The 409,320-nt window shown below is 46.8% G+C and overlaps 25 protein-coding genes and 2 long non-coding RNA genes across 119 annotated transcripts; 13 read left to right on the top strand and 14 right to left on the bottom strand.

The window, feature by feature from the left end:
• The first annotated feature begins 10,284 nt into the window (after window positions 1-10,284).
• Window positions 10,285-45,783, top strand: LOC1276788 (uncharacterized). Of its 3 annotated transcripts, none has more exons than XM_061640871.1 (4): window positions 10,285-10,810; window positions 43,212-44,060; window positions 44,141-44,777; window positions 44,862-45,783. In XM_061640871.1, the coding sequence occupies exons 1-4, from the start codon at window positions 10,721-10,723 to the stop codon at window positions 44,885-44,887; spliced, it is 1,602 nt and encodes a 533-aa protein (XP_061496855.1). In that variant the 5' UTR covers window positions 10,285-10,720; the 3' UTR covers window positions 44,888-45,783. The 3 variants fall into 3 exon arrangements, with proteins under 3 accessions (XP_061496855.1, XP_061496856.1, XP_061496857.1); XM_061640872.1 differs by lacking the exon at window positions 10,285-10,810 and adding an exon at window positions 21,440-22,841; XM_061640873.1 differs by lacking the exon at window positions 10,285-10,810 and adding an exon at window positions 38,549-38,641.
• Window positions 45,784-45,825: 42 nt separating this feature from the next.
• On the bottom strand, window positions 45,826-47,732 carry LOC1276787 (nuclear migration protein nudC). Its single transcript, XM_316177.5, has 5 exons — window positions 47,470-47,732; window positions 47,101-47,384; window positions 46,811-46,991; window positions 46,323-46,717; window positions 45,826-46,226 (listed from the first exon to the last, which is right to left on the bottom strand). Exons 1-5 carry the CDS (start codon window positions 47,542-47,544, stop codon window positions 46,175-46,177), a joined length of 987 nt encoding a protein of 328 aa, XP_316177.3. The 5' UTR covers window positions 47,545-47,732; the 3' UTR covers window positions 45,826-46,174.
• Window positions 47,733-48,067: 335 nt separating this feature from the next.
• Window positions 48,068-54,551, top strand: LOC133391030 (polycomb group protein Pc). The gene is made up of 2 exons (XM_061640870.1): window positions 48,068-49,024; window positions 50,699-54,551. The coding sequence occupies exons 1-2, from the start codon at window positions 48,959-48,961 to the stop codon at window positions 52,163-52,165; spliced, it is 1,533 nt and encodes a 510-aa protein (XP_061496854.1). The 5' UTR covers window positions 48,068-48,958; the 3' UTR covers window positions 52,166-54,551.
• A 104-nt stretch (window positions 54,552-54,655) lies between these two features.
• Window positions 54,656-61,956, bottom strand: LOC1276785 (TBC1 domain family member 9). The gene is made up of 12 exons (XM_316175.5): window positions 60,507-61,956; window positions 60,018-60,193; window positions 58,924-59,753; window positions 58,707-58,855; window positions 58,529-58,634; window positions 57,791-58,459; window positions 57,558-57,713; window positions 57,308-57,471; window positions 56,974-57,238; window positions 56,157-56,907; window positions 55,973-56,070; window positions 54,656-55,897 (listed from the first exon to the last, which is right to left on the bottom strand). The coding sequence occupies exons 1-12, from the start codon at window positions 60,548-60,550 to the stop codon at window positions 55,679-55,681; spliced, it is 3,627 nt and encodes a 1,208-aa protein (XP_316175.4). The 5' UTR covers window positions 60,551-61,956; the 3' UTR covers window positions 54,656-55,678.
• Window positions 61,957-63,472: 1,516 nt separating this feature from the next.
• LOC1276784 (anion exchange protein 2) lies at window positions 63,473-103,607 on the bottom strand. 22 transcript variants are annotated; one of them, XM_061640851.1, is made up of 12 exons: window positions 103,523-103,607; window positions 88,681-88,910; window positions 75,570-76,043; window positions 75,381-75,487; window positions 73,526-73,561; window positions 72,408-72,969; window positions 72,174-72,320; window positions 67,900-68,274; window positions 64,986-66,925; window positions 64,725-64,919; window positions 64,412-64,640; window positions 63,473-64,340 (listed from the first exon to the last, which is right to left on the bottom strand). In XM_061640851.1, the coding sequence occupies exons 2-12, from the start codon at window positions 88,738-88,740 to the stop codon at window positions 64,266-64,268; spliced, it is 4,200 nt and encodes a 1,399-aa protein (XP_061496835.1). In that variant the 5' UTR covers window positions 88,741-88,910; window positions 103,523-103,607; the 3' UTR covers window positions 63,473-64,265. The 22 variants fall into 22 exon arrangements, with proteins under 22 accessions (XP_061496835.1, XP_061496834.1, XP_061496840.1 ...); XM_061640850.1 differs by having other exon boundaries at window positions 103,462-103,602; XM_061640856.1 differs by lacking the exon at window positions 103,523-103,607 and adding an exon at window positions 89,103-89,194.
• On the top strand, window positions 76,517-77,594 carry LOC133391031 (uncharacterized). 2 transcript variants are annotated; one of them, XR_009764517.1, is made up of 2 exons: window positions 76,517-76,664; window positions 76,795-77,594. It is a non-coding gene; the product is annotated as an uncharacterized LOC133391031 (long non-coding RNA). The 2 variants fall into 2 exon arrangements; XR_009764518.1 differs by having other exon boundaries at window positions 76,789-77,594.
• A 2,680-nt stretch (window positions 103,608-106,287) lies between the features above and the next one.
• Window positions 106,288-172,208, bottom strand: LOC1276782 (WD repeat-containing protein 47). 17 transcript variants are annotated; one of them, XM_061647298.1, is made up of 12 exons: window positions 172,098-172,208; window positions 169,796-170,188; window positions 154,023-154,904; window positions 153,509-153,784; window positions 153,212-153,384; window positions 150,755-151,155; window positions 150,383-150,680; window positions 111,831-111,991; window positions 110,956-110,976; window positions 109,862-110,258; window positions 109,551-109,774; window positions 106,288-109,072 (listed from the first exon to the last, which is right to left on the bottom strand). In XM_061647298.1, the coding sequence occupies exons 3-12, from the start codon at window positions 154,744-154,746 to the stop codon at window positions 108,847-108,849; spliced, it is 2,901 nt and encodes a 966-aa protein (XP_061503282.1). In that variant the 5' UTR covers window positions 154,747-154,904; window positions 169,796-170,188; window positions 172,098-172,208; the 3' UTR covers window positions 106,288-108,846. The 17 variants fall into 17 exon arrangements, with proteins under 17 accessions (XP_061503282.1, XP_061503284.1, XP_061503281.1 ...); XM_061647300.1 differs by having other exon boundaries at window positions 172,102-172,176; XM_061647297.1 differs by having other exon boundaries at window positions 172,002-172,175.
• Window positions 172,209-172,628: 420 nt separating this feature from the next.
• LOC1276781 (TM2 domain-containing protein almondex) lies at window positions 172,629-173,887 on the top strand. Its single transcript, XM_316171.5, has 4 exons — window positions 172,629-172,854; window positions 172,939-172,967; window positions 173,031-173,093; window positions 173,191-173,887. The coding sequence occupies exons 1-4, from the start codon at window positions 172,749-172,751 to the stop codon at window positions 173,755-173,757; spliced, it is 765 nt and encodes a 254-aa protein (XP_316171.5). The 5' UTR covers window positions 172,629-172,748; the 3' UTR covers window positions 173,758-173,887.
• Window positions 173,862-181,365, bottom strand: LOC4576730 (Y-box-binding protein 1). The gene has a single exon (XM_061647314.1). It carries the CDS (start codon window positions 180,800-180,802, stop codon window positions 179,600-179,602), a length of 1,203 nt encoding a protein of 400 aa, XP_061503298.1. The 5' UTR covers window positions 180,803-181,365; the 3' UTR covers window positions 173,862-179,599.
• Window positions 181,366-185,295: 3,930 nt separating this feature from the next.
• Window positions 185,296-253,282, bottom strand: LOC1276778 (triple functional domain protein). 7 transcript variants are annotated; one of them, XM_061651603.1, is made up of 15 exons: window positions 253,153-253,282; window positions 247,395-249,179; window positions 237,896-238,508; window positions 231,578-232,240; window positions 228,176-231,503; window positions 227,770-228,098; window positions 208,768-209,026; window positions 203,259-203,334; window positions 188,326-188,437; window positions 187,636-188,249; window positions 187,448-187,564; window positions 187,164-187,353; window positions 186,901-187,095; window positions 186,374-186,583; window positions 185,296-186,276 (listed from the first exon to the last, which is right to left on the bottom strand). In XM_061651603.1, exons 2-15 carry the CDS (start codon window positions 247,571-247,573, stop codon window positions 186,043-186,045), a joined length of 7,119 nt encoding a protein of 2,372 aa, XP_061507587.1. In that variant the 5' UTR covers window positions 247,574-249,179; window positions 253,153-253,282; the 3' UTR covers window positions 185,296-186,042. The 7 variants fall into 7 exon arrangements, with proteins under 7 accessions (XP_061507587.1, XP_061507590.1, XP_061507592.1 ...); XM_061651606.1 differs by lacking the exon at window positions 253,153-253,282 and adding an exon at window positions 251,916-251,976; XM_061651608.1 differs by lacking the exon at window positions 253,153-253,282 and adding an exon at window positions 251,794-251,969.
• A 483-nt stretch (window positions 253,283-253,765) lies between these two features.
• On the top strand, window positions 253,766-254,882 carry LOC5667302 (uncharacterized). The gene is made up of 2 exons (XM_001688734.2): window positions 253,766-254,000; window positions 254,075-254,882. The coding sequence occupies exons 1-2, from the start codon at window positions 253,925-253,927 to the stop codon at window positions 254,596-254,598; spliced, it is 600 nt and encodes a 199-aa protein (XP_001688786.2). The 5' UTR covers window positions 253,766-253,924; the 3' UTR covers window positions 254,599-254,882.
• LOC1276776 (congested-like trachea protein) lies at window positions 254,629-256,305 on the bottom strand. Its single transcript, XM_316164.5, has one exon. The coding sequence runs from the start codon at window positions 255,903-255,905 to the stop codon at window positions 255,000-255,002; it is 906 nt and encodes a 301-aa protein (XP_316164.4). The 5' UTR covers window positions 255,906-256,305; the 3' UTR covers window positions 254,629-254,999.
• A 1,966-nt stretch (window positions 256,306-258,271) lies between these two features.
• LOC1276775 (natterin-4) lies at window positions 258,272-260,920 on the bottom strand. 4 transcript variants are annotated; one of them, XM_061651335.1, is made up of 3 exons: window positions 260,150-260,368; window positions 259,120-259,338; window positions 258,272-258,796 (listed from the first exon to the last, which is right to left on the bottom strand). In XM_061651335.1, the coding sequence occupies exons 1-3, from the start codon at window positions 260,157-260,159 to the stop codon at window positions 258,366-258,368; spliced, it is 660 nt and encodes a 219-aa protein (XP_061507319.1). In that variant the 5' UTR covers window positions 260,160-260,368; the 3' UTR covers window positions 258,272-258,365. The 4 variants fall into 4 exon arrangements, with proteins under 4 accessions (XP_061507319.1, XP_001688784.2, XP_316161.5 ...); XM_001688732.2 differs by having other exon boundaries at window positions 259,159-259,338; window positions 260,150-260,319; XM_316161.5 differs by lacking the exon at window positions 259,120-259,338 and having other exon boundaries at window positions 260,150-260,920.
• A 241-nt stretch (window positions 260,921-261,161) lies between these two features.
• LOC5667303 (uncharacterized) lies at window positions 261,162-263,916 on the bottom strand. Its single transcript, XM_001688731.2, has 2 exons — window positions 261,790-263,916; window positions 261,162-261,716 (listed from the first exon to the last, which is right to left on the bottom strand). Exons 1-2 carry the CDS (start codon window positions 261,935-261,937, stop codon window positions 261,286-261,288), a joined length of 579 nt encoding a protein of 192 aa, XP_001688783.2. The 5' UTR covers window positions 261,938-263,916; the 3' UTR covers window positions 261,162-261,285.
• Window positions 263,442-295,214, bottom strand: LOC1276774 (transmembrane protein 184B). Of its 11 annotated transcripts, XM_061651334.1 has the most exons (11): window positions 293,543-293,875; window positions 293,425-293,475; window positions 290,415-290,538; window positions 288,701-289,448; window positions 270,487-270,652; window positions 270,132-270,390; window positions 269,032-269,201; window positions 268,709-268,875; window positions 268,540-268,614; window positions 268,365-268,449; window positions 265,455-267,209 (listed from the first exon to the last, which is right to left on the bottom strand). In XM_061651334.1, exons 4-11 carry the CDS (start codon window positions 288,947-288,949, stop codon window positions 267,175-267,177), a joined length of 1,206 nt encoding a protein of 401 aa, XP_061507318.1. In that variant the 5' UTR covers window positions 288,950-289,448; window positions 290,415-290,538; window positions 293,425-293,475; window positions 293,543-293,875; the 3' UTR covers window positions 265,455-267,174. The 11 variants fall into 11 exon arrangements, with proteins under 11 accessions (XP_061507311.1, XP_061507309.1, XP_061507308.1 ...); XM_061651327.1 differs by lacking the exons at window positions 265,455-267,209; window positions 293,425-293,475; window positions 293,543-293,875 and adding exons at window positions 263,442-265,056; window positions 295,030-295,165; XM_061651330.1 differs by lacking the exons at window positions 293,425-293,475; window positions 293,543-293,875 and adding an exon at window positions 295,030-295,162.
• Window positions 295,215-295,441: 227 nt separating this feature from the next.
• LOC1276773 (syntaxin-8) lies at window positions 295,442-296,759 on the top strand. Its single transcript, XM_316159.5, has 3 exons — window positions 295,442-295,657; window positions 295,727-296,265; window positions 296,339-296,759. Exons 1-3 carry the CDS (start codon window positions 295,626-295,628, stop codon window positions 296,497-296,499), a joined length of 732 nt encoding a protein of 243 aa, XP_316159.5. The 5' UTR covers window positions 295,442-295,625; the 3' UTR covers window positions 296,500-296,759.
• A 34-nt stretch (window positions 296,760-296,793) lies between these two features.
• Window positions 296,794-299,186, bottom strand: LOC1276772 (cytochrome b-c1 complex subunit 2, mitochondrial). The gene is made up of 4 exons (XM_316158.5): window positions 298,949-299,186; window positions 298,577-298,719; window positions 297,442-298,486; window positions 296,794-297,352 (listed from the first exon to the last, which is right to left on the bottom strand). The coding sequence occupies exons 1-4, from the start codon at window positions 298,991-298,993 to the stop codon at window positions 297,266-297,268; spliced, it is 1,320 nt and encodes a 439-aa protein (XP_316158.4). The 5' UTR covers window positions 298,994-299,186; the 3' UTR covers window positions 296,794-297,265.
• A 1,572-nt stretch (window positions 299,187-300,758) lies between these two features.
• On the bottom strand, window positions 300,759-302,806 carry LOC1276771 (uncharacterized). Of its 2 annotated transcripts, none has more exons than XM_316157.5 (3): window positions 302,314-302,806; window positions 301,761-302,230; window positions 300,759-301,566 (listed from the first exon to the last, which is right to left on the bottom strand). In XM_316157.5, the coding sequence occupies exons 2-3, from the start codon at window positions 302,220-302,222 to the stop codon at window positions 301,249-301,251; spliced, it is 780 nt and encodes a 259-aa protein (XP_316157.2). In that variant the 5' UTR covers window positions 302,223-302,230; window positions 302,314-302,806; the 3' UTR covers window positions 300,759-301,248. The 2 variants fall into 2 exon arrangements, with proteins under 2 accessions (XP_316157.2, XP_061497395.1); XM_061641411.1 differs by having other exon boundaries at window positions 301,761-302,247; window positions 302,314-302,559.
• A 1,090-nt stretch (window positions 302,807-303,896) lies between these two features.
• Window positions 303,897-316,836, top strand: LOC1276769 (TOM1-like protein 2). Of its 24 annotated transcripts, none has more exons than XM_061641393.1 (9): window positions 303,897-304,115; window positions 305,660-306,126; window positions 312,078-312,529; window positions 312,602-312,697; window positions 312,789-312,958; window positions 313,022-313,528; window positions 313,606-313,672; window positions 315,593-315,643; window positions 315,976-316,836. In XM_061641393.1, the coding sequence occupies exons 2-9, from the start codon at window positions 306,057-306,059 to the stop codon at window positions 316,231-316,233; spliced, it is 1,671 nt and encodes a 556-aa protein (XP_061497377.1). In that variant the 5' UTR covers window positions 303,897-304,115; window positions 305,660-306,056; the 3' UTR covers window positions 316,234-316,836. The 24 variants fall into 24 exon arrangements, with proteins under 24 accessions (XP_061497377.1, XP_061497371.1, XP_061497387.1 ...); XM_061641387.1 differs by having other exon boundaries at window positions 304,044-304,328; XM_061641391.1 differs by having other exon boundaries at window positions 304,087-304,156.
• Window positions 316,837-319,539: 2,703 nt separating this feature from the next.
• Window positions 319,540-324,696, top strand: LOC1276768 (succinyl-CoA:3-ketoacid-coenzyme A transferase, mitochondrial). Its single transcript, XM_316153.5, has 4 exons — window positions 319,540-319,862; window positions 320,371-320,566; window positions 322,910-323,886; window positions 323,969-324,696. The coding sequence occupies exons 1-4, from the start codon at window positions 319,779-319,781 to the stop codon at window positions 324,284-324,286; spliced, it is 1,575 nt and encodes a 524-aa protein (XP_316153.5). The 5' UTR covers window positions 319,540-319,778; the 3' UTR covers window positions 324,287-324,696.
• A 3,501-nt stretch (window positions 324,697-328,197) lies between these two features.
• On the top strand, window positions 328,198-329,154 carry LOC1276767 (endocuticle structural glycoprotein SgAbd-4). The gene is made up of 2 exons (XM_316152.5): window positions 328,198-328,313; window positions 328,418-329,154. The coding sequence occupies exons 1-2, from the start codon at window positions 328,299-328,301 to the stop codon at window positions 328,853-328,855; spliced, it is 453 nt and encodes a 150-aa protein (XP_316152.5). The 5' UTR covers window positions 328,198-328,298; the 3' UTR covers window positions 328,856-329,154.
• Window positions 329,155-331,232: 2,078 nt separating this feature from the next.
• On the bottom strand, window positions 331,233-353,913 carry LOC1276766 (uncharacterized). 6 transcript variants are annotated; one of them, XM_061641378.1, is made up of 8 exons: window positions 353,827-353,913; window positions 349,080-351,070; window positions 339,060-339,128; window positions 338,843-338,976; window positions 338,564-338,764; window positions 337,879-338,470; window positions 337,682-337,797; window positions 331,233-337,590 (listed from the first exon to the last, which is right to left on the bottom strand). In XM_061641378.1, exons 2-8 carry the CDS (start codon window positions 350,362-350,364, stop codon window positions 334,717-334,719), a joined length of 5,271 nt encoding a protein of 1,756 aa, XP_061497362.1. In that variant the 5' UTR covers window positions 350,365-351,070; window positions 353,827-353,913; the 3' UTR covers window positions 331,233-334,716. The 6 variants fall into 6 exon arrangements, with proteins under 6 accessions (XP_061497362.1, XP_061497363.1, XP_061497361.1 ...); XM_061641379.1 differs by having other exon boundaries at window positions 353,592-353,878; XM_061641377.1 differs by lacking the exon at window positions 353,827-353,913 and adding an exon at window positions 353,677-353,818.
• A 118-nt stretch (window positions 353,914-354,031) lies between these two features.
• Window positions 354,032-355,574, top strand: LOC3290102 (uncharacterized). Its single transcript, XM_556786.4, has 3 exons — window positions 354,032-355,065; window positions 355,149-355,252; window positions 355,326-355,574. The coding sequence occupies exons 1-3, from the start codon at window positions 354,914-354,916 to the stop codon at window positions 355,535-355,537; spliced, it is 468 nt and encodes a 155-aa protein (XP_556786.3). The 5' UTR covers window positions 354,032-354,913; the 3' UTR covers window positions 355,538-355,574.
• Window positions 355,575-361,735: 6,161 nt separating this feature from the next.
• Window positions 361,736-364,071, top strand: LOC1276765 (U3 small nucleolar RNA-associated protein 4 homolog). Its single transcript, XM_316150.5, has 2 exons — window positions 361,736-361,964; window positions 362,049-364,071. Exons 1-2 carry the CDS (start codon window positions 361,843-361,845, stop codon window positions 364,003-364,005), a joined length of 2,079 nt encoding a protein of 692 aa, XP_316150.5. The 5' UTR covers window positions 361,736-361,842; the 3' UTR covers window positions 364,006-364,071.
• A 56-nt stretch (window positions 364,072-364,127) lies between these two features.
• LOC1276764 (CYFIP-related Rac1 interactor B) lies at window positions 364,128-401,431 on the bottom strand. Of its 5 annotated transcripts, none has more exons than XM_316149.5 (5): window positions 401,274-401,431; window positions 398,845-399,273; window positions 369,310-369,573; window positions 368,980-369,242; window positions 364,128-368,064 (listed from the first exon to the last, which is right to left on the bottom strand). In XM_316149.5, exons 2-5 carry the CDS (start codon window positions 399,025-399,027, stop codon window positions 367,800-367,802), a joined length of 975 nt encoding a protein of 324 aa, XP_316149.4. In that variant the 5' UTR covers window positions 399,028-399,273; window positions 401,274-401,431; the 3' UTR covers window positions 364,128-367,799. The 5 variants fall into 5 exon arrangements, with proteins under 5 accessions (XP_316149.4, XP_061497367.1, XP_061497368.1 ...); XM_061641383.1 differs by having other exon boundaries at window positions 398,845-399,270; window positions 401,274-401,422; XM_061641384.1 differs by having other exon boundaries at window positions 401,179-401,412.
• Window positions 401,432-403,459: 2,028 nt separating this feature from the next.
• LOC133391514 (uncharacterized) lies at window positions 403,460-404,374 on the top strand. Its single transcript, XR_009765015.1, has 2 exons — window positions 403,460-403,949; window positions 404,020-404,374. It is a non-coding gene; the product is annotated as an uncharacterized LOC133391514 (long non-coding RNA).
• A 2,281-nt stretch (window positions 404,375-406,655) lies between these two features.
• On the top strand, window positions 406,656-408,420 carry LOC1276762 (MKI67 FHA domain-interacting nucleolar phosphoprotein). Its single transcript, XM_316147.5, has 2 exons — window positions 406,656-407,010; window positions 407,077-408,420. Exons 1-2 carry the CDS (start codon window positions 406,816-406,818, stop codon window positions 408,172-408,174), a joined length of 1,293 nt encoding a protein of 430 aa, XP_316147.5. The 5' UTR covers window positions 406,656-406,815; the 3' UTR covers window positions 408,175-408,420.
• Window positions 408,421-409,320: the final 900 nt, after the last annotated feature.

The raw sequence follows: 409,320 nt of genomic DNA, 5'->3' as shown, positions 1-409,320 counted from the left end.
GGAGGGCGCATTAGACACAACGTGCCGCAACGTGGTCAATGTCAGCGGTGTTCCTCTTCAAGTAGGAGAAGAAGAAGCGACCTTCAACAGGTTGTGCGAAAAACTTTCGAATATGTGTCGTCAGACAGGACCGACGGAAGACGACGATCGAGTGGAGCGCTTTCCCGGTACAAGCGTTTTGTTTACCATGCGAAGCATCCGAAGATAGCGCACTTTCGGACCATCCGCGCAATCTCATCTCCCATGACGGAGAGAAGTGATCAGCATATTAGCGCAAAATTTCAAGGTTGCTGAGGAGAAGGCACGTTACATAAAATTAAGCGACACAGCACACAACTAACATGTATCCCCCAATGGTATGGTGCAAGAGACCATGCTGTGTCGCGTAATGTTGCTTGTCGATTGCACCATTTGTTGGACCTGCAAGCACCAAGCATCGATCAGGTATGGTAAAAATGTCGACCCTATTCTTAACCAGATCAACATCTCACCCAAAACGCAGATAAACCAAATTGCGTTTCACACTCAGGCGTGAATTTGTTTGGCTTGATGGCTTAATTTGCCGCTTTGTCGAGGTTTCACAGCTTCACAGTGGAGTTAATCACTGTACTTGAGGCAAAAAAAATGGGAGTAGACACAGAGAGACGGCTTGCATTAAGCATGCAAAAACCGTGTTATTTTCTGGTCTTTTTCCATCAGTTGATGAGTTAATTAGTGACCAACAAACTGAACACTGCTGCGGGCTCAGCCGGCGAACTGGGAAACGGAAATCCGCTTGCGTTACCTCCTGACAAAGCTGCCACCTCCAAACTCATACGAGAACCTTAAAGTGATTTCAACAAAGTGAAAATCGTAGCTGTGAATAATTTAATTTTTGCATCGTTATTTACCGAAAAAAATAGAACAAACAACAATGCACATTTGCTCGTGAAGGGGTTCCTCGCTTGACGCCAAGCACTGCGGAAGGTTTGCATTGTTCTTCACCTGTTGCATCCTTCCATGCAAATTGGACTGAGACCAACTGACGGCTTCTTGACTGTAGTTGGTGATTCCGGTGCGTTTATTAATTACTACCCTTTGCTACCCTTCAACTTGGGCCAAACCATCGTCTTTGGAGAGGAAGTACACAGAGGCACAGCGGCGAGCGTGTTCTATTGGCCAGTTGTTAATTGAAATCACGGCACTTAATCGCGCCGGTCCGATGCAAATGAGCCTCCCCCCTCCCCCTCCTCTCTCTCCTCCTGGTCACAATGTGCGATCACTAAATGGTCCCCGCCGTCCCGAACGTCACTCCACGTCGGCCAGTCGTCTTGTGGGTGGACAACGGTTGGGTGTTTTGGCGGCCCCCGTGTGTCGTGTGGATAACATCTACGAGCTCTCCCCTCACTGGGTCAGTGGGTAATAGTGGCCAGAGCAACGGTGTTGTGCCTTTTGGATGGCATTGGATTAGTAGACGCTTGTGGCGGGAGGAGGGAAGCGTAGCTTTTAATATTCTTTGTGATGGGGGAGCTAGTTTATTAACCGATCTCTACGTGCTTCTTCCGCTGGACATCGCCGGTTATTAAAAGTGGCCACAACAATTATACAAAAAAAAACACGGAGGGTTTTGCTTGAGCAGAAGACGAACGATGGAACGGAGATGATTGGATTATATGGCACACGGTGGTGCGTTGGGGCTACGCTTTTTGTGGCTCTAATTTTCCACACTTTTCGCCAATTCTGGGGTTGCCGTTTTGCTTTAGGGGTGGCTTTGGGGGGGATGATGGGAGGGCAGCATTGTTGTTTTGTGTCTTCATTTCCGGTCCGGTTCGCATTTCTTCTCGTTAGCGCGATGGCACACTGACGAGATGACCCTGCCGGGCGAAGGTTGAGGTTGTGGGAAATATGTAATCAAATTTATCTTTTCTACTTAATTCCGCATATTTGCACCGTTGTGTTTGCCGTGTTCGAAGGCTTTAAATGACGTTTTCGCAGCAGACGTAACACATCATTAGAGACACACACACACACGTTTTTGGTTTAACAAAGCGCTGTGGTAATGTATGCGTGGCAATCCTTTCCCAAGGGACAAGCAATATAAGGTTCAGGTTGAATAATCGTGGCGTTTTTTTCTGGTTCAGGCCTCCCACCCCCATTCAGTACTCCATTAAATTGAACTCCAGTTTTTTTAATGTAAAATGAAACCTCCTGGCCCGGATCTTGGACCTTCATTTGTCAAACGTCGGGTGAAATTTGCACTCCTGATCCTTTGATTAAAGTTTCGTGTTGGTCTTGGACAGCTCTTGGGTCCCTCTTGGTGGAATGTTCTGCAGCTCCAGTGGGAGGCACAATGATTAACGAACCTGTGTACACCACACTGCTGAACGGGGCCTTATGAAATGTGGTTTGGCCAACCATGGTGAAAGGTTTTTCGCGATCGTGACCGGAAGATAGGCAAACTAACGCCCAAAACGCCCCATAAAGTGCAAAAAATGAGACTGAACCTCCCTCTTTTCTGTGTCTTTTCTTGATGATTGTTTCCTATTAAATTCGGGATACAGTCACGTGGGTTGATTCTAGCGCGGCAAGCAACAAACCCATAAAACTGAGGGAGAATGCTTTTATGCTCTCTAAAAAAGGGGCAACGGCTGCCGATAAGCGAATTGAGCAGGAACGTACCTGTAACGTGTTTGTTTTACGATCCCGCGGACTCCCCCACCTCCTGCCCGGAGGAGAGCCTACACATTATGACACCTTCGAAACAATGACCTCACGACGACCACGTGTGCTTGCTTGCCTGGGAGGGATGGAGTTTATGGCTTCTAAGGGCAACAGAGCCAACGATCCAGCCGTCCTCATGGCGGTAAAGTCGTCATATTTCAAAGGCGATCATAAATCGCACCATCACACTGCAGGCACGATCTGCGCTCAAAGGCAGGTCGGTCGCAAAGAATCGTAAATCCCTCCCTCCGTGTCATTAGCCCATTAAAATCCAATCGTTGAGTGAACCAGAAAAAAACGAAGCATATTAAAAGAATCTCATCAAGAATTAGGATCTCTTCTGGGTCGAGAATGGCAGCCTCGGGTTCTTCACAAAAGAACGAGGACAAGGATAATTAATTGATCGCCTGCTGCTGCTGCTGTTGCTGTCAGAAACTGTCTCCAAGAGCGATGGATCGCGCTTTGATCGCGGATTGAGGGCAACCTGTCAGGCTGGTTGCTAACAAAAAATGCAATAGTAAGCATGATTGGATGTATATTAGGTGCCTGGAGTTGACCAAAGAGTAAATTCACATGCAACGGCGCTCACAGTGCATGATTAACGGTCTGTCATTTCGCCTCCCGTGGACATCGGAATGGGACGGAAATGCAGTAACGTAACGCGAAATGCAAAGAAACGATTTCAATTAATCGAATCCAATTACCTGGAGTAGGGGAAAGGAATCCTATTCCCTGAGCTAGTTTTTCCCACAACTGACACAAATCATAATTCTTCTTCTAGTGACACTGCTGCTGCTGGTGGAGAGGTGGTAGTAAGCAAACATTGAAATAACTTGTGCTAAATAAATCCTTCTCCCCAACATTCCTGATACACTTCTTCAAGACACGAAGAATCGCGGAGGTTTCGTTCCCCCATTCAAGACAGTCAAACAGTGCGGATTTCGGTCTTTATGTTATGCTGCATCTAATCGCTTGACAAACGAACCCAATAACAATCGCGCTTTACGAGCGTTCGTCGCCAGCGATCTGTTGTCGGCAGCCTTCACACGCCCAACAGCAACCCCCGGCTGGCGCACGATAAAGTAACGATTATCGCGCGGTACTACTCCGGACTCATAATCGCTTCTTGCTGCAGAGCACGCGGCCATAAACATGTGCCTTTGTGTGTGTTTGTGAGTCGTGAAGGTGACAAAATTCCAGCAAACAAAGACCCACTCTACACACACCAAGACTGCTGTCTGTCTACCAAGCCATTGAACTGGATGAAGGCAGACAGGCAGGCAGGCAGGCCGACGGGTAACCGTGGCTAATAGAAATAGAACGATTATTCCACGACTAATCCGCTACCGAACAAGTGCGGTATCGCGGGCAATGGGAATGCCCGTCAGAACACAGCGACGACCCAAGAACGATCGCTGAAGCGACTGCAGCGATTTTAGCCTTCGGAATGTGTACGACGGGAGGTTGTTGGCTCCCGCGTTCCGCCAAACGGGGTCCCGCCGCTTGATGTGTGCCCCGTAGGCTAATAAATTGAAGAAAAAAAAGAAGAAGAAGAGGAATTAAATTGCATCCAATTCTCTCTATGAGGTGGGAAAACGGTGGGTAGCGATTATGATTAATGTGCGTTATTTTGCATTTGCGCAATTTGGATCCGATCGGTCCGTTTTGCTCCTCTCTCTCTCGCTTGCTTAGTTCAATGAGCAATCGGATAATGATGATGATCGTCGGTAGATCGTCGATCTTTTGCTATTGGTATGCTTCATTTGCTGCATGAATCATCTGCTCATCACGGGATGGATCAAGTTCGCTTATTAGCAGCAATGGGGACGCGGGTGAGCGATTTTATTACAATGAAAAAGTGGCACAATTAGGGCACAGGTAGAATTTATAACATCTAAGTCATATTTGTGGACAAGAGAATGATACAATCTAACTTTTAAGACAAGATATTAACCTCCAAAAGTATTTAGAATAACTGAGATGTGCAAACAGAAGGACCTAATGCAACAAAACGATGCAATCATGGTGCGAACTCTGCAATTATCGTGACAATTTTGACATCACACCTCGATTACACGGTTCGTTCGATGAGGATGACTCACGATCATCTTCGTTTCTATAATTCTACCCTACATTAGCGGGGTTTCATCCTCGCTGGCTTGTGGGTGTGGGACACATCTGACACACACACACACACACGCTCTGAAGATCACGAAAAGCGATTCCCTTCGGTGACGGTTGCCCTTGAAATTGGATCCAGTTTTCCAGTGCCACGGTGAGCGAACCGGTGAGCCTCCTCTGCTGCCTACTCGTCCGTAACATCTCCACGCGGGCTCGTGCACTCGCGGACAGGTGTCCTTAAGCTCGCGATTAGGTATCGTGTGACCTAGAACTTCACCGTGCAAAATTGTGATTGCCCATCCACGTCAACCGGCCAGCCCGGTGACACAACACAAGTGGTGAAACACAACAATGAGACGTCGAGAGAGAGAGAGCTTGAGAGCGAGCGACCCAAACCGAAGCCCTCGACCGATGATCGTCTGATGGTGATGGGGTGTATGTTTTCCGGTTCCAACTGGCTTCCGAACCTGGTGCCATCACCTCATCAACGCGGCATCCCGCGGCTCGAGGGCGCTAATTAAGTCATTTCAGCAAACGCTAGGCGCTAGGCAGCAAGCGGCATCTTCTATGTTCGCTGCTGCTGCTGAATGATCCAAAGCCTCGCACCGGGGCGAGTTCGATACGATGTCCCGGGCTGAAGGTGAAATGTGTACACAAAGTGTCTATTTTTCCTTCGCGCGAAGATGATTTATGTGTGGATTTGTTTGCTTTTTGTCTCTTGTCTCTGTCCACTGTCCTGTCGCTGGATGTGGAGGAGTGCCAACGCCGTTGATTGGTAACACCGATTAAGCAACTGATGCTTTGCAAGACATTTTAATACATTTCATTACATAAAACCCAACTAATCGAGAGCGCTTTAGAGATGCATGTTTGTAGATTTTGACCATTGATGGAGATAGAAATCAACTGTGTGCAGTGAACGATCAACAATTCAAATCAAGATACCTGCTATGACCTCGATTAAAATCCCTTTACTACTTCCAAGCGTTTACAATAAAAGTTTCGCAATAAAATCGAAATGAATTGCTAAATAGCGATCATCTTTCTCAAATTATTCTTGACCCTCTGCATATAAAGACACACAGAGAGGCGGGAATGTAACTACCAAAGAACGCCGTTTTAGCTCAACCATCCCGGCGAGATGATTGAAATCGCAAAAATTGCAGCCAATTTTGCAAGCCGTTAATAGCTAATTAATATAGTAGGATGCAATCGCGTTGATCGCGCTTCGATTACGACCCGATCAGTGGCCCCATTACGGGGCAAATCATCCCGGGTGGAGATGATGATCGAGATGATGATCGATTTAAACCGTGTCCATAAATCACCACCACCCTGATCGATCAGGCACAGAGAGATCGGATCGATTCCTGGGTGCGAACTTGCTCTACCTGGGGTGTAAAGTGCTCTCGCTTTACCGCCACACAATGGCCGGCAAATCTGGCTGTAAAATGGTGCTCTTTGGCTCGCGTAATGCGCTTTTTTTATGGGTGCTACGAGGGATCCGCTCAAGCGGATGCAAGCAATTGGAAATCGGCATCGAGTTGTGCGGAGTTGTGAGGAGAGGCAGTGGCTCTTTAGGGGGTACAATTTTCACATGGTCAACTTGAAATGGGGTCAAACTGATTTCCGTCTTCATTGGAGTTTTAGCTCAGCTTTCATGTGAAGATGAATTATACAAACCCTTCACAATCGACTCCAACGCATGAGGAATGTAATTGTTTGGGATATAAATTCAAGTACGCACCAGGTAATTGCATGCTCCAGAAGAAATAAAGATATACATTTCAGTTCCCGAACGCTGAACGCGAATGTCTGCACAATCCAATCCAGCCATCGGTGGACATAAATCTGCAGCTGCAAAACTGCAGCTTCAAGAACTAGGATGACATTTCCCGCGTCCAAGATTCTAGCACCGCGCGCAGGTTCTTCTGAACCATTGCACGTGATGACATACTTGATTTCATTGGCAGATTGTACACCACCGATACTGCCTGCCTGTCGCCCGGGGGACTTGACCTTTTTCCGGAGCTCCGGTTCAGCAGCTTGCACACATCAGAGCATAAATAATCTCGACCATACTGTGCTCCGTTTGGCTGCCGTTCTAAAAACCTTTCAGAACAAAATCGAGAACAAACCGAATGGTTTTTGGGGCGTTCCATCACCGGAAGCAGTTGTTTGCGGATCGGTGTGTTCCTGTACCGATCACATACGGTGACCTTAAGAAATGTCAGAGGTACGGCACACCTTGATCGGACTGTTTTCTGGCGAGCGCTTTTCAATTAATGGTTTGTGATTGCTCGCTTCCTTCTGATCGAAAGCTCGTTGCCTTTTGGCAATTCTAGCAACTTATCGTTTCACTCTGCGTACACCCGCACTCGAATTGTAAAGCTGCCACACACACACACCGACACACTCCAAACGAAGATGTCATAAATCATTGGTGCAGTCGCTCATACGGGGTAGCCCTTTAATTCGTGGTGCGGGCAGGCAAGCAAAAACCCACCTTTGCTGCTCGGGACTTTGGAGGATCGCGCTCTTGATCGAGTGCAGGCAGGCCGAAGCCGGCAATTAAAATTGTCCTTTCAATTAAAATTCCACCCTTTTCCGCCAGGCGGCCGCCACCCGGGGGGGCCATTGGTGGCCCTCTGCTCCGGTACGCACCACCATCAAGCAGGAAGCCCCCGGCGCAAGACGAAGAAGACGCGCAAATATCGGTGACCGTGGCACACACACATTCACACACATGGCCACGGTGTCGATGGACGATGGGCAATCAGAGGGGAAGGAGGGGAGGCAACACCGGAAAAGACCGTTGCGGCGGATGTTTGGAATCTCGGACGGCACAACGGCACAGCCGTCCGTCGTGCAGTGGCGTTGACATTGAACTCCACCGCGATCCGTTTGCGCCGTGTGCTGGTGATCGCGGTAATTATGCATGCTCGTAGCGTGTATATTAGGTACCCTTACGCCTCCGCTCCCTTCCCTTTCCCTTGTGGTTGTGTGCACGCGTCCGATTAGCGCAATTCCGATTGTGCGAACTCTTGTGTGTGTTTGCGAGAAGCGCAACGGTGAGTCGGTCAATCAGCCAGCATTGGCCGAGTGGAGGTGCCGGTGACGTGATTAGGCACAGATTAGGATTAGCACACACACACACACACACACACATGCATATAACGAGAATCTTTTCGTTTATTTTTTGCAATCACAAACCACCAAGCTGTTGTGGGTGATTAAAACTTAATTTCAACTCCTTGCTCGCTTCATCGATGGCTTGTGTTTCTCGCTCGCTCCCTTGTTTTGTGCCAACGTAAACGACACACGACGACAATTAGAAGCGGTGGTCAAAGTTTATTAAAGTGGGTGCAAATCCATCCATACGCTCTCCTCTCCCCTCCCCCCCCTTACATGAGTAAAGATCGCAGGCGTTAGAGAATTATTGAAGTTACCAATGGGGCATTAGTGGGAAGGTTTATTATGATTGAAAAAAAGGGGGCGCAATATGTAACACAAGCGTAGGTTCAGAACCGTCCAAATTGTGTGTAAATGTTGAGGGGGGTTTTCTATTTTTGTTCATTTAATAATACAACCCCAAACAAACAAACAAATCACAAACAAAAAGGGACCGCACTTTACCTATCGCGTCCTATCGTCGCATGACGATCTTTCGGTGGGTGGCCTCCTTTCAGCGTGCCCATAAATCGTGCCCTTTTTTCCTCGGTACAAAACGGAAGAACGTACCTTACTGGTGGGCTTCATCATCTACTTTCGATAAACATTTCAACGTGTCAGCATATTTACATCGATCAATCATCATTCGACCGGCAGCACACTGGAGGGCTTGCAGTAGGGCTTTACTGTTGTATGGGGGGGTGTTTTTTGTAGGGTAAAAGAGGGTGTCCTCTTCGTGTCGTGCTGCCGTTGCCGCTGTCTGCCTGCCAGCGCCGATATATCAAGGTCAGCGCGGTTCGATCGCCATAGAATGGATGGGACTCACATGCAGTGAGGCAATCGTTTTAAATACGGAGCATACACACGACGTGTTGTAATGTAGAGAACATTACAGAACATTATTAGTTGGCCTGGGGAGCTAGAGTTTTGGAACTGTAACATGCATTGTGGGTAGATGTAATTAACTTTTTTGTTAGGGTGATTTATTGGCAAGTAGCTTAAGAAAAGGAAGCTCATTCCCAAAAAAACTCATTCCCCAAACGATGCATTCTGCATTCACAAACAAAATGTAAGGGTCACTTCGCTTGAGCCTCCGCTTGAACCTCCGTTTATCGATGTATCTCTCTCTCTCTCTCTCTCTTTCTCTCTCTCTCTCTCTCTCTCTTTCTCTCTCTGACTCATAAAATGGGTGTAGGGTAGGGATCAAAGTCAGAAGAACCACCCCCGATTGTGTACCAGCGACAACGCCGACGACATAACAATGCAAACAAGCGCCTCCATACACACACACACACACACACGCGTAGACACGCACGTAAAGCGCATCAAATGAAAGAAAAAGACGGCAGGAAAAAACGATCGAAATCGGCCACCACCATCCAACAGTTTTCGTGGACTCGGCGGCGGCACCGTTTAACTTTATGGACGGATGACTTCGATGCTCGTTCGCAACGGCGACGAACCTTGTGTGTAGGTGTTCGCGCGCGTTCGCGTTAAAAAAATCGTGGTGGTGGGAAAAATACAAAAAAAGGATGAACGAAATTTTCACAAGGAGTGAACAAGAAAACTTCTTCACCCACCGCCACCCGATCACACGGCGGTTGGGTGGGTTGGTCCGTTGAGCGAATGCGTCGCCCAGTCACTCGATCGTACGCTAGCCGGCAGGTGGCCGCTTGGTGTCTTCCACCGATCGAGCACGAAAGTTGGAGTTGTTGCTTTTTTAGATCACTTTCCTTTTTAGATTTGGTGAATATTTTGTTGTGCTTTTTTGCTGTGTGTAATTTTTGGTTAGTTTTTGTAATTGACGATCGCCTGTCTTTTTTTGTCGATTTGGTTACCTTTTTAATTGTACCGTTTCCTTCCTCTTCCTGTACTTGCGCTCAATACACATAGCGTCGCGTTCATGATCGATTTCAAATAATAAGCGCGTCAAACGGTTTTGTGCGTCAAACCAACTGTGGTGATTCAATGATATGGCCTGTGAGTGATGTTCGCGTTTCGTGAGTCGTGAACGGCGGCCCCCGGGGTAGAGTGTAGTGTATTCGCGCAATCCCTCACCCCCCAAAGCAAGGGTAGAACGGCGGAATGATGTGCTCACGTCAATCAGCGTCGAGCGTCTTAGCGATCGTGCTTTCTATGCCCTACACTCGATAGAACGAGAGAGCCAGCTACGGTGGTACACTACACTTGGGAGATAGTTAATTAATTGAAATGACTTAACCCGATCACGGAGTGATATCCTTCCTTTCCTGGGTCGATGTGCTGCCCGCCCGCATTGTGACGTAGGTTTTTGTGGAGGGTGAAGTGAATAAGAGCAGAGGATACGCTTTTTGAACGCCCACCAAGTGTTGATAAGTGTTTTTGAAAGTGGCAAACCGATCGGCAAGGATTAAATCGACTCTTTTTGTTAGTGCGCCCGTAAAGTGTGATGATCGCCACACACACACACACACACATACAATTGCTGAAAGATTTACGTAAATTGAACGATCTGTTGGTGGATCGGGTGTGAAGTAGTGCGATCCTTTGTTCGGTTCCCCTTTTTTTGTGCTTATCTGTTTTTTAATTCTTGGGTGTTACAATAAACACCTCCTCCCTGGATTTTGTAACATACAATCTAGTGATTACCATCATCGTTGACCATCGGAAGCGTGTATTGCAAGCAGTTACGAAATAGTAACAAAAAAAGGATTTCACAAAAAGAAACACACACACCGAGTCGTGCAAAATGTCGAACAACGTCAGCAACGAAACCATTCCGGAAGAGCCCACCACACCAGAGCCGGAGCCGCCAGTCGATGAGAATGCGGAAGAAAAGGTACGTGAAGGATGTTACTCAGGCATGGACAATAAATACACCGACCGGTGACCGACTCGACCCAGCTCGACCGAGCCTTATAGTGGTATAGGATTGTTTTTGACTTTCGGTAAAGGATTTTGTGGAGCAGTGTCAAGGAAAATCGGCACAACAATCAGCCCACCTTAGGGTGCAATTATCTGCTGCTCGAACGTTGGACTGATATAATTGATGAGTTTTGGTTATGTTTGTAGTAACAAGCTGTGTGAAATTTGTAGCTTTTTTATAGAATAACACTTGACACATAGGAAGGTTCGCCGCCTTTTTTGGCATTGAAGTCTTTCGAAGCGTTATCTATTGCTGCATTAACCCATAACGAGCTGCTGTGCCGTTCTGGAAGCTCTTTTAAATAAGCTTATCTCATGTGTTAGAGCTCACTGAACTCGATTTGGAGAATGGAAAGGTCACACACGATATTCATAATATTGATTGTTATGAGCAGTTTTAGTTTCAAAGATTAGGCTTCAAAACTTTTCAACAAGAACTCCAGTATACTTAAGATATGAACAGGTTTTTGTTTATGATCATCTCTCAGCTTACGCTTTCTTAGCTTCTTAGGCTGAAGATTATCCCCATAAAGCGTTAATTTATAGCGCGTAAAACGCCAAACGCTGCTTAATCGGAATTGATATTACACAAAGTCTGCCAACACCAAGTACCAGTCTGTGATGCAAAGTCCGCTTGAATCCTGCCCGTTTATTTGATTTGGTTTCTAGTCTGCACAAACCATTAAACCATAAATCACCATGCGCATAGGATGTGTCGCACAGATAAAAAAAAAGTGTCGCTGTTATACCGCACCAGCGTGTGTCCTTCGCGGGGTGAAGGACTGCCGCTTTGGCAAGTTAGGTCAAGTTTACCGCGCGTGAGTACTGTTGCGAGCGCGCGCGCGCGATGCTACTTTATGGCATAAAATGCAATTATTTTGCAAACCAATGCGGCACCAAATGGTGAACACATAGACGGACTGATGCAGCCATACCTTACGTACTGAGATTAGCATATTTCAATCCGACACGATACTGACTCGCTTGGAAGAAGATTTGCGCAGCATGATGATCAAGCGATCGCGGATTTACACGATAATTGCATTAGTTTGGGCTCGATAAGCGCAAAGCGAAGGTATTAACGATAAGTTTGAACACCCAAACGCATAAAATTGGTTGACGATAAATAGCGATGGCGGGTAAGTGTCGTTTCCTTTCGACTAAAATAGACAGATTTAACTAATGCACACACACAGAGCCCGTTTAACGGTCTATTTTGTGTCTATTTGTGCTCACCATTGCAGGCATTTTCCCGCAACAAAGAGCGCCCGTTAACACGTTTGTAATGGATCATTTAAAAGAGTGGAGCGAAAAGCGCTCTAAACAAAGCGGAGAAAGAAGCGAAAGCACACCAGGAGAACAGAACAAAAGCGTAACGAATTGCCCATTATATAATCACCACGTTGGTGCGTGTGGGTGTGTGTATGTGTTTGCAAGAGCGTAATCAGTGTCATGAAAAGCATTTATACGCAATCATTAGCAGCGCTTTGGTCGTTTGAGAAATTTCAACGATTCTAGCAAGGGCCGCACGCCGCACCATTTGCTCGCCACCGTGCTAAATGGCTTAGAATGTGGTGAGCGAGAAAAGTAGAAATAAAGACGTAAAACGGTGTTAGCTACTGCCGCTGCCGCTCATTAGGAGCAGTTAGTGCAATTGAGTGAGTGTAAAATGCAAGAAAAAAAGAAGGCTTACCTGTTGTTGAAGAATTTAAACGGCAAAGCTATGTGCAGGTGTGTGTGCTGGTAGTGCTAGTATTAAGCAGAGAGACCGGGCGAACAAGAACAGACTCCACCCAAGCTCAATTATGAGCTGAATATAGCGTGTGCAGCGCGTAATCGATTGTGCTTGAAAGGATTCTAAAGGCATTATTATAAACAAAAAAAACTGGGAGAGCCTCGGTCAAACGGTTCCAGCTGATCTGGTCCGGGGCACGTGTCCCTTCACCGCGAACGTACAGGGAGAGATCGTGCATTCTTAGCATTCTGGAAAGCTTCCCGGACACAAATAACAGAGCACGTGTAGCTAGCACCCACTGACCTGCTCGGTGCAGGTGTTGCGTCCCCCATCTGTGGACACCCATTCGACACCCAGTCTATTTCTGCCGTGTGACAGATAGATTCAATCAAACGTGCTACGGTACAAACTAGATCGTGATCGAGCACCAGCAATCAACCATATCCGTCGCATTCTGGGGCGTATGGGCAAATGCTGCATAGTCATGAGCGAATGATCGGTTTATAATCGTTTCGCGTGCGGGCCTTTGCTGTGGTGAGTTGGGTGAGCTGGCCAGACGCAAACGCACGCAATCGGCGGATGATGTTCATTCATCATCAGGACACAAGCAGGTGTGTGCGACCGACCGATCGCGAATGGCGACCAACGGGCTGCGGTGACCGTTTGCTAATACTTCTCGCGCTGCCTTGCAATGGGGTAAAATATGCAGCGGGATTCTTGGGCCGCTTGTGAGAAACCGGGCACAATTAGTGGCACATCATGTGTGTCTAATAGCACAACAGCAAATGTCGACCAGGAAGACCGTTCAATTTTGTGCCACAAACCATTCGCGCGATTCATTCGCTTCAAAAGATAACCTCCTGCGGAACATTTCCTGCAATGGCCTTGGAAAGGCTTGGGAAGGCAAAGAATCCAATTTAGAAGGTCGAACCATGAATGTTTTAAGCAAAAACAGGGGGGAGCAATTCCAGATACTCAAGACTCAAATTAGATAAAAAATGGGAATCAAGTTTTACTGCCCTCGCAAGAACCACAGTTTTGCTCGTTTAGTACACACAATCTTTGTTTTAATGTGCCAAGGATGTTAAGTGCCTGCTGCGTGCTGAGCGGCAAGATGGACGCGATGTCTCATTACAGGGCGTTAGAACGCGTTAGAAGCTTTTTGGGCGTCGAAGTCCGCAAAACGTCAAGAATGCGGCCGTTTAATGGTTAGCGTTGTCAGCCTTCTTCTTCACCATCATCATCATCAGGCCATCCTTCATTTATTTCTTCTCGTGTGTGTGTGTGTTTAAACGCTCCACGAATGTGAACGCTCCAATTTCGAAGCTGGTTCGGTTGAAGAAAAAAAAAGGGCCTGAAACACCATTCTAAGAACATGTTGCTTGCCACAAGCTCACTCTTGTTCTAGCGTTAGTCCAACCGGCACAAAGTAATCAACAGTAAAACGGTGGGGTTACGTGGTTAAGAACAAATTAAAGAGAGAACCAAAAAAAGTTCTACCAAACCAAAGCTTCCTTTCACTTTTAACCAGGCCTTTTGGACGAGTTGCTGTAAGTTGGGGCAGTTAGCAACAGTCGCCCTTAGAACACAGAAAGCGTCCTAACACGTCCCACACGCTGGTCCACTGTTCGCAGGTTCTAATTATGCTGGCTGGGACTTAAAAAACAACGCGTGTTGAGATATCAACTGATCATCACGGTGTAATACACAATGTTGGAAGATTGATGAACCCGCGTGTATGCCCAAGCGACTGACCTTGAATATGCTCCAAAAGACTAGATTTGTTTTTAGTCCAAATGGTAATGGGTTTTGGAGTGGCATAAAAACAAAACCATTATTTTAGAAGGGGTACAACCCACACTCCGACACAGCTGGTAAATGCACTCCCAACGTTTGGCGTCCACCAATGCTGCAGACTGCAAAATTCAACACCTAGATGTTAATAAATGAAAGAAGAAGTTTTTGGTGATGCATTTTTGGCAAGTTTTGGCATGAACGAGGTGTGATAGTGTTATGAATAAATGTGTTTGTTTTTTTGCAACGAAATGATCGCAACGTAATGACCGTTAAGCACGGCAAAGCTCAATTCAATCAGCACACGTGTCAAAAGCTTCAATTATGCTTTTTTGCTGCTGTGTCTTCACAGGTCCATTATCACATTGCCCAATCACAATAATGCACTTGCTGTCAAAGGCGTCTGCTCTGCGAAAAGTTCTGACGTCAGTGTGCGGCAGAATGCCGTTTAGGACCTTCATACCTTTAGTCTCACTGTGTACCAATCCAAGACACTACGACACGGCACAATCAAAAGATAAACGCCCTCTTGATCAGGGCGGTTAACCGCTTTCGACAACCCGGTACACAGTCTATCAAACGTTACAACAAAGACTCATTGCCCTCGCACAAGAATGTTGGCCAAAAAGTGTGGGTTTCTATACAAGAAAGGCGGCTTGACGTCACAACGCCAAACTTTCTCAGCATTCAGTACTGAGTCCCAAAACTCGGTTCAACATTTTGACCACGAAGGGCGTGGAGAATGTTTGAAGTTCATCAATTATGTTACTCCAGCGGGTGGAGAGAGAGAGGGTGAATGTACTGCCGGGGGGAGCTGTCAGTCAGAGCCCACAGCCAACGCTTACAACGCCGGGAAGTGATTGTGCCGACAAGCCAGAAATCAATTAACCCATGTTCTCCCCGTGTCCCAGTCTATCCGGGTGTCTTGGGCCGCCCCAGGTTTAAGTACCCTTTGGAATTGATTCAAGATACCGGGGGTCTACGGACAAACTGACCACCATCGGCGAGTTGTAAAGAGAGTACTGAGAAACCAAACCAAGTGGGTGGGGAAAGATCAGGTTCCGGGGGTGATGGCGATATAACGACACTGCTCTCGATCGTCCGATAATCCCTCAAAACAGCAGAAATTTAGCAGAAACAAGCCCAGGGGCCTACTGAGATGATCGTTCTGGATTAGAGGATATTTTCACCCTGCGAAAGCGAACGGATTGTATCCTTAGTAACGGGGCGGTTTTTATGGCGATCCTTAACGAAACGGCATGACACGGTACTTTGGATTATGTTTCAGTTCTTGTCATTTTGTGTGTGTGTGTGTCATGCCAAATTTGGAACCGAGCTTATCTTCGATCAATTCCTACCCAGCCAAGCCGAGCCACGCTGCGTAAACACATTAACGTTGTGGATTGCGTCTAATGATCTACGCGCTCCTGCACGCTTCTCATCGATTGTTTCGATCAGTTCTCGTGCGTGAAATCGAGCGGGTAAATTGATTGGTCGCGCATACTTTACCCACGTGCGGTATGTGCACGTGGAGCGGGGAGTGCCAACACAGAACGCGGTCGCGTTTCGCGTGATGGCATGTACAAAAACACCATCCGATCATCTTTATTTGATTTTCAGCACAACAGACGCATAGGGCTGCCTGGTTAATACATCATTAAAGCCAGCTTCACACTTCACGTCTTCAAAAAACATCACATCACGTCTGGCAGACAGGCAATTGCCCTCGAAGGACATATCGTGGCTTTTGTTCCTCACGGTGACAGAAATTGGCTGCGTTGCTGTGAGATGAGTCGATAGCATTAACAACCCTCTCCCCCAAAAGAAGACTCGCATCGACAGGCTTACAGATGGAGCGCGGCGTTATGTAAATAACCCATCAACGCTGCGGCGTCCACAACAACGGCCACCCAAAAAAGTCTACGCGCACAAATTAAACACTAACCTAGCGTAAAATTAAACAGCCAGAAGATGCCGGTTTCTCGCAGTTCCGGCACACAATTCCGCAACACAATCGAGAACGGTACTCTCAACACCTCAACCATAGACCGTATACCGCTCGTTTACCGACCGGAGTAGTGCGGTAGCGCGGTCAAACAATGCACCATCATCAACACCATCATCACAATTCGATCGAACCTACTACTACTACTACTGTGCTGTGCGGAACTGCTGCGGCTCGGGGAGGCTACGGCTTTAATGGCTTCATATTCCTATTATGTATAGGATTGAACGGAAGCAAATTAGGTGCCACATGCCATTTCTGGGGAGGGTGATAAAAGGCTCAGACCCAAATAAATCATTAATTTGTGATGAGCTAGAGGCTTTAGCTGCTTTGTATACTGGTTTGGGAGGGGTAGTTTGTTTATGAAGCCGGGAGAAATATCCGTTCCTGGCCGGAGCTGGCCGAGATGGCCTTTCTAGGGAGGAGATAAAATACTTGAAAATACAACCATTATTTATCAAGATCTTGAAGTTAAAACCGATTAAAAGGTACCAAACACAGAACTATTTCCTAGTCGATGCAAATTACCTTACATAGACCATAAAGCTCTGGCTGTGGCTCGTTCCGTGATCATGCTTTTGCTATCCATTCTGTCATCAAAAAGACAACTGCAAATTAAGCATTTAAGCTGCGAGGAATTGTACGCTTAGAAATTAAAGCGATTTTGAAGTTACAATCAACATCCAACCCTCCCCAACACGCACCACCCACCATCCAATACGATCCGAGTTGAAGTGTTTGCTCTAAAGCAATACATTCAAATATCACTTTGCGGCTTACCCAAAACAGCTGTTTCTTTTGACGGAAGCGATACGGGGGGGAAGCGAAAAAAAAACCCCAAGCCCCTTCGTAATCCTCAAGTGTCAAGCATGATCTAGCGATTCCACCGTTTTGTTTGCTGGCTGGCTCAGTGACCTTCGCATTCCCGTGCAGAATGAGGTACATTTTGTCGTAAGAAAAAACACTACACACCACCATCGCTCGGCTCGGTTGAACAAAATGCTGTGTACATTCGTACGCAAAGTGTCAATATTTGGCTGAATTGGCGGTTCATTGTGCTGCCATTTAGACTACCGATTTGCTGCCGGTAAATATCAATTAAACGACCAACGGTATTCAGCTTAGCCTTATTTGCGCACGCACGTTTGTTACGCGGATGCACACCGTTCATTTCATAATTTTTAGCAATATTCCAAAAGTTGCTAAAAATACAGCTACAAGCCCGCACGATTTATGTGACACATTTCCATGTCCGTTTTACCGGCCGGTTCAACACACACACAAACACCGACTCACGAAGTGGGCATAATATTTCCATTATCTTTTGCGCACCGCACCATCCCATCCAACCTTCCGAATGTCGCCTTTAACCGTGTTGTGACATTCAGCTACAGCAGCAAAAGCGAGCCTTCTTCCCGAGCCAAAACACGCATAAGCAGTTCGCCAGCTACTTGGGCTGTTGCATAAAACCTCATCCCCTGGTCGTTGCAGAGCCCCATTTGCACACTTAACGACCGGGAGAACCGAGGGAGCTGAGTAGTGGAAGACACACACACACACAGCGAGAGGCGGAGGTCACCCATGTTACGTCATGGGACGTCTCGTATATTCGTGGAGTGGAAATCCACAGATGGTTGCTTCAGCGGGTGTGATAATGCTCCCGGTGCTAATGTAGATCGAACAAATATGGGGTGCTGGCTGTCTCTGTCTCGCTCTGGACCCACTTTTGCATGCTCCAGTTACAACCAAGGGGGTGGTGTTATAAACACACCTTGGTGAGCGTAGCATCACAAACCACCCTTGAACTTGACACGGTAGCAGGCGAATGTGGAAATTAAATTACCGTGCGCTGGGTGGCCCGGTCGTGCCCGGCTGTCCTAGCCTCGATCGCAGTTAAATGCTGCGTCGTGTTTTTCCATACCTTCTTCTCATTTCGCCTTCCCAATTTACCATTCATCAGCTGAGGTTTAGATAACTGAATATTTATTTTCGTGTTTGCTTTTGGAGGAAACCCCACGACACGAAGATCTAAAAACGTTTCAGGACAGGTTGCGGGATGATCGTTTGCTTGATCGTGCGATTGCACATTAAACTCTCGACGCTCTTTTATTGATGTTTGACTGTTCCACCAACCCCGGAAGTGGCATGCGGGCGAACCATCTTAATCAATATCGCATGCCACGTGGAGTGGCACATCATCGCCGCGAATGGGTTTTCAATTAAAATGCACTCCTTCGCCTACACTACACTCATGTGCAGGAGATGCAGCGGCATGCTCGATGATGGGGCACGTGTTTTTAATCGTTCTGATGCGACGAATAAAGCGCTTTAGCGAATGGAGTTTAATTTCGGTATGTGGAGGCGGGTGGTTCAGAGTTCGATCACAGGCAGACAGGCAGGCAGGCAGGCAGGTAGGCAAGTAATTAGAGCCGGAGACAACCCGTTGCCCCTTGCGTCGACGTTAGTTCGCATGCCTCAATCATGGTGGCGAATTAAAGATGATTAATTTATGGTACCTTCATGGCATTCGGTGAAACATTGAAAGGCGCTGAGGCGATCGGCGATAAATTCATGAAGAGAATGGCCACTTCAACTGTTACAGTTAGCTTGTGTTGAGAACGCGTTTTAATAAATAACGTGCACTTTAACGGGGTGATACGTACGTGTCGCATAATTTTGCATAATAAAGCACCAACGTCAGGAAGATCTCATTCTAGGAAGTGCTTCTCAATTGTGATCGATCCACTCGTAATACAGCTAAATCTACGCTTAAAAGCGTTACTCACTCTGCCTTAAAATTGCTGAATTAGGCGTTTTGTTCCGCAGAAGGATCCGTTATCTGGCAACAACACCTCATCCGCGGACGACGGCGACTGCTAATGATGCTTGAGGCGGTCTGGCAGATCAATGTTCCTGCCGGTGCTTGACACAACATCTCCAAAGCGCGCTACCTGACATGGATTCAATACAATACAAAGATCTTCCACCTCGTCTAGGGGGGCGCATCTTCAAGGTTACAATGTTGAGAAGCGAAGAGGTAACAAAAAAAATGAACTCTCTGCGATGCTTGATACCGACTCGACGATGTTAGTGTCAATCAAACGGGGATCTCTGTTGCTGTCGAGTGATGAAGGAAAGGGGAGGATGTTCAACGACGCTAAGACTGACGCTGACTTCTCGCGTGAGCTGACCAGGTGGAATAACCGGAACAAACAAACGGCCAAACAAAGAGACGATCAGCCTCAATAGCCTCAGGGCGTCAGTCTGATCCCTTACAGATCTTTCAAGCAAGATCAAACTTGACTCACGATCAGTGCTTTCAGCAAAAAAAGCTTCCCTTTTAGACATGGAAATTATCTCCATCTCCTTCCCTTAGGGTGGGCTAATTTTCTTTCAATATTTTAACACAATAAAATATAATATTTATTTGTACGAAGAAAAAAATGAGAGAGCGGACAAAGACACCGATTAGAAACGGTCGCAATTAAAAGTATGATCTCATTCTTTACCCCCAGGGGATCTTTACCCCTGTATCTGATCAGCCTGCCGTGTGCTCTGGTTAGAGGATTGCTTCCCCTCAGCAGCATACATGCACATGAGGAGAGTACAAGCAGGTTACGATACGATAACGAGCACTCGACACCCGGATACGAAACGACCTCGCCAAAGGTTCAACGAAACCGTGAAGTCTCGTGCTGAAGCGCGAATGATGAACCGAGGTGATGATGCTACAAAATGTCTAATCCACCACCATCTGGGCGTCGGAGCAAATGTGCATTCTTTGCCGAGAAGACCTTTTTTCCTAGGCCGGAATTATCTGTTCTTATATAGAAAAAGGAGGGCTTTTTCAGTATAAGTACGCGAACAGGATCCAATATATCATCAGTTTTGCTACGCTGAAGAAGTCTCAATTCTGATTGTTTTGCTAACAGCGATTGCTAAACAACTCTCGCGTGATGTGTAATTTGTGTGTCGTGGCTATTTTTTGGTATCATCCGTTCCGTCTTCCAGCTCGTTAAACGCTGCTTTTTTTGCTGCTGTAACAGCACTTCAGGTAAGATCAGGTCATTTTTCTCCACCCTTTTGGAGGCATCGTCCCATCGCGAAGGAACCATTTATAGTGATTACATAATTCAAAAAAGGCACGTACCAGCCCCCTTTTCAAGAATTGGACATCCATTAGCTTTTGCTTGGTTGGGTAGAATGGGAAAGAATGTAGAAACATTTTTTGCTTATCTATTTGAACCAATTTGATCGAACCTGTCGAATGCCTGTGCCTGGTGCCGGGAAATGATAATTGTACAGGCGTGTGTCCCTATTTATAGCACCGTCTTACCACCGGAATTGTCCAACGATGGTCGGTGAACTTTTTCCACTTCGACTGCCAAGGTTTCCAATTGGAATTGTTGTGCTGTACAGCTTGTAAAGAAATTTGCTTCGTCACGTGCCACAGCGGGTAGGTCCGGGATGCGTGCGATGAGCGTGATTGGATTAATGTTGATTCGCATGCGGCTCGAACGTTCTGTGTCGAACACGTAGTTCCGGTTATATAATGAAATGAATTAAAATGACCAAACGAAGGGGTTTAATAAATTTTGGATTATTTTGTTACTTAACATTCAACTACAAAAATGATCGTTAAGGACATAGTGAGAAGAACTTCCAAGAATTCATTGCTAGTGAGAAGCTCTGTGAGTGATGCTTGCTCACCTGCTCACTATAGGCAGGCAACAGCTGATCCGATCCGGGCCTCGCATTGCAAGAGAGTTTCATCTCATTTTGAGAGCAATCGCCGCTCACTGAGTGCGGTTGAGGTTCGCTCTCGCAGCATCCGCACTAGGTCACGCAGAGAGCTGATCTCTTCGCACGGCTCACTCTCACACGGCTGTGCCGTGCCTCCGTGAGATCAAAGGCACCACCACAGAGAACGAGAGCGGGAGAGAGAGAGAGTGTGTGGTTTGCAAATTTTATGTAATTCCCATATAACTCTACCGCCAGCAGCCGGCCGACTGTCAGTTTATGCACAGCCTTTGCGGAGTGTGCCGACACACCAGGCAGCCAGCAGTAGTAGAGAGTACAGTGAGTGCGCCGCGGAGTGTGATTAAAGTTGTGGTGGGATCCGCTAGCCATCCAAAAAAAGAAGAGGTGGGACAACCGATTGATCGTGTTTGCGTGCCCCGCACCACCAGAGCTTCCCGGGAGGGACAACCCAACACAAATACCCCAGCATCCATATCCCAAACCCCTCCCCCTTAGGCCGGTTGGGGTTTGTTGCGCAAGATCTAGCCCAGGGGTTTTGCCCGCACTCCTCCGCACTCCTCCAGGCTCGTTAACGCTCCGTGCCAGCTCCGCCAGCTTGGAAACTGCATCCAAAAGTGGTGGTTGCGTGGTGGTGCAGTTTTTGAAGTTCACACACCGAAGTGTACCGGCAGAAGTAAGGCCGCGTGCCACGAGAGACTTACACAGTGTGCAGTGTGTGCGCCCCAAATCGTTTGTTGGAGTGCTTTGCGTGTGAAGGTCCTTGCAGAATAGCGCGAAGTGGCAGGAAGTGTGCGGTTCGTTGCGCAATCCCGACGCGACAGAGACACTTTCAAGGACCCCGCATCGGGTGTGTGTGTGTGATGTAATCCTGCCCAGCCAAGAACTCACCGACTTTCTTTAACCTTCCTTTCGGGGTTGGCCGTTTTATCCCGACTCACACACGCATGATTCATTGGCCGACCGCAGCACGAGACGAGTCGTGCGGTGATGCTGAACTGACTGGGTAAATGTCAATCAATTCCGCATATGTGTGTGTAACCCATTTCCCGCGTCGCAAAGTATTGGCAGCGTGCTTGCAGTTAAATAACCTCGTACCTCGCTTGCGTACGTTTTGAGTGAGCTGGGAAGAAACTTAAACGTAAACTCACGGGCTGCGCCAACCATACGCGCGTGCAGCAGAGTCAACGATTGGCAAATGCGGTGCGCGGTGCCGCGGTATTTTGCAAGCAACGTTCGTGTTGGTGAAAAATGCATAAAAACACGGAGTGACATCGAATCGAGAGAGATAGAGAATATGCCAAAGTGTGTGAAAGTGTGTATTGCACAGTAGGCAGAGGGGAAAAGAAGTGCAAAACCCCCAAACAAACATTGCAGCCTGTCATAAGCCGAAATAATCGAGTGTGCATTGAAAAGGCTGCCAGAAGGCTCCAACCGAAGTGATCCAAAACAAACGATCAAGGAAGAAGCTTCTTCTGCTGCTGCTGCTGGTGATAAACTTTATGCTTTGCGTGATTTCGACGGAAGATAACATAAAGAAAGCTGTGTATACTAGTGTTTTTGTGTGTGTGCGTGCGTGTCTGAAAAAAGGTTCAATTTACACGAACAGCAAGCACCCATCAACACACGATGAGCTTTAACACCTTCATGCAGGTAAATATCCCGTTGTGACCGAGCCGGTGTCTCGGTGTGATGTAAGACGTGCAGGGCGCACCACAAAATTAAGATATTAGCAGCCAGAGTAAGGGAGGGTAGTCGGCCTACAGTTATGATTTAAAGTTGACGCCAGCAGTTTTCTCTCCAGCCCTGTGGCGCCCGCATGAGCGTGACCTTTTTGGCTGCGGCGTTGGTCTTAAGCGCACCTAAACAATGGATATTATTATCGTTGGAAATGATCGTAGCGAATCTACACTAACTGCACAGGACAAATGATGCGTGGCTAATCGGTAAAAATCGTTCGCCGTCTTACCGCGTGCCTTCAATTTCACGCGAGCAAGTCGCACTCTCTCCCTCTAGAGCGCCTATTACCGGTTGCGTTAGATAATCAAAATTAAATTCAAATATTTTGCTTTTTGCATCCACGATGGGGGCGCAAAGAGTAAACATGGAAACACACATCCAAGCCCCGCTTGGGACAATGGATGGAGAACATGGAAACTGGCACACTGCAGCAACTCGCGCGCCTCACCCGATAAATCGACAGACGACGCTTCTGTCGTCAGTCGGGGTGGCCTTTCTTACTCATCTTTGATCGCATGATGTTCACCACAATTTGGTTCTTCTTTTTCACACCTACAATGGCTTGAGCCAGCTGCTGCTGCTGCTGCTGCTGCTTACTAGCTAGTGTTTTTGCACACTTAACACCGGCCAATCTTGCGCGGCTCCATCACGGCCCCGCAGCAGCCGAGAATGGGTGGATTTTTCTTCACCATGCATATGCGCAAACGATTTGCATACGAGCTCTTGCGCGCATAGGCAGCAACCATCACGTATCGCTCTTGTGGAGGTTTGTCTTATCGGACCCGCGAGAAAGAAAGACCTCGAAATGGTACTCCAAAGTGGGATTTTGCAACAACAGCCATCACCACACTGGACACTGGCAAACGCCTGCATACATTTTGTTTAGTAATGTAGATGCTGATGGTTGCTGAAGATTTTTGTGTTGGTTGCAATTTTTTTCACATGGCTCGAGTTGCTTGGCAAAAAGTATAAAGTGCGAAATTGTTCGCATCGAATCAATAAAAAAAGACCCATTAAAGTATCGAGAATAAACACAGTAGCGCAAAAGGGAAACAAAAAAACCGCAATCATCGAGCTAAGAGGATTATCGAGCCTTAATTTCAGTTCCCAAATAGACTACAGCTTACATAATTGACCTTTTAAAAAGAGGAGACGCGTCTTAATACTTCCCTCTCCACACATGATCGGCTTCAAAATTGAGGTAATTGAATGGTGTCAAAGTCTTTGCACTCTCGTGGTGTCTTTTTTTGCAATCCGGAAGTATGCCAGTATCGCCTCCACCGAAAGCAAATAGCAATCCACAACATGCACACGGATCGTTCGACTTGTGAGAAGCGATCGATGTCTTACACACCACGTACAAATGGCCTGCGCTATATTCATTCCCGCACGTCCGTGCGTGGCAATGAAAATATTTAAATATACAGTGCCCAGGCAAACTGCCAGAAAGGGGGAGAGCCAGAAGTAGGGTAAAAATAGGCGACCTTCTTACCGCTCCCTCCCCTCACCCCCCCTCCCCCTTTGTCGCTCTACCAAGGTCGACCGTTTTTCCAGTAAACGCTCCAATTTTGCTCGTCACCGAGTCCGAGGGCCCAAGCTGGCTTCAAAACATGTAGATCAGCTGTTCAAACGATCGATCGCACAGGAGAGGAGATCGCCCCAGCCAACGTGGCCACGAACACGTAGCTAGCATGCGATCGCTGGCGCACGATGATGGTGTAGCATGGCGATGGTAAGGTTTCGCTCCGCTGCCCTGCCTCTCGCGAAGAGTGTTTGCGGCGATGATCGATCATTACCGCGCCACCACTGCAGTCGGTCGCAATTTGCATCTTCCGCCGATGAACGAGCGCGGATCCGACGGTTCAATGGTGATCGTACCGCCGCTTCGTATCGGCAGCAAACTTCCCTTTCCTCCTGCGGCGCCTTCCGTTTCCCCATAGGGTCAATTTGCCCGGCTTCCTCGCAGCTTGCAAAGAACAAACCGATCTCAACCGACATCTAGAACTCATCTTGGGCGCTGTTATGCAAAAACAAAAAAAGAACATCTCGTCTTTTGCACATTCATTAGGTGTCGTGTAAAAAAATGAAGGTACAGGTATCGTTCTAGACCGCATGATGCTTCTTATTCTTCTTGCGCAGTGACATAGATTCAAAACTACAGAGAAAAAAAAACTACAAACACAGCCGCTGTGTTGTGTGTTGGAATCATTTAAAAGGAGTGTTGGTATCTCTGTTTTATATTTATTAGAAACGGCATGAAACGGCATCGCTCGTCACGCAAACCGCCGAAGGAATTCTAGATTGCTATCAATAAATTAAAAACAAGATGCGTTGTGCGATTCGATAGATAAACTGAAATCTAATTATAAGCGTATTTAATTAAATGTCAGCCGCGAACGATCGGAGCATTATATTTGCAATAAGAAGTGACAGTCAACGCGTCAATTGAGTTGGCGTGATTAAAATTAAATTTATATTATGACGAGGAGAAAAATGTGATCATTCGAATCAAAAGACTTCAAGCGACGAACCTTTGCTTCCAGTCGAAAGACTTCAAGCGACGAACCTTTACTTTCAGTCGAAAGACTTCAAGCGACGAACCCGTCCATTTCCGAGCTAAGCTACATTTGTCAACTGCACTAATCGGTATCATGGAGAGCGCGTTCGTGCGTATGTAAGTGTTGCCAACAGTGTTGCAGAAATATTTTGCGCCGTCCCATTCCAACCGATGGGTGGTTCTCGGTTGCCCTTAAAACGTTTTAATTAACCCTGCAACGGGGAGTAGCCCTCCATCGCAGCACCAGCAGCACCCTGACCATTAGAGACACGTTGCAAAACTATCCCGCCTTGTATCTTTCTTCATGCGGCCACAGGTTGCAGCACGCGATAACGATCACCGCACCACCACCACCATCACTACCAGCCCGCCAGCAGGTGTGTGAGTTTTCATGCCTTTCTTTCGCGGCAAACGATGATGGGACACGCGCGATATCACGTCAAACATTGCACTGCCCTTTGGAGTGGAGTCGTTGTCCACAGTATGATCGCGCGCGCGCTTGTGTGTGTGTGTTGGTCAACCTGCAAAAAGCTTAAGGTGCCGCCGAAGTTGCATGCACTTGCGCACTTGGAGGTATTGCGCGCCGGCGTGCGCTCGATTTTGCGAGGATCGATGGCGTGCTTATCGGATGCCGATCGTCCATTTGCTGCACCCATCTCCACGCCGGGGTGCGTGAGAAGACCCGCTTTGCTAGCGTGGCCCGAGAACTGCCCTAAAATGTAGCGGTGCAACATCGGTTTTTTGTAGGTCAGTTGACAGCGGGTGTTGGGCGAACGAGCGAACGTGCTTACGGCGCAACCACGGGTGATCCTCGCACCGACGCACCGAATAGCTTAGCCATATTTTGATTCATTTTTAATCTCCTCTTGACGAGCGACGAGTGATTATGTTGTGACTTACACCCTTAGGCACACCTTTAGTAGGAAAAAGAGAGAGTTCATTGCACTGTACAGCTCATTTCCTAGGATCGAACGCACGCAACACGGTCGCGTATGATCGTGATCTGGACCTTAGTAGCCCCGTTCGAGCGCTCGGTTCGCGCTTTAGCGCTCGCTCTGGCAGATTAAATGATTGATAGAAAATGAATGACAATTCATTCCGCCTCCTTTTTCGCTAATACTTGCCCGTGCTTACGGCAAACTCGTGTTTGCTCTCCCAGGGCTTTCGCTGCTTTGATCCTTTCGGTGCCCTTATGCAACGGCACGACTTTCTCGCCCTCTCTCTCTCTCTCTCTCTCTCTCTCTCTCTCTCTCTATGGAGGGACAATTTAATTTTCTCGGTACATTACGCAGTTACACACCGCGATACTTTCCCTCACAATATCGATCAAAAGGCTAACGATATGGTTCAGGATTAATCATGTGCCTTGCGGCGGCTGCTTTCGGTACGTAATACGTCGCGATCGGTTCAAAAATAGGTCACTGTTAACGATCGAACGGTGCGCAAATCCACCAACAAAACGCAACAAAACGTTCGTTGCCCTTTTCGGGGTGACTGTTTTTGTTTGCTCAGTTCGTTACGTAGAATATTAAACACCGCGAATAGCGTTACCCCAGGAGGGGAATCACCCTTTACTTTGTCAGTAGCATCATCTACTCACATAAAAACGTGCGCCCCATCTTCTCATCTGGGCATTAGGTGAATAGAAAGAACAACTAAAACTAAAATAAACCACAGCCAGATCCGGTACCCTTGTGCCAGCGAATGCTTCCGTGCGAAACGTAACGGTTCGCGACACGTTCTTGGCATAAAAATAGTCAAAGCGTCAGCAAGCTTTAACAGCGCACCCGTACGGAGCCACCATTCGTCACACACACCGCACCGTGGAGCATTAATCTCGTACATAGACAAAGCAAAAAAGAAAGAAAAAACAACGAAACGGATCGTAAAATCCGCCTCGTCTAAAAATAAAACGCACGGAGGCGCCTGAGAATGAGTAAGAACGGTTAAGCGTTACCCACACTGCCCCAACACGCCCGCCGTGTGCACTCTTAGCTCGGTTCTACTGTATCCGGGGATTTAGTTGTTTTGTGTTTTGGGCAAAGGATTGTAAAATCACGTGACGACAAATCGGACCAGAACAACAGATCTCGTGCACACAAAACAGACGGAAAAGGATCTAAATCTAAAAGGGGAGCTGTAAAATAACGGTGTGTGCTGCCGTACAAAAGCCGGATCACACACGCCTACGGCGCCTATGGGGTTTGGTTTTGAATGTGACGCATTGTTGTAGCAACATCGAGCGGTACCAGCGAAAACCAACAGCCGAGCGGCCGTCCAGCCGTCTTGATCCGGGTTGCGGGTACAGTGCAGTTCGATCTTATCTTTACTGTCGCCGATGCTGTCTGCTAATGCAACGTTTTTTTCATGTGACAAATTGCAAGCAGCAAGCATGATGACGATGTTGGCAAACAAGCATTAATTACTATTGCCAAACTATTGCCACTGCTGGTGGTGTGTTGTGTTTCGGAAAGCTTACAATAGAAATGGGAAAGATAAACTTATCGGCTCCGATCAATCTTTGGCGGTGTACCGTGACGGCGGTGAGAAAATGCCATATGACACATGGGGGGGGGGGGGGGGGGTTAGCCTCAACACTGTGACCTAGGGAGGCGAATAAAAAAAACCCTTAATTTGAGCAATTCGAAAAACGCCAATACACCTGTCTCTTGCTCTGTTTGCTTCAATCAAGTGTGACACAAATAGAAAGCATTTTCTTCCACTGTGTTTTTGCCCATTCATCCCAACCCTGCTTGGAGCTTGCCAGCGTTGCGGCTCCCATTGCAAAACCCATTCCACCCATTGGGCTTACAAAATGGGTTTGCTTTCGGGTGGGTTAAGGGTGCACTAACACTGTACCACCACCAGCTCACCCTTTGCTTAATGTGCGCTGTTATACGTGGCTGTGAAACTGTTTGGTGCTCGCGCATTGTTGGCAACCGCAACAAGAAACTGGGCTCGTCGCTGGTAGCAGCAGCAGTACAGTAGTTTGTTTGGTGCATTTTGTACGTCTCTGCTACTCTTCTTCATCGTGTTGCTTATCCCACACGCTTGTATTGCGCAAAATGTTCTAATGAGCTGCATCGGTTGGAAGCATTATCAGAGACCCACCTTACCCTCCGTTTGCAATGTTGATTGGATGCACCTGAATGCTACTGGAGAAGGTTTATAGTTCACTAGGGAAGCCCTTTGTGTGTGCGTGTTTTTGTGCAAACAAATAGGCACACATTGTTGATGCTTCAAGCAAGCCAAAGACAAGCAAAAACACTGTAAAATTCATAAATCAAACACAGCCGGATCTTGTGGCCCGGAGCTGCTAGGAACAACACACTGCGTAAACGCATTTGTTTGGGGTACACCTTCGCCAGCAAACATTCTGCTACATAGTATATCCCCGCTGCATAATGACGGTAATAAATACTACCTTCTAATGTGCACACTATTCTTTCCCCTTCTCTGGATTCGAACAGGGGTACTAAATAAAACATGACCACATGGCACCAGCTCCGGTTTGCTCTGTTTCATTTTTCCTTCCCCTGTTGGAATCCCCGGACACGATCGTTGTCTTGTACACGCTGACACACGCGCAGCACACAACATTCGCTAAATTTGTGCTCACGATTTGCGGCAGGATATTGACAAGGAAAGGGACTCACGTGTGCGTTACAAATCAACCATTCTATCGCTTACCCTCCCGGGGGGAAGTTGTAGCAAAACTTCCTAAAAAAGGCTTGCAACCATGGCACTAGTGTTGGGATTTTTTTTTGGTCGGAATTGATTTAGCACCTAAGTTGTGTGGAATCGATTCCAAATAGTAGGTTCGGAATCAGTTTTCGGCTAACGGCTGCGAAATCGGCACGGAAATCGGAATCGGCTCCAGAATCGGAGTCGGCTTCGCAATCAGAATCGTCTCCGGAATCAAGTTCGTTTTCGGTATCTCTATAAGAATAGGCGTTTGGGTTCTTGGCAGCTATCTATTCAATCGTAGCTGCATAGGACTCAAATTTACTTGTAACGATCCAATTCCCATGGAGATTCCGGGACTGGTTGTCGGTTTCGGTTCTAGAACTATGTTACAAGAACTGACTCTGATTCCGGAGCCAATTCTGACTCCGATTCCAATTCCGGGGCCAATTATGATTCCGATTCCAGAACTGATTGCGATTTCTGGGCCAATTCCGACTCCAGACCCAAATCCGGAATCGGAGTCAGCTACGGAATCTACTCCGGTATCGAATCTGGATTCGGAATCGGAGTCGGCTCCGCAATCAGAATCGTCTCCGGAATTGTATAGATCGGCGCCAAGAACCCAAATTTACTTGTAACGATCCATTGTATTCGAGATTCTGGGACTGATTTCGATTCTAAAGGCCGGGCTACATTGATCGTACTTTTTGGCGTAATTTTGATTTTCACTAGCGCATCTGGCGGCGGCTGATCGAAGCATTTTGCCAAACAATTTGGAGCCGCTCCAGAAAATACGTTAATTTTCCATGTTTTTTACTTAAATCGGAGGAGAAAAGTTTTGTAAAACGTAGATACACATGTCTTGCACGCATTGCATCCATTTTTGCAATGGAAAACGATGGAAAAACTACTAAATTTTGAGATCCGGCAGGTCCATTCCCTCGATGACCAAAAAAAGCTTCCACCAGCCGCCGCCAGATGCGCTAGTGAAAATCAAAATTACGCTTCAATGTAGCCCGGCCTTAAAACTTCTGATTTCAATTCTAGAACTGATTCTGATTTCGGAACCAATTCCTAGACTCTGATTCTGACTCCGATTCCAATTCTGGGGCCAATTATGATTCTGATTCCAGAACTGATTGCGATTTTTAGGCCAATTCCGACTCCAGATCCAAATCCGGAATCGGAGTCAGCTACGAAATCTACTCCGGTATCGAATCTGGATTCGGAATCGGAGTCGGCTCCAGAACCGGAGTCGACTCCTGTATCGGAATCGGCTCTGAAATTGATTCCGATGGATCAGATTCCGAGCTCCCACCACTACACGGCACACATCATGCGTCATCACTCGGCCGGCCAGTGATCGTGCCGGATACAGTCGGATTGCCTGCGGGAACATAAATCAGACCGTAGAATAAGGTCAGCTGCTGCATTGAACCAGACGGCAAACAAAAAGTATGATCTTAAGAATGTCACTCTGAATGATATTTAAGCTCAATCTCTCGATATTAACTCTAAAAACACAGCACAGCATCGATTCACATTCCAGCACTACCACCTCTTTTCTTTTCGGTGCCATTCCCCCAACACCACAATGAAACATTTATCACGCGAGAGGAGATTTATCGTGGCCGAAGGGAAACGCGAAGCGCAAATCGTAAATTAATTTTTCAAAACATCTCCCACCGCAAAAGGGACGGCCGGAGGGTGGGGGATACTGGGGAGTAAAGGGCCGTGTGCGCCAGACAAAAGAATCGACAGCGCTGAAGTCGCGGCGTCTACGCTACTGCTCAAAAACCCAAACAAACCGAAGCGCACACGCTTCCCGCCGATGCTAGCGTTGAAGTCTTTCGTGTCGCGTTTTCTGTGTCAGTGGGTGAATGAAGCGCAGCATTTATATTTCCTTCTTTGGGGCGTGCTGGTTTGAATTTTTGGCTTTAAAGGGAGAGAGGGGCGGTTTCTTGCATGGTGACGATGAACTACGGCCGCATTGTATGCTTATTGTATGCTAAAGAGACGCACTTTTTTCGGGTTGACGTGTGGAAGCGCCAGCGCCTGTATGCCTTCACCACGACCACCATTGGAGTATGATATGGCCCGCCTTCAGAAGTGGCCTTCGAGGGTGAACTGAAGTGAGATAAAAAGATGAAAAAATGCTAATCGATGCAATTGAGGGCAAATACATACTTTTATCACCTTTTTTCTTTTACTGGAGGAGGTTGAAAAGATTGAAAAGATGGGCGTTCAAACACGGATGACACTGTGCAACGTTGGAGGACTTAATTTTATTAGGCAAAGCAAATGCCTTTTTAACCATTCTTGTACAGCCTGCCATTTGGTACAATCCTCACTCCAACCCATGTACTAACATTCCCATCACGATCTAACTCACCTCGGCGACGAACTGTTTTTATAATTGCCCCTCAACGCTGCCTAGTCAGAGAGAAGCATCAGGATTTGCGTGTCACAACCACTGTGACACCGCCGTTGACCTCTTGCTGAATAGCGTTTGCCAAAAGAATTCCCGCACGCCAAGGTGGTGCGGTTTTGGAGCGTCACACTTTGCTACCGAAAGGTTCAAGCCGGCGTTGCGACACACCGGCAGCGACACACTCCATAGTGACCTAATTCCTCCTGTGCGCAGTATCCTGAACCGTCAGGCCCCATTGTCTGTCAGTCATGCGAGTGCGCTGCGAACCGTGATCCCTGCTCGACGGCGGTCGGTATTTGTCAAGCGGTGTTCGTTGCAGCGCTTGCACGTTGAAGATGTCACCACACTTTCGGGATGGTTAGAGAGTACACGCCGAGTACACGCGCCGAGTGTAATAAAGTGATCCCTGCGCATGCGATCACTACAAGCCCGCCGTACCCGCCAAAAACGGCACCAGAACGATAATCGTAAAACAGAACGACTTTAAGCTGTGATGTAATAGCTGCGGCGATGTCGTACGGGCTAAAGTACGTGCGAGTATTGCCACAAGCCACAGGCTGTTGTAATCTTTGTTTGTGGATAAGGTGTACGAATAGGATCTGCCGATCGAATGACGCGGTTCGGTTAAAATGTTTAAAGGGTTTAATTAATTATTTTAAGCACATTCCAGGCGTTTGCGCAACAGTGTTTGCTATTCCTTAAACGACAAAATGCGCTACAAAACCGATATAGATCGCATCGATCTTCGTGCTTTGATCGTGCTTAGAACGCAATGAACCGTTGCTGCTGCTGCTGCTGTTGCTTGAACGTTCTAAAAGCAACTCCCAACCTTCAAATTCATGCTGCCGGTACAAGAACGAAAATTAATAGAACCTTTATATGCGGGCGCTCACAAAGAATTCCCGATGCTCAGAGCAACGATCGAACGATTCGAACGCAGTATCTCGCTAGTCGCAGGGAGCTCGGAGCTACCGATCAGGCCCGGGAAGGTCGGGGTCGCACTGCAATCGGCTGAGATTGATCGGTGAGATTAGCCCTGCTGCCACAACACTGCGCAGCCGACACCGAGCTCGCGCCGTATCTCGACGGTGTGGTTTCGAAGGCAGAATAGTTAATCACATCACGGACGGGCGGCAGTGTATCTACTGCCAGACAGTTGTCTTTTCTTACTTATAGAAGAGGCATTTCCGAAGGCTCTCTTTGAAGTAAAAATGCTTTTAAAAGACTCGTCATCTTATCCCAGTCACATGTACCAGTGACCTACTGGGTAAAAGCAAACGAAATGGTGAGGGAATGTCAGTCGGTTGCTATTCGACACTACACCAGCTTTTAAAGTGCCCTTCGTTCCCGGTGCCCGGCCGGATGATGCCGTATCATGTTACGCACCAGCACACCAAAATCTCCAACCAGCATGTTTTCTCATGCCTCTTTTAAAAAAAAGCGACCGTGCGAGAAGCTGTGTGCTCTCTCCCTGCACCGCGTTGCTTCTAATTACCATCGCAACGATAACTGGCCACCACTACCGACACCCCACCCGCCGTCCCAGCAGACATAACATCTCAAAACGGGAGGGCTCTTTTTGCTGACCTTGGCATAATTATGCAATCAGCTGTGCTGCTGTTGTTGTTGTTGAGAGAGACGAAATGGCCCGGCGCCATCCACACCTTGCACATCTCTGCATCGTCACTACACACAGCATCGTGGTGGAAGGAGCAGGAGGAGGAAGAGAAGGAGGTTATAAAGACCCCATCATCATCACACAAGGTAGCGGCTGCTACCGGTGAGAAAGATTATCGTCACAGCTTTAACACCGCTGCCCTGACCAGCCGATCGTACCACCGCCGAGATCACCTTTTTGTGGGCCCTCGCCCAAGTGTGCCACTTGTCCTCCCGATCTCCACTACGCGATCTTCACTTGACGGAACAAATTATCATGTTTTCTTTATGATCTTTTTACACTTGGTGCACGTCGCGGCGACGCGAAGCCACGGCGTACAATGACACTGAGCGGTGGTGAGTGCATTAGGCACAGCGTTTTGTGACAAACACATTGAAAAGGAAGCGTCATATTCTTTGTTTATGCCTGACACAAACGGGATGCTTTTATCCGGGCACAGATGGGAAGAATTGCTAAAAGAAATGCTTTTTTTCTTAGCGATAATTAGTGCCAAAAGCAGTACAAATTATCACCGAATAGTAAACAGCGTGAGGAGACACACATGGAGTGCGAGAAAAACACGCTCCTTTAGGACTTTGTTTAGTGCTTTAAACAACTAATTATGTACAATCATTTTGATTACACAGTCCCAAAACATTCGTTCTCAGCTATCTAACAGACACGTTCACATAGCGGGTTCCATTCAATTAACCTTTCGTCGTCTACCCTCTTTTCCTTCTCTCTTCCAGGTTAGTACCGGCGATTCGTGGTGGCGTTCATAATCGGTTTGAGTCGGATTTTCCACCTCCAACAATCTAACCCCAGTTTCTTCGTTTCGTCCAATGTCCGAGCGGCACAACCCTGAAATATCTTGCCATCCATGCCACTGGCCGGACAAACAGAGAGAGACAAATAAATTTCGATTTCGCCTGGGTTTGGGCCAGCAACAGATCGTTCTTAAACCTCGCTTTAATTCAATTACCATCGGCCGCGATCGGCACGCCGGTCGCCAGTGAAAACGCCACCATCATTGCCACCTGCGAGAATGCTCCTTTATGCAGCAGCCCCACGACAATGTGATGGATTGTCCCCGGGCCGGCATAAGATCCGGAGGAAATAACGATTTGTAACGATCACGTCCATGTGCGAGCGGGTGCCGATGGGGGGATTCGATCGGCCGAGCTAGCCACCGCACAACATTGAATAATTATTACTATTATTAGTGGCCGAAGGTTAGTGAGCCGGCAAGCCCCGGGATCAAGCCAGTTCCAGGGCCCTGGTTCGGGTTGCGAAGGGCCTGCTGGTTGTCCAATACGAATCGAACTGGAATCGAGTGGTATGCGATACGTTCGATCGGTAAGCCCCGGTGGTGTTGTTGTCTGCGGGTGTTGTGTTATGGCTAGTAGCAAGTGAATCCGGCGAAGATGTCCTTCGGGCAGGCACTACCGTACCAAAGCTACGCTACGCTACCGATCGGTTTGCTGCGGAGATGCCATAATTGAGTAGGTTAGTGATTATCACGAGCGGCACGAGCAGCGGCGAGTCCGGACGACACATAAATCGTGCCACACACAGCCACCTAGCCACGCGGTGGAATTCTTAATCCGCGCGCCCGCGTCAAAAAGTCGTCGGTGGCCGTTGTCGTCAGCATTTTCGCGGTCACAGTCCATTTTGGCCCGCTCCAGCCCGCTCCGCTCGAGCGCAGTCGAGCGAGCAAACGAGCTGTACGCGTCATTGACTCTCACCTTCGAAAGCACACGACCGATGCAACGGCACACACGGTGGCGAGTAGAAAGGGACAAGATGCGACCATGCACGCGTGTGCATGATGGATGCAGCTGCATTAGCATACCGGACCGAACCCAGCCGAGGCGCGCAGGAAGGAAGTTATGGGGGCTTATGGGAGTCATCTGCCTTTGCGCGGTGTCACTCACGCACGCCCACCTGTGCTCGGAGGCCATCGGGTTTCCCGCTTGCGCACTACTCACTGCGACACATTGCGTTTTGTACACCAATTTGTACCAGTGGGCCGTGTCAAGTGGACGACAAGCGGCGGAAAGGCGCTACACATTGTCCGCTATCAAAGGTTGTGGCGTTGACTTTAACATTTTCCCAAGCCGCATGGGGTCACCCCAAAAATACACCACAGATTGCTCAACAATCCCCCAGATCTCCCATGCAAAAGGTGACGCCGCTACATCCTTCTGCCTTGGGCTGGCGGCCCATAAAACTGCGCAAAGATTGAGGTTATCATCATCGTCACAAGTACACAAGTACACGCGAGTGACCTTCTGACATGAAAATGACGACAGTTTTGCGCTAGAAGAAGTCGTTCGCACCGCAGTCGACATGCTGCTGAGGGCTGAGGGAAATGGATCACCCCAAAAGCGAAATACTGAAAATCGCACCACCCGCTGGGCTAGGTGATCGCGGGACCGAAGAGATCGCTTGTGTTTTTTGCTTGCGCTTAGAGAATGCTGGGAAAACGAGCGCACACCGCTGTGCCAGCAATCGGTGTAGGAGGCTATTGAGGGAGGTTCCAAGGTTCAAATAAATTGGCAAACCTTCGCCCCCCGTCCTGCTCCATCGGTGGCTCACGATATCAAACCGATCAACAAACCAGAGAGCACATCGGTGTGCAGCAATTGCGAGGAATGAAGAATTTGTGCTGATCAACACTAAACAAACCAACACACACACACACACAAACAGGGACATGGAAGCGGTAACCAAGCAAAGCAATAGACTTTTATTTGCTCTGTTCAGTAAATGTGGTTCGCCTGGTGGTGCTCTTGGCGGTAGCATTTGAAAGGGATTTTTGAAGCACTACTCCGTTATCGTTCAGGTTTTGTGCTGTATTTGAGCTGTGTTGGATTTTATATACCTTTTTGTAAATGAAGATAAATACTGAGCTTACTTACTAATTTCCAACAAGGAAGGTTTGCTCCCTTCCCTTCACTATGCATATCTAAGCCGCTTGGGCAATAAATCTTCTCCTCTAATGTTTGTGCAAATGGCGTGCTATTTTTACTGGAACGCATCTCACACGGAGTGTCTCCCATCTACCCGGATGCATCCGTGCCATCAGCAGCTGCCATCGGGATTCAGGATCAAGAATCAAGGCGCGACGTAGCGTTGTTCGGGCGCCAATCTTAAGCCACAACGCGGACGCTAACTGTACGGGACGCAGCTCTTAACCTTCACATTCGTACGCTCGCCGCTTCCACTACCGTTTTGAAAGTGTTGCCACCGGTCGAAGTCTGTTGGAATATAGGCGCAGCGAGTTTGGAGCAGCAAGAAGCAGCGTATCAATCCTACTGCCTCGGTGGATGCGCTTCAACAAACATCGGACACTGTCTCTCGCTTGATCTTCTGTCGATTATCTCTTCTCTTTGAAGTAATTGATAATTCGCCTAAAAGAAAGATTTGTAACGAACCGGATCGTAACTGGAGAAAAATGGAGGAAACAAAATGTAATCGGGGAGGTTTTCGTTAAACTTGAATAGTCATCTACTGGCAAAGGTTACATAAATACACTAATTAAATGTATTATTTCATCGTGCACCACACACAGTCTAAACGAATATGTGTCCTTCCACAGTCCCTGTGTGTCTTTCGCTTCCTTAAACCCGCAATACGAAAGCAGGACACGCGAAACACGGACGACGACGCCAGATTATCTGAGGGGTTCGTTGTCTGGTGACACAATAACACCAAATTCACACACAAGGCATACCTTTTCATTCGTCACGCAGATTCCGATCGAACGAAGCTGCTTGCATAACGCTTCACATACACCGTCCACCTTCCCCCCTTTCTGCTTTCTGGGTCTGTTCGGAAAACAAATCTGCAAAACTGCCGCTCCGGCCCGGCCCGAGTTCGTTGTGTTCATTTTAACGCGCAAGAAACACAACCTGCTCCCTCTCGCTACTACTACACCCTGTCCAGCGAAACCACCGAACCCCCCCAAAAATATGTTGTTGTTGTTCCGATTCTTCTTTTTAACGATCGTACGTCCAAAAGAAATGACATTGAAAGTGTTGAACCAACCAACGAGCGTCACTTTTACTTTCGGCGTGTGAATGCTTTCGTCGTTCGAGGCGAGGCGTTGCGATTTTTGATTGTTTTGCTGTTGCTCTCCCTTACGATGGAGCAACTCGACGAGGAAAGGAAAGGAAGGATCGGTGAAGCTAGCTGCCCGGGAAAGGTTTAAATTTAATTTGCTTTTTCCGTTACGCAACCGTCATCGCCACATCCACGGGTAGAGGAGGCCACACGCTGCACTCTAATCGCGCATCTTGCATCGATCATCAAAGCGCGATGGATCGTTTTGATTGAGCGGTGTCCGAAGGGTGTGTGTGTGTGTGTGAAGACCTGGCTGCTTGTCTATGCCGTTTTGAAGGTTTTGTAGTTTGGGATGGTGTTTGACCAGCGGAGGGACGAGTTCATCGACCATTTGGACGGCAGCATTTCGCCATCGCCAGCGCGTTTGAGCGATAGCCTCGCGAGTAGGTCTCGAGGGCCACGATCAAGTCGGTAGCGATCAAGGTTAGCGATCAAGAAACCAGCCCCGACCAGGCAAAGACGCATTGCGCGTGCGCGCACACACACACACACACATACCAATTTGATAGGCGGAGTTGCATCAGCCAAGGAAATCCGCCCCGAAGATGATCGATATTTAATGGGAAGGTGATGGTGATGGTGATACATAGACCGCTTATTTATGATCGGTTCGTTTGTTCGGGTAAGTTCGAACATTCCTATGCTAATCGGCCAATATGTATGTTTTCATATGTTGGCAGGCATTCATGCAGGCATTGTTCAGAATGAAGTGTCAACTAATGGTAATCAATATTCAATTAACGCCCACGTAATCTAGCCCTAGCTTTGGTTGCTGACTAAGCTTTCATAGATTCAGCCGGTCAAACGAATCGTTCAAGGATTCCTCCGAATCGATTGATTGGAATTCAGCAAAACATCCTGCAGCAACCGCATACATTCCAACGCCACCACAACCATTGGTAGCGTTTGTTGAACTCTCTTCAGTTCTTGCTGCCTCGTATGACTCATTTGTTGGTCTTACAACACATTGAGTGTGCATCCAGCGGAGGAAAATCCACCAGGCCTCGTAGGCTCGCTGATCTGCATACAAACTACACGAGAACGAGGCGAGGCATGATTCATCCGGCAGAATGCACAAAACTAGTCCACCGGTACGCCCGCACGGTCAGTCGTTGCCCGTTAGTTCAGTGACCAAGGTGCCAGCCGCAGCCGCGCGTCCAAAATCGCGCTGGTGAAAGATTTAGGCCAGCCGCCAAGAACGAACGCGTTGGCGGATATTTTGTCGTCTCAATCGCGACACACCACACCCAAGAAAGGTAAAAGTTTGAAGTCCGAAATTAATACAACGTACTGGTTTTTGTCGGAGATAAACAAACGGGAGGAAGAACGCGAGAATTCGACAACACTGGCCTCGCTTCGTCGAAGGATGTGCGGTGGAGTCATCATCACGATCTGGAGTTGTTGTTGTTGTTCACCCGAACTATGTTGTTTGTTTCTCGTCTCAGCAGGCCGGGGGTGGTTTTAGGTTTAAAAATAACACACACCCAAAGTCGAATCACGTAGCGCCAAGGCAATTTAAAGAAGATCCAAGTATTCCTGAGCAACAGCAGCAACAGGTTTTCCCTCTGCCAATGGAACGCATTTACATGTGATTAGGTGCAAAAAAATACATTTCTACACACACACGGGGCTTCTTGCTCTTCGGCCGGCGTAGACTTGTCCGGAATTCTTGATGGCCATAAACAAAAAAACACCATCAGCCGACGATTCCTGGTCGGACAATGCCATCAGCCTCAAATCATATGAAAATGCTAATCGAATAACCCTCCAGATTTTTACGGCTTTCCTCTTACGGTACACAGCCAGCAGGGCCCAACGTTTGGAGAGAAACCACCTTCGCGGCTCGGTGACGTCGAAACAAAAACAGCCAACCAGCATTGATTGTGGGACCCCGGGAGAACCACAACCTGTTTCCGGGTGTTGTTATGTGTCTTTTCTTTAAAGCTGCGCTTTACGTTCATTCTCTTATCATATTCTTCTTCTTTTTAAAGTGACGTGATTTACTATCAACCATACTCCTCTACGTTGCTGAGGGGGAATCCTTTTTTGCGACGACATCTTCGCCCGGGGGATGCCGTTTTTTTTGTTTCTGGTTCGGTCACTACCTTTTGGGAGGAATGTTCGCGATCGTGCGGTTCGCGCTCTTTTCATGATTTTACTACTCACGCGGATCCGCAAACAATAATAGGATCCGTTCGATGATGCCTCCGGGGGCTCCCTCTCTCTCTCTCTAGAGATTCTGCCAAAGGGGCAAGGTCGTACAGCCCGTGGGGCGCTTTGTTGTTTGGCGCGATGACGGAAACCACCGGTCTGAAGATGGTCTGAACAGTTGCGTGCAAAAAAAAAAGAGGGGTGATTATGATACGCATCCGTGAAGGTTAATATTGTTTTATCACAACGCACAATAAAATAAATGGACACATGAAAGGTGGCCACTAGCACAAGGAAGCGAAATGAAAGGATCGTCGTGCCGCTACTTTTTTTCAGGATGCGTATCGAGCCCGTTCGATAAAGTGTGCGGTTCGTGTCGCTTATTCTCCAATCAAGCGAGTAGTGACGCCTGCGGCACTGTATGGAGCTTGGCAATTAAGCAGAATTAAAGCTTCATTTTTATGGCATCATTATTCATCGATTGTAGGGAAGCTTCGCTGCACGCCGGAGTGGTGGAGAGAGGGCATTGGCACAGGAAGAATATTCTGTAACAAAAAAAAAAGTATTACCATTATTAATATGTTCCTTTTGCGTTTGACCAGTATATGAGGGTTTTTTAAACGTTGAATTTAAATGTACCAACACAAAATCCCTACCCTTAACCGTTTATCACACTTTCGATTATCTCTGTTTATGGGCACTGGCTTCAAGAACGCTGTACGGCATGAAAGCAACAACATTAACAATAGCAACTTCCAAATGCTGTTAATAAGCGAAGTGTATCAATCAACAAACAGCCCAACCGCAAAATTAAATGCTCATCTTTAATGCATCAACCACATACCACCACACTGATTCTACACACACCACACACACACAGCACTTGCTGAATGGCACGAAGAACACGGGCGGACAATAAAGAGCGCGCTGTCGCCAAACCGTGACACTCTTGAGGCCGTGCTCGAGGTCATTCGATAGCACCGAGGCACCGCGCAGACAGCGAACCCCCGGCGGCCGGGCCGAGGAGTGTGCAATGCAAACCAGACTGAAGCGACTGACAGAGTATCGCTTGACAGTGGTGGTAGAAGCCTAGCAACGACCAAAAAAAACCCCGGCCTACTATGTTAACACAACACACGGAAGCGGGATTCATCGAGCGTAACCATATCGCCGTTTTGCTTTTATCGCATTTTCTGCCCAAAAGGAAAAACTCACTGAAAACCGATTCGATCAGCTGTCCTGTCCCGGGTGAGGTGAGTTACCCCCCTAAAAAAGCAGGATGGAATGGAGCAAATATTTAAAACTTATGTTAAAGAACACATGGCACGAGATAATGGACAACGAAGCAATAAACGAAAAAAGGTAGGACGCACTCATCCGGCTCCAAAGGCTTTTAGAGAAGTGGTTAAAATCGGTTAAAAAGGAAGGCGACTTTATTGATGGAACCATTGGGAAAGGATTTAATCATCTGGCAAACGGTTCCGCGGACATGAATGACAGCGGCGTCCTAAATGAAGAGTATTGACCCGGTCAGTACCGCTCAGTGCAAGCGCCCACATGTAGCCCGCGTACATACCCCCCTTGAATAAATGATCCAATAAATCAGACAAAGGGTAAAGAAAGGAATATCTCGAGAAGCAGAGAGACACAGAGAGCAAACTGAAAAGGGAGATATTCTCCGATCAGACCGCACCCAACAACTAATTACAACGCTCGACCAATGAACCCGGATTCTGGAGCAGGATCGCCGGGGCATCCGGGTCGTGCTAACCGGATCGAATGCGGCAGCCCAGTTTCCTTTTGGTCAGTTCATCATCATCATCCACACCTTCTAGAACACGGCCAGGGGGTAGAAAAAGTACCACCGAGCACACACTCTTGGTAACTGGTGTCATTCGAGCCGGAGGGGAGATCAAGATACCACCGACTGAACAGAAACTGAAGAAAAGCGCAGCTGGTGGTGGGCGATTCTGCTCTTTATGCTGTTGCTGCTGCTGCTGCTGCTGCTGCTGGGTGTCTGTGTGTTTCAGGTTCTCGCGTTTGCTGTGCCGAGGGATGTAGCGATCACACGAACGGTAACAGAAGCAATACAAAACGGATCCACTTTAGACGCACAGCGAAATCTTCCATCCGGAACTCGGCGCACGGCAAAGAAAAAGAGTCCACAGTCCGGCGCGTCCAATGAATCCAATCCATCAAGGTCGTTCATTAGCCACCCGTCCCCGAGCCTCTTCGATGGTAACATAGCTTCCAAAAATAAACTCCAGTAGCAGTAAAGCATTTAACAAGACCGAAAACAGTACCAAAGCGCAATGCCGAAGAATCAATAAGCCACCATTACCATTACCGCACCGACTGCGGGTGCGGGAGGACAGCGGAAACGCAGATAGACACCGTTGCTATGACGTCTGTGTCAAGTGCCCCCTCCCTCCCATGCTTCCGAACACGTTCATGGTGTGCTATGATCACCCCGCCATTAACCATGATCGGAAGTGACTTTCTTAGCGCCGTACAACCAGCAACGTGCTGTTGCAGCGGAAGTACACAATGTACAAAGAATACAACACGAACTGAACTGACTTTTGGTCGGTAAATAGTGGGTGAACTAAGACACATACACACACACACACCTACACTTCTCCAGGGGCGCTCCATTCTCTTTAGACGAGCGCCACCCGTTCACTTCTTGCGCGTTCACACACAGCAGCAGGAACACGGCGCGGTACGCCGAACGCGGAAGGGGACACATATCAAAGTGTGCGCACTGTGGCGCAGGAGTGTCAAGTAGAGCAAGATTCCGCTCAAAAGGGAAGGAAAACCACCGAACGCGGCGTACGAGCGTACGCGTAGCATTGCGCAATACACCGCGTGTCTCCCTAGGCGTACGCCAGACAGCAACATGCGGTATGGGAGAAGTTATTACTATGATTGCCACCGATATTGGAAACTGGACAGGAGAGATCCTTCCCTGCAATAGATACCTTGTTTACCCCCCAAAACAACCTCAGTTTAAAGCTATTAATTGTTTAATTTATCTTTGACCACGTTGGCGCGAGGAAGAAGTGGCGCGAAGGCGCATGAGTTACCGCAAAAACGCCGAACCCAAACCGTACCGTAAACATGTCGTCTTTGTGTGGTCGTCCGGCGGGTCGATTCGCAGGCAAGGTGTGTCCAGCCTCCGAAGTGACGATGTTACGCGAGATACAAATGCCTTCTTTTTTTCTTTGGTTAAGCCGGTTCACCGGACATTTGACTCGATGGGATTTGGCGCGCAGATTGCATGTCCCCCAGCCCGAGGGAAAGATACACACAGCGTTGCCAGGTAGTGGTGAGTCATCCGCAAGCCACCAAACTAATTTCCAATTGGGCACGACACGAGTCGTGGTTCAAATGGACAAGCCCGGGCAAACGGCTACGTGCCGATGTAAGCGTTCGCGGGAGCATTCGTGGAGCTTAGCGCAATAATAATGCCACAGCAGCAGCACGAGACAGTTGGTAAACAGGCAGGGTAGGGAAGGTTGTTTGCTTCCGATTGTTGACCATCGCCATCGTGCTGTGCTGTAAATATAGGGATTAGTTATTTTTATTAGTAAAATTCAATTACCACCGTGCTTTAGTATGCTCACTCTTTAAATTAACAACTCCCTTTTTTCTACCTTCTACCTCCACACACAGATGACCAACAGTTGGGAGGCTGCTCGGGCTTCACTAGGCTCCCTCTCTGGTAGCAGTAGTTCGGGCAATTCCAACATTACGCTGCGGCACGAGCCGCATCACCACACGAAACAGAAGCAATCGACGATGGCCAAGTATAATGCACCCTCGGGGCCCGTATCGCTTTCCGCCTTGATAGAAGCCGCTCCACCACCACCACCGGTCCCGCTAGAAGTGGCCAACAACGAGCCGTACGATTACTTCGACACCACCGTCAATGCCAATGCCATCGCGGAGCGGACCAACAGCTTGCGGCGGTTGCGAAGGGCCGGCTATGCTAATCGTAGCTTCATGTACCACGGGGAATATCCCCCGATCGCCGGGATGGTAGACGACGGGTACGATGACGATACGGGTGGTGGTGGTGGCGGTGGCGGTGGACGTCTTCCATACTACGTTGAGCCGACGTACCGTTCGCTCGAGTACGATCGCCGGCAGCGACGCCGGCACAGCGTGCATCAGCTGGCCAACTTTAACCCCTCGTCGAAGCTGGACGATCTGAGGCAGCGGTTCGACGAGTACAGCTCATCGGCCGCGGTGCCGAGGGGAGCGTACTACGGCTACTACACGCTCGATCGCCACAAGAGCCGACAGCCACGACCGTTGGGGCCGCCCAATGCACCACCACCACTGGCACCGGCCATCGCGTACGGGAAGGCGTTCTCCTTTGGGCAGAGCGCCGGACGGTACAGCGGGAGCCGATCGCTTGACCGCGTGCTAGTGGAGGAGGAACGGGCGGACAAGCGCAAGGGACCGAAGCGCGGTTCCCGCTCGTCGCAGGGTTCCACCGATAGTAATAATAGTACACATGTAAGTAATGTTTTGCTCTTTAGCTCGTAGCTCGCAGTCCGTCTAATGGTTGTGCTTTCTCGTTCCCCCCCCCTTCCCAGAGTGCATCATCCGGGTCGCTACTGCTGACGGTAGCAAACCTTGAGAACTTTGCCAAAATACATCGTAAAACCACTGCCGGCGGTGGCTCCAAGCTGGACGGTGCCGGCAGCAGCCGAACACTCGAACGATACCTCTCCTCGACGCTCGATCTGGTACCGCGCCCGCATCCCGGGACGCTTGGGCGGCGATCGCGCTACAACAGCAACATCCTGCTGCACCATCAAGAGGACGACGACGTTGACGTTCATCATCATCCGGCCGACCATGCGGCGATCGACTATCGCAAGGATGGGCATGCGATCGTACCGATCGATGAGATTTCCATCGACGAGGGCGAAACAGGTGGAGGAAGCGAACGGCAGCTACAGCTTGCCACTGTCGGAGGAGCGGGTGGTGGCGGCGGTGGGCCCAGTCTCGTGTCGCCGTTTCGTTCGCTGAAGGGCGGCAAGGTGGACCCGGACTCGGTGTCCGTTGCCAGCTCGACGCACTTCACGATGGTGAACGGGATCGGTGGACCGCAGCGCGTGATCAAGACCGGGATCTGCTCGAGCGGGGGCCACCAGATCACGGTACTGATCATTACGATGAGCATCATCTTCATGATCGGTATCTGTTCGGCTGTTTTCCTGCTCGAAAGTATGTGTCCGTTTTAAACCTTTAAAGATGGATTATTCGAATCATCCATTCTAATTCCTCTTTTTTCCTCTGCAATCTTTACAGTGCGTGCCAGGGAAATGCCAAAATAACGACTTTCGTTTCATCATCATATGTTCGCACCACCAGAAGATACGAGAGAGAGAGAGAGCGGGCCGCAGGAAGGAGTTTACGATTTACATTCGAAGTAGATTTAGCAATCAAAAACTGATAGATTAAGCGCTATCGCCCTGCAACAACGCGTTGCCATATGGAGTTAATAAGAGTTATAGTTATAGCGTATACACATAGGAAGAGACTTTTAGCTACTTTTTACTATCCCCAAGCCCTACTTTTAGACCGATCTATGCGTGACTTACACAGTCGTGTTAGCAAGCGACGTACTACTTCCCGATAGAAGCATATCTTAACATACTTTTCACACAGCGAAAGAGCGTTATGCGCAGATAACGAACTTTCTTCACACTATTCCTACTGCTAGGTCGATAAGAGACATAACAATGTAGCTTTTTTTTTTTTGTTATATCGTGCATGATTTCATGGTGAGGAACGGTATTAAATCACAATCAGCTAGAGATCGCCGAACGTCCACGAGACAAGCGCGATACTCTAGTGTTGTGTTAGACTCGCTTAGGGCATAGTAATTGTAACGATAAAAATGAGTTAGCATGCGCTCTACAACATGCCAAAATGCCAAAAGCCTCTCAAGCAGCAGAACATGTTTTTCCTCTCTACAAGCACATACTTTTACCATTTTTAGAAGCGTCCTCCTCCAACGTATCTGACAAAAACTATCCAGTTTCATGTTTCACTGATTCAGTTCTGTGATATTTATTAAATTATTTAACTTATGTTGAGAGGATAAAGAAATGATAAGGAAAAAACATGAAGTGCACAGTGTTTTGACGGCTCTGGCCCGTGCCAGTTGAAATAGAAAGAAAGGTTGAATATATAAAATTGAAGTAAAATGTGATCTTCACCAATTTGATACAGGATTTCTTTCGATTTTCATTCCACATACACACTTCAGTACAGTTCGGTTAGCAATTGAATTGAACGCTTAAACGATAATGCTCTATTCTCTACGTCAAATGTGTATGCGTGTAAAGTACAATACAGTACAGTGGAAAGCGAACGTAGCCTGCAAGACCTGCGGCGCTATCTATCATCACAACAACGCACAAACAGCCACGACCGGCGTAGTGTGGTGGTGAATGGCGATGGCTTATGTAGAGTAAATACAATCGAAGGAAAAACCTCGTGCCCGCGCGCCACACGTTGTCATGCACAACCCGATCGATCGTCCGACCCGTTCGGCGCCCCCGATCGGTGGAAAGTGGAAAGCATGAGGAAAGGGAGTACGGAGGACAGCCGCCTACTTAGGTAAATTTACACTTCGAAAAGTCCATCTCGGGATGCTGTTCCATGAACCTGTGCGGACGGAAAGACGGAGGGAAGGTGTTAGCAATCGCTTGCGGACGAAGTGCGGCACTAGCAGCGGTGGAGGAAAAAAAAACGACAAATTACTTTTTCAGCATGTCCTGCTTCTTCTGCTCGTCACTCGTCGGCAGACCCATCTCCTTTTGCCGCTGGTCGTACATCATCTTCTCGACCATGCTGCGCGTGGAACCGTCCAGATCGGACAGCTTGGACGATTCCGGGTTGATTTTGCGCGTATTGATCGGCGGGTCGGTCGTCACCAGCCGGTCCCACCAGTTCATCTGGTTGATCTTTTCCACCGTCACCACGACCGCGTTCTTCTCCAGATGCCACAGCGAGTCCTCGATTTTGATCTCGCTGCATAGCTCCCCATCAATGATGGCCGGGTGGCCCTTCAGGCCTACCTTCAGGTGCTTGCGCTGGATGCTCACAACGACATCTTTCGCCTTGAGCGTAAACTTTACATCGAACGGTACGCGCAACTGTTTGCATCGGGAAAAGGGGGCGGACATTATGTACAAGTTTTCACGGCGCCTCGTATACATAAATCAGTGCATACACTCTCTTTTACATACCTCGAGTTCCTGCAGCGTCTGCGTCCAGCTGTACTTGTCCAGATCGCACCCATTGCCACGGTTTGGTTTTAGCTTACCTTCATCACCCGGCTCTACATCCTCCGTATCACTTCCGGCCTTGTTTTCTTTGCTCTCCTCGGCTGGCACAACCTTTTCTACCACCGGTTCAGCTTCCTTTTGTCTGTGACAAAGCAAACAGAGAAACACTTGTGCTTAGCAATCCGTCCATCACGCCCCATCGTCACCATAGCAACCCTCGTTTTTCCAACCAACACACGGAGATAACCTACTTTTTCGCATCCAGCTCCTTCTGCAGCTGTTCTGCTTCCTCTTCGGTCAGCTCGGTGATGGTGGCCGATTTGCTTTGTTCCTCCTCCTCCCGCTTCTTGCGCAGCACCTCCTGCCTTCGTCGCTCTTCGGCCTCGCGCTGCTCGCGCTTTTTCCTCGCCACCTCCTGCGCTTTGGCCGCCTCCTGGCGGAAAATCTGCAGCACCAGCTTCTCCCACTCACCCTCCTCTCCGCCCACGAAAAAGTCAGTCTTTCTGTTGAGGAACCCGGCGAATGTGGCCAACATCTGTGTGCGCCCGAGCGAGCAAGGAAATATTTGTTAGGTTAGGTTCGTTGAGGGGAGGACGTGCATGATTTTGCCTCTACTTTACCTCCGGAACACCGCCGGAATGTTGTTCTGCCATCGCAAACAATACTGAGTCGAATTTTCCTTCCGCTTCCGCCATCGTGGGTGGCTACTTTGTTGTGCAAACTGTGGTGTCACACCAGTGGAAATCGGTTGCAATATGTACAATCTCACGCTCACGGCACTTCGGCTAACTGCGGCAGCGCTGAAACGTAAATAAATAAGTTTTCTTGTTTGGGCCGTTGCCGCCGCACTTCTTGACAGCGCTAGAATATTCGAGAAAATGTGACCAATTTTGGCCGCGTGTCATCATCCCAGTGTGCAAGTTCAAATTGGAATAGTCGCGTGGATGACGGCACATGATCGGGGGAAGGATTTGCTTCCAAGAGTTGTTTTTTTGTGATCTCATAAATATATAACAACAATATAATAACAACAAATATCAAATTAAAAGAGACAGCAATACCGACTACAAACTCCAAATATCTCTAGTAAATTATTTTGTTCTGCAACGAATGTTTTGCATTTCCGCGATGCTGCACTATGGGCTGGTCAAATAAGGTACGTGACGTCAAATAGGCCAAACATTTGCCCACTGGGACCTGCGTCGCCACTGTCACAGTGTGCAAATGTCACCCTACACTGCTTCAAAATATATTTTCTCCCCCTACGAAAAAGACGCAAATTCGGACGCCTGGCCGCGGAATAGCTTTTGTTGCTGGAGATTTTCCATCCCCCAAACTCAAACGGCATTTCCCGTAATCGGGTACGGACGAAGAAAAACGCTACCCCTGCGAAAATGTAAACGAATCGTACCGCGGCATCGTACGCTTTTTATTTTACGGATTATTAGTTTGTTTTGGTTTTGCGTGGAACGCAAACGCTGGAGAGCATCAGCAAGCGCCAGAGAGCAGCGTACGTTTGTGTTGCGTACGTGAGGCGGAGTACAGCGAAGCAGGCTGTACCAAGCGAGGAAAAAAAATCCACTCCCCATCGCAACATCGGTTTGTGGCCGATCAGTGTGATGCAATAATCGGTTTGTTTGGTAATTTAGTGCATTTTATCAGTGAACATTGGGAGTGTTTTTGGTGCGTAGTGCAAAAAAAAAAAAAAAACGAAAGCGAATTTATTTTGCGCTGTTGTGCGCACGGGAAGCACCAACCACCCTCTCCCTGTACCATCTTCTTTGTGCATGTGTATGCGTGCGTGCGTGTGTGTATGCGGTGGATTTAAGCTGTTTGCGAAATTAGATGTGTGTGTGTGTGTGCGAATAGTATTGTAAAAATTTCCCGCTGCGAGGAGAAGAAACCAAGAAAATCAGTGTGAAGAGAATAATAATCACCGTACGGAAGAAATAGGAGAAACTCCGAGAACAGCGAAAGACCCGAAGATCCCTTCTTTGGGTGCGGATTAGAGGCGGTCAAGACGGCAAAGAAGGCGAAGAATTGTACCGTCCGGGAAGAAGCAGCAGCAAGGGAACGGAAAAAGGATTAAACGTCTACAAAGGCCATAAAATGGAGAACGGATCCGACGATCGGGTGTATGCGGCGGAGAAAATCATGAAAAAACGCATCCGGGCGGTAAGTGTTCAATTTGATGTGTGCTCGTGTGACTGTGTGTGTGTAGCGCATAAGTTGCATATTGGTTTCCCACCTCCTCCCTGCCCACTCCAAACCAAAAACAACAGTACCCTTCCCATTCCGAGAACCCGTGTAAACCGTGTTTACAATCGCGTCCCTATTACGTCATCAGCGTGGCGTATACCCGCACATGTGCCTGGCTCTGTGTATGGGTGTGAGAAAGACAGAAATGCACCCAACAACAACAAAAAAAGATGCAAAATAAAATGCAACGGAAGGCGGCAAATGGGAAATGAATGCTCGGTGTTCCACTGTTGCCAGCTTTCCTGTGTTCTGTTCTCCTAACATAATGTCGCCAACTAGATGTGTGTGTGTGCGCAAGGTGCATCGGTTAAATGAAAAAAGCCCCCCCCCCCCCCCTCCTCTCCCTTTTCACCAATAAATGCTGGAGGGCATGACCCCACGCGATGCCATCGAAAGGCAGGCCGGCAGGCAGGTGGTCTCCTTCTGCTTCCTTCACTGGTTATTATACGCTTTTTGCGGACACTTTTCGGCGAAAGTGTGCAAAATCAACCCCACAAAACGTACACACACACCACCATCCCGCAAATTCGACGCGATGATGATCACAAACGCGTTGTAGCATAAATTGCATGCGGCGACCACAGCACACCAGCGGTTGCTATGATGGTGTGTTTGTAGCGCGTTTGTTGTTGTTGTTGGTTGGCCTGCCGGATAAGGATGCGAGAAGAAAAGAGCACGAGAGAGAGTGAGAGAGAGAGCGAGCAGGACGCACGGCGCTGTGTGAGCCGCTTTTCTGCGAATGCAGCTGACCTTGACTAGGCTTGCCTTACCCCCACCCCAGGGGTACACTAGGTGTGTGTAGTTGTAAGACCGTTTCGACGAATTCCACGTTTTTGCGACTTTACTTTATGCTTGGCATGATGCACACTGAAGCCGGTACGCCGGATGCGCCGTCGTTACATACAATTTCACACACATTTAAAGGCCCCCGGTCCCTTCGCCACATGCCTCTTTTCTCTTGCCCTCTTGACCGCCTGCTGCTGCATTTGTAGCACTCACACACACGCATAAAGGCAAATAAATTTTGGGAAAAAAAAAGCCAAAAACCCTACGACACGGCGGGCCCCTACAGTTTTTGGCTGTGCCGGTTTGTTTTGTTTGTGGGGTCCTTGGACGTCATGTTCGTATTCCGCTTTCTTCACTCCTCTCCACACGGACACACACGTATGTGTGTGTGTGTGTGGTTCCAGCCTATTGCGTAGTTAGTTTTTCACCATCAACCGAACGCCCCACATGCAAGCATGGCCTACCTTTTTCCACACCTGCATGTGTGCGGTAAAGTTTAATTTTATGATGGTGCACTTTCTTGTCCTTTCTTTTTTTTTGCTTCGTTTTATGGCCAGAGGCCCAGGCAGTGGAGCAATATTCATCATTTTAAATAGCTTTTGCGCTCATTAGTTCAATTTTTGGGTATGAAAATGGTAAAATTATTTGTTATGGTTTATTACAGCAATTCAATCGTTTTGTTACAGTGTGGTTTTGCTCCCGCGCAGCAGCAGAAAAGAGTCGTTGACTCATTTAGTTTTATACAACAATACAGTACCAATAATTGTTTAGAATAATTAATTTAATAATTTATTTCCTTCCCAGGGCAAGGCGGAGTATCACGTGAAATGGAAGGGCTGGAGCCAGCGCCACAACACCTGGGAGCCGGAGGAGAACATCCTCGACCAGCGGTTGATCGAGATATTCGAAAAGTCGGTCCGCGGCTCATCCACCCCGAAGCGCAAGAAGAAAGCAATCATCGAAGATTCGGACGACGACGAGCTGCCGTCCAGCACGATGTCGCCCACGCCCGAACCGGAGCTGCCGAAAAAGGAGGAGCGCAAGGAGGCCAAGAAGGATCGTGATGATAAGCATCAGCTGCAGCAGCAGCAGCATCATCACCATCACCATCATCATCACCACCATCACCAGGGTGGTGCAAAGAAGGAGAAGGACGTGGCCAACATTTCCAACAGCAGCTTAAACAGTGGCGCCGACGGCTCAAAGCGAAACAGCAGCAGCATCAGCCCGAGCCACCATCATGGTGGCAGCTCGTCGACGAAGGTTGAAAAATCGTCCCCACACTTGGCGACGGGCGCGGCGGACCCGTCGCTAGTCGCTGGTGGAGCCGGCGGCGTCACCGGGACGGTCGGTATGCAGCCGCTGCCCAGCCTGAAGATCTCCATCTCCGCCGACCGGTCCGCCGAGCTGGTGGGCAACGATCACGACACCAACTCGAACTCGAGCGACGATCAACCGCTCAGCCACAAGGACGTGATCGGCACGAAGCGGAAGGCCGAGGTCCTGTCGAAGGGGGGCAAGGTGGGTGTGACGATCAAAACGTCCTCGCCCGGGGACGAATCGCCCAGCAGCAGCACGCTGCTGAAGGCGCAGCGGCTCGAGGTGAGCCCGCTATCCGGGGTCGGCGGTCCGGCCGTCGCCGGCGGCTCGACCGTCGCCCCGATCAGTACCACCTTCGGCAAGCTGGACATGAAGGCGGCCGCCCCACTGTCGCCCGACACGCCCGCCTCCCGGCCTGAATCGAACATTCCGCCGCCGGCCGAACCGAACGCACAGCTGCCGGGCGGGGCGGCGGCGGTGGTGGTCGCAGCCGGCGGACTGCCCGCCGGTCGAGAGGAGGGAAACCCGCTGGAGGGGCAGGTTGCTGGACAGCAGGCCCAGCAGCACCAGCAGCAACCGGGCGCCGCGGCGAACGGTGGCGATGCATTTCCGCTGAGCAACGGTAACGGTCCGAACAACATCAACAACAACAACAACAACCTTAACAACAACAACAACAATAACAGTATCAACAAGCATGTCAGCACGCTAACACTGTCGCCGCGGGCCGCCCCACCCCGCCTCTGGCTGCCGAAGGCACAAACGACCAACCAGGTGTTTATCACGGATGTGACGGTCAACCTGGAGACGGTCACGATTCGGGAGTGCAAGACGGAGGCAGGCTTCTTCAAGACGCGGGACATGCAGCAGCAGCAGCAAGAGCAGCAGCAGCAACTCCAGCAAGAGCAACACCAACAGCAGCCCCGGGTCGGTGATCTGCTAAGCAATTAAAAGAGCAGGAAGGGCGTGCTTTTCTACCCTACGATCCGGGCAGATCGTAGCAGTAACGTGTTTTCCTTGTACCTGTGTAACGGAGCAGTGCATTTGCGGAGGGATTTTTGTGCATTATACATACACAAACAAACAAACACAGCACACGTTAACATTACTAAAGAAGCGGGGGAAAAACGCAAAAGCGAATGTGGCCAAAATCCTTGCAAACCTTACGGGAAAAAGATACGAAATGATAGGGATGAACGGAAAATTACCACCCAAAAACCGGGTGGGACAATGGGAAGAAGATTGTAAATACTACAAAACTGTAATGATTGTGTGTGTGTGTCTAGAAGAGTCAAAAAGAGGAGATATTCTTTGTGAAAGCTTTTTTGAAGAAAAAGTCAGAAACAATCGAAAGAGGAAGAGGACAATGCTCCTGTTCTTGTTTTTGGGTGAAGAATCACAAAGGTGCGTGTGGAACATTTTTTGTATGTGTATGTATATAAACATTTTGGAGAGGACTTTTTCCAAGCAGTAAAAGGGTTAGAGGCTTAAGAGCGGGGAGGAAGGAGAGGGAGCGCTCATTGTGTAGAGCATTGTGAGCGCATTTTATTTATATTATATTCCACCAAATTATTTCCAATTTTTAAAGCGCTTCTGGAACGCATTGAACTATCGCCATGTGTGCGTTTTAATATAAAAATGGGATATCTTCTTCCGCAAGCGCACATAACATACACTCATACTGCTGACAAAGTTAGCGTTTGAAAGGCGTTTGCGTGGGCAGATGCAGATAAATATTATTTTAAGTTTTAGTCACTTACTCAGACGTTTGCGCGTAGATCGATGCATTGTTTTGAATGCTCTTTGTTCCATTTCCGCAAATTTCACACCATCTCACACACGCGCGCGCACTGCAGGCGTGTTTAGGTTTAGGTTTAGGTTCGTTTTAAATGACGTTTCGTTTTCACTCTCATTCTCTCTATATTATTTTATATATTTTACCCATTTATCGGTATTTGAAGAAAGTATTTTCACTGTTGATGAAAGCATTGTGTGTGTGTGTGGTTTTGCATTTGGTTTTATGTTTTATCGGCAATCGTGGGGAGATAGTAGTAGTAGCGTGAACGTGTGGAACACGATGGCGGCGCGCTCGCCCTTTTGCACGCTCTCATGCAGTAGGAAAAGCAACTTTCCAGCACAACATAAAATGCTAGCTTTGTCTAGGTATATTGTAGAGCTAGTGGTAAAGGATTTTATTTAAAAGCAGCAAAGTAAGTTAAAAAAACATGCCGCTTTGCATAAGCGTTTATCGAGCTTTTGGTTCTCTATAGTGTTTATTTAGAATTTATCTTTTTCGTAAGTTGATCAAATCTCAAGAATCGTTTCGTTTCTTTATTGTCAGTCGGCTATTTCTAGACTAGATACAGTTAGTTTTTAGTTTTTTTTAGTTGATATGTGGACAACCACCTTACCGTGTACAATGGGTTTTGGCATATAAGGGCCAACGGTACCAGTCGTATTTATTGGCTATGGACAGGCGTGGCCTCCAATCGAGAAGGGCAATTCTGTACCTAGAGGCTTCACATTTTAAAACTTTCCATTCCCGCATGAGGAATAGCGCGAGCGAGCAACAAAATGTTCCAATGTATCGTAATCGTCAAACGAAATAATAGCGCCCCCTTTGTATGTGTTAGTGAACAGTTTGGTGTCGTTTAGAGATTAGTTGTGCGTGCATTAGGGAGGCAAAAATGATGGAGAAAATTGTGAAATTAATCAACAACTTATGTTTTAAATTATTCCTTAATGCTCACAAGGCAAGACTCACGATGGCGTATAAACACAAACAAATTGGAAAAGAAAGCGTGATCAGCAGACACACACACATACACACACACACAAATGATCTTTTAATTTATTTGACATGATCTTTTTCACACCCAGTTGGTAGGGGGAAACCCATTTATATATATTTATCTCCGCTGTAATGTTTGATTAGAGCCAAAAGGCCTTTTAGAGGATAGACAACTTCTCTTTAGCTCTACTAAAATGGGTAATTCATGTGCTTGGCTGGGTTTTTGAGTGGGGCGTGGGGGAGCCTGGGAGGACCACAAAAGAGCAATACTATTTCTATCTGTTGTTGTCTAATTTCTTTGCCAAAAAACAAACAAACAAAAAAACATCGGTCAAGCAAGAAAAAACAAACAAACAAAACAACCAACACTTACAATAACAACTAAGCAAAGCAGCATATTCGAGCTATTTATAGAATAGTGCATTAATATCTTTCGTAGTAGTTGATAGTGACTAAAAAAACCACAACACACACAACAACATTGTACTGTTATCATAGTTTAAAAAAGTCATTAAACCACAGGCGCGTATGGAAAATCAAACCAAACCCGTTGTGTGAGTGTGTCCGTTTTGTTGGAGAAATATCACAAACTCATAAGACGCAATCGCTTCTCGCATTCGGATGCAGTAAAGTAAGAAGAGACGACGCGCTTGTTTGGCATATAATTGCTGGATTTTTACTCTTGTAAAATAGCTTCCTATAGAATGTGTGTATATATATAATATTCGCATCTAAGCGGAACCGATTGCCGCAAACAAAAAAAGAAAAGGGAAACAAAACCCACACACGCACACCTCTCCTCTACGTTTTTGCTCGAGCGCTTGCAAAGCTCGGTTACGTTCGGTGTTTTCTTCCTACTTTCTTCCTTTATTTCGCAAACACTAACTAATCTCCCATCGGTATGTGGGTTCACCGCCTGCTGCAACGTACGATCGTTTGCTCTGCGGTTTTGCTATACAAATCGAGTGCACTTTTGTAGAATATAGCGTTTCCCAGGGGTTCCCATAGTATTGGGATACTTCCTTGACTATTTCCTATGGGAAATGAACCTAATAGCACAAATCCCAGGTTAGTCGAATCCAATAGGATTGTCTAAGGAGCCTGTCCAAAAAGGGTGCCATAGAGTCCAATTTCCATCAAATGGAGGTCACTCCCTATTGGAAAGAGTCAATTAAGTGTCTCACAACCCTATGAGAACCCCTGCAAAACCCTGTAAAAAGAAAAGGCGCGCTGCTTGAGTAGGCAACAGGCAACAGAAGAAAAAAAGAGAGAGTAATAATTTACAATACGCTTCCAAGAAACTAAAGGCTACGGGGAGGGGGCAAAATTTTGCAAATTTATCGTACCGAAATACATCACGATCACTTTCGAAAATTATTGGCAAACGGGGGGGGGGGGGGGGGGGGGTTCACTGTATAACAACTTTTAGCCACAATTAGCAACAATTAGCACCCTCTGCAGCAGCAGATTGAAGGGATGGGACGTCCGACAATCGTCGTTGATTGCCGGAGAAGCACTTTTTTTAACACGCACAGGAAAAAGTGTTTGACTTTTGTGATTTGTTTAGCTAGGAAGAGAGAGGGAATGGGCGGGAGAGAGAGGCAGAGAGAGACAGGTCGTGAAACGGGAAGATGGGAAATGTGCGGGCAAGAAGGAGCCTTTTATCGAGGCATCTAGCTTTTGCACTTTCGTCGATTTTTCTGCAACTTTTCGACGCGCGAATTGATCGAGAAGGGCCGCGAAAACTGTTCCTCTATGATGCCGACGGACATGGCGGTGGCCACGAACTGGTTGAGCGAAATCTCCCAGACCGCTTCCGGCGGTGCGTTGGCGGAACTGTGCCTGGGCGTACGTTCCGAGCTGGAGGAGGAAGGATTGCCGTTCGGGTCAAACTGAAACGCAACAAACAAACGAAAAAATTAGTTAACGTGTCGTTGGAGAGTTGGTTTGAAGTTGCAGTTACGCACTACTTCTCCGCCTTCCATCGCTAGCTGGGTGAAGCTGTCGTTGCTATCGTCCCGCCGGCTGAGAATCGCATCCTCTCCAAGCGATATTAGTGTTTTATCTAAAAAAAAGGGGAAAAGGTAAAATGAGATAAGCTTTGGGGAGTTCACTATGGCAGGACCGGGCATAGAAGCTAGAAGGCCTTACAGGACGTTTGAACCTCCTGGTCGGTCACTTTGCGCTCCTTGTTCAGTATCTCCAGCAGCGTCGTCCACAGCGAGATAAAGTTCTTCTGCGTCATGTTGGGAATGGTTTTGTACGTAAAGTTCGAGTCGGGCTCGTCCAGGAAGATGCGCAGCCCGCTGATGCTGCGCGCCTCGTTCCGACGGCTCGCCCCACCCTCATCCAGGCTGCTGCCGTACCGCTGGAAGCCAAGATCGCTAATGTCCGACCGCGAGCCGAACGATTCCGCCTCCCCGAGGTTCGTACCGGAGGCGTTGCTAGTGCTGGGACCGGCACCACCACCACCACTACCAGCAGCGCTCATACTCGCTACCGGCAGCTCCACGTAAAAGATGGACGATGTTTCCGCGTTGTGCGAGTGCGAATCGTCCATCGAAAGGTTCGGCGTGGTCGCGTTAAACTGCGACAACGACAGATTCTCCACGTCCGACGACGCCTCGAGACTGATGTCGATTGGCGACGGTAGCGATTTGAGCGTTTCGAGCGGATTGTCGCTAAAGAAGCTTTCCGCCTCGGTCGCCACCTCCGTGTCGGAGTCGCGCGAACCGCCACCACCACCACCGCTCGATTCCAGCTCCTGCGCAGTGAGCAGCGGCGGCAGGTGCAGGATGTAGAGGAGCTTCAGCTTTTCCGTTGCCCGCTTCGAGCAGATGATGCCGATCGCAAAGATGAGCTGCTTGAATTCGAGATACCCGCACGATTGTTTGTCCATCAGCTGGAAAGTACACCAAAGCATGGCGTTAAATACTTTGCTAAAACCCAAACGGCTTCTGCAACCTACCCGGAACAGTTTCTCGGGCAGATCAATGTTTTGACAGTGGCCCCACGGTGTCAGATCGACAAACAGCTTGCGAAACGTTTCGTAATCCACCCGGAAGCAGTCGTACCGATTGTCGCGGCACCGTTTCTTCGCATCGTTCAGCACCGTCACGTCGTACACGGGCTCGCCGCCATTCACCGACGTTGGGCGGGATCGGGCCGTTAAGCTGTTCTTCTCATCCTTCGTGTAGCAGAGCAGCATGCGCAGCTCTTCGCTGTCGAAATACCTGCAAACAGAGGAAATGCAACATTATTAGCGTTGTCACGACAGAAAAGGGAATGGAATGTTTTCATACCCATTGTCTTTGAAGTTTTTTATCACACTATTTTCCAGATCTTTCTCCAGCTGGTGCACGGTCAGCCGGCGGTGCTTGTTGCGCAGCTCCTCAATCTTTTGTGATGTTATTGCCTTACCAAACTTAAGATATGCTTCGTAGATGAGCGTCTGTACCGATTGGCTCTGGAAAGCGCAGACACAGCGCGGCGGTGACCAAAGGTTAATTGAATGTGATCTTGCCAATCAACTTTTCTTTGCAATTAAATTACCTTGATTTGCTGCTTCTCCTTGTCCTCGATAATGATTCGCTGCACTTCATCGTTGAAGATGCCCATCAGAAAGGTGGTCAGCAGCTGCATTGCTTCCCCATCGTCGCTACAGTTCAGGAGCTTTTCCTGGTTCCATTCGAGAATTTTTAAAGCTATCTGTACGGGGGAAAAAAAGCCCAAAGCAAGCGATGAAATGGAATGCAATCGAAGCAGATGCTTTGAGACACACTTACAATAAAGATCACTTTTGCGCCGTCACACAGAAAGCAGTCGATAATGTGCAGCGCACTTTCGTATGGCATCACGCTGAGAAAGATGGTAAGGAACCAGGAGAGCGAAATCATGCGTATCACGCCCAGCTCGGTCAGCTTCACGTGCAGGTTGGGCAGATGGCTTGCGATCAGCTCGTCCAGCAGCCCCTGGTCGATCTGCGCCCCGACGACGCGATCGTTGTAGTAGTCGGGCAGCAGCGACTCGCACAGGCAGCACAGTATCCAGAACGCATCCTCCTCGTCGCAGTAGATGAGAAACACGGACGAGACGATGTTCATCGCCTGGCAGTAGCCTATCTCGGGGTTGCGCAGCGCGTACGCCTGCAGCACCCGGCGCAGGGCCGTAATGCCGATGCTCGTCTGAAAGGCGGGATGCTCTGGCAGCGAGCGGTGCAGATCGCGCTCGATCTCTTCGAACGACACGGGGCTCTGGTCCTTCGCCTTCGCTACCAACTGCTGGTACAGGTTCGGTTGCATCATCTTCATGTGTATGGCGCCGGAAAAGATGAGCCACACTTCGCGCCGCAGCTGGTCCGGTATGCCCTCGATCACGAGGTTGATCGTGTCGGTGGTGCGAAACATTGAGATGCCCCGTCCGTACAGGGAAAAGTGTTCCTCCCAGCGTTTCATCTGTGGTGAGAGAGAGGAAACATTGTCAGGAACAATGTGACACACATTTAAAACTCGCATTTATCGTACCTTTTCCGCCTGCAGATCATCGAACGCTCGGTTGTTTGTATCTTTGTACAGATGCATCAACGGTTCCTGCTTCATCCAATCCAGATCGTCAGGTACACGGGTCGGTCTAGTAAAAAGCGAGAGAAATAGAGCTTTATAATATTTTTTGCTAAAACACTTCGAGCGGCGTCACACTTACAGGACGGTTTTCGAGAGTAGTTCTGAGATTTTCGTTATCAAAAACTCTCGATCCAAGATGTGTTGCAACACAAAGATGTTCCCATCCGAGGTGGTGATGATGATTCGATTGCTGAACCGGTTGTGTGGGTCATCGTTCTTTTCCACGCTCTGGAAGAAACGAAGAGATTGATTGACTAACGATTTGTTTTTCAAGCTGAAGATTCTCAACCACTTACAACAATCTTGCTTAACGGTATGACCAACGACACCATGCTGGACACATCGCTCTTAAAGCACAGATAGTTCTGCGACAGGTAGAGCACCCCGTTGATGTGCTTCTTCGTGTACGGTGCCCACAGCGACGCCTTGATCATGCCGTCCAGAATCTCCGCCTTGGGCACGCGAAAGTGTATCCGGTACTCGTCCGACTGCTGGCGCGCGGTCAGATCGCGCAACAGCAGCGTCTTCTGGGCGACGTTCTTTTCCATCTTTTTCAGTATGACCGGATCGTGGTCGACGATCGGCCGGTCCGGATCCTGGATCATCTTCTGCATCGTCAGCTTGCTCAGCTGCTCGATCAGCTGGTACGCTTCGCCCGGCGAGTAGAGAAACACGAACGTGTACTCCTTGCTGCCCTGCTGCCCCGCCCGGACCGTGATCGTGTTGCCGGACTTTTTGATATCGGTCAGCTCGTTGTACCGGAAGCACAGCTTGCTCTCCGAGCCGAGTATGTACGAGTAGAAGCAGATGTGGTTGAGCGACAGGTACAGCTGGCCCTGGCGCGGTATCTTGCGAAAGTAGCTGCAGTAGTAGTAGTTGACCAGCTTCTCGTCCTCCGGCATGCGGAACTTTTCGCGGAACTTGCACACCGCCACCTGGAAGCTGGTGGGATCGTTCTGCTCCTCGGCCGGCCGGGAGCTGTGGGCGAGCAGGGACTGGATCTTACAGATGGTAAAGTTGGTAATCTCTTCCTCCGTTTCCATCTCGTTGATCACGCGAAACAGGTTCTTCGCCAGCCAGTCCCAGTCGAGCATAATCGCGTCCAGCGTGATGTCGGCGGCAATTTCTGTGCGAAAGCGGAAATTGAAATGGGGGAAATTAATAAACAAACAAAAAAAAGGTATGACGTCTTGCTGTCCCGGTTTTTGATGCATGTCATCCGAATGAATGATGCCTTCCTCGAAGGCACATCCATTCGGTAGGGCGCTTATCGCTTAGCTCTGGCGGGCAGAGAGGTCTGGTAGTGCTGGGCCGTTTCTGATAAGCTCAGCGCGCACCGAGCACGAGCGTCCACAGGCCGCACACAGTGCTGGGGAGGAGTTCTACTTACCAAAGCATAATCCCGTCGACGGCTGGCAATGCAAAATTCTGTACGGGGACGGTTTCGTGTCGAGTACGTTGTCCAGCGTTCCCACCAACATCGAGGAAAAGCCCCGCAGACTTCCATGCCCTTTGCGGTGTTGCAGCAGGAAGTAGCGCGATGTTACCTTCGTTGTTTCGTTCACCCTGTTCCGACAAATGACAAAGAGAGGGAGAGAGAGAGTGGACACAAGAAATGTATAATATTGAAACGTGACCGATGTTACAAGCAAAAGAAAGTAGTTTTGCATCCATTGTATTGTTATTAGTCACACAGCATGTGGCGATAATCTATCTGAATCATCCACCCCTCCGCGCGCGAACGCTGGACCCTTGCCTGCAGGGAACGAGCTGATGCTGGGCAATATGCAACTGCGCCACAGATAGAAGACGGACAGGTCCCCCCCCCCCCCACATAGCCTTCCGCGACAACGACAAACCACCGAACATGGATACGTACCACAGCGCGTACGGCATCGAACATTCTCTCGGGGGGATCCACATTTTCGGGCGTCCACTTTCCGGGCGAAGGAGGCCCTGCGTTGCCGTGCAGCAGTAGACGGGAAAGGCGAATTTGCACTTACACTCGCGCGAAGTTACATCAATTACATGAGCAGAGCAGTTAGTAAACAGTGAAGCGATTGGACATTTTTGTTGTTCTTCTCGTGTGTGTGGGAAAACGACGACTGTCAAGCAGCGGAGTGTGTGCGGTGCGGTTGCGTGTGTGCGTGTGTGTGTGTGTGTGGGTAATGTTGTGACATTTGGCAACGGAGCGCGCGTGCAGCCCGTCGATCGGGGGCTATAAACGGAGCTTTGTTTTGCAGTTTGCCGGTTTGGTGGAATTCCGTTGCGGTTTTTTTAAATTTGGTAATCAGCTGATTGGTGCGATGGGCGTGATTGTTGGTGGTGTATTAATTGCCATGAAGAGGGGAATTTGTACAGCCAGCAGGTAGTAGTGTGATGTCTTCGAATAGTCCAGTGAGTGATCGGAATACAAGCTAATAAGAACCGTGTTAGAAACGTTACCCATATGAAATAACGAAGGAACGACGCATATGTACTTATAGTTACGAGTACAGTGTGCTTTACGACGTGATGGAATAACTTCCTAGCATTGCTACTCCGGACACGTTTCCAGCTAAATCAAACTGATAATTCCGCTCGGAGGGGTCCTCGGTCCTAGCCTTTCAAAGCCCTCTGAAAGCCAAGCTCATAAGTGATACAGGCAGGCCTTGACCGACAACGGTTGTTGAGCCAAAAGAAGAAAGAAGAACTATGGACACAAGAGTTGAGTTATTAGGAGAGCATCCATGGTTTCTTGCCGGTCTCGTGGTACAGTCGTAAACTCGTACGACTTAGCAACATGCCCGTCATGGGTTCAAGTCCCAAATAGACCGTGCCGCCGTACGTAGGAAAGTTTGAAATACGTCGCTTCGAAAAGTTTGGAATTGTTCCTTATTCGTAATGAAATGTGTTGTAATGAATGGCAATTAGCATTCTGTATGCATATTTTACCCTTTTCCGTACCAAGAAACGATGAAAAAATGAGACGATCAATCGCTTGATAATCCCAAACAGCGTTTGCTGACAGCTTTTGCTAGCCTCAGGTAGATGGCGCTAGTCCAATACTTTTTTACGCTAGCAAAAACGCCCTGTATACCCACGATTACAGGAATATATAAATAGATCATTGATGCACTGAAAGAGGAGCGAATGTAGTCAGTAGGTTGCATGCATTCAGAAACAAAATGACTTGATGGAGTCGCCCAAAGCTTTATGAAACATTCAAACATTTAAAAGTCTGTAAGTGGTATTCGTAGTACGAAGTATCACGAAATATTTCTCGATCCTGATCATGACCTTGAAAAGTCGCCATCTGCTCCTTTATTCTGAGTCGCAAAGTAATTCGCCCAACATAAGTAGACAAGAGCAAGGCAAACGAACGCTGAAACCACCACCAGTCAATTGTGGATCGGTGGAATTGAAGCCTATTGATGAGATCGCTGAAAGCATTGATGCAGACTGGGCGGATGATAAGGCAGGGCGGAAGTCCAGCACAGGTCATATCCCCGAGGATCAATCAGCACAAGAAGCAGGCTGAAAACAACATGTAGCCGAAGGACTACTGAAGGACGTTGAAGAACCGTACCTCAAGCTATTCCTAAGAGTATACAACACGAGTATACATATTTGAACTATTCGATGAAATCAAAACAAACTACTGACCAGTTTTGGATGTAACTTGTAGCACAATGCCTATTTTAGATATCAGTTTCTCATCTCATGGTAAGACCAGGAAGAAATGCAACACCCTGTTTCGTTACGGGTTTAGTTCATTTATTGTTTGTACCGGCTGGTTCGGTTGCACTAACACGCTATCAGAAAGGCTAATAATGTCCTCAGGATGATGCGGAAAAATTGAAGAATAAATGTTTCAATTCATACCGTCTATGCACTAATCTAGTGTAAGTGTAATGCCAAGAGCCTCAGCGCCCTAACCGGGCAGCTGCACGCACCGTCATCCCTCCTCGCCCTCTAGCCCAAAACAGACAGGCAGGCTCATGCTCTTTCTCTCTCTCTCTCTCTCTCTCTCTCTCTCTCTCTCTCTCTAGTTACGGGCTATCTAAAAAATATTGAAGTAAGATAAAATTCTCCTTCCATAAACGCACCCTCCTTGGCCGTTGATAGGAATTTCTCACACACACGCGCAATCATCCTGTGCCGTCGATCCATCCGCTGGTCCAGTGTTGCTTAGTGGCGTTTTTTTTAAGTAACCCTCCTTGAGGCGGTCCAGATTTGGCCGTTCTAACTGTCTTTCGAGCGAAGCAAATAATGTGAATAGCTTTATATGTATATATATATATACTCTCTCTCTCTCTCTCTCTCTCTCTCTCTCTCTCTCTCTCTCTCTCTTTCTCTCTTTCAAAGCTTTGTGGAAAAATAAAATATCTGTTATACAACAAGAAACATAAACAAGAAACAAATCCTCCTTCCTAGGTCGATCGCTACACATTCTCTCTCTCTTTCTCACACACACACACTTATACACATCCAACGATCCAATACTTTTGCTTGGCTTGGCCAGCAACACTACACAGCACTACACAACAACAATCTCTTCCAACCATCCCCCTCTATCTCACACACACACACACACAGCTAGCAAAACATTGGGGCTTTAAATAGGTCACAAAAATACACCATTTTTGATATTTATCTCGTTTGAGCTGTAATAATGAAACTATTCGATCCCTCCGATGCTACTACACCATGAGGAGTCATGAGCTCGTTCGTTCCATTGCAGGTGATGTGAAGGTACAAAATAATGGGGGAGACCAATAAGGGATCGGTAACCGATCAGATCAATTCGGTTCAAACTGTTTTTGAGTGGATTTTGTAATTCTAGTACATTTTGCTGTGCGCCTGTTTTTTTTGTTGCTTCATCTCTTTATTGCCCCCAACGCGCGGTTGTGTTCCGATGCATTCCTGTAAGTAATACTGATCACAGACTGTTGTAGACACGCACACCTAGACATACATTCAAACACACAGACACACTCAATTTCCACGTGTGAGATGTGGTTTGATCGATCGCGCTTGTTGTCCTTCGCGTTACTCTCTTTCTTTTCCTTTCTCTCTTTCTCTCTCTCTCTCTCTCTCTCTCTCTCTCTCTCTCTTTCTCTCTCTCATATTTCCCTTTCTGTCTTTCTCTCCCTCTCACTCGCTCTCTCCTTCCCTTTAAAGAAGAGAAGAATTATGGAGAATAGATTGTTGCTTTTGATTTATGCTACGGTTTTTTTTGTTTTGTTTTTAATAGAATTGCCTACTCCTATGCCTAATAATTTCGTTACGTAAAAGGAGACGTCTTTTCACTATATATGTGGTGTGTGTGTGTGTTTTTTTACGCGAAAATTGTTGTTTTTTTTTACTTCGGTGTTGTTCCGCTTCTTCTCCTCCGTTGTTGCTCCGCTAGTTAACATGTGTTTGCAATAAATATATATTTAGGGTTGTTTTTTTTGCCTTTAGGAGTTGCTTGGTTGCTATGTTTTAGTTTTTAACGTGATCGCTTTGCATTTGATCATGCGGATCATCCTCGGCAGATGATCGGCTGAAGAACGGTAGACAAAATTCATGCAAAAATTCAAGCCGTTTGTGTTTGAGCCCATAGCTCAAAAGTAGGCTCAGTGCGGCGTAGATTGCGCAGTATCCCCAATTGTCCTTAAGCAGGGATGGGAGCTTGCTCGTAGAAATCGGGCTCATCCTCTGCGCCTTCGTTCGGTTGGCTTCCATCGAGCTAAAAGTTACAAGATACAAAAGCGTTATTTGAGTGATCTCTGGACCCTGGGGAAGAGATATAAAACTTACGGCACGCAACTCCAGGGGCGAAAAGATGCTCTCCAGCTGCTTCCGGATCGGTACCATCATGATCAGGAAGAAGGGGAAGGCGAGCGAGAACGGGGACGACTTGACCGCCCACAGCATGGCCAGCGCCAGTATCTGCACGAAGGTGAACAGGTGCATCTTCCAGGTCGGGACGCGGCGCACGAATGGCACTTGTGGATGATGCTTCACCGGCATCAGGTACAGCCGCAATCTGTGTGGTGTGGAATTTCCAAGGAGATGCAGTGAAGATATGATCCTTTTCTTAGAGTTCCACGATCATCTATGGGATACTTACCGCTCGAAGAACTGCACACCGCTCATGGAAGCAATGCCCATGTACAGGAACACACCGAACAGTACGGACATCGGGATGAGGCGCAAAATTGGAGCCATCGTTACGGACAGCCCGACCATAAGCGACACGAAGAAGCCCGATATTCTTTGCTCCTTCACGTCCGTAATGTGTGGAGCGTCTCCGGGGGCGTGTGTTCTATGAAAAGGATTTGATTTTGGAGTTAGATTTCTACCTGGTACGACCACACATCCGACTACCTACCTCGACATGATGGTGACGGCAGACACGTGCGTCACCGACCGTACGGTGGCGGCACAGTGCCACGGCATACCGAAGAACCCGCAGACGGTGTTCAGGAAGCACAGCAGCACAATGTCCATGTGCAGGCCCGAGCCCTTCTTCAGCCCCCGCTCGGGCTTGTCCACGATCAGCTCGGAGATGTGCGTCTCCATGAAGATCAGGATGTACACCAGCAGGGCGGGAATGCCGGCAACAAATGGCATCCAGCCGGGAACGCCACCGAGCGGAATGATCCATCCGCGGCGCGTTTCATCGCTCGGCGACAGGCCCTCCGGTACGCTTAGCTTCTCCGTGTACACCTGCGGGATCATGTAGTCGACCAGCACGAACAGCGCGATCGAGATCGGCACACCGAAGTCACCGAGGGCACGGCGGGCGTTACGCCCCAGGAAGTGGGAGTTGCGGAACAGCTTCAGATAGTAGGCCAGCGAGAACGTGCCGAGCGTGAGGATGGTGCAGAAGAGGGCCGTGTTGGGTCGGTTCAGTGGCCCGGTGCCGTCTTCCGGGATGAGCAGATTGGCCGCGTCCTGCGCCATTGCGATCGTACCGTTCACGGCCGTTGTTAGACTCTCGGCCAGCAGCTCGGAGGTGGGAGTCGTTCCGTTGCGCTCCTCCTCCAGGTAGGGCATCGGGAGCGGCTGTGGCTCGGTGACGTTCTTGTACAGGTACTCCGCCAACAGGGGATGACGCTTGTACACGGACAGCAGCTTCATCACCGTCTCGACGATGTAGATCAGCGTGATGAGCGCGGAGAAGATTTCCTGCGTGAAGCGCGTGAACAGCCGCACGTACACGCTGCCCTCGAACGCGGACACAACCAGCGCAATCACCGCCAGCCAGCACCCCACGTACACCCGCACCGTGAGAAAGCTGAAGTCGTTCGAGATGCAGAACTGGTTCAGCGCTTCGTCGAACAGCAGCAGCGGTCCAGTCGTGCCGATAATGACCAACGGCTGTCCCGCGAGCAGATGAAACACCAGCCCCACCATCGAGGCCGACACGAGCGTTTCCGAGATGCCGATCAGGTTGTGCGTCTTGTCCGAGGACAGCCCCCCGAACGTGATGGCCGTCGACAGGGCGGCAAAGTACATGAAGATGGTCGCCGCCAGCGTTTCCGTGTTCAGCCCGTCCATGATGTCGCTCTTGTACATCGGGTAGCGGCGCTTGATGTCGTTGATCAGGCCGCCCCACAGGCGGTTCGTCTTTTCCAGCGGGTTTTTGGGTGGCTTCTTCCCATCGCCGCCGCCACCACCGTCGCCCGCACCGCCAGCTGCCGCCAGCAGCTTCTTTTCCTCCTCGCTCGTCAGCAGCTGCGACTGCTTGCTCTTGATCTTCTCGTCCAGCGCTTTCTTCTTGCGCAGCCGGATCATGTCGCTCTTCGCCTTCAGCTCCTCGAACGGCAACAGTGCCTGCCGTTCCCATTTGCCCGGCGGCAGCACGATCGAGTCGTCCAGGAACTCGTTGATCGCGGACAGCAGCTCGCGCCGATCGTCCGCCTTGTAGGCGATGTCGTGGAAGTGCTCGTTCGACATGAGCGTGGCGATCGACCGGCCGACCTCGTGGTAGTCCAGCTCCGTCTTCTGCGGCCCGAGCAGAATGAACAGGAAGCGCACCGGGATCGGGACCTCCGTAATGCTGGGCATCGGGATACCTTCCGCCAGGCGGACGAACGCGATCGTGGGCTGCTCGAGAAAGTCGACCGCACCGACGAGGACGGTCGTCGCTTCCGCCCCCTCGGGGATGCGCTTCAGGATGGATTCCTTCTGCGTGCGCATCTTGATGTCCTCCTGCGAGGAGGTGTACGTTTCCTCGCTGATGTTGATGCGCGTCTCACCGTGGCCACCGCCGTGCCCGTTGATCTCGGTCGCCGGTACGATGCGTGGCTTCTTGTCATCCACACTCTGGGTGCGTTTTCGAGAGGGGAAATCGTTGGTGAGATTGGATAGAAGGAAAGATTTAATTAGTTGATAGAAATGATAGCGTTTCGTTAACGGGGGGATATACTATCGGAACGATATAAAAGTTCGTAACAGGGGTAAAGCATTGCCAGGGGGAGATTAACTATTTAACTAATATAATTACACCTTAACACTACAACACCATGCTTCCAAAAACGCAAGCTAAATCGATCATACTGTACATGCAAGCAATACCCAACAAACAAAAATATAAAATAAGCGTGCAAGGTTAGAGCATTGTAGAGGCTAAAATGATGCAAATGTTTGTAATATTTACAATTCTCCACTAATTAATTTTTACATTTTTTATTAACAAGAAAATACGATCCTAAAATATAAAATTAAAAACCTGTAAAACTATAAAAACTAAATAACTCTAGAATGTAATTTAAAAACGATAAAAAACGATGAAAAATAATATAATTCAATACAGAGAACATTTTAAATGATTCTATGAAACATCTAAGGAATTGATCTATAAACTATAACTAAATAAAAAAAACACTAAAGATTAAGAAATAATCTAACAACTTAAAACGTAAAACCTAAACAGCAACATTAACCAACAAGAAAGAAACACGAGCAGTTAAACTCGCCTATCAAACAAACGAACAAACAGAGCAATGACAGGAGTAAAGAGTGACAGGCTCAACACACGCCGTTTAAATCGCTTCACCTCGCCAACTACGATCAAACTCGGTGCAAATCAGGAGTGTGTGAGTGTGTTTTCTGTGTTCGTGAGCGGAAGAAGACGGAAAAGCGAGAACAGAGAGCAAAACTTGTGTTGGCAACTAATGTGTGCCGTGTTTGAAAGAAAACAAGAAAAAACACTGCCTGTGTGTGTGTGTCTAAGTGTTTGTTTGAAAGAGGGGGAGAGAAGGGCTGGTTGGTTTCGATATTTATATTAATTGATTTACAACTGTCAGCGATAAAGGTGAGTTATTTCGTCGCATACCAACGGCACTGGTGACCGTGGTTAGGGTCACCGGTGCTGCCGCGGCTGTCGCCGTGCTGCTGCTGTCCTGGCTGCCGGACCGCCGGCACCGGTGCGGACCGGATGCGTGCCGCTGGTGGCGCTGCTGATCCTTGGCCGGCTGATGCGCCGGCTGTTGCTGATGGTGGGTGTGGTGGTTCCGGGAGGAAAGGTTCGGGCTCTGGCCGTACACCGAGTTCGGGTGCAGCGAGGGCGGACTGAGCGTGTAGCTTTGGGTGGGGCTTACGAACGAGTTGAGGCGCCGGACGCCCACGATCACCTCCCCGTTGCCACCGTCCTCGGCCCGCATCGACAGGGACTGATGGAGGGGGTGGCGAGTAAATGGAGTGGTTTAGGGAAGAAACAAAATCGAAAGAAAGAAAAGAAAAAAAAACACATTCGATTGAAAGCACCCATGCGAGCCTGTTGCTCCCTGTGTCTGTTTGTTCCTTCTCCTGTCTCTCTTTGTTTCTCTCTCTCTCTCTGTCTCGCTCTCAGTGGATCAAAGCTCCACTGGACCCTATGGAACTCTCCCGAATATTTAAAACGGTTCTGCTCCACTGCCATAACTCAGGGTCAGGATGGACGGATGCGAGCTGATTATGAATAACATTCCATCAATGTGTATTGCCATGAATGTGTGTGTGTGTGTGTGTCTGATACGAGATAATGGTACAGATGGTACAATACTACACGGCTAGATGGAGCGAACGGTGGTAGGTGGAAAATGATATCATGTTCACCGAAATTTCCGCCTTTCTTCCCCCGATTTCCGGAGGGGAAGGAGTAAAGAAAACAAAATAATAATCAATAACACATCCATACACTAGTATCTGTGTGACAGAGTGAATAGCTTTCTGGAGGTACCAAGGTCCAATATGATGAGCCCAAAGCCAAGCACACGACACTAAACGACCATTCACACGCGTCATACATAGGCATCGCTAACCCTTGAATGCGTCATGCAAGATAAAGGTGGCTCGAAACGGTGTACGACAAAATAAACGATGTCGAATTGGCCAATTTAATTTTCCATCAAAATGTATTGGGTGGAGGGAAAAGTTGCTGAATTTTATTGAACACAGCTTATCCTTGGTAATTTATCGTAACGATCGCTAATTACCTTTGATCCGATTGCCTGCAAACAAACGGCGTCCACGGGCCTGCCCACGCCCGAATGCAGAGCCGATGGCATACGATTCTATCTTTACCATTAACATGAGAGGGACAGAGCTTATACCCCGAACGTACCCGAAAGGTATGCATGCTTCACTCATCAGGATCTAAAGGCAAGGACAAGGCAAAAGAGACACAGAAAAAATTCCTCACGGCTACACATGTCCTTTTGATGGGTTGTCTATGCGTCTCGCTCGGTATCACAGCGGCATACGGCAGGTAAGCAGTACAAATGCTGCTACCTGATACGCACACATATTTATCGAACACAACTGTTCGGTTCGGCTCGGTAAACTTCACGAGGACGCCGGAACACAAGGGCGCAGACATTTTCATGATTTTGTATGACTTCGGCTGTTTTGGACCTCCCGTGTAGGCGCAGACATTAAAATTCCTGCATTAAATGTCAACAAAACAACTCACTGTTAAATGTCAACTAACTGTAAATCCAGTTTTACTAGTAAACTATGTAATATTCACTGCACTGCAGCTATTTTGATTGAGTTGAAATTTATTGCGACAGGTCCAAGATTGGTTTTATGGAGCGTGTATGTCTAATGTTTCATGTTTAAACACTCTTGGTCTAAACTCAGCTGGTCCTAAACCATAGAGATTAGCAGTAAATTGCAACCACGGTATTGTGGAGGAAGCTGGACTCCAAACCACTGCATGTACTACAACTAAATCCTCAAAACGATTCAAACTTTTCAAACTCAAAATAAAAACTTTCAAATGATTCAACTGTCAAAACTTTCCCACGGTTTTTGATCAAATGATTGACTCTGTATTACGTAGACTTTGCATCCAAATTTCGAGGCGTACGCAAGGTGGTCTAGATAGACTGCAGGTGGGTTCTTAGCTCTGATTTTGGTAGCCTTGATAGATGGAGATTTCTATGGAGATTAGCAGCTATGGAGTTATGGTTGTTAAGAACTTTGTATGAGTTGCTAAGGAACTTTTGAGCTCTCCCTAGCTGTCAAATGAAAATTTGTCAAAGTACACTGTACGGACCGACCTGTAATAATTGATGGACCTTGGGCGTACGAGAGTTGAAGAGTTTCATTGGGAGACTGCTCGCCGCGAGGCAACAAGGGGAGAAATATACAGCGAAATGAACTATTTGACAGGCGAAATATCTGACGGGTAAAGCATCACAGCGTTCAGCTGATGTGCAATGTAAACAAATAACGTGCACAAAATTCATTTCATTTCATTTCATTTCATTTCATTTATTAATACCATGAAATGAAATGAAATGAAATGAAAATCGTAACTAAATCCATTGAATAACTTCAATATCCAGTACTTCGTCAATTTTGAATCAACAGTTGATAATTTCTTCCAATTAGTGAATGTTCTGCTTAAGAAGATATTATTTTTAAGTGAATTTCGAAATCGGATGATGTGTCTCCCCCAACCCTTTACCGCAGGACTCCACACAGCATAACACGGAGCGCAACATAACAACTGACAGCTGCCAAACGCTTCAGAAAACGCTTCTTTGATGGTAACATGTTTTGAATATCCTTAGTAGGCCGCTCATTGCTCGTAGAAAAGCTACCAACCTACTACGATGACCGACAGTTAATAAAACGCTTTACCTGCTTTCCCAAGTGTTTTATGCAGCTTTTGGCAGCTGTCAGTTGTTATGTTGCGTTCCGTGTTATGCTGTGTGGAGTCCTGCGGTTAGCTGTACCTGTCAGATATTTCGCCTGTCAAATAGTTCATTTCGCTGTATATTTCACCTCATGAAGCCGCGCGGTCAGATATCACAGTAGGCGTATGATCTCTTTGTGAATCCTTAATAAGGACATGATCTTAACGATTAAAGAGAGTCAAAAAAAATGTATCAATAACTGCTTCTTATTCTTCTTCTTATTTGGCACAACAACCTTAGTCGGTCGAGATCTGCCTAAGCCCCTACAGCGCTTGGCTATCTGTGTCTATTTTGTGTACTCATAGCAGGATAATCAGTCCTGATTATCCACACGTGGACTTGATCAATAAAATCTACAGAAAATTCACATTTAAATCGTAATTTTGCCGTCGTGAATATAAAATATGATTAAAATAGGGATGTAATACGGAGATAACCAATGATTTTGCTTGAACCAGTCCAAACTTATCCCGAAACCCAATTACCTATTGAAACTCAATTCTTTAAAGCGATCTGAAAGCAGATTTCGCTCGCACGAGCACTTGAAGGGTTAGCAAACTTTTCCACCATCACCAACATCCCTGTTTTCCCCCCAACATTACAGTTACATTCACTATCAATGAGCGATGGTGTGACCCTTTCCCTGAGCGGTTAATGGTTAATGCAGCTTTTGCGTTAGTATGTGAGTGAGTGCGTGTGTGTTTGTATGAGAAATATTTACAGCGCTATTGAAAGAGTGAGAGCTCTATTGATTACCGATTGGTTAGTGTTTGTGTTAGTAGTGTCAGTAGTAGTGTTGCTGATAAACACCAAATGTTCCATGCTACGATCATACATACGAAATGCTAGGTTCTAAAAGTAGAAATAAAAAAAGGGGAAAAATGGTGGGAAACACAAGATCGAGTAACGAAAGATAATCAGCGTGTGTGAGATGAGGGAGTGGCCGAACAAGAAACGGGGAAGGAAAGAGCGAAGGCGCGTACAACGAATCAATTAATTTATTCGGCAAAAGGCTACGCCACCATGGCGTAGTGTTTTTGTGGGCTGAAGGGGACCTTCGTCCGTCAATCAAGCTGCGATGCTGCTTGTGAATAAATAATTGTCTCTTCCACGTTTCTTCCTTTCCCATTTCCCTGTTCCCAGCAAAACGGAACCCTCCATCGATCCACTTGAGGTTGGGCGAGGTTGTATGACGCTACCGAAGTTAATTAGTGATGAGAGGGTGATGCGTAAAATGCGACAATACTAACACACTACGGATGGGTGTTGTAAAATGGCGGAAGTGTCCAAAATGGGGAATAGTGTTTGTGTGTGTGCGTGTCCATATGTGTGGTCCGTGTGGTGACTGTGAGACTGTTCATTCACACCGTACCCGGACGACTCACCTGCAGGCTCGTGTAGCTGCTGTACTTCCGCTTCGGCCCGAAGGAAAATCCACCGTGCGAGCTTTCGTTGACGTGGCGATGGCGCAGCAGCAGCGCTCGCATGATGACCGCCTTATCATCCTCGTGGATCAGCTCATCAACGACCATCTAAAACAATGGGATTGGGAGAAAGAGACGGTTCTATTTTTGAGACCTTCCAAAAAAACGGGACCAACCTCACGCGCCCATCCTTACCTGCTCCACCACGCGGTACGCCACCGAGGGCAGATCCTTCTCCTCCAGGTCCATCAGCACGACGCCCGTCTCGAGGCAGCGGCGCAGATTGAGCAGCGAGTGGAACGACAGGGAGGCGACGTGCGGCCGGCCCCACCGGTCCGCGCCCTCCTCCACGTCCTCCTCGTACTTGATCCAGCGGGCCGTCTCCTTCCACTCCCGGTCCTCCCCGCTGCCCGTCAGCTCGTCCAGCTGCACGAACACCTCGTGCGGGCTGTGGTCGTACATCTTCTTGTACTTGCTCGAGGGCAGCAGGTGCTGGAGCGGCGGCGCCGCCTCCTTCCGGTTGATGTTCACCAGCGACGCGCCCGACTGGGCACTGACCTTGTGGCGGCGCAGGGCCCGCGGATCGTCCGACCGGTGCGACGTCAGCTCGTCGATGTCGGCCTCCTGCAGCGTCGCATCCTCTGGCTGGACCGAGATGCGGCGCCCGGTCGGGCCACCCTCGGTACCGCTCTGCCGTCGCCATTCGGGGTGGTACTCTTGCAGCGAAAACTTCCGCGATTTGTGCGGATGATGCCGTCTATGGGCAGAGAAATAGTGTTAATGCCCTTGCTTGTTCGATCGCTTTTCGCTTCATCAACGCCTCCAACAAAGACAAATTGCTGCTCCGAAAGAGGCCCGGGGCCCATTTCCGGGACACGGATATTGAACGACAACAATGGCAAACGGAAAAGGGAAAACGGTTTATCCTCATGCCAGACTGCCCCGGGATTCCAATGCAAGCTGGCATGAAATACAGTGCGTAACACAACTTTACAACCCAATGCAGTTTTGAGTTAAAATAAACAAAAAGGCTGTGTTACGCACTGTATTAGGGTTTCTTACTTTAACAGCGATTATTGGCATACTTAATTCGGACATGCCAGCTCTGTACAATAAAGCGAGAAACCCTGTAAAATAGCGCTATAAAAATGTAAAAAAAATAGTATTTTATGCGCAACTCAGTATAACATTACAAGTTTAAATAAACAGATTAAAGCCATGCACTTTGCACAAGTAGAGAAAGGAATGAACAAAAAAATAGGCGCCCACTTCTCAGACTTGGGACCGCAGACCACCCCATCACACCCACTAACCTTTTGCTTCGGACGGGTTTGCTTTGCAGCAGTTTCCTTAAACGATTAAACGCAACGCGAAACGGGAGGAAAGGACAAAACTTGAGCGTGAGCGTGACAACTTTGTGGTTGACATGTTATTGTTTTTTTTTTTAGTTTCTTCGATTAAGTTTAGCCTTGTTTATCCGTTCGGATTAAGGGGTGAAAAGTTTTAAGTGCATTGTGTGTTGGATTTCAATGGGAAATTTCACTCGAACAAGAAAACACTAGAACAATGCAAGGGTTAAAGGGGGAGGAAGGGTGGCGACCACTCAAGAATGCTTTGAGTTGAGTGCCGCACGCCCTATTATGCCACACCCGCATCATTGGCACACTTGAGCCCGACAGCACAGTGGAAGTAGGTTTTTTGCGCCCCTGGAAGTATGCTACACCGCACTCGCAAAAGCCGGCCTACTTACTAGTGTTGGGTAAATCTGATTCAGATTCATGATTTTGAATGAATATTTGAAATGATTCAATTAATTTTATTCTCGGATGGAAAGATTCACGAATCTCTAGTGATGCATAACCCTCCAAAGATTCATAGAGCTTGAGCTTATTATTATTATTATTCAGTGCTGCAAAATGTCACTGTCATTGTCATAAAAAAATCTTACTGAAACAAAATCCATATCTACGTCACGTACTCAATTTTGAAAATCAGAGGTGATACTCAAAGCGGTTAGTGTGATCAATACATGCTTCGTGACATTTTTGCGACTATCGCTTGGTCAGTCACTATGTCATGACTTTTTTTACTGTGATCAGTTTTGCAAAATGTCACTAACATAGTCATGACAAATTCCGGCTGAAACAAAATCATGTTTGCGTCACGAGCTCTACTGTGATGATCCAAGGTGATGCTCAGAACGGTTGGTGTGACCAATACATGCTCATGACATGTTTGCGACCATCGCTTGGTCAGTTACTTGAGCGTGACATTTTCTATCGGTGATCATCGCGATGGTCATGGGACATATACGGTGTTTGCGAGTTTGACCCGACAAATAATTGTCGACAAAATTGTCGTGACCAAGTGAGTGATTAAGAGTTGAGTACTAATCAAAATGTCACCAAGCATGTGATTGATCCTCCAATTGTTTGAGTCTCGTCACTGATCATCTCAGTCGTGGACGTGAGCTGATTTGAGCTTCGTTTCAGTCATGAGTGTTGGTGACTGAAACAGTGGCATTTGGCAGCACTGATGACAGCCAGAAAAAAATCATGATTATGCTTGCGCCGGCTTTAAGCTAAGCTTGTCAGTCAGAGTATCGCGCTGGACTCAAGAATTCGCATGGCGCGTTCGGCATGTCATGACGCACTTTTATTGACTATCAGCAATGAGCATTAAGCTACCACGGCTATGTTCATTGCTTTCGTTGGTGAAAATCTCGTGATGCTCATGGCATTTTGCAGCACTGTTATTATTCTTCTTGGCGTAAGAACCTACGTAGTCATGTCAGCCTATACAGGCTTTCGTGACTTCTTGGCAAGTACCAAGCAGCCGGCTATTATAGGCTTGAACCCACGACGGACATGTTGTTAAGTCGTGGCGAGTTAATCACTGTACCATGGGATCACGCAAATTCAATATTTTGAAATTGATGCATCTCTAAAGATTCGAGAATCCCTGGTGATATATGAATCATAATTTAAAGAGTCATCTTTGAAGATTCACGAATCCTTGAAGAATCATGAATTCTTGTAGTTTCATCAGTCTTTAGAGATTTTTGAAACTTTGGAACTTCGATTCATGATTCGAATCATTCATCGCTGAAGATTCATATGAATCAATCTCAACGAAAGATTCATGCAACCCAACGCTACTACTACTTACTCGGTACGCCGCCGGCGCTCCTCGTTAGTGTCCTCTAGCGGCAAACCCTCGATCGGCGCTCCCTTGTTGTCTTTGTCAAAGTGCACATTCCTTCTGGCGCTGGTGTCCTGGAGGGAAGAAAGCAAATGCTCATATTGATCATCAATCGTCCCCACACAACGCTACACCCCCCCGCCCCCCACTACTTACCCACTGTTCGCCCTGCACCGTGCCCTGATCGACCACCGGCTCGTCGTGCACGGTTTCGCTGAAATCGTTCGACGTGTTGTCCGCTAGCGTGGTGTTGTTCGCGGTGGACGAGAGTTTCGTGTCGGTCGGCTCGCTCTTGGACGAGAACGAGATCGGGCTGGTCGGGGTGGTGGTCGGCGGTGACGCCGCAACCGGCTTGCTGCGGCCCTGCTGCTCATTGCTGCTGGCGGAGGGCTTGTTGTTGCTGATGGTGCTGCTGCTGTTGTTGTTGTTGTTGTTGTTGTTGCTCGCACTGGACGTGGCGTCCGCGCTGTCCGGGACGCGGTGCGCTTCGTCGTACTTGAGCGGCGAGTTGTCCAGGATGACTTCGTCCTGCAGCCGGTTCAGTTCGAAACGTTCCTTCTCGGCGGTCGTACCGAACACGCGCTCGATTTCGTCGTCCAGGTGGACCTCGTTCGGGTCATCGTTGCTTGTCTGTGCGGGAGAATGGGAGTTGGGAAACAATTTGACTGTCGATTATCGAACCGGATAGAAAATTCCTTTTGCATATTTAATACTAAAATCACAACTTGTTGCACCCGGTTTTTATCGCACCGCTTTCATCGCAGAAAAAATGAAATTCAAACGTAACAGGGTAGGAATGAAAGAATCTGAATTAATCTATCGAAATGGTTTAGGTAACACACACACACACGACAATCAGGCGCGCAGCAATCAACACGACCGTGTACCGTGCTAAGCACCGTAGTTGCTGCCAGTCACGCGATCTTAGCTTTATCGAACGTCACCGGTCAGTGATTATTTGGAACATTTCGAGGAACGATGGTGGCACGCGAACAACCCCTCGCTCCAGGGTTCGGTCACACTGCTCAGTACACTATTTCCTTTCGTGACAAAAGCGGCCCGGTACAGAGCGTTTCGGTAGTCGAATTGAAACGACGGGGGGACTATAAATAAACCGAATCACAACGGCAGAAAAATCGCTGCCAAACTGTCGACCGAGACCGTGACAGTGACATTCAACCGTTTATAAGTTGAAGGTGCGTTACCAAGCAACTGCCTCCTGCCCCGAATATAAGGGAGTGTTCTAGGTAGGTAAGTTTGTTTAAAGGAAATCGATCGGGAGCGATTTTTATACAGGCTAGGAGGGCTTTTCTCCCTTTTGCGTTGTATGGCAAACATTTTTATTAATTTTTAAAATTGCCCAATTGCTACAAAGGTCAAGGGCGCACAGTAACTCACAGTAGCAATTGCTCGTACAAGTTGGCACCAATTCAAAGGGCAGCACTGTAACGGGAAACAGGTGCTTGCTTTGATCGCTACGCCTTTAATGAACCGTTGTTGAGCCGCCCACAACCCTTCTTCTTCGATTTCGATGTTCGAGAAACAGTCCAACTGCTGCCAGCTAATAGTGCAGATCGGGGAAAGGAATCAGTTTCGTATCGTTTAGCACACAGCTGAGCGCTACCAAATAACGCACGTCATCATCCCAGAGCTGTTAGTGGAAATTCACTTTTAAGTGGTTTCATCGCCCGGCGCGCTCTTATTCCCAGGAACGCTATTTCCGATTCATACGGCCGTATTTCCTCGTACCGGTAGTGAAATAAAATATGTTACACCCAGCAACTAGCTCAATGGGTTCGCTTTGCCGGTGGTGGCTCAAGCGTGGTACGGTACGGACGGTACTGGTCTGCCTCAGGCGATGCTACGAACGGCACAACAGTGTCCAGCGTGAGTTCATCGCTGTACCGGTGCTCCGGTGAAGCCAGCTGTAAAATGTAACTAGCAACAGCAAAATAAACCCCAAAAACAAAACTAGCGGTGCGTTTAGAGGAGGAAAAGCGAAGCTTCTTTCGAGGAAGAAAGCCCATGGAGACGCCCAGTAGTTTGTGAAGTGATGGGAGGGATTGATTCCAATTGGATTGGGTTTAGAAGAAAGGCCCAGTACTGCGGGGAGGAGTGTTAGTTTCGATGGAAATAGTTTCCTTCAATAAAGCGCCTGTATTTGGGAGCGAAAACTGAAAACCGTGTTTCCATTACTCACCACAACGATTCACCCAACGTCTCTCTCGCTTGATGAGTGTGTTCGTGCAATACGCGCAGCTCAAGTGTGTGGTGTTTTGGTGGCTTTTCGCTACTGTTCAACTGTTAACACACACTCACCAGGGTAACACTTGCGCACACACTCTTCTTCTCGAAATTATCAATACCGTACGCACTTCTAGAGGCCAACTACACTATCAGCCAGTCCCAAATCAAACAGTCCCAATCGATTGATATTGTGACGGGAAGTGAAGTACGAAACTTAAACTGCCACCTGATTATTAGTTTGATAACTTCGCGCTGCTTCGCGAGGCCGTTCGTTGAAGTGTGCCGCCGGCAAATCACTGCAATCGCAAAAGGGCCACTCAAACCGGGAGGTTCGGATTTAGTCAAACAATTATCACTACACCACAAGGGCCGCTCACTGCTGCTACTGCTTCTGCCACGCTGCATTGCTTTTTTTCCTGCGACGCATTTTTCTTTTTCTTATCGCCCGGCGCACACTTTGCACAAGGATCCAAGAAGGCTAGTGGGATGTCTGGGAGAAGTTGAAAACAGCACAACAATTAAACGCACACTCCAACGGTTACTTATTGCTGCGTGTCGGCGTGGATTGGCGCGCATCGCTTGACAACACGCGCCCGCGCTCTACCTATTAGCATATTTATTTTATTATAATACGACCTGTGTCCCCTCCTTATGCTACTGTCGTTGCGTGCGCGCTCGCCGAACCATTAAACCTTCCATTGGCGTGCGGCGGCTGATGCAATAAGCAATGACGGCGAGCCTGTGTTTGCTACTATTTGCCGTTTGAACAACGGTTCGAGACACCGAGACAAACGTTGTCAACAAGATACAGTGCTTGCGTGCTGGGGTTGAAGGGAAGAAAGAAAGTGGGAGGGAGACACACGCCAAACGTTTAGAAGACGAAGACAATAAACTGATATCTCGACACGATGGCGCGACACAGAGAGAGAGAGAGAGAGAGAGAGAGAGAGAGAGAGAGAGAGAGAGAGTGCAAAGGAAAAATCTACCAACCCTGTTCAAAGGTGCATCGGGTCTGATGGGGTTTGTGTGACTAAAGGGATAGCTTTTCTTTTGCAACTTTAATCTTACACCCAACCAATGCAAATTTAATTCCAACTTTTCAAACTTTAAAACAAATCCAATTCGGCCGCACACACAAATGGTAAAGTCCGTTGCTGAGCAAAAGCAAAATCTCACGACCCCCATTCGACCCCTTCCAAAACACGCAAGACAGGCAAGGCAGAGGCAGTCTGGCAAGTTTGTGCGAGTTCGTGTTCGGGGTCAACATAACATCATTTGCATAAACACGCGCATAAATTTGCCAGTTTTATTAATCCCTCGCGTAGCCTTTGCCAAGCGCCACTTTCTCCTTATCGTTGTGCCGGGGCGTTGTGACCCTTTGTGCGGTGACCCCTGTATACGAGAAGTTTTTGAGCTGCTTTTATAATCGAATTTGCACGATCCGGTGGGTCGGAAGAATGGCCCAATTCATTGGCTAAAGCATGAGCTAATATTTTTGTAAGAGAGAAAGACGCGCCAATCGATCATTCCTTGCGCTCAAATGCAATTGTTAACCGTTGCGCGATTTTGGCCTTTTTTCTGAGCTACGCTCAAATAAAATAAAACGCTACAGCACTGGCCTTAGCTCCTGCCCGCCTGCCTAGACGCAATCGAAAATAGAACTGTTTGCGAATATTTTGTTTATTAAGAATCACGCGTCCATTTTGCCTTCCCTTCGCTCACGGACACTTTGCAGTTTTTGGATTCATTTTGTTTGGTGCAATAGTTTGCCCCTTCCAGTGCAGAAGAAAGCAAAAAGAAAAACGGGAGGAGGTGCAAAGACACACACACACATCAAAGTCACGCCGTGCACGTACACCGGGCGGATGGGCAAAAAATAGATACTGAGAAGCGAGTTAGAATTTCGACTTTAAAGCCTCTCCGTTGGGGATGGTGAATGAGGTGAGCGGAATTGATTTTTGTGTTGTGAGTGTGGTCAGGTTCAGGAACACACAGGCCACTTTTGAGGTAGAAAAAGACGGGGTTTTGGGGTGTTGTGTTGATGCAGTTTTCCCCAATGAGCCAGAGAGAGGAGTGCAACTTCACAAAATCACAAGCAATTTAGGTTGTTTTCCATTCCCTTTTACACGTGCACACACATTCACACACACACGCACACTATGTCTCCCGGGGATCACCTGGTAATCACAATCACACAGCGCCCGAACCGTTTTCACTGCCGCTGGGACAGCCCAGAAGCTAGCTGGGAACGGTAAGAAGCAGGTGTAGCAGGCCCCACCCCGCACTGGGTTGGCGCAACGAATGCCCGATGCTTTCCCGTCAAGGTTCCAGCCACATCTGAGCTAGCGCGGTCACGGCGGCGCTCGACCCACATCTTGCTTTGCGAGGTCGGCTTTTTTTCTCTACGGGAGGAAAATCGTGCCAAGGGATGAGGAAAAACTCTCCAGCTTTGCTCGAGTGCTGCTGCTATCTCACCACTCTCTGCCGAGTTTTTGGCTGGGCGCGGGGAGAGAGTGGGCGCTACTGTTTTGTCAACTTTACCCCCGCACATCGCCTCCATCGCCGGTGGAACGGTGTGGCGTTGGATGCGCAAAGGACACGACGGTGGGATGGGCTGTGAAATGGAACGGCGTGATGGACCACGAGGATATTCCTTCTCTATGATGGAGAGTAAAAACGATGAGCAGGAGAGCGAGTGGCACGATAACAAGGGTTCATTTCAAGAGGTTGTTTTTTCCTGTTTCGATAATTAACAGTGAGTGATAATGGTTTAGGTTTAAATTAATTTTTTTTATATTTTATTGGACTTTTTAAGTCAAAGAGCTTTAAGAGTATACGAAAATACATTGTTTGTTAAAACCACTTTATTAAAATAATTATACTAAACATTTGCACACAGCTGTACTTCAAATGCCCTCTGTAGATGAATCTCATCACCTGAAGGGCTCGTCCTCGTAACGCCCCTGTAACGGTGAGAATGAGATATCAAGCAGGCGATGAGCGAAGCAGTGTGAGAACCACATCACACGTGCCTGAGAGAGAGAGAGAGAGAAACCAAACAGCAGAGAGAGAGCAAAAAAGGGAGCATCAAAAAGGGAAAACGCTTACTCTCACTCACCCACTGGCACGCTGCCCATTCCCGCGTTCCAGTGCTCGTGCTCCCGTCGACAGTTAATTTTTCACGGGCACTCGCACGCACACCCATCGTCCCCTTTCCCGGGACTAGCAAAACGCTCCCTAACTGGGGCAATAGTGCGGCCCGTACCGCTGGTCAGGGAAATCCCACCGCGTGGAAAAGGGAAAGTGAGTCAGAGAGAGAGAGAGAGAGCGAGCGAAAGAGCGAGAGAGCGTGCTCACCGCGACTGTGGAGAGAAATGAGCCATAAATGACGATGGCAGGAGGTTTCCCACGCTCGGCGCGCTCAAGAAAGGGGGGAGGGAAAGCTCCACCACCGCCATCCGGCACGCGGGCGCACAGCTGATACGGGAGGACTGGACCTTTTTGTTTTTATTTGCACGGAAATGGAAAAGTGCGCGGGGTTTGGCTGCAGGTTCATACATGCTGGTTGCATCCTACATTCATTCTCCCCTTTCCCCCCCGCTTTCCGTGATAACATATGGGTCCCGCTCTCCCGCTATGGCACACTGTGAAGTGTGCGCTTTTTATTGACTGTTTGCTGATTTCATGATCAGGTTTGTTGTGCTCCAGTTGCTGGACGGTGTGTGTGTGTGTGTGTGTGTGTGTGTGTGTGTGTGTGTGTGTGACCCTATTTTTGGGTACATCTCTTTCTTTGTGGAATGTGGACGTTTGAAGTATTTTTGGATCGGTGACGTAGGAATGGTTGCAATGTTTTGGGGTTTTTTAGATAAAATATAATCAATTAATCGTTTGCGCCTAAAGCTAGGCAATCTGAATGCTATTTAAGAGGCTTAGGGTAGAGACATTTAAATGGGACATTTTGCAACCTTGCTCTTGACGGAAGTGTTAATCTAGACGTTTAGACTATTAATTTAAGGCGATAGAAAATATTGAAGAATAACATTTTGCTTAACAAATTTATTGTTGCAGGGGTTTCCAAGTCAATTTCGAATGTGTAAACAATGTTTTTTTTGCCGCGTGCAAGATGTTATTCCACATCACTTTCATATTTCATTTACATCATAATAATGTTTAATTTCTTCAGCATGATTTTCAACTTTTTCACTGGAGTTTTGAAGCTGCACCTCATCAATGTTTGAACAACATTTTTAAAATTAATACTACATGGTTTTTTGCGTCACCACAACCATTTGATTCCATTATAAATGATTTTTAATAAAATATTGGGAATTTTCAAGCCATGCGCTCACACATTTTATGTGAAATTTCCATACTTTACGCAATGAATAATCAGATTGTCACTTTGTACGACCCATCAAACTAAAGCTAATTATCATTTTTACCTTTATCCAATTGGAACGCATTTGTAATAAAAATGCATTGAAATGCGTGGAAAATTAATTTTGAAAATGTTCTACAATTCTTGATGAGATGCGGCTTCAAGCCCCCGGTGAAAAAAATGATGGCAATAGACCGTTGAAATGTTAAAAATTATACATGGGAAATTAAAATTAATAATGATGGAAGTGAAATGCCCGATTGATGAGGATTAACATTTTGCACGCGGTGAACAAGAACGTTTACAATCGAAATTCACTTATAATACGTTTAGTAAAAAATGCAATTCAATATCTTCAGTCACACAAAATACTAAAAAAACGCTAATACAAATACGCTCAGCCCATAAGCTTTCGTGCCAATCCTAGATAGAAGATCTTTAATATTCGCCACTCGTTCACCTCATTGTCTCGGTTTGTTTGCCCAGGCTTGTTCCATTACCGTCCACAAAGACAGCATTACATAGAAAACATAGCGCACACTTTGGGGTCTTGCTGAGTGAAGCTCCATCCATCCATCAATCATAGCCACCCGGTGACACTCTAGAATAGTGCCCCTGCCCTCCACCGCCCAAGAGCGTGGACAAACAAGGGCTTTGTTGTGTGCACTTAGCCCGTTCTCAAAGAGGATGGGATGGGCTAGATTTCATTACAGCACGGCACGACACGGCACGACAGAAGAGGAATAGTCCATAAAAAAGCCTCAATCACCCGCATCGTTCGCCACTGTGTCACCGTCATTCGGCACTCCGTGTGCTCCATTTTCGCAGCATCTACTGCAGAGGTCTAGGTCAATGTTTGCCACCACAATAGCCACTGGACTGGTGATGAAAAGGAGGACACACGCAAACACACACACACACACTAAAGTATCACAGTAGTTAACGACACAGGCTCAGGCGAAGCTTCGCTCACCGAAGCACACATCAATCTCGTCCGTCCATTCAACGGTGACATAAATTAGTTACACGATAGGACAAATGATGCATATGGCGTCAAAACCAACCACAATAATGCACCCGGGCGCTGCCAGCTTAATGCAGCCGGGTGATTCGCACGTTGACTGCTTTAATAACTTACAATGGCACAGTATTGGTCCCGCCGCCGCCACCCGGTAGGGCTGCCGAACGGTGTCGGCGAACTGTCGACGACAGCAATCGCTAGCAAACGGTTCATCTTTCACTCACACTGGATTCACTTTTAAAGATCAACTACAATTTTCAATCACTCGCGCTATTCACAAAATCGGTCCTGCCTCAACCGGCAACGAAACCGAAATGAATGATCGAGCTGCCCCGACCGGTAAAGCCTTATTTCTCTTAGGTGTCGATCAGTGTTTTGCCCAAATACACACGTGACCGGCCGGATGGATTGGTGGATGCACATCACGAAATGTTAATTTCGCTAATTGAGCGACGGTTTCGTCGCCTGCTTCGACGCGCCGGCCATCCGGGGTGGGGGGGTATGCTCAACAAAACACAGAGCAACCCATTTGTTTCGTTTAGCACGCGTCTGACGTAGCGTATTTGTCACCGCTGGCTGCGATGAAAGCGATTCCCGATCCGGCTCGATCAGAACGGCACACAACGGGCGAGACTCTATTTTCGGGCTGTCAATTATTAACCGGGCGGGGAGTTTCCTGTGAAAAAAGTAGCGCTTCTATTTTAAGCCTTCACGGCCAATTGGAAAGGCAAATATTGGAAGTTTTTTAAACTTGGAGTTCCGTTATTGGTGGAAAAATTGTGTGCTGTGTAAATTGTGCGTTGGCGGGAGCTATCTCGATCGTGAATCGATAGGTTCATGTCGCGGCCACATGAAAGGGTAAACACAGAGCCGCGTTGTGGTGCGAGGGTGGTGAAGAACAATTTTGTGCTTTCTATTACTGTGTGTCGTTTGCTGAAGCACACCCCGGTTAAATACACAGACAGACACAACAGAGCAGAACTTTTGTGTTGTTTTTGTTTGACGCGCTGTTTGACTTTTTAACGGAAATAAACTCAATAGGCAGCACCACGGGGGGAATGCATTTTTGATGCACCGTAACGACTTGTGAGTATACACATTCACACGTCGAGCGGGTCATTTGTCAGTCAGGTGTGTGGGTGTGTGGCACGATGGATCGATAGCGTTATGGTCAAGGTCAAGAGCACTAATCTCTTGTTGCGTAGATTTGGTTCATGGAAAATACCGAAAATGTTGTACTTTTACTGCATTGTTTTTTTAAACTGAAGTAAGTAAGAACTTTTTCGCTTTATAATTAATCTTTACTGGGTGGTAAATGCAAACATTAAAAGAAAAACTGCCACTTTTACAACCTGCCACGTGACCTAATGGAGACGCCTAATGTTTTATATACTTTTTATATATATTTTTTAAATGTTCCCCAACCAAATGTGTGCATCTGAATTGCCCTAAACAGCTACAAAAACAACCACTGACAACAGTTACCTACCAAAAATCCTTTGGCTTTGAATTTTAAAATCGGAATTATTTTGCTCATTTTAAAGCTGCCCGGTGACCGGTTTCAAGCTTTCCACAACCACAACCAGCACACTGCTCTTTACCGGCTGGCGGGACACTGTACACTTGTCACTTGCCCCGTTGCATGTTTCCCCAGTGGGAAAGGGAACTGGCACGGCACGAACCAAACGGACAGCACGCGTATCCAATTACACTTATCGGGTTCGGACACACACGGACGTCGCGTTACCGTCCGGAGCCGCACGACGAACACTGACTGGGCTGGGAGACCACGGCAAGAAGCCCACTGGCCCGACCCAACGAGCCTCCAGCCCGGGGGGGCTGCAGCGACAGCACGTGGGAGCGTCCGTTGTCTTGTTGTTGCGTGTAGGTGTGTGTGGTGTATAACGCAACAAACCTTAAAGGAATATTCCTGTACCTTCATGCTGTAACTGGTTGACTCACTTGGAAGTACAGTACAGGACGGCGACACACCATTTGGGGGTGCCTACACTATGGTTTATAATAATTGAATCTGTATTTAAATACACATTTTGAAAGTGTACATTTAATGCAAAATCAATAAAATGGTTCCATATTTTTGCTGGTTATATTCCAACTCGAACGAACCACCCTGTACATTATGCTAGAATAAAGCATGTACTCCATTACACCGTTACACACGCCGCGTGAGTCATGGAAGGTGAACTTCCTCCCTTTAAAAAGTATCCCCCCAAGCGGAGGCTATCGGTGTGCATCGGGTTTCCGCGTCGCGGCACCTGATGCGTGTACGTGAAGCGCAAAAGTAGAGCGCAAAAGTAAAAATCAATCAATATAATGTGCATTCCGGTGCGACGTGGCTCGAACGCAACAACCGCCGACCGTCTAAAGGGGGGGAGGGCATACGTACGTAGCACCAGGGATGGTGTGAAATACCAGTTTTTCACTACCAACAAGCACCTGACCTGGCTGATGATCTCGTGCACCTTGTCTGCGTATGGGAAGGTGTGAGCTGGTTTGACCATATCCAATTGGTGCTGATAACGTTATGATGCTTGTTTGCTGGTTTGATCAAAATGTATTTAGCAGGGACGAGATGCATTGCTTCATTAAGTAGGCTCTCAATGGGTTGATTATTAGGTGCAACACAAAACGGAAATAAATTAAAGCAGTTCTCCTAGGCACACCTGCCTTTCATTGGAGCGTTGAACTTGGGAGATAATAATTAAATGGCTTTATTTAACGTTTGCATTTAAAAAAAATGGACAAAAATACCGCTTATCGATTTTATGGGCTTATCTTCACCTGCACTATCAAAACGTTATATGCACTTTGAATAATAGTATTCCCTGAGTCTGTAGACGAAATTTGACACCTCTATCAGATGAACTCAAACCATGATCGCCAAAACAGTGAAGCAACTATGTTTAGAAGCGTGCACGATCAAAAGACTCCGTGCGGTAGTTTGTGGACGTCTCATAAGCCTGTTTTGGTATTTAAAACATTTTGGCACTTTTAGACAACAATTAGAGCATCGATAGAAATCCCAGTTCTGATTGGCCCGCGTCCCTGAGCGACTTGAGCTTCCAAGGGAAGCAGAAAATGAAGACTGAGGGACAAGAGGCTACATCACTGCGTTAGCTTGGCATCGGGAGGTCGATGCAATAGGCCAAACATTGAAATAGTACTTGGGAACCATGAACTTACACGTAAACTGCGTCCACAGGCTTCGCAGTGGCAAGCAATGGCCCCAAACTCAATGCAATCTTTTTAGGTGAAATTTTCGATATGACGGAATTTTGATATGACAACCTAGTCCTAATCCTTGTCTTAGGAACTGGTCCAACATCCTCCAGCTGTGCCCCATCGATTTTTTCTGGACAAATTTGATCCAAAAGCTTTATTCCAACAATTTCTTGACGAAAACTAAGGAGCTATTGATAAAAATCGAAAGTAGATCTTAAGACATGCCTACACGCATGCCTTCGTCCGCCATGGTTTAAATTCCGGATAATTGACAAAAGATGGTCGCTAGGCCGTAGATTAATTTTTGTAATTGAGATTAAATCATTACCTTTCAAACGATGTTCATGCAAAGAAGATATTTCACTTAGTTTTTTTGTACAGCCAGCCAGAATTAAAAAAAAAGAATCCTCACACGCCTGGTAAAAATGTATTGAGTAGCTGGGTAGACTTGTTTAGGACTGGCTTATTTAGACTTTATTTAGCCTTACAGTTTAAAAATTAGTGTATTTTCTCTCGCTTTTGCTACTGCTTCGATGGCGCTTTTTGTTCAACAACTGTTCTACAGTGGAGCGCCGTTTATCCAGGCTTCTCGGGACTTGTCCTCGCCCGGATAAGCGAAAAGCACGGATAATGAGTCAAATGATATATTTTATCACCAATTTCTAATTAATTTTGGAAAATTATCTAATTTTTTGATAAAATAACCCCGTTTTTAATAACTACATGTTTTTTCAATGAGAATATTTGAAATTTACCTTGAATTATCGAGTCTTTTGTTATGAGAATGTGGTCTTATAACCGCTTTTTCAAATATCCTCCTCATAACGCAATGTCACCTTTGTATTGAACTGTCATTTCTCAATAGCACGGATAAACGGAAAGCCGGATAAAAGGTACCCGGATAAACTCCGCTCCACTGTATTTAGAAACCCGTTTGACCCTGCTTAACGACCTTAGCCGAACTTATTGCTAATTGACCCTTAAATTCGCTAATATAGTTGTCTCATGTTGAGTGTGTTTTCGTCCTTCTCTATTCGATCATGGTGCCATCTGAAGTGTTAACGTCTATCTCGTTCGAGCTGTTTTCGTGACAGCTCATATTCGTAAACATCTGCCTGTCAAATCCCGCACGAGGTAGATATCGGGCCAACACTTATTAAGAGCCGATTTTTGAGCTTTTTGGAAACTTCAAGTCACAATTTCAGGTTGCATCAGGTTCCTTTATACCTGTCATGGAGCTCACCGTTTAAGAGCATTTTAGAGTATCGTTGTAAGCAGAAACTATGGGAATAAATAAAAATGAATCTAATGCATTTAATTGAGGAGTCTTGCAGCCAATCAGTTGCAAACGTTGATGAACGTAACAGAACTATAACTCCTCTGACACGTGTAGCAATCAACCAAGAGCTATAAACTTTGCCAAAAATGCGTTAATTGTACCTTGGGTACCAGCCTGCAAGCCATTACATTAACGTTTGCTCAGTCTCGTATACCTTCTGTCTGGAGTTAATATTAGAACAGGCTACTAAATCTTCCTGCAGACTTTAAAAAAATACAATCAAAACAAAAGATAAAGACTTGCATAAATTAAGCATGATGCTTCCTCCCTGACAGACGGTGGCAGTGCTTCCCAATGTTCACCGTACAATCGGATGCCGGGACCCATCAAAGCGCCGCAACTCAATCAAGCAGGCTAAAACTGGCTGCTCTATCAGCATTACGATGCGTGGTTATGGGGGTTTTATTGCACACACGCCCATAAAGCAGCATGACAGTTGCAACATAGCAGAGCAGTGGGCAGATAAACCGAATGTGTACCAAATTAGGAAGATGAAAGATAACGCACAATGTGATACGGGCAGGCCGCTGGACGCACGCTTTTCAGTTGAAGTTAAGTAGCGTTGTAGACGCTTGGTCTAATCAACTCCAGTAGCACAGTGCCTTCCAATGAGCAGCCGTTAAGAAACAAAGCTTTGAGGTTTATTAAAGTCCTAAAAATAACCTTTTTTTTATAACCCTTCTTCAATGGTGTGCAATTTCCGTGTTGTAAATCTTCCCATTTGTCGATGGAATCCAATTATTCTGCAAGACATTATAATGCCGCTTATCGAAAGGTAGCTCCCGTTTATGTGGGAAAGGCATTCCGCAAATCCTTTTATCACCACGGCTGACACGATAAGAGTGCAGTGCTTCTTTTTTTGGCAACCCTTTCCCCCAGGTCAGCTGAGCCTTTCCTATCGAACGGTACAGAGAGCAAAAGTCCGGAATGGCTAAGGGTCCGCGTGTGAAAGTTACATCAGCACGTAGCAACAAAACCTTGGTGTGGTTGTTATAAAAATTGATAAATTTAATACTAATTTCACGGTGACACCACTTACCTCCTTGGTGTGGAAGCCCAGGAAGGACAATTTCCTCACATTATTGTCCCGGCGGCTCATCGTGTTGCTCTGGCGCAGCTATACTAGGGGCACTACACTGTACGGTGCTCTAGAACTACAGCTGGAAGAAGAGGCTTTTCCTTTCACTTCACTCCACTAAATCACTCCACTGTGTCACCTAAAATCTCTGCCGTTTGAGACGACTTATTAAACACTTTATCGGCTAAATGCTGTTAAAGAACAAGTTGTTCAACAAAATTATTAATAATGAAAACCACAAACGCAGGAACACACTTTTAAACGACTCGTAAAAGGCACACACGACACACACACACACTGGAAAGAGGCACTCGCGCGCGCGCGGCATACATCAGCAAGAAAGCAGTACGATCGCGAGCCAGCACGTCCCAGCTGCTACTGACCGCACGCTCTGTTCGAAGGGCAACTTTTGCACAACCGGCAACAACTCTCCACCGTACACTGTGTTCTCGTGTCGCGCGTCTTGCCGAAACTGATCTTCGCCCGCTGATATGGGGCATGGGCCCCACACGCTTCTTACGCGTTACGCAAAAGATACCGCGCACGATCACCACCACCACCCTTGTTGTAATCAATTTTGTATGGCAACAAAAAACAGCAGCTCCAAAAACAAGCACCAGCAGGTTCGATTATCTTCCCAAAAGAAGCGGACAGAGAGAGAGAGAAAGAGAGGGAGAGAGTAGGTGGTATCTTTATTTCTGAGCTGATAATGTGCAACTTCTGGGACCCCAAACCCCCTTTTCGGAATAGATTGTGACGTAACTGAGAGGGATCTTGTTTTATGACACCGTAATTAAAGACACTCTTATATAGCACTGTGTGTGTTTGTGTGGGTATTTACAGAAGCTGATTCGAATTAAAAATACTCCATTTTCCTTTACTAATCATCATCGTTGTGCCTAATTCCACTAACAACCCGGAAAAGGGATAGATCTCCCATTCAGCAGGTTGGCTTACACAGTGTCACTATCTAGTGGAGGTTTAAGCTGAGCCCAAGATAAGGCCTCCACAAATCACCTTTCAAACGCTCAGCAACACCTCGACACTATCACACTATCGGTTCACTCCATACATCGACTTTACGGGGACTCGATGGGACGTGGAAGTATCAGGTTCTGCCCCATCTAATCCCTGTGTGAGGATTAAAAGGTTTTCTGAGTGATTTATGCTCTGTCGCAAAAAAAAACGCCTCTCAGCGTGTCCTTGAGTGACACATCTTGCCATCAGTGTTTGCGCTACAGCGTCTACCAAAAGCTGAGGCGCAAAGTCCCGAGATTGAATCTTACCTTCGCGCTGTGTGCAACAATCGTATCAAACAAATTGGAAAACGGCAAAGCTGCTCCCCGTTCCCGGAGCGCCGGTATGATTGATTTCATTTATCGTCACTGTCATTGTGCACCCATTCTTTGCACCCACTGGCTGTGTGTTTGTGTGTTTGTCAAACCGAGCATTCATTGTTGTCGCGTGTTGTGCTGCCCTGTTTTTGCCCCGAAAAACGGAACAATTGAAAGCATGATTATGCTTCCAAGGGCCCGTTCTCATCCACCGGCAATGCGTGCGGCCTGAAAACGTGCTGCCAGAGTATTTACCCCCCCCCATGTCGGCGGCAGTGTGTTTAAAGTGTGTCCTGTGGGGCGGGGCGAGGCCGCGAGTTGTTTGTCGAGTACGGAAGCTTTACTTGCTTTACTATGGGGAATGGTGTTTACCGCACAATTTCGCCGCAACGAACAAATCAAGTGCGACGGGGCCCCGGTGGGAGTGTAATCAATTTGTTTGATATTTACCTACACCTTCAACTGTTGGGGGGGGGGGGGGGGCGGTATGAGTTTGGGCAGAGTATTACGAAATGAAATTCAATTAAACGGTCTGTTTGGTTTGGGAAATGGTGGCGAGGCGTGGAATGGCATTCCTTTCCCGCTACTAAACTAATCCGCCTTTTAATCTGACGGGTGTGCATTTTATCGCGCTTTAATCAGGATGGAAGAGATTTGCAACTTGGTTTGCGAAACTTGATATCTCGCTTTTGAGGAAGAAAATATGTGGGAAAATCAAATTGCGACCACATTGGATACGGCAGACACTGTGGATAGAATTATGTTCAACAAGAAGCACAACCTACGACGTCTACAATCTTGGATGGCACGTGACTCGCATATCGAACCACTAAAATCTACGAGCACAATGCCCTTTTTGCAGCACCTCCCCCACCTCCACCACCTTCAAGACATCGGAAGGCACCGAGCGATAAAGGCGCACGCACCGGTGGACGTTCTCCGCTACTGTCCGAACCGGTTATCGGTCGATATCGGTATCAATTCCAAATGACAGTGCTGACAGTTAAGCAGCAGCAGGAACAGCAGCACGGGAGGGTGCACGAGAAAAGCAAGGTTTGCTAACCGATAAGGCAGTCTGAGGGCGGGCGGAGGGGGAGGAAGTGATTGATCGATTCTAGATCTTGAAGATACTAGCTGTACACCCTCGTGGGGTGTAGTGCTACCTGTTACCCGTGTGTGTGGCGCAGGTGACAGCAGTGGGGCTGCTGCTGGTTATTTGGAGTTGGCGAGATTTATTTCGTATACTGCACACACAGAAACACTGCCCACAACTTCAACTTGTTTACGAACTTGTTGGTCATCCCGGAAACGTGTCATAAAAACAACTAGCGCCCACAAAAAAACAATGGATCAAACGGAATGATAGTGGCCACCATAAACTGATATCAAGATAGTGGAAGTATAGTTTTAAGGAATTCGCAAGCTAAAGATACGTCCTGGAAGCGGCTAATAGGGACTTTTACGATTCCAATAACAGGAAGTCTCCGAGATACGCCGTTTTCAAGATGTAGTTGACCGCTGAAGTTTTTTTTTCCTGGAAGTTCCCTAATTGGAGTGATTCTCAGTTAAAAAAACATACACACTCTCTCACTCTTGTTGGTCTGCTCACGATAGAGCACGTCGATGTGACATGGCCCGGTCAACAATCATTCGGTCCCTGGCTGCAGTCTCCCATCCATGCAGACACCCGATCTCCGTCAGGTCCTGCTACGAGATCGTTGTGCTCCCCTGCGCCTCATGCCGAACTGGGGATAGCTGTCGAACACCTTCTTGGTGGGGCATGAGTCCGGCATACTCATGACATGCCCCAGCCATCGTATCCTACCAGCTTTCGCCACCGCCAGGATGCTCGGTTCGCCTTCGCAAGCTCAGTAAGCTCGTGGTTCATCCTTTTCCTCCACGCTTCATGCTCGAACACACCGCCAAAGATGCGTCGCTCAAACACGCCCAGAGCGTTTGCATCCTCCGCTCGGATGGTCCAGGACTCGTGTCCGTAGATGACCACCGGGCGAATCAATGTGCGATATATCTCACATTAAAAAAAAAAAACACACATAAATGTCAAAACATGAAACATCCGAAACCTTACGAAGAGAAATTCATAGCAAATGTGCATTTTTCTCACAAATTTAACCTCTCAGTTAGCGGTCACCTACTTGGTAGGTACTTGGAGCAAATTGTACTGACCTGACATATGTCAAATGTTAAATGCAAAATACATTCCTTTCTGATCGAGATTTAAAAATCATTCAAGAATGTTCAAAATTGTGTTATTTAATCAGAATCGTATGAAATAATGAATGGAGTGGCTAGAACTACCCCTTAGATGTATAATGAAATGAAAATTAGCTATATTCTGGCTGAAACCGAGCTACACGTAAATTCGAGATACGCAGTTTCTTCACGGTCCACATTAGTAGCGTATCTCGGGGACAACCTGTAATATTGTTACATGGAATTTGACAAATTGGAAGGTAACTAATATTGTATCATACCAAAACAGATGCCAATCTAGGGTTGCTGAGCTCTCAACGTATTTGCTAAGGTATATATGACCCAGAGGACGTGGTCCCGTGGTACAGTCCTCAACTTGTATGACTTAAAAACATGACCGTTATGGATTTAAGCATCATATCCTCCCATTGCAAGGATATGACTATCAGGCTGCGACATACTGAGTAAGTCCTGAATGCCTATTTAGCAATGGACCAGGTGATCGATATCATGCCATACTTTAAATCTACTGTTTTCTTATTGAATGGGGATAACCCCCCAAACAAGAGTAAATTCCTGGAATGTTTACAATCTTGGGATTCTTTTTCGTTGTGTTGTTTTGAAGCCCACTAGGGTCCATTACGAAATTCCTCTTTGCAAAATGCACTGCTTCGTTAAACAAAAACATCTTTTCCAAATATTTAAACAGCAATCGGCAAACGGGGATAATGAAATTTCGTAATTAAGAAAACATTACCCTCACCCCTCCCCCCCCCCATCCGTTCTATCCAATCTACAAAACAAACACACCGGGTGCACCGGGTTCTCCTCCCTTCAAACAGGCAAACCGCACACCGCACTAATGTGCTCAATGACCCTTAACCGATCGGCGTCGTCACCCAATCTCGCTTATGTCAACAGCAGCGGCGGTAGCAAAAAAGAAAAAAAAGCTCCAACTCAGACATTAATTGAGGCAAATTAATGCATTACGTCATCCATGGGGGGATGGGGGAGGGTGGAAAGGAATTTTGCAGGCGCTAGACGCCAGCGATCGGACCACTTCTTTCGGCGCTGGCGATAGTGATCGCTGCTGCTGCTGCTAATTCCAGGGAGCTCAAACAGGTTGGAGCCAGTTTTGGACGGACTGTGGTGAGGTACTCCTTTGATTGGAAGATCGTTCGCTATTACTATTTGTTCTGGGCGGGCCTTTTAGCCGGGCAGGGAAAATTGCGTCTCACAGCACACTACATCCTTGGGTGGGTTGGCCAGTACCTTGAACTACAAACCGCTCGCTGGTGGTTTGTTTGCTTATTTTTTAAGCCCATCATCAGCACGGTGGCCCCACGATCAAGCAGCATAATAAATTATAAATTGCCACCCTGTTTTTGCGTTTTTTGCTCTACTCGCGTGAACGAGTCACTCGTTTCACTTGATGATCGTGATGATCGTAGTGTTTTATTACTCACTTAAGGAGGGAACCGCAATAAGTCATCGTTTTGTAGTGTAGGGAGGGTGTGTGATCGAGACTGTGTGGGAGAGGACTGTGAAGTAAATTGATTGATAGAACTTTGCGGTTTATCGCGTGTCGCAGTCTGACTAATGACTGAAGATGGCCTTTTCAGAATCGGCACAAACAAACGGATAAGGAGGAAGGTTAGATGGCGTATCTTACCTTCTATGTACCGTGTTTTTGTGAGTGTGTCTTTTTATTTGAGCTGTTCAACATAAAACTATGTCAACACTTTTGCACCCCAATAATGACTTCTATTTAAAGCACATTTACTACGTCTCACAGTTTAAAGTTCATCATAAAACGATTAGCTACCGACTCCCGAAAGCTCCACGCCGTGTCACCGCAAATTACAGGGAGACACTTCCACCGCACACCACCGCAAATGAAGCGTGTAATCAAATTCATGACCCCGCTGGCGTGCGGCCACCGAGACAGTAACGAACGTGCTGACGCACCACGCCACAGCCTCCCGAGCTAAACCACTTTGCGTTCCCCCGCCATGCGAGCCAATGCACACTAAGTGGAAATGTCACATACCGCATAAATTAAGCATCAAAAACAACGGGCGCCATCCCACCGTCCAAGCTGTGAAAGGGTGGAAGGGTGGAAAACGGTACCATTTCCAGCTTTGGCTATTCGGACAGTCCCTTCGGACGGTGCTGTGCCTCGCAGCACTACTTTAGCGAATCGAATACTCGAAACGATACGATACGGTTGTGCAAGTGCAGTTTATCGCTTGCAAGCACATCAATGCCACTGTGCACTGCCATACACAGTGGGCACAGTTGATAAGAGGACGGTTCGAATGTTGATGGGGGGGAAGCAGTCAAAGGGATAGGGTTTAGGGGAGCTGGCGTTGGCTGGAATTTGGCTGACGGGCGGACGGGCACACAACAGTAGTAACGCACGCGTGATAACTCATAATGGGCGACACAGGCATGATTGGTCACAGCGTCGTTGGACGTTGTAGTAATCATCAGAGTGGATGGATTGAAAAGTATGTTGAATGTTTTGATTCGTCCCATGATTCAATAAGCCAGACAAACGATTCAAAACTTATTAGGAAATCTGTCAAAAATGCTCAAGTAACCCTGTAGGGTGACCAGAATTAGGTGATGCTGTCAGACTTCAAACTCTAGCGCCATCTGTGGTGAAATGGAAAAAGCTTTCTGGCATTGTAAGTAGGTAATTGAGTAAACGTTGTAAAGTCTAAAGTCACATTTTTAGTTCAATAATGTAATATCTTCATTTCCGGCTCTGATGACACTGGTTACATGCATTCTGTCACTTATCAATCCTCGCCCACTGCTCGCTTTGCTCATCAACATCACCCGACACAGTTTGAACCGTCATACCCGGTTTAGTGGTTGAATGACAGCGTATTATCGTCCATCGGTCACCAAAACTGTCGTCCATGACCGTCAAATCATTCACGGTACACGGGACGAGGTCTCGGTCGTATCCATCGTCAACCGATTCGATGCGCTCTTACCACGCTTACCGTACTGTAAGCGGGGGGGATGGGGGGGGGGGGGGACGCGTGTTGAGATCGCTGTATGTTTGTGAGATAATGGGCATTTTATCACAATCTTTCTTTTTTTGTAATTTCGATAACACCAGCTCCCCAACAACCAAAAACACACATGGAACTTCTAAAGCTCTGCCGATGACGAAGCCCCACCGGGTGGCCAGGCGGAAGTAAACATTGGGCCGCTCCCTGCTTCAACTTCAATTCGCGGGGGGAAGAGCGGGGAGGAGCGAGGAAGGCTTTGAATGGTTTTTAACGATCGGTGCCTGTGTTTATTTTGCTAGTGAATTTGAACGTGAAATCATCAACATTACAAAGCATGATATAGCGAGAGAGAGAGAGAGAGAGAGAGAGAGAGAGAGAGAGAGAGAGAGAGAGAGAGAGAGAGGGAGAGACGGCACTGTGCGAGGTGGGAGAGAAGATACCGCGCGGTACCAAAAGCAAACACGTGCTCCGATGAGTGAATATTTTAACCCGGTGAGTGATTGCAGATGTCAAAACATTGGCATTGTGTCCACAGGAGGCCCGCATTAAGATTAATTTCAACTGATTTCAGCAGCAGCAACAGCAGCGGGCGTGTGCGAACAATATGGTACAGACAGATTTGAAGCACCCCCTGGCACGTGTGCTGCATTGCGGTTGGACACACAATTGAGAGTTGATTTTGGGCTTGTGACATAAGCGGAGCTTCCGGTGCGTCGTCTCAATGATAGGAGTTAATTAAGGGTTTATTGTTAATTGAAATTGAATTTGAAGCCAATCGAGCGTTGCATTACTGTTTAACATTTGCAAGATCCTTAGGTGTCTGCATGACTGTAACAAGTCATAATGAATGACCAAGGCATACAAAGATGTTGGGCTTCATCAAGAATTAAGTACCAAAGTACTTCATAAGTGCCAAGACACTCAGGACTATTGAAGATTAATTCATTCGAAGACTTCTCAATAATTCTAGCTGTTTAGCGTAGCTCATATGATCCAAACATGAGTACATAGACGATCATAACATTTCTATCAATTTCTATAAGTTCTCGGATGCCCTGAACAATAACTTCATGCGTCATAGACATCCCCATCCAGTGCACTCCAATAGTTCCCCAAGGTTCTCATCATCAGTACCATCATTGTTATTGCCTATTTTATGTTGTTTATCACATAAATCGAACTAAATTTTTTGGTAAGGTCAGTTTTTTATTGACAAAAAACAACAACAAACCTTAAAAACCAACTCCCCCTTACACCATAACCCGTCCCTGGATATCATTATTGCGCAAGGTCGCCAAAGCGTTCCGTTACGCGAAAGATCACACGTTCTTGCTGGACGAAGACGACGACGCCATCGCCATCGGTCATTGGTGTTGTGTTGTGATCGCTTCGCCACGTTTCCAATAACGGAACAAATTGTCTAATCGGCACGTTAGTGGCACGTCTTGAAGCAACGCGTCAACAGCTCCCCCCCCCCCTTTTCCTTCCCTTTTGCGCGGCCAATTGGTCACGCGCGCGAGCGATCGTCGATCAATTGATCTGTTAGTGACGACCAATTGACCGTAGATTCTGCATTTAACACAGCCAGCGAGGGGAAGGGCAAGTCAGTGCGATGTCTAGTCGGGCCGCTTTGCTTCCACGATGCGCCACCAGGCTGCCCCGACGGACAAAACGGAAGAAATGAGTCGCCGCGGCTCTCGCGGCATTGCGCGGCATCGATTAAAATCAATGAAACAGCAATAAAGCTCAATCTACCCCCATCACGTTGCTTGTTGGGCCCGCAGGTAGGGGGGAGGGGGGGGGGGGGAATGTGAAACCATGATGCCCAAAGGGAGGAAACGGATGACAACTTCCAAATAGTACTGTTTGCGCTCTAAATTGTTGCTTGACGCGCTGTCGGGTGCGATCGATACGCCCGGAGGGGACGGCGCACGGTCACGTGAGCGAATTGCGACCAATAACAAATTGACTCATCAATTTGTGCGCATACATCAGTTACTCACACACACACAGAAAGTGGGGATCGATGGCACGATGGCAATTAAGCGCTCAGGCCACGTGGCACACAGAGCAATTGTTCGTACATTTAAAAAAGAAATCAATTCAAAGAAACGTTAAATGGTCGTACTTGATCGTACGTAATTGGCTGTACTGTCATCGCGCCAAAACTGATTCAGCACCGTACGATCAAGAGAGTATCTCACCTTCGATTGGTTCGCTACAGTTAGAACGGACGCCTCCATACGCATGCTGCAGAGCGCAGAGAATAATTCATTTTAAAAATGCCGCAACTTAATGCCGTCGCGCGATTGCGTCAACTTGCGTCAACTTACGCAGCAAGGCTGCTAAAGCAAATCACGTGTTTGGCCAACATTCGGGCGGAGCGCCTTCACACGATTCTTGGTATTGGTTTGTGCACAGCCTACTGCAAAATGAAACCTTTTTTTTGTGTCGGTTGGTTGGTTGGTTTACAGTTCGCCCAAGTTTGGCACATTGTCGTGTAGGCCCGCGCAAACCGATTTTGCTCCAACTTTTCGTCGTGTTGGCATAGAACTGTCTTCAATGTTTAAAAATGCATTTTAAAGAAGCTTACAGAGGTGTTAGATGTATCCCCTGAATTCCTTCTTCTAATCTAGTTCTTGGGAGGGAAATTACACACACAAATCCCTAATGTGCGGGAATCCAAAATACAGCGCTGGCACACACGACAAGGTACCAAACTTGAACCAGTGCCAAACCACAGCCAATGCGCACTGGAAACACATGCTACCATCAATTAAATCAGCTGCCATACGGGGCGTGCGTCATACTCCGGGTGGTTCTCCGGGCGGTTGTGTCAGAGTGTGTCGGTATCTTTGCATTTCCTGGACCAAAAAAACCAACCCACCATGTTGGTGAAATTATTGCAGATATCCGGCTTAATCGCTTTGGACAGCAATTTGTGTGTGTGTTTATTATTATTTTTTTGCTTGCGCACAGCAGATTAGGCATATATTTCACGATCGAATGCAAATTTTGGCTCCGGTTTGCGTTTCTGTGCTCTGTGGGTCGTTTTTTGTTTTGTTTTGTAAAATGGACGCAATAAATTCTACGAATCTCGTCTTGCCGCTATCGTCAATATATTTTAAACAATTCCACTTTAAACACCACACAAACAAGCGGTAAAAGAACACAAACACTGCTATTTTGCATTCCTGTTCGTTTCGCGTTCAAATGTGAGACAAACCTCAACCCCCCAAAAAACCGCAAGATAACCTTGTTACGCAAAACGTGGAAGTTTCATGCTTGATGCGCATCTTTTATTATTATTTTTTGTTGCGCGCGCGTTCCGGTTCACTAAAACACCCCAATAACAAATAATGCTGCCCAGTTCTGATTGTGGATTTGTGGTCGGTGGCCGGATGAGCGGTGCTGAGGCCGGTCAAGTAAGTAACGTGTACCACCCCCTTGCACCGTTCCCCCACCGAGGTGCCGATTTTGGGGTCAGGCGGTGATTTAATTTATGGCCACCACGAAAACCAAACAACCAGACGGCGACAACAGCGACCCGAACGCGAAGTGCTGTGCTTTGCCTCCAGCTTGCACGAGGGTGAATATTAGATTCTGAACCTGAGCCATGTATGTGTGGCTGTGTGGCTGTGTGTGTAGTATCAGGCTGTACGATCGCGCACTGGATCGCGCAAGGTATGGAGAACGCGCCAAATGCAGCCTGCCTTTCCGGCACTGCGCAGCACGTGATCGTGATAAGAGAGTGCGATTGCGAGAGCTTGTGAATGTGGAAGGTATTAAGAACAGAAACAGAGTGCTGTTGGCATTGAACTTGTGCATAGAAAATAAATCGATAAAAAAATGAAATTATACAACATTGCGCAAAGGAGACATCATGGAAGGAGGCGAATAAATGGCGGATGTTTGGGGAGCCATCTAGTTAACATTGGCAAACCAAAAGCCGCAAGCAATGTGAGTTGATGTATCAGGTGGGCTTATCCAGTGCAATTTGACGTCTAAAAACGAAAAGAGGAAGAAACCCTGGTTTGACAGTTAGAGCCATAACAATTTCCAATTTTTTCACTAATTTCTGCAGTTTTTGGGAATAAGTCGTGATAAGATGAACGGAACTTGATAATGTGTAAACTGGAACTCTGATCAGCTATTTGGTTAGAACTCTACATAAGCGTTCTACCGTTTTTTGTTCGATTGGTACACTATTCCTTGCTTCCTGGTGAAAAGCATTCAAAAATTCGAAGTGAGTTTATACATCAGGTGGGCTTATGGTGTTCTTCCACCGACAAACCGACGTGACACTTCGAACAAAATGAGCTTCAAAAGTTGTCTCCTTATTTCAAATGAAAATACGTTAAACACTAGCGCCATCTCTATAACGATTCGCTTACTACACTGACACAGTGAAGAAACTGCTAAATCCTCTTTTTGTTTTTCTTTGCAAATTCCAATGCGTATTGTTTTATATACTTCTCACATCTTTTGCATTGATTTGGAAACTTATTAAATGATTTTCCTGGGTGTTTTGTCCAATAATTCTCACAAAATCTTGCCTCACACTTCCTTCGCAATTTGTATATAGAAAAGTTGTTTACATCGAAGCAGCAGTGAGCAGAGCTTACTTTGACAGAAGTGTTCGCCTCACTGGTAAATGACAGTACTTTCGCGTGGGACAAGGTGTGTTTATTAAGGAGGTGAATTGTTAGCGCGTTTTCCGGGCGCCATCATTGAGTATTGTTATGTCAAATCGCATACAATTTTCTATACCCCCCTCCAGCCCTCCCCGATTTTAATACCGAAGCCCCCAGTATTGTTATGTCAAGTCGTGAAATGTCAATTTGCTCTGAAGCACTTCACCTCCTAATATCCATACACCTTGGCGTGGGACACTTTTGTAACGCCAGTGTCACGTCGGTTTGTCGGTGGTTCTTCCTCACTAATACATCGAAACACGATTTGACAATTCGTTCCATAACAAAATCTAGTATGCCTTGAAGATGATACGGTATCTCACAGAAATGATAGGTGGTGTTACTCTGGAGAAGTTAAAAGAAAGAAGCCAAAAACCAACGTGACGGTCAGTTTTTGGATTGATATCAAGATATGAAGGTATGAAGATCAGGTGAGACCTGATCCTAACAAAACTGTTGCTTCGCAATATGTGTGTCATATATAGGAAGTGATTTTTGAATGCTTTTAACCAGGAATGCTTTTGGGGCTGTCCCGTGGTACAGACGAACGACTCAATAACTTACCTCCAATAACAAGCCAATAACAAGCCTAGAATGGACCGTAGCAAGGATTGACTATCCGACTGCGTGGTAATGAATTAAGTCTCGAAAGCCTGTATAGGCCGGGCATGTTCGCGTAGGACGTTACGCAAAAAAGAAGAAGAAGAACCAGGAAGCAAGGAATAGTGTTCCTCCCTGATATATCAACTTGCTAAGGACTTTGTATGAGTTGCTAAGTAACTTCGGACCAAGGTGTGTTTATTAAGGAGGTGAATTGTTAGCGCGTTTTCCGGGCGCCATCATTGAGTATTGTTATGTCAAGTCGTGAAATGTCAATTTGCTCTGAAGCACTTCACCTCCTAATATCCATACACCTTGACTTCGGACTCCCTAGTTGTCAAATGAAAATTTGTCAAAGTACACTGAACAGACCGACCTATAGTAATTGATGGACCTTGCCGAATATCAAGAAAAATATAACTATAGTGCAATTATCGAGAATAACAGCGCCCAAAATTAGGAGGAAATCTTGTGTCTTGTTACACTAGGTTTTGGGCAGCAAATTCACAATTGGCCTCAAAAAGTGTTTGGTTGTGTGGAATCATTTGCGAACACTTTCTCCTCTAATTGTCAAAAACAAGCTTTGAAAATGGTTGACCAAAAGCGAGCCATTCATCGACCTTTGTATTATGCAGACTTTGGTCGCCACTGCGGCACTGTCAGTCCCAATGCAGACTCTCTTGCTGAGTCTGTAGCAGGCCTTGAAACGTTTTTTCAGACCAACATCGCCCAAACGAGCAGTAATCACGCGATAACTCCACACCAACACAAAACGAAGCAATTCGAAAAACTTCAAACTTGCGGAAACGCATAAAACACAGAATCGTTTTGCATTGGTAACAAAAAACCGAAAAATCAGGGGAGTGTGTATATCCTATGCAAAAACCGCGCGGCTCTATCATCCCTCTCCCGCAGCCCAACACGTGACGATGCAAAACCGGATTAACCGGCGTTGCCATGACACACACACACCTGAAGAAGCTAGCCGCGAAGAAGCAAAAAGGGGTGAAAATGAAACCAGAACACCCAGAACAAGGGTCCAGTCGGTGGAAGGTTTGAGCGGCGGTCGTGTGTGTTCGGCGTTAGCCGGTTTACTCGGCGGTGCCGGTGGCCGAGCAGCCGGCACAAAGAAAACGTGCCCGGGTAGGCGAGGTGTTGGGATGGACTTGCTGCGGCCGTTACTTATCCGTTTGTTTACATCCAAAACTCCCGGCCTGGACCGTACTGTTGTGATCAGCTAGCGTTCGGTTAGCTAATCTTTTTCTTCGATTTGTTTGTTGTTGTTTTTTTCCCATTAGCCAGTCGGAACATGGAACACACACACACACACACAAACAGAGACATTTTGTGAAGTGCAAGTGTGCAACAACGGACAGGTAAAGAAGAAGATATAGGCAAGCTCGAAGCGTTTGAAGATAGTTTGCAGCGCGAAAAAGAGAGAAAGACACAAGCAAAAGGGATGAAACGCGTAGCGAAGCATAAGCAAAGGCAGCACACCTGATGGCGAACGGTCGCTCGAAGAGGTCAATGAAAGGTAGCGTTGTGAAGCACGTGGAGCGAGCAAATCCCTAACAGCAAACAACCCGCTGTACCGAATGTCCGAAAAACGGCTGAAAGTGGGCGAAAGTTTTCACAATGCAATCTCGCTTGCTGGAGAAATGTCTAAAAAGAGAGAGAGAGGGAGTTGGTGGTGGTGGTAAACAAAACACTTCAATTTAAACTTCACCCAGCGGTGGAAGGACGGCCGAGGGGGGGCCAAAATAGAAAACATGTTTATGCGCCCGTTGTTTTCACTTGCCCGAACGGCTTAACACCTCTTACTGTACGCGCGCGCGCTCGCCCGTTTGTATGGGTGTGTTGGCTGTTGCACGCAAAACTCCTCTATCGACCATCGTCTATCAGTGTAAAGTGAGGGTTTTAGTGTGTGTTGCCATTGCCATTTGGGGCTATTTTAACGCCCACCGGATGCTCCCTAAATGGGTGGGGGAATTTGGCGAAAGGGCAACGAAAAGCCCCAGCGCTATCGAACGATAAAATGTCACGAACAAGCGAACTGAAGGAAGCACCTAAAACTACGCGCTCTGGGCACACACTTGGATTTGCCCTTCGATTGCCGTTCAATATCCTCCCGGCCTGCTTCGATTGTCAACGCCCAATCATGTGTTGCCTCTACGCACACGCAACTCACACACGGCGCGTCACGGCGCAGCGGCAATTTTGCTTTGCGTTGTGCGTTTATTTTCGATGCGTTCATCTCGCGGCGTACGCTCACGCGGTGGGTGGTGTGTGCGCACGTGCACCGGATCGGATTTCGGTGTCAAATTGCAATGCACTCGCGCGGCTGTGTAGTACGGAACGGCACACAAAGGTTGACACACACACGCGCGCGGGTTTGGCAGAATCGATCAGGCACCTGCGGCTCGTGATTTTTTTTTTTAATTTCCAATCGCTTGGCATTTTGTCTCTTCCATTCTCCGGAGCGCACATACACACACCTACACGCGCGCGATCGCATTATTGAGCTGCACAGTGCACACCGGAAAAACTAAAACAAAAAAAATCGGCTGTCCAAGAGGGAATCACATTACACAGACACACAAACACGGTGGTGCGATCATGTCGCACCCAGCTGGTGGAACCGCGAAAAACTCGGGGAAACTGATCCGCCACCCTATTGGCGGAGGTTTTGCGCGAACGTTTGCAGAGAGGCCAGAAGTGTGACCAGAAGTGTGGCATTTGACTTCTTTTTTTTGCGCAAACTCGTTCTCAATCACACGCACCGCACGTTTTTTTGTTCTGGATCGTCACACGTTGCGATTTAAATTGCTTCTTTTTATGTTGTTTTTTTGGAACGAACTGGAAAAATGTGCTTACGCGGTGTGTGTGTGTGTGTCTGTGCTACGGCTTGTTACGGCGAATGGGGTAGAACACGAACCAGCGAAACTCGAACCAGCACCGAACCGAGAACCGCAACATACGTACGCGCGCGCGGCCAGCTAGCTTGGTACTTAAGCTCACGCGACTTACACCGCAGGCTCAATGCACTGCCGCAATCATGGCAGCATGGTATGCGGTTGGGTGCAACCGAATGTGTCGGCAGTCTTTGCGTGTGATGAGGGTTTTTTTTTTAATTTTAAATTTTATTTTTTGTTTTTACTTTATTAGTGTGTGATTAGAGGGGAAATTATAATTTACTATATTTAGGCATTTTTTGTATTTAATTTTTATTTTACGGTTTTTTTGTAAGCCAAATGGTTTGATTGATGAGTGATTTTTAATTCAGCTTTTTGTTTATAAATTCTAATTCTAATATTTTTTTTTTCGTTTATAAATTCCAATTACATGTTTTACATTTTCTTTGTCTTTTTATGAAAACCTTTAAATTTTGATTTACTAAATATTCAATCTCAACTCAAACACATAAAGTCTCAAGTATAAAAGTCTTCAAAATCATTTTTTACTGCACAATTATCTCATAAGCGATATATGACTACAATTTGCATAATTCTAGGCGTATAATTGATTAAAAGCTATACTTTTGTAACATAATTTTTCCCTTTCACTGCCGATACTTTTGGGCCAACCCTTGCAGCATCATTTCTTTGAACGCTGTTTGATTTGTATTTACCAACACACTTACACACGTGTACACACACATCCAAACGCCACGGTGCTGCTGCTGCTGCTGATGATGATGATGATGACTCCAGAAGAAGATGTTCTTTGCTTTCTTTTCCATTCTTTTTCTCTCTCCCTTTTTCCACCCCGTTCTATGCCCGCAGTGTTTACATCTCTCTCCCTCTCTTTCTTTAAAACCCTCCTTTTCTTTTTGCTCTTCTTTGTGAAGCTTTTCTTCCGTGCCAGTACTTTTCCTATGCTCTCTCTCTCCACGATGCGTGCACGCGCGGCCCTACTATGCTTGCCATCCATCTTTCGTTATTGCTGTTTTGACTTCTTTTTTTTGCTTTGCAAAGTTGCTTCTTTTTTTTCGCTTTGCCTTTGTCTTGTTTTTTTTTTCTTCTCTGTGTGTTTACCTCTTTTTTGCTAAGCTAGAAAGAGAGCCACCATTTAAGCCGGCCACCGCTTTGCGATGACGATACGATGATTTATGATGTTTTCTCATCTTCATTCAGTGCCTGCTCTCGAGCCTGCTTAGCTGAGGGGCTTTGGTGTGCTGCTAGCATGGACGGGTTTTTTATTTATTGTGTGCCGTCGTTTATGTTTTACGAGCTTTGTCTCCGGTTTTTTTTTAGACCGGTTCCGGCACGGCTCGGATAGCCTTAAAAGCCTGTGTTGTGTGTGGACAATTTAGGAAATGTTAAGTGTTTTTTTGTACATTTTTTTTCTGTGCATGGATGCTTTTATTTACAACCTGTTTGGAGGAGGCTACATTTAGGCGAATGTGAGCTCGAACGTTGCCATGGCAACAGCGTGTGCGCGCACGAGCACGTGGTTCGGCTCGATGCACGTCACCTGAAGCGATACAGCGATTGAATTGTTTTTTGTATGTTTAGCGCGCGATCGCGTTATCTAAATTGTTGATTGAGTCTTTCTTCTTTTTTCTTTCTTCTTCGAGAAAACGTGACAGTTTGTCGATCTCCGTGCTGCTTAGGTGTGATTGATGGGAGACTACAGATTGCCGAACAATCGCTCAAGATCACCTTGCTTAACTGACCTTGAAGCTTTCATCATCATCTGCTCGTCTTTTTTTATCTTTTCTCTAGCCTTATTTTGTGTGATGCAAATAGACCTGCAACGGCTTGGCTCCTGTACGTAGCTGTATGTTCTATTTTGCGCGAAACGTGCTCAGACACAACTAATTTTTCAAAGTGCCTTGGTGTATGCAAGAGCCATAGGCGCGGGGTGTAGCGAATTTTAATTTCGAATCTCAGTCACACTCGTCCAATACGCCATTCTGCATTCATTACATATACTACCAGTAGCACGTGTGTGTGTGTGTGTTGTGGTTAGAACCGACGTGATGCAGATCGCAAAATTATCATACAATGGAGTCCAAAAAAAGCATAAATTAGGAAGAACAAAAATCAATCAATCAACACGCTAATTATGACGAAAGCGCCCAAATCCACAACAACGTGTTAATTGGTGACGTAGCGTCACCGAAAACCAATTCACCACGAAATGCAACAAATTATCATGTCTTTTGTTTGTTAAATCGTCGCCTTCTCTTCGTGCACGCGTCGAAGCGTGCCTGTTTGATGTTCCGTGTTGGGCAGATTGCAGCCATTCGGGCGTAAAAATTGCATCCTCAAGGTTCCGTTCAGGCGGTGGATCGTGTGTATTCAATTGGAGGTAGAGAAAATACAAAAATGGGGTAAAACCATCAATGGAGTACAAGCACGATACAACCAACCAACGGTTTATGCTAGCCAAGCCCTGAATTGAACATTTTATTAGCACTTTTGGATGCAAATTTGCACGGCGTTTCTTATTTGAAATCGCTGCTTCGTCCTACTATTTCGAATTCGATTGCTTGATTAGCAGCACGTTGCTCACCGGTTTCGACCGGTTTGAGGAGGTTTGTGGTGTAAATTGAGACTGCGTGTGGCCACCGAACGCCAATCCCAGAGTTCCCGCCAAAGAGAGTTAGCTGAAACACCATTGCTGATTTGGCACATTGGTCGCTATTGGTATTTCTTTCCTGGAGAAGATAAAAAGTGTGTAGCACGACAAACGCACTTTATAGATGAAATTTTAGTTGTATTTATTTTTCTGTTTTGCCCTCCTCAATATTACATTGCCATATCAGAGTTGTTGTTTTTTCTTTTCTATTCTTTTGCTTTCTGCACCGTTTGCCAATACTCAGTTTCATACATCCTTTTCCGCATCTAAATTAATCTCATATCAGAATATCCGCAACGAATCAACGCACGCGCGCGTGTGTGTCGGGTGTGTGGCAGGGTGGATAAGAAGTTAATTCGTTAGTGTCGTTACATGCAGTAGCGTTTTGATTTAATGTCTGTGTATGTGTATGTGCTTTTCTTTACACTTTCAATAATCATAATAATAATACCGTTTTTTAAAGCCAAAAATACACATTTTGATTCTTGCCGCTTCCCGCTTCTGTTCCGTTTTTCACTGGCCCTTCTTCTTGTGTGAGGCGCAACACATACAAGCGTACTCTGGGGGTGTTACTGTACTGTCGTGCCAGTTAAGCCATTCTCTGCTCATTCAATCTCAAGCGTCTTCTTCTCTTTTCGCGCCTCGCAGATGCATCACTTTCGATTTCGGCCCGCGGTCGCGGCTCTCCCTACAGGCTAATGATTAGTACAAGTTTTTCTCACGTTGTTTAGCAAACGAACGCTAACTGCTCGGTTGAATGTTTACCGCAAACAACACGCGCACGCACTCCCAATTTTCTGACCCTCTATTCTTTCCTCCTCTTTCGGGAGGTATCCTTCATACGCGAACACGAGCCACACATCGTCAGACGAGTTTGTAGCACGCGTGCTTCCACTGCTCCATTGCTCCAACCAGTTTGTATCGCTCCACTTCTTGCAGTTGTGAAAACCTTTATGTGATGATTTTGATTAATGTTTGAACTTCAATGACAATATCTCTTACAGCGTACGATGATAATGATGTGTTGTGCTCCCCCCTTCGCATAATGATTGTGGTGTTAGAGTGTTTGTGTTAGAGCGTTCGCGTAACAAAGTAATATAATATCTAATAACGCATCTTGGAATATCATTCGTGTGTGTGTGTTTAAATTCAGCCTTTGAGATTAATAACGCACAGGGGTTTTGTTCTGTTTTTTTGCATTCGCTTTTGCTCTAGAACGTAGGTAGACTACTTTGGGTGATGAAATGAGACGAAAGGTGAAAGTGAATAATTAAAAATATTTTTGTTTTTGAAAAGGGATGAAAAAGATATAAACAACCGATTGTGTATGATTGATGATGGTGCTAATACTTCTTCACAACAATACGCTTATTTTCTCGATGATGTTTACTTGCAAAAATACTTCAGTACAATCAGTACAGAGACTACACCAGCACAGTGTTTGTGTAGCTATAGAAAAGGAAAGACATATTTAACATATAAAAATACGAACCAATTAAGTAAATAGAAATATAAATAAAAGAAAAGAAGGAAGTAAGTTTAACATAAAACCACCCAAAGCAGCAATCTTTGCCAACAAGAAATGATACAACCTGACTGTGATGCTACGTGGAAGCTTGGAGAGTAATATCACCGTGGAAAAAGCGGGTTCGAATAGGCAAGGAAACCTATTTTTTAAACGAACCGGGCAAGAAGCAAAACTATTCATCCTTCTTCTTCGTTATCCTCCTTATCCTTCCTCTTCATGAGCTTTACTTCTGCCATTTCATCCACTGCGGAGTTTGTGTCTTTTGCTTGTCCCTACAAAATTGCCCTACAATAACGTTAGATTCTTGCCATTTTTGTTTGTTCACTTATAGCTTATACATAAATACAATACCAGCAAGCTGTACTTTCAGCTTTTCCCTCCACTCTGTTTCTGGGGATGGGGAAGGAGGGGGGAGGGGGAGGGTTCGTAAACTTAACACACAACTTGGTGCGGTATGGTGTGCACTGAGACAAATAAGGGCAAAATGGAGAAGGGAGATTAAGGACGATAAGGGTGTCTTAAGGGGAAGGGGGGTAGGTTTGGGCTATTAAATTAGTCTTGGTTGTCACTTGGCTGCCTTGTCTTTTGCTTTTACTTGCACGGTACACTACCACATGGGGTGTTTGTTTTGCAGCACAGTTCCACCTAACTAGTTACTAATATAATACACAAAAAAAAACAATAAACGTACACTGGTGACTTTGCCGCGTGGGTGAAGCGATGATCCTCAATCCAACGAGCGAATAACAAATAAATGAAAAATAGAATAAGAAGGAAAACAGAAAACGTTGCACTAATTCGCGTGCAGTTCGCAGGGGTGTAAGAGTGGGTGTATGTTGTAGCTGTGCAGTGTAATGCACGGAGAGCGTGCACGCCAAGCACGAAATAGAAGTTAAGGTAGCAGCAGTTGCGCAAATCAAAAACAAACACGTTAAGCGTTAAACAAAACAAATTCTCTCTCTACAGATAACATAATAACAATCGGGGTGTCTGGGTGTGTGTCCGTGACGGCAACACACCTCCACGAAACACGATCACGGACTGGTCCGAGGGCTTGGGAGGGCGGCTCTGCGCGCTCACCAATTCAACCCCCCCCCCCCCCCCCCCCCACACCCGTCCCATTTCGTCGGTCACGGTTCATTGGCGATCTAGATCGGTGGCAGCGCCCACAGTGTGGCCGTCTTGTCCGCCGAGGTGGAGAGAAACGAGAAATCGACCGGATGCCAGCGGCCCGATATCACCTTGTCCGTGTGCTGGGCGACGACCACCGACGGTAATGGCATCGTCAGATCACCTTGCAGATCGGTCAGCACGAGCTTGTTGTCGTAACCGGCGGTCAGCAGGTAGTAGGCGGAGGGTGAAAATCGGATTGATCTAAAAAAAAGAAGAAGAAGAAGAAAAAGAAGAATATTAGTGTGAATGATCAGAGTGGTTGCTTTTTTATATATAATGGGGTTGATTGAAGGTCTGCGATCGCAGAAGGTCATGGATAAGTGTACAAATGTAACGCTTTCGTAACGCTTCAGTAACGCGCGAGTGAAACGAACCCGCCCCAAGGTGCTATAAACTCATTTTTAACACAATGATTTACTCAATTCAATGAAACAGATTACTTTTAGACTTGAAATTCATTGTTTTTTTGCTTAAATTAGTGAAATATTGCAATCAAGACACGCTAATTATGGGCTAATTCGTTCCGTTAGCTTTAAACGCCTAAATGTATGCACTCTAAACGCGCAGTAAAGCTTGATACTCGCACAGACAGAATCGACCTACGAATCTGTCTCTAATTCGACTGGCTTGATGCTTTATAGTTAATTTTGCCCGTTTCCCACGCTCTTCCACCACCTACCTAACGTCTGAGGAATGCGGTTTGAAGCACTGGATCGGCCGGTTGCCCCGTATGTCGTACAGTACGCAGGAGCTATCCTCGTGCCCCGACACCAGCAGCCGCCCGGACGGGTCAACGCAAACCGCCGCCACCGGCGACCCTTGCCGGGAGCCCGGTGACGTGGCGGGGGTAACCATGTTGACGCAGCCGCGCGTACGCAGATCCCAAAATCGTACGGTTTTATCCTAAAATAAGAAAAAACAAAAACAAAATAAAGTAAATAATCACTTGCTTTTCTCTCCGGGGTTCTTTTTCACCCATTCCTCACTCACCTGCGAACCGGACACAAACATGACACCGCCCCAGTTGTAAAGCGATAGCACATGCCCACCATGGCCACTGAGCGCCTGGAACGGAGTGGACGTTTCGCAGTCCGTCACGTAGATCTTGCAGTCGCCCGCGCCGCCACTGATCAGCAGGCTGGACTTGTTCGAGCTGTCCTCGAGGAAGCACAGGTCGCGCACCGTACCGTCGTGCATGGTCAGCTCCATCTCCTGGCCCTCGAGCTGCTTCTGGGACTCGTTGAAGCGCATCAGCTTGACGGTTTTGTCGTTCGAGCCGGTCGCAATGAGATCGCCGGCCGGCGACCACGCCATACAGTAGATCGAGCCTTTGTGGTGCTTCGTGCGCTTGAACAGCACCGTCGGCTGGTACGTGCTGTGGTCTTCCCTGAGGTGGAGGAGACGAGATGCAAAACCGGAGTTTGTATTAGGTCAATGTTTCAGTAAAAGTGTAAAAGCGTTTGGCTCGATCGCTTACGGAAAGCGGGGGAGAAAAGTAAAAGCTGTATGTATCTACTTTGTATCGTACAAACCGAAGTCGTTTAACATTGAAACATTAACCATCCTTCAAGCATGCAATTTGAATGTCTACATTGTCCACCCATTAAAGCGGAGGCAATAAATGAGGAAAATCAATCATTTGAACGCAATCGATAAACGTCTACATAATAACAAATCACTACAGCCATTATCGATCGATCGAATGACCGATCGGTTTGAAACATTGTTGCTTCGCACCAGAAGTCATTCAGGCAAAAACCAGCTTTCAATGCGAAGAGGGAGGAGTGTTTATTCCTCGTTTTTCCTACCAAACCTGCCACCTGTCTCTAGACCTGGACACCAAATCCACCGATCTAGCCACACCGATCATCTATTTCATGCAACTAAACATAAAAAATCCATATTTTGTTTCACTGCAGCAAAAAAAAACAGCGCGCTAAACATTAAGAAAGCCACCTGTACGTCTGTATTTCAGTATGTGTGTGTGTGTGTGTGTGTGTGTGTGTGTGTGTGTGTGTAGAGAAAGAAACTAAACGAAAAAAAAATACTAGGAAAAAAGGGAAAACTCATCCATTTCCGCTCACCAGCTAGTTTCACATCTTTTGCTGCGTGTGCACAGGGGAAAAAACAGGCGAAAGAGAAGAGTATGGAGGGCGTCCGCACGAAAACGGTGAGAGGGGGGGAAATAACTTGTTGATTATTGTTTCCATACGAATGTGAAGAGAGCGAGAGGGAGAGAGGGAGCGAAAAGGTGGTTGGATGGGAGTGAAAAAAAACTGGTGCAAAAATGGAAGATGGAACCAGAATAGTACCGTGTCTACGTGAAAAGCGACGGCGACGACGACGACGATATCACACACGCGCAGTAGCCGTTTCCGTGCGTTTTCCGTGCCCCTCATGCGCAATGGAATTTGTGCAATTGGGAGCTTTCAGTGAGTGGGGTTCGAGGGGATGCTGTGGTTGGCGTTTTGGGTGTGCGGTGCGTGCGTGCTCGCGGCCTAAAAGATGCCAAATTCACATGCACATAAGGAGGATGAGGTACCACACACCACCACCTTCATGTGAGATGATCATTTTCACTCTACACTCTTCAGCGGGGCAGGCAGTATCATTCACTAATGGAGTTTGATAACGCTTTTCTTCCACCGAAACGCGTTCGTGGAGTAGTGGAGCAATGATGCAATGTGCGCGCACACACGGACGGATGGGTGACTGAAGATGCATTAACATGCCGACATTTTGAGAGGAGAAAGAAAAAACCGAAATGGAAGATGGATTGATGGAAGTGCAGAGTTTGGGGACGAGTGTGCGTGTGTGTTGGATGTGATGTGATGTGATCCTACTGTACTGCCCTAATGTCGCTAACATGGGTATGGTTGTGTTTAAGATGCTACAAAACAACATACATAAACAAAAATAGGACTGAAATGACAACGGGCATATGAGCAAATTATTTTACCTAATCTCCGACAGCGACGGGTATTCGCAGATCCGGAACGTCTTCGAGTTGGAGCCGACCGCGTAGATGCGCCCGTTCGGATGGAACTCCGCACACCGTACCGCCTGTACATCTTCCAGCGTCGTCACCGCGACAAAGCGGGGTCGATTTTGGTCCGATTGCTGGAAAGGAAAGGAACGAAAACAGAAGAAAAAAGGTTAACCAAAACGTGTGACACAACAAAGTGGTGCTGCAGTGTCCGGTTCGATCAGGATAAGGTTTTGATGCATTTCACTGTAAACAAACATGCATACACACGGTAATCGATAAATGGTACATATGCAATGTGCTGATGTTGACGGCTTCGAGATCATACGACGATGGAACGAGTCTGGGAAAGGCCTGATATTTAACTCACTCGCCAGTGGTGATAGCACCCCCCCGGAGAGCGCGGCTGGTGAAAACGGACGACGTCTTAATGTTATCAGCGCGTAGACATGGATTTAACGATCCTGTGTGCAATTTACTGACCATAACAGCCCGCACGTCCACCTCTTACGTCCAGCTTTTCTGCGGACATTACTGCTGCTGCAGCTTTCACGATGCGAGGTAAATAAGAGAGGATAAAAAGCCGGGCAATAATTATCCACCAATGGGGGGGGGGAGCAATGTTTTGCATCCGTGAGAAGGTCAAGCTACTGCCGGAACTCCGGGGGGCTGGACACGGGCCTGTGAGCGTGTGATCCGGGGTGTCTTGTGCCGAAACAACATAATTTTTGAACCGACACTTTGTCATCTCTCTGTGTGAGAGTCTCATGAAAACTCATAAAACCCCACGAGCAGAGGGGAACGATTTAAAGTACTTTCTTTTCAGAGGGAAGCAAAACTCGCCCAATTGCACCGGGCTTTGGTTTTTGACGATGTGTCCCACCATCACAGCATCATCTCAAGAGAAAGTATTGTCACCAAGGTGACAGCACAGGTTCAGGGGATTGCACCCGCACCCTGAATGGTCGGGTGCGCGAAATCCCCCGTTGGGTGCCTTACTACTCTCCGGAGCATAGGTCCGGTATTGTGGCAGGTGACACAAACCTGGAGGACCTGGGGGTTGTTGGGTGCAAACGAGTTTCACTTTAAATCGATTATTATTTAATGGTTTTGCGACGAAGGTGACCATACCGGTGCCGTAACGATGTGCTGACCGGTGGTCAGGTTTGCGGGAGCGTTCTTCCCTTGCAAGGAAAATCCACTTTCCCTTTGGTGCATCATTTCAGCCGCCTCTCGGGGAGAGAGACACACACACTTGTCTCAGGGATCGATTTGTCCAGTTTAGTTCCTAATGAAGTGTCAAAATCCCTGCAGAAAAGTATTAAATAGCGAAGGAAAGCTTTGAACAATCGTAAAAGCGACGAACCCAAAGAGCTTGAGTCATCTGTCGGAGGTCATTGAGTTCCGCTCCGGACACTCGCGCTCGCCAGACATCACACGCTGATGGTCATCGACATCGTTTTTATCGGTGAAACGCAACACCAGTTGGCGTGCGGTCAATTGATAATGAAGGAAAGAAAACTGTGCCCGCATTTTCATTGCCAAAAACCACACACACACACACACACACATAGTAATACAATTGTGTCTGTACAGTAATGATCGTAATTTGCTCGCAAAAATACGCTGGAGAAAGCGTGCTCCCTCTCCTCTTGGGGAGAGACCGTTTTTTAACACGTTTCTGCTTTCTTCCGCACAGCCAAACGGGTGGAAAAACCACCCGCCACAAAATGAAAACCACCTCCACCAATGTCTTGAATGATTGGCAACCAATTCCGCGTCGGCAGCCGCCTGCCTGTGTGTCGTCTGTCAAACTTGGGTAGTGCTGCCCGGGAGGGCTTGCACCACGCTTCCAAGATGTGGTTTTCTTTCTACGCCACCTTTGCAGTTTTGCAATTAAAAGAGATAACTCGAGCAACCCACCCGTCCGCTGCGCCGGGAGCGGTGGCAATTTTGCAAAGAAAGTGAAATGATTACAGAGCCGCACAACACCACCACCACCAGTGCGACGAACTGATTCGCTAAGGGAAGCAGTGTAGCAAACAGGCACACCGTCCGCCCATTGAAGTTTAAAAGCTGAGCGCTTATTGAGTAATAAAAGTGCATTGGCGCGTCATTGGACTGCGCATGTGGTCAAAGCGATTTGTAAAAGAGCGTGTTGGGTGTGTGCGTGTGTTTGCTGTTTGCTGTGTTGGAAAGTGTGATCAACTTGATCCGGGCGACCAGATCCCAGATCGTCTCGGGACATTTAATGTGCCGAGAGTTTGCGAGCGCGCACAAACCTCGCTGGGGCCGGTTTCGAATCGGATCCGTGCTGGTCATTTACGTGTTCAACACGTTCAATTATCGTATTTTGCAGCGAAGTTTAATCAATCGTAGCGTACAAAAAGCTTAACAGAGCACCGTGATCGTGATGGGGGCGATTGTACCCATCATTATTTCACAGCTCGGTGTTAAAGCTACAATGGAGTCCTCAGAAATGGAGGTTTTGGCTTCAGTTTTGCACTTGCACCCTCCCCTGCCCGTTATAACATAACGATAATCGGTGCAATTGGTAGCTTTAATGTACAAGCGATACTAGTGATTAGTGGCAATAAAGGCGGCAAAAAGTAACTGCCACATTACATGAGCGGGATAAGATTTCGCAGAAGAAGAGGACTTGTGGCAAAATTTCATTGCAAACTTTCTACTAGAGGTTTTTTGGGGAGGTTTGATGCCCTCGTTCGCTTTATTCTTCAGAAGAGAGGTACAGTCTTCTTAGGTTCACGTACTTTAAGCCACCTGGTTAGGACTAAACCATGAAGTAATTCCTTTACTTCAAATATATAGAATACACCTTGGAAAGCCTGGACATGAAAAAGAGTAATGTACTGAAGTTCTGAATATGTTTATATCTTTCTTACATGGTTTTCGAGGATTATTTAGACATGTTCAGCGAGTTGTAGATTCGTTCAGGCATATAATAGACTCTTTCAGCGAGATATAGAATTCTTCGGAAGTAGGCGTTGACATGTTCAGCGATTCTGTAGTGTTGTCATTTGTTTTGTTTACACCCTGTGCCGCAGCATTCAATTTTTCATTCTTAAATACCATAAAAGTAGCAAATAATCATTCCCCAAGCTGTTTCATACATATATTAGTTGAAAAAAGCATATTTGTTCGAAAACCGTTTGTTTACTTCCTGACGAGAATGATGCAAGTTGCAGTCCAAGGGGTACGAAAGTGACAGCTCTACAGTATAACCGAACATGTCAACGCCTACTTCCGAACAATTCTATATCTCGCTGAAATAGTCTATTATATGCCTGAACGTATCTACAACTCGCTGAACATGTCTATATAATCCTCGAAAACTCTGTATCATAGGTTTAACTAGACATAAAAAAAATCTAAAACAAATTAGGATATTAGAGTGATACTGAAAGACCTTGAAAATAATTGAAGAATTTCAGAGGATCTAAACAAATACACTCAAAGAATAGTTAAGCCAATATAGCAACCCTTCCAAAAAATTCGAAACCTCCAACTCTCCCAAGAGTTTAGAATGATGCTCAAACATTCCCTAAACACTAGAATAAGGACTGAATATTACAAAAATTTCCAACATTCTGTAAACTCTTCATCCACACTGGCGGCACATTCCTTATCCCTAACCAGCAGCTTCATCGACCGAAACGCCAATTCACGTCCAATTTGCACTCCCTAATTTCCTTTAACCTTTTACACCCGAATATCTTTAACCCATCACGCTCGCACTTTATTCAGCACGAGCACCTGGCATCACAGCCTCCGCACGAAAATCGCACCTAATTTTCGACACCTTCTGCCGTATAATCATTGCGCGCCATTAAACGGCACGATCCGTCCGATCGTAGAAGCTACCAAATTCCAACCAAGAACTTCACTTCCGGGGTTCATCAATGTTGCAGAAATTGCCCAAAAACACTCCCCCCCCCCCCCCCACCGTGTTCCCAAATGCTAAATGGTTGAACGTTTAATGTCCGTATGCGGAGGAGGGCACCACCTTCACGTGAATGTTGCATAATTTATCAGGGTGAAAAGGCTTAACAACAACCAGGCGTGTGGGCGCCACGATAAAGACTTTTAAGCTCGATGGTTATGATAAGACGAGGCGCCTCCGGAGACCATCCAATTGTGCTTCACAATCATTCTTTTGGACCTCCCCTCCGGGGGTGTGGTGTTGGCAAATGAGGTGGAGGTGGAACGATAATTGCGCCAAATAGTGAACCCGCACCCTATGTACGGGTGGAACTGATTCCGTTGCAATTGAAACGTTTCGTAACCATTTCAACCCGTACCACGCTGGGAGTTTATCGTTCGAATGGGCCAATTTGGTTGCTGTTGTTGTTGTGCGTTGGTTGGATTTCTATCCGGAAGTCCGGAAGTCTTACACAGTTTTGGTTTTGTTTTCCACTTTGGCAGTAGCTTTTGATTGCAATAAAGAGAGCGCGCACGCACGTACCCATGGACAATTAAAAGTGAGCAAATTTTTGCTTTACTCCACAACTCAACTCCGTTTCTCAAATTTTGTTCGCCATCGTTTGCACTCGATCGATTGGTTGTGGCACCGATCATCAATTACATTTTGCCCAGACGCACCATTTTGCTTTGTAGCAATGAAATGAGGGTGTTAGTGGAAGCGCCTGATTGCTCTCAAACTGATCTCCGTGATACGTGAAGGATGATTCGATTGCACAGACAGAGTGTGCCTTTGGACACATATTACCGCGAGACGGACAGCACCATTCCCCATTGCATAATTATCCTTAAACACAAACAACTCCCCACAAACAAGCTCACGGTTTGTTGTTCGCGATCGACTGTTTTTCGACTCCATTTCATTACTTACTAAACGATACAAACGAGAGAAGTCAAAAAAACAGGTGTGAAAATGGACGCCTTTTTCCAGGCCCATTTCCAAGGTGACTTCCACGCGGGAAGAGCAGGTGGTGGTAGTAGTAAATCAAATTGTGCCAGCGCTTGAAGGCGCTGTGTGAATCGAAATTGAATACCATTAGGCAGCAAAACCTAAATGGCTCACACAGAAGTGGGTCACCGACCAACCGGGTCATGTCTCGGCGTTCCCCTTGCGCAATGCGGGAAACCTAAACGCACCCCATCCGATGGGCATTGGGCAACACACGGCCCGGAGGGGGGCGGGGGGGGGGTACTGGGCATTCCGGAGAATACCAATAAGAGAGGAGAGCTTGAGGTCCGGGTTGTTATTATGATCCGTAACCAGCGGTTACCGCTTCACCCTCGATCGATGGTCTTCGCCATTATGCTTTGTCTCCCCTTCCTCTTGGCCGAGGCTGCAAGGGCCGTGTGCAGGGTGAATACACCGCTGCCGGGCTACTGCTGATCACGTACGGGACTGGATACACAGTTACGTTGCAGCAGACAGCAATTTCGTTGCAGCAAAGCGCAGAGTGCAAGGGTCAGTGGATCAATGGAAGAACGCGCGCGCTGCTTCGTAATGATGCTGTGATGCGGTTAAGATCGTTCGTTTTGCTTTCCCGATTAGAAGGCGCGCGAAGGCGGGAAAACGGGACAAGCCGCCATGTGTTTGAGCTGTTGCTAATCAACCCGTTGTGATGATGATGATGATGCAACCTAGTTCGATTCTCCCGAACCTGGCTGGACCGCCTGCAGCATTTGGTGAGAGTAATTCTGACCCTTCCGGTTGGCCGGTCTCGTAGTACAGTCGTCAACTCGTACGACTTAACAACATGCCCGTCATGGGTTCAATCCCCAAACAGACCGTGCCGCCATACGTAGGATTGACTATCCTGCTATGGGGGGGAATCAATTAGTCACTGAAAGCCAAGCCCACAAGTGGGTACAGGCAGGCCTTGACCGACATCGGTTGTTGAGCCAGAGAAGAAGAATTCTGACCCTTCCACAATCAGGCACACACACCACGGAAGATGCCCTCGCGGATTGAAACGTTGCAAATGATAAAAATAAAATTAAAAAACACATTAATCATTTCTCTCTCTCACTCAGTCGGTGGGATTTCAGGTGAGGCACTATCATTAACGCAAACTGTACGTTTGGCGCGGAGTAGTTTAAAGGGAGTGAGATGTGTTCGCGGCACGGTGAGAAAGATAAGCGGAAAGATCCCCACCATGCGTAGCGATTGTGGCCGTGTGATTGTGCAGTGCCCTGTGCAGTGGGGTGATGGTAACTACATTGCTGTAGCAGAAGCTTGAAAACAAGAGGAGCCAATCCGTCGCGCACGGTTTAAAACCAGCGAACCAGGAGCGCGTGTGGTTTAGTGGCCGGTGGCCGGTCGGTGAGAAAAGCAGGTCACAGGTACACGACACGCGGTACACTGTGAGGGGAAAAGTTGGTCATATTTGGTTGAATTGATCAAATTAAGTTTAAGGTTGTTAAAAACAAAGAGGTTAAGACAGAGAAAGAGAGGAAAACGGGGAAAACACAATAGTTTTGTGTTTATTTAACCTTCCCCGAAACGGTTGATTCAAAGGGAGGAGGAGAAAGGGGCTCTAATTGAAAGGAAAATAAGGAAAACGAGTAGGGCGATTTAACTCGCTTAGTAAAACGGATAGTTAAAGCCTCTCAAGTCTATCTTTTTTTTTATAATACAAGCATAAGTTGATCCAATATTTAACAAGAAATAAATAAATATGTAATGTTTAGCTATTTCTTAATAAGATCCTTAACTAATGTTCTCTTTCACCATCTCGAACATGAAAGATAGAGTCCTCAGGAATGTAAATAACATTGCTGCCAAAAAGGATCTTCTGTTATCCCTTTAGTACGCTTGTTTGACTGTCACACTGAGAGTTGCTCCTTAGCCTGCTGTGTCAAGCAATGGATCATATACAAAGCAAGTTGTTAGTTCAAATCTAGCTTGATCATTCATTTCGACATCTTTTTCCACACAAGCTTTCTACGACTGTTTGATGCAGCAGCTCTTTGCACCAAATAATTGAATTTAATTTATGGTTCGTCGCGCCCCTTCTACACAACAATTCCCTGCCTCAGGTGTGTGTGTTTGAAACACAAAAATGCTAATTTTTCATATTGAACAGCCGATAGCGCCTCTCTCACTCTCTCCCTCCTTCGCTGCAGCAAATCAACACGCTTCATTAATAATGAATCACATTGAAAAGGGAGAAAAAAGGCGCTAATGTTCAGTAGTAGCAACTTGGTGTGTAAATGATGTTTGCTCATAACTTCATTAGCGCCCGATTAAGACCGTATCGATCACAAACGCCGCGCCACACAGCACCGATCGATGACTTTTTGTGTAAGAGCCACCATCTTCTGCCTGCCCCTGAACTGGGCACACCATCAAACGCTGCAACAACATTCTCTTGTTTTGAACGTGAAAAAGTGAAACTTTACACCCTTTATTCACCATTCTATGAGCTCCACTGCCCGGCATGCACCAATTCGCCCCCACTGCGCGTGAGTGACCGAAAATTACCATACGATCTAGGCGCGAAGAAGGCGCGACAAAGCACCCGCCCAAGCCTCGTATTGCTTTGAAGCTCCAGCTCTGCACGCTACATTAAATTGCAAACCGATGTAAACCCTCCGATAATGGCACCGCACAAACCACACACACACACAGAAGAGAGTGGAAAACCCTCATCCTCATCATAAAGACATTTCCATAATTCTAATGGCCGAGGGGCTTGCGAGGTGAGGGTTAATTTAACTGACCGGATGTTGTTTAACTGGCCGCCACCATGTGCCACATTTGAATGTGCTTCCAGCGGCGTACGACGGCTCTCCCCTGCTCATGTTTGGATGAATTTGCAACTTGCAGCAACTATATGTAAAGCGAAAGCAGTAGCAACCAAACGGTTCGGGTTACGATCAAATTTTATGTGTGGTAAGTTTAACTTTTTTATTTCACTACATTTACCACCCCTTAGGGAGGGTGGCCGATGGGAAGCTAATGAGTATCTCCGGAAGAGGTCCGGAAGGTCTAGATCGGATTAGGATGTGGAGGATTTTGTTTTTTTTTCTTCTCCCCATTCGCTTTAAATTAATCACACACACATGCAGCGCCGAGGCGGGTGAACGGGAAACAGTGACCCGATGCGTAAACCTTCTTCACACATTGATGAGGTGGTAATATACCCTCGTCTTGACCTCGTTTAACCTTTCTTCGGTGTTTGGTGTATCTGGTCGATGGTACCTTCCGCTGTGCAAAAATGATGGAAAGCTCCATTTTTAACCTCAATTTGATCTCGATTCGAATTTTACCTTACTCCCCCCTGGTAATAAATGCCATTAATTCGACCTCTCCCCTTTTAAGAGGAGTTATGATGATGAAGGAGTGAAATTTTACTACCCTTTAAACGCTTGCAAAAAGCGTCAAGTGTGTTATCAAGTGCAAAACATTAATTAGTAGTACATTTCCCTCTAATAAAGGACTTTACAAAAAGGTTTCTTTTTCCGATTGGAAAAAAAAAAACATATGGCTCTTCCTATTGGGGTACGATAATCAAGCAGAAAGTTTATCTTTATTGCACTAATTCCCCTTGAAAACGATTAGCGTGATCACTTCCCCATCAAGCCTAACCCCTAAGAGAACTTGTGCTACGGAAAAACGGATGAAATTGCACATCTCTCGCATGTCGCACGACAAAAACGAACGAACGTTTTCACTGGAAACGATTTGCAATTTGTCAAATTAATCTAACGGACAGATAAATTATCTCCCGACGCATCGTAAATACAAACAGCCCGATACATCAATTCCGACTGTCTGTCTGCCATAAAGTCGCATCATTTCCCAACTGGTCACATGGTCCTGTTCATGAAGAAAACTCATCAGAGCTCACGAGCTTTAAAACCCCTGCCCTGTTTCCTGTTTCGTGAGTGGCACATATTTATTTGCTTTTGATGCCAACTTGGGCATGGGCAGAGGAGCAGAGAAGAAAAGCAGAAGATCTTTTGACGGGGTTTTTTTTTGTGGGAATAATGTGAATGCGTGCGTCCACAGGGTAACGATGAAATGGGCAAAAGCGATAAAACTATAAAGCCCAATCTGTAACGAAAACAAAATAAACCGGAAAGATCCAGCTACAATCCAAGTGGTGCTCGGGGAACCACTTTTTTAGGGGCTTACAAGTGGCGTACCTAATAAGGGACGGAGTGGGATGACCACAGTTCCTAGAGTTGTTGGCACTTAACTGTGACGCGCGCGGGATCACCGAGCGGGATTTTCTGGCCACGCTCAAATTAAATGGATTTTATAACCGAAATTAAATAGAATTTTCTACTCCAACACCTGTGTGTACACGTGTGTGTGTCTGTATGTAGGTAGAAACGGGAACACCTTTGCCTTGTTCCTGTTCCACCGTCCAATAAAGTCCAATAATGAATTTCTAGTTTTTTTTACGGGACATTTTGTGTGTTAAACGACGATCGGAACACAAGGAAGGAGAACGAACAGAACGGGGGCAGCGCCATTTTCATCCCACCCATCCCACCACATAGGAATGTCTTCGGTCGTGGCTTTTACATCCAGCTCGTAACCTCACCACACAAAAACAACACCATGCGTTAATTCGAATTTCTTCCGGTTCTATTTTCCACCGGGCAAGAAACACCGCCGCCAACGAACAGCAGCAGCAGCAGGAGAGCAAAGTGTAGGAAAAATTAGTTCCCCATTTTTTCACCCGCTCACGCCCGCTCCTCCATCATCCCGTTGTTGGAACGGAAATTGGGCCTAAAGAACCTGCGCAAAAGACGCACTTTTTTGGAGTGAACGGTGTTTTGTTACAAACCACAAAAAAACGGCAAAAATTCCTTAACGCCACGTGAAGGTGGTGTGGTGTGGTGATGGAAAAATGGCAGCAGTTCTCCAGAGTGCAGGGATGACGACGGGCAAAGACGTTGACGTTATTGGGAGAGATTTTACCGGTTTGTGGTGTACTGTCTGTCTGTGTGTGTGTGTGTTAGAAACCAATCGAATCAATCAAACTGCTCCTCCCTCGAAGCGATTTTAATTAACTTAGCGGATTGTGTGTGTGTGTTTGCTCCTTCTTCTTCACCACATCGCGAATTATGTCTGTGGTTCCAATTTCCAAGCTGACTAATAAATCACACAGACACACACGTGCAGCATTTCGTTTCTCATTTTCTCTCACACCCACCGGCCCCCCATGGCAATAATACACAGCTACGAGACAGTTTGTGCACCGAGCCGGAAAGACGGCGTGGCGCATCGACACTATTTCGTCGTTCCGTTAGCTTCCGTTAAGAAATAACAAAAAAACACAACAAAAAGGTATTTGTCACACGTGGTAAGAAGCAGAAGAGGTTTGAGTTTCTGCGGTAGTAGGCTACCTGGTAGTACTGGCTGTAGTTGATGTCGACGTTGTCGAGCAGATTGTCCACCGAGCGGTGGTTCTTCAGCGAGAGCAGCTTCTTCCCGTGCGTTAGATGCTGGTGATGCTGGTGCTGCTGCTGGTGTTGCTGGTTGCTGTTGTCATAGCTATGGCCACCGTTGAGATTGTTGCCGAAGTTGTTGTGATGGCGCAGGGTACGCTTGCCACCACCGCCACCATTCGCATGCGGTGCGGAGGAGGTTGATTGGTTGGGGCTGACAACGCGACTTCCACCGCCACCGCTGCCGCCACCACCACCACCGCCACCGCCGGCCAGCGAAAGGTTGTTACTATGTACACTGCTGTTGTTAAGCTGCTGGTGCTGGTGCTGCGAGGACTTTAGATGGCCGTGCGGGGAGCCGGCTGTTGTGGTGGTAGTGGTGGTGGAGGCTGTCAGCACGTTCTTCGTGCGATACTTGTAGCTGTTCTCGATGATGAACCCGCTCGAGCCGAAATCTTCCATCGACTTCGAGCGGGATCGGGTCGAGGCGCTTACGTTGAAAAACTGCTGCTGTTGCTGTGGTTGGTGTTGATGCGGATGGTGATGCTGCTGCTGCTGCGGCTGGTGATGATGCTGCTGCTGATGATGCTGGTAGAGTTGCTGCTGCTGTTGCTTCTGCAACCGCTGCTGCAGATAATTGTTCTGTTGCGTGGTCGAATGCCGCCTGGAGACAACGCGACAAAACGAAAATGTGAAGAAAAGACAACGACGACGTGTTTTTAAGTGGATTGAGCAACCCAAACCGTTAGCCGATCACGCAATGCTATTGGTAGGGTAGCAGAAAATTCGCGAGCCATTATGTATGGAGAGTAGAAGAACGGAAAATTGGCCCTGGGGAACACACACACACACACGCACATCAAAGCCCAAGCGTGAAGGGAAACCCAATTTCAGCACGCAACCGTTTAAATAATTACAATTTACCACAGTGGCTTATTTTTTCCTTCTTTTCAAACACCAGTGACACCTAACACTGCGCGCAGCGTCAGCTAAAGATTGGGAAAGTGACTGTGGTTTAAAATTTCCAGCACAAATTACAAGACGACACCCTCTTTCAGAAGATGTTGAATTTCTACGTCTCTCAACTGTTCGTAGGACTCTCAAAGGGGACAATTCCACCGTAAACAAGCCACACTCGGTGCAAACCTGTGAGACAATACAAGGGAAAAGAAAAGTGTTTCGCTGCAGATTTTCCCACAACCCGAAACGCTACACAGCACTAATTAATCAATCTCTTCGCCAAGACGAAGAGCGAAATTTCTTCATGACAGTCTAGTGCGCGGTGTGATGGCATCAGGCAGCAACACGCTTTTAATCGGCTATTGAATTATTAAATATTTCCTATCAACAGATTCACTTCCACGTTTGCCTAACGACAACGGCTCTAATTGACATTTTAATTGGATCGAAATCTTGCACATCGAAGCCTTTTCCTCGTTTTCCCTTTTCTAGAGCAGAGCTGGGTTTCTGGAAGCTTCTGCTTTGGGACTTACAACAGGACAGCACAATTCCTGCCCGCTCCATAACGGCTCTGGAGGACAACGGTGGCAGTGGTCTTGGAGTACACGCACACGCTACTTTCCTTTTGCCCTACCCTAGTTATACTTGCAGCGGCTGGTTTTCCGCCCCATCCCCAGCTTGTGTGGTGCATTAGAGATTGGCATTCTACGGCCGAGCTAAGCGAACCGGTTTTCACCATTCGCTTTTCAAACCCCGGAACCTTCGCCTAGGCACGTTTTGAAGGTTTTTTTTGAAGAGCAAAAGCGAGCTCAGCGCTCGAGGGATAAACTTAACCTTGATGCGCGGTGGGCGAGCGTGTTTCGTTTGCATGCAATGGTTGCAGCAAAACCCGTTCACCGTTGACAGTTGGTGGTAAAGTGTGCCAAAAACCTGAACGAAACTAAACCAAACTGCCGCCCTGATGCTGCACCTGGCGGCAGTTACTAAACGTAACTAACTCGGACTCTACTGACACACATATCTCGAGGTAGTACCCGAATTGCTAACGGAATAAAACCATTACTGCAACAGACACACGAAACAAAAAAAAACAACACAGCATCAGAATAATCACCAAGTCTGACCTGCATTCCGCTGACTAAACGGATTTCGTACCGGTTCGGAATGTGTTTAATTGCCATTGCAAAGACATCGATGACGACACGCCACCGTGAAGGCAGCAGAGCAAAAAACAAAACTGCTCCTCCGAAGATAAATGAATTAAGTTGTCCTTCCTGCCCGTGGGCCACTCTGGGTGTCTTGCAGTCTGTTTTGCATGACCGTACGATCATCGGCCGCTAACCGGTCATTAGACCGATGGAGGTAGTTAATTCGTTCCTAATGGCATCTGCTTTGATGGAACACTCCCCACCCGCAGATCCCGTTGTGTTTGCTTGAGGACAAGAAGCATGCAAAAACCGGGCTTTGCAATGATTGTAATTATTTGCACCATTTGCACATGATCATGAGCTCAACAGCATGGCACGATCGCCCGCTCTCTTCACAGTTAGAGCTGTTTTCTATTTGTTTTTTTTTGCCTAGCTCTGCTGCTGTTACTGCAAGTCCATCATCGCCGCAACCACAACCGATCACCCTAAAACCACCTGTCACACCTTTCATAAATCAATACTCTAAACCCGTGCTGCCCCGTCCACGATCCACATTGACGATGCGGAACGGGGTGAAAGTAAGGTAAATTTTTGAGCTCGGTGCAACGAATTGAAAATCAACGACGGGGACGGGTTTTATATATTGAAGAGCGCGCGTACAGTAACCCTGTGTCCGGGAGTTGATGTTTCATGCATGTTTGGAAAAGCAGAGCACCAATCGCCCCGTATGGGGTGGACGTCGAAATTCGTGTGCCAGGAATTTTGGTAGAGTTTTTTTCGTTTCGTTTTGAATTTCGCTAAATAAGCGATTAAAATAATCGCACCATTCGTGATCGTGATCGTGAAAGTGATTTCATTGCTGCACCAATCGGCCACCCTGTCAGACGGCTGTCAAACTTGGTACATCAACAAGAATGGTTTTCGGCCGTGATGGATTGCTTCACGCTCGATGAAAACGTACCACGAAGAGTACCACTAGGGCTGCTGCTATTTTTAAAAGTTTACGCTTTTTTGATATTTTTCAACATATTTTTTATTGCAAAAAGGAAGCTCTGAAGTGCATGAATCACATCCGTTTGCTACACTTTCTTTAATTTCAAACGATTCGTACTGATTTAAATCGATATGTTTCATCTTTTTCTCCTAAAATTTACATCTTTAGGTAGTTGCAAGCTATATTGATACCGAAAGTGCGGAATATATACCTATTTTAACATCCCATCCAAAGCACACTCTCGTGGCGAAGTTGTCAACGTGCAGTTTACTGTACCACTCTCATCGTGAGTTCAAAACTTGATCGGGAAAGATGTCGATAAACATCTAATACTACACAGGCGCTTTTTGATTATCCAAAAACTTGTGTAATGAGAATCGTAAAGTCTTGGAAACCAAAAAAGAGGTCCAAAAACCACATCAACAAACAAAAACAAACAAAAAATAAGTAAGAAGAATGTCGTTTTGATTGAATCCCTATTCGATTTGTGGTTGACATATCAAGCCAAGCCAGGTGTGTCTGGTTAATAGAGAGCAAAAAAACAATACTTTCCTGTACTGCTTTATGTTGTACACGGTCTCTACAACATTCCCACGTAGCTGCTGAATCGCATAGAATTGGCAGCAAAAACATGCCAACAAACAAAACGATCAAAGAAAGAATAATATAAAAAAAGATCATTACCAATGTGTTCGACACCAATCGTTCAATCGAAACAACAACGAACCGCACAATCAGTCTTGTATCTGGTTCGCCACACCCTCCTCCTTTCCAGGCCTTTCTCAAACGGAAACGCAAAATGGCTGCGCTAACAAGCGAACTAAATAACAAAAAAACAAGGGGTAAAAAATGGTTTCCGTTGTGATTAAGCCATGTATTGATCACTCCCGCAGGCACCATTCCACGTTTCTACTATCCCAGAGGACATTTCCCCCCTCAAAGACATTTCCTTCCTTCCTGTTCTTCCTTCCATACATAATGGGCTTTCCGATTCGCGACGATTTCTGCACACCACATTTCCTCTGTCTGTACCTCATCCGTCGTACAACTTCCATGTTGCTATCACTGTCGACGATCGCCGTCATGCCGGCGATGTTTTTCACCTTCCGCGCGGCTATATTGTTCACCACGTAGTTGCCGCCAGTGCTACCGTTGCTGTGGTTGTTGCTGCTGGCGTTGTTGTTGTAGTCGTAGACCGACCCGGCCAGCGATGCGGCCGACTTGACGTTCAGGAAGAAGTCACTGTTCTGGCGCTTGAGGGCACCGCCGGGAGGTGCGTACAGGTAGCGGGGCTGCGGTACGCCACCGCCCACACTGCCCCCGTAGATGCTGCCGGCGGAACTGCCCCGCAGTCCGCCCAGGCTCGCACCAATGTCGGACAGCCCGGCAGACATCCAGCGCGACTTTCCGCCACCGCCACCGCCACCGCCGCCCGTTGTCATGGCCAGCATGGCAGATCCGCTGGCACTACCGGCACTGCCACCGCCTGGGCCACCACCACCCCCGCCCGGTATGCCGTAGTTGTAGGTCGGTGGCCAGGGCCGTAGCCGCCGGTCGGAGTACCGCTTCTCGGTCATCGAGTTCACCGGAAGGGCCCGATCGTACCGCGTCATCGGGGCGGGCACGATCGCTGACGCCGACGATGTGGTGGTGGCCGCCGTCAGCACCATTGTCGCCGGGGTAGGAAATCACGGGTCAACGCACACACACGCCCGTTCTTCTCTCTCTTCTCTATCTCTAACCGTACAAGCGAAAGATGGTTTCCCTTTCGCCCGGTGAGCAGTAGTAACACAGGTTGCGTAGATTTAAACTTTGCAAATATTACTCTCCAATATTGAACCAAAAAAAAAGACACACACACACGCACACGAAACCGTAGACACTTTTGCTCAATATATCACCGAAAGCTGTGCTGCCATTGCTTGCTGTGCGCACCGCAATTGATGTTCACTTAATTTTGCTCCAATTTTATAATCACACTTTCAAGACAATCAATCACTGTGCAAGTGGATGGTGGATGGACAGAGGAAAAAAATAAATTAAATTAAACCATCACACTCAGAAACACACGCACACACAAGGACCCACTATTCCCACGGCGCACGAAGAGTGATTTCACTCGCCGGCCCTGTACGCATACCGATGCTCCAGTTTAGTTTTCCCGTGGTATTGTAAAAAGCTTCTTGTCGCCGTTTTCGAACAGACTTCATGCCAAAAAAAATGGAAGGATCATAAAATTCCACACACAGACACACACACACACACCAATACTGACCTACTAACTAACAGGGAGAAAAGGGGTGTTTTTTTTCGCAACAAGCACACTGTACACTGGCGCCACACAAAGAGATGCGCTGGGCATAAAACAGTAACATTACCATCGATTTCTTTGCCCAACCTTCACATCGCTCGGCGATCGACGGGGATCGCTTCTTATCGCTTGCAACGTCCACGATTTTCCCAACTTAAGCACGCATTTTCCAACCCCTCGCCCGGGTCTCTATTCGGGTGACTTGTTCGAACACTCGTGTCCGCGCTTTCGAGCGTGATTTATGATGACGCGCGCCCGCCGCTTGTGGTTGAATTGAATAGGAAAGATCAGGGCACAAGTAACACCCCAACAAGCAGGCGCACGGCTCACGGCTAAGAAAAAAAAAGGAGGCCGCCACTTCACACACACAACGCACTCGCGCGATGTTGTAACGAATGCAGGAATTTCGAATTTCCTTCCCAAAAAAAAACAACACACCTCATACCTCAATGCACAAAGCACGGAGGGCGTATAACAATATATTAATAAAACGCACACTCCCAGGAGAAGTCCTCCAAAAATCAAGGCGAGGCATCAGGGGGGGGGTGAGCGTTCGTGGCTTGACACAACATTGTGGTGCTGTGCTTTGTGGGCTTCACTCTCCTTTCTTTCGCTGCGTGCCACAATGTGTGTTAGTGTGAGCACTTGTTAGACAAGAAGAAACCCCGGACCGAGAAGAAGGCTCTCTTCAAAGGGTGGAGGAGAGCGGTTGATTTTTCCTTCCTGTTTTTCCTCTCACTAGGTTGGTTGGTATGTGGGCAAAGCAGCAGCAACAGCCACCAGCCCAACCGGAACCTGGGAAGTGTTGCGAGATCAAGAAAGCTCGTGATCTTTTTGATCCCCTCTGCGCGTCTGAGGGCAAGTGCGGGAATTCAACCCCTGGCGGGTTGCCCGCGGAAAGCAGAACGAGCAGGAAAGGTAAAGACAACACACAGGCACACACACACACACACTCAAAGACGAGAAGAAAGAAGGGAGCGAGAGAAGAAAAAAAAACGGTGAAAAAACGGAACGGAGCCCGATGTAACTGTAACGTCACGGGCATGGCTCTGGTGTGCTACTTCTGCCTGTGCAGCTTGTTTGCCTTGGCGGAATGAGCTGACGGGACCACCTCATTCTTGCCTCATTTTCAGCCAACCTCCACACTCCACGATCGAGGAGAAAGGAGCTAAAAGGGAAGTGTTGAAGAATTAATCCAAACAAAACTTCTGGTGCGCTCTTGTGTTGATGCGATCAAAAGATCCAGTGTCTGAAGGTGGATGAAGATGTTTCGATGGCCTTTTTTTTTTGGAGAGACACCATCCTCCCAGCTTTATGACCATATCGCCCGTCCAATAAGATAATCAATAGGGGAGGGAAAGAGAGTTTGTTGGGAACAGTTAGGCGGGAACGTCACGCGCCTTCGCCATCCGCGGCGCGTGGTACAACACCTCAACGACTTTGGAAATGACTTTGGAGTTCCCGTTGGAGAGAAGCTCCACCGAAGATTGGCACAGATTTAATGGTGTGCTGTGTGTGCTGTGTGCAAGTCGGAGAGGTGTTGAAGAACACGCTCCTACGCGAACGTATACTGCTCGTTATGATCTGATACACAAAATCCTACATCCATTTGCGTCTGTGTGTTGCATGTTCTACTCGCGGATCTGATCGCGGAAACAGTTCAGGAAGTTCTTCGTTACTTCTTGTTGCTGGTGCTGCTAATGAAGTAGCGTGCTTCCTACACAGTTTTTTTTTTCGTTGCTACTTCTTCTGAGCATTCTACTATGTGCTGTCTGTTCTTATGTTATTTCTACCACCTTTCACCGCATTTTTTCCACCCCGTATTGTAGTGCGCGGAAGGGTAGAGAGGGAAGACGGCTTTTTGCTTCCCCGCTTCACACACTGGAACACTGGAAACTGTATCGGATATCGAATTCTAGATCAACCTGTTGCGCTTGATCGTTTTCCTTTCTTTTTTTGTATGATACACTTTAAGCCGCACTTAGCCTACAAGAGAGATCATTGCATGGAGATCGCACCACAAGCATTCACACTGTTGGAGTTGATACAGATCACACGACTGAAACGCTCCCAAGCACAACATTGGAATATGGTTTTTAAGGAGCATCGGCGGAACAATACACCATCAAAAAATACAGAATCACCAAAAAAACACTCAATTACACACATATGTTAGGCAAGACAGCGATATCCTGCCAGCCAGGTGCACCCAACTACCAAAAGGAAAACTCGAACGCAACTCCAGTGCGCAACTCGACTCGCGTACTGCAACGCTTCACAAGCGCGCACGCCAACCCCACGAAAAGCCGTCCGGTACGCGTGAGAGCTAGCTGGAAACTGAGCAACAGAGGCCCAGAGGGTCTGGCTGCGAACGCGAACCACTCTTCTCCGCGCGCCGTTTGAGAGCTGGTTGAGATTGGACTTGATTTTTCCACGACGTACACCCCCTCTCTCTCTCTCTCTTGTTCGGTTCAAAAACGAAATCAAACAAATCACCAACAGCAGCAGTAGACTGCTGGAAGCGCGAGGCCACCGCGCGCGGCAAGAGCGAGTTTTTCTAATTTTTTACCTAACGCCATACACAAGGATGGCATAGGGTATAGTGAGACTCTACAATTATGGTATCATCATCACCTGGGACCAGAACAGGTTGCTGCTGGCACAAACTGGATCTCTTTCTCCGGCACTGACTCAACCTCTCACAACAAAAGCGCACTGGAAAAGCGGAAATGCTGCTCTGAGTTCTGTTCTCGATCGGGCACTCTACTTTGACGATCGTGATCTATGTAGATCAGACAAGCGCTTGGTGGGGTTTTAGAACTCGTTTCCCGGCTTGTTTGCCTCCGGTTACTGCGTACCAAACGAGAGAGCATGGGCCCATCATGACCAGCGTTTAGCTTTTATTTCAATCAATTAAGCTACGATTTTACTTTTCATTCTACTTTCACGAGGGATGCATTTTCCGGTCGGTGGTAGAAAGGGGGAAAATAGAAAGTTCTTTATTTAATGCGCTGCAAGTAGCGTAGCTCTTATTGGAGGTTTTAACTACCACTTCAAAAGATGATGTAATAGAGCAACAGGTAAAGGCTAGGCTATAACATACAGGTAATGAGATCGAACCTAAACTGGACCTAAACTTTACTAGTACTCGGAACATTTGCTAATGATTATTAGTAGAAAATTTCTCAGATTTCTCGCTTTATCCGAGATTTCACAGGGCGCATAAACAAAATGACATTACAGGAACCTCTTCGAAAGCACAAAAATATCTCTACAACTTTTGAGCGTCGTTCGAGTAATTTGTTTAAATCTAAAGCAGAGCTACAAACAAGGCATGATGTTTCCTCACGCTACATTCTCTTCCCAGTTAACGAAACGATTCTTGCCCGTGTAAAAGAGGCTTTTTCATTTCCCTCCAGCCATCTGGCTAACCACTTTACGCACACGAGAAACCGCGTAATCCAATCTACCTCCCCCCAATCTTCTTACTTTAGCGAAAGTACTTGAGGCTCGCAATCTGATTACGGCTGCCTTTAAAATCTGTATCACTTTCTAAAAAGTAACGCGTATTGTGTGCTCACACCGCTGCAGCAACGAAATCAACATAATGCTCCGAATTTTCCTCAATGAGCGAACAACTCGCTCGCTGCCCAAATCACGCATAATTACTTATACACCCCCGACAAACACACCTTCACGCACACACACACAATCAAAGTAGAGATTCTACGTGTAGTGATGCTTCTGTGGGCGAAATTTGCTTCCAAAAATTAAAAGATACGGAGCAAAGATTGAGCGAAATAGAAGACACACGCACACACATTATGATGAGGGATACGAGAGGCACTGAACACAATAGATTAGAGAGATGTGTGTGCAATGTTCAAAACTAATTAATTAGTTTCAAACAATACAACGGGCGTACAGGGGCACCAGCACCAAAAAAAAAGGCCTGACTAGAGAAACGGTCAAATCGAACAGCAAAAGTATTTAAAAATCCACCGGTGAAATTAGGCAATTCGTGGGGATAGAAATTTGTTGTCCTGCTTGACTGAGCCTCCGGGGGCCGGGGACACAAAAGCGCATGGCGTACCACCCCTTCCTTACTTGCTTTTCTCGTCAAGCGACTCTCTGTTGCTCGTAAAGCGATCGCGCTACAAACCGATAAAATATGCAAATTATGTTTCCCGCGATACTGCTGGGAAGCTGTACCACCTCTCTTTCTCTCCCTAACACACACACTACCACGTCGACGTCATTACCGGAAGAAACCGTTACACCGGCACCGGTTGAATCATCAGCCATTACACCTGTTTTTTGTTGTTGTTGTTGCTCCCTTGCCTTCATTTGCCTTCACAAATTGTCGATGTAATACTCAAAAATTTCGGTTTCGTTCACTTTCGAACCCAACAAACAACAGCAAAAAACTGCAAATCGAAACCGAACCACTTTGTTGTTTGGTGCGCACACTTCATCCGCAGCCCACCCTTCACAGGTTTGCCCAGGCACATAAGTTCCTTTTTTTTGCTGCTGCTGCTGCTGCTGCTTTCGGATGCTTGTTTCCTTGTCTCTGAGTGCGCTGCAGTAGCCGCATACTGATGCGTTTTGAGCTCATCCAACAAACAGCACACAAACACACAACAAGCGCGGCTTTCTTGTGCCGCCAGGCAGCTTACACAAGGAGGAGGATGCTTCGCTTCTGGGGAGCAAAGAAAAAGCACCACTCTTGGGTTGCAGTTTGTTTCCCTTTTTGTTTGAAGTGATCGTTATAAGAAGCGCGGTGGTTGCTTTTTAAAAGCATCAAAAACAATCGCTCACCGGCAGCTATGGGATGAGATCAGGTTGAAGGGAAAAATGGAAAATACTAATAATAAAATCACACTCTCATCGATGGGCAAAGGAAGGCTCCCGATCGATTGATGGAAGGATGGTAGGTGCGCATTATGCAATCAATATATGCTGCACCGTTTTGTGCTGCTGTGTGCTGTGAAGGTAAAGCCCATCCACTATCGGCCGGCAGTAAAATTCAATCATTTAATCAAGAGCCACACAACACAACCAGCCCTATTGCTGGTAAACGGGTGGTTGGAAAACTGTACGTGAGCGATGCGTTTTGCGCACCAAACGGTAGTTTTGGTCGATCGGAGATCGAGATAACGATCGAACGATTGTGTGATTAAGCGCTGCACATAAATAAGCAAGCTAAGAGGTTCTAAGCGTTCGGTCTAAGGGCGCTCACCATCTTTGATTAGATGGAATAAATTCTTCCCATGCGGGATTGAGGTCAGCAATATGGTTATAGACAAACAGAAACAAAACCAAACACTGGAAAGATAATTCTTCTATAAAGACTCACATACACACATTAAAACAAATAGCTGCCCTTAACGCTTGAAGCGATAATTTGTGTTCGCCTGTGGCTTTCCAAGGTATATTATGGATTCGATCTACAAATTCTCACTTTTTGTTTTCCCGCTTGACGTTGCTCTCAAGCCACTACTGGAGCATGCGGTAAGGAATGTTCACTGTAAAGCAAACGTGTATTTTTTCACTTCATTTCGAATCTATCGCAACCAGTGAAGCAAGAAGATTTACCAAATAAAAACCTCCCTTTTACCCCTCTCAAATTGAAGGTGAAGCGATGAAGGTAACACAAGTACAAAAATACTCTGCCACTGAACACACCCACACCATCATCATCTCTGCCTCCCAGCCCAGCGCACAAATTTTCACGTCATTTTCCGAAGGAAAAGTCAATTAAAAAGATGAATAATCTCTTCCCTTTCGAAAATCGAGAGACAATGCCACTTCCCCCCTCTCCCTTACACCCGGGTGGTGGGATGCGGGGAAAACAGCTTAGCCGAGAGGGGTTAAAGAGACAACAAAACACTCTTCCTCTGTGAGGGCTGTGTGGGTGGAAAGAAGTGAAGCTGAAAAAAATAAACCACAACAACAGCAACGCCACCAAATTAGATCGGTTTAGGTCGTGTCAAGTGTGGGAGGAAAAAGAGAGAGAGATAGAAAAAAGGTATTTTCCTCCCATTACACCACCCCGGGACGCGTTTGGAAAATTTTCGCTTTCACTTCGGGAAACGCATTGGGAAGGGGACTGTTGTTCCCCACAAGCCACCCCCCAGCTGGCAAACGTGACAACAAACACGTCAAAACAAAAGACTTGCGTGCCAAAGGGGCAAAGCGACGAACCCGCCACTTGCCGGGGTTGAAATTATGAAGCTTGTAAGGTCATTTATTCCGCGCGGGATTATCTTCGCACGTCGTATCGGTCGACCAGGCCTTACTGTATTACTCGTGCGGATAATATCGCGCTGGAGCTGGTCAACCAACAGCACCGTGAGCGATAGAGGAGAGGGGTTGTTTAAAGCGAGAAGAGTTTATTAAAATTCTGAATTTGACGCGTTTTCCCACAGGCGGGAATGTGCGATTCGCTTCAGTTTGGAAGCACAACAGACACTTTCTCTCTACTACATGATGGTGCTGTCGGTAGTGGAGCGTGGAGGTGTGTCACCGCTGACACAATGATCACGAGAGCACGATCTTTTGACAGGGGATGTTTGCGAGGGTTAAAACACAGGGGTGGAAGGTTGTGGAACGCTAATGTGTTTAGCCCTCTCGGGCAGCGGCACAACACCACACTGCTATAATATAGTAGCAATCAGTCGGACACACGCATTTTGCAAAACCAAACGTTTCACACTCTCTTTTTTCATACCCCCGAGCACTTTGGTGCATTTCACTACCTGCGGTGCCTCTGTGGATCGACCCAACGACAAAATAGATCATCCTACAAAAACAAGGAAAACGACCCGGTGCTGCATCATGTTTTGATCATGCGCATAAAACTCAGGCTCCAGCGTCTCCGTTCGCTTGGAGCGATCAGACCGGGTAAAGTGATTAAGATATTTCCCTCCCTACCACTACCAGGGTGCGGGATTCGTTTGAACGGATTCATTTCCGTACGCACAACACAGGTTTGCTCGTGGCGGGGCCCATGATTGATTGATCTATCCGACCATTTTTGTTGCTGTTGTTACTCCTTTTTGTTATTATATCGCTCAATCTATGCGTGAAAGTTTGCAACTGGCGCTACACGATCAAACACACAGACCGACACACACACACACGGCATAATGACATTTTCCGCGAAACGAGTCGAGTAGTCAATCGAGCCGAAAGCTTGAAGGCTAAATTAACATTCAAATTGAAGGTTAATTGAAGCCGCTGCTGGCACTAATCGTGAAATCGTTCATTCTTTTCCGTTTTTCTCACTACAATGTACTCTATTATAAAGGTATAAAATATATGTTTCAAAATGTGGCAAATAATACGCTGCTGCTCAATTGCCCGTTACGATTTGGCTTAGTTTCTCTGGCCATTATCCTGTCAACAGTTTGTTACCATTTTGTTTGACAACAAAATTGGTCGAGCAAGAGTCCTTGCTCCGCTGGACTGGTTTGTTTTTCAATGTTTTAAACACATCTTTCCTTATAGAACCAAACGGAAAAAACATTTTCTAAACCAACCACCCTGGCCCTGGCTCAATGTCACAGACACACACACACACGTGTCAAGATGGTGGGCGCTGAGTGTAATTTGTGTAATTGCTTCTCGGTGGCACGAGAGGTGCAGTAAAACATTCTCAGCCTAAGCGCGAAACAATTGGGCAGGTTCGTCGTCTGCCTCGCTAACAAGTCTTCGCTCGATTTTGGAGCCATAGCTGTGTTTTTATTCCTTTTCCCTTCCACCAACCAACCCATTATTGACTTAAATGGGTGAAAGAGGGAAATTCGCACACCGTTCCCTACTCCCAAACCTCCTACCCTCTCTCCCTGCGTCGCTCCAAAACCCGATTGCCATAAATCATTTTTCCCGCGCCGGGTGACATCGTGCCATTGATTGCATCATCATCACGCGATCGGGGGTATTTTCTTCGACAACAGAGAGAGAGAGAGAGAGAGAGAGAGAGAGAGAGAGAGAGAGAGAGAGAGAGTAAGGTTTTTCCAACCGAAAGCAAAATCGACAACCCTCGATAGTGGAGCCGATGGTGGGAAACTGGGAAGCAGAAAAACAATTGCCATTTCCTTCCCAACAGACACAGGCTGACACATTTTTCCCATAGTAAAAACCCGAACCCGTGCAAAAGATAAAGAGTTTGGAAGAGTTTGGCAGATTAGTTACTGCCGTCGACCTGCACCTGCCCTTGCCTACGGTACTAGCTATCCGTTACCGACAAACCAACCGCTCAAGGTTGTTAGAGAGTGAAGTTTGGAGTGTTGATAAAAATTTGCCACAATTATCTCGTTTCACTTTCGCTTTTTTGTAACATTTCTGTTGTTCTCCGCCCGTGTGACCCTGTGTGCTTGGGCAATAGTCATCACCACGCCGTGGAGAAGTCAACTTTGCACTGCTTTGCTCGTTAGGTTTCATTCCAGCACGAGTTTTTTATTACCCATAAATCACATTCACACATTGAGCGAGCCTTTAATAATAATGGCAGCAGAAGAATCTTGCCTTTGATAAGTTCGGCTTTTTTGGTTACAAACAGTTGCAGCGGAAAAACAAACCACAACGTTGGAATTGTCGATATCGACCGGGGCGCTTATGTCATCCCGTCCTTCGCGGCGGCTTTGTGTGTGTGTGTGTTTTTTTTTTGGGGCGGATGTTAAGCAAAGCTCGCTCGTCCGCAAACAACGTTGCAGAAAACGCGCGCTTGATTGATGCAGTTTAATGTCACTACCTAGCCTTCACCTTCTCCGCCCCTCCACTTATTTGGGTTGATTTGACAATTTTTCACTTTCCCAAAAATGTTGCGACCACCGCACTATGCAGCAGCCAGTGGGGAGACTCCATAAAAATAATTCCCACTCACCTCTGCACGCGTGAGAACAGACGACCTCGGCAAGGAAGGGAGGCAAATTCCGTCCCAGAAAAAAAGCCACCGATTTTGTCATCTTTGGTTTTGGTTGTGTTTATTCACTTTTAATTTAGTGTGAGACACATTAGATATGGATCGGATCAGCTTCTTATCGAGCGCTTCATCATGCCCTGTCATAAAATCGTCATAATTTGCGGCAAGTAATTAGAGGGTTTTTTGATAAAGGTGGCTAAGTTTTACTTCTTACCCACTGTGCTTTTCCTGACAGCGACTGATCAACGACGGAGATGTGGCGGAGATGAGGTGGAAGAGATTCCGCCCTGTCATTATGTTTTGGCGCGAGCAGGCGTACAAAGGAAAACAGGCAACGCCGGCATATCGGCAAAGCAAATCCGAAACGGCAACAAACCCACCACTCGCTTGCCTGGACGGAAAGTAAGAGCCGAGAGCTTTCACCCCACACACCGGAGGGGTTCTTTTCTCACCCGGTAGTAGGATCTCATCTCAGCCCGACCCGGTTGCCCCCAAGCGAGAGGAGGAAAAAGCTATGGCGCCCCCAAAATTATTAAATTTAAATTAGATTACACCGGCGATCGGTTCGTTCGCTTGGTGCCGGACGCCAGCCAGCTCATCATCAACCATACAGAGTTGAGGTTCAACAAAGTCAATTCAAAATGCTCGCGCGATCAAATAGAAACCACACCGGCCACACAAGCGAAGGTTTTCTTTATCATGGCTCCGGACGCCACATTAAAGTCTCACAAAAAAAGACCGCCGACTGCTGTACACCACATGGCCACCCCGTTCTCTCAGTACGCACAATTCTTCTCCCGTCTGCTGCTGCTCCTCCTCCCCCCGCACACCAGTGATACAAATATGATTACCGATTTAGTTTCTCCGTTTCACTCCTTTACCTCGGCCTCATAATTTCACGTGGAGTAATGATGCAATTATTCTGATCTCCCAAGCAACAACCACCAACGGACAAGGAACGGATAACCCCTCAAACACGTTGGGTAATTTTACAAATCGAGTAGCTTTGGTAGGTGTTTGGTGGTTGTGTGATGGGCAGTAATACACTAACTAAGTAGCTTCGGACGTACTTTTTTGCTACCCTTTTCTACTCCCTCCGGTTTGATCTAACACATCCACCGCCGGCGAGAACAGACGGTTAAAGCGTAGCATTCTTGTACACGAGGCGATGGGGGAGGCCGCCGATTACCGTTAAAAGAATTCACCCAAGCGGGCAGGGTGTCTGTTGTGTATAATAATGATCACTTTTGGGTTGCACGTGTTTCACCCTTTTTTTGCGAGAGCGCGCGGGCGCACGAGCCATAGTTGAATTCTTTTTCGGGGTTGGGTTTTTGCTTTGTGTTTTTTTTTGCCAGCTCAAATTCAGCTAACCAGCTGCTGTTGTAGGTGTTATGCATCATACCTTTTCCTGTACCAATCGCTCGACCTTCCATGAACCTTAGGCAACTATATAGGTATATGCACACTAAAACAGCGTGTACGGGTTCGTCGTCTACTCTTTGCTTACCTGCAAATAAAAATAAAGAGAAGAAAAAAACAATGTTAATCGAGACGTGCCTCTTTAAGGGTAACGAAACCGAAATTAATGCATTAAGTAGTAGATCACACACTCGCACATACCCGTACGCCCACGAATTAACTGGGCCGAATGCGACGACCACAAACATACATTAGGTAATAAAAAGGCCGCGGTTGGCACACTTCTTCACCTTTACCTTTTGCGCATTCGATAAACACAACGTGGCTACACAATCCCCCCCAAAAAACAAAACAAAACACAGTAACTCGCCTCCCAAATGAACGAACGCATCACGCTCGCTTGGATAACTAGGTGTCAAAAAATGTGATTGTCAAATTATTTGCCAACCCTCCAGGCCTTCAATCGTACCGGCGGTACCCTCCCCCCGGCTGTTGCTGAGTGAAAGAAATCGCCATCGATCGTTAACGCTAACGCCCGCTCGCTCAACGAAAAAAAAAAAACTGCTGCCTCATTCCATGATGATGGACAACGCGCGATGGATGCGATGATGATGATCCGAGCAATTGAGGGACGACACGTGTGAAGGTGTGATGAACGGTCGCGGCAGACTTTTCCATCTGTTTCTGTTATTTTTTGCCATTTAAACGCTACCTAACCTAACAGCAAAACGCCCTCCCCTTTCCTTTTCCTTCTTGTTATGTCACCTTTTCTTTTGCTGGAAAGGGATTTGTTGTTGTTTTTCACCAATCTTTTATTTTTCCTCTCGCGATGTAAGGCTTTTCGGTAAGGGTTTTTGGGGGCAATTGTTATGAAACCACCCAACCAATGTGGAAAGGCGGATCCCTACTTGTAACATACAAGTGGGCAAGCTTTATTAGTTCAACCGTCGTGCCCATCGAGGGTTTATTACGTCCGGTGTCAATGGTTGACTGTTTCCTGTTAAACTGCCGTGACAACCACTGTTTCTGTCCACTGTTGCAGCAGCAGCAGCAGCAGCAGCAGCAAATTCAGCCAAATTGCCCCTCCCTTTGGGGGGGGGGCGGGGTGCACAGTGGAGACTCCAAACTCTTCGGTAGGCAAATTAGAGGTTCGCCGTCTCGGGCGGGCGAAGTTAAAACAATCAGCCCTCCCGAAAATGGGTACCCATAGCGAGCGAACCGTACTGTAGTGGCGGCACATTCGTTTAGGAGGAATTTAGCGAGCCATTGCTAATTAGCTCTCGTTAACGTATTATCTGTTCCGGTTCGGTAGGGCTGGGGATGAGATGGATGATGGGCACACACACACACCCAGTACCACGAACGGATCGGATTAAATCACACCGAAATAATACACAAGCAGCTAGTTAGCGGCCATGGTGAAACATGTGTTAGATAAATGCTTAAAAACCCAATGGCTCGAAAGTAGAGCAGATACATAATTTTGCTGCTGTTGATCTGGCGATGGGTTGTGATGGACGAAATCATTTTCGTTTTTAAACCATTCACTCACCGGCACGAGCAGCTTTTTATCAACGTGGTATCAAAATTAAAAGGACAGTCCCTCATTCCGCCTCCCCAAAATGTGAGGAAAATAATGACGCAAGAGATGGAAATAGATATGCCCACGAGAGACTTCAAAACTTGAAAACACCAACCAAAAGCTACAACCCTGTGTGAAAATGCACGATTGCATGCAGCTTGCATGCGTCACAGCTTCACTAGCTTGTGTGCAAACAGCTTGCACAGCTGTACGTTGCATGCAACAACGCAAAATGCTCTCGTGAGATCCTCTAGCACGCAGTCACTCACAACAAGCAGCACTCACGTAGAGTTTAATTGAAATTGTGGCACTTTAAATTGTAATATTTCAGCAAAATAAATTTTAGCATAAAGATTCTTCTTATAAGATGTATTAAATGTAAAGCGTCCCAAAAAACGAGTTAAAAGATTAATTTACAATTTCCAACGCAAACACTCCGTCCCAAGCACATGATCTCTTCCCTCTACCAGACCAACCACTGGATTGAAACATGAGCTTCGCTTGTTAACGCAAAGATCCAAAGCGCAACAGCGCTCGTCGCCGTATTGCGTTTCGAATTGCCATTTATTTTCACACTAATTAATTTTACATGAGTTCTACAAAGCTGCAGGGGCGTTGTCAACCCGCAACAGTAATGACACCCTTCCATATGTAACCAAACAAGCGAACCGCTCTCCCCATTTAAAACTACCCCACCGCAAGCATGGGGGATGGATTCAATCTTCTGCAGTGTGCAGCAGCAGCAGTAGTGGGTTATGATCGTGGGAGGACGATTATTCAAAAACAACAACAAAAATCAACCTTTTACATTCAAACACCCTTACACGATGGCCCCTCTCCCGTACACATCGTATCGCTTGACCGAGGTAGGATGATGGGAGCGCAGCCTATTAGAGCTTTTTGTTTTGCCCTCTTGCCCTTCTCCCCTGCGTTCGGCCACCCCACCCCCTTGTAAAGGCGACAACAAAGCAAGTAACATTCCGGGCACGATCACCTCCCCCCCGCCCGTACACAACTGATTTTTTAATGAATTCCACCACCATGAGACGGGAATGGGAGAAAGAGTGCGCTAGTACGCTTGTTCTTTTGGGGAGAGCGGTTGACACAAAGATGATGATCCAGTGGTTCCTGACCAACAGATATGGAGCCGCGCGATGAGCGTTAAAAGATTGATGGCGAATTGATGTCACAGCGAGACGAGCGGCGGCACCCTGGACACGATGTACGTCAATCGGTGTCACCTTTTGGGGCGCGGTGTGACGACGTTGTTCCTGTGCTCGGGGTCGGACATCAAGTCGATGACATGTATATCCCTCCAGCTGGTGTGTCCGCGATCACGTATATGGAGAGGGTTGAGCAATAGGGTAATACATTGTTGCCAGAGAATGAACGTTAACCAATTTATCAACCAACATCCGGACATCGGTTTTATCTCTAACGGCTTTGTGTGTTAACAAGATGCCGAAAAAACGGATTCGATTAAGTCGATAGAGGAACATCCCATCCATCGTGATCGTCCGACTAGAGACACCAATCCAATGGTTGATTTACATAGTATAGTCAGATAAATTGTCTCTTTTTATTGCCATCTTGGAAATGATCCTAAATCGATGGCTCTAACACCCATCGCCATTGATTGCCATCGAAGCCAATCTTGCTTCAACACAGGCAGCAGAATAAGCTTTCACAAATAATTGAACCATTAAATAACAAACAGAATAACGTCACCGAAGCCATATGCAACCATCATGAGCAGTAAAATGGTAAGGAGCGGTTCCCAAAACAGGCGTCATATGTTAAATTTCGCACCTGCGACTGTGAAGCTCTCGTCCCTGTTCCATCTTCTTCTCGCAATGTAAATATTGATGCACCATTGCCCCACAAACTACTGATTGCCACCGAGCAGAAGCGTTTTTACTGACACGACCCTCGTAACATCATAAAAAGAACCCAGAAGGTATTTAAGATCTAACGAGACGAGTTTTTTGCTCTCCTCTCTGTTTGCTATTGAGTGTCTAAACTATTGAAACTCTGATTTTAATAGAGCTGGCAGCCCCGTGTGGAGCCAGGCCGCGATAAAACACTTCTCAGCTGTACGACAATTCGGTCGTGAATTGTTTTACGACAAGACGCCACCGAAAATCACACACATGACGCTCACGGGGAGCTTGGTTCTTTTTTTTTTTGGGTTGTCTATCTCTTTCTACAGGTTATTTCTAATGAGCAGCAAGGTTGTCCAGCAGCGTGTCCACCACAACATCCGCGTGAAACCATTTACCATACAAGGCAGCAGAACTAGAATACACATTCTGGGATTAACGGCGAGCACCACCGACCAATGTCCGAGTAGCTGGTTTCGGCTTACTATGAACCAGTTCCTTCCAAAAAAAAACTTTACAGCAGTTTACATCTTGGGACAGACGGAGAGAAGGCACAACAGCAGCAGCAACGTCACGCACTCATAAAATCACAATATTTTGCCACACCATTTTCGGCGCGACCGACCGAAAAAAGCGTCTTAGTCTCCTTTCTAAGCACTCTAGCACAGTTGCCACCGTCGACGGCAGACCGGGAGGTGTTTGTGGCGGCTGGTGGCATTAATAGGTCAACAAAGAATGGGGATATTCTCATACAACAACAACAACAACAACAAGAGCGAAAAAGAAATCCGTCCCAGACATATCACACACGTTCGCAGGACCAACGCGGCACGGGATCGAACCGCGACAAGATTTAGCTTTTTACCCCTTCCTTCAAAAGAGATGTCCACACACAGACCTCAACTCCCGACCCAGGCGACACTTTCCGATCCGTCATCATCGGGCGTGTGTTTGCTCTCGCTCGAGAGCTAAACTCTCCAATATGAAGCCCGCTGCCCGTGTAAGGGAACGACAATGACGAGCAGTCGAACCTCTGGACGCTTGGGCACCGACAGTCGTCGTCAAAAAGAGCTGTCCAGTTTGGCGCGTGTGGGTGACTTGAAGCGATGCCTTCCGCGCGAAAAGCAGGCAGAAGGAGTGCCTTGGGTAAATAAATTTCAAAACAAACGCATGTTCAATGAACTCGCGCACCGCAACGAAGGTTTGCCAAAAACAGGCATGTTTCATAACGCCGCGCAGGCCTGGGGGGCAAGCCTGCCTGCCAAGCTGGATGATTCATGCTGCAAATAGCGGGAGAGGGGAGAGGTTTAAATACTTAGAATTAGTAACTCCAGACTTGTGGAAACCAGCTATATCCAAGATTACAGAGCGGAGGAGCACGAGTAAAGTGATGCCCAACGACAACAACGTGAACATGAGATGTTTAGTTAGAGCATCACTAAATACAATGATCAGATGATCCCGACGACGACGACGACGACGACAACTGGTAAGATGAGATATCTTCCCCATATTCCCTATAGGGCACATGACACACCGGCTTACGTTTGCAATCGCATATTCTCCCTCCAAGGGTGCACCATAAACAATTATCGCAGGAAGTGTTACATTACACAAGCTGTTCCGCTGGTATCAGTTCAAGTATCGAGTGTTGAGGTTGTGTGGTGTTTGCGGAGGACGAGCTACACAACACAGGACCGGTACACACAGAAGCAATTTGCATTCTTATCTTCGTTCGTCATCGTGGTTCGTCCAAACACAGGCAACAAGCGAACCATCGTTTCAACCCAGCCAAACTCGCTTTGTCGGGTGTCCCGCTTTAATCATAGTGCTTTTGTAAACGACATTTACCCGCGTTCACAACCAGCAATCAACAGCGGGGTCTTGCACGGGTCCGTCGTGTATCGGAAATCAGCTAAAACGATCGCGTACACCACCTACTCCTACTACTACTACTACTGCTCAACCAGATTTTGATTGCTGCTCAGATTTCTGTGTCCATGGAGCGCAATTTGTGTTCCCAGCTCTCGTGGGGTCGTGGGATTTTGCAGTTCCAATCGGTAGCGTGTTGGAGTGACAAGCTGTTGTAGTGTTCGATCTGTTGCTGCTGTACAAGTAGGTAACCAAGCTCTAGCAGTAACACATCCTATCTTGTTGAACAAACTGCATGACACGACGTAAATTGTCTACAACGAGGTTCTTACCTTCTCAGAACCTACTCCGAAATATCTTCTGTCCCGACTAAGACGTCTCGTATTATAAGCGAGCTGTTTACCAAAACAATTTACATACACACAGAGGCACCTCCCTCAAAAAGCAAGGCAAACAGGAACACAGAAACGCAAAAATTGCACGATCTTGCGCGTCCTCCCGCCGCTTCAATAGCAGCAATAATAAAAACCCATAAAATTATCCCACGCATCTTGGCGCCACCACATCATCATCTCACGCCACACACCAGCGGAACCAATCAATCTGCTGCACCGAAAACCCTTCCCCGCAACTCTCTGGTGATCTACGCCAAATCGGCGGACGAATGACCCCCAGGCGAGCGTTACGTACGAAAGAGCTCTCACTCGGCTCGGCTCAAGGAGCATTACCATTTCTATCGACTCTGCACTAACCTTCCGCAGCGTATTGTACACACATTGTGCGATGCGTTCATGCGTTCAACGCGAGTCTCAACCGTAATAAACGATCAGACATTGAAGCTGTACATACGTACGCACGCAGCAGCAGCAGTGGAACTCGGAAACGCCAATGGCATGGGGGACGCCATTTTGTCACTGATTTTGCCTCTCGTTGAGGAGGTTAATTACGCCGAGGCTTTCACCGGTTCATTACCGGATCGTAAGATCTTGTGTGCGCGGCCTTCACGGTCGGGAAGGACGGTTCCGCCGTCGCGCCACACAATGGGCCTCTTCTTCTCCAAGCCGTACCACACCAAGTCTGACACAGATATCGATCATGGTGCTCATCATGGCGAGATCAAACTGGCGCCATCTCCAAACCCGAACCATCTCTTTTCTATTCTCTCCACTCCTACTGTGAGCTTAAATTATGCGAACCAAGTAAAAAATCATACTGAAAGACACTACTGGATCAAGAGCAGTGCCTGGTGAAAGGAACGCTTTATGATTCTGTGGCACGCTTCTCCCCCTGCAGGAAGCATGTTGGAGAGGCACTCCCAGCATGAGTTCCCATCTTTGGAGTTGGCACCAGGAACTGGGAAATTCTCTAATCTGGACACACGAAGCTGACTAAGGGGCCTTACTGTACAACACCGTGCAAAAATGGTCATTTACTCAACCCCACCCCTTCGCGATTCGTGATCACACATTGGCAGATCGTCGTCTCTTTGTGCTTTGCGGCACAAAAGTTTCCGTGGGATCCTTCATCTCGGTTGCATTATTTTAACAGTAATTGCAAGGCAGAACGCACGCGACCGCGTCCACCTGGGCAGCCCACTTATGGCATTATTCTAACGAATTACCTCATGGTCGCCACTAATCGAGGCATCGTCGAAGCTGCTCGCGAAGCTGCTGTTCAGCACCTTGATGCGATCGATATCGTTCGTGCCGCCCCCGCTGCCACTGCTCGCGTCCTCGTCGCCCCCGAACAGGGACGATGCGTCCGACAGGCGCCGCGAGTAGCGCCGGCTCGCGTCCAGCGAGTCGATCGAGATGCGGCGCGAATACGAGCTGTAGCTGGAATCGTTCGAGTTGCGCCGATTGTGCTGCGCCCCATTGTGGGGCATCAGTCCGGCCAGTCCCGGTGGCTTCGCGATGCCCGAATCGAACGACAGGCGTTTGGTCATGTCGCACAGCTCGTGCTCGCCGCTGTCCTCGCTGTCTTTCGATGGGGACGATGCCTTCTTCAGGATCGAGTGGAGCTTCATCGTCGACAGGCCGTCGTCCAGATGGAGACTGCTGCGCTTGCTGTTTATACTGGAGCGTCGGGTAACTCCAGCACCTCCACCACCGATTGAGGGTTTGCGGCGAAGATCCACCGTCGATACGGAGGTGGCGCGCAGCATGGACGGGAAATCGGCCGGATGTTCCAGCGGTCTGTTCGACAGGGGTTTTATCGTGTTCAGCACAGGCATACTATCGCGACGCCGCGGATCCGCAAACCCGGACAAACTCTTGCGCCCGGTCGGGCTCGGTGCGATCACGTAGTGGGACTGCAGATCGCTAATGTTGGCGATCGAGTTACGGTTGCCCAGTCGGCTGCGTCGCCGTGCGGCCATTTCCGCCTCCCGGCCGACGTTGTAGATGGAACCGTAGGAGGGTCGCTGCTGCGGAAGCTGCTTGCCCGCCCCGCCAACCGTCGACAGATCGCCGACCGAGCTGGCGATCGAATCACGGCGCCGCACCGAACACACCGAACCACGCCGATGGGTGCCGTGCACGCTGCATTTGCGGCTGGTATGCGATTCAATGATTTTCACTTCATTTTCCTTCTGGTTCTGGTTGAATATTTCCTCAATTTTCTTCAGCTGCCGATCGACACCGCAGAACGAACGGTGCCGATGGTTCGCATGCTGGTGGTGATGGTGATGATGCACGTTCGCCATCGTCGACGGGAAAAAAGATGGTCACCGGACACTTTCTGGGACAGCTTTTAACACCCCGCAGGTTTATGCAAACACACGCACGCACACACCGGACAATATAAAATGTATAAATCCTCCTGATCGGTCAATCGACAACTCAACTTCACTTCAACGACAAATCGTGACTCACACACTACACGCGCCTGGCTGGCACCAGCACGTTTACCAAATAAAGCGCCCCGTGGATGCAAACGGAACACATCGGGACACTACCCAGGTGGCCGAAGATACACAAAAACAAAGTTCCAAGAAAGATTCTACTAAAATTTGTGCTCCCAAGTAACATTCACTTAAAGCACACCACTTGAGCACTTCAAACACTTCGCTCTTTACTATTGTAAAACCCCACCGGGCATGCTCGTGTACGCAACACACGGAACGCGTCAAGCTTCTCGACGATGAACTCGATCGAACGTCTCAAACAGAACTGATCCGCGGCTCAAACGTTCTGTGTCGCGACGGTGACGATGCCGACGACAAACGACGACCGCCGGTCTCGCGTGAGTCTCGTTATTATTGCTGCCCTCTCAAGCTCGCGCTGCTCCAAGACGAAACGACACTCCAGCACGGCACTGAATACGCCTCGTCGTACCGGGGCACAACACACAGGCAAAGTAGAGATACAGAGAGAGAGAGAGAGAAGTAGCGCTCAGCAACTTCACACAAAAAAATGATAAATAAATCCCATCATTCCAGAGCAGCGATTCGCTTCCGCCTCACCGACGGGAGAGAAGCATTTGTATGGCAAAAAAGGGCGAAACGGTCGAACCACCGCGATGGCAATTTATACGAAACATTTTCTCGAACCACGTGATTGCCATCCACATCGGGCGTGCGTTGGGAAGAAGCACATTTAAATTAATCACAAATTGCATTCCACCAGCGGGCGGATTTGCGTGCGCAGCGCGCAACTTTACATCGTAAATTGATAACCATCGACGACGAGAAAGTCCTTTTTTGGTGCTCGATTCCCTACATTCCTGCCGGCTTGATGGTTGGCACAGCTTATCATGTCCTTCTTCGCCCTGCCCATACAACGTGTTTCAAGACAAACAAAGCTCGTTGCTCCTTCCCACGCGGTATCACACCTTCCAGTTGTTGCCACACGTCGTCGTGCTTAGATGTTTTCAATAGTTCACATGCAATGTGCGCGCATCGCGTGCACATGCAGCTGATCTGATAGGTTGACGGTAGATGCTGCCCTTAGCCTGCCGCTGGCTAGCCCACATAAGGCAAGACAGAGCGTGCAAATTCAGAGCGCGGTCGATTGTCGGTTGTTGGTGGGCGACATTCAAGGTTTGTGCAACGTGTTCTCCACGCCGTGCCACACTTTTGCAGTGGGCACTCTCGACCTCATCTTACGGTCATAGCGCTCCCAGGAACAAGCGGCTGGGTGGGGGGGGGGGGCATTGTACATCGAAGTGCATCTTCTTCGGCATCGAGTATCGAACCAAACGGAAGTAAGCTGTGAACATTCTTCGCCGAGAAAGAACGCGATGATGAACGTTCACGCAGCGTTCATTGCTGCGTGATTTCTCTTTTCATCTTCACATACCACTCGAGAACGCTTGTCTCGTACTCTCGGCACTGCTGGCAATTGAGACTTCTAGTCCGCGATCGACTCCATTAATCATGATTAATGTAACGAGGCCAAACCGTACAGCTGAGATGCATGCGAAAGTGTCGAGTGGTTACATTGGCGGCGATTGCGCGAAGAATGCTTTTCATCCTACCATCGTAAGACGATTTAAACCTCCACCATCATTAATACTCAAATAAAAAACGCGAGTCTCTTGGAAGAATTACCCCCAATAAATTGCTCTATTACAAGTAATGCCTTCCATTGCCCCATCATTACACACATGTGTTCCGCAAATAAAAACAAACGACGCGTTATGGTTCCCGCTTTACCGGTGAATTGTGCGCGCACGGTTAACGACGTCGTCGTGTCGTCGCCGTCACTTGCGTCACATACGCAAGCAAAGTCGGTCGATAGTTTAAAAATGACAACTGACTAATATGTCCCTTCATGTCACCCCCGCAACCATAGATGACACCAGAGTTGAGCAAATATTGGCCAATGCTTCAAACTCCAATTGACGGTACGGCACGACGCCAAGAGTTATTGCTCACACAAACACGGTAAGCGACGGAATGCAATGCGCACTTCCTTCACTTCCGCCACGATGAGGTTGGTTGAGTGAGAGGAGTATTTGTGTACGCCAAAAAAAAGAATGCCTCAACTAATGGTGCTCACGACGAGTACAGCCAGCCCATGCCACGGCTAATCAATAATCAATTGCTCTCTAACGATTTCGGCACCGAGAGGTTCGCACCGTCGATAAGTGTGTCACTTTAATGGGTTCCGTTTTATCTTAACGCCATCGACCAATTATTGTGAAGTCAACCAACCACCCACACCAGTGGATCGGATTGTTTTGTGTTTTATGTTCTAACCCACAGCAAGTGGAAACGATCAATCGGTGCAGTATGGGAAGCTGTCGATGGATTTCGTAAGCCGCAGAAAACAGTTTCGGCCCCCTCACTCATTAAAAGCTCCTTCATTCAAATTAACTACAACGGCGCCAGCCCTCGAGGGCTCTCTATGGGTGAGCTATTTCCAAATACACTGTTGTCGTCAGCTCGTAAAACAAATTCCCCTAACGAACGGCCGTAAAACTGGGGGAGACTGGTAAACGATCGCATCAATCTCGACGACGACTAGGCGATCGCGCGCGCGCCATCAAACGTCCAAACAGTCAGCGGGATGCCTAACCGGAAGTATGCTGAACCGAATGATATTCACCTCGTTGACACTAACAGCGGCTTATGCCACACACACACACACACACACACACACACACACACACACACACTCACACACACTCACACGTGTCCCCATCGATACGATGGTGCCATTGACGAACGATCGGAGTTGATCATGAACTTGCCGTAAAAGGGATGCATCGGCATAGCTCCACCGGATGATGGCATTGTAAAGGTATCGACATTGTAAAGACCTTCACCAGCGCTCATGAATTCCACCAGTGTGATGTCGTCCCTGGCCCTTTAGGCGGCGGCGAAGGTGGAGCGCCAAAGGTGCCAGCCTCGGTTAAAGCCTGAACGTGCGCGCGCGGGTGTAAGATGCCGAGAACTCGCGCCCCAACTCGCGTCAAGATGTGCTGCTAAAGCCCGTGACCTACAAAACCCAACGGCTTGTACCATTGTGTGCAAGCCCCACAACATTGCATGCAACTTTGTATGCAAACGCTCTTGTAGTCGATAAAAAAGCCAGTATGCCAGCAAATGTGGCCAACGGCAGGGTTTGCGCGGTTTGTGCTAACGTGTCATTGAATTAACACCACGCCACTCTAATCCGGCTCCACCTCCGATAGCGTGCCAAGACCGACGACAGCGTGTACCCGTAGCAGCAGCCCGAGAGAAGATAGTGGAAAATGGTAAAAACGGGTAGTGGGACATCCCACGCGCGCGATCGACACAATCCGGGACCGGGGCGAGCAAGGTGAGACACAATTAGAAACAAATCAAACAAATATCGAACGCGCGAACCAGTTTGCCAGTGTCCACCCTTGTCGCGCCGAGGTGGGATACATTTTGTAGTGCTCTACTTTATCAGCAAAACTACGCCAACAGTCCCCCGAACGACCCGGGCAGCTTTACAGTTATATTACTTCCGCGTGCTCGGGGATTGGGCACTTGCGCGGTGGTGCCTGTGTCTGATGATATTCAAATCGAATCGGATGCGTTAATTTGTCTCAACAAATACGCAAACTTAAGTGGGCTGCGGTTGTGATGATGGCGAGCTAGATGTTTTTTAAAAGTTGTTTCAGAACAACCGCTTTTTTTTGTAAGGAAAACTATCCAGCCATCAACCACTGTCAAAACGGCCTGGCTCTTAACGATCGTACGTGTTCATTTGGCGCAGTTTTTTTGTCTGACCCATTTGACTTTGGCCACTCATAACTGTGCAGACGGCCTACGCACCGCCCCGTCTTGATCGGTTGTGATGCAGCAAGACTGGCCGATTTGTAGTAAGCTGTAATCCCCCTTTTAAGATGCATTCGAGCACCAACAATCAGGCACGCTTAATTTAAGCCGTAAACTTATCCCCCCTTCTAACAGCAAGAAGGTATTGCTGGTGATGCTGCAGCCACAACACAAACTTTATCACTTGCAAGCACATTTAATTGGACAGTGCAGAACCGTTCTCAGCCTAAAATGGTCTCCTCGGTGTGGTCGTCCAAAATCCGTTCCAAAGCTCCCAAGCTTACCTCATAATCCTTGTTCCCGCCTATCACGTCTTCCGAGGGATGAGCACCCATCACGGCCGGTGCCCCGTTGCCATTGGTTTGGCCGGACGACGGTGGAGGAGGCACCGGGGATGATCCCGCGTTGTTCATGTGCGCCGGTGGCACAATCGTCGGATTGCCGTTCATGATGTAATCGCTCTCTTTGTTCTGCTTCTGCTGCTTGAACTTTTCGTACAGCTCGCCACCACCACTGTTGCCGTTGATTGTACCGTAGCCGTTGTTGCCGTTGGCCGCGGGAAGATTGTGAACAGGTTTCAGCCTAAAAGCAGAAGGGGTAAACGCTTAATTAAGAACGGGGCTGTAGGGAGGACACGCCATGCTACGGTCACTTACGTTGGCTTGGGCTGATCGTATATGACCCCCGCCACGTTGGGTGGGGGCGGCTGCGGAACACCTGCCGGCAGTAGTGGCACCGGACTGTTGGCACTGTGGGGACCGCCGGCCGTACTGCCCGGCGTTGAGATCGCTGACGACGGTGGTACCGACGACAAGTGCGGCGGCTGGCTGTGGTGCGGTAGCCCGGTCGGTATCGGTTGCTGCTGCGCCGTCGGTATCTTCTCGGACAGTGAGTCCCGCCGGGAGCTCTTGGCAGTCGAGTTGGTCGTGTTGGGACTGTCCCGCTCGGCACTGTGCTGATGAATGTCGCACGCTTTGACGACCGCGCCGGCCACTGCCTGCAGGTCGGGCGATTTCGACTGCGCGGAACCGATCTCGTCAATCGAGGGGAGTCCCTGCTGGACAGATAGAAAGCACACACAGAGCGGTAAGTATTGAGGGTGGGTTGGTTGGCGTGGCCCAACAACAGGTAGGGTGTAGAGGCGGAAATCGATAACGTGGGGGTTGGGACAAAATAGGGACCGCAATTTGCCTATTTGCATTTGCAACCCGGGAGACCTTGAGTGCAGCGTTGATGCAGTGCCTACGTCAATTGTATGTGGAGCTCCCACGTGGAGGACAGAAATGTGGATGTTACCAACTGCGGGCCACGGTGGGATGCTAGTAGCAGTGAACAAAGATGTAATTACGATAGATTTGTATAACAAAGATTATTCAGTGCGTTTTAAAAATCGATAATCGTCCTATCATCGTAAACGCATTTCAATAAGGTATCTAAGCAAATAAATCCATGAAATACGTTAAATTTTAAGTTGCCAAAAGAGAACTATATAAATGACATATTTGCTTTGATAATTAATCGTCACAATTAATGTAAATGCTTTCTATAGCATAGTCTAGTGTGTTTTAGTTGTCTACTGGAAACGTCTTATTAACTACTATCCGTCAAAAAAAATTCTTTAAGCTACTTATCGCAAATTATGCACTCTATTAACTTTAAAAATAATGAATTACAGTCCTGAATTGTGAAGCTAAGCACGCTTGAGCGCCTAATGCCATGAAACCGCCAACTTGATTCTAATAGTAAAATTGAGAACTCCTATCACCAAAAACGAAGTAGAACGTTACGCTTTACCTACTGCCCTACTTATTCTTATTAGAAATAAGCTCCCAAATCAGCTCCCACAAATGTCGCACCATAAAACACGCACGGTAATCCTAAAGATATGACTAAAACGTGATCCCTACTCAACAGTGCCGCTTCCGGTTCGTGCCGAGGAATCGCGATAACTTCACCCGCGGTCCCTTTTTCCGCTCCCGCTCTGTGCTCGGCCCGCTCTGTGGGGTCATTCCCGTTGGTTCTACTATTCATGAAATGGGAATCAATTCGGGAAAGCAAATATTGACGCTCCATACAAAGTATCTAGGCCCCCGTCCACAGCGGTACATCGGGTCAAAGAAAACTCAGCAAAGTCATTTGGACTATGTGTGTATGTGTGTGTGTGTGTCGCTTGTGCCCAGTGTAAACATTACAGGTTTTACAGCGATGTGCCGTTCTTATGCACCGACCTTTCCACGTACCGCAACCAACGGGCGATGTCATTCATCATACGAAAGGAGAGCGATAAATATTTCTTTTTCTTCTGGTTTGTTTACACACTTTCTAACAAATGATGCACCTCCCCGTTTCATTTTTTTTCGCCCTCTTTTTCCCGTAGTTACTGCATTCCCTACGACACGTGACACACTCACATACCGTGGTAGTGACATGCAGTGGCGAGATAAGTGGTGATACTCCTCTCTTAGGACAGCATTCCTTTTCATTCGTCGGCAACAATTAGCCGGCTACCACACGCACACGGGCGCATAGTTAGCATACCACATTTGCTGGTGCGCGGTCGGCACAACGCAAGTCCAGTGACCCGCAGCAGTGGGTCTCGATATGCCCCATGACAGGCCCACGCCACAAGTAGCCGTTGCCTATCCTGACGTCTCTATCCCAGGTCCCTGTGATTATTGATTTACCCTACATTTCGCCCCAAGGAGCGTTCCCTATCGTTCATCGCAGCTACAACTACAGGTTCCGAGAATCCCTGTGCCAACACTTTCCTATTACGCGATTCAATCTTGCCCAACTAGAGCAGCTGCCTGCTGCCTGCTGATTATCCGTTCTGTAATCTATCACCTACTTTTTTGTTTCTTTTCTTCCCCTCTTTAGTAACGACGCTAAAGGCAAACCGGTCCCTTAGAGCAACGTCAAACAAGGCGCGCTGCTGCTGCTGCAATAGGTACTTCAAGCGGTTGCATAATTAGAACGTAAGAAACGTCGATGGTGCCGGGTTTAAGGAAAAGACACCCTGTAACGCGACAACCCCTCAACACGTTAACGACGAGCGACTCCCTCCTGCATTCCTCCTCCCTTTTGGACATCCAGACCTGCCTCTGCAAACGAACCTGATACTCCGCAAAGTTACTGCTGCGGTACGTTTCGCCCCCGTCGCCGTTCTCGAATAACCGGTCCACGCTGGAGGTCATCAGTTTGCCGCTGCTCGGCTTAATGCCTGTCAGATGAAAGCTGGCGAAGCTGGAACGGGACATCGGAAACGATTCGTTCGGCGCTTTCGGATCTGAAATACAAAAACGGTATCGAAAAAAAAACGTAACACACGTTGCTTATCATGTTTGGATGATTGAGGGAAGGTGGGGGCACACCGGCCTGCTTCTCGCATTCATCGCAAAACGGCAACTTACTCAAGCAGCTCGACACGGCGTCCAGCGAAGGCAACAGCGAGCGGGTCATGATGTCGGCGGCACTTCGCGGCCGGGTAAATGGCATCACAGAGTGGGGGAACGTTTTCGGCTTGATCGGCGTGATGAGCATGTGCTCGGTCCAGGAGGTTTCGAGCGACGGCTTCTCGAGCCGCTCCACGTCCACGTTCAGCGTTTTCTGCTCGAACGGCACCGAGAACGTGTCGGCCGGTATGCTCTGCAGCCAGCTCAGCAGCGAAAGGTCCGAATCCGTAAATCCTGTGTGGAAGAAACGATTGCTTTAGCCTAATGATTTGCATGGCAAACGACCACTTTGAGACTTCCTGCTCCAAAAAAACAAAGGAGTTTTGCTCCTAGAAAGAACGTCCAGCATTCCCAACCACACATCGCTAATGCTTTCCGGTAATTTACTGGGAAATATTCAGGAAGTTCCCGTGCTCATAAATTCTTGCTCGAAAGTAGCGCAATTCCCCCCCGCGCGCCCAACCCAACTCACCTATCGAACCGTCCAGTACGCGCGAGAAGTTAATTTTCTGACTCGCCGAATCGGCCGCACCGGTCGCCTTCACCTGACAGTAGTTCACGCACGACTCGTACAGCACACCCTTGATCAGCAGCTGCACCAGCCGATCGTTCTTCGCGCTCAGCATACCCCCCGCCGACCCGAGCTTCTTATCGCCGGGCAGAAACTTCTCCACCAGGGGGAAAATTTCCCGAAAGCACTGTACGCGCGCCTTGCTCGGATTCCAGTCCCTGTACTGCATGTGATCGCCCAGCTTCGGCAGCGTCAGCAGCAGGCACAGCCCCGAGTACTCCTCCTTCGACGGGCAGAGCTTCTCCAGCTCGCCCAACACCTGCACCACCTCCTCCACCGCACCCTCCACATTGTTGATCAGCGGTGGGCCGGCGGCCAGCCCGCCCGCCTCCGACTTGATGCACAGCAGCTCGATGTACTTGTGGCGCAGGATGCTGTACTTGAACTGCTTCATGTCGAAGTTTTGCAGCGCCTCGAGCGGCTGGATGAACTCCACCACATCGTCCCACTGGCCGTCCAGGATGAGCTGCCGGAGGAAGAGCACATCGTCCGAGTACTGGCCGTTGATGACGCCCGTTTCCCGCTCGAGCGACAGCTGGGAGATGTGCAGCTCGCGATTGTTCAGAAACTCCAGCGCCAACCGCACGATGTCCTCCTCGCGGAGTGATAGTCTCGCCGGCGACATGATGGCTGCACTCACATTAAGAACGGGGAGCGTGTGTTGGGTTTTGTTCGGTCAGTTGTTGCGGGGCGATGAAGCTTTTGCTGGATGGACGTTTTTCCGTCCCTTTGCCAAAGGGTCGTCCTGCGTTCCTAGTTCCAACTCAAACTCGGTGTGGAATTCTGCGGAAAGAAGCGGAGGAATAGATTAAAATTCAAAATTAATATCAAATTCCAGTCGGTGCAGATGTTAGAACCTAAAAGGGAATCCACAAATCTACATAAAATCAAGTGACAACCCCACCACAGACATCTCACCAAAGATAAAATTCCATCCCAGCTACAAACTACCCAATTCTTGACGGGGGTGAGTTTTTGGTGTCTTGGGTGGATTAGAGGACATAAACCCCTTGAAACCCTCCACAAAGAAAGAACTTCAATTTGCAAGCAAATACCACACCCCATTTGAGAACAACCATTCCAACCAGGATAAAGTTGAGGGAGGTATTTGGAATTCCCCTTTCCGCTCTCCGAAGATAGCATCACTCCCCGGGTCGTTCATCTCTGTCGGGTTTCATTCGATTTCAACTGTCGCATTAAGGGTGCAAATTGAAAATGACTTGTAACTGATGACCTTGCACGTGTGTTCTGGCCGTAAGCCGCTTCTTCGAAAGCGATTACGTGTGTAATAGTATCCAATGGCAAGGGAACGAACAGCATACATAAAACATTACACCTTAAGTGATATTGGATTGATAACGGAAAAAAACCAAAGTTATGGAGACGAACCCTTTCCTTTCACAGGGTTGCTCTAGCCACTTCAACACCCACTTTTCTTTCTATTTCCCTAAGCTGTTAATTTCGTTTCACCCGCTCAATTAAAGACGGCACAGTTTCCAAAAAGCGTGGTAAAGCAATGCTTTAATCCGAAGCCGGAAGCCGAAACATTAAATTGACAACCAATAAAACAAAACTAGAGCACTGCCCATGGACCCTCCGTGCTCAGTGCTGCAGGTGCTGCACAGGTCAATTCAGGGCACCGGGACAAGTACGGCCAATGCACCACCCACGAGAACACAAACCAACATATACACCACCTGCAACAGCAGCAGCAGCATGGAGAGCGAATCAAGGGTGTAGGTTGTACTTCAAAAACGCATAAAAAGCACTCCCCTCCCCACTCTGTCCAATCAATGGGGCGGGTGGAATGGGGAATAACTTTCGCTTGAAAGTGGATGAACGCATGTGTGTGTGTTTGTGGGCTGATCAAGCGATTTGTATCCTCCCTTTTCCATCAAGCGCCGTAACATTAATGGTTCATCATTTGTGATAGCGGAGTGAAAAGCGGTCCCCCGTCAATCATCGAATCATCCAGTGGCTGGGGATGGGTCGGGGAGATTGCCAGGGATCGCCGATCTCCGTTTACCATATCCCCCCCGCACACAGCCGGTTGCTAATTTATGCTTTATGAGGGTCAATAAATCTGCAAACACATGCCCGTCGCCCCTCTCTCTCCCGCTTCGCACAAACCACTGCTTTATGCGGTTCGGAAAAATCCAGATCACACATGTTACTACTACTACACTTCCCCCCCCTCTTGTTTCACATTTACGTCCTTCCCCATGGCGTCTATCCTTAACGGTCTGAAGGTAAGAGGGGATATAACAGGGGGAAGAACTTTATTTTTAATGCATGAACTTCGATTCGCCGGCGGGCGATGCTTTTCACGTTCTTACGAAAAATTGGGTAATTATTTTACCATTTCCTCAGTAGAGCAAACTTTTGCTGTAATGTATTATCTCTTCTTACACAGGTGCACGAAGTTAGATATCACGGTACAAGAGTCTCTGAAGTACTTTCTGAAGTACTTCGTACGAACTGACCCATTAACTGATTAATCGCGAAGACCACATCTAGATCTTAACCTTTAATCTTAAGCACTTTTGAAAGCAACAACGAACGCAAATTGAAATCAACCAGCAGCGGATGGAAAAGTTAACTGGACAAGAACTCGTTCGGAATGCATAAAATCCCATCATCATCGACGAGAAACGCGCCAACCGGGGAAAAGCCAAGAAGCAGCTCCACTTGTGCCCAAATTCGGCAAGGGAAGTACTCTCTTCCGGCGACGTACCCCCGAAACTGATTTCAATTGCAAGAGACGAATAAAATCACCCACAAAAAGGGCGGACGTTGATCGTGAAGAATTCGATTCAATCCGTCGGAAGCAAGAGCGTCGCTTTTAACGAACCGTGAAATTAAAGTTGATCGCTTCTGCTCCCGCGTAGGTACTACACCCCAAGGGGTTGTCTTGTGATTTTGATCTTTTTTTTTCGGAGCGCATAAACGGCCCCAAAATCGTCGTGCCGTATCGGATTTCCCCTCCCTCTGCGAGACGGTGGATTTTGATCAACCGAATAATTCGATTAGCATAAGATCAATCCGCGAACAGGCGGGATAGATCAGAGACACTTTTCAACAACACTTTGGAGCGCAATCGATTTCCGCTGCCAGCTTAGAATGTGATGGACTTGTTGGGCTGCTCATCAAACAGTGATTGATTTATCAGGATTGTAAAACATAATAATGTACCCCAATCTCAGCCCTCACAAACAAAATGCCATTCAGCAAACAATTTTAATCACATTTTTATCGCCCTAATCGTGCTAATTATTCATAGCACAATACCGTGGACCCGCCCATCATTTTTAGATTAATAATGCTGCTTATCTAATCGGATCTTTTTTTTGTTTTGCTTCGGGTTAAAGAGGAATAGCAAAATTGGATGAGTTACACCTCGCCGCCGTGATGGTATAAACTAGTGATGGGTAAAGTTGGCAAAAATCCGGAGTCAACTCCGATCCAAATCCGATAAATTCGGAATCGACTCCGGAAGGTAGGTATGCGCTGCAATTTTCGCAGTCGTTCAGAATCGTCCGAAATGGCCCGAAGTCGTCCGGAGTCGTCCGGAATCGCCCTGAGTCGTCCGGAGTCGCCTGGAGTCGCCCGGAGTCGTTCGGAGACGCACAGAGTTGTTCGGAGTCGTTCGGAGTCGCTCGGAGTCGTTCGGAGTTGTCCAGTGTCGCCCAGAGTAGGAGTCGTCCAGAATCGGCTGCAGACGGTGTTATCCGGAGACATCTGGAGTCGGCCGATGTTGGCTGGTATAGGAAGTGCACGCGCAAAGTGAAAGACAAAAAACACAACGAAAGGAAATGTCTAATCACAAGCACATTAAACCACACGGCTCCTGTTGACGACTCTGGACGACTCCGAACGACTCCGGACGGCTCCGGACGGCTCCGAACGACTCCAGACGAATCCAAACGACTCCGGACGACTCCAGACGACTCCAAACGACTCCGGACGACTCCAAACGACTCCGGGCGACTCTGGACGACTCTGGACGACTCCGACTCCGGGCGGATCTAGTGGTTTCATTTTGCCGGAGTCGGAATCGGACTAACAATAATCGGAGTCGGATCGGAGTCGTGGGTGCGCTCCATACAACACATCACTAGTTTAAACTCACCACATTACACAGCTTTAGTCTCAACAGGAAGCAGCCCCGGCTACTGCTACACTTCATACGCACACCTAGACACTGCTCTGCAGGTTGTCCACCGTTGGGTGCAAGACAAAAAAACAAACACTCTAATTTATCTGCGGTATTAAAAATGCATGAGCAAAGCACAGAAAAGGGGATAGTATAAAGGCTGAATACCCGTTGAATAAACTTAAAGCACGGATAAAGAGGTGGAAGAGATTGACAGCAGCAACCGAACAAAGAGAATGCTTTGCAATGTTAAATACAGACTGAATAATGCTTACTTTTAGCAAGAAAAGCTGACCCAAAAATGCCATTATTTTCCCTCTATTATTACATCATCAGCAAGGAAAATTGTCTCCAAAATTCCAACCATTCCAGGCCGCACCTGAGTCATAAAGTGCACATAACGTGGGGCTGGATTTTTCAATTATCACTGCACTGCCATCGCAATTACTATCATCGACCCATTCGCACACACGTTCACACGTTCTTATCTATCGTACTAAACGGGCAGCATAATTTCCTGTCTCAAAAACGACACGGCCACGTTGAAGAGGACCTGCTCTCATCCATCCTTTCCCTCTCCAATACGCTGTACCGTAGGAAATGAAAAGAAGAAAACCCTTTTAAAGTGCATTTCCCCAGACAGTAGCAGACGGGAATATCGATTCGTAACGACGGCCGCCCTGCCCTCCACCAGAGCTCGACGTGCACGATATGGTATGTGTGTAGCAGAGTAGCCGGGGAACTGGGTGTGGAAAAACGCAACCAACCACCCACAGCCACATTCGTTCGAGACGGGAAAAGAAAAGCGCAAAATAAAAAAAGAAAACCAAACTCCCTCCCCAAACGGATGTCCAAAATGTTGCCGAGAGTGGCCGTTGTTGTTTTTTCCAGCCCCAAAAAAGGCTTTAACTGGTTCACTTCCGCGATTCCGGTTCCTTTTTAGTTCGAGGGTTCGTTGTCCAATGGCGTGTGTCTTTGTGCGAGTGTGCGTGTGTGTGTGTTGTTGCGACTTTTCTTCATTTCCATTTTGAGTGCCACCAAGTGGCGATGTGAATGCTGCCACCCTTAAAGTGTGCTCAAGTACTGCCACCACCTTCACTCTTCCCCTTTCATATATGCCTTTACAGTAACACGCTCATTTGTTGTGTTTCTTCTCTCTCTCTCTCTCTCTCTCTCTTTCTGTCTCTTGCACCAAATAGGGAGAGAGAGAGAGCGAGTGATCGAGTTATGCTGTCAACGCGTTTGTTTCGTTTCATTACTACAGGTACGTCTCGTTGTCGTCGCCCAATCAACAATCAGCGAGCACAGCTGTGCCTGGTTCAACTTGACGATTTTGTTTACACAGCAAGCAATTTGTTTTGTTTTTTTTTTGCAGCGAGGAAAAACGCTTTTCCATGACACCAACATTCGCATCTAGTTAGCCCCGTTTTCGTCACGTTCGATTGACTACTTCCCTTCCCAGAGTATATTTGTGCAGTCGCAATCGTTCATTCACGCCAAACTGTCCATCGAATCGAATCGAGTCTATCTCCTTCCTTTTGCTGTCTCTCACTCCATTTAATCGTCCCCGATCGATCAGCACGTTATTTGTTCCACAAACACACGCGGCAGTTCGTAATGTTCGTGTAGTTCGAAATGAAAAAAAACTAAAACAAAAGATATCAAAACCACACCGACCCGGCAAGAGAAGGTTTTGCTTGGAATGACTGCCACAGCCAGGAACCCCAGGAGCGACTCTCTTGACTTCTACTAGAACTCGTATTCTTCTCTTTTGAGACAGCCGGCAAACTGAAATCTAACCCCAATCGACGGTGGCGGAAGTTAGCCCCCCCGCGGGGCGGCGGGGCCACATTATTGTATCATGTTTCATTCGATTTTTGCCCGCAGCGGTGTGTGTGTGTTGTTGTTTTGTGCTAGCGGTTCTTCCTCCCCAACACATCACATCTAAATCACAGCGAGGAAATGAAACGATTAATGTAAAAAAGCGATACCGAACACACTCGTCGTTACAAGTTTATTGCCATGTTCTATGAGTGTTTTTTTGTTTTCTTCGATCGGAACGTGCACTCAAGGTGAAAAACTATCTTTTTCCCCTGGAGGTCCTACCGCGCGACCATCATCGCCCGCCCGGTGGGTGGTAGAGCCTGTTAATGGTTTTCCTTACCGTACAAACTGTGTTAAATAATACATTCATGTCGTGGTGTGTGCTGTGTTTACGGTAGTTTGAAATTAAATGGAGAAATTGTTTTCCGTTTTTTCCTTCTTCGTTTACCTACGTTTAGCATAAATAACACCGATTAAAGTTTTATGTAGATCATTTGTACGATCATTTGAAGGATGTTGGTGATGCACTAATAGGAATGATGTTAGCATAATCTTTTCTATTAAAAGAAACAAAGATAGGAAAGTGTAAAACCAAGAAATCAGCTGCAAAAGAATGCCATACGATAAAGGTTAAGTTTAACGAGCATAACTATCATAACCATACACACAAAACAACCACTTCGACGAGTAATATGGTACAGCCACACAGTATGCAAAGCTAAACAATACATAATTATGCAGCATTAAATTGTATCTTCGGCCTATGATTTCTTACCGAATGAGCAAAAAACCGCACTCACCCGCTCCGGCCAGTTCCAATTCGCAGACAGTTTATACTATTTAAAACACACACACACTCACACACACGCTCGCACGTAGCCCAGTTTCGCTTTGGTGATTTACTTCGTTACGTTGAACTTGAATGTCTAGGTCTGGGGCATTGGCTGAGCAAGAGCAATGATCATACCCTGTGCTAACCCCCTGTGCTGTGCCCCCAGCTGCTACACACTAATGGGCACCTTCGCGACCAATCGCGAAAACAATCCACCGTTCGATCAGCCCGAGCGGTCCAAGAAACGGTCAATTACACGCTTTTGCAGTGCTTCTCTTTTTCTCTCCAGGTCTCTCTCTCTCTCTTTCTATTTCTCTGTATTGGCCGCTCCAAAGCGTTATTAATTATGCGTTAGTAAACAGTGAACTTCACCCCCCTTAAAAGAGTGCGTGTAACGGAAGCAAAACAAAAGCTCACTTTACCCCGCATTTGCCTACAACTCATGCAGCAATTTGAGTGGGGAAGGTACAAAAACGAAACCCTTTCTCTTTGACTTTTGATTTTTTCTTTTCTATTCGGTTGGAATTTTGCATACGCCACCACCACCCAGACGGGCACAACATTGTTCCGATCGTTCCGTATCGATCATGGTCCGATGGGATCCAACTTTCCTTCGATTGGATACGAACAGTTTGCATACTATTATTATTATTATTATAAGGGGTTTCTACTGGCTAGGTGGAAGAGTATAGAAGAGAGAGGATGAACTAGTTCCCAACCTGATTTGTAACGCATGTTCGCTTCGGTTATTATTGTTTTCACTTTAAAGCTTCTCAGCTTGTGCACTGTTTTGTTGGTGCACTTTTTGACATCCCAAGTTCAGGAGTATTCCAGAAGCTTCGTTATTTTTTGAAGATCTTGATTGTGAACTCTTCGGTAAGAACTCAACGAGTTCTCAATCAGATATCTATGAGCAGTACGCGATCACCTGTTATTGCAGTGCAACATTCATTCGTTATCACCAAAATGTCCTCCAAAGAGTATGTCTTCTTGATTGCCTCTTATAAGATACTCAAGAACTCATGATCTCCAAAATGTCCTCCCTAAATAGTTAATAAAAAAGTCTGATTTACCGCTGCCCACCTACATCTCATCTCATTAAACATACAAACAGAGAACAATACAAATGAATTCCTCCACACAAACTCTCGAGAGAGTCACCTTCATTTGAACCCCTGCTCCATAAAAATAGATCAGACAACGTCAGATTGTGTGCCAAATTCTGGTACCTGGCTAACCATTAACCCAACAATCCACCCACCACACCAAAAAGCCACCTTTCAATCGATCGTACATTCGAGCAATGCTTACGAAAGGGTGTTTCCTACTCCTCCAGAAAGTCGAACGTTTCCTCGACTTTAGCATAAAACCCGATTGCGACGCACCGAACGAACCAAACCCATCCAGCACCTCCATCTATGGTGCGACAATCTGGGGGCCCCGGGGGTACACTGGGTCGTCCAAAGCCCACGCACGCTCACAGACACCCCAGATGCTGCGCGGACAACGCAACAGAGTTGACGCAAGCTGGAATCTGAAGAGTGTGTTTCCCAAGAAACTCAAAGACCCGAAGTAGAGATGCCGATTCTGCAAAATGTGCCGTAAGGATGGACGTGCTCATTTGAAGACAAGATCCCAAGAATGTACTCTTACCCATACTACTCTTCGTTTGCCCTCCCCCACTTGCACACCAGACATTGTAGTTAATGTTTCAAACTTTCTGTCAATTTTGCTAGCTCCGACAGCAAATCGATCATTAGTGGAAGAGAAACACAACAGTTCGGTATTGCACACAATCCGATTTTTGCCGATCTTCCGCATCTTTACCCACCCCGCTCTTTGGTCGTCTCACCTCGCTAGAGATGGTAATTAAGCCCACAGACCTCACCGCAACCAACCACTGTGGGACGGACAGACCGGGGAAGAAAACAACATGTAAAGTAATTAACTTAGAACCACAAAACACGCTACCTCTTGGTCCGCTTTGCTTGCGGCACCCGTGCAAATATGTATCAACGCTCTTAAGGCGGTGCCGTACCTGGAATCTAGTTCTTCTTTTTGTTTCGCCCTCTTCTCCCAGCGTGATCATCATCAAACGAAATCACTTAAAATGCAGAAAAGGGGCCGCGCAAAGGCCGCCAACAGACAGCCGGTTAGAGAGGCGGTGGCAGATTGCATGTGTAAAATCACCTAACTTTGAAACGTTAATGAATGAATAAATCCAAGAATGAGTAAAGCGTGAAGCGTGGCTTGCGCAAAAAAACCGAAAAGAAGCTGCCCACTCAGGAACAGGAACGCAAAAGAAGAAGGAGGAAGTATAGTGAGCAGCACACACACACAAAGCGATCGTTCAACGATCGCCAGTAATAATCTCAGGTTGTTTTCTTATGATGCCTCTACCGTCTACCGTCTATCTATTGCATATGGCTCGCCCTCTGGTTGCATTCTGCTGCTCATAATTTCAGCTCCATTGGCCCACGGAATGGAACAAAACTCATCGGCAACGAGGAGTGCATCCCCCATTCGCGATGCGGTGGGTTATTGTTTTACTGCATGCAATCATTGGTTGAAGATGCAGTTCTTCGCCATGCAATCGTCTGTGGCCAACGACCAGCACCACTTGCCGCTGCTGCTGCTGCTGCACTGCCAATTATCGGACATCGGTTCACTGGACGGGCGCAATCATCAAGCAGCGTGTCGAGAGATCAGGAACTTGGGAGGGCAGATAAGTAAGTTTACCGGCCGGCTGAGTACGGCTAAGTAACGGAGGTAGATTGAGTGGTTTTTTGGTATGTGGCGTATTGCAAATGATAATTTCATCGGAAGCATTATACATTTCTTTGCTTATATTAGCTTGTAATGCTTCTTACAGTTTCAAATCTGAGTATCGGCCACCAAATGGCAACTGAGATACTAAGATGTTGCTAGATACTAAGATCTTGTGAAATTCCCAAAAAGCTAGAAGATCCTGGTGAAATTAAATAGTTACACAGTTTATCATCATTCTATGCATGTTGAACATATCTCTCTCGTTGGAAGATCATAGAAACAAGATCCTATATATGGTAGAATTGAGTTGAATAATGAGGAACTGAAGAATCCTAGCCAAGTTAATCCAGTTCCTTATATAAGCATATAGATCTTTTAGTTTATTTCCAGGGAAGCAGTAGTATAAGAGGCGCATCTTGATGACACAACACTTAGTGCTGATAGTTATTGAACCAAAATCTGAAGTAATCCTATCCAGTCCAAACCAAATGCTAATAAAATAACAAGGAATCTTTGAGTATGAGTCCCTATTAAGAAAATTGACAAACAAGATGTCCAGAAGAGTATCTCCAAAAAAGAAGGGAGTTGTGTCTCATAACTAAAATGCTTTAAGCCACATGCCTGTAGCCACAATAGAACCAACGACAAAAACTCTGTTTCTAGCATTTTTAATAAAATCTCCCTGAAGAATAGCCGACATCTAGAGGGAATTCACAATGTTTTTCACCCAAGCAACAGAAAAGATCAGTCAGGTTTAATTAGGAATTGTATCAGATATACAGTCCAGTGTCTCACAGATATCTTATAGCATTTGTAATTTTAATCAAATCAATACATCGGTCACCTTATTAAATGACTTTGATCCATCTAGCCTAAAAATGGATATTTTATCCACGAATGGCAACCCAAAGACCCACTATTTAAGCTAAACATTTGAAATTCCGATGCGTCTGATAAATAATTCGATAAACCTCTGAAACATCTTTGCACCTTCCCTTACAGATATATCCACGTTATCTCCCTAAATCACTCCTTGGAAACAGCTCAGCAACACACACCCCTTGCAGATGATACCCCAAAATTCACACTCGATAGATTCGCGTCCCCAACCACCACCTTCACCGGGGGGCGGGCAAGGCAAGAAAGCGCAGCTCAGCGATCAATTTTGCACGGCCCGTACACCCACCGGCCCCAATCGCAAATTGCATCCCATTTCACGTCACTTTGCTGGTTAAGCGCATCCGGTGGAAAACTATCTCCAGTCCCCTTTTTTCCTTCTCCCGATCGTTCGAACGTAACATACGTACGTAGGAATTGCGATATGACAACAACCAAAACAGCAAGACGATCCAAATATATTATCTTTGTTTCTCTTTCTCTCTCTATTACAATGTCTTAGATCAGGGAGGAAAAAAGCATCTATCATGACGCTGGGTGGTTTGCTGCACGGTAGCAATTCCAGTGCGCAAACCCACACACACTCCGTGGACAATCGCATCAGGACGCATATCTAATCATCGTCACCCAGCGGGCGACACCGATGTGTGCGCAACTGTAAAATAAGCGACTTACCCACTAATGTGGCTAGGCGAGCCTATTAAAGGCACTTTCAGCGTGGCACACAACGCAGAAAACAGCGAATCAAAAGAAAAACTCCCGACTAAGCGGTATCAGTGTTTCTGTAAAGTCTGAGCCGCTCATCCACCAAGTGAAATTGCACCAATTTGCCAATTTCTTTATGGCGGGCTGGTTCCGGCATCGTTCCGCACTCGCGTACTTCACACACTTTTTTTCTGTTCGCTCTCTCATTGCGCTATCGATTCCACCTAATAACCTTTCGCTAATACTTGTGAGCGGCCCGCGGAGCGCACTATAATCAAACACATTCGTGGTGATTGATGTTGTAAAGTAAAGGGAAGACAAAAAACAAAAGCCTCAACACTCACTGGACATAGAGCAGCGGCGTTTTGGCAATGGAAAAACGTTTTAGAGTTAGAGGACAACAAAATCAAACGTTCAATTGATGGGCACTGATCTTAAATTAGCCATGGATAATAAAACAATTCGCGGGAAACAACATTCCCGGGAGACTGCTTTAAAACAACGGACAAATGATCTACGTCTCTTCACGTTTGCCACTTTTCACACACCACACACAGATCGGCAAAAGATATATTGCAATGACTGAATTGATTTCTAGATTACCTGGCAAAGCATAAACATATTCAGCATCAAAATGTCTGCGAAGCATTGCTTTTAAGCTTTTAAACAAATACTTCTGTGTCAAAACAAACACCAAAGGGCGTCTTTTCACGCACCTGTCCCGTAAATCCAACCGGCCGGCGAATGACGAGGCAAATCCTCCCCGATCAAGCTGGCCTTCTCGCCTCCTTTCGAAGCGATCAATCCACCTCTTCACACAACCTCAACCTATCCCCGGACGATGATCATACCACCACCACCATCAGCTAATTTCCTTTGATCCGCTTTCTTCGATAAGCGATCCCTCCTGTCCATCGTGCTGCTCATCAACTCCGACTAATGAGCAATGAGTGGAAGTGAAGCTCGGGGCTCTGTTGCTTCTACTGTTCCTACGAGTGTTGCTGTAATCGTTCCCATTAGCTGGGAGCCAGTTTTCACCCGCTGATGATGCATGAAATTGACATGCGGGGAAACGACCGAAGGAGCGTAGAAACACACACCACACACTCAAGGACTCCTAATTCCAAAGGATCCAGTCGTGTTGTGCGTACATTCGCCGAGTTCGCCGTTATGGGTGAGATTTATGCAGACATTCCATGGGGTGGGACACGTGCTTGCGCCGGTGGAAAGTGCACCGGTTTTACATCGCTTTTTATTGCCCTCAACGAGAGGGAGAGCTGGGAAGACTGAGACCCTTTTACAATACAATGTCCGGCTGCAGGTGTTGGGCGCTATTGTAGTTGCGTCCAGTGAAGCGTTAATAGCCGTTCTCTCGAAATGGACAGTCTGATTAGGTTGTTTTCCTATTTTGGGAAACACAACTCGTCGAAGGAGAAGCAGAAGGGGGTTCTGGCGTTAAATACCTTCCTAACTGTAACTCTACTGCGTACAGAGATGCATTACGCAGCAAAGAAAGGAATGTGTTGCTTGGCGATTGTGACGATACAATAGATCAAGACAATTAATAACACGGTACATAGATATAGAAGACTTGGAAGATACTAGGCAGTTCTCTATAAGGAGTTGAGGAATCATCAGACACTCATCAGTGTTAGACATGACCTAAACTCATGAGAGTGACTGGACTGGACATACAAAATCTACAATATCTTCTTAGCTTAACCCTCGTCCAAGTCAAACCAACTCCAAATTAGTGCCAAAGTCACACTCGATAACTTCAACAAAATACACTTCAACGCGTGATTTACGGTCAGATCGAGAAGACGGATAAAGTCAGTGGAGCTTTATAGTCTGCTCCGCCGATCTTTAGCGCTGACTCTTAAACGTTGCCTTTAAAAATGCATCATTATACCAACTTCCTGTACCTGTTCTCCCCCGGTGCTACCTTCCTTATCATCTCTGTGCAATCTAGCGTTGAAGTTTAGAAGAAATATCACTGCAAAATAGACTCCACATCGTCCAGCCCGTACGTTCCATTTACGTTTCCCGCGCGTGTTATTCTGCCTTCTTCGTGCACCACACACATTACGCGATAGGGTGCACCAGAAACCAACAAAAACAACACCTTAACACACACACACACTCGCCACTAAAAGCAATAGCTGTAACAGAGGCATGAAAATTCATTCGTTCTTACAGGCCCGTATTGCAACCATAGCCATATTGCTGCATAAACAATGTCGTTTCGTTTCTCACCTCCTAATCCCGGAGCGTCTCCGGTTCCTCCGGCAAGGGAAGCCGAGCACACAATAGCGGTAAATGCATAATTTGTCCATCATTTATGAAATCATCTCGCTCTCGCACGGCAAACTCATTCCACCCCTTCAAAACCCAGGTCTGCGTCTGCGTTACATCGCTGCAGCTGTGGAAAGAATCAAAACTCAGCATCTTTCCCCGGGGGCCGGCATTAAAGTGGCATTTCATGGTACCGAGCGGGTCCCCATTCCAGACCTGTCATCATTCCTCATCTTCTCCGCAAACACACACACACACGCGCGCAACCACACGCTCCCACCGTTGGCCTTGAGATGCAGTGGGCCCAAAGCGGGAAGTGTGTTTTGCTGGTGTGTCGCGTGTCGGCCAACCCTCCAAACATCGAAACGGCTAACGGCCAGTCGAGGCAGCAGAACTGGGACACGGGACCGACCCACCCGTTCGTAAAGAACCAGTTCAGTAAAGTGCTCACCAAACAGTGCCAAACATATGTGCGCAACATACACACAGCACAGGCGGCATAAATGTGCATCGGGAATTAAATGCACTCAATCAACGTTCCCGGTTGGACTCAAAGAAATTGTGTAGGAACGTCTTTTTTGTGGAACATCTGTGTGGTTCAACTGGTTTTTCTTTTAGACTTCTTCAACTTCTAATGCGTCCTCCCATTTCTTAAGACCGTATTCGAAGCCGCTTCGTTTCGAGCGATTTTTAAGCGTGCGCGCGTGATCTTCACTCTGCCGACATTTCCCAGATCGGCTTTCACGGTTATGGATTATTACTGCCATATCGTTACGAGAAAGGGGTAAACGGCTAAACGAGACGAGCCTTTTGGAACCGTTTTTCCATCAATTTGAGAGTTGTACAATAAAGATCGTTTGTAATAATGATGATGATGATGCTGGTTCACGAACCAATCACATCAATTGGAATAGCCGTTTTAAGAACATTCGAATGGACATGATTACAAGCTACGGATTATGTATCCTTTTCTTTTGGGGCGGAATTTAAATGCGTTGCTCCTACGGGGAGTTCCATTCCCATGCCGGAGGATGTGAGTCAGCTTCGACATAAATAATTTCCAATCAACAGAAGCTTCTCCAAGCTTTTTGAACGAAATTGAATAACATCTCAATCTCGGCACGTATTACCCTGCAGCGGATTATTACTGCATCACAATCATGCTCTAATTGGTTTCTCGGCAGTGCTGTCGAATAAAGTCACACCAAAAACCTTATCCAAGATGTTAATCCAGAAGAATTGTGATGCAATACGCCCTCTCCTTCCCATTTCGATTCCGATCCAACAAGCGTTCTGTTCGTCTGGATTTTGTCTTAGCCCTCTGGCCTTAAGTATGCCATCGCGTCATTTGCCAGAATGGTGCTGTGCTGACCTAAAAATACAAACGTACACAAACCCATTAATTCCCGCGTGGTCCTGCTTCACTCCTGGCGTATACGCAACAGCAGCTTACGCCATGTTGCTGTCATTTACGCTTATTACAAGTATTACCGGCTGCGAGCGCACACACACACACTCGTAAGTAGAAACACCTCGAAGGTCAAGGCAAATTTTTGCACAAAAAGATAAAATCGCTTTGAGTTCCTTACTATTTCCCTGTCCCTGTGCGAGTTCCAACTGCGAGAAAGAACGGCATTTCGGCACGTGGAATGGGAATGGGCGCAAAAAAAAAGCATCAGCGCGTTCGCGAGAGGGTAACTCCCGCTGGAAGCCAGTCCCAGGCGATGTAAAACTGGTTCCGGATCAAACCGGAACCGGTTTTGTTTTGGTTCGGCTTTTTTGAGGTTAAGGCTCCCGGCCGCTTTGGTTGGCGTTTCGATTGACTGCGTTTTGCTGCGGACATCAAAATTGATAGAGGCGGACACCACCAACCATGCCCTAACCTGAATAAACATCACAGACACATGTCGGTTGGTTTGGCGAAAAAGAGAAAGGCCCCCGTTTTTTCACTTTGAAAATAATTCTTGATCGATTGCGCTAAAACGATTTAATGGAGAGAAAGAGAGAGAACAAACACAACACAGACAGCACAGTTACAAAACGGTCGATTCGTTGTTACTTCTCTTTATGTGGGCGAAGGGGTCGATCGTAACGAGTAAAACGGTGCAACGTGCCAAAAGTCATTTCCTTCTTTTCCCTTTTCCTTTTTTTCGGTGCAAAAGAAAATTGATCATTGATCACCAACCCTTGTGTACTTACACACACACATACAGACGCTCTTCTCCCAACTTCGATGGGGTTGTTTGTGGCGGCCGCCTCCGTCTGTTCCTCTCGATTGTTTCCTTCAATCTCGGTTTGACTGTAGATGAGCGGCAGCGGTTAGAGAGATGTTGGGATGTTTTGCGATCGATCAAAGCTTTTCACTAAACTGCTTCCGGGCGCAGACACACACGCACACACACTCTCTCGCGGGTATGAACAGAAAACACTCAATACACGGTTAAAATCTGCAAGCCCATTTTTCGAAATGGACGCGGACAAGCTCAGCCGGCCTACTCTTCAAAATTGCATTTCGTTTTTTTTCGATGAACAACACACTCACTCACACACAAGTGCACCAAATTCACTTTTCAGCCTGTTGCTTAGTAGGCCCTGGGACGGCGTGTCGAAAAAAATAGAAAAAAGGAAATTGGGAATTAAAGGGAGGAAAAAAGGGAGCAACAAGAAATGCAAAAAGGGAAACAGGGGGGGGGTGGGGTAATGAATTTCTCAATGGTTGGGGCGGTGGGTGGAAAACCTTCACCGAATCTGTTTTCCAATCGATTATTTTTGCAACCGTCCCCCCACCCCCCGGGTAAAAATGGGAGAAACTTGGTGCGATTTTGTTGCACGACTACCACCGTTTAGTGAAAGGGAGCAGCAACCGGAAGAAAAGTTGGAAAGGAGAAAAAAGAAAAATGTCTTGAAAACTCCCCCCATTGGGCTGGGGGGGGGCTTACTTTGAACGGTTCTGTTCCGTCCCAGCGATCGAAATGTGCAACCAATTTGCATACGATTTATGAAATTGGCCTTTCAAATGATTGGCGGGGGGGAGGTGGAGGGAGTGATGTTTGCAAGACTTTTCCTTTCTTTTCTTCTTTTCTGTGTGGGCATCTTCGTCTTAAAACGATTGTTTCATTCACTGCTCGATTGCAAATGAACTGCCCGGTGTGCGTGTGTCAGTGTACGCGCTTCAAACACCGCCGCGCAATACAATCGTCGCCGCCCCCGCTTGCGTAAAGCGCGTGTGTCTTGACACTGGCGCTTTTTCACGCCCACCCACCCACCCACAACACCCATGACCCTGAGAACGCACCGCCGAATGAATTTTCCCGAACCGCACCACCGTGTCGGAAAATGACATCACTCCTGTGTGCCGCTGAAATCTTGTTTCTCGCTTGCACTATGGCAACGGATGGTGCGCACTACCACCACCACCTCTCAATCACGTTGACCCACTGCTCGATTGCAACAGCTGCAATCGGGCAGCAGGGGGACTGTCCGGTCAAGGAGAGTCGCAAGAAGGCGGTGGTCTTATCGAATATCTATGAATCATCAAAGAGGGCTGAAGAAGGAACATTCTTGCAAGAGGGTGGCCATTTTTCCAGGAGGATATTTTTCTCCCTTTTTCCGACGCAAGCTCGTGTGCGTCACATCGGGAGCAGCATTCTTGCTTTTATTTTTACTCTTTCTCTCTCTATCTTTGGGATTTCTTTTCACTTTAGTCACAACAAAGGGTGATTGCACACATTTCATTGCACCAAACGCAGGGACAGGGCACACACACACACGCGCGCAGGGCTTTTCGTTTTCCACACTCCAAACACCAACCAAACACACAAACTGGGGGAGGTTCGTTCCTACGCATTTTCATTCTTTTCCACTCTCACTCTGTTCCTCCTGCCGAGGGTGACGCACATACACACACAGACCCTACTACTTGTGCATTGAGGAAAACTGTGCCCACATACGACGACGACGCTCGCACACACAATCACATTCACTCCGTTGGCAAGGGTGCCGCCTCCCCTGCCGAGCCAGCCCGAGATGTGACAAACAAGCCGGTTACGTTTTCCCCTTTTGCTGGAATAAAAGGACCTGGCTGCCTTGTATCGAACGTACATTCCTGCACCGACGTCATCCACGAAGAAGATATTCTTTTCACCTTCAAAACATGTTGTTTTTTTATCTACTGCTGCAGCCCTTTCTTCGCAAGCAAGTTCTATTGCGTGTCTGCCGGGAGTTGCCGTCCGGGAGGACAGGGCAAAAACCATTTGTCTCCACAAACACTTTTTCCTCTTCCTCAACACCAGCGCACTTTTCTTGCCACACCTGTCCACCGCGCCGTCTCGCACCAGCTCGCTCTACACCACGGACGCATTAATTATCAAAACCAAAATAAACGCGAAAAAGGGCATGCATTCACCAACACAACAAGATACCAGCACAAAACAGTTGCTTCGGACTCTTTTCGGAGAGTTTTTTATTAGCTACAATCACACGCACAGACACACACACATACACACAGAGACAGCCCAGACGATGGTCGGGCGCACGTCCACCCTCGATGCGTGCTGGAACAATAATAGAGAGAGAGAAACAAGCATACACAAGCGCCGTACCTAGCTGACAGCTTCCACTTGACAGCTCCGATCCCGTCGTTTCCCTTCCACTCCAAAGGTTTTCTCGGCCGCCCTTCACGCCCTTTCACGCAACAACACACCACCAAAAGCCTCAAAACAACTTGTAACGCACCCGCAGCGGGAAAGAGATGGCTTCGGATCGATAACGCTTTCTTTCTTTCTTTACCCGCTATTGGACTTTCCCATGTAACATTTTCTTATTGGAATTCACATCACTGCGAATGTTGGACGCAAGAACGAAGAGAATTACAAAAAGGAGAAGTGAAATAAAAATATTTAAAATAAATCATCCTATTTTGTATAAATTTCACTGCAAACACACACACACACACACACACTTCTTGCAGCATTTCGTAGCGTTACCTACCCTGAATCACCCGTTACGCACCTACTCAACCATCCAGCACTGTCCGTAAGCCCAGCTGTCAAACCCGAAGTAAACAAACCCGCTGTCAAACGATGCCCGAAAGCTCGCAGCGCGCTGCAAATTGCACTCAAAACGTAAACAGATAAATTTCTTGCCCGGAAAAATGATTCCCACCCTGCTGTATGGCCGCTGTGTGCGCTTGAATTGGAAATCGGTTGTGTTTTTAATGATGTCGCTAATCCTGTCACACATTCGCATCACCCAGTCGTGTGAGTAGTATTGCCCAGTGAACCATCCCCAGCTCAGCCGCTGAACTGTTGTTCTCATTTCTCGTTTCATTTTACCCCATGCAGCCGTTAATTCCAACAATCCTGAGGTTACTGTAAGTACAAAAGACTGGGAAAATGGGATTTCCTCCAAATAATGCTTCTTTGCGCCCTTTTAGCCCACCAAGCTCGAAAAAATTAGCTCCGACACGGACCGATCGGCTGTTACTATCAACTCGAGTGTATGTATATGCAACCAAATCCCTTCTTATTCACTCTGTTACTTTTTCAACAACAAACGCATCCTCTAAACCTTCTCCAACCACCCCCATCTTGCAGTCGAAATCATCCTCCGACACTAGCCACTGCCCGAACGATACGCTCTGCACCGATCTGCCCAACTCCTGCCTGCAGTGCACGTACAACCCGCAGTGTGTGTACGGGGCGGAGATTAACGTGACCTGCGTGCCGAAAACGAACGTGCTGTGTCACACGGACCGGCTGAAAACGGCGGCCCAGAACGAGATCAGGCGCACGATGGTGTGCCGGTACTGCTACCAGACTGAGCGCTGGGAACACGGCTGCGAGCAGAAGGGTGGCTGCAACTCGATCGACTCGCAGTACAAAACCAACTGCACCGTGCACCCGGAGCTGCTGTGCATGGGCCATCGCACCTTCATGAAGAAGATCCCGTGCAACTGGACGCAGGGCTACCGGTGGTCGACCACACTCATCCTGAGCATCACGATCGGCGGGTTCGGGGCGGACCGGTTCTTCCTCGGCCACTGGCAGGAGGGCATCGGGAAGCTGTTCAGCTTCGGGGGGTTGGGCGTGTGGACGCTGATCGATGTGCTGCTCATCTCGCTGCACTATCTCGGCCCGGCCGATGGTTCACTGTACATCTGAGCGAATAGTAGCAGCAGCAGCAGCACCAGAAGCAACCAGTAGAAGCAATAATTGTGATACAGCAGTGGCGTTAGTATTAAACACATAACCACGCGAAGGAAGGATTAAAATTTTACGATTTTTTTATTGATTTTTTCTGGGTTTTACAAGTTTCGACATTGTTTCCGTGTCTTCTGCTCCAAAACACGCTCCCTCTCTCTCGCTTCGCTTCTTCGCAGCTTTACACGTTCCAGACCGAGTGTGTGCCGCGGCCACGGCTTCGAACAATCCGTACAGAGGCGCGCACGCGTGTGTGTGTGTGGTACACGGTGGCATCACTTCCCGCCAAGGAAACCAGTTGTTCCCAGTGGGGGGACTAGAGGATACACACCAGCCAGTACACACACACACACACACCACGATGCACACGGTCTGCTCCAGGCCGCGAGTCCGCACGCACGCACGTGGTCCAATGAAACGTAATCGTCATCTTGCGCGATGTTTAATGCATTTTAGAAGATGTTGTTAAATGACGTTCAAAAGAAAATGTTGATGTGTTGTTTAAACACAATCGCCTCTCGGGTTCTTTTTTCTGTTGTTCCTTTCTCTCTCCTAGCTAGCTTTCGGGGTCACATTTGATGTTGAATCTGTCTCTCTCTCTGGACTGAATCTTAGTCCCTCCGTGGGTTGTGTTCCTCCACTACCGCTTGCCGTATATGTGTATGCTGTGTCGCTGTTGTTTTCTCTTTAGAGTTATGTTGTATCAATCGTTCACACTACTGTTTTCATTGCTTAAACATTAATAATGCGCTTCTTGCGTTTCATTTCATATTTTTAAGAGGATGCGTTGCGTCCATATAGCTTGTATGTGTATTTGTTGTTTTGCTTCATCGATTGGGTAGCGCTCGTATTTGTTTCTTTGCATACCGATTTTTTAACTCCACCACCTGCGCGCGTCTCGTTCTAAAACAACAACCGGGTGGATTTTGTTAGCTGTGTTCTTCTACAGTTCGCGTTCAACATACTACATTGCATATTGTTTTATATGTTTTACATGCTGTTTTTTTATGAATATTCCATAGTACTTTGCTGTTCTTGTGTTATCATTAAATGTATGCTGTTCTTCACTAGATCTTTCTCTTCTTATCTTTCTTGTTGTTACGGGTACTTGTCGCACACAGGCAAACTGGCCCCTTTCCTTCCTTCCTTTTGCTTGGCATATTAAAATCCAATCCTTGTCCATTACTACCTTGTTTCATTTTCTTACTTCTTTCTTTTTCTCGCTCCTTTTATTACACCTCTAGTACAGGTATTGTTCTTCTATGTATGTGTGTTTGTTTGCTTGGGGTTTCCTTATTTAATGTTGGATTTTGCTTGCTTATTTATTTCTTCATTATTTTTGGAAATATAGTAGAGTTGTTTTGTTTTGCATTTTGTTGTATGCAGATTTTCTTGCTTTCCTCTCTTCCTTGTCTTCTCTCTCCGTGTTGCTTCGTTTGTTATTTGCTTATGTTGTTTAACTCTTGTTATCGGTTGACTAAATATATGTGTATGTTGTATGTTCCTTTTTTTCTTAGTTTCATTTCTGTTTCAAATTGATAGTTTAATATAAAGAAGAGGGTGGAAAACGCACACCTACACACTCGCACACTTTCTGGTGGCAAACCGATGTTTTGTGTGTAATGCTACACAGAATGCTGCGCGCTGTGTGCCTGCGTGAGAATCTATTGTAATGCAATCGTTTAAATGTGTGTTACTGTTTTTTTCTCTGTTATTTCAAATTCAAATAATACCACACGCTTCTTTTTCGGCTTTTCACACTCCTTTAGCTTTCTAAGAGTGGCAGCAGCTCAAGCAGTGGGTTTTTTTTCTTTTTAATAGAGTTGTTATACACTGCTTTCAATTTCACTCCTCTTTTCCTCTAATACCAGCGCTCGCTTACAGACAATAAATGTGTATTTTGGTTGTATGAATAACTTGCAATCCTTGTTATTTGTGTGTGTGTTTTTTTTTTCTTACTAAATTTCTTCTGTATGCTCATTTCTCGGTCTTGAACTTTCACACATGCACATAATTCATCAAAATCGAGGAAATGGTAAAACACAGGAAAAACACAAACCTTATCTAGTTTCTAATAAAATTTGCCTCACGCGCATGAGTTCCCAGTGTACCTGAGAGGAGAACGAAGAAAAGGGCTCCCCGACTGTTCGACTTGCTGTTCCATGCGCCAACGGAACTACTCACGTGCATGCGGGCGCTCGGTTTGGGGCTCGGTTGATATTGGACCTCAAAAATCCCCAAAACCAGGAGCGCACAGGTACCACCATCACACAACACGCGATACGATCGAAAGACCCCGATCGAATGCTAAAAATATCCTCTCGCCGTTCCACGACGCACGGCCACACACGCAAGCTATGGGGGTTTCGAGCAATGGCTGTCTATTTTCGAACCGAGAACGAGCGCGCGCGCGCTCTCATGCTCGCGCCGCCTACTGTTCCTTCGAATAGAAATGCCTGATTAGCCACGTTTGTTCAGAGTCTCAATACCAGCCGGGAGACGGCAGCAACAGTAGCCCTATCATCATCCCTCACGATACACCGTCGAATATGATAGATGCGCGTGAGACAGCATACAGAGGGCTATGTGTGTATGTGTATGCAGTGCGCTATTATAATAAAACAAACAAACACTACAAACTGATTTTAAAAGCAATAGAATCCAATTAAACACCTTTTTCTTTGTACGATCTTAAGCTTAAGGTAAGGATGTAGCGCTATCTAAAAATGGTTTCAAAGCCGGGCCCGGATTGCTGGGGGGGGGAGGCAAAGGGGAAATGATTAAAAAAAAAGCCGGTCACAACACAATCGGGAGGAAAATCAAAACATCGCACAAACTGGGTATTGTGGGTTGAGCGGAAGGCAAAACAAGAGGCAAAATGGACAAAATGCAAATCCGCAAACGCCAATGAAAATAATTCCCGGCGCGCTTATCACGCACTGCCCCGGAAGGGAAAATGGCGACAGCCACAACACAACACGTGATCGCACGTGCGTGTGCGCGCACGCCGCTTGCATGGATCTTTTTTCATCACCTTCCGTTCGCCACCGATGCGCTTCCGGCTACTCTCCCACAGCCTACTAACTGTCCATTTGCGGATTTTTGCCATCTCTGAGCTTCTCGAGTTGTAACGTTCTCTCCCCCTCAGCCCCAGTTTCAGTTACTTCTGTTCTGTGTTGTTTTCCTTACTTCAACTAACGCAATTTCTACACAACCAAAGCCAAAAAGCCACAAACCGAGTGAGTGGTGCAATTGTTTCCAGCACAACTTCAAAGTTTTCTCTTCATCATTTCAGCGCTAATGGTAGTGTGTAATAATTGCTAACCTAACCTTCACACGCCACACGCAACGAGGCTGAAACGATAGTTGGATGTACACCTAGAATGGGTTTTCTTCCTTCGCCAAACGGTTCGTTTTTCGTTCCCTTCTCGAGCACATTTTTAGTTGCAATTTTCCATTCCAACCTCGTCACGCTTGATGGGGTGTGTGTGTGTGTGTGGTGGTTGGTTGCTGCTAGTTGCCACTCGGCTCTGCTGCTTTCGCCTCTACCTTTCCCACGTGCACACACTTTTCCTTGCACATACTAGAGAGGGTGTTATGTTATTTTAACTTCAAACCAAACCAACTAACAATATAAAATGGATCAATTGTTATTTGCAACACTCAAACGCACTCGCATCTTTTTTTTTCATCTGGTTAATATAGCTCTTTTTGCGGTTTTTGCGTTATTACTTGACGGATGCGAACCAACACGGACACAACACACGTGGTGATGGTAGGTGCTGTCCATGCTTACTAGATTATAATTCCAAGCTTAAATCGTTTCTATGTTTGTTCTTCCAATCCCGTCCTGTTGCTCTTTGCAATTGTAGAGCCTTCTGCTTTACCGGCCGGTTTAAATTCCAGGAAGGAACGTATTTCCAAATGGGTTAAAAAACATTGTATTCCTAAAAAAGCAATCCTAAATTTGTTTAAAAACTCACTTTCAAGCGGCTGAACTAAATGAACCGAATTATGTATGGTTATATGTGTGGTTTTCTTTTTAGTATCGAAACAGTTCCCAGTTGCAAGCCGTTGTCATGTGTGAATGCATAATGCATAAAAATGCAAGCGATATTTACCGTGTTTGTAATATTAAGGAAATAACAACACAAGATTGCTCTCCCTCCACAGTCACACATCACAACAACACCTGAACCGAGTTCCATTTTCTGCACTGGTTTTTTGCTGCTTCTAACCCCAACTCTGCCACTTTTAACCCGGCATTACCCTCATGCCTTGATTTTAATCTTCATCTTCTTTTAATATGCCGCATATCATCGATCGATCATTCCTCGTACGAAGCCGCTGTCTCGATCGGATGGCTTGATATCTTCGTACACAGGGCTCCATCGGTAAACACCTGTGCGCTACCACTTTTTGCTTTGCTGAGGGAGGAGATGCTGTTTGCTGACAGGCAGTGTGTTCCGCCATCAGTCAAACACACACACGCAACGGGATGTATCGATCGTCCTCCATTGTAGCAAGGATCTTTCGCTATGCAAGGAGACGACGCACGTGTGTGCCCCCCTAAAAAAAACACGTGGCGACAGCAGTAGCCACTTGATATCAGCGATATTCTTATAGGTTTTTAAGCAGGCAGCTCATGATGGTGGTCATTTCCTTGACGGGTGGCTTTGCATCCCAGGGATCTTACGAAAGGGTAATTGTTTCGCTGTTGTACAAAAGAATAGCGAAGATAGACGCTGAGCCCCGCGAAAGAGGTGCTCAAACGAGGGCATTATTTCTTTAAATCTTACTATCCTTGCTCCTAACTCTGTACCTCCGTACCATGTTTTTAAACCAATTAAACTCTATTTATTACTCATATGTGTTCCGTACTTCCAATTTAGGGTCATGGGCTCCCCTGGCGGGTGTGAAAGCCCTCTTCCCCATATTTTAGCCTGTTTACGTTTGGTCGTTTGTAAACGATTATGTGCAATGGTGTGTGTAATGGGGTGTGTTTGTATGGTTAAAATTATTAAATCTTCTTCTTTTTTATTATTTTATATCTCCTTTCGTCTGGTTTTTATCCATTTCTCCGCGTCTTTTGCTTCCTTACTCTTCTTCTGCTTCTGCTTCTACTACTGTCCTACCATTTAGTCCTATCGAACATTCTATTATTCATCATGCACCGAGAGAGCCGAGGGACCGCCGAAGGGAGTGGGCGCGCGATTAGATAGTGATGGTCGCTCGCGCACACGCACGCAATGTCTTAGCTAGCTTGCGCGATGATCGAATCGGAGGAGGCGGCGATTGTGCGGCGGTCGGTCGTATCTTCGAGACCGCCTGCTTCTGTTCTGCTTGCTTCTTTGCTTAACATATGTATGCTCGCTTTGCTCTAACGACGTTCGCTAGTATGCTTTTTCTTCATATGCCTACTAACATACACACATACACACAAAACAATAGGCGCGGTAGTGGAACAAGTTCTCAGTTGGAACGCACGGGTTGTTGGTTCTTATGCTGGAGGGGGGGTGGTGTACTTACGCAATTCTTTTCCATGCTGGGGTGTCATTGCTGTTTCCTTCGACACCCAAAATTCCTTCCCGTTGACGGGGGATGATTCACGGAGACGGAGAGAGATAGATGTTTCTCGGTGCATGTTGGTTGGCCCGCCCGCACGATGTTTGCGCCGGATGGTGTACGCGGTGTGCGCGGCGCGCCTCCGCTCGAGAGCGGCTCTACGCATACAGGATGCGCGCAGGTCTTGGTGATGATTAAGTGATGGGGGGTGGAGGGGGTAAGATGGCCGCCCGCCGCCTTACGCCGAGCTCTCGGTGGTCGTGTTCTGCACGGCACTGTTGTTGCCACCGGCATCGTTGCGCGGGCGCTGCGGGTTGCGGCCACGGCGGGGGAACCGTCCGCGTCCACCGGAGCCGCGGCCCTGCATGCCACCGCCCCGGCGCGGTGCCATCTGCTCCTGGCCGCCGCCGTTCTGCTGGTAGTCGGCCTGGTAGTCCGGTCGGTAGCCACCGCGGCGCGGTCCGGGCGGTCCGCCCATGCCGCCGCCGCGTCCACCGCTGCGATAGTTGCGGCGGAAGAAGCGACGCGGGCCGCCACCGCCGCGACCACCCTGACCGCGCATGCCCCCATTGTCGTCCATCATGTTCTGGTCCATCTGGCCGTTGTCACCCATCACCATGTTGCGGCGGGGACCGCGCGGTGCCGGGCGCGAGTAGTACAACTGGGCGTACGCGCCACGGGGACGGTAGCGGCGCGGTTGCTGCTGCTGCTGTTGCTGCTGCTTCACGGACTGCTGCTGCTGCTGGGGCTGATGCTGCTGCTGCTGTTGCTGCTGGTGTTGCTGCTGCGGCTGCTGCTGCATCTGGCCGTCACCGTTCTGCTGCTGCCCGTCGCCCTGACCGCCCTCGAGCTGACCGTCCTTGCTGCGGGTTTGGCCCGGCCGGCGCTGGCCCCGCTTCTGCCACCAGTGGCGGAAGCCGCGCCGCTTCTCCGCCGCGTACTGGCTGCCCTTCACCGGCTCGCCCTGCGGCCCGGTCACGTTGGCCGCCTCGTTGCCCTTCTCGCCGATCACCACGTCGAACTCGACCTGCTCGCCGTCGCCGACCGACCGGACCGCCTTCTTTGGGTTGTTGCGCGCGATCGCCGACTGGTGTACGAACACGTCCTCCTGCGTGTCACCCCGGTTGATGAAACCGTAGCCGCTCTTCACGTTGAACCATTTCACCACGCCGGTCACCTTCGTCGCAATCACCTCCTTCTGGGGCTGGGCGGGTGCGGCGGCGGCGGCAGCGGTAGGGGAGCCGGCAGCGGCGCCCGGCTTCTGACCGGCATCCTGTTCCGGCGGGGAGGCGGGCTGTGACTGTGCCGGCTGGTCACCGGCAACCGTTTGTTGCGGCTGTTGCTGCTGTGCGGCCGGTTGCTGCTGCTGCTGCTGAGGTGCTGGCGCTTGCTGCTGCTGCTGCGGCTGCTCAACGCTGGTCTGCTGCTGCTGGTCAGCCATGTTGCGAAGGAAACGTTCTAGAGCTTACACCCTTTGCTGCACTGCTGCGTTAATGGCGGCACGACAATCGACACGAGGGCGACGGATCGGGTGGAAAGATGGCCACGCGGAAACTGAGAACCGAAACTTTTCCTGCGAGCTGCCGCAAGGGTGTTACACGCGATGATGGCGGAGATGGAGGTGGCGATGGTGGTAGTGGTGGTGGTGATGTTCTATAACCTGCACGCACACCGCTGCTCGGGGAAGAATTTTCGCTGGAGACACGGTAATGCTCGGATCTTATGAGCGCGATTCCACTGGGCCTGTGATTTTAACCTGCTGCTGCTGCTGCTGCTACGATGTAGAGTTGAACGCGGTAGTCATACTACGTGGGAGCGAGCGTTTTTTTTTGGATGGTGAAAATTCCAACGTTTTTCAGTTCGCCATCAAGAAGAGAAGCACATCACATTTCTTTTTTCGGCTGAAACAAGGTTGCTAGATCACGGGATGCGCCCGGCCGTCGGGGGAAAATGCAGCCAAACGTCAGTGCGGCGCATCTGACAGCTGGACAGTGGGCCGTGCCGCAACCGGCAACCACGTGTTTTTATTTGCTCGGAAAAACATTCCAATTGCATTTCTTTTTCGACCGCTGTCTACATTGTTCATGTACTATTTCTTGTAAAAATACCTTATTACACGCAAATAATAGAAATTCCGTTAAATAAGAAGAGATGTTAACTGCATGAGAAATTACCAAAATGAAGGAAATCTTCTCGAATGATCTGGCCGTGTCAGGAACTTGATTGTTTCTACAAGCATCGAAATAAATTCACAAAAATTACAAACAACATGTTTTGCTCATGGTAATGGAAAGCCAATCTGCAGTTTGAGAACAAAGTTCAGAAAAATTCGATACATGGTCATGATATTATGCCGGAATTCGTAACGAGACCATCACCTCTGCACTCCTGTCAATTTGGTGTCTATACATCTTGAAGTTTCGTAGAAAAAGATCACAATTCTGTGAAGTCGGCTTTCAAAAATCCCGGGTTCCGTTTAATCCTTCGTCGGCTTTTATCCGTTTTTGGTCGGTCAGAACTATCTACAACGGTAGCTTATTGGCATGGGGTATATGAACTCATGTTCCAGATAGAAGTCGACCCACATCCGGTCGTGAGAGCCCAATTTTAAATCCTCAGTTCAGTTTATCAGTTTATCAGTCAGAATCAGTTTATCCTAGCCCCGAATTCTAGCCCCGTAACAACGACACTACGACGAAATTCAAACAACATTTTCGGACGCATTAAATCCACTTTCCGCTCGGCAGTTCCTTTCATTTCTGGAATCAGTTTTTGTATGATTTTATTTATCTCTCTGTTCTGATCGGTTGCGTGTAGTATTAGCGCATGTTTCTTATTCATTTGCCTTTCTCTTTTCTCCACCGTTCTATTTATTCCTTATCTCTTCATTGCCCGCGGAGTGAATTAAGCTAACCACCCAATGTTTACTCTAATTCCGGCGATCGGTGAAGAGTTTTCGCACTTCCGCCTCACTCGTACTCGTTCTCTCGTGACACCGGGTGAGGGGGGTGGTACTACACTTTTCTGTTTTGATTTCAACGCAATGTACAACACACCTTACATGTACAGTAATGCTTCTTCTCTCACTTTTGATCAGCTTTATGCTTCCAGTTACTGCTGCTTGATTTTGTGTATATTTTTCTTTTTATTTTTATTATTCTCTCTCTCTCTCTCTCTCTCGCTCTCTTTCTTGCATTTCATCCTTCTTAAGGGGGTTCGCACGTTTTTTTTTATGTTCTCACACTTTTTTCTGTACTATTTTACATAGATGCGTTTTGTACGCGCAACTCGCTTGCGCTTTTCCTTACATACGCAACATCGCACGCGGTTCGGTCTCGGGGCGTTGCATACTTTGATTAGTAGTCAACAGAGAACCCAGGGAAAGTAGGTAGAGAGAGAGAGAGAGAGTACATGCTAGGTAGGTTTAGGTAGGTAGGTAGGAGGCTTCGACCTCACGCGGGCGCCCGCATTTTGTTGTCACCACTAAAGGGATAGAGGGATTATTGTTATAAATTAAACATTACAACATATTACTATTATATATTATCACACAAATGTTTTTTTTCTTCTTCTTCTTCCTCCTTTTGTCCAGTAACGCCGATTTAACCTGATCTCGCCGCTAATATGTTTTGTTTTGTGCGGCACACGCTCAGTTTCTCTCTGCTTTTGCCCCCGGGCGGCGGCTGCCTGCTGTTTCGATTACTTTACTTATTATAATCTTCTGCACAGTTCTGCAAGCACTTTCAATCAGAGTGCTGTGGGTGTGTGTGTATTAGAGCTGCACTTTAGCTGCAATTGTTTGTGGGAAACGCTCACACATTAGACACTTTTTCTCATTTCGTTTAGGGTGGTTGGTGGGACTGAAGAAAGCAAATTTCACGCGTGAAACATATAAAAAAACCCGTTTCGTACATGAAAGCCAAATCTTGAGAAGCTAGAAAAGCTATTTTGCTCCCTTCCGTCTCTCTCTTTGCTTGCCAAAGTATGTAAAACTAACCGAAATGAATAACAGTTTCCATGTTGTTAATTTTCTTCATCACAGGGGTCTCTCATCCAACTAAATCATAATGCAATAAAATTTTGAAATAGCTCGTTTTTCTTTTGTTCGTTTGCTGTTTGCTCCAAATGTACAACTGAAAACGAAGCAGTACAAAATATACAAAAACAATTTGGGGAAAAAATAATAGTACGTTATAACGTTATAGTACCTCAAAATAGACCCTTTTCTGATACCTGCTCATGTTTTAATACAAATAAAAACAACAGATCATTAAAAAGAAGATGCAAAAATGAAAGCTTAAATAAAGTATACACCTCTCTACTGACATGCGTCTAAAACTATTCCATATTGATAAAAGCATTTGAAGTAATAAAGCTTGTAGTACACTTGTAGGATGTTTTCGTGTTTTTTTTACATAAATTACACATTAACACCCCTAAAGGGAAAGCAGGCGTTTTTTTTTTCAAACAAAACAAGGAAACATGATAATAGTAACACAAATCGTATCGAATAGTGGCGCAATTAGCTACCCCTTTTTTGCAGCATTATTCTCAGTCTGTTTCGCCTCGCAACTCGATCAGTTTTGTTCGACGAGCGCATGGGGCTGCCCTCCCCCCTGTGTGTAAGAAAATCTCCAAACAGGAAACGTACAAAGAGGGGGGGAAAATGGAAATCGTACAGAGTTACTTATTCACCACCATGCCAGAGAAACAATGGCCCCCCCAATGGCCAATGGGCCGAAGGATAATATCAAAATCCAAACTTTTCCTCTACTTTCTTGCCGGTTTGCCATGCGTGGGGAAACGTGACCCGTGTGAACAGCCCGCCCTTTTTTTAGCCATCTCTACAATGTGCGCATCAAAAAATCGCCTTGCGAAACCTGTGAGGTGTTTGCCGTTGTTTGCCTTTCCTGGGGCTGTAATGGCAAACGTGTACCACTATCGATTGTTTTTTCTTTTCCATGTGCCCTTACACAATCTATTCTTCTTCTTAGACATTTCTTCTACCAACACTATCATGTGATGTGGGGGTGACCTTTTTGTTTATCGTCGTCAAATTACTAAAGGGGAGCACAAAAAACGACAAAATATCAAAAATATGTTTTGCTGTGCTGCAAAATCTGGTTTTGTTTTTTTTTCTCTCATTCGTCTGGATTCTTCCCTCTCTTTCATTTGTTATCATTCTTTTTATCTATGGTTTTCCTTCTCCTTTGTTTTTCTTCGCCATCTTTTTCGGTGATGTTCAATTGCTTTCCTCCCCTCCCCCCCACTTCTGTTGCTCGGGGGATTTTCTATTCATATGTTTCCCAGAGTCTGTTTGCGTCTGGATTTGCAACCTTGTGTGTACATTGCTTGCTGCCTATCCCTAATGTAGGATATTCCTTTAATAATCATATTCATAAAATATATACTTTGCTTTGTTTGCTTTGTTTGTTTTTGTATCTTTTCTTGTATTTGTGTGTATGTAATCGATATTCTTCTATTCTAATATTACTGTTGTTACTTTTTTTCTTCTTCCTTTATACTGCTGCTGTTGCAATTGCTCTCGTGTCGATTTGCTTTTGCGAGTTGTTTTCCCTCTATTTTCCTTTCTCGCTTCGATGCTCTCTCTCTCTCTCTCTCTTTCTCGCTTGGAGCATTTCCCATTGTGTAACCACTTTGCGACTAAGATATATTAAGCCATTGGTTTTGCGGTTATCGGCCCCGTGCGAATCTCTATCATTAATCGCATCATTTGCTGATTTTAGCGAATAAAGTTTGGTATTGTATTATTTTATCTGCTTTTGTATTTTTAAACGGATGTAGCGCCCTTTTGTTACCGTTCTTCTTTTGTTCCAGTTTTGTTCGTATGTGAGCTTTCGGGCTTACTGAGTGGATGTGTGTGGGTGTTTCGGCGGATGGTGGCAAGCGCGAAAGATGAACGTGCACACGTGGTTTTACAGAGTAATTTGCTTTAATTTTTTTTTATTTGCTGCCTTCGCACACTGTTAGTTCACTTGTTGATACTTTGTTCTGCCATAGTTCCATAGCTGCTTTAGATTGCTATTAACCGTAATAGTTCTGATGGGTTTCCTTTTCTGCTTATTGCATATCTCTTAACTTGTGTGATGATGCACATTTTCCTCATTTTTATGCAAATTCAATTTGCTGCATGCAATTAGCTGCTACAGTTGCCGTACGGCGCCCGGTGTGTGTCTGTGTGATGTTTGACTTTGTCTATATAAATAAATGAATTGAAAACTTTCTTGTTCGGGGGAAAAATAGACAGACCACACTACAAAAAAGCTCGTATAAAATAAATAATACTCGTAATGATCCCAAATGGGGGCTTTTCGGGTGCTCACTACTTGCTTGTTCGTGGCTGAATAAAACAGAAAACCGTTGTACCTGGTACAACGCGTACCGTACCATACCAGAAATTGGGGGAAAATCCGCAGAACCAACGCTAACAGGCCTTTTATATTGCCAACTGTCAAACACACAGGTGCAACGAACAAAAATGCCGACGAAACCTTCATCGACTCGAATGGCGAAAACGATACCAAATGTTCTCCCGCTCGAGTGCTTCCGACGGAATCGATCGAATGTCATGCGAGCAAAATAATAGGCCTGCAAAACACACCCACCGGTCACACCGGCAGAAGATGGAATTGGAAGCGGAAGAGCGGTCATCCAGGCCGCTTAGGAATCCTTCGTCAGCTCCTTTTGGTAAGCGATCGGGCTGACGAGCGCTTTGAGGAAATCGTTCTGCGTTTTCAGTATCTCGTGTATCGTGTTGAGCCACTCGCTGTGCAGCTCCGGTGTCGGTGCCGTGCAGATATAGCTAAGACTGGAACGTTGCGGGTCGATTGAGCAAAGCGAGAACCGATTGCCATTCGTCTGGTCGGAAAGATCCTGTAGCGTCATTTTGTTCACCTGTGAAGAGAGGGGGAAGGAAGCAGAAAGAGACGAAGGTTAATGAGTTGCGTAAAGGAAAAGGCGCAGGGTTTTAAACCCCCCCCTATAGCCTTACCTGAATATGCGCCTTGTAGATGTAGTTTGGACTGGTGAACTGCGTTTTCTTTCCGACGATCTCGGCAAAGATGATGTTCTGCTCGAACAGAAACACGTGCAGCTCCTTCGGTTTCTGGGAGTTGTACGAATTCTTATCACTACTCGAGGCACCCTCGACACAGTACAGCGGGCCGTGCAGCAGCAGTTTGCCCTGTGTCGTTATTTTACCCTGCAAAAAAAACCCGCGGAAAGAAAATGGTACAATTCGGTTGCTTACAGGGTTTTTCCAGAGGTTCTCATAGGGTTGTGGAACACTTCCTTGACTCTTTCTTATGGGAAATGAACTTCATATAATGTAAATTGGACTCTATGGCCTTTTAGACAGGCTCGTTGAAAATTCATATTAAATTTGTCCAACAAGGATCCAATTCCCATTACATTAAGTTAATTTCTTGTAGGAAAGAGTCAATAAAATGTCCCACAGCTATGAGAACTCCTCGCTAACTCTTTATATAAAAATAGAGAAAGAGTGTATTGAATACATACCTCAAACTTTTGTAACCGACCAACGTCCATCATATCGTTGGCAGCCTTAGGAACTACTTGCATTATATGCATCGCTTCCTTCAATCCTGGTACTTCCTCGGTGAGACCGGCCCGCAGAGTATGCTTCAGGATATCTTTCAACAGTAACTCGTACTTCATTATTCTTTGGACTGGTTTGATGAGCATATCTCCTAACTGGAAAGCAGGCAAAGGTGACGGTCAGGCATCTTGAAAGCACCACATCGCATAAGCCATATACTTACACATAGTTTATACTTTAATTTTAAGCGTAATTCATCGAAGTAACTCATATGCTCCTGCACGATGTGCTCCGAGACCGGTTTGTTCTGACAGTAGACGACGTACATGTGCAGCTTCCGTTCGCTCCGCTTGATTAGCGGCCCAAGCTCGTACGGGTTCTGTAGACACTTTTGCAACGCTTTGAGAAAATGACTGCAAAAAGGTGGGACAAACGGGAAATGGAGCGTGAGCGACCGGTATGTGTGTGTGTTTGCTGACCGCGAAAATTCCGCCCTTGCCAACTTACTCTCTGTGCCACTCGTATATTGCTTCAATGTTGCCAAATACCATCCGCTCCTTGCCACCCTTCAGATCGTCCGGGATCAGTACCGTGCTGGCCGGGTTACGTATCTCCGCTATGTATCTGTGTAAGTGAAGCAAATGGAATTATAAAACCTCAAAACCACACCTCACCACACCCACCCACCTACTTACCCATTCACGATCTGCGACAGATCATTCACGTACGCTTCCTCGGTGGTGAGCAGCTCGCGCAGCGCATAGTTTCGCTTCCGCAGTATGTCCTCGATGCACTGCTCCTCGGTCAGCGTATCGTCGGCCGCCTCGTTCTCCGAGAACTGGGGCGAGATGGCCGGTTTGGCGATCGTGTGCCCACCGTTCAGTGCCATCGTGCCGGAGCTACTGCTCCCGTCACCGACCATCAGTCCCATCGCGAGCGCGGCCGCTGCACTGCTGCTGCTGCTGCCACCGCCGCCACCGTCATTGTCGAGATACTTTAAGCTTTCCACCTTCGCCTTCACGAACTGCTCGATCTCGGCCAGATCGGCGGGCGGCTGCGCACCGACCGGCTCTTCCAGCGACTTGAGCGACATGGCCTTGGTGATTTTGTTCGTCGAGCCGGCGGCAGCATCCTCGGCGGAGGACGGCACCACGGAGGCGCCGCTCAGGGCGGATGCCGTGTCCTGTATCGGTTTCATCGGCGGCGGCAGCTCGATCGCTGTCGCTTCCTCATCCTCCGGCTCTAGCTGGGCGGCGGAGGCGGCCGCCGACGATTCCTGCTCTTCCGGCGGCTTTTCCTGCTGGTTGGGCTGCAAGGAGTGGAGGGAAAAGAGTTTATTGGAGAAGGTTCTTCTTTGGGCGAGTCAAAAACTCAAATAAACTTACCTTAACCTTCTTGTCGGAGCCCTTCTTGCTGATGAGCGTCTTCTCCACCGGTGGTAGCTTATCCGATTTGCCGTGCGACAGCTTCCGGAACTGTGTCGGGAGCCATTTTTTCCTGGAAATATATTAAAGAAAAAAAAAACAAACAAACAATCACTATCAATTCGATGCGTCACCCCGACCGTTTGAAAGTCATCGAAGCAAGTTTCACAACGTTTCATCCAATTTACAATAGCGGATCGGTTATTTGCAGCAATGATAACACAGTCCCCCCTCTAGCCGAAGGGGCGATGATAACATGTAAGTATCGAGAGCGTATTTTGTTTGCGCTATTTTTCCCCCTCCTCTCTACAATATCAACCTGATCAAGAGACTGTGCAGCGTTGTCCAGCTGAGGAACGACGAGCTGAGACGCGATACAGTGCCGCTGCCGAGCTGGTGTTGCGGCTGCTGCTGTACCGTCGAGCGTTTCTTTTTGTTTCTGCCCATCGAAAATGGCTCGGAACTCGACCCCCTAAACCACACCGTTCACCTTGGAGGGTTACCTTATACTGGTTTTTGCTGTTGGTTCCGGTCAAGATTTGACCACAAAAAAGGAGACCTTATCGAGACCTTTTGACGAATATATGTTGCAGAACCCGTTTGCAATCGCTTATCAGGGCAGGATTTATCCGTCGTTTGCACTGATACACACGTAGCACTAAAAGGGAATCGGCTCTCTCTCTCAAAAAAATAAATAAAAAACGCCCTTAGAAAGGGAACGCTTGTGAATGAAAATAATGCGGGTTTTTTTTCGGCCAAATCAAACAAACACACACCGTCATACTGCACCTCCTTCTCCCTCCTTTTGTACCTGGTCATCCCCGTCGACGGTGGATGTAGCACCAGCGCACCATTCTCGTTCCCCTGGTACCGGTCTTCCTGGTTTGCACCATCGTACTCGGTGGCCTGGTGGTGCTGCCGTCGCCACTGACCGCCACCGGAGCTATCAGGCGTACAGCAATCGGGCTGCTGGCAGCACGCAAGCTGGAACCAACTTTGCAAGCACTGTGCACACGACATGGCACACGACAGGGTGGAGGGGCGCTGGTTGGAAGATTTTAACCCTCCCCAGCCACCCAAACTCGATCTTCGCGCGTTCGGCAATGGGCTCTTTGCGGGCTGGATTAATCCCTGGTTACTCATTCAAAGGTCACCACTGCCACCACACACACCACTCCACACAGATCGGGAACCTTCCAATCCCACCCTCCAAAAAAAAGTGGCCCCCAACGTGCGGTTTCTTCTATTTTCTATTTTTTTTAAATGTCGCACCGTCTCGCGCGCATTCGTCCACCTTCGGGGAAGGTGCTTTAATTACTGGGCGGTAACATATAACAACAACAAAATAGAACAACAAACAAAAAAGCCCCCCAAACTGTCACCGATTCACACCAGACTGATAAAAAAAAGAACCGAGATCTCTACATAGAGCTAGGAGGCAGTTGGCAGTGTGCGTGCACGTTCCATCCATCATCATCGCCATCATTGCCGGCTTAACCTCTAGGGCAGGCCGTCTCTCTTTTCCCCAGCTCAACCAGCGGGAAGTAGTCATCGATAGTGTGGCGTGTTAGGCTTCTAACACACGCTCTCTCTCTCTCTCTCTCTCTCTCAAACACACACACGCGCCCAAAGTGGGGTGGCGCGACCACGAAACAAATGGGACAATGGGGCTAAAAAGGGGTAAAATACATAACCACCCCCTTCAGACCTTAGCACACCGAAACACACACACACACAGGCAGGGTTAGTGTTGCTGAAGAGGCCAAGGGGATGTTATCAGTGAGCAACCCCCCCCCCCCCCCCCCTTTTCCCTATATGGTCGTCGTAGGCTACACCACGCCCAACCCAGTTCCTGCCGGTGCTTTATCTGTTGCACGATTCGTCACACACCTGTCACCCGCCATACCCTACAGGGCGTCTCTCTATGTGTGTGTGTCACGACAAATGTGTCGCGTTTTTGGCGTGTTTCCGCGCGAACCCGTTTCAGTGCCCCAGTTGTGCCATTTTTTTCGTTGGGCAGAGTTTGGGGAAGGACTTGGCGGAGCTGCAGCTTACAGTTTGCCATCAAAGGACCATTTCTCTTTGTCACCTGCCCTCTGTCTCTCTCTCTCTCTGTGGACACATGAAACACACGCCGAGAGGCTTCATTGATTTGGCCAATGTTTTACCCGGGCGTGTGTGTGTGTGTGCGCGCGCACTAGACCAAAACTCTTCACACCTATTTGCACACTTCCCGCTCCTTCAGTGTCTTACACGAACTGTCGGCTCAAATATTCTTTTCCCACACCTCGTTTTGAACGTTGCTCTGTCCTTCCGCCTTTCCCCTGGTCCCATGCGTACGGGGAGTTGTGTAAATATTTACAAAATCAAAATATTTACCACACACACGCACACGGTACGCTCCTCTTCCTCCGATTGCTCCACCATGCCCATAGAGTACATCCTTCCCAGTTCCAAGCAACCAGTGCCAGAGTGTGCTGAACCGCAAAGGCCAGCCGACCGCCCGCCACTTTTATGCAAGAGAGCTCTGGACAACGCACAAGCACACACACACGCGCGAGCTTGGGAGTGCAGCCGTGGTTGGCCGGTGGTCTGCCGTAGGGCAAATGTCGGATCGCGTCGGGTTTGATTTCGATTTGATGTTGACGCGGCGGGCGCGCACGCTCTCGCTTCAAACCGCGTACACAACACTTTGTCGGTTCCGGCGCCGATGGGCAGCGGGGGGGTTGGTTCTGTGTTTACCACAAGGCACTTTATCACAAAGTGTTGACATGTGTGTGTGTCGGTGTCGGTGTCTGTGTGTACGTCTAACTTCTCGTCGGTCTGGCGGGTTTTGATGGAGCAGCGTGCGTGCGCTTCGCATCCTCTTTGGCGGTACTTTCCTTTCCAAATGGACGGCGGAAAAAGGGAATGGGGATTCTACCTTCTACCACCCCCCCCCCCCCCTCCTTAATCACACACACACAAACGCGCGAGTAGTGATGGTTTGAGTGCAGCTGCAAGAACAAGCGCCGGGGTGATGTCTCCACGATAAGAGTGGCCCCAACTTCCTTCGCACACACGTTTGTTGATTTTCGCCCAGCAAACGCTGTGTGCTGCGTGTGTGTGTTTGCTTAAGCAATTGAAAGTTCAATTTATTGCCGCCTTGCAGGGAGGTTGAGGTTCAGTTTTTCGCGGTCCAGGAAGTGCAGCAATCAAGCGACTTCTTTGCACGTGTTTGGAGAAATACAAAGAGAGAGAGCGAGAGAGCGTGCGAATGTGTTTACAATTGCTCCCGCTGTCAACTTTAAGTGATGGCTTTATTAGCTGTCAAAAAATACTTCGCCGCTTACATGTGGCAAGTAGTGCAATAAATCTCGTGCAAAGAGGAAAATGAACCCAAAAGGGGTTAAGCAGACCCCTTCCTCCATCCTTGAATCATTTCAATCTCCAACCCTCGCCCCACAAGTGTTGAACTCTAAACGCTTTTCCGCACCGCCAATTAAGAAGCGTAACCCGTCCCCAACCCCAATTGAAGGGAGAGGGAAGAGTGCATATGAATGAACCGCGCGGTTTTCCCCCAATACTAAACACGACCCAACGGTGGTGCTATAGCAACCGGGATCAACGCTCGGTTTAAACACGGCAATTCATTAATCTCACACACACGCGCGGAGGGAAAACTCACTTATAAACGCGCTGTAAAGAAAACTAATATTCTAAAACCGTGCTGCGTTCCTGCTTGCTGCTGGTTGTGCAATATGCGAACGTCTGTGTCGGTCTCTCCCTCTCTCTCTCTCTCTCTGCTTACTACATAATACGCCATCGTCTACCCAGATATCGAGGCCAAGGATCACCTCCGACGGTGGAGAGAGATCAGCGTCTCGGTCATGCTTGGAAACTATTTCTAAATTATGATATATTTTGCTCCACTCACCGCCCAAATCACCCCAGGGGAGTCAACCCCCACCTATGTTAAATGGGTTTTTTTGGGGAGGGCGGGGGGGGGGGGGTTGGAGCCAATATTACGATGACATTTTTCAACCAAACACCCAACACGGTCGATTGCAACTGTACAGACACCCTCCCCCTCAATCGTTCCCATCAGTTTGGCCTCCCATTCCCAACCGGTGAGATCTTCTGGTCTTCTTCTCTCAACACCCCACCGATGGCAGGCGAGCTGTCAAGACAAAGATTGGCATTTCAGCGCTCTTTTGCATGAAAAATCACTCAACAAGTGTAATCAACACCGGCATTAGTTTCTAATTGGGTCGGCATTCCAAAATGCTCTTCTAAGGGGAGGGGGGGGGGGGGGGGGAGCAAATATGTTCAATTATGTCGCCCCCAAAATTTGGCTCCAAAACCCGGAAAGCCACACAAGGCGCTCCTTACGCCGCGCCCACAACCACCCTCTTGAAAGGAAGTGACCATTAACTGAAACACGTTTGGAAAGGGGCCAGAAAAGTCGTTGAAAATTGGAAAAAGCATCGGCTGGGAGCAGTGTAAAAAAAAAAAACCTGATGGCCATTGGCACGATCAGTCGACCATTTTTCTCTCGCACCAAAGCCAGAGACATCCATCTCTTAATTAACTCACAACGCGCCGCAACACAACAAGGCTGTCGATTGTCGGACAACCGATTCGAGCGTTGTTAAGGATGTTGGTGAAAAGGTGTACTAGATAACATTTTACAGTAATTGGGGGAAAAAACTTAATTACTTTCATATAAATCACTAAACAGCCATCAGTGAGTTACAAATTAGAGCAAGTACTTAATTTGGCATTTATTTTTGCCTTTTTATTTAAAAAAAAAATGCTTCCCAGTTACTATCTGCTGACTTTTAACCTGTTACACGTTACATTAACTAGTTACTAGTTACTATTCCTTAGTTAATTACTAGCATTCTTGTTACAATCACCCTTTTATTTAACTCCAATGTGTATGCCAGTTACTTGTCGCAGGTTGTGACTAGCAACTTATTATTTCCAATAATCATCTCTTACTACGGGACGGCTCCGTGGTTCAGTCGTCAACTCGAACGACTCAATAACTAGCCCGTCATGGGTTCAAGCCTAGAATAGTACTATATCCCCGTAGCAAGGATTGTGACTGTGTAAAGGTCGGCATGTCCGCGTAGGACGTTACGCCAAATAGAGATATATAGCATCATCGCTTTAGCTTTTCATTTTAATTCCTTCTTCAGAGCTATCCGGTAGCTTGAAACTAGTTACTAGGTAATAACAAGGTAATAAGATCTAAAGCAAGCAATCAAGCTTAAGATTTACTTCAGTTTGCTTCTATTGGCACAATAAGTTTCGCCTGGAAATAGTGAAAATACTAATCCAAAATACCCAGAACGTATTTGTGTTCACTCTACACAGCATTTGATCCGTGGAGAGTAGTAGTTTGCCCGAGACTCCATGCCTTCAACATTTCACCATTCCATCTTAATCCAAATCCATTACAGTCACTGGTTATTGGTTATTCATAGAGGAGTTACTGTAGTTACCATTCGATACATTACAATTCTACAAATTCCCATCTATATTCTGTACTTGAAGTACACAGCGGCACGATGCCAGAACACCCCCGTGACCGCTAAATAGATATCTCTGCTCCGAATAATTAGTACTAGTGGCCGGTACTTTTCGTTACATAAGTGTGACGCTCTCTGTGATGGCGTTGTTGTGTGCTGCCGTGGGCAAAAATCACACTACAATGTCAATTATTTATACACCGAACTACCAGTGTAACTTGCTGCTACCTGTGCTGCAGGATGATGCTGCATGTGCATAACGAACTTGTTTATCTTGAACAGTACTACCCAGAACACTCACTAAACAGCTTCCAAATTCAAATCAACTCAATTGGGTAAGTCTGTGTGTTTTCCCCGATCACTGGGGGCTGCTGTAGTGCCGTCCCGAGGGCTACAATCTAGCAAATCTAGGGGGAATTTCAATTATCACACGGCAGAGAAGCATTTAACCTGTTTTATATACTCTCCCGCCGATGGGAAGTACCCACACTACCAAGCAGTGGCAGTAACTCTCCTGTATCGAGAACCCCTTTTATTCCCACCGCACGATAATGTGCCACCAACGTGTGTGTTTATGCCAATGTATCGTACCTTCGGAAAGCAAAAAAACACCGTCACAAAACTGCAAAACTGAAAATGCAACACCCCCCTGGCCGCTTACCTGAAGCACACATTCCCTCCACCGGCACATATTTTATCTTTGTACTGATAAAGCAGCGTCATTTTCACTGCTGCACCACCCCACATGATGGGGGAGAGAGGGGCCGTCGTTTTGTGTATCGATATCACTACGTCACGCGCAGCAGTAGTAGCTGCAGCCACAAACAAGCAAAAACGAATCAACTAGATACACTCTAACCACAACACAATTTCGATTAGACACAATTCCGGTTAGAAAACTGAGCAATCACTGAGTTAGTTTATTTCTTGTTGGTCTCTTGTTGGTCACTGGAAAAGAATGTGTTGCGACACGATCTGTCGTCTGTTCGGTAGGGTATATACGACGGACTACTCCCCCAACTCCAGATTTCACAATATTCGGCGTAGTTTTTCCAAGGACATCATCACAAAAAGTAAACACCGTTCGCCCTCTCCGTCACATTCACTGCGTGTGTGTCACCTTTTTTGGCGCTGTTAGTGACGATCGAGAAAGGTGGAAAGAAGATGTTTCTTTGCCCACCCTTCGAGGCAGACACAATCACAAATCTGTGTTGCCGGGTGTGATGGTGATGATAACCCTCCACTCGTTATCGCTCGCTTTGTGCACTCTGCCGAGAAGGGTTTTAGTTTGTTTGCCGGTGAAAACACACACTGGCCACTACGAATTAGTTGTACACACAATGGCAACTATAGGACATTCGCAGGCTTTAAAAGATCCTTTTAAAAACTCTGACGAAATTCCTGAAGAACTTTAAGGACTTAAGGACACATTAAGACGCACTGAAACACCCTCTAAATCCACTTCCACTCGCTAACTCGCTTGTTCTAGCTGCCTCTAGAGACTACCGTACACAACAACCCGTGCATCTGTTCGCATCCATTGCCAAACCGTGACTGTGCCAGCCAGCAGCCGGCCAGTCCAGAGACAGTCCTACACCCCCCACGAGACAATCTTCAAACACGATCGGTTCACACGATCGCCACTCTAACATACGGCGGCGGGAGACGGTGTAGAACATCGACACTCATTCCCGCTCGGTGTCTTGTTTCCTAAGTGCAACAACTGAGAAAGCCGAAGCGCCGTGTGGGTGATCGTGTGTGTGCGGCGAGATCGCATTAACAGCGCGCAACAACAAAAAAATAAATAGTCCCAGCAAGGGGGCAGAGTGCTTCCTTGAACATGAATCTGAATGCCAGCCAAGACGGTGGGAAGAGGGAAAAACGTTCTCTCTCTTCGTTGTTGCCGCTGAATATTCGCTACAGAAATAAGCAATCCTACTACAGATCCTGTTTGTTCTGGTGCACTCGCACTGCTGTGCGTCATTGGGCCGAGACACAAGGTGGGAAAGAGGGGGGGGGGGAGCAAAGCTGTCTTTATAATAATTTGCTATGCATTGCAAACCAAAGCTGTCCCTTATTATTCAGCTCTTGATACGATCAATTAGTCTCTGGTGTGAAAAGGAAAACAGGAAAAAACGCCCAAAATAAAAACATTGAATATTAACTTCTAATAACATCCTCCTCCTTTTCTCATCTGGCGTCATTACCATCATCATTGAACGCAGTTAATCTCAGTGTGTCACACCCCGCACTGTTTGCACGGTACATTTACAATGCAAATTAGAGCAGCGCGCTGCTCGGTAAATATCGCTAGCGCCAAAGAGCCGACGAGGAAAGAGCCTTCTCTATCTCTCTCTCCTCCTCCTCTCTGCCTTTTTATAGAAATATCACCGCCGAGCAAAGTAAAATGAGAGGAAAATTAATGTGCGATTTTTCACACCGTACACCTTTCCCATTTCCCGCTCTGCTAACGGAACCCCCTGTCACTCGTAGGTATTTTTTTACTGCCTCTTGTTGTTCGATTAGCATTTCCTTATCCGGTTCGGTACCCGGGGGTCGATCGGAAACATTGGCCGGGTGGGCACAAATCACACTAAGGGGACCGGGTAATTACCCACGAGCCGGTGACGCCTTTGCTGGCTTGGTGGTGGTGGTTTCGTCCCTTCTTCAAGGTGGTTTTGACAAATGGAGGCGCCCAGCCCAAGGATCGGGACGGAATACAACCAATCATTGTACCGGTTGTTGTTTCCTAAGGCCACAGCAACAAAGCAGCTAATCGGGAAGCGGATATAAACAACGGAGGAACTGGGTAGAAGATAATTTAGCCCGGAAAATGCGATGTTCGGTTCGCTTTCTCCGAAGCTTCGATTTCGCATCGAACTCCCAATCTCAGGGCTGGGCGGGTGGCGTGTTTTGACAAATGGTTCTCAAGAAACACTATCTTTCGTTCTCCAATCGAACAATAGCATCGCAGCAGGGTTCGGAAATGACTTTTGCACGCTTCTTGCAGTGAGAAAACGTGGCACCGCCGAAGATGCCTCCGGAAAAACCGGAAAATTGAATGGTAATAATTAGTTGGCAGGGAAAATAGCCCGCCCCATTGTGCTATATTTATAAGGCCAGCAGCAAGATAATTGAACCGGAATTTGTATGCAAACAAAATACAGTGCGTGTCATAAATTTATGATCGTGTTTTTTTTTGTAATTTACTTAAAATAATTAAAAATCAAATTTCTTTGTAATTTTCTTCTACTTATTAAAGCGAAAGATGAAATGTACAGGGGTTCCGAGTCAATTTCCAATGAAAACACAATTTTTGATTGCGCAACAATTGTAATAAATAACATAACATTAATATTTCTTAAATATGATTTTCAACACATCCCAAGTTCGATTGAGTGTGACAGTTTTTGTTGATGTGTTGAAAATTATATATAAAAACTGAAATTTTATTGCGATGCCAAAACAATATGCGATAAATGTAGAAAAGCATCTTGCAGGCGGTGAAAATCAACGTGCACATTCGAAAGTGACCTGGTAAACCCCGTATTTTCAACAACTAGTTTTTGATAATCCAAATGCTCCGTCGAATCGAACATTTTCTGCCCATTTCCAGAGTTTTACAAGTCACTTTCGAATGTGAACATCATTATTCGCCGCCTTCAATTTGTTTTTCAACAGCTGTCGAAAGGTTAAACAATTGCATCATAATAAATTTTCAATTCTTACACATAATTTTCAACACATCACAAAGAACTGTCAAACTCAACCAAGCTTGAGACGTGTTGAAAATCATGTGGAAGAACGAAAACCTAATTGTGATGCAAATACAACATTTGACAGCTGTTGAAAACCATTTCGCGACGCAATGAAACATGTTGTAGACATTGGCACTTGACTCGGAAAACCCTGTATTTCAGCTTCAGTTTCTTCGTTTGCTAACCCCTATCTCGTACAAGATGAGCACATCCTGCGCCCTCTATTCGCTTCTCAGACTCTCACAGGTCCCCGTTCCCTTGTTGTGCCCGTGTACCATCCTCATTGTTGGCGTGCATCATCACACATGCACAACCTGAGGGCATGCGTCACCACTTGTGTGCGTTCTAACGGCAATGACGAAGAAAAGTACTACAACCTCATCCCCCTGCGTATTTGCATCTTTGAAGCGATTGTTCGTGTATGTACACGCGGGAGAAAAAAAAAACAAGACCGATTTGGTGCATCGATCCTCCCACTCTCGTTGGATGGGGTTAACCCCTTTCTCACCCTGCCGCCAGCGTGCACGAGTTGAATGAAGCTATAATTAGGTGCACCCTTGATACGTCAAGGCGTGGATACGAGATGAGATGGAGCAATGATGCCAACAACCCACAACGATTTCACGTGAATTTCGTCTACGAGCGTGGCGCTTCACCGCTAGAATATTATTACTCACAACGATGCCCCGCACGCATACGGTTCATCCTCTTGCGGGGTCGGCTTTTCCAGGTAACCTATACCATTGGTTTAGGGGTACCAAGACAGCAGAGATGGCGGAGAGAGAGAGAGCAAGCACAGGAAAGTATCATCACCGCGAACCGTGATGCCGAGATACGTTGCCATACTGCAGCAACATACTGCAGTCTTGCTGGGTGGGATATAAAGGACACAACATCCTACCCTACTCGCCGCAACTGAACAATTGCAAAACGATGTGAGTTGTGTCTTCGCAAGCAAATGCTGCGTACACATTACACACCGTCGTATGACTGGCGGCAATGGAAAAATAGCATTACTCATGTGGCACGGCAACCCCCCTCCCTGCCATTGCAGTATAAAGAGCAGAGTGCACACCTAGAAACGAAAACAAAAAAGATTACTCCTGAATTCCTGGCCCATGTCCGACAAGCGAGAGAGTCCAACGCTTGTGTGACAGAGAGCAGGGTAATCGGACCGGACCAGGGCCAAAACCCACCCAAAGGGATGGATGATGAAGTGGAAAATTGCTGATTTATTACACACCACTACACCACCCACTGGTGATGGTGGTGGTGGGCAGGTTGTCCCCAAAAGGAGCGGGGATTAACACGTCGGTCCCACGGCGATGGAGTTCTTAGTTATTTTTACCTATCCTACCATCCTTGTTTTGGGGTTTGTTTTTTTTCTGTTCTCCCTGATGTCTTCCAACTGATGCGCACTGTCCAAGAGCTTATCTTATGAATTTTGCAAACCCAAAGGTGGGTGGGAAGAAGCGAGGACCCACTCCTTCACCCACTCTCCGGCTAACGATATTGCAACCGTATTTTGCAAAGTATGGCTTCATTCAACAGCACAACACAAAACTACCAGCAATCACAGCAAATTTTACACAGGCAAAAGGTCACGGGTTATACATACAGACACACACGTACGTACACAAAAAAAAGGTACACAAGGCCCGTCCACTCGTAATGAATGAAAAACACCGAGTGCAAATGAGAATCGCATTTGGGGTTTGTTTAGATTTAGAACAGCCTACGGGCCTGGGGAACTCTGGTTGTGCACAAAACTTACCCGCTGCTCGTGCTCTTAACTTTCACCTTTTAGCTTTTAGGAGCGAAGGGGAGTACGCGTAGGCCGGTCGTCAATGGCATTTATAAATTTTAATTATCATTCTGCCGTTGGAACGCTCCGTCCCACTGGGCTGCTATACCCAAACAGGCACACAAAACTGTTTGAAAAGGCAAAGTGGGAAGTGTGCTTTGAGGAGGGATGAATTAAACACAACCGAGAGAAGAGAGCAAATTTTAACCTTCAGTGTTGTATTACGGCCAAACGGAGGTCCTACAAAAAAGGGATCTTTCATTCCAAAACCATACACTGCTGGCCGGTGGAGCTGTAGTAGTAGTAGTAGTAGTTCCACCCAAACTGCCCAACGAAAGGGTTAACCATTTCTACTTAACCGAATTGCTCTCGAGAGTGTGTACGCCCCGAAAGTTGCTGGTCGTCGTCCTGTCCGGTCCGCACTGGGTTGGGATTTGGGCGGAGGTGGAGATGGTTTTATTAAATTTTAACCTAACCCGAAAAAGCTCCCCCATGCATTCTTCATCTCTTTGTAGCATTTCAAAGTAACCATTTCGGTTTTATTTCTACTGCAAACAACCACACACACACAAAAACGGTCTTCAACCTGCACAACACTTTGTTGTACCAACTCTTTCGAGGATAATCTTCCTCCATCAGCATCGCCATCATCATCATCACCATCAACAGAAATGTCTGCATCACACCACCAACCTGCTTGCTTTGAATCACAACCGAAAGCGCCTAAATGTTTCCCATGTGTCTTCTTCTCTCGCACAAAGTGCTCATTGCTCATTTGTGCACTTAACCGGGTGCTCGAAGCAATATAAACCGAGACTCAAGCACACACCAGCAGCAGCAGCAGCAATAAGCCTGATTTCCTCACCACCCGTTCGGAGTAACAGTTACAGCAACAACACACACACACACCAGAGCGCACCGGTATGATTTCCGATTGGTGTTTCCGGATGCTTTGGAGCCGGAGCAATTGTTGGGATATTTCACTCCTCCCCCCTTAGGGGCAATAGCTAACAGCGCTGCACGAGCACGGCTTCTCCTAGAACAAGCAAGTGGCAAGTTATTAAGGCTCAGATTTGCCTCAAGCTGTGCTGGCGGTGATGATTTGCAAGGGAAGAGCGCGGCAATGCCTACGGGATGATCCACATACGCTGGCCGGTAAAGATCGCTTTAAGGACACGCCATTGTAATCCCATCGGACCAGTACCGGGAATGTAGGTACGTCGCGCCTGCCAGACAACGTGTGTGAGAAGGTGGCTTCACGCCTTACTCATCCTTTTCGACTTTCGTCACATTTTTATGACACTCTTAACGTTTAGCTCGAATCAACAGTCCTTTGGCACGGGGAATTATGTGACTTTTTCTCCCCCCCGGTTATGATGTGAAGACGGCGCAATATGGTAGCTGTTTACACACAGACGCACACTTTCACGCCATCATTACAACGAAACACTTCCCTTTCGTTTACGTTCCAGTACCTGCTTATGGCGTGATGTATGTGACCAACACCCCACCAGGACAGATGCCCGCTGTCTCTGCCACTCTGCTCTGTGTTTGTTCGCAAGGATATAAAACACCCCATCCACCAGGCAAAACCTACACCTCCCTTCATTAAGCATTGGACCGACACACACACACACACACTCGGTCATGGTCGGTGCTAGGCAAACACACGCGCGGAGGACCCACCGGTAGAATGACGACGTTCTTGACCGTTTGTCATAAATAAGGACCATCGCAATGGTACTCCAGCCGCCTGTCTATGTGTCCGAGCGACCACCGAGCGATGCTCATTCATTTCCAAAAAGGACACTCTAGAGCCTCCTACTATTCCGATCGTGTGTTTGTGTTTGTGTGTGTGTATGTGTGGGAACACACCGCACTGATGCATCAATATTCTGGCAGCGTTTTATCGACCGGTTTCTCTTCGTATGGCGCACCACACCTTCACGGCTGTGTGTGAAGCGGATGAAGTATACATGAGACATCCCGGGACATCCCGAGTGCAGGCGCGAGCCATTCCGTCGGCAACCATTAATTTTCATCACGCACCAACAGGCCCCCACCGGAGCGGGGTGGGGAGAGAGAGAGAGAGAGAGAAAGAGAGAAAAGGGCGGCATTTACGGTGAGACATCTCACACGGCTTTATTGTCACGCGTTTTGGGCTTGATTTTTACCCGGGAAGCACACAAAGAAATAAACGAAATGGATACGAGGAGGCGATATGAATTTGTGCAGGATTACTGAACGCAAATAAATGCCATTTGTCCTGGCGACTCCTGGTCCTGGAGAGAGCAGCAATTTATCACGGATGGGGGGAGTCGAAGAGTTTGACACATTGGAGGGTTTTTGCATTGAAGGGTGATGGAAATAAATCCTTCAACTAAAAATGCTTCGATGACCTGCAGATTTGGGGTTTTCTTGAGGAGGTGTCTTACCAGCAGTCAAAAAATGTTTATATTAGAGTATGCTCTTAGCTCTTATGTGGTCTTGGTGGCAAATTGTGATTCTGTTTTGACCACTGAAGGATTGCAGTAGTACCCGGAACCTAATGTTTGAGATGTCTTGCTAGGACGTACCTGTCCAGATCCAATTTAAGGGTTTTACATTCATAACCTCACTCTGTGCCGAAAAGGATTCTTCTTCTTGTTCAGAATGCTTGGTGGATGCTTTTATCAGGAAGCTCTTGTATAATGCTCAGACACATACGATTACAGCACACCCCTTTCACAGTCCACAGACATCATATTCAAGATATGTTTCACCACTTGACAAGATGCATCAGCCTCCCAGTTCACGGCCACGGCATGCCGACTGTACATCATACTCTTGTAAGTATTCTTCATCAATAGCACACAGAACTTTGGACTGGCCAAGAGTAGTAGGGTCTGGGGTCTTCTCCAGACAAGCATACCCTAAAAGTACCAGACATTACTACCAGATTAAACCACGAAATTTTTTACAATTTCGCCATTTGCAATGACCAAACCAAAGTAAGGGACATTTTGTTCCCTTCCCCCAACAAGTGTACTCCAATCTGACGCCCCTTTCCTTTCCAAGCGGTTGCTTTTCAGCATTCCAATTCCACTACCATCGGTAGTGTGTTTGTGTGCAAAACCAACGCAAACAATCAATGAAGTCTCATGGTGGCTTCGTCGTCCACTGCAACCATAGCATAGCATGTTTAAAAAGGAGGTAAAAAGAACCTGCCAAGAAGCAGGTCCGAGACGCAATTCGCTAAGGCTCGAGCACCAACACGGAAGGGGCGCTTCGTACGGCACCATGCCCCAAAACATCTAACTTCCTTCAAACGTGGCGCGCGTGTTGTGTGACATCCGGTGTGTGTGGTGTGTACGCGAATCGCGCTTTGTGGCCAAAAGCTGATAACGGATGCAAAGTAAACACATACACACACACACAGTCCGGAGAGTCCGGTCGTCAAACACAACGTGTCCGCGCTGCCATCATCCTCAAGCTCGTGTAAACATCGCCATGTGTGACCAAAGGGAAGGGAGGTTTGAACCATCAGCAGGGGACAATCGATTCAATTTTACTCCTCCCTACGAAACAGCACGCGCACGTCTGTGTCTATAAACCGCGAGGTACCAGGGTAGACGCCGTATACGGTCACGCTTATGGGAAAGTAGTAAGTTTAGCCTCTCCTCCACACGACCTCACCTCAGAGTGGATGCGGAGTTGGAACACAAAAAAACAGGGACGACTCCATCCCCAACACAAAGAAGACTTTGATGAAAAGCAAACTAATACACACACACACACACACACATAGAAGGGGTGGTGGTGCATGTTTTCACTTACCCGCTGAAGCCTTTCCGTTTGTTGACGGGCGACGTATGCTGGTTCGGTAGTATGCAATCACTTTCCTGTGGGACTTCTGGAATGAGAGGAAATGGAAAAAACAACGTAAGCGAGAATGAGAGATCGGAAACGATACTCTGTCAGCTTCAGTTTATGTGTGTATGTATGGTGAAGGGTGGCGATTGGGAAGGATAAATCGCTTCACAAAACTTATATAGTGGCAAAGTTTTCCAATCGTATTGCGTATGGGGATTTTTTGAAGATGCTTTCGAGTGTTTGCGATTTGAATGTGAGTCGGATTGCCGATATGAAAGCTACTAAATAACTGGGTCAATGAGCAACAGGGTGGTTGTTGAAGCTATGCACCACCAGAGCCATCAACAGGCACCAGCATCATCACTAGAGAGCAAGTAGTTTCAAATATGCAATGAAATGGCAGTTATTCTTCACTTGCAGACGCTTGCCAAAAGCACGCCACAAAGCATAATAAAACTACATCAATTTTCTTCTTATTTAGTTTCTTCCCTTTTCCATCGCCTTTTGCTGATTCATTTAGTGCCCGTTACCAATGAAGACATTGGTACAGTTTCCCTTGCGAGAGAAAACAGCACCAGCAGCACGACGCGCAGAAATGCATAAGCGCGCCGCTGCTGTCGGCCTTACGCCAATCCGATATTGTCCCGATTTGATGACGGCTCTATTTTTAAAAAAGTCATTAAAAATTATTGCCTTTCGCAACGCAGCCAAGAACCCAGCCTGGATTCATCTCTTCTCCCTTGTCCGCCTACTAAACGCTCCGAGAGAGACAGGCAAGAAGCCTTGATGGTCATCTGCCAATATAAACGAATGGTGCTGTGCTGGTGCAGTTGCATTTTGCATCACAGTTTTGCAGGGATGCCCTCAATTGACACTCCCGCTCCACCACTCCTTTCCACCATTCGAAATTATTACAGAACGAGGAGGGAGAATTGGGGGAACCCATCGGTCCCCGGTCGGTGTCGGTCTCGTTTGAAATCAAATGCAATTTATCATTTCCCATTTCCAGCGAAGAGGAAACGGCCGCGAATCTACCTCCCCATCCATTTTCTGTCCACTTCCATGCCTTTCCATTGGAAAACGCATATGTTCCTTCCAGTCTCCCTCCAGGCCCCAATTCTCCAGAGCATCTTCTACTGGCAGAGTGACAAAGCAGTCGCGCGACAAACGACTACGACCCTTCTATTCCCTCGTAAACCAAAGAGGAATGGAGTTGGTGCCTCCAGCTGGGATGGACGTACGAGAGAGGTTGAGAGGTTTGGGTTACACATCGGTGCATCATTTGCGTACTTCCAACAGATGCTGCGTTGTCCAGCGGGGATTAATGCTTCCACAGACCGACCAGATTGAAGCTCCTCGGCGCATGGTGACCTTGCTGTGATCAATTGCTGTGTATAATAGCTACTGACACCTATTCTAGTGGGAGAGACATGCTAGAAAGAGTGTGTATAGACATGCACCACACCACACTCCCACGAATGCACCATATGGGTAATACTGGCCGAGGAGGATGCTGCTCGGTACGAAGAAATATATGCGGCGGTCAGTTCCATTTATGGAGCAGATTTAATTTAGAATGACTATTTTAGGATCTAAATATGCTCGGCTCGTGTACAATGGAACGAATGTGCCAGGCAGCAATGGCACGGCATTGAGGCACCTTGAGCCGGGGAGGCCACACGCTTATGTATGCAGATCCGCACACGTAACAAGTGCCGCACGAATACAAAATATAATTAAATCAAATGCATTCTAACAGACTGAAAGGATAATATTTGCAAGAAAAGATATCTGCAGTAGAACAACTATGACATTGAAATATCGTAGTTAAGCATGGTTTATACCAACGAGGTTATCCGTTGTGCCGTCGCCCGTAATGCTATCACTAACCAATTTGCCGCTCTACCAAACAGAGAACCGTTTGAAGATTTACAACCCAAAACGGAAAAGCCATGAAAGTCATGGATAGAAAAGAAAAAAACGTAACTCTCTGTTTCGTTTTAACAGTACAACCTCAAGGGCAGACACCGAGTGGTTGTTGGGATAGGAACAGCAGGGTTGTGCTGAGGATCTATTCGACTGAAATAATTAGCATTAGCACAACTGACCTAGTTAACACGGCGGAGGGCAGGAAGATGCGCGCGCGCGCTTGCTCACTCCTGTGCTTGAGTTTTATAAAGAACCAAAGGAAGCTACGAGATGCTATCCCAGGCAGAGATATCGATATCGTACATCCCTCCTCCTCTCAGTGTCCAGCTACTTCTACACACACACACACTGATGGCTGCGTGCTTCGTACATGCAGGATCAGTCAATTGTGGGCCCGATTTTCAAACCCGATTAGGATCAGGTGCCTTGTCACACGATCGACTCGGATAAAGATGAGTGAGTTTGTGAAAAAGCCGGGCACATCAAAGGGAACCGACCGGCGACCATATACAAACGCCTACAAAGGCCCTTAAAGCCGAGCATCAGGCATACTCCCAGGGCTTCTCCTGGTTGTTATCCGTGTGTCCTTCATCGGAGGGCGATGTTGTTTCTTTTTTGTCTTTTTGCACGCTACAAATGACGCCACAGCGGCACACGTTCCCCCCGTGTCGTTGTTCTATAAATGACGCATCATAATGCGAGCATAGAACATACACACATATACGCACGGACGCACGCACGCAAAAATGGACAACTTATTTTTGGAGCACACTCAGCGAGATCTTGGACCGGCGGAGAGTTGAACGCGGTTTTGCACGCGACCCACCCAATTTGCTGTTTTTATTTAACCCCTTCCCAGCTAGGCCAATCTTCTCGGGTGCGGGTGTGGAGCAGAACGCGGGACGATGCCAAATCTCTGTGTTACATGGGTCCCGGTTCCGTCCCGGTTGGATTGAATGTTTGTGTACGGTATTTGTAGATGACCGTGTCTTGGGACACGCATTGAGAAATAACTCCGTGCACAGAAGTCAAACTTTCGATGAGTTATTCCATATTTTTGTTGAATTCTTAACACTGGAGATGTTGAGGGACGGAATTCTTGACGTAGATACAAGTCTATTTTAACAAACCGCACAAACTTCAATTATATTAGCTCAATCTATGTAGGAACTAACCAATAACCTATTTCAGCTTAAACTTCTAAATCATTTCATCTTCTTTATCTATATCTCCAGGTCGATGAAGTCATACACGCTGTCACATAATAAAATTACAGGCTCATTACAGACGCTCCCCACTTAGATTAGATTTGAACCTAAGACAACCTAGGCTATAATAAGGCCGCGTATTCTTAGCACCTATAAGGTCTCGCATAATAATAGACGCTCGTTGATGAATTATCCACCACACAACGTGTCTCATCGCCCATTTCCGTATGAATGCGATGCATTGTAGCGTAGAGGCATCTCTCATCTAATCGAAATTACACCAACGATCCCTCACATCGCTTTATCCCGCCATTTACGCGGCCGCTTTGAAGCACCGGCCGGAGTTCAAGGGTGTGCGACACGATTCATTGCTAGAAGAACATGGCGCCAAACGACGCAAAGTAATGGGGCGGCTTTCATAAAACCAACAAACCCCAATTAGAAGTGTTTCTGCGCATTTCCTCGCTCGAATAGCGCGATATACCGTGTGCAATCGTTTGCAGTCTCTCTAACATTCTAAACATTTCAATCTATAAGACCAAAATAAAAAACTCGCCGACAGCTTACACCAACAACAACCTTTAGTTCAGATTGATCGTCTACTGTTCGGCCGAATACGGCATACGTAACCTCCGAGCAATTAAGCACCCGGGCCGATGGGGCCCGCAGGCGCATTGCCATTCCTGGTGACGTTTTCTGTGCAAAGTGCGGAGAGTTCCATTGCTTTGGTGCGTCGGTGTGTAGCGGCAGACAAAACAGACGCGAATGGTTGTACGCTGCTGCAGCAGCGCTCCAAAAGAAGCTCGCGCCACCCCGAGGGCAATTGCAAATTGGCATGTAATCTCGTTAAATGACTCGCAACACACTGCCGCGGCGACGCGGCCCGATGGTCACTGGGTGAGGCGCCGTTCCAAATGCTGCTTCACTTCCGAGGACAAATCTAAAACGTTTGCAGCTGGGAAGAAGCAATCTATCAATGCTCCCCCCTGGGGAGGTCGCTTAGGGCACACTGTGCTGGTTGCATTTGAAGATGAATGCCAGGGGAAGGGGGGATTGGCCTTTGCTTGTGCAGTCAATTTAATTAATAAAACAACGACAACATTCAATCAAAGCAAGACTCAATCAAATAATTGCTTCAAAGACATATCGTCTCGCGACATTCCTCATGTGACGTCAGTATTCCATAAATACACACGACGGATGGGGAAAAAACATAGAAAAGCATTCTAAGCGCACCAAAGGGACAAAAATAATAAAAAAAAACCACACCCCGAATACTGAGCGTCATTTGTATCCATTTCCCGTGCGGTTGCGGAAAATTGTTTATTTTGATAGCGCTTTATTGCCTCCAAAAAAAGAGCTTTCCTCCAAATCGACACTCTCCCGTACAACATTTCGGGAGAGATACGTGTGTTAATTCAATTAACGGGCCAAAGCGTCCGTTCGAACGATCCCCGGTAGCTAACCTTTAACCCCGGAACGATTCAAACACGCCAATTGGTCGTTCGGCGCTCAGGCATCGTTAAATAAACACGCTCATAGCCCCACCACGTTGGTATATTTATGGACTACTGTGCGGAAGAAAGTGAAAATTGTGGCCAAAGATCCGCCAAAGCAGCGTGAAAAAGTGAAACCACCAACATCATCGGCAAAAGCGTCGGTCGGCGTCGTGGTCATCAATCTTAACGTGAGGTCTGTGGTGCAAGATGTTGATTCAACCGCAAGCGTCATTCATTGCACAGCAGCAGACCACTACAGTAGCTCCCACACACAGAAACACTCGAGCTGTTCAGGAGCTGTATAAAAGGAGTCAATTTCCGGTCGATGTGGCGCTTCATCTCACGCACTATTGCTGCTGCTACTGCTGCCGTGTGTGTTTGTCCTCCCGCGGGATAATACCGGTGGGCGGCGAGAAAAAGGACACCGAAGAACACCAACACACACACAGCGTGCCTTGTGGCGACGAACCAACGAAACGGAGTAGGAGGAGAAGGATTCGATTGCACCGGAATCGACCGTAATGAAATTGTGTGCGTGAGAGCGGTAAACGTGGCCGCAAAACCATTAAGCCATTACCGGCCAACCCCGTTCGGGTATCGTGACCAATTAATCGAAAGCTTCACTTCCGGAACCAGGCCCACCCCCCGATGCTCATTCACACGATGGGCGGGAAAATGAGTACCGAGAGCGACCACAAAACGTGACCCGGAGAGAACGCAGGAGTCACACGATGGACGGGATTCTCCATCGTCAGGATCGGGAACTTCTCCGGTGCTGTGTGACGCGGTGTCTGTGTGTGTGTGTGTGTGTCTGTGTGGAAATGATACCAAACTTACCTCCCAGGGTGTCCGTGTCGCGCTGTTTATTGTTCAATTTGCTGTGGGAGGAGGGCAGCGGCTTCAGGACGGTCACCGGCACCAGCCCTTCCTGGCTGTCGGACGCGTTGATCGACAGACGCACCAGGCAGTAGTCGGGCGCGCCCGAACAGTTCATGTCGACGATTTCGACCTGCTGACCTTTGCTGACGCTCAGCTCGGACGTGCCCGGGGCTGCCGTATGGTCCGCTATGACCCATGTCATCTCCGCTAATCCGCCCTGTAGAGAGAAAAACAGAGGAAAAGAAATTACGTTAGCAGTTATCCGAACATGGGTTGCTGGAAAAGAGAGCTTGTGCTTGGGGTAGAGAATGTAATGACGATAAGAGTAGTAGTGTGTACCAGCACTCGGCCGGTCGGTAATACGGTGGTTTCCCCTCTACTGCTGTGCAGGAGTAGGAGGGCGCCGATTGCGCCCGAGCTGGGAAAGACATTACAACGAAATAATCGATTGCCTTTGTTTGACCATTGCTATCGATTATCGGGCTAGCGAGAAGGCGCGCGCGTGTAAATTATGCGAGCATTGCCTTGGCCGGATATAGCGTTCAGGTATTGGTCGACAAATGGGACAGGCAAAATGGGGACAGGCAAAATGGGGACAGTGATTTTGAAGTCTAGAACACAGAAATCGCCTGAAGCGATAGTTTTCATGGGAAAGGTAAACTGGATCAATTGTAATGAAGGATTTTAGACAAGTCAGTCAGAAATTATTGACGTTAGGATCTCCTTTATCCATGTTCCGTAATCTATTTGGATCCAATAAATGATCTTTAGTTACCATTTAGAAGAGACAATCGATAGTTCTAGCCATAAACGTCTAGAATTTTTATAGAAGTATCATCTCAGAGGATCTGAAGCATCTTCATCCAAGTCTTGTAAGTCTTAAGAAAACAGATAGCAAAACAAAATCTAAAGATCTGATTGACGTGGAAGTTGTATATGATAAGGTAACGAAGATGTTCTTTGTTTAAGCTGAAAACTGAAGAAGATTTGAATTATCTATGGCTTGTAGTTACTTCAACGCAACGTCGATAGATGATGCTAAGAAGTTACGGTAGGTATACTATCAGCAGTTCCTACAACCAGACCAGAACTTCTTCTTCTTTGGCTCAACAACCGATGTCGGTCAAGGCCTGCCTGTACCCACTTGTGGGCTTGGCTTCCTAATTGATTCCCTAATTGAGTGACTAATTGATTCCCCCCCATAGCAGGATAGTCAGTCCTACGTATGGTGGCGCGGTCTATTTGGGGATTGAACCCATGACGGGCATGTTGTTAAGTCGTACGAGTTGACGACTGTACTACGAGACCCCCGATACTTACTATCTCTCGATGTATCTGAAGGTCTAAAGTCATACATACTGAAAAACGCCCAGACCAGAACTACATTGAGGTAATCTACCTAACTTTCTGTGCAGTTTGGGATGGAATATGTATGCGCACTAGCGCACAACCACATCACATAAACTGTTTTGAGTCATAGATCCTGTTCATCTTGAGCGCATGAAGATGGGTTTATTTGGTAATAGATAGGTCATGTGCTTATATAGCAAAAAGTTCTGAAATAAACTCTCTTCCATACGGATATTATAAGCTTGCCCAATGCCCTCCTAACGGTCTCCAACGAACGAATAGCACTGTTCAACAAGGTTCACAGAATTATCGGTCGATTAAAATAGCATCGATTTTGCTCACTCCACACAGCGGAAGTACACCAGGTAGGCACAACAACCTGATCCACATCCATGGTTATAATTGCTAGGAAACCCTCGAAACTCGCCTCCACTTAATTGTGCGTTAGTAGTAGTAGTAGTAATAGTAGTTCCCTCCTTCCTTGAAAAGCCTCCGGAAATAAATGTGATACCGCGGGTCGTGCGACGCACGGTTGCTCCGGTTGCGCCGTACGCCAAAAGTAATTTATCATATTCATAGCTTTGTCAACATGGGAGCACAAGACGGCAGAGCATACAGATGGTGTCCAATACCCGCCCGCAAGCTGTCAAAATTCAAGACTGTCAAGATATTGGGAGTGGATAATAATCTATTGACATAGGTCATAGGACAAGCGGCACAGGCAAAGGGGGCACAGTACCAGTATACGGGGCAGAGAGCAACATTAAGCTAGGTCCAAACGAATAACGCTATTAATGGTTGCCCTTTTAAAACACACACAAACAGACAAAAACATCCTTTCGTGCGTGGGATGGCCATTCCGGGAGCCGATCGTTACAGTTGGTCGTACAACAGCGTAAATGATTCGCTTCCGTGCCTGATCGATAAAAAAGCGAGTGCTTTTCATGTTTATCAATGAAGTGATCCTTATTCAGGGAAGTACTAGCACACACACAAACGTGGTAAAAATGAATGTTTATTTTAGGCTTCTCGTCTAATGCGATTAAACATCGATTGCCAGTGCCGTTTGACGCAATTATAACTTCTCCTTATTATGACCGTCGCCAGGACACCGGGCACCCTCTCCCCATCGAACAAACAGTGTGTGGGAGAGTAAAGCTCATGTTTCCAGTGGTGCCTTACCGCCAGTGGATCCTGGAACCATTAACAAACAAGTGTATTTTGCCGGAGGTTGGGGGGGGGGGGGGCGTGAGGGTCAACCGAACCGACGAACAAATAAACGAGAACCCATCACCATACGGTAGAACTACCACCAATCAACAAAAGGCTGATGATGTATGGTAAATAATGACAGCGTGGGCGATGTCACTCCTGCACAAATAAACACACATGGGAGGAAGTGGATACGTGCCCCCAATTTAATTTCTTTAAAAGCGGTTTAATTCCACTTTTTTTTTCTTTTCACTGTAAACATTGGCATTGGTACAACAGCAAACCCGGTTTGCATTGCCAATTCCCACAAATAATGGGGTTCGCTGATATGCATTTCCAGTAGCACCAGCAATCATTCATTTATGATGTTCGACGTCCCATGTACGCGGTTTTTACGGCATCGATTGACGACAACCCGGTGCTGTGGTGGCATCGTTACCGACTCCCAAGCATTGCCAAAGAGCCGCACAAACGATTTTGCTCCTAATCCAATCAAAATATTGCACAATGCAGAAGCAAATCGTCCATGAATTTCCAGTGCAATGAAGCGAAAATATTTAGCTTTATTAATTAAGCCAGCACGGTGAGACCACTGGTACAACAGCAAACGTGTGGGTACGTGTAAATGTAATCCTATTAGCTGGATGTAATTCCAGCATTAAACCATAATCGGCACTAAGTAGGACTAAAACCAGCGTTTGGAACGTTGCTAAATACGTAGCAAGCACTGTCAACGGACACAACACAGTTGTGCCAGAGGTACGTGAAGCGATTGCCAACAGTTCAGCGTACACTTAGCACTGTGTTCCCGTCCTTGCTTCCAACCAAACCATTTGTGCGTTCTTTCCGGCAGTTTCTAACGTTTTTCGAGAAAGAAAAAAAGACACAAACACACGCGCGCACACACACAAAAATCCTATGCCTGCAGGTCCTAAACGTAAGCAATGTGTGTACGGCAGATATGTGGAATGTTCTCCGCACAGCTCAGTCGAGAAGAATGCTGTTGCTTCTTATCCCATAAGCACGAGAAAAGTTGGCCAAGAAGATGATGGAGCACACATGGGAGCGAGACCAGAGACGGCAATGCACAATAATATCACACACATCATCCACACACACACATGTTTTGCACATACAACCGCCCTCCCCCTCGTTGAGAGCGACCCCATTAGAACTCAACCCATCCTCGGGGAATACACACACATACACACGCAACCCACCTGTGCTTTTCCTTCCCCATCTCCAAACCGACAGGGAAGCGGAAGCGCACCAAATTGAAGCATAAGGCGACACACCCTGCCACACACACACACACACACACACACATCTGGTTGCATCCTCAAGGTAAGAGGTACACATGTATGCATAACGGCGGCGAAGCTCGTTTGATCAACTAACCAATCTCTTCTTCGTCCTCGTGGCTGGAGGGCAACGACAACAACAACAACAAAATGGATGGAAAGTATTACACAGCCGCATCGTCGCAACGGCATGCCCCACCACCGTGTCAAGATGGAAGAATCTGCGCGATTCTGAGGCAAAATGTGGCAAATCATGTACGTAAGCGGGTCAGGCAGCAACATTTGAAGCAAATTAGTGAGGAGATTGTATCCTGGTTTATACACACACACATACAGAGACTGAGCTAAAGAAATTGTACACAAACAGCCAAAAGACTTTGTAAGATCCGTGTATCGTAATAGCTACACAGTAAAGTTCCTCTCCAGGACATTTGCAACTCAATCACGCTTTTTGACAGATGTCACCGTGTGCGTGTGTGTGTGTTGGACGCATTTCCTTTACATACGAGAGGTTGTGTTGCCTCTGTCACGGCGACCAAAAGTTGTCCAAAGTAAGGAAGGTACGGCAAATGGGTAGAGTTTGCAATCTTTCCTCAATTACCGATTCGATTCTTCAGAAGTTACCCAATATGCTTCTCACGAAAGCGACGTCAAACTTTTTCTGCAAAACGACTCCGAGAGAGTGAAACGAATTTCTTCATCGAGTTCCTTCCTTAGCCTCTGCACTCATCCCTGAGCTGCCTGGGTATTTGATTGCTTTGCATATGCAAGGAAAGTTTTGCTTTTGGCAAACGAAAAAGTGCATCTTCTCTGAATATATCGATTGGAAAACAAAAAAAACTAGGCCAACACACACCCAATAACAACCCCACTGCAATTCTGTTGCTCAACAACGCTCAACATCTCAACAGCAGCGCCAAGATGCGATAAACAATAAAGAATAATAAATCCCCATTTGCCGCGGCGTTATCGAGTTCCACCCGCCGGGGAGGTTGGTTTTGCAAAAGAAAGTGCACCCCTCGCGAGCACGGGATGAATGGGAAAAGCCCCAAACAAATTGTGTTGTGTAACTATCCTCCTCCTCATCACTGTCCCTCCCTTTTCTCATGCGCCGGTACTAATCCTCGCTATAATTGATAACGCTCTTCCGTAATCCCCCGGGCGATGCCGGATCGGTCGGTCGAAATCGTACCAGTGCCGTTCGTTCTAGTGGAGTGTATTGTTTGGTTCTTTTTTTGTTTATACATGTTCGGCAGCCCTGAGGCAGGGCTGGGAGAGCATAATGCGCGGAATGCCGCGCACTTGGCTTGGATTTATATTTGCGCACTTCCCGTTCAGACGACGACACCAACACACATCCTATCCTCACTCCCAATAATTCGCGCTTCGTTTGGGGCGTTGTGGTAGTACCGCCGCCCCATCAAATGGGATTCAATTTGCATATGCACTGTACTGTATGCATGTGTGTGTGTGTCAGTGTAGATTGCAAGCGAGTGCAAAGTTTAATCAATTGTCAACACGTTGTGCTCACGCCAAGGGCATACTCCCCCTCCGCAGCCGAATGGTGGTATGATATGGTGCTTTTCCCACCTTTTGCCTTCACAGCCGCTTACCACACACACACACACCCCTCTACAGCATAATGCAATTATTAGATGCATGTTACACGCGAGGGCAAATGCACACGGATTGGGACTCTGCCGGGAGAAGCTATATGGTGTAGAAAATATAAGAGCGATACACCAACCGGAAGGTTGATAATTTGATTGTAATAATTATCAACCACATAATAGGCGTGACGGCGGCCCACATGAGGTGGTGGGTTTAGTGCCGCCCTCTGGTGATTATGGGGGGTGCAATGACAAAATACTTAGAAGTTAAAGAGCAAACAGACACACACGTCACCGCCACCTAATCAGGTATGATTTGTTGGTTTGGGAAAGTACTGGATAACGTATCCCACTCATGGTTGGTATTCCCCGTGTTTGTATGTTGTATCCAGAACCATAAACGGTGGTACTTAAAACACGATCAACGTGTGAAACTGCGCTAAACGAGCTAAACAAAATTGTTTATTAAACAAACAGGCTGCACCTTCGCGACGACAAAATAACAAACAGCAACGGCCGCGAATCCGACATGTTAGTATGCAAATAATGAGTGTCAACAATGAGTTGCGTTACGTTCGGTAAAATTGGTTCTTCCCATGGGAGATATCTTGACCGGAAGAGTTGCGCAACATTCACACATCATTGTCACTCAGACACGACGATTTGTTGCATTCATCAGTGCTGATCGGTATCAGCTTCGGTTGTATAATAAAAGCAAGAAATAAACGCAGCCTGAGGGACGTGAGCTCGTGGTGCAGGTAACAGTGCGCGAGCCTGCTAAACAACATGTTGGAAGTTCAAATCTCTCATCGGGACTCTAGCAAGAGACGAAAAGCAAACACAAAAGTAAGACATTTTTGTGCTATGTTAGAATATAGGTGGTATTCCATGCCACAAATCGTGTAAATTGACTGACCGATCGATAGTCCATTACCCCGAAAATAAATTTGTCCACATTTGACTGTTTCGCGTTTCTTGCCAAAACTACTGTGCATGGCAGTATGGGGCAAACGAGAAAGCTCCATTTCTCTGAGATTGAATTTTAACTGACCATTCGCACGCAGAACCACTCTGCTTGGCCACACACCATTCAGAAGTAATAGCATACAGTAGTGGTAACGTACTACAAACCCCCCCCCCCCCCCCCCAAAACCCCCTCAATCCCTTTCTTACTTTTCGAAAGAATTGAAACGATCCGGGCGAATCGATCGTATGCTGCCGGGCGAGGGCGGCGTGCGACGGGACGCTGCTCTGCCGGAACCAGGGTAGCGAAATTTTTCGCCCACTCTTCTTCGTCGACCCGGTCGACGACAGTCCACCGCCCTTGGCACTGCTGCGGTCAGCCCCATCAACGTCGCCGCCTCCACCGCCCTTGTCCACATTGTTGGATGCTTTCGACATGCTGTAAATGCTTGCTGCTGCTGCTGCTGCAGTTCACCACCAACACCGCACACTAAACACTGGCTGGGACTGTACGACACACCACAACAACACGCCACTATTCTTGTTCTATCTGCTGCTGCACCGCGATGCTGCTGCTGCTACTAGTGATGGTGGTGGCTGGGCTGGTAGTTGTACTATCGCTGAGCAAGATGATGTTGACAATAGCTTCTGCCCACCGGTACACACCGAGCGCATTATAGGTGGTGCTGCTGAGCTGCGTTTTATAACTCACAACATTTCCGTGTGGCGTTTGCGTGTTTGGCGAGATGCAGAGAAGATGATAGACTGGCCCCACCACCTGCGAATGCAATTCTGCCGGATTTACAACCACTCTCGTCGGACGCTTTTTTTCTCCCTCTTTTCTTTACAAAACAACAAGCTCGTACACGGGAGCTGACAAACGTAACACGACGGTACAGTAGTAATAACATTCATTCATTGCTAGCTAAATTTTCGCTGTTTCGCAGCATAGAAAAAATACGCAATATATCTTCTTCCTTTTTTGTTTGCAGATGTTGCTCTGCTGCTGTAATGCTTTTAGCTGATTGGACGTTTGGTTCAGAACCACTTTCATCAAATCACAAACACACACACACACGAAAGCGTAGATATGCACATATGCACACTTGTAGTGAACTTTAACACTTATCACATAAATCAACAAATACTATACGGTCGGAGCGCGCGTACGGGCATCCCGGCAAGGTTATTAAAAGTGTAACTAATCCTTTTATCTCGCTTCTGGGCTACATCCTTCACACTGCTGATAGACACACAGAGACACATGGCACACAAACACACACGCACCATGAAGTTTAATTAATTACTCTTAAAAGGAATGGGAGAGCGGAGCGCTTGCGACACCTACTGTAGTTTTGGAATGCTTTTCCATTCCATTTTCCCAGCCCAAACGCCTAATAATTTAATTAATGATGACCTTGAAGAGTGGTATCACGCTCGTAGACACTTTTGGTGCTAAAAAAGGTAGGAATAAAAACACCAAAATGCGCAACCAAAATCAAAATGATTCCTTTGAGGTTTTAAAAACGCTTTCTTCCCTTTGGTCAGCAATAAGTTCAACGCTTACGATTTGTCCCATTAACTTCCCGTCGATGACCGTTTTTATTAATAATGTAAGGATAAACAAACAGAACAAAAAAAAAAGGAAGAAAAGCTAGCAAAAGGTAAGTACCGAAAGCTTCCAAAAACCAAGCGCCAGCTCCATCTCTGTCGCCGGTTTATTGTGGCGGATGGATATTTCTTTGTGACCAAAAATAAACCCGATTCGCTCACGGTTGGCTGACGACTGCGTGCGTAAAGCCAGAATGTGAAGGGCAAGGGCGAGTGAAAGAGAGTGTGAGCACAGGCAGTCAGTGAAGGGTTCTCCGGGGGTGGACATGGAGTCCGTTGATGGAGTCTCGGCATTCCGACGCCACCATACGGTACTCGGCTGTAGTTGCGGCTGCTGCTGCTGCTGTTTGGGTCAGCTCCGGAACCATTTTAAATAAAGAAGCAAAGGACACAGACACACACGCACGCACGTGGGTCGTATAGGCAAATTTTTCGTCCCCTAGAATGTTTGTCTTCATTTGTGAGAAAGGAAGGACTAAAGGTTGGTGGAAGAATTTCGGTGGCTGATTGAGCGAAAATTCCATTCCGCTCGTCCCCGGCTTCAATTGGTTACCTTTCACTGTGTGACAACATTATCATACAAGCTTTTACATGTGTTTTTAACAGCTTGTTAACATTTTGCTAATCATCCAAAAGAAAAGCACAACACATTTTAGTATGACATTCAACATGAGTTTTCGTGTATCCCCTCTCTGCTGAGAATTATTATCTCAAGAACTCACTCACTCACATTTAACAGGTGTCGTTTCTAGTTTCTTCACTAACGCTGACACTGTTTCAGTTGCAGCCCACTTGCCCACATTTTGATGAGAGGAGGGAGAGGAGGGGAGGAATGGAAAGGGGTGACACGGTTAGACAACAAAGCAAAAAAAGAAAAACGCCAACTCTCTCACGGTCAAACTGCCAAACGAAAGGCGAACACAGAAGAGTGGCCTCGCCATCATCCGACAGTTATGTAACCCGGCTGGCTAAAGAAAGAGTCAACCAAACGTTTGAGCATAACCAAGGGACAGCAGCATCCTACATACATCAAGACGAAACAAACGCGCGCACACACACACACAGCGAGAGAGACACGTACACACGTAAACCTGGGACAGGCACGCAACAGTCAAGTGCCAATCATGGAACGAAGGGGTGCGGACAGGGAAGGCGAGACGAGAAGCTCAGTGCTCGCAGTGGTGACGGATCACTTACAATCCTTCCTCAACTGGCTTCCACTTGTGTCACACACACCACAGCACGCTCCCTCCCCCCCTCATTTTACCACCGTGGGAGATTTTATTCGACAGCTCCCTGTCAACGACATTCACGTGCCATGGATGGTTGACAAGTATTCTTCTAAATCTTCCCTACATTGTCCGTTTCCTCCCTTAGTCACCACCATCACCATCATCACCAGAACCAAGAAACCAGATGTGGGTCGACCATATTGGTTTACTGACCTACACACTTCGCGTTGCTTCGCGTTTCCCCCCACATTCCCCAAGGCATTTCTTCCTTCGCCGGCAATGGTTTCTACACACACTGTGGCCGATTTCCCGGAGGATGTACTGGGGGACTACATAACACATCCCCTCCAACCGGTAGGTAATAAAATTTGAAACCATTTTAGAATCAACAATAAGTAACAATTGCAACCGGCGCACGGGCACATTGGTTTTTCTCCGCGCCGCGGGACATTTCCCGCGAGCTTCCTTGCTTCCCTGTTCGCTTCCTCCTCCATTTTTCGTTGTTTATTCGTGGTTTTATTCCTTCCTGAGTAGAAAAAAAACCCTAAAAAAACACCCAAATTTTCCACCCAATCCCCCCTACAGCCATTAACGCACGGGGGTTGTGTTTCAGGGGAAGGCGTCAGCATCTTGCACGTTTTTCTCCACACGTATGTATCGCTGCTCACTCTCTCTCTCTCTCTATCTTTATCGCTCAATTCCTCCCTCTCTTTCTTCCTCTTGTTTTCCTCCCACCGTGGTAGTCCGTTATAATCACAACAATCTAATTTATGACCAACTCAACTCAAGGGTAATGATTTCACTTTCCATCGGGGTCCCCCGCCGCCGGCAGCTGTGTGCAGGGCGGGGAATATATGTGCGAATTTTATTTCTTTTTTCTTCCCTTTGGCTTCTCCACAGTGTTTTGTGTACCAACAGAGAACCCGGAGATCAGCTTTTATGAGATTTTTAATTTTTATCTACCACCATCACACCACCACCACAGCACCGCGGTCGGGATGGACGTTCGGGAGGTCTTTTTTTTCTTCTTCTTGGAAACCGTGCACCACAACCACAGCATTTTTTTTTGCTTTTGCACAGTTCTCGCACATAAACAAGTAGCTGGGAGAGTTTCGTTTTGTGAGCTGCCTTTTTGGATCATCGTGAAAAACGAATAAATTCGCTGCATGTGTGAAACATGTTGGATAACGGTAACGGTGGTTGTAAAAGAACGGTTCTGGCAGTTTGAACTAAAGCACCTTTTAACTTCATACATAGAGTACAACCTGACGGTCTAATGATAAGACGCACCCGTGTTCCGTTGTGAACCTTTTCGTCGGTGCGGTATCAAACCCCATATCGATCAGTGCCCTGCCAATCGTATCTCACCTTATTATCAATGACTGATAACATTCAAAATGAACATTAATAAGGCAGGCAAACTTATGTGTATGAGGCAGGCGCGCAAGTCCCAAGGACGAGAAGGTCCTTTTACAAGGAAAAAAATCAATCAAATAAATCAACAATGTATGATGTGTATATGCAGCCCAAAACCCCACAACATTACCATATCATATGTTATTGGGGGACCGGTAAAAATCATTCATAATTCATTCGACACACGCAATGTTGTGCTCTTTTCAATTACAGTAACCGCACACACAACACACACATTCGAACACAAAAAAAGTGAACACACTTTCTATCGATCCTTGAATGCTGTTTGCCATTCATTAAAATGACATCCAGTCCTTTTTGGCCTGCTGTTCCACCCTTGCTCTCTGCCTTCCTCGCGCTTACCCCTTTAATAACATTGCCTACATGTAGGATGTAAGCTACATCCACGGGCAGACATAAATTGTGCGACCAGCTAGCTCTCCTCCTCTGTGCTCTAACGCAGTCAGTGGGCGATAACTTACGGTTGGGTTGGGGTGACAAATAATAAACCTTCAATGTTCGGTCAAAACTTTTCAATCAACAGCAAAAAGAGCCTCACCAACAGGAAGATGAAAAAAAAAACACCTTTAACAAGGTGTACATATGTGTGTCTGGGGGTGTTTGTTGGGAAAGGTAGAGATGGCGAATGGCAATTTTGTTGCGTGACAGCGTTTTGGCACACATTAGCGCAAAAAGGCGACTTGTTGACACTGTGCAACCTTCGGGTCAACGTGTAGCCCACCAGCCCACTCATTTTGATGGATCATAATTATTTCCCACCATGGCACCAGGATCAATGGCACACAAACACAAGCAGCAGTGGTGGTTGTGGTTGCATGTTTTTGTGTTTTTTAGCTTCATTTTAATCCATGTTTTGTCGCACGTCCCAATTTGGGCGTCTACTGATGTTTTGGAAGGGATTAGACATGCACACACAGACAGTGTACTTGGGGACACACTTTACAAGCCTTCTAAATATGGCCGCAAACACTGGAAGTTGGCTAGCGATACCTCCCATTTAAACCTATCTTTTTCTTCTGCGCCGTATTTGGCGCTTGAAATTCGAACCTTTTTTGGGGCTCGCTCTCTCACTGTCGAGGGCCGCCGTCCGTCGGTATCAAACGGGACACCTATCTGACAACAAGTTGCCTCCGGTTGTACCACCACCACACAGTATGGACCTTCCACAGTATCTCTTGCGTACCATCTGTGCAAACAAACAAGAAACTCCACTTGACGGTATGTTTCAGAGAGAGAAAGAGAGAAAGAGAAGGATAGAGAATGCAGCAAAAGACACAAACATATTCAGGGCGGCAAAGGCGGAAAACGGTAACATTTCGTCGCCTGAACCCCACACCGGGACATATTCGGGCGAACGCAACTCAGCAGGGGAGGGGTTTGGGTAGGTAGTGTGTGCGCTTGTTGCTGGTTGCGCTGTCAAAATTTGTCGCGTAGGAGTGTGTGCCGAGTATTTCGCAGATATTTTTCCACAAACTCCTCTACACGTGAGCCCCGACACATACGAAGTTTGTGTGTGAAATGTGAATGTGAACGAGAGTGAATGTGTGACCTTTTCTGGTCACCCCAGCCAAGAGGGGACACACACCACACTGTTTGCCTACTGCTGGAACCGAGACTGGGATTTTGCTTTACATGTGAATTCTATCACCTTTCAAGCATCGCCCCTTTGGTCACGCTCAGCGCACAAAAACGCATGTTTTGCCGCCTTGGAGTTGATTAAGTTTGAAAAGAGAAAAAACCCTGACTTGTCAAACAGGCAGAGCAGTACTAAGATGGATCAAGACAGATTAGGGATAAAAGGTAAAAAAAAGAGAAAAAAAGACACACACAAATACAAAATTAACCCCTACCCGAACGAAGCAAACAGCAAAAAAAAAAAATGCGGTGGTGATAAGAAATATTAAAAAAAAAGTACAAAATTATAAGAAAAAGAGAGAGTGTGTGTCAGAGAGAGAGAGAGAGAGAGAGAGAGAGCGTACACACGGGAAAACAGCCCACGAGCGAACAAAAAAGCGAGGAGAAAGATGGCTCTCGCGGTGAGCAAGCGATCAACCGGGGACAAACGCGGCGAACGATACGAACTCGCGCGCACGTGAAAATGAGAGTTAAATTACACACTGTACATGTGTGTGTGTGGAGGAGTCGGTGGTGATGGTGAAAAGCCGGGAAAATCCTGGCTCGATGGGTTGGGACCCAGAGCATTCAACGCTCAACGTCCACATACACACTCAAGTAAATGAAAATCTCGGATCTAAGTGGCAGGAACAGGCATAACACTGCAGCTTCCACTGTGTTCCACGGTGCCGTATGTTACACACCCGGTCCGAGGAAAGAAAATCACATGCCACTTGCTCTGAACAGCAAAAACAAAAAAAAGTCACATAATCACACCCTGTGGCCCCCCACTATGACACCCTTCTCTTTACACTTTTGTGTTGTGCGGCGCGCGGTTGTTCGCGGTTTGCGATAAAGTGAAATTAAATGGACACAAATATTTGCTTGCTAAAGCGAGAGGGAGAGAGAGGGAGAGAGTGATAGAGAGAACGAGAGTGCGAAAGGGCAACCCCATTTCACTTGGCTAGCAGAGTTTGGTGCGCTTCTAGCAGTAGATACACACATTTATCTTATTTCAAACGTCTCATCGCCCCACCAACACACTCACGCACAAACACACGACGATCTACACTGCCGTGGGTTCATTTTTACAGCACCGAGCACCGTATCAAAGCAAAAACCCGCCTTACACAACCTACACACACAGACACACACAGTTCGGGCTGTGGTTGTGTTTTTCTTTGCTTGTGTAATTTTCTCACCGCACACGGCACCACACCGGGAAGGACACCCCGGTTACGCGTTTTGCAAAACTTGAAACCTGAATTCTTCCAAAAAAGCAGCGCAAGATTTGAGGCTCGGCCTAAGAATTGTATCACCACACGTTAGCTCTTTTCCTTTGGAAGGTTCTCTCCTTCTACGCGAATGTGTCTCAACGATCACAGCCACATACGGTTGCTTTCTGGGGGGGTGACGGCGCGTCCGGTCGTGTCCTGCCCAGTGTAACCCATCTGCTGTGTGGTGCGCTCCAACTGTAAAATTTACATTGTCCACATTTTTGTTCTCGCTTTCACTCACTCTCGCTCTTTGCTGTTATGTCTTCAAACTTCAAACAACGCGACCGTGCATAGCACTACTAGAGCCATGACCTCCGAGAAAGACAAATTAACGGGAGAGCAGCAGCAAGCACAGCCTGCTTCTGAGCAACGCTAGTAGTAGGCTAGAGCTCCAAGTGCAGGATAGTAAGCAACCGTCACACACACGCACACGAGGGCGTCGCAGCATCCGCGCCTAAATCCTACACACTGGGACGAAGCGAAAATCTGCTCAACACTTCACCACTCCCTGGTGCTGGCGACCCAAAATTTACACCAAACGGAACCACCCCCTCCCCCCTGGGTCCAGGTCCAGGAGCACTGCAGACAGAGCGCTGAGATTGATGTTCCCCCCACCCCCCCCCCCCCCCCACCGCCTTACACATTACGACCTGCATCCCAATTGCGAAGACACTGCGACACGGCGGTGTCACGGAGCGCGTGTCACACTCACAGATTGGCGGTGTGTGTGTTTGTGTGTCTGTTCGAGCAACACACGACGGGCACGACATTCACCGACGGCAGGTCGCGCGCAAACTGTGCGAGCAGCGAAACCCTCGAGACCCTAAAACTACGCACGCGGTTCGTGTGGCGCTCTCAGGCGCAATACTCTCAACCGTGGTCGTGGACGGCGTAACGGGTACGGGAACTCTCCGAGAGCTGAATCATCTCGTGCAGTAGGAGGAAATGTTGGGTGGGCGATTTTTACTACCAAGTGGCCGCGAGTGTGTTAGAAAGAGAAGATCCTTTTTTTTTTGCTGCGTTATGATATGCTCCAGCAGGATAACGCTGCTCCAACGCGTGGGAGCATCATGGGGTGCAGGAGAGTTGTCGTAACAGAGAGAAACATTGCAAAGAGAGAGATAGAGAGAGAGAGAGAGAGCTTGTCGGATGATCGCAGGATCTGCAGCATGGGCGTTATGGGGTGGTGACCCGCTTGTCGGAATGCTCAACCAAATCCCCTTCTTCCCCAGCCAGTGCGTCGTTTGGTGCGGCGTGTTCACTGGCGTAAAATGACAAGCGGTTGCTGCGTTACTGTTGCCCGTTCCCCTCTCTTCTCTAGCCAAATGTTAACTTTAGCTCTCTTGCACGATGGTTTTGTCGTGGATGAATGAGATAAAATTTTGGTGTTGATAAATGAGAGCGAAAGTGAGAGAGCAAGAGCTGAGAGTATTCGGTGTGGGGAAGAAATCCCGACCGAAAGAGAGATTCGGTCGTGTCTCCGAAGTTCATTCTTCGTAAGAGTTCATCGCACAGCAAAAGCAGCAGGGGAATAACAGTTGAGATGAACACGTTATGCTACTTGTTTTAAGCATTACAAGCAAGGTTCAATTTACTATGAGATGATAGTAGTAGCATACACTACAATCAGTGACTACACTAGTAATGGTTAAATTCAACAAACATCCCGAATCGCTTCCGAATGACTCCGTCAAAATTGAAAACGGTTCCATAAAGTAGATGTAAAACTCCAAATTCGGAACTGTCCGGAGTCGTCCAGAGCTGTCTGGAGTCGTTCAGAGCCGTCCGGAGCCGCTAGTCGGAGCCGTTGGAGTTATCCGGAGCGGTCTTGAGTCGTCCGGAGCCGTCCGGAGCCGTCTGGAGTCGTCTGAAGCCGCTTGGAGCCGTCTGAAGCCGTCCGGAGCCGTTGGAATCGTCGAAGCCGTCGGATCCGTCGGTTTGATAAAGCCGGAATCGGAATCGGAGTAGCAATATTCAGAAAGCAGTTCGGAGCTGTGGTGTAATTCCCATCACTAGACTACACTCAGAGAGGCATGTACTAACATGTCACGAATGCTTATAAGATGCTCTAATATCAGACATTTCTTACAAAATTTTACATTTAAAACCCCTAATTCCTGGCTTCTTTGTCTAAGGAGCTAAGTTCAAAATACCAACAAAGGATAACTGTAAAGCTTATCATTGTGCTCGAACCGCTCTGCTCTAAAAGTACGCACTTTTCATTCATATGCTCTAGCACCACAAAAAAGAAGCATTAGAGTTTATTTTTATCTATGCTTAAGCCTTCCAAGGAACAGTACACTTGAGTACCTTAGCCTGCTCCGGTATGACGCCCAGCACAGAGATTAGTTTGCTCTCCGCATCATGCTCCAACCTCGGTCATCATGGACAGCAGCGAGCACACAATGGTGGATCGGGTGCTAAGAACCTAACCCCATCCGCATTGACCGCCTTCTTGTTTGCCCCACCGGCAGTACAGTACCGCCGCCTCTTCTTGACAAAACTGATTTTGTTGAAAGATATCGTGAATTCCTCACCACCGTGGCTCTGCTACCGAGAATATGGGCTACCGAGCTCGGCTCGACTGTTAAGGCAAACAAACCTGCTGACAATGCGAGCACTACACCACTCCTTTTGTCCTGGCTTTGTGTGAATATGAACGGTTTCTTCTACGGTACCATGCAGTACCCCACACCTCCACACTCTTCAATGGTTTCGTGGGCTCAAGTGCACAGCACATTAAAAACTTTAACCACAATCGCCAGCCCATTTGCCCATCCGATATGCGCCCCCGAGGGGGGAAGATGACGATGATGCAGATAACAATACTAATACGAAAAGGTTGTTTGACGTGCTAGCTAATCTTATGTATCCGGCGGCAAGCTGTTTGCTTCGTTTCTTGCTCTTTCTAATACGGTTACATCGTTGGAAATGCAGATCTTATCAAAATAAAGCAAATACCGTCGGCGTAAAAGAAGGTGAAACTTCATTTAGATAAGCAATAGCAAGCATAATTTAAAAACAGCTCTAATCCACCACCAGAAAGCCATCGTGAAACGGCAAACATGGTAGTAATCTTCAAACAATTCATCTGACCACAGGCGCGCTCAGGCGATTGCATGCGTGAGAGGTCCAGGAAGTAGTGCGGCATTTGGACTTCCCGAAAAAGCAAACACAGCATCCTTTTCCCACATACAAATGCAAATACCGTGTCTGTGTGAGATTCTTCTCCCGAGAGATGGAGAGAGAGCAAAGCTAACCTTACGTTCGTATCACCGCCACAATCCGCCACACGCTAGTGGTTCTGGTTTAGCGTGGAGCTAAAGGTGGGCGCATCACCACTGGAAACCCAAACAAACAAAGAGCGTAAGCGCGCGGGCGAGAGAGAGAGAGTGTGTTTGTGGATCGGCGAAAGAGAAAGTAAGTGAAAGCACGAAGCCGGCAGCCTCGGCACAGACGAAACAGAGAGAAAAAGGATTGTTGCGTGAGGCGCGCGATAGCGCGAATGCGTGACACAACAAGCAGCATACGGAACAACACACACAGCATGCTGTGTCTCACGGGAAACAGAGAGACGGATGAAACCGTGTCGGGAACGTAACTGCCTCTCCAGAGCAAAACAACGAAGAAAAAAAACAGAGTGTCCTTGGATCCAATCTGAGATGATAAAATTATTATGTAATCGGTAGCGAAGAGAGCAAAGGCGGCGGTGTACACACCGATGCTAGCGAGACACCTCCCACAGGTCGGCACGATTTGTTGCTTCAGATTAGAGGCCAACAAGAAGGAAGAAACGGCTCACGGGAGTTAAGTTCTGTTAAACGGTCGCATTTTTCCCAATGGAGACGCCTGGTGATTTGTACATTCTTATTTTGTTTGCTTCTTATAGCAGCTACTTTTGCGTGTGTAGCCAATTCTAACGGTCACGTTTCACGGTCCGCATACAAAAAAAAAACGCTAAAACAAATCCAGTGTTGCGTTGCTTCACAAGCTCACCGCATCGGCAGCATTAATTCCCAACACGCATCTCTCATCACGCGGAGCAATTAAGTAAAAATCACAAATCCGCCAAACAAAAACCGTGGGGGACGGGGGAATGCCGCTAAACTCATCCGGCATCACTCTGCAGAACCCCCCCCACCCCCTCATCACCATTCCACCCGACCGGCATTCGTCCGTGTCTTAGCATTGGACTTTTACTTTCGACGCATGCTCATCAAAACGGGCCACTGTGGCGGATGCTGTGCTGTATTGCATATGCTTTTGCTCGCGTTTTGGCGGAGGGGGGGTCCCCCTCTTCCAGCTTCCTATTTCACATATGCTCTCGGCTCTTTTTTCATCACACTGGCACTCCACACACCATATCTCGAGGGAGATAGCGGAGAGGTGGAACACGGGGCGTTTTGTTTTCCCAACTCATCAACGCAGCAACAAGAGCATGGCACCGTCTCTTTTGGGGTTGGGAGGTTTATCCCCTTCCCGGTTTCAGACGGAGGGATATTTCTGCGCTACCCCCTTTGTGCACGCTTTTTCAAATCGGTTGCAGTTGTATTTGACAAGGGTGGTTGGCTGCACAGTCCGCTTTTTTTGTTTTTGAAAAGACGGATGGATGATGCCCAAGCAAAACACTTGACTGAGTGTGCAGGATTCATTATAACACCCTTGAAACTCATTACGGAATCCGTGCCGTCGACAGTTGTGTATCACGCTTTGCGCTGCGCTCGAGAGAAGATGTGTCTTTCAAAGCACACGTTGGTTGTCTCTCTGTTTCTTTTGCCTTTCGTCTGGTTTGCTACATTTCGGGTACATTGATGCCGTATTTATTGTACCGCAGTGTTTGCACTTCGGTGTCGCCATTTGTGCTGCATCCCGCTGGCCAGACGGAATGATGCATGGATGCAAATTTCAACAACGGAGCAATGGAACCATTTTTGCGCTGCTCGTCTCCGGCTAGCCCTGCCAACCAGCTCGGAAGTCAGCTTAGGCATCGGTACGAACATGGCAGCATCTGTTTAACAATGTGAAGCGCGCTACGGTAAACTAATGAGCTTGACGGAATAAATCATGCCGGGGGGCATTTGGCTCTCGCTGTTACTGTCACATTTGCGCAAGACATTTCCCTCGCTGATGGAAACTATTTATAGCTGCAGTATCAAAACGATGAAGAAAGCAAACAAGGAGGAAACAACTTCCATAAACCGATACTTCTTTGTGACGTTTTCCACGAAAAGTTTGCAATTAAGCCACCATCATTATGCTTCTGTGCAAGAGCAGTAGCTTGGGGCATCCAAACTGCCGCAACAATGCATAGTAAGTATGCAGCACCGCTGATTTGAGGACGCTCGTCACTTACCTTCTCACTGTCGGTCGTGTTGCCGGACCCGAAGCTTGCCAGCGAGCTGCCGTCCTGATCGTTGTCGTTCAGCGTATCGTCGATGTCCTTCGAGAGCCGCTGGCCCAAATTCTTGCCGCTGACCTTGGCCGGCGATTTGAGCAGCGAGAACGAAGTGCCGGAGAAGTACGTCTCCTGCATGACCTCGCGCATTCGCTTCACCCACAGCTGCTTCGTCTCGAGGCTGTTCGCCTTGAGCACGATGCGATAGTCGGACAGGATCGGGGCCCGTCCGGTCCAGATGGCAAACTTGCACTCGTCCCCTTCGATGTGTTCCGTTACGCCAAAGTCTAAAACGGGGAAACCAAACAAAAAAAAAACAAGTAAGTAAAGCATCCAATCAATTCCTTCCTACCCGTCGACCTACCGGATGTGAGCAGCTTGTTTTTGTAGATGTACTTCACGGTACCGTTGGTGTCCTTCACCTCCTTCGAGAACAGTATGTAGAGCTCGAACAGGAAGACGTGCCGCTCGCGGCCCTTCTTGATCAGTATCTGCTTGGTGTCCCACACGAGGAACGAGTCCTGCAGCACCACGTCGCCGAGGTTGTCGATCGGCATGTCGCACTGCTCCAGCAGCGACAGGTGCATCACGTCGTTCGCCTTCTTCGGCACGTTCAGCATCACCTCCAGCCCGTCCTTGATCTCGCCCCGGCCCTCGTCGCAGCACGACTGCAGATCCTTCAGCAGCAGCTGGTACTTGGTGATGCGCTGCACCGGCTTGATCAGGTACGCCGGCAGCGAATGCTCCAGCTTGTGCTTGCGCTGCACCTCGTCGAAGTAGGTGCCGCCGTGCTGCACCATGTAGTCCATCGACTGCGGCTTGTTCTGGCAGTAGTGCACGTACATGTCGAACTTGGTCGCCCACGTCACGAAGCAGTGGCCGACGTCCTCCGGCATCGTTTCGTACTTTTCCAGCTCGCGCAGAAAGATCTTCTCGTGGAACTGGTAGATGTCCTCGATGTTCGCGAACAGGATGTGCTCGCGGCCGACCAGGTTCGGCGGCACCTGCTGGCCGCTCTTGAGCTCGCGCAGAAACACGCTGATGCACGTCTCGAGATCCTTCACGTACGTGCGCTCGGTCTGCAGCAGCTCCGCCATGATGAACTCCTTCTTGCGCGCCGATTTGCGCTTCTCCTCGTTGATTTCCTTCTGCACGGCGCCGACCGCGCCCGCCCCCGCCGCCGCCGCGTTCAGCTTCGTCTCGAGCGATGGGTCGGAGTGGCGATACTCGAGCACCGAGCCGCCCGCGGACCCTGCGGACGTGCCTGTTGAGCTGGTCGAGCAGGGACCGCTGCTGCTGCTGCTGCCATCCCCATTGCTGCCACCGGTCACACCGCCCGCCGGTACGGGCGATGCGCCGCCCACCGCAATCACGCTCGCGTACGATCCCGAGCCCGACGAGATGCCCGAGCTGGAGTTGGCCGAGGAAAGGGAGCGGCCCGCGTTAAGACTACTGTTACTACTATTGTTACTGCTATTGCTACTGCTAAGGTTATTGTCATCCTGTTGCTGTATGATACCAGGTAGGCCTAGAGATTTCTCCAGATTCGAGCGGTAGATCTCCATCCGCTGGCTGAAGTCCTTGTAGCGGTAGTCGACCGTCGCGACCCACTGCTTGATCGAGCTCGCGTGCGCATGCCCCTTCTCCACCAGCGTGTCCGCCAGCTGTATCAGCAGCTTCACCCGCTCGCGCGTCTCCTTCGCCGTGCTCTTGAACTCGTTGTGCTCGCGCAGCAGCAGCTCCGACTCCTCCCGGCTCGAGCACAGCTTGTTCTTGCGCGAGGACAGGTACGCCTCGCCCGTGTCGTGTATCCACTCGATCGCCTGCTTGGCCGACCGCTCGAACAGCACGAACTGCTGGCACTGGTCGAGCCGCTTCTTGCGCTGCGTCCAGTACTCGAGCACCTGCGTTTCCTGCGCGAGCAGCTTCTCGAGGATCGATTTCACCCGCGACTCGCTGTTCACCGTCGTCGGCTTGACGTGATAGAACTGCAGCGAACGGTTCGCGTACTTCAGGAACGTTTCCGCCGTGCGGCGCGCCAGCGTGCACGCCTTCAGGAACGCTTCCTTCTGCTCCTGGTGCTTCGAGATCAGCTGCACTATCTGCTGGCCCTTGTCGGTGGAGCCGCCGCCACCGCACCAGTCCTCCTCCCGCCGGTACTCCTTCTCCAGGCTGTCGAGCACGCTGCACACCTGTTCGGCCGTCTTGAAAAAGTTCTGCGACGCCGTCACCAGCTTGTGGCGCTCCTCCGCGCACGTCACCAGCTTCTGCCACTTCTTCGTCACGTCCTCCGCAATGTCCTTGATGCTCTGCGGATCGTAGTGGTTCGCGTTCATCAGCGCATCGGCCCGGTACTTCACCTGCACCGCGGACGTGTGCGTGCGCTCGATCGCCACCTGGAACTGCTCGTGCTCCTTGCGCAGCTGCTCCGCCTCCTGGAAGTTGTTCGGGATGGAAAAGTTGGCCATCAGCATCGCCTCCCCGTTCCGGATCCACGAGATCACTTGGTTCGCGTCGTTCTGGAAGTGGCACAGCTGCATCGACTGCTCGAGCTTGATGCGCTTCGCCTCCGCCATATCCTCCAGGTCGAGCTCGCGGTCGTGCAGAAACTCTAGCAGGCACTGGACCCGCGTCTGGGCGGTGTGGTTCGCGTCCGCCATGATCAGCAGCCCGGACGATTCGAACAGCTGCATCAGCTCGTGCCCCTGGTTCATCACCTGGTACGTCGTCGTCTGCATCTGGTTGACCGACTCGTTGTGCAGGCGCAGGAACTGCTCCGTCTTCTGGAAGTCGCGCGACACCTCCGTGTGCTGCAGCTCCTCCGACCACATCTCCAGCTGGGACGACACCTCGAGCGCATCCCGCTCGAAGATGCGCAGCCGCAGGTAGAGATCGATCTTCATGCGGCGCGTCTGCCACAGCCCCTCCAGGTCGAGCCGGTTCTTCTGGATGCGATCGAGCGCGTTCTGCACCGCCGTCAGCGACCCGGAGCTGTCCTCCTCCTCGATCGCGCGCAGCTCCTGCAGCAGCGCTTCGCCCTGCGCGATCGCCTGCATGCACGTTTTGAGCGTGTTCTCCTCCTGCTCCTTGCACTGCTCCAGCATACGCTCCGTGCCCTCCAGATGCTCGTTCGCCAGCTCGAGCGACTCTTCGTTCGTTACCTCCGCGTGCAGCTGCTCCTGCCAGGCCGAGATTTCCTTCTCGTTCGAGTAGAACACCACGGCGAGATCGAGCCGCCGGCGCCGCTTCTCAACCCGCTCCGCAAACGACGCCACGTTCGTTTCCAGCTCCTGCGCGACGGAGAAAATCTCCTGCGGCGACACCTCGCCCGACCGGGCCAGCTCTTCCGCCGCAGCCAGCAGCTTCTCCGCGTTGCGGTACGTGTTTTGCGCGACATTCTCGAAGTGCTCGTGGCTCGTCTGGTAGATGCGGGCCTTCTGCAGGCTCTTGCCGATGCCCCTGTTCTTTCGCAGAAACACGTCACCGTGGTTCTGCAGCCAGTCCAGCACCTGCTTCACGTCCTCCTGGAAGAGGCGGAGCGCCAGCTTCTGGTGTAGCCGCAGCTTGCCCGCGTGCCACTTGCTCTCCAGCGCCCGGTGGTGGCCGAGTATTTGATGTATCACTGCCAGCACGTGCGAGGCGCCCTCGCTGTAGTCGGCCGCCGGATTGCCACCATTGAAATGCGAGTTGTCCTAAAATAAAATAACAATAGCATCATTGAAGGGCTCCTAAGGCGTGCCTAGCCAAACCGAAGACTTAGACTTACATTTTTCCGTGTGTTCACAATCGGTGGCTGATTGCAAACCTGCACCAGATGGTCGAGCTGGTAGAGCAGCTTTTTGCTGGTCGAGTGCACCTCCGTGTACGCCTGGCACATCGCCTCGTACAGCGACTGGTGCGTCCCGATGGCCGTCTCCAGGCTTTCCACATTCGTCGGCGTCGGTATGGTGGCCTCGCAAGCCGCCGCCCAGCTACTGACGCTCTCCGTGTACTGCTCCGCCTTGTGGTGGAACACGACCGACAGCGTCAGCACGGCCGTCCGCTCGTCCAGCGTGGTGACGAAGTCTTTCCACGTTTTGTCTAACCGGGCCGCGAGCGTGCGGATGTGGGCCGCCGCGTAGTGGTTGCCCTCGTACAGCCGGGCCGCCACGGCCAGTATTCGGTTGATGTTGACGCACACGTTGCGCGACGTTATGGCAAAGCGCTGGTGCTCCTCCTGCAGGTTCTTCGCGATCGCGTAGTTGTGCCCGATCTCGACGTACGTCTCCTGAAACACGTCCCGGTTGTGCAGGATCCAGTCGAACATCTTCTCACAGTCCTGCTCGAACAGGCGCAGCTGGAAGCACTGGTCGAGCTTCGTTTTGCGGTGCTGCCACAGATTGAGCAGCTGCTGTTGGGCGTTGCGCGTCGTTTCGAGCTGTTGGAGGACCTGTTTGAAATACCAAAGAGAGAGTGAGAAGCACAGTGTAATTAGAAAGTATGTACATTAAGGAGAGTGTAATGTGTGTTTGCAACAAATTGGATAGCATTAGGCGGATGGAGAGATGTTGCACTTGTCGCTTTGACCCATTTACAACGTCAATTTAAATACAATTAACCCACAGACAGCGAACCCGACCCCGGTTGTGGCGTACAGTAGCAGGTAACTTCTACCTGAGTGCTACGCCGGAAGGGAATGGGTAAACAATCCCCTGCAGAACAGAGACGGAAATAATAGTTTTATGATCGTCTATAAATAGCTCTCGAGGGAAAAGAAGCAACCCGAAACCTGGAGTAAAAGTCTGAAAGACGACGGCACGACAACAAACTTTGTCGCAATTCGATTGACCCAATCCAGGAACGCCGTACCCCCACCAATCGTCGCTGTCGTCGTCTTCGTTGATGAGATTAGAAAGACAGGGAGAAGGTTAGCATTCTTCGTTAAAACTCAACCCATTCGCCGCTACACTACGCTCCAAGCGTGCAGTGTGATACGCTTTTGCTGCCGTAGCGTTTTGGGCGGCAGGGTTAGGCAACCTTACCAGTTTTAGCAAATTGGATTACACACGCAATAATGGTTGTGTCGTCGGGCCTTGATGCGAGCCTTTTATTGTTGAACCCTCTGGGTATATATATATATAAATAAACCAGAACAACCTCGTCGCTGCCACTGGATTTAACGATGTTTGGTATCAAAAAAGGGCAAAAAGAAAACAGCACAATGCTGACCTTCTTCATGTAGACAAAAAAACGTACGACTAAGTGCAAAACAATATCATTCATTCGCCTTGTGCTGATTTTTTTTTTTTTTTGCATTCCGTTCCGCAAAATGGACATAACCCAAGAAAAGCCCGATTTGTCTTGCAACGTGCCATCAAAACACGAATTTCTCTGTTGTAATGTGATTGCAAAAACAAGCTCACCGCAAAAATCTAGAACATCTCTCCAACCACACACACATCAAGATCTGTTCGCCGCCTATCGCCTAAGGGGGAGAGAACAGATATGCGAATTTCAAAACAATGCCTCTTCCCATTCTGAAAGCAAAACACACTTTCCGTTGAACGTTTGTGTTATTGAAAAATAACGCTCCCTGAACCTGAACAAGCGCCCCCCAACCTGTCCACAACAAGCACTGCGATAGATATAAAAAAAAAAGAAAAGAAAACACCTCCCAGCATCATACCCATCCATTAAATCCCGCTCTCTGTTTCTCCCATCCATCTCGGTTGTATTTCTTTGGATTGCTATCATCGGCACAATACTATAGTAGCCCGTACGGGATCGTGTTTCGTGAGCCGTCTTCCCCCCCCCCCCCCCCCCCCCCCGGTTTCGTCCGCTCACTCCGCCCTGTGCCATTCTTCGCTTGGTGATGATGATAGAATTTCAGATAAACATCGCGCGCGTACATGAGAAGAAACACAACGGGTGCGAGATAAAAATTAAGCGACGATTAAGAGGCCTCCACATACATTCCCGGTGGTCCTAGCACTCTTCGCCCTTCCTAACATTTCCCTGCAGACACGAGATCGTCAGTAGGTTCGTCGGAGCAGACGATGGATTCCATTGGACGGAAGTAGTGGTGGGAGTTCGGAATCGGACCTACCCGATTCCGTGTTCGGAATCAATTCCTGAGCCGATTCCGAAGTTGACTCCGAGGCCAATTCTGGAGTTGACTTCGGAACCGATTCCGGAGTCGGCCTTGGCATCTATTTCGAAATCGGAATCGGTTTCGGAATCAGAATTGGCTCCAGAATTAGAATTGGCTCTAGAATCAGAATTGGCTCTGAAGTCGAAATCGACCTGGGAATCGCAATTTGCCCCGGTAACGGAATCAGGATTGACTCCAGAAATGGAATTAGATCCGGAATGAGAATCAGTGTTTTAATTGAAATAAGATGTTTCAGAAGTTAAATCAGTCTGGGAATCTCCATCAGAATGGATCGTTTGCAAGTAAATTTTGATTCTTTGCCGCTATCAATACGTAACACATTATTGGACCCAAATGCCTATTCTTCTGAAGATGTCGAAACCGACTCCATTTCGAAGCCGATTCTGATTTTGGATCCAAATTCGATTCCAGAGCCGATTTTGATTCCGGAACCAATTCCGGAGCCGATTCAGAATCCGAAGCCAATTCCGAATCCGAAGCCGATTCCGACTCCAGAGCCGATTTCAATTCCGGAACCGGTTCGAGTACAAATTCCGGAGCCGATTCCGGGTCCAATTCCGGAATCGATTCCAGAAACTGATTCCGGATCTACTATCCGGAATCGATTCCAGAAAACTTCGGAGCCTGCCGGAATCAATTCCGAATTCATTTTTCCCATCACTAGACGGAAGCAACTAAAAGGATGGAAAGGTACACGGAACCACCATCACCACCACCACCGTCACCGACAAGTCCAAAAGACCCTTTTAATTGCAGTGCCAGCAAATTTTTAGCAGCCTAGCTAATACACCTTTCGGCACGTGATGGTGGTGGCCCGGGGAGCACGCGCGTAACAGTTTCTTTTCTTCGATTCGCGCGTCCGCGGAAAGAAAAAGGGTGGAAATGCTCGTGAAAGCACCGTTCCTCACAGTCCACGGAATTGATTAGATAATTTCCACTATTTCTGTGTGTGTGAGAGAGTTTTCTTCACCCCCTTCATTATCCCATTCGGCGCCCCCCTCGCGAGCAGCATGGTTTGGTGGTTTGTGTTTTGTGCGTTCTTTTCTCTCTCTGTTCGGTGCCAAGCACTAAACGCCAACGCCGTACGCGTATTTCGTAAGTGCAAAGTGTGCGCACATAACAACACGTTACTGTCTCTGTGAACGGTGACTGTTTGAAGGTGCGGTGAGAGATGTCGATATGGTTGAGAGCCTGCGCTGCCCAACACGCTGACTCTGGCTGAATGGCTGTGATTAAATCGGTGAATTAATTGCCATCATTTTTGATGAATAAACAAACGGAAAAGTGAAACTCTCTCTTTCGCAGCAGCGAACCGAGCTCCCTAGCCGGTCGGGGCGCGGATGAAACAAGCGTGCACAGCAGCAGCGGCAGCCAGCAGCATCAGGCTTAGCGCAAAACTTTGATTCTTTCGCCCTACGCTGATGGGCAACAGGGCTAACTAACGAGTGCCACCGCTTGCGGGGGCCAAAATCGATCGGACACCTTCTATCCCAAATTGGGTTGGCTAGCTTTTCCAACATCCATTTAGCGCCGACGAAGGCTGTCGACCGACCGGCAGAATAATTGCAGCGCGCTTCATCTTAATTGCAAAACACGGCGAAACAGCAGTGCCAGATGAGGAAAATCACAACCTTGGCAAGCGGAAAAGGTTGTTTCTTTTTTTTAATAAAGGGAAAATGACTTTTACTTTCATTCAACAATCACCGAGTGATGGTCAGCGAGTGATTGAGGAAAAGCATGCAACAAACTGACAACAAACTGACGGATTTATGCGTACCGAAAGTGAGATTACCGGAACGGGGGGGGGCATTCGGTCGTGCTTGTTTGAAACAGACTTTTTTTCCTAACAATGGTGGCAGCATTTGGGTTTCATTTCTCAATCTGAAACAAACCGCTGTTTGTTCTTCTCTAAATAACAACCCCGACAGCTCATAACGCAACGATTATTGTTCTCTGATTCACGAAATGAAATGATTTAGCACCGTCTTTTCTTGGCTAAATGCCGTCATATTCCCTCCCTAGCTCAACCACAATCGGTTTAAATCCCCCCCTCAGCGCAACGACCGCGCACACACAAACCGGATATTGCATATCATTGCACCGTGCGTCCGCCACCGCCACTACCACTCTCCACAATAACTGCATGATATCGTCGATCTATTGGGAGGATCTTCGATTTCACCGCTGGTTTAACTGCTTCTGTTTAACGTTTACATCGCAGCTACCGATCGCAAACACCCCGCGGCGTGGCGGCAGATCATCATGCGGCGAATTAGTACTTCCCAAACGCATCGGCGGTAACGGACAGAAAATAGAAACATTACACACCAACCACACCACTCGGTCTTCGGCGTGCCGGGAGGGTGCTTCCGACGAAACGAGTATTAAACAAAGAGTGAAATAAACGCCACAATACACGGCGTACACACACACACACACGACGAGCAAACGCGATGTTTATGATGGTACAACAGATTTTGGGTGCCTCATTGTTTACACTTTGGTTTTCGGCGAGCGAAACCCCCCCTTCGGGGCAGTCGACCTCCGCGGTTGTAGCGGCAAACAGCGAAACGCCGCCGGTTTTCTCACCCGTGTGTCTACGCGCTCGAGAAACCATATGGAAAATGGACACAATGGCAAGCTGCTGAACCGAACGCACATCATCAATAGACGTCGGCGCAATAGGAGAGATTGAGCAAAACAACAACAGAAAAAAACGCTCAGACCGGATGGTAATAACGTTTTATGACCGCAACGAACGGCCTGCCCTGTGTTAAAGAAGCTTCCCCAACAAGAGGCGATTCAAGACTCTTCAAGAGAGAACAAAAGAAGAAATGCAGCAGACCCCCGCAGGCCGCACGTCTGGGCATTCTTGAAATCTAAATGAACCATCGTCATCATCATCATCGTTCCCCTCGCGCCAAGCTAATTCCGGCCAGCTAACGCAACGCGGCCAGCCGCTATTGCCACAGCCGGCCAGGGCACGGCTGGCCCCGGGAGCAGAACTTCATTACGCAAATTCGATGCGCTTTGTTGAGCAATTCGACCGAACCGAACGCGTGTCGGCGGCGGCACCGTCGTCCATGGGGCAGTGTCCATGGGCGAGGGCGTACCGTGAACCAACAAAGTGCCTCCAAACCACCGCTAGTGAAAGTGAAATTATTACGTACCAACTGTTTGGTTACAGACGACCCAAAGGGGTCGATCGCATTCACACCTATCCCTATGACTTTGCGCGGTCGCTTTTCCCTGCGTGGCGTTAACCCGGCGCGTACCCTTCCAAGCAGAACGCTTATGCGTTTGGGGGGGGGGGGGGGGGGGTGCCAGAAAAGAGTTTGTGAATGAAATACACACACACACACGCGCGCGTGAAATGTAATCCGCTCATGTAGAGCATCATTACTTAGGCCGTGTCTCGACGCCCTCCACTCCACACCCCGTCCCAGATGGAACGCGCACAGCGCGAAGGCAATAAAATAATTCACCCATAAATGTCTACCAAACCCCCCCATTCGGGAGGGAACGATGGATGGATGTGGCGTTGGCAGAGATTAGCTTTTCCTTGTTTTTTTTTGCGCTTATTTTCGGATCGATAGCACAACAAAGCGGCAAGATCCGATATACGTCCGTGTGCCACTGCCTAGTCTCAGCTCAACACAGTTGTTGCTCGTGGTGCCGTAACCTCACACGACCCAATTATAGCTACCCCACCACCACACCACAGAGAGCTTTCGATTTTGTGGCCCACTCCCGTAATCTGTTTGGTTTGCTGCTTCCGAAAGCAAAATCGGTACTAATTGGGGCGATAAATGAGTTTCAATCTCAACTAGATTTTCCCAAAAGGGCACTCCCTCTTTTCGAAGAACGCAACTAATCTGAACCACCCGATCCCCGCCCCATATCCCCCCAAAGTCCCGACGACTCTTCTCGCACCTGATTCATTGCCGACGTGACGTCCGGATTGATGCAGTTGGTGGGCAGCGGGGCCGAATGGCACCCGTCATCGTTCCGGTTCGAGTAGGTCGTCAGCTTGCCGAGCAGCTTCTGCCCCTGCAGGTCCAGATCCTCGATCGGCAGCTTCAGTATCTTGCGCTTCATCTCGTTGTGCGCATCGATGCTGTGCTTCGCCCCGTTCACGTCCTCCGGGCACTCCGAGTGCGTCAGGTCCTCCTGCAGATCGTCGATCCGGTCGAGGATGTCGCTCGCCTGCCACAGGAAGTCCTCGAACGCGACGCGCAGATCGATCCACACCGCGTGGTCGTAGTGCAGGAAGCCCTCGAAGTCGGACGTCAGCTGGGACGGCTCGACCAGCTTGCCGAGCGACTGGATCGATATCGTCGTCGTCTCGAACTTGTACTTGTTGCTGGCAATCGATGAGCGCTGCTTGTGCCAGAAGTTGTCCGGCTTGATGATGACCGCCTGGTGGATGACGTCCGTGCCGAAGTTCTCCTGCAGCACCTTCAGTATCATCTTGGCGCTTGCCGCCGTATTGCCGTTGCCCCGCATGTCCACGATGATGGTGAAGCCGTGGCTTTTGCTTTCATCGCTGCAGGCCGTGCAGGTGTGGAAGGCGAAAAACAGGGGGGAGGGAAGAAGAAAAGAGAAGAATTGTTTAAATAAGGAGATTTGCTAATTAGTATGCGCAAGAAGGCATCGCCTCTCGCGTGTGTGTGTGTTTGTGTGTGTGTGTGTGTGTGTGTGTGTGTGTGTTTGTGTGTGTGTGTGTGAGAGGGTAACAGTGTTGCTATTTTTGTACGCGCTCCATCCATCCATCGTTCGTTTACTGGCCGCCAAATCGTAGCAAAACCGTTTGGAATCGAAGCAAACCACCGGCACAAGGGTGCGAAAAGGAAATCAATTTTATATCGTTACCGCTCGCAGGCAACGAACGCAACGAACACGCACAGCCAAAGAAACGGAGGCGATTTAAATTCGCACGCAAAGATCCGTCCGCGGGGGAAGTGTTAAATTCAATCTGACGTTTCGTTCACTTTTTTAGTGTTCTTCTTTTCCACCAAGATTGTGGTTCTCGGTAAAGTAGTACACAACGCACACACACACACAGCGGCACAACGGTGTGCCTGTCCAAAAGTGGTGCGAACGGTTTTTTTTGGTCTTCTTTCTTGTGCGTTGGTGGGACTGCTTTGACGTGACGGGGACGACTAATTTACAAGTCCGGTCCAGTAGTCGCCGTCGACGTCGACCGAACGGAAAACGGAAGATTAGCCGCCCATATAAAAAAGTAACGAAACAAAACAAGAAGCCGGCACACTAAGGGCAGCACACACACACACACTCTGAAAGTCAATTGATTATTGGCCGGGTATGAGGAACGGGGAGAACTAGACCGGGTGCTACTGACGAGATTGTGGTGCTGAAAGTCAAGACAGCAAGCAATGTGTACTGCGATGCATGTTGGTTCAATATTGAATTTCTGCTTTCCGTGCCCCTTCAAGAGGGACTCAGAATGCTCTCTCTCTCTTTCTCTTTCTTTCTTTAATTTAATCCCAAAACGACGGCAAACCTTTCTTTTGCGCGGAACACAACGGTGATGTTGGGAAATATTTTGCAGTGTTTTTCTGCTTCGTTTCAATACACACCCAGGCCATGCGGCGGAGAAAAGTTGGAAAAGAAAAATTACCTTACCGCACGCATTCATCAGGCGGAGCGGGTTTGGAAAGTGCTGTGTGCTGCTACGTGTAATTGAACGATTTATATTTCTTGTACCAACTGTGTTGTTAGAAAATCAAAAATGAACAAATGAAATCAGGAATCGAATTTTAAATGATTTCAGTTACAGAGAAATCTGTATGCGAGAGAGAGAGAGAAATATAGACCTTCAAGTGAAGAAACTTGTTAGATTATCAAAGTAATCATTGGTCGAAGTAATCCTTCATTTAGAATTGTTTCTTGAAGATGAACATTTTGACGGTTCCGACATATTCCATACATTTTGTGTATCTTCAAGATGAATTTCTCCCTAAGGCAAATCTTCAAGCTGCATATGCGATTTGTAACCGAAATTATCTAAGATGAATGTTTGGATGATAGTTCACAAAAATATTGGCCAAAGGATGCTATGTTTTTCCCGTGGTTTTTGGGATACTTCATAGCAACACCTAAATTAGTTTTCCTCAACATGAACATCTCTATAAGCTCACGGTCCCTTCAAGATTCATCTCAGAAAAATAAATTAATAAAAGATGATTCCGTTCCCATCGTTCAACAAGAGTGGTTGTAATTCCCAAAACTCCTTTAGGTTACAACGGAGTACTGGCTAACGGTGAAATGGAGAAACAATTAGAGCTTCATTAGACTGATGTTCTAAAATCCATTTTTGGAAGTCGTTTTGCTGAAGTTGTTAATAACTCAGGAGTTTTCTAACTCAAGGTTAAGGAGTAGATGTTAGAGATTATCAAAGTTATCATTAATCGAAATAACCTTGATCAAGAAATAGCCTATTACCGCGCGGTCACATGAGATGAATTATACAGCGAAATGAACTATTTGATTGACAGACGAAATATCTGTCAGATAACTCAAAGTCTATATAATACAGAGGTCGAGTCGTCCAGAACATTTGATCAAAAAGCGTGGGAAAGCTTTGACAGCTGGATGAAAAAGCTTCAATAGTTTCATCGTAGCATACATTGAGGTTTTAGTTGCTGTGCATGCAGTGGTCTGAAAGCATTTTCGGCCATTTTTACATCGTTTGTTTGTAATATTGTACTTTTAAAGTTGACGTATATCAAGAAAAGATAGAATTATAGTACAATTATTGATTACAACAAGATCAGTGCCCGAAATTACGACGAAATCTTGTGCAGCTCAAGAGGGTCAAAGCTAAGAGGCCAGATTTCTGATTGTGGTCATTTTTAAGTGATGAATTACTGAAAAAACTATTCCATGCCACGTTCATGAGAAGGAAATGTATAGTTACACAAGGTTTTGTGCAGAAAAAGCACAATTAGCCCTAAAAAGTGTATGGTTGTTTGGAATCGTTTGTGAACGCTTTTTCATCTAACTGTCAAAAATGAGCTTTCAAAATGGTGGACAAAAATCGAGCTATGCATCGACCTCTGTATTATATGGACTTTGAGATAACTCATCACAGCAACCAGGTAATGTGCAATGTAAACAAATAACGTGCACAAAATCGTAACTAAATCCATTAAAGAACTTCAATGTTAAGTATTTCGTTTATTTTCAATCAACAATCCATCATTTCTTACATCTTTAAAAAATGTATAATGGAAAAAATAGAATTGCTTGAAAGCTCGAATAAATCTCGATTAAATTCAGTGAAAGTCCCTTTCAAATAGAAAGAAAAATTGAATGAAACTACACTTGCAACTTCCTACCATCCAGATGGTAACACATCCGAGACACACGTGTGATCTTCCTGGTCTAAGCGCAACCAGAGCCTGCACTAACCAACCAAGCGATAAATGACCCCACCGTCCCTCATCAACCGTTGGGGTTTGGGCGCGCGCTCTCGATCTCGAAAATATTTAAAGTGGATCCCGATCATTAGAGAGTAACCCCAATCGATCCCGCCGGCACGGGAAGCAGCAACGCAATAAATGATCTTTCCGTCCAACAAAACATCATGAACGGTGAAGTGAAAGCCCTCCACCACCGTTCTCACACCTCTTGTACCGGAATGTCTTAGAATGATTGAAATCACCCCCCCCCCCCTTCAAGGGGAGTCGTCGTTTGCATACACACGTCCTCTTCCTCTCACGGTTCGAGAAAACACAAAAAAACCCAAAACAGCCGGGACGACGACCACGTTGCTGCACGCTGCTGCTGCTGCCGATGATGATGATGATGGGGACGACCCTCGGCTTTTGTTTTGTGTTATTTTTGGACGCATTTGCGTTCATGTCAAGGCGCACTGGTCGAATTGCCCCCATCGTATTCGGGAAGCGAAAACTCTCACGGGATTATTAGGCGACTCTAGGGTCTCGCCATAAAGCGCCTAACCCACTAAAACCAACGAGAACCAAACAAACCATGGTGGTGCCCTCCTCCGACTGCCACTGGTGATCTCAGAATTGTTGAAAATGTCTCAATTCGACCGGACATCATCAAGAGCTCGGGTAGAAGAAAAAAAAAGGTTGCTAATGCCCCACATCTCAATGCCTACTACTTAGTTGATGTGTCTTTGAGGCAGTAAGTAGCGTAGGAATTTCGGTGCGCCTTCCGAAGCCTTCTCTCTCTCTCTATCTGTAGCCTGATGTATCGTTTGCACGGTACAATAAATAATTCAAATTCGTTCAACTTCACCCACGAGGGGAAGGCTACGAGCGGATTGTACGGCCCAATGCCAAGAATGCCAAAAGGCGAAGTTGAGCATTTGTGGCTATGTGTGTCTGTCTCTATATACCGGAGCCGAAAAGTTTGAAGCCGGAAAAATGTAGAATCATTACCGGAGTTCCTCGCAACCCCTTCCCCGAACAAGATACTACAAGTTGCTACTACATCAGCCAATCGAGAATGGAATGGGGGCTTGGTCGATGGCGAGTGCCCCCTTCGACCCGAAAATAGATGACTCAATAAAGTGGAGACTCAATGTCAGACGCGTGGTTCTGGACAGTTACAACAGAGAGCTAACAATCAATGGAATGGAATTCCCTGGCCCGGCCCGCCCGTTGGGGTGTTTTGGGTCATGTGAACTTCCTCACTTTCCAGAAATAGAGGCACAGGAATGAAATTTCGACTGACCGTGTACGGAAGAGCGGATATCTATCCAAAGTAAATAAAAGACTTGAGAAGCATGTCAATAATGTGATGTGAAGAAGTTCCAACAAAAAAGCCTAATAATGTCTATTTCAAATGCAAACAAAGACTCCAACATTTTTGCAATTACTCCAATTATCGCAAATGCAACACAGAAAAATCGCATTCAAAAAGGCTAATGCACAACACTTTTATCGAACAAATTAATCTTCTGCTGCTACCACCAATAATGCATTAAACGAGAGCGGCAAATTAATGAGAACGCGCACCAGCTGCCATAAATAATTCATCATACAATTTGTAAAATTCCCTCCCGCACTCTCCTCCCTCCTTCCTGTCCCATGTCCACAGCCCAACAGGCCATCGATTTTCGAATCGACAGTTTAAATTCTATACCCACACTGCCGCTGACACATAATGTGTGTTACACCGATTGGGAGCTAACTAGCTAACAAATGCGTGGTTGCGGCCACTGCCAACGGGTCAGAGTAAGGTTGGCTACACATGGAAGTGGGTGGGGTAAAGTGTGTGGACTAACTGCATAATTTACCACACACTTTATTGCACACTATCGATCGTTGGGTTGGAGGGAGCAGAGAAGGTTGGAATAGGACAGTGCTGTGTGTTTGGTGAAAGAGATTTGCTCGGTGCATAAAGTATTTAAAAGCCCCCCCCACATCCAACCGCATCATTTCACCCGATTGGTGGGGCATTGAGGTATGATAATTAGAAGTAATCCACTCCACGCTACGCCATTACGCATTCGCATTTGGTTTAGTAAGTGCATATAATCTGCTTTTGTTTTGAAAGTCACGCCGGTGGCGGTGGTGGTGGTGGGGTAGAGTGCTAACAACAGTACGGCGGGCCTTTGTTGAGCAGGTTGATTTTAAGCGTGCGGTATTGGAGATGCGTCCCATAGTGTGGTTGGTAGGAGGCAGAAGAACACACAACGAAGAAGCACTCAGTTCGAATCCCAACTGGTAGGCGGCGCAGAGTTTGACTTGACTTGACGGTGTTGATCTAGCGCACTTTTTGACATCGTGGTAGGCCTTGTTGGTTAACAATTCGTTTATAATTGTGGTGTAATTCTTCACCTAAGAGGGATTTACTACATAACACTGGGTGAGAAGTGTGTGATACTAATCAGCCTAGCCTTTAAAGAGACTAAAGACTGACTTTAAAGAGAACTTCAGGAGACAAAGCCTCTAATTAGCCGCAGATATAGTAAAGACTCATACTAATGGTATAGTTGAGCACAAATAGACGAAAAAAAGCAGTTAATGTTTTTTCCAAATATTTCAGCTAAAAAGCTTTCACTCTTCTTACTTTTTCGCAGCCCTATCATAATCATAAGCGAAAAGTCTTATAGCACCACTTCGCCCCAAGTAGGATTATGATGGTATGCCTTCTTTTAGATACGTGAAAATGCATCCAAGCTCTTGGGTCTGCAGCTTCAACTTCCCTAATGAACGATATATACTGTCTTTATTATGTTCAGTTTTCCATCAAAACATCACACCGACACACCACGAGAGCAATGCCATCATCATTATGCCATCTCCCCACGCTCACAGCCAGAAATATGGTCGTAATTGTCGCGAAAAATCTCCTTCTCGTTAGATTTTCTCCTTCCCACAAAGAATGGGCCCCCCCTCCAGAGTGCAAAAGTGCTCCGGGATGCACATTCCCCATTCCGTATCCCTGCACCCCACACACACCACCACTTCCTGGTAAGCTCCCTCGGGGTTTGGCGGTGTGCAATGATGATGATGATGACGATTCCGCCTTACTGCATCATTTTCCCCACATTTCACCCTTTTTTACCGAAACTGTCGCAGCCCGCAGGTGCAATAAGTACCCCTTTTTCCCACTTCAATCCAATTAGATGGCATAGGAGAGAAGAGAAGAGAAAAAAATACCCCGAAACCTAACGACCGCCTAAGCCGCGGGTGGGTGGGTTTGTCGTGGAGCGAAATACAAAAGCACCACGAGCGAGTTAGGGTGGTTTTGTTTTGGTTTTTGCGTTCCAATGTGTTTGTTCGCGGAAAACTCATCCATCCAAAGCCATCCCCCATCTATTGTCAAACGAAAGGCGCCCAGGGGGGGAAAAGGCGTTCCAGTGCGCCACCACAGCGGCGGATGGGAAAGGATTTATGCGTACACAGTCGCGCACACGTCGAGTGTGCATAACGGAAGTGCACTAGAAAAGGCAGCGAACTATGCCGCGCGTTTGTGTGTGTGTGTGAGTTCGGGGAGTGGAGATGAGGGTTGGGGCGAAGGGGTCACTGCCGGTACCGAGTAAGGTGGTATTCATCATTATCGACGTGAGGCGCTACACCGGTTGCTGGTATCTTCAGTTAGGGGAGGGGTTCGTCGTTACCCAACTAACTGCAACTCCGAGTAAAACATTTTAAAGCTCATTATTTGCAGGGCTTACATTTAGTGGCATGCACTATACAACATACCGCTGCTTGACTTCTATTAACGAACCTCATTTCTACGCACAATAAAGATTTGGCTTTTGTAATCAATACTCCAATAACGTTAGGGCACCTTATCAATCTTCCATTCACTAGCTCTTATCATTTGGAAGATTTATTACTCAAGAAATCGTTGGTGACTTCCACGTCCAATGAAAGTAATGCTGATAATGGTGCCACTGCTTTAATTAATACATTTGCATACGGGAAACATAGGAGGAATTAATGATTAGCATTTTTTGGAGCATCCAAGATTCGATCTCAAGGCGTAAATTTGAATCCAGCAAGTCATAATTGGAAGTTACACCATCAGGAGGACACATAAAGGGCCAATTCTCTGACTAGAGCCTTCAACAATATGTGCCGAAAATGTAAATGTTATGCTGTTATCATGCGTGTTAGACCGACTCGATTTGTCGCTCGTTTCGATCATCTCTGAACTGAGCGAACGTTTTGAACGGAGCCTCTCGTGTTTGACTGCTTTCCGTCAGATAGTGTGAAAAAAAAACTATGTGTTTTTGATATGTATGCATTAGTTATACGTTCTATGCTGTCTGGAGTCTGGAGTTCTAAGGCCCTGTAGTCCACATGGTTGTCATAAATACTCACACCTCTGCTGACCATATCGATAACGTCATTAGCAGAGCCAGCCAAATTCTCGGCCTAGTAATTTGCTCAACAGTTGACAGTTCTCTCTGTTGATCCTCAGTTGATCCTCGCTGTTTTTACACTCTGTTTGTTGTCCAGCTTCGGCCTCTATTAGAATATGCCAGCATTATATGGAGTCCTACCAGTATTAGAGGCATTACTCGACTTGAAAGAGAACATAAACTCTTCATTACATTCGCTATTCGGCGCATAATGCGCCATTCTCCTTTGCCCCCATATGCAATTCGTTGTCAACTTTTGGGAATTGACTCTTTAGAAAGCTCAGTCTTGCTTCACTGCTGGTTTGATCCTTAGCACTGTCCATGTTCCTGATCTCCTCTCTACCATTCATTTCTACATTCCTTCTAGATCCCTCCGTCCTCGTCCTCTATTAGCCATCGCCCCTTGTTCAAGCTTGTACTGTCATAATGATCCCTTGCTAAACTTCCTAGATAGCGCAATTTTTGTTAGGAATTACACTTCACTAATTAGAGCTAAGCAGCATTATTTTTAATATTTGTAAGCCCGTCCTGGCGTTCAAATAAATTGAATAAATAATGACCAACATTTAAAGGATCAGTTGTGTCCAATATGTCGTTCATTATATCAGTCATTATCCAATATGTGTAACTCGACATTACTTAAAGAACATCTGAAGTCCAATTTCAATCCATTTATTGTTTAGGATGATATTGAAAAAATGTCTAAAATATATAATATTCATTTTAACAAGAGGAAAGACAACAACAAAAAAAACAACAATTTGAATAAGTTGAGATAATTTAAAAATCAAGGAACAGAAGATGTCCCATCTTGAATTAATAATTTAATCTTAATAAAAAATGCAACCCTTTTATAATGTGAATTGCACCATACAATGCTTCCAAAGGGAAATAGCGTCTACCAACAATTTTCACTCGTTCATCATACACCGCTCCAGCACCAAACTCCCGTGGTGATAATAAAAGTTCCTTAGCCCACCGGTGCCATTGGAACGCGTGCCGTCTAGGCGGATCTTTATTAACCTGCAGCACGTTGCAACGCCTTGTCTGCTGCAGCAAGCAAAGCCTCACCCCAAGGTAGAGGAAGTCTTCGTAGACGTAGACGGGGAAAAAATATTGCATCGACGATTCTCTGGCCACACCGCAGCACCGCGTACATGGGGAGAATAACGACACCGACGACCACGAGTTCCCCATGCCTGCAGTACTATCGCTCCCGTTGTTCAAGCACTCAGGGTCAGTTGCTTGTACACAACTTACACAACCCTCCCGGTCAGTCCGTCACCACCAAAAATAACAAACATTTAAATTAATGCAAACGGTGAAACAGTGCTAACGGGGTTCGCACGCGAGTTGCCCCAAAATGTGTGGCTTTAAATGGACTTCCCCAAACTATTTTGGTTTCTTCCCCTCCGCTGTGCCTCAAACCGGTTCCTTCTTCCAAATGTGTGACCTAAAAATTGCAACCGAAGTAAAACCGTCTCTATCGCAAAAGTTTGTAAATATAGACACACATAAGGGTGGGGGGGGGGGGGGGTGTGGTCCATCAGTTCGCCTTACCTAGGTATGTTGATGAAGTAGCTGACGACCCGCTTGATGTCTTCCGGCTTGATCCGCTCGCGCTTGGTCGTGGCCGGGAAGCAGATGATCGGACCGCCGCGATTGTCCCGCCCGCCGGACAGCAGGGCGAACCGTTCGTTCAGCAGCGGCAAGATGTCCAGCGCCCTTACCCCATCCATGGCTGCTGAATTGTGGTTGTGGTGTTTGTTGCGCTCTGACCCGGCCTTATCTCTTCCAGAGGCTTTTAATTAATGAGCTCCTCGACTCACTGTGGCTCCGTCTTCCGTTCTCTAGATGAGTCACCCTCGGTCGCGGAAAAATGCAAATAAATGTGTATAGAACGGGGTGTTTCTCTGTTGGTGTTTTTCGTTGATCGCTGTGTTATCACTTTGTGGCGGGGGTTTTGGTCGAGTGTCGTCGTGTCACTGCTACGACAGATTCAAAACGAGGTGCCCGGTCCTCGGTATGATTTAACTTCACTGTACACAATATTTATTTACGTTCACTGTACACACAAACACACTCTCACTCACATTCACACTATGTATATGAGAGTAACTTCTTCCGGTACTCAATAATAATGCTCTCGCGGCACGTGTTTTCACTAATGCGGTTCTATCTGCTCCACTGAACCTTTTGCCTATTTTTGTTTTATTTATTCTTTCTTCTTTTTTCGTTCAAAAAGATTGATCGCTAGATGCACAACGATTCACTATCACTTTCCCGGTCTGCCCGGTCCGCAACGCTGATGATAACGACGGTCAACAAGCGAAGCTGCGCACGCCGATGGCGTACGATCGTTTTCTCTGCTGTTGAGACGCGTTTTGATTACCGTTTCGATCGGATTCTCCACCCTTTGCCTTGTCGATCCGGTGCGCTAGCGACCGGTGAGGGAGAGGATCGGGGGCTGGCGGGCGGTACGATCCATACCATCCTCGACACCGCGGCCACCAACGATCGATGACGGCCGGGCGGCGGCGGCGGCGGCGGCGTCGTCGTCACAGGTGTCAACCACCATCCGCGGCGTCGGTCGACTCGCGCCAAACCACAGACGACACGCCAATGACGTTGATGCGGCGACGGCGGCGGCTACGGGAACGATGATCTTGCTGCTGTTGCTGTTGCTGCTGCTACGATCGGACGCGCGGGACGATCGCTGCATCTCTCGTATTTGACGCGACGCTCGATCGGTTTCCGGTTACTCCGGGTAGCGGGAGATGAAGCGGGCGCGCTCGCACACACACGGGATATCAACGCGGGTTGCGCAACGGCCTCCTCCTACTCCTCGAAACTCTTGTGGAGGAAGTGTGTGTTGCACAGCGGGTTCTTCCTTTGCTGGCCCTTTTTCGAACGTACGATTGCGCTTGCTTATTTCTATATTTGAACCACCCTTTGCTATTTCACACGATCGCGCACTAGCAGAATATTGGCTTCATTGGCGCGGCACAGACACCAACACCTGGCGTGCGTGGGGAGGACTTGCCACCCATTTTTTTTTTTTTGCTTTTTTTTTACTGCCCACTTTTATGTACAAACGGACCACATACACGTTTAACAGACACACACAAATGCTATGGTATTCGAAACGATGTTAGGCGCGTGTTGCGTGCACCAAAAAACGGGATTCTAAGAAGCGAAGAAACAGACACACACACAATGGTATTCACAATGGCGCAAGGGTCTCTCTCTTTCTAAACACTGTTACTAGTTATGAGTTTCATGTATAATAGAGGGGGTTATTAACACGCCGTAGGAATGGATAAAATAGTGATTGGGATGATTTTCCTAAAATCGATAAGAAAAAAAAGAATTAAAATTAATTTATAAAACAAAACCTGCCATATCAAAGGGGGTTGTTTTTAAATTACACAACCCATTTTGCATCTCTCCTTACTCCGGCAGCTTATTTATGGAGCATAATAAGCTGTTCCGCCACTACTCCACTGGCAGCTAATCCCGGGCGTAATCTCGCGCAAATGGATTGATAATCCGCAATGCAATTTGCACTTAAAACATACTCCCCTCCACACACACACACACACACACACACACACACACACACACACACACACCCAAAACGCCACATTACGTGCGATTATATTTCCCCGCAGTATGTTATCTGCGTGGCAGGGTGATACTGCCAACAACAACAGTGAACTGATAAATTGAAAATCATAAATCCAAAAGCACAGCATACGCGTGCTTTATCTCGCTTTTCCACCGGCATTTTCATGCACAGTTTATGGTTGTTGCGCCCACAACAAAGAAGCATCGTGTGCCGGGGGGAGGGGGGGGATGTGTTAAATCGATGGTAATTTTTCGAAATCTTTCACACCCGGCCATTGATATCTGCGATCTATTTTCCTCCCGCGTCAAACTTGCACACGATCGATTTTCCGCTGCCGTACGCGGACAAAGAGAGATCATCTCGAACAAATCGTCAAATGTCAAAACCAAAGTAACCGTTGGCAGGACACCGGGACAGCTCCTCTTCTTCACCAGATGAACCGCTCTAAAATGAGGGAAAACAAATTATTAGACAGTGGACGGCCGGAAGAAATGAAAGGAAAAAAAAATCCAATTAGAAAGAACCTAAAATGTCAACTCTACCGATGGCCTTCAGGTTCAAATGCTCCGTGTAGTGTGTGTTGGTGAGCACACCACCTTTGAAGCTTTTACCACATCACACAGCTGTTCTTAGCGTCGATACACTTCCCAGCCTGCACAGACTGCTGACTTCACGAACCGTGGAAAAAAGGGGAAATTTTCCTCGGGAAATTGGGGGGAGCGTTTCGCAATCCCGTCCTCCAAACACCGAACGTGCTCGCTCGCATGAATTTAGTGCAGATGATGATGAGGTAGCAACCAACATAACTCTCGCAGCAGACGCACGCTTCGCTGATTAGCGACCACCACCAGCGAGTCGGGACGGAAAACGGACAGACGGTGCATTACTATTGCTACTGGCCTGCGAGAACAACACTCAGCCAGCTCATCATCCCAGGAAGCAAGTAGGCTGTAACGTCCTCCTCTCCCCACAGTGCTCATTACTTCATAAAAGCGGCTGCAAGCGGAAATGTGCATAGGAAGCCCCGCGTTGCTACGTTCTTTAGCCACTCTTTTTGCAAAATTTTGTGTTCTTCGTTCTTCGTCGTCGCTCTCTTCGTAGCAGACAAGCCCACCGCACTACACACACCCGCCGTTTGTTATGCTTTCTTTCCGTTCTTCCGCACAGGGCACAGAGCCACACAGGCACACAGGCACACAGGCACATCGGCACCTTTTGCGGTGTGCAATTTCGTGCACATTTTCACCTGCAACCGGGAGCACTTTTCTTCATTTCCAATTTCACAATATCAAGGCAGCTCTAATTTCGATTCTACCTTTCATCGGACGCACACACTGTCACTGTCCGGTTTTCGTTCACTCGGCTGCGGTCCGTTGTCTGCGGTACGCGACGTTCGTCTGTGTGGTTGTTGCTTGGAGAGCCAACCAAAACAAAGCCATCGTCGTGCGGCGCGCTAGGGCTAGCGGCTAGCTGCACACACGCACACACCGGCACACACCACAGCCGTATTGTGCGCTCACGTCCTCTGTGTGCGTGTTGCTGTGAGTCTGTGTGTTGTGTTTGCTACCATAAATGTGACAGTACGCGTACCCAAAGCAGGAGAAGATGAATAAAGAGAGCTGTCATCTTGTCGATTTCATTTTTCCTACCGTGCGCTCTCTCTCTCACTCTCTCAAACACAATCGTTCACTCTCTTTCGTTCAATCGCCCTCTTCTTCTCTCTTCTTTTCTCACTGCCTACTGGCTTCTGGTGCAGCAGTCTGTTTGCTGTTTTTTTGCTTCCTGTTGCCGCCGGGTGGATGCCAATTTCCGGAATGTCGGCTACAACACCTCCCCCCCCCCACGCCCCTCTCTGGCCACCAGTCTCTCCTGATGCAACGAGGCGTGCACTTGCAGCGGCGGGGAGATTGAAGCACGACGATTCACACAGCCTCACACAGCCTTCTTTCCATCTCGCTCACACTCTCTCTTCTGCACACTGAACCCTCCCTATCCACCCACCTACCAACCACCACTACCACCACCATTCCTAATCTTGAGCGAAGTTAGTGAAGCGAAAAACACAAGACGAAGGATTTTTCTCCGGCACGATCGGCTTCGCAACGCCTTTTTTGTGGCCACCGCAACACGGCCAACCCGCCGACGGGTGCCCAGTGGCCGACCACAACACTGCAGAAAGATGTTACTGCTCCATATTGCCCTTGCGGGGACCAGCATCCACCACCTTTCTTATACATGCACACGCACACACACACACAGGTCACGGCATCCATCAACACACTCAGCACAGCGAAGCCGCTAACCGAATGGAAACACACTAAAAACAATTACTCTTCTCGGTTCATTTTCCCGTCACTTGTGTGTGTGTGAGAGAGTGTTGTGTCCAACAAAAAACAAATGTATTTTGGCCAATTTCTATTGCTTTTTGGCTTCTCCTACACGTTCTCTGTCACCTCCGTTCGATGGCTGATGTTGCTTGCAACTACACAACACAGCGACGACGTTTTCCGTCAAAATAATCGACCGAGAAATCGAACTCTACCCATCTCTCTCTCACTCTCTCAGCGACACACAAGCACGCAACACACACACACACACATGCACACGCGTAGTTGCGCTTCCTTTGCAGAACGCGCATATCTTTATGCTCTCGCTCTCTCCCTATCTTTCTTCCGCATTTTCTTCTTCGCAGACACAGCCGCGCTCTCTTTCTTTCGCTTCTTCGCTTGCCTTTTCTGCCTTTCTTTCTCTATCGCTGGTACGCATGTGTGTGTCAGTGTGTGCGTTTAATGTCGAAACATTATGCTCGAACAAACAGCACTTCCGATGATGATGGCGAAAATTCGGCCTGCACTGAAGAATTTGGGGCAGATATTGGAGGAAAAATGGATCTTTGCACTCAAAAACATGGAATTTTGCTATTGAGATGATTTATAAAATACCAAAATTCGTTTTTTTGTCGGTGAAAGACTTTTTTTTGCCCACAACACAATTATCCTTCCACGCCCCTTCTTCCTTTGCTCGTCTACACCCCCACTATACCCCCCTGCAAAAAAAACGATTTCTGTGACTTTTGCTGCACGTTAAAACGCTCTCACAATTTGCACATACACACACACACACCACTTCCGATTTGCCATGCTCCGGATACGTTTTGCAGGAAGAGTACATTTGCACCGAAATCGCTGCGAAAGGATAGGAAGCAATGCGCCCCTTTCCTTCCTCCCACTCTCCTTTATTCACACGGGAAGGTTCTGTGTAACACACGCGCCTACTGCAACCTTTTCCGCCGTGTCTTCTCTGTTGTTGATGTCAAACGGAAGGACGGAAGGTGGGTTGCAAACCCCCCCAAAAGCTGGCCATTACCATCGATTACCCCACCCGCGCGCCCAAGCAAACGGTAGCCAACTTTACGCTTTCACCCTTTGTGGCCCAGGGCGAGGAGGCAGACGGAAAACCAAAACGGAGAGGAGAGCACACACACGCACGCGGGTTCTGCGGTAGCTGATTTTGGGATGCAATTTTAACGCGACCCGCCAGCCAGCACGCGCGCCTGCCACCCGACAATGCACGCGGAAACACGCGTATACGCAGCCACTCACGGGACGCGGATGGTTCTTTCTAAAAAAAAACAAACCCACTAGCCCGCTTGTAAAACTGTGTTTGGAAGGGTAGAAAAAAATACACTACACTGCACTTGGGTCGCTGCTGCTGTCGCAGGAGAAAATTTCCGCTTTTCCGCGGAAAAGTTGTTGGACTGACTGACTGACTGACTGCACGGCGAGATGCGCGAGAGCGTGCAAGCGAGTGAGTGAGTGAGAGCCGTTTTCTCCTTGTTGTAGCGGATGGTGGGAGCTTTGTCGGCCATGGCAGGTGATGTTGGGGATTTTTTAAATACTTTTTTTGTATGGAAAAGCCCACTGTGCTTAGGCTGTGATTTTGAACACGATTTTACCGGTTCGAATTTTAATTGTTTGCTGGTTGATTGTTGCCAATAAAAGTGCAATTGAAGCGGAAAGTAAAATTTTGTGAATTTTATCGTTTCAGAGTTACAAACAGGTTGCTCTACAAACATTTTAAGGCTAATTTTTGTCATAATGTTTTAATGATTTTAGAGGTTATTTCTGAAACCAAAACGTTTAGAAATCAGAAAAAATACAGAATATAATAACAACATAAATGTGTGCTTCTCTGTTTATTTTTATCTTCAAATATTGGATAAATTTAGAAACGGTTTTACCGGTTCGTTTAGATCGCTTTAAACGGTACACCTTAGCTTGTGCACCTTGGTCGAACGCACTGTCAAACGCGGTTGTAAATACAAACACCAACTGACAACAAAAGAACGCCTAAAAAATACGTTGTACGCGTCCGAATGCACAAGTTCTTTACTGTATCGTAAATGTTGTTCTATTGCTCATCTCCACAACTACCAAGCTAAATCACAATCCTTGCACACAGAATGGCAAAAGCCCCGGCGAAAGAAGAATACGAGCTGCAGCATTTTAACTTCTCTTTGGAGGAATTAGTGGCTCAAAGTAAACACACCGATCCGCCCTGCAGACCCTTTTCAATCACATTCATTCAATTGTTTTTCACTTTTCCATCACAGATGCCGAAATGGTACAGTCCTTGCAGAGCAAACTGCTGTCCCGCTTTACCGAAAAGCTGATCGAGAAGCGCCAAATCCCGCCGGAACCGGCAGAACGATTGCGGGCCAGCTGCAACAAAACGGCGCTCGCCATGTACAGCGACTGCCAGCCCGCGCTGGACCGCTTGAATGCCCTGTTCCGCCAAACCTTCGCCATCCCGGACAATGTGCTGCTGCCGACGGATGTGCTACAGTCGCGCGGCTACACGGAGGAGCTGGTCGGTTCGCTCGAGCAGGAGGTACGGTCGGCCAAGGATGCCGTAATGCAGGGGGCGGTGTTTATCGCCTCGCTCGACGCCGAAATGGAGCTGCATCGGGCGCTAGAACCGTGCTACCAGGCGGAAGAGGACGTCGTCGAGCTGCTGAAGGAGCTGCAGGAGGAAGAGATCGACCCGCAGGATGTGTTCGATATGGTGAAACGGATGGAAATCGCCGGCATCGTGGAGGGTGCGGAGAGCCAAGTGGATAGTTTGGAGTTTGAATAGATTTACAGTGAGAGAGAGAGAAAGAGCGCATTTTAGTGTCAACTTGTTTTTTTATTACAAAAATAACAGAAACGGATGCTGCATTGTGATTGTGATTGGCGTTCCCTTAGCAACCCTGCCCAGCAAGTGCATGTTTTTGTGTGAGTCTTTTTCATATGATTTCGTCCACTGCTCTGTATGTAAAGCTTCGAGAGACAGAGAGACAGAGACTGAGGTCACAATGTACGGTTTTCAAAACGAAAAAGAAAAAAAGGAGCGTGATAATACAAACTCGGTAACAAAAAGGGGTACAAAAACGTGTTAACAAACCAAAAACCACTCTTGAAGGCAGTGTAAAACCCTATCCCTTTCCCACTGCAAGGATGATTGCACTTTTAGACCCTTCCGTCCCCCATTCCGTTCTACAGCCCTGGTGCAACGACGTTCAGGAACTTCATGAACACTTCCACCCCGATGAAGCAGGCCGCATTGGCCGGGAACGCACGCAACATCACCGGCGTCACGCCCTTGTACAGCGCGAGCGGTCCCTCCCGGCGCATCAGCTCCCGGAACACGTCCCGGATGCCGTTCGGGTACGTGCCCTCCGGGGCCGTCTGCAGCCGCGACTTCAGCACGTCGGCCGGCATGCCGATCGCCCAGTTCGCGATGCCCGCCATCCCGCCGGCAAAGATCGTGCCGAGCAGCCCGATCGATGCGTCCTTCTGCTCGCCCGCCTTCGGTGCCAGCGCCCGCTGGATGTACTCGTACGTGAGGAAGTACATGCCCGAGGCGGGCACATCGCGCAGCAGCGTCGCGAACGCGCCCTTGTAGATGCTGCGCATCCCGCCCTCGGCGTACAGCTGCTTCGCGCAGTCCACCATTCCGCTGTACTTCTGGGGCGAGTTGCCGCCCTGCTGGATCTGCAGCAAACATTTGATCCGCTCGCCCGGCGCCATCACGGTCGTGGTGAAGATGCCCGAAAACGCACCCGCCGCAAAGAGCTGCGTGTAGTTGAGCTCCTCGTCGGGCGTTTTCTGCTGCAGCCGCTTGCCCAGCCCGAAGCCGAAGAAGCTAACGGCGAAGATCGGCGCCACGCCCGTGATCGGTGCCGACATGCCCTTGTACAGCCCCCGGAAGCCTTCGCGGGCGATCGTCTTCTTGGCGCAGTCGAGCGTGCCCGCGTACAGCGGTGCCTGGCCGGCGGCGGGCAGGGGCATCGTCTGCAGCCGCACCTTGATCGTGTCGAGCGGGTGGCCTGCCAGCACGGTACAGATGCCACCGAACCCGCCGGACAGGAAATACTTGATTGGGCTCTTGTTTTCCGACATTGCGTGGCACTAATACACACACACACACACTTCTGTCCTTTCACCTTTCTCGGGTGTGATGTAAACGAACGAACGAACGAACGAGCGGGAGGGAAGGCAGGGGGTAAACACAATGAACGATATTGTGAGGTGGACGGGTTGTAAAGGTCTCGGGAACGAAGGGAAACTGTAACTTAAAAATTGAACGGAAACTAAACACACCGGGAACGATTAGAAGCGCGTCGATGATATCGTACTGGTTCGGCGAAAATATCAACCGTGATATCGCGACGACCGACGGATTAATGCGAGTCTCTTCCTATTCGTCCCGGAGTTCAAAGTACGCCAAGATAACCAAAATATTATGACATTTCACTGTGTGGACGTCACACGCGGCCCGCACAGTAGGCGCTGGTGCAGGAAGCCGTTGCCCAAAAGATTTGAATTACGTTTTGTGAAAATGTTAACGGAGGAACGGGATTGTTTTTCGTAAATGTGTTCAGATTTCGTGGCCTGAGCATGAACAACCGCTTGATACAACTGCAGACAGTGAGCGTGATGCTTTGAACAACTTTTGAAAGATGTTTTAAATCTTCAAGATATCGTGTTTTTGATGAAAAGAGAGTGACAATCTTACAGATCATCCAGTTTATGGTTTGTTTCACTCGAAAGATTCAATTAAAGTTACTAGTTAAAGTTACTAAAAATGAAACCTATAGTAATACACACTCTTTGTTATTATTATTTTACTTTTAGTCGCTTTGGTATGTTCAGGATGATCATCTTCCGGGAAGCTCGATATACACTTACCCCGAATTTGCATTTCCAGTTAGAATTCTAATGATTCTATTAAAGATGTTGTTTCTCATGTAATTCGCTTTAAACGATCTACTAAAAGACGTCTCCTTGGTGGGACATGGACCTGGCAGCTTCGAAACGCAAATAGACAACACAATTCTTCTCAACTTCGTTACAGATGGAATGTCTAGAAGTGAACAGTAAGATGCGTGTTAGGATGCTACTAAACCAGCAAAGGGAGATATTCAATTTCTGCTCATAATATACCCAAAATACTGTTCGGTAGCTTACCCTCATTAGAAGCAATCTCATAGAATACGTCGATCAGAAGAATACGTCGATGATGTATGGGATGGTCTGCGGACTCACCTCTCTCTTGTTAGCCTGCTCACGATAGAGCAAGTCGATGTGACATGGTCCGGTCAACAATCGTTCTCCTGGATGCTCGGTCCCTGGTTGCAGCCTCACATCCATGTATACACCCGATCTCCGACAGGTCTCGCTGCACCTGATCCAGCCATCGAGTTCGCTGTACTCCCCTACACCTCATGCCGAACTGGGAATCTTCTTGGTGGGACATAAGTCCGGCATCCTCACGCTCGAACACACCGCCAAAGATGATCCGGAGGAAGCGTCGCTCAAACACGCCCAGAGCGTTTGCATCCTCCGCTCGAATGATCCAAGATTCGTGCGGCCTCGAAGTCTTCTGGATCTCAGCAGTCGGTGAAGCCCATAGTAAGCACCATTCTCCTGCACAATGCGTCTCCGGATTTCGCTGCTGATGTCATTGTCCGAAGTAACGACCGTCCCGAGATAGCAGAACTCCTTTACTACTTCGAGACTGTCGCCATCAACTTAAACACTGTTTTCCCAGATGGTCTGAGTCTCCGGCAAGCAGGTACATCGTCTTCGTCGCATTGCTTCTCAATCCAATTCTTGCCGCTTCGCGTTTGAGTCGGGTGTACGCCTCACATACCTTCACTGTTGTCCTGCCGATGATGTCGATGTCATCCGCGAAGCCAAGAAATTGGAGAGTCCGGCAAAGAATCGCCGCGCGTTTCGAATGACACCTTCAAGGGTGATGTTGAAGAGCAGACAGGAGAGTACGTCACCTTGCCTTAGACCCATGTGAAATTTGAACGATTCCGCAGATTCATATCCGTAAAAGATCCATTACAATTCGCGTTGTTATTTCCAATTTCATATATTCTCAAAAGCTTCTGCATGTGAGGAGCCCACTGCAGACACTGATGTTACGGCTTTCTACTGTTACCATCTTGAAGATAGGCAAATACCTCTTTGTTTCGGTCCCATTGATTATCAATCCTTCTACCGGCATCGAACCCGTTATTGAACTTCCTCCTGATTTTAGGAACGAAACATTGTATTCAGGATGCTGTCCAAGTTCGTCCAAAGTCTTCACATTGCTTATCTTGAGGTCATCATTGCAAGCAAATTGAACCATCGAGTACACCCCTCTCTGGTCGACGCACCGACTCCTGGATGCAATCTATATTCTTCACTCTTTCCTTATCATTGCAGCTGTGAATTCGGATGCCAAAAGGTGAACTACGGGCCCGCATGAACAGTTACAATCAACAGCTTGCTACTCCTACCATTTATTACCCGAAAATCACACCATCCATATCAATCAAGCCCAACCGACTGCCGCCAGTAGTGCCTTTATCGAATGCACAGCACCTCGTAATCGGTGACGCTTACCTCAGCCCCATCGAACGGCAGGTAGCAGCAACCGTGCGACGGATGCACCTTGCCGGGCGTTTGCGACCCACTGTAGATGGCGCGCCCCATGTACAGCGGCTCCCCGTCCATCGTCTGGCCAATCCTCATGGCCGTTTCCGGCACGGAACCGTTCGAGGAGTACTCCCACACGAACGCACCGTAGCGCAGCACCTCGAAGTCTTCCTTCAGCACCTCCTCGCCGCCGTGGCACACGAACGCCACGTTCTTGGTGGGGATCACCTTGGCCGGCACCATGTCGCCCTCGTGAAAGGCACGCCCCACGTAGATCACCTCACCGTCGCTATCGACGCCGGCGCGCACCATGTTCGGCGGGAACGGTCCATTGACGTTGCAGTGTTGCCAGCAGCCAGCTAAAGAGGGATGATAAAGATAGTGTTTAGACACGGCCATGATAGTACTACGCACGGTTGAATGATAAACGTTAGTTGGTGGGAAGTGATAAAGTAGAGAGGTTAGGGTTAAACAAATAATTACATTCAATCGAGCTAAGATCCATGATGCAACAACAGTGTGATTTGTATTAAACACGAGTAAGGGAGAGAGAGAGACACCCCGAGCCAAAGTTAGTGTACCAGAAAGCCCACACCACACGAGTAACTGAGTAACGGTGTAAAGCGGAATGCAATTTATTAACAGGCGCAACTTATCATTTTATCCGCCGACTACCCCGTACCAAAGTCGCTCGATATTAGCCCATAACCCGGTGGCTTACACTCGCTACCTCCCGATAAAGCGGAGCAAGAAGCCCGTGAAGAATCGGAGGACGATGAGCTGGATTTTCGTTGACCAACCAATGTGGACGGCGGTGGTGGAGCCGTCGGTTCGGTTGGGTCATACGATAAGTCCGCCGGATTAGACAAGTAATCGGGATGGAAGCCGTAATGAGGATAACCTGAAGAGTAAAACCGAAAGAGCCGTGTGTCAGCGTGGTACCGCCAAAGGGGGGTGAAAACACAGGGAAGCCAGGCGCCCCTTTAACATCAACGCAGGGGGTATGTGAGTAGTGTGCGGGGTGCGTATTGCACGTACGTTGCACCGACGCATCATCTATATTTATAGCTTTATCTACGGGGCGACTAAGACTGATAACGGATAACGATACGGAAGGGGAAGAACGGATTATCAAACTGAACGTCTGTGGAAAGCTATGTTGAAATGAACCGTTTAGCTGCAATCCCTATCACAACGAATGACGAGTAGTATAATAAAGAATATTGTTTTAGATCCAACAGAGAGATTGAAATATAAATTAAAATGACAAAAAAGTCTCACTTGAAACTAAAAATGCACCAAAAATCAAAAGAACGATAATTCCTATTAGAGTCCAATAGCATCACAACATAAATTTTGCATTTTCCAATTCAATTTCACGCGTTTACAACACATTGCGCCTCAACATTGGCCACTTGCGTACGTGATTTCGTATCACCTTTCAAAACCACGGCACAGCGCTAGGGCACATTTTCTACCCCAACTTTGTCTACTTGCGCCAACACAAATTTGCCCCTTGAGAAGCACAATCATCTTCACTGTCATACAAGGTGGTAAGGTGGTATATGCTGGTGATGTGTTTCTGTTGGCTCAGCTGTCTCCGCTTTCTTACCTCCGGGAGAGGAGGCTTTGAGGATGGAATGGACTCTCACTGGAAGAACCGGCGTAAAGCTGCGTTTGCTAAACAAAACCGCTCGGATGATATCACTTACCTCCGCTCATGATGATGACGATGATGATGTGCCGTGTGCCGTACGATGGAAAATGAAGATCCTAAAGATGTGGTACCGCTTGCTTGCTATCTGGATCAACGCCGCCTAGATCGGTTGATGGGCAAATGCACTGTAAAGTGGGGCCCGCTCATTCGACGTCCATTTATTAGCAAGCCTAAAACTGCCTAAGAAGCACTTAGCTTGTTGGTGGTAGTGGTGCTGCTACTTGTTGGATGGGTTGGTCATATCATATTTGAGATAAGTTTATCAGCTTGAATTTCTATGTGCTTCTTGTTCCTAGAATCGATGGCACCAACACTCTAGCCAACGGGGTTGTTTTTTTTTTTTTTGTTGTGTATTCTGCATGTCGTATGCACTTTCCGGTTGAAATACAAATTCGGAAACAATGTTGGGGTTTTTTTGCTGCATATTTTTGAGCCACACATGACACACATGGTGACTCATGTTTGTTCTTCAGCTCCATATTTGTTTTTGTTCCGTTACAGAAAACAAAAATTCGAGCGCCCTCCGCCCTAATGGAATGCAAACAGGTTCTTTCAATACAATCCGCAGAAACAATTTGAACAAACGGAAGACGCTATTCCGTACCATCTAGAACAATCGAGCCGAACCTCGTCTATCTCTTCGTACCATCTGTTTGCGTGGCCTTTCCACACACACACACACACAAGTGATAACGAAAGGTAAGATGATACTACTTCACATCGCTGATAACAACACACCTTTGCACAAAGAAGCCGTTAGAGAATAACGATAAAGAGAAGCGGCGCGACGCTCGACACTTAAAGCCTAGCCTAGCCCCTTCATTTCGCCAACAATCAATGCGCGAAAATAAGCAAATCCGATAACCGATCAATCACGGTGCCACGGAGGGTAAGATCTATATAAGCCCCGGGAAAATCTTATCTACTGCCTCACAATATCGCGCCCAAGGTCGGGGCTTACTGATTCGGATGTAGAAATTGCAATGAAACTGTTACACAAGCGCGGCTTCATTTGTACCACCACCAGTGGCCTTCAGTCAGTCCGTGGTTGTAGCTTATTAACTGCCCTGTTAAAAAGTAGATTCCAAAATGTGCTGTCCCAACGTTTACCCATCGCCTTCCGCTTGTGTTTTATCGCTCGCACAGCACCTCATAGGTAGGGACGGACACTTCCGCACCACCGTACGGGATGTAGATGCAGTTGTGCGAGCACTGCACCTTGCCGATCGTTTGCGATCCCTCGTGGTAGGTGCGGCCAACGTACAGTATCTCCCCATCGGACGTGTGGCCACCGACGACAGCGCCGAGCGGTACCTGGCCGGCCGAAGCCGTATCCCAGATCAGCTGCTTGTGGACCAGCACCTCCACGTGCTCGACCAGCGTCTCCTGGCCACCGTACGCAACGTACGCGGCGGTCTTGTCCGGAATCACTTTCGCGGGCAGCAGATCCCCGGCATGGTGTGCCCGGCCGACGAAGATCTGCGCACCGTCACTGTCCACACCGCCCGGCACCATGTGGGGTGGGTACGGTCCATGCACGCTGGTCGGGATCCATGTGGTTGCTGAAAGAGAGTAAAGGAGTTAGAGCTTGCGTTTACTAAGAGGCACCAAGAGGCAAAGGGGTTTAATTCTTACCCATTGTTTTTTCTCGGTTTGTTTCGGCCCTGGAGAAGCACTTCGTATGCGAACAGCGAACGGGCAAGAGTACACAGTGCACAGACACTCGCTCAGGGCAGTATCGGTCGATAACGATCGTTAGTCGAAGTGTGAATGATGGAAACATGTTTATATACGGGTGTTTTTATCTCCCAACGGGGGGGTTGTGCAAACCAATACACACGCGTGCCTGACTTCATTGTAAGTGTAGAACAATGTCGTTAAACAAACCTTACCTCTATCGTCTCTGTTGATTGAGTCCTACAGCCTCGAAAGGTGTGCGTGTGTTCCTTACCCACCCTTCGGTAGCGTAGGTTATCGCCCAAGGAAGCCCACGGTGGAACCGTGGATTGCTTCAGGTTGTGGATTGCTGTGTTGCCCGGTGTTTGTGTATGTTTTAGTAACATTTCCACCTGTGTATATGATTCATTCAGTCTCTCTTTTGTGAGCAAGGAAGCTAGGTTATCACCGAATGATCAACTACACGCAACCAACTAACCAGTTAAGTCCACTTCCTCCGATAACTGTATGTATGTGTGTGGTTTCGGACGTTTCGGATCGGATCGCAGTGGAATAATGCATGTTTCGTCACCGGGTTTCACTTTCAATAAATGTTCATCTTCAGTTTGTTTGTTTTATTACTCTTCCGTTTTTATATCTGACCTAGCCAAAGCCTTGGGTCGTGCTGCCGTGTGTGCCGTGTGACCACCACCTGTCCACATCTCAGGCCGTTTTATTTTAAATCGGGAGCGTACTGCAGCCTGTCCCTCACCACCAGCACTGATTTATAAATGTGTGTGAGTGTGTGTCTTTTTGTAATGCATTTTCCAGTTTTCCCATCATCTCCCATGCCCTGGTATATGGATATAGCTTTGTTTTGCTTTGTTTGCTTTTTCTCTTTTGTTTGTGTTTAATGAAGAATACATGTATATATATATAGAGTGTGAATCGCTTTCCATACGATCCATACGTACCTACACACACACACAGAGGTTCGTTCCTTACGGGCCACTTCACCACTTCCCGTTACATACATTTTGCTCCCCGTTACAACTGTCCCACCACTTCCTATGTTATCATCACGGTGTGCTTGCTACACACTGCTTACAAGCACAGAATTAAATGCTTTTTAACTTTTCTTCCTTGCCTTGCATCACCGATTGGGAAGTTGAACTAGATTTTTTGAACGAATCCAGAAATAGTTCAAGCCCATCCAGCCACTGCTAACTATCTCTCTCTGTATCTTTCCTGTTCTATTTTTAATCGTTTGCAGATTTTGCAGATATTGACGGCGAAACAGCTTGTGTGTTTTGTGTAGTTTGTTTTTATCATCTCTTTTGTTCTATTTCCTCATAACTTCTCTCTTCCATTATCTCCTTCTTGTTTTGGCATACTATATATAATGTATATATATATTATAAAGCACACTAACTAGACCGCCCCACTTTTTTCTCTACACCAGTACATTTTTCCCCATTCCGTTAGTTTTTGTTTTATGGTTGTTGTGGCTCTTTTAAAACTATTTATCCGTTCCTCTCCGTTGCATTTAATTCTCTTTTGCTCATTCGCTCATTAACTGGAAAAGCATCCGGATTTGTTTTTGTATTTTCCACTACACTTGTGTCAGTTTCTGTTCATATTTCCTTTGTATATGTTAACAACAATATTGCCCATGCTGCTGCAGCAGTTGCGAGCAGTTGCAGGATATTCTTAAGAGGCGAGTGCCGACAGCTAGCACGCAACCCTGCGCCTCGCTGCTGTCTGCGCCAGAGGGCCAGAGGGAGTTAAACCACATAAACATCGATTAGATCGCAAAGTTTTGGCCTGATTAGCATGCTGCAAGTTGCACGATACACGGATGGGTGAATGGGGCTGATGTATGATGAATGGTTTCCTTCACTTAAAGCTTTGCGGATCATTCCCTCCATCGTTGCCACGCACATTTGGCTACTATTCTTTCTCTTTCTCTCTCTCTCTCTCTCGTTGAGAACCATTAATTCCGTATGATTTGTTTAAATGAAAAACACACACACACTTTAAGAATTATTGAAATTTCCGCTACGAATTTGGCTTCCCCTTTCCGCTATAGAAGTATAGAACAGTAGATTTCAGTATTGATGCCACTTTGACGGAATCGTTTAGAGAACCAGGGGGAGAGAATAGCACTCTCTTCACACGTTACTCTTCCCTTTACTGGGTAAAGTACAGGTTGTTTGGGTGGTGTGTCTGTAGTTTGTGTTCTGTAGTGTCACAAAAATGGCAGGATTATTGTACTGTATTTCGGTTTCCTTTCGACTTCTGTGCTGTACTGGTTTTACCCTTCCATCTTGCCATTTACTCTGCTTAAGAGATTGTTTTTTTTTTTGGTTTTACTGTTCCCACTACTACAATTGCTGCCTGCGTTTTCAGTTCAGTACTGGTTGTGATGGAGCAGTTATGTATGGTGTGTGCTAGGTACGCAGATTAGGTCTATGCTTTTTTGAATTTTGATTTGAATGCACACGCAGTGGGGTGTTTGCTAAGCGTGAATTGATTTGCTCAGTTTTTGCCTACAAACCCGTCACCGTTTTTTTGTTTCTTGCTCATCTCATTTACAGAGGTGAAAAGGAGAAATGCCATTACATTTAAAATTAAAACCGATACATGTGCCATTTAGAGCTGCCAGACATGCAACGAATACAGGTGTATGTTACACTAACGATAATGATACAAAAAAGAACATTGCGCTCGCTCCCTATGTTGGCGTACACACACACACACACGTACAACGACTCTACCAAGAGGCGCGCACCGAACACCGAAACGAGCTCTCCTGTGCTCCTCTCACCCTGGAAGGAGGAGGGAAATTAATCGAACAAGAGCACTACAACGGTGGTTTGCCACCGTGAAACACCCTCATATCCCTGCTCAGCATTGGTGCTAGTATGGTGGTCCAGGCTTACTGATACTCGTCATCGCTGGACAGTAGCATCGTTTTCTCATTGTAATTCTGACTGATGGTTGACACCTTCTGGGGCACGACACTCGCGCCGGGCATAAATTTCCGCTGGCTGCCAAGCGTCGGCGGGGCAATGTAGCTTCCACCGTGTCCACCGCTACCGTTGCCGCTGGCACCATTGCCATTGTACGAGCCGGTCGTTGCGCCGCTACCGACACCGTGTCCCTGCTGACCGTGTCCCGTCAGCTGATGGCTCGGATCGTCCGGATCGTACGAGGACACACGAATACCGCGCGGGTTTTTACCGCCTGCATGGGAATGGAACAGAGAAGAAGAAAAACAGCACGTTGGATTAGTATTTTACATCACACGAATGGTTGCAAAAACGAAGCATGTTGTTTTGGATATTATAGAGACAAACATAGCGCATTGAATTAGAGAGAGAAAAACATTGCAACATATTGCTGAGAACAGTAAGGAGTAAAGATTTTAATTTAACAAAGTACCGAACGTTTAACCATGCTTACAGCCACAAACAAAAGAACAAACTAACCATACTTACCCCGTGGGATCTCATGCATATTGTCGCTGGCTCTTCGATCTACTTAGTAGGAAGTCCTATCCTTAATCACTGTCAGAGCATAATGTGTTTTCTTTCTTTATGGTCCTCTAAATTTTCGTTTCAATAAACTAATCCGTAATAGTATAACTACATGAAAAAATACGATTTATTATGTAGTTTTGTTGTTGTTGTTGTTATCATGTAAGTTCCTTTTTTTTCTCCTATTTCCTATTTCCTTCCGCAATCCGGTTCTAAACACTACTTCGCTCCCCTATTCCGCTTCGTGGCAGGCCGTTATTATGTATCCCTAATCCGTCGTCCGTAGTCTTGAGCGATCTCTAATACAGTCACAAGGAAAAATTGGATTTCCAATAAGAAACAAAAAGTCAAATCGCTATCTGGCTGTTTCGCTGTCACAAGCCATTAAAATAGACTGCTGCTTCCTGCCTGTCTGATTGGGAAATCACATCCGGATTTTGTTGTTCTGCTTCCTGATGATCCCACACGAAGAAGGAACATTCACTTTTTCACAGCATAAAATCTCTATTACTCTCTGCATTCGACACAAGTACAAGTACACAGCATAGTCTAAAAAAACCGCACAAACGCAACACGCACACACACGCACACAACAACCACAAGGCACCGCGCTACTAAGTTTGCTGCTCTATCGCAAAAAAAAGGTGATAAACGCTTCTTCTACAGCACAAGCCAACGATACATGCAGGTACTCTCATGGGGCGAGCGGGAGTGGGATGCACAGATTAATAAACATTCGGCAACATTCACACAAGCAGTGTGTCTGTGTGGCCTGTGTAGGGTATATGCTTTTGTTGTTGGTGTATTTTATATGTTTAATATTTACAGTCACATTGAGCAGCAGCGGGAACGAATAAAATATAATACTTTTTTCTTTTCTTTTTTAGTTGCTGATCAACAACAACAGATTTGCAAATCAAAAGCCGAAATAACGAAGGCACTTGGAAGCTGCATGCAGAGCGTACAAAGCGACGCGTGCATTGCAACACGGGCAGGCGGGCGAATGGTTATGTGTATTGCATCCTGCTGCTGTTGTTTGCTGCTGTTGGTGGCATGTATCGTCGGATGTCTGCAGCTGACCGGCTGCTGCTGTAGGCATGAGAGCGCGATCGTTGTGGCGAATAGGTGTAGCGCTTATGCTCTATATTACCCATCGATGTTTCTCTGTTTAAGTACTGTCTGTCTACGCTACATGTGGGGCGAATTATCTTTACGCCTTTTCGCCTTCTTGTCTTGAGCCAAATAGTAGTTAAAAATGAACCGTTTTCTGTGTACCATTTTTGGTAAAATATTCAAACTCGATTAAAAATATCATTTTTCGTTATTTAAAAAAAAAGTACATCCACAAAAAAATAAGAAGGAACCGTAATAAATGGTGTCTGAAATTTGTGTTCCGCTTAAAGTCACTCGTCAAAGGTACTGGTGTATTGATTTCGTTTTCATCTTCATCTACGCTCTCTTCCTTTTGTGTGTTTTGTTGTGTTTCCTTTCAGTTTGATTTTTTTTGTTTGTAAATAAAAATAATGCTTCTCTTCTCAAGTGCAATACCATTAAGTGTGGGATACTTGAAGCAATCCTATCCGTTCACCGATCGTTTGTGTAATTTCGTCTCGGAAAAATGTCCGCTTCCGGTTGTCCTTTGTAATTGTATGTACTGTTGCTTACTCTCGCTTTCGCACCACACTCCCTCTCTCTTCTGGCTCGTGTATCACGTATTACTAGATTACTTTAATGTCTAAAGATAAAAAAGAGTGGATTACGCTTTCCATCATCGACCCTCCTCCCTTCTCTCTCCCTCTCTCTGTCTCTGTTGGGAACAAACGATTTAGAGTCTCTCGTAAGGCATCTGCGAAACAACTTCTGAAAAGTGGAAAAAGGGGTGGAAATTTAACAAATTTGCACAACACCATTGTTGCAACATCGATAAGGAGCTCCTTGTCAATTGTGAAATGGTTGATATTCACACGTGTTATTCTCGCTGTTGGGAAAATCCCATCAAAATCGTGTATTGGCGGTGGATTGCAGTAACACACACACACTCACACACACCAGAAGCAGCGGCGTGCGCGCAGCTGAACGGTGAAAATGTTAGTCAGTGCATCGCGATTGCGTGAGCAAAGGGCGAAAGAAAAATAACAACAGGTGCCACCACTGTGCCAGGACGGACCGTGCACCAAAGGAAGGAAGAAACTGTTGGCCACACTGATTAATCATCGCTATGCTAAGATAGCTAACACTGTAACACAACATTTAGCCAGTTAAAAGGGATTGCCCGTGTATGGTAGACCGTGCGGGTGGTGATGATGGTGCTGCTGCTGCTGCTGGCCATTCGGTAGGACGTGCAGTTCTTCCTCGCGCAGCTGGTAATAGCTTTTCAGGTACTGCGGGGCCTGAAATTGTTTCGTATCGCTGCGCTTCCGGTCGATCGGAGATGGGCAGTCTGCAAGTGAGTTTAGTGGAATTATAATTTCCAAACCGTTTTCGCTTATATGCACTCTCAGCTTGAACGATGTACTCGTGACCGGGCGTGTATTTATAGCGATTTGGTTGTACCAGTGCCTAAATGTATCACCAAGCGGCTTTGAGGATCTAATACATTCTGTTTTTTGTGTGTATGTATGGCACCTAAGAAATGTGTGTTGGTATGTATTTTCTATCGAGCTTTTCAAAAACGTCAATTAGCTATTACAGTTTAAAAAACAAAATTCGTACCAAATCAATGTTGTGGTACGAAATGAAATTGTCATGCATCTTTTGTACATCATATCAACAACGAAGAAAGAACTAGCCATCCATAAAAAAGCCACATAACAAAAATAAAAAAAGCACTAGCAAAAATGACACGTTGAAAGAGAAATAAAATATAGCTAAAATAATAAAAATAATAAAACAACAGCGATACAACATTCGTGCATTCACAATCAGCGATCATATAACATGTAACGACAAGATATTTTGAGCATCGATTGAGCAACTGTAATACACAGCGATTAATGTGCGAAACGCACGCCATACCTGAGCTGTACTGAGTGTACTGTTGATACTGCGGGTGGAAGTTGTGTATCGCGTCGGTCATAATATCTTTCGGGTTCATAGTTTCCTGTGGAGCAAAAACAAAACAGTAAGGTGAGTTTGTGAGTTGGGAAAAGTTTCTTTCACAAGCACTACAACACTCTCAGGCACCACATACCTTTAAACTGCTTGAAATTGATTGCATCGTGACGGATCGACCGTGCGCATCGGTCATGCAGCTTTGGGCGTACACCTGCAAAAAGACGGAAACAATATATGAGCATGTGTCGAGCGCGCGCGCGACGAGTGTGGACTCAAGATTCCTTTTCCTTTCCCGTTGCACCTACCTGGTACGGGAAAGCGTACCGCAGCGCGATGGCCGCGAACAGCATTTCGATGCAGATGAAAAAGTTCTGATAGCCGGCGGACACCGTACCGGCGGACGTGGTCGAACCACCCGCATCGACGATCGGCGAAATGACCTCCGCCTTTTCCAGAATGGCCAGTCCCACGCCTAAAATGGATGGAGGAGGAGGAGGAGGAGATTAGCCCTTCTGTCGGTACAGTATACAAAGCCTTTACATCATCCCTCATCCCCCCAGCCCTCTTTCGAGAGCTCTCGTGTGCTCTCCCTCCGGGGCGCGTTCGAGTGTACCGCCTTGCCACTTACCTTGCCAGAAGGACAGGAAGATAACGGATTTGACGGTGCAGAACTTCAGCACGGGATCGAAGGGCGTCAGCAGGTCGCGTGTGGCGAAGTAGAACAGATACAGCCCGTACAGGGCCAGCGAGACCGAGATGTTGTAGATGACGGTGATGTAAATGTAGCCTCCATCAGCACTGCGTTATGGATTGTGTGTGCGTGTGTGGTGGTTGTGGTTTGGGGCAAAATGGGAAAGAGAAAGAAGAAAGAAACCATGAAAATTCAGCCACACTCCATGGAGTGCTCGACGGCGGTGGCAACGCACACAGGATTGCGTTCTCGTTGTTATTTATAGCAAAAAGGAAACCAACTAACTTTCCTGTTTGCGCTAGGAAGACGTAATCTAATGTTGAAGCATCGTAAACAAAATATGAAAGGTAAAGCTCTAATGCGATGCATGTCAATCATGCACATTTGTTCGTTATTGATTTACAGGGTTTTCCAGGGGTTCTCATTGTTGTGGGACACTTCCTTGACATTTTCTAATAGGAAATGAACTTCATATGATGGAAATTGGACTCTACAGCACACTTTTTGACCAACTCCAATTGGAAATTCCTATTGGATTTATCCAACAAGGGTGCTATAGAGACCAATTGCTATTACATTAAGTTCATTTCACGTAAGAAGGAGTCAATAAAGTGTCCCACAGCTAATGAGAACTCCTGGAAAACCCTGTAAGTACACATTACATAGACACTACCATCGATTTTAAAAGCACACATTTTGCACAATCCTTAGTAACGGTTACACCTTAAGTATTATTACGAAAATGTCTCAATACACTTACGTTGCTTCTCGTGCACAGTACATTACATGAGTTCTGCGCTGTGTTTACCTAACAAAAGCACGGGACTCAGTATGCAAACGCTCAACGCAAGACCTGTGTGCAGTGACCTACTCTTCGCCCGTAAAACTGCACCACCAGTGGTGACCATGAAAGTGATCTAATCGATAACATTTCTCCATTTACAGCTCGCTCTTGGCTCCTTTCCCTCTCCCCAAAAAGGTTTACTATACGACCTTCGCCAGTCCCGTGTGGACCAACAACCACAACAACAACGTACCTCCAATCGCCATCGTGGTAGTGGTTGAACGCCTGCAGGAAGATGATGATGAACGCCATCAGTGGCTTGACCAGGCAGAACTGCAGCGTCGCCTGCTTGCAGAAGCGCAGGAATCCGATCGTGTAGGTTTTGCCCGCCAGGCAGCACGTACCGTACAGGCAGGACGATTTGATCGGCTTGCCGCGGATCTCCGACATAATGTTGCCCTCGCCGCCCAGGTACTCGTAGCATAGCGAAAGGAAGTTGTAGATTACGAACGCTGCAAAAAGAGAATGTGGTAAGTGTGTGTGTGTGTATGTTGCGGTTAGAGGCAGTGGTTTGGCCTTTTTAAAATGGAATTGGTGGTACACCTTACCTTCGTAGCAATCGCGCACGGTGAAGAAGTACACGTAAACGCTTTCCGAGTTGAAGAACAGTAAGCTGACCCAGGAGTACGTGGCATAGATCGGCACGATGAACAGTATTCGGACGATCCATCGCTGTTCCTGTGGGTTCGTGTACCATCGCAGGTGCTGATAGATCTGGGCAGGCGATAGGAATAGATGATTCGTTATTACTTGATGCGTACAAAACATTATAAAAAAATACATTTAGTTTTTTTTTATTATTTAACAGTCTACAGTCACCATCGTCACACCGTGAGCCAAACTTACTTCTGCAAGGGAAAAAAACACTAATTTTATGATTCCTTTCCGTGACCACACCTCCCCAAATCCTTATTCCCAACGGTGACTGCCGCACCCCGAAAAAAGAAACACAACCGATTGGCGCAAACTGACCATCGGGTGGCACTCTTGTTTTGCTGGTGTACGTTGACCTGCAGTCAAACTTTGCCAAACCAACATAAACTAAGCGACTAAGGAAAGGTGTCGTCTGTAAGGGACGCGAGGCGCAAACTCTTCCCTCACTACTAGCGCTTGATTAAACATTCATCACACTGCAAGTGAAACATGCGACCACTAGATGGAAACCGACCACTAGATGGCTGCCGCTTTCTACGTCAAGAAAGACAAATATTTGTCCATAGTAGGCTGAGATGGTTGCCGTCTGCCGACCGTTTCTAAGTTAGGTAAAGTGTTGATGCCGCTGCGTGTGTATAAAAATGGACGACACAACGGAAAATGACATGATTTTCGGTGGGCCACCGTATGCTTCTGTATGCGGGGAGGAAAATTCAAGCCCACCAACTCCATTAACGAAACCGTAACGGTTCGGGGTTCCCTCTTTGAGCCTTAAAGTGTGTCTTGCAAGACACAAATAGCAACACGGGTGAGCGTGCTCTAATCGAGGTGGGATAATGTAATAATATTTTTTGTTACATCCGACTTTTGCACCGTGCTTTTCAGAGCAGCAGCGCGCTTTAAAATAGCGCATTTTGGGGCGGGGGTTTTCCCTTTCGGAACACAATCTTCCCACTGGCCTCATGGCTGAGCTGAAAGCTACCCCTCCCTCGTTACGGGGGCATTTTATGTGGGAAGAAGCAACGCAACCTTCGGCATTGGCTCTTTGTTGAAGGCTCTTTGTTGATAATACCGGGACGACGACATCGGCATTCTGCGAAGGCGAAAATCGCATCAACCGACCATCACCAGTCTAAAGGGCACACGGTGTTATCCAATGGGCATCTCCTCTTTTTGTCATTTGATGTTTAGTCTTCATCGCAGAGCGGAGCGCAGAGCGGATGGATTATGGATGGAGGAAGATGGAGCCGTTATTTGAGGCCTGTCCCGCCCTTCTCCCGTTTACTTAATGTCCCGCGCGCGTTTGGACACACAAATTTGGAGGAGGTGACATCCCATCACGGGGGCAGCGTAGATTGGGATCAAAATATGGTGTTTCACCTTCTGTTTTCACAGTGACCGCGCGAGTCACACAGCGTATTCTTGTCTCAACGTTCGTTATCGCGTCGTTTTGACGGGAGAGCATAGACGCAAACTAGACGATGGGCTATTACGATAAGATAGAGTTTTGGGAACGATTTATCGTTTTGTAACGTTCGTGTACAAAACATAGTTTGATTTTGCGATTGAATGCCATTTTGACTGTAGAAACTGAAAGACCTTTCAAAAGGCTCCGCCATGCAGACGACTTCAAAACAGCTCCGGTCAACAAAACAGAGAAAGCAAATAAATATTGAACTGCAAACACAAACACTCACACACACACAACATTCGTCGTACAGAATCGGAAGCAAGCGAAATGTGTTTACATTGTGTAAAAATAGCAGCAAAACACGGTGGCACCAAAACACCCTCCCATAACCGCCACGCCACAGAAGAAATCGATCAACCGGAAACCGTCCGCATCGGACGATGAAATGTTCCAGAGCAAAGGGGAGAGCAAAGGGGAGCAGTCCTCGAATAGGTTAAGCAAGGGAGCAACAGCAGTCAATGGTTGGAAAATGCACTTTTTCTGGCCAACAGATGTGGCCCAGCGCTCACAATCTGCATCAACACCAGCTTCTTGTCCGCCGCTTGCGAAAGATGAAAGATTCCGATTAAGTAATCCCGATACATCACCGACACCGTACACACTAGTAAGTTGGGTTTTCTATATTTTTAGCATCTCCGGAGCGAGTTCTGGATAGAGGTTTTAAAAACATTCACCAACTCCACTCGCCTAAAAACAGTGAGTTGTGAATAGAGGAAGTGAAAAATGTTAATGAATATTTTATCGCTGAATAAATTGCTGCAATACACACACACATACCACACATTTTGATAATAGCAGCATTTATCAGTAGAGCTTGTGTACAGTTTCTTTCCTTTTTTACTTCTCTCTATGTTACATGCAATCTCTCCTCAATGGAAATGTGGAAAAATATCCATTTATTTTCCCGCTGCATGTGTGTGGTGGTACCGATATGTATAAAGGCAAAGGTGCACGCGATCATCACAAAACACTCTCCTCCCCTTCTCTTCTCCACCACCAAACCAAACCCCCATTACTCCTAGGCTCTACGTGGTGTCCGCTTCTAACGGGGTGTTTTTTGGAAAGTTCAGGCGTTTTTCACTTCCCCAAAATGGAAAACACACACACACACTGTGTGTCGTGTAGAACCGTATTAACGGTCACGTACGGTGCTTAATTCTGGAACGATGGACTAAACAAGGGCCACAACAAGAAAGAAAAACAGGAAAACAATTTACAACACGTTGGGACTGTTGGGACATGTTGAGGCTGCATTGCATGTACTTTCTTTAACCACCGTTTATTGGCAAACGGACGAACCTCCAAGGGTTTGTTTTGCTCTCCCAAATCGACAGCCTTTTTATTTAATATTTAAGGTTTTCTATTAAGGACAACTTTGTTTATTTTTTTGCTGTCCAACACATAGAGAATGTGTCTTTTTTTTTTTGATAGAGTCACACGCTTATCCTTCACTTAATTTGTTCCCTTCAAAGGTGTGTCCAAAGGGTTATCGAATAAAAAGGACACTTTTCCTTTTCCGGTTATAAAGCGTACAACCAACCAACCAACACCAAACCGAATTTACTCTCTCCCCACTGGGGGGCCAAAGGATAAACATCAATTTCAAACCCTTTACACACGCCACACGTGCAAATGCGTTCCCAAAGCGTTCGATATTTGCACGGCAACTTAAATAAATTTACAGGTTTCCATCACTGCGCCTTCGAGAAACCTTTCGAGCCTTGTTTTTTTTTATTTTGAAACCCAAAAGAAGAACATGTGGCGTAAAATATTATACGCTTTCGGTGGAAACCATTTCAAATACGGCTACGGGGTGTTATTTTCCCCATCCCGACCCCTTTTTAACGTCTTTATGCGTGGGTCGTTAGAGCGAATTCATATTTATGTCTCCATAAATCTGACATTCAAATGCATCTTCCTTTTTTTTTGTTCCTCCCCTTTAAACGAAAAACAGGTTCTTTAAGATGCTTTTTAATAAAGAGATATCTTTGCAGGGCTGATTAGCATATCTTTTTAGAAAAGAAGTTGCAAAAAACTATGTACAATCTTTCCAAAAAAGGACATTGGAGTGGAGCAAAGTGCCTTATGCTTTCCCGGAAAAGGACCACTTGAAATGCCCATGGTAGTAAAATGGAAGGAGAGAGCAACAAAAAAGACACAAAACTAAGCTGAACGAAAGCAAAACAACACATCAGTCAGAATGTGTGTACTACTGTATACTAAACAGAGGCTCCTTGAAGGACATAAAATCGAGCGAAAAGAAAAACTTCTACTCTCCCGGAAAACATTATGTAAGGGAAAAGGTTGATAGTACAGGGTCCCACTAAAATATTGTGACCTGAATACGCCACTCTGCACGCGAAGTAATCAGCAGCACGTAATTAGAGGTGAGGGAAATTGCCCACAGCAACAGCAACGGAGCAGAATCAAAGTTGGGGGCAATTTTCTGTGTTTTAAAGTCGCTTTCATCATGCAGATTTGTGATTTATAAGTCCAGTAAGAATAAGTACCATCAAACGATGTGTAATTTCTAGGGCCTCGCCTCATTTTGATAGTCGAAGTTGCATTTGTGAAGGGTTTTCTTTACATTACAGGTCGTATCTAAAGAATTCAATACCCTGAAACGATCCTCGCAGTTACTGATAACGATACATGGATGATGTTATCATTAGTACCTTTATCAAAAGCAAACTTTCTTTACGTTTCAGAGCTGCTAGACCATCCAGTGTGTGGTGAAATTGAATCGAAATTTTCAGTTTTCTAATTATACGAATTTGATCGGAACTATCACGATGTGTCGTAACACACCATCCTGATAATCACTGGCAATTTAAAAGCGTTTATTTACAAACTAAAACGCATTTTTTTTAAACCAACCCACAATCTTACCCAAATTATAACCGATTGATGTATTTAGGGCAATAAAAACGATGGGAACCCACTAACTGGGACACTAACCGAAACATGAAAGTTGGACCGGTTGGCGTGCACAAACTCCATGCGACCAACCACTCTTCTCCAAAAAAAAACACTTCATTGACAGTCATCGATTTGTGTACCAGCATTTGACACCACAGAGAGCTCCCACCAAACCATCGAGCGGTGTCACCGCAATAGCACCTACACACACACATGTCAAACTATTTTCCGAACCAGTTATGACTTGGTGGCTAATGAAGCCGTAGAGTACCGATGAATAGAGCCACGGGTGCGCGCGTGTGAACTACCTCTGACGTGCGGGCTGGAGCCGCGATGGATTCAAGGACGGTAAAACAAATGACGACTTTTCACCTTTATTTATTAGCGGGACGCTTTAAGGCGAGGAAGCAAACGGTCTCCGAACGAGCTCAAATCGTTCTGGGGCTGGGAGCTTGCATGTAAAGTGCCTTATATGTGAATTGTATCAGCTATTTGGGTTCTTTTTCCCCCTCTAATTAATGGATATCAATGCGACTTTCCAACCAGCACTTAAAAACGTGTCAGATTGCACAACATCACAGCAGCAGCTCATGACTTCGCCAAATCGCAGCAAGCGAAAGTTGCATACCAAAAAACAGTGCGCAAGATAAGCCGCCTCTTTCCGTCCGTCCGAAAGCAATGGGCGTGAAAATGAAAGATGACCAGCAATGATGAGCAACACAGCACATTCATCGAGCGGGGGAAAATACACGCACCTTTTCACACCGTGGGGAGCTGCTCTCTGTCGCCAATTTGACATAACCTACCCAACCCCAAACGGGGCGCAAACACACATCTTTCTTGCGCTCATAAAGTGAAAGGACTAGCAGCAGCAGCAGCATTCGATTACTTCATGCAGGGGTGTGGTGACGACGAGAGATTACGTACCCCCTGAAAACACACACACACACACCCGCCGCTCAGTACAAAGTAGGAAAAGCACTAAAACACAAGGACCCTTTCCAGGGGGAGCCACCATGCACTGCAAGTGGAAGAGAAATAGCGATTAAGCAATAACCGCAAACATGCAAAACAGGGCTTTCTAACTGTGTCTATGGGTTTGTGTGTTCGTTTTTTAGGTTATTTCAAACGATACGGTGATATTTTTCATGATTTCCACACACACAACGATGCCTGCGATGGTGTACTACACCTCTTATACATTGTACACTGTTGTACGCAACTGTAACGCTTCGATTCAATTGGCCTCTCTTTAATTGATGGTTTCAAGCCGACCGAACGCCAAGTAGGAAACGAAATGGGCCAAGAATCCTACACCCGGGGTAAGTGAAACCTTCCACAGCAATATATGGGGCTTTAAGCTCGTCGTAAGGCCCTCTAAACACAACCACATAAAGCAGCGATCGATTTATCGCGTGCTGCCACCAGCCCAGATATATGTACTGTTGTTTTCCTCACCAAAGACAACACACCAGCAGACGGAACGGAGAGACCGGGGTTTGACATGGGGCACAACAAAAACATGGGAGTGAGTGGATTCCACGTGCTTCCGTAACTAACTATATCGCGCATTAATGACGCGTAGCCCGCATCTCAACACAACAGGCCGGTGGGTGGTGGTAAGCCATAATTCATTCATAATTCAATACTGCTCCAGGGACTGACAGGGAGTCGAACTCTCCCGCAAGGAAGTTGCTCGGTGTCTAATTACCGGCATGAGACTGCTCGCTGCTGCTGCTACCTTGATTAATGGGGGGCTCGAGCTGCAGAGGAGAGCTTTACTGCTCGAAAGTTCTTTCGCATCTAGTGATTAGAGATGTGATACTCTTGACGTCGCACCAACTAATTAGTGTTCTTCTAAGCTCTCGCTCAAGAGCTGTCAGCGCGACACCGCTACCGAAACTTTTTGAGTTCATTTTGTAGGGTGTGTTTGATAAACGAGCTATTTTTTCTAATGGCGTTTAAATTTCACTTTCATTAGTCATCCGATTGACATCGAACCGATGAAAGAGGTAAACGCCAAACCTCCAAATCGATATTATCGATTGCGAAGCGCCACTCCTCTGCTGTACTGCCGTTAAGCGCAGCATAGAGTGTAAGTGACGCGGTATATCACACCTCAACACACACACACACCTCGATTTGACGTGATAGTAGATGATTCACGCACGTGCAAAGGCTTTTTATAGGGAGGCAATTTTGTGGTTAAACACACAGACACATATGAAAATCAAAAGGTAAGGCTCTCTTTTAAATTTGTTTTGATACGGAGCTTGAACCTTTCACGGGCATATGACACTATATTCAAAGGATTTAGGTTTTACAAACCAATCAGATTTCAATATCTCGCCAATATCACACTATCTTCTAGTCCAGAAATTCTTATGGAGTTGAGAGTTCGAGACTCAAAGATTTGAGGATCTGAGACCTCAGGGATATGATATTAGATATCGAATAGTCCTTTATTTAATGTCAGAAATAAATATCCTCTTAAGAACCAAGATAAACAAGTTGGACAGACATCTAGATATAGGCCTGCGTAGTAATTCAGATCTCCAGACAACAAGATATAGGGCCTCACAGGGCTTTACAACCCTGATAGACACATTTGATACTCTGTAAGGTCCACTCACTAAGGAACAAACTTTGAGAACCATTTGAAGACAAACTATCACACAAACAGTCAACACGAAGAAAGGAAAACTTCGTCGAAATAATCATTTAGTATTGCTATTAAAGTAAAAGGCGCAGATATTATTCTCCGTACCGTGTTTGTTGCTCATCCTTCTTGCTAAATGTCTCTGCACTATGTCAAACATTGCTCCAATGTCTCCAGTGCGTGGCAACTATCATAGACCACAGGACACACAGTCACAGTGTTTCATGTCAACAACAAAAAAAAAACGTCATCATAGACAAAAAAACAACATACCCATCGTCACACAAACAGCCCAAACCTGGCCCAAATGACATCAAAGAACGCAATGTGAATTAATCTCCATCCGCATGGGTACAAAACGACAGCCCCTCCGTACGTTTCGCCAACTAGCAAAACTAGAACGTCGAAGTGGAAAGTTTTTAGAGGAAAGAATTGTTGTCATTTGACTTTGGCGTTAGATCACCCGAACGAACCTGCAGCACAAAACAAACCGCACGTCATTCACACAACCTCTTCTCTCGTGCGCCAAAAGCCAGCGCGGCGTGTTGTGTCCAGAGTTGTGCTGACAGCGCCAATGAAACGCCACGAATATTCTCCGCAGCCATATAAAAGCACCACACACATAGGCGGCACGGCGGCGGCGCGCGGTATTTTTGCGGCCCCAAATTCAACCCCCAGAACAGACCGATCCCCGAGACGCGTCCACACAAAACCACACCACAAAACCGTTAGCAGCAGCAACCTTTGGGAGTGGTGAAGCGTGAACAAATTGATTGTTTCTTGATTCAAATTATATCGCAATTTATCGCCGCGCTAGTTAGGAAATACCTGAAAGCCGCAGCTGGGGGAAGGCTCCGCGCACATGCGTGAATAATTATGTTTCGGGTAAGTATGCTTTGGGTGAAGGTGGTGTAGTTTATTTGGTGGTTGTTGGTGAGCAGCACACCGAGTTACAATGAGTAAAAACCGCCGAAACAAGTGTTGGTAGAATTGAAAAGTAAGTGCTCGCTGCGTAGCACACCAAAACGGCGAGTTTAGTTCATTTAGATATTGCCAAATTGTTCACTACTACTACTTCTGCAGGCAAGCAACCGGGGAGGCTCAGCGAAAGCGAACAATTACATTTCCCCAATTCACCAGCCCTTTCCCGATCGTTAAATCGATGAACCACTGCGGGCAGCGAATCCAAAACGCAGAGCAGATTGTACATATTCCGGAGCATCGCAACACTCCTCTCTCCCTAGCAGTCTGCTGATCGTTGTGCCCACCAAAGCGTGTAATGATGAACATAATTATGTTCACCCTTTCGCCCACACACGTGCGAACTCACTAAGAAAAATACGGGCGCGAATGGAAGGCGCTTTTCCCTACAACAATGAGACGCACAAAACAACAGGAGTGGAAAAATGACTGGCAGGAAAAATACGGCAATGTAATCATTAGATCAAATCACATTTCATTCGCTTCTGATACACTTGTTACACACCAGGCCCCCTCCTTAGGGGACACACCGGCTTTTGCAGGTAGCATGGTAGGCACGTAGAACACACCTACACACCTACACATTTACAGCAAAACACAATCGCTTCTACTACTTTTAATGATCGAGCAGTGTGCCGTAGAGCTGTGCGGGGTTCCAAACGCGCGCGCTGACAAGCGTAACTTGTGGTGCGTGTATGATGAATCATTGCTTTTTTGCTGCTTGTACGGATTTGTCACGCGCCTTACTGGAGCTGGAAGTGACGAGGTGTACTGCTGATTAGGAATGATTTTGTTTACTACCATTTTTAATACACTGGTACACTTCCTTCATGCTGATTAAGGCCCGTGTCTGTGCTCCATTGGATGCGATTTTATCGGAAGGCCTGTCAAAATTTTATATGGAATTTGACAGATAACGTCGGACGTGCGATTTCGTCGTACGACGGAATCAAAAAATTTTGATTTCGTCGGACGCTGCATCCGATTTTATCGGTCAAACTAAATGTGTGGTGTTTTGTAGGAACAATCTCAACTTAATTTTTCATAATCGTTATATTATTAAAATCATCCAAATAATCGCAATATTATACGAAAAAGCGTTTGACAGCACGTGCGATAAAATCGCATGCGATGGAGCACAGACACGGGCCTAAGGGGTAAAGCGTCACAGAGAAAACGTTAAGAAATGAACGTTAAATCAAGTGGCCCAATTTCTGTGCATTAAACACTTTCCCCTTTTCAGTTTATAAGAATGGATCGAGTTTTTGTAGTCTAATTTGACGTGGTTGACGTTTACCACCAGAGTACAATTCATAAATGGAGCATCTGCAACACACAGGCGCTCGGATCTAACATTCATTTCAAACATATGTTTCCAACATTTCGCGACTCCTCTAAGTCGGCCATGACCCTGATTGGGGCGACATTTCTATTTCGTCGCTGCGACCTATGTGGTCACGTGCGTCAGCGACGACACACACATGCTCACTTCTCTGCTGTTGGTGGTGGTGGTGGTAGTGAAATGGTGCGAAATGCATGTTGCTCGCGATCGTCGTAGTAAGCGCGATCGTGTCTCCAGTATCAAGACACACGGTGAAGAAAAAAACGGCAAACAGCACACGCATCTCACGATCGAAACGAACGGCCTACTAGTAGCTAGCTGCTGATATCTGGAAGTTTAGTGTATATGTCACGCACAGAAAAAAAAAAACGTATTTTTAGCTTACGCAAACACACACGCGTGTGCGGATGGATGCGCTAAACGGCACGTGCATCGCTGCAACGATTGAAACTTGGCAAGATTGTTGAACAAGCAACTTAAGATGGAAAGAAAGAGAACGATTGCTTTAAGGACGATGAAGCTATTGGGTGGGGTAAAAGTGGAGCAACGCAACACACGACATTGATATGGATTCGGAAAGGTCGAACCGTTGGCTGACCTTGTAGCGCAGACGTCAACGCGCGGGTACTAACGACATCACGCACTCAAGCCACTACATGGGTTCAATTCTCGAATGAACTGAAGTTTTTTCTACAGGTCACACATATCAGCTAAAATCACCCTTTCTGCAGAATCAACAGGTGTGTTATTATGTTCCTCGTATGCTTTCTCGTTTAAGTGAACCATGTAGCTCAGTATTTACTTCGTCGTAAAAACAAAAAAGCTCTCCCAAGCGGCTATCCACACACCCTCTTCCGGGGGAGAGCTTTTTTTGCAATGATGCTGTAATCGTACCTCCGCCCTCTCAGGGGTCCCACTGGAAGAACTAACCCATCAGTTAGGCTTGATTGGTTTCTCTCTTTCCTTCGGCGCGCCAGTGATGCGTAATAACAGCATTTACATTTCGTGCACTCTCCACCACCTAAAGGTATTGAACCTAACAACAACAACAGCAAAAAAGAAGCACAAAGCCGCCTTTTCTTTACGTTCGATCAGGTGGTTGCAGGCCGCCCCTTTCCTTCTTTCATTCCCCAATCGTGAGTCGATATTGGCTCAACTTGCCTTCTCCCTTCCAACTTTTCTACGCGCCCGCGAGGTGCTTGTCCTCACTGAAGTTGCGCCCACAAGAAAAGGGCACCATATTAACTCTGCACAAGCTGTTTACCAAGCATTCTGCTACAACGAAAGCGTTGTTTAAGATGATATTTTGAGCAACAACAACAAAAAACCATACACACACACCATCTTTTTAGCCACAAAGTTAAAAAGGGGAGCAAAAATGTAAAGCAAAAGCAAGATGCACGAACTTCAGCATGAAAAGGTGGCTCCGGCGGCCACAGGAAACGTTCCTTCTTTCTTCGTGTAGTTTCCTCCTCGGTGGTTCATAATCGAAACCGGTTCATAAACACGACCTGCTCTCTCCCTCTCTCTCTGCTCGAGGAGCTGCTCCATACTCGATAAGTAAAACTCTGAGCGGTGTGGGTCGTCTTCGTACGATCGACTTTAGTTCGCAAGATACAGACGGTGGAGGGTTCGGCTAAAGTTCAAATAGCCTCAGGTCGCGAAATCGTGAGTATCATTCTGTGTGCTCATCTTTTCAGTTTGCGTTCACTTCAAAATTGTACATACTTTCTTGTAGAAAGAATATTACAAGGATTAAAGCTTCTGCAAATGATTTAGTGAATATTTACATCCGCTGCTAAAGTTAATCAGAATTACTTTCGCCCTCGAAACATAGACATATTCAGAAGCTTAGTTGAATGTGGGATACACGTTCAGCGTTGGTTGTGAATAGAATCGAAAAAGGGAGAACTAAAACGATTCTCAACGCAGCATTCTGTTCCCACGCCCTCGAACAACAGCCCAAGGAGAATGTCTCGTTTTCAGGGTTAATGTTCCATAAGCTGATGCGGTTAATGCGTTCCAGTGCCCAAGACTGTGTGCATGATGCGATATGATCGATACGAGGTTATTCCACATTAACACCAGGACGGTTTAGACAAAAAGGTACATTCAGTTTTAAGTTTAAAGTCGAAGTTCTTCATGGAATCTCTCCTAATTTACAATTCTAGAGATGACTAAAACCATGTCTAAAAGAACCCAGATTGATATGGATGTTATGCACTTTTACCATCTTGAAATTTAAGCGCTGGCATAAAGAACATTCATCTCCTAGACGTTTATGTCCTCCCCTTTTACCCCCTTCAATTATCATGGTGGTCGTGTGGTATGGACTAGCTCCTATTCCAACGCTAATACGATAACCACGAACAATACTGGTTGGTTTGTGTGCAAAGAAAGAAAAAGCAGCCAGAAAGAAGCCAAACAGTGTCGCTTAATCACCGCTTATTCAGATGATTTATGAGTGCAAAACGATGCACTTCTATTCACTGCTTGATGTTTCTGGGAAGCTCCAAGGCATCGTCGTCTGTTCGTGACACGAAAGACTGATCGTCGACCATTTTTACGTGCAGCCAGGACAGCAAACGACTGAGGGGATGAATATGGTGGTATGAAGCGAAAGCGTATGTTAACAAGCGCCCATGAATGTCGCCCCTTCTGGGAGATGGTTCAATATGCGCACTGGGAGGAATGGCACGCAACGCAGGCAACAGCATGGCTGATTCGTGCATTATGTTCTTATTGCTTTAATAGAATAGGTTTTGGAGGTTTCAAATATATTTGATATGGGAATTTGATATGACAAAATATAGCAAAATTCTTCAATTCAAAATAAAAATTGTTCTCCTCTCTTCCCAGACAATTCCCAGCAAATAAACCCAACTTCCAGATAATAAATTGGAAAAGATAGATTTAAAGCGAAAAATTTCTTGCGTCATTTGTATGCATTTTGCTCTGCAGATCTTGCTTGCAAAACCCCCAACCACACCAATGCACCGCAGTGAGTCCCATTGCCAGCAGAGCGGAAGTTGTTATGTGTGAATGCGGAAAATCGGAGAGATAACGTCCCCATTCGAACTACTCTGCCGGCGACAACAGCATATCAGCAGCGAATTTACATATTGGCAAACATAAAGCGCATCTCTGCGGAGAAAAAAAGCATCCCCGATTGTACCCCCTCTCCTTCTGTTTGTATCACGACCATCTTGTTGAATAGCAGACGTTGCAAAAATAGAGGGAAAACCCGTGTGTGATTTTATTCTTTTTTCTCTTCCCTCGCAACAAAATGATGCCCTTCTTCTTCTCGGTGGCTTAATAAATTATGTTCGTGTGCACGAGGAAAATACAGAGGTGTAATTTTATGTTTTCTGTGCAAACTTAACTTTATGTAACCAGGTGAGAAAGGTGATTGAAGAAATACGGTCCCCCAATCAGCAAAGTGACAAATAAAATTATAATAAAAAAACTCCCTCTATCTCGCTTTCTCTCAACTCCAAACGCAATTCAAGCGGTTTCTGTTCATGTGTAGCCAATTATGATTGCATAGAAACCCTTTTCACGCCTTGTGAGTTTGGCTTTGGCGTTGGCAATCACTGCAGCTGCCAGCGCAATTCAGCGCAAGACACAACCAGACTCTCACGGACACTTTCCGTCATGATTGATTTGGTTCATTCATTTAGTTTTGCAAGAGACCTTGACATTTTTCATCATTAAAGCCGTCTCTCTCTCACTTCTTTTCGGCTTTAAATTGCCATCCAAAAAACGCTCTCAGCAAAACCAAATTGAAATTGAATAACAAACTCACCGAAAAGCGCTCATTCGTTGAACTATTATTGCCTTTTTCGCGAGATCATATCAATGATTTGTTGATACGAAATAAAACAAAAACTAAATAAGCATCGAAACCAGCTACCGACTCTTATCAATACGCCAACCACTGTGTTACACATAACGTTTCGGTCTCGGTAAACAAAACATTAACACATACCACACAGCTTTTTATTGATCCCTTCACTTGATGCCAATAAAAAACCGATACTACCCACAATCCACTAATGGGGCGAGGTTCAATTAGCAGCTTCAGTTTATTAACCATCTTCTTGAGGGGTGAGGAGCAAGCCTCCGACCGACCGCTTTCAGAGGTGGGTGGATTGGGTATTTTGAAAAACTGTTCCACAACCAGAAGAAAATTCACTTGCCAATTATCCGAACCACACGAGCACAGACTCGCCCACCGCCTCTGCATTCGAAAGCTCGCTTGAAAGAAACCATTTAAATAAATTTCCTCTCTTACGTGAGCATCAGCAGCATCAGCAGCAGCAGGTGTAGATAAATCAATGGCCAGGACACGACATAACCCTCCTCTCCTTTGCATCATGGTCGATTTTCTTTTCCGGCAGCGTTTAGTAGCTCGTGCGTGTTAATTGCTTCTTTTTGAAAAGGACGTTGAATTATTTATCACCCTTTGCCAATGCGTCCGACACACAGTTTGGTGGCTTAGTGGCATTGGAGGGAGAGAGGTTTGGATTGTACATTAATTTGGCTGAAGATCGAATAATGATGTTTCCACAACATATTTAGCAGTATACATGGAACACACAATCATCAACCTCTACCTAAAAAATAATTTAAGCCAAACATGAATATGTAAATGAATGAGCGGTGTGAATATATTTGTCTGCATTAATAACGGGCCATTAAAGGATATTTTAAGACTTTGAGCTTAGTTGAGCTTAAAAAGGGACCCAATTTAATTATACTGTTTATATTCCATTTCCAATATAAAGTATAATTAAAATTTTCACTCCCTTGTATCATAAGCCTACACGCAATTACAAACAGCTTAGATACAACCATATCATCACAGCTCTACTCGTAACGCCACCAGTTTCAACAGACACTAGAGCACGCGATTTTCTCTTACTAAATCAACTGAGCAAACCGATCGTCCTGATTGATTGATCAAATGGGACACAACAACGGCGGAAGATGCAGGCTCTCTCACCGTTTGCAAACGATCAACGTCTCAACAGAGTATCGCCGTTTAGCGACGATTAGCGAAAGTGAGGAGCAGATGAGAATGCAGCCGGGAAAGTGAGGAGAAGATGCAACTATTTATTCACAGTGCACAGCAAAGAGAGAGCACAAGCAGCGGCCCAATTATGCACACCTCGTTAGGGACGCGAGCGAACGCAAAAGACTGGCGATGGAAGACTTTATCGTACAAATGAGCATTTAATTCCAGATCATGGCAAGATCCACAAACGAAAGCGTCTGGCGTTTGGCAGGGGAAGGCGGGCAACTACGTCTCCATCACCAATCATCAACTCAAATGAAAAACAAGCAAAACGAAGGCACAGCGGTGCGGGAAAAGAAATCATAATCAGTGAGCATCGGGGATGAAGCGAACATGGATACAGAGTGTGTAGTGTCCGCCCATTAGCCCATCTTGTAGACGTTTCATCGTCCGCACACACATACTCGGTTTGTTGAGCATCGCGACCAAATGGCAGCTTCCAGACAATTGGGCCATCGATTCGAGAAGGAAAAGCGGCAGCAGCGACGGCTTCAAGGTTACGTCTTGCCAATCGGAACACGATCAACCGTGTGTATCGAGAGCGTCGTCGAGAGGACAGTGCTGTTTCGAGGTGACTTTGGGCGCCCTAGCTTTTATGAATGGCCCAATAAACGGTTCGATCATTTGCTGAAAGTGAAAATTTCGTTCCAGTTGAACTAGATCCAGGCTGTCGCCACATTGCTGCTGGTTAGAGGTGGGAGCTCGGAATCGTAAGTACCGTTTTCGGAATCAATTCCGATGCCGATTCCGATTCTGGAAACGAGTTCGATTCCAGAGCCGATTTCAGAGTAGATTCCCTGAGGTAACTCCGATTCCGGAATTGGCACCGGAATCAGAATTGACACGTAAATCACAATCAGTTCTCGAATCAGAATCAGCAAATTAACTCCGGAATCAGAGTCAGTCCTAGAATAGAAACCAAAAGTTTTAGAAACGTGTAATATCCTGGAGATTTGACCCCTGATAAGACCATAGTGCCCAATATGCCGGATCAGAATATGACCATCTCCGTGACAACTGTGCGATAATCTGAATGTCAAAATAAAGATCATTCGTTTACGGATCGTTGTACTGACAACACCTTCAGCCTTCTGTTTATTCTTCTACTTTGCGATTGTGTGCCTTTGTTATAACTTGAACGTTTAATTCAAATTGGTAAAATTCGAGGTTTTACAAACGAATAAATAGTAAAATTGGGGTTTTTTGGAGGCTATCGATACAATCGTAGTTGCATAGGACCAAAACGCCTATTCTCATGGAGATACCGAAATCTAATTTGATTTCAAAGCCGCTTCACTTTTCCAATCACTAATGCTGATGTGTTGAAACTTGTGTTTCAGTGCATGTACTGTGCATTTTTCTTATAAACTATTCCTTGATTGATGTAAATGATCATCCATTCATGGGCTAAAATTCATTATAAAACGTAAAAAAAATCATTTTGAACGATTTTGCAAAACAAAAATGTCCCAATCTACGTCATACCATCGATTTCCACTCCCAGGTCGGTTGCTGGTTTGACAGCTGTGGTGGTTTAATCTAATTAGCCCGATAGTCACACTTCCCTTTCCGTCCAACGCAACGCATTCGCACGAAAGAGAATCTAACCCACACCACCACCGTCGGGTTATCAACTCAACGTGTGCATCAAAGGACATCATTCCCCTTTTACCTACACTCTCCTGCGCAAACCTTTTCCTTATCTTACCCTTATAACCCACCACCACATTCATCGCTCAATGGCACGGAGCAGAAAATAAATTAAAACTTTTCCTATTTCCGGAAGCTGCCATAGTAAAATAGCCGATCAATTCATGCGGCCTCTAGTCCGCAAAACAGTGGTCTCAAAAATTGATGTCCTTCCAAAACGCTACACGCAGGAGGAGACACAAAAGTTTTCGCTTGCGTCTATGAAATCGTATTCTGCCGCAACCGGGGCAAAAGAGATAACAGCACACGCTTGACGGACAGAGTGGCACTACAAGTGGTGCCGTCAAAGCCAAAGTTCCTTCTGCAGCTAATATACTCACAGACACACATACTGCTATGGTAAACGGAACCACAGTCAAGTTTTTTTTTGTGGGCTGTCTCTTGCCACTTTTCAGTCACGTGTCGGTCATATCTTCCCTTCGGTGCGGGGTGGCTAATTTATTAGCTCTTGGAAGTATTGATCTGCTTTTAATTTAAATTTCTCGTTTTATTACTTTTCAAGACATGGTTCATATTACTTTTGCAATTAATAACTTTGTGCTATGAAACGCATCAGTAAATTTCAATCTTCATTAAAATTGCTATATTCATAAAACCAAGAGTGTGGCACAACACAACACACAATCTCAACGATGAATATAAAGATACATTTTACCCCTATTCATCGCTCCACATACGCTAGGCAGAAATCTTATCGTTGCACCAACAGCATAAAGTATCGTACAGGTGAACAACTACTCAACGTACCGCGGTCGAAATAGACAGGATTGTAGGTTGTCACCGCATTAAAGAGGGCACGTGAAAGCAAAGGGGGGGGGGGGGGGTGCGGTGAAGGAACTGGGATACAATTAGCGGCAAACCTGTCCCAGACATGTCTCGCCCAGCAGTCAAGGACCTGAAAAGAGACACCAGCAGACTAGGACCAGTCTGAATTGCAAGTGCTACGCGTATATTCGAGGTTATTGTACGAAAGTACACAACATATTCCATGCACTCACCATGCATTCTCAGCATAGAGTGAAACGCATAGATGTACAATAGGGGCACAAACCCACTTTTTTAGGATTTTGATTGTACAATTACAACAGACATGGAAGAACAATACAACAAGGGGTACCCTTTTCACTATGCTTTTCAACATTCTTTGTACTGTAAAATTTATATTAAAATTTTACAAAAATTTTCCATTTACGTTGGTGTAATTTACAGCACAAGCAAAAGCACACAACGACGATATAGCAATAAATTGATCGCACTGTTTGCATCGGAATCTGCATGCGGCATATGCGTTCAGTTCGGGCGCATGTTTGAGCTCAGTAGGTATGCTATGCTACCATCACCACCACCACCAACACACGCGCGGGCCATGCTAATGCTACAATAATAGCATCGGAAAACAATGTGGCACACACAGCACACGCCGACACGCACGACCAGGTGCCCGCCGGTCCATGACCGAGCGACCAAAACCGAGGACAACGGCAACGGCGGTGAGGACAAAAAACGGATGAATTTTTGCCATTTCCGCATGTCACGCACGGTGGCTCCCGTAGCGCTTCTGCTGTACATGCAGTGCTGTGCTTGACTTTTGCTGGTTGTTTGAGGCATTTGATGTTTGGGCATAAAACAGTAGAAGCAAGAACGACAACAAAACAAAAACGGAAAACAAAACATACAAACAATACAAACACAATTTGTATTTGTATTTGTACACGGAGGTTTTTTGCCTCCGTTTTCGGCTTTTGTGGGTTCATTACGGTGCTGCAATTCATTTGAGAAGTTTATTGGCACGACGGCTCAGTAACGAAGAGAAAAAAAAAGATTCTAATGTCAATGGGGAAATATTCATGAGCTGAGATAGTTTGGCAATTAAAGTTCTTTAAGAACAAAAGACCAAAAATAGACAACTAAATAGAAGATAAAAGAGCCTAGAGCAAACACGAGCTCACCTGCTGGCAAGTGATGAACAGTGCCATCCAGACGCAAATCCCTGCAAAGATCTGGGCCGTCTTGGCCTGCAGGAAGATACCGTCCCCGACGTGGTTGATGATCGGATCGATCGCGAGCGCCGCCGCCGGGGCCGCCTCCGTGACGCGCACGGCAATGTTCGCCTTGGCCGTGCTGCCGCTGACGGCGGCGACCGTGGCAGCGGTAGCATTGGCCAGCAGCTCACTCGCTGCCGGATGTTCCGTACTCATCGTGGCGCTCGGTGCTGCTACTGCTGCTGCGTGCACACGCAAACCCACCGCCGACTGAGATGTGTGTGCTTGTACGCCTGTTGTTCGTTCTTATGTGCGGCACCAATCACGACCGAATCTCTCCACGATGATGTGCTCGGTGCTTCACGGTTCGTTGACGTTGCGCTGGCGGGTGAAGCTGTGCCGGCGCCTGCCAGCCCTATATCCAGCCACTCTCGCCAACCGTACTGTAGTGCAACAATGATCTCTCCCTCCGGTAGCCAATTTTTGCTCGTTCAGCTACCCGCGTGCGTACCACCAGCGCAAGTGCGTGGGGAGGTAGTTTTCACAATTTCACGTACAGTTTTCACTGCCACACACACCGCCACCTTTCGTCACAACTGATCTCACACCTAGCACCAATTAACAATTAAACTCATACACTGCTGCACTCACATGAAGGCTTTTCTGGTTCATTCGAAAAAACGCATATGCACCACTACTTGTGCGAACACTTCCACTAAAAAATCAAAATAAAACATTACCAAATTAAAGCACGAGAAAGAGAGAGGGGGAAGCACACACGTACACATGAAGGGGGATTAGAAATCGAAATGAAACAAGCCGAAAATGGAAATTGTTCAATCGCAACACTTTTTAAAATCAACGCCCGCCACACTGGTGGATGATCAATTTCACTTTCTCACGTGCAGGAGATGATTTGCCGCCCCAATTGTAATGGCTCGTAACGTTCAATAAACATAAACCAACGGAGTAAGAAATTATTGCCTGAAGGTTGCTCGCAGCAGCTCGTTTGGGGTAATCGCAATGAATTGATTGAAAGCAATAATAATAACGATTATTCAAATGAATGCATTTTCGAAGAACAAATCTATGCTTTTTATGATTTTTAATACGTCAATTAATTGATGAAAAGAGTCAAAAGTACAATGAGCCCTTGCAATACTTAAAAGACAGAAAAGAATCATAAAACATGCTACTCCATGCTTCCGTTGTCCCCCTTACATTACAACGCATTCAATCTCCATCTGTGGGTATCTCCATCAGTCAACTGGAGGTGTAGTAAGTTGAGTGAAAAATTCATTTTTTCCACCACGCTGCACGACCACCATAAACATTGTAGGATTTGAACAAAAAAAAACGTGACGGAGAAGCGCACAAAATACTGCTGGTGCTGCAGCCGTTAAAATGGAACCGTGATTCCAACATTAAATCCTACGTTCCACCAGTTCCTAGTCGTTGGCATTTAAACTTCAGGCAGCGCCGTTACCAACGGAGGAGTAGTTTGGCTTCTTCTTTTTTCACCACACCACGGCATGCTGGAAATGCCACCACCGAACCTGCAACCTGTTTCTCTTACAGATCGGCAGTAGCAGTAGTACTAGTAGTAATAGTAGGAGTAGTAGTAGTGCAGCACGTGCAAAGGGCAATCACAGAAGATTTAATTATTTATACGTCAAAACACCCATCACAAGGCAGACGGACGGTTGCCGATTGTCCTGATTCCTTTAGTTTGATGATGGTTTACTGCAGTCGGTTGATGTTTATGTGCTTTTTGTGAGTGCGTTGTTCCGCCAATTTGTTCAAATCTAAAAAGAAAAAAGAAAAGAAAAGCATCAGTAAAAATGCAGTACACCATTATTTTAAAACTATTTTGTAGGGCATGAATTAACCGAAAACACCGAAAACTGTCTGTCCCTTTTAACAACTGCATCGAATTGTAAATTAACCATTGCCAGAGCATTCGATCATATCGGATCAGTTTCACTTGGCAGCGAACTTTTCCACAAAAAAAAACATCATTTTTCAAACCACTCCGCTCCGCTCTGTATGATATTCTCGTCCAATTCGTTCTCCTTTCATTATTACATCCTGCGATAGTGAGTGGGCACATAAAAACAACCTCCCCCCCCCCCCCCTTACCCCCCAAAAAAACCATCCAACTCTGACGGTCAACATTTTGTAACGGTTAATGTTTTCATCGTGCACTGTCGTAAGGCCGGATTGTTTGAAATCGAAATGGGCATTCCACCAACCCAGTCAACCGAGCTAAACGATCTTGATTAGACACACACACACACACACACACACAAACAAGACTAAACGCGTGCCCCAAAAATTTCGCTCCCTTCACTCCGGAATGGTTCCACATACAAGCGCACACAAACGCGCACACCGGAAGATGATGTACCTCGAGCAAAAAAAGAAACTCCATCCTCATCAATGAGACAAGCTGTCGGAAGCTGTATGCAATGTATTCGGCTTAGAACACGCCGGAAAAAGGTGCCTTAGATCATTATAAAGCCTTGCCAAGACGCTGCGTAGTTTGCGTAGTGTTATTTTATGCACTAATTCCCTAGAATTTCGTCCCTTTATTATCAACCATCTTCATAATGTGCTTTACAGCGAGAAAACCATCCAAAGCTCTCCGTTGGGAACGGAGTTTGTACCTCATAGTTCTAAATGTGCTAAAAGCGAAAAGGGGCAAACACACACGAGGCAAAGGAACGGACGGCGTTGCCCCTCGCTCTTATGGGTCCACAGCCCGTGCTGCTCGTGGCCCGTGGCCTTCAAGGTAAATTACTAAAGTCCGGTTGCTGTGTGCGTACACGGTGGTGTGCCCCCCTTTGCACAACATTTATAATCTGCTCCGTTCGTGTCTCGTGGCGCAAGACACGTTTGTTGCATAGCGCAAACAAAACAACACAAAAAGAACGGCCCAAACAACGGCCTGCCACAGCGACGCGGGAACGACGGTGGTGTTTGGGGGGTGGCTGCGTTGGCTGACAACAATTATGGTTGATTGTTATTTTCCGCTGGTTCGCTCTATACGCCCGTGGTACGCGCAGACAGCGCAGGGTCAGCTCTGCACTATTTTTGCCATCCTTTAAGCTCATCTTGTGCTTGGGGACGCTTTGCAAAAAAACAGGGGGAAACATAAATGGCCACCAAAGGATCGCCTGTTTTTTGTTGCCTTTATGATGATGGTAATGCGCAATTTTCCTTCTACCGCGTGGACAGGTTGCTGCCCGAAAACGGATTGTAAGGGTGTTCCACCATGTTATCTGGCCCTCGAGGGACCTGTTCAAACTGGTGTAATTTGTGAACAACTATCTCACGCCATCAATGTCGATCGATTCGATGTTGTAATATACGAGCGCACCGTCTTTACAACTCACAAACTAAACCCTTTTTTAATGTTACTTTTGCTTGCTTGATAATGAGCCGTTGGTGCAACAGTTGCTTCCCCCCAAAAACCATTCCCTCAAATAGGCAATATTTGAACGGTTCGAACACTACACATCCTTCCAGGCAGATACCTGACGAGCACTTTACAGCTATTTTTGCTGATAAGATAACGAACGGCAACCAACACCTACTACAGTCACCTTTCTGAGGGATGGTAACGCTTATCAGCATCTAATGCACAATAAAACACCAACAACCAATACCCAATGGAAACCTGATTCATGCTGAGGTGGCTCTGAAAAACGCCATCTTTGCCGACACTAAACCTTTCCATATGCCACGCGTTGTTTTTATTCCGTATTTCGTGAGGTCATGCTTCATTCCGTCGTCAGTGGTCGTCGTATGAACTTTTGCTCAAATTTTCGAAGCCCACCCCCCCAACCCCGCTCTCCCAGTAGGGGATGAGATCTTTCGGCGGAGTCGTTATTTCGTTTGACGATTGGCCTACATCAACGCCAGCGAGAGCAAATGCGTATGCGGGAAGGTCGGTAACGGAAAAATGGGATGAATGACGGTGGCGGTGTGAGGTAATGTGAGAGACAAGACCGCACACCGTTACATCTTTCCCGACCGAGCAAAGTAGGCCGGTGACGGTCACATACTTTTCTCACACACTTTTCTAAACGAAACGAGCCTTCTCTCGAGCTTCATTTCCAATGGCAAGCAAATGTGGAAATGGTTTGCTTTTTTTGTGGGGGGAAAACTCACACACAGTTTCGTTTTTGCTTCCCCGGGATAGGGGAAACCGGGATGAGCTTATGTGACGTGCGAGTTTGTTTTTTTAGCGAAAAGGATTGCCCACAAACGTAGAGGGACTGCCAGCAGGTGTGTGAAAGGAGTGTAGGCTCAAAAAAGACTCTATACAAAAACAACCACATTCACAACAGTACGCACAATTTGGCCTCGAGTGGAATGCTAACATATGGTCGCACGTGCCAAGCTCGCTGCCGTATGTTGCCGTTGTGGGAGGAGCACTATGGTTTCCCGGGCCTTTCCTGTCACACACTCACAATCGTCCTGTCCGAATGAGCAGAATGCGCTACACGCTAGAGCAAGTTTGGCCACACTATTCGGGGGTGCTTGTAAGCTCAAAAATTTCACCGTCACCAACACAGGATGACGTAAGTGCGGGCCCCCGCCGCACTGGGTAGAAAGTGTCGCATCCTTTTTCTTCTTCTTTTTCGCGATTCTGCGGCAGTTTGTACTTCTCAAACACTCATACACACTTATTTCTTGACCAGCAGGAGCTTGATTGTTCTACTACGTTGATCCAACTGCTGTAAAGTACATCAAATCGCCCTTGTTAAATGTAGTGTCGTGGTAAAGCGTTAGCGAGGTACTTACATGCTTTTAACAATGCGCCACAAAAGTCCTTGCCCCGCGGTCGATCGAAACGCTTTTAATGTAAGCTGCCTCGGGGGAGCATCCGAGCTTGTGACGGAATTTCCTTTGTATATACGGGCAATGGCGACACAGCATCTCCCCCCTGCTTTTGCCTGTGCCTGCTGTGATGTTGTGTACGTTGTTTTTTTTCTTTTCTCCTAAACCTTTATCTTCCAGGGTCGACGAAAAGAAGTGTGGCTGTGTTGTTGTTGCCAATTTCCCGTCGCGCACACAAACACACAAACCGCTCCTGTCCGTCACCTTTGATGCTGTTTGCTTGCAATCTCTTCCCTTTGCACAAGTTTTTCACTTCCGTATGGCTGGAAATAGACGAACCGAGATCGTCGCGGTACCGCGAAATTCGCGCCTTGTTTATAACAGTTGTATAACAGTAGAGCTGTCAAATCTTCCGCGCCTCCAATCGCGCCTGCTGTTTCGCAGAGATACCCAACTTCGGTATTGCTGAGATTTTCGCGGTAGCGCGAACCGATTATTTTTACTTTTTCTGGCGGATTTATGTGAAAACTCGTGTCGAGAAATGAGTTTTGTATTTTATTTTGCATACACTATGTGAAATAAATAATTTGATTCGCAAATTGATAGAAAAATATTTCTTCTTGGCACATTCAATCGTCACCAGCCCTCGGATGGTTCCATACACGAACCGCGATTATCTCGCATATCTGTCAGATTTTATAACATAATTGACAGCTCAAGTCATACGCGATTTTCGCGGTACCGCGATGATCTCGGTTCGTCTATTTCCAGCCTATGGTGCCCCTAAACCATGGGGGGGGGAGTGCTTTTGTTGTTTGAACTTTAGCAACAACCCTCCACTACTACACACACAACGACATAGAAGAACCACTCGCACGCACACTCCTGTGTACTGTCAACGCAGCAGCCCATTCGAAATGGTTTCACGGGAACTTTTGTTAGACGTGGTGGGGATGATGGGGGGGGGGGGGGGATGGGAATCCCAGCGCTACGTTGGATTACCACCACCTTTCGAGAGCTTATCCGAGCACAAGAAAATAGCTTTTCCAGCAACCTTCGCAATCATGCAGACACACACACACACGCACAAACATGCAAAAGCATCTTTTTCAAATGCGAAACATTTTATTTATTTATTTATTTATTTATTTATTTATTTAAATCAAAGTTATCGGGCAGTATGCCTAAATAACTTAATGCTTACAGATTTTGCACTGGCAAACGACGCAAGAGCGAAGAAAAAAAAATACACACACTCAACAAACACACACACGCAGTCACAACAGCACACATTCACTTCAGCGCACCACACACAACCTTCAGCAGAATTGGTTCTGCTTTTCGCTGCTGCCAGTGCCTACGCACTTTTGGGGGATAACACAATGCACAATGTTTTCAGGACCTTTACACCCACACACACACAGTAGTTCTAATGGCGCTTACAAACTAACCTTTTGGCTGCGGAAGCGCACGGAGCAGCGTTCAATATTGTGCAAACTTTGCGACACACTCACATAAAATGGAAACACGAATTGGAGCCTGCCACAGCAAACCACCTTCTTCGCTCGGAGAAAATGTTGTGGGGGGGTGAACGCGATACCTGTCAAAGCCTGCTCAAGGTGTGTTTCCACGTCACGCAAGCGCTGCTGTCAGTGATGGAATTTCCGTTTGAAAACTGGCGGAACGGTGATATTTGTGCAAACTTTGAGAAAATGTACAAAAACTAGAATTGATAATTGAATAGGGTGGGTATTTTCACATGAAATAATCGGAAATTCCATGTGCATTTTCCACAATAAAGTATTTTTGTACGTTTTCATCTTCACTTTTCAAAAGCGCTCTTTGGGCAGAGTCGAGCAGCACACAGCTGACATTCGAGCAGAGCTGCTCGATCGCTTTGTTGTTGTGAGTTTTCTTTCATCGCGACGACGATCGCCCTTATCAAAATAATTAAATTACTCATCATTTTCTGGCTGTGCGTAGTGGCCACTAAACTTTCCTCCCCCCATCGAAAGCGTGACGTTGTCCTTCCACAAACCACTCCAAAATGGCTCTAATCAACATCGACGGTGATCCCTGGTAAGGAAGAGCAACAACGGTATACTTGTCGGGTTTCCTTATCACCTTTCTTTCCTGTTCTGCCAATAGGCTCACCGAACTGGATGCATGCGAAAATCTAAGCAACGATATACAGTCCCAGCTAGCGGCTCGCAATCGTGAAAATCAGCTCTCCCGCCAGTACAGCATCATTTCCGGCACGGTGCGCGTCCGGTTGAAGCAGCTCGGCAGCGAGCTGGACCAGCTAACCCGCAAGCTGGGCCTCCTCTCCAGCACGCTCACGGCGGGCGAGTCCGAACGAAGGCAGCGCCGCATAGAGGCGCTACAATCGAAGCTGATCCAGTTGCAGCGCCAGTTCCAGTACGTTGAGCCGGCGGCCGCCCGGTCCGCGCTGTTCGAAACGAACGGCAGTGGTCGCGGGCGAGGTGCAGTGGCGTTTGCCGACGATGACGATGATGACGATCCGGCACTGATACCGACGAACAGCAACTATAGCGTGGCCGATTTGCGCAACCAGCAGACGCGCATTCTGGAGGATCAAAACGAGGGCCTGGAAGCGCTGTCGCAGGTGATCGCACGGCAAAAGGAGCTGGCGACGAGGATCGGCGGCGAGGTGGATCGTCACAATGGTGTGTGTGTGTGTGTGTGTTGGGGGCGTTTAGTTTAAAAAAAAGGCAAATAATCCTTTCCTTCCTTCCACAGACATTCTGGACGATTTGGCACAAACGATGGAAACGACCGACGGGCGGATAAATCGAGAAACGCGCCAAATCGGAGCGATCACCACGCAGGACTCAACCTGGGGCTACTGGATCGTGATAGGGTTGCTTTTCGTTGCCATCGTTTTGGTGGGCATTTTCTGAAAGTAAGGCAAGCTTGAGGCACAAGCTTCTTGTGTACACATTTATATAACCCCACTTGCAGTTGCGCCGTACCCTTATCTGCGATTTATCTCCGCCTGAGCATCATCACCAAAGTGTAGCCCCCAATAACGGTGCGGAGAAATAACGTGCGGGTGTGCCGGCAACTGATTACACTCCATATCGCAATGTATTTAAAGCCTAAAACACTACTATGTATACTACCTTAATAAAGCAAAACTTATTTACAATTTTACGTAAAATCGATTGTGAAATGAAGCAACAGAGACGGAGAGATTGGCTTTTATCCTATTTATTGAATAACTTGCTTGCACCATGAGTGGGTAGTACAGTAGCCTTTCCCTTTCACAAGGGGGGAGGCGCGATCGGCAGCGTAAAACACACTCTATTCATGGTTGATGCCACACTAGCCATTTGACCCGCGAAGGGCCACACAGTACAAATACAGTATTTAATTTCGTTCTGACCAAGCGCTTGTTCTGGTTTTTTTGGGGATTGGTTTTGTTTTTGTGTCGTCCGATTTTGTAAGTTTTGAATTATACTACAGCTTCTGCTATGCATGTTGCCCGAGGAAGCGGTGTTGGATGGTATTTGGGGCGAGCAACGTTTAAAGACGACTCCGGAAGGGAATGCCGCACAGACGGAAGAAACAAAAATAGTAACAATTGTCCCCTCCGGGCAGGTGTGGTGGTGTTTAAAGGGATCTGCAGTCGTCGTCTGTTCTTATTTTCCCAGGGATGTGAAGGGTTTAGTGCAGTTCGCAAAGGTGCGGCACGTGGCTCAGATTGCCGACGGCACCGATGGCCAGTTTGCTGGAGGCAACCTTCCTGGCGGCCTGAAAGAAAGAAAGAAAAGAAGTGTCATTCGTTCGTGTTTGAGAAACGTTTTGCCCGTTCCGTGTCCCGTGTAAAGCACAGCACTTACAGCTTGAACGTCACCAGTGGTGACGGCATTGACGGCAGCAAGCAGGTCACTCTTCTTGTACACCTGTCCGAGCAGGGCCGACTCCTCGCCCAGCTGATGCAGCAGCGTGCTCTGGTTCTCGGTGTACTCGGCCGCGGCAGCCAGGGCCGACGCCTTACCGCGGGCCACATCCGCGTCGCTCACCGACAGCGACTTCAGTGCCTTCACGCCAGCCTCAACCGCCTTGCCCGCATCCTTCGCATCGCCCGACAGCACGAACCCGAACATACCGTTGTCCGAGTAGCCGTTGTACAGCGAGCTGCTGTTGACGCCCGCGAGTGCCTTCGTGACGACACCATTGTTCGTACCGCGCTTGGTAGCGGCACCGACACCGGCAGCGTGCTGCAGCACCCAGAAAGCCATCGCTTCCTTCATCGAGCTCCAGCCGACGGCCTGGGCACCGACGGCGACGGCAGCACGGGAACCGGCTCCCTCACGGCGCACCTCGCCAGTGTTGAAGGCGGACTTGTTCTCACCTCCCGCGCCCGACTCGAGCGCCAGGCTCTGGGCGAAGCCGACCAGCATCTGGTGGTCAACGCCGACACCGGCAACGGCCGCCCGGTTCGTGGTGCAGTTCGCCGCAAAGTAGTGCTGCATCGTTTCCGACGAGTGCTTGCCGACCAGATAGTCCGGGCAGAAGACGGAGTTGCCCAGCCCGTCGCGGAAGGCGGCCTTGTGCAGCAGCTCCACCGCCTGCACCTCCACCGGCAGACGGGCCAGCTCGTTGCGGATGATGGGCGTCAGCTCGGCCAGCTCCCAGGGCTTGAACACCTGGCCGGTGGCGGTCGCCTCCAGATACTTCAGGCCCACCTCCAGCTGATCCTTCGTCACGGCGACGCTGTACGTTACCAGCTCACGGTCGGCCGCGGTCGTTAGGCTACCGCCCGCCTGCTGAATGTTGCGCGTAATACCGAAGGCGGTGGCCGTCTTGGTGGAGAGCCCTCCGGCCGCACGCAGGACGTGGGCCGCACCGAGGCAATCGGCAGTTTCGTTGCGCGATCCGGCACTAACAAGGATGAACAACTATCATTAGCCGGAAAGTCTAGATGACCCCTTCCCCCCCGCCCCCCTCCACGCCTTGACACTGGACACTCACCGGAAAACGATGGAAATCCGCGACACGGCAGCGTTCGGGTCGGCCGATGCCACAACCAGCTTGTTGGGCAGGGTGGTCGTCTGCACTTCGGCCGAGCCACGGCTGGCAGCGGCAGCCTGTGCATGGGCGGCAAAGCCACGGGCCTGGAACAAAACGAAACAATCACATCATAACCACCAGAGAGCAATCGACATCGACGAACAAGCAGTCTATGCTTTCAGGACGAAAAACCCCTCCGTATCGGTGGATTATTTCATCACGGTGAACAATTTACGTAACGAGATTTGACACTTCGTCCCTCGCAGGGCGAAGGAAAACGCACGAGAACGTGCAGAAAATTTGCCACCGAGCCACCATCGCGAGGGTTCTTACCGCTGCCGCACGAAGCATTGGCGTTTTCGACGTAACGGATGCCATTCTGCTGAACCCCGGTTTAGCTTTTCCTCGGCTGGAAGTTAGTTCGGTTGGACTGCTGCTGAACTGCGCGGCCACAGAAAATCCGGATCTTTGTTGGTGCTCTCGGTCGGTCGCTTTTGATTTTTTTTCTGCTCTTCTTTGCGGTGGAGAAAAATCAGCGAAACGTCAGAAACGTCACGGCGATTGACGGCGAATGCCAAGGTGTATAGAAATACCACAGTACACATGCACATTTGAATCAAATCAAGATTCATGGCGACGGTTAGAATGAAGAATTATTTTTGCATGATACTTTTTTGTGTGGACATTTCGAATAATATAAACGAATAAGCATAGGGCACAGAATCATGTTAATTCTAAAATCCTTTCCAGTAAGGCTATCTGGTATATCTTGACTCGAGTGTTTGAAGTAGTGATGGGTAAATTTGGCAAAAATCCGGAGTCGACTCCGATCCGACTCCGATAAATTTGGAATCGACTCCGGAAGGAAGGTCCACGCTGCAATATCCGGAGTCGTTTGGAACCGTATGAAAAGGCCCTGAGTCGTCCGGAGTCGTCCGGAATCGCTCGGAGTCACCCGGAGTCGGAGTCGTCCGGAGTCGTCCGGAGTCGTCTGGAATCATCCAAAATCGGGTGTAGACGGAGTCATCCGGAGTCATCTGGAGTCGGCCGAAGTCGGCCATACTACTCCAGACGACTCCAACTCCGGGTGATTCTGAACGACTCCGGACGACTCCGACTTCGAACGACTCCGGCCGACTCCAGACGACTCCGGACGACTCCGAGCGACTCCAGACGACTTAGGGCGACTCCAGAAGATTTAGGGCGACTCCGGGCGACTCCGGACGACTCCGACTCCGGGTGACTCCAAGCGATTCCGGACGACTCCGGACGACTCAGGGCCTTTTCGTACGATTCCAAACGACTCCGGATATTGCAGCGTGGACCTACCTTCCCTTGGACGTCTCCGGCTCCGGGCGGATCTAGTGGTTCCATTTTGCCGGAGTCGGAATCGGACTAACAATAGTCGGAGTCGGATCGAAGTCATGGGTGCGCTCCATACAGCACATCACTAGTTTGAAGTGATGAGGAAATCAACTCCAGCGGTTTAAGCAATAATTACTTCATGCATGTATGACTATCTTCAACCAAGGAGATTAGGTACAGTTCAGCCCAAAGGAAAAAGTCCTACTCCCGCAATTAATGCAATCAATTCGTCTTCATCCGAGAAAGGTAATGACAAAAAAAGAATCACGCTATTTCATCCATAACACTTCAAACATCAAACAGATACAACCCCTAGGGAGATATCGTAGCCGTATCAAAAGGGAAATTGTTAACGGAATGCGTGGAAAGGAGGAAAAACTTCTTCCCATGATAGAACGCTTCAGTTAATGGCTGGTATTATTGAATCCTTTCGGTATTATTGAACTCTAATTGTAGATACGAATAAAGACTTGCATATAAAAACTCAACGAGGACGGTCAAATCAGTATGTTGTTCTGTAGACTGTCGGTAGTAGGCTCTGCCTACCAAACAGCGGATTTTGCCTCAGTAGAACTTTGCGTCCTAGACATAGTAGGCTATCATAAAAAGTTCATAGTTAACCACCAAACGAACAAGTTGGCTTTTATTTGCTCTCCGTTTGAACTGTAATTAGTGTTCATTTTAGCCGAAGAGAGAGGCTAAACAATATCTTTGAACATTCGCTCCAAGACATTAAAGGTTTTTTGGTTGTACCTTCTAACAACACATTTAGAATCGATTGTTGTTAAATATGTTTTCGCAATTTATTTAATCAAGGCATCAAATGATTGATTCATAGAAAATGATTCGTTGTATCAAAAAATCGATAAATGTTGTCATTAAAAGAAGTATAGACATAAAGATGCTAAGGAGGAAATGATACGAACATCTGCTTCAAGGTAAATATTGAATTTAAACCGCATTCGTATGTATGGATACCATCGTTAATGTGTAATGTTCGAACGTGGAAATCATCCTTTTAAGATCGATTTTTCACTCTACCTACTTACGCTATTTGATTCGATGGCAAAATTATTCATAAAGTGCATAAAGTTCCACTTTTCCTAAATAAATATATCTTCGACATTCTCTGAGCAGCCAGAAACGTATTTGCTGCAAGCCTTTCTTGCCCACCAGTTCCGATGTCAGCTACTACCTGTTGCTTGAAGCTCACAGAGCTTTGGATGTGTTGTAAAGTAATAAAAAAGGAATGAACGAACGACTCTGTCCTACAAACGGACTAGCCGCTTCTTACTATGAACTATGGCACTGCTTGAACCAACCGAGAGATTGATCTCGCTCGCAGTACATACACCCTTACGGTGTATCTTATGCCGCCGTAGCTCCATTGCCAGACAATCCTCCGGCGTGATAACCGGCTTCAACGGACAATATTTGGCGGTGTGTGCTTTCGTACCGGTTGCTTTGCAGCGCATGCATACGAATGTTTGCAACACCGGACAGGTTACGTTGCCGGCCTCATCCTTGCATCGATGGCTCTCGTATACCTCCCGGTCCGCCTTATTGTTGAAACAGAACACACAGTGCTAGTATATCGGGAGGGGGAAAAGGGGGATACAGATCGTTCGCGTATTAGTTTAGGTGCGTTATCATTTAAACATAGGATTTTCAATTCTACTTAGCATCTGTTCTACAGTGCACTTCTATTAACTACGAGACAGATGAAACAGAGACACACATGGTACACATAGACAGACTGCTATACGAAGGGTTGGCTTACATCCAGCTCGCAGGTACTTTTGTTCCTGCATTTTCGTAGTGGACGGGTTGTTGATTGTTGTTTCGGTTGATTAGAGATGTCCTGCAGCACCATATTCTTCAGCTCTGCTGCAACATCCACAGCTTCCATCAGTTCGCTTCCGTCCATTTCCGGCGCGTGCTTTGGCTGCAGGTACACTTCCTCCTCCAGCTCGCAGGTAGTCCCGTTTGCTTCAAAATCTTCACGAATTTCATCTAACGTCGTATTGTGCCACTTGTTCGCGCGGGCTTCCATGATAAGCGACCTCAGATCAATTTTGTAAGGCGATTGACCGATTAACATCGGAATGAAGTCTGGATAATTTTTTAAAAATTCTCTTGCAGCCTCATTCATTTGCTCGTTCCAACCGTATGGAGCGAGTATTAGTTTCCACAATGCTTCCGTGGTCTTGTTGTCGGAAGCGTTCTGTTTCGTCACCTCCATCTTGCTTTCTAGAACAAAAGGATCACTTTAGAAGGTTAACGTACTAACGCACATACACACGCCTTGTAGGACGATATCCGAGCGTTCTTACCGGGAATTAGCAATGTTTTACACTAGTAACGCAGGATTATACATTTCATTTATAACAATGCATAAAAAATATACCGACAAAACATTACACAAACAAAAGCGATTAAGCGAAAACACATTAAAAAGCTGACCAAACACTGCGGATCACCATCAGAAACCCTTTGCTGCACGGCTTGCAAACATGTGCGAACTGTTTGTGCGCGAACGGTTTTTTGCACAACACACGATTGTGTGCGGCTTTTCAAATGACAGATGTGTGCATATGTGTGCGTGAGATGAGCGATGGCCACAAGTTGCAGTAGCCGGCGGGACCACCAACCTCACACTCTTTGTGATTTTGGTTTTGGGTAAAATTATCATTCCAAGAAACAGTTTTAGATTGAAGTATATAAAAAAAACTAAGTGGGAAATATTTCAGAAAGTGCAATTCAACTAATCTGTTCAAGTGCAGTTTCACCAACGCGCAAGTGCATTGTTTAGTAAAATTTGGCGATGTTTCAAAACATCAGATCCAGCCAGTGTGGCCAGATTATTTTGGCGGTTTTCGGTAGGCGCACCCAAATTTTATCGGTAGGTTTAGAAGTGTTGAACGGGGGGAGGGGGTGGGGGGGGGGGGGGTAACTAACCTAACTAACTTTCCCAACGAAAGTTCAGTAGCACGACAAAATACATCCATTATCTATTTAAAGAAGATAGTTTAGATTTGGTTCAGGCAGTCCCATGAGGCCTTTCTGAAGTGTCGATCTGAAAATTGTACTAGGGATTCTAACCCAACGAATGATTGAGATTCACATTTGCTTCTGAGCGTTGGGGACTCCCTTTTTTTGGGGCTCCACGCGGCCGCTTAGGACATTGCTAAATCGAATGTGCTGTCAGCAGCTATGTCGATTATTTGGATGAATTGGTAACTGTTACGATAACAAAACATAAATTAGAGATTTTTTCTACAAATTGACTCTTAATTAATTCATAATTGACTCTTGAATTGATTCCATCGTATTAAAAAATCGCACGTCTTACAGTATCTTTCAAATACCATATAAAATTTTACCAGCGCGTCCGATATCATCGCATCTCATAAAGTACAGACACGGGCCTTGGTTGTCTCTGCTGAACTTCTTGTTCTGGTTGCTAGTGATTTCCATATGGAGTTTAATACATTAAGTGATTTGGGAAATGATTACATGACTTTTTGGTCAGTATTACGAAAAAATCTGTGATTTTCGGTAGGATAAATAAAAAAAATCGGTAGTTTTAGGGGGCTCATCGGTGAGTCAGTAGGCATATCAAAAATCGGTAGGAATACAGTAGAACGTCGATTATTCGGGCAGCTCGGGACCGGACTGTTGCCGGTTAATCGATTTGCACGGATAATGATCCAAGAAATGACAAAATCATACAAAAATTTAAAAAAAATCACTAGTTTTATAATTTATTCACTTTGAATCAATCGGTTAATCGTTAGTAGAATATTATTGTAATAAATAACTATAGGTTGAACAACTGTTAATGAACAAAAAAGAATTTCGAAAACACCACTGTACACTACAGAGCTGCACAAAAAACTGGTTGCCCACTTGACTATCGCTGTAAATGTTCGCCGTACGTTTGAACAGTTGTCACATTTATGCGCACGGTTAAGCCGCCCGCCGGTTAATCCGCCCCCGGATAATCGACGATCTATTGTACAGATAAATCGGTATTTCTGGTCACTCTGCTCGCGCAATTGACATTTTTGTCAAATGATGATGATGTTTTCTAATTTTGCTGCAGAAAAGAGAAAAAAACACACCAGCAGGGACGGTGAGTCGTGCGAGTTTTGCTACAGTTTTCATCGTGCAAAGGTGACGCCAGGAACGCTCCCAGCGCGAGTGTGTGTGTGTGTGTGTGTGTGTTTGTGTGAAGCGATTACAGTTGGAGCAGTCCATAAAACGTTTGTTTGTTTTTCGTTTTATACCCCATGATAGTTCATACGACTCTTTACAGTTTCTGAATCCAGTATCCAACTCGGCAAAGGTGAAGAAAGTTTTGGGATATCAATCTATTGCGAAGTTAGTGCGTGATGAATGGGTGAATATTTAGTCGCTGTCTCTGCGTATAACCTGAAATGCCGGGGGAAAAGTGCTGTGCTGATAAGTGTTTTTCACCAGCCCAAGTCCATTCCGAAAAAGCACGTAATTCCATGGAAGTTCACCCGAACGATGCAAAGAAATAGTTCTTCTGGGTAAAAAGTAAACCCCCTTTTCCCGGAACGTGACGACGCCGTTGCATATGTGCAGACAGCTCCCTACTTTCTTTGCCGTGTCTCTCTGTCTCCCTCTCTCTCACACACACACACACACATTGTGTGGGAGGACGGCTGTGTGTGATTGCATGTTTACTTACGTGCATCTGTGTGTGGTTGTGTGTGTGTCCCTCCGTATGGATGATGATTGTGCATAGTTGAGTGGGTTTTGTTGTGGCTCCAGTTTTGCATCAGATCCACCGTCGCTGTGCGCAGTTTTGTTCAGTTAGGCATAGGCGTGATTCATCATAACATCATCGGGCATCAGCTCGCGCATTCTACACAACCATCACCATTCACCATCATCAACGTCACCATAGCGCGCTCGTTTCTGTGGCTGTGTGCGTGCGCGCTCTCTCTCTCTGTCAAATTTGTACGCATTCAATTGACAGTTGTGTTGTTTTTGTGGGACAAAATTAGAAGAACTGGTTGGATTTTGGTTGTTCCTTTTGCCGAGCGGTGCAACGTTGTGAGGAAGCGCTCTGCATTCGGTAACGCAGTGGATTTGGAGAATCATTGCCAGCATTAACCCTTCGCTGTGTATCTGAAAAAAAAAGAAACACCCACACGTAGGCCCATTTTTTGTTTAATCTGCGCAGCTTTTTCCGCATCTACACAGGAAAATGTGTGCACCATAGGGTGGCAAACGAGTGTGTGGTGCATTGAATCTGTGTGTGTGTGTTGTGTGGAAAACTGTTCAAAATTAGAGTCCCCAATTGATCCGACAGCATCCCCTTCCGTTCGTCCGGCAAAAGCAATCCAAGTAAACCATAAATCACTCCGCATAAAACAATTGCCAGCGCTTTAAACGCACTGTGGGCAACACACACACACGTTCCCCCACACCAGTCCAAAATGGACCATTGCCAGCCGACTATGATCTCGAACCACTGTCGAATGCACTTTAGCTAATGCGGAGATTGTTCCCTTTTTTTGTGTGTTTTCCCTTCGTATGTGCTTGTGTGTGTGTGTATTTGTATCTGTTTGTCCATGTGGGTGTGAATGCTGAATGCATCATATTGATCGCTGTTTTTTCACCCTCACTCTCTTGGTGCCGTTGCAGGTGACCGGAACCGTGTCCGAGCCCGGGAGCGCTTACCCCGAAGAACGTGTGTTCGCATTTATCGATTTGTGTTCCGGGGGTGAAAACCGGAACAAAACTACCGGTACACACAAGTGTAAAGGAAGAAGAAACAGAAAAGAGCAGTAATCCCTTGTGTCTGTGTTTGTGTGCGTGTGTATGTGTGCTTGTGGCAGTACAATTGTGTGAGCTGTTTTTCCTCCCTTTGCTGCAAAGGGCAAGAGGACGTGGGAGGACCCACCTGGACACTAGACACACACCCACACCTGGTGGAAATTAATTCCCTGTTCTGTGTGACATTGTGAGCGAGCCGTACGTTGTGTGCTTGAATAGTGCGACCACTTTTCCAGGGGGGTTCACAGGGACGTCGGCATCGAAAATGACATCATTCTTCAACGTTGGGGCCCTCGGGGGCAACCCGTTCTCGACGCCCGTTGGACAGAAAGTTGGTGAGTAATTTTAGTTTTTTTTTTGGGTTGTTTTTGATTAAGCTTTCTGGTTTACAATTTTAGGATTTTTTTTGTTCAAGAGTGTGTGAAACACCCAGAAACCCTTTACTGAATGTGTGACAAAAATGAAGAAAGTATGACTAAAATCCCTTCGGTGCGGCATTAATGGCATCGTCATGCTTGAAAAGCCCAAAGATTACGCGCGCGCGTTCGCAGACGCAATCCGGCCTTGGAGGTGAAAGTCCACCCGGCCCCGTGTGCCCATGGACACTTTCCCCACCACCCAGCACGAAAAGCACGTTACGAAAGCGAATGGGAATGGAAATCTTTGAGCCGGTCCATCTGTTTGACCGGTGCAATGATGAGATTCGTGTGAGTTTTTCCCCGCTGACGGGTACGGTCGCTTCCATAGCACATAAAAAAATACGGCCAAGGTGGATAAGTGGCGCTATCACGCTAATATCGCTTGAACAGTAAGACAGATAAGCTGCACGGTGACGTGTGTATGTGTTTGAGTACGTCCACTGGACAAGATAATGATAAGAAGCAGACACAAAGAACCGCGCGCGTACCACGGCAATACCTTTTTAAAGTAAACACAGCAAGAAACTGTGTCGGAAGAAACAACTCAAGTAAAAGAAGGCAAATGTAATGTAGCAACACGCTCCATTCTCACCTTTCTTTGTCGCGTTAGAGCTTCCATGCGGGGAGCTTTTATTCCATCCTTCAAGAAGGTCTTTCTGCGGTTTGAGGGAATACTTTCTGATACTGCCACAACACGAAGCCTTGCAAGTGAGTTTCTTTTGCTGGATGCGGAATTGGCAACACAAGCTGCAAACGTTGCGCCCTGTTTAGTATCCAGCAAAGAAGAAAAGAAAAAAAAACAAAATTGAACCTTTATGACGTGTGTTTGCGGTTTTAAATTGTTGCCAACGGAACATTGCTTGCATCAATCACTAGAACGGCCCATTTATGAAGCGAAGGGTTCCGCTGAACGGATGTTTCATTTTGATCTTAAACTCTCCCAGAACGGCGTCTTTTTTTAACACATTTTTTAACGCAACGGGCAGCACTTTTGATCGCTTACCGATGTTTGATAAGTGAGCTTGATTGCATTATAGCTGAGTTTCAGCAGCTCAAGGTTCCGGTACGTTCGCTGCTTACTGAGAGGCGTTAGCGATCGTTAGGCAAGATAATAGTCAAAATGAAATAATACCAACAAAAAAGTTAGACGCAATTATTGGCATGCATACGGCATGAGTGTTGGGGCCGTTACAGTCAAGCGTGCCCTACGACGCACACTCCCTTACATAAATCTCTGTTGCGCAATTACGCTTAAGCGTGAAGAGATGATTTACAATTTTCCACTGATTTGATGCGATGCTTTAATGCCCTTTTTTCGGGGGGACGGGACGGGCGGGCGATGTTGTTACGCCACTGAATGCTGCACTGTGAATGCAGCATTATTGGCATTATTTTAGGCAACTTAAAATACCTTAAAACCGGTGTAGTATTATGTGTTGTTACTGGCACAAGAGCGCTCCGGATGTATCGAATCCGCGGTGACTCACAGACGGCCAATTGGAAGCATTAAGCCGGGGGCGTGAGCGGATAGGACGTGCGATCTCCCAGGTGGAATCTATAGTGCGCAACAACAAATTTAAAAAAATGAAACACCACCAATAACAACCGCTCAGAGAGACTCCAGACCGCGTTGGCGGTGGTTGTAACGTGCATCTAGCAGTGTAACAAACAATTGCCGTTGTTGTACGCGCACCAACACGCGCACGAGCGAGCGGAAAACAGCTCGAGGTGCATTCGCCCTTCACGGCCGGAAACCCATCCCACCTGATACAGACCAACAACGCGGAGGAGAAGTTTTAGTTCCACGAATTAACGCACAGGAGACGACGTGTCAGCCCTTCGCCGGTTCGGCCGGTTGGTTTGGGGAGAGTGGGGGGACTGTACGCGCGTGTAAATGTTTATTCACCGCACCGAAGGAAGAAGCCATACCGAAATGAAACCGACCACTGCTCGACGCACCTCCTTGCCATCGTAAACCGTGGCTGGATATTGGTTCGTTCGGTTCGGTTAGGATACATACAGCGGTTAAAGGTTTTCTCAACCCAATTTGGAGATGGGGTGAGATGACCCCATGGACGTGTGGGGGCTTGTGTCCCGTGTGCGGGAATACAATGCAATGATGCGTGAAACGCATTATGACTCGTGTAGTGTAGCTATGGGCATAATTGTGAAGCTAAAAGGTCATAGAAGCAAAGAAGAGACATAATTGTTATGAAATTAAAATAAATTAATTATTATGTTTCGTAATTTAAAATCCTAACAAAATAAGACATTACAAAGACACATGTATTTAATGTCATTACAAAAATGAAACATTATTATCATACTTAAACCATAAACCTACCGCCAACACTGTACTGGAAAAGGGAGTTCCCCAAACCCGTCAGTGGCCACCATCAACAGTTGTGTGCTGCCAGTGTCGTACCATTTCCACGATTTCCTCCGGCGCACAATGGTGCGTTATGCGAGTTTGGTCACCAAACGCTCCCTCCTACTCCACCTGCTGACGCTCCACTGTACCATAGAGAAGCAAAGGAAATGATTTACATAATAATTATTCACCAGGCGACAACCGACCGACCGAACCGACCGCGACCGCCTCAATTATTACGTTGCCCGTTCCGTTCCGTTCCGTTCCGTTCTCTGCTTCCGTCAAGACGTGGCAAGAAGACGTTGCGCGCCGTGCGTGTCATTGTGGGCTCATTTGAATGTTGTTATTGCTGTTATTATTGTTGTTGTTTGCATTTCCTCGTCGCTAGTTCTACAGACAAACAACGCACAATTACTGCAGGAGGAGAGAGGGCTTGCCTGCTTGTCCTGTAAAGCGAAGGACATCAAGGGCATAATAATGTTGGTGCTAATGCTTTATAATTGTGCCATTGTGCTTGACTGGAGCCTGCCATTTCGTCCAGCGGGAAGTTGGTAGGATCGAACATAAAACAAATCACGATGAAAAAAAGATTGGAATGGGAATTGGCGTGAAAATTAAGTGACAACAACAAAAAACGTAGAAACTCCCCCACTGATCGATTACATGTTCTTTCAGCTTTGTTTTTGGTAAACAGCGAGGAATTGGAATTTTCTTCATTACCTGCATGAAAATGAAGCTGGGGTTTCCCCTGTTAATAACGGCTTTTCTTTAACGCGCTAAATCATCATTCTTAAGCGTGGAATTCGTTTGGAACAACAGAATAATTTTGTTGTAGATGCACTGAAACGATGCGATGATGATGGTCTTTCCACCTGCACACGCCATTTCATGCTTCAATGCCTACTGGGACTGGGGGTCTACTGGGTTGAATCGATGCTAATGTTTTACCAGCAAAGTAGGTGAAAAGCGCTGTGAGGTTGTGTCCGATAGTTGATGGATCTACCATGCGCGACGAATCGGGATTGTTGTACGCACGTCGGTTAATAAGAGCATAAGAGCTTCTCGCACTGCTTTTATAGCGATATGATTTTACCCAATGTCTTCTAGGCTTGTGTTACATGCTAGCTTCAATTCATATGGCTACTATGAAATACAACATTCCTCACTTCTTCTTTCCAGAATACGAAATACGGTTCATATCTGGAAGGCATTCAGATTTTGTCCATACCGTTCGAAAGAATGCTGATGTATCGCTTTCTGGTGCATTGGTACTTCTACACATTCCGCGAAAGATTGATTTTCTTCGTCTGAACCATGTTCCACTTCATTCTTGATGTTTCCAGAAATATCAGTAACTGCAGCTTGTTCAATAGCTTCCTGAGGTATTGTAGAATCCGGAACTGGCACTTTTGGTTCCTCTACTTTCATTCAACCTAGTCTGAAGGGTAGGGCAGTCCAAATTCATCCACGATGTTGGCCTCGATTCCACGAATCAATTTACGCCTTCCGTGCCATACTTCCAGAAGAAGATTAGACGTTACCTTCCGGACTACTTCAATAATTTGTCTTCTGCATGGAAATTTCACCGTGTCGCCACCATGTTTCCGATGAAATTGTTAATTCTGGGCAACTTTAATTGATCGAATTACAGGTTCAGGCTTCTTAACGTTGTCCGTATGTTTCTGCCCATCAATAGCTGAATTGGAGTGAACCTGTAAACTTGGAGAAAAGTTTCACGAGAATCATAGGTTTTTGGTTCCTCTTAACTGTTGTATTGGAGCACTTATGTTCACTGTTAATAAAACACTTGATACACTTGAATCAGCTCCGGTTTAACGCAGTGTCTACTATGATTATGTTACATGCTAGCATCCATTCATATGGCTACTATGATATACAATATCAGTGCTGGTAGGTAGTTCCTGATTTTTGTAGTTGATTTTAAGCAAGAAATTGTCTCTGTTTTTTTTCAAAATTGTTTGTGTCTGAACTCAAAGTGTATGAATATCAGGTGGTCTCGTCCCATACAAATTGACAACTAATTTCGAAATCAAAAAAATCTCCTTTTGACAGAATGGGTGAAGTGAATTTCCATAGGAACCGTTCGCTTTGTTCTTAGCAACACATACGTAGTACACATTGGTGTCCTCATCGACGGCATTATTTTGATCCAAAAATGGATTTTAATTAGTTCAGATTTGGTTTAGCTTACAGTAACATATATTTTGAGTGCTTTTTAAGGTATTTCAGTGCAAATAACGAAGATTCTAAGATTGTTTGTGTGTAAGGCAAGTCGTCAGAAAGCTTGTTTGGGGAAATGTTTTCACCCATGCTGTCAAAAAGTGACGTTCAACTTTTGCAATAAAAAAAAGGCTATGAGACCACCTGATATTCATACACTTCGTCTGAACTCATCATACGGATGTCTTGAGCGTGCATGCGCTCAAATTCGCGTTGGAAAACGTTCAATTAGCGAAAGAAAATAACGGTGATAGCAACGTTTGTTTGGTAAACATCATTCTTGAGCATTCGAGCACCGGCCGGTACCTTATCCCGGTCCCGCGCTGATAGTGATGAGCGTTTTTGCTCGTTAAAGGATTAAATAATTGAATGTTTGGAAATGGGCCTATCTGGCAAGGGAGGGCAGCCCGTCCATCAGCAAAAAGGTCGTGTTTACTTTCTTCCATTTAATCAGAACCTACTGCTGGCATTTTGTAAACAATGATGAATCACAATAACATTACTGTGATACCACGAACAGTGCTGAAGAAACTGTCCAATTGTCTGTGGTTCATCAGGAGGAATTTGGTTTTTCTTGTAGCTTTTCTACGGTTCCTCTCACTACGTCACAGCCCTCAGAGTCTCAGGTCAGGTCACAATCATCGCACCAAGAACCCAAAATGCTGACAGGCAACAAGCACACCGGCCAGGAGCACACGGTGACGATAAGCTCTCCCACCCGGTTCGAGGGGTTTCGTTCGCGGGCGGCGGAGAACTTACTTTAATGGATTGCTGCTTATCAGTTACGTTAGTCAGGTCGAACTACCTTCGAGCATGACATTAAGTCGTCGGGAGAAGGGCACACAAACACACATAAATACAAAGTGCGATGGATTTCATGGTTCGTTAGCAAGCTCCGCGTGTGTGACTCACTGCGAAGGCCTCTAATGGCCACACGAAATGTTGTTATGATTGCAAATAGGCAACATGTTGTTTACTGCGAAATTGGCAGCTGTTCTTGTGTGTGTGTGTGTTTATACGACCGAAATGGACGGAGCGTTTAATGGTCCTTTAGCTATGAGGTGATAATTTGGTTAGTAAGACGTTAACACGGCATAAAGCTAGCTAAAGGAAGTGGGAAAGTCTTCGGTTGCAGATGATGTTGTATAGAGAATGATTATTCTTTGAGACCGATACGAAAATCATAAATTATTGCCCAAAATGACAATGAATCTAAACGATCTTCTTTCTCCTCTCCTCTCCTCTTCCCCCACAGAGCAAGCGACAGATGCTAGTCTCGCCTCGGAAAACTGGGCACTCAACATGGAAATCTGTGATATGATCAACGAATCGTCGGACGGTGCCCGGGACGCGATGAAGGCGATAAGGAAGCGATTGACGCAAAATGCGGGAAAAAACTACACCGTCATCATGTACACGCTGACCGTGCTGGAAACGTGCGTGAAGAACTGTGGCAAAGCGTTCCACGTGCTGGTCGCGAACAAAGAGTTCATCCAGGAGCTGGTGAAACTGATCGGCCCGAAGAACGATCCACCCCCGATCGTGCAGGAAAAGGTGCTCAGTCTGATACAGATCTGGGCCGATGCGTTCCGCTCCCAGCCCGACCTGAACGGGGTGGTGCAGGTGTACCAGGAGCTCAAGAACAAGGGTATCGAGTTTCCGGCCACGGATCTGGACGCGATCGCACCGATTTACACGCCGCAAAGGGTAAGCAATCGAATGGTGTGTGTGGGAGAAGCGATTGAAGACTCCCATTTCCTTCTTGCGACTATTTTGCAGAGCGTCCCTGACGGTGCTCCAGCGACGGAAAGTGCAAACACTCTGCCGGTTTCACCACATCACCATCATGCTTCACAAACGCCAGGATCGCCAGCAGTAAGTGGGATGCGAAGTCGTCGACCATTCCCGTTTTCACTTTACATTAAAACATCCATTTTTGGTGTGTGTGTGTTTCTTGCCTACACAGATGCCTCCACCGTCATCGATGTCGCAGGATCAGATCGCCAAGCTGCAGTCGGAGCTGGACATCGTGGCAATGAACATGTCCATCCTGGGCGAGATGCTAACCGAGCTGAAGCCGGGTCAGGAAGATGCGGCCGACTACAAGCTGCTGACCGATCTAACTTCTACTTGCCGGTACGGTGTCCCAGACACACACAGCTCTTCAACCGCTTCGTAATAATCCGCTCTCAATTGCAGGGAAATGCAAAACCGAATCGTCGATCTGATCGGCAAGGTGCAGCACGACGAGCTGACCGCGGAGCTGCTCCGGTTGAACGACGAGCTGAACAATCTGTTCCTGCGGCACGCCCGGTACGAGAAGAACCGCGACCCGAAGAATGCCTCCAGCGCGACACCGTCCGCCATCCTTGGGGCGGCGCTCGGTGCCGTTGAAATGCGCGACCCGTCGCTGATCGATCTGAGCGAAGAGCCGGGCGCTACCGGTGGTGGTGGTGGTGGTGCGGTCGGACACAACGTGTCCACGCAGCTAGCAGGGCTTAGCCTGGCGGCGGCCGGTTCGACAGCGACCGCCTCGTCACAGCTTGCCCAGCTCACGAGCGTAACGGCCCAGTCCGGTTCGTCGATTGGCGGGGCCAAGTCACCGAACAGGGCGACCACTGCCGGGGCACCGGCCGGCAGCAACATTCCACCGGACGTCGTATCGGACGAGTTCGATATGTTCGCCCAATCGCGAAACACTACCGGGTAATGATCAATATAGTGGTGGAGACCGCTGGACTGAATGATGCTAATGGGCCCGTTTAACGCTTCCATTTTTGCAGCGAGAAAGAACCTTCACACCGATTAGATGCTTTGGGTGCGCCGGCAGGCGCCAACACGGCAGCGCTGGTAAGAATCTAAAAACCGCACACTCACTCACACTACTGCCCCTTACATGCATTCCCTTTTCTTCCGAAATGGTGACTTGTTTGACGTCATCAAGTTTTGTTAGTAGTCGTTTTTTTACGATCCTCTTGCTCTCTTAGCTCCATTTTCTTGTGATAAGTTTTCCTTTTCTTTGCAAGGTTTTCCAAGTCACTTTCAATCGTAAATATTGTTATACAGCGCGTACAAGATGTTACAGGGGTTTCCAAGTCACTTTGGACTGTGCACATCATTATTCGCCACCACCAAGATGTTTTTCAACAGCTGGTCTAATGGTTTATTTGTATCATAATACAATTTCAGATCTTACACATGATTTTCAACACACCATAAAGAACTGTCACACAACTCAATACAGCTTGATACGTGTTGAAAATCAAGTGGAAGAACTGAAACATTTTTGTGATGCAAATACAACATTTTTGACAGCTGTTGAAAAACATCTCGCAGGCAACGAAAAATTTTGTAGACATTGGAAATTGACTCGTTAAACCCTGTAATCGACATCGATTTGACATTCCATTTCCATCTAAATTATTTGTAGCTTCATCAGCATGATTTTCAACACTACAACGGTCCAATTGCTGTCGTTTTTCACCGGGGGCTTGAAGCCGCATCTCAGAATTGTTCAACATTTTCAAAATCAATATAACATGCAATTTGAAGCGAAATAGACCCATCAAATGTTGAAAATTATGCTGAAGAAATTGAAAAAAATACGATGAAAAATTGAAGTATCCGAGTGATGTGGAATACCTTCTTGCACGTGGTGAAAAACAATGTTAACATTTAAAAGTGACCTTTGGAAACCCTTTATCCTTTCCATTGCGTCTGCAATCGTTTGTTCTGTTTGCAACAAACTTTAGTTCTGTACAATACTTTCATTTTCAACTATTGCCTGGGTTTGTTGCTTGTGTTGGTCGGAGTGTTTAGAACGGTTTATTTGAATTTCACTTTCCAATTCCAATTTCCAATTCGAAAAAGTAGTCCAATTTGAAAAACTTACTTCCAATACTGCTCAAAGTACTATCGAACGATGATTCAAAACCAATACTTCCGAATTACAGTAGGTGACCGCTAACTGAGAGGTAAACAAGCTCCAGTTAACGAACAATGTTCGCTAACTGGAGTGACGTTTCTATGGATTGATTGTTTTGATCGGTGTTGACTGGAATAAACATACCAAACTTTTTTTTCATTTATATTGATTTAAAGTATAGTAATTCGTGTAATAACATAAACTAATAGCAAACGTAGGCAAGAGACCCTAAATTTGTTTGAAAAATGCACATTTGCGACAAATTTCTCTTTATGAGATTCCGGATGTTTCATGTTTTGACGTTTAAGTGTTCGTTAACTGAGAATCACTCCAGTTAGCGAACCTCCAGTTAAAAAGCACTCCAGTTAAAACACATCCAGTTAGCGGTCACCTACTGTATCAACCACTTTTCAAATCATCCCCCCCCCCCCTCCCCCTTTTTTCTCTGCTTCTTATCGTGTGTATGTCGTTCTTTCTTTTTCTTTTCTTTCATTTTGATTTATATTGCCCGTATTGTATGTATTATTCTTCATCCTTATTACGTTCTCTGTAATGTTTGTCGACTCCCCACAATCGAAATGTAAAACAAAACCCAAAACTGCTGCCAAAATTATGCGATCATCGGGGCGCTTCTACTGAAATTGGTTTACCACGCTGTGATCGACTGTGGTGGTGTACCGTGTGTGTTGTTTGTTTGTACTTTCATCACAAATTGGAAAACGATCCTGGTTCCGGTGATTGCTACTACACACACACCCACACTACTCGAAATAAATACACAACAACAACGCCAAAAAACGATACACCTTATCATCATCTTATCAACCTCGGCAACATCGCAACAGGGTACGAGGGAATCGGAATTTGACGAGATCGAACAGTGGCTAGGAAATCCGGTGAGTAGTACTCTTGCCATGTGGCGGAAGCTCCGTTTGCTAGGCTAGAGCACCTTTTGTCTTGCACGTGCGTGGGGAGCGGTAGCAGTAGTCTTCGTCGTTGTTGCGTTACCATGGTGTAGCAGGTGTAGCAGAAGCTATGCATGCATTGCAAAGTAGCCTTAGATTTCAATCACTTTCCTTAGCCAGCATGTTTGTTTGTTTTGTGTTTTTTTTAATGTTGTGTTGTTAATGGCAATTAAAAATACATTCTTTAATTAAATAAACTCCATCAATTTCATGATCTCTCTCTATCGTTCTCGCTCTCTCTCTCTCTCTCCCCCCGGGAACAGGACGACATTGATAACCTCGAGGCGCAATTGGCGGCTGCCGGAGCGATGGGCGGCGGTGACGGAGGCGCTGGCCACGGTGCCGGCACGGAGGAAAGCCTAACGAGCAAGGAGTTCGAAAAGTTCCTCGCCGAACGGGCGGCCGTAGCCGAAACGTTACCGACGATCAGCAGCAGCAGTACCACCACCAGCAGCCCGGCAACCACGGCCAAAGATCGCAAGAAAAAGTCCGACGAAACGGACGGTCTGCTAGCGCTGTGAAAAGCAGATGCGCGGGGTGATCGTGATCGGGGTGATCGTGATCGGGGATATCGGGGACACACTGTTTGTTTGCAGGGGAGCCGCCCCGGCAAGTTGTTTCGTTTGATGGTTTTATTTTGTAATTATTGTTTAATATAGTTTCTGCTCCAGTCGCGCGCGCGTTCCTTTGGAGGTATTAGTGTTTGTTTTTTCACATTTAGGGGTTTCCCATAGGGCAATAGAAATGCAGACAGAGAGCTAGATAGAGAGAGCGCAGAATGTAAGGAGGTGGATCGGGATAGAAAGTTTTGGTGAAAATATTTAGTAAAAAGAAATGCCAAAAAACCCCAAAATTTAAAAAAAGGAAAGAGGGAGCAGCATCGTCTCTGTTCTTGTTTTTAGATTTGCACCTTTTTTTTATTATTTTATCGCCGTCACGGCACAGCGAATGTGAGCCATATTATACATATATAAAAGCAAAAGTGCTGCTGCTAGCTACCACGTACGGAACTGGGAGGGACGCGGAATCATTATGGGACGAAAACAGAAAAAATACACACAGACAAACAAACAAAGACGCGAGCATCGTAATAGAAGGAGAAAATATATTTAATTGTGACCCTAGTTGTGTATTGTATTAAGGTATACAAATCAACCTTACGTTCGGTAGGGGGAAAGAAACGTTGTGAAAGGGTTCTTGAAATTCGCATAAAAGGATAAATTGTAAATCGGTTAGGGAATGAGAAATGAAGCTGATTTCGGGGTGTGTCATCATCGATCGAATCGATAAGTTGCATAATTTGTTTAATTTCCTTTTAATTGTTGTGTGCAAAACAAACAAACCAAAAAAACGATTCGATGTTGTGATTGTTAGCTTTTTTATGTGCTGTGTTGTTTGTTTGAAGAAAAAAAAAGTACGCGTGTTGTTGCTTCTGAACGTAAAATACCAACGCTCATCGAACTATGATGAAAGCAGAGCAGTATGTAAAGGATCACCATTAAAATTAACCACCAATAGGGCTTACACAAAACGAAGAAGAAGAAGCGAATTAATTGTTAATATGGATGGAGCGCGAAAGTTGCAAAAGGAAATGTTATTTCAAAATCACCTCGGGTCAGGGCTTTCCAAACGAACTAAACCAGCTCTCAGTTTCTGTGCGTGCAAAGAAAAGTTGTGAATGGCCGTTTATAATTTACCTTTTCCCTTCAAATCTTAAAAGAAAGACAAACCAACAGGATAAAAAAGCATAATATTGTCCAATAAAGCATGCAAACAAACTCAAAGTTGCAATCATTTGCGTAACCGTTGCGTCCTAAATTCAAATCTCCCTCAATCTCTCTCTCTCGCGCGCGCGCCATCTGGTGAGCATTCTGGATCCCTCAACCACACTCACCTTCAACGGAGCGTGGCTTTCGTGAGCAGTGTGGCCAGATTAGTTTGGCGGATTTCGGTAGGAACACCAAAATGTTATCTGTAGTTTTTGGTAGGATTATCAAATTTTTTCGGTTGAAATTTAGAACTCAGTTGAAAAGAAGTTGCTGTTGTTGCTATCCTTTTCTTACAATGTGTTTTGCCTAGCTTCAACTAATCATGGCATATATAGCCTTCTAACTTTCCGAGCAAAAATCTTCATGAATGGTCGTGTGGTCAGATACGTGGGTATCAACACCAACGATCATTACTCAAATCTCACTTGCTTCAGTGCTGGTGGTTTCCATTGGAGTAGTATTTAAACAATCTTATCGCCGTTCTAGTTCTAGCGATGCATAACTTCAATGCGAAACCATACAACAGTGCAGGGAAAATGAGAAAGCTTTCCTCCAAGCGAGGAGCACCAGTTTTTTATGCTAATTTAAAATGCATTAGTCGTTCACCGTCTGCTAAACGAAGTCTTTCTATATTCCGTTCAGGTAGAGAGCTTGAGTTGTTTAGAACCCGTTTAGTGGTTGTTTAGTGGATTTCCCAAGTGCCACAAATCCACTAAACGACCACTAAACGGCTTCTAAACGACTCAAGTTCTCTACCTAAACGGAATATAGAAAGACTTCGTTTAGCAGACGGCAAACGACTCATGCATTCTAAAAATAGCGAAAAAGCTGGTGGCGCTCTCTGTTGGTGGGATACCCCAACTAGTTGAGCTTCATCGCTTGCAGGAGAGCTTTCTCATTTCCTCTGTACTGTTGTATGGTTTCGCATTGAAGTTATGCATCGCTAGAACTAGAACGGCGTTATGATTGTTTAAATACTAAACTCCAACGAAAACCACCAGCACTGAAGCAAGTGAGATTTGAGTTATGGTCGTTGGTGTTAATACCCACGTATCTGACCACACGACCATTCATATAGATTTTTGCTCAGAAAGTTAGAAGGCTATATAGGTCATGATAAGATGAAACTTGTCGAAACACATTGCAAGAAAAGGATAGCAATATAACGATGAGTTGTAATACGCCATCTATTGATCAAACCAATGAAGCTGTGGGGCTTTCATTTTTTTTCTATGGATATTCAATTTTCCAGTCGTTTAAGCTTAATCTGTGGCGCTTGGGTTGTGGCCTTAAGGCCCTATCACTTTGGCAAATTTGGGATGGAATTGGTACGTCAAAGGGTAGGATAGATGAAAAATCAGTAGTTTTAGGGAGCTCATCTGTGAATCGGTAAGGCAATGGTCTAATGTTGTGGCGCGCAACATTGTCGCTGGGAAACATATCGCTAAGGTGGTCTATGAATGGTGCTGGCAACATTTAGATTGAACATTTTATAGCGTCAAAAATGAGAAAAATTAACAGCTCCGAGTTTATTTTGTATGAAGTGTTGAAATAATGATATATACACCAAAATTATACTACAAATGCTAAAATTCCAAATTTAACAGATGTAAACAAAACCCCCACTGCTGCTGTATCATATCATACACCCTATTGCTATGACAAAGGTAAATAGAAAATTTTGCCAGACAAAAATCAAATTGGTTTGAATTTGGTCAGCAACAAAGTTGCGCTAGCTGTCAAATGCCATACATTTTGTCAGCAACAATGTGGCGCGCAACAAGATTAGACCAATTCCTAAGGGCCGTGGGCAACGCTTTTTCGCTGATCGGATGCGATTTTGTCGGACGAGATTTGTATGGGATTTGACAGATATCCGGATAATCACGTGTGACAGATAATAATCGGACGTGCAATTTCGTCGTCCGACGTTATCTATCAAATCCCACATAAATATTTGACAAGCCGTCCGATAAAATTGCTTGCGAAAAAGCGTTGCCACCGCCCTAAGCATATCAGAAAATCGTTAGGAATACAAATAAACCGACATTTCTGGTCACTCTGTTCGTGAGTTGGAGGGGGATGTTTGTGACAGCTAGCCGCAGCAAAAACCAAAACAAATGAAAATTCTGTTCTCCCCCTTTCTGGCGGTGCTGTTAACGGAGGCCGGATAGATCTGTTTCTAATCGCGTCCCGAGCCGTGCGCTAGTCCTTTACACACCGTACCACCTGGTGCCGCGCGTCGTACGTTTCGCTTTCGGGAAATTGTTTCTAGTGCAAAACACAACAACAACACGATGGCACTGTCGCTGTGCAGAAAGCAAGTGCTCGGTGCGACCTGCCGGCTAAACAGCAGAATATTGCAGTTCGAAATTTCAAAGGTAAGCAGTGGGGGACGTGGCAAAACTGTTCGCCTTCCACCCGAAATTGATTCGACCTTGAGCTTGAATCAAGCAACGCGAGCAAAACACGCATCTGCGGAAGAATAGTAGGCAGCCGTTCCGTAGTACGCAATAAAGCGATCTGTTGGAACGGCTCCGCCGTACATTAGTTGAACTAGCGCGAGCACCTTGTTACGTCATGGTGAAATAAATAGAACGTTGCCTCCGTAAATACAACTGTAAACGTTTGCTACAAAGTAGCAAAACGATCGGCAAACGCAAATGACGTTGCAGGGTTTCATATAGATGTCGGGAATGTGACGCCAAACCAAAGCAAGGGGTAACATCCCGATCAGATCGACCCCGTCGTGAACCGGTTAGCGTGAACCCCCTCCCCAACACCATCACTATTTTTTCATCGGGGTGGCTTGATTTGCATACCATATCGTTCGTTTTGCTACATTCGTTTTGTATGTTTGTTTTCTTCTCCCCCCCCCCCCCCCATCAGGTACTGGCCTGCCGGTATTCGACGCAAAAGAAGCGCTCCAAAATCTACGCCAGCGCGGACGAAGCGATCGCAGACATTCCCGACGGTGCGAAACTGCTGGTCGGCGGGTTCGGGCTGTGCGGTATCCCGGAGAACCTGATTGCGGCGCTGGTAGCGCAGCGCAAAAAAGATCTCACCGTGGTGTCCAACAATGCCGGTAAGATTGTTTTCTCAATTCCGTTTCCGCGCTAGAAAGCTGATCGACAAGAATCGGTTAAGATGGGAGCATTTTCCCCTCGTTTTTTTTATATCACACACACACAAAGTGCCTTTCGGTTTCACTTCCAAGGTTATCGGAATCGTACAAGACGTTTCGCGCGTGTTTGCGTGTGAGCTTATGTGGCGCGATTAGAAAACACACCTCCCGCATGGTGGTGCGCGCATACATCGAGCAAAGGCCCACATTATTGGTGTATTGGTGTACAATTGGGTGTGTTCGCCAGCGATCCGTGCAGGGGGATTGGCCAGTTGGGACCACCCCACGTTACCCACAGCCATACCACCGCGCGATGCCGGCGGTTGTTGCTAATTCTGGATCGAGCGTTGAAGCCATGTTTTGACGGCATCGCATCAGCATTGTTGCCTGGCAACATCACACACATGCTGCTGCACGGACAGTCGCGGCGCTGTATTGGAACCAAAAATAGAAACACATATGGATGTGTTCGTACGGTTTCACTCAAATGCGCAAAGCAAGTGGTATGATTAAGTATGCTAAAGCGAAACTGCATTTAAAATGGTTTGTTTCGCCGACAGAATCACGGCAGTGTGCCGAGGATATACACTCCTCCCCTATGTTATCTGTGGCAGATAAACGTTATCGCGCATTATGACTATTTATTCACGTAAAAACTATTGCGCTACTACGTGGGCAACGTAGCAGGAGCGAAGTGTTTTATTTCCCTTTTAGATAAGATAAAAAGCCACAACTAGTGATGCATTTATCTTTGAGAGCGTCGCACAAAGATGTCCCTCGGCAAAGATGAGCCCAAAGAATCGCGCGAGCAACGATCCCTATTTGTTGCGAATCACACACACCATAAACGCAACATTCAGTCGCGTAATCAGTCATCGAATAATCGGCGGCATTTAACCTATTTGTGTATGGGATACAGTTTTATACAACCTCGTAATGGCTGTGCGGTGCGTTTATAATCTTCACATCTCTCTTTCTCCACGATATTAATATTTATACATCGCGCAAAAGATGCATCAAACATTCGGGCGCAAAGCACAAACCCGCCAACGACCCGTGTGTGTCCCGAGGGGTTAAGGAAGCGCGCTGCCTGCCATCCTCGTTTGGCTCACCCCATCATCGTGCCCACTGGCGAGAGTGGATCCTGATCGATGATCTTTTTTTTTGTCTGCCTAATTTTTCCACTCCCCCATCGGGATTGAGTTTAAATTGTAGCGTTGACCTTAACGCCACACGCGAAAGTGTTTTCTTCGAAAGTGTCACCCGCCGGGATGATGATGCGGTCCGGGAAGGTTTGACCACTATGACTTCTCCAAAATTGGTAAAACCCCAAAATGTCAAACGCCCTGTTTTGTTACAGAGGCAAGTCCGGGGACGGTTCAGTATCGCCGTCGTCGTCGTCGTCGTTGTCCTGTCGGTTGAGAAGGAATTCGTGACGTAATGGAACAAGGCGCGTTGTGAAACACAAGCAGGAATTTATGCCTGTGTTGGCTTGGAAAAGGCTAGGAGGCCATTTTTCCCTTCCTCTAATTTTAGCAAATCTCTAGTAAGGCGAAGCTCAATGCGCCCTGGAAAGTACAAGCAGAGGAAGGCAAAAACGTTACACCAAACAGCAGCAGCATAGCGTGATGTCACGGCTGCAGGTCAGGTCTCGGGGTGTGTTACGCCGTGATAAGTGACACCAAATTCAGGAAGAAACTGGTTCATCGTGCCTCCCGTTCGAATTCGTCTGCTTTGCGAAACGGTGGCGCACGCTTATCTCCGACTCCGGCGGGTGTAGCAGCTTTGTTTCGAGCGCAATGGGTCTCGACGGTCCCAAAAATCAGGTGATTTTGGACGAGCGAGGGGGTGACTTGACTAATTGATAACGCAATTTCAACGTACAGCCGGCCACCCAAATCAGCGTGTTAAATCAACAGCGAAACAAATTGCGACGACTGGCGAGTGAATTTCCTTCGCAGAGAGAATGTGTGAATAAATTAACATAATTAATTAGTTTACCTACAGGGTTTTCCAGGAGTTACCATAGCTGTGGGACACTTGCTTGATTCTTTCTTGCGTGAAATGAACTTAATGTAATGGGAATTGGACTCTATAGCATCCTTGTTGGACAAATCCAATAGCAATTTCCAACAATCCTGTTCAAAAAGAGTGCAATTTACAACATATTCCAGTTCACTTCCAATAAGATAGATCCAATAAGGAAGTGTCACACAACTATGAGAAAAACCCTGGAAAACCCTGCATTGCTACAAATCGCTCTTCTAACGCTATCTCTCCCTCTCCCTTCTTTGTCTGTGACAGGTGTGGACACATTCGGGCTCGGGCTGCTGCTGAAGGAGAAGCTGATCAAGCGCATGATCGCATCGTACGTCGGCGAGAATGCCGAATTCGAGCGGCAGTATCTGTCGGGCGAGCTGGAGCTCGAGCTGACGCCGCAGGGCACGCTGGCCGAGCGTATCCGGGCCGGGGGTGCCGGCGTTCCCGCCTTCTTCACACCGACCGCGTACGGTACGCTCGTGCACGAGGGCGGCTCGCCGATCAAGTACGGCCCGGGCGGGACGATCGAGATCGCGAGCGAACCGCGCCCGATGCAGCTGTTCAACGGCAAGCCGTACATCATGGAGGAAGCGATCACGGGCGACTTTGCGCTGGTGAAGGCGCACGTGGCCGACGAGGCCGGCAACCTGATCTTCAACAAGTCGGCGCGCAACTTCAACCCGCCCATGTGCAAGGCGGCCAAGGTGACGATCGTGGAGGTGGAGGAGATCGTGCCGGTCGGTTCGCTCGACCCGGACCAGGTGCACATGCCGAGCGTGTTCGTGCATCGCATCATCAAGGGCCCGTCGTACGAGAAGCGCATCGAGCGGTTGCGGGTGCGGGACGCGAAAAAGGCGGGCGCGTCGGTGGTGTCGTCCACGCCGGCCGCCAGGATGCGCGAGCGCATCGTGAAGCGGGTGGCGATGGAGTACCGGGACGGTATGCACATCAACCTGGGCATCGGCATACCGGTGCTGTCGTCGAACTACATTCCGGCCGGCATGAATGTGCTGCTGCAGTCGGAGAACGGCATCCTGGGGTTGGGTCCGTTCCCCGAGAAGGACCGCGTCGATCCGGACCTGATCAATGCGGGCAAGGAAACGGTGACGGTACTGCCGGGTGCGTCCTACTTCTCGTCCGACGACAGCTTTGCGATGATTCGCGGCGGCCACATCGACATTACGGTGCTCGGTGCGATGGAGGTGTCGCAGTACGGTGATCTGGCCAACTGGATGATTCCCGTGCGTACTTTAAAGCATAAGATCTGCTTAGAAACGATAGTAATGGAAGTATTTTTTGCTTCTTTTTTTCCTTCTCTTTCAGGGTAAGCTGGTGAAGGGTATGGGAGGCGCGATGGATCTTGTGGCTGCCCCCGGCACCAAGGTGATCGTGACGATGGAACACAACGCCAAGGACGGTTCGCACAAGATTCTGTCCAACTGCAACCTGCCCGTGACCGGCCGGAACTGCGTCGACATGATCATCACCGAGAAGGCCGTGTTCAGCGTGGACAAGGAGCGGGGCCTGACGCTGATGGAGCTGGCGGAAGACTGCACCGTGGAGGAGGTCATTACCAGCACCGGTTGCGAGTTTTCCGTTTCACCCGACCTGAAGAAGATGGCCCAGGTGGACAGCGCGTGATAACACACACACGGCTACAATGCGACCAGAAAGCGACGTTCACATCAAATGTAAAAAAGGAAAAGTTACAGCAACAGAAAAATCCCCATTCGAGGCGCGCTCGTGGGGTATTAGATGTGTAAGGACAAGCACTGAACTGAAATCATTTTCGCATGATTTTCGCTCAGATGGCAAACGCATTTAGCGCAACGCAACTAACGTACGATGGCAAAAAGTGGCAGCCAGTGCCAGTGAGTACACACACGATGAACCGGCAAATTCAACTAAACATAAATATACATAAGAACAGTTTGGAAAGCTCTTGCGGGAGGATAAAGTCGTATATAGAAATCTAATTTCCCAACTCACTCACAAAACAAAACTTGTAAGAAGTGGCATTGAAATAATAATAAAAAAAAAACTGAAATATACATCAACCTGTTTCTTTTGTATTATCCGCTCGTGTGATGATAGGTTTATGAATATTATAATTTTGCATAAATCCTTTCTTGATGTTTTCCCCCTCTCCCCCATCTGACTCGCAAGTTTTTTTTCTGTCTCTCTTTTGTAATCCCTTTCTAGTGCTTTCGCAAAATGTGTGAATGATTTTTACTGCCTTTTAATGCATATTAAGATTGCAATAATCCAACGACCGGTTTTCTCAGTGTGCAATCAGTTGCCCACCAGATCATCACCGCAAAAAGGGGGTTCAATCTGGTTCGTCTCTTTAACCACCGTTGAAGTTCTTTGTGCCTTTTTCATCATCAAAACAACCTTTCTTTTTCACGTGTGTTGCATCTATTTCCTCGAAAATGACGTTGTCCCTGGCGCATCCTCATCACAGGCATAATTTATTGCCATTTCTCGCACTTTTGACTGCCACTGCAAAGATCAAGGGCACCACTACTACAGGGAGTGTTAAAATTATGGCTCGCTCTCAATCAACACCTCTTTCGCAGCTTCGAAGCGGTACATTACACAAACACCCCCCGGCCCCTAACGAGGTAGAAGTCTCGTAGGTAGTAAAGACAAACGAGCCGTATTGTTGTAACACACACACACACACGATCACTTCCTTTTGCCACGCTTGTGCCCCTCACAGGGAGCTCCCGCACGCGATGATCGACCGATTATTACCACGAACCCATCGTCTATCGTGAGTGTTGCACGAAACGATCCACGAATCACCAACCACTCTCAGCTCAGATGATCATCAAATATGTGATGTTTTTTTTCTTCTATCTCCTCCTTTTGTTCCTTTTGTTCGGCTTGTTAGGGTTTATCAATCGCTTAGCCTTGCCAAGGCTATAGAGCCGTTTGATGCGTGCGCGCACGTCCGACAGACAGGGTGTAAGGCTTCCCATCATAAGACAGACAAAAAACGGGTTTTTCTTCTTCTTTTCGGGATTAGGCCATTTGGGTGGCGTGGCCAGGAATAAGCATAATAATCACGACCTTAACACACACACGCACACGCAACAGCATAATAATATACTGGTCAGGTTGGCTGCAGTAGGTCAACCTACTGATACGACCGATTAGGAAGCCGTAACACACACCTGAACCCTTTTCCTTGGGTCTTGTTTGTATCTGGAGTTCAGAGACAAGCAGGATCAGGTCGGGGTCACTAAAATCTATAGCATAATTGCAATGTTGTCCCATGTGTTCTGAGAGATGGCACAGCACGATGGGAATAGTTAGACGTTGTTGCGTGGAGATGCGTCTAATAGGAATCGAGAGACTTCAGACCTTTACGAGAGCTTACCGTATTACCCGTGCGTTACCTAAAATGAACTCATGGTAATTTTGAGCAAACTAGTTAATTTGGTCAAGTTACAGGGCTGCGCAACTAAATTTCAAAGATATTCTTTACTCTAAAGAGTATGGCGAAATTTGCGGCCTAGAAAACCCAATTAAAGGAAGGTACTTCTGACGACCCCTTAAGAGACCTAAGATACAAAACCAAACCTATATAGGTCCCAATACCAATACATTAATTATTCTGGTTCAAGACCTGCACATGACGTAATGCCGATCCTGGAACTGAAACTGAACCTTTATCCGAAGGAACTGATACTGAACCCATACCGGTCCAGGAACCAATACTGGTCATACCGGTCAAATAACTGATCATGCACTCATACCTGCCCTGGAACAGATCATGAACCCATACTGGTCCTAGCACTAATCATGAACCCATTCTGGTCCTGGGACCTATCAACAACTCATATCAGTCCTGGAACCGATCATGAACCCATACTGGTCTAGGAACCTATCAAGAACCCATACCGATCCAGAAATATCTCCTGATTTTACCGATTTTAGTACCTGGAAATCTTCCGGCTTTGGAACGATACTTGGTCCAGGTCGGGAACCGACACAGTTCCAGCTCTAGTCAACAAACCATAGCGTACGAATTCTGCGTAGGAAATAACATAGGAATTTTAGTAGTAGAATTTGTATAGTGATACAGGGTTTCCCACGATTTATTGGTCAGTTCCCATGATATCTCATAGATTTTTGGTACGTTTCTATAATTTATTGGTATTTTCCGATTGGATATCAATACAATTGGACCAATGATCTGGGGAACGCACCAAAAAAAATATGGGAACACACCAAAAAAAAATATGGGAACCCACCAAACATTGATGGGAACCAACCAATAAATCGTGGGAAACCCTGTAAGTAAAGAACAATTGAATTTAGAGCAAATACAGATCAATTGAAATAAGAAAAAAAAATCTAATAGGAATCTATTCTTAACGGCTCCGAACGAAAACGATTTCCCATCAAATGACATATCGGCGGCAACTAAGAGTATTATGTCTATCCTTCCCAATTTAAAGACATCACTTGAACCTTCCCACCTTGCCAATTAAATCATCACCAATTTGAACCGGCGCAGCAGTCCTGCTTTACCTTTATCACCTAAGCTTACCACCCCCCCCCCCCCTCCCCACGGCTTACCTCTGTGTGTCACCTTTGACCGAAAAAGCGATGCAACCTTCCACGGCCTGCTGGATAGCAACAAGAGCGCCAAATCCACCTGTGTCCGGGCACGCGTTGTACGAAATTAAAATGACTTTCGATTATTTCTGGCTGATTGAAAATTGCACACTGTCCTCTCTCCCCCCCCCCCCCCACTGCCATATTGGAAATATCAACCGGTTGAACTCTCTTTCTGTCCGGCTGTCTGTCAGGGGTCACACACACACACACATCACCATGCGTCAAATGAGCGTCCGAGGCACCTTTCTTCTGCTGCACCACATGCCTTCAATCTAACACCGACCATGGTGTCTTAGCAATTATTCCTAGACGAAACAGGCGAAAAAAGCTAGCGTGCGAGAGAGAGAGAGAGAGAGAGAGAGAGAGAGATGGGTAAAAGGTTGTGGGCATACCTGTGCTGAATCTTCTTCGCTTTGCTTCATAAATCACGCGCGCGGGAGATGGGAGCCCGAAAACGCAGCAGCCAAAAATGCAACCGCCAACGAGCGGCTGCGACCGGTGCGTTGTTGTCCACTTGACAACAACCACACACACACACACACACACGGAGCTGAACAGCAAACACGAGCGCCGTCGGTGCGTCTGAAACGATCGTGTAGGAAAATGTTAACGACTTTTAAGTATATGCACACACAGAGAAAACGCCGGGCCCGGTCACACACACCGGGCGTCCGAAGAAGACTTACCCAATACGTGTGCCTCCTCCTGCTCTTCGGGCGGGCGCGTGCGAAGGAAGATGCGCTTGCTTCGATTTAGCTGCTGCATACGAAACGCTGTCACACACACGCCTCGTCTTCTTCTGTCTCGCGCGTCCCATCGTTTGCATCGGGGGAGGTGAAATGTCGCGCGCGGGTCGGAGACACACACATAGTGGGCTTTCGTGATTTTCGGACGGCCTAGTATAAAAGCTCGGGCCGGGCATCCGGAATGATAACAGTAACCGTTTGCAGCAGCAGCAACCAAGAGGTAGTCCAACCAACCCAACCATCCCGCAAAGGAGCCAACGCGACAAGCCTTGAAGATGTACAAACAATCGGTAAGGTCTGGTCTGGTCCGGCCAACGTTCTGCCTGGTCCCGGTCCGGGCTTTTATCTCACGGTCACGGTGAATAACTTTCCGTTGGTGTTCCCTCTATTCCAGCTCATCCTGCTCTCCTGTGCCCTGGCACTGACGCTGGCCGCACCGCCCGCACCGCTCACCAAACGCTCGCCGCAGGGCGGCCCGGACGCGGAAGCGACCGTCGTGGCGCAGGACCAGATCATCAACGAGGGCGGCTCGTACGCGTACAACTACGAGACGAGCAACGGCATCAAGGCGCGCCAGACGAGCGACAACGGCGTGTCGGCGAACGGCGAGTACTCGTTCCTCGCCCCCGACGGTACCTCCTACTCGGTCGTGTACGTCGCGGACGAGAACGGATTCCAGCCGCAGGGCGCCCACCTGCCGACCGAGCCGCCAGCGCCCGAGCACGTGATCAAGCTGCTGGAGGATCTGCGCGCCAACCCGCCGTCCGATCCGGAGTTCGATCTGGCCTCGCTCGATGCCACCCTTGCCCGGCTTCGCGCCACCCAGGGCTAGAAGCACCGAGTGAACCGAGAGAACAGATGATGATGATGATGATGCAGCAAGCAGTTTGTACATAGCTTCAACTGACCGCGTTGGACTCGCCTCACCTAATCCCCCGTCTCCCCCCACAACACTCCTCCCATTGCCCCCATTGCCTCACCTTGTGCAGGACACGCAGCCGTACTACGACGCGTCCCTGTGGGGCTTCTCCTCCATCGTCCGAGGCACCTTCCCGGTCGATTAGTTAGTTTCAATTTAGTTTCAATTGTCCCTAGCACCGAATAAAAAAAAGAATGAATTGCAATTACCAATGTCACTCACTTGAACATTTCTTGGCCTACTGGTACTACTTCGAGCGCACAGTTTCCCACGCGCTGTGTGCCGCGCTCTTCTGGTAAAGCGTTCAGCTCGCCTGCTGTGATGTAACGGCTGCGGTAACGCATTTATTCAAATGCGTGTCCTCGGACGGTGACAGAGAGTCCAGGTCGCCCCCATCCGGTTTCGGGAAGAGTTACAACTCCGCCGAGATGGCGTGTGACCTCTGCCGTGTGTGATAATGATGATGATGTTGCGAAAGAAAATTTATTCAACCAAAGCCCGTCGCTGAAGTCACGCACTCCCCCAGAGGCGGACGACCCGATTGATCGGTTCGATTTGATTGGACAGCGGCGGGCAGGTTGAATATTAATTGGGATTTATTTTGATAAGTGTTTGGAAATCCTTAAATTGGATTTGGGCAATACGTGGGAGAGAACGCAATCGACAGACGATTTGGGTTAATCGATAAATGCTTATTGCGGAGTATCAAACGGTTTGGATGGATGATCTTCAGGTGCTGAAGTCATCTTGCGGATTTGACATGAGAAATGTTACTAAAAGATGGTCTACGGGTTCATTTTTTGGCATTTCTAAATAGAGTGTTTGCGTTTTGGATACTTAAGGATCACAAATGGTCGATCATGCGATGATCCTACCTAGTGATGTGCTCTCTCTGGAGCGCACCCACGACCCCGATCCGACTCCGACTATAGATAGTCCGATTCCGACACCGGCAAAATGGGAACCACTAGTTCTGCCCGGAGTCGAAGTCGTCCAGAGTCATTCGGGTCGAAATCGTTCGGAGTCGTCCGGAGTTGTTCGGAGTCGGAGTCGTCCAGAGCCGACCGGAGTCGACCGGAGTCGGAGTCATTTAGAGTAGTGATGGGTTAAGTTGGCAAAGATACAGAGTCGTCTCGGACCCAACTACGAAACTGTTGGAACCGACTCCCGAAGGTAGGCCCGTCCAGCATTATCCGGAGTCGTTTGGAATCGTCTGGAGCCATCCGGAGTCGCCCGGAGTCATTCGGAGTCGGAATCGTCCGGAGTTGCCTGGAGTCGAAGTTGTCCTTCGAAACAAAGACCTGTATACGAAATACACACGCATACGACGGCGTCACCCGGACCACTCTAGATGACTCCGATCGACTCTGGATGACTCCGACTTCGACTCCTGTAGACTCTGGACGACTCCGGACGACTCCAGGCGACTCCGGATAACTAGATCCTACCATCTAGTACTCATCACTAGATCCTACGATCTAAAGATAGATCGTTGGATCTGTTGGTTTGCCAGTGTGGGAACGAACGCACGGATTGTTCGAGTTTAGCGACAATATGATAAAATTTTGTTTCATCCTTATGAACGCCGGCCAACAAAAACTGAATTTCAGCTTGCGAAAACCACAACGATGGATCGTTCTTCCAGAATTCCGGAAGTTTAACCGAAACGGCTGCAGTAGCAGGGGAAGTTTCTTCGTTAGAAACGTTTTCGGTAGACATGTTCGTTCACAAATTTTCAAATTAGGAGAACTAATAACAATCCGGAGATCACGTCGGGGTCACCAATGTGGGAACGATTGAAAGACGATGTAAACCGTTCTAAGAGTGAACTAAGACTAACTACATTTATTCGATATTCAGTGTAACCACGGTTGCTGTAACCAATGGCTACTTGATTACAACTAAGACATTGCTATAAGCAATCCACCACACCAGTATATGGCCCATCCATTGTTTATGACATCCTTCGCAGTATTTGTCTGCAGAAAGGACAAGGGCGTCGTCCAGGAAATTTGATTCATAATTTTCATATACTGAAGAAGCTGGACACCGATCGTACGCACGGTTTTAGCAGGAGTATATTGAAGGAGGACGATCAATTGAAAATTTTTTGGAATAATTTGATAATTTGATTAACGGATTTCTGTTTGATGTAAGAATACTAAAGAATATCGAAGAGTTAACTTTAGATCCTCTTGGTAAACGAACGACCGAACCGATCAGGATCATGTGTGATATTGATCTTCAACGGGCAAAGAAAGTGTTTTTAATCAGTTAATCAAACAAAGTATTTAAATTATCAAAGTATTATTCATTCATTCTGTCTGTGTTTTTTTGTTCTCTCTATAATGTGAGGTTTGTCAAAACTATTCCTTAACCTGGGCTCTTTTTGCTTTTGTATGGTTCTTCCCATCTCCCTGTGTTTCTGTGTGTGTCTCTGTGTCTCTGATCTGCTCTAAATTGGTCTGTGAATCTGTTGCGCAAGTAATGAGCAAAACGCTCACCCTCACCCCTCCTTTTGCGCTGCTGTGTAAAGATCAACTTTGCTTTGTTTTATTCTGTGGCGATGTTGAAACGATGTCGTACGAGCATAATACAAAACTTCTAATACACACGGCACGCAAACAAACACACACACTAAGGATGATGGTGTATTGCATTTTTTTTTGTTTTGTTTCGCTGTCTCTCTCTCTATAAACCTAACAAGGAAAACAATCGATGCTGCACAATTTGCAGTGTTCGTGTGTGTGTTTGTGTGTTTGTGTGATTTTTTGTTTAAATCTGACCACCATAAAGTTTAACCCACTAGAAAATTACCTATCACTAAACATTCTAGCATTGCTACAACAAAACAAAAAAAAGACTAAAAAACAAACAAAAAATAAGGAAAACCAGCAATTAACACACTTTCAAACACCCACGTGATTAGTGTGGTGCTAGAGTGTGTGTGAGTGTTTATATAGGAAAAAAAGGGTAGCTGGGAGGAAGGGGTAAGGTAAAGAGAAGCAAACATTATTTAGCTAAAACACGTTTCCTCTTCTCTCTCTCTCTCTCTCTCTCTCTCTCTCTCTCTCTCTCTCTCTCTCTCTCTCTCTCTCTGTCTCTTATTATTGTTAATGTTATTATTATACTATCTGTCTGTTTCGTCCTTCGTCCTCTTTTGCACCGTGCCTGACTACTTAACGAACTAAGTGTTTTTGTATGCATACCTACATATATATTTGTATATATTAATGGTTTCTTTTCATCCTTTCGTAATCCTCCTTTAATTCCTCTCATTTCCGCTATCGCTGTTTGCCGGTGCCGCCGAACTGTGTGTTTAGCTTTCATTCATGTTTATGCACAGTAGGCGAGCGGCAGCGCCACGGACCGACCATATACAAGTAAAAAAACAAAACCATAAGCGTGTGCTAATGCACTGCTGCACTTAACACACTTTAACACTACACTGTAATATACTTGTGTGTGTGTTTGCAATATCTTGCAGTATCTTGTAGATAGCAGTAATTGTTAGGTATAAATTATAAAACTTTTCTTCTTGTTTCATTTTGTTTTGTTTTTTTTTACAGCTATGCATCTTTACACGATCATTACACCTTTGCTTCCTTTTTTCCATTTCACTTGTTTGATATGAAAGATCACCGAGCCTGGTCTGTATGTGTGTGTGTGTGTGTTTGTGTGTGAGTGTTGGTTTTCATATTGCTACACGCTACTAATAATGCAGGCTTACTTTTACAAGAAAAGAATTTACAATTTCATTATTCCCTACACGCACTTGTGCCTTTTGTTTTAATAATTAACTTACAATATTGTTAATTGTCCTGCCTAACACGCACTGCTAAAAATGTATCCATAATTAGCGACCTCCCTCCCTCGCGTGCTCCTCGAGAGACAGAGGTCCACACATTTTATGTATTGTATATGCATTGTTTGTGTCTTTATATCTAGCCGTTGATAAAACTCCAAACACGTGGTGATGTTTCTGTGTTAGCGATGAAACAGTACATGCATTACTTCTCATACACTAAACTGCTGACAGATCGGTGTGTGATCTATCTTTGCACAATTATTATTACACTACTGCTGCTTATCACACACTTCAACACATACACACTCAATACACACATACACAGTTGTTTTTAGTATGAACCAAAAGTGGGCTCTCCTTTCTATCCCCTTATGGATCACTCTTTAAGGCTCGTTCGCTACTACGACTTTGGTCTGCTTTTCGCTCCATGCTACCCTTCTCACTCACTCACACACGCACTAATCGGTCAAAATTTACACTTGCTGTAGATAAAACTATTCGATACGTGTACGTGTTTTAATTGAATTACTTAATAAAACAATTTACATGATGTCTACTATCCCTTCCTGTATAAAAACAAAACGATTTTCTATCTTTTCTTTTCTGTTGGCTTCCTCCGAAACTGAACACACCAGAAGATGATCAGGGACAGAAAAGGGATGCTGCTGTACAATGCGTTTTGGTTGGCATTCACCGAATAAAAGAGTAGTTAACGCGGCCTACGCTGATGGAAGGTTGGTTGAAACCTCACCCAAGAGCTGCACCGCCGCCACTGATCCTTCATTCGCGTCGTTATGGCCTGTCGCTTGTCCTATTTGCTATTTTACACTTCTCGCGTGTGTGTGTGTGTTTGCATTGATTTGGTACTACTACACACCATTGTTCTAAACGTGCACCTCCTTCGGTGTAAGGAAGCTGCCGAATCGAAAGCATCGCTCTATAAATCAAGGGCAAACGATTGAGATTCATATTGCTGCGTTCCATATATTCCTCATTATTAACCCTGCACGAACAGTCAAAGCCTACTTCACTGCGTTTCCTCTGCCATGTAAGTGCACTTTTCCTTGTTATTTACATTTTGTTGTTGGAAAACGATTCCTTTTTTATCGGAAAGCGTCTTTCTCCCTCTACTTTCACATCTTTCTCTTCTTTAGCTACCATTTCTCCCGTTACCAGACATATACGTGGTAAACAAAAAAAAAAACAATGAATTTAAATCTAAATGATCGGATTTAAACAAAAATCATTCGTGATATACATTTTGAGATAGCAGAAGAGGGGGAAAAAATTACAAAAGAGCTAAAGCTATAAGTAATGCAAACAAAACGAACGTATGTATATATGTACAAAATGATTCCACAAGTCGCGCAACGCAAAATGGTGAAGAAAAGAATCTACAAAAACCATATCACACCTTTTATAGTAAAGGAGGCGGCAGGTCAGTACCAGTATAAAACGTCAACCCTTTTCGTCCGTACCCGCGTGATCAGAGGCTGATATTTCAAAAATAAAAACGCTCCACCTCGCTGCACTGACTACTGTTTAGGGTGCAGTAATTTAAAATCATTCTCCTGGTGAGTGTACGATAGAGCTAAAGGCCATGCACATGTAGAATAAAATAAGAAACGGTTCCTTGCTCATGTCTCTCATTTACCTAAAACAAAGTGTATACTCTAAAAAACCATACTTTAACCAGTAGCGCAATACAACTGTACAGTGTGTGGGTGTGTGTGTTTGTGTGTGCAAAATTAAACCGTAATAAAGAGCAACCGTAACACAACGATAGGCTCATCCAGAAGCTTGCCCATCCATCCATTCATCCATCTCCCTTCCCGCACATCCCTTTGTGTACAATCTTTTGGTAAAAAAGGTAATAAATAAATATTAATCACTGCAATCCCTTCACATACACGCGATCGCCTCACTAAAACCGGAGGGGCTCCACCGGGCATCCGCCGCTCGTATATTATAACACCGGACCCCTGTCGCTCGACCCGTACAGTATGCTGTCATAGCCAAACGTTGGCCGTCGCCGTTGCGAAAGCGAATAGTCTTTCCGTTCCAGCTGCCGCAAGCGCTTCGGGCGCGGCTCGTCGACGCAGAGCTCGGGCCGGCGTTTGCGTATCTGGCCAAAGAGCTGCCGCTGCTGCCTGGTCACAAACGGTTTGCCCTCGCTTGCCGTGAATTGGGACCGCACGCCGCAATCGCTCTCGCTGAAACCGATAAACTGGACGCACTCCTCGTGCTCGAACCCGACGAAAACGTCCGACGGGTCGGTGCCAAGGAACAGCACGTCATCGTCGTCCGACGCGACCGAGAGCGAGCGCATCCCCGCCGTCAGCAATTGGTGGCTGCTAGCGAGGTGCAGGTTGGCAAATATCTCTTGCTTTACCAGCACCGGCGTGATCAGGTCGCTGAAGCACCACGGTTCTTTGGGTACATTGTGCCAGTTGGGGGGTGTCGATGTGGTGGTTGGTTGCAGCGGTTCCTGGTTGAATTCTTTCTCCTTTTTCACCCTCACTCCCGCCGGCGTTCGGTTTGGCGTGCGAGGGTTGACATTGCTAGCGTTGCTATTGTTATTACTACCACCACCACCACCACCACCACTACTACTTTTATCACTTTTCGCACTAGCAACAGGCAGGAGGAGAGCGGACGGTGACGGTTCTGCTGTTGGCCGTTCGTTTTCTTTGCTCTTGTTGCTACGAACTGTACTGCTTCTGCTTCGGTTTTTCTCGCCAACTTGCCTACTACTACATCTGCTACTACTACTACTACTGCTGTCCAGGGCTGGTACTACGTTCAGCGAATCGCCCAGTATCGCTTTGGTCGATTCGGAGAAATCTTCGCCACCCATAATGTCCTCTTCCGGCCTGAAGGCGGTAATAAGCTGTCCCTCCTGCTTAACGATCACTTCGCTACCAGCTTGGGCGGACTTTTCCACCGTCGCCAGCGCTGCCAGCCCGTTCTCCTCCACCACCAATTCGTTATTGTTCTTTTCCGCTTCCGGCGGCTTACTGCTGCATATTGTCTGTTCCGGCACCGTTGCTTCCACTTCCGGCACCTTGTTTGCGACGTCGAAGCTCACCATCTCGGCGTCCTCCTGCTCCTCCTCCTCCTCCACGTCGGCAACTATTTCGTCCGCCGGTTTTTCCTCCTCCAAATCCTTCCCACTTTCCTTCGCTTCGCTGTCCTTATCACTTTCATGCTCCTGTAGCGTCACGCGTTCCACCGCCGGTGCAATGCTTTCCGCTTCCGCGGGCGATGGTTCCGTCGGCTCAGTCGACGGCACGCTTGTCTCCGGCAGCGCTGCACTACTGTGCTGCTGCTCCTCCTCCTGCTCCTGCCGTACTTTCGTCACTTCATCCTCGTCGTCGTCGAGCACGATCACGACGGAACCATTCGACAAGTGGCGCGCATCGCGCATCGGGCTGCCCGAGTGCGACAGGCTGCTCTTGCTGCTCTTGCTGCGCCCGATGCCGCTCGAGGTGCTCTCCTCCAGCGAGCTGCTGTACTGCGACTCGACCGATTTCGTCGTCGATACGGACAGGTCGGCCGCCACTTCCTCCTTCTGCTGCTGGTGATGGTGTGCGGTGGTTCGTTTACTGGCTTTACTGCTCGGCGAAGCGTTCCGGTGGTCAGGCACTGCGGTTGTTTTGGAGTTCGATTTTACCACCTGCCCACTGCTGCTACTACTACTCTCCGTGCGATTGTTGGACCGGTTGTGGTGATGCTGGGATGAGGAAACCGTCGCCGTTTGCGCTACCAGCGCAGCCGCACTCCTTTGCCGCCGTGCGCTTCCCTCGTTCTGCAACCGGAAGCCGCCCTGCTCCGCCAGCTTAAATGCGTCGTACGTGTTGCGCACGTTCGTCTGCAGCTGCTCGTACGGTAGCCGGGCCTGGCTCGGCAGGCCCCGGTTGTACGGTGCGAGCGAATGCTGCTGCCCTCGCCTTCCACCGCCGGACGATTCGCACAGCAGCCACTCGTGGCCGAGCAGCTCCTGCATGGTGATGCGCTGGTCCGGATTGACCGTCAGCAGCGAGCGCACCAAACTTTTCGCCCCTTCGCTCACACCCATCCAGATGCTCGAGCTGAGATCGAACGAACCGCGCCGTATCTTGTCGGTGATGATTTCCATCTGCTTCGACGTCGAGGCAAGGTTGTCGTGACCGAAGAACTGGCGCGGCGTGAACGGTGCCTGCCCGCACAGCATCGTGTAGAGGATGACGCCGAGCGACCAGAGGTCGGTCGTTTCGAGCGAGTACGAGCTGTTGCCGGCCGTGCTCTTCTGTCCCGTGCTGCCGACGAGCACCTCGGGCGCCGCGTATCCGAGCGTACCGGCGGGCTGCGGTGCGTCGGTGCTGTCCAGCCGCTGGGCAAAGCCGAAATCGATCAGCCGCAGCTGGTCGGAGGACGACCGCTCGAGCATCACATTCTCCGGCTTCAGATCGCGATGGGCGTACCCTTGCCGGTGGATGTAGGCGACCGCATCGACCAGCTGGGAAAAGTAGCCCCGGACGCGCCCCTCGGTCAGCTGGTGCTGCTGCCGGTTGAGGTGCTGCAGCAGCTCGCCACCCTCCAGCAGCTCCAGCACGAGATAGATGTAGTTGGCGTCCTCCAGCAGCTCGACGAACCGCACCACGTGCGGGTGGCCCTGGCACTGGCGCAGCGCGTCCGCCTCGTGCCGCGCGAACGCGGCCGTGTGCGGATGGTTGAAGAGCACCTTGACGGCGAAGACACTGTTGCTGCGCAACCGCTGGCACTTGAGGCAGGTCGAGTAGGCGCCGGACCCGATGGACGGCGTGCTGGTCAGTTCGTACTTTCGGAAGAAGGGCGATTGCTGAAAGGGAACGCAAACGGTAGGCCGATTATGAAATGGAATTCTCTTTTTTTTTTTTGGTAAAGAAACGACGAACAACCCTCCCTCTTACCTTGGACGCACTTCTCCTAATGTAACTCTCGAGCGGGCGCTTGTTGTGGATCGGGATGAACTTGTTCCGATCGGTGACGTTTTTGGTAAGGAGCTTCGGTGAAACGTAGGAATAACCTGATCGAAAACAGTTCACACAAAAGCACGTTAATTTCCGCTAGGGCTTGGGGGGAACCGGCAGCGCCCTACAATACCCACCTCTAAACAAACGATCTGCATTCTTTGGCGGTTCGCACGGCTTTTCCGTCACTTCCTGCTTGGTAAACTCCGAGCTGAAGTTGCGCGTGTCGCGATCGTTCTCCGCCAGCGGCGGGTACGGCGCCTCGATCTGCTTCCGCACCAGCCGGGACCAGTTGATCGACCGCAGGAACGGGTGCGACTTCAGCTCGGACGCATCGCCCTTGCCGCTGCCGAGCCGGCGCTTCGGATCCTTCACCAGCAGCCGGCGGATGAAGTCGGTCGCCTCGGGCGACAGGTTCTCCGGGATGATCGCTTCCGTTTCCGTGATGCGGCGGGCGATTTCGTTCTGGTCGGCGGTGAACGGGGACGCACCGGTGAGCAGCTCGAACGTTAGCACACCGACCGACCACCAGTCGACGGCAGAATCGTGACCCTGCTGCGTCGGCTTCAGTATCTCGGGCGCCATATACTCGACCGTGCCGCAGAAGCTGTGCGCCCGCTCGTTCTCGTACACGAGCTCGCGCGAAAGCCCGAAGTCGGTCAGCACGATGTGCCCGTCCACGTCGACCAGAATGTTTTCCAGCTTAATATCACGATACACAATGCCCAGCTGTGACAGGAGGAGGAGGTTGGAACAGAGAGACAGAGAACGCAATTTTCGATTAGTATAAACAATCTTCCCGATCGCAACGGCAGGATTTACCTTATGCAGATGCTCGATGGCGACTATTATCTCGGCGATGTAGATCTGCACGGCCGGTTCGTCGAAATGCATTCGATTGCACAGCAGTGTAAACAGCTCGCCCCCGATCACGTAGTCCAAGATCAGGTACAGCTTGGAGTCGGTCTGGAAGGCGTAATGCATTGTGACCAGAAACGGAGCTTCCTGTATTGCTTCCAGCACCTGAGAAACGGAAAAAAACGTAGCACATTAGTATCTTGAAGTGGATGTATTGGATGATTTAGCGCGTTCAACACCTACCTGTCGTTCCGTTCGCGTGTGTTCTGCTGTCTTTTTCTTCAAGCTTACGATGCCCTTCTTCAGCACTTTCATGGCGTAGATTTTGTCCTTATCTACGCCAGTTAGTTTTTGCACCAAGTACACCGTGCCGTAAGCTGCATAGAACACAAAGGGGAGAGGATTACTATGTGGTAGAACGTCGGTGGGATATTGTTTGCCGGCGAGCGGCATAACTTACCTCCAGTTCCAAGGACTTTTAGCAGCTCGAAATCCTCCAAACTGACTTTGTCTCTGTCGTTTAGTTGCACTGCAATCGGAATAGAAAAAAGACGTATTTTGTTAGTGATGGATAAAGTTGGCAAAAATTCGTAGACGAGAACGACCCGAGATTCCGAAAATTTCGCCACCGACTCCGGAAGGTAGGACCGCACATCATTATTCGAAGTTGTTTGAAATCGTCCAGAATAGTCCAGAGTTGTTCGGAATCGTCCGGAGTCGTTCGGAGTCATCCGGAGTCGCCCAGAGTAGTTCAAAGTCGTCCGGAATCGCCAGGAGTCTTTCGAATTCTGAGTCGTCTGGAGTCGTCTGGAGTCGTCCAGAATCGTTCAGAGTCGTCAAGAGTCGTCAAGAGTCGTCCAGAGTCGTCCAGAATCGTCCGGAGTCGTCCGGAGTTGTCCAAAGTCAGAGTCTTTCGGAGTCGCCCAGATTAGTTCGGAGTCGTCCGGAATCGCCAGGAGTCTTTCGAATTCGGAGGCGTCTGGAGTCATCTGGAGTCATCTGGAGTCGTCTGGAATCGTCTGGAGTCGTCTGGAGTCGTCTGAAGTCGTCTGGAGTCGTCTGGAGTCGTCTGGAGTTGTCTGGAGTCGTCTGGAGCCGTTTGGAGTCGTATGGAGTGGTATGGAGTCGTCTGAAGTCGTATGGAGTGGTATGGAGTCGTCTGGAGTCGTCTGGAGTCGTCTGGAGTCGTCTGGAGTCGTCTGGAGTCGTCTGGAGTCGTCTGGAGTCGTCTGGAGTCGTCTGGAGTCGTCTGGAGTCGTCTGGAGTCGTCTGGAGTCGTCTGGTGTTGTCTGGAGTCGTCTGGAGTCGTCTGGAGTCGTCTGGAGTCGTCTGGAGCCGTTTGGAGTCGTATGGAGTGGTATGGAGTCGTCTGGAGTCGTATGGAGTGGTATGGAGTCGTCTGGAGTCGTCTGGAGTCGTCCATAGTCGTCTGGAGTCGTCCATAGTCGTCCAGAATCGTCCAGAGTCGTCTGGAGTCCGTTTGGAGACGGTTGACTCCAACAGACTCCGGTCGACTCTGATTGACTCCGGACGACTCTTAATCACTCGGAGTCATGGGTACGCTCCAGAGCGCACATCACTATTATGTTTATTAGGTTATTGATTAGAGAACAGCAATTTCGTAGAGTAAAGTTGATATTTAAAAAAATAAACCAATGTTTTAGATTCATGAATCAGCTTTTGAAGCGAACAATGATGAGATTTTTGCATCATCTTAGTACGATTATTCTTATAAGAATAATAATTCACCTAGAATTGGAGATTCTTCAAATATTGAATTAATGATGATTCTCAATTTTCTTTGATAATCGGTAATCGCTTATATCAATCATATCGTGTTTGTGTCTACTTCGTAATCCCGTCTAATACAGACATACTAAAAACCATTAGTACCACGACACCAGATGTTCATCAGTCAAATGTATTCAAAAAGTTCATCAAATAAAACCTCAAATTATGCCCAAATTCCGGTAAAACCTACGACTTGTTGTGCCCGTCAACCTGGCGCAATAAACAATAGGAGAACCCGCTGTAACAAGAACTGGCGCAGCATTCCACAAGAGCTTGCGGTGCCCAAATGTACACGGTAACTTTTCCAGCATACCAGGCGCTTTTTTATGTTGTTACCCTCGAGAATGGTGTCACGACACAGATCGATCCCACCCCACACCAGCAAAAGCACATTCCATCGGATAGATCCATCCTAAAAAAAACGGTGGTACGGAGTGGTTGGGTCCCAACAACCCGCACCACCATCGAGTTCTGCTCAAATCTCTCTTGTAGTACCCATCCGGTTGGCCACTTTTAGTGCGAAAAGGTGGGCTTCCATCCCCTTCCCCCTTCCAACATATCTCAACCAAAAGGCACCACAACCATGCAGGATGGGAGAACGACGTGAGATTCTTCATGTAGTTTTTACTACTCCCCTCCACTTGTCACTTGTGCTTTTTGTGGGTGTGGGTGTGAGTAATGGTGGAAGATGTTGATGATGATGTTGATGATGAAGTTGATGGGTGACAGTACGCGAGAAGAGCGCGGTATGATTTGATGACCTACTTCTTGCGTTTGCGTACGTTTGATGCCGCTAACAGTGGTGTGCGTGTGTGTATCAGTGTATCCGTGTTTGCATTAGTAGTGAGCGGCAATGTAATTGTAATAGTAGGCAATGCTGTTGCGCTACCACCTCAGCAGCCGTGGCCATCTGTGAGCGAACACACAACACAGTAGGCCGTCGTACGCCGTGTACAAAACATTGAGTGTCTCTCTCTCTCCCAGCGCTGGCAGAAACCGGCGGAACAAACGACTCAGCTAGGATTTAAATTCAGCAAAAACGGGAAAGATGCTTCAATTACTGTTTGGTCGATTAATGGATGAGATGAAGAAATTAAATATATATTCCCTTCCCTATTTCATAGCATAATTGAAATGTTTTGCCCAAACATGAGAAGAGAGAGAAAGAGAGAAAAAGAAAATCCCCGTTAGACCAGTGAGTTACACTTCCGTTAGTCGGGTGTATGTTGGGGGAGGTGGTATTTCCGAAGGCCGCGCGGTAAGCATGAAATAACGGAACCGCACCATCACAAGCGCGCGCTCACGGTTTTCTGTTATGTTGCCACCTTCCCCATCGAAGCATCCCCCCCCCAGTACTGTTGGGAGGGTTGGAGAGTTGTACTACGAACTGCTGGCATGCGCTCAAAGACAGAGAGAGAGAGAGAGCGCGAGAGTGAGAATGTGTAAGTGTGTATTTGTGCCCGTGTGCAATAGTGTTAGCGAGCGGTGAAATCTATCTTTACATAACTGCATCTCTCTCCCATCCCAACAAACACACACACACACACACACATTCACACCACCGGTTTGCCCTTCTCCAGATACACACACAAACAGTAGGCCGGAATGTTGGGCCTACTACCACCCCGGCTCCCCGGTTGCTAGTGAGGCCGTATAGTGAGAGTGACGAAGCGCCGGCACATTTCACTGGCCTTCTTGTTTCTCTTTCGCCGCGTAACGCAAAAGTGAATGAGTGAGTGCAAACTTCCACTAAGAAAAAAAGAAAGAGAGAGAGAGAGAGAAAAAGCAGGAGAGAGAGTGAGCTGCAGTAGCAGCATGCTTGCGTTTATGTTGGTTGCAAACAAACAAAATATAACACCTGTAGCATTCGCGTACAAAGCACGGATGTACGTACACTATTTGGGCGCTACTATTTTCATGTGTTAATGTGTGCGTGTGTGTTATTAGGGAAATTTCCATCCAGTGCTGTGGAGTGCACAAAATTTCCATTACACATCACACACTTCAACGCTCTCAGTGCAAATCTTCAACGTCGTCTCGAATAAATACAAACATGTTTGTCCTCATCAATGACGTACGTTTGTCATTAAACGAAGCGTTACTGTGTAACGCAAGCACGTTACATTGCTTCAGGCGTTAACACAAGCTTAGTACCCTACCACTAATCTACCTAAGTTGAAGCAGAATACAAAAGAAGGCTTTTTTTTGTTTAATTTGCACACCTCGATGCGCGATTTGAAGCGGAAAAATGGCGCAGTGACATACGACGACGACCCTCCTCCTCTCTCATTGTGTTTTATCTATTACTATTATTTTTTGTATGTCGATTTTCATTCGTCCCCTTTGCGGCTTGCTGCCGTGCGATGTTGTTTACCATTTTGCTTTGCCCGTGCTTCAAGGTTTGTTTTGCTGTTTTTTTGGTGTGTGCTTTCGGTCTCATTCACTCGCTCTCTTTCTCTCTCTAGCTCTCATTTCCTGACCACAACAATGCATGCTGGTAAAGCTTTGAAATGAACAGAAACCAAAAACAAAACAAAAAAGCTCAACAATGTGTGCGATAAGCATAAGGCTACACATGCGGCGGCTCCGTGTATTGGATTAAGTTTGCATTGTCTGCGTTTTTATACTTTAACAAACATTCCTTCAAGGGCATAGAAACAACGCTTATACATTTACAAGTTCTTTGTTTTTCATTATTTTTTTTTAATAGAAGAAAAATAAATAAAATTGCTGTACTGTAAATGTTATTTCACAATTCTGCCCTAAATAAGGCACGGTGGAGACGAAATGTACTTTCATTTTCATACACAAACACCTTCACAAACACAAAACGCTGCAAAAAAACGGAAAGTGAAAGTAGCAGGGAAGTAAACGAAGACTATCGTTACCAAATGCAGCTCTCGCTGTGATGTGGAGTGAACACTATTGTGTAGCATGATAAATTTAGCTCATTTATGATCCAATTCAAATCACCGAAAACGTCTGGGGAGCGTACACTTACTTCACTCACAGTCGCCATTTTCTCACCACAAATTTTTCCACCAAAACACATTTTGGTTGATGTTAGAGGCACAAGAGACGAAAACGTTGACATGATTTGTTCTCCTGCATCTTCTCTCCCTGTTTGATTTATTGCAATATTGCGCAAATATTATCCCATTGCAGATGATTCCAAACCCGGCGTCGTGTAACCAATACACACACACATAGGCACACCAGAGAGAGAGAGAGAGATGCACCAACAACATATCAATGTGGAATTCATTTTTGTGCGCAATACTTCTGCATTCGATAAAAACTCATCTTGGCCCGCACAAAACAAGTCGCACACACTCATAGAGAAGAGCTGTGGCTATTAAAGTTTTGCTTATTCAATAAAATTTATGATAAATAAAACAAATAGTCACTTTTAAAATGATTAACCATAACCATTTCTATACTTCTAATGCAGTGTAGCGTATAAAAACCCCAAAAAAACAACTCAAAAAACATTCACCCCAAAACTTCCACTCCGAGTGCTGCGCATCCCCATTCATCATTAACACACACACACACACACACACACTACTACAAAATCGCCACCATGACGGACTTACAATGTAGTACACTAACCCAATCCACCCACCCTGTGTCTACTACTTGCAAACTCAGCTACAGCTACCAACACACATAGGCGGAAACCCTTCTGCGCAAAACCCGCTTTACTCGTGCGCGCCGCCGCCCGCGTTTGGTGTACGCAGCATTGTGCGCACGAGCAACCAAGATTCACGACGGGTGCAATAATACAGTACACGCAGCAGCAGCAGCAGCAGCAGGCAAACAGTGCAGTGAGTGCCACACATACACATAGACAAAGACGGGCACAGAGACACTCGCGTAAAGGTATTTTTCCACGCAAACACCAACCACAATTGTGCAAAACAAATGCACAGCACACATGCAGTTGTGTGCAGTGCAGTGCAGGCTTTAAGTAAAGAAAAACGGAACCAACACATTTGCACAACGTCAGAGAGGCAAAGGCAAAGAAAAGACGTTTAAGACGCGGAACAGAAATGGCTGGATTTTGAGTTGTTGGACGAAGAGTATTCTTCAATAGTCGGGAATACAAGAAGTTGTATCCCCAAAAATAGAGCAAAATGTTAGGAACAATTCATTTAACATCACTTTACGCTAAAATACATGCTCGCAAGACTTTGCGGTTTCCTTATCATGAGGGTCATATCAGTTTACATTGCGCTGTGATGCGGTTTGATGTGTCTCAATCACGCTCAGTATTTACACTTTACAGTAGCGACGATGATAGGAACAACTTTATAATATCCATCTATAACATTAGAAGTTTGGCTCTAGCAGAAGGGCCTACAAAGTTGATGTTTAAACATTTAATCTTTTCATTCAAATTAATCAAATATTTAGACGTTTGATAGCTAAAAGAAAAGTCGTTCATATCAGCAACTATCTCTGAAATTGTGACCCCCTTTACTACGGCTGCTTCTTATCATCAAATATGCCACATAGCACCCGATTGCGAATCACAAACAAAATACAAAATGTTCTCCCAGCGCCAAACGTCTGAGTAGCTAGCTTTCTTTGTTGTCTGCGCGCTTTTCTTCCGAACGAATGATTGCAGACAACCCCAACCCTTTTCCAAAACACCCAAGGACGACAGACAATTTAATCTCGTCCCCAAAAGTCGAGACACGGGGGGGTCGAGAACATAAACCATAAACAGCCACTACTAACACAACCTGCTCTATGATGCTGATGGTCATGGTTTTTCCAACAACAAAGACTGCACCATTGGGGACTCATCTCCTCCTCCTCATCCTCCTTCCAGTGTAATGCATTTTTACAGACCAACTGATGTGTGGGGCGGAGAACCGGCAGCAATCACGTCGCCAATCAATAGTGCCACTCGCGGCATCCCCCCAGGGTTCTTTGAAATTCCTGACCTGGGGGACGACAGAAACTGGGAAAACTTTGTGTGTGTGCGTCTTCAACCCTTCCCGGGCCCCAAGAATCCCAAACACCGCCGACGAGACGGGTTTTTACTTGCACGTACGTACGTACAAGTCGCAAAAAGAAAAGAGGACCTTCACGAAGGTCGTCTGAAAAATGGTTAGCGCCGGAGAGAAAGTTTTTGTCGTGGGACGTGGGGAAAAAGAAATGCTACCACCACAAGTATGGAATGTGGTGGAGAAGTTTGATGAGAGTGGTGCCGTGTGTCCTTCCGAAATGGTTTATTGTTTTCCTTTTTTCTTTATGAAATTGGGGACATTAATTTATGCTTGCTGGCGCAAAACACCAAACTTCGTTGGTATTTATGGTGGTAGTTCGAAGAGAAGGAGACAAGGGTAGCTCTCAAACCGTTTTGAAAATGAAGTTTGACACGCAAAGAGATAATACTTCTTAATTAGGGCAGGCATATGCGCGCATGTTGTTTGTGTCACTGTTTGCCTCCTCAGTCTCGTCTCAATTACAAGGCTTTTAGTAGATTTTTTTTACAGAATATTTATAATTTGATTGTCATTGTTTAGATGAATCGGAATCGAATCTCGAAGCTATTGTTCTATAATGAAACTCTAAACGATAAAGAACTCTAAAGAAAAAGTTTATCACATACACCACAAATAAGGAAGCGTGTTATGATAAAAAGTAGGAAATTGTGGTTTTCCACCCAACACTTAATGCTTCCCACCACATCCTCGATAGCAATATGAAACAGTGTGTATGTAAATAAATTCAATTCAATGAAAAATAAAAACTTAAAATAATTACTTTTTTTGTTGTACGTCCTAGCTTGAAGCTTCGTTTTTTTAGTTGTAATTCTAGCACATCGATTGTGACACATGATATCAGCATATGCCACATGGCGGCTACAATCACACACACATTAACTGTTCTGGAATGGCGCAGCTTGTAACGGTCACTGACCGACCGGCCATCGGTTTGACCAAACTATGTTTGGGTTTGCTCAGGGTCAAGGTACAGCGCGAAGCACGGTCGCTGCGCTTCCGCCGTTTGCCATTGATTGGGAATAGGTTAAACATACTAATAACGTACCGCACATCGGTAGACGGTAGACATGGCAGGGGGGCAAACTACAACTAAATATATTTGCGTCGTCCAGACTTCATTGACTGGAGAGTACCAGATGTCATACCCACAAACGCACGAAAGTGTAGTCTAATGAGCCAAAAATAGGGCCCCCAAAATTGAGGAACAGTTCTCGATTGTTGAACGGATGTGTGTTATCTCAAAACGAAAAAAATAATTTTGAGAAATTGTTCATTTCACAAGGAAATTAGAAGGACAACGTTCATACAACAGTTAATTATAAACACCAAAAACAAAACGTTTTCTCTTCGTCCATTCAATCACATAAGCTCATACTTGCACGTTGCATCCGTTGCAACAGTAAAACATGAACAACTTTGAAGCGAAAATTTAGCGACCAATGCAACTCGGACTTCTGCTAACAGCACAGAAGCAAGAGAACAGTTGACTACACGTTTGTCCGTACATTGCCCACTGCCCACCATACCATACCATCGAAACAAATGTACGTTCCGGGGAAGTCGTGTTGACCTTTGGCCGACAAGCCGCCGGGGAGGGGTTGACAAAAATAACCTTACGACGAGAGCGGACGCCACGTGTGGGCCTTGGCAAGCGCACAAATACTGGAACATAACCTGGAACAGGGTAAAAAAAATACAACAACCTTTCTGTGCACAAACAAAACTGCAAAAAATGTAAAACAACAAACAAAATAACAAAACGTCCAGAGGAAAGCAGCCTACAGGCAATGTGGGACGAAGAAATGCAGCAGGCATGCAGCTCCATAGACCAAGAAAGAGAGAGAGAGGGCAAGTACAGCAAACTGTATCCCATCATCATTACTCTATTCCTAAAAGATCATCAACCAACAAGCTACCAAGTTGAAGAACCCATCAAAGTAAGTCATGGGAAAACCCGCAAACAAACTCAGTCAAAGTGCGACCCGGAAATTGTAGATGGATTGTAATGGGGGGGGGGGAGCGCACCAAGTCACAGTGAACATAACTGTTTTACTTTTCTTCTAAGCACAGCCTGCTGCTGCTGCGGTTGTCCACTTTCATTCTCAGAGGGGGGATCAGATTGACGTTTCTTCTTTTACACACACTCTCTCTCTCTCTTTTCTACACGCTCTCTTACAGCTGAGGGATTGGGGAAGAAAAATAAAACCAAAACAAGCACAGTCACTTGCTGACAGATGTATGTGTATGTTGTGGGTACGTCCCTATAGGCACAGCAACTGTGTGCAGTGGCGAAAAGCAAACGTTTGTGTCCACCACCCCACCAGAAGATCGGAAGATTGTGGGTAACATTCCCCCTATAGATGATGATGGTTGTTGTTTGTTTGTCTTCTTCTTCCCCATATTTCTGTCCCCCACCACGATAGTTAATGCGGTTTTTTGTTGTTTTCATTTGTGGTGGATGCTGAGTGATGATGAGTTACTGCACCAAACCAAATGGGGCGCAAAAGACCCATCATTCCACACTCATTTTGTCCCGTGTTTTTAGCTATCTTCTACATTATTATCGTACCGGGGCATCAGGGTGCCTCCATCGGAATTTAATAATCACTTTTATTCTTTACGATTTTTATAAGCTTAATCTAAAAAAAAGCATCTTCAAAAGATTATAATCGATGTGTCTGAGTTCAATGCGCACTGTTCCGTTTGATTGAGAGTCTTTGATCAGATTGAAATTAAACATCACCAGTCAGGACCGTTTCCATGGTGCAGTTGGCATGCGTGTGTAGCTTAAGAATATGCGCCGGCTTCCGTACTAGCCTCAAATCTCGTCTGAACTCAAAAGAAGTATCGAGATTGACAAATAATTCTACAATACTAGATATTTAAGAGGGGACATAATCTGTCAGCAGACTTAACGAAGAGTTTTACTATTGAAAATATCGTTTGTAAAATTTACTACATTTAGTTTCATTCATGTACAGCTTTGTATTTTTGTGATGTCCCTAACTGCTCCCCAACATACACACATACACAACAAACAAGCACAAACCCCCTCTCAACACTTGCAAAAAAGGTGGTATGGTTTCATTTCGGTTCTGCGTTCCGAGCGCGCGGCTCTATTCGCGAAAGGAAAACGAGGTCAAAGTCAGTTTTTAATGGGCCAAGCCAAGGTAAACCTTAACGTATCCAACGTGTGTGTGTGTGTGTGTGTGTGTGTGTGTGTGTGTGTGTGTGTGTGTGTGTGTGTGTGTGTGTGTGTGTGTGTGTGTGTGTGTGTGTGTGTGTGTGTGTGTGTGTGTGTGTGTGTGTGTGTGTGTGTGTGTGTGTGTGTGTGTGTGTGTGTGTGTGTGTGTGTGTGTGTGTGTATGTACGTGGCAAAGGGGGTAGAACAGCGAACAAGGCGGTCGTTTCATCAGCATACACCTCTCCTCCCCAATGCGCCTTCTCTCTACACACACATTGCTGACAAGTTGGATTTTTGAATGTTTTACCCCACCGTTTCCCTATTTTCATCCAATGAGTGACATACCGACGCAACGTCTAGAAAGTGCTCCAATTGCGATGAATCACATCTTTTAAAATGAAGAAACTTCGTTTTAAAAAATACAAGGATCGGGAAAGTATGCATGCTCAGGCGTACACAATTGATTCTAGCTGCTACTCAGGCTTACCTTTTGTGTTGATGGCCGATATTTTGATCATCTCCAGCTCGTCGATATCGGCCTGCGTCTGCGTCACCGGACTGTCCTGCCGCTTGGACGCATCGGTACCGTTCTGTTGCTGCTGCTGCTGCTGCTCCTTATGTCTGGCGTGCTGAAGTTGCCGCTTCTCGTCATGCTCGTCCACATCGATCACCTCGTCCTGGATGATAACGTCATCATCATCGTCCTCCTCCTCCTCCTCCTCATCCTCCTCCACCGCCTGATGCTGACCATCCTCCTCCTCCTCCTCCTCATCTTCCACATCTTCTGCCTCCTCATCGTACTCCTGATCCTGCTCTTCGTACTCCTGATCCTGCTCCTCGTCCACCTCTTCCTGCTCCTCGTCCTCCAGATACTGCTGCTGTTCGTGTTCGTCGCCATCGGCCGCCTCCTCGTACTCCTCCTCCTCATCGCCCTGCATGCCACCCTCGAGCTCCTCCTGCTCCTCGTATTCGTTGTCCTCCTCCTCCCCTTCCAGGGCTTGCCCGGCACCGTCCTCCTCCTGCTCCTCCTCATCTTCCTCGTCATCCTCTTCTCCGTGCACCGAGGACGAGGTAGTATCGCATGCGCCCGCCACCGCTCGGCCGCCCTTCCTCTGGCGCCGTGACCAGCGCACCGAGGATGAATTGACCACCGTCTGCACCTCCTCTTCATCATCCCCTTCCTCCTCGTCCTCCTCCTCATCCAACCGTATACCGTCGAGGGCTTCCAGGTAGCGATCCTCCTCCTCTTCCTGCTGTTCATCAGCGCGTCGCTGCTGCTGCTGGTCGTCATCGTCCTCGCCGCTCGTACCGTCCGAGTCGATGATCATGTGCGCTTCGCGGGCCTGCCGGTAGCCGGCGAGCTGCCGCTGCTGTCGCTGCCGCTTGCCCAGATGCTGCATCCCGATGGTGGCGTCCGCCACCACATGCTCGATCAGCGTTGCGGGCGGGATCGATTCGGACAGCCCCTTGCGCATACCGTACCCGGACAGCAGCGAGGACATGGTGCTTTCGGCCGCCCGCTGATACAGCTCTTCGATGCGGCGCGATGCAGCCATCCTGCCACCACCACCAGTCGCTGCCTGGGCTGCCTTCCGGCGGGAACCACCCGCTCCACTGCTGCTCGGTTCCTCTGCGTACAGACGGGTCTCGTGGGTGCGTGTTGCCGCTACCCGGCCACGGCTGATGCTGATGCCAGGATTGATCGCGGCCACACCTCCTCCTCCTCCACCGCCTACCCCTGCTCCGGCACGGGTACGATTGTTACGTCGCATAGCTGTGGTTGCTGTTGTTGTTGCTGTTGTTGCTGAATGTTGTTCGGAGAGTGTTTTGCACCTCTATCAACACCAGTGCTGACTCGATTGTTCAAACTTCAAACACACACACACTTTTTGTTCCGTTTAGGGGGCTCTCTTCGCTCACTCAACACATACACACACACAGACGCACTCGAGGCACGTTTCCAATTATCCTCACAATGAAAACAACGGAAGGGAGAACAGCCACCCGCGCGCGCGCCCCGGCACCGTAACAAAGCGAAACAAACGAAGAAAAAAAATCCCTCCCAGGGGGCGGGGTGGCGCTTCGCACGATACCGCACCACGGATTTGTCACGGGTGGTGAATTGTTTTCGTTTCTCTTATCACACCAGCCCACTGTGCGCACGGTGCAGGCATTTTATTTTCTTTCCCACCAAAAAAAAAAGGGCAAAAGGGGCTCCCCGTGAGGCTTGCTCCTTCTACCAGAACAGAATCTCGGAGCTTGAAACCGTCGAAACGACACTTCTTCACACACAGCACACTTTTTTGACGTTGTTTCGTTGTTGCTTCTTGTTCTTCGCACACACGCACACGCTTCTAAGCAAGGATGCCGCCGGAATTAAGTGGGGGAAATAAAAACATACACTTTTGCTTTGATCTTCTTCCTCTTTTTGTACGGGGATGCGCGTGTTGTGTTGCAGCACTTCTTCACTTTACTGAACTGTGTGGGAAAATGAGAAACGATGGAAGAAAGAAAATGAAAAACCTTAAAACATGAACACCGCCACACTAGCAAACACACACACACACACACAAACCGGATGCAAATCAATAACGCAATCGATTAGATACACATACACTCAGGGGAACCAACGCCAGCAACGGCAAGCCCTAACCGCACATCCTCGCACACTGTGTGTGTCTCAGCTGTTTGTCACACTCGCGCAACACTGTTGGCATCCTTGTTTCGATGCGCTGTTGACGGGTGGAAAAATACGAATGGCTGTGTGCTGCTCACTAGCGACACCACACAAGTCACACAACGGTATACACTCACACACACGCACACAGCGTGCAGTCGGACTCGACTGTAAACGCAGTGGAGAAGCGCATATACATGCACACCAGCGTGTTACTTTACTGTCAACTGTCGACTCACACACACGCACACTTGCAGGCACGCTCTCTGTCTCCGCCCGTACACACAGCTCGCAACTTCTTGGAGATGCTATGTGTGCTTGTGTATGTGTGTGTGTCTGTTCGAATCGTAATGCGAGAAACGCATACACACACCCTTTACAAGATGCACCACACTACACCAGCGAAAAGTTATGAATGCAATTATGAAGAACAAATCTGTTTCCACTGAAAATCACACCACGTACAGGGCCATCCATTTACATCTGTCTCCGTTTCTTTACACACACACACTCCCCTTCCGATTTGATAGCGCGCTTGAAGTGTTTTGCGGTGTGTTTATGGTAGTTTTTTCCCCCAATCCACACAAACTTACTCTCTCCCCCCCGTGTGTACGCTGGGAAGGTGCGCGCAACTACTCACACACCGCCAGTGACCGCCGACATTCGCGACAACTGCACAACGCTCGCCACAGGGCAAACACATTCACGGGGACACACGGCAAGCGAGAAGCTATAGCGAGACGGCCAAATAACGAAAAGGGCACAACACAGCACTCCGTGTAGAAACCCACAGTCGATCTCTCGCGCGCGCCTCAGCTTACTATGGTGCGAGTGTGCTGTGTGTGTGTGCGTTGCCTGTGGCGCCGCTAATCAAAACCTTCGTCCCCGTGCGATGGTATGGGTAAGCGAAAGCGTGTGCACGTTCCATCTCTTTCTCGCACGATCTCACACTCTCTCTCTCGCGCGCGCACTCCATCTCTATCCGGTTTGCTCCCATTTCGGGTGCGATTTTGAAGCGATTATTGGTCGCACTTTATTTCAACACCCAGCTAAATAAAATTACTAAAAAAAAACAAACGAACGGAGACGAAATGTGACAACCGTTCGCTGTATTTTTTGTGCAAACTCCGAATTATTTTTGAACATTAAAAGCAACCATCTTACAATTGTGGGGGGGAAGACTACACGTTCTCCCCGTGACACGTACGTATATTTATTGTACGCGGCGCAGCGGACACACACACACACACACACAAGCGTGCCCGAGCGCAAACGAGAGATGGAAAACAGTATAGCCAACCGAAAGGGAGAAAATCCTCCCTTCTGGGGTGATGTGCGGCGATCTCTTGCGGGGTTTTGCTGCTCGCGAGAAGACCGTGTATGTGTCCGTCCCCCTTTTTAGCGCGGCCCAATGCACCGATTTTGATATCCAAGGGAAGTAAAGAAATTGTGCGCGCGCGTGTGTGTATGTGTGTGAGAGAAAAGATATCTTTCTTATGCTACCACACAAATGATCACCGAGGGAAATGCAGATCACTTTTTTGGGGTGTTCTGCCATGCAAACGAAAATGAAGTAAAAAATGTATGTCGCTTCAACACAACTATACTGGAATATTCGTGTACTTGGAAAAACGTTGCTGTACTATTGTACAATGCAGTTCTTTTTTCCGTTCTAAGAAGACAAGCCAGTCAAAGGAGTACAATAAAATAATGTAAAAGTATAAAAATAGCCCCTCACTGTGTGTGTGTATTGCAAACCTCGCTTGTGACAGGTTTCCTTTTTGTTGTCTCGTGACAATGTGGAAATTGGCCGCACTAAAACACACACACAGCCTGCTACTGTTCTCCTTCACACCTTCACTGCCATTGCAGGGAATAGAAAAATCAATCCGCACGACAATCCAAGAAAGCAATGAAGTTCTGCCAGTTTTTGCTGGAATGTAAGTTTCCTTTCGACGGGAGCGAAGCTTTACTTTCCACAGCAGCAACACGGCCCCACGGTGTGTCCTTAGCGCTGCTAATACACAACACAGCCACACGCAGCACACGGCACAAGAAAAGCCCAATTCTCGTTGATAAATTCTTACGCACCACCATTGGGCGGCACACACACACGCACACATGCACACACGGTACAATTTCCTGCATACATAAACAAACACAGAAAGTCACACAACAGAACGGGGCAGCAGCAAATCCAAAACCCGGGGGGGGGAAGAAAAAGAAAGTTCGCACTTCTTTTCTGCGGTTGCTAGGTCGATGAAGGATTTTCAATCATGGCGTAGAGCGTGAGTGAGTGTGTGTGTGCTGCTGCTGCTTTACCTGCCCTCTGAAAACACAACACACAGCAACACAGCAGAAAACAACACACAAGAGACGGGGGGCTCTTAACACCACAACTCTTTACCTCTCTCGCACTGTGTCGCACACCGCGAGTTACTTTTTTCTTTTCTTTTCTTGTCTTGCACGATTTACACTGGTGGTGTGTATAGAAATCCGATTTGCGATTAGCTTCCTTGAAATATGTTGGAAACGCTAGCGCTTCTGATATATGCACCGTCCGATTTTCACGCTTCCACACACGTCCGTTCGCGCTCACGCACTTACGTACACAAGCGCACACGCGAAACAGTTCTGCCAAAGAAAATCGGCTGCCCGTTCGCCCGCTGACTGTTCGCGACCGCACAGTGGTCGGCTCGCGGTCGAAATCTGCCGACGGGAAGTAAAATTTGGAGTGACTAATTTTTTAGCTTATGTTTTATGTTAATATTGCAGATGAAATTGTCCTATCTTTGTAAAATTTCAATATTAAATTTGGCATAGAAATGACATGGAATTTGTGGGCGCTGCCGAAACGCTCGTTAACATGCTACGGGGCAGAGTTCAGGTGGTAGTCTACTAGGCGGACTAACGAGACTAGGCGGACTAACTAGATGTAGGGATTCAGATGGGATCGGAATCAAGCTAATCGGAATCGATCTAAATTTCAGCTTATCTAGAGCTAAACTTATCTAGAGCGAAGATAGATGTAATTAGAGTTAAGTTAGGAAGTAAGAAAGAATAAACTGTCTCTTTGATCTACAAACCACCGAGTAGTACGGTTGACTGTGCGAAGCTCCCATATAGACTAGGCGGACATTTTTGTTTATATTTTGAATTTACTATGTTTTCCATACATAACTTAAAGACATGCTTCTGTCTAACTTCCAAGTGATTCTATTCGATCTTGCACGAACCATCTCGTTTGTTATACAGGTGCCAGAAGAGCCCGATCCATGTACATATTCCCCTATGCCAGCGATCGGCAAAGTTTGCCAATCACTACCTTATGTCAAACAGAGAGAACAACACATCAACAAATGTCCCCTGGGTCAAAGTGCTAGAACGTTGCTTGTTTGTCATAATTTGGTTGATTTCGTTGAAATTTTGCCGGAAGAATTTGTTTCCTGTCTGGCGTCTAGACGAGTAGAGCATTCAAAGCATTGTTGAGAGCAGGTTTTAAGTTTATCGTAGCACAGTTGCGCAGAGCTTGTTGACATTCCTAGTAACGATCTAGGCATTAGAAATCAGACCGTTGCCAGGCTCACAGATCAAAGCAATCGTTTGGCACGGAAAATATAAGCGTAGAATGAAAAGGATTCGACATGTTGCGGAAGCTATTTCGCCGTATATTTTGTCCGTGTTCGCGAAAGCCATCAGAGGAAAGTGAAGAGCACGAGACACCGGAAAAGGCGACCATTCAAGAGCTCGTTGTAGGAACGCCCACGGTTGATGGAAAGAAACGACCAGTTTCAAGGTATGCTGACTGAAAGAAGCAGTACTGTTTTGCCATTTCTTACCATACAAGTGATTTGTACACTGTTTCATGAAACGTTCCAGAAATATCGACATACCGGCACCGCGCTGGAGCATTGTTGGGTCTCACACTGAGCGGGAGATGAAGATGCTTACTTCCAGAACATTGCATGAAATAGAAACCAAAGGTATCTTTCTTGCGACTAATGGGATGCTTTCGATTTACAACACTTATCATCCTTCCATCGGGTATGATTGCAGCTGTTACGAGGAAGAACAAATCTCGCCGACGTGCGTACGAACCGGGCGATGTAGGAGGAATGCGAATGGTACAAGTGCAGCTGCCTCAATCAAATAAGAACGCGACCAATAACGCGCCTACTACCATCACCCCGAAGGACGATCATCACACGTGGGACAATCACAGCGGCAACGATAATGTGGGGAACGACAAACTGGAGGGCATGCCATAAGCTTGTTATGTTCTTTCAAAATATTAAATAAACACGATGTGTTTAGTTGGAGCTTGGACGCTAAATCATGCGCAGCGCGAGCTGCGCATTCCTTTTTATTCGAAACTGACAGCATGTCAAGACGGATCGCTATCGCTTAAACCGTGCACAACGGTTTCAGGTCATGGCAATATTGGTCATAATGCCATAACACGCCCAACCAAATTTTTTTTTTTTTTTTTTTTTTTTTTTTTTTTTTTTTTTTTTTTTTTTTTTTTTTTACGTACAATATTTCTTAATCCTATTTTTATGGACGATTTCTGTTCTATCACCTATCTTTAGTTCAACATTTGGACCGATTTCTTTAATAATAGTATAAGGTCCTAAAAATGGTTGCTCTAACTTACTAGCCGTTTCATTTCTCAACAAACATTGATCTCCTGGCTCAAAAATCTTGATTTTACTTGTTTGGTCATACTTTAATTTTACCTTATGTTTGTTATTTATGAGCTTTTCTCTGACTTCTCGATGTGAAATTACCAATTTAGCTTGTAAGGTTTTTATATAGTTGTCTAAATCGTAATGCATTTCCTTTTTAGGGTTTTCTAAGCAATTCGAAGGAATATTAGGCAGTCGGCCATATAATAAAAAGAAAGGGGAATAACCTGTTACTGTATGTACAATGTTGTTGTACGAAAACTCATAGAATTGAATCCAATCCTTCCAAGCTAGTGGGTTGTCTTTGCAATGAATTCTTAGGAAATTCCCTAACATTTTATGTGAATTTTCCAAGGCTCCTATGCTTTCATGGTGATATGCCGTGGAATTTAGTTTTTCAATATTAAGTTGTTTGCAAAGTTCGATGAATAGTTTTGACATAAACTCTGCTCCTCTATCCGTGCAAATGATTTTTGGTATCCCATATTTGAGAATTACTTTTTCTACGAATGCCTTTGCTACCGTTTCCGTTCTTTTGTCTGTAATAGGTGTTGCTGTGATGAATTTAGTAAGATCGCATTGTGTTGTCAAAATATATTCACAACCTTCTACTTTCACAAGTGGTCCTACCAAATCTAAATATATTTTTTCCATGGGCTCGCTAGCAGTAGACGTTATTGTTAATGGTATTTTTGGTTCACTTATCTTTTTGTTCACCTGACACTCTTTACATTTTTTAACCATGTTCCGTACATCTGTATCTATGCCCTTCCATGTATATCGTTGTTTAATGGTTTTCAACATTCTATTTACTCCTGCATGTCCTGCTGTAGGCAGAATATGATGATCGTTCATAATGAGCAATTTTAATTCTTTTTCACAATTTTTGATTATTTTTATATCCCTTTGCATTACTACTATTTTTGGAAGGTTTTTTATATTTATCATTTTGATGTTTTCAAGAAGTTTTTTGATCTTCTCATCATATTTCCTTATTACCAGTATCACCTCTTTCCCTATTTCTTTTTTTATTTTCAAAATATCGAGCAATATTCTCCGTAGATGAATTATGCTTTGTGTATCGGGAATTTTGATTTTTTCGTTTGTTGCTACAACATTTTTTATCTCAGGGCAAACTACGAGCTCTACGAATACAGTTTTTGATGAAGGCTGTGGATTGTTCGGAATGTTCTTGTCTGAAGAAGCGTCATTTTGTTTAGAAATCATAGACCTTGTTGTTGTTAGTACTACGTCATGATTGAGTGTTTTGAGATCGTCACTTGACATTCGAGAAAGTGCATCTGCCACCACATTATCAGTTCCTTTTGTATACTGGATCACGAAATCGAACTCCTCTAATGCAAGGCGGAATTTAGTGAGTCTGCTTGATGGGTCAGTCATTGTAAATAAGTAGACCAGCGGTCTATGATCAGTGAAAATTTCGAATGTTTTTCCAAACAAATAGGGACGAAAATGTTTTGTAGCCCACACTACTGCTAGCAATTCCTTTTCTATTGTACCATAGTTTAATTCGGCTTTGTTCAAAGCTCTGCTTGCATAAGCTATGGGTTTCCCATTTTTATTTTGTAAGACTGCACCGATGGCTGTTCCCGATGCATCCGTATGTAATATGAATTTATTATTTTCGCTGAAATCCGGAAAGTCTAAAAGTGGTGGATTTATAAATTTTTGTTTAAGTGTTTCAAATGATTGATTACATTCTGGAGTCCATGTGAAAGGAACATTTTTTCTTGTGAGCATATTAAGCGGCATACAAATGCTAGCAAAATTTTGTATGTGCTTCCTATAGTAATTGGCAAACGCAATGAATCGTTTAACTTGATCTGCGCTGGTTGGTACAGGCCAATTCTTAATACATTCAATTTTTGCTGGATCAGGTTTTATCCCTTCATTAGAAATGTAATGTCCAAGATAAACCAATTCTTTTTTTAGAAAATGACATTTTTCAGGATTTAATTTTAAATTGACTTTTTGTAATCTAGTAAAGGTAGCAATAAGATTTGTATTATGCTCCTGTAAGTTTTTCCCGAAAACAATAATGTCATCAAGATAAACCAAACATTTTTCTTGATTTAGTCCTGACAAAGCAATTGTCATAAGCCTCGAAAAAGTTGATGGGCTGATTTTAAGACCCATAGGTAATCTTGTCATCTGATATTGGCCCGTTGCTGTGGTAAATGCTGTTATTGGCCGGTCCTCTTTATTAAGTTGAACTTGGTAGTATCCTTGTGACAAATCAAGGTGCGAGAAATATTTGGCACCAGCCAATGAATCAATTACTTCCTCTATATTAGGAAGTGGAAATTTATCATCTTGTATAACTGAATTTACTTTCCGATAATCTACTACTAGCCGCCATTTTTTCGTATCATTTGATGATTTTTTAGGTACCAATAAAATAGGGCTATTCCAGTCGGATTGAGCGGGTTCAATTATGTTCTCATTCAGCATTTTATTAATCTGTTTTTCTGTTTCACTTTTCTGAAAATATGGCAACCGATATTGCTTTGAATAGCTTGGTGTTACATTAGTTTTTGCTTTAATATTAGCTTGAAGACAGCTTGAAGGTTTAAGAACGTCATTATTGAGACAAAAAATATCGTTAAATTTTAAACACAATTTTGAAATCATTTTTCTTTCATCATCTGTTAAATGTGCTAAATTTAATTCTTTAAGAAGTTGTTTGGCCCTGTCAGTATTTTCATCGTTTCTTTTAAATTCAATTATATTATAAGCTTCAGCAGGTTGAATTATTGGTTTAAAATTTTTAATGGAAGTTGGTTTGTTTGAAAAATTAACTAACTTAACAGGAAGTTTCCCATTTATTGGTGTTGCTAAACTGTTGGCAACAAAAACATGTGGCGATAATTGTTCACTCATTATTACAGACATTTCAGTTGTATCTGTATCAACATATGTAAGTAATTCAGTTCTTGCAGGTATATGAAAATTATTATAATATTTAGGTGGGGTAAAAGAAATTTTCATTTTAGAAAAATCAAAAATAGCATTAAATTGTTTTAAGAAATTGGTACCAATTAACCCATTAATATCTGACGGTAAATTATTTAGTACATGAAAACGAATAGGATATTTATTATTATCAATAGTTATTGTCGTGTCGATATATCCCATAGTTTGAGTATTGCCATTAAGGCCTCTGACCATAAACTTATTATGAGGATTAATATATACATGGTTGGGAATACATCGTTGTGCAATAATGCAACAAGATGCTCCGCTATCGATAATAAATTGGATTTTTTTTGAAAAAAGGTGACCAAAAATTTTAACGGTTTTGATTATATCAAAATCAACGAAATAAATCCAACAAATTTACGTCTTCCTCTTCCTGCGTTGGTGCATCATTGGCTGAAAAGTTTTCGTGTTGATGTGTGTTGTTTGGATTTGACCTATTTGGCAAAAATGATGAACTTCCACGAAATGCATTATTGTTTCCCCTTTGATTTCCTCTTAAGTATCGAAAACCAGATGGTCGGCGATAACCACCTCGGGCTCGCATGGGTGGTCGATTGTACCAGTTTTGTCGATGGTTCCACAATGCATCATGGTTTCCATCATTGTTTTCAAATTCAGAGGAACATTCCAAAGCATCAGAAATCGCCTTGCTTAGTGTGGGAGGATTTCTTGCTTTCAGAAAAAATTTTGTTGTTGGATTGGATAGTCCCCCTATAAACGCACGTATAGCTGTTGTTTCCACTATATTTTTCGCAGAACCTTCCGAAACAAAATTTCCAGCTGAAACATGGGCCGCTGCTAGTTTTGCAGACAAAGCTTCAATTTCTGACCCATACTCGGAAATGTCACGCTTTCCTTGCCTCTTGGTTCCCATCTCGTGTTCCACCGCCAAAGGTGTCATTTTTACAGCGAATTTTTCTTTTAGGAGTTTAAGCGCCTCCTCAATTGTATTAGCAGGAGTGATAACTCCATGTGCTACGCCTGTCAGTGTGGTTCTCAAAAATTTTAAAAAGTGATGCTCATCTACACCTTCTGAATATTCTCGAAACAACTCAACACTTTCTATATAATTCGCAAGGTCTTTTGAATTACCATCATATGGTTTAATTAGTTTTAATCCTAAATTCAAGTCAAGTTTTGTCGTCATTGTCGCGTTTTTGTTTGTCTGCTTGTTGCAAGTGTTTTGTCTGAACACTACCGAACCCACAGCCGCCACCAATTCTGTACTCACCTTCGGTTTTGTTGTTTTGTTTCTGATCGCACTTTTCCGCTCATCCACAGCGCTGCGGGTTGCTTTCTTCATTAGGTTGTCGGTAGACAAAGGCGAGATAGGCTGCTCGCTTAGGAATTTTCACGTAACTGTACATACACTAAAGTGATGATTTGATGATCGACGTTGCGGGAGTTGTTTGTCTTGTCACCAAAGTTTTAGCCTGCTGCACACAAAAGCGATGAACTCGATGATCCACGGTGTGGGTGTAACTTGTATTGTTACCCAAAACCTCTGCCTGGCACGTACAATAAACAAAGACACGATTGTCACCAAAATTTTTGCCTGTTGCACACAAAAGCGACGAACTCGATGATCCGACGGTGAGGGTGTTCCTCGTATTGTCGTCCAAAATTTCTGCCTGACACACACACACAATAGACAACGAACACGATGATCCACGATGAGGGGCGTTGTTTGTTTTGTCACCACAACTCTAGCCTGATGCACACAAAAGCGACGAACTCGATGATCCTCGGTAAGGGTGTAACTTGTATTGTTACCCAAAACCTCTGCCTGGCACGTACAATAAACAAAGACACGATTGTCACCAAAATTTTTGCCTGTTGCACACAAAAGCGACGAACTCGATGATCCGACGGTGAGGGTGTTGCTCGTATTGTTTTCAAAAATTTCTGCCTGACACACACACACTAGACAACGAACACGATGATTCACGATGAGGGGCGTTGTTTGTTTTGTCACCAAAACTTCTTTTTTTTTTTTTTTTTTTTACATGCACACTAATACAGCGAACTGGTGTCACAAGAGGGCCGGAACGGCTGCTCTTTACACGTTAACTTTTTTTTTTTTTTTTTTACACTCAGTAGGCGATGAACTCAGTGAGGCGATGACAGTAACAGTTATTTCGATTTTTTTTTTTTTTTTTTTTTTTTTTACGCCAAACACTATTGCTCTGGTTCAATCATGTGACGCATTTTTATATGGACACATTACACCGCACTTTGCTACTGCTGCTCTTTTGATGTCACAATGCAAGAAATATCACTTCTGCACGTATGGCAATGTTATACGTATGCCATATTTAGCGTTTTCCCAATATGTTGCTGTTGCTCCTGGCAGGATCGCCATGTTATGTTCTTTCAAAATATTAAATAAACACGATGTGTTTAGTTGGAGCTTGGACGCTAAATCATGCGCAGCGCGAGCTGCGCATTCCTTTTTATTCGAAACTGACAGCATGTCAAGACGGATCGCTATCGCTTAAACCGTGCACAACGGTTTCAGGTCATGGCAATATTGGTCATAATGCCATAACAAGCTGCACTGTTTTTATCTTAGCCATTTTCCATCTTATCAGTTCCTTTGCATTTAAAAACTTCAACTTAAAACACCAAGAGCGTTTTTAAATCGTTTGTAAATCGACATATGAATGCCGGTTTCCAAAATGGGGGTTCGCTTGAACGACGATTTTGAATTTCCACCTCCGAAGCTGTCAGCGGGTAGCTGTCAAAACACAATCAACCCGAACTGTCACTGTACGAGGCGCGCTGTCACAACAAACCCTCCGAATAATAAACAACAAAACACGTGCGCGCGGTGTGTGGTTTCCTCCCTGGCTGCATGTAGGAATTTGCACTAAAACACGTAAAAAAAAATGGTCACAGATAAAGCGGACGGGGCGTGCCAGCTGCACGATGTGAGGTTTTATAACTTACTGCCCCGTGCCATCGTTTGCTCATCGTTCGGACAGTCGTCGCGGAAGCTAGCACTGGCCAGGTAAGCACCGCATGGTAACCATCCCCCTCCCCGTCCAAAGCGGCCTAAACTTATCGAAATACGGGTGCATTTTCGCTCGAACAGGGACGATGGCACGATCGAGGTGTGGAACATGGCGTACGCGCCCTTTCTGGAGAAAACGATCCCCGGCGGCGAGGGTGTCTCGATCGAGGGGCTGGCCTGGGCCGGCCAGCGTCTGTTCAGCGTCAGCCTCGCCGGCACGCTGATCGAGTGGGATCTGAGCAAGATACCGTGCGTGAAGCAGTCGATCCTGGTGACGGGTAATGCGGCCTGGTGCGTCGACGTCAGCAAGGACGAGCGGCTGCTGGCGGTCGGCACCGAGGGCGGCTACATCAACGTGTACCGGCTGGACAACGAGGAGCTGGCGTACGAGCGCATCCTGGACAAGCAGGAGGGCCGCATCGTGTGCTGCAACTTTGACTGGACGGGTAACTTCCTCGTGACCGGCTCGACCGATGCCGTGCGCGTGTGGGACGTGCGCAATGGTCACGCCGTGCATAAGATGACGACCGGCCGCGCCCACAACAAGCAGGAAACGACGGTATGGGCGGTGCTGGTGCTGAAGGACTTCACCATCCTGTCGGCCGATTCGCGCGGCAAGCTGGTCGTGTACGATGGGCAGATGGGCACGGTGCTGGAGCAGCACCTGGTCTCGACCGCCGATCTGCTCTGCCTGGCGCTGAACGAGGAGAAGAACATCGTGTTCGTGGGCGGCGTTGAACCGATCATACGCGTGTTCGACCGGGCGGACAGCGGTGGCAGCGTGCGGACGGATAAACTGTTCGTCCGATCGCACAACCGGCGCGGCCACACGCACGATATCAAAACGTTGGCCACCTACGGGCGGTACCTGTTCTCCGGCGGCATCGATGGGTCGCTGCTCGTCACGTCCTCGCCACCGTTCACGCTCGATACGCACTTTCCGCTGCTGCCGGGGCCGGCCTCCATGGTGGCGGCCGACAGCCGGTTGGTGCTGCTGAAGTACGTCAACTATCTGGAGGTGTGGACGCTCGGGCCGGCCAACGCACCGGCGCCGACCCTCGGCGGCAACAAGGTGCTGCAGATACGCAGCAAAAACGACGGCCAAATACTGGCCGCCGCAATTGCACCGAACGGTCGCTGGATCGTGTACTCGACCGAACACATTGTCCGGTTGCTGCGGTACGACTACAACCGCAAGGAACCGGTCAATTCGCGCCTGGTGCGGGTACGCAACACGCCCGAACATTTCGCCGTCTGCTATCGGGCGCAGTTTACGGCCGACTCCAAGGGCCTGTTCCTGTACGATCGTACCGGCGGCGGTACGATCAACTTCTTCAGCTGTGCCGCCGCCGACGACAGTGAAGAGTGGGACCACAAGCAATCGATCGATGCCGGCCGGTGGCTGTCCGAGATGGTCACCCTGTCGGCCGTGTCCCAGTGCAGCCGGTACCTGGTGTGTGCCGATCTGGCCAGCTCGATCGTCGTGTTCGAGCGGACGGCGGCCAAGTGGAAGCGTTCGATTTCGCTCCCCCGCTACAAGCTACCACCGACGGCCCTTGCCCTCCAGCCGGGCAGAACGCGCGTAGCGGTGGCCTTCTCCGACCACAAGCTGTTCGTGTACGATTTCGACCAGTTTGCGTTCGTGTTTTCGACGTACCTGCGGCTGCCGGCCGGCACAGACCCGAACCATCCGATCAGTGGGATTGCGTTCGATCCACGCCACGAATCGGCCATGGTGCTGCAGAACGGTTCGAAGATAGTGACACTTCGGTTCGGGCCGGACATTGAGGAGGAGGTGCTGCAGCAGGAGGAAACCAGTCGGGCCAAGAAATGGCGCCCGGTCGCGAACGGCAGCGAGCAGCAGGACGGCGAGGGCAGTCTAACGAAGTGCAAGCTGCGCATGGTACGCGACGCACCGCGGCTGGTATCGATCGAGTGGCTGGGCGAGAGCGAGCTGGTAGCGATCCAGGCCAATGCGCTCTCGATGGTCGAACATTTGCCGGCTGCGTTCCGCATCAAGCGGTACGGCAAGACGTAAATATGTACGCGTGTACGGAACTGGGGGGGAAAACAAGCATTACAATAAAACCTCTTCTACAATAAATCGATCGTTTTTTTTTCTCTCGGATTTCGTGACAACAAGCTCGGGCTGTGTAGGGATAGATTGTTTGGAATTTTTGGTTTTATTTTCTTCTCCTCGTTCGGGGTGTCACAGTTCCAGCACACGCTCACACAAACACACACACGCATACACGCTCTCGATCAACATACACATTTTCACTCATCCATCTCTCTCTCTCTCTCTCTCTCTCTCTCTCTCTCTCTCTCTCTATCTCTCTCTCTCTCTCTCTATAGTGGTAAGCTTCCCCGTGATCCTCATCACCAAAGGTCCTTCTGTACGTACTGTGTGTGTATGCCGGGCGAGTTAGTTATTGTTCGTTTCTCTCTTATTCTATTGTGTATAGTGGGGGGAGGCTTTTTTGCTTAGATGATTTGTGTTTGCTTTCGTGTGTCTTCTTTTCTGTGTATTTAGTAACTATTTCGATGCACAGTTGGGTGTGGTTGGGTTCAGCACTGATGCAATTTGCGCATTAGCTGAATAAGCTTCCGTCTTCGTGTCTTTGTTTTACTGGTTACACTGACTTTTCCTGTTCAAGTCTCCTCCATTTTCGATTACAATAGCATTGTTTGAATTACATTCTGTTCCTGCCTCTCTCTTCACAATCGTTTATCTACGCTTCTTTCGTACTAAATGTGGAAAGATGTCTTGCTTACATCGTGGTGCTCGGCGGCCCTCAAGTCAAGTTTTGCACTTATTTTCCTCCCTCCATACACAGTGCTACACACCACCACTGTGGTGAGAGAGTGTCTGCCCGGGTGGCGTACAGGGTAGTTCTTGCGATACAGTAGTAACGATAACAATAGAGAAAACGCATCAAACCATTTTCCTTTAATTGGGTTAGCCAGTAACGAGGATTTTACTGTCGAACAACTAACACAATGCCAATATCGACGGGGAGGATGATAAATGCGCGCGCACGACAGCAGCAATTGTGTTGATTGTTTTTTAACCGTTGTTAGTACTCGAGAATTTGCTAAACGTGTTTGTCGTACAGGAAAAAAATTCTCTACAAAAAGGCAATTTTTCATAGCCCGGGGGGGGGGGGGGGGGAGGAGGTTCTTCTCACACCGCTCCGTTACCCCCGTTAACAAATTACACAATCATCCGAATAGTCTTTTTGTTGTTGTCTATAATTCGCAATAGGTTACCAATCTGAACTAAACTAACGTTAACGCACGAGTTAATCTTTTCTAGGGGTGATAATACAATTTTGCGATCGAATCAGCTACCGGTCGATTCAAATATTTTTCTTTTTTTTTGCTAAATTACTCGTACTCGTGGTTTCGTTCTGGCTGATCAATTGCCACCCGGGGGTGAGCGAATGCGTTTCGCCGTTAAAACGTGTACAAACGGAAAAACTCAAAGACAATATTAGCTAGGAAATGAAATCGATCCTTAAAAAAGAGAAGGAAACACATTCAACGTGCGCGTGGCGTTGCTGTAATTTATGGATTTCCCTTTGTCTAGAGCGAATTTGCGTGTTAATGTTTAATATGCGCCTCATTTTGTGCCTCTTTTCGAATGCTGTTTGTTCCTTTTTTGTTTTGCTTGTTTAAATAATGTTCGCTGTTACACTATATTCCGATAATACATTTGGTGAAGGTTTATGATCACTATTACAAATTTTAAAGTATTTAATGTGTATTGCTGTTGTTGTTGTTGTGTGTGTGTGTGTGTGTTTGTGTTATGTTCTATAGATTCTCAAAAGACTTACGCGATAACAACAAATTTTATTCACTTTCCATTGTTTTGTTCTTCTGCTTGGATATTTCAGTATTTTCAGTTGTTTGTTCTGTTTGCATGATTCAATTGCCACACGGGGCAGCTATATGCTGCTGTTCTCGCTTTGTAAAATAGTATAGAACACATCTGAATTCGTGGTAGCCAGCAGTGTATTGGTAAAGTGTACATTTTTGTTTTCGATATATTGTGATTTCGTTCATTGCGTTTTGTTCGTTCGTTCGTTTCTGCTGTGAATGATAACGATGAAACAAACAAACCCGACATTTAGTTTTTTTTTCCGGCCATACGACAAACGATACTAATGATAGAGTTAAAACATTAACTAATGTTTAACCACAACCGGTCTTTCGTGCGCGCTCGATGCGCGCTGCCAGATTTGCGCTGTACCGTTGGTGCATCCGCCACTGCACGCATGATAAGGTTTTGTGCTCTCTCTAACAACTTTTGCGTTCGAATGCGTTTTAACGGTGGTGGTCGTGTGTGTGTGTATATGTCTTGTGTACGTGGTGCTTTTCAATGGGAAAAGAACTGAAACAATCTCTTCTCTATCCATGGGCTCTACTATTCATAACTAAACAATGTTCTAGCATCCTACTATCCTTCTCTCTCTCTCTTTTTCTCTCTTTTCAACTGCTTTTGTCGCTCGTCTTCCTTCGTCCTCGTTTGAAGTAGCTAATGTCCCGGTAGAAGAACTGTGCCTTGCCTACTAAAGTTTGATGTGAGCGCTTTTCCGCCCGCAACTAGCCGTTTTCTCACTTCCGGTTGTTTTTTTGTTTTCTTATCACACGTTACACGCTTATTTACTTCTTTTGTTTGCTATCATCAACTGTCACTGTTTGCACCTTGCACCGCCCGTTTCAAACACTACCATTCTTCCCGTCTCCCACAAGCCCGCTCACAATTCTTCATACATATACAATTTATAAAGGGTGTGCGCGGTAGTAAATGGGGGTGTGCTACCCCCCCACCATCTTCGCACACTTTCGTTTTAATTATAAGTTTTATCAAGATACACTTAAATGCCTAGGATAGATAGTTTCATACGGTTTTGTTCGATTTAAATTAAACTAAAAAAACACATGTAATCTTTGTTTATCTCATTGTGCGCGCTCGCTTCTTCTCCCTCCTTGCCCTGTCCCTACAGAACACACGCATCGAGAACCCCCCGCAATGCGTGCGCGTGGAATTAGCCTACAACACTAATAACGCATCGAAAAGTAAGCATTCGCGCGTCATCTTATACTTCGTAGTGTGATGCAGTGGTGCTAAACAAAAAACAAACAAACAAAACTTACACGATATCTAACAAAACAGCGCCAGTAGCAGTAAAAAGCGTAAGATTCGCTTCAAACACACTCTAAAAACACAAAACAAATTCTTGAGTAGAAGGGGTGCAAAAAGTAGGATTTCGGTTTCATAATTAAAATTTCACTAGTTTTAGGATGAGTTTGGAAAGGACAAAAAGAAAGAGAGACAGATAATCCTCAAAATAATCTCAAAAAAATTAAAGTAGTTTGTTCTAGGCTAATATGCTGTTGTCTGTGAGTGTGTTTTATGTGTTTGCAGAAAAAAGTATGCTGTATAAGTAGAAGCGGATACCGTCTCCTTCCCAAAACACTGGAAGTGGCCGAAAACAAATATGCTTCCTCACTACCCCCACTTGAAAAGCACTTGCGACTACACACGCGTGTTTTTTCCTGTTTTCACGAGCCTGCCTTTCACTACGGTTCTCCGTTGGATCGTTTGAAGTGCCAAACAAAGATCCGTACAGTTATGATAATAGTAGTAGTAGTAGTAGTAGTAGCTTTAGCGATAGTATTAGTAACAGGGGGAGGAGGAATCGTGCAATCGGCCAACCGCACGCTTTTCTCCCTCCTCTCCTTCTTTGCGCTTTTGGTATCACTGATGCAGTCTCGGGTGCGTTTGATGCGCGGGGCGCGTGCTTCTTTCATTTTTTTTGTTTTTGTTTAGGCTGCGAGCAGATTTCGAATGTTTTTCGGCGTGTTGTCCTCGTTCAGGTGTTTCGTGGTGTAGCGGAGCGCGTTCAGCAGCGGTTCCGCCTTGACGGCCGGCTGTGCCTGCAGCAACCGGACGCAGCCCTTCACGTCGACGTGGGCGCCCCGCGCGAACGCACCGACCGGGTGGACGTGATCGTACAGTATCACCAGACCGACCATTACTCGCAGCAGCAGCAGGTGCGTTTCTTCCCGCTCGATCTGTGCCAACAGTTTGCTGTAAGGAACCAGACAAGGAAGGAGATTAATTGTAAGCTCCATTGAAGATGGGAACTGGTGATGGGAACAATGAAGTTTTAGTCGGAATCGTTACCGACTAGTTCCGTTTTTTTGTGGAATCGAATATTCGGAGTAGGACCGGAGTCAGTTTCCGAAATCTTTTCCGGAACTCAGAACAGACTCAGGAACCGGATCCGGAATCGATTCCGGAATTGGCTCCGGAATCGGAGTCGGCTCCGGAATCGTTTACGAATTCGGAACTGGAATCGGCTCCGGAGTCGGAATCGGTTCCGGAATTGATTCCAAAAACGGAAGTTTTGGTCGGAATCGATTCCGACTAGTTCCAAATTTTTGTGGAACCAATTCGAGATAGTAGGTCCGTAGTCAGATTCCGGAATCGGCTCTTGAATCGGCTCCGGAATCGAGTTTCTCGAGCACTCCAGAATCGATTCTGGATTTGAAATCGACTAAGGATTCGGATCCGGATTCGGCATCAACTCCGGAATCGAAATCGGCTCCAGAATCGGCTACGGAATCGGAGTCGGTTCCGCAATCAGGAACGCCTCCGGAATCAAGTTCGCTTTAGGTATCTCCATGAGAATAGGCGTTTGGGTCCTATGCAGCTACGATTGTATCGATAGCCGCCAAGAACCTAAATTTACCTGTAAACGATCCATTCTTAGTAGATTTCGAAGCCGACTCCGATTCCGGAATTGGCTCCAGAGTAAGAATTGGCTCCAGAGTAAGAATTGGCTCCAGAATTGATTCCGAAAATGGAATTGGAGTTGGCTCCGAAATCGAAATCGGTTCCGGAATCGATTCCAAAAACGGAATCGGAACCGGGTAGTTCCAATTCCGAGCTCCCACCACTAATAAGAACCAAAGAAAAAAAGGAACGTTGTTCTATGCTTACGGATTCTCGAGCATCCGGAGGCAAACTTTCGCCATCGTGCCGAGCGTTTCGGTCGTGTTGTCGACGTTGTCGGAATTGTCCTGCACGAACTTGGACGTCGCTTCGCTCAGCACCTTCAGCATTGGGGTCGCGTGCGCATAGAACAGTGACATCCGGTTCGCCAGCTCGGTACTGATGATCATCTCGTTCGTCTGGTCGAGCCGCTGCCGGCTGGCGATGCGTCTGTAGTAGCTGAAATCGTTCTGTATCGCAGGCGTTTTCATCTAGCAAACGAAGAATGGGAGAAGCATTAGCATTCCAGTACGTACCGGCAGCAGCATTCATCATTACCTTGTATTCGTCAAATTTGAGCACAAACTCCAGTATCTCGGCCAGCTGCTTCACCAGTGCCTGCTGCGTTTCCAGGTGCTGCGTTGGGTTGAGCCGGCCGCCCACCAGCTGTCCCAGCAGCTTCGGCACGATCCGTTCCAGCTCGAGGGAGTGTTCGTAGCAGCGCTTCAGCTTCTCCACCAGCGGTATCACAATGTTCCACGCCTTCTCCTGGCATTCGGGCGAGGGGTCCGCAATCGCTTCCCGGATTTCCTTACCGGCGCCCTGTAAATAAAGAAAACGAAAAAAAAACGGAAATAAATAGCCAATTCTATAGACTTTTAAAGACGATTCAGAACACTCAAAATCACGCCACAGAACACAAGAAGCGTTTCGTGTGTATGTGATTTCGCGCAAATCGCGTGCGCGAGAACAACTTTCCCTAGAAGGATTGGCGCCACCGCAAAGAACGGCGTGATAATACGAATGGTTTGAACGAAATCAAAACGTCAGTGACGGCCCACTTGCTTCGAGGTTTTTTGTTGGAACATAATTGCTATCCGTGGCTTTCCGCCCGACCAGTGACAAACGATCGCGTGCAGCCTTTGGGAGGAACGCTTGTCCGTTTAAAAGCGTTGGAAAAATTGAAATTAAATCCACAAAAAAACCCTTGGCTGAAGATCGCCTCCAAAAACCGCAAACTGCCCACTCGCATGTGGTTTAATGTATCGTTTTCTCTCCAGTAGGTTGGTCACTACAGTGTCCATCCATATCGACAACAAACGAAGCTGTGAGCGGACTAAGGGGCAAATCATCCGTTCCGTACCGATCACTTTTGCCAAAAAAGGTAATGCTGTCGCGTTAGCCCGAGTAATGATGATGCAAAGCGCCATCGATCGATCGCCTTCAGTGTGTGGCGCTGTGCCTTCGCGATGTACGCAATGCTGTGAAGCTCTCAGTCTCATTTACATCCACAACAAAATCCGAAAAAGTAACGTCCCCTCATTTATTTTCGTATTTGGATTTCGAAGACATGATGTGTGGGATTTGTGTGGGATTTGTCTAAGCGCGGCTTATGAAACAATGTTCGAAAAACATTCTTCTCGTCAATTCAGTACAGAAAAAACCCTCCTTGGAGGGCGCCATAAGACTCCAACCAGTCCACTAACCTTGACTTTAATCGCTTACAATGCGCGCGCTCCACCATACGCCTTTCGAGCCGTTTGTGTCTCTTATCATTACACCTCCTCCTCCTACTCCTACTCCTACTCCTGCTCCACGTTCGAGTTGATTCAGTTTACACCAAAAAGCCCTAGCAATACAGTTCGCGGTCGGGCCCTGGAGAGTTGCGAACTTGGATCAACACCATATCACCACCCTTGTCATGTCCATCAACCCCCCCCCCATTTCCTCCCCATCCCATCCGACAGGGCGGCAGCCAATGCGACGGTAGGGAGAAAAGATGACGCGTGCGGACGTCTCGCGGACGTTTCCTATTTCCCTTCACACACACACATACACACACATCCGGTGGTGCGCCCCGGGAGGTTGATGCGTTGATGATGGGAGATGGGGGAGGAGATTGGCAAGCCAATGCCTTTTTCGGGGACAGATAACACAGTGGAGTGGTGGGGTTTGTAGAAGTGCGCTTTATTGTGCGCACAGCACGCAAATGTGTCTGCTGGGGGTGTCGTATCTCATGCGTTTATTATTCGTTTTAACCCTCGAAAATGGCTGTATCCCATTGGTTTGATAAGTATAAGCAAGCGTTTGGTACAAAAACACATGGCATTAGATATCAGTTTAGTCATTCTAAGATAGTCGAGTCACCGAAGGGTTAATACACAAATCAAGCTACACGTACAGCAATGGGGTAAATGGGCAATAATAAGCTTCTGCTGGTACTGGTACTGCTGTGCAGGCCGCCACACCACTTCATTCACAATGGTTTGTTTTTCCGCTGCCGTCATAATGTTGGCGCATAAATTATCGCCAGCCCTGTCCGCGGCCCGCTACCATCATTCGGGGGGCGAATCATTCGCCGTGTCTAAACCACATGATTTTGGAACTTACGCGGCAAAAGGGAAGAGGTGGATACCGGATGAATCATTATTGGTGTTTGTCTTCAACTTCTCTCTTTTATTGGCGAATGTATACGCAAAACTACACCGTATTACACGCTGGCGCACGCGGATGGCGATCATCAGAATGTTTGCTCAATCGATTCGTTCATACAAGCAGAAGATAAACACACACGCTCGGGATCGTAAAATCGATCGACTTTGGTTTGCTTTTTGCGCTCCATTTTAGAGCCATTCTTACGATAAAAAGTTAAAATATTATTCAGGCTTATCCCATTTTTTTTTTCTTTGGCTCAACAACCGATGTCGCTCAAGGCCTGCCTGTACCCACTTGTGGGCTTGGCTTTCAGTGACTAATTGATTCCCCCCCCATAGCAGGATAGTCAGTCCTACGTATTTGTACTATTTGGGGATTGAACCCATGACGGGCATGTTGTTAAGTCGTACGAGTTGACGACTGTATTACGAGACCGGCTTATCCCATACATAGGATTTAATTGTTCAGCTACTTTCTTCTCATTGGAATCCAACAGTTTTGGCTCAATTTGAGTATGAGAACATTAACAAAGTGAAATTAAAATCCATCTCTAACACGATCGAGCTTTAAAATTGTTCACCAAATCGACACTCCATCGGCACTCCATCCAAAACGGAAAAAGGAGCAAGAGTTCTTCCTCTTAAACCCTCCACGATAAGACAGAAAATGCTCAAAATGCTTTCGCTCGAGGCTAAACCCATTTACGGACGACAGGGTTCGTTTTTTCTCTTTCTTCGCGTGACGTGACCGGGAAAGAAATGCTTCAACGTGCACACAGCAAGAGAAGTGGTGGCGTTGTCCTTACAACGAAGGGGGCCAAACAGCAGATAGGTCCAACGTTTCATTCGCACCTTTGCACAAGTCAGAGAACGGGCCCCTTCCCTCCATCGGTTTGTTAAAGTTGTTTGACATCTTGAAGACTTTTTTTGACTTCATTTTCCCTTCTTCGTGCCAGCAACCCGAGATGAGATGCAATCAAGCAGTTAATAGGCCACAACTCTACCCGGCTCACCTGCTCGACGATGATGATGATGGGCGGCTGTTTTCTTCTTAATTCTATTTACCACCACCACCGGGGAAGAGAACTCCAAAACGTCGCGGAGAACTCCAAGTGTCGTCGCTACCGAGTTTTTCTTCTCCCCAGGCGCTAATGGCAATTTCACATTAATTCACGCCAAATTAATGAAATAATGATCGTGCCCTCATACACACTCTGTCTCTCACTTCATGGAGTGTGGTTGGAAGTGAGTGTGAAATGAAGGTTTAAAGTATCGTCTCGTTTGCTTCAGAACAGGGACTAGCTTACAACGGCAACTTCTCTTCAAAAGAACGAACGGCCTCCTCTTCGCCAACGGTTCAAAAGGCTTTTATGCAAGCTGGACAATGCACGCGCACTGCAATACTGCGACAGTGACAGTCCAAACTAGCACCCGCATTGGTTGTAATTGTGCAACAACCTTTACACACGCAAAAAAAAGCACCCAGATCCTGTGCACGTGTACACGTTCACGAGCTCATTCATTACGAATTTCTGCCTGCGTTTCTGTTGCGCCAGCGGGACCGGTGGTGTGGAATGCATTCTCGAGAGGTTATTGCACTTTATTACGCTCGGTGTCTCGCGAAGCAGAACAATAAAAGGACGAGAGAATATTCGTATCCTTTTAATCGTCTTTCGAGTGTAAGGTGTGAAAAACGCACCAGTATCAGCTGGTACATTGCTGCGCTGGTAGTGTGTGTGTGTAACCGAGAGAAAACGTGGGCCCTCTTCACAAACCAAGCTTACACATCATTCCACATTTTCCAGGTGATAAAGCGTCCGCTCTAGTGATGTGCTCTCTAGAGCGTATCCACGACTCCGATCCAACTCTGGCTATTGTTAGTCTGATTCCGATTCCGGCGAAATGGGAACCACTAGTTCCGCCCGGAGTCGGAGTCGTCGGGAGTCGTAGTCGTATGGGACGGAGTCTTTTGGAGTCGTCCGGAGACTTTTGGAGAGTTTTGGAGTATTTGGAGTCTTTTGGAATTTTTTGGAGTTTTTGGAGTTTTTTGGAGTCTTTTGAAGTCTTTTGGAGTCTTTTGGAGTCATCCACAGTTGTTCGAAGTCGTCCGGAGTCAACCGGAAATAGAGTCGGTTGAAGTTAACTGGAGCCGTCTAGTGCAATCAGAGCCGTCTGGTAATCAGGTATTTATTTTGTTGTGTTTTTTCAGTGTTTTTTTGTGCGTCCTCTTCGTATACCTTTGTTACGAAGTTGGTCTCTGGACGACTCTGGACGACTTCGCAGAATTCCGGACGACTCCGAAAGACTCCGACCCGGACATCTATGATTCCGGATGACTACGACACCGGACGACTTCGAAAGACTACGACTCCGGATGACTACGACAGCGGACGACTCCGGACGACTACGACTCTGGACAACTCCGACTCCAGTCAACTCCAACTCCGGATAATGCTGTGCGGACCTACCTTCCAGAGTTGGTTCCGAAATAGTCAGAGTCGGATCGGAGTCGACTCCGGATGTTTGCCAAACTTTACCCATCACTAGTCAGAGCTCCTAACATCTCTCAGGAGATGGCACGCATCCGGTTTGAAGTACACCACACTCGCGCATTTTTCTTTCTTTCGGAACGTTTAAAATAGGGCACGAGACGATAGCGCGCTAACGTTGTCATCTCTGAACTTATCTCTTGGACAAGGGGAGGGGCTTTTTTTTAAATAGACATAGATGATGCCAAAAGGTGGTCTAGTAAATGAATCCTCGGGCAGCTGTTAACACAACATGCTCTCGTTCCACCGTCAAGTCGACTTGAAATTGAATAAAGCTGTACGCCTCAAGTGATGTTTTGCAGTTCGACGGGATAGTACGGAAGGTTGGGTTGTGGAAGCTTTAAACCCACTCTTTATCGCTTCGTCTGTTCTGCAACGGTAAGCTGTGTTTAGTTTTCTGCACTATATCATTCTGTTCTTTTTTTGTGTGTGAGCAAGATAAGAATAACAGAAGCAGAAGAATTGCACCGGAAAAAGCCTCAATCTGCCCATCACTTATGCTTGGGTTTTTGCATTCCACTATCGGGAGTGTTCTCTATCTGATTATGGTAACAGTGAAGGAACGCTTGTCGGGTGGGTCAGTGATATGGAGAGTACCGTACAATACATGGATGGCTGCTTATTTGCTAGCTTTCCTAAACTTCCTCCCGTGCGGTTGCGTGCTTCTGAGAAATTGAGCACCAAGAATTGAGTAGGTCTTCTAGCCACGATTTCGATAAGTGGCACACACAATGCCCATACAATCACGTGTCACGGAACGATTCGATAGTGATAGATTCTACTATCCTCCCGATAGATCGCGGAACGATAGATTCTTCTACTAAGGGGGGGGGGCCTTAATAGTACCGGCACATGATAACCCTCTGCGCGTAGGAACATTCCCTTAAAGGCAGCAAAAGTGCTTACTTCTAACTTCCAACGGTGGCGGAACAGGAAACGATCGGAGTTCAACCGAACGGAACACGTGCCGCCTTATGTGTGTGTGTGCGCGGTGAAATGTTGCCGCTTTTTTGTTCTTCTCCATCCACCCCGCATCGTACACCGTGTGTTTACGCTTCACGTACTTCCTTCTTCTCTAGGCCACGTCTAGCCGGAACGAGAAAGAGAGAGAGAGAGAGAGATAGAGTCTCGGCCGTACGTAATCGGATTAGGTAAATTGTTTATGCGATACCGTTCGATGATTGAATGCTCCAACCCCGGCCTGGCTTGGCTGCGGCTGCTAATTACCTTAGCGAAACGAATTGTCCATGCAAAACGGCATCCGGGGTAAAGTCTCGGTGGATGGATATGAGGATGGAAGGCTTTCCTTTAACGTTCTTCTTCGCGGGGGGGGGGGGGGGGGTTTTCGAGGGGTAGTTGTTAGACAGTAGCATAGCAAATTATGTACAATCTAAACTGCTCCATTACTTTCGTGATTTGTAGTTCAATCTTTTGTCTGCCTCTGCTTTAGTACTGCGCCTCATGCATATCTAAACTAAGCATTAATTTGCTTTTTTGTAGCTTTACATCAAGTCATTAAAACGCTAGCAATCGTTTCTTTTTTTCCGTCTCGAATATTTATCACCCAATATTTTACATAAGTAGCAAGAAAAAAAGAGCAGGAAAAAGTCGAGCATTTCATAATTATGTCCGACCGCATGCCCCTTGTCACCGTGCCAAACTCGTCATCATCATCAGCACGTCCACATCACTGTCACATCTTCAGATTCACCTTCAAAAAACCGGCCCCAACTGTTTTCCACGCTTTTTTCCCCTTTTTCCTAGCTCTGATTTATAATCACTCATCAACCCTCAATCGAAAACGGTTCGCAGCGGGAAAAGGCATGTGTATTAATAAATCATGTCGCGACTTCCAATCCCATCCGAACGCAAAACCAGCTAGACCGCAGCATGGTCCCACCAGAGCTTTGCGAGGGATTATTAGGTAAAACCCCCAACTCCGTAACAGAATAGCGCGTTTGGAGGGCGTAGAGCGTAAGTGTGTTGTCGGCTCTGGGTCGAAATGCATTCACGTTGCAGTTCGGCTTTTTCTGCTGCTGCACTGAGGCCGCCGGTGGTTGTACTTTTTGCATGCTCGAGTTACTCTCTCAGATTTTGAACTGTTTTTCTTCTCGCATTAGTTACGATCTGCTGATGATACGCACTAATGGGGGAGACACAACAACAGTCCAATGGCAGTAAGGTGCTGCAATAAGAATCGCCCGGTGGAGCATCGGGTTGGGTGTGTTGCATTGCAAATGCCCCAGTGGGGAGGCTCGATCAGCTTTCCTCGACAAGCGCAACCAACCGACCGACCGAGAGCAAGATACATAATTAATTATTTAATCAACATGCATGCGGCCGGGGGGGGGGGGGGGGGAGGTGGGCTGCTCCGTGGAATTGCATTTTCAGGCGGGGAAGATCAGCGGCATTTCTAGCAGCGCTGATGAGTATGCAGCCGAGCATGAAAATAAATCAGCAGCAGCCCTGCGCGCATGAAGGGGCGCGTTTACACTTCAAAGTGAGCAAAAACACACACACACACACACTTCGTTCACTTAGAACGTCTTGGGCAGAAATGGATTCGATGGTGGATGGTGTTTTTGCACAGGTTAACGACATACCAACGAAACGACGGGAGTGCCGGGATTCCTTTCCCCGCGATGCCAGACGAATAACCGTTTTACCAAACCGTGCTCAATCCAGCGTGCCCCTTCTCGTCGTCAGCGAGCCGTGTTGATTGATTGATTGGTCAGGAAATCAATTGAACGGCTGACCGAGATTTGTGTGTGTGTGTTTTATACCACCACCACCACCACCCTGTCCCCGTTTGCAACTGATTTGTGTTACTTGGCTTCTGATCTTGCAGCGCGCGCGTTGTGTTGCAGATAAATTAATGTTCAAACGATAAGCTACCGCCCGATCACAAATCGAGCCGATCATTAAACAGCACACGGAAATAGACACACATAATGGAACTATAGTTGTTAGTAGTAAGGTGTTGATGATGAAATGTTGCACCCGGATGTAACACTGAGTGCTTTGGGGATTAGAGTGGAAAGAAATAGACAGTAAAAAAATGCTCCCAGTTATTGTTATTTTTACAGATAAAGTTACAGTAATGCAGCAACTATTTCAACTTCGTCTAATGCTACCACAAACCCAATCAATAACCTGATTTTGACAATAAAAACATGTCTAAAAGGGTAAAACGTAAAAGGGTAAAAGGGTAAAGCATCCAGTTACCTTCTCAACGCGATGGAGTGACACAATAAAAGCCGTCTACTACTAATGTGCTCAATCTACTGTTCTAATATTACACTCTTTCCATCCAAAATGATGTTTCGCACCTGACGGCACAGAAAAGTCATCGACATTAGGAAGGGGGCCCCGGGATGCAATGGGATCATCCGATATAGTTGGGTTCTTTGCACGCTAACCCAACAAACTATTCCTCTTCCACCTACACACACACAAAGACGACCTGAAACCAACACGTAATCGTGGGCACGGAGGAGGGAGAGAGCGTACACCATACCACATCATGACACACGACACCCGGTCGCAATTTGACGCGGGCACACATTACACCTCTCTCCAGGCAGCTTTGCAGCAGCAGCCTGCACGATGTCAGTCCATCGACACTGTTTCTAGCCGCGGTTTTTTCACCCACACACCACACTCTGGCTATTGTGCAGCCGGTCAAACACAGCAAATTGCTGAGCTCGACGGGCTGGGGGGAGATCCGTTGCAGATTGCATTATCGTACAGCAGAGAGAAGCAAGAGCGTGCCCCCGTGTGTCATGCTTACTAACACTCCAAGCCCTACCAGTTGTCAGGAGGAGGCCGGACGCGCGAAGAAGGCGCGAAGATTAGCACAGGATTTTATGAATATGACCTTGTGTTGGACGGTTTGGTCCGACACACACACAACGGCGCAACACGGTGCGCGCCCGCGCGCGACAAAACGGTGATGATGAGGACAACAATTTGGTCTATTTTCTTGACGGCGATGACAATGATGCACCACCCCGTCAACTGCACAATCAAGGCAGTGGCAAGCATATGATTTGCTGATGGGGGATGATACCGAGCACCGACGCCCTCGCCCATTGTCGGTTTTTAGCACATCTGTGTTCGCGGTGTCGTTTTTCGCGGTTCCCTTTCCGCCGGCCGCACCAGCACTGAGGTTATTATGCTGCTTGCTTACCTAAAACGAGACAGAGAAAAGCAAACGGCGATGATTAGAGGAGATCCATTTGCCAGTATCTAGGTCAGAACAGTGTCTGCGTGTGTGCTAGGGGAGAGACAAGCATCAGCAACATGCTCGGTGGTCGGTGCAGAGACTAAAAGTGAACAGTTTACATTATAGATAACTGGTGGCTTCCGTGTTCTGTCTTTTGCAACTCTAGTTGGATCTTGACGATGTGCCAAGAATTAGCGAGAAAACAGTCGCGTCTACTGCAGACACGATGTGTTGTATGTTGCCGTTAACTTTCGTTTTCCTTCCTCAGGATCAACCGCTCGACGATGTTCAGACGATTGCATGACGTCAAACACAGGATTCCGCCCCGTTAGGAGTGTTTATTTTAGTCCGGCAAAACCCCCCGCAGCTCTAAACACTTTTACAGTGCAAGGCATACACACAACGCCTGGTTGCATCGGTAGTGCAGCACGTGTTGGCAATTCCATGGACGGCGAAATTCGCCCACAGCATCACAGCATGCGAGAAACGATCGAGAAACGATGTTGGTCGCTTATCACTCCCCCATCGGTTGCACCGTAGCCAACAGGACTCGTTATCTCGTGGAAGTTGTTTCGTGCAAGCGTCTCCAGAGAACCATCCCTCTCTTTTCCTTCGTCTGGATAGTTAGGGCTTTTCCAGTGCAAACCAGCAGCAGCAGCAGCAGTCGGGCGACGAACCAAATAAATTTTTCATACAAATCTTCACAGCCGATCTTTCCCTATGCAACGTTCCACAGCTGAACAGTTCTTTTGATAAGGATGGCGACAAACACCACTCCCACCAACACTCTATGGGAGGCTCTGGGGATTTTCTTCTCTGACCCCATTTCGAATTTGCAGTAAAATTGCAAAAGAAAAGTGTAATGATGGAGGAAAATAATCGTGCTATAGAGTGCTAGGCAATACGATTGTCATCGCCTTACACCATATCAAGGGCGGAAGATGTCTTTTAACGAGAGAAAAAAAACAGGGAGCTGAGGCAAATTGTGTGAGCAGATGCGAAATTGGATCCCACTTTCCCTGCTACAGGTGTCACAGAACTGCCTCACAGAACGAACGAACGCGTTAAATCCTCGGGGGAAATTCACACTAAAGGTATGGCAGAGGTCTATGAAGCCGCGGGGCGGAAGCAGATGAAGATGTGCTTTCAATTCATTAAGAATTCAGCAACCCCTCAAATCTTGCTGCTCTTGTGGCACACTCTTTTCGGGTTGAGGAAAGCAAAAGAACGAGAAAAGGGTGATGGTCTTTTCGTTTCACTTTAAAGGTAAAGACGTTTCGCGTTGCTTTTGGAGTGAGAAGAACGGAAGGATAGTTACAGGGTTTCCCACGATTTATTGGTTGGATCTCATCAATTTTTGGTTGGTTCCCATATTTTTTTAGTGCGTTCCCACGATTTTTTGGCCGTTTCCCAGATTTTTTTAGTCCAATTGTATTGATATCCATTCGGAAAATACCAATAAATTATGGGAACGAACTAAAAATCCATGGGATACGACCAAAAATTCGTGGGAACTCACCAAAAAATCATGGGAACTGACCAATAAATCGTGGGAAACCCTGTATTTCAAATCCCTCGCAGGACACGAAATTCCACCTTCCAACACAGGCTCCAGCACGGTTTTCAATTGCGCTTTTTCACCACCATTCGGGTTTGTGCTTTATTGGGAGGAGAGAGAGAAAAAGAACGAGGCGAATTTAAATATTCTTGTTTATGTGCACATTGCACACGTTTTGAAATGTGGTCAGCGAAATCAAAATGATGAAAATGTTGTCGTTTTTGTTGTTTCATTACGGTAGTGGTTGCAGATAAGAGCCCGTGTCTTGGCGCGTTTCTGCAGCGACCTCGACCTAGAGCAAAGATATTATTTTATTTGCAAGCACGTAAACAGTGTGCACACTACTGGGGGGCACATTTGTTTGTGAAGTTCAAGCGAGAGAAGAACGTGTCTAGAATGTGTTTGCTGATTTAATTCTTGTTTCAGAGTCTGCATGAAACATACACGTAGTACAACAAAGTGTTAAGAGTTTTCCAAACAAAAAGCTGGATAATAGTTCCAGTGGAGTCCAAAAGACAAACGCAAAGACAAGAATATCCCGCCATCATTGCTCACAGGCAGTGCTGAAAAATGTCATGAGTATCACGAGATTTTTACCAACGAAAACAATGAACATATCCGTGGTAGCTTGATGCTCATTGCTGATAGTCAATAAAAGTGCATCATGACATGCTGAACACGACATGTGAATTCTTGAGTCCAACGCGATACTCTGACTGACAAGCTTAGTCATGAAAATAATCATGATTTTTTCTGACTGTGAACAGTGCTGCCAAATGCCACTGTTTCAGTCATTAACACTCATGACTGAAATGAAGCTCATATCAGATCACGTATACAACGGTCATGATCAGTGACGATACTCAAACAGTTGGAGAATCAATCACATGCTTGGTGACATTTTGATTAGCACCCAACTCTTGGTTACTCACTTGGTCACGACATTTTTGTCGACGATAATCACGACATTCTTGGAATATACTTGGCGCGTGGGCTCTAACAACAAAATGAGCATGCTTTCTCCCTCTGTTTGTTTTGATTATCTGTCGGGTCAAACAGAGCGAGAAAACATGCTCATTTTGTTTCTTGGAACCACTCGCACGCACCTCATACTCGCACTCCACATCTCCCATGACTGACCAAGAATTGGTTGCAAACAATGTCACCAAGCATGTGATGGTCACACCAACTATTTGAGGCTCGCCTCTGATCATTACAGTAGAACTCGTGACGCTGACATGATTTTGTTTCAGTCGCAATTTGTCATGACTATGTCAGTGACATTTTGCAAAACTCATCACAATAACAAAAAAATCATTATAATGTGACTGACCAAGCGATGGTCGCAAACATGTCATGAGCATGTATTGGTCACAACAACCGTTCTGAGTATCACCTCTGATTATCACAATTGAGTACGTGACGCTGATATGGATTTTGTTTCAGTCAGATTTTTTTACAGGGTTTCCCACGATTTATTGGTTGGTTCCCACGATTTATTGGTGCGTTCCCACGATTTTTTGGTCATTTCCCATAATTTTTTGGTAGCAACCCACGATTTATTGGTCGGTTCCCAAATATTATTGGTCGGTTCCCAAATATTATTGGTCGTTTCCCAAATATTATTGGTCGGTATTATATTATATTATATTTGGGAACCGACCAATAATATTTGGGAAACGACCAATAATATTTGGGAACCGACCAATAATATTTGGGAACCGACCAATAAATCGTGGGTTGCTACCAAAAAATTATGGGAAATGACCAAAAAATCGTGGGAACGCACCAATAAATCGTGGGAACCAACCAATAAATCGTGGGAAACCCTGTATGACATTGACGGTGACATTTTGCAGCACTGCTCACAGGTGTAACGGGTCCTCCTCCATCATCTTTGAAGTGTTACTGTACAACACACATCCATCCAGCAAATACACCGTACCCGGGTGTGGTGGGTGGGTTGAGCTTGTGTTTGCTTACCAAGCCATGCAAAACAGACGACTGACCTAAATGCAGAGCACGCTCTCTACCCCAACCTAGAACGGGGACTTTGGGAGGGTGTGTCGGTTGAGCAAATTCCACCAACAAGAAGAAACTAACACACAATTCACGAATTCTTCGCGGTTGTGCATTCGCGCATAGACGCCTAGGCGATTGTATTAGAAGAAGCGAGTATAAAAACGCCTTGCGACCATGAGGCACAAACGTGGTACACAACAGCGACCACGACGATCGATGTGCTGGAATAGAATGGCCACCCACTGCTGACTGGGGCAAATGGTGGCGCAATCCGTGCTCCAATTTTTGCAATCTATTCCAGCACCAGCAGAGCGTTTAAATAAAGCGTTAAATTGTACTATAATATACGCTTGTTTTCAGCAGTTTACTGCAACGCCCTTCCCGCATCCTTCAACTTCCGGAATGAAAGTGTTTCCTCCTTGTTCTTGTTCTTTGGTGCAAAGAATCTTACAACACAACTGCACCTTTCTGAAAACATAATTTTCCACTCCAACAGGGCCACACAAAAACAACAGACGCGCGTCCAGGAGGTGAAATTTTTATGGTACCCCAGCACGAAGCTTTTGCTGCTTTTTTGCCTGCTTTTTTGTTTTAATAAGAAAAGGGTTACACTCGTCATGCACGCGATCAACATAAATTTCTTCGCAAAACTGGTCCTTCTACCCCGATTTGTGTTGCAGGACGAAAGGACGGAACTTTCTTCCCAATAGTCCCCCCCCCCCTCCCTGTGTTCCGGCCAGGTGTAATATGCCCGGAACAGAGTCGTACGAAAACAGCAATGCCGGAACGCTATGCTCTCGTCGTGAACGGGACGTGGAATGTCAATTAAATAATTTTACAGTTTAGAACCGCACCGGAATGTGTGTCACAGTGGTGTATGGTGCAGTTGCTTTTCGTCTTTTTCGTTTTTCAAAAGCAATGAATGATGCCATTCATAAAAGCATTCAGCACAGCACAGAACGATAAATTCGCAACCTGGAAAGCCCGGTTTTCCAGGTCATTGATGAAAGTTGACCTTCAATGTAAGGAAATGCGGAGGGGAGGTAAAGAAAGAGCGAGTGAAGGAGCAAGGGTCCTACCATCTTTCACCTTTTAAACGTTTGAAGCGCGGTAGAGAAAGCTAGAGAATCGGAGTTGATACTATTTCTGGGCAGCCCATTCAAAACCAAGCAAGCAAGATGTCAGGCAAAGGTCAAATAGATAATGAAGCGATGACATGTCCGGCATAATCGACGGCTGAGCGTTTGGTTGGAGGTAGTAGGTTGAGAGGGGGTCATCTTTCCAGAAGAAAGTGTTTTTTATTGATGCAGCAAGCTAATCAGAACAACAGTCCATCTTAATGGCAGCCAGTGGCACACACGTGTGTGGTGTGATTCATTTTTGGGGCGTAAGGGTTTATTATCTCTAAATTATAGGTCACAGGGTTGTAAATGTATGCACTAGAAGCATTTTACAAAAACTTTTGAGAATGTTTCCTAAAGCCTTCCCACTGTGCAATAATCCACCAGTTCCGAGGGACAGATTGTATCGTGGCGGCGTTAGAATCAATCTCGTTCCACTCACCGCTCGCGAGCTCTTCCACCTATTGCGGAGCATATATTGTGTGAGCCAAACTTCAATAAAGAACCTAGGCAATCAGATGCTTCGGCCCCTCTTGTTTTGTCGCACGGGTTTAAAATCCCCGCTTTAAATTAACTTTGTACCCCGCCCGGGTCAAAAGGCCACGTGACGTCGTGCCTATGATGTATTGGTGTGGCTAGGACTCCACCTTCGTTATTCCCCCCTAATTGTGTTGTTTCATGCAATCGATTCACTGCAGTTGATGTCCGTCACAGCTGGTGCGCCCTTTGTTTTTTTGGGTCTGCTTCAGTAATAGTAGCACTAACCCCCCACCCAAACCCAACGCGGCCGGTGGTGTCCGATTTCTCCCATGGAATGTTGTGGTGCATTGTAAAGCGACCACCATCGTCGTCGTTTGTCAACCACGCGACTCCAAGCAGAATTAGAGATACCAGAATGCAAACTACTACGCGTGATGGAAAACACAGAAGAGAGCAGAGGAGCGATGGCTCGAAACAGCTGTGTTTTGCAACAAAACCACTGCAAACACACCCCTTCCGTGTGTGTATGTTGCGTGTGGAAAGGGCAGAAGGTGGAAGACACTGACGAGTGAGTGAATCTGAAGGCGTTTCACTGTTTGGTGTAGTAGCCTTGGCTTACAAACCTGCGGTGCTGCGGGTGCACATGGAAGCAGCCTATGCACTTTCAGCCCCGTCGGAAGCAGTGTGTTGCAGTGAAAGAAGCAACCCCTCCCCAAATGTTAACCTCTGACACATACCAACCCCGTCCGGAAGGGTAGAGTGTAGTTGCATTTCGAATTCTTGGCATTTTTGTGCCGCAGTTCCGATTACATAATACCCGCAGGGGGTTCTGTGGTGTGGTTGCTGCTGTCTGCAAGCAAAGACGGGGGGTTGTATGCGCTCTAGATAAAGAAGGGTCCTTTAACACTACCTAGTACACTCGATACCAGTTTGTAAGGAGGTTTTAAATGTCTGACAAGGGATAAGAGTAAAAACCAATTAACTTGTGTGTTATTATGTTTTTGTTTGCCCTTAAAAAGCAAGTAGTTTTTTTACCTTAAAGACCTGACTTATTTTTTACTGGCATTTACAAACCTTGGATTTACTTCTTATTGTTTCTAAATTATTCAAAACTTTTCTTGATATATGAATGTTGCAAATATAAGATTCGATTAATACCAACCAGACATAAACAATCTTCAATATGAGGCATTCGCTCAGGATTAGATTCGAACAAACGTCCTGCGGTGTATGAAACGGTACCGTTGGCACGGCACCATACGCTCGCCTCGCTCAGCATAATGCAGAGCGTCTATATAAGCTGCCTATTATCTTATTACAACAAGAGATTTAGTGACACAAATCAAACAAAAGGCGCATATCATTCTTATCGCCTTACCGTGGCGATTTGTTTCATGGATACGTTTTGCAACTTGAATTCTTCTTGCTGAGTCCGTGCACACATCTTCATGTTGTGGGATTATTTTCGCGCTTATCCAAAACGCAATACTCCCCCCCCCCCTCCTTTCTTATATTCTACGCTAGTGAAAGGAATTCCGGTGTTTCAGTGCGTCTGGCGCGTGAGTCACAATGGCCCGCTCAGCAGCTAACTACACTGCTTCTTCCCACCTCCTGGATATCTTCGCTTTATTTATTTTAACACCATGAACATCGAGGAAAAGGCCCTGGGTCCGATCGTAAGAGCAAAATGCGTCGTCATCTTCTTCTCGCAACGCAGTAGTGCAGGGTGGAGCGTTATTTTAAGATGTATCCCTGTTCTTCCCCCTGCAAAAACATCCGGAAAGGGATAGGAGTGTGTGTTTTTTCTTAACTTTTTTTTGTAGGGAAATAAATATGCACAAATTTATTACACCAAATAACACTTCCCGCCATCCGAAGCGAGGCGAAACAAAATTCGGGAACAGGGGTTTCTTTGAAAGAACGCGCGTCATTGACACTTGCGTTTGGCGATAATAGAAGAGTACACACACACACACACAGTCAACATGAGTAAGCATTAATTAGATAGAAACTTCTTGGTGATCTTCAAAAATGACGTAGCAAAGCAAAAATAAACCCCTTAATTAACATTATGATTAGAAAAAGCCAGCTTTTGCGCACAATGATACTGCCTAATAAGCAAGCATGTATTAATGAACACATAACGAAATGTTGCACTGGCAAAAAGTTAACAGTTTTCTGCTATTTTTACATACAAAGAAAGAAACACACAGCAAAATGAACCACCTTCCTTCACCGCCTGATTGAAATGGCGCAAAATCGATATTTATACTTACTGCAACACAGTAACTCTGTGCAAACTTCACCAACCAAAAGCGAACAAACGTGTTAGTCACGTACTGTGAAGGGAGGGAGGGGGCGCGTACGGCGCTTAATTTTGTTACAGAGCCACAAATGCCTAACCTTTCCCGAGCAGACTTATCCGTTCTAAATCTTACACAGTAAGGAACTCATTTGCACAACTACTCTCATTCTCTCTCTCCCTCTCTTTCTTTGCAAAAGATTTTGGTAAATGTAACCACCACCTTTTGTGCCACCAGTCAGTACTTAAACGGACCACCGTAAGGTAAAAGATACAACAACAAAAAGGAGTGAAAATTACTTTTTCCACCACAATATGCGCCGCACCGTCCCATGCCGGCTTTCCACTTTCGCACGGAAAATCCTTTTCACTTTACAGCATATTACAACAAAGCAAATGCTTTGTTTTCGCCCGTTCGCCAGCGGGTAAAGGAGCAACGAAACGCAAAAACTTCAGACTCTCATAGAAAATTGGCCACCCAGAATCGTGCATTGTGGAGCGCTTGTATTTTTGGGAGGGAAGTAGTAGTCACGCGTGAGGAGCCCGGAGTGCAACAAAGTTGAATGTTACCGATCGATTTTAAGTAGGTCAGTTACCCACCACCGTCCAAATTGTCCAGGACCAACCTCACTCGGTGGCGAGTTGTGTTTCCTCCCCCCACCTAGGAGCAGGCAATTGACGGAGCACAGCATCTGGCGCTTGTACGCCGCACACTGGTGGTGTGTGTTGTGTGCTGCATCATGGGCTACTTCGATGCAGTGGTTTGGACTTTGTTACATCGTCTTTCGAGTTATGCGTACCGTATCGAGCTGTTTTGGAGCGAAAACTTGTTACAACAGTTGGAAAGGACGCACTACTAGCACGCTTACGAGTTTGAAATTGCATTTCTCTCTGTCCCCCGGAAATGGTTGTGGTGTTCGAATTTTATTCCATCTCGTTGGCGTGACATCTGCAAAGGGCTTTTTCCCCCCCCTCTAGGCGGATCCGACGACACACAGACAACGTGTTGCAAACGTAATCCGGAAGTGCGATGGCCGCACACAATGGCGTCACAATAATAGCAATCATAAACCGGAAGAGCGTTTGTGGCCAGTTGCAGCAGCTTGGGTCCCCTCCTCCCTAGGGCAGACAAAAGCGAGTTGAGGGCTATCCAGTTACTGTGTTTAGGGCGGTGAAGTGTATGTGTATGCGCATTTTTTGGTGCATTTAACGGCATGAGGGGAAAAGAGTCAACTGTAGGCATTGGGAGGAAGAAACATTCGGTCAAGCATGACACAAAATAACACTGTAGAAACCTTGTAAAAGGGGAAAAAGTGGCTTAATTTACAAAAAGCTTGATATGGAATACTACAAAACAGTTTGAACATAAACATATTACTCTCTCTCTCTTTCGGCATAGCATTGTTCAAGGACATTGGCAAATGAGGCTCCGGCCCGTACTTGTTCCATGATAATGTGGGCATACAATTTCACCGAAATACGCTGACAGTAGGGGATCATCATCGCAATACACACACACACACTGCAAAAAGGGCGACAGTAAAATCATTGCCCGAACGTGATTCCACGTGCCCCACTACTGGCCAGAGGGGAACGGTGGTGTGCAACCATGTGCAAGATAAATAACTTTCGAGTGGTCGACCTGGTGGTGGTGAAGAGCGTTAGCACGTGCGCAGGTTACAAAAGAACTAGAACGACCGACCGACCCCAGACGAGGAGAAAGCATAATCATTTTGCATACCGTGGGCTCCATACAGGGTGTGGAGGACGTTTCTCTTATTGTACCGTCTTTCGCCTTGCGTCGTGGCCGGAGTTTTGTTCTTTGTGTCCTTGTCCTTTGTTTCTTGGCGCTGCTCACTGCGCTGTCTGGCGAGGGGGATTGAGAATTCGGGAGAGGGGACACAAAACACAAAACAGTTCGCACGGTTTGCAAGAGAAAAAGGGAAAAGCTGGTTCTTGGTTCCAAGCCAGTGTCCGGGAAGAAAGTTAGCCGCAGACAAAGCCACAACTGACCAAAAAACACATGACCGGCTCTCTGTTGTTTCATTTTCAACAAACGCACACAAATACACAATGAATGAGCATGATGGTGTATTTGTGGAGCTGAAATGAACGTCTCTCATTTGCGCAAAAGGGTGCTAATGTGTAGCATCATCATCTTGCTGGGGGGGGGGGGGGGGGGGGGGGCACATGGGGCACACCAGGGGATACTAGAACGGAACCAGTGAACTCATTTCGCATGCAATTTGTGGATGGAACCGGTGGAGAAACAACTGGATGATGTGGTGGTATGCGTGTGTCCCGTGATGTCAATTAAATTCACTCCACGTGCGTTCTGGAGCATCCATTTGGAAGGGAACGTGAAAGAACTTTCGGTTTTAAGAGGCAAATAGCAATAAAACAAGGGTTTGTCATTTGAAAAGGCAAAGGTTTTGGGTTTTTAAGAGAAGCTAATTAGATGAAATCATTGAAAATAAGAGTTATTTTAACGTTATTAGAAACCTTTGAACGATCTTTTGTGCCAAAATGGGTGATTCAATGCGTTAAATTGCGTGAAAAGTTGCAAAGTATGCTGCAACATTCATATTAAAAGAAACTTTTTTTGCTTCATCAACGAAACAGACGCCAAAAATAAGCTTTTATGTCTCAAAAACATACTAAATATCCTTGGATTTTGATCATCCATCGTTGTGCTAATGATGTTGACGGATATTATATAGGGGAACGGGGGGTAAAATTGTTACCTGCATTATTGGCAAATTAACACGTTTGTAATGAATTCTAACTAGTGATGGGAGCTCCGGATGGGATTCGTTAATTCACTCCGACTCCGACATTTTTAATCCGGATCCGACTCCGAAATAAATTTGGCTTCGAATCCGGCCGCTCCGAACGAATACAGATTCTTATCGGATTACTCCGATCGAATCCAAATGGCTCCTATTCGATGCGTTTCACTACCGTGCTTAATTCGTAGAGCAAAATAGTTACACTACAAAACTAAGCTTGCAAGCAACCCTTGGTCCTAGCTAACATTGCTGTATTCATAGCCACACATATAAGCAAACATTCGATCGTCTATGTGCGTACCACCTAATAAAAAACCGTATACTGGGTTTTCGATGGTTTTCTGGTTGTTTCCAGATTTGTGTTTTGATAAATCTCCTGATGTATGGTTTGCTTCCCTAATACGTTTGGATTCACTCAACGATTTACTAACAGTTTCCCGCATATGGTTTACCCGTTTGCCCAATAAGTTGGCATTATATAAATATTTTTCAAACAAATAATTCAAACAATTTGAATTTCAAACAGTTGAACGCTCAATATCTTGTTGAATAGTTCAAATAAATTTATAGAATCCAAATTATTTCTTGAAGCAAACAATAAATCGTGAGCATCTGATAGGCAAACGCTAAGTTCACAGGAAACTTATAGCTTGTAGCAAACGTGGATATATCTGTACAGTGCAGATAATGGAACGTAAATTAGGAAGTGTAGTTCTGAGCTTATTGTTTTGAACAATTGGCAAAGGATGGTGAAATTTACCCAACAACTTAAAAAAAGGCTGAACATTATTCCATCCCAAACAGCCCTCCCTCTCACTAACTCGGGATTTGTTCCGGATTCGAATCCGAAAGCAGTCGTTATTCGGATCAATCCTAATCCGGCTGCAGACCAATTTTTCCCATCACAACTTCTAACGATTGGAAAACATCAAAAACAATGGATGATGCTCACCACGAGTATTTCGTAACCTAAGATTTATAAATAAATTCATAACTTAAGAAACAAAATAATAATTGCTGAAAACGATGTTAATTTGGCCATTCGTAAGAAGTTACCAAATAATTGGAGAACAAAAACGATGTGAATCTACATGACAGTTATCTATTATTTACGTGGAAAAAGTAGCCATTTCAATTAAATACAGTGGAGCGCCGTTTATCCGGGCTCATCGGGATTTGACCTCGCCCGGATATGCGAAAAACACGGATAATGAGTCAAATAATATATTAAATCACAAATTCTTGATTTTTGTTTAATATATATCTTATGTTTTGATACAAATTAGCCAACTATTATTAATTTTATGTTTTTTCCATTGTAAATATTGGAAATTTGCCATGAATTATAGTGTTTTTTGTTATGACAATGTGCTCTGATAGCCGTTTTTTTTTTCAAATATCCTCCTCAGAACACAACGTCACCTTTGTATTGAACTGTCATTCCTCAACAGCACGGATAAACGGATAGCCATATAAAAGATACACGGATAAACGGCGCTCCACTGTATTAAGAACAAGATGTTAAAGCATCGATTGCCGTCAAAACATCAGTGTAAAATGTTGTATCCAAAGGGGAAACAGAGCCAATTCCTTAACAATGTGCCATTTTGCCCCGCCTTCCCCTATTTATATATATTTCAATCAACAGACATTCTCAGCGTCATGTTCACCTACGGAGCCCACCAAACAAGCGCACATCGAAAGGGATGAGTCATCCGAATGGGGATGGCACGACGGACACTTTCTGTCTCTCTCACACACTCACTATCGCTGCCTCTTTTGATAGTTTTGGCGCCCGCGACGATTTCAGTTCACAGAAGCGTTCTCAGTTAATAATTTTGTCTTCAATTCAATTTAACACAACGCAACGCTCCCTTCTCTCTCCTCAGACATCTTCTCTTCGATAGCTTTCAATTGTTGGACAGACCATCGTCGTCGTTTCCGTCCTGTAGCGTCGTGCGGAGTCATCGTGGTGTTGCGGATAGGATACACACACACACACGAGACATGCCAGCGGATGTATCACCCCTCCCTGAGGTAGGAGGAGGAACAGTTCGATGATCTGTCTGCGTGGAAGTGTAGTGGAGTGTGTGCCCTTGCCTGGCCTAAATTTTGCATACCTCCAGTGACCACCATTCGATGTGCGCATAAGGAAATGTGGTGCGTCGCTGCCAGTGTGAGCGGAAGTGGGGCCCGCGGCTGGATTCGGAACTGCCCTTGCTTTCCCGCTTTGCCGATTTGATTGTTCCCATTTTGTTGTGTGCACCACACCCTGCTCTTCTCCTCTTCCTGTAAAGGATGTGCGTGCATCTGTTTCATTGCCGCGTTTCCTATGCTACTCTCCTCCTTTCGCTGGCTAAGTGCGCAAATAAGGTTTGGCGAGTGAAGTGTTAAGCGCCGGAGCGCGTCTGGGGAGCAAGCAAGGGGGCAGGAGGTGTTCGTGTAAAATGAAATTAAATTGTTACTGCTGCAACGACCTGGCCTGGAGGGGGACACACAATCGGACACAACACGATGACGCACCATTGAAGTGATGCGAATACAAACGACGCCAATAGTATGATGACGCGTTCTAGAGGAAGCCTATAGGGGAGCGAGAGCTGCGTTTGGAGTGAAACCTCATCAGCTGATAGGTTTGGAGTTGGGCTGAAATTTCACTCTTCATACAGGTTGACACATATCGATGTAATGTTCACCCAACTGTGTAGCTGGATAAGGGAGAAGAAAGTGTTCCTTATCGTTGAACACTTTCCCTACAACTACGATTATAGTATCAATTTCATCACTAAATCTAGCTACGCGTTTGATTTCTCAATAATTTCAAAAAAATTGCAAAAAAGCTCTTCTGTGTTTGGGTGTGGGCTGTTGTTATACTCCCCCTTATGACCCCTTATCATCCCCTCGAGCCGTGTTATCAGCTAGAAAAGCGCGTTTATTTAAGCGTCGATGACGAAATTGAACACGCGCTGTGACATCGCGCCGCTTCTCTCCATATCTATCGGCTGTAATCTTCCCTCTGGGAAGGCACGCAAGGCCTACCACGACCAAAAGCTGCCAACACTTTCCTCGTAGGAGCCGTAGGTTCAACTTGGTATTGGCTGCCGATTGGCTTAGTTCTAGGAAAACGCGTTGCGTTGCGTTTGCTATTTTCACCATTGCGGCAGCGCTATTGCGTATATCTCGGTGTCATTTTTGGACAACGAATCCGTTTTTGGGGATGCGGGCCGTGCCGTATACATACAGAATGAAAGAATTAGAATGATATGCTAAATTGAATGTGGGGGGGGGGGGGGGGGGGGGGGTGCTGCGAACACGAAAAGATTTCAAATAGTTGTATGAACGTAGAAAATTGTACCAGAAATTGTTTAAAATCACAGTTCTTTAAGATTTATTTCAGTAAGAATGCGTAGGAGAGTGTTAGAAAAGATAGAAAGAATGATGTCATGTTATTGTGACTTACTAAATATAATTAGCGATTGAAATTCATTTAAAAAAAAACAATCTTATGATAATGTAAAAAAAGAGAGCGGACTCATTTTAACGATGGAATTAATTGTACGAGACCACACACATACACACACTGTGGTCTGGCCTATCTGCTAAGCAATTATCAACATTGCTCTCACAACGTGCAGCACACGTTTAGCACATTTAATCACGACAAACTCACGTTGACGACGACGACGACGACCACCGCAATAAATAGCGTTTGCTGTGTGTGACTTATCTTATCTTTGCGCTATTCTATAGTGTCCTAGGGTGGAGTGTGTTCGCTCAAAGAGCGGCGGAGAGAAAGATTGGTTTTGCTTTGGGTTTAGGCTAGCGTATCACGATTAAATAAATTTGTCACAAACACGCACGTACACGCATACACTGCAAAGGTATTTTTTTCGTGCAGCGTGCAGGAAAACTGTAATTAGCACAGCGGGATAGCGTTAAAGAGATGTGGCACAATAATAGCTTCAAAGTAATATGCTTTCGAAATTAACTTCAAACTATCGAAACCTGCCCCCTGCCATCTCTCTTTTCATTTTCCATCATCATTCAACAAGCTTTTATCAATAAAGGAAACTCATCTTCTTCAAATCAGTTACAGCCCAATAATCGATCAGCACCAACACCAAAAAAAGAAGATCATTTCGCTGCTACTTCCTGTTACTACTACCGGCATTCGTTTGAAAATAGAACCCATTTAATTTCATTTCCCGTTCCCGAGATTCACCCCAGAAGAAAATGGGGTCAAATTTAATGACACCCATACTTTTGCAGTGGGAAGATGAGAGGAGTGAGGGAAACAAATCAACTTTTCGGAAGAACATAAAAAAATAGACCGATGTGGGTACGCAATGCCATATCAGTGGGTGTGGATGGATGAAAGACGTCGATCGATGTGCACTAAACTGCGTTCGAATGAAGAAATTCGATTCCACAATGAAAGAGGAGGGTTAAATAGTGTTTTGTTCGCCTGTAAAAAGCCGTCTTTAAAATCTACAAAACTACCAGAGAGCCCCTGCCGAGGGGGTGTATGGTTACACACGTTTAAAGCTTCCTAGTGAATGTGTGCATGGAAGAAGGAAAAGAAAACTAGTGAAATAACAAAATCCACCGCTTGATGAGTTTGTTGAAAATGGTGATTTCCATGACCAACACATACACCACACAGCAGCAGCAGCACATGCCGGAAAATGAAAGTGGAAAATTACCAGCCAGCTCGTAATTTTAAAGGCCCAGGTGGGTGGTTGTGTGTGGGTGGAGATTTTTTTTATAGGCAAACGGTGCTTTAAAAGAAATCATTATAATTGAATGAAAAAAATTACTATAAAGCAATTAAAATAGATTTCACCTGGTTGTGTAGCTACCAAAACTTCAGGGAAAATATCTAATTTATAATAATAATTTAATATTGAAACTCCCATTCTAAGATGACACTGTATCAACCAAATTCATAACTACAAGGAAGTGTGCCTTTAGAAACAAAAAAAAAGTTAAGACCACAAATAAACAAACCGACCCGACCACCATGCCTGTCTACACGCATCGTGGTAAAGATGCATCTTTCTCTCCCCCCAAAAAAAAGCAATACACTGTTTTGACGGAACAAATAATCACACTCGAGAGCAAATTTCCGTCTCACCGTCTGGCGGAGAGTGATGAGATGTCTCAACAACAGCTCAGGTTGTCTAGAAAGATTAGTGATGGGCTCAGTTGGCAAAAATCCGGAGTCGACTCTGATCCGACTCCGATAATTTTGGAATCGACTCCGGAAGGTAGGTCCGCCCCAGTATTATCCGGAGTTGTTCGGAGTCTCCTGGAATCGCCCAGAATCGAAGTCGTCCGGAATCGTCTGGAGTTGTTCGGAGTCGTCGGGAGTCGTCCAGAATCACCCGGAGTCGAAGTCGGAGCCGTCCAGATTCTTCCGGAGTCTTCGGCCAGAGTCGGCGAGATCCGTCCGGAGTCGTCGCGAGTTATCGGGAATCGTCCGGAGTTGTCGAGAGTCGTCCGGAGTCGTCTGGAATTGGCCGGAGTTGCCCGGAGTCGAAATGGTCCGGAATCGTCCGAAATTGTCCAGAATCGTCCAGAGTCGTCCGGAGTCATCCACCTCCAACTTTCGACTTCAGCAAAATCGGTACCACTAGTACCACCTGGAATCAGAGTCATCCAGAGTCGTCCGATGTCAGAATCTTCCGGAGTCGTTCAAAGTCAGAGTCGTCTAGAGTCGGCTTGAGTCGGGCGTAGTAGTCCAAAGTCGGAGTCGTCTGCAATTATCAATTTGAGTTGGAGGACTTCGTAAGATGAGTCTGGATGTCTCCGGATGGCTCAGGATGACTCCAGATGACTCCGGATGACTCCGGATGACTCCGGATGACTCCGGATGACTCCAGATGACTCCGGATGACTCCGGATGACTCCGGATGCTTCCGGACAACTCCAGACGACTCCGGACGACTCTGGACGACTCCGGACGTTTCCGGATAACGTCCCCGGAAGACTCCGAAGCCAGGCGGAACTAGTGGTTCCTATTTTGCCGAGCTCGAAATCGGAAAACAATAGTCGGAGTCATGGATGCGCTCCAGAGAGCACATCACTAGTCAAGATAAAAGGCAAAAAAAAGTCAAAACAAAACAAATGCGGCACAAGTTTCCCTAGATTGGCTCATGACTTGCTTTGGGTGTGTTGCTGGCTCGGCTCGGCTCGGCTTGTTTGTTACACGACTTTTATTATTCTATTTCGGCGTTCACTTGCACAGCAGTGTGGCGTTGTTGTGTCTATGTAATTCAATTTTCTTTCCTTTTCCGTCTTGGTTTCGTTGGCAGATGGATGGACGGATGGAAAATGTTTCAGTTTTGTTTTTGTGTCGGTACACGCGCACCTACTCTATTTTTCGTTTTTATTTTTGGGGAGAGAAAGTGAAACCGCCTTTTCCCTTTTTTGTTTTTTTTTTCTTTTTCTTTTGCGCAAGCCCCATTGTTTGGTTAATGCTTAGTTAATTACAGCACCAAGCGTGCGGTCCACTTCACGGCGCGGCATAAGAGCATAATATACGCGAGAGAGAGAGAGCTGCTCTGGCATGACGCAATGCAATACTACTACTCGTTTGTAGTCGGGGTGGAAACTCCCTCTCCCCCGGAACCACCGGAATTGGCACTGTGGCGAATTAACGCACACCCACCAAACGATGGATGCGTTTAATTATTTTCATAGCGTTGCTAATTATTTTGTGCGCTGCTTTGCGTAAGCCGATTTTAGCAAAAACGAGCCAAGAAGAAGGGAGTAAAACATTTATTATTCAATTTGTAATCTTGTTTTGTGGAAACGTTTCGTGGAAACTCGAGTGAGTGGAGCATTTTAATTGTAGAAAAAAGAAGAGAAATTCGCCCGGTTCTAGTAATGAGTCACTTATGGTATGCACAGCCATCGGGGTATCATGTTCCGCAATAATCTATTTCACGTTTCTTATTTCAGGCCCGCGGGGAAAATAAAAAAAACACACACACAACCATTAGTTGCGCGTGGGTTTGATTCGCATAAAGTAACGGGGCCGGCAGCAAGCTCAAATTCATCATGCATCATCATAAAAGCAGCTTCCCCAACATCAAAACTCCGAGCGGCATCGAACACCAAAACAACTCCATTAACTCATCCGGTACTCTCCTCGCCGCCCCGGTCGGAGGAAACCAGCCTGGAGGAGCCAGCCAGAGTGGATCAATAAATAATCGCCCTCCTCCACCCCCCAAAAAAGGAACACGTGCACGGCTAATTCCGCGATTGATTGAGCGAAAGGTGTCTGAAGAATCATAAATATGTTTTGGCCTTCTCTTCTTCACAAGCCGGGCCTTGCCGGGGTGAAGGCAGATGTGGAAGAAAGAAGTACGATTGATAATCGCCTCAAAGTGGATCGACGCGGGAAGGTGTTTAAAGCAAAAAAAAAGGAAAAGAGGTACATCAATTCCCCTGGCTGCCTTTTTGCCCACCCCATGTTGCCACTCCAACTGGCGCATCTAGTTAACCCACAATCCCAAATTTCCTCTCATCCGTGTACGTATCGCCGCCAAGTGGTTGGGGATCCTCATTCCGTTACCCTTGAAAAAGCGCTACGCCTGGGACCTGTTTTCTGCCGTCAATTAATTCATCCCGAAAGTAATGAATGCAGAGGAAGCAAATAGACAAACACACATACACACATACACGTTTTTGCTTGATGTTAGATAACGGTACGCAAGCGACGCAAGAGCCTCACAGGTTCTTGGGCTCTATAACGGTTGATTATTGGCGTATTGATAGTAGAATTTAAATACTCGTTTCTGCGAAATCGCTCCAAATGACGTAGTTGAAATCGTATGCGTACAGCACGTACATAAACAAATGGGAACTTTTGATGCTGGTCCATTTTGTCTGGATCTGCGATCTTAACGTCAAGATAGCGCAGTCCGATAGGCTCCTCTTCTAGGAGCTCCACACGCGAGAGGTGGTTTCCAATTATTTGGCTAATGTTAATGAGGGCTAACACACACCCAACCGGTTATCGATGTTCGCTGCTGCAAACATAGCAGCAGCAGCAGCAGCAGTAACCCGTTGGCAGAACGCATTAATTTGTGTATTTCCGCTACCAATAGCACATAAAATAACAGTTAAAATTCGACCCATTTTATCAACACATTAGAACGGATTCCTGATTCAAGCCCATTTGCGATATCCGCAGGCAGAAGAAGGGGAAGAATGTACGGAACCTAGAATTATCAGCCAATAAAAATTTGGCAAAAATTGGATGCGAGCACGCTAGAAATAGGTTGTTTATTTCGATGTTTTTGTTCGATTCCTGCTGGCAGATCTTGGATACAATTTCTCGCTCATCAGGCAGTGAAGAATCATGGCTCTTGGTACAGTAGGATTGAACACAGGATTTGCCTAGCTTTGGTTCCCAACTATGTGGAGAGTTTAACTCGAGGTTTGGATGAGTTCTTCCTTAACTAAATCCTATCAGAATTTCCAGTTTATTGCAAAGATACCGCAAATCCCATGTGACTTTTAACTCCAAGAGACACATTAAGAAAAACTGATTCAGAACCTATACTGATCCTAGGATTGATCCTACGACTCATTTCGGTCCTGAAATATTACAGAATTCATGCTGTTGCTGGAATTGATTTCAATCCCAGACAGGTGTTACAATTATTCATCAACATAGACTGGCCCAGTAGCGGATTCTTACACCAGAATTGCTCCAGATTCCATATCGGGCCTGGAATTGATCTTAATCCTCCTGGAACCCCCCTCTATGACCGGTCCTGGTACTGCTCCCAATGCCGTATCGGCTGATGTAGGATCCATAATTGGTCCTGGAACAGATCCTTACCCCATTCTTGGCCCTGATACTGCTCTCTTTTTAATTCAGAACCAAATATAGTATGTGAATCTATCTCAGTGATGGAACTATCCAGAGTTCAGTGGTGTTCCTATTTGCTTTTTTGTTGCATCCGGGGAGTCCCAAGGTACTATCTCGTCAACTCGGACGACTTAACAACATGCCTGTCCTGGGTTCAAGCCTCGTATGGGCCGTCGCTTTAAGGTAGGACTACTATCCAATTGCGTGGTACTCGGTAAGTCTTGAAAGCCTGTATGGGCCGGTAGGACCCGTTACCCATAAAAGGTTATTTGTGTCAGTTACATTTTCATAGAAATGCTGCCACGACATTTTCATACATCCGGACCTACACAGTGGTGGCCAACTAAAGTAGGACACTTTTGACTTTTGATTTCTGGTAATTTGACTTCTCAAATCACCTTAAACGAGGTAGTAGATGCGTTGTCCAAACTGAACAAAAAGCATCCAAGCAACCGCTGGAACGTAACGCTGATCTGCCTTTAGTAGAATTGTATTACAGAGAAGAAGAGATTTTCTATGTTTTAACGCTTCTAGAATCCAGGTCCTGTGGCTGTAATTCGTCTAATAAATTCCAATTTAAGGTTTTCGTCTTCAAAATGGCACAATCGAGCTCAAAAGAACAGTGCACGCCCTTATCCTCTGTGCAGTAGAGAGTGTCAATTCCAATGCACCAGCTTTCATCCCAAGCAAGCTTTGTGCAGATTGAAGGTTATAAGGACAAACACACGCATACACCCATACACGAGCAATCACAAAAGCTATCACAATGATGTGGAGTTACCACCAAGGGTCGTGCCAGGGTAAACCACGTAGTGTAAAGAAACTGGTACAAGTTCAGCTCGGCCCAACACATACCACCAGCAAGCGCAAGATAAACAGCAGAAAGGGTAAAAGCCCTTTCGGGAGGGGGGTAGGTTTGATATATATTTGTTGCCTGCTTGCTACTGTGCTTGTGTCAGTTGTTGTGTGTGCCACTGTCAGCGAGTTTTTATCATTATCAGCGTAAACGTGCGTGATAAGGAAGGGAAGCAATCAACAAATGGCGGGTTTTCAATGAGCAGCAGCGGCAGCATACCACCACCCGTTTTGGGGTCGCACATTTACCAAGTGGAGAACACACACACTTTGGGGTAGGTTTGGTGGACGTTCTCTCCCTTTTTATCCCTTTTTTTTCATTTTCTCTCCCTATTGCTCGCTTCGGAGAGCTTATAGTTGTCTCCCGTGAGCGTCTGCCACACCAGCTGCCTTGCACAACGGGACGCTTCTTGTGCAGGATCCAGACAAAAGAAGCAGCAAAGAAATGGCACCATCCTTCGCACGCAATATCCTCCCGTGACCGACCGGAACGATAAACATAAACCGTTTCCCGCACTCCCTCCGTATGCTTCTTGAACGGAGGAGAGCTTTTTTTTCATTCCAGCCGGGCTGGGAAATGCTTTTCTTTGTGTACGTTGCTGTGTACAGTGCCTTTGCTTCTTCTCCACCTCATCATCACCGAACGTAACCTACCTTGTAACACTGAATCTCGTCCAGCACGATCTCGGACTGGCGCAGGACATGGTCGACCTCCTCGTACACCTCCCGCTCCAGGTCGGTCGGGGCCGCATTTTCAAAGTCGAGAAACACGTCGTACGTTTTCGGTGTGCAGCAGGTTGATTCATCCCGTGCCAGCAGGCTCAGTAACTTCCCCATGACTCACTGTTTGTGTGTCTGTGCTTTTTCTCTTCTGTTTTCGATGCGACGATCGGAGCAATTACTACACACCTGACGCTTTTTTTTCTTAATTTGCTCTCCAACAGCAGAAACTAATCACAATCGAGCACAAACACACACACACGCACGCGGGGGCACACTAATGCCGTTTATTCACTTTCGTACGAATTCTCACTCTCACTGTTGGGTTTCTGTTTAATGATTCACTACACTATTTTGTAACTACTTTTAAGATAAAAAGACAAAATACACATTAATTACATTAATCACTTCCTACACACAATCACAGCGTGGTCTTGTCCTAGCATGAAAATGACATTTGAACGTTGCCCCCTCACACAAGTCAGTGGCTACTCGGATGGAACGGGCGCCCCATCATATCATTGCACCCGCGAACACCTTCACAGAAAGCTCTCCCACGATGGGCGGCGAAACTTATTTATACAAAGAACGAAATCTCCAAAAATAATTCCACCAGGCAAAGATACAGACACGGCACGCACATACACACCACGTTAAAAATACTCACACTCCTTTTTTTTTCTCCTGACCTCCTGCCGAGGGGTAGTTGGGATGAGTACTACCGCGTGTGCAAGTAGCATTTAGGCAGAGCAGCATAGCATAGCATAGAGCATAGCAAGCCAAGCCAAAAGAATGTTTCACGCGAAAAAAGTTTGAAATGAGAAGTTTTTTTTTATGAAAAGAAAAAGTATGATGGAATGTAGAAAATGTACAAGATTTCGCTTCTTAAGTGGAAACATTTGTTCTTCTCTCTCTCTCTCTCTCTCTCTCTCTCTCTCTCTCTCTCTCTCTCTCTCTCTCTCTCTCTCTCTCTCTGTTTCGGCATGCTGCTTCTGAAACAACAGCTGGGACGCACTGTGTGATTTGGCAAACTTTTTCATCAGCCAGAATCCTTCCCAGAAGCGGTGAAGCTACATCCTTTGTCCTTGCACACAAACGTTAGGCATATCCTGTGTCTGTGTATTCGCTTATGACCACCTTGGGACCCTTACCCATACATGCACACACACACACGTGCGAAGTGCTTGCCCTACGGACACAGGAGGGTTCATAAAACAAACGCGTGCACCCTTTGGGAGGTATCAGTGTTGGTATGTTTTTGTTTGGCTTGTGTGCTTCTTGCGCTACCCATCGCTGTGTGTGTGTGCAATTTTTGGCATTTTTTTTTTGTAGTACCATTGCTCGTCATTGGGAGGGTGAAGCAATTTGCCATAATTTCCCAAAAATTAGTTTTATTTCCCATCACTCGCTCTCTTTCTCTATTACTCTCTGCAAAAAATATCATAATTTTCACACAACTTTACAAGGACACGCACACACACACGCGCGCATAGATCGGTGTATCCAAAATGCACAATTATCCATTCTTGGCACATACATTCACTATCCCTTTCTCGCTCTATTGTGGTGAGCGCGAGATGAAACATCGAGATAGAGAGAGAGAGAGAGAATCTTTCCAGCAGCGCCTACCACACACAGCCCAGCATCACCGTAAAAGGAAGGCTGCCCTTATCAACACACCACTTCCTTGCTGATCCGCCATGTATGCGTGCCTGCCAGCGTCTGCGTGCGTGTGTGTGTGTGTGTGCATATGCGTCGCGTTGTAAACTGGTGCGTTTTGCTTCAACTGTACTTAACCCAGTGAAGTGGGTCTGAGGGCGCGCGCAAACAGAGCGGCACACACCACGACGGAATATGGAATTGGATACCGTTGCTAACTATTTTTTTTTATCACCACACTATCACACACCGAGCGCAGCACAAACAACACCAACAACGCACACACACAGCGCGGGGGATGAATAGCGGAAAAAAAGAATCTTTGTGACAGGCGGCGGGTGCGCTTCCCTCCCAAACACACCAGCGCAGTAGTAGTAGGCACTGGTTTGCACTGTTCGATTAAACTAATTTATTCTCCACAACTAAAGCGGGCCTAGTTTGTGTGTTGTTTTCCGTTCGCATACAAACAGCCCCCGCCCCCCCACTGTCGTGTGTTTGCCCATTCACTGTAAATTCATTCCATTCTAATTGCTCTTGATAGAGTTGCTGGATTGGGGTTGGTGATATGTGTCACGGGTGCTGTTGTGCTTGGTTTTGGGATGAACAAACTTTGCGGTTTGGCCAAATTTCTTTGGCATTTCAATAGCACTCGAATCACACTGGACACGCCGCACAACTGGGTGGAATTATCTTTCCAAGGCTACCTTTATCGAATTAATCACTGGTAGCAGAGACCGAGCTCTTTCAGCTTTCGCGTGCATGCACGGACACACAACGAGCGACGGCGGTTCGAACTAGACTTGCCTTTAGTCCGCGAACAAGTACGAACAGCAGCAGCAGCAACCCACCACCACCGCACAAGAATGCAGCGAACGGCAGGTAAGGTCATGGCAGCTGCGCTCACGAACACATGCAAAGGGAGCTGACAGTTGTCCCCGCGTTCAACATTATGCTCTGTTTACACGTGCCGGCATCACGGAAGAAAAGTAAACTGACAGCATTTGCTTGGAGTACAGTAGAATGTCGATTATCCGGCCAGCTCGGGACCGGGTGAATGCCGGTTAATCGATTTCCATGGTCCAAGCAATGTCTAATTCATATAAAAATTATAAAATTTACTGGTTTTGCTAAGAATCTACCTTAAACCAATCGATTAATCACTGATAGAATAATTTTCAAATCAATAATAATAGATTTAACAATTGTTCTTTATAAAAAAAAGAAGTTAAAAACATCACTAGACTCTAGATAGCTCCACAACAAATGTTTTTGCTTACCCGATCATCGCATAAAATGTTCGCCACGATAGACCAAGTGTCAAATTTCAAGTGCACGGTTAAGCCGTTCGCCAGTTAATCCGTCCCCGGATAGTCGACGTTCTACTGTATTTTTTTTCTTCCCAATTTAAAGTCTACAATGTCCATTGTTCTGCTGTATACGATTGTTAGGCCGCAAATACACGACGCGCGTTTCCGCGCCCGCGGAAACGCGTATAACAATCCAGCCATAGAAATGAAATGTCATTCGAACGCGCTACCGCGGAAACGCAGAGATGCTCAGCTGGATATCTCTGCGGAACTGTTATACGCGTTTGAACGCGCCCGCGGAAACGCGCGTCGTGTATTTGCGGCCTTATATGCTGCTAATATCAGATATACAGGCGGTCCCCGAGATACACGGTACCTCTTATACGCGGATTCGGAGATACGCGGTTTTCTAAATTTGACAATTCTTTGAGCAAATTGTACTGATTTGACACATCAATTGCAAATTGCCAAATAATTTCCGTTTTGATCGAATGTTCAAAACTATTTCAAAAGGTTTAAAACAGTTATATTCAGTCAGAATCATATCAAATAATTCATAAAGTGACTAAAACCGCCCCCTACTTGCAAAATTACACGAAAATTTGTGATATTTTAGCTGGAAATCACGAGATTCGACTTACGCGGAAATTCGAGATACGCGGTGTTTTGCGGCCGTTTTCGGTCCCCATTAACCGTGTATCTCGGGGACCGCCTGTATTTTAATCGATAAAAAATAAATGTGAGTAACAGTATGATTTATAGGCTCCAAGGTCGTGCTGTCGTTTAAAAACAGTGTTAGGACAAAAATACACGAATAGAAATTTTATGGGTGAGAAATTTCGCCTGCTGTATATATAGGTATTCTCCGATATAAGCTATTACCCAACCAGCATTATCCAGCGATTTTTATGTGTATCTATCATTTTTCTCATTCTAACATTCACAAAATTTTTCATTCTGCCTCGCTCTTCTGGGTGTTGGTCTGTATTTGCTTGCGACTTGGCTGTGTCGCATCAACGATTCGCATGTTTCATTTAGCTCATCCCTTTCCATCGTTGGAGAGAAACTCTTGCGTCTCGCTTTTGTGGGACTTGTCCAAATTCGCTTGCTACACCAATCGTTCACGCAAGCGTTCTCCTCTCGCCCGCTTTTTGTATCATTGTACAGGTACTCCCCGATATACGCTATCAATGCGGACCGGAGGCAATAGCGTATCTCGAATATTCAATAGCGAAAGTCGAATTTCGAGGTTTTCAGTCAAGTTATAACTAATATCCGTAGAACTTTGCATGAAGTGGTAGGTTTTAGCCACTAAACCTACCACTACCGAATGGTTAAAAACCATTTCAAATGGTATAAAATTGAAAAATTCAGTTGAAATTAGATCAAATAACTAATACGCTTACGTAAATTTGACGGTTCTTTGAACAAGTAGTACTAATTTTAGAAATCGAATGTCAAATGCAAAATAAATTCCCTTTTGGTTGAATATTAAAAACCATTTCAAATGGTATAAAATTGAAAAATTCAGTTGAAATTAGATCAAATAACTAAATCAACTAACTAACCAAATAGTTATTTGATCTAATTTCAACTGAATTTTTCAATTTTATACCATTTGAAATGGTTTTTAATATTCAATCAAAAGGGAATTTATTTTGCATTTGACATTCGATTTCTAAAATTAGTACTACTTGTTCAAAGAACCGTCAAATTTAGAAAAAAAGCGTACAGCGAAATCGTGTATATCGAGTATGGCGTATATCGCGGAATACCTGTATAGCCACAGGAGGAAGGCGCTGCTTCGCGTTCACATGAAAATGTGGTAGTGTGAAATCAAGTTTGCAAGCGGTAGGACGCGTCGGTGTGTGTTCGTTTTTTCTCTCGTGAAACCAGTACGGAAAAATTATTTGGTAAGTACAGTTTTTAATAAAGGGTTATATCAATCTTTATCAAACTGAATTGTATTGATAATTGTGATATAAAATCAATTTCGTTTTTTTAAAGAAATCGTAACACACGCACGAACGGAAGTGAGCACGGACCACAACAGAAGCAATATTCAATTGGTTGGTAAGTATTGTGCTTGACGTTAAATTGAACAGCTGTTGGCAAAATAGTTAATATTTCCTTCTATCCCTAGGAGTGCCGAAAACAGAACAGGAGAGGAAAGAAGGCAGGAACGATCCGATCCTCCAACGTGCTACCGCCTGGTAGAGGAGAAGCGGCAGGAAGGTAGGGACGATCATCCAGCGCGCTAGCGCAGCATGTGGGAGCAGCGAGAGGGAGGCAAGCAGGAAGAATTTTTAACGTGTGGACACAATTCGACGAAGACAACGCTGGATGAAAGGAAGAACGAGGAGAGAAGGCAGGCAAGACGGGTACGTGTGTATCCCGCACCGGTTTTCGGCAGTGTGAATTGTGTGAGTATTGAAAAGTGTATGTGTGAGTAGAGGTAAAGAGGTTAAATAAAGAGCGAATGTGTGGAATGGAAAAATTAGAGAGAGTCTGTGTTTGTTTTGGGAGAGAGGAGAGAATGAAAGAAATTGAACAATAATGTAGCATACAGAAACTACATGTATGATACACGCTGTCGCACCGTTGCAGAAACGTGCTCTTTAGTGCTGCTAATGAGCACGATTTGAGAACGTTTTGAGCCCGTTTTTTCTCATACAAAATTGGAAATTGTCGCGCGATAATGTCGGTTGGGTAATGCGGATCGGAGGCGATAGCGTACATTGGAGTTATGCATCGCTAGAATTAGAACGACAATACGATTGTTTAAATACTAAGCTTCAATGTGCACCATTTGTACAGAAGCATGTCAAATTTGAATAATGGTCGATACCCATGTATCTGACTACACGACCATATATATTATTGCTCGGAAAGTTAGAAGGCTATATAGGTCAAATTAAATGAAACTTGCCGAAACACATTGCAAGCAAAGCACAGCAATATAACGATAAGCCATTATAATACGCCATCTATTGAGCAAACCAGTGAAGCTATGGAGATTTCATTTTTTTTTAAGGATATTTGATTTTCCAGTCGTTTAAGCTTATTCTGTGGCGCTTGCGAAAAGGTCAATAATAATTTTTTAAATAACAAATGTTTGATAATCACGACATTGATGTTGTTCGGTTGCTAGAATAACACGTATAATGGGTCAAAGAACATGTTTTATCACAATTTTTTTTTATTTGTTTTGAAGTTTTCATTAGATTTTGGTAAAACCTAGCCAGGTTTTATTGACTTTAGTTTTTATATTCAACATTATCCAAGAATTTAACAATGGGGAAAAACGAACAGCCGGATAAAAGGAACCCGAATAAACGGCGTCTCACTGTATTATGGCCAAACTTCTTAATACACCTGTTTCCATCTACGTTCGAATCTCGTGCCATTTGCATCGAATCGCAAACCGCCTGCTTCGGATCGCATGCCACTATGATTGAATGAGTGCAACCATGGTTGAATCGCGTGCCAGTACGGTTGAATCGCGTTCCACTATGGTCGAATCATATGCCACTACGATCGAATCGTGTGCCGCTACCATTGGATTTCTGAAAGCAAGAGCATAGTAAACTATTTGTTTACGTTTGAAAGCTGTTTCTTTCTTCGCCGACTGTATTTCATGTTTAAAATACTAATAAAAGAGAATTCTCTGATTATAGGTAAATCACTAATATTGGTTTAAACCATGGTCCCTTGTTGATGGTAAAATCCTTGTTTTCAACTAATAATCGGTGTTCGTTGTTGATGGTAAAATCCATGGTTTCAACCAATATTCGTCGGGTTTACCTATAATCAGGGAATAATTCCCTTTTATTAGTATTTTACACCTGTTTCCATCTACGTTCGAATCTCGTGCCATTTGCATCGAATCGCAAACCGCCTGCTTCGAATCGCATGCCACTACGATCGAATGCGTGCAACCATAGCTGAATCGCGTTCCACTACGGTCGAATCATGTGCCACTACGATCGAATCGTATGCCGCTACCATTGGATTTCTGAATGGTAGAGCAAAGTAAACTGTTTGTTCACGTTTGAAAGCTGCTTCTTTCTTCGCCAATGGCAATTCGTTTGTAAAATTCTAATAAAAGGTAATTATTCTTAGATTTCACGTAAAATCCTTGATATCAACGAATATCGTGGTCCTTTGTTAATGGTAAAATCCTTGTTTTCAACTAATATTCTGTGTTCGTTGTTGATGGTAAAATTCATGGTTTTAACCAATATTCAAGGGGTTTACCTATAATCAGAGAATTCCGTTTTATTAGTATTTTAAACATGAAATACAGTCGGTGAAGAAAGAAACAGCTTTCAAACGTAAACAAACAGTTTACTATGCTCTTGCTTTCAGAAATCCAATGGCAGCGGCACACGATTCGATCGTAGTGGTCATATCATTCGACCATAGTGGAACGCGATTCAACCGTACTGGCACGCGATTCAACCATGGTTGCACTCATTCAATCATAGTGGCATGCGATTCAAAGCAGGCGGTTTGCGATTCGATGCAAATGGCACGAGATTCGAACGTAGATGGAAACAGGTGTAAGTTCGTGTATTTTCAATCTCACATTTCAACGTACAATTAATAGCAATGTGCAATTCAAATAGTATCTATAATACTGAATTGAATTGAATTGTTTTTAATTTTCAAGAAGATGGTTTTTGCAAGGTGAAAATGCTGTGAGTTTGTGTTTATATTTTGGTATCAATTCCAACCACACACAGCATGCCGGTTCAATGGCGGACGCATTATCGAGGCATTAGCTGTCAAACTGTTCACAGTGATCTAACCTCGCCGTCCGAAACTAATCTGTCAACAACTAATGTGAAACACGCGCTTTTGGGAAAACAACGTTGTCGGTTCGTGGTGCGTAGTTTTTAAAAAGGTGGTAATTTTTGTTCAGAAATAATTAGGCAAAATGACCGTAATGGAAACCGAAACCACCGCCAAGCCGGTGGTGGCCGACAGAAAAGCATCAGCAGTGGGAAAGGAAAAGAAGAAACACAGACGACTACGAAAACGGCAACGGGATGCTAGGAAGCGAATCGCCGGCAACCTACAGCCAAAGGAGCAGAAAAAAGAACCGAAAAAGGAGCCGAAAAAGGAGAAAAAGGTACATTATCTAAGTTACTAACAGCTGGCAAACGATTGTCCTACTCATACTTCTTTTCGTTTGTAGGCCAAACAACCAGCAAAGATAAGCAACAAAAAAGGATCCGGCATTGTGTTCATCAAGCATCTTCCGAAAGGCTTCTACGAGGATGAGCTGCGACAGTTCTTCGAGCAGTTTGGCGAAGTGATGCGGGTTGCCGTGGCCCGGTCACGCAAAACGCAACGCTCGAAGGGCTACGGGTACGTGCAGTTCCGGTTCTACGAGGTGGCGGACATTGCGGCGAGCGCCGTCAACAACTACATGATGTTCAACAGCGTGCTGAAGACGAGCCTGCTGCCCAAGCGAATGTTTAACATACCGAAAAACTTCGGCAAAGCGTACGATTCCAAGGGCGAAAAGACGGAAGCCTACCAGCGGTGGCTGAAGGCGCAGGTGAAGCGTGCCAACGGGTACGTGGGCAGTGTGGAGAGCAGTGTGCGCTGTAGGAAACAGATTAGCCGACTGATGCGAGCCGAGAAGGAGCTGACCGAGGCGGGCATCGAGGTGGCCGAGGTGGCGAGCTGTCTGTCCAAGTTGAAGCAAACGGCCACGGATCTGCAACAGCGGCACGCGATCCAGCTGGCTAGAATGCCGAAACCGCAACCGCAACCTAAGGAGAAGGCACAGAAGGCGAAGGAGGAAACGGAGGCAGCAGCAGACACGAACGGAAAGGCAAGTGACGATGAGGAGGATGAGGCGTTCACGCTACTGAAACCATCGGACTGGCAGGAGGTGGAACCGGTCGGGAAGGAGGAGCCCGCCAAGGAGAGTAAGGCAAGTGCGGTGAAGAAAGCGCAGGAAAAGATGAAACAATTAGAGCAGGAAAAGGGAGTCAACAAACCGGGCACAACGGCGGCTAAGGAAAACAAGAAAGCTGATACGCCGGACAAAAAGCTACGCAAGAGAGAGAAGCTTCCCCTGTCGAAGGCGAAGAAGCCGCTGGTGGCTGGTGGAGGTGGTGTGTCCGCAAAGCAGGCGGCGAAGAAGGAAAAGCTTTCGCTGGTGAAGAAGAACAAAGTTGAAGAGCTGAGCGTGGAAAGTGCGGCCCCGGTTGGTAAGAAAGCCAAGCGGGTCGATGCTGTAAAGGAAGTGAAGCCGGCTAAGGTAGTGAAAAAGGTTAAGTAGGACCGTTTGCGAAAACGAAGCGGTTATCGTTAACGCGCACTCTTTAAAGGAGAATGAAAGAGTACATAGCAGTAAGCCGTTGCTAAGGGCATGATGATGAGGGTATGCTAGAATTCGTTGCTAGCCATGGCGAAAGTAAACCAAGCCTTGTAGTGTAACGTCACAGCAGAGAAAGGAGTTTATTCAATATTAATAAATCGCTTTCGGGCGGCAAATGGCTAAACATATGATTTAGTCCTTATCAAATTCTAGCTATGAAGTTAAATGGAAGGAGATTTGAAAGAACAAAAAACAGAGGACCGAAGTGAAATCCTTGGTGTTAGATCAAATTAAAATCTGTCTGAACTCGAATAATGTTGGCTGGACTGATGATATAGAAGGAAGGTTCCATCAGTGGCCACCAATCAACGTAGCCTGTGGACGACGAAACTTTCAATGCTGGGCAGTAGTGTTGGGTAAATCTGATTCTGATTCATGAATTAGATTGATTCTTTGAAATGATTCGATAAATCTGAATCTCTGTTGGAAAGATTAATGAATCTCAAAAGATTAATGAATCTCAAAAGACTCATGAATCTCATAAGAGTCATACATCTCGAAAGATTTAGAGGAAGGTAGGTAAAGACGGACACGTTATGGAAAATGGTATAAATCAAGGGATATCAAAGTGCAACGACCATGAAAATGTGCATACTAGTGATGGGTTAAGTTGGCAAAAATCCGGAGTCGACTCCGATCCGACTCCGATAAATTCGGAATCGACTCCGGAAGGTAGGTCCGCGCTGCAATATCCGGAATCGTTCGGAATCGTCCGGAGTCGTCCGGAGTCGTCCGGAGTCGTCCGGAGTCGTCCGGAGGCGCCCGGAGTCGGAGTCATCCGGAGTCGTTCGGAGTCGTTCGAAGTCGTTCGGAGTTGTTCGGAGTCGTCCGGAGTCGTCCGGAGTCGCCCAGAGTCGGAGTCATTCGGAGTCATTCGGAGTCGTTCGGAGTCGTTCGGAGTCGTTCGGAGTCGTTCGGAGTCGTTCGGAGTCGTTCGGAGTCGTTCGGAGTCGTTCGACTCCGGACGACTCCGGCGATTCCGGACGACTCCGAACGACTCCGAACGACTCCGGGTGTCTCCGGAAGATTCCTGACGACTCCGGACGA

This window comes from Anopheles gambiae, chromosome 2 (genome assembly GCF_943734735.2).
Source record: "Anopheles gambiae chromosome 2, idAnoGambNW_F1_1, whole genome shotgun sequence".
Classification (NCBI taxonomy): Eukaryota; Metazoa; Arthropoda; class Insecta; order Diptera; family Culicidae; genus Anopheles; species Anopheles gambiae.
Note: the sequence above shows the minus strand (reverse complement) of the source record. Positions and strands in the feature narration are given on the sequence as shown.

Coding starts and splice junctions, on each gene's coding strand:
- LOC133391030 (XM_061640870.1), top strand. CDS start 48,959: ATGGAGAACGGATCCGACGATCGGGTGTATGCGGCGGAGAAAATCATG. Junction 49,025..50,698: donor TGAAAAAACGCATCCGGGCG/GTAAGTGTTCAA, acceptor TTTCCTTCCCAG/GGCAAGGCGGAGTATCACGT.
- LOC1276788 (XM_061640871.1), top strand. CDS start 10,721: ATGTCGAACAACGTCAGCAACGAAACCATTCCGGAAGAGCCCACCACA. Junction 10,811..43,211: donor ATGAGAATGCGGAAGAAAAG/GTACGTGAAGGA, acceptor CTCCACACACAG/ATGACCAACAGTTGGGAGGC. Junction 44,778..44,861: donor GGCTGTTTTCCTGCTCGAAA/GTATGTGTCCGT, acceptor CAATCTTTACAG/TGCGTGCCAGGGAAATGCCA.
- LOC1276772 (XM_316158.5), bottom strand. CDS start 298,993: ATGGCATCCGTTACGTCGAAAACGCCAATGCTTCGTGCGGCAGCG. Junction 298,720..298,948: donor CAATGCTTCGTGCGGCAGCG/GTAAGAACCCTC, acceptor GTTTTGTTCCAG/GCCCGTGGCTTTGCCGCCCA. Junction 298,487..298,576: donor CGGATTTCCATCGTTTTCCG/GTGAGTGTCCAG, acceptor CATCCTTGTTAG/TGCCGGATCGCGCAACGAAA.
- LOC1276768 (XM_316153.5), top strand. CDS start 319,779: ATGGCACTGTCGCTGTGCAGAAAGCAAGTGCTCGGTGCGACCTGCCGG. Junction 319,863..320,370: donor TGCAGTTCGAAATTTCAAAG/GTAAGCAGTGGG, acceptor CCCCCCCATCAG/GTACTGGCCTGCCGGTATTC. Junction 323,887..323,968: donor TGGCCAACTGGATGATTCCC/GTGCGTACTTTA, acceptor CTTCTCTTTCAG/GGTAAGCTGGTGAAGGGTAT.
- LOC1276785 (XM_316175.5), bottom strand. CDS start 60,550: ATGTGGATCCCCCCGAGAGAATGTTCGATGCCGTACGCGCTGTG. Junction 59,754..60,017: donor GTCGACGGGATTATGCTTTG/GTAAGTAGAACT, acceptor GCTTTCGCACAG/AAATTGCCGCCGACATCACG. Junction 58,856..58,923: donor TACCGTTAAGCAAGATTGTT/GTAAGTGGTTGA, acceptor CGTTTCTTCCAG/AGCGTGGAAAAGAACGATGA.
- LOC1276766 (XM_061641378.1), bottom strand. CDS start 350,364: ATGCGACGTAACAATCGTACCCGTGCCGGAGCAGGGGTAGGCGGTGGA. Junction 338,977..339,059: donor AAAAGTCCTTGGAACTGGAG/GTAAGTTATGCC, acceptor TGTTCTATGCAG/CTTACGGCACGGTGTACTTG. Junction 338,765..338,842: donor ACACGCGAACGGAACGACAG/GTAGGTGTTGAA, acceptor TCCGTTTCTCAG/GTGCTGGAAGCAATACAGGA.
- LOC1276781 (XM_316171.5), top strand. CDS start 172,749: ATGATTCCCACCCTGCTGTATGGCCGCTGTGTGCGCTTGAATTGGAAA. Junction 172,855..172,938: donor CATTCGCATCACCCAGTCGT/GTGAGTAGTATT, acceptor TACCCCATGCAG/CCGTTAATTCCAACAATCCT. Junction 173,094..173,190: donor CTGTTACTATCAACTCGAGT/GTATGTATATGC, acceptor CCCATCTTGCAG/TCGAAATCATCCTCCGACAC.
- LOC1276784 (XM_061640848.1), bottom strand. CDS start 83,272: ATGAACCGTTTGCTAGCGATTGCTGTCGTCGACAGTTCGCCGACACCG. Junction 72,970..73,525: donor AAACCCGTCCGAAGCAAAAG/GTTAGTGGGTGT, acceptor CTCTGCCCATAG/ACGGCATCATCCGCACAAAT. Junction 72,321..72,407: donor CGTACCGCGTGGTGGAGCAG/GTAAGGATGGGC, acceptor CCATTGTTTTAG/ATGGTCGTTGATGAGCTGAT.
- LOC1276787 (XM_316177.5), bottom strand. CDS start 47,544: ATGGCGGAAGCGGAAGGAAAATTCGACTCAGTATTGTTTGCGATGGCA. Junction 46,992..47,100: donor AAGGAGCTGGATGCGAAAAA/GTAGGTTATCTC, acceptor GCTTTGTCACAG/ACAAAAGGAAGCTGAACCGG. Junction 46,718..46,810: donor AGACGCTGCAGGAACTCGAG/GTATGTAAAAGA, acceptor CGATGCAAACAG/TTGCGCGTACCGTTCGATGT.
- LOC1276769 (XM_061641393.1), top strand. CDS start 306,057: ATGACATCATTCTTCAACGTTGGGGCCCTCGGGGGCAACCCGTTCTCG. Junction 313,673..315,592: donor GCGCCAACACGGCAGCGCTG/GTAAGAATCTAA, acceptor ACATCGCAACAG/GGTACGAGGGAATCGGAATT. Junction 315,644..315,975: donor AACAGTGGCTAGGAAATCCG/GTGAGTAGTACT, acceptor CCCCGGGAACAG/GACGACATTGATAACCTCGA.
- LOC1276771 (XM_316157.5), bottom strand. CDS start 302,222: ATGGAGGTGACGAAACAGAACGCTTCCGACAACAAGACCACGGAAGCA. Junction 301,567..301,760: donor AAAGTACCTGCGAGCTGGAT/GTAAGCCAACCC, acceptor CCGATATACTAG/CACTGTGTGTTCTGTTTCAA.
- LOC4576730 (XM_061647314.1), bottom strand. CDS start 180,802: ATGGCTGACCAGCAGCAGCAGACCAGCGTTGAGCAGCCGCAGCAGCAG.
- LOC1276773 (XM_316159.5), top strand. CDS start 295,626: ATGGCTCTAATCAACATCGACGGTGATCCCTG. Junction 295,658..295,726: donor AACATCGACGGTGATCCCTG/GTAAGGAAGAGC, acceptor TTCTGCCAATAG/GCTCACCGAACTGGATGCAT. Junction 296,266..296,338: donor CGAGGTGGATCGTCACAATG/GTGTGTGTGTGT, acceptor TTCCTTCCACAG/ACATTCTGGACGATTTGGCA.
- LOC1276774 (XM_061651325.1), bottom strand. CDS start 288,949: ATGAGTACGGAACATCCGGCAGCGAGTGAGCTGCTGGCCAATGCTACC. Junction 270,653..288,700: donor TGTTCATCACTTGCCAGCAG/GTGAGCTCGTGT, acceptor TCGCCTGCCCAG/ATCTATCAGCACCTGCGATG. Junction 268,615..268,708: donor GGTACGCTTTCCCGTACCAG/GTAGGTGCAACG, acceptor GTCTTTTTGCAG/GTGTACGCCCAAAGCTGCAT.
- LOC1276775 (XM_061651335.1), bottom strand. Junction 258,797..259,119: donor GCTAATATCGAGCGACTTTG/GTACGGGGTAGT, acceptor ATCCCTCTTTAG/CTGGCTGCTGGCAACACTGC.
- LOC5667302 (XM_001688734.2), top strand. CDS start 253,925: ATGGCAAAAGCCCCGGCGAAAGAAGAATACGAGCTGCAGCATTTTAAC. Junction 254,001..254,074: donor GGAGGAATTAGTGGCTCAAA/GTAAACACACCG, acceptor TTTCCATCACAG/ATGCCGAAATGGTACAGTCC.
- LOC1276778 (XM_061651603.1), bottom strand. CDS start 247,573: ATGGATGGGGTAAGGGCGCTGGACATCTTGCCGCTGCTGAACGAACGG. Junction 209,027..227,769: donor ACACGACCGACAGTGAGAAG/GTAAGTGACGAG, acceptor TTCTCTCTACAG/GGCGGATTAGCGGAGATGAC. Junction 203,335..208,767: donor CGACACGGACACCCTGGGAG/GTAAGTTTGGTA, acceptor CTCTCATTCCAG/AAGTCCCACAGGAAAGTGAT.
- LOC1276762 (XM_316147.5), top strand. CDS start 406,816: ATGACCGTAATGGAAACCGAAACCACCGCCAAGCCGGTGGTGGCCGAC. Junction 407,011..407,076: donor AGCCGAAAAAGGAGAAAAAG/GTACATTATCTA, acceptor TTTCGTTTGTAG/GCCAAACAACCAGCAAAGAT.
- LOC1276782 (XM_061647298.1), bottom strand. CDS start 154,746: ATGTCGCCGGCGAGACTATCACTCCGCGAGGAGGACATCGTGCGGTTG. Junction 110,259..110,955: donor AAAAGATGTGAAACTAGCTG/GTGAGCGGAAAT, acceptor CCTCCACCTCAG/GGAAGACCACAGCACGTACC. Junction 109,073..109,550: donor CCGCATTCCTCAGACGTTAG/GTAGGTGGTGGA, acceptor TCTTTTTTTTAG/ATCAATCCGATTTTCACCCT.
- LOC1276776 (XM_316164.5), bottom strand. CDS start 255,905: ATGTCGGAAAACAAGAGCCCAATCAAGTATTTCCTGTCCGGCGGGTTC.
- LOC1276764 (XM_316149.5), bottom strand. CDS start 399,027: ATGGGGAAGTTACTGAGCCTGCTGGCACGGGATGAATCAACCTGCTGC. Junction 369,574..398,844: donor ACGAGATTCAGTGTTACAAG/GTAGGTTACGTT, acceptor CTTTATTTACAG/GGCGCCGGTAAGGAAATCCG. Junction 368,065..368,979: donor CTCCGGATGCTCGAGAATCC/GTAAGCATAGAA, acceptor GGTTCCTTACAG/CAAACTGTTGGCACAGATCG.
- LOC1276765 (XM_316150.5), top strand. CDS start 361,843: ATGGTCACAGATAAAGCGGACGGGGCGTGCCAGCTGCACGATGTGAGG. Junction 361,965..362,048: donor CGGAAGCTAGCACTGGCCAG/GTAAGCACCGCA, acceptor TCGCTCGAACAG/GGACGATGGCACGATCGAGG.
- LOC3290102 (XM_556786.4), top strand. CDS start 354,914: ATGTTGCGGAAGCTATTTCGCCGTATATTTTGTCCGTGTTCGCGAAAG. Junction 355,066..355,148: donor AAGAAACGACCAGTTTCAAG/GTATGCTGACTG, acceptor GAAACGTTCCAG/AAATATCGACATACCGGCAC. Junction 355,253..355,325: donor GCATGAAATAGAAACCAAAG/GTATCTTTCTTG, acceptor GTATGATTGCAG/CTGTTACGAGGAAGAACAAA.
- LOC5667303 (XM_001688731.2), bottom strand. CDS start 261,937: ATGTTTCCATCATTCACACTTCGACTAACGATCGTTATCGACCGATAC. Junction 261,717..261,789: donor AAACCGAGAAAAAACAATGG/GTAAGAATTAAA, acceptor ACTCTCTTTCAG/CAACCACATGGATCCCGACC.